This window comes from Lissotriton vulgaris, chromosome 4_1 (assembly GCF_964263255.1).
Source record: "Lissotriton vulgaris chromosome 4_1, aLisVul1.2, whole genome shotgun sequence".
NCBI classification, from domain to species: Eukaryota; Metazoa; Chordata; class Amphibia; order Caudata; family Salamandridae; genus Lissotriton; species Lissotriton vulgaris.
The window spans coordinates 336,918,235-337,494,950 of record NC_141691.1 but is presented as its reverse complement, the minus strand read 5'-3'; the positions used below and the strand labels follow the sequence as shown (position 1 = coordinate 337,494,950).

General features: G+C 43.3%; 1 protein-coding gene across 7 annotated transcripts; it reads right to left on the bottom strand.

Annotated features, from left to right (window-relative positions):
* Nucleotides 1-127,701: 127,701 nt before the first annotated feature.
* On the bottom strand, nt 127,702-547,671 carry LOC147718720 (muscleblind-like protein 3). Of its 7 annotated transcripts, none has more exons than XM_086918701.1 (10): nt 547,291-547,671; nt 387,413-388,320; nt 254,102-254,266; nt 220,982-221,182; nt 209,462-209,692; nt 174,426-174,576; nt 154,020-154,114; nt 151,922-151,995; nt 134,973-138,790; nt 127,702-134,926 (listed from the first exon to the last, which is right to left on the bottom strand). In XM_086918701.1, the coding sequence occupies exons 2-8, from the start codon at nt 387,584-387,586 to the stop codon at nt 151,939-151,941; spliced, it is 1,074 nt and encodes a 357-aa protein (XP_086774827.1). In that variant the 5' UTR covers nt 387,587-388,320; nt 547,291-547,671; the 3' UTR covers nt 127,702-134,926; nt 134,973-138,790; nt 151,922-151,938. The 7 variants fall into 7 exon arrangements, with proteins under 7 accessions (XP_086774827.1, XP_086774831.1, XP_086774830.1 ...); XM_086918705.1 differs by having other exon boundaries at nt 134,973-138,787; XM_086918704.1 differs by lacking the exon at nt 547,291-547,671 and adding an exon at nt 545,911-545,961.
* Between the last annotated feature and the right edge of the window lie 29,045 nt (nt 547,672-576,716).

Genomic DNA, 576,716 nt, shown 5'->3' with positions numbered 1-576,716 from the left:
ATCCGCCTTTCGCTCCTGATGGAATCCATAATCTCTCCCGCCCAATCTGGCTTTGTTCCGCATCGCTCCACCTCCCTGAACCTTCGCACCCTTTTCTCCGTTCTACACCGTGTTAACCCGGCCACCCCAGCGGCGGCGATAATGTTAGATGCCGAAAAGGCATTTGATTCCTTAGACTGGCCTTTCCCTATGTCTGTGATGCGCCGCATGGGGATACCTGAATGCTTAATGAATACAGTGGAGTTATTGTATACTCTCCCTGTGGCCCGGCTGCGCCTGAATGACACGATCACTGCCCAGTTCAGGCTGTCGCGTGGCACGCGACAGGGATGCCCCCTGTCACCGCTGTTGTATATTTTAGCGATGGACCCATTGGTCCGACACTTTCAGGAGAGGCATTTGCACCGGGGCCTCCAGTTCCGTACGGGCCGCTCTTGATTTTGCTTTATGCGGATGACACCATCCTCTATGTTCTGCAGCCTGTCGTAAATATTTAATTTACCGTCTTAATTTCTATGCAGGTAAGTACTTAATCAATAATAACTCAATCGGAAAGAAAAAAACAGAGTCCGTGGTGTTAGAGTTCTTAGGGGTTTTATTCCTTAAAAAGGAATCGTTCTAGAACTGGATATCATGTTCCTGCAACCACAAGGGTTCAGGAAGGGATAGAGCAATATTTTATTGACAATACATAGCTTATATACTTAAATCACATCATAGAAACCAATATAGTAGGCGTAACAGCTGAGAGAAGACAAGATAACAGCATCCACGTGTTAGTAGTACGTAATCAGAAGGCGTGAACTAGGCGTGAACTGGAGGTGTGTGCTAGAAACGTCACATGTAAGTGTCACGAGTGGGTGGCACAAAGCAGAAATGTTGCAATGTCAGCAGAAATCGGAGGCTTGGATGCGCGCGCAGCTGCATGACGTGTAATTGACGTGGAAACTGGAGGGTGCAGGGGACTTGACATTTACACTAGCGGAAAGAGACAGAAGTCTGGCATGTCAGATCAACTCGTACTTCTATCATATCTGATATCTGATGTTTGGGAACCATATTATCTAAACGGAAAAGGTCTCTGGGGCAGAAGCTATTCTATACTGACTGTGAGTGCGTGTATAAGCGCCTCAGTGTCTACATGAGAATGCGAGGGGCATGGGCCTACCATGACAACAGAGCTATGAATTACTTGCACAGAGACAGTGAGGCCGGGCCCTTCGCTCTGCAGCTGGGAGGATGTTTACTTAAACTAGTAGGCAGGAATGTATTTTCGAGGAGCGGAACAGATAATTCGAAGGTTAAAGTCAGTCTTGGCAGGCAGCAGGCTGAGCTGAGTGCGGTGGGCCGCGCTGGAAGTAAGTCAGAGGTCACGGGTACTGAGACAGCCTGGGCTGAGGCTTTCAGAGTCAGAAGGCAGAAGGAAAAGGCTCGATGGCAGAATTCAGGGCCTACTTTGCCAGAGCTGAAAAACGTGTAAAGTACACCACAAAAAGACGTTGGCATAGCATACTTAGGAACGGGCTATTCAACCCATTCAGGGCGGGTCTGAAAGAGGACAGGTTAACATTGGACGCAAATGTATTTGCGTCTTCATAGCTGGCTCAGGAGGGAAGTTACATGCACTTTAAGCTGGTACATGGAGACGGTGGGGTACACGATAGGGAACACAACTTGACCATAAAATTTATATTTCCTCATTCCCTCCTTGTTCCCTACGGACCCTTCATGATATATCGATCCTCATGAATCGATCAGTTTCTTCGTGTAACATCATTTGCTCTTCTTTCTTTCTTTCACGTTTTGAGAAAAAACTGGAATGTTCAATGCATGATGTGGCACACAGTCCACAAATCGCTGGCCCACACTGTAGGCACAGGCAGCAACTGAATACTAGGACTAGGCCAATGCCTAGGAAGGATAGGATCTTCCATCCCCAAGCAGTTAACGTTGTCCAGAACCAACCGGACCAAGTCCAGGTGCCTGGATTCTGATGTATCAGATTTGCAATCTTATGAAGTCGTGTAATAGCTTTGTATACAGATGGCGCGTTTTCTGGAATGAAAACACAGCAACTTGACCCGATGACCTTACAAGCTCCGCCTCTATCTGCCAAGATGACGTCAATAACAAGACGATTCTGAAGAACAACAACCCGCATGGCGGACTGCTCTTCTGTTAAGTTACCTAGGGCGGAGGCAGTTTCATTTACTACTGCTTCAAGTGTTCTAGTTAATCTGCGTATTAGTTTACTATTCTGGACGGGGCCTAAGAAGAAAAAGAATCCTTTATTAAAATCTGTGTATTGTTCCCATGCCGTTTCTGTGTAGTCGATAATCGGGAGATCTCTTCGGAGTCTATTCTTTACTAGATTTATATTTCTGTGATAATCAGGAGGGGCTAGAAAGACAGGTGGCAGAAGGAATGCGATGTAACAGGTACCATCCCAATCTGGAGGTAAGCGTATGTATGCGGTATGACCACAAACGAAGTAGGAATGACGGGTAGCTCTAAAGGACGATTTACCTTGATCACTGAATTCGACCACAGTAGTACATTTACTATGACCTAAGTGTACTGAACCTTTCTTACTAACACATAATTCACCAGTGACTGGTAATACTGACATAGCAGGGAGAACTGGTGCAGCTTCGGATTCAACAGTAAGAATCATGAGGTTAATTGTGTAATTACCTAATCCATATACTTCATTTTCTAGATCAGTTCCTATTCTAGTGGGGAGTCCCTTCTTATCAGGGTAACAGACATTAAGCAGAACTAAGTTCAAGTTTCCCCAAACCCAGCCCCCTTTGAAAACAGCAATATCAGGATCTAAGGAATTAATTATTCTAAACCATGCACCACAGGAGCCATTATGAGTGAACGGGTACGGAAAGAGGGGCAGAGCTCCCTTGTATTTCTGGTAGGGAGGGAGTCGGCCACATATCCAACAGTTTGTAGCATTGTTAGTCTGATGGGAGTGATGTAACATACTAATGAATGTGTTGTTGCGCAGCGCGAGTCTGTAAGAAAGTTCGTGTGGAGGTAATTCACTAAAAGAATGTTCAGCAGAAACATTGTAAGCAGATTGTTCACGCTTGAAAATAGGGTAGTAGATAGGAAGCAATATACTTGCAACAATAATCAAAAGACTTAGAAAAAACATAATCAATAATGTCACTATACAGTGACTGCGGAGTGATTTGCAATATGTACGTTTCTTGAGTTGTCTCTCTCTCTCTCTATCTCGATCTAGGGGATACATGTCAGAAACTATTTAACCGATTCACCTAGGGGAGGACTTAAACAATTAAACTGTCTGACTTGCTAGATCGAAGTTTCAGTTTATACTCCTCTTGGGGAGTTTTCTCTCGTTCGGGAACTTTAAAGTCACTTGGCTCAATACAGTCTTTGGAGGGGGTGGACGAGTCTGGGTCTGGTTTCAGTTCGTTGCACTGTTTAATATGACTCGTATGTATCCACCCCTTTCTGCCTTCCACCTTTACTGCTGTCCTCGTAGTAAGAAGAACGGTCTTCGGCTCTTTCCAGCGGGGCTCCAGCGGACTTTTCCTGTCGAAGTTCCTAATCAAGACCAGGTCTCCGGGACGGACATCATGCGGCTTTACATCAGTGTTGTCGGGGAAGGCTGCGGCAACCTGTGAACGACATGATTGGAGTGCAGACATCAAGGAGGCAAGGTAATCTGTCAGCATATTACAATCGACATCGGTAATTTTCCTAGGAATGGGCGTCCCCCACATATTCGGTGGTCTGCCAAAGACCACTTCATACGGGGATAGTCCTGATCTCGAGTGGGCGACCATCCTCATATAGAACAATGCAACTGGCAGGGCAACTATCCAGTCGACCCCTTTCTCTTTACATATTTTGCTAAGGCGGGTCTTTAGTGTCTGGTTATGCCTCTCTACAAGGCCTGCGGCTTCGGGATGTCGGACACAATGGAATTTCCACTGATATCCTAGCAGCAAGGAAACTTGTTTCATTAATTCGGATGAGAATGGCTGTCCGTTATCTGAGTACACGACACGAGGCAAGCCGTACCGTGGGAAGAATTCTCGAACCAGCTGCCTGGCAGTGGTCGGAGCAGTGTAATCTGGGACTGGATATGCTTCGGTCCAACGGGAAAGTGCACAAACAATTACGAGGACATATTTGAATCCTCGACAACGGTCCATCTGGATATAATCCATCTGGAGGACTTCAAAAGGGTGATCGGGAGGATGAAATCCACCTTGCTCTACAGGGACGCTTTTACCTGGATTGAACTGACAACAGATCATGCAAGTACGCACTTTCTGTTTTGCTGCTGCTCGTAAGTGTTTATTACACCAGAGATTCTGTAAACTGTCTAACATCGCTTTTTCTCCTAGATGTGCAGGACTATGTGCTGTATTGATTATGACTTGAACCATAGAGTCGGGGAGAAACCATGTAGATTTTCCCTTCGTCATCCAACCTTGATCTGTCTGGATCCCTCCTAGTTCAGTCCATTTCTTTATTTCATCTGCAGTAGCATGTGTCTGAATATCGATTACATCTAGGGCGGGATCCCTGACTGTCATACAGTGTGTCGGTACTATTGTCTTTGTCACGTCAGTTGTCTGAGTGTGAGTCAGTGCTGTATGTTTTGCTGTCTGGTCTGCCAGGTCGTTACCCTGGGAAACAGAATCTGTAACTTTAGTATGTGCTTTACACTTCATGACGGATATGCCTGAAGGCAGATGTATTGCTTCTAACAGTGCTTGAATGAGGGGACCGTGTTGAATCTTGGCACCATGAGAGGTCAAGAAACCTCGTTCTTGCCATAACATTCCGAAGTCGTGTACAACTCCGAACGCATAACGGGAATCAGTGTATATGTTAACATTTCTGTTCTTGGCTAGTATACAGGCTCGGGTCAGAGCAATGAGCTCTGCCGCTTGAGCAGACAGTGTGTCAATACGATGTGTTTCTTTAACTTCAGTTTCAGTGGTCACGGCATACGCGGCCACTAATTCTCCTGTACTTGTTCTCATGCATGAACCATCCACATAAAGTGTCAGGTCTGGATTTGTCAGTGGGACATCTATTAAGTCTCGTTGGGGCTTTGTTACTGTATTAATGATCTCTAGACAATCATGCGGGGCTGGATCTGTCATATTTGTAGGTAACAATGTTGCGGGGTTCAGAACGCTGCAGCGTCTGATTTCTATGTGTGGCTGGAATAGTGTTAATTCATAACCTGTCAGTCGTGCTATAGTTAAGTGCTGAGTCTGGGTTCTGTTTAAAAGAACCTCTACAGAATGTGGAACTTGTACTGTTAACTGATGTCCTAAAACAATTGAATCGCTCTGTCTGATTGCTAATGCTGTCGCTGCTACTGACTTTAAGCACGCAGGGAGTGCCTGGGCTACTGAATCCAATGTACTTGAAAAATAAGCGCAAGGCTTATGTGAACCTGCTTGATCTTGGGTGAGGACAGACAACGCTGTACCATCACGTTCTGTAACAAAAAGTGTAAAAGGTTTGCTGTAACATGGTGTCGCTAAAACTGGTGCTTGGCATAAAGCTTTCTTTAATTTTTCAAAGGCTTGTGTGTGTTCCTGAGTCCAAGGGAGGACAGTCGAAGTCGCTGCCTCCTGTGTTGTTAACTGAATGAGTGGTTTAGCTAGAAATGCATACTGAGGAATCCATTGTCTGCAGTACGAGGTGAGGCCTATAAAGGCCCGCACTTCCTTTTGTGTCTGGGGTTGTGGCATATTTACAATTAACTGAATGCGATCGGGAGTGAGCTGTCTCCCCACTTTGGACAGCAAGTGACCCAAGTACACAACTTGCTAAACACAGAATTGTAGCTTCGAAGGAGACACCTTGTGCCCCTTGTCGGCCAGAAAATGTAAAACTGTCAGTGATGCTTGTTCACATTCGGGCTCACTTCGTGCGGTGATCAGCAGATCATCGACGTATTGCAGTAAGGCTGTGTTAACTGGCATTTGAATACAATCTAGTTGTCTTTTCAGTGCTTGACTATAGATGCTGGGGCTTTCTGTGAATCCTTGAGGTGCGCGGGAAAATTTGAAACTTCGTCCATTTAAACTGAATCCGAAGAGGTATTGGCTCTCTGGATCAATCGGTACACTAAAGAAGGCGTTCTTGAGGTCAATTACAGTGAAGAACGTTGCTTCAGAATCAATAGCAGTCAATAGGGAAGAGATATCGGGGACCACAGGATACTGTGGAACAATGCATTTATTCAGTTCTCTTAAATCAATCACCAGCCGATATACTGGCGGTGCATTGGGATCAGTACGTTTAAGAATCGGAATGATGGGTGAATTACAGATATTGGAGTCGGTCTCTACGACCACTCCTTGGGCAATGAGCTCTTTAATGATTTCCAGTAAAGCCACTACAGCATCAGGTGGTAACTTGTATTGTCTGATTCGGGGTAAAACAACTCCTGGCTTGAGTGTAACACGGTATGGTGTGATATGCATACAACCTACATCAGTTGGGCCTTGTGCCCACAAGTGATCTGGTACATTTTTCAATCTGACATCAAACTCTCGTAATACATAATGACCTTTGAAATCTCGCAGAAAGAGTCTAACTCCCTCCGGGGAACAACATATCACTGCTCCTAGAGCCTTCAATGTTTTGATACCTAACAGATTTTCTGGACATGATTTCGTAAGTAACAGGTCTGTAACACGTGATAACGGACCCACAGCCAGGGGAACGGGTTCTGATACCTCGTTTACAATAGGCTGTCCTGAAAAACCAAGGGAAACATTCTGTGAGCCTGAGAGGGGTGCCCCTGGGACTTCGTCATGGCTGATTGTTGTGCGGCTTGCCCCTGTGTCAATTAAAAACTTTCTGTCTTTTCCCAATACTTGACTGTGTACATAAGGACCCTCTTGATCTACAGGAATTTCAATAAGAGGCAAGCCCAACTCCCTCTCTAGGCTGTTTCATGTGTATCGTTGGTAATCGGGGTAAGCAGATTGGGCTACTGGTACATCTGTTGGGAAACTTGTTGGGTCGCGGCAATGGGCTGTGGCTGTGATACCGCTACTGTCTGTGCTGTATGAGATGAAGCATGCATAGGCTGCGTATTCTGCATGGGCTGTACGTTCTGTGAAGTCTGTTGCTGGGCCTGGTCTTGTCTCGGTGGATGCGGTCTCTCTTTAGTTTTACCTGTTGCTATGTTATGTTTCAGAACTGGACATTCATGTACGTAGTGACCTGGCTGCTTGCAATAGTTGCATGTCCCTTTAACGGGAGCTGTGGCGTGACCTGTCTGGGTCGTACCCTTTCTTTGGCCGTCGGCTGGAACCGATTGGGCCACTAACATTTTCATTTTCGTGTCTTTCATGCGTTTCTGTTCATGATCCTGTTCTTCTCTAATTCTGTTCTGATGGTATTGTAACATCTGTAACATCTGTGATGGCGTGTTTGCTTGCCATGTACTCTCGACCTTGTATACACGGTTTTTAACTGCTAACAGGGAATTCTCTACTAACTTTGATACAAAAAGATGCGGGTACGACTCGCTACTTGGTTTAAGACCACTATTAATAATGAAACATTTCTCGAATCTTGAATAGAAGTCACTAGTATCTTCATCTGGTTTCTGTTTACAGGCCGAAATTGCATCCCAATCTTCCTTTCTAGTTGTCAGTAATCTTGGTAGAACCTGTACTATCAAACCTGGTAATGCTTTAGTTTTCTCCCCAAGGCCTACCCCCTGGGGTACGTTTGTTCTCCTCGTCTTCTATTTCTGCCCATACAATCTTTTTCTCTCCCACCTCCCATTCTTTTTCCTTGAGTTTCTCGTAGATGCCGGTAGGCAACAATACCTTTAACATTTTCATGATATCTTCATATGTGTAATCCCCCATCAGTAACATGTCTTTAAGTTCTCTGTGAAAACCTGCAGGGTCTTTGTCATGACACGGTACTAGTTTCTTCATTTCTAACAGTTCTAACTTGGTCAGAGGCGTGTGTACATACACACGTTTCAAGGTCTGATCGGCACCCATAACTGGATGCACTTCTCGTAAGGGGTTCTGACTTTCAATGCCATGCAGACGCTCCATGTGATACATTTTTCTTTCTGGGGGTGGAGCGGGAACATATTCGGTACTTACGAAAGTGTTATATCTATGTCGTTGTTCTAGAATTATTTGTATTAACTTGGTACTTAGACCTCTCCATCTATCCATAAGTAGTGCTTCTAATGTATCGTGTAAGGGACCTGGATCAGAATGTTGGTTTCTGTATAACGTGAGGAGGTGCTGAATCATGTATACACCTGCTAATTTCTGGGGAAAGGTTCAGAAATGTCTGCGCTACTGTGTCATCATTGTATATGTTCGGATTGTCAGCCCATAATACTGCTGACCGAGCTAGTTCTTGTTCATCCATAGAATTGAGTACGTGGTACCCTATTCGGTCTCGAAGCCTTTTATCAGTCTCCTGGAACTGGTGTTCCGGAGAATTCGGTTTTGTTATGCCAGAGAGAAAAACTCTCTTGCTTTCTGGACGAATGCCTTTCCTAAGGTAAGTTCCCTTACCTACATACGCTATCGTGTCTGTAGTCTTTTCTTGTTCTTCAGGTTCTTCCTCCTCGGAGGAGGAGGCCCTTTCTTTCTCTTTTTCGTGTATTTCTATCACTGCTTTTCTTATTCTCTTGTACATACTGGCTATGCAACCCCCTTTATCATGTTTTCCTTCGGATATATTTTGACCCCACTTGTTGAGTGCATCTAATTCCTCCTGTTCTGTCTCGGGCTTGTCTCGTTCTCTTATTAGGCAATTTATAAAAAAACGTAGTATATATGCTTGAGTGTCAACTTTCTGGTGTGCCATGGCATCCTTAATACTTTCAGGGTCTTTCCCAGTCTGAACAAAGTGATATATTCTATCTAGGTGTTCTTTCATTCCTGAAAATAACAGTAGGTAATCTGCAGCATGTCGTAAGCGTAGTGATGCCATCATCATTCTATCGTCTTTGCCGGGTACTGGATCATATCTGCAAACTGCAAGCGGTTCTTTGAGTATGTCGAGACGGGGTGATTTGAACGTGAAAGGACTCTGCATATCCCTAAGGTGTAATCTGTGTGTTAATGGCGGGGTCCGAAGACCCCCTATCGCACCTCCTGAGGCGGAAGCTTGGACAATATCTCTCTGTGGAGTCTGTATCTGTACTTGAACTTGTCTTTTAGTAGGATCAGGTAGAAGCGGTTTCGGTAGATCAATTTTAGGTGCGGGAAGTGGTGGAGGTGGAGGAACGGTGGGCTGTCGAACGGGGAAACCTGATTGCAGTTGTGGCGGGTTATGGTCTGGAGGCGGGTTGCCACCTCCGTCACCGTCAGTAGGCGGGACGCGGACAGGCAGGTTGGTGTAAGCGGGTGCTACATCCTCTAGATAGGAATTCAGGAATATGTCTTTAGTGGTCCTGTGAGTTACTTTAGTTGGAACCAATGGTGGCGGCAGATTTTTCGGTATTTCTGAAGTGGTCTCAGGCGAACCCTCGGCCACGAGATACATACCATTTACGAGATTGTTTCGTGCACGGTCTATTTGCTCTGATTTTACTCGAATCCCTTCAGTAACTAATTCGTTTTCTTGGGCTTTATCTGATTCTTTAAGTCTGTCTTCTCTACGGAGTGCTTTTTCAGCACGCTTATGTGATTCCTTACGCCAAAATTCTATGGCGTCTTTCTGAGACTGTCTGGCTTTCTTTTTCCATAGTGCTTCTTCTACCTTCATGATGCACTCGGCATCCCATGTTCTGGTAACAGGCCATCTGTGTCTCTCGTCTAGATGCTTAGTATAATCGGCCCATAAATCTAGATACAATATGGCATCTAAGCCATGCTTGTGGTACATAAAATTTCCAGGAGTGTCCCTAGGGGGGATAGGAATTTCTTCCTCTAGTATCCCTTTCCTAGTTCCTATCTGCTTTAACTTGTTGAAAAACGGCATCTTGTTTACTTAATACTGAATGCTCAATCCTTGCTACTTAATTCTGAATACAGTTGGTTACACACGAACACAATAATGCACATTAAAAACAGTCACACTCATGCCACGACATTAATCACATGAAAGACATTTGAGACATATATGACTACCCCCTATACCGGATGTACTGCTAAACAGCACAGATACACTGTCAGAGACAATGCAAAAACTTGAATAACTGATGTACTGCTAAACAGTACAGATACACTGTCTAAAACAGTGCAGACCGGACTTGTGTACCCAAACCCGTCTAGATACGTCCCAGCAATGGTACTCACCGGGAAGCACGGAAACAGAAGGCCTCGGAAAACTCGACTGGACTGGACCGGACTCGACTCGACTCGACTCGACACGTTTATACTTCGGAAACTGGTGGGCCTCTTGACACCTCGGACCTTGCTTCTTTCGATTAGGCTCTGGTCGGGATCCTCCGCACTCCTCACCGCCTCGTCTGGGTGCTGATTGCAGTCTTCGTCACCTCCGTGGGCCAGAGGGAGATACAGGAAATCCTGCCGGTACGCGTAGTTTCCGTCTAACTGATGGCAGGGGACAGAGTTTGCAACGCACCAACCGGCGCATGGGGTGGGGGAGGGGTCCCTATTCGGGCGCCAAAATGTCGTAAATATTTAATTTACCGTCTTAATTTCTATGCAGGTAAGTACTTAATCAATAATAACTCAATCGGAAAGAAAAAAACAGAGTCCGTGGTGTTAGAGTTCTTATGGGTTTTATTCCTTAAAAAGGAATCGTTCTAGAACTGGATATCATGTTCCTACAACCACAAGGGTTCAGGAAGGGATAGAGCAATATTTTATTGACAATACATAGCTTATATACTTAAATCACATCATAGAAACCAATATAGTAGGCGTAACAGCTGAGAGAAGACAAGATAACAGCATCCACGTGTTAGTAGTACGTAATCAGAAGGCGTGAACTAGGCGTGAACTGGAGGTGTGTGCTAGAAACGTCACATGTAAGTGTCACGAGTGGGTGGCACAAAGCAGAAATGTTGCAATGTCAGCAGAAATCGGAGGCTTGGATGCGCGCGCAGCTGCATGACGTGTAATTGACGTGGAAACTGGAGGGTGCAGGGGACTTGACATTTACACTAGCGGAAAGAGACAGAAGTCTGGCATGTCAGATCAACTCGTACTTCTATCATATCTGATATCTGATGTTTGGGAACCATATTATCTAAACGGAAAAGGTCTCTGGGGCAGAAGCTATTCTATACTGACTGTGAGTGCGTGTATAAGCGCCTCAGTGTCTACATGAAAATGCGAGGGGCATGGGCCTACCATGACAACAGAGCTATGAATTACTTGCACAGAGACAGTGAGGCCGGGCCCTTCGCTCTGCAGCTGGGAGGATGTTTACTTAAACTAGTAGGCAGGAATGTATTTTCGAGGAGCGGAACAGATAATTCGAAGGTTAAAGTCAGTCTTGGCAGGCAGCAGGCTGAGCTGAGCGCGGTGGGCCGCGCTGGAAGTAAGTCAGAGGTCACGGGTACTGAGACAGCCTGGGCTGAGGCTTTCAGAGTCAGAAGGCAGAAGGAAAAGGCTCGATGGCAGAATTCAGGGCCTACTTTGCCAGAGCTGAAAAACGTGTAAAGTACACCACAAAAAGACGTTGGCATAGCATACTTAGGAACGGGCTATTCAACCCATTCAGGGCGGGTCTGAAAGAGGACATGTTAACGTTGAACGCAAATGTATTTGCGTCTTCATAGCTGGCTCAGGAGGGAAGTTACATGCACTTTAAGCTGGTACATGGAGACGGTGGGGTACACGATAGGGAACACAACTTGACCATAAAATTTATATTTCCTCAAGCCCCACATCAACCTGGAACCCTTGATCTTAGAAATAACCCGATTTGGTAAATACTCGGGCCTCCGGATAAATTGGCATAAGTCTGTTATCTTCCCTCTCACACCCAGTACAGTTGAATGGTCCAGCCCCTTCCCCCTCGCGTGGAACCGTAAATCGGTGAAATATTTGGGCATCCATATACATTTAGAAACAGAATCCATCATTAGATTAAATTATGGCACTGCGCTGAGGTCCCTAGAGGGACAGATTGTGGGATGGAATCGACTCCCGTTATCCATGGGCGGACGCGTCGCAATCATCAAAATGATTGTGTTGCCGCAGTTTCTATACTTGTTCAACATTATACCGATACCCCTCACGAAAAAAAAATTCACACAGCTACGCTTATTGTTATTGAGACTGGTGTGGGGTGACCAAACCCCACGTGTGTTCCGGCGCGTGTTGACGCTCCCGTATGAGCGGGGTGGACTGGGTGTCACTGATTTCTACCTTTATTTCTTGGTGGCACAGTGCTCCTATGCGCACCCATGGTTCCACCCTGATGCCCGGATTCCTTATTTGACACCGGAAGCCGACTTGGTTTTGCCGGGATCGCTGTCTACCACTCTACCGTCGGGCTTTCCTAGAGATCCACAAGACATTCAAGCTGTGTCATCGACCTGCTGGGCATGGAGAAAGCTAGGCCGTCTCATCGGCCTTCCACAGCTGTACTCCCCGACACTGCCGTTGCCCAATCCCACCTGGGAATCGGTGGTACGACACACGCTGACCAAGTTTCAAATTGCCACCATTGGAGATTTGTTCCCTGACGGTCATGCATTCTCACTCACAGAGGATCAACGCTTTTCAGAGAGAATGTTTATGGACTCATTTGTACTGACCAGATTACGCTCTTTATTGCGAGCGTCGTTCTCGTCGTTCCCCCTCCCTTCGGAGGAGATGACTCCCCTCACCTTTATTGTTCAACACCCATCAGGCACGCATTTAGTATCTAAGTTATATCATATGTGTTGTGACCTTGCCCCTTCACCAGACCAAGTAGTGCGGGCTGCTTGGGAAGCGGATTTGGGCTACTCCATTTCGGATGATCAGTGGAAGTGGTGCTGTAAAGCGACAAAAGACATCTTTCTCAACAGTAAACATAAACTTCTGCATTTTAAATTCTTACGTAGACTATACTTCACTCCGGTACGACTACATAGAATAGACCCATCAAGATCCCACGCTTGCCCCAAGTGCGGTGGACCATCATCGGACTTTGCCCACCTTTCATGGTTCTGTCCTGAGCTACACGTTTATTGGTCCTGGGTACACAAAACACTTAGTGACATGTTACACCTAAATCTGGTTCCCATCCCAGAGATTGCCCTTTTGGGGTATGTGGCTGAATTTCCAAAAACAGTGCGCAGACTGGCTGCGCAGGGTTTTTTGTTGGCTAAACGTGAGGTGGTACTACGTTGGTGTGACCAACGTCCCCGATGCACAGTTCCTGGCTCCGGAGCATTGCGCACTGCAATGCCAACAGTGCGGAATACTCCACCCTGGTTCCCTCTACTTCCAGACCCGTCAACATTTGGGGCCCATACCGCCCATATATTGCTGAAGCCATTGAGGGAGGTCAACCTACCCCTACTCATGTGGCGGTCCCGGAGGGGTTCGGGTGAGGGACGGGGGGGGTCCCGGGCTTTGACACCTGATTGTATAACACATGATACGATGCCTCTGATTCTTTTGTCCATGTTTACAGGTTGCTCGGGGTGCCTAGAGATGTACAAACCCTATTAGGAGCAATGCGGGGCTGGGCTGCCTTGGAGCGTTGCAGTTGGTGTGCTATCCCATTGAGTACTTTTGTTTTGTCCAAAGAATGACTTGTGAGTGTGCTCAGAATATTCTGTATTCTGTATATGTGACTAAAGTGACACCCTATGACACATCAGTATATTCTATACATGTATGTTTACCTTTAATTTTGTATTTCTTTTGAAAATAATAAACAAAGTTAAAAAGAAAACAAAAAACTAGGGAATGTCCCCTGTTAGGAAAACCTCCTTATCCTCCCGGTGACATCTGTAAGAGAAAGGTAGGGACCATAATTCGCGGAGATAGGCACTACCAAGGGGTTCAAAGCGGCCAATTGGGAAATGTTTCATTCAAGATTTCAAATGAAACAGCAAAAATGGGAGAGAGATAACCCCATGAATTAACCATACCGCTGAGTCCATCTTCGCCACGGAGAATGGCAAGTGTTCTAATCTTTCAATGTGTAATAGCGTGTATGTAGCATCTTTCATGGACATAAATCTCTGTTTATCAGTTAGATTAAATGACAAAAGCAATGCAGAAGCGTACAAATAATGCCAAGGAACTTTTCCCATTTTGAAAGTCTGTAACGTCCATGCATATTGCATCACTGATTGTAATTGATTTTGACCATAATGTAACACAGACACATCAATACAATATCAGTAACAAAGGAAACAATATTATCCAAGATATAGATGTGTGAAGACAGTGTATCGATACTATTGTCGACCACTGCAAGGACTTTTTCTAAATTTGCTTGGTCAATTTGGCGCAGATGAAGCGTTGCTTCAATCTGAGAAACTTTCAATATTTCGTTGTAAGCTGCATAGATAAATCGTTTTGTTCTAGGTATCCTAGGTCCTAAGATAAAATCAGCCAAATTGATGTTGCTCGAAAAGAGTGACAAGTGTTGTTTTACTGACGACAAATTGGAGTGTTTTAACCATGTTTGGCACGATTTACCCACTGAGTATGTGGTGACAGAATGTGTATGTGGAAAACGAGGATCTGGTTGAGCATGTGTGAAACCAGGTGTTACATTATAAAAACACAGTTGACATGCATTTGAATTGGCTTGCCACACTAACCAGCAGGACCAGTCAACATCAGAGACATTGAAAGTGTCATTTTGAAATAAAGCTTGCAATACATCTATTGTATAATTCGTCAGTGTATGCCAATTTTCATGTTCCGCTAAAGACGGAATAGATGGGATGTTCACATTTTTGGCAGTTGCCAAACCAAAATAAGTAGTTTGATGCACTGTATTGATTAAAAACAAAATTTGAGTTGGTATTAGGCAGGCACAATGCAATGCTTCAGTTCCCTGAACCTGCCATGCCTTAGTGCCCCAAACCAATTTCAAGTCAATGGTATTTGTCCAGTAATCATAACCCTCAGTGGCCAATTCAGTTCTAAAGGAATTGGAATACATTAATTTAGGGTGCGTAAGAATAAATTTAGGCTGTGATGGCAATGTAATTTAAAAAAAAATTGAATTCCGGTTTGGACATGTTATAATCGGTAAAATAGGTATCCTTTTCCTGAAGTGTTTGAGAACTCCCCTGTATGGGAGTTGGACAATGTTCCCATTGTGTGTAATTAAAAACAGGTCTTAACGTCTTCATTTTGTGTAAGTAATGATTCACATAGTGTTGATAACAGAATAAATCAGCAGATTTAACAGAATTTAAATACAAATCCTCAGCATCAAAGGCAGCATAATATTTTAAATAAAAAAACAATGAATGTACTGCTTGTACATCCCAATCATCGGAATGTATGTCCGGTGTTACCACACCCGAAACATGCACGGTATCTTGAGGACTCCGTCGGGCCGTGAATTTAGAAAGATACTTCATCCCAAACAATGCCACCTGAGACTGGAGAAGCCAAAATGTTCACAAGAGTTTGATCACGTTTCATGATATGTGATGATGTATGAGGAGCCGGAATTCCATCGACCAAGTTCACAGCAGAGCGCTCTGGCAAATAATGACTATTGATCAACAATAAAAATACTGTCACAAATCCAACTGACATGAAGAGGAAAATCAGGATAAGTACCAACCAGATGTAGGTCCAGGGTGGGACCAGGTAAGTCTTTTTGAACCAAGAGATAACAAAAAAATTATTTTGGTAGCTGGAAGTGCGAAAGTAGAGGTAGAGGATGAACAGTCATAAGAGAAGCTTGCACAGTCCCCAAAATAACCGCTTGCACCCATGTTCATCAAAGGTGGTATAGCAGTATCAGCCTGGCGTTGTCAAGGACTGGACGGCACCTCGCTTTGGGAATCATCCGTACGGTATGTATACTTGACTTCGTTGTTGGACGAGGATGGTGGCAGGACTGGCAAAATGTCAATAGCAGTGTCCATTTCACCCTCAGGGATACGTGTATCAGTTGAAAAGGATGAATTTACCGGATTCAAAGAAATAGCATTGCATGAATCTGCAGTAGTCACACTATTCAGAATTGGCCAGACGGTGTACCTTGACATTGTCCACGGAAATGTATCTGTTCTCTTTGCGACCAGCAAAGGTGGTAGAATTACTGTACGAGTACCCTTTAATCCAAGTACTGGAACCGGTGCACGATAAGTGGAACCAAATAATTTTTTGTTCTCCAGATTTTCTTGTACTAGGTCTCCAATCTTAGGAAGCAAGCCGGTGTTTGGAATCAGCAGTGCAGTATTATTGGTAGATGGAAAATGTTCTGTTGCGTAGCTGTCACGGGTCATTTGTAGGTCCTGTAACAAAGTAGAATGATTATCTACATCAAAGATTGCGGCAACGTCTAAACCATCAAGATCTGACACAAACATTTTAATGCCAAAGAGCATTTTATATGGGGTTCGCCCACCCAGAGATCTTCTAGAGAGATTATCGAGTGCACGTTGAACCCTATACAAATGGGCCAGACAGTTCCTGCCAGTACCTAAGAATGTAGCTGTCAAAGATTAAGTCACGGTTCATTTGCTCCACTATAGAATTGCCCTCAGGCCTATATGTAGACGAAAACTGCTCCAGCACCCCCAAAGCCTTCATCGCATCCTTGTACGCCTTAGAGGCGAATGCTGGACCTTGGTCAGAATGGTAGGTGCCACAGGCAAAAAACCCGACAAAGACACGCAAATCTCTAATGACATCTTAAGCGTCAGCACTGTGTCGTAGCCAAACCCAGAGGAATCTAGTGCACGAATCAACTGCAACAAAAATATATTTATATGGAGTATCTGAAGTCAATGGGCCGCAGTGATCAAGATATATACAGCCGAATGGCTGACTTGATGTATATAGCTGTGTCTGTGATGGACATGAAACTGTAAACGGTTTGATTTGTTGACAAATGTCATCAGAAAGCACATAACTACGAGTTTGTTTGTACAAACCATGCCACCAATAACATTGCTGTAGAATAGACACTGTCGCAGACACTCCAGCATGTGGAGAAGCCATGCTTCATGTGCTGCTATGATAAAAGTTATTCTGCGGTCCATGTTGGGAATCAGCCGATCCCCAACTGACAGAATTGAAGCATAAGGAACTTGTTTGAGAGATAAATGATAAGAATATTATGAAGGCAAGCCCTGCGGATAAGCAGCTCCATCCTTCATAGCAGCTATAGCTGCCAACATTTAATTATCTATCTTAGTCATGGACCTTGAAACTGCTGCAACAGAACACGTGGCTACTACAGATTTGGCTGCCTCATCAGCCAAAGAATTACCAACAGCATGTGTTCCCACATGCTGATGGCTAAGAGTGTGAATAACCTGTTTGAGTGGCAAAAGTTATTTTAGCTCCCCCACTCAAAACCATGGCATTTTAGGCTTTATTGCGCAGCCCTTACAGTCTCAATAAGCATTTTGAGGGCAGAGAATAAGTTGTCATTAAAAGACTGGACACAGTACTAAGAATCCCACACAACAAGAGTATTCATGTTAGGATCGGCAAACTCGAGAGCAAGAATAAGAGCACGCAGCTGCGCCAATTGCACCATACAGTCCCGAAGCGCCTGTGTATGCACTATGGATGATTGAAACTCACTATTGACAATGGACCCAGCAAAAATAGCGCAAGCCGCGGAATAAGCATGCTTGGACCCGATGGCTGGTTGAGCCGAGCTGTCTGTGTAGATGATACATTTGTACTACTCCAAAGGAAGCTAATACAAAGGAAGGAGGATGAACATGTTCATATTGTAAAAACTCCTGTGTCTCAAGAGCAGGATCAAAGATAAATGTGACATCAGCCGATGGAAAAGAAGTAGCCAATTGAATCCAAACAGGATGTAAAGCTTTAGAGTTTGGTACACTTGCCTTAGTCAGTGCTTCTAAAGCAGGGATAGCAACACCATCAGAATGTGTTTTCCCTGCACCAGCAAGCGTTCTTTCAGAATCGACATTTGGACTGCAGTTTTCCAAATTCGAAAAGGGCATTTCCGCTGCTGTGTACTGATGTGACTTGTATGCCATAGGTACTGTGTCTCCTTCTTTGAACGTTAGGTATGTGAAACCTACCGTCCCTGGTACAATACGTATGACCAGGTTTGTAGAATTATCATGTGCCAACAAGAAGTTAGTCTCTAGCAGATCAGACTGCAAAGAACGCAGAATAGAGGCATGTTCCGGTAAACAGCAGGCAGAAGTAAATGTAGGTTGTATCAACGCATAAAGCAATTTGATACGCTGGGCATATTCAGGAATGTACGTCTTCATGGTTGAGCTCGTAGCACAAAAAGAGTACCACCAAACAAGCGATATGCGATTTTCAAAAATGTAGTTTGTATCCATATTCGGTGGGCGATAATATAATTCTGTTGACTCGGTCCAGATGCCGCATCAGTTCGTCGTCTGTCAGATAAATATATTCAATGTACGAGAAGGCATCCAGGTCTATGCTGTGCATTAAAGATACATGTGCAGCAAAAGCCCTAAGGTTATTTCTATACCCCATAGGCAAGTGTGTAAATTTTTTCTGATTCCCGATGGTGGTAAATGCTGTCAAGTCACGGCTTTCAGGAGCCAAGTTGTTACTATAGAAACCATTGGATATATCCAGTGTCGTCTCATATTTTTGGGAAGAACTGTATTGTTTACTAGCACAGAGCTGTGGGTGTTCTGTACCGCAAATGTAGGACAATGACTATTCCAATGTTGATAATCTAAAACAATGCGATATGAACCGTCTGGTTTCGATACTGGAAAAATAGGATTATTCATAGGCGATATACAGGATTAAATTACACCTTGATAATCCAACTGAGTCAGAATGTCACAAACAGGAGCGTTAGCCTCCCGCCTGATTAGATATTGCGGTTGTGGCAAGGAAGTATCACGTCCTCTCCCTAAGAAGCTGCCAAAACAAATAGTGGGGGGTCAATCCGCCTCCGCAAAAAAAAAAAAGCTGTAATTGTACGCTGTATATCACCCTCAATTTGAAAGACTACTTCATATAATCTATCTGTGGGAGCAACTTGAGTATCTGCTGTTACTACTGTAATAACTGTATCAGTTGCTCTCGCCCCCAGACAACGACGCAGGGCCTCTTGCACTATGGTAAGCTCTGTCGCGCTGTCGAGCAGTCACCGCCCATGTCCAATCTAGATGTCATGTTCTCACCACCTGAGGCATACTTTGCTGTTAAAATGGCAACTTTTGTCTTCTGATACGGGGGTCTAAAATGAGGTAGATCCTCTTGTTTGGCTTTAACGTCAAACTGTTGAGGTTGATCCCATCCCTGCTGTGTGGTTGAACCTTTGCCACAATCCTGTTGTTCCCCACCACCGACTTGAGAGTCCTATGTGACCTGTAAAGAACGAGGACAGCGCTGATCAGGGACTTGAAATCTATCAGGAGCCTTAATTTGCGCGCGGTCGCGCAAATCATAAGTATGCTTTGAAGACTCAGGTGTCGGTAAACCAGCACGTGAACCCTGCTTCTGCTGTTGCTGCCCATGTTTTTTATTTCTCCAGTTCTTTTTAGGAAAGAACAGACGCCCATCCTTATCAGTCTGGGGCTTTTGTTGAGTTTGCGGTTGAGTAAAAGGCTTGATTCCCAGACTATTGCGCCTTAAGGTTTTATAAGCTTTAGCAAAAATCTTTGGCAATTTGCGCTGTTAGTCTGCGTCAGCCACAGCCCCCCAGCGTTACGCCACTTGTAACCTCACAGCATCACCCTTAACATTAGCAAGGATCATATCGCAAACAATGTCGAACACACCGACCATTCTCATTAACAACTCCAAGGCCGGTTCGGCCCCATGTTCATCCTGAACACGTTTTATCATGGAAGGCAGTCAATCGGGGGGTGCCGAAACACATTAAATATACCGCTGCAAACACTCTACCCCAAGTGTTACAATCAGCTAATTCGGGAACAAGGCCTCCACAGGCGTAGTATTTGGAAAAACAGCTTTGAGTTGTTAACATTTTCAGCAAGCCAATAAGGCAGTTGATCCTTACTCTGTGGATGCTTGCCCATCACAGGATTAATCATTAATGGACTGATGATTGCACTACCAGGTGCTAGTGGTTGTGCAGCAATGCCAGGTGGTCCCACCTGGAAGTTGCATGACATGAATTAAATAACAGCTGTATATAAACATATTAACAAAGTCTGCAATGCGAGTAGCTCTGCTATTGTAGCAGTGAGATAATTTGGGTGTTGGGTATACCCAGCCAAAACGGGCCTCGTGGCCCCATCTATCGATAAAGGGACTAAACGGACCGGTGTGATAGGGTGAGTAATGGTGCCATTAAACCATATTTGATGTTGCCAAGCCATTAACGGAACTTTACGAGACAACGAAGTGGTGAACCGCATTTGCTTCAACAACAAAAACAAGCACAACACCAGCATCAGGGACTCCATATTGAGTCAAGTAAGCCCTGAGCGGTGCATGGTTAAGAGTTGCTATAATAATAGTAGATGATAAGACATACCCTTTCGCTCACTCACTCATACTTGTCCACAATAAGAATTGTCAGAGTCAAGGTTAAAGTTCAAAATGTTTATTTTAACTATTGTGCTCTATAATGCAGTATAGGAACCACTACCAGCAGCAAAATGAATAAACCTAAAACAGTTAGCATTGTTACAATTCCATAGAATATGAATGGGGATGTCATTAAATACGACAGTGGAAAAAGGACTATAAGGCCTAACCACCCTCCTCATGGTAAGTTGAAGTTTATTACATATAGGTAGATCTCTGGGCTTTGTCAGCAGACCCCATACCTTAAAGCCTAGATGGAAGTTTTACATCATAGGAACACCATAGCTCTTCCCCAAGGAAAGGTCTCTCTCCAAGTGTATGTTTGAACAACATACATCCCTGTAATACCAAAGCACGAGTCTTCAGCAGTGCAGCTGTGTTAGCAAATTTCGTCTAGGTGCTAGGGACTGACCAGAACAGAATAACAAGGGGCATTGTTTACCGACCTTGCACATCGTGTTCAGACTAAACTCCAGAAACTGGCATAGAACACAGAAAGCAGACAGTTCTCATGTGAAAGGTACAAACAGAGTCTTGCAAACTAAAGTCATGTAGTAATGTGTGCAAAAGCAGCATCATTGCAGCAGAGCACATGCTAACTGCTAATGATAAACCCCACATGCTATTACCATGCATCTTTACCAGACATGCTTTTACCATGCAGTACTTTACAATGATTATGAATTTACAATTATGTACATATATATATTAGCCGTCTAAAATAAAATTCCTTATGATGCAAGACACGGGTTCGTCAGCCTATACTTTGGTAAAGGAGTGTTGAAAATTAATTATGACTTTACTCAGTGAGCCCGTTTGGGACGACGCACCCTTTGATCTGAAGACGTGGCAGTTGTAACTTGGCACACGTGGTTTCATATATATATATATATATATATATATATATATATATATATTACCTACTGGCGCTTCCCAATAGGTAGTTCTAGTTTCCAAAGGAAACGCGTTTTTTTACTTGCCTATGTCTGTGGCGCCGCTTGATGAATCTTCATTAAATTTTCCCAAAAAAGTGTCAAGTTGCGCGCCCGAGAACAATGGGGGGGGGGGGTCAAAAAAGAGTATGTTCCCAATGTTAATTCCCATAGGGATTTGAAATATCACTACAGCCCAAACTGCTGCACAGAATTAGACCAAATTTAGCAGAAAGGTAATTTTTGTCCAGAAAGCACAATTTGTGTTATTTGGTGTAGATATGCTCAGTCATTTTAGACTTATTAAAAGAAATCCGCATTTGTAAATATACGAATCCGGATACTCCGAGGATCCAACAGTCACCCTGCTGATATCTGATTGGCTGCCAACATTTTAACCAGGAAGTGTTGGCGGACATCTTGGGACTCAGCTTCAGCTTAAAAAAGACAAAAGGGTGCATCATAGAATTACCCTGACCCCTTACCCCTGGCCCTGGGGTCCCCCGGGACACCATCAGGGCAAAAAAGCAGTTTTCAAAATCGCAGCAAAAACAAAAAGTAAGTTACAGGCTTCTGCGTTTCTTTGAAGATTCACCCTCAGGTGGGCCAGGTTCGGGGGATTTATTTTAAATAAGGGGAGGGGGGCGCACAAGGCCCCTCTCATCATGGCTAATCCTGGCCCGGGTACCACCACTGTAAGAGAGGGTGTATGAGGGTCTTATAAACACCAGTAAATCTGGATCTCCTACAGATCTGTGTCATCCCGAAGTACTTCATCCGGTCTCTAAAACCATTTCTGCCCATCTAACTTTGATCATAAATAAGGTTCTGAGATCAGGCTGTTTTCCGGCAGCCTGGAAAAAAACCTTCTTTCCTGCCTCTTGTTTAAAAGCCCTCAGTTAAACCTTCAGAAGTGAAAAACAATATGCCCATTTCCCGCCTACACTTCCAGCAAAAATACTAGAAAAAGCTGTGAATTAGGAGATGGTTTGTTCCTGAAAATAACCAATTGTCTTCCTCCAGCACAACACAGGTTTAGACCCAGACACTGTACAGATTCTGCCCTTCTGTCAGGCACCGAAGAAAACAGGACTATTGTTGACAGAGGTGACAGTGCAGTCTTAGTACTGCTGGACCTATTGGTCACATTTGAAATGGTTGACCACTCTTCCCTAGTCAACCGTCGTGAAAGGATAGGAACATCTCTCAAATTGATCCGGTCTTTTTTTCAAGCAGAGAGCAAGTAGTGACATTGGAGGGTTACACATCTAACCCCATTAAGATTCCCTGTGGGGTCCTGAGGGATCCTCATTAAGTCCAACTCAATTAAATGCCTACATTACTCCTCTAATTCAGCTTATCTGATCCTGTTGTTTCTCGCTGTGTTCTTACATCAACGACATCCAATTAGTGGTCTGTGTATCCACAAACCCAGTAAGAGTGGCCATGCAGTTCACCACATGCATGAGCAGTATTGCTCTTTGGATGCAGTTGAACTGTTTCAAGCTCAATTCAGAGAAAACAGGGGTGTTGTTATTTGGTAATAACACCTCCTTCTGGAACAACAATTGGTGGCCACCATATCTGGGCCCCCTTCCAGCTCCGGTGCAGAAGACAAGAAATGTGGAGGTTATTTATTACAATATATTAGCCTTCATTGAGCATTCACAACATGTTACATCTTCCTGGTTTCTTATGCTGAGAATCCTAAAAATATTTTACCTTTTCTTCCACTAGAGCTAAGAAAATCAGTTATCCTAGCTCTAGTCATTTCTAAAATAGATTATTGCAATGCTCTTTATGTAGGATCTCAAACACGTCTTCTTATCAAACTACAGACACATCAAAATGCAGCAGCCAGAGAGTTGTTAAATCTTCCAAAGTTATGCTCAGTCTCCAGTTCCACCAGGGGACTTCAGTGGCTCCCAATCAGGGCAAAAACACAGTTCAAGGCCCTTTGTTGGGACCATAAGGGAGTTCATCAGGACGGTCCATCTTTTTTGCACGACATCTTTAAATGGCACTCTCCCTCTCATACCTTACGGTCTAGCACCAGTAAAAAAGTACTTGTCCCCAGATTTAAAAAATCTCATCGGGAGGAAGACGTTTTTCCTATTCCACCTATAAATGGTGGAATTCTTTAGCAAATCATTTACAATTCCAATCCAATGTTCTGAAATTTAGGAAGGAAACAAAAACTTGGCCTTTTAACTCTGTAGCTTAATCTTATTTTCGTCTTTTTATGGTTCTTCTTGGATATATATATATATATATATATATATATATATATATATATATATATATATATATATATATATATATATATACGAGCAGCTTCTGTCTCTCCAAGGCGGCACACAGAAATCACGGACCACCAAGCAGCTTCGAGTAAATTGGCAAGTTTATTATTTTCTCTTAGTTTCAAGTGGCATGACGCGTTTTGGGTAACGAATACCCTTTCATTTCAAGACACCACGTGACTATGGAAAGTGAAGAAATACTTGTGATTTAGATGGCAATTACACTTCCTTTGAGCACATATTGGTTACATTATACATTATGTTTTTATCAATATAATGTTCATTTGTCGGTAAAATATAACAGCTTGAATGCATAAATATCCGACTAACAGTACGCAAATAAATAATTCTAATAATCCTTGCAATGTAATTATAAAGTTATTTACATTATTATTTACACATTATTTACACATTTCATACATATTTACAAGATGAAACCTGTTATAAATCATTCTTATAATGCAAAATTAAATGTGCAAACTCCCAGCCTAAATGCTGCTATGTCTGTGCAAATTACGCAATTGTTCGGTTTATACTTTTCTCCCCATGACTCTCAGATATTTCACTCCCAGATACCACGGGCCTTATGCAAAATTACTTTAGGATGGGTGTGGGTTTTTGGGTGCAAAGGGTAAATTTAGGGTTTAGGGTAGGTTTTGGTTGGGAAGGCTAATTTTAGGGTATAGGGTGGGTATGAGTTTTTGGTGACAAGGGAATTTTAAGGGTTCAGTGTAGTTATGGATTTTTGGGTGGCAAGGGTACTTTAAGGTTTTCAGGGTGGGCATGGGGGTTTGAGAAGCATGGGTAATTTAAAGGTTTAGGGTGGGTATGTGTATTTGGTTGGTAAGGGTGTATGTATGTGTGTATAAATTTTTACCACACATATGCCTTTACAATGAAAAGTTCCATTGTAAAAACATGCGTGGTAGAGGTATGCAAGGTAAAGACGCATTTGTTGTAATGATGGCCTGGCAAAGGCATGCATGGTAATGGCATGCGTGGCTCCATCATACAACCACTTCAAAAGGGAATCCCATTGAAAATCTGAGCGCTTATGAGCATTTTCAGGGGGTATACCGTGCTATATGAATGCTCTGTTACATAGTAAAACAACCAGGCAAACATGTCAATGTTCCTCTTGCATGGACTTGTTTGGGAGGGGGACTGGATTCAAGGGAGATCCTGTTAGGGTGGATGTGTAGGTTCTTCAAAGGCCCAGTCGGGATGGACATACAAGTGTGGACAGCAACAGAAATGTGCACCAAGCTGCTATGGCGTACACCACCTGTCCCATGTTCCTGGGGTAGATGACACAGACAAACCTCTCAGCAGCTGTACTGAATGGGGTAAGAAGCCCTGGCATACGCAGCCTTTCCCAATACCTTCACATTGATGTTCACAGTTTTCTAGAGTCAAAATTACAGATCTGTATTGTCAATTCCTTTGTTCTGCCTTCTTCTGAAGCCTTGGGTATAATATTACAACTGCCCTCTCACAACTAAGAAGCCAAATCGTAAATGAGGGTGGACTTTGAAAAGTCCCTTTCCTGAAAAGTTTTTTGTGCACATTGACATTCATGCTCTGAATTTGTGAAATTGCCTAGAGATTATGCAATTCGTTGGGGGTACAGTGTGTAAAACAGAGGAGCACAAACGTTGGAGGTATTTACAGGGGATGGAATGGATAGCAGAGAGAACTGAAGAGGGGACAAGGGACAGTAGTAGGCTGTGTGCCTTAACATGTAGACCGTCCATTCACTTGCACTTATTGCACCTTAACATTCTTACAAATTCTAAAAGTTGGTAATGATGAAATAAAGAACATTTACAAGCCACCCAATTCTACAGAGCGACCCTTGACCCCACCAGGTAGGTCACTCCCCCTCCGCACAGCACCGCCTGTGTCTCCCTGCCCCAGCTGCCGCTGCTGAGGAATTCCGAGGCCCTCCACCACCCGCAGGCTACCAACTGCGCCTCATCCCTAGTGGCCAGTGGTAGGCCGTAGGTAGGTTTGTTCATCCTCCGCTTTATTGCTTTTATTGAATTGCCTGTATTTTCATTGTTGTGTTTGTGACTGCTCTTGTCTGTCTTCCCACGCTGCTTGTACGTGGTCCGTGCCCCTTTTTCTTACCTCTGTTCCCCTCGCTGTCCCTGTGCTCTCTCAGCCCGGTCTTTCCTTCTGTACCCCTCGCTGCCCCCGTGTCTCTGCCCGGTTTTCCCTTCTGTCCCCCTCACTGCCCCTATGGCTCTGCCCGGTTTTCTCTTCTGTTCCCCTCGCTGCCCCGTGCCTCTCTGCCTGTTCTGCCTTCTGTTCTTAGCTGCCCCAGTATTTCTGTGTTCTGTATTTTGCCTCTGTGCCACTTGTTTTTCTGTTATTTCTGTGCCCTTTTGTCTTCTGTGCCACTCGTTTTTTCCTTGTTTTTGTGCCCCTTTTGCCATCTGTTCCACTCGTTTTTTGTTCCCTTCTGCCTTCTGTGCCACTTGTTTTTCCTTTGTTTTTGGCCCCCTTTTGCCTTCTGTTCCACTTGTTTTTTTGTGCCCTTCTGCCCTCTGTTCCACTCGTTTTTTGTGCCCTTCTGCCCTCTGTGCCACTCATTTTTCCCTTGTTTCTGTGCCCCTTTTGCCTTCTGTTCCACTCGTTTTTTGTGCCCTTGTGCCTTCTGTGCCACTCGTTTTTCCCTCGATTTTGTACCCTGTTTTCCTTCTGGGACCTTTGTTGTCCCTCACCGCCCTCGCAACTGCGTCCCCTGCGGCCCGCCCCCCTGACAGCCCACTGCCCATTCGCTGCCCCTGCCTCCCACCTCCTAGCTGCTCCTCCCTCCCACGTCCCTATATATGCCAGCCGTTGAGCTGCCGTGCTGCTGGCGCGCCGAATGTGCCCCTAAGGCAAGCCCTTCTGCGCCCGTCTACACCTGGACCAAGCCCAGCACCAGAAGCCCTGGCCCCCACACCCGCCACGACGACCGCCGCCACTACTACGATGCAAGCACTCTGCATGCTCTCAACTCCGGATGGAGCCACACCTGCTTCAAGGCCGCCCCGAAATGCACACAAGGCCCCTTCACCTGCCGGAACTGCAGCTACACCAGCCTCAGAGCCGACAAACCACCCGCCAAGAAAGACCCCAACCACCTCCGATGCATACTACTGAACACACGCTCTGCACGCAAGCATGCCGTCGAGCTCTGGGACCTGCTCGCCACAACATCCCCGGATGTCGCCTTCCTGACAGAGACCTGGTTTAACGACTCATCCGCACCCGACATCGTCATAGCCATCCCAGACGGCTACTAGATCACCCGCAGAGACCACACCAATGGAGCCAGAGGAGGAATCGCCATCGTCCACAAGAACAGCATCAGGGTCTAGACTAGCACCGACGAGGCACTCAGCACCGCCAAACACATGCATTTCCGATCCACACAGACCCTAACTCCACCCTCAGAGGCACCCTAGTCTACCGTCCCCTGGACCCCGCCCCCAGTTCAGCGACTCCATCGCCGACTTGATCAGCACGCACGTTCTGACCTCCACCGACTACATCCTCCTCGGAGACCTGAACTTTCACCTTGAGAACAACAACGACAACAACTCCACAACCCTGATCAATAACCTTGCCAACCTCAGACTGAAGCAACTCGTCAGAACGCCCAGCCACTCCGCCGTCCACACGCTCAACCCCATCTTCTCCTCAAGCCCGCACGTCTCTGTCAGCCACACCACCAAACTCCTCTGGACTGACCACCGCTGCATCCACTTCGTCTTCCAGAAGCCCACCACACACCACCGCACCCAACAGATCCCCCGCCGCTGCTGGAGCAAAATCACTAAAGACCAACTACATGCAAACCTCGCTCTCAGCCCACCCACCAAACCCTCCAACACCGACTACACTGCCCACAGCCTCAGATGCTGAATCGAGGACTGTGTCAGCACCCTCGCCCCACTGAAGAACCCCCCACCCCCCCACAGAGACACCAGCAAGATGGCCAGCTGGTTCACCACAGAACTGCTAGCCTCCAAACAAGCCTGCCACAAACTAGAGAAGAAATGACACAGTGAACAAACTCCGGAAAGCCACGCAGCACACAAGTACTCCAACAGCAATCACCACCACCTCATTGGGGCGGCCAAGAGGACCTCCTTCAAAGACCGCCTCAACAACAATGCACACAATAGCAAGGAGCTCTTCAACATCGTGAAGGAACTCTCCAACACCAGCTCCAACACCAAAGACTTCCCGCAGTCGCAAGCCCTGTGCGACTACCTCGCCACCTTCTTCCACCGCAAGATAGCAGACATCCACGACAGCTTCAACAACCAGACAGCCCCAACAAACAGCAATACAACAGACCCTCCACACACCATCGACCACAACCCCTTGCTAGCCAGGGCAAGCTTGAGCATCGATGACACCATCAAGGCCATGCGCACAATCCACTCTGGCTCTCCGTCAGACCCATTCCCGCACCACTACTTCAAAAGAGCAAGCAGCTCCATCGCACCCCACCTGAGCAACGTCATCAATCTCTCCCTCGAGAACACGACCTTCCCAGAGATCTGGAAACACGCCTAGATCAACGCCCTACTCAAAAAACCTAGGGCAGACCCAAGAGACCTCAAGAACTTCCGGCCCATCTCTCTGCTCCCCTTCCTGGCCAAGGTCATCGAGAAAACCTTCAACAGACAGCTAACCCGATACCTCGAAGAAAACAGAATTCTGGACCCTTCCCAATCAGGGTTCAGCAGAAACCACAGCACCGAGACTGCCCTCATCGCCACCACCAATGACATCAGGACCCTGCTGGACAACGGCGAGACCGCAGCACTCATCCTCCTAGACCTCGCAGCCATCTTCGACATGTCTGCCACTGCACACTACGCGCACGCCTCCATGACACTGGGATCGGAGACAAGGCTCTGGATTGGACCCCCTCCTTCCTCTCTGGAAAAACACAGAGTGTCCGCCTCCACCCATTCCATTCCAAAGCCTCCAAGATCATTTGTGGCGTAACCCAGGGATGCTCCCTCAGCCCGACCCTGTTCAACATGTACATGGCCTGCTCGCACATGTAGCCCGACAGCACGACCTCAACATAATCTCCTACGACCACGACACTCAGCTGATCCTCTCCCTCACCAAGGACCCCATCACCGCCAAAGCCAATCTCCATGAAGGAATGAAGGCCGTCGCTGACTGGATGAAGACCAGCGGTCTGAAGCTGAACTCGGACAAGACGGAGGTCCTCATCCACGGCTCTAACACTTCAGCCTGGGACGACTCCTGGTGGCTGACGGCACTGGTAGCATCACCGACACCCACCAACCACGCACACAACCTGGGAATCATCCTCGACTCAACGCTCTCAATGACCCAGCAAGTGAATGCCGTCTCCTCCTTCTGCTTCAACTCCCTCCACATGCTCCACAAGATCTACAGATTGATCCCGACAGATACAAGAAAGACAGTCTCCCAGGCCCTCATCAGCAGCAGACTCGACTACGGAAACGCCCTATTCGCGGGAGCCCCGAACAAGCTCATCAAATGACTACAACGCATCCAAGACACCTCGGCACGACTGATCCTCGATGTACCACGCCATCGCCACATCACCCCCTACCTGAGAAACCTGCACTCGCTTCCCATCAACAAGAGGATATCCTTCAAGCTCCTCACCCACGCACACAAGGCACTCCACAAGACCGGCCCAGCCTACCTTAACAGACGGCTCTCATCCTACATCCCCAAACGCCAGCTACGCTCCGCCAACCTCTCACTCTCCACCGTCCTGCGCAGCCGAAGAACAACCACCGGTGGGAGATCCTTCTCCCACCTCACCGCCAAGACATGGAACACCCTCTCACTGAGCCTATGACCCAAGACCTGCTGACCTTCAGGAGGATACTCAAAACCTGGCTGTTCGATCAGTAGCGACCCCCCCCAGCGCCTTGAGACCCTCGCGTATGTAGTGCGCTTTACAAATGATTGATTGATTGATTGAGTGCCGTGTTTCTCGTCAAAGGTGATGAAATGGTGAGAACATATATATATGCATATATTAGGATGGGTGTGGTTTTTTGGGTCGGAAGGGTAATTTTAGGGTTTAGGGTGGGTGTGGGCTTTTGAGTGGGAAGGGTAATTTTAGAGTATAGAGTGGGTGTGAGTTTTTGTGTGGTAAATAATTTTTAGGGTTTAGTGTGGGTTTTTGTGTGGCAAGGGAATTTTTAGGGCTCCGTGTAGTTATGGGTTTTTGGGTGGCACAGGTAATTTTAAGTTTCAGGGTGGGCATGGTTTTTTGAGAGGCAAGCGTAATTTAAGGGTTTGATTGGCTATGGGTATTTGGTTGGTAAGGGTGTATGTATGTGTGTATACATTTTTACCACACATATTCCCTTACAATTTAAAGTTCCATTGTAAAAACATGCGTGGTAGAGGCATGCATGGTAAAGATGCATGTATTGTAATGATGGCCTGGCAAAGGCATGCATGCTAATCATGTCATGAGTGTTGTAATATATGAGGACATAAGCAAAGCATTACAGGGGCATAATGTATAGTTTGCTCAGGTAACCATAGCTGCTGAATTTCCATGGTTTGTACATGTGAAATCTGAGTCTATCTATAACTATTGGGTAGTAAGGGTATTTTTAAGGTATGGGGTGGGTAAGGGTTTGGGAGGTAAGGGTATTTTTAGGGTTTAGGGTGGATAAGGGTATTTTCAATGTCATTGAAAAAGCCACGAGGCGAAACACGTTTGTCGAATTGGAGGGGAGAGGGATCGAAAGCACCGAATAAAGCATTTCAAGCTTTGTATAACAGCTCCGAGTGTGCCTCTTAATTTACTAGCAAGCCGTCTTTGCTCGCTAAGTGAAGGAATATTGAACGATTCACCATCGTCTAAGGGTGCACCCGGAAACACGGAGCGACGGCGGTGAAGTCCTGTTTCAGAAAAAAAAAAATATATATATATCTTCCACCACCCACTGAAGGGTTTTAAAACATTTTACATTTTACAAATCGGACGCTGGCCAGACTACAGGTACCAGAATGCCATTCATAAACGGAAGTGATTCCTAATGGGCGGAGCTATGCTGAGCTACGTTAAAATTATAAAAATCACCTGCAGTCAACCAGCGTGCTGAATGTGTGGCAGGCGTAACCTCTTGAAAAAGTTTCTAGCCGAAACGAAACATGTCGACAAAAACGCTTTGTCCTGTTCACCCTGCACGAATAAATGGTCAAAGGCAAGGTTGTGGCGACTCATCCTTCTCCCGTGGGAGACACCCTGTTGTATAAAAAATCAGCGCGGTTCACCTGAAGAGGTACGCACAACAGAATGAAAGATTTGTGGTGATTCATCTTCCTCCCGTCGGAGATATCTTGTTGCAATTTATATCAGCGTGGTTCATCTGAAGAGGACGCACACGGAACGAAGCGCCATGCAGCCCCGCACCTGAACCTCCTTGTCCAAACCGTCACACGGATTAGGGGTCTGCGGTGCTCCCGGGGACTGGACTCCGGTATCCGGCCCCCAGTCAATCCGAAAAGTGGACTGACACCGGGGGAACCTGCATCATGACATCGCAGCAGAGGTTTTTAAAGTGGCTGGCACCACAACAGGACAATCTTCCACCACCCACTGAAGGGTTTTAAAACATTTTACATTTTACAAATCGGACGCTGGCCAGACTACAGGTACCAGAATGCCATTCATAAACGGAAGTGATTCCTAATGGGCGGAGCTATGCTGAGCTACGTTAAAATTATAAAAATCACCTGCAGTCAACCAGCGTGCTGAATGTGTGGCAGGCGTAACCTCTTGAAAAAGTTTCTAGCCGAAACGAAACATGTCGACAAAAACGCTTTGTCCTGTTCACCCTGCACGAATAAATGGTCAAAGGCAAGGTTGTGGCGACTCATCCTTCTCCCGTGGGAGACACCCTGTTGTATAAAAAATCAGCGCGGTTCACCTGAAGAGGTACGCACAACAGAATGAAAGATTTGTGGTGATTCATCTTCCTCCCGTCGGAGATATCTTGTTGCAATTTATATCAGCGTGGTTCATCTGAAGAGGACGCACACGGAACGAAGCGCCATGCAGCCCCGCACCTGAACCTCCTTGTCCAAACCGTCACACGGATTAGGGGTCTGCGGTGCTCCCGGGGACTGGACTCCGGTATCCGGCCCCCAGTCAATCCGAAAAGTGGACTGACACCGGGGGAACCTGCATCATGACATCGCAGCAGAGGTTTTTAAAGTGGCTGGCACCACAACAGGACAATCTTCCACCACCCACTGAAGGGTTTTAAAACATTTTACATTTTACAAATCGGACGCTGGCCAGACTACAGGTACCAGAATGCCATTCATAAACGGAAGTGATTCCTAATGGGCGGAGCTATGCTGAGCTACGTTAAAATTATAAAAATCACCTGCAGTCAACCAGCGTGCTGAATGTGTGGCAGGCGTAACCTCTTGAAAAAGTTTCTAGCCGAAACGAAACATGTCGACAAAAACGCTTTGTCCTGTTCACCCTGCACGAATAAATGGTCAAAGGCAAGGTTGTGGCGACTCATCCTTCTCCCGTGGGAGACACCCTGTTGTATAAAAAATCAGCGCGGTTCACCTGAAGAGGTACGCACAACAGAATGAAAGATTTGTGGTGATTCATCTTCCTCCCGTCGGAGATATCTTGTTGCAATTTATATCAGCGTGGTTCATCTGAAGAGGACGCACACGGAACGAAGCGCCATGCAGCCCCGCACCTGAACCTCCTTGTCCAAACCGTCACACGGATTAGGGGTCTGCGGTGCTCCCGGGGACTGGACTCCGGTATCCGGCCCCCAGTCAATCCGAAAAGTGGACTGACACCGGGGGAACCTGCATCATGACATCGCAGCAGAGGTTTTTAAAGTGGCTGGCACCACAACAGGACAATCTTCCACCACCCACTGAAGGGTTTTAAAACATTTTACATTTTACAAATCGGACGCTGGCCAGACTACAGGTACCAGAATGCCATTCATAAACGGAAGTGATTCCTAATGGGCGGAGCTATGCTGAGCTACGTTAAAATTATAAAAATCACCTGCAGTCAACCAGCGTGCTGAATGTGTGGCAGGCGTAACCTCTTGAAAAAGTTTCTAGCCGAAACGAAACATGTCGACAAAAACGCTTTGTCCTGTTCACCCTGCACGAATAAATGGTCAAAGGCAAGGTTGTGGCGACTCATCCTTCTCCCGTGGGAGACACCCTGTTGTATAAAAAATCAGCGCGGTTCACCTGAAGAGGTACGCACAACAGAATGAAAGATTTGTGGTGATTCATCTTCCTCCCGTCGGAGATATCTTGTTGCAATATATATATATATATATATATATATATATATATATATATATATATATATATATATATATATCCAGAAAAACAAGGGAAGAGCCTCCAGACATGTTGTGCGAGCACTTGTTCTTTAATGAGAGACAGCAAAGCAGGAACAGAAACGATGCTTAAAAGTTCATGACAGCCTTCGCCAAACGCGTTTCAGGTCTCCCCTTCGTCAGTGGCTTATGGCACTCTAATGTTCCAGGCAACACGTGCTGCTACCTTATCAAGGGTGAACCACCCCCAGTGGGAGTTGCCGCCAGCGCAGCATGCTGGTTCACGTAGTTGCACACAAATGTTACTCCAGTGAGTTGTTGCCAAGGGACAGTCTAAAACGTTATATCCCAAGTGGCTGAAAGCACAGTCTTGTTTCAAGCGCTGCTGAATAGTGTTCCTCATAGGCTCCTGCCTTTTTTGTGTATAGCGGCTTGCCCGAGCCGCGAAGGAGTCCCACTGCTCATCAAGCAGATCCGGTGCATCAGGACATGAGATGCACAGGGAACAATAAGTCCTTGTTCGAGGATGCTGTATTTTGCGGAGTACCTACCTGACTGTTGCAGACATCCCCACTCTGGTAAAAAATTTGGCAGCACGGGACCCACGGGGCATGAATATTGAGCAAACTACACCGACCAATGTGCACTTGTGTATACGCCCATCGGGACGGGGATAAAATCAGCCTTGAGGTGTGGCGCGCTTTCCTGTTGCTGCCTTCTGCGCATGGCAGTGATCAAGAGCAGGATATGCTCGAAACGCGTCTGGCGCAGATACTGATGTTTTTAAACTGACGGAAGGCTCCCGCTACTCCTTGAATAAATGGTGAAAACTTGCTGGGTGCGACTCCTTCATTCTGTGGCAACTCTTTTTTTGTGTATAGCGGCTTGCTCGAGCCGCGAAGGAGTCCCACTGCTCATCAAGCAGGTCCGTCGGATCAGGACATGAGATGCACAGGGAACAACGAGTCCTTGTTCGAGGATGCTGTATTTTGGGAGTACCCACGTGACTGTTGCAGACATCCCCACATGGGTGAAAACTTTGGCAGCACGGGACCCACTGGGGTATGAATATTGAGCAAACTACACCGGCCAAGGTGCACTTGTGTATACACCCATCGGGGCGGGGATAAAATCAATCTTGAGGTGTGGCGCGCTTTCCTGTTGCTGCCTTCTGCGCATGCCAGTGATCAAGAGCAGGATATGGTCGAAACGCGTCTGGCGCAGATACTGATGTTTTTAAACTGACGGAAGGCTCACGTTACTCCTTGAATAAATGGTGAACACCCGCTGGGTACAACTCCTTCATTCTGTGGCAACTCTCTTTTTTTGTGTATAGCGGCTCGCCCGAGCCGCGAAGGAGTCCCACTGCTCATCAAGCAGGTCTGGTGCATCAGGACATGAGATGCACAGGGAACAACGAGTCCTTGTTCGAGGATGCTGTATTTTGCGGAGTACCTACCTGACTGTTCCAGACATCCCCATTTGGGTAAAAACTTTGGCAGCACAGGACCCACGGGGCATGAATATTGAGCAAACTACACCGACCAATGTGCACTTGTGTATACGCCCATCGGGGCGGGGATAAAATCAACCTTGAGGTGTGGCACGCTTTCCTGTTGCTGCCTTCTGCGCATGCCAGTGATCAAGAGCAGGATATGCTCGAAATACGTCTGGTGCAGATACTGATGTTTTTAAACTGACGGAAGGCTCGCGCTACTCCTTGAATAAATCGTGGAAACTCGCTGGGTGCGACTCCTTCATTCTGTGGCAACTCTCTTTTTTTGTGTATAGCGGCTTGCCCGAGCCGCGAAGGAGTACCACTGCTCATCAAGCAGGTCCGGTGCATCAGGACATGAGATGCACAGGGAACAACGAGTCCTTGTTCGAGGATGCTGTATTTTGCGGAGTACCTACCTGACTGTTACAGACATCCCGACTTGGGTAAAAACTTTGGCAGCACAAGACCCACTGGGGTATAAATATTGAGCAAACCACACCGACCAAGGTGCACTTGTGTATACGCCCATCGGGCGGGGATAAAATCAACCTTGAGGTGTGGCGCGCTTTCCTGTTGCTGCTTTCTGCGCATGCCAGTGATCAAGAGCAGGATATGCTCGAAACGCGTCTGGCGCAGATACTGATGTTTTTAAACTGACGGAAGGCTCAAGCTACTCCTTGAATAAATGGTGAAAACTCGCTGGGTGCGACTCCTTTATTCTGTGGGAACTCTCTTTTTTTGTGTATAGCGCCTTGCCCGAGCCGCAAAGGAGTCCCACTGCTCATCAAGCAGGTCCAGTGCATCAGGACATGAGATGCACAGGGAACAACGAGTCCTTGTTCGAGGATGCTGTATTTTGCGGAGTACCTACCTGACTGTTGCAGACATCCCCACTTGGGTAAAAACTTTGGCAGCACGGGACCCTCTGGAGTTTGAATATTGAGCAAACTACACCGACCATGGTGCACTTGTGTAAACGCCCATTGGGGCGGGGATAAAATCAACCTTGAGGTGTGGCGCGCTTTCCTGTTGCTGCCTTCTGCGCATGCCAGTGATCAAGAGCAGGATATGCTCGAAACGCATCCGGCGCAGATACTGATGTTTTTAAACTGACGGAACTCACGCTACTCCTTGAATAAATGGTGAAAACTCGCTGGGTGCGACTCCTTCATTCTGTGGCAACTCTCTTCATATATATATATATATATATATATATATATATATATATATATATATATATATATATATATATATATATATATATATATATATATACATATATATATATATATCCCCAGCACAGTCCATCTAAGTGCATCTACCATGGTATATTCAATGAAATTGTACTACATGCTCAGATGGCCGACTTGGGAATTGTATTCAGCATTTATTAGCCTTCTTTCATGTTTACCATTGTTTTTAAACATGCACACGCACATTTTCACTTTAAAATGGTGTGACTTTATCCAAGTCATTGACATTGACAAAGCCAGAGCAGCGAAACCCATCTGTCAACGCTGAAGGGGTATTTTCTATTCATGAAATAAACACATTTATGTACAAACTTGCGGTGTGCTCCTGTTTGTGTCGGCTGACACAATTTCAGTGGACTGTGCTGGAGAAGTTTACGCAGATCACCACCGCGTTCAGGATGCACCCGAAGTGTGTGGTGCGACGGCGGTGATTCAATACTTTGGTTTTGGTATATATATGTATATATATATACATATATACTTTTTTGCTGATCCACAACCCGGAAGCACGGAGCTTCTAATACGGTGGTCCTGGAAAGCCTCTGGCTGTCCCATCAATCCTTTAAACAACCTTCAATACTTGCACAGAAATTAATCCAGGTCTCAAGGGGGTGCTTGTTCAAAGTTTATTCAAGGCGAGGTAATGCCTCACCAATGCGTTTTGTATAAAGCTTGGTCACGGTTTTAGCAAAAACTTTATTACACCCTCATTATATTGACATGTTCGTCGGTAAACAAAACAAAAAAAGGACTGTTGTTGAAACGTAAATTTCCTTGTCACAAACAGGTGCCATTTTAAAGTGGGTTTTTGGGGATAAATGTCACCCTTAGAACGTTCTAAACAATGAACCAATTAAAAAGTAGATTTCATTCTTGCACACAACATCATCTGTATTTATATATGTTGTTAAATCGATATTGATGGGTGGCATGTGGATCTAACAAGTCTTGCCCAAGTGGGCTAACCCAAGATGCATGTATGCAATGCCATACTTTTACCTTCATATTTAAGTGATATTAGTATCACAGTTATTATTACAATTCAATATAGCAACTCAAAATGATTCTTTATATAAATAGATTTCATAAATAGATAAATTAAACAATCTTACCCAACTGGGCAACACTGTAATCCATTGACCCTTATGCCTCCCCACATAATCTTACTGTAAACCATATTAGGTGATGGCATATACTCATAATATCTAACACCAACATTTAAAGTAATAAACAGAATTGTGAGTCCACAACACCGCATAAAGCTTCAAGGCAACTTCGATTCATAGTCCTTGTCAACATCATTCTCAAAAATTCAATAAACAATGTCAATAATGTGGGGGGTAACTAAAAGAAAAAGAAAACAGAGTGAAATAATTTGTTTACTATCTGTTCCTCTTAAAAATCCATAAAATGCAGAATTCTCCACAATATCCACAAAAAATTAACTATTATACCTCAGAAACTTCAGGAATAAACAAATAAAGTACCAACAGCACACATTTACTCAAATTATAAGTGTACAGCGATCTCCTCACTTGAATTGAGTCCCATAGGTATCATGGAGTCGAAATCAATTATAAATCCAGATTCCATGCGCCTCAAGTGGCGCTCTCTGTCACCTCCCCTTGCTTGATGTGGAATGGCGTATATTACTACAAAAGATAACAGTATCTCATTTTGACTATGCGCCTTGAAAAAGTGGCGTGCCACTGGATACTGTATATCATTGTGGCACGTAGATGTTCCATGACTCGTTTTTTTTGCAAGGTGGACTGTACTGCCTATATAAAATTTACCACAAGGACAAGTTAGGCAATAAATAAAATATTCAGTTTCACATGTAAAGTTACCCCGAAAAACAAACTCTCTTTTGGTATTGGGTAATGTCAAGATTTTACAGTCACTGCTATTGGCACATGCTTTGCAGTGTTTACATATTCAGAAACCAGCGTAGTTTTTCACCCAGCCTCTATCTCTAAACGTTATGGCATTGTTGCATAATTCATCTTTTAATGATATGTTTCTACGAAATGTTATTTGCGGTGTAACATTCAAATACTTTCGTAGAATAGCATCACTACGGAGATTATGCCAATTGCAATCAAACAATTTTCTTACCTTAAAAGCACTATTGGAAAAGGTAGTAATACATATTACATTATCACTCTGTTCATCAGCTATAGGTTGAGGTTGAAATACATCAGATCTTTGAAGTGCATCCACTTTTGATATTGCTTGTTTGATGTTTTTATAACTATAACCTCGTTTCTTAAAATGATCACTCATTATTGACTTTTTATTTTCATATTCTTCCTGAGTACTACAATTGCACTTGGCTCTTAATAGCTCTCCATATGGAATGCTCTGTATTAAGCTTGATGGATGTTCGCTGTATGTGTAGGAGAGTAGGGTCTGCAATCCTATGATCACCCAGATTTTTTGCTTTTATTTCACTGGTTTACGACTTTCTCTGGCTGTGGGCCTGCCAATCAGACCCACAGCCTAGCTGTTCTCTCACTAAATTGACATGTGTACCTTAGGTGCATTATCCAATTGGAACTGGGCCACCTTATCAGACCCTGTAACTCAGGGCATAGGTGTACCCAGGGCCTACCAGGGGCTGAAGCATGTATTATGCCACCCCTGGATGGCCATCTAAATCTGACACAACTGGCTGCACGACAGCTGGGGCAAGGTGGTGTACTCACCCTTTGCTTTAGATATAGTATACCTATATCTAACCCTAAAAATGGACACACAGATTCCTATCAGCCACTCCTATGGCAGGCCTTGACAATCCTGAAGGCAGAGGGCTTGGAATCGTGTGAAATGGTGCTCTGGCATGAGCTGAGCCCGTTTGCAGCTTGCGGAACCAAGTCCTAATAGCTGTTCCATGATAACGCATACCATATACTCTTAAGTGCATTATAATCCTCGCGGTTAAATGCTATCTTTGGTACTGCTTTATCAAAACATGTCGAGTAAGGTGTCATACGAATTGGAATACTAACCCCTCGCCAATTCTGGCGACGGGGTTAGCATTCCACCCTTCTAGAGGGACACGACATGTATGTAACTGTGAACCCCGGTTAAAATTAAACGAAGCCTCAGCTCCAGAAAATGGATGCTGCCACCACAGACACGAGTCTGACCTCCTGCTGCTGGGAGTCCTTCCAGCGAGGAGAGCTTGGACAAAGGGTTTCCTGTCAGGGGCGGTGCTAGCACCATCCCAGACAGGGTTTTGTGTATCCTGGGTAGGCAGGGCTTTACAGGAAGGTGACTGCTGAGTGGCACCCCGGTGCTCACTATGCATCTGCCGGCTAGAACCAGTTCCAGGGGCACACCAGCCCCTGGCCTGGGGAAAGTCCGGCATGGGAGAGGGGTGTAACCACCCCCCTTCCTGGTCCCACCCCTAGGGCAGGACCTAGTCGCGTACCCACCCCTTTCTTTAGGATAAAGGCAGGAGCGGGGACCCTTCCAAATTAGATCATCTTTGGAATCAAGACATGACTTTCTACGAAAGGACTTCAAGATTTCTTCTTCAAGATTCTCCCTTGTGACTAAGGAGTAGTCACCCTGCATCCGCAGGCACCATCTTAAGAACACTGCGGTCTGCTGCAAGTCCTTCCTCTGGAATCCGACTGCCCAGCTCGACGAGAACCGGCTTCCCTGGCACCTCTGACCTCTACCCACCTCTACAGCAAAGCTGAGAACCGTGGGTGCGACGAGACCTCGAGGGACCGGCCATCTTCAAGACTGCACGACTTCTTTCCAGCACGACCGCCGAGGGATCCTCTCGTGAGTGCTTTGGGGTCCGAGAAGCCCCGACCCTGAGCAGCTCCAGCACCGAAGTTCAGCCTCCCAGCATCTCCACGATCTGCATGGGGCCCTTCTGCTTTTTGCTGCTCACCGCGTTGTTTGGCTACTAGCCCGCTGGCTTGTGGCCTTCTTAAAGACGCCCGACGACATCACTGCTGCTGGTCTGGTTGCTCCAGACTGGCCCTTGCTCCCTTCCAAAAGAGGGGCACCCCGGACCCTCCTGGTAAACTCCAGACGCCATTTTGAGTCCACCGCGTGGGCTTGAATTAGCCAAGACTTGTTGCCCCAATCCTGGGTCCAGCGACGTCGACAGCTTCATCCATCGTGGGACAGCTCGCTCCTCCATCCTGGTCGCCGACAACGCCTCCTGGTCCGTGAGATCTGCAGAGCACAGCGTCGCCCACTCACCTAGTCGAGGTGACTACCATCCGGTGCCCTCCTGGTGCCACCTGACTACTGGCTAGTAGTCACGAACTTGGTCCCCTCTGCTTTCAGGTGTCATCCATCTTCGATCCAGGCTTGGATCAACTCGAACTCTCTTCACTGGTCGCCTGCCAGCAACTTCTTTCTTCAGGCTCCTGGTCCGTCTACGAGGATTCCCGACGTCTTTTGAGACCTATGCAGCTGCAGCCCCTGGGCTAGGTAACTTCGGCATTTCGGTGCCCCAGCATAGCCTCACTATCCAAGGGTCAGAATCCACTTTTGTTTTCCTCCTACCAGGTCGGGTTCGCCCGAGAACACTAACTTTGTGAAACCTAGCTACCATAGACTTTGTCCCGCATCACGCGTGGGAGTGCACACTCTGCACCCGAGTCTCCTAGGCCTCGTATTAGTAATCTGAAGGTTCAGTAGTAAAGTCCTAGCGATTCCAAAGCCTAATAGTACAGTACTTACCTGCTAGTAATTTCGCATTCCACTTTTGTAGTATATGGTTTTCCGTGCCCCTCGGGCATTTGTGTAAATTGTGCGAACTCAAGTATTTTCGTAAGAGTTTTGTGTTGTGCTTAGTACCCTGTCCTCATAAAGAGTACAGGGCTGTTGTGATTCTAATAAATATACTGTTTATTTTCATAACACTTGTGTGGTGTCCTTTCACTTGGTGTTCAAGGGGTATATGTGATGGTAAAACAGCTGGCTTAACACGCCCTCTAGAGTTTAGCCCGAAGACTGCTCGTATCCACGCTACTAGGATAGCTGGTCTATAAGGTTGACTTACAACCAATCACCATAAGGGTTGTTTGGACTGATACAAAGTGCTCACTAGAATAGTGAACATTATATATCAGGCCAACTTCTCACATTGGTGAGCAGCGGTTGGGATTTGAGCTTGCTGTTGTTTTACCACACGTATCCTAAGAATATCTTGTGAAAGATCACATAAGTACTTCAGGTACATATAACTTAGCTTAGAATACTCTGAGTTCTACTGAACCAGCTGTTGTAGCTCTTCAAGGCTTAGCACACCTTGGCTACAACTCTTAGCAAGGGATCAGTAGGCAAACATATAGTGTAGGTAGGTGCATCACTTACACGACACTAGAATCAGCATGTCAGACAAAGGAGGAAACTCTGAGTCTCCCCTTGTGTCAGTGGACCCTCCACAGGTCACTTCCAGATATGCTGCTCTTAGCTTCCAGGAGATGAGACAAGTGTGTACCTCCAGGAAACTAAAATAGGGGTCTAACCCCACAATTCCCTTTCTGATTGGTCTCTTAGAGACTTATGATGCCAGGAGGGCTGGTACCCAGACCCTTCTAATCCAGATGGGAACATGCCTCCCCTAGAGGGAACCTCAGGTGACCCAGACCTTATCCATCTCTCTGCAGAAGGTGAAGAGGAGGATGAGGATCTGGAGCCATCTGAGGATGAGGCAGACAAAGGTCCAGAAGTAGTTAGCCAGCTAACTAGGGACAACTTAAGCAGGCATGAGAATGGTACTAGGAGACCCCTGGGGCCCCTCTCAGGCCAGCTTAACATTGGGAATGGACGAGTTAGGTCTCTATCAAGAGGCTCTAACAGATCCATTCGAACCAATGGCTCTCAGGTCTCTGCTCAAAGGAGGATGACATCCCCTTAGAGGAGAGTATATGAAGCCAAGGAAAGGGAAGTCAATCTGAGGATTGAAAGGGAAGAACTTGCCCTGGCCAAAGAAAGACTTGCCTTTGCTAGAGAGCATAAATTGAGTGGGACAATTCCCACTGGTGGCAGCATTCTCCCAAGAGAAAACAGGAGTTTAGACACTAGGCACCTGAGTAAGATAGTGCCCCCCTTTAAGCAAGAGGATGACATCCACAAATGGATTACTGCTTTGGAGAGGGCCTGCACTGTACAGTGTGTCCCCCAGAGTCAGTGGGCAGCTATCTTGTGGCTCTCCTTTGAAGGTAAAGGTAGAGACAAGCTCCTCACTACTAGAGCTGAGGATACTAATAATTACCAAGTCCTGAAGAGTACACTGATTGATGGGTTTGGCCTAACCACTGAGCAGTACAGGTTGCTGTTCAGGGATACCCAGAAAACTCAGTCTCAGGATTGGTCTGACTTTGTAGATTGTGCCACTAAGGCTTTGGAGGGCTGGTTGCTGGGCAGTAAGGTTACTGATTACATGGGATTGTATAATTTGATCATGAGAGAACAAATTTTAAACAATTGTCAGAACCAGTTGTTGCATCAGCATCTTGTTGACTCAGATCTGACCTCTCCCCAAGAATTGGGAAAGAAGGCAGACAGATGGGTCAGAACAAGAGTTAAGCAAAACCAGGGCCAGAACCAGGGTGGTCAGAAGAAAGCAGACCAGAAGGGTAAAGATTCTAAAGGTGAACAAAATGACCAGAAGTCTTCAACAGGTCCCCAACAACCCAAAGAGGGTGGGGGTCAGGCTTCCCAGAAAAAGAAGAATCAAGAAGGCCAATCTAAAAGGTGGTGCCAATACTGTAAACGTAAAACTCACTGGTTTAGTGAGTGCACCAAGAAAGGAGGGCAGACTCCTGCTACTGCAGCCCCTAAGGCACCTGTGCCCCCTAGTACAGCCAGCAGTAGTAGTGCACCTCCCAAGGGACTAGTTGGGTTAACCTTGGGTTCTGAGGGGTATGACAACTTAGTTGGCACACTCACTCAGGCTGTCCTTGTCTGTACAGGGGATGTGGATATATCCCCTGATGTCAGTCCCAATACTTTGGGCAAATACAGATATACACCTTTTATTAATGGAAAAATGGCTCAGGCCTATAGGGACACTTGTGCCAGTGTCACAATGGTGACACCTAAGTTTGTGGACCCTGGACAGATCATGCCAGGTATAGATTTCCTGGTGACCAATGCAAGCAATGTCACTACCAGTCATAGTATGGCAATTGTAGCTTTCTCCTGGGGAGGGGTAACTGGCCAAAAGAAGGTTGTAGTTAGGTCAGACCTCCCAGTGGATTGTTTGTTGGGCAATGATTTGGAGTCATCACAATGGTCAGAAGTGGAGCATAGGACTCACATGGAGATGTTAGGCTTGCCAGCACATGTGCTTGCTGTGACTAGGTCACAGGCCAGAAGATGCCCCACTGAACAGGTGCTGGATCCTGGAACAATGGACCAGACATCTTCCAAGAAGAAGAGCAGTAGGGTTAAGGCATTGCCTTCCCCCTTGCCCCAGGTTGAGGATCAAGTCTCAGAGGAGGCTGACCTACAGGAACTGAGGGAAACTGAGCCTAACGAGTTTGAACTTGATCAAGTTGAATTCCTGGGCTCAGGGGGACCCTCAAGAGAAGACCTGGGGAAGGAACAATTAGACTGCCCTTCCCTTGAACCCCTCAGACAGCAGGCTGCTGCTGAGGCTACTGGGAACGCCACAGGTACCCACAAGGTATACTGGGAGGATGGACTCCTGCCTGTACACTGAGGCAAGAGACCCCAAGCCTGGCATGACCAGGAGGCTGGTTATCCCCTTGACTCAGAGAGGTTTCCTTCTTACCTTGGCCCATGAAATTCCCTTAGCAGGTCACTTAGGCCAGACAAAGACTTGGGACAGGCTTGTCTCACACTTTCACTGGCCTCACATGAATGAGGATACCAAGGAGTTTTGTCGCTCCTGTGTCACTTGCCAAGCCAGTGGTAAGTCAGGTGGCACAGCAAAGGCCCCCCTTATACCAATGCCTGTGGTGGGGGTGCCCTTTGAAAGAGTGGGGATTGACATTGTTGGTCCAATGGAACCCCAGACAGCATCAGGGCACAAGTTTATACTGGTGGTAGTGGATCATGCCACCAGGTATCCTGAAGCTATTCCCCTTAGGACCACCACAGCACCTGTTGTGGCAAGAGCCCTAGTTGGAGTGTTCTCCAGAGTTGGCTTCCCTAAGGAGGTTGTCTCTGACAGAGGTGCAAACTTCATGTCAAGCTACTTAACTGCTATGTGGAAGGAATGTGGTGTCAACTACAAGTTCACTACACCCTATCATCCACAATGCAATGGGCTTGTTGAAAGGTTCAACAGGACCCTAAAAGGGATGATTCATGGACTACCTGAAAAGCTCAGGCGTAGATGGGATGTCCTGATACCCTGCCTTCTGTTTGCCTACAGAGAGGTCCCACAAAAGGGGGTTGGCTACAGCCCTTTTGAACTTTTGTATGGGCATCCTGTGAGAGGCCCCCTGTGTTTGGTGAAGGAAGGATGGGAGAGACCTCTCAAAAAGCCTGCAACCAACATAGTGGACTATGTACTTGGTCTCCGCTCCAGGATGGCTGAGTATGGAGAAGGCATCTGAAAACCTTAAGGCCAGTCAAGCACTTCAAAAAGCTTGGCATGACCAAAAGGCTGTCCTGACTGTTTATCAGCCTGGACAGAAGGTGTGGGTGTTGGAGCCAGTGGCCCCAGCAGCACTCAAAGACAAATGGTCTGGGCCCCACACAATCCTTGAGCAAAAGGGAGAGGTCACCTACCTGGTTGACCTTGGCACTCCCAGGAGCCCCCACAGGGTACTCCACGTTAACAGGCTCAAAGCATATGTCGACAGGAAGGACATGAGCTTGCTCATGGCCATAGATGAGGGACAGGAGGAAGAGAGTGACCCTCTCCCAGACCTGCTCACTCAGAATCCTGATGATGGGTCAGTAGATGGTGTTGTCTTTTGTGGCAGCCTCTCTGAACATCAACAGAAGGATTGTGAACAGGTTCTTCAATCCTTCAGACATATGTTTTCTCTAACACCCAGTCAGACCAATTGGTGCACCCATGAGGTTGACACTGGTGACAGCTTGCCAGTTAAGAGTAAAATCTACAGGCAGCCTGATCATGTTAGAGACTGCATCAAAACAGAAGTGCAGAAAATGTTGGAGTTGGGAGTCATTGAACCCTCAGATAGCCCTTGGGCTAGTCCAGTAGTTCTAGTGCCAAAACCTCACACCCAGGGTGGTAAGAAAGAGATGAGGTTCTGCGTAGACTACAGGGGTCTCAATGCAGTCACTAAGACTGATGCCCACCTAGGTGAGCAACCTCGGAAGCGGTACTCGGACCCCCTCTTCTCCTGCCGGAAACCTGAATGAACTAGTTTCAGGCATCTGAAAAAATTGAAAGCAATAGCGACGCTAGCGCTAAAAGGACACCAGCTAAGTAAATCGAAATCCTTTGAAAAGTTCTTGATCTCAAGTAGGACCCTCGTCCCAGTAGCAGTGACTGAGCGCTACTTGTTTTCCAATATTAGAAGACCTTCTAAAACAATACAACCTCCCATTGGGAACCTCGGCAATTAAGCAGCTGTACCACCAAACAGTCTTCCTTGCCTACACAAGCTCAGGCAAGTTTCAGGAGGCTCATCTGTCCTGATGAAGATCTAAAAACTATATAGATCGAAACGCCGTCGACCTACCCAAGGAATTTCATTAGCTTTATTTGTATATAATTGTGTGTTTTATCCTTGTTGTTGTTGTTGTGTGACAGTCCGTTCACTTTGATCACTTATGTCACTTCCTGCACCACACTATTCACTTGAGCACCTGAAAAAGAGTATGACTATTTATGTATATCCTTGAGAAAAGAGTAAAATAAAATACTCCTACTTGTACCTACTACCTCTGCTCCCTAGCGATTTATTAAGTTTTCGCTCCCTGTTCTATTTTTTACCAAGGACCTCTTGAGGCCTACCCTGAACCATTGTTCTTCCAAAGCATCTTGTTACCCCAGGTTCTACTGTATGGGGTCCCCTTGTCTCTAGCAAACACCCAATACCAAGGGCAGATGAACTTATAGATAGATTGGCTTCTGCCAACTACTTAAGTACATTTGACCTGACAGCTGGGTATTGGCAAATCAGGTTAGCTGAGGATGCCAAGCCCAAGACAGCATTTTCAACCCCTGGTGGGTATTATCAGTTTGTGGTAATGCCCTTTGGTCTGAAAAATGCACCTGCCACCTTCCAAAGGTTGGTGAATCATGTTCTCACTGGGCTGGATGACTTCTGTGCAGCATATCTTGATGATATTGCTGTCTTTAGCTCCACCTGGGAGGATCACCTGGTCCACCTGAGGAAAGTGTTAGAGGCACTGCAAGCAGCAGGTCTCACTATCAAGGCCACAAAGTGCCAGATAGGGCAGACACAGGTTGTGTACTTGGGCCACCTTGTAGGTGGAGGCCAAGTTCAACCACTGGAGAGCAAAATACAGTCAATCAGGGACTGGGCTCCTCCAACCACCCAGACTCAGGTTCGAGCTTTCTTGGGCCTGACTGGTTACTACAGAAATTTTGTCAGAAATTATGGATCAATTGTGACTCCACTTAATGAACTGACAAGTAAGAAAATGCCAAAAAAGGTTCAGTGGACAGCAGGCTGTCAAAAAGCATTCGATGACCTAAAGCAGGCCATGTGCACAGCACCTATCCTCAAGAGTCCAGACTACTCCAAACCATTCATTGTCCAAACAGATGCTTCTGAGGTGGGTGTGGTAGCTGTTCTATCTCAACTGAATTTTGATGGTCAAGACCAGCCCATTGCTTTTATAAGCAGAAGGCTGACCCCCAGAGAGAAAAATTGGTCAGCTATTGAGAGGGAGGCCTTTGCTGTGGTTTGGGCCCTCAAGAAACTGAGGCCATACTTGTTTGGCACTCATTTCAAGATTCAGACCGACCATAAGCCCCTCTTGTAGCTAAATCAGATGAAGGGTGAAAACCCCAAACTGCTTAGGTGGTCCATTTCCCTACAGGGGATGGATTTTACAGTGGAGCATAGACCTGGCACTGATCATGGCAATGCAGATGGCTCTCCAGGTATTTCCACTTAGAGCAAGAAGACTCACCTGGTCAAGGTTAGTTTATTGTCCCAAAGTTTGGGGGGGGGGTCATGTAGGAGAGTAGGGTCTGCAATCCTATGATCACCCAGATTTTTTGCTTTTGTTTCACTGGTTTACGTCTTTCTCTGGCTGTGGGCCTGCCAATCAGACCCACAGCCTAGCTGATCTTTCACTAAATTGACATGTGTACCTTAGGTGCATTATCCAATTGGAACTGGGCCACCTTATCAGACCCTGTAACTCAGGGCATAGGTGTACCCAGGGCCTACCAGGGGCTGAAGCATGTATTTTGCCACCCCTGGATGGCCATCTAAATCTGACACAACTGGCTGCACGACAGCTGGGGCAAGGTGGTGTACTCACCCTTTGCTTTAGATATAGTATACCTATATCTAACCCTAAAAATGGACACACAGATTCCTATCAGCCACTCCTATGGCAGGCCTTGACAATCCTGAAGGCAGAGTGCTTGGAATCGTGTGAAATGGTGCTCTGGCATGAGCTGAGCCCGTTTGCAGCTTGCGGAACCAAGTCCTAATAGCTGTTCCATGATAACGCATACCATATACTCTTAAGTGCATTATAATCCTCGCGGTTAAATGCTATCTTTGGTACTGCTTTATCAAAACATGTCGAGTAAGGTGTCATACGAATTGGAATACTAACCCCTCGCCAATTCTGGCGACGGGGTTAGCATTCCACCCTTCTAGAGGGACACGACATGCATGTAACTGTGAACCCCGGTTAAAATTAAACGAAGCCTCAGCTCCACAAAATGGATGCTGCCACCACAGACACGAGTCTGACCTCCTGCTGCTGGGAGTCCTTCCAACGAGGAGAGCTTGGACAAAGGGTTTCCTGTCAGGGGCGGTGCTAGCACCATCCCAGACAGGGTTTTGTGTATCCTGGGTAGGCAGGGCTTTACAGGAAGGTGACTGCTGAGTGGCACCCCGGTGCTCACTATGCATCTGCTGGCTAGAACCAGTTCCAGGGGCACACCAGCCCCTGGCCTGGGGAAAGTCCGGCATGGGAGAGGGGTGTAACCACCCCCCTTCCTGGTCCCACCCCTAGGGCAGGACCTAGTCGCGTACCCACCCCTTTCTTTAGGATAAAGGCAGGAGCGGGGACCCTTCCAAATTAGATCATCTTTGGAATCAAGACACGACTTTCTACGAAAGGACTTCAAGATTTCTTCTTCAAGATTCTCCCTTGTGACTAAGGAGTAGTCACCCTGCATCCGCAGGCACCATCTTAAGAACACTGCGGTCTGCTGCAAGTCCTTCCACCAGAATCCGACTGCCCAGCTCGATGAGAACTGGCTTCCCTGGCACCTCTGACCTCTACCCACCTCTACAGCAAAGCTGAGAACCGTGGGTGCGACGAGACCTCGAGGGACCGGCCATCTTCAAGACTGCACGACTTCTTTCCAGCACGACCGCCGAGGGATCCTCTGGTGAGTGCTTTGGGGCCCACTCACCTAGTCGAGGTGACTACCATCCGGTGCCCTCCTGGTGCCACCTGACTACTGGCTAGTAGTCACAAACTTGGCCCCCTCTGCTTTCAGGTGTCATCCATCTTCGATCCAGGCTTGGATCAACTCGAACTCTCTTCACTGGTCGCCTGCCAGCAACTTCTTTCTTCAGGCTCCTGGTCCGTCTACGAGGATTCCCGACGTCTTTTGAGACCTATGCAGCTGCAGCCCCTGGGCTAGGTAACTTCGGCATTTCGGTGCCCCAGCATAGCCTCACTATCCAAGGGTCAGAATCCACTTTCGTTTTCCTCCTACCAGGTCGGGTTCACCCGAGAACACTAACTTTGTGAAACCTAGCTACCATAGACTTTGTCCCGCATCACGTGTGAGAGTGCACACTCTGCACCCGAGTCCCCTAGGCCTCCTATTAGTAATCTGAAGGTTCAGTAGTCAAGTCCTAGCGATTCCAAAGCCTATTAGTACAGTACTTACCTGCTAGTAATTTCGCATTCCACTTTTGTAGTATATGGTTTTCCGTGCCCCTCGGGCATTTGTGTAAATTGTGCGAACTCAAGTATTTTCGTAAGAGTTTTGTGTTGTGCTTAGTACCCTGTCCTCATAAAGAGTACAGGGCTGTTGTGATTCTAATAAATATACTGTTTATTTTCATAACACTTGTGTGGTGTCCTTTCACTTGGTGTTCAAGGGGTATATGTGATGGTATAACAGCTGGCTTAACACGCCCTCTAGAGTTTAGCCCGAAGACTGCTCGTATCCACGCTACTAGGATAGCTGGTCTATTAGGTTGACTTACAACCAATCACCATAAGGGTTATTTGGACTGATACAAAGTGCTCAGTAGAATAGTGAACATTATATATCAGGCCAACTTCTCACAGTATGCATTCAGGAGACTATCGCCAGCCGTTTTCTTTCTATGTAGTTTGGTTACCAGTGCTCTGTCTTTTACTTGTACTTCAATGTCCAGAAACACTATCTTTGTTTTACTCTTGTGCAAGGTAAAATGCAGATTCTTATCATTGATGTTAAGCCTATATATAAATAGATTAACTGATTACTCGTCCCATCTCCAAATTAGGAAGATGTCATCTATAAACCTCGCCCATGTCATGATGATGTCACCTTGCATCTCACAACTTTGGGACACCTGTTCCTCCCACCAGCCCATGAACAAATTAGCATAGCTGAGGGCGAAGCAGGTGCCTATTGCTGTTCCTTGTATCTGTTTAAAGATGCTAATATTGAAATGAAAGTAGTTATTAGTAAAGCAATATCTAGTCATCTCCAACAGCATTTCTGTGTGCAAAAGTAGTGAGATAGGTCTAGCCCTCAAAAAAGGTCTCACGGCCGGGAGCCCCGGGTCATGTGCGATACTGGTTTAGAGGCTGGTTGTGTTAAGCGTCAACAGCAAAAAATCTTCCTCCCAGACTACGCCATCAATAAGTTTCAAAAAATGAGTTGTATCCTTCAAATATGCTGGTAAGGCACAAACCAAAGGTTTTTAAATAATGATCAAATTATTTCTTGAGTCCATTAAAGACACAATTGGTCTCCCTGGTGGTTTATCCTTATCTCTGTGCAGCTTAGGGAGTAGATATATAATGGGCAATTTTGGATGTTTGCAATATAAACTCTTTAATTCCGCCCACTCTAGTAGACACTGATCTTTCCAGTCTACTAGCATTTCATTGTAATTTGAGTATGATGCCAGAACCTCTGTATTACTACTCAATGTATAACACAGAGAGAGGATCACTAAGTTGGTGTGTACCTTTGTAGTGTAGTTCCTATATCCCTGATAGGCCCTGCACATTGGAATAATAAACACTATATATTTGACATAGGACTGAGGTCAGTATGTCTCTATCGAGTACATTAAACTTAATTACTGGTGTGTGCCAGCTAACTCAGAGGTCAAAAAGGGATTAGTTTCTGACAACCGCATAAACATGACAACTTTGTTTCCCTTAGAGTTGGAACAATATCTTCAGAGTCGTGGAAACAATAGATTACAGTTTCACTTAGTCAATCGTGCATGCTTCGTTTCTACAGAGTTGCACAGAAATAGAGAGACAGGAGTTTCAATAAAAAGGTTTATTGAACAGTCTTATTTCTCATGCAAGAGATATGAACTGCTACAATCGTAAGACAGAATGCGAAGTATAATGCGTCCAGCATTAGCAGTAATATAAAATAGTACTGCAATAGCATGCTTTGTAGCTCTGACATATATAACAATACATACATAAATAACACAGGCTAAAATACTCAACTGGTGCTTCTAAAATAATCCTACCCTAGTGTACCTAACCTAAGTCTAGTACGAGGGAAGAAGTAGGTGCTGTTTTAGCTATAGTTTAGTTTAGTTTTGGCAAGAGTTGCCAAAAGTTTCTCTAGGTTCTAATCAGCTCCAAACCTTAGAATGGGAGAGGTTGGTATCTCTTTCCCAGGACTAGATCTCTAACACCCCGCAAGGGGAATCAGAAACACTGGAGCTGGATTCTCGGCGAGGAGGATGACAGTGTCTGGTCAGTGTGTTAGTTGGGAAGTTGACTTCCTTTGGGACTTGCTGTGGTGAGCCGTGTCGTGCAAGTAGGTAGCTGAACCGCACCGTGCCTTGCCATAGCAAGTGAAGGTATATTTATACCTTGAAGGTGTTTAGGAATGCCAGTATTGACGTACAAGTCGGGCATATGAACGTTATGAATAAACCCCTAAGGAATAGATGTGCATGCATAATAAATGAGTTCTTGGAGAAATCAATATCCAGGCAAGGGGAAGTCCTAAAGCCTTAGGAGTCTGGTTTTCCAAGAACTCGTTGTGACGAAGAGGATCGGATGTAGTTGACCATGCCTGTATTTGGTTAGCATGAGCAATGCCTACATAACGGCTGGATTTCTATTCCTAAATAAGGGCAATGTGAATTGTAACTATATAAAGGCATGAATCTGGAAATCTTTAGACGGTATCTAAATTGACACACAACACCTTCTTCTAAATACTCCTTCTTACTCCAAACTGCATTTCCACCTTTATCAGAACATCTGATAACAATAGATTGATCATTCTTTAGATCTTGGATTGCTTTAAACTGTGCATAGTTTAAGTTTTTCTTTGCTTTGCATGTCGTTTCATGCCTCATTTTTTTACGGTCTTGAGTTACACTCTTTTCGAACACTATTACATTATAGTGAATATTTGGTGTAAACGTAGATTTAGGCTTAAACCTACTGGGTTCCGATTAATCAACTTGCAATTGTAGTACATCTAAGTTCATGAGAGGATCCTCAGGGTGAGCTATATTCTCATTAAGTTCAGCCATAGTATGCAACATGTCAATGTCTGAAATACAAAGTGTCTCTGCCTCTTGGTCAGGCATCACTGCCCTACCAGTTACAGACTTAGTATAAAACCATTTTTTAAATTTAAGTTTCCGTAGAAAACAAAATACATCAATGCGAGTCTGTACATAATCTAAATGTCTAGATGGGCAGAAAGGAAGTCTTAAAGAAAGCAATTCAATGTCCAAGGAGGATAACTTAGGATCCAACAGATTGACTACAGTCATTTTGCACCTCTCTTGGCCCTGGTTCACCAGGCTAGTGATTTGCCAGTCTCTTATTTTTCTTCTCTTTGTCCCTGCTTCTTTGTTTCTCTGGTACCTCCTCGCCCGCTCATTTTTCCTCGTGTGCCCCGGCCCCGACAAAAATCCTGTTCTCCTTGTGGTTGATTCTGGTTGGCTCTTGTAATCATTTGAAATTGTTTGAGAAAATTATTCTTCCCCACATTGCTGGATGGCGCATTTTGAGCCAGCGTAGCCACAGATACATCCGATGCTTTACTATCAGAAACATCACTTTCTTCAGTAATTTCCCCTCTCGATGTTACATTAGATGACTCACCTATTTTGGGTGTTGTATTCTCAGTAAATAGGTGATCATACTTTCTGTGGATTGTCAGAATCCTTTCCGCCTGATAGTCTTTGAAGTCTCTAATGAATTTTCTGTTTTTTACATGTGATTTCTTCTTCTAGTTTATCCAGTTTCAATTAGATTTTGATATTAAACTCCTCAAACGCTTCTTTCGAAATCAACTTCTGTAGTTCCTCACAGGTTTTGTCAATTTCTTCAAAGATCTTAGCACGATCCTTGAGGGTGTACTTTATGAGGATCCGCATAGAGCACTCTTTTGAATTACCCGCCCATTCCTCCAGCATTTCTGGGTACGGGTTTTCATGAGCCGGGACTATATAAATATGAAGTCCCCTGGGCACACGGACCACATCAATGTATTTTTGGAAGGATTCAGCTTCCCACCATTTTGCCAGTTCTCTTTTATATAGTTTCTTAAGTTTGTCAAATAAGGCTAATATTTGTACTTCCTGATTGATCTGTACCAGCTCGTTACTGGGTGTAACTGCTCCTGCCACTCCATTGGTTACATGAGTGAAAAACAGTCTATTGAAGTTTTCTTTCTTTTAGCTGCAATTAAGGAGGCCATTTCACAATTCACTCCTTGACCACAAAATAAACGTTCTGTCGACACCCCTGTGCCAGCTGACCGGTTTTTGATACTTGCCAGCCCTCAGGTTCGCATTCCTGGGTCGTAGTTCAACAAACTGTTCCACGATGTAAGCCTAAATTGCACAATGCAATTAATGCAGAACTGATGTTAATATCCAGATAGCGGCGGTTTTCGTCAATCCGCCGCCGGGCGTCTCCGCGGGCTGCTCCGAATTTGAACACAGTTTTGATGATCCACAACCCAGAAGTACGGAGCTTCTAATACTGCGGTCCTGGACGGGCTCCGGCTGTCCCTTCAATCATTTAAACAACCTTCCACACTTGCACTGAAAGGTATCCAGGACTCACACGGGTGCTTGTTCAAAGTTTATTCAAGGCGAGGTAGCGCCTCACCAACGCGCTTCGCTAAAAGCTTGTTCACGGTTTTGGTGAAAACTTTATTACACCCTCATTATATTGACATGTTCTTCAGTAAACAAAACAAAAATAGGACTGTTGTTGAAACGTAAATTTCATAGTCACAAACTGGTGCCATTTTAAAGTGTTTTTTTAGGGATAAATGTCACCACATGCCACTCATCAATTTCGATTTAACAACATATATAAATACAGATGATGTTGTGTGCAAGAATGAAATCTACTTTTTAATTGGTTCATTGTTTAGAAAATTCTAAGGGTGGCATTTCCCCAAGTAGAGCGTCCTATCTAGAGGTTTAGTAACAGTATCCCAATATGGCTCATAACTCGAAACGAGTTGAACTCCAGGAATTTTCCTGTGAAAGAGGATGCATCACTGGCACTAAGGGGATTTAATGTGACCATCTCCCAATAATTTTCTTTTAGGGCCTTCTTTGTTGGAAAACAAGCTGTAGTAGGTTCATCCCAGAGTGTTGACATTCCAATTTTAGCTAAGATATCTTTTACGTCACGGAGCAACCTCATTTTATGAAAGGTATAAGTTTTTATAATGTCCATGACACCCTCGCCATATGGTGACAATTCCGGTGTTGTCCACAATCTACGCCAATACAACACAGTGCGTAGCTTTGCAATATCATGGAGGCATGGAGGAGTATCCTTCCAAGATCGCAGAACAGCGGGCAGAGTGGTGTGCTTTGTGGGAGATAGGTAATGCCTCTCAAGAACTTGTTTTCAGATACACTTAGTTTTGACAAGTTCTCTAACCTCCAAAGTTCTACGCCATACATTGCAGAGCTAACCACTTTAGCGTCATAAACTTGGAGCACTGGTCTGATAGGTTTCATCAGAGACCTATTGTCCTCAAGGCCTAGGGCCCTTGACAATTGTCGATATTTCAGTGTGGCCATGTCAATCTGGCAGTTCCACTTTAAATCATTCTGTATGTTCACCCCATAATATGTGAACTCCCTAACTTGTTCCAGGGAACGATTATTCATTAAAATGCGCTTTAAAAACTTTATGTTGATTAAATTTCATAAGTTTCATTTTCGACACATTGACTTCAAGACCACGAGCGGAGCAAAATTCCTCAAATACTATCAGGGCTTACCCCACTTGGGGTCTTCAAAATTATCAATGCATCGTCAGCGAACATTAAAAACAGGATTTTAATGCCTGCTAAAACCGGGGCATCTGTGTTCACCCCTGCCATACAATCCACTAGCTCATTAATAAACACAGTGAACAAAGTTGGGGCCATAACGCATCCCTGGCGCACCCCCCGCTCAACCGGAAAGGAATTAGTCACCTGGCCCTGAGAGCCCCTTCTTATTTTCGCATAATTGCCCTCATGCAGTCTCTTTAGGAGCGTCAAAAGTTCAGCTGGCAACTCCAGATCTTGAAGGGTTGTCCATAGCCTAGAGCAGGCGACGAGTTCGAAGGCCGATTTTAAATCTACAAAGGCGGCATACATACTGCCTTTGCCCAGAACCACCACCTTCCAGTATATTAAAACAAAACGGAACACCTGATTAATGATGCTTGTCTAAGCACGGAAACTAGCTTGCAGGAGTGACAATATACTATGCTATTCAACCCAGTCATGGATCTTATTAAGAATTAGTCTCCTCAGTATTTTTTGTATAGAGTCAAATCAGACTAATGGGACCATAGTTCCCCGGCAATGATTTTTCACCTTTCTTATACACTGGGATTATTTCTGGTCCTTTCCAGGAGTCCGGTACTGGAGCTCCTCGGGCACTTGCATTAGCAAATAGCAAAATGTATTTTCCCCTTATTACTTTGTAGTTCAGGAACACATCGGCGGGGATGCCATCTAGGTCGGGAGCTCTCTCTCCAACAACAGCACTAAGGGCTGACTCCACATCATTGATATTGGAAGCCTCATCTACAAAAAATACATAATTTGACGCACCCACAGTCAACTCTAGGGGGATACGTACATATTGTGGTCCAAAATTTTTTATCCAATCTTCCTGCGGAACATGGTTAGTTGGAGATTCAGGAGTACGGTCTAGTCCCACTTAATAATGGTCCAGAAGTGCTTACTATCCTTCTTGTTACTGGTCTCTTTCCGGTCCTGTCATCTCTTTTCGTCCCAAGAGCGTTTTGCTTTGGCCATGGAGTTTTTATATGCCTGCCAGCAGCACGTACTGTGGCTAAATCGCCACCTTTAATGGCCTTTCCTAAGAGAGCTCTTGTCTGCCGGCAGTCACTATTGTACCATCGACAGGAATTCTGATATGTTGCCTTCTTTGTTTTGTGGTCTTTTAGAAAATAAATTCTCAAAGTTGAAAAGAAACTATAATGATGCTGGGTGGCGTTCTCCATAATTGTGTTATTGAGATATATGCCAAGCAGCATTATTAGGGCTTGATCAGGCTCCTTAGCTATTTTATCCAAGGCCTGTAAATCTTCAACTATGCTCGACCACTTAAGTCGTTTCATGTTATTCGTAGAACACATCATGAGAATGTAATTCAGCCTCACTGGCCAGCTACCTTGGAAAGAGACACACAAAGTATTGTGATCTGCCTCCTCTTGTTGCCCTTGCATAGATGTTAAAAATATCAACTTTACCTAAAGATCCCAGATTTAATCTTAATGCTTGGATAACATTGCTATTGGTAGAGAGTTCCTTAATACTAATGCCTAGTGATTGTCGGACCCATATGGTCACGCCACCCGAGGGGCGCCCTTTTGCCCCTTTTACTGCCGGCACATGATAATTTAAAATGCCTTCTTGATATTGTGCAGTTAACAGCCATGTCTCCTGAAAGCAGCAAATATCGAAGAGGTCAATAAAGGCAACCCAATCTGGAGAGAGTATTTTGGGACCGATTCCTGCAATATTCCATGATAACAAAGTATCCCTTTTAAAATCTTTAGGGGTAGTTATTGGGTCCAAGCAGTTCTCTGTACGAGGGTTGCTAGACCCTTTTCGAGCCACAGGATCGAATGCATTTAGGGTTAGATTTTGGACAACCTCAATCTACCCACTTTGAGCTCTACAAGGCCAGGTCATTACTAGGTCACTATCCCTAGTTAATAGGTGGCCTGCTCCACTGTCAATGCATGTTGCATGCACAACAGTTAGTCAGTCATTACATTTGAGAGTGGAACTGCCTATTCTTTTTACCTGTCTTGCAGGATGGTTATTAATGTTACCAGCAGGGGGGAAACTGCCTAAATGAATGGACAAATGTTCAGGGGAGCAGGTTCTGAATTCAAGTGTCAATAGATTTTCATCTAAGGTTTCGCTGTGCAAAGTTAGCTCGATGCAATCAAGAGGATTGGTGGGAGAAGAGAGCCTATCCGCTTTCACAATGTTCTCTTTATTACGGAGCAACAACCCCTTACATACCGTATCCAGTGTATGACCTTATTGGTCAGTGAATCTACGCTTTCTATTTTATTTTGTCCCAGTTTCGGGACATCCACAATGAAGATTTTCCGAGTTTTGTAAGACTTAATAGTTGTGCAAACCACCCTCTCTTCATGGTTTGCACTCAACCTGGTTGACGGTGTGCTAGCATTAGAGTTTCTACCCAGCTGTGGCTGTCCCTCCTTACTAGTTACAATATTAAGCTGGGAGCCAGTTGTAATTCTAGTAGTAGTCTCTGCAATACTTCTAGCAGGGAACATTATGGAGGAGATACTCTGCTTGGCCACTTCACCACGTGGGGGGGCTACTTTGCTCAATATCTCAGTTGCTCGCGGGATAGATGACTTTACCTGGGCAGGTGGCAAGTTGCAAGTAGTGTTTGTACTGCAAGTTAGCAGTGGATACTGGGAGACTTTATCTGCGTCAAAAGTTTGACCATCATAGCTTTCAGGGACCCCACTTCAGTCTGTAGAGAGTGGACTGCCTGAATAACCTCTCGGGTATCGGGAATGTGAGTCACTACCTGATTTCCAGACTGATCTGTATTTGTGGCCTTTGACGTGTCAATATTCAGCGCACTTTGCTCCTCCTGGGAATCAGACAGAATGTCAAATCTATTTGTACAAATAACTATGGGGTCAATTGTTATCACCTGAGTGCCATCACTATCCAGAGGATTTGCGATAATAACAGTAGGAGTTAGCTCCCTGGCAGGACTTGTTTGGCTCTTGCCCTTATTCTCCTTAGAACAAACACAGGTACTTGCTGCATTTTTAGGTGCTTTCCTAGCCATTTTCCCTTTACGGATTTTTCTGCTACCCCCCTCCTCCCTCCCCTTCCATAGTATTTCTTTTCCCTATCACTTCTTAATAGTATGGATTATAATAAGATCTGCACAGTTGAACTTTGATAAACTTTAGGCCGTTTGTTAAATATCAACTATTACTGTAATGGGGGAAGTGAATGACAAATAACACTGAACAGTAACTTGTTACACATGCAGACTCTCAACTGGGCCTGCACTGGGCAACACACAGCATTGCCCTGCCTCTTCCTGGCGATGACGGGCAGGGACGGGCCCGCCCTTGTCCCAGGCGCGGCCTGCGCACGTCCCGCGCTGCGGAAGGCTGTGAATGTTTTAAGCGCCTCCAGGCACGTTGTACCGCATCACAGCAGTCGAAGGAGCAGGGATGGCTGGGAGGTTTGGTCCAGCATATGCCGTTTCCCTCACGGCAGGCAATGGCAAGGTCCCTCAACGCTGGCCTGCCCTCACGGCGATGGTGTATGGATTCAGGCCCCCCTCACTGCTGCCGGTTTTTGCTTCCCGTGCTGCGGGAGGCTGTGGATGTTTTTAAGCGCCTTCGGGCACGCTGTACAGCGTCACAGCAGTCTACAGAGCAGGTGTGGCTGGGAGATGTGGTCCATCATATGGCGTTCCCCTCACGGCAGGCAATGGCAATGTCCCTCAATGCTTGCCGTTGCCCTCATGGTGATGGTGTACGGATTCAGGCCCCCCTCACTGCTGCCGGTTTTCTACTTATACATTTCCTAACCCCAAAAGTCGGTCTAAAGACATGTATAAAAATCCTCCGTGGCACTGAGGTCCCCTGGATATTTGGAATCGAGGTCTAAAATGTAGCGCGTCTTCAAACATTCAAACATCTAAGGGCTTTTTCCTTATTCCCTCCTCTTTTGCTGGGTGGAATGGTGTCGATCAGAAAGTACCTCAGATCTTTTGGATCTGCATTATGTACTTCTCCGAAATGCTGGGTCACTGGGTAAGTATGATCCTGGTTCTTGATTGCCCTGATGTGCTGGAGTACCCTCTTGTGGCCTTGCAGTATTGTACTGCCTACATAGGGCAGGCCACAAGGGCACTCCAGCACATAGACCACATAATCCGATTTGCATGTCAGGGCCTTGCTGATAGGTCACCGAAAGGTGTCTTATATGATGTTTTGCTGACTTCGTATTGGCATGCCTTGCGTCTGTGGAATCTCTTTCTCTGGGAAAGCCATGTGCCCTTAAACTGGCTGCAGGATCATTCTGTACTAGAGTTTTGCTTCATAGGGGGTATCCTACTGTAGGTTATAGCTGCTCAATTAGGTAGTAGGTGGCCTACGACTGTGTCACCTAGGATCAAAGACCAGTTCTTCCTAATGATGGTTTTTGATGGCCTTTTCCTGTCTGTTGTATCCCAGGATGAACCTGAAGGTTTCAGTATTCTCTCCCTGAGTTTTCGAAGCCTTCGTGGGTTTGTTAAGAGGGTTTTCCTCCTGACTGCGTTACTTTTCTTAATGGCAGTATTGATACATTTCATGGAGTAGCCACTTGCTAAAAACATGTTCTTGCTCGTTAATTGGGCTGCCTTCAAGGCATCATCACAGCTGCATATACGTTTAAGCCGGAGCATTTCCCCATAGGGAATGCTTTGAATTAAATGATGGGGATAAGAGCTCCTAGCATGCAACACTGAATCGGCCATCCCTGATATAGACCTGAAAATCGAGGAAGTTAACAGTCTCCGAGCTTACAGAGGCTGTAAAATGCAGGTTGAGGCTGTTGAAATTGAGACCTTCTATGAATTTTTCAGCTTCTGACCTTGTACCCTGTCAAATTAGAAAAAGGTAATCTATAAACCTCAACTAAATTTTTATGTTGTTTGCGACATGTGCTGCATGTTCTTTATGTAGGACCAATTCCTCCCACCATCCCATGTGCAGGCAGGCATAGCTGGCAGAGAAGCTGGCCCCCATGGCTACGCCCCGTTGTTGCTGATAAAGAGCATTGTGGAATATGAAAATGTTATTACATAGGCAAAACGCAACCATAATAATAAGCTTTTTGCTAAGCTGCAAAGATTCTGATGATCTTCTCGCTAAATATTGTTGAAGAGCCCTTAGTCCAACTTGGTGGTAGATAGATGTATATAATGACGTTATATCTTAAGTAATAGGTAATTAGTCACACACCCATACAGCCACTGACAGCCACTCACACATGGATAGTCACACAGCCACTCAGATGACATATGTTAGTTATTGTATCACACATTAGTAGTACAGAAAATATAGTAATTGAACCTATGAAGTAGCTTCGTATATACCATTAAGTCTCGGGAACACATTTACGAAACACTGACATTCACTGGATGATGTCATCAGTGTTGTCATTTGAGATATTGTCATTATTGGCATCAGTGATGTCACTGATCATGTCATAAGTGATGTAATTTGTGCGGTCATAAGCAAAGCATTGCAGGGGCATAATGTATAGTTAGCTCAGGTAATCATAACTTCTGAACTTCCATGGTTTTGTACATGTGAAACCTGAGTCTATCTATAACTATTGGGTGGTAAGGGTATTTATAGGGTATGGGGTGGGTAAGGGTTTGCAGGTAAGGGTATTTTTAGGGTTTAGGGTGGGTAAGGGTATTGGGGTAAGGGTGTTTTTAGGGTCTACGGTGGGAGTGGTATTGAGTGATAAAGGTGGGTTTAGGGTTTAGAGTGGTTAATGGCATTGGATAGTAAGGGCATATTTAGATTTAGGGGTGGTTGAGTTTAGGGGTTAGAGATGATAAGGTAATATATATATATATATATACATTCACTGAAAAAACCATAGGTTTTAGGGGTGTTATAGTTAGCTGGATATTTCACTCGTACAAAACCATTGAAATTCCTCTGTTACATTTAGCTGTACTAACTATAACTTGCGCGCCCGCAATCCACTGATGATGACCTCACATATTACATTCTTGATGACATGGACAGTGACATCACTGATGACATCTCAAATGACATCATTGATGACATCATCCTGTGAATGTGGTTTGGTTCGATATTAAAATATGTATGATATATATAGCAATCTGCATTGAAGAATGAGTTAATGTATAATTGTCTGGATGGAGGATTTAGTAGCACTGTGAGTGACTATCTAAGTGACTAATTTAAAGTGTCTCACTAAATATATGGGATAGTGATTAAACTGTGAATATCTGTATCACTCTATCTCTTGTTGTGTAAACTACTACATAAGTTGGTTACTAGCTATGTGAAAGTCTATATTAGTTATTAATTAGTTAAGTGAGTATTTGTATGGGATAGTGAATGTGTGTGTAGTTGGGTGGGAGGTGTGTGACTGTCCAAAGATATTTAAATAGTTGAATTAGTAGGTGTATGAGGTTAAGACTGTATGTGGAAACAGTTGTTTGGGTTAGTGAATCTCTTTATGAGTGTGGTGATGAGTAAATATATTTCTCAATGATACATGTCCAACAAAGTAGAAATATAAAAGGCAGTGTATGTGACAGTTGTATATAAATAAGTATACATAAGGCTCAGTGATTGTATGAATGACTATCGAAAACTGTATACTTGTAATAGTGATTTTATAACACACTAAGTATGAGTTACTATCTATATGAATGAATAAAGTTGTGTTTGTATAAGTGTGTAGCTTACTAAATGTAAGTACGATCAATTGTTTGCATAAGTGAATAGGATGTGTTGATGGTGTGTAATGTCGATGTAGGTGTATAAGTATATTTAATAGTGTTCTATTAATCTTTGTTAGCATGTATGAGTGAATCTATAGGTAAGTGTTTAGATGTGTGTGTAGGTGTAGGAATCACTGAGTGGGTTTTTAGAAACTTGTATTGTTGTGTCAATGGTTTCAAATATGGTACTCCATATTTTATAATGAGTGTTGAAAGGCTATACTAGTGTATGATGAGTTGTATCAGATTGTCACGTGGATGATGTCATCAGTGATGTCATTTGAGATGTCATCAGTGATGTCACTGACCATGTCATGAATGATGTAATATGTGACACCATCAGCAGTGGATTGCAGGCGTGCGAGTTATAGTTAGTACAACTAACTATAACAGAGGAATTTCAATGGTTTTGTATGAGTGAAATGTCCAGCTAACTATAACTCCCCTAAAACCTATGTTTTGTCCGTGAATTTCTAAGGTTTTATAAATGCTAATTCCTAACTATAACATGTCTGAAACCTATAGTTTTTTCAGTGAATTTCAAAGGTTTTTTAAATGCTAATTCCTAACTATAACATGTATGAAATCTATGTTTTTTTCAGTGAATTTCAGAGGTTTTGTAAATGTCATTTTTTAAATGTATTAATTGTTATATTTATTTGTTTTACACTGATTTTCTACATTTTTTTAAACTATTAATTTTTAGATATTTTATTTTTTAAATTACATTACATATTCTAAATATAAATTGAAGGAATGGAAGGAAATTCAAGTTACTGGTAATTACTTTTCAGGATCAGTACTGGACTCAAAGATATAGCACTGAGGTCTCTCTTGATAACAGGTGAGTAAATCAGAATTCGGAATTCGTAGTTCGGCTGATTTTACTTCGGTCCAGTATATATAGAGCCACTTTCCTACATCATCCTTTCTCTTCACCACTGTGCAAACATGCCCTGTGGCGCGTTTTAAGTTGGGGAAATAATTCCCCTTCAATCCTGAGGGTCCCTAGAGTCCAACTAGCCCACTAGGTACATCCAGTAAGCGCCACAGAGCTGCGTAGCAGAGAGATGTAAAAAGGGGCACGGCCTACACCACCTCTTTGCAACGCAGCGCAATCGTGCTTCCTGGAAGCACCTGGTGGGCTACTTGGCCCCCATGGTCCCTCAGGATTGAAGGGGAATTTTCTCTCCAACTTAAAATGCGCCACAGGGCATGTGTGTACACATCACCTCGGGACCCATCCCCTCCCTTCACCACTGTGTAAATGCACCCTGTGGCCGTTCTAAGTTGAGAAATTAAGTCCCCTTGAATTCTAAGGGTCCCTAGGGTCAAACTAGCCCACTAGGTACCTCCAATAAGCACCACAGAGCTGTGTTGCAGATAGGTGTAAAAAGGGGCGTGGGCTCTGAACACCTGTCTGCAACGCAGCACACTGGCGCATACTAGAGATGCCTATTGGGCTATTTGACCCTCAGGGACCCTCAGTATTGAAAGATAATTAATTCCCCAACTTAAAACGTGCCACGGGGCGCGTTTGCACAGTGGTGACAGAAGGGGGCGGGCCTGAGGTGACATGTCTGTAAACACGCCCTGTGGCGCGTTTCTAGTTAGAGAATTAATCCTGTGGGTCCCTGGGGGCCAACTAACCCACCAGGTACCTCCAGTATGCGCCAGGGGGCTGTGTTGCAGAGAAGTGTTCAGAGGCCATGCTCCCTTTTACAACACTCCGCAATGCAGCTCGTGGTGCTTACTGAAGGTACTTGGTGGGCTAGTTGACCCCCAGGGACTCTCAGGATTGACAAGGAATTAATTCCCCAACTTAAACCGCGCTACAGGGTGTGTTTGCACACATGTGAACTCAGGCCCCGCCCCTACCTTCACCACTGTACAAAGGTGCCTCATGGTGCATTTTAACTTGGGGGATTAACTCCCCTTGAATACTGACGTCCCTGGGGTGCAACGAGCCCACCAGCTACCTCAGTAAGCGCCACAGAGCTGCGTTGCAGAGAGGTGTAAAAAGGGGCATGGCCTCAGAACACCTGTCTGCAACGCAGCCTCCTGGCGCATCCTGGAGGTTCCTGGTGGGCTACTTTGCCCCCAGGGACCCCCAGTATTCAAGGGGAATTCGTTCTCCCTCAGAGTGATGAAAGGAGGGGGCGTGGGCTCCGGCGCGATGCCAGTCTTTTTTTTTTAAGAAGGGGGCTGTGTGGCCACCCTTCTTTTTCAATTTTTTTGTCCCTGGGGACCCCATCCCCCAGGGCCTGCCCCCTAATTTTTTCTACTTAAAAAATGTGGAAGGGGGCTGCGTGACCCCCCTCCTGAGGCCTTAATGGGCCCCGGGGACCCCGTCCCCCGGGGCATGGCCTTTCTCTTTTTTTCCTTTTGTAAACTGTTAGGGAGGGGGCCACGTGGCCTCCCTCCCAGGCTACTTAGGGCCCCGGGTACCCCATCCCCGGGGCCGGTCTTTCTATTTTTTTTCTTATTTAGTTTTTAACTTTTGGGGAGGGGGCCTCATGGCCCCCCTCCCGGGCCACTTGTAGCCCCTGGGACCCCATCCCCGGGGCTGGCCCTCTCCGTTGGGGACTGTGGGGGGTCCCCAATACCCCCACGGTCCCAGCCGGCTCCCCGCATCCTGCGGGAGGCGGCATTGCTTTTCCACATGGGGAGCAGCTAACATGCTGCTCCCCATGTGGAAAAGCAATCTGCTTTGCTTCATTGAAGCAAGAGCATGTTTCCCTGCTCTCGCGTCAATGAAGCAAAGCAGTTTGCAATGACAGGGTGGGAGCCGCGAGGCTCCCGCCCTGACATTGCAAACTACAGTGTCCCTGGGTGGGCACCCCGGAACACTGCAGGAGCTGGCCCTGAGGGGGTGGCGGTCCCCAGGGTGACGACAAGGCTCCAGGAGGGGGTGGCGGTCCCCGGGGTAGGGGGGGAATGAGCCACCCCACACTTTATTTTCCACATGCCCCCGGGGGGCTAATTAGCATCGAAGTCTGGGAGACTGCGCTTCATTCTTTTTTTTCAATCGGCAGGATCCGCACACCCTGCGCGGATTTTGCTGATTTAAAAAAAAAAACCATTTTGGGGCCTAGGGGGTCCTTGTGGGACCCCCTGAGCAGACCTAGGGGGTCAGGGTGTTTCTACCCTGCCCCATGTTAGCGTTTTTCACATTTTTTTCTTAGGTTACTTGTGCCTCGGTTCTAAGGAGGCACAAGATGTCTGCCAACACATCCTGGTTTGGAGTGTTGACAGCCAATTAGCATACAGCTCGTGCTCGGCAGGGTGCGCGGAACCTGCACGGCCATAGATATATCTATGATTTTAATTGTGATTTTCTCAGGAACTACTGAACGGATTTACACCATTAAAGCAAAAGGCACGATTTAGAACCAAGGGCTACCTTTCTGCCAAATTTGGTTTAATTCCGTTCAGCAGTTCGGGCTGTATTGCGATTAAAGGTTTTCTCACCCCCCTCTTGACGAATCACCCCGAAGCTTTCAAGATCGAGCGGACCGAAGCGCCCCACCAGCTTTGAAAATTTCGTGAAGATTCGTCAACCAGCACCAAAGTTATTCCAAGTAGAATGTTGCGGATTTCCTATGGAAAATAGGTCTTAACTATAACTACCAACTGGCAACCGCCAGTAGGTAATACGTATATATATATATATTCACTGAAAAAAACATAGGTTTCACACCAGTTATAGTTAGGTGAAAATTTTACTCGCATAAAACCATTGAAATTCCCACGTTATAGTTAGTTGGACTCACTATAACTTGCGCGTGCAATGCACTGCTGATGACGTCACATATTACATCACTCATGACATGGTCAGTGACATCACTCATGACATTACTAATGACATCTCAAATGACATCACTGATGACATCATCCAGTGAATGTGTATCTTTCTGACAAATAAATATTTTTTATATATGTATATCTAAAGGTTGATGGAAGAATAAATGGGTAAATAAATGTCTAAATGGATGTTTTTTGTGTAAAATAGATTGGTTAACTGACTTATTAAATGTATCTTAGTGAATACATATATTAGCGAGTAATGTTTAACTATTTAAATATCTGTATCTGTGTCTCACTTTGTGTATAAGTAGCTGCATGGGTTGGTGAGTAGCTACATGAGTGTGTATGTGGGTTATTAGGTGTTTTTTTGAGTATCAGTATGAGTGTCTGTATGGTTCAGTGGGGGATATTACTTAGAGCACAGATGCATGAATGAGTGCCTCACTATTTGTATGTATGTTGAAGACAGCATGTGTGCAAGACTGTATGGGTGGATGATTGCGTGTATGGGTGGGTTAGTGAGTATGTGTTTTTATAATTGATTGTTTAAGAGAGTAAATATGTTTCAGTTTCTGTAGAAGTATGTGTAGTGGTGTGTATATAGCAGTATAATCAAGTAAATGGTTTTTTGATAGTTTATTTGCATGTGTGAATTTGTGTGTGAGTAACTATATGGATGAGTATTAGTGTGTAACAGGACGTATAGGTGTATGAGTACATATGATGAGTAAGTACATGCATGAGTGACTATATAGAACTGTTGGTGAATGAGTGGATGTGTATGTAGATGTTGGAATTACCTAATAAGTTGTTGTAATTGGTATTGGTTTCTCCTTTTTTAAGAAAATGTTAGTTTCTATTTTTGAATGTGTGTGTCAAAGGTTATTTTATGCTGATAGGAGGTCTGCCACTTTGTCACAAGGATGTTGTCATCAGTGATGTCATTTGAGATGTCATCAGTGATGTCATGAGTGATGTCACTGACCATGTCATGAGTGATGTAATATGTGAAGTCATCAGCAGTGCATTGCACGCGCAAGTTATAGTGAGTCCAACTAACTATAAAGTGGGAATTTCAATGTTTTATGCAAGTAAAATTTCCACCTAACTATAACTGGTGTGAAACCTATGGCTTTTTCAGTGAATTTAATAGGTTTTTTAAATGCTAATTCCTAACTATAACTGGTGTGAAACCTATGGTTTTTTCAGTGAATATATATATATATATATCTATAAATACAATGCATTTCGAAACGGAAGTGATTCCTGAATAAAGGCCACTGGAGGCAAACGAAATGGATGCTGCAACATCGAGCTGTGGAGTTGCGTGAAACAGGTCAAAGAGCGAGGCTTACCCTTTGAGAAAGTTCCAGGAGGAACGAAACATGTCAGGACTCAGCCTTCAGTCGCTTGTTGTTCCATAAATAAAGCAGCCTTCTTAAAGAGTTTTACAAGGTGTGACCAACTTTCTTCCCTTGGAGAAAAACTTTTCTAATACATATCGGCGTGGTTCTGCCGAAGGTCAAGCACCGCCACAAGAGCGCCGTGAGTCTCCCGCCCTGAACCAGCCTGCTGAACGGGAAACCGCATAGGGAGATTGGCGCCACCGAGGACTGAATCTCGGCATTGGTGAGGATGTCAGTTTCAAATGTAAACTGACCCACGGAAACTCGCTGCCACAACGGACGAGCACTTTTAACAAACAAGCGCCCACACTACACAAAGCGGCAAAGCGCTCTACCCACTGGAGGGTCTTTAAATTAAACAGCCCTTTTAAATTGCATTTCCGGATTGGTGTCCGAAATCAGCAACAGCCCTTAAATAACACCGAGTTGGACACGTAACTAAAGAAAGAAGACCTTGAAACAATACCGGACTGCACATTTAAAAAGTCTAGAACTGATGCGCAACCACAAGTACCACAATGCATTTCGAAACGGAAGTGATTCCTGAATAAAGGCCACTGGAGGCAAACGAAATGGATGCTGCAACATCGAGCTGTGGAGTTGCGTGAAACAGGTCAAAGAGCGAGGCTTACCCTTTGAGAAAGTTCCAGGAGGAACGAAACATGTCAGGACTCAGCCTTCAGTCGCTTGTTGTTCCATAAATAAAGCAGCCTTCTTAAAGAGTTTTACAAGGTGTGACCAACTTTCTTCCCTTGGAGAAAAACTTTTCTAATACATATCGGCGTGGTTCTGCCGAAGGTCAAGCACCGCCACAAGAGCGCCGTGAGTCTCCCGCCCTGAACCAGCCTGCTGAACGGGAAACCGCATAGGGAGATTGGGGCCACCGAGGACTGAATCTCGGCATTGGTGAGGATGTCAGTTTCAAATGTAAACTGACCCACGGAAACTCGCTGCCACAACGGAGGAGCACTTTTAACAAACAAGCGCCCACACTACACAAAGCGGCAAAGCGCTCTACCCACTGGAGGGTCTTTAAATTAAACAGCCCTTTTAAATTGCATTTCCGGATTGGTGTCCGAAATCAGCAACAGCCCTTAAATAACACCGAGTTGGACACGTAACTAAAGAAAGAAGACCTTGAAACAATACCGGACTGCACATTTAAAAAGTCTAGAACTGATGCGCAACCACAAGTACCACAATGCATTTCGAAACGGAAGTGATTCCTGAATAAAGGCCACTGGAGGCAAACGAAATGGATGCTGCAACATCGAGCTGTGGAGTTGCGTGAAACAGGTCAAAGAGCGAGGCTTATCCTTTGAGAAAGTTCCAGGAGGAACGAAACATGTCAGGACTCAGCCTTCAGTCGCTTGTTGTTCCATAAATAAAGCAGCCTTCTTAAAGAGTTTTACAAGGTGTGACCAACTTTCTTCCCTTGGAGAAAAACTTTTCTAATACATATCGGCGTGGTTCTGCCGAAGGTCAAGCACCGCCACAAGAGCGCCGTGAGTCTCCCGCCCTGAACCAGCCTGCTGAACGGGAAACCGCATAGGGAGATTGGCGCCACCGAGGACTGAATCTCGGCATTGGTGAGGATGTCAGTTTCAAATGTAAACTGACCCACGGAAACTCGCTGCCACAACGGAGGAGCACTTTTAACAAACAAGCGCCCACACTACACAAAGCGGCAAAGCGCTCTACCCACTGGAGGGTCTTTAAATTAAACAGCCCTTTTAAATTGCATTTCCGGATTGGTGTCCGAAATCAGCAACAGCCCTTAAATAACACCGAGTTGGACACGTAACTAAAGAAAGAAGACCTTGAAACAATACCGGACTGCACATTTAAAAAGTCTAGAACTGATGCGCAACCACAAGTACCACAATGCATTTCGAAACGGAAGTGATTCCTGAATAAAGGCCACTGGAGGCAAACGAAATGGATGCTGCAACATCGAGCTGTGGAGTTGCGTGAAACAGGTCAAAGAGCGAGGCTTACCCTTTGAGAAAGTTCCAGGAGGAACGAAACATGTCAGGACTCAGCCTTCAGTCGCTTGTTGTTCCATAAATAAAGCAGCCTTCTTAAAGAGTTTTACAAGGTGTGACCAACTTTCTTCCCTTGGAGAAAAACTTTTCTAATATATATATATATATATATATATATATATATATATATATATATATATATATATATATATATATATATATATATATATATATATAATTTCTATGGCAAAATGAAACCCCTCATTTTGTTCCTTTTCAAATTAAATGTATTAAGTGTTACCACTTTATTCCAATCAAGATGACTTCAGGTGTGCCATACTTTTGTCATAAGTAAGACTGTTAGCGTTCTAGTTGTTCTTTAGAACACTCTGGGACATTCTGTCATTGGGCTATACTTAGGCTACATCTGGCTGATATTTGGGCTACATTTGGGCTCTTTTGTCTCTGGTGGCCATTTTGGGAGACTGCATATCAGAATTTTTTTAATGAAATATAAGAGGATTTGAGAAGTCACTCAAAATGTGCCCTAATTTTTCTTTCTTCAGCACTAACCATAATTTCTAAGGCAGAATGAACCCCCTCATTTTGTTCCTTTGCAAATCAAATGTTTTAAGTGTTAACACTTTATTCCAATCAAGATGACTTCAGGTGTGCCATACTTTTGTCATAAGTAAGACTGTTAGCGCTCTAGTTGTTCTTTAGAACACTCTGGGACATTCTGTCATTGGGCTATAGTTGGGCTACACCTGGCTGATATTTGGGCTACATTTGTTTTTTATTGTCTCTGGTGGCCATCTTTGGGCTACATTGGGCTACATTGGGCTGCATTTGGGCTCTAACATATATATAGCCCAATGTAGGCCAATATATATTTTTTCAAAGTTTATTTTCGTAAAAACCACTGGAGCACATATCTTGAGACATAGCAAAGGCACATTGGGCTACCAGTCCCTACAATTTTGCCAGGTTTGGTGCAAATCCATTCTGCCGTTCGGGCTAAAAGTGAGTTCGACCGCCCTATGGAAATTAACATGGGGAAAACACGTTTTGGGACCCGCCTTTGATCTCGGCCCCCGCTTGACGAATCACCCTCAAACTTTCAGGGAAGGACCGCAGCTCCGCGAGGCAAATTTGAAGAAATTGTCAGGCAGATTCGTCAATCGACGCCAAAGTTATTCACAATAGAATTTTGAGATTTTGCATTGAAAAAAATCCTAACTATAACTACCTACTGGTGACCGCCAGTAGGTTATATATATATATATATATATATATATATATATATATATATATATATATATATATATATATATATATATATATATATAGCACTCCGCAGATGAGCAGCAGCTATATCCTCACCACTTCACAGCATACACGGACCAAACGAATTAGTGCTAATTTTTTTATTCTGTGCAGTTTTGCCGCCATAAAGTTTCAGCTTCTCAGAGCCTTGATCATATATATATATATATATATATATATATATGAAAGTTTTGGGGGGATTCGTCAAGTGGGGGCTGAGATAAAAGGGGGGTCCCAAAACGTGTTTTCTCCATGTTATTTTCCATAGGACGTTTAGACACGGCTACAGCTCGAACGGCTGAATGGATTTATAAGAAATTTGGCAAAAAGGTAGAGTCTGGGTCGCAGATTACGCTTTTGTTTGAATGGTGTAAATCCGTTCAGTTGTTGCTGAGAAAATTAAAGTTGAAGTCAATTATATATCTATAAGCGCGCTCGGGTGCGGCTGTGCGCGAGCGGAATTTTTGTTTTGCTGTGTGACGTCTGTGAACGTTCTATTCGAAGGAAATCAGGAAGTGTTGACCGCCATTTTGTTAGTGCGAGTGAATATATTGTACATTTCAAAGCGTTGGAACATGGAAAGGGGACAAGGTAGAGATTGTCTGGCCTCGTAGGTTTTCTCAGGGGTGCAGTAAGGTCCTTTAACTCGAAAATAATTTTATTTTTTTTAAAATAAAAGTTGCGGGGTGCGTGCACTCGGTCGCGCACACCTATTTACAAGAGTGTGAGATTGGAGATAAATCCGAAGTTTGAGTGTTTAGATATAAGGTGGCTCTGAAAAGAGCCCTTGTGTTAATTGAGTTTTTTCTGCATTTATAAGTAAGTACCGATGCAGAGTCTCATGTTACAGAGGAAGATTCTGTTTCCCTCATCCGTGAAATGAACACCATCTCTCCTATAGATGCCTTGCATGCTGTAACGCAAGTTGTTGTGGTAAATAGAACCCATGCTATAATCTCTGAGGAAAGCAGAAGCAGATTTATTTACATGTTTCCTTGCTTTCTCAATTTGTGGAAAATGTTGATTGGACCAATTCCATTTCTGTCTTTGGCATATATTAGAATATACCAAGGCAGTTCGAGGAAAAAGTGTCATCAATTACCGAAAGGTGTCTTTTAGAAGCATTTCCAGACCTACCCCAGTCAATGTGCCTAGATCGTTCCCACCACAGTGCACAATTATAAGGTCAGGTTCTGGGAGATGCATAAAAGTTTTCACCAATGGTATCAATTGGTAACATCTCAATTCTCTCTGGCAATTCCACGTTATCTGCACATTTGGTAAATCAAGGTTGGAAATTTGTCTGTTTGCTGCATATTTTCCACTCCAGTGAATATAGCTGTGTCCTAAAAGCCAAACCTTCATTTTCAAGGCAGATGCACTAGTACTCTGATGGGTTCTGGAAGTGGAATGGCAGTTAGAAGCTGAAAGTCAGGATAAAAAAATGGATGAGGCTTGGTGTGGTTGAAAAACTAAAAATGATTGGTTGATTCTAATACCTCAAGATTGAAGACTACGTTGCATGTTAATGTTTATGTAAAACGAAAAGTACTATTGGGTGTCATAAAAATGACATGTAACAGAGCAGTGGATAGGCAGGTGTTTTTGGAGGGAAATCAGCATTCTTGGTTTGATGTAGAACGTTGAGATATGACCTTTTGACCTGTGCCTTCAGCCAGGTGCAGAATGAGGTGTTACCATGGAAACAGCCAGAGAAGGCAGTGGGTGATGGGTGACTTTTATGTGACATTGAAAATATTGTAAGGGACAATCAACTGAAATGTAAATTTGATTTTAAAATTTTGCAGGAACAAATATGATTGGTTGAAGAGACATTTATGAGTCTTTATTGACAGGATATCTGTCTATTGAATTTTGGTTGCAGTGATAGAAGCATTATTCAGAGTTCCGCAAACGAATATCTGTTTTGTGACTGTCACTGTTTTACATCGCACAAAGCATTGGTAAAGGTAAGTCTGTAACTGTTTGTTTTGTCATGTACTGTAAAATGTGGTTTAGTCACTATAATTGGTTCGTTTTCCTCACAGTCTCTGAGTAACCTCATTTTTAACTGTGACAATGTCTTGTATTTTTAAAACTATTTCTCCATTTCGTTTCATCACTCTTTAACAACATTATTTGTTTGCAATTATTAGTTTAAAATTTTGAATAATAAATTTCAATAAACTGAATGGTCTTCAGTCATGTTCTTATGTAATCTTTTACTGTTAGTTTTTTTAATTCACTGTCAGTCAGAGACGAAACTGGAACGAAATTTTGGGGGGGCAAATAAAAAAATTAAAAAAAAGTTATTAGGCGTACATGAATGTTTAATTAGTAGGCAGAGTAAATCTGCAGGGGCTTTTAGAAGGGGTAAAACGACTGCAAGGCCTAATTAACAATCAAATGGATGTTTACAGAGATGTGAAACGTTCAGGTGCGGCTCTGTGTGTATTTGGAATATATATGTTACCTTGGGCTGCCACACCAGACGGGAGGGGGGTGGGGGCCTGAAGTCCTGTGAATTTAATGGGGGTTGCGTGCCTTTTCTTCACATTCTTTCAAGTGTAAATTATAGTTTTGTATATAATTTTGGTGAACAGCAAAAAATTGAATATAAAATATGTTTAATATAGACAGTAATTATTTGTGCGATTTTGAAGCGTTTACATATAATCAGAGAAGTTGGTTTTGAGATGAAAAAATGGTATTAGCAGAGACACAGATGATGCAGATAGAGAGAGAAATGGTACGTTACATGTGATACCGTCGTCAAAAAGTGCTAATGCTTAAGGTATTCCTAAACTTTCTGTCAGACGACAAAATTACAGTGTGGTTTGTGGCCGCGGGCTGCACTGGTGGGGGTGGGGTGAGAGGGGGAGGTGGCCGAGTAAAATAAAATGAAAACTTGTGATCATGAGGTTGTATATAGGTTTGTGCAGTACACATGTGAAACCGTCATCAAAAAGTGCTAATGCTTAAGGTATTCATAAACTTTCTGTCAGATGACAAAATTACAGTGTGGTTTGTGGCCGCAGGCTGCACTGGTGGGGGTGGAGTGAAAGGGGGAGGTGGCCGAGTAAAATAAAATGAAAACTTATGATCATGAAGTTGTATACAGGTTCGTGCAGTACACATGTGAAACCGTCGTCAAAAAGTGCTAATGCTTAAGGTATTCATAAAGTTTCTGTCAGACAACAAAATTACAGTGTGGTTTGTGGCCGCGGGCTGCACTGGTGGGGGTGGGGTGAGAGGGGGAGGTGGTCGAGTAAAATAAAATTAAAACTTGTGATTATGAGGTTGTATACAGGTTTGTGCAGGACATGACTTCATACATTGAGGTAGCAGACCGAGTATACAAATATCTCTCTCCCTCCTGCCGTTTGACTTCATCTTTATCTCCCTCCTGTTTTCCGTCTCCTTTGCCCTGTGTTATCTTAGTGTGTGTGTGTCTGTCTGTGTCTGCCTTTAGTCCGGGATGAGGAAGTTTGCTCTGCAGGCACACACAGATAGTCGCATCAAAGTACTTGGTTGTTTTTCAAAAAACTATTTATATAAGTGAGATGCTTTTTTGAAGCGCTAGTGAATGTCTACTTTCACAATTACCGCTCGGTTGGCTCCACAGAGCAGAGGGTATGTCGTATTTGACTGCTTAGTGCCTGTGCATCTGCACTCTGTTCTCTGGTGGCTGGCGGAGAAGTGTTTGTTATAGTGGAGATGAAAGCGTGATAAGTAGTGAAATACGACATGGAGTCTGGTCTGTAGAAGCGGGGGAGCAGTGATTAACACTATGAGTGAAGCGGAACTGCGGTGGTGCTTGGTAACAGTAATAAATTATTTTCGTACCAGAGGTACGACTGTTTGCATGGTCCGTGACCCGCTAAGAAAGGCTTGACGGGCCGTCACAGGCCTGCAGGTTCTAGTATGAGTAACTCAGGTTGACAAAAGAAAACATGAACTTAGTATAGCTGAGGTTACGTGGAATACATGAATAGTCTTTCAGTATACAATCATTTCAGTTCAGAATATGGATTAAAAGAGAGAACGTGTATATTTGAAATGTTTATTCAGTAATGCACTGATTTCAAGGCAAGTTTCTAATCTAATACGAGTACAGATATTGTAAGAAACAAAGTAATCGGCATAGTCACTAGTCCATAGAATACAAACGGTATAGTTGATGTAAAATAAATACGGTTTAGCAAAGTTTATTCTACACTGTTCTGAGGAAGTACATTACATTTTATTAAATCTAAGAAAGTGTCATGCCTTTAAGTTTAGCAACGATACATGAAAATGCTATTGGTTAGACATCAGCTCATTAACAATCAGCTCTCTGCATGCGAAGCACTATCAAGTTTGTGCTATGCTATTGTGTAAGCAAAACAAAACGCGCCAAAAGCGACAAGTTGGCTGGAGGTGCATGTATGTAATCTGTTGGAATGTTCGAAAATCAGTATTGAGAAGAACTACTGTATTGACATATCTTTTGAAGGTTTCAGTACTCCATCTGAAATACAGCTCGAAAAGTAATGCAAATATTAGTATAAAAACATATTTTTCTCGTATGAATTGAAAATATTTCAGTACATGGAAAACTAAAGCAGCAGAGGTGTGTGAGGCGCAAATAAGCAGCTGAAAGGGGAAATGGCGTTTAAACTTATAAAAAACTCATGCTAACTTTACACATTAATCAGGGCACATGTAGCATATATTACCCTGCTTTGCTCCGAGTGCGTTTCAAAGAAGATAAGATAAGATATGCAACTGAATTGTTAAAATTAGAGTTCAATAAAAAGTTACATTCGAAATCGAGTAGGTGAGGAAAAAAATGTTGTCCACATAAAACACGAAAATCTGACCAGCAGGAAATTGTAATGTCCACTGTTAGTAAATCCAATAGGTCTGTTCATATAAAAAAAAGTCCAAGAAAACCTGAAAAAGATAGGGAGGGAAAACAAAATGTAGACGTCAATGGCTTGCATAAGAGTCATCCAACAACTGAATAGGCAAAATAAGCAGCTACCGCTTCTAAAAGGAAGTCACTGTTATCATCCGAAAACATGTCAGCCATCCAATTGAAAAGAGGAAAAGAACATACATGCTCTTGAATTACCGGAGCCTCTAGTACCATCACAGGGCAACTCGGTGTCTTTTCTATGTAGCTGTGTGCCAAGAAATCTTGCGCCGCTGCGAATATAGTCCAATGACCCAGAACTCCATGTATCGCTGCAAAGGCCATAATCCCTCCGTCGGAACAAAGCTGCTCATGATCAATTAACGGATTCATGAGATGATTGTAATTCACTTCAGGAGATACCAAGTTGCAGAGACATAAGTCCAGGGCCCACATGAAATCACAGTTCAGGCAATGAAATACAGGCTGCACACAGGTGAAATAGGAAAATCGAATTGATAATCGATATGATGCACTCAAAGTCGCGAGTGGTAGGATGCCATAGTATTTAAGCATCCTTTGGCGAAATAGTTCTAAGTGCTCCGGCTCATTTGCGAAGACAGGAGGGACATCCATTTTGTAATAAACAAAATAGGAATACAAAAGTCGCAGCCACTGGTAGTAGAACAGGAAGTCCAGAAAAATAGGTCGCAGACTATGGAGCGAAGAGTAGCAGAATGACTTCAAATAATTTCTGGCAAAGAAGTCCCTAAACCATTGCTTAGTAGTTATAAAAAAAATAGGCCTGCCTTGAAGTGGAGGATACGTTAAAGATTATGGGAGTCACCTCAGCAAATTGTAAAGGAAGGTCACTGTTTTATAAGGAATGCACTTCTCTGTGAATATTAGCTAAGTGAAAGAGATATGTTTGTGAACAGATGGAAGGGTAACTTGTTTTTGTTACAATAAGGCTCTTGTTCATGTCTTGTGATTCAACTTTGAATTCAAGGCCGGAATTCGTGGCCAGATGGAAACATCAAGGTTCCCATGTGGGGGTGGATAAACTACATTCTTACAGGGAAGCATATGCAGAGTGACTATTACCGCGTAAGCTTTGCCGTTTAAAAACTCATAATAATTCTTATTACGTGAAAAAAAAATAACCACTGTTGAAGAATAAGGAAAAAGTCAGCATTATAGTAGGCACTGGTGTATCTTTGAAAAGACATGCAACATTACAGCGCTTCTAGTTAAATAAGTCATGTAATTGAAAGTGGCTGGATGTGAACGACTAATTACATGTTTCAGTACACTCATCTCTATACAGATATAGGGGTAGATTAACATGCTCCGTGCTGCACTTTTGCTTCACTTGTCCCATGTTAAAAGTGACGCTAAAGTGGCGTAAGGGGCTTGTAAATCTGCCCGACATTTTTTTGCCGTCTCCAAGGCATTTGTAAGTGAAAGGGAGCGACTTGGTTTTATGACTGTAGGAGGTACTGAGCCGCTGGTATCTATTTATGTGAAGAAATTTATAGAATTTGAACACTGAAAAAACGCGAAAGGTAGACTAATTAATTAGTGCATTAGCCATGTTGCATTTGCGGCTTCGGATACTAAAAAGGGAAATGTGTCTAGGCGTTGAATGTGGAACACCGAAAAAGAAGCGTGTGTCATGGAAAGCAAACGTGGTTTGAAAGTGAAATGTAAAGGTTTAAAGAGAGAGGAGACATTGAGATAGTTTCAGGGCTTTAAGTTGGCCGGGTCTGTTCGGGTCTCAGCACAGGCAGTTTCTTAAAGGTAAGCTTGCTGTCTATCGGGCTGCACTTTTGAGCCCTGGTGTAGGCAGACTTTTTAGTTAACTTGTGCAGCTATGAATCTGTGTCAAAAGTATTAGTACTTAGTTGCTGTAGGTATGATGTTACGTGTTGTACCATACCTACATGTAAAAATATGGAGGGCAAAATTTACAGTGTGGTTTGTGGCCGAGAGCTGCTGTGGTGGGTGAGAGTTCAGAGGGGAAAGGGTTGGGGCTAAAGGGAAACAAAGAGTTCTGAGTTAAGATTATTCAGAAGTTCCTGTAACAGATACGTTCTTGCACTAAGTTAGTGGAGTCAGTATACATATATCTGTGTTGCTGTTTTCGTTTTCTGAACATACTGTTTTTGTGCTGCTTACTTCATATATTTTAGTGTGTCTGGCTCGCTCTCTGTATCTCTGTCTACTGTGCAGTTTTTCTCCATGTTGCCTATCCTCTGATTTTTACCGTTCCTGTCTCTCATACATTTTCTCTCTATGCAGTTGTTGTTCTCCCTCACACGGGGCATTTTTTATGAAAGCCTTGCGCCGGCGGTGTGTCACTTTTAACATGGGAAAAAGTGACGCATCTGTGGCGCAAGGCTTTCATAAATGAGGCCCTTTGTGTCCTATTCTTTTTGTTTCTCTTGCTCTCTCTGTCTTTGTTGTGCCTTTCACTATATTTATTCATTTCTGTCATTCTTTTCTTTTCTGGCCTGAAAGCACTCTTACCTTCACTGTCCCTTGTGATATTTCTCTCTTTCTCGTGCTCGTTTTGTATCTTTCTCTGTGTCCTGTTCTCAGTCTTCCTCCTACATTGTCTGTATGGTGGTGTATATCTCTTTCCCTCTTATTCACTCTTCTTCTCTCCATCTTTCTCTCTCTTCTGCTTTGTTTGTCCATCTCTGTGTTCTTTCTGCTCTCTCTCACCCTATTCTAGTGTTTGCCTGCTGTCCTCTCTGTCCCTGTGCCTCCTGTCTTTTGTCTTCTTTGTGGTCTGTCTGTTATTTCTGCTCTGTGACTCCCTCTGCATGGTCATCTTTTTCTTTATAGTACCTTCCCTTTCTTTCTTGACTTTTCAGTGCTGCTGTTATTTTTCTGTCTCTCCATTTGTGCTTTGAATGCTGGTCTGTCTCTGTATGTTCCTCTTCCTGCTACTGTCTCTCTCTCTCCTGTAGTCTGTATCTCTCCTGTCCTGTATCTATTTTCTACTCTATATTTAATATTTTATTTAATATTTAGTTATGTCATGTGTTCAAAAAACAATTATTGAACTTAGTTAGGCATTAGGATATCTAATGGTAGAGAATCTTAGGTAATTTATCTGTTAGGCTTGTTGTTTGCTACAATGGCTCTATGTTGTGTAATAAATATGTCTGTAATATGTTAATTAAATTTCATTATTTCTCTTTTTTATAGTGTTTGGTGCTGAATAGCAACAACCTGCCTTCTACCTTACAGAGTTTTCAGGAATCATATTCTTTTTTTCAGGTGAGTTGGTATTTTTGAAAGGCAATTTTTTTTGGGTGCACATTAAAATAATAAGCAAGATTTTTAAAAATATTTTCAAAGTTTCGGTTTGGAGCATGATTTTATCTTCTATTTTTGCCATGTCTGTATCTGCTTGTACTAGATATGTATTTTGAGATTTTTTTACTGACAGTTGATATTATGTTTTTATGGGCCTGGTGCATGTGTTCTTTTCGATGCAGTTCTGGTTCATCTATCATTTGACTATAATTCTTTGCGATTTCCATGGAATAATTCTTGCTAAGTGTTCATTATTTCTCAAACTCATGCTGTATTATCTTTGGCAGCCTTTTTTCTTCATTTACAGAGGTGTATTATGATATGGCTCTTGGTGTGATGGGCATCTTTTCTGCATATCTGTGACTGTACTATCTGTGTGCACTGTTTTACATACATTTGCAGAGCTTTATTATGATGTGGTTCCTCATGGTTAGCATGAAATGTTGTACATGCTATGAAATTCACATGCTGAGTATGCTGTTGAAACATAAAAGCAACTGTCTCTGTGGGAAGTAGTAATCTGTTAAGTGAATGTTATGGTTTGTACAATGTGAGCCTCCCCTTCAGACTGTATATAGTTTGAATAGCAGTTTGTAGTGGTGAACTCAGAAAATAGATCCCTAAAAATCAATTATAAAGTTTATCAATAGTTGTGATATCCAGAAAATCTAAAAACAAATTTTACAGTAAGATGTCTTTTTACAGCAGTAATTATTTAATGAAAAAAAAGGAACAGTGTTAATGTCTAGGCTCATAGTGTCAATTTGTTTTCAAAACAAGAGGAAGGTGCTATCTTAATATATGTAGTTAATGAGTTAGAAAGTATAAAAATGTATGTAGTTTAAAAATTAGTAAAGGTACTTTTAAGTTATATATTTATGAAAAAGATATAACTTACTCTTTATATTTTTTTAAAAGGATACAGAAGAACGAAAAAAAATTAGAGATGGAGAATTATTCTGAAAAAAAGCTAATAATAATAATAATAATAATAAGACATTTATAAAGCGCCTGGCTGCACAAAACTGTGTGTTCCCGCGCTTACTGCTAACAAACAATTCCAGAGGAGAGGAGACAGAAGGAAGAGAAAACAAGAAGTTATTGCGGGAAAAGGTGAGTTTTCAATTTAGCTCTAAATAGAGTTTCGGAAGGCTCTATCCGCAAGTGTACTGGGAGGGCATTCCAATGTTTCACTGCCAGATAACGAAAGGATCTACCCCCCATTTTCGCTCTGGAGATGCGGGGTAGTTTGAATTACATCATACGAGATGATCTCAAGTCTCTGATCGGGCGATGGATGGTCAAGAGACTTCTGAGGTAGATAGGTCCTTTGTTGTGGGCAATCCGTTGAGCATAGCAGAGGCTTTTAAATCTGACTCTTTCCCTAACGGGAAGCCAGTGCAATTTAGATAGGGCAGCTTTGGAAGAGGTTCTTCTTGGAAGACCCAACACCATACGAGCAGCAGCATTTTGAATGCATTGTAGCTGGTGTAAGTTTTTCTGGTTAAGGCCTAATAGGAGAACATTTCCATAATCTAAATGGGGTGTTATAAGAGTATGTACAATTGTTTTTCTGGCTCCGATGGGGATTAGGTCAATGATTTTACGCAGGACTTTTAATGTGCCAAAGCACTTTCCTGTTATTTTGCTGACTTGGGATTTGCCCAAGAGGTCCGAGTCTAGCATGACCCCTAAGTTTTTAACCTTTTTTACAGGGCAGGGGAGCTCACCCAGAACCGTGGGCCACCAAGCATGGGACCAAATCGATGTTTCGTTCCCTACCACCAACACCTCCGTCTTGTCTCCATTTAAGCGGAGACAATTGTTGTCCATCCAAGTGGCTACAGCAGCCATGCAGCTTGAGAAATTGGTGGCATATTCCTTGCTGTCCGGTGTTAGTTTACCATTAATTGAGTGTCGTCAGCATAGCTGACAATGCCCACCCCAAAATTCTCTACAACGTGAGCCAGGGGTTCCATATATATGTTAAATAAGGTAGGGCTCAAACTGGAGCCCTGTGGAACCCCATGGCTCACGCTTCGAGAAGATGATCTAAAGGGTGGGCAGTGCAGCTGGAACAATCTTTTGGTGAGGAAAGATTTGAGCCATGCTAGTGCCTGGTCCTTCACTCCTATGTCCGAGAGCCGAGACAGCAGCGTTGAGTGAAGCACAGTATCAAATGCTGCGCTTAGGTCGAGCATGACCAGCGCCGCTGTCTCTCCCTCGTCCACCATCCTGCGGATGCATTCTGTGGAGTACAGGACCTCTGATTCTGTGGAATAGCCAGGTCTAAAACCCGATTGGGATGGGTGGAGTAGAGTTTCATTTTCCAGAAATGCCATAAGCTGTTTGTTAACTATTTTTTCTATTATTTTGGCACATTGTGGAAGAAGAGAGATAGGCCTGAGGTTTTGGAACTGTGTGATAGGGATATTTGTTTTTTTTTTTTAAGGGTATGACTTGAGCTGTTTTCCAAGCCTGTGGTACATTACATTCTTGAAAGGATAAGGTGATCATGTTTCTGATGTGATCTATAAGAAAGTTTTCCATGATATCCTCACTTTTTACCAGTGGGCACACATCACTGGGAGATCCTGAATGAATACCACTGATGATATTGATTAGATCTTTTTGTCAGGTGTAGTGAATGTGGTAAGTGTGGAATTTTGAGTAGGGGAGGCTTTAGTGACTACCTCATTTACTCATTTAGTGGTTTTGGGGAAAGTAGCATGAATTTTCTCGACTTTTTCGACGAAGAAATCTGCTATTTGTTCACATATATCATTGGAATATGTGTCTTGGGTGTCTAAGGGTGTAGTATCTGTTAATTCTTTATAAATACGGAACAGTTCCTTCGTGTGGTTGTCCACCTCCTCAATTCTATTTTTAAAAAAGACGCTTTTTTCTTCTCTTACCATTTTTTGGTATTTTTTTAGCTCAGATCTATAAATTTCCTTAAGTTCGGGAGTGTAACTTTTTCTACATTTGCGTTCTGTCGCTTTGCATTGGGCCTTTGCGAGTTTTAGTTTCTCAGTGTACCATGGCTCTGATTTGGTTCTTCTCACTGGGGGTTTAGTGGTCCACGGGGCAATTTTGTCTAATGCCTTACCTAGCCATATTTCATAGTTATTCCATGTCTCTTGTAAGGATTGACCTGTGGGGGGCAGTTGATCCTCTAGTGCGCTGATAAATCGATCGGGGTGTAATTTTTCCAATTGCGACGTTTAAGAGATAATATTTTGTTAGAAGCGTTATTAGTAAAATTAATAGGTATGTCAAAAGTGATCATATAATGGTCAGACCAAATTAGCGGGGTGGGGGAAGAATTTCAATTCCTTCCCAAGTAGCAAAAATTGGGTCGAGGAGGTGTCCTTGTTGGTGAGTCGAGTTGGTGAATAGCAGTTTTATACCTAACGAGTGCAGTGCTGTCTTGAGTGTTTGTGCCTCCTTTGCGTTACTGTCTTCAAAATGAAGATTTAGGTCGCCTAAGATCATAAGGTTTTTATGTCTTATAGCTAGCTGGGTAGATGCTTCTATGAGTTGGTTGCAGAAGGGGATTGGAGTGCCAGGAGGACGGTAAATAAGGAGGCCTGTAATAGTCGTAGATGAAGTCAGTTTTATAGAGAATGTACCACATTCACTATTTATGATGGCCTTATTAGTTAGGGTACATTCTAACTCCTTTTTGCATATGAATGCGAGTCCTCCACCGCGTTGTTTTTGCCTATCGATTCTAAGAAGACTGTAGTTCGTAGGCACTGTCTCTAGAATGTCGGGGGAGGAGGATTCCTCCAACCATGTTTCTGTGAGAAACATTACATCGAAGTCACAGTTCTCTAATAAGTCGTGTATTTCAGTTTTGTGCTTTATCATAGATCTGCAGTTAAGCATCATCATCTTTAATTTAGTTGTCGGGGCAACATTATTATGTACTGTGGGAAGTGACATGTGGCATATCTTGCAATGCGCGGGTATCATATTCGGGTTTATGGTGTAGAGGCAGGGTTTGGTAGAGGTCTTACCAAGTGCGAGTAGGTCCGATTTTGAGTATTGGATTCTGTGATGATCAGTCTCCAGGACTGTCTCAGTTGGTTTTTCTGTGGGGGCATAGAGTCCTGCCCCGTGCCCCGGTCGGTCGCGGACGGGCGCAGACGGGCAGGACTCAGGCTTGACACCGGCGCGCGATCGGCGCGCCCCGCGTCCGCTGCGCGGAGCCATTGACGTATGATTTTATGCAGTCGGCCGAGCGACGTGCAGTGCGAGCCCTAACAAAGATGGCCGCTGTACTTTCTTCAGTTCAGTTCAGTTACTTAGTTAGTCCCCACCAGATGACGGCCTGTGAATCGGCCACACCCACGAGGGCAAAGCAAGTATTCTGCCGCCTAACTAAGAGGATATTAAAGTAGAGCACAATCACTTTTGTCTTGTCTGCCGCTAAGGTAAAGTCAGCGCGAGAGCAGATCGAGTGCCAGGGGATCAGGGGGGAGGACACACGGGGAAAAGCAATACAATTTTTAAAATCAATAGCAGTGCTAATTAAAAGAACCTCCCGGCTCAAGCCTCAAATACATTTTGAAATCGTAAATGATCTGCTGGAGGAGTTACTAGAAGGAGTGTTTGAAGACAAAAATAACTTTGAAAATGAGGACTTTATGGATATAACATTGGACAGTGCTTATTTAGAGATGGTGGAAGGGGAAGAGGAGAGTTTGGAGGATGAGGGTCATGAATCAGAAGAAGTACCCGATGAAATTATGCTTCAAGTTCTTTTAGATTATGAACTTTTAAGTAAATAAAATTATTTTGGATAGTAAAACATTCTTGAAGACAGTTTTCTTGTACTATTCGTCGTTGATCTGCTTTATGAGAGTGACAATACATGTTCTCATGAAGTGTATAAGACATTATAGTAAAAAAAAATAAAAGCACTAGGATCACCGACAGTTCTTGAAAAACAGTGTACTGTTTGTATGCTTTAAAAATTAGAATCAGAAAATACGTCTATAATGTTGACACAGCTATGGACTGTCATAAATTTAGAACCAACATTCACTACAGGATTTCCTACTCTGTTCAGAGACTGTTTCTTTGTCTTTATTGTACTTAGAAAATAAATCTGTGGTTTTAATTTGTATGTTATATGCTAGTAGCCAACTATAATATTTGTAATGTTTGTTCTTTACAGATTGCCATTTTCATCAGAAACATAAATTAGTATGCCGACCAGAAATGAAAAAAGAAAGCTGTATAAACTGACATACCATTTGAAGAGGAAAGAATTACAAGAATTATCAAAACAAAAAAGGACGGATAAAAAGAAGAGTGCTCCTGGTAAGAAAACCAAAGATTTTTTAAGAAGATTATGTCAAAATGTAAATGTAAATGTAGTTGAGCTTATATAGCGCACAGCTACCCGCAGTGGGTGTCCCGGCGCTTGCTTAGGGAACCCGTCCTGATATTCCCCTGTGTGATAGCCCCAGCGGGTATCCACAAGGTGAAAGTCAGGCATCCCGCCGCGAGGGGCCGTTGTGGAGATTAAGCAAGCTATTGCCCAGAGTCGCAGAGTGTGAACCCGTGAGTCGAGAAGGCACCGGAGCGAGAATTATCGAGTCCGTGGAATTTTTAGCCCAAGACCCGCCGAGGCGGGGAATTGAACCCTGGTCCAGGACCGATCTCAGCTTCCGGGTCTGCCGCCTCTAACCCCTGAGCCACTGTAAAGGATAATCTTGAAAAGGAAAAACAGTTATCAGTATCTAGAAGGACAAATGCTACAAAGAATCAAAATGTTTCTCGAATCAGCAGAGAGGAAAATATATTCCGTAGCGCCGTGAAAACTTACCTGTTTTAATCCTTTATGTTGACCCTCACTTTTCTGTTTTCTTTGCGTTGTGTTATGTCCACCTTTTCCATGCGCCAGGACGCTCCTTAGCTGGAGCATCTGTGCGCAAAATAAATGTTGATAACATAACATAACATAACATATACAGTAAAACACGCACAAATCAGTTTACGGAAATCAGGAAGCGTATGTTTTATAACAGAGTAGTTTCGAATTTATTAAAAAAGGAGAAAGTTTGTAAAAGAAGATCTGCTTTTTATAAGAAGAAAAAACATATAGAGGATGTGGTTGAGCGTGCGTTTGAGAAAAAACGAAAATTATTTATTTTAGTAATAATAGAATAAATACACTGAATAAGGCAATCAGAGTTTTAAAAGCTAAGATTAAATGGAAGAGACACATAAATAGAAGTAACTTTTGTAAAGTGTTTTCTGGGAAGTGGATGCATACTTCAACTTCTGAGCCATTTTTTAATGAAGAGAGTTACTTTCAAAGTAACGATTTGTTGCATGCAGTTGACACCAGTGGTCGAGCATATGAGGTGAAGGATGGTTCTGCAATTGAGAAAGAGAAAATTGTGGTTACAAATGCAGAAGAGGTGATAGCTGGAGAAGTTTTAGAGGGACGTCCTAATGTTCCTGTTTACAGTTGGAATTGTAGTAGCATTTGCAGGGTACGACAGGATTCAATTGATTTCTTTCGCAATTTCTTACGTAAGTACACTAAGGAAAGTCTTAAAAAAAAGTGTCATGTTGCAAGAATTAGACCATTGCAGAGTGCGAGAAAAAATAGATCTGCAAGGCCATTCTCTGGCTTGTCTTTCTAAAAAAATATGCCAGAGTGTGTTTCATCACTTCAGGATGTCAGCAGTGCATCATACGAAAATGAGAAAATTAGTGAGAAAGTTGTATTATGCAAAAAGTCCAGCACTTAAACTTAAACAGTTAAATAGTGCTCTTTTGCATGGATGTCAATTAGATGTTAAGAAGATTTGTGCAGAAATTGAGGTAAGTTATTTTGGTCCAGATGAAGACAATGCAGAAACTGATATAGTTATAGAAGGAAATGTGTTAGAAAATGTTAGAAATTTTAATACTGAAAATTTTGAACAGGAAATAACAAAGTTTAAGGTCATTGCAGGTGAGAAACCAAATTTTTCTTGTGTGTGTTGTCGACGCATTCATTACAAAAGTCAAACTAGGTTAGTTGATTTATATTTAAAAAGTGGTGATGAAAGTAATAGTCAATGGAAAGATTTTGCAACTTATTTGTTGGTAGAAAACTATTTTGATTTGGGTTTTGAGCAACGTATTTGTAAGTATTGTTATAATAAATTAAATGAAAATAGAATGCCTGATAGAGCTGTACATAATAATCTTGAGTTGATAAATATTCCATCGGAACTGATGGATTTAAATACTTATGAGACTATTCTGATTCAATGTGTACATCCTTTTCAGGCTATTGTTCGTATGGAGCCTAAGACTGGCAAATTAAATCCATCAGATTTACAAAGAGGATTAAAGGGTAGAGTTGTATATTTGCCACTTGATTTAAAAAAAAATATGGAAACAATTGGTGTTAGTGCTATTGCTACCTGGAGACAGGGGAAATGAGTAAAATAATAATTAAGCTAGCGTCTAATGCTTAACACATAGGGTTTAGGTGATCCTTTTGGTATAATTTAGTTAGCTTTAAAAGTTTTTGTGGCAACTAAATGTTTGCATTGGTCAGCACGGGTTTCTTCCCTTTTTTTTTTTTTGTGTGTGTTACTATGATTAGTGTTGAATGCCTGGATCCTATCAGTGTTCTGTCCGCTCTCCGACTGCCAAGGGAACGGCAGTCCACCGAATGGGGGGACCAGAAGGCAGCCACTGGGTGGGAAATAGTCATTGGGTGGGAAAGGGGGGGGGGGAAAAAACAAAAAAAATGCATCATGAGTACAAATATATTTGTGTTTTCTTGGCCAAAATAAGCTTATATGGTTTGCAAAAATGTTATGTTTCTTTTTGGGTAAACACCATGTCAGAGTTTTTTATTATGCCAATTAAATGTATCAATTAAAACTTTTAGTTTGGAATGTGGCAGGCCTAAACAGTCGGAATAAGAGGAGACTGGTATATGAAGAACTTAGGTTGCATAATCCACAGTTAGTAGTTATAACTGAGACTCACATTGCATATAAGGATAGAAGTTTATTGAATCAGTTAGGCTATGATCTTCTAGTTTGCACAGACTTCAATGCCTCAATTCGAGGAGTAGCTATACTGAAACATAAGCAGCTTAAAATAGAAGTCAACAAAAAAATGACGGATAAGGCGGGCAGGTGGGCCATGCTACAAGTGACTCTGGAAGGTCTCCGATATATAATCTGTGGGGTTTATGCCTCAAATCAGGACGAGCCAAGAATAATTGATCAGGTCAATATGGAGTTACTTACATGGGAAGGGGAACGCATAGTGGTGGGTGATTTTAATTGTGTTATGGATTATAATAAGGACACAACCAGAAAGGGTGCGTTGCAAAGGATGCGTAAGACGAGGGCTGCTATCATAGACTTGGCTAATATACATGCAATCAAAGATGCTTGGAGATATCTTTACCCACACTTATCAGGGTATACTTATTACTCATCCGCCCATAAACTCTGCTCACGCATTGATATGGTCTTTGCTTCTAACTCCATATTGTCAACTAGTAAAATGTTTATATGCCCCAGGGTGACTTCGGACCATAACCCGCTCTTATTCATAATAGAAATAGAAACAGATAGGCAACCACCTAGGTCCTTCTCCTTTCCCAGATATCTCTTCTCTGATAATAATTTTGTAAGCTTGCTGAAAGGACATATACAGGATTTCATTGATATCAATAGGTCTTCTACGTCTCCTTTGATGGTGTGGGATGCATGTAAGGCTAGTATCCGTGGGTTCACACAACAGTTTGTTTGGCAGCAAAATAAAATCAATAGGGATCGAAATACAAAATTACTAGATGATATATCTAATATCGAAGAAAGGCTATCTAAGATGCTAGCTACGTCTATCACTACAAGGGCAAAAGAAATAGAAGATTTAAATTTAAAATTGATGGAATCAAGATTAGCCTTGAAAACCATTTTTAGAGAGAAAAGTATATCTAAATTAACTAAATATAGGCTGAATCAATATGAAAGTGGGGAGAGGATAGGAAAAATTTTGGCATACAAAGTGGCAGAAGACCGAGCCCAAACGCTGATCAAGGAAATAAAAGGCGACGATGGACAGTTACATCAAGATGCTAAATCAATTTTACATCAGTTTGCTATATACTACCAAAAGTTGTATACGCCTGAAACAATCCCAACAGGAGATATTATAAAAGATTATTTGACAGAAAATGGTGTACAGGATATAGAGGATGAGCAAGCAGAACATTTAGAAGCAGATATAACAGTAGAAGAAATACAGGCAGCTATTAACTCCTTAGCACTGGGAAAAGCCACAGGTGAGGACTCAATCCCCTTAGAACTTTATAAAAGGTGTACGGAGGAATTGACTCCTCTCCTGATGATGGTCATTAAAGCCATTGGTAAAGGGGATCAAGCCCCAAAATCCTGGAATCGCACTCAAATTATATTCTTTCTGAAAAAGGGGAAACCCCCACAAGAGAGAGGGTCTTATAGACCTATATCATTAATTAATGCTGATGCAAAAATATTTGCAAAAATACTAGCAACAAGGCTTGCGTTACTAATGCCACAGATGGTTTCACCATTTCAACACGGGTTTATCCCCAAACGTGATACTACCGCTCACATTAATACTGCTATATCGGCATTTGATGTTGCTAGGATATGTCCCACCCCACTCGGAATGATTCTTTTAGATGCGGAAAAGGCATTTGATCGAGTGGGATGGGACTTTCTCTGGGCAGCTTTGGTCGCATTCGGCATAAAGGGTCAGTACCTGAAATGGGTTAAATCCTTATATGACCAACCAAGGGGTAAAGTATGTTATTCAGGACAATGCTCACCTATTTTTCCAATAGAACGTGGCACTCGACAAGGGTGCCCTATGTCTCCTCTGTTATTTGCTCTGGCAATAGAACCTTTCCTGATTGCATTACACAAGCAAGAGATGATTGTACCGTTTAAAAATGGTCTTAATGTACTAAAAATAACTGCCTACGCAGATGATGTAGCGGTTTTCTCTACGAATGTCCCTGAAGCGATATCAGGTATAGGTATCGAAGCAGATAAATACGGTAGGGCTTCAGGGTATAGGTTAAATGTCAGCAAAACGCAAATAATCACAAATTTTACCTCACTAACACCAATAGATGGAATATGTAATGTTGCAACATACCTTGGGGTTAAAATCTCTTCTAATTTAGATTCAATAGTTACACTCAACTATGAATCGTTATTAAAAGAAACTTCTCTTCTTCTCAAAAAATGGCACAAACTTCCAATGGGGATCTTGGGACGAATCAACTTAATCAAAATGAAGATTTTACCTAGATTTTTATATCTTTTCAGGTCTATACCCTTAAGAGTGTGTAATACTTACTTTAGCAGACTAGAAGGTATAATTAGCAGTTTCATTTGGGGGTATAAGAAAGCACGACGGGCGATATCTCTGCTTAAACTCCCCTACGACCAAGGTGGACTTGGGTTACCAGACTTTAAATTATATTATTGGGCTGCTTTTTTAACTCGTTTTCGTAGCTTACTCATTCCTGATAAATGCCTTTACTTTCATAAACTTATATTAGGGGATGAAGCTACTATGTTCTTTTACAGACTCAACGACCCCAACTACTTTAAACGAGTACGGTTTAAGACGATTCGAGACACAGCTAATATCTGGCGATCTATCCTTGTCAGGAATAACATTTCCTTATTTCATGCCAAAACACCACTTTGGTATAATCCAGGGTTATCAGGTGTTTTTCATGATTCAGCTACTTCTATGTTCTCGGATAATGGTATAAATAATTTGGGAGACTTGTATGACCATACTGGATTTTCTACTTTTGTAAATCTAAAGATGATGTATAAATTACCAGAAAGGGCTTGGTTTAAATACAATCAGATCAAGGACTACATTATCCGTAGAACAGGCCTTGACAGCATATCTGAATCCGAAATCTGGAACTGTATGTACAGGGAATCTGACAAAGCATTGATCAGCTGCGGTTATAAGACTTTTTCTATCTTACACAAGGATGACATTAGTAAGGTTGCAGAAAAATGGAGTACAAAATTGGGTGTGAATGTAACACCAACTATGATAACCTCCTCACTAAATAGCCTAAATAATGCAGTTCAATCAGCTAGTCTGAAATTACAGCTGTTTAGGACTTTGTTTCAACTGTATTATTCACCTGACAGGATTTTAAAATGGGCTTCTAATAATGAATCGAACGAATGTAATGCTCGTACAAAATGTCCTAAATGTGCACACAAGGGGGCAAACATTGTTCATATGTTTTTTTCATGCCCCGAGCTATCTATTTTCTGGAAAGATGTAGCTGGTGTTATCTCGACTAAATTGGCTAGGCCAATTATACTCACGCAATTGGATATTTTGATTGGAGTCGTTGGGGTAGACAATAGATCTCGAGATCTGATGAATATACTTTTTACATGTGCCAGATTAACTATCGCCAGGGCCTGGATACAAAATCATCCCCCCACGGTCATGGAATGGTGGCTTTTGGTCAAAGACATTTATAATATGGAAAATTCCTTAGCGATGATTAAGGGATTGAGGCAAAAACGGAAGATACAAGAAATTTGGGGAGTAATTATGTCTTAATGATATAACAGAAATATTGATTTTCAGTATTGTTATTTTGATGCCTTATCTTATATGAGTTGTATGACACTGTATATATATGTATTTGATGTTAATCATGATGCTAAATAAAAATGTTAAAAAAAAAAAAAAAGGAAACAATTGGTGTTGAAAATGTAGAAGAGGAACCTCTAGTTATTCTAGTTAATGGTGTACCTACAAAGAGTAAGAAAATCTGGCAAGATTTAGTGGATGTTAGAAAAGTCAAAAAGGCAATGTTGTATTTAGTCAAAAACAATAAATACTATAAAAATGTATACATAGAAGAAGAAGAAGAAGTAAGTGAAGAAGAGGACAATGATTTGTCTATTGGACAAATTGAAAAAGTTGACTTATCCAGAAGTGAAGAAATTTATGAGCATTACAGTGTTCATCCACTGCATTCCAAAGAAGCAATAGGGAATGCTATTGAATTATTTCAGATGAAAAAAGCAAAAGGAAATCCTATTAGTGTATGGGAAGAAAGTTTGGAAGGTCGTTGTTTCCCACAGTTATTCCCTACAGGTGAAGGTACACAATATGATGATAGACCTATGCAGATTCCTGCATCTGAGTACCGGACAACAAGATTATATGCAGAAGATCCGAGGTTTCGCCAATGCATTCCATATTTGTTTCATCTTCTGTTTGAGAGTGACGTATCTGGTCTTTCTTATGCAGTAAACCATATCTTAAAAAGTGGAGTGCATCTGCAAAATGTTTCAGCAAAGGAATTTATGGATAAAGTGCAACAGAAAGATAGTGTTTTTTGGATTCACACCTTATTAATTTAATGGCTTGTCAGCGTGGTACTAACGAGTATTGGTACCATCGTCATGGAGATTTGAAATGCATGCTTAGAAACTTAGGAGCACCTACATGGTTTTTAACTCTAAGCTGTGCAGAGTGTGCTTGGGAAGATTTACTTGAATTTCTTCGGGAGGCGAATGCAAACATGGAAAATATAAACTACAAGACACCTGGAGAACTGTGTTCGTTGGATCCGGTTAATGTTTGCAGATATTTTAATCATAGATTTGAAGCTATGATGTCTTTTATTACAAACAAGAAAAATCCACCTCTTGGTGAAGTACTGGATTTCTTTTGGAGAAAAGAATATCAAGCAAGAGGTGCTCCTCATATTCATATGCTGTTATGGATCAAGGATGCTCCTAAATTTGGAACAGACTCGGATGAGATTGTACTGTTTCATTGAACAATATGCCACTTGTGACATACCTAATAGTACAACTGATAAGGACTTAAGAGGAAAAGTGTTACGCTTTCAAAGTCATCGTTGTGGAAAATATTGTCGACGAAAATTCAAATCAAAGAGTAAATTCTACACCAAATGTCGTTTTGGATTTGCACGACCGGTACTTTCAAAAGGAAGAGTCAACAATTTTATGTCATCTTTGCGACATAATATCACAAGAAGGTCACTAAAAAATACGTACAATTTAAGAAGAGGTGAAGAGTCCAAATATATAAATGACTATAACCCAGTCATTTTGTCCATGTGGAATGCTAACATGGACATACAATATGTTGCAGACAACTCTATTGCTGTGGCTCGATATGTAACGTCTTACATCACGAATCTGAAAAGACGGGACTGAAGGAGATGTGGGAAGACATTTCTCATGAAAAGAGCCTAAGCAAGAAATTGTATACGTACAGTTTGAAGATTTTGTCTCATCGTGAAATTGGAGCATATGAATGTTGTGATCGCTTATCATCAGCAAGTCTTTATGCAAAATCAAGAACTATCATGTGGCTGAGTTTGGGTCTTGCAGAAACCCGAAACCGTGTTCTGAAACCTGTGCAAGAAATTGAATATTTAGCACAGAAAGAACCAAACAGTACAGACATTCTGAAAACAAATATGTTGGATACATACTATCCAAATAGAAGTACTCTGCTTGAAAACATTTGTCTGTATGAAATACTTCAAAACTACAGTTTTAAAAGGAATATTACAGAGAATATTGATAAAGGTGTACACGCTGTAATTGGACATGAAGGATGTCTGGTGAAACAAAGAAAAGGACACTTGATTAATCACCGAAAACTGAGTTGCGAAACACCTGACAAAAGAGAATTTTACTATTTAGCTCTTTTGCAACTCTTTAAACCATGGCGTACAGAAGAGGAACTACTTGGTGACTTTGATAGTTATGAAGATTCATTTAACGCATCTAAAAGTAGTATCGAATGTCCTGTTTTTAGTAATTATCTCCAAATGTTGAATGATGAAATAGAGCAAGAAGCAACAATTGCAGCGGAGATTGCTAGAGACAGTTCACAAGGTAGTCAAAGTTCAGCTTCATTAAGTCAAGATCCACTGGGACAACCAATTATCCAAAATGAAGCAGCCACTGCCATGGATGAGGTGGAAAGAGCAATGCAGCAAGGTCAAGAGGAAGTAATCAACTTAGAAGAATTGGAGAAGCAATTCAATCTTGAGCAAAGACAGATATATGATGAAGTGACAGACCACATTGAGCATGGCTTTCGTCATGAGAAAAAAGAATGCTCATGTATGTCATTTGAACCTATTCGACTATATGTAAGTGGAGAAGCTAGAACTGGTAAAAGTTTCCTAATCAAAGGAATTACTACATATCTACAGCAAAGAACTCAGTCAACACTGTCTTGTGTTGTTACTGCTCCAACTGGATTGGCAGCACATAATATTAAAGGTATTACTTTCCATCGTTTACTGATGCTGCCAGTTGAACATGAAAATAAATTACAATATCACAAGCTATCTGGAGAAGCTTGTTTTGAAGTTTCTAGAGTCCTTAAAAAAATTAAACTTCTCATTATTGATGAGGTAAGCATGGTATCCAATTTAATGCTTGCTTTTGTGCATTTAAGAATGCAACAGATACTTAAGACAGAGTATGATGTGTTATTTGGAGGTAAACATGTCATAGTTTTTGGAGACCTACTGCAGCTAACTCCTGTGAAAGGACAACCTGTATTTGAAACTGTTACGCATGAAGAGACTAGAAAGTGCCTGGGCAGTATTGGAAATGTTATTATATGGTCACATTTCAAATATACTGAATCGTTTCAAAATATGCGACAGGCAAAGGATACTAAATATGGAAATATTATTCAAGATATAAGGATTGGAAAGCTAACTGAAGATGCGAAAGAAACTCTACAAACACGATTACTTTCCAAGCTGTTTCCTAATGAAGATAATGTACCTGAGAAAATATATAGTAAAGAGGTAGCAGATAAGTCAGTCATATGCTTGATGCCAACTCTCAAAGAATGTTCTGTTTTTAATGAAAAAATGTTGAAGTTAGAAAATCAAGAAATTAAGAAACTGGAAGCTAAAGATAGAATAGAGCATGAAGGTAGTACTATTGTTTTGTCTGAAAAGTTGAAGTTAGAATTGGATTCTCTTCAGAAATCTATATCTAAAACTGCTGGCTTGGAAAAAAATCTGTATGTATGTTTAAATTGTTGGATTATTTTACGGAGAAATTTACATGTAGAAAGAGGTTTGGTAAATGGAGCAATGGGTAATGTTGTTGGTTTTGTGAATTACTCAAATAGAGATGAGATTGAATTTTTAAGAATCAAATTTGATGTAATTGAGGAAGTTCAACAATTCAGTCGCTGTTCAACTCGTTTTTTGCTTGTGAAAGGCTTATATGTCCGTCGGAAGCAATTTCCAATTTGTTTGGCATATGCAGTGACTATTCACAAATCTCAATGTTTAAGTGTAGATTGTGCTTTGGTAAATATTGGAAGCACTGTATTCAAAGAGGGTATGGCGTATGTTGCTTTATCTCGAGTTAGAACTTTATGTGGACTTTATCTAACTGATTTTAATGAGACAAAGATTAGTGCAGATTTAAATTGTGTGAAGGAGTATAATAGGTTAAGAAGAGAATATGCTCCAAGTTTACCTCAATATCCTTTAATTGAAAAGTGTATGGTTGGTCAGAAAAGGAGAAATGAGGAAAAATGTACCGAAGTAGTAGAGAAACGAAGAAAAAAAGATGTAGCTTTGATTGGTAGTAGTAAGAAAAAGGTTAGTATTGAACAGATTGTTGGATTTAAGTGTGAAAACAGGTCTGGTGTCAACTGCTATGCAAATGTAGTAGTTAATGTTGTTTTTTTTCTAAAAAAAATTCAGCAACAGATTGTACAAAATCGGGAGCAAACATTTTGTTGTTCATTAAATTCTGTATTTAAAAAATGTAGCAGTGGTAATAGTGAAGTAGGAAGTGTTTCAGAACTAAGGAATATTTTAGATATATGTGCAGGACTACATCAATTTTCTCAGAATATTCAGCAAGATTGTCAGGAATTTATTATGTATATGCTTACAGTTTTGGAGGATGAAGGTGTAGATATTGATAGTCTTTTTGGCCTTTCTTATAAATGGCAACATAATTGTGATAATTGTTCATTTTCAAGTACTACTGATATGCACACTGACAGATTTATATATTTAACATTACCAGACTGTAAAGAAGTGTCCTTTAATAAACTAGTTGAAGATGCGCATCAGAACATGGTCTGCTCTCAATGTAACTCTGAAATGTTATCAACATTATTTATCCACAGAAATGGACAATATGTAATTTTAATGTTTCAACGATGCAGAGCTGATGGGAGTAAATTGTCAACTTTAATTAAAAATGTTGTTGCTTCTCAAGTATCTATTTCTAGAAGAACATTTGTAACTGTAGCCATTACTTTCATGAAGGGCCTTCAACATCATCAGGACATTACACAGCTTATTTGAAGTCTCCAACAGGCTGGACGCTCTGCAATGATAGTCAATTGACTTTTAAGAAACGTTTGCCTTTTGACTTAACTAATTCTTATCTGCTATTTTTGCAACCCAAATTTCAGTAAAATTACTTGGTGTAGGAAGATTAATACTGTAAAGATATGAAACTCTGTTGTTTAGAAATATCTTGTGACTGAGGGTGTGCAAATCTAGAAATGAAATTTATATTTGGCATAGTGATAGCATCAGGTACAAGTTTACTTAATGTTTGATGGTACAGAACACGTTAGAATTTTTATTTGAAAGGTTGAGAAAAGAATGGATAACACTAAGATTAAGTAATTTGAGAAAATAACTACTTAACTCATAATATTTGGCCACGCGGAAACATATGACACAACCAAATGTGTACTTGAGATAAATGTTTTCAGAACATATATCAACGGAAGTTTGTTGAGAGGTATTTAAAAAATAACGAGTTAACTTACTATTTGGCCACGCGGAAAGGTATGAGAGAAGAAAATGTGTACTTAAGATAAATGTTTTAAGAACACACTTGCACGGAGCTTTGTTCAGATGTATTTAAAAATAAGTGGTATGGTGTAATTAGTTTGTAACTGTGGAAGATGTACTGTCGTACTCAAGAAATTGCGAATTAGAGAAAAACATTTAAGACATGTTTTTTTCAGGTATTTATATTATGTATAGAGATCTTGTACGTTTTTTTAAACACAATCATTTTGATTGTGTTTTTTTTCCCCGCTGTTATATGATGATTACTATTGAAATCACTGTTTATAGTGAAAATCAATATATTCTGAGGAGAGCAAAAATAAACCATGTAATATGTTGTTTAAGTTATTTTCTTACATTGGATTTAAAAATATTTATTATAGCAGATTTTTTTATTGTCTTCCACAGATATTACATTTAAAAGGTAAGTACAACTAATAACATCCGAGAGTTTCCTCTGCCTCTCTCTTATCCTTATTCTTTTCATCCCCTTCTTTTGTCAGTACTGTTCAGTCACGCTTATTCCGTTTAACTCATCCACATTTTGCGTTGTTTAATTTTCTCTCCTGTTTCTCTAACATCTTTTCTGTGACTATTTTATTCAGTCTATCTATCTCTTCAGTTTGTTTCTTCCGTTGTCTCATGGTAACTCACCTTTATTGATCTTGTATCACCTTTGTTTCTAGAATCTTAATTTGTTTGTCTTACCGTACCTTAATATTTGTTCCCTTACTCTGCTTTTATTAATTATGCTCAATTCTTAAACTTAAATCTAAAGGGCCTCATTTATAAAAGCCTTGCGCCACCGATGCGCCACTTTTTCCCATGTTAAAAGTGACGCATGGGCGGCGCAAGGCCTTCATAAATAAGGCCCATACTTTATTCTCTTACCCTACTTCATTTCTATTTATCTGTGTCTTACAGTGCTTGTCTATTTCTACTCCGTTCATCTTCTGTTACTCACCCTTTTTCACTCTGTTTCTCTTACTGTTTTTCCTTTATTTTATCTATCTCCATAAGATATTCCTGTACTCCTACTGTGTTTCTTTAAGAGACTGTTTATTTCGTGTACTATCACTGATCATACTCTTATTCTCTCTCTCACTTTACTTTCCTTTAGACACTCATTCCTTCAGTGCTATTATCTCTTTCAATTAATTATCTTACTCATTGATTTATATACTACACATTCTCTCTCTGTCTCTTACTCTCCCTCAGTCTTCTTTTCTTTCACTTTCTGTTTCATTCACTCCTACTTTTTTTTGTTTTATGAAATGTACATTATAACCTTATTTTTACTTTTCTTCCACAGATACTATGTTTTTTAAAGAAATTTACTTTTACTTTGTTACTATTTCTTAGGTAAGTATAAAAAAAATAAAGAAACTTTTCCATCACTGTGTTATTTCTTTGTCTATCCTGGTCATACCAGTGTCATGTTTTATCTGAGCACTTCCACACAGGATTGGGTGCACTGTCCTAAAGAGCGTCTTAAAAGTGATTTTATGAAATCAGCTACATTTCACTGAGTGAGTTCAGCAACGCTGATATATGAAAACATTGGAGGTAAATGATGTTACATGTTAAATGGTGTTGTTTCCAGGGCTTTAAGAGGTGTTAAAAAAATTGGGGGGTCTCTTCAAAGAGAGTGTTGGTTGTAATTTAGAGGGCAGTTTAAAACACATAGGCTAAAAATCTGCGCTTAGCATAGTGTTGCACCCGACTGGTGTTATGTTGTTTCTGTCATTCTATGCAGATATATAATATAGCAAGTATTTTCTCACTAAAAAGAAGCCATGACTATTGGCTTTGTGAATGATTGCTAATTTCTTAAAATAAAAAAGCAGCAACCATAGCATTGTTGAATATAGTATTGTGAATACTTATGTTCAAGAATGATGAGAGAGTAAAAGAAGGTTAACCTGATCTTTTAAACTTATTTCACAGGCTTCTTTAAAGGAAGTGTTCTATATCATTGTAGCATGGGTGTTTCACTTTTTTATACCTAACACAATCCCTTCTGTACGCTGTAGCAGGAGGAGCGCTACATCCTTGAACATCCTTCAGTGCCCCATTTTCATTCAGTAAGTGGCAATGAGACCGATACAGAACTTCAATGGGCGGGAGGGGCTGCTCCTGTGCTCCTGGAGGAGTGGGAGGCCGCTCCAGCAGTGGGAGTGAGGCCTCTCAGAGGGGAGCAGCGCAGCTCCTTCTGATGGCTACAATTGTAGATAACAGGGTATGGATGTCCGTGGGATTTATGGACGGTTAGTCACTGTAGAGTGTGCGATGCGCCCCTGGCACCTCATTACGGCGCACAGGAAAGCAGCGGTGCATAGTTTGAGAATCAGAGACTTAGGAGATAAACCTTCATAATAGCAAGGCTCGTAAGTGATAAAAATCGCCGCTGCTCGGCGTTCTAAATATCGACGCTATCGGCGGAATTTTCCGCGGTGTTAGTGCTTTAATATCAATGGGAACACATATGTGATAGTAAATCCTGTAACAGCCGGCGGTACTTAACATTACCGCGTGAAAACAAACGTTGTTTTCACTTAGTAATGTGTGCTTTGTAATTAGGGGACGAGGTGGATTTAGTTTTATTTTCCACACCCTCATGTTAACGCTGCCGAATGCTTGATTAGAGCAGGCTTTAACAGTCCTGCGATAAACAAGTTTATTCCACCTCTTTTTCTCGCAACGCCTCTTTTCGTGATAGGGTGTTTTCCCCTCCAACCACATTTTGCATGTGCTTTGACCTACGCCCACTTTGCATGTCATTAACTTACTGTGCGCAACATATGCAAAGTGGTCTTACAGCAGGCGATGTAATGCCGTTTTCAAGAAGGTGCTGGGGAATATTTTCAAGGATAGGTAAAACATTAACGCCGCTTTTATGGGCAGAAAAGTGCAGATATAGCGGCGATAACGGCTTTGATAAGATGCTCTATGAATTGCAATCAAAGCTAATGTTAGATGTAAAGACAACTAACGTAGGTTTCGGTTGCAATTCATAGAGCATACTATGAAGGCTATTATCGTCGTTTTATCGGCAGTGTCCTGTCGATGAAACCAATGATAATGTATTACGTCTCCTTCATAATATGCCCCAAGTATCGTCGCTTTTTTGCATAATTGTCCCGAAAAAAAGCGTCGATACTTCAGCTTGTGAATAGATCTCTTTTTGGTACAATGAGTTAGTTCTGAAAATAACTTTTTTTTTTTTTTAGCAAGTGTTATATTGTTTTTGATTTTTAAAACTGGAACCGAAATTTTGAACTTTAAAACTGTGAAACTGGATCAAAATGAAATGAAAAAAATCATCTTCTGTCGAAGCATTGATGAGTATCAATTCTTGTTTTAATATGAGTGAGGCTCTGCTCTCCGTACACAATAATTTCTCCACACATGTTGTATTTCATATGCACCTTTGACAAATATGGTCTCAAATCCATCTGTGCACTGGATGGAGATACAGGTCGTCCACCAGAAGATGTGCTGGCCACAGCTGATGGTAGTTGTGTTGCCAGAGCTCTTGTCGATGCCTGTGCAAATTTCTCAGGATGGACTTGTCTCACATGCCTCATCATCGTATGTATTGAAAATGAATACTTTTTCGAAGGATTTCCTCTTGAAAGAACTGCGTCACAAATTGTGCAAGTGACTTTGGGCGCATTCACTTTTTTTTGTTCCTTAGGAAAAGTAAAAAATTGCCAGATGAAAGATTCCTTCCTTTTTGTTAAAGGTAGCCGATAATTTTCTTCAGATTCTGACGATGAATTCTGTGCGGCAGCCATTTCACCAAAGTCTTTGGAAAGATGTAAAATGTTCTTCTCTCTTGAGAGGAAAGAAGATAGTGAGGGAAGTGGGTGGGGTCCGAGAAAATTCCAGAACAGAAACTACTAAGAACCAATTGGAACTGTTGTTTTCGAGTCACATGACTTGACATGCGCGCATTAGGACGTGTACGCGATGACATTTCCCTGGTTACGTACGTTATTTGAAAGTATCGGTCTAATTCACTGAAGTTTCAAAACGTAAAAATTAGGAAAGCTAAACACAGCCTGATCTTGTACATCTTCTCAGAGGATCCAAGTTCAAAATTGTGAAAGTATAAAACTTTTTATGTTTCTGCCCTGGGGTGCGCGCTCCCGGTCGCGCATGAAAGTTGAAAAAGGCGTCATGTTCAATTTAGTGAAAAGTTTCAAAACGTTAAAAAGAAGGCAAGGTACAGTGTCCTTGACCTATTATAACTTCTCTGGGGGGGTCTATGAAGAAATTCGATGGGTCGAAACTGCAATGTTTTCCGGAAATATATAGCGCGGTGCGCGCACCCGGTCGGGCACGAAAGTTTACAAAGGCGATCTGTTTCAAATACTGACAAATTTCAAAACGTTAAAAAAAAGGCAAGGTACACACTCCCTAATCCAGTAGAGCTTTAAAAGGAGTCTCTAAACAACTCTTCAAATCAACAAAACAGTTTTCTTCTGATGAAAATATTTACTGAAATTCATTGACAAAAGTATAAGTTATAATCACGATATAATTAATAATTAGCATTTTAAAAACCTATGAAATTCTCTGAAAAAACCATTGGTTTTAAACCCGTTATAGTTAGGAAGTAGCATTCAAAAAACCTATGAAATTCACTGAAAAAAACATAGGTTTTACACACGTTATAGTTAGGAAGTAGCATTTACAAAACCTATGAAATTCACTGAAAAAACCATAGGTTTGACACATGTTATAGTTAACTGGACATTTCACTCATATAAAACCAATGAAATTCCCCCGTTATAGTTACTTCAGCTAACTATAACTCGCGCGCCCGCAATGCACTGCTGATGACTTCACATATTACATCACTCATCACATGGTCAGTGACATCACTCATGACATTACTGATAACATCTAACATCTGACATATGCTGCCTACAACATATAGGAATAGTATGTCACTGATTCTTGCATGTATGCAATATGTAAAATCTCCTAATGTAGCATATTAACACTTAGACACTGAGACACTCTTACTAATAATAAAGAAACAATAACCTACATAGACATAATGTATCAGTCATATAGCTACTCATCAACACATTCAGCCACTAAAACAGAAACTGATAGACTGACACAGATATGTATATATTTAAACATTACTCAGTAACCCATGTACTCATTAAGATGCACTTAATAAGTCAGTTATACAATCTCGTTTTTCACCAAAAAAGCAACCGTTTATACACTTATATACTAAATTCTTGTTCAACCAACCTTCAGATCTACATATATAAAATATATGTAATTTTCAGAACTAACCGATTTAATAGATGATGTCATGAGTGATGTGATATGTGAAGTCATCAGCAGTGCATTGCGGGCGCGCGAGTTATAGTTAGCTGAAGTAACTATAACGGGGGAATTTCATTGGTTTTATATGAGTGAAATGTCCAGCTAACTATAACATGTGTCAAACCTATGGTTTTTTCAGTGAATATATATATATATATATATATACATATGTGTGTATATACAACTGACCATGTTTTATATGAGTCAAAAGTCCAACTAACTATAACGTCCCTGAAACCTAAGGTTTTTTCAGTGAATTTCTAGGGTTTTTTAAATGCTAATTCCTAACTATAACCTCTGTAAAACCTATGTTTTTTTCTGTGAATTTCGAAGGTTTTTTAAATGTTAATTTCATATTTTAATATTTATGAAACCTATATTTTTTCAAATTGTTTTTAATATTTTGCAACTCTATCATAATTTTTTTTAACTTTAGAAAATATGTAATCTTTTATATCTTCCCCACAAAATATGTATATCTTTTTTTTTTAGAAAACTACAGTCCCATACCGGTAGTCTACCAAGCTCAATCAACACGCAAATCCTATCTACCACATTTAAATGATGCACATTTCGTATCCGAACGGTTTGTGACACAGCGTACCGTTTAACAACATGTACATATGAGGTCGCGCAAGCTGCTACTGTGCTAGTCGACCGGTATGCACTACCAAGCGGCGCGTTACGTCATGTACGTATGTGGTGTCATCCGCTGCGCGTTCCAAATGTGACGAATGCACGCTGCCACACCCTGTGTTACGTCGTAGATGTACGATGTCGCGCCGCAAACGCCATTCCCTCATTTTGTTTGTCCCAAAACTATATCTAAATAACTTTTAAGTGTATATGAGAGCAAGCGATAATTAAAAATATTTTAAACAGTTATATATTTCTAACTGTAATAAACTTATAGTAAATATATGTTCTCAAAATCACATCGGCTGCAGTCTCATTGCGCACTGGCTACGCGATTGACATTTGACTATTAAAAAAAAGCATTTCATTAGTACATAACATTTCCCATTGTGACAGTTCGAAAACGCCACCCAGTTTAGTCAATATCTGTGCTGCATTTCATGAGACACACCTCTTCTGCTTAGAGATCTTTGTTCTAAACATTTTGCAATATACACATATCTTACACTACACACAACATGCAACCAACATTTTCATCAATATTTATGCTCTGTAAATTAGCCTTCCACTTATGATAGCCACACAATTAAAAGTTACATTACCGAAATGTTCTCCAATACCACTGGTAACATGGTTCCATACGCTGTCCACAGCACAATGTAATATAGTACGGCCCAGAGACAGTATCATGCATAGATAACGAACACCAGACATAGATAGATAGTGGAAGTGGATACAGGCACGTCCCTCGACTCTTTTTTATTGCCATGGTGACATATCCAGTGACGTCTGTGCTGGATGTGTGTGTGTGGTAAGTGTAAATCAGCCTTCAGGGAATGGTTCCTGCTAGCATCAACTACAACAGTGATCATTGGATCACACACAGCGATTCAATAGTAAAAAAATCAATAATTTTCGCTGCAGTAAGGTAGGGACAGTAGATGTGAAATAATACAGAAATACCTCTATTGTACAACAACTTGTGGTATACTGACACACAATCAATAGATCTGAAATAATAGACAAATAGATTATATCATAAACGCTCCATCAGTTCTAGTGCACTCACATAGCCACATCAAAAGCATTCAGCATGTGCACAGCTACAGATAATGCGTGATGTAGACAGGCCATACTAGGAGCAATATCTGTTGCCATCAACACTGCATCATCTGCAATAGCGACTCAATCTGGCCACAGAGAGCGGTCAGCAAGGACCCACAGGTACGTAAGGTGACTTCACCTGCCCAGTTTGTCATCAGCGAAGCAACAAAAAAGTGGGTGCAGAGGCTGCAATGATACATATGCATGGTGCAGACAGTACGCCCTGGAGCAATGTATTTTCCTACAGGACTACCTCATCTACAATAGCGACTCAATCTCAATTGTGAACACTGCTGTCTGTAGTGTAGGCCAATTTGAGCGGCCAGCAAGGGCCCACAGCCACGTGGCATTCACTTGAGCTCTACAATTCGCAATACACAAACCACAAAAAACATGTACATAGCCTGCAATGATGCATGTGACTGCTGCAGACAGTACACACTGAAGCAATATCTTTTCCTCCAGGACTACCTCATCTACAACACCGACTCAATGTCAAATGTGGACACTGAAGTCTGCAGTATAGCCCAGAGAGAGCGTTCAGCAAGGGCCCACAGCCACGTGGCATTGACTTGAGCTCTACGGTTTGCAATACACAAACCAAAATAACATGTGCAGAACCTGCAATGATGCGTATGAGTGGTGCAGACAGAGTGCACTGGAGCAATGTCTTTTCCATACAGGACTGCATCATCTACAATACGGACTCAATGTCAAATTTGAACACTGAAGTCTGCAGTATAGGCCAGAGAGAGCGTTCAGTAAGGGCCCACAGTCATGTGGCATTGAAATGAAATGAAAAGGGGTTTTATTGAGCGCGACTGCTGCCCTTAGGCGTCCAAGCACTGGGAAAGAAGGGATTGTACCTCAAGAAGCAACAGCTTGGAGAAGAGTTCAGTTGGTGAAGAGGAAGGTTTTAAACTGTTTGCGGAAGGATAGCAGGTTGGGATTCGATCTTAGATGTACAGGGAGTGAATTCCACAGATCAGCCGCGTTGAGTGAAATGGATTTTCCTCCTGTTCTTGACTTTTTGATCCGGGGGACTACAGCTAAAAAACCGTGAGTAGAGCGAAGTTGTTTGCTGGGGCAGTAAGGGGAGAGGAGGGAATGGTTGATCTTGGGACCGGTTCTCCAAAAGGCTTGATGGGACACGCACAGGTCTTTGAATTTTATTCTCTCCCTAACGGGGAGCCAATGTAGAGTTCTCAACCCGGATTCTATTGATGCTCTACGTGGGATCTGAAGCAGCGTGCATGCAGCGCAATTCTGGACCCGCTGGAGTTTTTGCAACACATATTCCGGTGCCCCCAAGTACAGGGCGTTGCTGAAATCGAGTCGGGATTGTATTAGGCCCTGTATCACAATCTGTTTGGCTTCAAAAGGCAAGAGTGGAAGGATTTTTTTGAGCATCCTGATGAGCCCGAAGCAGATTACAGATGTTTTAGTTGCATGGGTGTTAAGAGTTAGAGATTTGTCCAGCCAAACCCCTAGACTTTTTATGTTATCTTTCAGGGTGCTCAAGCTGGTGGGCCATAAGCGATCGATAGTGAGCAGCGCTGGGGGACCGAGTAGCATAAGCTCGGTTTTATCCCTCTTGAGCTTTAAGAGAGGATGTTGTCATCCATCTCCTGACCTCTTCCATGCATGCCGCCAGGTTGGTCTGTGCCGGCTCACTGTTCTTCTGTGCAAGGGAAACCACTAACTGAGTATCGTCCGCATATGTAATGATCTTAATGTCATATGGGCGGACGATCTCAGCCAGCGGTCCCATGTACACATTGAACAGCGTGGGGCTCAGCGACGAGCCCTGTGGTACCCCACAGTCCAAAGGCTTGCTTATGGAGGTGGAATCTCCCTCAAAGACTTGGAAAGTCCTTCCACTCAGGAAGGATCCCAGCCAGGCCAAAGCATCCCCAGACACTCCTAAATTGGAGAGTCGACACAGCAGAGTTTTGTAACATACCGTGTCGAATGCGGCACTCAGATCAAGGAGGATAACTGCCACTGATCTTCCTCAATCCAGAATCCGCCTGGCTTCTTCTGTCATGGTTAGCAAGGCCGTTTCCGTCCCATGTTTGGGGCGGAACCCTGTCTGCGAGGCATGGAGTAGATGGTTGCACTTGAGAAACCTTGTTAGGTGGAGGTTGATGTGATTTCCAAGATCTTACTCACCCAAGGCAGCAAGGAGATGGAGCGGTAATTGTTGAGATTATTAGGGTCCAGGTTGGGCTTTTTCAGGAGTGCCCTCACCATAGCTTTCTTCCAGAAGGGTGGAACGCTGCTTTTTATTAGGGAGTTATTGAGCAACTCCATAAGAGTGGGGAGAATGACTTGGCTGGCGGCAACCATAGTACGGGGTGGAGCTGGGTCACAGGGGGAGCCCGACTTTACTTGAAGTGTCAGGAGTTCCAGAGACTCTAGGTCTAGCAAAGGGAAGTGATTCAGAGTTATTCGTGGAGAGAGCTCTACTTCCAATAGGGGCTGGGGAACATCGGTGGAGGGTTCCGAAAATGGGCTAGCGAATGTGACATAGATTTTATTTATTTTCTGATAGAAAAATTCAGCTAGGTCGTAAAAGCGCGCGGTGGGGTTGTCATTAGGAGCTGTGGGTAGGGGGAGCTTAGTGAGGCGTTTAACTATTTGATAGATCGCTCTCGGTTTTGATCTAGCCATCATTATTTGTCCATTATAGTAAGTGGATTGTGACGTTTTTATTTCAAGTTTGTAGGCTCTGATAGCTTCCCTATAGATGACTTTGTCTGTGGTGGCAGATTCCAGGCGCCACTTCCTTTCGAGCTTCTTACAGTGGTGCTTTTTCGTTCTGAGCTCCTCTGAATACCATGGGGCTGTAACCCGTGGCCTTTTTAAGCTGATTTCCTGGATGGGGAGTATGGAATCAAGAGACTTCAGAATCCAATTATCAAAATTCATGTTGTCAGAAGAGGGGTCCTGTGAGAAAGAGGGTCTTGAGTCTGCCAAGGAGCTAGACCACTGTTCTAGAGGGAGCCTGGACCAATTCCTCATTTTTCGCGGAGATGGAGTACGCCAGACGGGTTTGTAAGTGGACCAGGTAAGGGGGATTAAAAAGTGGTCGGTCCACGGAAGACGAATAATGGGGGCTACCTTGAGCTCAGCACAGTTGCTGAGCACAGGGTCCAGCAAATGCCCGTTAATGTGCGTGGGGATTGGACAAGTTGTTCTAGCTGAACTGCGGCCAAGCTCGCGGTTAGCTCTTTTGCTGCACTATCTGAGCTGTTATCGAAGTGAATGTTAAAGTCGCCCAGCAACGTAAAGTTGGAGGGGGAGGTGACAAGTTCTGCTGCTATTGATGGTAGTGTTGTATGGAATTGGTTCAGAGGGCCTGGGGGGCGGTATACGAGGGTTCCTGTAAAGCTCTCATTAGGGGTAAGTTTGAGGGAAAAGGACATGCTTTCGCAGTCGGGGACAGTATCCGGGATGCAATAGCACTGATATAGATCTTTATAGACAATTGCAATTCCCCCGCCCTTCCCCTGTGCCCGGTCTCTGCGTGTAATCTGATAGCCAGGGGGAAGCACTTGTATCAGATCCGGGTCAGAATCGGGGGTTAACCAGGTTTCGGTTAAAAAGGCTGCGTCTGGCGCGAGTTCCTCTAGTAATAGTGAAATTTCCGTACTATGCTTTGGCAGAGATCTGCAGTTTAGAAGAAACATTGTAAATTCCTGTAAGTCAGTTCTTTCCTGGGCAGTGTTAAGCCTTGTCTTGCAATGTGAACAGAGGGTGGGTAAATCAAGGGGGTGATAAGGATGGAAGCATCTATTTTCTAAAGGGCGGCAATGGGAGTGGCCTGGGTCGAGGGCTTTCCTTGTGATGGCGGCAATCCCGCGGCAGCGTTAAAATCGGCTGCGCGGAGCAAAGGTGAGTGTCCCAGGCGAGGGTAGTCACAGGTGAGGGTTAAAAAGCGAAACACACAAATAAATTTTAAAATAACAGTACTCCCGGCTTCCGCCTCAAGAGTCAATTCCTTCTAAGACGCGCTGAAGGTCTGGCGCGGTTTATATAGTGGGGAGGGGCGTGGCCGAGCAGCAATGGGGTTGGCCTGGGTCGAGGGCTTCCCTCGTGATGGCGGAAATCCTGTGGCAGCGTTAAAATCGGCTGCGCGGAGCAAAGGTGAGTGTCCCAGGCGAGGGTAGTCACAGGTGAGGGTGAAAAAGCGATACACACAAGTAAATTTTAAAATAACAATACTCCAGGCTTCCGCCTCAAGAGTCAATTCCTTCTAAGACGCGCTGAAGGTCTGGCGCGGTTTATATAGTGGGGAGGAGTGTGGCCGAGCAGCAATGGGCATGGCCTGGGTCGAGGGCTTTCCTCGTGACGGCGGCAATCCCGCGGCAGCGTTAAAATCGGCTGCGCGGAGCAAAGGTGAGTGTCCCAGGTGAGGGTAGTCACAGGTGAGGGTTAAAAAGCGAAACACACAAGCACATTTTAAAATAACAGTACTCCCGGCTTCCGCCTCAAGAGTCAATTCCTTCTAAGACCCGCTGAAGGTCTGGCGCGGTTTATATAGTGGGGAGGGGCGCGGCCGAGCGGCAATGGGCGTGGCCTGGGTCGAGGGCTTCCCTCGTGATGGCGGCAATCCCGCGGCAGCGTTAAAATCGGCTGCGCGGAGCAAAGGTGAGTGTCCCAGGCGAGGGTAGTCACAGGTGAGGGTTAACACACAAGCAAATTTTAATATAACAGTACTCCTGGCTTCCGTCTCAAGAGTCAATTCCTTCTTGACTTGAGCTCTACAGTTTTCAATACACGAAGCAAAGAAAACGTGTGCCGAGCCTGCAATGATGTGTATGAGTGGTGCAGACAGAGCACACTACTGCAATCTCTTCTATTACAGTACTGCATCATCTACAATAGCAACTCGATCTGAATTGTGAACACTACTGTCTGCACTGTTAATACTTTTTCTCACTTTCTCTTTACAAAATAAAACAACATAAATTACAGAAAACTCTACAATGAATAAATCAAAACAATTCGAATTGGGATTTCATCCGTCCACAGTCTACACTATTCACTGTTTCTTTGGACTTGCAAGATTAATTTGGTCATTTTACTAAACCTATAACTCATATAAAAAAACTTCTTCAAGCAAGTATACTAAAACAATATTGTGTAGGTTTCAATAGACATTCTAATTACTTAACTAATGGATTCTGTAATTAAACAATCACCACTCAATCTAAATTGTGAAACCTGCGAACCGCAGTTTAGACCAGATGCAGTGGTCATTAACATCTCACAGCCACATACCGTTGGATTCGAAAGCACGGAGTTGGTTGCACCTGATCAGAGGGGGTACACAGAAATCATCACAGACTTTAACTTATGACATCCTCAATCATAGAATCAAGACCCCATTTCACTGTTCACACCTGCTGTACCACAGTATACTCCACCGACTAGTGTCAACCAAGCCCAATAATCATGTGCAGCAGTTAGCTATGGAAGCACAGTGTGATGCACCTCAACACACGAACTTCTGAGAAAAGCAAGCAGCAGGTAATATCGGACATCATCCATTGTGGGATCAAGACACTGTTCTACTGTTGGGACCTGGAGTTGGTTGCACCGGATCGTAGAGAGTACCTTCTTCTCCACTCTCAAATGCAGTTCTAACATTATCCATTGTGGGATCAACACACCGTTCTACTTTTGGAACCTAGAGTTGGTTGCAGCTGGTCGAAGGGAGTACCTCCAACTCCACTCTCAGATGCAGTTCTAACATAGTCCACTGTGGGATCAACACACAGTTCCACTGTTGGGACCTAGAGTTGGTTGCACCTGATCGGAGGGGGTACACCGAAATCATCACAGACTTTAACTTCTGAATTCCTCAGTCATAGAATCAAGACTCCGTTTCATTGTTCGGACCTGCCGTACCGCGCTGTAGTCCAGCAACTACAGTCAACAAAGCCCAATAATTCTGTTCAGCAGTTAGCTACGGAAGCACAGACTGAGATCATCATCGAGAAAGCCGTCAACAACCAGCTCGCCGCCTTCCTCGAAGCCAACAAATCTCTCGACCCCTCACAATCTGGCTTCCGAGCCAAACACAGCACTGAGACCGCCCTCATCGCAGCAACAGACGACATTCGAACTCTACTGGACAATGGAGACACAGTCGCCCTCATCCTCCTCGACCTCTCTGCAGCCTTCGACACAGTCTGCCACAGCACCCTTTTACAACGCCTCAGAAACATCGGAATCCAAGGAAAGGCACTGGAATGGATCACCTCGTTCCTCACCGGAAGAACCCAGAGAGTCCGCCTCCCACCATTCAAGTCCGAGGCCTCTGAAATCATCTGCGGCGTACCACAAGGATCCTCACTCAGTCCCACCCTCTTCAACGTATACATGAGCCCCCTCGCGGCCATCGCCCGCCAACACAACCTCAACATCATCTCTTACGCGGATGACACTCAACTGATCCTATCTCTCACCAAGGACCCCAGCACCGCCAAAACTAACCTACACGAAGGAATGAAAGAAGTCGCCGAATGGATGAAACAAAGCCGTCTGAAACTGAACTCAGACAAAACAGAAGTCCTCATCTTAGGTAAATCCCCCTCTGCATGGGACGACTCCTGGTGGCCGGAAGCCCTCGGAAATGCACCCATCCCGACAGACCACGCACGGAATCTTGGCGTCATCCTGGATTCTTCACTCTCTATGAACAGACAAGTCAGCGCCGTATCCTCTTCCTGCTTTAACATTCTTCGCATGCTCAGAAAAACTTTTCGCTGGATCCCCACCGAAACAAGGAAAACAGTCACCCATGCCCTGGTCACGAGCCGACTGGACTACGGAAACACCCTCTACGCAGGTACCACCGCTAAACTCCAGAAGAAACTACAACGAATCCAAAACGCCTCAGCCAGGCTCATATTAGACATCCCACGCAACGAACACATCTCTGGTCACCTCAAAGACCTCCACTGGCTACCCGTCAATAAGAGGATTACTTTCCGTCTGCTTACCCACGCACACAAATCACTCTACGACATCGGACCAGATTGCCTCAACTCTCGACTGTCCTTCTACACCCCCTCCCGCCAACTTCGCTCTTCCAACCAAGCCCTCGCCACTGTACCTCGCATCAACAAGACCACCATGGGAGGCAGATCCTTTTCATACCTAGCTGCCACAACATGGAACTCACTCCCCGCTTACCTTCGCCTCACCCAGAATCACCTAGCGTTCAGAAAACAGCTTAAAACGTGGATTTTTGACAAATAATCCTCCTCCCCTTCCTAAGCGCCTTGAAACCCTCTGGGTATGTAGTGCGCTATATAAATTTTATGACTTGACTTGACTTGACTCCTCAACGGAGGGATTCCTATCAAAACCAAGCTGCAGATAACATCGGACATCGTCCATTGTGGGATCAAGACACCGTTCCACTGTTGGAACATAGAGTTGGTTGCACCTGGTCGAAGGGATTACCTTCATCTCCACTCTCAGATGCAGTTCTAACATCGTCCATTGTGGGATCAAGACACCGTCCCACTATTGGAACATAGAGTTGGTTGCAGCTGGTCGAAGGGAGTACCTACATCTCCACTCTCAGATACAGTTCTAGCATCGCCCACTATGGCATCAAAAACACTGTTCCACTGTTGGTACCTTTCGGACTACTGTGTTAATAGTATACAGAGCACTTCACAGTGCTGGGCCTCAGGCTGGACGCTGTGTGCCTGTGTCGCAGTAGCCAGCGTTAATCTCAGGAGCCTTCCAAGCTCACAGACCTCGGCCCAGGATCTTCCGCCAGCACTTGGTGGGCCCTCTTTCACATACGGCGGTGTCGAAAGGTGAACTGTGTGGCATATATGGATACCAGCACGCTAAGAGCAAAGAGGGAACAACGCGAGGGGCCAGCTGTTACACGCCTGCTGCCGCGCGGTCCTTTTAGTCTGTGCAAATTAAAATTGGGGAATTTTTACTGTGTTTTTAACAGATACTTATTTTACCGAATCGTGTTGTGGCATTAGAATCAGACTCTGCCTGACACCCTCCCAGCGGCCTCAGCCAATCGGACAGAGCAGGGCGGAGCTTAGAGGCGGGCCAGGGTACTTATGTATTCAAGTACGCGGAAGCGCAGCAGACACGCGCAGCGGGCGTGCCAGTGGCGCACCGGCAGCGCGCCAAAGGCAAGCCCGTCTGTGCCCGTCCGCGCCTGCCCGGGCCTAGGGGCCATAAACCCTGGCCTTATCAGGGCTTACTCTTCCGCTGATCTTAGATCATTGGAGAAATTCAAATCCAGGCTACCGCAGGAAACCATGGACCGGATCAGGGATCACGGCATCTCTCACGTACAAGTAGATTACTCTGCTTCTTCCCCAGAGTCGCACCCCACGGCTCCTGTGGAGCCGTCAACTAAACTCAATACGACCTCCCTTCGGGTGTTGTATCTTAACACCCACTCGCTGGTGAGGCACCAACTCAATATCTTCATGCTGTTGGTGTCTGCTAAACCAGACGTCTTGTTGCTCTCTGAGACCTGGCTTACACCTGACTCCACCCCTGACATCTTGGCTGCACTTCCTTCCCATTATTACATCTTATCAGTTAACAGGCCTGCAGGGAAGATGGGAGGGGGAGTCGCCGCCATTATAAATAAAAGCCATAAGTTTACTATGCTGACCTCTCTGATTCTTCCAGAGGTTGAGAACATGGTCATTAATCTTGACACAAACTCTGGATCGCTGGCGCTGGTGCTCAAGTATCGCCCTCCCAGCCTATGCCCTCATTTCCTCTCTCTCTTAGTGAATAGATAGCAAATCTCGCCATGAACCATGCTAGAGTGATGCTTATTGGGGATTTGAACTACTGGTTCGACGACGAAGGGGGGGGCCCAGTCGGCAGAACTGACCAAATTGCTTTTTAATATTAACCTGGTCCAACATATTGCAGCTCCCACACATATAAAAGGTCACATCTTGGACCAAATTTGGTTGCAAAATATAGAACTGTCGCCACCTCTTATCTCCCCATGTATTTGGTCGGACCACCATCTAATTGAATTCACAGCTACCTTTAAAGGAAGGGTCAAATCTCTGAAGGCATTGGGAGGCATGACCGGAAAATGGAGAACACTCAACACTCAGGAATTCATGGCTACTCTGACCAGTTCCCTTCCCCCTGCGAATACCAATGCTAACGTTGACTCAATGGAAAAAGGCATCTCTAACTGGTTATTGGCGGCCAGTGACATCCATGCCCCACTTACTAAATTCTCCCGGGCTAGACAGGCTGAAGCCCATAAATGGTTTACCACCGATCTTAAATCTCAAAAGTTACTTCTGCGTCAGTTTGAAAGGAAGTGGAGGCATAGCTATGCCAGTGAAGATAGACAGCTTTATCTGTCAGCTCGCAGGGCCTATAAAAAAGCCTTATTGGTTGCTAAGACCCTATACTTCTGCACAAAAGTGCTTGCTGCCCCTATCCAAAGAAATCTTTAGGATTATAAACAACCTTAGTAGTGATGACAGAATCTTACCTTGCTTGGCCTCTACTCAAGAGCGGTGTAATGCATTGAACAGTTTCTTTGTGGATAAAATCGAAACGATCAGGGCAAGTATCCCCTTTGTAGTGCAGGTGGAACCCCCAGAGGTTAACCCTGACAATCCATTTATTTTGGATCAATTTATAAATATTGGTCCTGATACCTTATTCGAACTAATGTCTCGAGTCAAGTCGGGCTCTCCCAAAGACTCTATCCTGAGGGATATATTCTCAGCCCTACCGCACAGCCTCCTTCCTTTTCTCAATGAATCTCTGAGCAAAGGGGAAGTACCCACTGCTCTTAAAAGGGCTGTATTAATTACCCTGCTCATTTAATCAGGAGCGGATCCCTCTGTCTCCTCTAACTACCACCCAATCTCGCTTCTCTCCTAACTTTCAAAAATACTGGAGGCCCACGTGGCCAGGTGCCTCTCTAATTTTATAGAAAACTCTAACTATCTGGAACCAAATCAAGCCGGCTACCGGCCTGCTCATTACACAGTCTCGGTAATCCTGGCGGTGATGGACACTCTGAGGGCTAATGCTGACAAGGGGACCCCGCAGGCACTTGTGCTTTTAGATCGGTCGACCGCGTTCGACACGGTCGACCATACCATCTTACTGCACCGTGTCGAACAAGCGGGGATCCGGGGAACTGCATACGGGTGGATAAATTATTTTTTAATGGGTAGAACCCAGGCAGTGCGTCTCGGGAGCTACACGGCTCCAACCCCGACTACCTCTTGCGGAGTTCCTCAGGGTTCATCCCGGTCTCCACTACTGTTCAATCTGTATATCCACCCCCTGATTCATTCACTTAATGCCGGGAAAAACACCGTATTTAACTATGCTGACGATCTACAGCTAGTGTTCAAGTTGGACTCCCAAAATGCAGCGGCTGAATTTCAAGCTACAATGCTGCATATCCAAAGTTGGATGGACCAGAACCAACTGAAGCTCAATCCCGGGAAAACCGAATTGGTGTTGCCTGGGAAGAGCTTCACTTGTTGGGGACCTCATTTTTGGCCGGGCGAATTAGGCCCTCCTCCTGTCCCGTCCTCATCGGTGAAAAGTCTTGGGGTGACCATAGACTCTGATCTTTCTTTGAGGGGACATGTGGGCACTGTGGTCTCATCCTCTTACGCAAAATAAGAACGATTGCTCACCTGCTGTCTCATCAAGCTCTGATACAGGTGGTGATAGCGCTGGTGCTCTCTCGCCTTGATTTTTCCAACTCTCTGTACACCGGCCTTCCGTTGGGCCTGCTAAAGCGCCTTCAAATAATTCAAAATCAGGCGGCGAGACTGATTTACAGGTAGCCGAGATGGCAGTCTGCCAGGACGCTACTGCGCAACCTACATTGGTTACCTATGGCGCAACGTACCGCTTTCAAGTCGGGATGTATAGTCTTTAAGGCTTTGTGTTGCACAAGCCCCAAATTCATTAGCAGCCTAATCACCAGACATGTCCCCACACGTAATCTCCGTTCCGCCCATCTTCATCTTTTGTCCACTCCATCAATTAAATTAAAACGACAAGGCGGGGGTAGATTTGACTACTTAGCTCCTAGGCTCTGGAATTCACTTCCGCTTTCAGTCAGGAACTGTGATAGTCTCCTGGGCTTCAGAAAGACATTGAAAACCTGGCTTTTTGTGCAATCTTGATAAATCGGATCCCCGTAGCTGCTAGTGTACGAACAGCACAAAGAAACCTATGGTGTAAGTGCGCTTGATAAATTCATTTTAACATAACATAACATTCACGCAGCCACCTTTACTCACGGCGTCAGCCTCGTGGCGGTGTAAGCTGCACAGACCTGGCAGACACATTTGCCAATCTGGAAATGAACCACATCCAGAGCAACGTGCCTCTTCTTCAAACCCCTACGCTACCCTTGCGTACGCCGAGCCAGCCCACTTCCCTAAACATTTGGGGGGGGGAGGCACTTACACACGACCTTTCCGTATTCTTCCCTACTGACTGTACTATCATGGTTGCGTCCACTGTCCACTTCACTCAATAGACCATCAGTGTATGTTGACATGTACATGTCTGTGCTTTGCATACTCAACTCTGTCTGGCACATCCCCTCAAAATTTTGCATTATATACTTTTATAATCAATAATTACTTGTCACCTTCGCACATACTTTGCTCCCATCTCTCCCCGCATTCTGCATGGTGAGGCAGAGGTGCCATGCCATGTTTAGTTTGTGTACATGGCTAGCCACGGTTCCCACAGTATGTAGTGTTGGTGTCTCTGCTACGTGCACATGTTGTCATGTTGAATGTGATTATATAAGGTAGCATGTTTATTCACGAGCAGTGGTTTATCCCATTTACATATCGCTGTCTTAAAGAGCATACAGAAGTTTTTCTCACAGGTGAATAGTGCAACCACAATGGCAGTCATTCATTACTATCAAGACTGTCCAACTACACTGCGCTTCTAAGCTTACAGCCCCCAATCTTGCGTCCTTTCTTAAAAGGACGCCAACTCCCACAATCACACCAACATTCACACAGCTTTCTAACAACAGTTATCTGCTTCTCAATAACATGCACTCCTACGGAATGTGAGCTGTCATACCGCATGTCCTTACTGTTTCGAACACAGTAACTTTGTGTGGCAATATCTATTCCCACCCACACAAACTAAATCCCAAACTTCCACTTGGCCTTCAATTCCTAGTTTGAAAACACATTTCAAGAAACAAACTAAACTAAAAGCACCTTTGTTCAGAACAGAAGTCTCCCTCACTTCTGCAAAAGAAATTTATTGACTGCAGATACCACGAACTTCAAATAAAATACACTCCCTTTTAAATACGAACCGCCAATTACACTTTGTGAATTGTTACATAATTTTCAACACATATCACACTCAAGGTCTGGCACACTTCTTTACACATTCTCCTACAACCTTCTAACAAGCTTTCAAACTGTTCTCCTTTTAATACCAGACTACATTCTGGCATTCATTCGATCATCTCTGGAATAACAGGAACAGTTCCCATAGTTCACCCCCTCTTTGCGGCCATCCTACTACTAATTCTACTTCTAGAAATGGCTACGCTCTCTATGGTAACAACTGTGTCCGACTGAATGTTATGTTATAGTTTTCGTAAAGCGCAAACAGCTGCCTCAGCAAAGAGGCGTCCCGGCGCTAAGGAACTACAGATACTCCACTGAGGATAGGAAGAGTGGGAATAGAGGTGGCCTAAGGAGAGGGAAACAGGTGGGTCTTGATGGCCTTCCGGAAGGTAGACAAGTTTTCCAAAGAATGGATGTTCAATGGCAGAGCGTTCCAAAGCTTGGCTCCCAGAACCCTAAAAGAGCGACCGCCAGTGCGGCAGAGCTTAGAGCGGGGTACGCTCAGTAGGTACTGGCCTGAGGAGCGCAGGTTGCGCCGCGGTACATACGATGTAAGGAGAGGTCGCAAAAGTTCTGGGCGTCCGAGTTTAAAGATTTTGAATGTCATAATGAGGGTTTTAAACTGGATTCTGGAGTCGATAGGTAGCCAGTGCAGCTTTCGGGTAGTTGCAGTCGCTCTATCTCTCCTTTGTTGGCACCAAGGAGAAGAACATTGGCGTAGTCCAAGCGGGAGAGAATTGTGGCTTGGACAATGAGTTGACGAACCTTAGCGTCAAAGAAGCCAAGTATAGGGCTGAGACTCCTCAGCAGGCCGACATAAGTAGCTGCTACTTTTTTTGTGTGGGTCTGAAAGCTGAGTGAGGAGTCCATCCAGACTCCTAGGTTTTTGACCAGGGGTTTAGGAGGTGGGATGGTGCCTAGTGACGAGGGTCACCAGTGCTCATTCCAGTAACTGGTGTTCTTTCCGAGGAGCAGCACCTCCGTCTTGCCTGCATTAAGCTGCAGGCAGTTGTCCGTCATCCATTGGGCCACTGCAGCAAGGCCATCCCTAAATCTTGAGGCCGAGGTGGAAGGGCCTTCCGTGAGAGTGATGGCCAGCTGCGTGTCATCAGCGTAAGACACCAGCGTTAGGTCCCACTCTTTAGCCACTACCGCAAGTGGCTGTACGTAAAGATTAAAAAGGGATGGGCTCAGTGCGGAGCCCTGCGGGACTCCCTGTCCAATGGGATGGGGTTTTGATAGAAATGGGGGAGCTGACACTCCGAAGGATCTGTCTTTCAGGAAGGAACGGAACCATTCCAGGGCAAGACAAGAGATCCCTACTGTCTCCAGACGATTAAGTAGGATGTTATGGGATACCATGTCAAAGGCTGCGCTGAGGTCTAGTAGAATCAGCGCAGCACTCTGACCGGCATCGAGGATCGTCCGGAGGTGTTCAGTCGTAGCCAGGAGGGCAGACTCAGTGCTGTGGCCCGGTCTGAACCCGTTTTGGGATGGGTCCAGGATGTTGTTTTGGTCCATGTGTAGGGACAGGACGTTGTTAGCATGGGCCTCTGCAAGTTTGGACAGCCATGGGAGCAGTGAGATAGGTCGGAAATTTTCCGGTTTGGAAGGATCCAGGGTGGGCTTCTTGATGATAGGGGAGACCCAAGCTTGTTTCCAGGCTGTCGGGACGCTAGCCGATGAGAAGGAGAGAATTAGTATGGAGGCCAGGGAAGGCAGAAAAAATTCGAGAGATTCCATAAATTGGGTAGGTCTCATGGGGTCTGCTGGGGAGCCGGATTTAACTTTCCTGCATAGTTTAGTGAGGTCTTCATATGAGATTTCTGGTATGTGCGTCATGGTGGTGCCGTTAGTAATGGAATTGGTGGGGTTGGTCGGATTGGGGGAGTGCTGTGGAAATGATCTGTATATTCTTTGTACTTTCTCTACAAAGAACGTGGCAAGGTCCTCACATTGCTGCGCGGAGGAAATGCTGGAGGAGGGAGATCTGCTGCTCTGCAGTTCTTGTACCAGTTTAAAAACAACTTTAGCGGGATTCGAGCTCGAGTTAATTTCTTCTGCGTAGAAGGAGGCGCGTGCGGCGCAGATAGCTTTGTGGTAAAGTTTTGGTTTGATAGGTAGAGAGCTTTGTCCCCATTATTGTATTCCCTTCTCCAGATACGCTCAGCTTTTTTGCAGTCTTTTCGCATGGATTTTAGGATGTCGTTGTACCATGGGTTGGAGGGAGAACTGCGCCCTTTGGTCAATTTGGCTGGGATGAGAGCATCTATTCCTCTGGTAATCCAGCCGTGAAAAGCGTCATAGGTCATATTGATGTCCTGGTTTGCCTCGCGATGGAATTCTCCTAGGGTGACATGTAGGTCACTGGTAGAAAGTTTGTGCCAAGGTCTCTTTAGGCGGCGAGTTGGCTCGGTTTTGTTCAGTGTTTCTTTAACTAACATAGTCATTTTAATAAGATAGTGCTCTGTCCATCCCATAGGTTTGGGCACATCTGTCTTAACCTCTGGGATGTTGGTGAAAACAGGATCGAGGATATGTCCAGCTGAGTGCGTGGGGGCTTGGATTAGAGAATTGAGTTGTAAGGCAGCAAAGTCGGTCAGGAGATTTTTGATAGTGGGGTCATGAGACAGATCAAAATGGAGATTGAGGTTGCCTAGTATAGTGAAGTTGGCTGATCTCATCACTAAGGAGTTTGCCACCTCAAGGAGAGCTTCGATGAATTTAGAAGCAGGTCCGGTGGGCGATAGATGTAGAGGCCTGACAGGGCAAAGTGAGGGCTGGTTGTGATTTTGAAACGGGCACTTTCACAGCCCGGAATTTCTTCCTTGGTGAAGGAACAAGTGAATTGCTTTTTGTAGATGACTGCGATACCTCCACCTCTCGCGTCTCTATTTAGGGTCATCATTAGGTAGTTCTCTGGTAGCGTGAGGTTAGGTATAGTGGTCGAATAATCGCGTAGCCAGGTTTCACATATGAAGAGAATGTCAGGATTCTCATCAAGTAGGAGGGTGATTACCTCTAGGTGATGTTTAGTGAGAGACCTGACGTTGAGTTGGAGGACGGTGAGAGGGGTAAGTTTGGGCAAGCCTCGCCTCTGCCTAGGCTGACGGGGGCTAGATGTGGTAAAGTGGCAAGACTTACATTGAAGGCATGTGCGGCCAAGATTGCCTGATGTCTCTTCACAGCTCTGTCCAGGGTTCAGGGCGATAAGGAATTCTCTATCATATTGATGGAGTTCCCGTGGAGCTCGGCCAGGGGGACAGGCGAGAGGCGATGTCTTGGCGATGACGGGCGCAGACGGGCTTGCCTTAGGCGCGCCTTTGGCGCGCAAACGTCGCGCCCGCTGCGCTCGTCCGCTGCGCGTCCGGGAGACACACATAATTTATGGATAGGTGGGGTGCCGATCAGTAGGCGTGGCCTCTGAGTAAGGGGCGTGGCCTGTGGGCGTTCCGGAAATGGCAGCAGGAGTGTTTGTTTAGGGGTGTCGTGTCAGCGCTAGATCCGCTGCGCGATACCAGTACCAATAGCAGGGGGTGAGTTAAAAACAGGTAAATAATACAGTGACAATCAACATTTTAAAAGAGGATATCGCTCCCGGCTTCCGCCTCAGGAGCTAGGTGCAGTACAGAGATGGCGCTCGTATTCAGCGTCTATATGTAGTGCTTGGCGGGGGGTGTGGCCTCCGAGAAAGGGGCGTGGCCTGCAGGTGTGCCGGAAATGGCGGCAGGAGTGTTTGTTTAGGGGTGTCGCGTCAGCACTAGATCCGCTGCGCGATACCAGTACCAATAGCAGAGGGTGAGTTAAAAACAGGTAAATAATACAGTGACAATCAAGTTTTTGAAAGAGGATCTCGCCCCCGGCTTCCGGCTCAGGAGCTAGGTGCAGTACAGAGATGGCGCTCGTATTCAGCGTCTATATGTAGTGCTTGGCGGGGGGCGTGGCCTCCGAGAAAGGGGCGTGACCTGCGGGCGTGCCGGAAATGGCAGCAGGAGTGTTTGTTTAGGGGTGTCGCGTCAGCGCTAGATCCGCTGCGCGATACCAGTACCAATAGCAGAGGGTGAGTTAAAAACAGGTAAATAATACAGTGACAATCAAGTTTTTAAAAGAGGATCTCGCTCCCGGCTTCCGTCTCAGGAGCTAGGTGCAGAACAGAGATGGCGCTCGTATTCAGCGTCTATATGTAGTGCTTGGCGGGGGCGTGGCCTCCGAGAAAGGGGCGTGGCCTGCGGACGTGCCGGAAATGGCGGCAGGAGTGTTTGTTTAGGGGTGTCGCGTCAGCACTAGATCCGCTGCGCGATACCAGTACCAATAGCTGAGGGTGAGTTAAAAACAGGTAAATAATACAGTGACAATCAAGTTTTTTAAAAGAGGATCTCGCTCCCGGCTTCCGCCTCAGGAGCTAGGTGCAGAATATGCCTCTACGCCATGCTTCATCAATACTGTAAAAAACATGGAAACACTTTTCGTCTACCTGCCTCTATCTATTATCGGAGCTAGGTACAACATAACATTTATCTACACCTATGCAATATGTGACAACCATCGTTCAATTGCAAAACTTGCCAATTTGACTGGCGAATGCATGTATGCCTTGCCAACATCCCAACAATTGCTCCCGATATCCAGCAGGTAATGCAGTATCTTGAAAACCATGAACGTTATTGTTCTGGCAGTGGAGCAATTGCGAATGCAATGCAAAAAGGAATCGCAGCGGAATGGGATTTCTGCGCAGCCGCGAAAGATCTCCTGCAACGTGCGACCTTTCACCCAAATTGCTGCTCCAACATTCGAGGAACATTACTGTCCCTTCGAGGATATAAATTGGATCTCTTCGCTTTTCTCCCACAATGGCAACAATAGTCTTTTGGAACATTACGCATCTCAGGCCGCTGAAGAACTTCTGGACTGGAATCTCCATGACTTGTAAGAAACTCACATTAATCTTGAATAGATTTTTTCCATCTTTTTTTACTTTTTCCTTTACATTTTTTATAATACACTTCAATCCTACTACTTTCATATAATAACTTTCTAAGTATACTCAGACATTTGAACTCTATCTTCATTATTGCCCCTTACGTCTCCACTCTAACCAGGAATCATTGATGTATGGCCTTTGCAAATACGCTATTTATTTCCTAAATTAGCCTAAACCCGACACCCATTTAGAAACCACGTCTATTGTTTGTGCACAGGCCTCTCTGCCTGCCTGTTATTCACAAAGCCCTTTCACACAATTTTACTCAAAGTTAGCCTATGCTCAGAATCTCACAATAAAAATGTAAAAAGACAACTTTGTTTAGGAACTGGTTGGCACAGTGTGGTAATCGTAAACTACCTTTATTTTCATTATACAATGTATTTATTCATGTCTAATAACCATTGTGTAGGTCACATAGACTGTAACATATAATGTGCAATTCACTGATGCAGGAGCTTCGATTTGACTACAGCAGAAGCGGTTGGAGTTTGTCTCAGCTCGATGCCTTAGCTCTCACAAGAATGTATTTTGAAACAGCTGAAGACAATAATGTACGGTTTGACTACAAAGGTACGAATGTGCTTCTCAGAACCGCAATGTTTTTATTCATCCTCAAACTTCCAATGTGGGTAGAACTAGCACCAATTCTGACACGCACCACAGTGAATCTACTGTACAACAGATTGCTAACTATTCTACTGTTGATAATTTTCTGTTACAAAAAAGCACTGCCGAGGTACCTAAAAAATTTGATGATTACATTTTGCAATTTCTTTTTTATTTCTTTCTTTTCTTAAAGAATACATGTGGTAATCATATCCTACCTTTATTTTCCTTATAGAATGTAGAGTCATTCAAGTGTAATAGCTATTGTTTATTTCACATGCAACTGTAACATGTGATATACAATTCACTGATGCAGGAGCTTACGTTTGAATACAGCAGAAGTGGTTCAACTTGCACCAGTGGGTCCAATTATGGCACTTAAATAAAGACACTTTCTATATAATTTTCAAACTCAATCTCTTTGTTACACACAACCACTTTCTTTTTTTTTTTTTTTAATTTTTGAAAACCTTTATTGTGCACAAAGAAAAGCAACAAATACGGGCCTACAACCATCTGGCCGGCCACGAACACTTAGTTGAGCACGAAAGCAATCATTATGGCGACCCAGTACTGCGTCAGAACCGTATGCATTGAAAGAAAGAAAAACTGGAGGAAAGCGCAGCACCGTGGCACAGGATAAATGAAGGTTAAAATTTTAAAGTTTTTGTTATGCAACTGTCTCACAGGCCGTAATGTTCCGTACTAGCAAAATAAGAAAAAAGAACAAGGTCCATGTAGGTGGGACACAACATTAGCAACTTCAGCAAGCAATTCGCATATCAGCAAACAGGTCCCCGCCAGGCAGGATGGTTTCACAATACACATGCTACAATGTAGCGGTTATACCCCAGTAATACTATCACTGCCACCCAGCACCCCCTACCATGGGAAAAGGCGAAATCATAAAAGAATAAAACAGGTCCCATAGAAACTAACAAAAGGAAATATAACCCCCCACCCTACACACATGCAGAGGCTATGGCCCACCCCCCCTCAAGCAGCGTGCCTGTCGCCCCATAAACCCGAAATTTAGGAAGAAGAAAAGTCGGAAGAGAGAAAGAAGACAGCAAGACACACCAAAAGGAGGAAGAAAGATGAGAAAAGGGAAAATGTCACTTTCGACGATAGGGAGGGAGAAGAGGACAAGCTAATCTACCACTCCCAGGGAGGGAAAGATGGTGGGGAGGAGCCCACCCAGTAATCGAGTTCCCGGACTCCCAGTCATCTGCAACCCTGGTGCCTTGCGAAGTAAACAACCCGTGTCATGCAGAAGAGGAGGAGCGATTCTAAGGATGTGGGCAGGGGGAACCGAAACAGTCCCAACCCGTCGCCACCCGCCACTGTTTGTAACACTTTGAATAAAGCCCCAATGTAAATATTACCAAACAGTCCTGCCATACAATCCGCCACCGCCCCGGAAATTTTAGTAAACAAGTACAGTCTCGGTATAGCTGGAGACGGGGCGAGGCTTATTAAATCACACCTTTCAGCATCTATGGACTAGTTCCCGTTCCGTGTCCCCGCCAACCTGTCAGTCCCGGTCACAAAGTTCAGCATATCAGCCCTGGCCAGAGCGCGAGCGTTCCTTAAAACTCGGCAACCGAGGAGGGCCAGCTTCACAAAGTACCTGAAAGCAAAATGGCCACCGCCGATGAGGATGGGAAAAGAAGAGGCAAAATGGACGTCCCGCTGTAGCAGCCGAGCAGCAACCCACCAGAAAAATCATCCCCGAGTGCCAGAGTATAGATCCGGGCCAATGCTGGAGAAAGGGCACTCGGGAGGCAGTAAACGCAGGGGGATACTTATGTAGCAGCAACGAGGGTCGGGGGCACAACTCCAATCCTAGAGACAAAGTTCCAAGTTCCGCCGGGAGCTGCAACAGTGTATCCCCATCCGAGTCACCAAGCAGCCCCGTGTCGGAGTTACAACTTCGAGAAACAACCTCCCCCTCGTCTGCAGCGGCCGGTACCACAGTATCCACTGTGTCCAAGTCAGCTGGGAAAGTTGATTTCACACTGCGCCAGGGATCAGGCACACCGTCCCCTTGCAACTGTTGCACCGCACCGTCCATCCGGTCCCCAAGCCGCGCAGAGAGTGACCGCAATTCCACCTGAAGTGCAACGAGCGCGTCCATAACATCCCGGCGTGTCGGCACCCTCTGAACGTTAGATTGCCGCTCCGTACACTGCGAGTGCCGCAATGGAGCCTCCAGGTCACCGGCAAGCGGCGAGACAATGCCAGCGGGCGAGTCAGCCATCGGTGTTGTGCAGGAGGCAGCCGCCATTTAGAACATCCAGGAAGAGGGGGGCTGCCTTCCAGGAGGAAGCCAAAGGGGACCCAGGGAGCTCGAACTAGCTGTGGGAGCCGAATGTAACAGGAGGGGCGCACGGGGGGGGAACACCACCGCCGCGCAGCAAGAAGGGGACAAATCGCAAGGTGACCCGCCCAATGGCCGCCGTAGGTCGGTTGCAGCTTCGGCCAGTGGAGCGAGGACTAGTGCGAACCCCGCTCCTCACCACTTCGGCTCACCGAGACGGGACTGCTGAGTGCAGCGCTTGGATTTCGTCCCAGGTCCCCAGCACCGGTACCAGAATCGAGGATGTTCTCATTCCCCGGGTCACTGCAGGCGGCAGTCGTCCCGAAGGTCCACAACGGCAGGGAGTGGCGCCGGCCTCAGAACAAAGCCATGGAGTCCAGCGCTCGGCACAGCGCTATCTTCGGGAATCCGGCAGGCAGGGACTCCGGGAAAACACCCAGAGCATCAGCGCGATCGTGGCCACTGTCCGCGGCTGCAGAATCACGGATATGTGAGCAGGATGTGGGTGCAGAACGCACTAGCCAGCGGAGCCGGGAATCGAGCGTCCGAACAGGTCGCCATCTTGGCTCCTCCCCTCAACCACTTTCTTAGATACAACTCATTTTACCATTTTTCTTCTCTGTCATTGCAACATTCTGCATTATATTCTTCACGATTATTTTTTTATTCCTGCTTCCTAAAACACTACATTCGACTCTGCAGACAAATAGGGATGAGTAGTTAGTTTCCCACTCCCTGTACAGAATAAACGCACACTAACACTACTTACACAGGTATGCTACAACGGACAGTATCATACAGCACTCACAGCACATCACTTCACAGCTTACTTTGAAATGTCCCCTTTCCAGTCCTTGGTTTTGCTTATACTTGAGCATATTTAGGGCAATAAACTGCAGAAGTAAAATTATGTATAAGTGCAAGGTCACATTTTGGGAATACCTTGCACTTGTAAATTCAAATAATCCTCCAAGCACGCAAATTATCAAATGAAAGTCAAATTTCAATAAAGTCTCTTTCTTCAAGTTAATTTCTTTTCTTTATTCCTTCTTCTTTCAACATCAGCCAACACGTGTTTCGTCCTGTCAGTCTTTGACAATAAACTTCTTCAGGGCTGAAATTAATTACAACATTACCTGTTTAAAACCATGTCTAACACCTAAAACATGATCACACATAAAGATTGTGTTCAAAAAGTCACCGAGACTTACAGTGATAAAGTATACTGTAGTAAAAAGTAAGTGCCCGTCACCAAGAACAAACCAGAATCCCCCAAGCGTGATCGTATATATATGTGCCACTTGGCAGAACCAAAGTTTTAAATTTCAAAGCATAGTAACAAAAGTCAATCTAAGGAGGCAAATAGAACGTACCCCTTACAAAATCCAATTCCCCCTTAGTTCAAAAGTCAGTCCAAGATAAGTTCTATCTCCACTGTGTTGCTACAATATAAAAGAGCATACTAATATAGAACCACTCCTTCCAAATCATAGAGAGAGAATGTACCACACTTTCCAAATTTAACATGTGGCTCACCTCAATTCAAAACTCTATGCGTTCCGTAGCACAGGTCTAAGGTTTCTTCCATCTGTAAACTCTTCAGTCAAGTAATAATTTTATAATTCTAAAATAGAAAGTAATATACGTATGGACTTCTTGCTGCAATCGAAGTCGTCTCTATTCTAACAGTTCATATAATACGACCACTATCTTACCTGTTTAAGTAATTAGGTATATCTATCTCTCTTCGGAGTATAGTAAATCAGTATCCAGGTTCAATTGCTGTAAGAAATATACAAGATTGCACTAAGTCACAGTGTTTCCGTAACCCATCGTATCAAAAATCCGCTTCTATCCCTTACATCGCTTACCGCGTATCCGTCATGAACCTCTCTCCATTCATTCAGCGTGCTACACAAGCTCCATCTTGTAATGGCAATATATAGTCGTAGTAGGCAAGCGCCATCTTGAAATGGTCAAAGTCTACATATTCACACTATCAACCCGTTGCGCCATCTTAATTCGGGATAATTATGATGATGCGCCCAGTATTACATTCTTGGATATAGATTTATTTGTTGAAGGAGGTAAACTGTGTAGCCGTATGTACCGTAAGCCTACTAGTTGTAATGCTGTACTATAGGCTGGTAGTTGTCACCCTAGAAGTCAAAAGAATGCCATACCTTATGGCGAAATGTTGAGGGCGAGACAAAATTGTACAAATGATCGAGACTTTGAGTATAACCTTACAGATCTTTCACATAGGTTTATTAAACGAGGTTATCAGAAGAAAGTTGTAGAGGATGCCGTTGTAAGGGCAAGGAGGCTGAAAAGGTGTAAAACACTGATGAAAAGACCAAGTGATGAAGCTATAAAGGATACAAGAATAAGATTAATTACGAACTACAGCACTGATAGTGACAAACTATTTGTAATCTTGAAGAGACATTGGCATTTGTTGAGTATGGATAAAGATGTGTTGCCTTTTATTGGAGATAAACCAGGTATAACCTTCAGGAAAGGTCGTACCCTATCCATCCTAATTAGCCCTAGCTACCCTTCGAAAAAGAAGGAACCGAACTGGCTTTCTAATGGGACAAAAGGATTTCATAAATGTGGTAAATGCAGTTCATGCAGGTGGGCCAAGACAAAGGTTTTGAACTTTAACTATAATGATATTGGTGATCATACAATAGACATGTTTATTAACTGTAATACTACATATGTAGTCTATGTAATAGAATGTACATGCAAAAAGATATACGTTGGAAGCACTATCAGGAAACTTAAATAAAGGATGATGGAGCACTTCAGAGCATTGAAAACAGGGGATACACGCTATCCTATAGCTTCACACATTGTAAGAAATTATGATGAAAAAGACAAACATCTGTTTAGTCATCACGGTACTGATCATGTTAAACGGGACCCTAGAGGGGGTAATAGACTGTTACAGTTGCGACGTAGAGAAGTAATGTGGTTACTGAAGCTGAAAGCTGTGGAACAGGGACTGAATATTGATCACAAATTTGAATTTTATTTAGGACGAGAGTGTAAGCTGAAGAATTAATGTATGTTACATAACTACCCTCTGGTAACCAATGTTTGTTATTATGGATTTAAGAGTCTCGTAGGGGATGACTTTATAGTATCTGTAACAATTGAAGTGTCGCCCCGTAATTTCTACTTTAGCATCCTGTACTGTCCAATCTGTCCTCTTTTTTCCTTTTTGTTTCTCTAATCTGGCTACTAAACAAGAGATTAGTATACGTAAACTGTTATAGATCACTCCTACCATGGACTTTGCTTCTAGGAAGCTGACTGGTAAATTGGTGATTGGACTGATAATGCTTGCTTATACGGAGCCCAGTTAATGAAAAATGTTGATAATAAATTTGAAGTACGAATTTAGGGTTTATTGTGGATACGAACATGTTGATGTTCAATAATAGTAGTAAGATATAATTTGCGTAGTTTGACTTGGAGTTCATTATGTTATCCCGAATTAAGATGGCACAACGGGTTGATAGTGTGAATACGTAGACTTTGACCATTTCAAGATGCCGCTTACCTACTACGGCTATATATTGCCATTACAAGATGGCAATTGTGTAGCACGCGGAATGAATGGAGGTTCATGACAGATACGCGGTAAGCGATAGAAGCGGATTTTTGATACGATGGGTTACGGAAACACTGTGACTTAGTGCAATCTTGTATTTTTCTTACAGCAATTGAACCTGGATACTGATTTACTATACTCCGAAGATAGATAGATATACCTAATTACTTAAACAGGTAAGATAGTGGTCGTATTTTATGAACTGTTAGAATAGAGACGACTTTGATTGCATCAAGAAGTCCATACGTATATTACTTTCTATTTTAGAATTATAAAATTATTACTTGACTGAAGAATTTACAGATGGAAGAAACCTTAGACCCGTGCTACGGGACGCATAGAGTTTTGAATTGAGGTGAGCCACATGTTAAATTTGGAGAGTGTGGTACATTCTCTGGAATTACACTATGAATTGGAAGGAGTGGTTCAATATTAGTATGCTCTTTTATATTGTAGCAACACAGTGGAGATAGAACTTTTCTTGGACTGACTTTTGAACTAAGGAGGAATTGGATTTTGTAAGGGGTAAGTTCTATTTGCCTTCTTAGATTGACTTTTGTTACTATACTTTGGAATTTCAAACTTTGGTTCTGCAAAGTGGCACATATATATACGATCACGCTTGGGTGATTCTGGTTTGTTCTTGGTGACGGGCACTTACTTTTTACTACAGCATACTTTATCACTGTAAGTCTCGGTGACTTTTTGAACACGATCTTTATGTGTTATCATGTTTTAGGTGTTAGACATGGTTTTAAACAAATAATGTTGTAATTAATTTCAGCCTGAAGAAGTCTATTGTCAAAGACTGACAGGACGAAACACGTGTTGGCTGATGTTGAAAGAAGAAGGAATAAAGAAAAGAAATTTGAAGAGACTTTATTGAAATTTTACTTTCATTTGATAATTTGAGTGCTTGGAGGATTATTTGAATTTGCTGGACAGCCACTATGTGGTTCTACTTTTGAGTCGTGGTAACCGGCTCTTGTCCCCCTTGAGCACAATTGTTACTGATCATACTTACTTACCTATACCCGCAGTGCGCTCCTAATAACTGTTACCGTTTCTATTGCACCTTGCACTTGTAAACCTATCCATTTGTGAAAGCTATTTTACCAGCGGGAATGGTTTCATGAATCAGTCCAGTAATATTTATTTCAGTCCACTACATATGCACTATCAAATAATTGGCAGAAAGTGCCTTGTGTAATTAAGATAAATAACCACTGTCTAGAATTTCTTGCTTTATCATTCTACCATATATATATATTCCTTTATTCTACTGTAGTGTCTTTGTGTTATGACTTATGAATCCAATAAATGAAATAAGTGTAATATAGTTTTTGTTTAAATGACATGCATATCCTATGCATAATTAGGTAGCCACATATGCATTGCTTATGTATTTCACAAAGAATGGGTTTAGAAGTCTGAATTTGTAGCCTTATTTCATAATTTGCAGGTACAAACAAAACAGTTAGGAAACTCATTTCTGATTTTATTAGGGTATGAGTTAATAAATAAACATGACCATTCATTTTAAACTCTTTATTAAAAGTTTCAAATAATAAACAGTAACAATATTGAAAGAACTTACTAAAATGAATAGCATTATGCACGTCTCTAAAGCACATACAAGCACTACAGCAATATAATTTGGCAAAAAAGAAAAGTAAATTGAAAGCATAGAGTACATACCGTCTGTAGCAGGTGAGGGAATGCAAAATTACATTCGAAAGCACAACCGGCCGACCATTGAATATAGTATGTTTTTCAACACATATTGACTTTGTTGCAACTTGAGGTTGGAATGCTAACTTTGCATGTTTATAGCTATCACATCATTTTCCAGATAAAATGAAGTTGTGTTACATTACAGTCATAGTGCCAAGTGAAGAGGAAATTGATAGTCTTTTTTATACTGAATTCCACAAATCTTCTTCAACGCTACTATTTGTAACATCCGTAATGCAAAAATAACATTTTGTGTTCAGTTGAATCACTGTGGCATGTAAATATTTTGATTACACCATCTTTTTTACATACCTACCATTTTTATTCTAGACAACAAAGAAAATGTTGTAATCTCTCCTACGGATGGTCACACCATCCCCTCACCTGCTAGAATACACGAGCCATGGCAACAAAATCATTTGGCTTCCACCACTATCAAATAGCTTCTGTGTACAGTAATAAAGAACAAGAACCTTGTAATTCTGTGTCAGGTATTTTCTCTCTGTTGTGTGTTTGAAAAAAACATTTATTTTTATTGTTGTGGTATATTTAAAGTTTGACATATATTTGAAGTGAACATATTGTTTTGATTAGAGAGAGCATGTCAATGTAGATCACTGGCAAATATTTCAGAAGTAGTTCTGGCAGTGTGTTTACTTTAAAATGGTCCATATGAGGCCATTTCGTAGCAGTTACAGCCCTGCCTGAATAGTTAGACCCCACCACGTAATGGGATGATCACTTAACTTATTTTGTAACTGGCAAATAGAAAAACTCCTGACAATTTCATCATCATCAGTTTTAGAACTCATACAAGATAAAAATACTTTTGCAATGGCTTAGCATTTTTTCCTATGTTAACATTTTTTGCAACGTTATGGCCCAAGTAATATAGGGCACAAATCAGTGTGAAAATTTGAATTCTTTTTTCATATGTCATTTTACTTTTACTAAAAATGCAAGAACGTTAGGTGCATTGAACTCAAGTTAAAATATTCTACTAAGGACTACGAAATACTGTGTGCCTGTTCTTGTCATGGAAATGTTTGAATACATGATTTCTATGGTATTGAGCAGGATTATACAGTCTTCAGAGTAGTCTAGGCATGCCTTCCTTAGATGAAGCCTTTGTTATTGTTTGGAAATTAAGCCAAACGTAACTAAAGGTGAAAATGACCTGAAAAAAGTCATTCAGATAAATACAAACGTTCTTTATGCAAGCTCTATGTATGTCAATGTGCTGTCTAGAATAAGAATCAAATAAAAAACTAATGTCCTTCTTGCATCTACCTGGAGTCAACTGTCTCTCATTAAGGTCTCAAGGGTTATAGACAAACCCTCAGAAATCTAAAGCACATAAGAAACAACATTCTCAACATGTAAATATCATTCACTTATGAATGAATCAGTAACTAATGACAACAGATGCCTTTTAAAGGTCTCATGTAAATGTTAAAAATATAAGGGGATAAGCATGAACTCTTTAGGTTTGCACAAAGAGATAATGGTTTGATAGAGAACGGAATGTATTTTTACCTAAAGGTCTTGCTGACTTAATAAAGACCACCTCCTCTGAAAAGTGAATCAACAAATCCTATTCCACCATAATCCAAGGCCATCAGGAGATCAAGCAAGACTAGAAACACATCCATCACCTCTATAATGTGTCCAACAAGTTATCCATTACATCCTGTTAACCCAGATTCGTTTGTGATCCACAATTTGGGCATTTTAAAAATGATTTGGGAGGTAACAATCTTCTTGAGGATTGGCTAATGATGGGCAAACCTGCAATTATTCTATAACGTTTGGGGTCAGATGGATGTAAATTAGTTTTTTAGCAGATGGTGATAGTAGCCTTCTTTAGAAGTCATTGGCATACCCCCTTACTAAGAGGTTCAGATAAACAAAGATAAAGGCTTAGCAGCTTAGTTTGGAAACTTGCAGTATAGCCATCAAGAGGCTGTAATAAAGGACAGGCCTCATTTCTTTAAAGCGTTTGTCAGTACACACCTCTTGTCCTCAAGGATAAAGCGAAGGTGAAAATTGGAATGCAAAATATACTGTGCAAGGTGGATGAGCTGTAATTATTAGGGGGTACAGATACAATTATGTGCACCTGTTTATAAACCCAATTTATAAATGGAAGTGAGCTTTCTTATTTATTGGACTGTTTGCTGTTGAGTACTTTTCCATATGTATCTTTAACAAAAGTCCCTTAAAGCTTAAAAAAATTAAGCTTTTATTTTATTCATACAAACTAGTTAAGAAAGTGGAAATGGGATACAAATACTTGTCCCCAATTTCAATTGTTTTGTGCCTGGAAACTTGTGGTATTTTGTTGTCATAAGTGCGTTTGACTATTATTGGGCGCAGCTGAACTATATATAATTTATTTTCAAGTGCTGAATGAGAAGTGACTTGTTAACAAACCTCCTCATCTATGGGCAGTTGCTGCAGGTGATTAAAAAGCAGTTTTTAGCATATCTTTTTACAAAACTTTTCATAGAATTCTTAAAATAATTTGGTTTGCCCACTGGTGTCACAGACATGTTAATTCAATCAATTTACCACTTTTATGGAAATAGTCATTTCCCTAAAGAAATCTACCATATTAAACTTGTTTCATAAACATATTATGTGTTTAATTTGACTTTAATAATTTATAGGTAATATTGTCCTTAATGTTTGAAATATTTTAAAAAGCAATTACCTACAAATGTTGATGGTGCCTGATATATTTTTTAAAATGTGCCCGTTAACACATTCATGAATATGTTGGAAGTGTTTGTGCATAGTTGTAATTTAGTTACACATCAAACAAATCCTTGCCTTGCATTCTTTGACATGTTTCAACAAGTATCCCAGGAGTAAACAAAAAGTTGCTAAAATCTTTGCCAGTGATCTGGATATGTACTGGTTCCCACTTCCTGTGCTGCAGTTCGAAGTTGGCCTGTTATTAATCTGCTGTATAGTAAGCTAAGGCAGACTACAAAGCTTTTACAACAGCAAAGCAACATCATGCTTGCAGATAAGTTTTATAGCAAAAACGCCTCTGCATCAAAGCCTTAGTAACACCTATCTCAATAACAAACTTTTCCTGTATTTTATGGACTTTTTATATTCAAAATAAGTTCGAAGGATTTCTTTCGTGACTATGTACATAAGTGCAAAAAAGGTGTGCCTCACACATTCGTACACCAACTGGATCAGTTAACTGCAGCATATTGGTATCTTCAACACTGTTAAGGGGGTCATTCCACAATATTTTTATGTACATATTTTGCAAATATAAATTAGTATTAAAATAGTCCAGCGAAAAACTGTTTTAAAGGCAAAACTACCTGAAACTAAATGATTCAAAACTTACAAAATGCTAATATACATAAAAATCAAAATAAGGCAATTTAAATGTTCTTGTAGATTTAAAGTGTTGTCTTGTAAAATCCAAAACACTGTGGAACAACCCTATACACACAACAATTTCTACATGCTATAAAACCTGACTCTAAATCCATGTGTTGTAAACTTCTTAACTGAAGAAGTGAGATAAAGACACAAATTCAGTCTTCACATGGGACTTTGGGTTTTTAAAAAATATTCAATCATATCTTTTCTGACAGTATTGAACTATACCATAACAAGCTCATACTGTTACACATCACTTAATTTACATGTGAAAATTTCACAAATAATGTATACAAAGGTAGCCATGTTGTAGTTTTGTTGCCATAGCAACAACAACTTAATAAAACTAGTTAACAATGAATCTATCATTGTAAGAGTTACATACAAAGTTATTTTTGTTCTTAAACTGTAAAATATACAGACTAGATATGCATTGTATCTATACCATATCATGCTACAGTGTTGATTTATTATGTAACTAAATGGATTCAATACATGTTTTACAATCTTAAACATTCCCTAACTCTCCTTCAAAATTAAGTTTGTTAGTTAATAAAGATATCAAGATGTAATATGTTTTTTTTAAAAAACCTTTAAAACTACCAGTAAGCAATATGTTTTGTGAAGTTCTAGTTATGCCTTGTAACATTTTGTGTTTTATCTATATTTACATTTGGATTTGGCTACCAACTACATCTACTATATATTCATTTCAGTCTTAACGTACAATGTAGTCTAAAGCCTTCAAGAGGCACATGATTAAATCAGGTCAACTTAAAATATACTCATTCAACAGGAATGAAATATTAGATTTCCCTCATAGGTCTGCTTCTTTTTCACTTTCTTTAAAGTCACATGCAAGTGGAAAATTAAATATATATTTTTCTTACAATAATTATTTTAGATTTATTTAAGCCAATCCATTTGTTAAAATGTAAAATCAAGGCCACATGTTAATTTTGAGATTACATACTAAATATTTCATGGCAACTGCTCAATTTTCGTTTCAATAAGTAAAGCAAAGTGTTAAACTATCTGTTTTTTGGGTGTTCATGTATTTCCACTCTCTTCTTTTCATGTGTAGTTTACAGCCAATATCGATACATTTAAAATTAATTATAGCAGTCCTGTGACAATAAAAGTCTAATTTTTCATTTTCCTTCTCCATGACCTGTTTTATCCAAGTGTCAGCATTCTTGCATATTATTTGCATAAGGCTGAGAGAAATGGAGAGAGATAATTAACTTTGGACAAATAAAAAAATATAGGTTCAGGAAAAATGGGAAGCTTATACAATGTCCCCAAACACAATGACCATTAAACATATATTACATACACTGATCAAATGACAGATTAAATTATTTGTGTATTTTGTTTAGAGTCACCATTTCGATCTGTGACTTTAGGAGAACACATTACTTTATATTTAAAGTCTAATGACTGATTTTCATTCTTGAACAAAGACATTGCAACATAAGTTCTCGCACACCATGTTTAAATAGTGCTACCTCAAAAGGCATCTTTTGCCCTCATTGTTTTAAAATAGATGATGATTTTAGTGCTTCAAGCTTTCACATCAACAAAAAATAGGTTACAAAGGAACACTTATTTTGCCGACTAAGATGGAAAAAAACATAGGTGGCACCTAATACAACTACCCTGTATTTCCCTCATTGGACCATCCTATCAGATAAACTATTGTTGTGCCTTAATATAATGTAAAATGGTTGTAATGTAAATGTACATTCTATGCGGATCTACGTGAGATGTATAAATGTTTGATAATAAAACAAATTGCATCAAAATGTCATGTTACACAAAGATTCATTCAGCACTCAAACGTTTTCATCTACTTCAACACGGAAAACTCTATTGAGCTTTAATATATTTACCTAATGTGAACAAATCTGTTCTTGAGGCACTGGCACAGGTTGTGCAAACCCTATTTGGAGACACATAACAGGAAATACTCAAATCTGCATTTTCCATTAATGTTGCAAGTATTCTGGAAAACAGAAAGTCAGAGATTAAAGGAAACAGGCCAACCAAGTTCACATCTAGTATGACTGGCCAGCCTGCTCTGAAATATTTCCTTTTTCTGCTTTTTTGGTTTCATCCAAATTGTACTGAAGGTTGTTTGGAGGGGGCCAACATGATGTAAAAGAAAATAGGAAAAACTTTCTGCTAAGAGTTCTTATAATTTAACCATATATAAGGTTAGATAAGTGCAGAGAAATACAAGGCAAATACCTCTAACTATTTTAAGATGTCTTTAAGTAAATGCAGAACAAGAATTTCTTTCCTTAAAATGATTTCAAAGCCGGAGACTATATGATAATTTATATCCATTTCCACAAGAATGTACTCTGTGAACGGTCCTGCAGAAATGGGCCTCTAGAAGATGTTAGCATGAGTCAGTGTGGAACTCCCATAAATAACTCTCCCTTGAAATGTGCAACCTTTTTTCATTTCTCAGGTACTGAGTGAAAGAGCTTGCCTCTGGATTTATTAGCCATATACAGTTACTTCCCTCCATCCTCTTAATGCAACCTCTGCAATAATATGTGGGTGGTCAACACACAAAGGCCTGATGGGCAGCAATAGCATAGATTTTACAGGAGGAAGGGCTACATTGATAGGCAACTGCAAGGATGGGAGCTTAGAGCTGCTAGTGTGAGATCTTTCAGGAAACATCAGTTTAATGTTCCTAGAGCTAGGACTCTGATGCCAAGAAAGCACTTCATACAGTATATCATTAAATACAATAAAAGAATAGTGGCAACATTTGTGACAACAAACTACCACTAGGGAAACCAAGCTGCTTTCTAACTTGCACAGAAGTAACATTTCCACAAGTTAATACTGTAACTAAAACAAAGACATACCTGTTGCTAATATTGACTACACTGCCGTAAGTGCCATATTCCTTGTTGCAGGGAATTTAGGTGCACATTACACCAATAGACTGTGTGACTAACAATATTCTAATCTTAGCTGCCAATCTATAATTTGGCATACAGAGATTTGGCAGTCAGGGCAATGGAGTAATTCACTCTGTTGCCTTGACTACACCTCCACATGCCATATTATGAAATGACAGCGGAGTTGGCGGTGTTTCAAAGGTCTGTACACTTGTTTTTCAAAGGAGTACCTTCTTGCTCCTCACGTTTCATGTAGTTTGAGCTTGTAATATTATTTTAAATCACACTGGCATAGTACTAAGTGATAAAACATATAACAGGATAAACACCACGACTCACAAACAATGGTTCTAAATTTGTAACTACAGGCGATTATTTATCAGCCTCTTTAGATGCGAAGAACAACACCAGGCAGTATTTATAGCATGCAAGGATGAGTCACAACTGTTCCACTAAGATTCAAGAAATTCCAAAGCAACAGACATCTGTCCCTACGAAAGCTATGCGTTTGACAATTTTGTCCCTTAATTTCATCTGACAGTGGATAATTTCTTGCTTAACTGATAAAAACCGACCCAGGATTTGTAAATATAAACTGTGGTACTGAAATAGATGAGGAAAAATATAGATTTATGGAATACAAATACATGAAAAAGTTTACTTATTTATGTGGTTGTGTCTAGTCACACTTTAACCTTTGTATGGTTTAGTGAAAATTAATGTTGAAAGTCACACTTTAACCTTTGTATGGTTTAGTGAAAATTAATGTTGAAGAATCTAAGGGCCCCATTACGATGGCGGGCGGCCAATGCCCGCGCCACCCACCGTAACGGTAAACGGGAACGACTGAAAGAGGTGCGGGGTCCCGCTGTGCCTAGGTCGCATCCTGTATATTTAACATTGTGGCGGGCGGTGTTGTACTCAGCACCCGCCACAATGTTAAAAGGGCATGTTGTGCATTTGCATGCAGAATTTGAAAATGTTGGTGGGTACCCCCAAGTGTAGCCACCCCCCTTTTGAATCCCCTGGGGGCCTGCAACGGGCACCCAAAGGCATTCTCTGCATACCTTTCCATGGCAGAGTCTCCGCCACGGAAAGGCATGAGACAGCCATCATTGTAATATGGATGCGCCACCATATTGCAGGCCTTTTCCGCGGATTGCCCACCAGCGGAAAACTGGCAGACGGTCTTTCCGTCCGCCTGGGTTCCCACCGCTATCGTAAAATGGCAGGGAGGAATGGTAGGCGGGCGACCGGAAATGGCGATCCGCCTCCCATCCTGATGGGCCCCTAAATGTGTGTTTGCGACTATACCAATAGTGGATGTCGACATTGGGGGTTGACTACTCTTGACTAGAAACTTGGCAAGTCTATATCTAACACCTCAAAGAAACACAAGCATTGGCAAAGTCAATATGTCTCTCCTGTGAAAACTAGTGGCTTTGCAGATATTTTTCCGTTGGTGGCCGTGGCATTTGCTTGTAATTAATTTACTTAAAGAGAAAGAAAAGTCATTAAAATATGACTGCTGCATATATGCGCACATACATGGCCAAAATCTTTTAATGTTCCATATTTTGCATTTACAAAATGCATGAATGCCAACTTTTACTTTATTTTTCATTTACCATTCCAAGATGTCAAACAGCCATCTCGGAATACCAAATTTTAAAACATGATATCCCAAGAATTAAGGCAAGGGTGAACATGTGGCCTTGATGGACCGCAATTTCCTGAAACTCAACGCGGATAAGACCGAGGTCTTATTCTTTAACCAACCATCTCCCCTCGCCTCCAACTTATGGTGGTCGGAAGAATTGAGTGTTGCCCCTCTTCCCAAAGAGTCGGTCAGGAACTTGGGCTTCAGGTGGGACAACTGTCTGTCCTTTGCCGCTCAGGTTCAGACAGTCTCAGCCGCCTGTTTTAGCAAAATCAAAATGATTAAAAAATTAATTGACTACTTGCCCAGCGATACTCGCAAAACGGTGGTCCATGAACTAATTACGTCGCATCTAGACTGTGCGAATGGACTTTACCTGGGTCTGTCGGAGGGCCTGCGCCACAGATCCAGACGGCCCAAAATGCTGCAGCCCGCCTGGTCTGCGGCGTTTGCTCAGACAACATATATCTCCCTTTTTGCGGAAACTGCACTGGCTCCCCATAGCCAAAAGAATCGAGTTTAAAGCATTGACATTGGCCTTTCTAGCAGCCAAAGGTCTAGGACCAGCCTACCTTAGAAAGAGACTCCGGCCCTACAATCATTCTGTGGGAGTGGGAGATAGAAGCGCAGGGTCCTGAAAGCAAGTAGGCTGGCAGGGGTGTGCAACTACCAGGCCTTCTCAGAAATTTTTTGTTTTATAATTAAATAGGCAGACATAGAAAAAGAGGGGTGTGGATCGGCTAACAGGGAAGCAACAGCCCGGAAGCAGAGTGCAGTTGCCGGTCCCTCAGACAAGAATAATTTGAAAAACACAAAAATGTATATATTAAAAAACTGTGTAGTGAGTTGTGTTTGGAGGACTAATGGACCATATAAGGAGTTTTTTGTGAGATAATGGGAAAGAGAAAGGAAAGTGACACACTCCGATGGAGTGCTGGCACAGCATCCTCACATCAGAAGTGGAAGTATAGAAAGCTTCCAGTTTGAAATGATGAAAAGAATTGATGCTCCAGAGGAACATAGGCTTTCCTTCCAAGAACAAGGAAGAAAGCCATTTAACAAGGAATTGAAAAAACTGAGATAGGTTGAAAGAACCCAATCATGAGTGAGAAACTGACCCAAAGACCGCTTTGTATATTGTGTTGCAGACAATAGTTCTTCACCAACAGCTAAAACTTTCTATGGATCAAGATGTATATAGGTGAATTGGGTTAAGGGTTTTTAAATTTACAGCCTCTTATTTATTAGACTCCTAGGTGTGCTCGCAGCCTATTTCACAGGCTCAGCAATCCGAATAAAGCAAATGTAAAAAAAAAGTACACACCGTAAAATCTTCAGCAACAAATTGACCAGGCCCACCTTGTGATAAAGATGTAAAAGTTGTCAAACGTCACATCTTCATAGTAACAGCCATATATATATTAGTAGCGAATTTTATAGTCAGTCAGCATGGCGATAAATCATTGGGGATCCAACATACACCTTACACTAGCTTCGTGAAATCAATGGCCAAACATTTCAGTAAAAAAAGTCCGACCGTTGCTCATGAAGAGTAGCTCCTGTTTTTTGGAGTTAAGTTTTTGCAAGTTCTCATCAACTGCTGGGAGTGGTCGCTTCCTGTTTCTAATAACATGGGCAGCTATAAGTAAAATGTTGGTAAACACCCACAAACCTATGCATTTTTTTAGGTATGTTAGCCCTTACGTGTGAATCTGCGCAGGTTTATCCAAAATCCTGAAACTACAAATATATTGTCTTGAAAGTTCCACTATACTGCCATTTGTGAGATTAAAATCCAGCCATTCCCAAAATTACAAATCCATATTTGGGTTTGCTCAAGCACAATATAGTTTTTGTTCTCCAATACATAATATTTATGAATTCTGCCAAAGCTGATCTAAAATCTTTTATCATGACAATCCGTAAAGTACATTAACAGACTCATGCTAAAAATTTCCAAGGCTTACAGAATTATACCGTATGTGCTTTGTGAATTACTTGAAATGTTTTCTAGTGAAGCTTTTGAATGAATGCAGAGTTTACTCCAAAACATATGCAGACAACCTAGTGATCTGCATATCATTACCAGCAGAAAAACAAAAATTTAGGCAAATTCAAAACAATTTTCAAAGGAGCAAAATATGTTATCATGACTTTAAAACTATTTTGATATTAAACCATAGGCTACACATTTCAGTTATGAAAAAGGACAATGCAGGTAAAAGTGATCATTTCTAAATGGCTGCATAATCATGAGAGAATCATGTGGATCCTAAAACCTATAGTATCCTGTTTATAACGGGTAAATTATAACATGTACTTATAACATGTACACGATAAATAAAACTTTAATCCAAATAAAATTGTCTTGAATCAATTTCAGACTCTTTGTTTCTGTTTTCCACAATACAACATATAACAAAAAGTGTATGAACGCTTAAGACATGGTAACTGAAAAAAACCTGTCATGGGGATATTTGACAATGATACATGAATCAGATGACTACAATGTAAACAACAGACTAAGATAACACTTTGAAAACAGACAAACATTTATCCATTGAGAGTATATAGTAAACCAGCAATTCAGTGTGCAAGTGCACATTTGATGATGGCCATCTTAAAATGATTAAGTATGTTAAAGTAATGCATTATAAAAGTATATAATTTTTCTGATGTGGTTTCTTGTCTTGATGGAGCACTGTTTGTCATTTGTTTTTCTAGTGCTTTTCTAACACTTCCAATGGTTTTCATTTTGGTTAACATGTTTGCTGTGAGAGTCTTCCTGTAGAGGTGGTATTGGACAAAGGCGAATATTTACAGAAAGGCTGTGTACAGCGTCCCACTGGAACCTCATGATATTCCACACTTTTTCTGTTCACAATTTCAACATGATCTACTGGAAAGAAAAAAAAGAAGTGTAATAGTGACTAAAACTGATTTATAGCAATCTCCTAATAATTAATCATACATTCCATCCTAAATATTTCATATCAGATATGCTGCTGTGTCAAACATTGTTTCAATGAAATTAGTTTACCTCCACATTTATATTACTCAATGCATTGAACTACTTAATGCCTCTTTCACAATATGCATAATCAAGCCTGTCTAGTGGTCAGTGGGATAACGTATCCACTGAAAGACCCTATGTTCGAATTCCAGATAGCTTCTAAGCATTTCCTCTTCTGTAGTTCAGTAAATGAGCACCACTGTGTGAGGATATCCTAAGTATCTGATATGAGCATCAAGAAACAACTTTATTGTGCCATTTGAAAATAGTGCTATGTCAAATGTCACAGATAAGCCTGTGGAATAATGCTATTGCCTTTAGACAACAAAAGCCATATTGTTTCTCTTATGCTCTATAGCAGGCATTATTTATCTATAAATTCAAGTATATGCATAATATTATTTATATTACCAATACGCTAGCTGCAATGTGTTGCCATTAATGATTGCAATAATTGTACACCATATCATAAAACAATGACAAGGACACACTGTCCTGAGTTTCCTGTCTGTTTCTGAGCAGCGCCAAGATACTCCAGCGGAGTGATAGTTGCACTTTAGAAATAATACCGACGACTACTGTTATTTACAGAATCACCATAACTGGAGCCATATTTGTGGGACAGGTCCCTAAGAAATGCCATCCTGATTCGTATTTTGCTTCACTGAGACATACATACATCCAACAACTGTAGATTAAAGATATAATTTCTGCAGGGCTTTAGATTTTTCTGCTTTACAAGGCCCTAAGAGAGTAAGCACACAGCTATAACAGGCATTGGCAAAGCCAATAGGTCTTGCCTTTGAGGTCTCCTTAAGTTTGCCAACTCTTTCTGACGAAGCGCTCATAATTGGCCAAAAAATAGAAAAGAAGGCACAAGGGCCCACAAGGGTCATGGCAGAAATATGCAGAATGCAAACTAGAGCTGGAAACAGGATCTCAAATGGCTCTATCTTAAATGGCAATACCCAATGTTCCCACAGGGTCCACAACAATGTTATCCTCATACACCTAAAGCCGCTTTTTTTGGACAGAGGCTGGGGCAGGGTAAGAGTCCGTAGGTGAGGAAATCAAACATGGGTACAATGGCAGGGGCCAAAGCAACAAACAATGCAGATCCGGAGTCAATCGGGGAAGAACAATTGATAGTTAATCTATCACATAGGACTCTTACTGAGATTGAAACCAAAGTCCTTAAGAAGGGCCTAGGGTTTGTACCCAAAGTAGACATGTTTCCTGATGTAACTGTGAGCTACAAAACTTCTTCATAAAGATACACCTACAGGCGTTCTTTCAGGATACACCTATTCAAGGACATATGTACACAGGACTACGTAATCCATCCAGGTTCACCCCCAATGCTAGTATGATACCAAATAAATTTCTGACATTTGAACAAGCAGTCCTGTAAGAAGTTACTCGCAGCCACAGAACTGGCAGAGGTGAATTCTTTGGCCAACGACCACAAGATCACCATTAAACAAGCAGACAAGGGAGGGACCACTGAGATTATGTCCACCACGGACTCCAACAATGAATGCAATTACCAGTTGGCCAATCCATACTATTATACCCCAATTCCCACGATCCCACAGGGAGACTCACTACGCTGTTCACCGCCATGTTATCCACAGCAGAAACCTAGTGCTGGATTAGTAAGAATGAGGCTGACTTTCTTATCAACAGAGGACCAAGGATCCCCTATTTCTATATCCTCCAAAAATTCATAAGGGTCTACATCCACGACCAGGAGGACCCATTGTTTCAGGGATTAACTCCCTGTTGGAGCCCCTGTCCCACTTCCTGACCAATTCATACAACCAGTGGTACATAAAACTCCCTCATTCTTACAGGCCACTAGGGATGTCCTTCCGCTAATTGAGGACACTAACAACACAAAAGAGATCGATTTACTGATCACTTTGGACACAGATGCACTTTACACTAACATATCCCAGAAAGCCACATTCGATGTAGTGGAGAGTGCTCTACTAGCCGAAGAGTGGACTTTACCTATAACAGTCAGCTTCATTATGGAGTGTGCTATGCTATCCCTCACAGAGAACTTCTTTCAATTTAACAAACAACTTTGGGCCATATGAATCAAAATGTTGTTTTGCGATTCTCAAATTGCGATTTTTTGCAAAACGCTATTTGAGAATCGCAAAACGCAATGTATGTAGGATTTGCAAAAGCTTTTGCGAATCCTACATATTCCTTAATTGCGAAACGCAAATTGTGATTCGTAATTAAGGAATACCTCCCCATTCATTCCTACAGGCCTATAGGCGTATAGGAATGAATGGGGAGACATTCGCAATTTGCGAGTACCTATTAGGTCAAAAGGACACCTGTTGCACCCCTGAAATAACAATGGGTGCAGATGTCAAGAAAATAACAATAGGGAGACACTTTAGGAACACAACCGGAAACAAGAGACAGGCGCTTTGGCATGCGTGATCACTTGCATACCAGCCTCCAACAGTATTTGGAAGATCATACAAAAACATTGGGGCATTTTACAAACTGGCGAACCTGATAACACACCAGGAACATGAAAGACATTCTCAGACACACTAGACCTCCACCTCCTACTAAGCATGACCAGAGATTCCTTTGGTACCTACCCACAGTAACAGGTCATTATCCATGTGGGTCCTGCACGGTATGTGCTTTCACTGAGATGACAAAGGAAATCAAATTGAACAATACGTTCAATTGGATACAGAAGAAACACACTAAATGCAACACAAGCAACTGTATCCATATCCTAACATGCCCTTGTAATTCTAGGTATATTGGCATGCCCTCTAGAGCGGTCAAAATACGCATCATGGAACACCGTAGTGACATCCAGTGCCAAAGACTCAAACCCAAGAAGTGCATTTGCTTAGAAAATAAGGGGCACTCACCTGATGACTTACGGTGGACCATTATTGAGGCACATCCACATATTAGCAAAAATGCCCTCTCCAGGAGACAGCAAAATTGGATTTTCCGCAATTCCACACAGAAATTGGGATTGAATGAGGACATTCCTTGGAGTGAGCGGACTAAATAAAGCCCCCACCTACCACCTATACGGGAGGCGATCGCATCCATTGCAATACTTCACTTTTACCAATTTGGGAAGTCTGTACAGTGCTTTTTACACTTCTATGTTCTCCCGGGCATACACCATGCATATTTATTAGCAGATCTCTGTATAGCTCTGACCCTCTTTCCGCTGACCGGTCCAGTCCCACCATTCACTACACCACCAGCGAACTAGTATTCCAAGGTATCCTTTTCCACCGCCAATGTTGAGCCAATTCACTACAGTTCCCATAATTACCTGTGAATTCAGTAGTCTAGCATAGCAATTCCGTAGTCTCCTCTACACCATCAGAGAACAACTATTCTGAGGCATCCTTTTCCACTTGACACCAATGAGCCATTTGACCAAAGCTCCTACGAACCCCTGGGAATTCTGAAGTCCAGTGTAGCCCTGACACCTTTGAGCTTTTAGACTACAGTTCGCATGAACAACTGAGAATTCTGTAGTATAGTGTAACACCGCCCTCACTCCATGCGTTGACTTGGACCCACAATAACTCAGCCCTTTTTACTTTAATTTAATTCTGTGCTCGCACTGCTAGATACTCCACCAGCGACATTTTCGCTGTTGGCCCCCGGGAGCACTTCCAATTTGATTTAGGAAGCCTTCTATTCATTCTCTGAAGCACTTCCAATATGGCTCTCCCAGGTTGCCGTTTCTGCCGCTATGCATATACCGGGTTATTGCCAGCACCTGTATAGCATTTGCAAGTATTTAACCTTGCGTCTCCTCCCCTCGCTCACTCTTCCAAGCTGGTAGAGCGAGGTTAGGCTGTCTGGCTATTGAGCAGCATCCACACCGTGAGGAACCGCTGCAAAATACGCTTGCTGTACTGCAATATGTGATATTCTGTTACTGCTGGTTGAAAAACAGGATATATTTCTCACCGCATTCCAGGATGCTAAAATGTAGCGTTCCCACTGCTATAACATGATGAAGTTCGTTACCCACCCCAGATGAGTGAGTCTATGCATACTCTCAGCCGTAGTGGTTGACAGTCTCTCAGCCTGCCTATGCCCTTAGATGTGCCACTTGCCTGCCAATCTCTTCTGCCTTTTCACTGCGCCTCTAAACACACTTTTAACTAACAGCATGGTAATAACTCTACTGCAAGCTGCAATGTATTGAGAATTTAACTTATGTATATCATTATTTCTTTACAGGTCGGTAAGGTTATAAGTTACTCCATATTTAGGGTCTTATAGTGCTTGGTATAACCCCTACACTGACTACGATCCCCACCACTGTGTAGATGTACACTTGATTTATGGTCTTGATAAACTGCTAACTGATCCATTTTGTGAAAAACCAAGCAAGAAACATGTTGACCTCTTAGTATAAGCAACCACAGAACATTATGGTGGTGGTTCGCTAACTCTGTTTTTAAATAAACAAGTTGCCTCACTGATTAAAATTGTTTCAGAGTACTACCTAGTCTATTTTTAATCATTGTTATGCACTTTAAACACCAAACACATCCATCTAAAACTCACAGCCCTACACTTGCACTTCACATTACGGCTTGGGAACAAAAAGATCTCCATTAAAGAGCACCTTTTAGGGTGCCCGTTGGGCATTGCAGCTCCAGCCTGGAGCAAGCCCTATAATGAAGTAAGACACCCTCTCGTGTGTGTGAGGGCCCTAAGTTCCAAAAGGAGTAGACCTCTGTTCTACCCTTTGGAAATATTCACTGACCAACCAGTAAATTCTCTCTCTGAATCCAAAAGGAACTGCATACCTTATTGATAATATAAATGTCACCACTAAATGCAGCTCACATTATGCCTTTAGTGAGGAGGAGCACATTGAGTACAGTTCTGTAACTGCACAGCACAAAAGCAGTATTTTTGCTCAAATGAGAGACATTCCCCGGCACACAAGCAAGAACAGCCACTACTACTGATGGCGTGAGACTATAATGGGAAGGCAAACAACCTGTGCCATTACTGCTGCCAAATTAGGATTTTAAACTCTTAAACAAAGTTAAGAGCATAAGGGGCGATTAAGATCACAAAATAGCCCACACTACAGTGAGCGATCCACCCAGCACAATTCCAAGTCCTCGAGGCTGAGGGAGGACCAAAGTGAGAGAGTGACATTAGCCTGCCTTCCTGCACCTATAGAAGAAATAACTCTTTGGGACCGCCTGGCTGCAGAGGGCAACTGAGCACCCCTCTCCTAATGCAATTAAAAACCTCTGTGCAGACTCCAATTCATTCACTCAGAAGCATATCACTGTACTCAAACACACGCACCACTATCACACAGCAGAGGCTAAAGAGGAAAAAAAGAAAAAAGCACATTTTTCTTTTATTTACTGATTCAAAAAATGAATTGGTAAGTTCAAAAAAAGTATTGGAAAAACATTTTTTTGTTTTAGCTCTTTCAATATAGGAGCAGGTCAGGGAAGCAACATGGAGGGTATGGGGAAGAAGCATCAAATAGTTTGGGGGCACACTAGGCGGAGGATAAAGGGAGAGGCACACAATAACCGATTCTCAGAACTAACTTAAGAAAAAATCCTAAACTTACTACTTTTGGTACTCACAAAAGGCATTTAGTAGTAGTAAAGTTAGGATTTTGTTTTAAGTTTGACTTAAGACAAACTTAAGACAGACTTAAGACAGACTTAAGACAGACTCCTAACTTAAGTCTGTCTTAAGTTTGTCTTAAGTCAAACTTAAGACAAAATCCTAACTTTACTACTATTAAATGCCTTCTGTGAATACGAAAAGTAGTAAGTTTAGGATTTTGTCTTAAGTTAGTTCTGTGAATAGGGCCCACAGCTCAGAGAAAGAAAGGTGGATGGGAAAGAGAAGCACATGGATGAGAGAAAGCAGCATGGAATGCACAGGGAGAACCAACATATGCAAGAGAGCAAGAGAGAGCAACATGAGTGCAGGAGCGAGAGACAGAAGCATGGAGGGAAGGAGAAAAGCACATGAAGAAGACAGCTGGAAAACACATGCACTCTTATGGGAAAAAGTAGTTCCCTAAAAGCGATCAGATGAAGCAAAGAAGCCAGCCAGTCAAACAGATGGTAAAAAGGATAAGAGCCATGTGAGCCCCAAACACAAGATAGATGGTTGAAACAAAGAAAGCCATTAAATAGCAAGCAAGCAAATAGGAGAGACAATAAAGCTCAACCAATGATAAATAGTGAGCCGGCTGCAAGGCCCTGTATGTTCTTTATAAGTCCACAATATGTCTTTCGCAACCAGACAGCTTTTGCTGTCTGGTAGGCTCGACCTAAATATTGCAAATTTCAAAGAATAGTGCTGGCACATCTATTTCTCTGGATTTTATTTTTGCACCTGGTAAGCATTGACCCCATGAATAAACCATTTTATGATACCTCCATTAAACATGGAGGTGTACCATTTTCTTTCCTACTCTGAAAAGCCATTTGCTCGTACCTTTCATAGCAGTAGCTTTATGATTTTGATAAGATCCACAAACTAAAATGCTAAATTATTCATATTAGCAGCTAAATACGCGATGGTTAATGTAAACTTTAAAGCTTAAATGACACCTATTTAAAATGTGCAAACTGCTATAGTCATGAAAGAAACCTTTTTAATTATACCTCCAAAAACATGGAGGTGTACCATTTTCTTTCCTACTCTGAAAAGTCATTCGCTCCTACCTTTCATAGCAGTAGCTTTATGATTTTGATAAGGCCCACAAATGAAAGTACAACATTATTCAGATTAGAAGCTCAATCTGCTATGATTAATGTACAATTCAAAGCTGATATGACATGCATTTAAGATGTGCAAATAGAAATGTTAAGTAGCAAGATTCCTTTAACTAGAAGTGAACCTAATATTGAGGAAATGTGCACAATGTAATTTGGAAGTCTGACCTTATAGTGACATTCTTAAAAATATTCATCTTGACTGCAGAATGTAATGGTTGAACAAATGTATTACTTTTCATAATCAAAGCTTTATTTGTAATGACAAACACATCCTATTTTCTCATGTCTCACATAATGCTTGAAAAGAATAGTCATACATTTTAAACTATGATTAATATTTGTGTGAATGGAATGCATTCCTTAACAGTGACTTTGCAAGTTAATGATTCTCATCTTTATTATATTTAATTGTTCATGTAGTGAAACATTTAATATTCAGAAGGCCAACCTGCGTTCGAGGCTTATGTTTCCTGGGCTTAACTACGAAATAATGAATGAAGCTAACTTGTGATAAAACTTTGCAAGCTGCATGATAAGGTTAATGTTAATGGGACTTATTGAGCGCACAAATACCCGGGGGTGTCTTAGCGCTATAGACTGCAGTATTTCCTCCCAGGGTACCAGTTCTGGAAAAGCCAAGTTTTTAACTTTTTCCTAAAGATGGTAAGGGAGGCCCTCCTCTGAGCTCGGCTGGTAGCGTGTTCCAGAGCTTGCGGTACCATAAGACAGACTCCGACCACCCCAACCTGTGGTGCGTATTCTGGGCACTTTCATCAGTCTTGCGCCTGAGAACCGCAACTTTCTGGCCGGTTAGTACCGACAAATAGTTTTTTAAGCAATACAGGTACTGTATTATTCAAAGCCTTGAATGCTTTAAACTCAATTTTTTGGCCACTGGAAGACAGTGGAGTCAGCAAATTTCCGTAGAGATTGAACCATATTTGGGGATGTTACCTAGCATCAGAGTAGCTGTATTTTGAATAGTCTGGAGTTTTTTAAGAAAGTGCTTGCGACTATCTGGGTATCGTCCGCGTAGGACGTCAAAGAAAACCCAAACTTTCTAATCAACGGGGCGAGTTCTGCAACATATATATTAAAGAGAGTTGGACTTAAGGATGATCCCTGGGGGACTCCACAGGGCAAAACATAGGGTTCTGAATGGAAACTGTCCATAGTGACTGTCAATCTCCTTTCCTTCAGGAAGGAGGCCAATAAGGTCAGTGCCGTTCCCTGGACCCCCATTGATTTCAACCGTTGTTGCATCAAATTATGACCCACCTTATCAAAAGTGGCTAATAGATCCAGGAGAATCAGGCTTCTGACCTTCCTCCATCCATCACGCTCTGATTTCCTCTGGGGCATTAATCAGTGCAGTTTCAGGACTGAGTTCCCTGCGTAATCCATACTGAGAGTGATTGAGCAGATCATTATCCAGAATGAACTGAGATAGTTGCTTATTCATAATTTTTTCAACCATCTTGGCCAGGAGTGGTAAACGGGCAATGGGTCAGTAATTAGCTGGGTTAGTCACGTCCAGGTTAAGTTTCTTCAACAAGGGAAGAATGGAGCCATCTTTCCATACGGAAGGGAAATTGCCTGAGTTAAACATAGTGTTAAAAACCTGAGTAAGTATAGGGCTAACCACCTCCGCTATTTTGTTAAGGAATGCAGGAGGACAGGGGTCAGTAGTTGAACCGGATTTGGCTTCTGTTATATGCTTAGCTACCACCTCAGAAGTAATTAGGGCAAACAAACATAGGAGATTTCTCTGAGATTTATCACATAAGGGTAGCTCTATAGGATCATGATCAGGCGTAATTAAAAATACATTATAAATATTCATAACTTTAGAGTTAAAAGCTGATGCAATAGAATTGCAAAAAATGTGGTACCCTTTTGTTGCGTCAGTCTTTGGTGGTGTAACTAAATTCTTAACTACTTTGAACAGCTCTTTGGAGGTGTGTTTGGCTTTCTCAATTTGTTGAGTAAAGTAGTCCTTCTTAGCATTTTTTAATGAGTTTTTATAGTTGCTTAGGACAGTTTTATATAACCAGTTTTCTGCTGTGTCATAGTTAATTCTCCAGCACCTTTCCGTTCTATGGCACATTTGTTTTTCCTTACATAAAGCATCTGAGAACCAGGGGGCTAAAGGCATACCCCGGTTCCCTGGGGTTTTTCTAATAGGTACTGAGGTTTTTATAGCTTCATTTAGCCATACAGTGTATTTAACTGGCGTTGAGTCTGCACACAGATTAAACTGAGGACGTGTTTAGTCTAAAAACGCCTGAAATGAAGCCAAATCTATTTTACTCCAAGCAGTATAGGTCGATGAGGGATTTTTTGTCATCTTTACTGACTGAGCTGTATGATCTACAAGATCAAACCAAATTTAAAAATGGTCTGTCCGGGTCACAGAAAGGACATCTTTCAGTGACAGGCCTGCCATGGAACTGAAAATTCCATCAAGCGTATGCCCTTCCTTATGGGTGGGAGAGGGGACCAACTGAGAAGTCCCTCTAATGAAGTAGCCGTCTCCTTATCTTCCAAGTCTTCTAAATACACATTTAGACTAGCCAGTGCGGTTTCCAGGAGCCCATCTAGGTTCTACACAAATGTGCTCCTGGCACTAAGAGGGCGATAAAGCAGCATGCCTTTGAACATTAACTTAGAAGGTAATTCATTGGAAAAGTGAAGCGCTTCAAAGCAATGGTTTCCGTGACTAGATTACCAATGCATTGGACACTGTCGATCCTGTCAAAAGCTGTACTACTAAGAGAGCCAAACCCTCAGCCCCATGGTTCTCTAATGAACTTAGAACTCTTAGGCAGCTCTGTGGTAAGAAAGAACGGAAGTGGCGGGTAGCCCCCGCCTTCAAGAAAAAGTGATACGGAGATCCTTGCTGAAGGATTATAAGCGTGCCATTCTCCAGGCGAAATCTCAATATTTTATTGACAAAATTAGGTCTGCCGATAACTCATCTAGAATGCTTTTTAAAGTCATTAGAATAATTACCGAACCCCCAGGAGCTCCAATCCTGAATCCTACCTAAGACTTTTGTGATGAAATAGCTCTTTATTTTCAGCAGAAAGTCCTGAAAAATGTTCACGAATTCTCCTCTTCCGAGGAAAGCAAGCCTGCCACAGATTGCACTCTGGCAGCCCTACCTGCTATGCCTAACCTGGCACTGATCCCAGCTATTACAGTCTCTCGCACTATGGAACTCCTACTTGGCCTCAAATCCGGGTCCCATATTGATCCTTGTAGAGTTTCCACACTTAAGCTGGTGCCCAATCTTATAGAGGAGTCTTTGTGCAAAACTTTTAATAACATTCTTCTATCTAGACACTACCCAAACATCTGGAAGGAAGCCACGGTCTCACCCCTCCTTAGGAAATCTAATGACGACCCCTCAGAACTGAAGAATTATAGACTTATTTCTCTTCTCCCCGCTCCTGCCAAAATGTTGGAAACATTTATTAGTACTGAACTCATGAAATTCATTGAAACACACAACATTCTAGATAGCTCCCAGAACGGGATTTGGGCAGGACACAGCACCGACTCCACCTAGGTTGCAGCGTCAGACTGTATCCGCATGCAGGTCGATCAGGGTGGATCAGCGGACCACTTTCAACACTTTTCCGCCTTGCTTATTAAGACACAGGTTCTGTGTTCTGCTCACTCTTGTGTGAGTGTCTGCTGTTTATCATGGTACTTCTCTAGCTACATCTGTCTATCCCTTTCCCCCCCTACAGTCTGGCCCCTGAAGAAGGGACCTTCATGTCCCGAAATGCATCGGGCCCCAACAAGCAGAATTGCGACAATTTGGCTGCATTGATACTTACGTATTTTCACTAGTTTACTATGTTATGATTCTACTTTCATCATTTTTATGAATATGTATGCTCTGTTTAAAAATAATTGACTGAGTACGTTCGAACATAATTACCTGTAAAGATTTACATTTACAAGTATTCTTGTGTTTATGGTTTTCATTATTTGATATATAGAGCTGATTTTGTCAAGACAGTAGGAAGGTCATCCAGTGACCATTTCAGCACAGTGCGCAGTGGAGCTACCGTGTTCGGTAACTTTACTTATTCTTTGTTGGCTGACCCTTGTGAGACAGCAAGAGTCCCACCGCAGCACCATTGTATTGAAGCTGTTCATTATATGTTTAATAATTGATTACTTAAGAATAATTGGTGTACGCTTTCCCCCCTTCTAATATATTTTCTATAGTTTTTTAGGCATTACCAAACAAGATATGTTCAGGGAACCTAGTTTTTTAGGCATTACCAAACAAGATATGTTCAGGGAACCTCCACGCATCTTGGGATTCTAAACTATAAGCAGCAGTGTCTATCCTTAATCAGGAGCACCGTTTTTAGGGCTCGGTGGGGGGTTGCGGTAGTTTTTAGGCCTCAAGGGGACTCAGGGTAGTCTTTATGGCTCAAGAGGGATCAGGGTAGTTTTTAGGGCTTTGAGGGGTTGTGGTACTTTTTCCGCTCGGGTGAGGTAGTATGTAAGGCTCGGGGGGCATCTGGATGTGATCTTTACCACACATAACCCTTTACCAGTCATGCCTTTACCATGAATTTGCGTGGTAATGGCATGCTTGGTAAAAGGATGCATTGTTCAGATGAATTTGTTGTTCGGGCAGCATTGTAGAGGCACGCGTGGTTCAGTCATGAGTGCCTCTGTCGTACAACTGATGAACATGTGTGGTAAAGCAACGGATATAAGTGCATATTTGATAAGCTTGCATATTGCACAGTAGTCAAGGGAAACAGCATTGACCCCCAAGGTTTGACTGAGTATTAAACATTGGATCCAAGCTATGACCCGGTAGTCCTTGAAGTACCTCCTTACTTGGCCCTGCCTATTTTTGGCCTAATAAGCTACTACTATGGACAGGGAACTCCTTCCTCACTTCAAACTTTGCATACAACTACAATTTTCACTATGGAGACCTGTGGATAATATCTAGGCAGTACCTTGAATCACCTGCAATCAGTTACAGGGCATTTAGACTATGTAAATATCTTAGACAAACCTATACCTTCGCATCTTACATGAATAACCACACCTAAATAAAGCAGTTGATGATCAAAAAGCTATATATCTGCGTAGAGTTAACACTTAGGCAAGGTTAAATGTTGTATACTTGTAAAGCGCACAGCTGCCCCAGCAAAGGGGCGTCCCGGCGCTGTATACCGCTGGAGAACCCATCCTTGCTTTCCCTGTGAGATGGTCCCTCCTGGGCATCTCCAAGGTGAAGACAAGCATCCTCGGCGCTGATGGGGCCATTAGTAGAGATTAAGCAAGCTATTGCCCAGAGTTGCTGAGTGGGACCCATGGTTAGAGTAGGCACCGAGGCGAGAATTATTGAGTCCGCTGACCATGGCCGAAGACCCTGCCGCGTCGGGAATCGAACCCTGGTCCCGGCCCGACCTCTGCTTCTGGGTCTGCCACCTCTAACCAGTGAGCCACACCACTCCACAAGGTGCTTAACCAAACTGGGTTTGTTGAGGTACAAAAGAAAGTCTATGTCTAGCTAAATGTATTCATTATGAGCCTTGATACTTTAGACTAAAGGGGTCTTCCATCTGCAAATTTTTCATCTGGCCTTTTATTATTCATCAAAGTTCATTTTTGTTTTTTTACTTCTTTTTTACTTTGTGTCTGACTAGTGCTGAGGGCAGGCTTATCTGCTAGAATTAAGGTATTGATTATCCTGCTTGCTACAGCTATAAATCTGGATGCTATTAGCTGTCATTTCTGATTAAAGTACACCTTTAAAATATAATCTACACACTAGTTAAAATGTAAAAAAATGTAAATGCCCACTAACGCATATTCTTGTCTTGTTTATGAATGTGGATATCGGTTATAAAAACTTGAACAATGAACAAAAGTACACATATGTACAATATATTCTTTAGATTCAATGTAAATATAACATTTAACAAAATATTGTTTCTAAAATTAATTACAATGTGACTATAAAAATAAACAATTGTTTTTTACTGATTTTGTGGAATTTTTGATTTAGCAATCTTAGACTGTATAAAACCTATAGATAGAAGACAATCTAATACTATGACGGGGACACCATTTTTATGTGGAAACTTATATTTGAACATTTAGTTATACTCCATATAGAAATTTCAAATGTGATTATGACTTTCACTTAGGTTATCATAAAAATGAAACTTACTGTTCTATTGGAACCATCTACATCTGTGAAACAAACATGCTGCTACTCAGTTCATCTACTGATAATTGGGATATCTACAGTAAAAAAGATTTAAAATTAAAATATTTTCATCAGGTTATTGTTTGCTTTGTTTTCATTGCATCAGAATTGTTACACAAACAGTGTCATCAGAAATACAAAAATATGTGGTGTGCTTATTAAGTTTCAGTTCACAAAACATTCTTTCACAGTATTGTCAACAATAATGGTAATACAAGTGGTACTTGAGGGTTTAATCAATATGCATATCTATCCTCGTATACAGTCATAATATTGGTAAAAATAGATTGCTTGCAGGTAACATACAGAGGAACTATTACAAATAAATGTACTTCTAACTGTTACAAGAAAAATCCAGTCATTAGGGACACCATATTTTCCACCTACATCTACTTTTAACACCAATCATATTTTCCAATTACATCCTTTATGTCTATTTTGTTTAAATTGGGTATTATAACAGCTAGAATGCACTGGGTTCTTAATACAACTGTTACATGAATGTCCACGGCTGTAGCATGGTTGTCCTGATAACATAATAACAAGGAGTCATCTGGTAACCCTACAATTTCTAAGAAATGTTTATGTTGTACATGGGGTAAATGGCTACGTTTGTTGAGGAGGTTAAAAGGTATATCTGCCCTGTAAGCTATAAAACCAGCACGATGACCAACCACAAGGGGTATGGGTAACCATGCCTGAAAAAAGGAAGGTAACATTCTGGGATGGGATAGTGATTACAATATAAACAAGAAATATTACTATTAATATTAGTGTTAATATTAATATTGGAATATTTCAGAAGTGTACATTTGCATGGCACATTTCAGGAACATTTGCTTAGAAAAAGCAGCTAGCAGGAGGCAAACTGCCCTCAAAGGTCTTAGCACATATCTCATTCATATTACTCAAGGGCTAAGGCGAATGTGCACATTCATTAAGCAATTTAGCAACAACCACTCTCACTAAAGGCATGAGCGGGTACATACAAATGCAATGCAAAGTGCCAGAGCAGCAATATCCAGTAACTTTATTAAATGGCCTTTTTTATTGTAAAAGTATTATTTGGTGGTTCTATGCATTATTCGTAAAATACCACACAGGAGTTAAATGTATGCAGATCGACTTAGCAATACAATGTAATAGTGGCCTAAGTGTCAATCTTTTTCTCCTGGTGTTGGAATAGGTTGGACTTATGAAGAATTTGATGAATGGGACAATACAAACATACCCATTTTACCTCATATGAAGAAAAATCATTATTTGGAATGTTTCTGCTGTTAAAGGTTGGTCTATATATACATATATATTTCAAATATGTTAGAGAGATTAGAATAGCATCCAGGCAGTGGCTGAGGAACAAACAGGCCTCTCATATATTCCTACGCTATAATTCTTACACAGTGCTATTTTGATTTCATTCTGATTTCTTTGGCTCTAAACCCTGGGTGCTTCTGAATAGGGTTAAAGACCATCTAGGACCATGACTGTAAATTGCTCTGCAAAATATGGTGCTTCTTTGAGGGGGTTCGGTAAGATGCCTTTCAATATCTCCACTACTTCTCATGCAATAAGACATAATGGTCGTCTACACTCTGCGCCAAAAGGTATGTGTTGCATTAATATCAAGCCGGCGGACAATATCCAGCGGCCCATGAAGCAACATTCACATCTTTTTCCTTCCAGTTTAAAAGATGTCTGATTACGTTAGAAAATAACGAAACTCTTAAATTGTCTCTGAAGTAGTATAGTATTAGCATAGTCTAATGAATTAGAATAATAAAGGTAAATATATTTTAAATGTAAAGGAATATGTAGTTAGCTACATTTCCAATGGAGTTCTGCCAAGTACATAAGCAAACTCCTTCATACAGGATGCTGCATCAGCTAAGCAGATTATATAGGGACAAGAAAGTTGACGTTTCTATGCTCAACACAATCCAATGAATATATATATTTGTATAAATATATATATATATATATATAGCTTTATCTTTTTATAATGTATATAATAATCTAGACTTGTACATGTGAAATAAATCTATTGAAAGTGCCAAACCTGATTGGCTGTAGCTGTTGCAGCGAAGGGGACGCTGGTGGCAGGTGTTGTTGCTGCAGACACAGTGGTGGGCGTAGCACTATGCATCATGGGCACTTTCAGAAGGGTACCATGGAAGCGACATACAGGAGGGTGGAACATAATGGAACCATGGCAACATATGGTAGATTTGGGGCGTGGTAGGTATCACAGCAACAAGCCATGTGACATCACCATGAAGGATACACCAGGCGCAGCATGCAATCACAGTGCAAAGCAAGACAGCATTAAAAGAAAAAAAGAGAAAAGGGGAAAAGCCAATTATAATTAAAGAAATTAAAAAAACATTCTTAAACACTTAGTACATTTATAAGCACAAAATGATGCCTTTCTCTCTGATCCTAATTGTTCAGCACCATGGTGTAGACACTCGGATGACAGTTCTCACTGAAGGCATGATAAATCACTTTACCAGTCTCCTGAATTAGGTTAAGTGATGAATGTCCTGTGTGCTATCATGCAGTAGTTTCTATCTCATAAGATACATTTGAACCATTAGAGTAAAAGACCAGAAGGAGTCAGTTTGGCCTAAAAAAACCGGTTTGGGCACAAATAACTTAGATGGAGTGTACAGACATAACAAGATTTAAGTCCCGTGGCAGTTCATATTCTTTTTCTCTTCTTCCACAAGGTTGTAATTTGTGAACCAAGGCTCTTGGAGCCCTGATTAAGTTTGCTTCTCTTCCACACAACATGAAGAACTATTTTGGAAATTAAACTCACTTCCAACTAAAGATGTGTTAAATCAAATAGCTTATATTACACACACTACAAATCAAACACAATAGGTCAGAGTCATGGTTTTCTGTGAATAAATAGGTGTGGCCTACTCCTAACTTCCTCCTTTCTTTCTAGAAATAAGTCAAACCTAATAAATAAAAAAAAGGATTTCTGAGTCATGCCAAATATGACAATAACATATATTCCTATTCAGCGGTTTAATTTGTATAACAATACATTTTCAGAGATTTCCCAAATAGGAGGATGGTATTACATAGTTTTTGGTTTTATACAGAGGTGAATCCAATCAAATGTTTACTCGGGCATTAAAACCATGTGCCTCACTTCAAAGAGCCCAGGGACAAGTTTGTTATCTATAGGTTGATGGAGGATGAAATGCTTTTCCTGGAAAAGCAGACTATAGTTTTGGTATCAGTTAATGGGAAAAACACAACGAGAACATACATTTGTATCGAATGGACTAAAGTTTGAAATTGATCCTACCCTGCACTTAGAGTCACATGTGGTAATACAGGATGAGCTCTTTATTATAACCCCATTGCAGTGAGAATGCCTGTTAAGTTTTCAACACTCTCTCTCTCTCTCGAGTAGATTCAGTTGGTGCTCAAACAGATTGGGATGTTGACAGTTGGTAAAGTATTGTTTGGTGTTCCACAGTGTGTGCAGAGCATAGAGGGAATGTGGGGAATGGTCATGTTGCACTGACATGGTGCCCTTTGGTGTCGGCATAACGGTGTGATTGCATTCATAAATCTCCATAGAGATAAACATGGAGGGGGAAATAGACTAAGTTTAAGGGAAATTTGAGTAATGCACTAAATGCAATAATTATGTAATTAAGACACAAAATGCAATTACACTTGGAAAGGAACACCCATCACAGTGAGTTATTGAGCTTTGCATGTCACATAATGTAAAGGCCTAACAAAAATGGATGTGATTCACATCTGTGTTCCTACTGGAAAATATTTTGTCCACATGTTCTTCCACAAAACTGGGAAATGAACTTGCACATGATTATGGTTTGCTTCTTTTTGCATTTAGCAAAGTGTATTACCTCTTTGCTGGAGTAGATAATTTAAAATGCCTAACCTTCTCATTCATTGGGCCTTTCCATTAGCTTGCCCACTCAGTGGTAAGCGCAACTTGTGAGAGAAAAGTCTCCTGATACTAATTCTGTGTGCTATGTTTGGAAATGTATTCTCCTGTTATACCTTTTGTGTAACAAAGCTGAATTCAGGTATTAAAATGCTCTATAAATCATAGGCAAGGTCTGGGAGACGTTAGGGAATTTGAGTAGGTGGTGGGGTTTCCCGAAGATGTCGCCAATCTTTTAGCTATATACCACTAACCCTTTTATTCATGTCCATGCCTCCCAACATCCACAGCTTCTTGACACATTTTAAATGATGTGTAGGTGTCAGTTACAAGAAGGATGAGCTAAATAGGCAAGTACTGAATGGTGAAGGGAGAACCAGAGTTGGAATAACAGTACCAGAATGAGTAGTACCACCAATGCCAGTGCAAAGTGGTGGAGATGGTCATGAAAATGGTAAAATATTAGATTAGGATCTTTCAATAGTATTACTTCTCATGGTGTTAGATGGCTAGAGATAATTAGACTGCTCAAATAACATGTTTACTAGACACACTGAACACATTCCAATTAAAGAATTGTTTGATAACTTAATAAATTATTTTGTGTAGGAGCCTCATTGGCCTGACAAGTACATTGCAGCACTCCTGTAATAACTGATATTTTTATTAAGAGTCATCTTTAACTTAAAGCATATTTGCTTGCAGACACATTAGTTTCTCACCACAACAGTGTAACCAACAGTGAGGAACAAAAGCTTGTAAACTCTCATGAATTTAAATCAATGCAAACTTAAGAGTGCAACAGCATTCTAACCAACAAAGGTACAACTTTATGCCCAATTCAGAAGAATTATGCACATTTGACAAGTGCCTTAAACTGCAGAACCTGACGTTGACAAGGAGTACTTCAAAAACCAAGAGCCTACCCCAACCAATACTGTTCTATTGTCATCTGGTGTCTACACTAGAATGTAATGTTTGTTTTACACTCTTAAAATAACTTTAAAGTCCAAGAAAGTGATCTTCAAATCTTTGTTCTCCAACAGAAGGCGAGGGGGGTGTTCTGCGAAAATTGCACTGAAAGTTTAACAAGGAAATTTTTTAGCAAAGGGCTTATATGAAGCAGAATATAAGTGCCTACAAGGTAGGAAGTTCCCTCAATGCCGTGCAAAATAGGTTTCTGAAAAAGGTGTTAGGAATCGCATGAGAAATGTGCAATTTGATCTTTTTGTAGGAGCTGGGAAAGATTCAGAGGTGAGAAAATTTAAAACTCTAGAACCAACCAATACCCATCAACGAAGCTGAAGTACTAAAACCTGCATTACAAACTGGGCTAAAACCATAATTATATGGTTAAATTTTGTGAACGAACCAAACCTTCTATAGAGCGTTGTACGTAGACCATAATAACCCACACCAATATCCAACCGAATTATTGTTAAAATGCTTCATCAATACTCATAAGAGAAATTTTAAGTGGGAAGTAATGATACTTTTATTTTTTGTCAGTGGTATATGAGATCTATCATAGGATGTCGTTAGCAATTTTTAGGTGACAATATGTTAATCGACGGAGCTATGCAAAGCTACTTCTCTTAATCTTATAGGGTCCAGAATCACTAGTTAACATTTACCAACTTAATAACCCAAGCCTTAAGAATCAATCATCCGTCAAATTATTGCTAATTGACATTTTCCAGTTGGGGCTATGATATCAGGGATCATGTTTTATAACGGGGGGGTGTGCTATAGTTGGCAATAGGAACAAACGTCTTCCATCCTACAAGACTAGAATTCTCCAGCGAGACTGTGCACATGAAGTGTAGTTTTGGTAGAATGCAGTTAATCCAACCGAAACCTAAATTGTTTTCTTAATCAAGGATTCAGAGGGTTTACAGGACAAAACAATCTCTAGCCTCTATGCTCAGACCTTACTCCTCTAGGTCTTCCTAGCTATTAATACTGGTTATGAAATTAAGAAGAGCACATTAATGCTGCAATCAACCTTTGTTAATGAAACTTAAAACAAATGTTGATCGTACCTGGATGGATCACTTTTACACCAATAAACTATCACAGTCCTGAAGGTCAATTTAAATAATTGAAATAGGAGAATATTAGATATATTCCCATTTACTTAAAGGAATGCCTGTGAATCTAGCTTAACATGATAGGATTGACTGTCTTAGCAAAGTGCAGCTTATTATTGTTTAGTAGAGTAACAACAACTTTATAAATACATAGACACTATCTTACTGCTGTTAATGTGTTTCTGCACTATTGCATATGTTGATAGGAAACAGCACAATGATAGAGGCCTTTCCTTATTTCGCCTTGGAAATATAATTACTAAACAGGAAAGTACAGAAGGTATGCTCGTGAAATAATTGCTTAAGGTGAATAAAACAAATGGAATTGATTTTAAAGCCCCATTTTCTTTTGTCAGCCAGAGAGTGACTGGCGCCCTCTCTTCGCAATGAGGATTGAACAGTCAATACTGCAGTTGCATTGCATTTGCTTAGATCGACAACCACTTGTAATGACAAATAAAGAAAAGTGTAATATAATTGAACATAGACATAAAGTGCTTTGATGATGTCATTTAATTCTAGAAAGCTGATTTTCTCAACTATATGAACATTGTAAAGGAATTTCTGTCCAGTCACAAAATGTCACATCAATCTGCAACAAGTGTGACTCTTATTTCACTATAGTAGAACCTTGAAGCACAATCTTAGTATATAAATAGTGCTAAGATTCCTATGGTGTTCAGTGTCAAGTGATCAGCATGATATCAGGGATGTTGGCAAATACATTTAGCTTTTCCTTGCATGCCTTTTGTCAGTGTGTTCTGGGGTGCACACATTCACATTGTTAACGATTAGGGATAGGTGCATCTCTGTTGACAGTGCCACATTTTTTGGTAAGCTCTGAATCACTTTTGTCATTTCTTCTCTGTACAGATATTTGTGCATGGCGTAGGAGCCCAGGAGGTGAGCAATGATGTTCACTTGCCTTTCCCATACGGTTCACTGGTAGCAGGTGACATGCTGCTCAACTAGTTACTGGGTCTTCTGCAGCATGGTGAACATCAGATGCAATCCTCTCTAAGGAAAAACCTCTTCCATCATCTCCTCTCTTTGTTGAATTTCATGGGTTTCAAATGAAAAAAAGGCCGATTTCAGAATTAAAAGACAATGAATAGGTCGTTATGGGTCCATGTGTTGTATACGCCGCTGCCATCAGCAGCTTTGGCATGGTCAAGCAGAATGGAATATGACAGCCTCTGCTCTGCAATGGAAACACATCAGGATGGTGTAGTGCTGAAGTTTGTCGAAAACAACTGATAGAAGAAACTGGATACAGCATCACATTCTTCGAGCTATTTCCATTTTGAAGAAGACAGGCATGATGCACTGCAGAGTGCACCCTTACCTGGGTAGGGGTCACTTAAACACTAATCTTTCCAGTTAAATTGATGCTTGGCTAAACCTAATAAAGCAAGGGTACAGAGTGCCACTTCTTATCCTTCAGCACATTCTACCCGAATTCACACATAGCTTCACATTCACCAAAATTGAGTGCACACTGAAAATGCTGCTTGGGCACGTTTGGTGATTTTTCGTACAGTTTAGAGTGTTATTGAACTTCAAGATACATTTCTGGAGAAAACCAGCACAATGCCTAGTGGAGGAGGGTATCCCTTACTCTGCCCCTATACATTTATTTTAAATTAAACTCAGGACAGGGGACTCAGTCCAGTAATGGCTGCCTGCAACATTTTTCTCATGTTGCAGGCAGCCAAACAGAGTGTTCACTCCAACAGGAGCCTGACTGCCTCCATTATTTCTTGAAATTAAACTCAGGACAAGGGAATCCGTCCCCAAGTTCCCTAATGGCTGCCTGCGAAATTTTTCTCATGGCAAGATGTATAGCTGAGCAGCACTTTTCGCATTTCCATCAATGTGGTGGGAGGCATGATGTATGTACATGGAGTGAGAGGGAGATACATGCACACACGCCACACACAGGTATATATTTGTAGTAACACGTCTCAACAGAAGCTTGCATCATTGTCCGGGGGTGCCTAGTGGGCACATTTTGAGATTAACTGTGCAGCTTACTGACAAACATACTTGATGTGTCATTTAACATACACCCATCATGCCTCCACCCACATTGAGGGAAATGAGAAAAGCACTGCTCAACTCTATATCTTGAACAAGAAATGTGTGTGTCTGCATGTATGTATTACTTTCCTAGTAGACCAATTTGTTCATTAGATCACACTAATATGTTACCAAAAATGATGTTATATTTCTTGGAACAAAACATCTTTCTATTTGAGGATACCCTGTATTGCCAGAGCTCCGAACCAGCTAGAGGCACGTGCTTGGCTCCCAGCTTTGCAAATCTTTTCCTAGGCTGCTGGGAGGAGCATGAAGCATGGACAGATACCCATGAAATGTATACCAAGGATATTCCCGTCTGGATCAGGCACATCAATGATGGTAATAATGTTCTACATGCTCGCAGTCATCAACCAAACTATCTCAAAAGGAGCATGCCCTATGGATGCCCCACAATTGCAGTACTGATAGGAATTTTTGAAAAGGAACAAAGTAACTGGTTGCAAAAATTCGCAAAATGGGGCTACCCGCACAAAATCCTAGCTGAGGGCAAGCAAAAGATACAGGGTAAAAAGCCAGAGGATGTCGTCTTTAATGAAACTTACAAAAACCCAAAGAAGAGGAACCACCTAGACTCATCACTACATATAGTAAAAGATCTTACAGATTAAGGAATATTTTGAAAAAGTATTGGGTCTTAGTGACACCTGACCCAGAGATAGGCAGAGACATAGAATATTTTCCATCAATGACCTATAGAAAACCAAGGGCCATCAAAGATATATTTGTACATAGCCATCTTGAGCCGACTAATTCATCCACATGGCTCAATGAAGGAGGGGTCTTCTTTAAATGTGGCTCCAGCAAGGCATGTTAACATAGTACAAAGTGCAAATAGAACACCCTTCCTACTAGAAAAGTGAAAACAAATAGCAAAATGTATTACTTATACCTCTGATTTTGCAGTTTATGTCCTAGAGTGTCGGTGTGGATTGACGTACGTTCATTTCCCAGTTTTGTGGAAGAACATGTGTAAAAAGCTACCACTCAAAAAGAGGATTCAGGAACAGTTACTTGCAATCAAAAATATCAATCATAACTAAACAGTGGCAAGACATTTTTACTAGAAACATAAAGGTATCAATGAACAGTTACGTTTCTTTGGTGTTGATAGGATCATAAAACTCATCAGACGGGGTGATCAAGAAAAACAATGACAAATTTTGGAATCAAGCTACATCATTGAAATGGACACCAAAACACTGAATGGTTTAAACAGTGATGGGTAGTTGGGGTACAGGAACTCAGGATTCCAGTTTGCTATATATACTGTTTAGCTCTGGTGACTCCAGTATAGATCTTCTCCCTATTTCTTCTTTGTAATTTTATCTCATCTGATGGGTCATTCCTTTAGAATTTGACATATTTTCTCCTAAAACGTTTTATCCATATCTTTGTATTTTATTGCACTCATGTACTATATTATGTCCTTTTTATTTTTAATAATATAACAAACGGTTAGGTAAGACTAGAGTATTAGGATTTTAGGCCTTTCACCTTTAAGCGATGACCCCCATGTGTATATAGAGAATAATTCTGATGATGATTTGATTCAGCACCCGCACAACAATTTTTTTGACCGTTAGATGGGACCCTATGAGAAGGACTCTGAGTAGGCACAATTATTCATATATTAATGCTTCATAGGTATGATCCTTTTTGACTTTCCATGAGTGAATTAATTTCTTGATACGTCATTTAACATAAAAACATTATGCCTCCACCCACAATGAGGGAAATGAGAAAAAAGCTTCTCAAATATTTATCTTGGAAGCACATGAAATTCATAACTATAAAAAAGACAACACCTATTGACACCCTCCCTTCCACAGTGTTTGCAATGAAGCTAACTTATGTAAAGGACATTGTGGGCTGTATGCCTTTGTCCCTAATCTCCTCCCAATATGGATAATATTAGTCTGTACATTATAAAATTATTTTGATAGGCATATGTACCCCACTGGTCTTTTGAGTACATCATATTTTTAGGTTAAACACAGCTAGGCTTTTCTTGAAAGGGATGTCCTCTGGTGCTGGGAACTATTCTGCACTTCCCACATGGACATTTCCACCTATTCACCCATATCACTTAAATCACTGTAGGAACTTTAAAAAAGGTTTAGAACTGTAAGTAGAGAGAACAGAAGACATTTTTCTTTTCGCTATTCCTCCTCTGTGTGTGAGATCATGTCAATTAGAAAGGAACTAGCTAAGCAGGCAGAAATGAAGAACAAAGGGAAACAAACAAAACCTTAAGGTTTGGATAATCTCCTTTAGACATGTAATTCGGTAACTTCAATCCTATTTCAACAAACAATTTTCTCAGTTGCCAGTGGGCATATGAGTTATTTACCTCCATTACATTTCTTTACATTCAGAGGCATTCTAAAGTGTCCTTTCTCTATTTCCTCACATTTTCTAAGTACCTCATATATGTATGTGTATGTGTGTTCTTATATAGCGCTCGACTTACCCTAGGGCATCTCGGCGCTTGCATTGGGAACCCGTCCTGCCTTTTCCCTGTGAGATAACCCGTACTGGGCATCCCCAAGGTGAAAGCCAGGCGTCCCGCCGTGGGGGGGCCGTTGTGGAGATTAAGCAAGCTTAATGCCCAGAGCTGCATAGTGTGAACCCGTGCTTGGAGTGGGCACCGAAGCGAGAATTATCGAGTCCGTGGACAATTGGGCTCAAGACCCTGCAGCGTCGGGAATTGAACCCTGGTCACGGGTCTGACCTCTGCTTCAGGGTATGCCTCCTCTAACCAGTGAGCCACACTTCTCCACCATTGGATGGTTACTATCTTGCATATATTATCTCCAAACTAATTCTACCCGCTCTACTGAAATTTAGCCTAGTTATGTAACCAAAAGTATGCTGGAAATATCTAGGGTAAAGTGAGTTTGAAAAACTGTTGTGGTTTATCATTAGTGGCAAATGTCTAGCATTCCTGTCTCTAAAGGCAAGACTAAATTAACACTTGTAGACTCTGCCTATCTTCTCAGAGTGACTGGTATTTTCACCAGTCACCAGATTTGTCTCTATTGGTAAATCGCAGGCACTGAACTGTCTCTTGAAAACCCTCAATCCGAGGAGCAGCTGAGACAATATGATAGCTAGTGTGGCCATTTCAGCATGCACAAATCTGATTTTTGGGAAGCAGCCTTCCTGTCATCATACAAAGACTTTCTTTCACATGTTCTTCTATCACTTGTGTAAGCAATGGTAATATCAGTCCTGTTTGAACAGATTCTCACATTCATCTTCTGCCTCATTTTCAGCATCTCTCAAAAAGAATCGGTTCATTATTACTGATCATCTATTATGCCCTATGCCCTTAATTCCCATGGATCATACTGATCTGCAACTGAAACTGCTTCTAGAGCCTGACTGAGCCTGAGTGTACCTGATATTGTCTTATAGTGGAATGGTCATTAACCTCTTCAAGAAAACACCTGGGAACAGAAATAGAAGGCTAGTAGCTTCAAAGTCTCTAGGTTTGCTATCAGATGGTTTCTGACTGCACCCACTATCCCTCCATTCAAAAACACACCACTGTCTCCCTCTGCAGAGCCAATACAACCAGCTAATGCTTAATTAACATGACTAAAAGCAAAGTGCTGCTAAACAGGGGGCGTGCCCAACACCTAATGCTGCATTACTTCAACTGCAATCATACGTATACAAAATTCAATAAAAACAGATGCGGACACCGTGATGGTCTTAATGAGTTCAGAACCTGGACTGCTGGAGTATCCTGTGAAAGCTGCTGGTGCCAACCCAAGCAGCCAATTTACCACACTGCCACATCAGAACCGAACTGGGAGACTAAAGTCATTGGCTTTTTGCTCGTAGTTTTTTTAAACCCTTTTGGTGTTATCTTTCTAATTTTCATCCGTTTCTTTTCTTTGCTTACACATCTTCTGAACTGTATATTCCAATCACAGTCCACCCAGTAAAAACAAGTCTTGTCACATCCTCCACAGGGTAGCTGAGCCTCCACAATTTAACATGTGTCCTTCATCATGTAACAAACATAGACGTCTGACCTGAAAGCCCAGTTCTGTTGGCTTCTATACCTTGATGCATGCTGACCAGTCGCATGTAATTGCCGCAGGACATGTTCTTCCCAACAGACGTGTTGGGATTTGGAATGTGAATGGTTAACTCTCTTCTTAAGCTAGTGTATGGTTTCTTTATGCAGTCTGTTGCCCAGAGACCGCATTGCGTCTCCATGAGAGCTGCTCGTTTCACAAAGTGTATCCTTTGTTCAGCGTTCAAGAGCTGCACACTAAAGCAGCAATGTATTACAGTGGCATAAAAACCAACAACGGACATCGTCTTAGAAGCCTACCAGTTCCTGATAGCAAAAGCATGAATTAACAGATGTTAGCAGTTACAGGCTGTGGTGGAGAATGACTCCAGAAGCTTTAGGTAAATTCAAGAGTTTGTTTCTAAAGTACTCGCCCACGACAGGCAGTGACCGGAAGGCTTGGATCCCAGGATGAACTGACTTGGTTCACTGGAATCATCGCCCGCCGCTCTGCTTGCCAGCACGGCCCATTGAAAACAATAACAATGTGTTCAAGCAACCACAAGGCCGCAAGCAGCAGAAGAGCAGCTTGAGCGTGAACCATATGGCACAAGCTCAGCAACATAACAATCAAATACACTACATCACCTTCCCCCAAAAAAGAAAATAAGAAAAAGGAAAAAAACAAAACTATGAAAGCAATATAATCCTGAAAGCAAGAACAAGGCACGTAACACATTACATTATGTAATCTTTTAATGTAGTAGGTCTCCCAACAACACGGGAAGTTGTGCAACTTGCATTGTGTTGAACATATGGACCCTTGAGAACATTGTTTCTGCTTTCAACATGAACCTGGTGACTAGATATAGGTTCCCTGGTGTCCTTCCATACTGTACCCAAAGTGTCCAATCTGAAACAGACCTAGAACCTTTCCTGCGGATAATTATACTCTAGCTTGTTGGCAATAAATTGCCCAGCAAAATCCAGGCCTAATTTGTCCCAAGCTGCTTCTGGGTACGAACGGGGTGGAAGGGCATCCTGCTTGTCTTCCGGTGTTTATCTGAGAGATGACACTCCGGGCATTGGCCAACCATTTGTTTAACCTGGCTATCTAAAGCAGGCCAACAGTAATGTTGTTTGATATGCATACAAGTCTTGGTAGTCCCCAAATGCCCTTTATGCACTTTGGAAATGATGGACTCATGTAACCTGAAAGGAGGTACGTGTACATCCCCTCTTAAAACCAAATCGCTGATCAAAGACAGTTCCCCGGCCACTGGAGTATAGGTCTTCAAATCACCCTGCAAACATCTGCTTTCTGGCCAACCCTAGATTAGGTAGACACCAACTTGTTTCATTCAGTCTTATCCTCTTGAAATGCATTCATCCAATCCTCATTCGTGAAAGTGGACTCACCATCCAGACAGGCTTGAACTGCATCAACGCAAGCAACTCACATCATCATCATCATTCATTTCGATTTCTCTATCTAGTTCCGGCAAAAGCATACGAGAAAGGCAATCTGCCCAAAAATCTTTCCCTACTGCCACATTGCTTATGTTAAACTTGTATCCATGTTGCTTTGAGACCAAACGTGTAATGTAATGTAATGTATAGGCATTTATATAGCGCACTACTTACCCAGAGGGTCCCAAGGCGCTTCGACCGCTGCGAAACCCTTCCTGGCTTCCCTGAGAGATGGTCCCTTAATGGGGATCTCCAGGGTGAGACCAGGCATCCCTGGCGGTCTGGTGGGGCCGTTAGTGAAGATGAGGCAAGCTGATGCCCAGAGTTGCCGAGTGTGATCGCTGATCAGAGTGGGCACCGAGGCGAGAGAATTATCGAGTCCGCTGACCCTGGTCCAGAAACCTGCCGCGCATCGAACCCTGGTCCCGGGCCGTCCTCTGCTCTCGGGTCTGCCGCCTCTAACCAGTGAGCCACACTACTTCACTTACGTGTAAGTCTTGCAGGTACATTATTATGAATCCTGCCTGTGAAAATATGGGCCTAGGGCTTATAATCATTATTGGTGATGATGTGACCCATGTCATCCAATTCCTTGGTGGCAAACTTACATGTGTCCTTTCTGACAGTCATACCTCTCGGGGTGATTTTATGACTTTGTTTAAAATAGAATTGTGTTGGCCCAAGGTTTCCCCAAAGACCAGAATGACGATGGGTTCCCCTGCAAATTGTCTCTCCAATCTTTAAATTGCCTCCACATATACATTACAAATATCACCAGCCGGAGCTTGAGGTGCAGCAATTGGTGGTAAATTGTCAAATATATTTGCTATGCAGTAAGACCCAAATAGAAGTGCAAATTTCCTCTGTGGGCTGTAACCACCAGCATCTACAGAAATAAGATGATTCTCGAAAAGGCGAAGCCACTGAGCCCATATGATGGTGGTTTTCCCCAGATGAGCCATGAAGAGAGGTGGCGGAGTAATTTGTTGAAGGGAGGCCATAATGACTAAAGTGCAAAATGGAACAAGAGAAAAATTCGAACCAAGTAAATAAGCAGGAGAAAGCATAGGGTAATTGGAGCTGTTGAAATGCACAAACAGACAGCTAAAGTGGAATCTCCTTAAAACCTCCTTGTTGTTTTTTTTCTTATATTTAAAAAAATAAAATACCTTGAATTGCTAAAAGGTACCATGGAACAGTGGCCTAACGTAAAAATCTGTGCCGCTGAAGAGGGGAAGCTCAGGAGAACATTCTAACCCAAGCAGAGAGGAAATACAATAAGCACATTGCTGCTGATTTGTATATATTTACTCATAGAAAGCCTAATCCCATATGGCCGTTGTGTGTAACATCACAAGCAACGGCGTACAGCAGAGTGTGAAGAGTTGGCCCATTGCAGCGGAGCAGGGCCATTACCCTTAAACGTAGTACCAGGGAAGTGTGACGGTGCTCGAGCTGACAAGATGAACCTTGTAGCATGGTCATTGCAAGGCAACACACCACTGGGGCAGTGTGATGGCACTGGGACATGCTCGCGTTAGAGAGGTTAAACAAAAGGCCTTAAAATGCCTGAAAAGTGCTCCGAAGCATCTGGATGGATTCCCGCTCAATCACACTTTGAAGCGCCGATTGGTGAAGACGCTTCAACTGCCAGGGAAAGCTTGAACTGCCATAAGGAATCCAAGAGCGGAAATTAGCAAAATGCCGAAAATGAGGTGCCGCTCAGTATTGGTGGGCGAGAACAAGCAGTCGCCAAATTGAAGTAGAGAATAAATCCAGAAGCTGTAGGTAACTTCAAGAGTTTATTCCCAAAGTACTGGCCCACGACGTGTAGTGACTAGCTGGCTCGGATCCCAGATGAACTGCCTTGGTTCACTGGAATCCTCACCGCCGCTCAGCTTGCACGCATGGGCCCATTACGTCCTCGTCCTGTCTTCCCGTCCCATTCCTTAACAGTGAGCAGCTAGTCTGCTCCCCAGAAACCTAAAACCTAGGAGAGCTTTTCAGCACTTCCCCCAATATGGCCCCACCAATCCGGTGAGGATAAAGGGGATAGTGCACAACATCACCTCCTGTTCCTTTTTTTCTGACTTTGTCAGTTTCCTTTTGCCTAGCGGAGCTGTTGGTCGGGTGAGTACTGTTTCTCCGTGTTTTGTGCTTTTCGTTGGCGGCCTGCTGTAGCACCCGCTTTTCTTTTTACTTTGCATGTTCCTGGTGTTGTGTGCTCAGTTACATGTGTAGGAAATGTCCCTTTCTCTGCACTGCTGGTTTGTGCGACCTACTCTAGCGGCCACTTGTGCTGGTTCCTCTTGCTTCGGCGGAGTTTCGGCTTCCCTGTTGGGGTTGCCGTGTGCTATAATGGGTCACTCTGGCTGCTGGTTAGGGTCTTTGACTCTTACGCTGCAGTTTGGGTGTTCAATCCCTGGTCTTTCAATGGACTTTTCCCCTCCCTTGCACCTGTGGCGCTTTTGGTGGGAGTCACTGTGGCTTACTGTGGTCTGGGACGCTTACTCTCAAGGTTAAGTGTTCCATTCTGAATAGCTCGCTGTGCTTATACAGCGGTACTTGCACTGAGTCATGATGGGGTTGTGGGTTTGTGCCTCACCTGGCGCAGCTGTGTGTTTTTTTCATACTCCATTTCGTTGCACATACAGTTCGGACTCATCGAGGAGCTGACCCTTGCTTTTCTTTGCTATGCATGTACGCGGACTGCTTTAGCAGCCGCTTCCCTGCGGACGATCCATCTCGCCCTGCTGTAGCGGGTGCGGGTCATCTGTTGTTCCCCTGGGGTGTGGAGCCTCCTGTTGGGTTTCCTGCCTCCCTTGGAGGGTTTTCGGGCGGCCGGGCGCTTTTTGTGCTTATGCCTTTTTCCTGGTTGCGAGGGGCCTACAGCCCAACCAGCTTGTGAGTTCCTGATTTTGTGTGCTTTCAGACATTAAGCAGGGTCAGGCCAAGTTAGTAGCTGGAAAAGAAACCTCCTGGAAATATCAGGTGATGTAGGCTCTTTCTTGGTAGCTTATGGCTCTGCCGCTCCTAGTTTGGTTGTGCCTCTCTATGTTGGGATGGTTGCTGCTGCTTTCTGGGCTCGGGAGGCGGCTGGCCCTCCTGCCTGAGTGCCTCGTGGGTCTCTTGTTCTGCATGTCCCTTCAACTGTCGCTGTGGGGGTTGTCTGCATGGTCGCTTTGTTCAGGGTGATGAGCTCTCTGCTTTGCTTGACCATGTGCGTGGCGTGTTGGATTTTGCTCCTCCTGTGCCGGATGTCCTGGAGGATGCCTTTTTTGCTCACTGTCCCCAGCAGGCTCCTAGGTCCTTCCAATGGCATGGGGCTGTGTGCATGGTGCTTCCTCTTGCATGGTAGGGTGTGGAGAAATACGTCTTCCCTCGCTTTTTAGGTCCACTGTGCTGTCGCTCACTGGCAAGTCTTGTGCCTTTGGTGGCAACGGCTCTCACAGGATTAGGGTTCATGCATCTGTCTGGTGATGCCCTTCGATGGTGGGGGTGATGGGGTGTTCCTACGCTACTTCCATAAGTTGATGCCAGGGCAACGTCCTACTCCTGCTGCTTGGTCCTGTCCCTGCTGCTGGATTTCCAGGCCCTGGCTCTTCTTTTGCAGGGCCGGGAGGGTGCCTCCTCTCTCTTGGCCCTCTTGGGGCTTTTTGTTGGATGTTTCTTTTGGGACTTTGTGTGAGACTGGGGCTGCTTCTTGCCTGGTCCCAGGCCCGGGCCGGTGGTTCTGCCTCCGCTCCTTCTCCGGTGCGATGACTGTCTGCCTTTTCCGGTTGGGGGGGGGGGGGGGGGGGGGGGGGGGGGGGGGGGAAGGTGTCTCCTTCGCTTTTTTATGCATCAATGGTTGCCTCTTCCGGATACCTGGGTGGTGCTGACTGTGTTAGCTGGTTCTTGGGTTGGGTTTTTCTCTCCGGTCCTCCGGGAGACTCCTTTGCCTCATCACCCTCTGCGGCGGCTGGCTTTGCCGGCGGTCGGCACCTTCTGTTGGGATGTGCGGCTGTCGTAGAAGTCCCTCCTCTGGTGCGGGGCCAGGGTTGTTGTTCCGTCCTCTTCCTTGTCTACGGGGAGGCTTCGGTGGTCCTGCACCCTGTTTTGGTTTGGCAGGGAATCTCTCTCTCTTCGTTCCCAGACGTGCTTTCCAACTGGTGACGTTGCTGTCTATCCTGCATCTGGTGTTGCCTGGGTTTTTTCTTTCTTCCCTGGCCCTGCTGGTGCCTCTCTGCACGTCCTGCGGATCAGCAGTGTCTCCTTTTTTCTGTCGACTCCCGGATCTTTCAGTTTCGGATGCCTCTTTTCGGCCTCTCTTCAACGCCAGGGGTTTTCACTTCGTTCTCTGGCAGTCCTCCCTGCTGCCCTCCCGGACTCTGGAGTTCCTCGAGGCTCTCTTTCGTATGGGTCTGGGGATGATGTTTCTCTCCCAGGTGGGACTGTTGGCTTTGTTCAAGCCCTTTCGTAGCTTCTGTCCCAGTCCCAGTCTTCTGCTCTGCATCTCCTCCCTTGGGCCTGTCTGTATTTGTTTCCCTACTGCGTTACGTCCTGGCCCGCAGGGCTCCTGCCTCTCAGGCTCCGGCGTTCTTCTTCCTGTCCCGCCGGGTCTTTGGGTTGCTCTCCATTGGTGGTTGTCCGATGCCAGTGCCCGGGGTTGGGGTGCAGACTTGGGTGTATCCACAGCTCAGGGTCGGTGGTCACGATTCGTGTCTCTCCAGTCTTCGGTCTGAAGGGAGCTTAGCGGCAGGTTGGTTGTCTCAGCTGTGGTTTGCTTATCTCCTTCTGGTCCGCGCTGTCTCTGTTCAGCCTGGCGGCCTGGTTTTTCGGGCTTATGTGTATCATCTGGGGGGGATGTGCTGATCTGTTCTTCTCCTTTTCAGGGTGTTCGGACTTTGGGCCTAACGGATTCTCTTCTCTCTGAAGGCTGTCTGTCTTCCGGGGTCGGTGGATGAGCCTGCAGGCTCTCTGGGTCGGATGTTCCCGTCCTCTGTGAACGTGTGTCTGTCTTCTCTTCTGTTCGATTAGGTTGTCCTCTGGTTCCGCCTTTCCTGGATAGTTCTGTTTGCCTCAAAGGTGTCGACCCTTCTTCCTCAGTTTTGCGGCCTCGTATCCTCTCGGCTTGCCTGGCCGATCGACGCTTTCTCCATTCAGTGGTCTCTGGGCCTCCTGTTTGCCTTCCCGCCTTTTGCTTTGTTCCCCGGGTCCTCCAGGAGATTTGGTTGGTCCGAGTGGTGGTTCTTCCAGTGGTTCCGGAGTTGTCCCGCCAGCCTTGGTTTCCCCTTCTTCTGCCTTTGATTGTGTGCCCCCATTGGCAGTTTCCCCTGTGTCCCTCCCCTCTGCGGGCTCCTCTTCTCGGCTCGTCCTCCCTGGGGGTCTGGCACTTGGTAAGGTGAGTTTGTTCGGTCAGGGTTGTTCTGTTGTGGTTGCCCACTGCATCTGGTTGTCTAGGTGCCCTCCCGCCTTGGAGTCCTGCGGCCGCCTTTGGACGACCTTGTCGGGCCCCCTTTTTTGAGTGTCTGCTCTCGGTGGTCCTTCAGTTCCTTTTTGCTGAGGTTCTTTTTCTGGTGGCCTTTTCTTCGGGCGGCGGGTTGGTGAGCTTGGTGCTTTCATGGCCCTCCCCCCCCCCTGTTTTTTGTGTTTCTGCTCTTGCACGGTCATTCTCCGTCCTGGTCAGTTTATTCTGCCCACTGTCAGGAGGATATTGTCCTCCCTGTCTTTTTTCCCGACCCTTCCTCCCCGGAGGAGGTGGTTCTCCGTTCTTTGGGTGTGCTGAGGGCTCTCTGCATCCCTTTGATGGGACCTGGGGTTTTCGGACGGTTGTTTCCTTGTTTGTCACCTACGACCTCTCTGGGAAGGGTCTTCGTCCTTCCTTGTCCGCCTTGGCGCGTTGGGTTGATGGTGCTGTTGTTTCGGCCTACGGGTTCGCGCACTGTCCTGTCCCTGCTTCGGTCTGGGGCTGGTTCACCCGGGATGCCTCCTCCTCCTGGGCCCTGTTCAGGGGTGCCTCTTGCGTGGCTTTCTGGTGCTGCCATGTGGGATTCTACCCATTTCTTTGTTTCCCGTTGTAGCCTTCAGTTGAGGATGGCGGCCTCGACTGCCTTTGGCTCTCATTTTTTGACTGCAGCACTTGGTTTCTGTTTGTACTGCTTTCGTTTGTTGGATTGGCCTGTTTGACACTTTGTCTGGTCTTTTTTCTTACAATCACCGTGTGCTTGGGTATGGGCTCACTGATAAGGAATGGGACGGGAAGACAGGACAAGGAGGTAATGCCCGGTTACTCACCGGTAATATTCATTACTCCGAGTCCTGGTCTTCCCGTCCTATTCCTGTGCACTTCCCTCCCTCCCTGGGGTTTTGTTTGTGGTGATTGTTTTTTGGTTTCTGAGTTTTTTTGGTATTCTCAGGACCACCGGATTGGTAGCGCCATATCGGGGGAAGGGCTGAAAAGCACTGCTAGGTTATAGGTTTTTGGGGAGCAGACTACCTGCCCACTGTTAAGGAATGGGACGGGAAGACCAGGATTCAGAGTAATGAATATTACCGGTGAGTAACCGGGCATTACAAATAAGAACAACGTTTTCAAACAACCAAAAGGTTGAGAGGAGAAAAGGTACAGCTTGAGCGTGGATCATATCACACAAGCTGCACCAACAAACAATACAATACGCTACACAATGTGAGTGACAAGAGAAGGAAAAATAACGCAAATCATACTTTTTGTTATAACTAGGGTTCCCAGAATCAAATGCCAGAAAAACAAGTTAGCACTGTAAGCATTCAAAGAGAAAACACACTAAAGAACAAGGAAGCAAGGCCACGTTTCAGTGTAGGAGATTGTATAGAAAAACCTACCAACGCTTGCAGAGGGAGTCATGCACAGTACTGACCCTGTACATCATGCAGTGAAGCGTGGAAAGATGAACAGAGGGACAGTCCATTAGTGAAGCTTTAGGGTTAGAAAGATCTGTAACTATAAGCATGTCATTTTTTTTGCAGCATTCAGCGTTTCAGCACATGCACAATGGCTGTTATAAACTGTATTTGCTAAGAGTACATATAGCGTAGGCCTCCAGTGTCCAAAATAATTCTTAGATTCTTGGGCAGAAACAGACTTTCATTTTGTTTTTCAGAGCTAGGCTGGCGTGTCAAACATTTTTTCAAACACCTTATATTGGATCCTTCAAAAAATGCACATTTATTTATGTCAGATAAATTACTTTCTGTCTCCGTACAGGATGGAAGAACGTGTATCATTTATGCTGAGCGTTCATCTACGTATTATTAGAACAAATAATGTCTACTCTGTTTGATAATCCAAGAACCAGTGTTAGTCACTGAGGATATTCTATTTAAAATCCAATATCCTGATTAGTAAGGCTTAGTTTTGGAAGTCTATATACTAACGCCGCCTATGGGGATTAAACATAGCTGAATTGCAGTATTAGTCACGCTATTAACCCATGTCTGTCTACAGTACTCACCGTTCATGCTGGTTTATTACAAATGCAGATGTGTCTTTTCGTGTTCACTCAAGTAAGTGCATGAAACAAAATGTCTAGAAAATATATACCATTAAGTATAATTTGAAACTCGTGAAAACGTAAGAAAATAGGTAAACTGGTCTGTCATATTGCAAAGAAACCCAGTTTTACGGAACAATCAATAGTTGTGCCAAGTCTCTGTGGTAGAGTAAAAGCAGGATACATGTTTGCTGAAAAAATCTGGTTGAGACCTAACTCAGTGGAAATATATCATCATACAAATAAGTAAATTGATTCTTTGATATTGGTGATAACCTTCGCTCAAACAAAAAACAGATTCTTGGCCTCAGGTAAGCTGGAATCTGACCCATGCAGCAACTAATGTCTAAATGGTACTTTCCATGGAAGGACCTCGAAGATGCATACAGTTTTCAAATTGCAAAGGTTTGAAGAAACCTTTTTAATGCCAGGAGTAAGCACTGCAACAGAACCAGAATGATGCCAATGGAAGTCACTGACAACAAACCACTTAGATTGGGAAATATTTGATTCTCCTATTTTGACGGATGCATATTGACGATCCTCCTTGGTAATGATACGTCTGAAAGAGAGCTGAAGTCATAGGCTGGCTGGTAAATGTGGAGCGTGATCAATATTTCACAATTTAGCAAAAATACTGCACACTCCATTATTGCACCCAAGAATCAAAGAATTAGATTGGGGTTTTACTAGGGTTACCAGGTGACTGGGTCGTCAGGGCGTGATGCCTCCAGTTTTGTACCCTTGTCCGATAAACTAGTGAATTCATGTGGTTGTGATCACGGTTTAATTCGTCTAAACCACTAAGACTTACAAACATGAAAACAAAGTTTTGTGAAAGGAACATCATGGCAGGAAAGTTGTGCGAGCTGTGCCTTGTAAAAGCGCTGCATTGTCGTAGCTAAATTAATGGTTCAACTCAATTGAATCAATAGGTTTAACACACATGAAGGCAACAATTTGCAAATGCTATTAAATCAATAGATATAATACACATGAAGGCAACAATCTGTAAATGAAAAGTACAGAATGTAAAATTGTGCCTGTTGAATGGGGTCATCTGGTAACCGTAGTACTGGCCAACTGCGATACACAGGAATTACAGCATTTTTAAATTCATATGTTTAAAGACTTATACTGGGAAACTCGAAAACATCAGATTAGTTAAGAACAGTGGACAAAACAAGTTTTATTTCCTTCAAGCAAGTTTACCTATCACTGCAGAGTACCATATTAAACTTATTTTAAAAGGCTGTACGAAGTAGGACTTAACTAGCTGCCATTTTAATTGTAAAACATGACTGAATTGAAGGTAACTACATACCTGTTGGGATAAATGTATGATGTTGCAGCTGCATGTTAGCTAGAGCCTGTTGGTAGTGGAAAACACTTGGGTTAAAGACTGTGGTGGCACCATTGTTTTTTTCAAGTGCTGGCCTCTTTGGTAAAGGTTGAAGTGCACCAGGCGGCAGGGCCTGTGGATAAAGGACTTATTAAAGACAAATAGTATCCAACAACCAAACCACAAATTCATCATTCAAGCATAAAATAACATCAAGTCAGGACCACAAATCACCTACAACCATATACGTTTACCAAGAGAGAATAGAGAAGTGTGGCTAAACTAACATAATGTGTGCAGAAACTAATGTTATGTTATATTATTTTTATATAGCGCAAATCACCAACCGGTCTCTAAGCGCTTCTAGAGAAAGTGAGCAGGTCACTAGAGCAGAAATAACTGGCAGCAGCGGAGGCAGAGATTATGCAGATGCTAGTGCCTATCTAAAAAGGTGAGTCTTTAAGAGCTTCCTAAAGATAAGCAAAACCGGTTCCTTTCGCAAGTACACCGGCAGATCATTCCAGACCTGTGGGAGGAGGACAGAGAACACTCTACCCCCTTTGGATTTAAGGCTATACCTAGGTGAGGCTAGCCTACAAGCCTCAGATGATCGTAGAACCCGGCCGATAACGTACTTGATCACGCGATCTTTTATATTTTTAGGTGCTTCACCATAAATTGCCTTATGGGCTATGCAAAGACCCTTGAACTGCACTCGCTGTTTAATGGGCAACCAGTGCAATTTATGTAACAGAGGGGTGGCTTGTGTCCTCCTAGGAAGTCTAAAAATGAGCCTAGCCGCATCATTTTGTACAACTTGCAGTCTCCTGAGGCGCTTCTGGCAAAAGGCCATGGTAGAGGGCATTCCCATTGTCAAGCCGAGAGATGACAGTGGCGAAAACAATTGACTGCAGCGCAGATGTGGAAAGGAGGGGAACAAGTCTCTGTAACTTCCTAAGTACACCCGTGCAGATTCCCACAACAGATGAGACCTGACAAGGCATGGACGAATCTGAGTACATTTTCAGCCCCAGGTTTTTTACCACTGCGACTGGCACTGGGACCACTCCCAGTTCTGGGGGCCAGAAAAGGTCACACCAAGGGCTATTATTTGTTGGAATAATAAGCACCTCGGTTTTATCCGGGTTTATTTTCAATGAATTGGCTGCCATCCAATTTACAGTGAACCTGAGCAGATTTTTTACTGACTCCTGAGCCTGACAGGAGTTATTAAGCCAGACAAGAAGTTGAGTGTCGTCGGCATAATTAAAGACCTGGCAGTCCATAAGGGTCAAAGTCTCCACCAAGGGTTACAAATAGAAGCTGAGATAATGCAGAGCCCTGATCCGACAACTGCTCACCCAACTGAACTCTCTGAGTGTGATCCAACAGAAAAGATCTTTGCCATTGATGTACTTGCCCCTTTATACCCAGATTCGTAAGACAGTTCAGCAGTATGTTATGGCTGACCGTGCCGAATGTTGCTGACAGATCTAATCAAATGAGGGCACTCAGCTGTTTACTATCGCCCTAACTCTGAGCTCATCCAAAACGGACACCATCACTAGCTCTGTGCTATGATGGGCTCTGAAGCCCACCTGTCTAGTATGGAGCAGTTGATGATCATCTAGATACCTTACAAGAGTTTTCAAAACATGCTGCTCTAAACTTTTTGCTAGGAAGGGGACCTGCGAGATAGGCCTATAGTTTTTTAAGGCTGAAGTATCCGCCCCAGGTTTTTTCAGCAGGGGGGTAACCCTTGCTTCCTTCAGATTCGTTGATAAATAACCCAAATCTAAAGAATCATTAAGTAATCCCAAAACCTGCTTTTCCAACCCAGGCAGAGCCATTTGAAAAAGCCTCGGAGGACAAGGGTCCACTCGAGAACCTGATTTAATATGCTTTGCTAGTGCTACCAGAGTTGCTGAATTGATGCTTGGGAATTTAGACAACTGACTGCGAGGACAGGGGGGGTTGGTCCAGTCAAGGGAGCTAAAGTTGATGGGAGTTTAGGTGATTTTCAAGATAATGTCATAACTTTCTGGAGGAAAAACTCCTGGAAGGTATCACAATTTGGGGATACAATTGTGGACTTCTTTTCTGCTTTTTGACTTAACTCCTTCAAGATGGCAAAGGTCTCTTTTTGTTTATTTCCTGCCAAAGCAATCCTTTCTTCATAAAATGCTGCTAGGATAACTAGGATAGTTGATTTATACTGATGTATACGTAGCTAAAAGGGCTTTATAAGGGCTTTATACGTTTGCTGGTTCATAGCTGTATCTCCACTAACCTCTCGGATTGGTGAAGGAGTTGTTTCTTTTCCCTAATGTGTCATCAAACCATGGGGCCCCCTTTCCTTTATCTCTAACCTTTTCTTTCCGTTCTGGTGCCACTATATCAATTACCTGCTGTAAATGAGTAAATAAGGTTTCACTTTTGTTATCCAGATTATCCTCTCCCACCTCAGAGGAAGGAATTCAGTGTAACATAGCTATTAGGTGATATGCCTCCACAGTTTTCCAAATTTTGACCTTCCTCCACAAAGGTGGGGGCTGCGAGAGTGGACTATCACTTGGGACCCAACATTTTAGCAGTGAGTGATCCGACCAGGCACAGGGACTGATATCAGTTATCTGCGCCCGCGGTTGTGAAGACCAAATGAGGTCTAAAGTGTGGCCTTTTACGTAGGTGGGACTATTAACCAGTTGCTGCAAGTCCATCGAAAGCATATTAGTCTCAAATAGACCCGCTGCAGGCTCTCTCTGCGTCTTGTCCCAATGATAATTGAAATTCCCCACTACTAGGAGACGTTTTTATCTGGAACATAAGTCGGTAGTAAGCTCCAGAAAAAAATCGTTGAAACCCGGGGTGGATCTAGGGGGCCGATACACTACCATAAGAAAAATGCAGGAGGACTTCAAGGAAATTTTTATCCCCAAAGAACAAGTTACTTACCTTCGGTAACGATATATCTGTAAGAAACATTAGTTAGTGTTAGATTCCTTACCTTAGAATATCCCCAGGCGTCAGTCTGGATCCGGAAACTTTTGCGTAGCAGTACCCCTGCGCGTCGGTAGGCGTCGTCTGCAGGCGTCCCCTGCGGCTCCGCGTCCGTCGTCGGCGTCGTGCGCCGTGATGACGTCGCTGGAGTACATAGACGCCGCCTCCGCGCGCTGACGTCAGTTCTTTGCACACAGCTTTTCCGCGCCAGGAGACGCAGAGCCATGAGAGAACCAACACTGGTGCCATGTACAAACTAGGGCCCTGAAAGGGATGACCTTAACCCTAGGTATCAGTTCGCAGAACGGGGAGGATGGGTGGGTTCGGTAAGGAATCTAACACTAACTAATGTTTCTTACAGATATATCGTTACCGAAGGTAAGTAACTTGTTCATCTGAAAGAAACACGTTAGTGTTAGATTCCTTACCTTAGAATACATACCCCAGCAATACCAACCCCGGTGGTGGGTCTGCGAACCAATACAAAACTACACCAGAAAGTCCTGGAGGACAGAACGGCCAAAGAAGCCATCCCTCCGGACTTGACTGTCCAGGCAGTAGTGCCTCGCAAAGGTGTGCAGCGAGGCCCACGTAGCCGCCTGGCAAATGTCCTGCAAGGGGACTCCCCGGCCCAGGGCAGTAGTAGCCGCCGTGGCCCGAGTGGAATGGGCCCTCAGCCCAACAGGAGGCTCCTTCCGAGCCAAAGAGTAGCACGCTTTGATGCAGAGGACGACCCATCGAGAGATGGTTCGTTTACAAACCGCCCGTCCCTTCTTCGCACCCACGTAGCCAACAAACAGTTGGTCATCCACCCGGAACTGGCGTGTGCGATCCATGTAAAATGAAAGCGCACGTTTTGGGTCCAGACGATGGAGCCGCTCTTCATCCTTTGAAGGATGCGGAGGCGGGAAGAAGGAAGGGAGGGTGATGGACTGCCCGATGTGAAAGGCCGAAACAACCTTGGGCAGGAAAGAAGGTCTAGTCCTCAGAACCACCTTGTCAGGATGAATGGACAGGAAAGGAGGTTGGACAGAAAGAGCCTGGAGCTCACTCACCCTCCTGGCAGAGGTGATGGCAACCAGGAAAGCCGTCTTTAAAGTCAGGAGACGGAGAGGGCAAGAATGAAGGGGCTCAAAGGGAGCGCACATCAGGAAAGTTAGAACCAGGTTCAAATCCCACTGAGGCATCACAAACGGAACAGGTGGAAACATGTGAGTGATGCCTTTCAAGAATCGAGTTACAATCGGGGATTTGAACAAAGAAGGCTGATCAGGAAGCCTCAAAAAGGCTGAAAGGGCAGAAAGGTAGCCCTTGATAGTGCCCAGAGCAGAGCCCTGCTGGGCAAGAGAAAGAAGAAACAGAAGAACCTCCGAAAGAGGGGCAGAAAGAGGATCCACAGCCTTTGCTGTGCACCATGCCACAAATCTGTTCCACCGACAGGCGTATACCGACTTAGTGGAGGGACGCCTGGCTGCCAGAATAACATCACAGACTTCAGGAGGCAAGTCAAATGGCCTCAACTGCCGCCGCTCAATCTCCAAGCATGGAGGTGGAGACTGGACAGGTTCGGGTGGAGGACCGTCCCCTGCTGCTGCGACAGAAGGTCCTCCTGAAGGGGCAGGCGGATCGGGGGACCGACTGACATGCTGAGTAGCTCGGGATACCAGTACCTTCGAGCCCAGTCCGGAGCCACAAGGATAACTTGGGCCCGGTCGCGCCTGATCTTCTTCAGCACTCTGGGCAGAAGTGGTATAGGCGGAAAGGCGTATAACAGACCGCAACTCCACTCGCGCCGAAAGGCGTCGCCGTGCGAGTGCCGTCTTGGAAACTCCAACGCGCAGAACTGATGACATTGCGCGTTCTCTTCTGTGGCGAATAGATCTAACCAAGGCTCTCCCCACTGCAGAAAGATGCCTTGCGCCACGTCCGAGTTCAGACGCCATTCGTGATCCATCGAGCACCGACGGCTGAGTTCGTCCGCCCTGGCGTTCAGAGAACCTGCCAGGTGTTGAACCGTCAGAGTCACGCCCTGACGTTCCAGCCATTGCCAGAGGCGCAGAGCCTCCTGGCAAAGGGTCCACGACCCCACACCGCCCTGTTTGTTGCAGTACCACATGGCGGTGGTGTTGTCGGTGAACACCTGCACTACACTCCCGTTGACAAAGGGGAGGAATGCCTTCAGTGCCAGACGAATCGCCCGTAGCTCCAACAGATTGATATGGAGCCGGGACTCCGCCGGAGACCAGATGCCTCTGATCTCTGCCTCTCCCAAGTGGCCACCCCAGCCCTGGAGGGACGCGTCCGTCACGACAACGTGCTCCGGTTGGGGAAGGGAGAGGGACTTGCCCCTGACCCAATCGCGGTCCGTAAGCCACCACTGCAGTTGTCTCGCAGTGCCCTCCGAGATCAAGACGTGGTCGGACAAGTTGCCCTGATGCTGGGCCCACTGAAACTTCAGGTCCCACTGCAGAGCCCGCATCCGCCACCTGGCGTGATGCACCAGAAGGATGCAGGAAGCCATCAGTCCCAGCAGCCGCAGCGTCAACCTGACCGAGACTCGGGATAGCGGCTGAAAGATGGGAATCAAAGCCTGAATATCCCGAACCCGCCGTTCCGGAGGATAAACCCGAAACTGCGCCGAGTCCAGAACCGCTCCGATGAAAAAGAGCTTTTGAGAGGGACACAGGTGTGATTTCGGCACGTTGATGGAGAACCCCAGGCCGTGCAAGAGGTCTGCCGTCATCTGAAGGTGGTGGACGACTGTCTGGGGCGAGCCCGCCTTCAACAACCAGTCGTCTAGGTAGGGGAAGACTGAAACCCCTAACCTGCGCAGATGGGCTGCGACCACCGCCATCACCTTTGTGAACACCCGTGGGGCGCTGGTAAGGCCGAAGGGGAGCACGATAAACTGAAAGTGCTCCTGGCCTACCGTGAACCGCAGGTAACGCCGGTGGGCCGGCAGGACGGGGATGTGAAAATAGGCGTCCTGCAAGTCCAACGCTACCATCCAGTCTTGCGGGTCTAGAGCAGCCAAGACCTGAGCTAACGTCAACATCTTGAACTTCTCCTTCCGGAGGAAGCCGTTGACGTTCCTTAGATCCAAGATAGGACGTAGGCCCCCCTTGTCCTTCTTGGGCACCAGAAAGTAGTGGGAATAACAACCACGCCCTACTTCTGGCCCAGGAACGCGCTCGATGGCCCCCTTGGCCAAGAGGGCCGTAACTTCCTCCTGCAGAAGTGTCAAGTGGTCCCCCGACACACGGTGGTTCTGCGGTGGCATGGCTGGAGGAGAGGTCTCGAAGGGGAGGGAGTAGCCCCTTCGGACAATTTGCAGCACCCACCTGTCCGAAGTGATCGTGCGCCAGTGAGCGTGGTGATGGCGAACCCTGCCACCCACTGGCGTCACATGGGGCCGAAAGCACGGACTAGGAGGATTTTGGGGTAGATGCTGCGGGGGAAGGTGTGGTCTGACCCCGCCGTTGTCCCCGACCGCCACCACGGCGGTTTCCACGGCCGCCACCGCGTTGGAAGGATTGTTGCGGCGCGTGGCTGGCAGCACGTGTGGGGGCGCCCCTTCCTTGGCCACGAAAGGGACGAAACGAACCCGGTTGCTGACGCTGGGTCGAGAGACCCAAGGACTTGGCCGTGACCCTGGAGTCCTTGAAGCGTTCCAGCGCGTGGTCCGCTTTGTCACCGAACAGGTGACAGCCATCAAACGGCATGTCCATCAGGGTATTTTGGACATCAGCCGAAAAATTGGCGGATCTCAGCCAGGCGTGACGGCGAATCGCCACCGTCGTAGACATAGCCCTGCCCAGCGAGTCGGTCGTATCAAGACCACACCGAATGGAATATTTCGCTGCATCCCGGCCCTCAGCTACAGCTTGACCGAGCTTTGCCCGCACCTCCATGGGGCATTCTGGCAGCAGCTCCGCGACCGTATCCCACACAGAGTGGGTGTAGCGGCCCAAGAGGCAGGCGGTGTTGCAAGACCGCAGGCCCAAACTAATGGACGAGAAGACCTTCTTTCCAAACTGGTCATACCTCTTGGATTCCCGGTCGGGCGGGGCCGACGGGAATGCGGACTGGGAGGTCGAGGCCTGGATCACCAGACTCTCAGGAGTGGGGTGGGTAGACAGGTACTTGGGGTCGTCCGGACAAGGACGGTGGCGCCTGGCCACGTTCCGATCAACAGGCGCACCTGAAGCGGGCCTGGACCACGTGCCCAACAGAACGTCAGACAAGGCTTCATTAAACGGCAGCAGAGGCTCCAAAGGGCATGACTGCGGCTTGAAGACCTCGGTGAGGATGTTAGGCCTCACGGCCGCGACGGGGAGCTCAAGGTTTAAGGCCTTGGCAGCCCTCATCAGCACCACAGAATAGGCAGCTCCCTCCACCGATGCCACGGTTGGAGGAGAGATCAAACCAGGGTTAGGGGAGTCGTCCAAACCACTGGCATCCCCCAAGTCACCCGTCCAGTCCGGGTCATACTGGCACTCGCGAGCCAGAGGGTCCTCGGACCCCTCCCAACCTTCACCGTACTCCTCATCCTCTCCGTATTCGGAGTCAATGATGAAGACCGGCTCCTCGGGGTTCATGGGCCCCATCGGCGCCGGGACCGGCGTCGTGCGACGCCCATCCGGCGCCGCGTCCGGCGTCGGAGAAGGTAAGGGGACGGCGCCGCCCGGAGCCGGCGCCGGAACCCCACCGCCGGCCGGAACCGGCAGTGGAGAACCGGCGCCGCGCGGGGACGGCGCCGGGGGTAACCCCGATGGCAACGGCGCCGGGGAGGCCGGAAGACCAGCCGGCGCCGATCCCGAAGGCCCCTGCGGCGCCGGGGTCGGAGCCGTCGGCGACGCCGGGCCCGGAGCACCCGACGGCGCCGAGGCAGGGACACCCGAACCGCCAGGGCCCCCAGACGGTAGCACTGGGCCCGAAGGCGCCGTAGGCCCCGTCGGAGAAGCGAGCGCCCTCATGGCCATGAGGAACGCCTCGATCTCCTCAGGCGTCGCGCCATGCCCAGGGACCGGAGGGTATGAGGCAGGCCGCGCCGGCGACTCTCGCGGAGCCGCGGGGTTGGGGTCACCCGAGCCCCCGGCCGCATCGCGCGAGCGTCGGGGGGAGTCGGGGGTACGATGACGACGCCCCGACTTCTTGTGCTTCCTACCTGACGAGCCTGACGAGTGGTGTCGGTTGGTAAGGGCCCGGCAGTCGAGGCACGATTCCACGTCGTGGTCGGGGCCCAGACACCGGAGGCAGAGGCGGTGATGGTCTGTGACCGACATCGTGCGCTCACAGTCATCGCAATTCTTAAATCCAGGCATCCTATCAGGCACAATAGAGAAAAAAGTCGAAAAACTTGGTCAAAGACCGGAGTACTGCTCTTCCAGATCTGCGTCCACTGGCGCGGAAAAAAGAAGAACTGACGTCAGCGCGCGGAGGCGGCGTCTATGTACTCCAGCGACGTCATCACGGCGCACGACGCCGACGACGGACGCGGAGCCGCAGGGGACGCCTGCAGACGACGCCTACCGACGCGCAGGGGTACTGCTACGCAAAAGTTTCCGGATCCAGACTGACGCCTGGGGATATTCTAAGGTAAGGAATCTAACACTAACGTGTTTCTTTCAGATACATACGCATTGTCACAGCTTTTTGCCATTAATTTTGTAGCCATGAGGCTCTTATTAAAAAGGAACGCCACCCCCACCCCTGGAGTCCCCTGATCTATTATGCCACAGAGCATCAAATTCCATTGGCAGTGCTGCCACGATATCAGGGGTAGATGTATATATCTCCCTCCTGCAGTAAGGAAAAGACTTCCAGATGGTGCTTCTGTAAGGAGCAAGTATTAAGCACCGCTACCTTCAGCCCACATGCACTGGGGGCTCGGATCTGGCCCTGGGTCCTCAAAGACCCCTCAGCCTCTATGTTGTTAGCCTTCAATAAATTTCCCCCAGCAGCCTTGCCTGCACACTCTCTTCTAACAAATAATTACCTCAATTGAGGGTCCATAGTGTTTCTGCCGCATAAATCAGCGGAGTGGCAGGGGTTCTGGCCCCTGGTCCCGGCCGGGCTTGCCTTTGGCGCGCTGCCGGCGTGCCCGCTGCGCACGTCCCCATCAGCTGTTTTTAAAGCCGCCGCGGTGGACTAGACCGCGACCCAAAATGGCGGTGTAAACTGTGCAGCCGGCAGTAATTGAGAAACAACTGCAGACATCACCCTAGGCTCCCTCCACACAATCAGCACTCTAGAGCTGCGGTGGACCGGGGAGACGTGATCGGCAAGCGGGAGATAATTAATGCCCCCAACAGTTCAGGTACGGCAAATAAGAAGTGCCCTTACAGAGTTTAAAACCAGCTATTTATAGAGCTCAAACAATTTCCAGCAAATTCAAAAAATAAAACACAAGAAGACAGAATAAAACGGATTGTTATTTTTTTTTTAAAAGCACACGCATGCAAGTCGTCAGCGTGCCCTGCTTTCCAGCACTACCTGCGCTCCTCTCGGCTGTGCGTCGGCCCCATCAGCTGTTTTTAAAGCCGCCGCGGTGGACTAGAATGCGACCCAAAATGGCGTGTAAACTGTGCAGCCAGCAGTGATTGAGAAACAACCGCAGCCGTCACCCTAGGCTCCTTCCACACAATCAGCACTCTAGAGCTGCGGTGGACCGGGGTGACGGGATCGGCAAGCGGGAGATGATTAATGCCCCCAACAGTTCAGGTACCGCAAATAAGAAGTGTCCTTACAGAGTTTAAAACCAGCTATTTATAGAGCTCAAACAATTTCCAGCAAATTCAAAAAATAAAGAGACAGAATAAAACTGATTGCTATTTTTTTTTAAATAAGCACACGCTTACAAGCCGTCAGCGTGCTCCGATTTTCAGCGCTACCTCCGCTCCTCCTCTAAGGGTCTTATTTAGAGTCTCACAGATGAAATAATCTATCAGAATATGATGGATACCCGTTTCCAGTATTACAAGTCCAGTAGGCTATAATGCACTTATAATCCAGCTGTAAGAGTATTCCACAGATTAAACTCTTAATTTTCCTCCTGAGTAGTCTGCAAGGATGTCACACCGGTATCTTGTGAGCATTTTATATGTGCAAGGGCGCACCTTCCTAGGCTTTTTCTCACAAGTACTCTGAAACCATGTTGTGCCAGTAACTCACAAGCGATGTGTATGTGAGGGCACATCTTGCTTGGATTTTCAGATGTTGAATCAACACAAATAACATTCCCGTACAAAACACTAGTGCGAGTCCTGATTTTCAAAGGAAACTCCAACGTGCATTGAAATTTTCAGCCTTTGTATATTTTTTTTACTTTTTATTATTAAAAAAAATTTAACACCCCCACTAAGAACAAACTAGTTACACATAAAGGAGAAAATGTTAATAAAATGACAGGAGCAGCAGGGAAATGTTTTGTTGTGAATAACGCGCACATAAAAAGCAAGGGTATACATAGTATGTAAAACCTCCCTTCGTCTTTACAGCCAAAAAGTAGAGCACATTCACATCAAGTCTCACTGCCTAAAACACCAAGGGCCAGATGTAGGTCACCAATTACCAGTCGGTAACGGCCGATTTCGGCCGCTACCGACCGGTAATTGGTTTTTGAGATGTAGGGGCCATTTTTTTACAGAATTACAGAATCGGCAAATTTACCGATTCGGTAAATTTACTGATTCTGTAAAATACCGAATCGGTAAAATTCGGTATTTACGAGTCGGTAAATAGGAATTATCTACATCTGGCCCCAAGTGAAGATCGACATCACTCAGGGCCACTGGAATGATGCACTTCTGTAACCTCAGCGTTTTCCAAAGTTATCGATTTGCCACATACTTCATCATCTTCTACATGATGTGCAGATTTTAACAAAACAAAATGGGTTTCAAGCTCAAATGGATCAAACTTTACTGCAAACACTGCCATATATTTTGCTGTGCAGTGGCAGGCCACCTTTTTTGCTGATTAATGTATTAAGGTGCCTGCCTTATATACATGTGGTACATACAACCTTTGCACAGACGGTGTCAACACCGTAAAAGTTAAAAACTGATGAAGTAATACTGCCACAAAATATGGCACTTTATGCTACATAATTTGGCTTTTCTTGTATAGAAACAAAACATTTTAATGTGACACATTTTCAAAGAACGTCTTTGTCTTCTATCATTGAAAGAGAGCTTCATTGATTTCCCTCTAACTTGTAAAACACTTCAACCTAGCAATTCAATAGTACAGGTATAATTTCACGTGGAACTGCTGACTTATGAGCAACACAAAACTGTGTGTGGGTGTCTGAAGAGAAGACACATGAATCATACCTTAGTCAGCGCAAGTGAAAGCTGTTGCAGAGATGCTCTGGGTTTGCTCAGGAACAGCTCTGCTACTATTTCAGAGAGTGCACAGAGCTTAACACTTTCCCTCTGAGAATACACTGATGTAGATGCAATATTTCATATTTACAGACCCCTCGCATTCGCATGAAATCCTTATTAATCCTCATTCCATCTACAACAATACTGGTATCGCATCTTGGCAATGTAATGCTCAGACATCCCCGTTATTCACCGTTACCCATATATAATTCTATATGTTCTGGTCAATCCCTTACTAGCTCGTACACATGTGTGAATTTCTTTAAGGGAGATAACCCACCTTACTTAAGGCAATATAACCTTAAACTAGTATTCTGTAGTTGTCATATGGTGACTTTTACTTTGTCAAGTTTCTTTCTGGTGAGAAAAGCTAGATGGGCCAGTTATTAATTGTCTTTTTTTGTAAGGGAGGGCTACTCAGTGATTTTGGTAAAAATCACTATGCTTTGTAGTATCATTATTGATAGAGTAGCTGACCGAACTCCCTACTATGTAGTGAGTCTATGATAGGTATGTATTGTTGTAGGTAGGATTAAGTGAGAAACTGAGGTTTTTGGAGGGGATAGTCTGGCAGAACATTAACTGTGACGCTGTGGCTTCCAGGCACAAAAACCACCATTACGTCTACATTTGGGGAAACTTTCCAAGTTTTCTTCCTTAAATTATCAAGACATTGCAGAAATAGCCTGGGAAATCTATGCCAGTCATAGACTGATAAGTATCTCATTCTTACAATTTACAAAAGCACAATTGTAACCAAGTGTTTCATGCATCATGTACAAACTGAATGCAGATGTACATTGGCACATTTAACTTCCTACAATGTTACTCCTCCACAGGCCAAACTGCTGCCAGGGAAGCAACTGGTTCTCTACTCATCCCTCCTCTTTCCCACATGGAAATAAATGTGCACTACTTTTAATCTACATAGGAGTAGATTTCCGTACATCCCACCCTCCATGCAAATGTAGCTCAGGTTTGGTGTATCTGGTTTGGACCAACTTGTGCTAAAATGCTGCAGAAGAGAACTTCATGTTTCCTCGAATGGTTAAAGTGAGATACATCACGTTTGTATGTGACATGAAGGCAGAAAAACGTGCACCAAAGGCTGAGACAAAAGTATGCCCTTTGTGCCTTTGCACCTTTAGTCACTGCAAAAGGATCCAACCGGCTCTAGTCAATCCAGATCCAGTGCGAGCAATATGGCATGTGTGTGCCATTTCCATGGAGGCACAGCATGCATTAGGAGATGTCTCATGCATTATGATTATGAATAAAAGAAGAGTGCGCTTGCATTAGGTTGTCTTCCTCCAAACTTAGAAGACATTATGGCGATAGTGGTGTGCCCCTGTGACCTTCGTGATCCTGTGCACTTATAACAGAACTGTATCAGTAAGATTCAGCTCTCCGTTCTGTGTTGAAATCAGTTCACTGTGAGCAGGGCCGGACTGGCTGTAGTGGGCACCAGGCATTTCCACGGTGGGCCGGAGGGAACTGGTTTTGTGCCCATGGGGGCCTGTTTATTCAGTGGGGGCCGGTTTTGCAGCACTGCTGCAATATCACCAGGCAATCTGCCAGGGCTGGTTGCTTTTCCCAGTCCGGCCCCGACTGCGAGCCGTAATACTTTTATTGCACTTCTGAACCTTGCAGTACCTGTTGTTTCTGTATACTTTTCTCTTTTTCTTTTGTCCCTGTTCTTGGCGCCAAATTGCTCAGGTTTAAAGTTGCACTCCATAAAATAATAAAACAAGTAATAATTAAGCATTGCTGAGGGCAATAATGATTGCTAAAGCCCTGAACAGGAGTTATAGATCAGAACCACGAGGTGATGCATTGAGCAACTGCTATAGCCCGAGGCAGAAAAGCAACAATGCTGTGAGAACATGCCTAAATGAAACCAGAAAGACAAACATTGGGATGTTGGAGCAGGAGGACTGCAACTGTCATTATTGGCTCGGAGACACTCCTTTATCTTCAGTGGTGCTCTCAACACTGCAATGTTTTAATAATACTAATATTAAGAATTATGTTGTTAATAAAAACCCTCTTTCTTTTCATACAGTAATACCACAGACTGAACTTTAGAATTATAGCATTCTGTGTGCGTGATAACTGTGTCACCACCCGCCTACTTGTTCAGCCACGATTCCACTACAAGTCAAAGCCCAGAGAAGTAGGTACTTGGCAGTTCAGTGACTTGTGCAGTAGTACCAGGCCCTGGGGACTGCAGATTGTTGTCTGAAAGACTCCTCTGTAAATCGAAGTCCTCCAAGTTCTGCAGATTTGACCTGGTCGATGGTCTCCACTGTAGATCCTCGTAACATTTGAATAGGTACTCAATATACAATGAACCACATACAGGTAATAAACATTTTTGTTTTGCTGTAGACACGTGCTGTTTGAACCGTGTGCTTGAAAAATATATCTACTGTGAGTGTAGTGCAAACTTGGGCTCATCCAATTGAGATATATAACTTGCTCTGTCCACCTCCCTTTCCTCCTCCACCTTTTTTATGTTCCTCATTATTCCTGAGGTTTTATTTGTGCCTAACAATGCTACTCACATTAGTTTGCTAGCATGTTTCGGTCCATACCCGGAACCGTGAGCTAGCGCCAGTACTTTTAAATATAAATGCACAAGAATGAGTAACAAGAGCAGTCCAGGTATGTTGGCGAAATTAGAAACATCAGGGGATGATGTGTATAGAGCATGCTAGGGGGGGATGTGGAATTGGAAGCGACACAAGCCAGCATCTCCACTACTTCAAAAGGATGTTGAAAAGGAAGAATGAGGGGTGAAACGTAAATGAGGGCCCCTATCAGTGGAAGTGAGATGTGCATTCCAAATGTGGATGACTGGCGGGAAGAAGATTTGAGCTCCACTTTGCTTAGGCAAAGCAAAGGTGGGCAGTACTGGCAGAGTAACCAAGATCATGCCCAACCTTTGCTGGCATGGACCTGCTTTACAGATCTGCTCCGGTCCACTTTGGCTGATTGTGCACAGACCTTGCTGCCCCAATTCCTTTTGGTGCACCTATCGCACTGCCATTTTTGGTAGGTGGCCGTCTAGTGGTTCTGGTTTTCGTCACCTGAAGCCAATATTAAGTTAATGCTACAGTGAACGTGCTCAGCGGGCACACCACCAACATGCCAAAGGCAAGCCCATCAGCCCCCGAGCGTGGCCTGGACCCCTGCCTCTCAGGCCGTAGATTCCTTTCCCACAAACAGGATTAGTTACTCTCCTGCAGCCCTTGCTAAACTTTGATTTGATCTGGGTTTTCCTGTGACCGGTTTCCTTACAAGAAGTTAGAAGGGCAGGTTTCATGCAGATCTTGTAGGTTTTCTAGCCTCTCTTTATCCTTGATTACCGGGGCTCTCAAAAGCCCACTCCTACTCCTTCCATAACTAGCGGGCAAGCACGGGTTCTATGGCAGGGTCACCGCCTTCGGTCCAAGAGCCTCTCTCTTTAGGTAATACTGGAAGAACCACACCCCATTCTGTTTCACCTCTTCGAGGCATTTATTGCAATGTCAGATATTTACCTGTGGAGAAGTGTGGCTCAATGATTAGAGCGGCAGACCCTGATGCAGAGGCCTAGCCTGGGACCAGGGTTCAATTCCCCGCCTCGGCGGGTCTTGGGCTCAAAATTCCACAGACCTGATAATTCTCGCCTCGGTGCCTATTCCAATCATGGAGTCCCACTCTGCAACTCTGGGCAATAGATTGCTTAATCTCCACAATGGGCCCCACAACGCTAAGGATGCCTGGCCTCCACCTTGGGGGTGCCCAGGAGTGGACGCCTCACAGGGAAAGCCAGGATGGGTTCCACAGCGGTAGTCGTACAAGCGCCTTGAGACCCTTGCGGGTGAGTAGTGCGCTATACAAGTATCAATTTACATTTACCTAATCATGCCCCTGAAATCTGGGACCTTTTATCTTCATTTTTCCCAAACTTCTGTTTCCTCACCGAAACCTGGCATAATAGCATGGCATCACCAACTATTCCCCTTGCTCTACCTAACAAATATTAGCTAGTTAGGTTGGACAGACAATCTAGACGTGGAGGCAGTATAGCTATTGCATTTCGAGATAATGTCAAGGTCCAACTTATAGAAACCCTATTAGTGGACTGGGTGGAAATCTGCATTTTTAAATGTGAGCTGTCAGCCGGGAATCACTGAAAGGGCACGCTTAACTATCGCCCGCCAGGTGTCAAGAAAAACTTCAGCAGTCTTCTCACTGAATGCATTGCTCCTTTCGTTATGTACTCTAACAACTTTCTCTTGCTGAGGGTTTTAAACTTCCATGGGGAAGGCATTGTGAATTTTGAGGTTATCCAACTTCTCAGTGATATGGAGAAGCTTGGCCTCCGACAATGTGTGGTTGAACCCAAACACGTTGTTGGCCATACTCTGGACTTAATCTTCACTAACTCCTCGCATCTAGAAGGGAAAGGCCCTTTGACCTGCACAGATCACTATTTAATCAAATGGCAGATTGCCAAGATGGACAGGCTGAGTCACCCTATCAAAGTAACGAAAAATACCTACGTAGCCTAGAACTATATCTCATCAGAGACATTTTCAAAATCATTTGCCTTGGCAGTTGGAGACCAGGGATCAGATGTTAATTTTGCCTTGACTATCTATCATCAGGCTTTCACAGTAGCATTAGATAGAACAGCACCAAATAAACAGGCCACGCCTGTATTCTCCAGCCCTCAGGCTCCATGGTTCCCTCAGAACTGTGCATTATGAAATCACCGTGTCAAAAAGCAGGAAAGATTTTGGTGACAATCGAAATCACCTGAGGATAGATCATCCTACAAGTTAGCTTTTGTGAGCCACTACGCTCATATTGGGAATACCAGGAGAGTTTTCATCTCAAACAAAATTGAGAAGGTTGGTAATTCATCTAAAGAGCTCTACAGAGTTCTCAAGATTTTACTAACTCTCGTGCCTGCTCCATGATTATTACAGCCTCTCAGAAACTATTTGGCTGATTTCTTTGAGGAAAAGATCGAAGCGATCTACAAGACGTTTCCCACCAGCGGAACTCACATTAAACCAATAGTCTTGGCACTATCTCCAGCTGAATCCTTGCCCCTCCTAAGTCAAGTTTGAACCTTGCACATTAGATCCATTGATTGGGCTTTGGGCTAAAGCAAAATCCTGTTCCCCAGCTGATTTGTGCCCACCCAGAGTTACTGCTTATCTCATGCCTTTAATTGCACCCAACATTCTCTCGCTCTTCAACCTTTCCTTAGACAAGGCAAAAATTTCAATAGCCTGGAAAGCTGCACTGGTCTCCCCAAAATTAAAAAAAACAAATGCACGCCCCAAAAGCCTGTTTAACTATTGCCCCATCTCTCTGCTCCCACTGCTGAGAAAATTTCTGGAAATCCCAGTTAACAAACAGCTCATGGCTTTCCTTGAGGACCATAAACATTTTTATGCCACCCAGTCGGGATTTAGAGCTGGCCACAGCACGGAGACAGTGCTGGTGGCAGTCACTGACATCATTGGCCTTTCTAGAGATGCAGGCGCACCTGCCATGCTTCTGCTTCTAGATCTGTCGGAAGCCAGTGACACCGTCTCACATGTAACTGCTGCATAAACTCGCTGTGGCAAAGCTCTCTGTTGATTTGAAGACTTCTTGGATAGCCGCACACAGACAATAATGATGGGATCATTTAGGTCCTGCTCTACTTTCATCAATAAAGAAGTGCATCAGGACTCATCCCTGAGTCCGACGTTCAACATCGATGTAGACCCCCTTGCCAAGATTGTTAAATCCTGCGGCTTTGAAGTCATAACCATACCTCTCCAAAGTCCTGGAGAAACTGGTGAACACACAACTGTCCAATTATCTTGAGTCCAACAAGCTACTCGACTGCTCTCAAACTGGCTTTAGAGCCACTAACAGCACAGAAGCTACTCTCCTAGCCGTCCTAGATGATATTAGATTGCTGACCGATCAGGGGAAGGCTGTCGCCCTGATCCTGTTGGACCTGTCGGCAGCGTTCAACATGGTCTCACACAACCTTTTACTGGAAACTCTCTATGAAAAGGGAATCCATGCCAAAGCTCTTCAAACGTTTAGCTCCTTCCTGAGCCACAGAACACAAATGGTACAAATGGGCCAGTATTCATCTAAACCAAAAACTGTCAGCTGTGGTGTCCCACAGGGAGCTTCATTGAGTCCTGCGCTTTTTAATGCCTATGTGTCATCTTTGGCAATGATCAGCAGGAAATGGGGATTTGCTATCTTCTCCTAAGCGGATGACACACAGCTGATGATAGCCATTGAAGAAAGGCATGAGGACACAAGGGTAAAACTAAATAAGTGCCTATCAGGGATGGCAGCCTGGATGTCTGAACACTGCTTGCAGCTAAACGCGGGAAAATCTGAAATCTTGCTTTTTGGAGGAGCCATTTTGATCTGGTATGCCAAGTGGTGGCCTCAATCCCTAGGACATGGTCCAGCACCCAAATCATGCACAAAAAACCTGGGTGTATTTATCGACAATACACTGTCCATGCAGGATCATGTGCGGGTCCTATGTGGCAGAGGATTTGCGACCCTGAAGCTCTTAAGAAGGCTTTTCCCCTGGATCCCTCTTGAATGCAGGAAAATAATCACACAGGCCTTACTCATCAGCAAATTAGATTATGGTAATGCAATGTTCATAGGCATGGCAGATTACCTTTTCTCACACCTACAAGTTGTACAAAACACGGCGGCCAAGCTGGTGTGCAATAAAAGGAAATTTAGCTCAGCATCTGCCTGTATGAACAGCTACACTGGCTACCCATGCGCCAAAGAGCAAGATTTAAGCTGCTTAGTCATGCACACAAGGCCCTGTACCGCCACAGCCCTAGAATTCTTCAGAATAAAATTGAATTCTACGTCCCTACAAAATGTCTAAGGTCACGCCATCAAGCGTTGCCCAGGCATAAATGCATAAAGAAAGTGAGAGCAGGAGGCTGATCGTCCTCATATCTGGCAGCTAAGCATTGGAACACACTTTCTCAAGCACTGTGTCTTACTGTGGACTATCTAACATTTAGGAAAAGACTTAAAACTCAGCTGTTCCCCAAGGTTTAATTATTGACAGTCTATATGCACCCAGTATTACCTCAAGCAAGCGTTTCTTGCAACCCAGCACCGTGATATCCGACAGGATGAATGTTGCGCTCTATAAATAAATAAATGACACTGTTGGACTTGGCCCTTTTGGCAGGTTCACCCCTAAACTTTTTGCTTTTAATTGTGACCTGATACTAGTTGTTTTTGGCTTCTGCACACTTTGACACTGTGTCCCAGTGTAAAGTGCGTGCGCTCTCTGAGTACGTGTGGTGAGATTGGCCTGCCTTCCCATAGCAATACATGGGGAATATGTTTGTCCATGGTAGTTCCTGCTGTGTGGGGAGTGCAGGGGCAAATTTGGTATGTGCGAACTCGTGAGATTAAATGCTGCGCGATGGTGTGCGCAGATTTAATGTGTCTAGTGTGGAAGTGCCACTTCTAGAAGTTGACATGTCTGTGTAGTAAATTTGAATTGACTGTCTGGCTTGTGATTGGCTGGAGCTGGCTGGTGTGCCTGGCTCCAGGAGTCAGGATGGGTCTGCCCCGGTGGTTATGGAGAGATCTGCATGTTGATGGGAGGTAGGAGTGCACCTGGGACCTGAATAGGGCTGGGCCTTCCCTACACAATGCTGGCTCCGCCCCCTGTGGTGCGAGTGATGTCCCTAGCCTTTCCTGTGAATGAGGAGAGGGGCTGAGCACAAGAAAGTGCTCCAGAACCAGCTGCGTCTGGTTTTCCCTCTACCCTGCACCCTCCAGACAAAGGAAATATGTATATAAAAAGGAGCTGTGACCCCATGCAAGTTGTTCTCTCTTTGGATCCTATCTTGAGGGGGGGCCTGCTGCTGCTGGGCACCAGGAGGTACCGCCACTGGGGACTGCCTCCCTGCTTGGAGGGCCCTGTGAGCTGGCCCCAGGGCCCAGCCTTTGCCCCCCTACCTCCTACAGGACTTTCTGTGGACCTTTCCTTGCCCTGGAAACCTTGTGCTTTTGGATTTCCCAGGACCTGGCTGCACCTTTCAGCACCCTGGGAGCGCTGTTATCTGATTTTCCCCAGGAAGAGGAGCTGGGGCTGTGCAGCATCTTGCTGATAAGGAATTCCCCGATTAGGGACTCCCCTGTGTCGCCGGCGGCGCAGGTGCCCACTCCGCTTATTTTTGGATTTTGTTGCGTAGGTGCTCACCCTGTGACTTTGCTGCCGTATTTTTATTTTTAATTCCTAGAGGGTGCCCATCCTGCGTTATGGCCGCCTAGTTTGTTTTTTTAATAACGGGTGCCCACCCCGCAACTTGCCCCCACCAACAACCACCGCCGTGGCCGGAGCCGCTTTTCAAAAGTTTTCTCTGGGCCGCTATCGGTGCGTCCCGGAATACATGTACCATTGCCTCCTGATTGGGGGTGGGTCACCCGGAAGCTGTGGAGGCCGCCCAATCACGGCGTTGCCCGAGAGGAAAGCAGGAAGCCGACGGGAGCCCACCCGCACTCCGGTGCGAACAGGAAGCCTGTACCGGAGGGAGCCCCGAGTATGAGAAGAGCACCGGCTGCCGCAGAGAGGAGACGTCCCCGAGAGAGAGCAGCCCGGCGAGTGTCGATGGGCTGGGGGGATCTTCGGGCGTGTTCGCAGTGCCTGAGGGAGGCACAGTGTCCTACCGTGGGTTTTCCGAAGGGCCGCTCCAACGTGTGAGGCCATTGTCTTTCGAGTCCCCAGAGAGGGACTCCAACGTGTGGGGGCCATTGTTTCGCGAGTCCTCAAAAATGGACTCCAACTGGGGGCACAGTTGTTAAGTCTTAGAGCCGTGCGTGACTCTATTGGGTGCACCTCAGTGGTTAACGGGTCCCGAGGGGCACAGGTCCTTGCCTGCAGTTTTGGCCATATTGCCCCCAGAGCCTCAGTGGCCCCACCCGGGGCACATTGTATTAGCCGCCCCAGAAGGGCTTCGGGCCACAGTGGTGCCTACGCTAATTTGCTCTAGGGGGGCAAGATTCTCTTTCATGATTTGTGGCCCACAATTATTTTAGGAGCCAGAGTGCTCCCGGGCACATGTTATTTTCAGAAGCCTAGTAGGCTCCAACGTTGGCGCAATTTGTTTAAAGGACACTGAGAGTCCTTACAGTATTTTTCCCTAACCTCACAGCTGCCCAGCAAGTAGTGGGCAGCTGCTACGTTTAGGCCCTAATCTCTTGCGCACTCTTCTTTGGCTGCGTGCACAGCCTGCCCTGACACTGTTGGACAAAGGGCGTTTGAGCCCCATTGAAGGCCAGTTAGCCTCGGGTCAGTTTCATATGTGATTTTGGCGCAAGGTGATTGTCTAATGTAATGTATGCGTAATGTGTGAGGCCTTTATGCTTGTCCTATACCTCTAAACTGTTTTTAGGAGGTTGTTTTGCCTAGTACAGTTTATACTAGTGAGTTTAGGTTTACCTGCGTGATCTATGTCTAAGGTGATTAGGATTGCGTAGTGTGTATCTACCTTTTACCAGTGGTTACTGGTTGTGTCCTACAATTGTTATTTTGTGCTTCAGTTATTACATGTGTGAAATCTACTATTTCTACTAAGTGCTAATTCTGACAGTGGCCCACATGGCCCTGTCATGTGTAAATAATCCCCTGTAAATACTGCCCAGTGCCAGTTGGCACAATGTATCTGTGTGATTATGATCTAATGTGTTTATGGTAATTAAAAGCTATTTTTATATATAACCTTGTGTGGAGTTCCTTTTTGTGGTGTACCTAGTGTGTTGCTGCTGTGTGTGTGTGTTGCGCAAACGCTTTACACATTGCCTCCGGGATAAGCCTGACTGCTTGTGCCAAGCTACCAAGAGGGTGAGCAGGGGTTATCTTTGGCGTTTAACTCCCTTGCCCTGACTAGAGTGGTTGGTTTCTGCCTGACTTTGGCGCAAGCCTTAGACAACCAGAAATCCCATTTCTAACAGACACCCAGCTGGTTATCTTGCTTGGACAAGATTATGATGGAGTTAAGCTCCGTTTTATGGACTGTATGAAAAAGATTGCGGCCTGGATGATGACAAACTGTCTGCAACTGAATAGTGATAAGACAGAAATATTGCTGTTTGGCAAAGCCCAAGATCTTTGGTCCCCTGAATGGTGGCCTTCTGAACTTGGAGCAAACCCCTCCCCCAAGCTGGCTTTAATGACCGGTAGAGCCCACTAAGGCACGCTCTAAGACTATATCGGCAACCTAAAAATGTGTTTTATGTCATATACTTTGATGAATCTTTTTTAATTCATATTTTCGTTAGGTTCCTTAGAAAGGGATCTTCTTTCAGTAAATCTTTTTACAGTCAGGTTTAAACCATCCAGACTATTCAGCGCCATAGGAACTATTCCAATTGTAGAAGAGGGATCTTGGAAGATTATTTAATGTTCTTGCATGCTATGTCTCCAATCAGTTGTGTACTGTTTTGTCGTTCACTGCCTCTTCAAATATAAATAGATATAGAAAGAAAGACGGCTATTATGTGTGTGCGCACATAAACAAACAGGGTCTTTCAGTCAACCGTCTTCATCTATTGGTCTGCAATTGGTGGCAATGGGTCAGAACACTTTAGCAATTGGCTGTCTTGTACTGAGAGGGACAGCATTTGTCCTGGTCACATGTAGACAGGTGCCAGAAAAGGATTCACTTTTGTGCCATTGCTGGTGTGCCTGGGCTGGGGAGACTCTTATTTTTAAATGTGTAGCATTTGCACAAAAAATATTGGAACAAAACACTGCACCCTTGCCAAGCTAAGATCTATGTACTCTACTCCACTTTGCAAGATTTTTTTCACGTTTTTGAAAGAATTCTCTTTGGTGAGTAGTTACCATTGGTCATTTTAAAGTACACAGATGCTCCCAGGTTTTGTGCTTTATACTGTGATAACAGGTCTTCTAAAGAATAGATTTTGTAGGATAAAATGTAATTATCTAATCTAACCTTCGTTTCAAATTCTATTTAGCCTGAAAGAATAGACTCGGAAAACTGGAAACAGATTAGACAAGGTGCGTGCAGTTGCAATTCTTGACTCTGCCATTGCTAAGCCATAGAAAAACTGCAGATGCAGCTGCTTAAGTGTTGATGAACAATTAAATTGGTCAGCACTTTTTTGCACTATTAAGAGAAACTGAACTATTGAGTGGGAGACATTAAGGAATTTCTGTCTGGAGTGTCTGAAAAGAGCATTATGAAAAGGGTTTGAACATAAAACACGATCACAAATAAGGGCATAGCTATCAATAGTGCAGCAGGTGGAGGGGCACCAGGGCCCTGAGATGTGGGGGACCCTATGCCCAATTTTCGCCCAATTCTCCTACCATATTGTAACAAGGCTGGCTCACATTCTTCCTTGCATGAAGACCCATAGCATCCTTGGCACACACACCACTGGGCGAGAATAAAGAACAGATGATTATAGTTAGATCAAATATCTTTCTTTAAACTGAGTTGTGTGGTTGTTGCATATGCTCCACGGAAACTGTTTGCCATACGAATGACCAAACTCTATTCAAATGTTCTCACCGCAGAATGGCAACCACTTAAAAGAACAACAACACAGACGTGCCACATTTAAAGTTACCCATGCGTGTTGCATTTAGAGACGGCCTTGCTCTCAATACAAGTTGGCGCACTTGTATGCTTTCACACCTGATTAATATTCACTGGAATTTCTGCTTTTCAACAATACTTTTTAATGATTCAATAGTCTTTTCAAAAAGTGTTCTTTTAACTGTTACTCCACACAGCCAGCCTAACAGCTAATCAAAAGCATTCAGCTACAGATGTTGAGTCACCGTTAAAGGTTGAAGCGTGTTCTTTAACCTCCTTACTTCTTATAAAGGCAGGCCACAGGACCTAAATGACTAAGGGGCACATGCATCATTGCACCCATTTGCGATTCCTAAATTGCGAAAATTAAGGAATCGCAATTTAGAAATCGCAAACAGCAATGCATGATTAATTCGCAAATATTTTTGCAATTTCTTCATTTTCCTTCATTGCGATTCACATTTTGCGAATCGCAATTAAGGAAATCCTTCCAATTGATTCCTATGGGCCAAAAGGCCCATAGGAATCAATGGGAAGGCATTAACATTTTGCGATTTTCATTTTGCGAATCGCAATTTGTTAATGCATTTCAAGGGTGCTGAGGGGGGTCCAAAGGACCCCCTCCTGCACCCTTGAAATGTTATTTTAAGTGCAAGTTTCACACACATATGTCCAAAGGACATGTGTGTGTGTAACATGACACTTTCAAAAATGCTTTTTTGAGCATTTTTGAAAGATTTCGCAAATTAACACAAGGTTCACCCTCGTGTTAATTTGCTCCCCCTATTTGCGAATTTGTGTTTTTTTTAACATTCATGCATTGCATATAAGGAATCGCAAAAATGCGATTCCTTAAATGCAATCGCATTTTTAGAAATCGCAAAAAGTTGCGATTTCTAAAAAATTGTGTAATGCATCCCAAAAAGTGATTTTGGAATCGCAAACGGCCGAATTTTGCGATTCGCACCGTTTGCGACTCCAAAATTGCTTGAAGCATGTGCCCCTTAGCCCACAGAGCAGGGCGCACTACTCAATGCCAGCCAGCACAAGCACACCACAACTGTGTCGGAAGAGTTGAGCTGCAGTTCAGGGGGGTAAATGTAGCGCTTCGGTAACCTCACACCAATCATTTTTCCACGGGTATCAAAAATTCCGTAATACACCAGGCGCATTGGTGAATTTGGTTACCAACAGCCTAATTCATGAAGCCCGATTCGGCTCGCAAAGGGCCAGATTCTGAGAATCTGGCCCTTTGCGAGTGCGATTTTTTCATTTGGGATTCATCATCCCAAATGCAAAAATCGGTAATTGCGTTATCGCAAATTTGCGATGGATTACATTTAAGGAATCTCTATTTGAGATTCCATAAATGCAATTCATCATCCATTTAAAAATTGCGAAATCGCAATTTCGGGCCGCTATTTACCGCGAGGTCAAACCTCGTGGTAAATAGCAATAACTCAGAAAAATGCTTTTAAAAGCATTTTTCTGATATGCATGTTGCACACACACATATCCTTTGGACATGTGTGTGCGCAACCCCTGTTCATATTAGCATTTAAGGGGTGCTACAGGGTGTCCTTTGGACACCCCTGGCACCCTTTCAATCGCTATCTTATTTGCGATTAGCTAATTGCTAATCGCAAATAAGGAATACCCCCCATTCATTCCTATGGGCCTCTTGGCCCATAGGAATGAATGGAGAGTTATTCCTTATTTGCGATTAGCAATTTGCTAATCGCAAATAAGGAATTAGTAGGAATCGCATTTTTCTTGCATATTCCTACATGAATCCCGTTTTGCGAGTCCTTAATAGCGATTCGCTATGAATCGCTATTAGGGGCTCGCAAAACGGGAGTATGATGAATCAGGCTGACTCCCCATTCATTCCTATGGGCCTTTTTGCCCATAGGAATGAATGGGGAGTTATTCCTTATTTGCGATTAGCAATTTGCTAATCGCAAATAAGGAATTAGTAGGAATCGCATTTTTCTTGCATATTCCTACATGAATCCCGTTTTGCGAGTCCTTAATAGCGATTTGCTATGAATCGCTATTAGGGGCTCGCAAAACGGGAGTATGATGAATCAGGCTGTCAGTTACCAATCTATTGCAGGTCGGACTCCAATTGTCCCCTTAGAAACAGGGGATTAATAAGGGACTCTCGATCACAGCAGCCGATTCCCTAGGCAAGTCCCCAATTTCTAGAAGGTTCCAACCTAGTGAGTGTCCCTGAACAAGCCTATAGGCCCCACAGCATCTTCTTGCATGGCCCTATGCTATTACCACGTAGCATAATTTCAGACTAATTTTAAACGATATAGGTGCTATTTATTCGCTGGTTTGTTTTGGGGACCCTTCTGCTGCCCTGCCCGTCTTCGATAATACATGACCAGACTGTGACATTCAAATTGGTGACGCGCTATTGTTCGAGATCAAAAATATTAGCTTATGGACGTACAACTCCTGACGGAAAAGATCTATTCTGAAAGGAGCCATTGCGTACTACTTAGTTGTAATTGACACGTTCCACAGTGTCAAACTGGCATGGACGAGCACATCCAAGATGGAATACGAAAGCGGGAACGTCCAAGTCCGGGGTCAAAGACTGACCCGAGGGGTCGATTCACTGACCCAGCAATCTCCATTGGCTGGCAGCAAGCAGGAGACGGGAAAGGGGCGGGGTTAGGGGGATAAAGCAAGGCAGCACAAGAGCAAGCAGGTGGACGAAATAATTCATACAATACACACAATATTTAAGCTTAAAGATGCACAACACGAGGTGGTGGTTACGGTTTAAAGCACTAAAATTGATATCTTTAAATAGCAGTGTATAAAACCCTAGTAATTCTTCAATGTCACAGAAACCTGGTGGTCTTGGAAATTAAAAATCTGCCCAGTGTTAAATATTGTGTTTAATGTGTTATGTAACAACACAAGGCAGAGACATAGCTTGTGTATTCAAGCGTGAAGCTCGTCTGATCTGTAATATGAAAATAAACAGGAACGAAATAGTCTAGTGCCAGTTCTTTAACTTGTGTGGGAGGTTATCACTGGAAGGAAGAAACGTTAAATAATAAGTGTTTAGTGTGGTAGGGATCTATAGGAGAGATCTGCGTAGCGTGTGTTGTCAAGTGGGAAGTTTGCCGATCAGCGATGAGTTAATTTGGTACACCCTTACTATTATTATAGTGCCAGCATGTTATCTTGTGTGGGAGGCTGTCACCAGAAGAGTGGTGTGAGTTGGAATTAGTAGAAAGAGGTGGATGGTGAAAAAAGCAGAGAAGGGCGGCCTGCGGCTGATTCTGAAAACAGCATCTAAAACCAAAGCCGCGAAGGTCCATATGTTAATGTTAATGTTAAGCTGCATTTGTAAAGCGCACTGACACCGGAGGTTTCCTGGCGCAATCCCATATTAGACACCATAGGAAGTCAGCCAACCGCGCTCAGACACGAGAATCCAACATACACCAATGTACCGCAATGTCTTGCTGAAACCTGTTGCATTTTGTGCAGAGCTTCTCAAACTGAGGGGTGGAGCAATCCCGCGTGACGCCATTGCGTCAAGATCTGTGTGGCCCAACACACTGGTTCTAACATATTTCACCAGAACAAATGGGCCGAAGTAAAAGTGGTCACAGATACCCGGCCCTGGAAGGCTGGCGGCCAGTCTTTATGTCAAAGTCACTGTTGTAGGATTGTGGGACCCAGGCCCGCGTGCTGTGATAGGGACGACACATACATATAGTTAGGGTACATACACCTGGCCCAGTGCACGTGCGCCTGGCCCCCTTTGTTGGGAGGCGGCACGTCATGTGTGATGCCAGTGCTGGATGGGTGTGGGGTGAGTGAGACAGCCAGCCCTCAGGGAGTGGCTGGTATACCCGTACCTGGCACACACTGGAATGAGTCCAGCAGGACTCTACATCCCTCCCAAACTTAAGAGTCCAACCTGTGGGTATGAATAAACAACAAAACAAAAAAACACTGAGTCTCTTCAGACTGTCCACAGTGCAGTGCAGGATAAGTGGACAGGTGCAGCTGGGAGCTCCTGGCATCAGGGCATGCATCCATAGTTCCACCAGATGTCTATGGGCACGAATGCGGTGTGGATAGAGTCTGGATCTCTCAACAACAGGTTCATGGGGTTACCATCCTCCTGTGCGATGTTGTTCGCTCCCGCCTGCTCTCATGATGTTGGGGTTGACGTTAACAGTTCAAATTGGGGGGTGCATCAGGAGCGTTGGTGGAGTCAGCTGCAGAGGCTTCTTTTGAGATGCTCTGGCTCCGTAAAAGGCAAACCTGCAATGGCTGGGACAACACTGACAGTGTTCTGAACGGTTTCCTCTGAGGCCTGGTGCGTCCTAGTACCTGTCGGTGAAACAGCTTTGATTAATCTCTCGTGCTGGGATTCCATCGCACAGAAACTCCCTTGCGGCCCGTTTCTCTGGGTCGACAGAGGACCGTGTGGGCATGCGGGGGCCGCTGCAGGTCCGCCGAGAAGGCTATGGCTGAGACACTTGTATAACCACAAGTGTAGATAATGCAAAGGTCGGGTATCCCTCATTTGTTTCTCTGGCCGGGGTGTGGTGCAATGTATTGCTGCTAGGTAGCACTGCAGCCACCTCTCTTACCAGACCCTGGCAGTTTGCGTGATGCAGGAGATTAGGAAATGTTGATGCAATGTCGGAGAGGCCTAGAGCACAGCTTTCTAAACTTTTCATGTTGGTGACACACATTTTGGAGATGCATCATTTTGGGACACAGTAAGGCAGTGTAGACAGTGTGGTTTGTGGCCGAGGGCCGCACCGGTGGGAGCAGGGTCAGTGGGGAAGGGGCAGGGCTAGAACATAAAAAACTGTAACCATGAGGTTAAACACAGGCCCCTGCAGCAGATGCCTTCCTCCACTGAGCCACCGGACCAGGCATACACACATCTTACTCTCTCTCTGTGCCTTCCTTCCTCTCTCTCTTTATCTCTCCCTTCCTCTCTCTGTCTCCCTCTCTCTCTCCCCCTCTCTCTCTCTCTCCTCTCCCCTCTCTCTCTCCCCTCTCTCTCTCCCTCTCTCTCTCCCTCCCTCTCCCTCCCTCTCTCTCTCCCTCTTCCTATCTCTCTCCCTATTTCTCTCCCTCCCTCTCTCCCTCCCTATCCCTCTCCTTCTCTCTCTCTCTCTCTCTCCCTCCCTCTCTGTCTCCCTCCCTATCATTCTCCCTCCCCTCTCTCTCCCTCCCTCCCCCACCCTCTCTATCTCTCCCTCCCCTCCCTATCTCCCTCCCTCCCTATCTCCCTCCCTCCCTATCTCTCTCCCTCCCCCCCCTCCCTCTCTCTCTCCCTCTCTCTCTCCCTCCCTATCCTCTCTCCCTCCCTATCCCTCTCCCTCCCTATCTCTCTCTCTCCCTCCCTATCTCTCTCCCTCCCCTCTCTCTCCCTCCCCCACCCTCTCTATCTCTCTCCCTCCCCTCCCTATCTCCCTATCCCTCTCCCTCTCTCTCCCTCCCTATCCCTCTCCCTCCCTATCTCTCTCCCTCTCCCTCTCTCTGTCCGCTCATCAATGCAGTGAAAAAGTGAAAGTGAACTGCAACCGAGCTGAGTGAAAAGAATTCAAAAACGCAGTTAGAAAACAAGAGTGAGAACCTGGAGACTGCAACATAATTGGTGACAGAGTACAGAAAATACAGTGCCTATTTGCCGTGTCTTTCTTAATTCAAAGCCGACAGTGAGGCAGGTACTATGGTCAAAGATGTCTGGGCTCACGGTGCTCTAAAGCGTCAATCAGCCTTAAACAGCATGTGGTACCATCTCGATAAGAAACCAGTAAAGTAAAAAGTTAACCAAATGTCGGAAGGCGTTCATTAGCCTGCAGCAGCATGTGTGATTGATTGTAAGGTGGCGAGGCCCCGTTATCTCGGTGCAGGGGGCAAAGGTTGTGTTATTCTAACAAATAAAAAGTGTATAACGTAGCTGTATAAACGCGTTCTTTAAAAGAAGCTCACATTGCTGTGTAAAACCGTTGTTAAACCTGCCACAATAAAGAAATATAAAGCTCCGTGTGGGCCATGGCTCGAGCTAATGCAACTAATTATTTAAAGCTGACTCAAGTTGCTCTATACTCGTGTTGGTAAAACTTCCACAACAGAGAAGAACCATAAAGCTGCCAGCCAGCGCACCTGATTAATCTTACTATTTCAAAGTGGCTTAATTTGCTCTTTATTATCAGCAGTTATCTGCTAAGAGCTGGTGTCATCCCGCGACACACCCACCACTTGCAGGCGACACAGTACTGTGTCGGGACACACAGTTTGGAAAGCTCTGGCCTAGAGAGTGGGTGTGATTAACATGGTCTCTGTCGGGAGTGTAGGTGGCTGTCAGCATGAGCAGATGAAAACCCACTCACCACCACATGTGGTGCTGGCCTACTGTCGGCGGATGTTGTGGCTCCTTGCTAATGCCGGCTGGCTGGGGCACCACCACCCGCACAGGGCTGTGAATGCTCTTGCAGGCTTTCTTCAATACAGGGCGGCTTGACTTTTATCTGACGTTCACCCAGTCAGGGCCGCTCGGTGCTGCTGCGTCAAATTTGGGCCACAACAGCCTTTCTAGTGGTGCAGGCCATGCCTTTCTGCTGTCTGCACGACTAACTGGGGAGGCGTTCATAATGGATGCCGCAAGGGATGCGTTCTCTGGTAGGTGCTCTTTCGACGCCTGCGCAGGTGCTCCAGATGTGGGTGGGGGTCCTTGCCTCTTTACTTTTGAGGCAATCGTGGAACCCCCGCCGGTGGCGAGATTGTAAAAAAAATAATGAAAACGAAAGGAAATGGCGGGCAGCTGCTTTTAGCATATATAGAAATAGGAAACAAATATTTGCAATGCAATGGGTCCCGCATTTACCTGAGTTTAAGCTATTGCATTGCAAATACTTGTTGGAGGTTGCTTCTCGAATGCAATCCAAGCCCCCACACAGTCAGTGACTAAGTGAATCTTTTACCTCTCACCAGGGGCGGATTGGCAAGGCGGGCATTCGGGAATGGGCCGAAGGGCCGGTGCCTCAGTGCCCTCTGTGGGCCGTTTTTTTTCTCCTCTGTCCCAGTCCACAGAGAGTGGACTAGGAAAGGGGAGGAAAAAAAAACGGCCCACAGAGAGCACGGAGACAGAGACTGAGAAAATGAAAGCAGCCTCGCTGTGCGGCCAGACAGCGATTGTCAGCTGTGGGCTGTCCTTCACCCCTACCCTGCCAAGCAATCAAGCTGAGGCTGGGCTGGGGAGGGGTGATTGTTTGCAAGAATCGGCCTCCCTGGGGTCCAGGTGTTTCTCAGGCCTTTGAGCCATTTGCACCTCGGCCCCCTGGAGCCCATGCAGCCCAGAAACGGTGTTAGTCTTAACACCTCGCCCACAGCCCTTCACATTCAGGGCATAGTGGACGGTGAAGAATGGGTCTTGCTGTGGGGGCCTAGTGATGTTTGGAATTTTTTGTTTTATGTATTTATTTATGCGATTTTATATAGCGCTGACTTTACCCGAAGGTGTCAGAGCGCTTCACACTAGGAACAGCAATAATACATGAGGAGAAAATGATAAGTGGACAAATTACAAAAGCAAACGTTAAGTTACATGAATCAAAAGTGACAATAGTAAGCAACCAAAATACAAGAGGAGCAAACGATACATTACAGAAGGAAAAAGAGATATGTGTGCAGGTTACAAAAGCATACAAAATACAAGTAGAGGTATAATACTGCAATTAATGGCAGACACTCCAGCACAAGAACAAACGTTACGTAGGCAATGGTGGCACTTGTGCAAGTATCTAAAGCAAACAAAAGTGAGAGGTAGCAAACAGTGTGTTACAAGAGAAAAGTGACTTGTGCAAGTTACAAAAGGGTACCATACACAGGTACAAGGGTAATACTACAGTAAATGGTAAATACTCAAACAGCCAGAACACACTGGGAAGGCACTTCCCATGCACCAGCTTCACCTCAGCCTCCCCCCTGGCTACCTGGCTACCTTGGATGACCCATAAAGCTGTGTTTTGTGCTCTCCTGCCAGGACATTTTCCCAAGGCCTGGAGGGTTATTATTATTATTATTATTATTATTGCATTTATTGAGCGCACAGCTACCCGGAGGTTTCCCGGCGCTTGCCTTGGGAACCCGTCCTGGCTTTTCCCTGTGAGATAGCCCCTACAGGGCATCCCCAAGGTGAAAGCCAGGCATCCCGCCGCAGGGGGCCGTTGTGGAGATTAAGAAAGCTTAATGCCCAGAGTTGCAGAGTGAGAACCCATGGTTAGAGCAGGCACCGAAGCGAGAATTATCGAGTCCGTGGACATTTGAGCTCAAGACCCTGCCGCGTCGGGAATTGAACCCTGGTCCCGGGTCTGACCTCAGCTTCCGGGTCTGCCTGCTCTACACCGTGAGCCACACTTCTGATTGATTAATTTACTAATTGCAGGGGCCTTACCTCTGTTCATGTGCTCCTGAGCTGAAGGTCTGGGGAGGGCTGAGTAGGTTAGTAATAGCAGGGGCTTTGCTGCTTTTCAGGTGCTCCTGTGCTGGAGGGCTGGAATAATTTTGTGACAAAAAGGGGCCTTGCTATTTTTTTTAGTTGCTCAGCATGTAGGCCATTGTCACCTTGGCCCTGTGTCGTGTGCAAGAACAGTATCCTCCAACTTTCATTCCTTGTCTGTGCAAAGGGTGTTTCATGAAAGGGCACGCCCCTTCAATGTGGGCCACGCCCCTTAAATATGGGCCACGCCTCTTGAATGTGGGCCACTTTTTTCATCAGTGCTCGGGCCGAATTGTGATCCCAATCCGACCCTACCTCTCACAACCCTTTTCTTTACTCTCGACGCATTTAGTTAGGATATTGTCAAGTGTAATTTCTAGACTGTCACTTGATACTAGAGTCCAGCTCAATAACAGATAATTAATCAGTTTGCACAAAATTAAGCATTAAAGTGAAATCTGTAGGTTAAGGGCAATAATATGATATGAATTATTTAAAATTCATCAGCATTGCGAGCATTTTCACATAATTTAATAATACAATATTAATTATTTAAAACATATCAGCATTGCGAGCATTTTCCCATTAAAAAAAATACATTTTAAAATTTCAACTTTGGAATTCCATGTTTTTATTCTGTGTTCATACCAACCAGTACCACCATAATCTGCTATATAACCTCGACCTGAGCCTGTTTACGCACGTGTCTCAGATAAAAACCTTAATTTGTACTTTAGGTACACTCAGATTTGCAATCAACTGAATATAATGTAAGAGTGTAAGAATACAATGTAAGAGGAGCCTTGAAGGGACCTGACAGGTGAAGAGGAGCAGGGGCCATAATGAACAAGCATTTGCAATGCAATAGGTTTTGCATGTGCAAGAGTTTAAGCTATTGGCATTGCAAATGACAATGACTTTTACTTATGTTTTAAAAACATATTAATAAAAGGCATTGTCATTTATAATACCAATAGCTTAAACTCTCGCAAATGCAAGACCTATTGCATTGCAAATGCTCGTTTTAATTACACTTAACTAGTTTCAAGGGAGCGCCTATCAGGTGCGCAACGCCCACTGGACTCACAGGGCTTCAGCCCCCCCTACCCTGTCGTGAGTCGCGGGCCGGGATGAGACAGCTTCCCGGGCACACACACAGCCGCACCTGAGTACTTCACTGGTCTTTTAAAGACCTTTTGCTTGTTAATGAGGCTTTGATGGTTTTCACTCCTTCTTAGGGCCCCTGCAGCTCCACTCTGTCTTTTGCCCCCCCCCCCGAAATTTTTTCTCAGCTCCCCCTCCCCCCCCGAAATTTGACTCTAGGTGCACCTCTAGGTGCCTATTACACCACTAGCCGTATTAACGTTACCAGATGACTCCATGTCACAGTGGATTCAGCAAGCCAGTCCTGGGAGTTTCTGATACAAACACTTATTTTCAGGTGCGTTGCATCAACTGAAGTGAACCAGGACTGCAGCTCCCCCCCCAATGCATTAGCAGCACCTCATTCCTAAAATATTTGGGGGGGGGGGGGGGGGGGGGGGGCTAATTCTTCGAACCACGGACAGAGTGGCTGTAAGATGGGGTGAAAACACAACAAAAGCCTCATTTACAAGTAGATGGTCTTTTAAAGACCTGTTAAGTACTCGGGTGCGGCTGCATTAGATTGTCGCCAGCCCCCGAAGCTGTCTCTGTCCGGGCTGATTTACACGACGGGGGGCTGAAGCCCCGTGAGCCCAATAAGTGTTGCGCGCCTGCCTTTAGGCAGGGCTTTAAATGGGATGACAAAACTGGGGGATCTCTCAAAGGGGCGTGGTCGATCTAATTAAGGGGAAAAATGGCTTAAACAATGTAAGCTAAAAATCTGTGCTTAGCATAGTGAGCCACCTGACTAGTATTTTGCTGCTTCTAACAATTGCATCCAGGTATTGAATACAAGTAACATTACACCTACAACAAGTCACAGCTATTGACTTTGTCAATTGGTGTTAGTTGCATAAGACAAATAAGTCACAATTATAGCTTAGTTGTATTTAATATTGAAAATGTTTCCATTGTGCAATAATGAGACTGTGAAAGAACTATAACGAGTCTCCTTGAAGTTACAACAAAGGCTATAGTGAAGGGTGACACTGCTCTAGAGCTAAGATTTTTTTTTTACCCTGACGGTGAGGGCAAAAAATGGAGTGCCTGATAGGGACCCGTCTCAGCACCTGCTTTTTAGAACCACTGGGGCTCAGTACCGACAGAACCTGGCCCACTTAAAGCCCTGACTTTAGAATTAAATCTCATTCTTATTGTCAAAGCAAATAGTGAGAGCAATACACAGCATGCCACCTACAACCCTGTTGGGCTGGCAGCAAAAGCAAACCTGGTGTGCCAAGTACACTAGGCATTCTATTGGGGCATACAATTAGAAAGGGGTTACACAGCATGTCGCCTACAACCCAAGATGGGTCTCAAAAGGATGCCAAGATCTGATTTGGTGACATTATACATGCCAAATAATAGGTAGAACCAAGTGTTGAATCAGGTTAACACCGTGGAGATGCTCTCTGACATGCATAACTGCAAAGACAGCCAAATTAAGAATTTTAAACCCAAAACATAAGAAAATTCCCCCTAAAATCAGAGGCATAAACCACAAATCTCTATCACTCCACCCCAACCCTGTCCGAGCGAGTTAATCACCGGAAATTCTTGCGCAAGAGTAGTCTAGGAGCTATCCAGATCTCCTTCCACTACTTGGCCATCTGGAATCAGCCTCAAAGTGCGAAAGTATTTAGGGCAAGTCAGCTCCCGAAACTCAGAAGTAAGGATAGAGATGAAAGGGGCCCAGACTTTAGTACATTCTGACTTATATTTATGGGTTACCATACCAAGCAGAGACCAAAGCTGTTGAAGCCATTGTTTGCGGTCCGGAATTCTGTCTGTGCTCCAGCTGGACAACAATACTCGGTGTGTGGCATGGAGTGCCAGGGCCATCTGCCTACCTTTAATGGAGCGGAGAGGGAATGGAAGTGCTTTGGGTAGTCCTAAGAGCGTATATGCGGGAAATCTGGGAATGGTAGTGTTGAAGCCTCGATCAATAATATCCATGATCTGGTCCCAGTACCTGGTAGTTTCGGGCAGTGCCACAGGAGGTGAGGTAACGTGCCGGGGTTGCCACAGCCCCTCAGCACAGGCCATCACATTGGGAATTATATTTCTGCCTAAGCCCTGACTTTAGGGTAACCGTCTGATTCCATGTAATCGCAAACATTCTTTCCAGCCCTAGGTCTACCCATGACAACCTAATGCATTCTGGTTATTGTAATCTTGGTACAATTCTATCAACCTAAATACACTACCATAGATGATAGCAAGTATTTGTTGGGGATCTACTGAAAATAGTATCTATGATGATACTGGTTGAAATGGCCACTCGCACTCCCGCCCACAGCTTTACTGTACACTTGTTATTAAGTCTACACAAGAAGGCTATGCACTTACCATCGCAGCGGTCTGGTTCACCTGGTGTTGGGCCGCCTTGATTTTGGCTTGCAGGTGCGCTGGAGGGTGGAAGTACTTGCACTTCTCCCTTGAGCATCGGCCTTTGATGTAATCCATGCAGACTGTAACAGTGTTCTCATTTGTGTCAACCATTGCGAGATCTATAGGGTGGGCGTAACGGCAGTCGTTCTCACCACGTGTGCAATTTCCGCGCTGAAATTCTCTGCAAACCTTAAAATAAAACAAACGAAAAAGGGTATCTGAAATGTGAGGATTAAGTTATGTTGACAATGGTGGCACCTTGTATAGCAAATATATCAAAATTAAAAATGCAGAATGACAACTTCTCCTTCCTTAAGTTCTTCTTCTTTTCAACAAAAGTACCCTATGTGCAACAGCTCGACTGGTAAATATTAACCAACAATGGAAGCATTTTATCTAATCTATAACAACTACTTCCAGTGGCCAAGGGCATACAGTTAAAACGCTTCTCTCCTGGCAAACTGCTATTTTGGGGATATTTTGATTAGTTTTGGGTATTCATAATTCTTATACATGTTTGCTTGACCATTTTCATTACAGTGCCAAATAATTCCCATCTATGCTATTCCCTAATGGATCGTATTTAGCCGTTCACTCTAGTTGTGGACAAAAGGATGTCAGGTATAACAGCGTATAACCTTTATAGGAGTGTAAACTGTCATTTGTTATTCACAGGAGTCATTTTATCATCTGTCAAGAGTTTTCTCACACAGACATTTCTGTGTGAGTAACTCTTCTCTTCGGGGACATTCCAGGTAGAAATGCCCAAAAACATGGACATTTCTGGGTATTCAAAAATTCTGTCTACCACCTAGGATGTGGTTGAATATTTACTTTTGCCAAGAGCAAGAGTAAATCATTTTAGAGAATTAGAAGGGGATTGGACTGTCATTGATTGCTAAATGTGGGCTTTAATAGTTTAAAAATTTGAAACAGATCGAAACCTACTCTCGTGTGAGGGTAGAAACCTGCAGATGAATAGTTCTGAAAGCATTAAAGAAATTGGCCCATAAAGTTTGTATTTGGAGTTTTCAGCTATCACCCTTGGACCAGCAGCCCCTAAAATAACTGGGTAATTGATGTACCTCAGGCATAGACAAAGGGCATTTACGTTTACTACTTAATTGTATTACCAATAATAGTGAGTCCCACCATAGAAGAAATGTAATCAATATCTTTGTAAACTACCATTTTTTCCTGAAACGTTGGCAAGGTATTAAAAAAGCTGTGAACCAACGGGTACGTACTGAGAGCAGATTACCCTAAAGAGAACCTAGACCTTTGAAGAACTCCAAGACTCTCTGCGGAGTAGGAAATCACAAGAAAAACTGAAACAAACCTTACCTGTGGGAATATCATCGTCAGAGACACAACAGAAAAGCCTGTCTCCACATGGTGTTGATCTCTGTACACCTGAGCCTTTCTTCCATCAGGAATCATCCTGTCATTTATAACCTCCATCCCCAAAGCAATTTTACATCAGGGACGATTGCTACACCCCTACACAGAATGACCGCTTTATTAGCTGTATGGAGTTTCCTTCAACTTCCACCATTCGACATTTAGTGCATGAATACAGTTTACATCCTAAGTTTTGTGACTAGGGCTATCCACGCCAAAACATTTTTGTAGGCTTATTTTAACACAGCGTTCCAACTCATTTGGGATTCTTGGCTCAGTAAAGAGATGAATTTCTGTCTAAAGTAGGTTTCTCCTCTCCAGCGAGCAGCTCACTATCTGTAAGTACCTCTCCTGTGTGCAGCCCGCGTGTACTACACTAGAAGCCTTTGTTTCCTTGAACTAGTATATGAACACCAAGATTGAAAAGCATGTAACGAAACGAAAAGTGTGTATTTTCAAAATTCATAAGCTGAGGTTTGGAGGAAAAAAATCGTTGGATTTCCAAAATATATTTAAAACTGATATTCGAGTGATAAAAATCAAATAGTTTTGGGGAGACTATTGCTAATATTATTAGCTTGGTGTGAGAGGGCACTGCAATCTGACTGTTATGTATTATGCATGAAGAGGCATTCCACTTTGAGACCATATTTTACATTTACTCCTGGCAACCGTGGCTGATGCACGGAACTGGACTCTGCTAGAAATCATGCATATCCATATGGTGACCACTAATGTAATCTTGCCTGATGTGGTTACTACTACCTCTCTAATAATATCAAGCTCAAGAGGATTTTCATTTAGCATATGTAGCTCTTATTACAGAAAAGGTTGGAGATCTCTGGCCCAAAGTGACAAAGCAAGGGGACCGTTCAGCTTATGCTGGATGAGATTCACAATCCATGGAGCAATCACTGATACTTACTTTTCCAGACTGAGATGTATATTCCCTGGGAAATGGTACACTTCACCCTCCTGAACTCCCTCAATATTAGGCTTTTCAGTCCCAATCTAAATAGGAGTCATCACAAGGTTTCTTTCTTGCACATGATTATGAAAAATGCACAGTGCAGTGAACGTTATATGGACAGAAACAGGTTACTAAGTAGTGTTCACAGCATCAGGAGAGGCATTCCTGCAGAATGTTGCTTATAGTCACTCTTGCAGACCAATCTAAAATTGTTTATAGAGTGTACATTTCTACCTAGGTATATATACCCAGGTAGACGTAATTGATATAGTCAAGCCACGTCTATTAAACATGCATGCTAAACACTGGTGTAAATCAGATAAAAAAATAAGGCAGCAAAAGTATACATAAATCAAAGGGATACAAGCTTACCACTGAGCCCACTTTGGTATCAAATTCCAGGGAAAATAAGCTCACTTGAAAGCCCTCAAGTCTTCTGTCCAAACATCTGATGCAAATGGGTGGTACTGAAACGCAGCTCCAGCCTAAGGTTCAGCATGCTTATTTCAGTTTTCATATCATTCACTTTTCAGGCCTGACTCAACCCAGAGGAGTATGTCTCGGTCGCATCAAGCAGTTGGCTGGTTAGCGCATCATTCCTCCTTTACAAAATGCTTGCATTGCTATGCCTGAGAGACTACTGCCCATTTCAAAAGTATGTTGACTCCTCACACAAGAAATAATCTCCTATATGCATTTCATACAGTGTTCTTACATGTGTTTTGTCAGGGCTCAAAATATAAACATACCCTCAGATTTGCCAATGCTTGTTAAAACATGAAAAGGCTAACATTTGGGTGAAGTGTTAACAGTAGGAATGGAAAGGCAGTGGATGTTATTCTCATTAGGGGTCCCTGCCAATATTCAAGATGCTATTTCCCCAATACCAGCCTCTTTCACCTGGGCACCTCTCCCATCTTTTGCCTTGTTTACAACTCGCTGTGGCACTGTGCCAGGACCAAGGCAGCTCCTTAACTGTCAAAACAATACAATTATGTGTATCTGAAAAGTAATCTTTTACTGCCATTGTTCTACTTAGTGCAATGTTTGCAGCAGAGGAGCCAACTACTGGGATGTTGATTCAATATTTAGGTTATATGACGGTGCTTTTTAAATCTGGGTTGGAGACAATTTAACTGTCTCACCAGAGCTGTTGTACTTAAAGTAGTACAGAAATGTAAACACATATAGCTACAGAGAAAGTGGATGCTAGCCAGCCCCCTTCAGCCATTGGTTACTCCAAGTGTCATTTACATTCTGGATCAGCCTATATTTACCTTCATAGAGTGGTGCTGTGGGACAACTATGTGAACCAATCTCCGTTATTCCCCCAGTTATTCACAATTTAATCCAGCCCACTAGACAGCCAATGGATGAACAGTAAATCAGCTGAATGGCAGCATTTTGCTGGTTCACATTTGCTTCCACCCTTGGGAAGAGACTGTACAAACATACAAGCAAAGAGTCCCTCTATACATCCTCCGTGCCTGCAGTGAGATCAGAGTGAGGTCACCAAAGACTGTATTATTGCTGTCATACAGGCAGCAATCAACAGATCTCTTCACACTCGGAGTACAACCCAAGGCCTCCTCGATCAGCAGCATTTTGGTGCATTGTAATTCTGAGCACCACCCTCGCTGTACACTGTCTTCGTAAGCATGACGGGGTATTGTTCATGTGTGAGTTGCCTCCTCAACGCTTTTTATTCTCTCACTGATTTTCTAATAAACTATACTTGTTTTAACTTCCAAGTCTGTTGAAAAGCAAAAATAATAATAATTAATGAAGCAATATTACTATTATTCAAACTTTTATAAGGCTTTATAGGTTTTCGTGCTTCAATAGAGCAAGCTCTACAGGTGTGCATTCAGTTTGCTGAGCCATCCTGTTGGGTGTCCACCAAGGTGTTTAGTATTATGTTTGCAACTTTTGATCATAATTCAGTTTCTTTCATTTTTTTAAGAAGGATCGTTACACCATTATTATATATGTAGTCGCATTTGAGAAGAGGCATTCTTGTTTACAGCAGAAAATGTTGGCAAGATGTCACTAATTGCGTGTCTTTGATGTTTGTTTATTTGATGAGCAGAATGGAAATAGCTAGGGGTTTCCAACTTTTTCTGTAGTAAGAGATATGCTCAATGAAAACCAGCCAGCACTACTAATATTATTATAATTGTATTACTGCCTACACCAGGGAAGTTTCCTTTAGTGGCCCTCCATATGCAAGATAACGCACCGCGTGAGTGCATCAGGCATGGTTTCCTGCACAAAAAAGCCATGTCAATGTGTAATGCCTTTATACAGCAATGCCCATGGCCCCAACGTCATATTAGTAACAAGTCTTCCAAACATCGGTTCATGAGTTCTGAAAATACACATATTTTCGTCTCAAATACGCACTTTTCAATCTTGGCATTCATTTATTAATTCAACCAAGAATTTAGTTGGCTGGGCTGAATTCAGGAGAGCTAATTATGGGTAGGAGGAGAGCTACCAGCAGCTACGGCTCATGAAGATAAGAGCGGTGAGGACTGGTCCCACCGCCCTCACCAGCACGGGCCGCGGCCGGTAGTGGCTACCAGTAGCAGCTCATGAGCTGCTTGTTGGAGAAGCCTGAGCTTGGTTGGTCCAATCAGAAAGATGGAGATGTAAAATGCTAGAGGGGTGAGTGAGCACAAGTTGCAGTTTGCCTCTGTCCCAATGGCCAGCACCCTCAATATATTGCAAAGGGTGCTAGGGGTGTGGAGGGAAGGGGGCTCGGGAGATGGTTGTGCATGCATGTGTCGCTGGATCTGGAAGCAACCTGGTCCCTGTACATTGTAGATAAAACAATACAACCCACATAAATGTAACATTAAGTTTCATTTATGTTGCGCCCGCTCTCTGCTCAGTTAATATTCTTCGACCTCTCACTTTTTTGTCTGTAGAAAGTGTTCACTGCATAGAGAGGTCAAAACGACTCAAAACGCCACCCCCATACTTGTAATCCAAACTTACAGATGTGACCTTTTAGGCACATTGAGTACGAAAATATTGTATTCTTTTAGCATTTGGAACTTTGCATTTTTGAAAGAAAGCTAAAAAAGAAGCTTCTGTTTCAACTACAAAATTCGGTATTTATTTTTCTATGTAGGGTTTGCATTATGTGTAGTAGACAAAAACAACGATTTTCTCAGATGTACAGATTTATAGATGTATGTAACCGGACGGATGTTGAGGTCAAGGTAACTTAATGGGATTTTTGACAGTGCTTAGGTACCCAAGGGCAGACCAGAGAGCCCCCCCTCCGCTGCTAAAGTGTACCATACATCAGATGATGGATGGTGCAAACACTTCCTCGTGCATCCCTTACTAGGTGCTAATTCACACATGCAACGTGTCCTACCTGTTTAAGATACATGTATGATGGTTGTTAACATTGGACAGCATTTGTAAGGAAGTGTTTCTTGACTTTGGCATCTCTTCCAAACTAAATATACTTGAACTGCGAACAAACCTGATGTGATCTCTGGGCAACATTTATTGTGGTAAGTATAGTAGTGTGCTTCAATGAGATCAATATGGCACCTCAAAAACAAGTCGACTGAAGCCATTGCAGCATTGTCGGAGACAGACAATATCGGAGGTGCTGGATTGATCTGTAAAGTTGGGATGTATGACATCACAACGCATGCTTTTACCACGCATGCTTTTACATCGCAAGTTTTACAATGCATGCCTTTACAACACATAGTGTTGAGGGGTGCTGGATAGTGAATAGTTTAATTTACTATTCCAACCCCAGTCCCCGTGGATAGTAGGGAAGGTGTTGGATAGTAAATTACATCTATTCCCTATCCTAGAGTGCCTCCCAGCGCAATGTGTTGTAATGGTTTGCATTGTAAAAGTTGCGATTTAAAAGCACTGCGTGGTAAAAGTTGCGTTGTAATGGATGTTTCCCATAAAGTTGAGATGAGGACATTGTGCACATTTCAATGTTTCTCTGACGCCAAACTGAAAGGGATGATGAAGTGATAGCTGACTTTGCCTTATTTGCCTCATGATCTACTATATATTTTGCATATTTTTACTAAAATAAATGTTCTTCGCTAAACAGTGAAAACTGCAGCACACTAGGTTCATTTGCAAAAGTTAACAGGCCACATTTGAGCTAGTGAATGCTGCATTCAAACATTTCAACAGGGGTCATTTTACTCAGACAGTGGAACAGTCTTACTCGAGGAAGGAGGGCTTTTGCCTGTAACCATAAGCAAAACCATAATTTCCTCAAATGTAAATCAAATAGGGTGGAAACAATGATTACTTGTACATCAAGACTAATTTCGTATCCATTTTCTCAAAAATGACTGTTTACATCACAAACACTGTTCTCAAAGCAACAGTTATCTTGAGACCATAAACCCTTAAAACGAATCCCGAATATGGGTCCATCACTTGTTTAATGAATGGATTTTCACCATTATTATATATGTCATACCACCTTTAAAACTGTAAGATAGTCATAGCTGAAAGCCCAATATATCAGCAATATACTACTAGTGTGAATACACGTGGCATGTTTCCTTGTTGTTTCTTAAATTTCACGAGCAAAAAAGGAAATCCAACCGATGCCGAGGTAAAGGGACGACGGGAGTGGTGTTGCAATGGCTCTGATCCCCATCGAGCATCCTTAATATTAGATGGAGTGATTAATTCCATGCTAGCCAAAATTCTTATGCTTTAACACCTTGGCTGCGGCTGGAATTCAGAGCCGGTGCTGGACATTCCGATCGCGGGCATGGTTATGACGGCACCCAGCCATTATCAGCACACGCCCACCGTGACTCATGACGACTGGGAGCCGTCATCAGCACCGAAGGGGTTGATGCTTCAAGGGGTGCACTTTTCTAGGTGTGGACCTAGCACATGCTGATCTTTGTTGGGGGCAGTTCTCCCTAATGAGGGGTGCCTTGTGCTGCCTGTCTCCCTTTTATAAAACATCGATTCTTCTGTAAGGAGTTATTTTTTGGGGGGTAACTGTAAAGCACAGCATGCTGCATCCCTGCCAGTGAAAGCGGATTTAATGCACAGGTGTGCACAATCATTGGTGAAGCCATTGACTATGGGAACTTTCAGAGCATTTCAAACAGAATCTGAGCTTTTAGAAATGTAGTGAATTTATGATGCAGTCCATCTGCTATGTGCTGCTTCTGAGTACAAAGGGGTGCTCCAGGGAAGGAGGAGAGGCATAAAGGCTCAAACCAGTTTGGATGTATCACTTCGTTCATTCAGAAATTTGGGCCACCCCTCTTGCTACAACACTGCCTTGGCATTAAGGAAACTATTTTCTCAAACCTTTCTCTGCCCTTTTCTTGTACAAAATGGAAAGTGAACATTCATCAGTTCAGCCCAGATAAAATCCTAAAATTCCACTTTCCCAGTTCTTACCCCCTACCACACACCATTGCCAAACATAGCACCATTGCTACAAATATCATGACACTGTCACAAACATGTCATCATTTTCGAACTACAACTTCCGTACCAGCATTGCTTATCAATAGCGTGGCAGGTGCTATTGCATTTGGCCTAGGGTTGTGAGAGGCTCGCGGCACCTTAAATATCGTTGTTTTTACTACCAAATCAGTGGATGGAGATGGTTCATTATCATTGTGTAAATTAGAAACCATGACACCTTTGAAATGTCACTGTTCCAAATTCCTGCAACAAACACACTACGACAGCCACAAAACTCCATTCAGCACTACATATAGCCATTAAAGAGAACACATTTGCCTACAACAACTTAGACCTACTGCCTTTGCCAATGCCTGGTTTGCACACAGGTACAGTTCATAGCCATAACATACTGTAATGTTTTTTCAAATTATTCTTCAGAAAACTGTTTTAAAACATATCAGTATATATGGGCCCGCTCCCGACTCCTTTCAAATAATAACACTTAGTATTATGCGCTCATGTGCAATAGCTTCCCATCCCCTGTACTCCATGCTCAGCATGGGTGGTGGGAATCTGGATCAGTAGGAGGTCGCTTATTCGAAGGGTGATCCGGGGACTATTTTGTTAGGTGAGTCAATGCTTTGCAGCAACTGAGCTAACCTAACTATCATCAACAGGGTCTTTGGTTGCTGCAAAATAAACTTGAAACACAGCAGGGGCAAATGCTAAATAACTAGTTTTCCATTCGTTTTTTATGTCTTTCAATATGATATCATCTTTGCTATTTTACTAATGCTCAATTTCTTAACTACAAGCCTTTCCTAATAATCTAGTCACTGTTCCATGGCATGCAGCCTGCATTCAGGTAAAAGCTAACAGTATGGAAAAACAAAATAAACTACAGCAACTACAACATGTTTGTAAATCCTAATATTAGGCCTAATTTTAGGCTGGTCCTGCATTTTGTGCTAGTTTTTAGTCAAAATTCACCAGAAACATTTTGTATTAAAAAATAGGGCAAAATCTCACATGACAGGAAACACAGCCACCCGCATTCTGTTTATTCGCAATATTCTTGTGCTTTGCGATGAGAATTTAACAAAAAAACTATTAATTACACTATGTGGAGCACTGGCATCATCTCGGGCATTTCGCGTAACAAGCATAAAATGCAGCTGATTAGTAGACAATGTCATATTAAGGCATAGCAATGATAATTAAAACTGAAAGAAGTGGTGATAGAATATATAAACTCTGCTAACTGAAGTAAAAAACCATCAGCAGACTCAAAACCAGAATACCGTTTGGCTTGAACAATAATGAAGAAATGCATGTACATCTGTAAAATGTATCAAACAGGAAATCACAGACACTTCAAAACGACATATTATATCCTAAAGAACAAGACAATAAAAACGTGCTTTGAAGAATATGACAACCACAACAAACGGAAGATCATCTAGCAATTTAGGAACACCAGAAGAATACAAAAGATAGCCTAAAATCACACTGTCAGCAACACAGTGAAGAATTCAATGAAGTAGGAACAAGCTTATTCTGAAGATAAATCAATAATTGGTCCCTAAGGTATTAAACATGCACCTCAATGAAATTTAGTAGAGTGCATCATACATCAAAACCTGTTGCAAAACCCTGCCAATGTGTTAGGACAACACTGTATGCATCTAACAGTGGAACAAAGGTCACAACGGTGAATATGCTGCATACAAATTCATTTGCTGTGGGCATGAACTTGTAGTGAACATGACAAAAGGTGAATTGGGTTTTGTCAAAACTACATATTCCATAAGGCCTCATAATGGGGTGATATGGGAGAACATGGTGAGAATTATTAACTCGAAATACAATGGTCAGAATGCTCTATAACGAGAATGACGATTGGGAAGCATTTAAGTTTAAACAAATAACTGACTCATCAACCATGACAAAGACTGGGAAGGTCACAGAGTGTTGGTTTGTTGGCTGTATTTGTACCCTGGAGAAAAAAATAATTTGGATCTCCTCGAGTGTAACATATATAAAATGGTGAAGGCCCAACAGCTACCCAACAATAAAACTTTGCAAGAACCATGATAAAAGAAGCACTGACAATGCTAAAAGGCTGGTAGCCAATGCAAGACCTATTGGTTTTACCAATGCGTATTCAGTTTATAGTGTTGTCATCTTAGAGTCTGACCCCCTCCTCATCCAAGTTAACTTTGCAAGTTGGTTGCGCCGCATGCTTTCCATGTTGCGGGCAACCTTCCCTACATTTCCGATACGCCTGAACCGTTCACTCCACTGTCGGTAATAATCGAAAGTCCAATGGGCGCACATTTGGTCTCTACAATGTATAGGCAGTGTATTATGGATCTTCCTTTCTCTGACGCTAAAGTCCGCACGGCATGGGAGTGTGATCAGGGCCGTCCCATTACTGATGATCAATGGGAGCGGTGTTTCAGAGTCACGAAAGAGGTGTCGCTGAACAGTTGGCACAAGTTGTTGCATTTTACATTTCTTTGCAGGATGCACCATACCCCAGCTTGGTCACACAAGATAGACCCCTTCAGACCCCACCATTGTCCGAAATGTCATGCCCCACACGCAGACTTTGTCCACCTTTCCTGGACCTGCCCCAAATTGCATAATTTTTGGGTACAGGTACACGACGCTAGGAGAAATATTTGCTATGACACTTGTTCCCATTCCTGAAATTGCGTTGCTGGGATACATGGTTAACTTCCCCAAATAATTCAGAAGGCTCGCTGCATTGGGATTCCTACTGGCCAAACGAGAGGTGGCGTTGCTCTGGGGTAGCAGGAAAGCCTCTACTTCCCATGCATGGCTTCGTAGCTTGGCATATTTTAACGTGAACTGCGAGGAGTATGCTACACTCGTGCCCAGCTCCTCTCGCCCAGTGGATATTTGGGGCCCATATAGAGCGTACATTACACATAAGCGCAGTGAAGCTGATGCACAGGTTGCCAGTGGCATTGTTCCAGAGGGTGTAGGTTAGGAGTGCTGTTGTAATGTCTGGTGTCATGTGACATGACTTTGCGTATGTGCTATTTAAATGTGTCGCTGGGGATTAAGACTTCAATTGGGAGGGGGCGGCGGGTTAGTTCCAAGAGATGTATACGTTCTGGACAGATCATTGACAATGTGGCTGAACTTGATTATTTTCATTAATAGTTTCTGGGGCCTGGGGTGATGCCGGATAATGTTTTTGTGACCTCATATGTGTTAAGGCGTCTTACCAATGTACCGATATGTGCATTGCTTATTGACGTATTTGTGTGTAAAACTGAAAATAAAACTAAAAAAAAATGTAAAAAAAACAAACTTTGCAAGTTGGTTTGTGGAGTCACAGAACAAAGTTTCAACCTTAAATCTGCTAACCTTTTTTTTAGTTTTTTCAGATGAGATATTTTCCTAAAAAAGACATTTATTACATATGTAGTTTACAAGCAATGCAAAGAAATTAGCAATAAGTTAAATTAGGTCCTGAAAAGAAAACTATGGGGCATTTACAAAAATACAGATACAGCAGATTTAACACAATGCATTTTGTAGTCTGCCCTTTTTTGAGTGTAGTATTGATAACAGTGTTTTTTAACGAACAAAAGTTGTTTTTTTACATGAAATCGTATACCACAATACTATACCTCAAGTTTATCTGTACGCATTAGTTTCTGACCAGCAGAGCCTCCTGGTACTGTAACATTGGGATTTCCAGAAACCAGCATAGGTGTATTTGGTAATAGTTCTGCAGGAACCAAGCCCATTCCAGGAGAAACATGGCTCAAATAGGGGCTAAAAGCCATGGACGGACTTGTTGCAAGCGATTGGGTCATGGGAAACGTAGTCTGTATGTTAGAATAAAAGAGACACAAATCCATTATTAGGCACCCAGGGCACATAATGTCACTAAGTATTTAATTAGCACTAACATTATCACATAAGAGTTTTAAAGTACTGTTTATTAGGCTTAAACTATGAAACTGAAATGTTTGCATATCCAACATATAATCATTTAGAAAATTATCTGGACAAAACCACATGTTTTACAAATCTTATGACACTGATAAAGCAAACCCAAATGCACTGCAGCTTCAGGTAAGTTGTGGGAATGCTAAGCAAAACACAAGACAAAATAACACCTCCTTGTGATGGTTTACTACTCTTTAAACTGTTCTTCAAACACACCCATTACCATCAACATCTTCTTCTCACCTGGCATCATCCAGAAAGTCAAAACTGCTGAGGTCTATCAGCAGTTTCCAGTTTAACCATCAGAGATGTAAACTAATCACAGATGCTAGATTCACCTCTAGAGGAAATTGAATTAACCAGTTACAAAAGGGTTCTAACAGATTCAGTTGGTTGTATGAATTTCTGGGCATATATTAAACTATCATGAAGAAAAGACCAAATTATTTTGGCTGCCTCTTACTGTCGGTTCTTTGTGTCTTATGGTGTCTGAAGGTTTAGTAAGTATTTGTTAATGTAAGGAACGTCTCTTGTTTTTTTTCTTCTGGACATATGTAATTCAATGCTAATTTTTCATATGTATTGTTATAATTCTATAAAAGTGCTGAATAGGCATGCAGGGGAGAAATTAGACCGAGATACTCTACACGACTCCTAAAGGCAATGCGAAGTCATCCAGTATAATCACAGCATCTTAATTCGAACAGCTCAACTTAATTACCACTAATTTTCCACTCTGTATTTCTAATACCCAAGTATTTTTAATGAAGCCAGTGTATGTTGTCATGAATGAATCAAAAGCAATTTACAGAATGGTTGCTTAGCAAGCGCTTAAGAAATAACAATCAAGCTGATAATCCTTTTCAAGATGGTTTCTATGTGACTGAATTATTTTAGTATTATGTGATAATTCATTTATTACGAGAATAGGTGCTAAATATTGCACAAAAAATTATTTCATGAAAAGAAAATAGAGACATAATGAAGAAGGCAGGAATGGTCGTGGCTGGTTGACATGAAAAATAACAATGATGTTATAAAGTATACCGTAGTCAATATCTCAATTTTTTTCTAAATCAAAGCAGCGCAGAAAGGATGTTTAGTTGCCTGAATTTCACTGGTATTTGTAGATAAAAGCAGAAACCCAAGCACAATGCTTACTGAAAGGGACATTTCAGAAGCTATTCCCTTAATTGTTGATGCACCCTCAGTGCTTTTTTTTTAATTTAGAGAAGTTCATCTTTAGGTCTTAATTATTGTGTTCCATAAAAGATATCCAGGCCAAATTTTGGCCTTTTATCCCCACATTTTGAGCTACCAAATTGTTTTTGTTTCCCCTACCGGAAATGGTGGAAAAAGATATAATGAAGCAGGAGTTTTGTTCTTTTTTCAAAAAAGGCGAAAAAATGCTGCCTGAGAAAGTGTGTGCTTTTTTCCATAGAAATGGTTCAAACAAAATATTTGCTGTGGTATTTTACCTCTCTTCCAGCTTTCAGAAGCAGGCAGAGAGCATATTTTCCTATTTGTATGTGGCTTCTACCAAGTTGCAATATGCAGGGAAGCCTGAGACCCATCGGTGAACCTGGAAATCTGTACATTTCTTAAAAGTAGACAACATTCTGTATTCAGCAAGGGATCATCAGTATGGATCACTCATGGGTTTCTGCAATAAACTAATTTCTGAACTCAAACCATTTTCAGGCACTTTATAACGTGGGACTTTACCCCCCAGGTGAAAATGTTAAAAATATATTTAAATAAGGCGATTCAGGGTGCAAGAGGGTTTAAGGGTTTCAGGGTTGAGTATGGGTAAGCAAAGCTTTTTTTGGTTCAGGATTGGGCAAGGTTGGCGGGATGTAAGGGCTTGTAGGGTTCAGGACTGGGTAAAGGTAGGAGTAAAAGGTTGTAGGGGTTTTTAGGGTTCAGGGATGGGATGGGAAAAGGTGGGCTACTAAGGGGTTATAGGGTTCACAGATGGGTATGGGTGCAGGGATGTAAGAGAATTTTAGAGTTGAGGGATGTGTGAGGATAAGTGCAAGTAAGGCACTGTAGGGGGTTACTAGGGTTAGGGGATGGATAATGAGAGGGGTAGTAGGAGGTTTTCAGGGTTCGGGGGAAAGGTAGGGGTATGGAGATTAAGGGAAGTTGAAGGTTACAGGAATTGGGATGGATACATATGCAATAAAAAAAAAGTGTTTGGTGGTTTTCCATGCAAAAAATAAACGCACACACATCTCTCTCTCTCTCTCTCTCTCTCTCTCTCTCTCTCTCTCTCTCTCTCTCTCTATATATATATATATATATATATATATATATATATATATATATCAATACATAGTTTATTGTGTAGTTACTTAAAACCATGCCAATATAAGACATTTAAAAGACATGTTATACAAAGGACAGAAAACATTGGTGGGTCCTTGCAATACCCACTCGTGTGACTGGCACATAGTGCCTAAAGATAAAACTCACGGTGTACAGTCGGCTTTGGTTAAGTTTAGGGCAATTTGGCTATTTAAAATCGATTATAGATAAACTGATGTAAAATGTATATAGAAAAAAGGTAAAATAGTTTAAATCCACTACAAATTGTGTTAAATACATAACGATTGTTAAAACTCAATCACAAAGAGGTCAGACTTTACTATGCCTAATGTCCCTGGTGCAATAACTAAGAGTTATTAATCCACGGTCATCTCTATGCTTTGTTGCGTGTTTTTAGGAAGGTCCAGTACTACTTAAAGAAATTTGCCTATTCTTGCCAGTTCCAGAGGAACCATGGTGCTAAAAATCCAGTTCATTTCACTGTTACATGTTCTTACGCCATGTATTAAAAGCAGTGGCTTTAATAGTGTTCGCCGGGAGTCGAGCAACGTTGGACAGTAGCAAAGTAAGTGTATAAAAGTTTCAGATTTGTAGCCGCGTCGTCTGCACTTAACAATCTTGGAGAGAAGTGGCCAGTTTGGGTTGAAGTCTTTAATTTGTAATACCAACATCCTTACTGCCAAAATTTGAGTTAGGCAAGCTCTCCCGATTGTGCAACTGAGATAAGATTGTACCTGGAGGCCAACATGGCTGTCGTTGTTGTGTGAAGCTGCCAAGGCCCTTAGCGGTGGTGTTTTTCCATGTTAGTGATCTTCATGAGGAATTTTATCTGTTTTTAAATATAATTTTTACTGCAGTGTGCGTGAGTAATCAAGTTATTAGGATGGTCAAGTCAATTTGAAGAGTAGCTGCTGCTGCCTTTAGATAAGTGAACCAAGTGTTATTTTTTTATTTGAATATATTTTGCAGGATAAATTTCAAGGTGCCTGGTGTCGCCGTGGTGCATCTATAGTAATACTTTAAAAGAAAAGATCCCATGCAAGATCATTCAATCCCCTCCAGGCCAAATTCAAGTATCAACAGGTGTCCCCTGGTATAATAAGGCTATTTAAGAACTCTTTTGTAGACTTTCAGATGTCGTTTTTCAATAATGTTAGTGAGTTGGCCTGAACAGGCCTCGCTGCCGTAAGTGATTGCAGGTGGTGATATGGCCCTGAGCACTTTTCTGATTGGGGCTGAGGTGGGGGTTTCAAGGGCTGTGTGTAATTGGCAGTCTAGGAGTAATTAATGCTGTCATCCTTTAAATGGCGCATGTGTGTTGTAGGTGAGCAATTTGCTGAGAACCATGAGCCCAGGTAGTTTTAGGATTTGGCTCCTGAGATTTTTAAGGGACCCAGAAACCAGTTGCAGCTTGTATGTTTTTGCGTCCTTCCGAAAGTTAACACTTTTGTTTTGGAGGTGTTTACTATCATCTTATTTGCTATGTTGTATGTGTCAAGGGAGTTTAATGCTCTCTGGATTCCTATTTTTGAGTTGTCGAGCAGAACAGTATCATCCGTGTACTGCAGTATTGTGATCTTAGTTTTGCCTATATTTGGGGGGATTAGATTGGCACTGTTAAGTGCCCGGTACATGTCCGCCATATGAGGTTTAACCAACATTGGAGCGAGCACACACCCTTGCTTCAGCCCTTGATCGGTATTGATCTTCCTGGTTTACACAGTATCTGACAACTTGACCCTCACCCAAGTTGATGAATATAGTGATATAATAGCATTAAGCAAGCCACTTGGAAAACCCCACACCTAGAGTTTGCTCCATAAACTACCTCTGTCCACCAAGTCGAATGCTGATGAATAGTTCACAAAGCATGCGTACAGAGATGAGGATTTCCGGCTATTTGCCTGGTGAATATATACATATATATATATATATATATATATATATATATATATATATATATATATATATATATATATATATATATATATATATATATATATATATATATATATATACATACATATATATATATATATATATATATATATATATATATTTTTTTTTTTTATTTTTTTTACAGAAAAAACCATAGGTTTCAGGGGCGTTATAGTTAGCTGGACATTTCACTCGTACAAAACCATTGAAATTCCCCCGTTATAGTTAGTTCAGCTAACTATAACTCGCGCGCCCTCAATGCACTGCTGATGTCACATATTACATCAAAAAATCATCCATTTAGACACTTATATACCCATTTATTCTTCCATCAACCTTGAGATGTACATATAGAAAACATATTTAATTTTTGGAAAAAGACACATTCACTGGATGATGTCATCAGTGATGTCATTTGAGATGTCATCAGTGATGTCATGAGTGATGTCACTGACCATGTCATGAGTGATGTAATATGTGACATCATCAGCAGTGCATTGCAGGAGCGCGAATTATAGTTAGCTGAACTAACTATAACGGAGGAATTTCAATGGTTTTGTACGAGTGAAATGTTCAGCTACCTATAACGCCCTTGAAACCTATGGTTTTCTCAGTGAATTTCTAAGGTTTTTTAAATGCTAATTCATAACTATAACGTGCCTGAAACCTATGGTTTTTTCTGTGAATTTCTAAGGTTTTTTAAATGCTTGTTTCTACCAATGCCTACAGAGGTACGACATGTGAAGAAAGAAGAAAAAACACACAGAAAAAAGCAAAAGAAATGCAGAAAGACGCAACAGAAGTCCTCAAAGACAAAGAAAAGAGCAGGAAGAAGGAAGACGAGCAGAAAGAACAAACAGAGGAGCAGAAAGAGGCCTTATTGCAAAATCATCCTGTACCCTCAACTTTTTCAGATGGGTACTGCTGGTAACTGACTCTGACTAACCAGTCCTAGCGCCAGAACTATGCTAAAAGGCACTTAGAATACAGTTAAAACACCTACATACACTGGGGAACACTTTGCGTTGGGGTACCCCTGTGATTCACATGACCTCCTCTATAAGCCCCTAGTATATAATAGGGCAGGGGGATTAAAACGACCTCTTAAAACGCGCCACGGGGCGCTTTTGCACACTGCTGAAGGGAGGGGAGGGCCTGAGGTGACATGTGTGCAAACACGCCGTGTGGCACGTTTTAAGTTGGGGGATTAAGTCCCCTTGAATCCTGAGCCTCCCTGGCATCCAACTAGTCCACTACATACCTCCAGTAAGCACCTCAGAGCTGCGTTGCACAGAGGTGTAAAAAGGGGCAGGTCCTGGACCACCTCTCTGCAATGCAGCGCAGTGGCTGTTACTGGAAGCACCTGGTGGGCTAGTTGGCCCCCAGGGTCCCTCAGGATTGAAGGGGAATTATTTCCCCAACTTAAAATGGGCCACAGGGCGTGTTTGCACACGTCACCTCAGGCCCGACCCCTCCCTTCACCACTGTGTAAATGTGTTCTGTGGCCGTTTTAAGTTGGGAGATTAAGTCCCCTTGAATCCTGAGGGTCCTTAGGGGCAAATTAGCCCACTAGGTACGTCCAGTAAGCACCATTGCAGAGAGGTGTAAAAAGGGGCAGGTCCTGGACCACCTCTCTGCAACGCAACGCAGTGGCGCTTACTGGAAGCACCTGGTGGGCTAGTTGGCCACCTGGGTCCCTCAGGATTGAAGGGGAATTATTTCCCCAACTTAAAACACGCCACAGGGCGTGTTTGGACACTTCACCTCAGGCCCCGTCCCCTCCCTTCACCACTGTGTAAACACGCCCTGTGGCCGTTCTAAGTTGAGAGATTAAGTCCCCTTGAATCCTAAGGGTCCCTGGGGTCAAACTAGCCCACTAGGTACCTCCAGTAAGCGCCACAGAGCTGCGTTGCAGAGAGGTGTAAAAAGGGGCGTGGCCTCTGAACACCTGTCTGCAACACAGCTCCCTGGCGCATACTGGAGATACCTGTTGGGCTAGTAGGCCCTCAGGGACCCTCTGCATTGAAAGAGAATTAATATATCCACAATTTGAAACCATGACGCAATACAACCTGTTGCAAAGGTCAACATATTGTAAAAGCATATGTGGAAATGCACGTGTTCTAACAACTGATGTTTGGTTTTTCATTGTGTACCAATTATGCAGCAATTCACTAGGTAAAATCTAATGAATTAAAAATATGTGCGAAGGAAAGCTATGCATCCTTTAAATGGGCCGAAGACTCAAGCTAGGAATATTCTTTATTCATGCGACTCGGAATTTTGGGTTATCCATAATATCATCTTATTCAGGGGGTGTTTTCCGAAATGTATTCTGTCTTTGATGACTCAAACTGTGAGGCAAAAAAATTGATGAAAATCACTAAATATAACACATTTTACTACTCTATAATTCCACACCTCTTTCAATAAAAATTAACATAACGTTTGTGTGCCAGTCTATCAAAAGCAACTGTAAAATTCGCAAAATGCGATATGGAGACTTCAAGATTTTACCTTAGAGCTTCAGTATTTCTGGTGGTATGTGCAGCAGTGTGTCTTGGACCAGGGTTGGCTGGCACTCAGAGAAACATACCAACATCAGACAATTTTGCAAACTAGACAAGCCTGGGTCGGGGGTCCACTGTGGTGTGTGTGGCTTATGTAGACACTACCACTTTTTCTTTTCTAAAATATCTTGCAAGCATAAACATTCACTAAAGTAACACATTTTCTTTACATTTTGCAGTTTCTAGAGATGCCTGGTTTATCTGGAGGTTAACCAGCATCTTGGAGACCATTGACTTGCTAATGAAGTTGTATGCACTGGTTGTGAAGAAGGCTCAATAGACAAACCAGTTAAATTCCCTTATAGTTAGGGCGATTGTATTTTCTCTGACTAGTGTACAATACATTCAGTCATAAGAGATTGGTTATAGCCTTGGGCATGCATGATTTGAAATAAGGAAATGAATGGAGTGATAAAGCTTGGTGGGTATTTGTTGATACGCAAAGAGAGAGAATTACTCCTCTGATTATATCCTACAACGCACTGAGCCCAATTTGTGTGAGATGTGTTTCAGGTAACTATCAATGCCATGTGACATTAGAGGGACAGTTAGTGAAACCCCAACCAACTTTCTTTAAGTACCATCACACTCAAAAAAACTAGGACGAGAGAAATCCATTTCAAAGATGTATTTAAAAATCAAATACCTAGTCTAGTGCACATGATATGAATTGTTACCACAATGAATCAAATAAAATGTCAGCAGAAGTGGTTACTAAATGTGTGAACATCCTGATTGTAGTTATACATTTATAGCAACTACACCCCGAATGTGCTACTTCCACATTACTTCATGTCTCCTGTCATTCTGGCACAGGGAAGTGAAACCTCTTACTCGGTTTTATGCGAATTAATCAATGTATCCTACGCCTCCAAACATGTTCCTTGGCAATGAAAGCAGCTGTGGTGGTACCTCTGTTTAAAAAAATCATTGTACTTGATTCATCCAAAGCCAAGAAATAACAGCATAAATCTCTGTTACCTCTATATGCAAAAATTGCCACAAAGCATGTGAAGAGAAAGTTGTCTAGTTATCTGGAGGCCAACCATCTATTCTATGGGACCCAATCAGGTTTTAATCCTCTACATAACCCCGAGTCCATCCTACTACTGGCATCTGATTCAGTGCGTCGGATTATGGATGAGGGGGACAGCGTGGCTACTCTAACTGTCTTAAACTAACTGCAGGGAAGAAGGAAGTAGTAGTCTTAGGGAAGCACATTGACATCTAGTCTAAAGCTTGGTGGCCTGATGATCTAGGCCCGATAGAAGAAGAACTGGCCGGACCTCAGAGTGACTCAAAAGGCTAACCTGTTGTCCTGCTGATCTGAGCTCAGGGACAAAAATGGCTACCCATCCAGCTCCTGGACCCAGTTGCAGCGAGTACATGATTAACAACAGGTGCCCCTCCCGTCCTGGACCCTTCGTATGGGTGAGCGGGCTCTTAATTCATGCTTTTGGGCACTTCGTGACCACAAACAGACACTACTGCCTACACTGAAATCCAGCGTGAGGTGCCACCAACCGATCTTTTCATGCAGCAGCAGAATTTCAGCCAGCAGGGGACAGTCACTATGAAGCTTCAGTCTGCCCGTCCACGACACCCAACCTTCTCTTCGAATGACAGCCACTATTGTCCACGCCACTCTCGTTGCTCCATGAGACCCTCTCCAATGTGAAACGTGAACGGGACATTTAGCACAAAACGTGAGAAGGTAAAAGTCCAGCTGGACTAATCGTGGACTGTGTCTAACCCGAGTCCCATTGCAATCTTGCTGAACTTTTGACTTTGACCCGGTCCAGTGCTACCAGATAGACGCGGTTGGCGCTTTCTGCTTTTAGGTGCTGTATTGCAGTGTATTGTTTAAAAAATCCTAATTCCTGTTCTAATGATTGGAATTTTATCGTTTTGAGCTTGTTTTATTAATGAAAGCTTTCTTTATTTTTCTAACCTGGAGTGGGATTTGTTTGTGCAATGTTTTCACTGCTTTACTGTTTGAAATGTTGCACAAATACGTTTCAGATTGACAAGCTACCAGGGTTGAGCACAGGTTATTACGTGGTTTGCTGGTTTCTTACCCTGACTAGGATTGTTGGTGCTGCTTAACCAGGGCTCACACCCCAGCCAACCAGTAACCCAATAATAATAATAATAATAATAAAGCGTTTTATAAAGCGCATGGCTGCACAACTGTGTATCCCCGCGCTAATTGCTGACAAAACTCCCTACGGCCCACCGGAACAGAGTACAGAAAAGTATTAATGGGGGAAGAGATGAGTTTTTAGTTTAGCTCTAAAAAGGGTTTCTGACGGCTCCATTCTCAGATGAACTGGGAGGGCATTCCAATGTTTTGCTCCAAGGAATCTAAAGGAGTGGCCACCCAGTTTTGCTCTATAGATCCGGGGAAGTTTAAATTGTGACATACCCGAGGATCTGAGGTTTCTGGTAGGACGATGGATAGTGAGAAGATTTCTCAAATAGGTAGGTCCTTTGTTGTGTGCAATTTTATGGGCATAGCAGAGACTCTTGAATCTGATTCTTTCTCTAACTGGTAGCCAGTGTAGCTTAGACAAGGCCGCTGTGGCGGATGTTCTTTTTGGTAAACCCAGTACCATGCGGGCGGCAGCATTTTGAATGCATTGAAGCTGGTGCAGTTGTTTTTGGTTCACACCTAATAGGAGAACGTTTCCGTAATCCAGGTGAGGTGTTATTAGTGCATGCACTAGAGTTTTCCTTGCTTCAATGGGAATAAGATCGATAGTTTTTCGCAGGATTTTTAACGTGCCCATACATTTGCCTATTGTTTTATTGACTTGTGATTTTCCCGACAAATCCGAGTCAATCATTATCCCTAGGTTTTTGACTTTTTCTACTGGGTGGGGGCACTTACCCAGTGTAGTAGGCCACCAAGCCTGGGACCATATTGAGGTTTTGTTCCCTACCACTAGCACCTCCGTTTTGTCACCATTTAAACGGAGGCAGTTATTATCCATCCAGGTGGCGACCGCAGCCATGCAGCTAGAGAAATTGGTGGCAAATTTCTCGCTATCTGGAGTGAGCTTGAACATGAGCTGGGTGTCGTCAGCATAGCTGACAATGCCCACCCCAAAGTTCTCTACGACTCGAGCTAGGGGTTCCATATAGATGTTGAACAAGGTAGGGCTCAAACTAGAGCCCTGTGGAACCCCATAGCTGACGTCGCGAGAAGATGACTTGAAGGGTGGGCAATGTATCTGGAATGATCTTTTGGAGAGGAAAGATTTAAACCAGGCAAGAGCATGATCCCTCACTAACAGTCATGTAACACTTTCAAAGAATTGTTTTGGCGGAGGATACAGTGTAATGCCACATTTCATACATTTATTAAAAAGGTGAACCCGTAGGTCATTCCACGATAGCTTTCATGTTCTTATTAAATACAAGCTATTCCATAGGAATGTGTGATAAGACGGAATCAATGGAGCAGCTATTGCCAGAAATTTGCAAGTGTCGTCGTTTAGATTAGTCCCATCATGTATATACCGATTACATACATTGTGTCCCATCCATAGGACATAACAGTCTTACACATGTGACATTTTACCTTGTAGCTTACTTCTGTCTCTCTCGACATCAGGCTCTTGGTACCATATCTTAATCCCTGTACCTGACATACATGTCCCCAGGCACAGCAGATTTATTCTGTATATGTATTTTTTTCATCCATGGCCAACAGCCAGCTGTGCATGATCATGTTTGTTTAGAAAAGGAATAGCAGGGGATTCTAGAAAAAACCCGGAGTGAGCACTATGGTATAAAAGACCCTCACTCTCCCTTACAGACACGGAAGAGAATTCCTTCCAGGCTGGACCAAGGCTCTGCAGGCTGATCCTTCGATACACAGAGATCTGACATCCCTTGTGGGGCGCCATCCTCGACGCAGAGACGGGGCCCTTCATTCAGAACCATCAGGTGAGGGCTTAGCACTTCCCTGGGGAATTCTAGGCTCCTTTAGGTTCCATTAGGACATATCCTAGCACTTACACATACAAAGCTAAGTAGGCTACGCATGGTAGGAATACGTAAATGCTATTGTTTTATGTAATATGTTTTTATTAATCTTATTAGAACTATGGTAGAAATGTATCTACTTTTTACGATATTGTTGCTAGCTACCACATTTGTATGCTCCTGTATTTTGATTGTCGCAGCTAACATGTTTCATACTAGACTGATGCTTGACCAATAAATAATTATTGAAACCGTTTCAATCGTCATTCTATGTTTTCTGAGAAAAGCAAATCAGAGTGACTGAGCAAAAGATACCGTATTGTTTCCCCGATACCTGAGGAATAAGGGTTGTCATGTTCAGTGGTTGCCAGAAACTACATACCACACTGTATACTACAGGGGGTGGTAGTGGCACTATAGAGCTAGCAGGTCTAACGGCTGACTCATCCTGTGGGGGTGTCCAGAGTCTGTCTGCACACCAAACGCTCCGTTTATGTCATCCAAAACCCACAGGTCCTGTGGGATCCTAGGAACTACATGACACAGGTGAAACTGGACATCAAAGTGTTACACTTCCTGTGCAGAGTGATGGACTGACAGAAGAGTGAACGTCCTAGAGGATTAGTGTATGCAGACGTATTTTGAACGCAGGCTTGCCCTTTGTCCAACAATGGAATTTAGACAGAAACTTCCATTCATGATAAAGGACAACATTGTATATTTTTTCATACCATCCCAATTATGTGTTTTTGGCGACCAGTGAAATTAACTGTTACGAGCCATAGAAAATGTGGTTGTGCTGCTACACAAAAATGGGTGCTTTCTATTCAATACTTAAACAGGGTGAAAGATGACTCTTTCTTACCCATCGTTCTCTGTGTTAAAGTCAACATGTAAGGGTTGAACACAATACTTTGCTTTATAACTTGCCATGACACTTTACCAGCTTTTAAAGTTTGCAATGCCCAATTTAATTGTGTTCTTCCCTTGCTGTAAAGTACTTACATCTTCTTTCAGAAGATTGAAGGCTGACGAGATTATAGTGGAACAGTGTGTATATCCATTCTGCGAGAGTCTGAAAGCTATTACCAATTACTTTAAATGTGGTCTGCATTATTTCTGTTTGTCAGTTTCCTTAATATGAAGCTCCCCTTTGTGACTATGTCTGCTTAATAATGGACACAAATCGTTATTTTTTTACAGCATGTGGAACCAAAAGAAAGTTACTGAAATCCTCACTAATCTTAGTCAGCTGTTCTTTCTTTCACAAAATTATGACTGAAATGTGCTAGCCAAAAGTGCCACAATATGCCCATGCTGTAGGTGGTAACTGTTTTGAAAGAGTATATACTATATCGTGGATTTAGTCGATTTTCTAGGGGACCAATAGCTTCAGAAAAAAAAACTATTCATACACACATCAGTATCTACTGACAAAAGGGCAGTTCTATCTGAATTAAATGCAGACTAATTATGCGTTCCTTTTTTTTTTTTAAATCACAGTAGTCAATTCACCATTGATAATGTTTTTTATAAGTGCCCATCTGGGAATTGTGTCAAATTAACTTTTGCCGTGGACGGTGTTTTTAGATCTCTAGTAGATGCTAATCTCATGTAAGTGGCCTACTGAATAGTCTTATTTAAAATATGTAATTTCCCTTGGCATCATGCATGATGTAAATGAAGCCACTTCACCTTCGATTTGCCAAAATTTGGTACCCAAAATACTTTTTCCCATTTTTCCCTCAAGCCCTTGTCCTACTGGATCTCTCGGCGGCGTTCGACACGGTCGATCACACCATCTTGATCGACCGTGTCCATAACGCCGGCATTCAGGGATTAGCCCTTGACTGGCTCAGATCTTTCCTTCACCAGCGCTCGCAGTCCGTTCACCTTTCCACCTTCTCCGCACCCTTCACCTCCCTCCCCTGTGGTGTACCTCAGGGCTCTGCACTCTCCCCTCTTCTTTTTAATTTGTACCTTCAACCCTTGTTAGCCTCCCTTCACAACTCCCCAGTCAAGATTTTCAACTATGCGGATGATCTCCAGTTAATCTTTCCTATAGATTCCCTCCCTTCCTCCCGTCTGAATTTCCAGTCCACCATGCTGACCATCGCGGAGTGGATGTACCACAGCCACTTAAAGCTGAACCCTACCAAAACTGAGCTCGTCTTGGTAGGAGGCCCCAATCATCCATGGAATTCCACCTTCTGGCCAACATCTCTGGGGACAGCACCCACTCCCGTGAGCTCAGTCAAAAGCCTGGGGGTGATCATTTCAGAAGATCTATCCATGAGACCGCAAATCAACGCGGTCACCTCGGCCTGTTTTTTCCATCTCAGGCGGATCCGCAAGATCAGCAGGTTTCTCACCAAAGAAGACCTGATCCAAGTTGTTATTGCGCTGATCACCTCTAGGCTCGACTATGCCAACACTTTGTACGCAGGAATCCCCGCATGTCACCTCCACCGACTACAGCTGGTGCAGAATCAGGCCGCCCGCCTGATTTTCCGCCAGCCTAAACATCAGCACGTCACTCCCCTCCTCCGTAGTCTACATTGGCTCCCTGTCTCTAAACGCTGCACCTTCAAATTGGCATGCACTACCTATAAGGCCCTCTCGGATGCAGCCCCTGCGTTCATCTCTTCGGTCCTATCCCGTCACCTCCCTTCTAGAGCCCTTCGCTCAGCATCACAAAATCTCCTCGTCGTTCCCAAATTCAAAAGGAAAAAGCATGGTGGCCTGAGTTTTTCTGTTCTGGCTCCTACCACCTGGAACTCAATGCCACTCTCCCTCCGTCTCTGCCAAAATTATGACTGTTTCCGCAGACTGTTGAAAACTCTGCTCTTTCAATCCGCATATGAATAACACTCTCACTCTGGATCACGTCATTTGTCATTGAGCGCCAAGAAACCTACGGTGATAGTGCGCGTTACAAATAATTTTAACGTAACGTTTTAACGTAACATGGTTGATTGCAAGTGTTTCAATAAAATGTGTGGATTATAGGGACTTGTGATTGGTAATCAGATTTTTCAGAAGTTTTTCTGTTTTCTGCAAATAATAAAAAGCAGATGGGTCTGACCTGAAATCACTTTTAAAATAAAGGAATCTTTTCTGCACATATTTGGAAATATTTATGGGCCAAGCTGCATAATGTTCTCAATGTGTATAGTTATATATTCCTTAGGAAATACTCATTCTATGACTATAATGATGATCATAATGGTGAATATGAGGTGATTTTGAGCATTTAAATCCCTAGGGACCTTTATTGTCTAGTTTTGCAAAAGAAGATAACAACATCTATAAACTAAAGGGGTCAGGAATTATAACATAATCTAGGGAAACCTTAAAAAAATGAGAAAATTGGATCATTTCTGTGTGACCCATGATCTAATAAGGTTAGAGGAGGCAGACCTGGTAGCAGAGGTCAGCCCGGGACCAGGGTTCAATTCCCGGCTCGGCGGGGTCTTGAGTCCTAAAATGTCCACGGACTCGACAATTCTCGCTCCGGTGCCTACTCGATTCACGGGTTCAAACTCTGCGACTCTGGACAATAGCTTGCTTAATCTCCACAACGGCCCCTCGTGGTGGGATGCCTGGCTTTCACCTTGTGGATACCCTGCCGGGGTTATCTCACAGGGGAATACCAGGACGGGTTCCCTAAGCAAGCGCTTAGATGCCGGGTCGGTGATTTGCGCTATATAAATACATGTACATTTACATTTACAGTACATCACCCAGTACAGGACATACACTGATGTTTATAGCATGATAATCCAGATGTGCTCTGAGAGATGTGGCCACAGAAAACAGCACTGCCTTTTCAAGAATACAGTTCCCGTGTATAAAAACCCAAAAAGCAATCAGCCTTATGATCCACATTATAAGGAAAAAGACTAAAGCGCCAATCTAGACATATGACTAGGAGGGAAGAAAGTATCTGTTGAGAAACCAACAGCAAGCAAGAATCCATCTATATAATTGGTTCACTGAAGGAGGATTTATTAATTATTCTTTTCCAAAATCAGTATGAGAATCCTTCGCATAAAGTTAAAAATAATTGTAACAGAATCACTTCATCTGATGTCACCTCTTCCTCTATCAGTGACTCACTGTAAACTACAGTAGTAGTTTCAATAGTTGGGATTGTTGAAATCGCAGCGTCATGTTAATACATGGTTGCTGATACTTGGATTAAATCTGGAGACACAGCTGGCTCTACAGTCTCCAGAATTGGATGTAGTATTTCTTATCTGCACTCTTCTTGAAATAGCACCTGCAGAGTAGGAAGGTGATGTGTTGATTTATTCTGGAAGCACCTTGGCATTAGTGGAGGTCTGTTGAGAAAAATTCTACACATAATGCCTTTTAATGTTATCGATTGTCACCTTCCTAGGTGTTTCTTTAACTACACAATGGCGACAAGTCTCTTGTTCAAGTGCCTTCAACCTAAAAACTGGAATGGGTGGTTTGTTGGCTGGACCGATGACTTGTCTGACAGGTATTTTTGTGAACTAGCTCGAACACTTCGGGAAGTAACCTGTACGCACCTTTAAGAATCTTATCTTCACCGGTGGCAGAATCCGACTTCTTCACATTAGACAGTTTGGTTCTTGCTTCTTGAACCTTTTGCAATCGAGTTAAGTTCATCAATGGGTCAGAAGCTTTTGACTCAGCCATCTTTCCAGGATACTCAAGATCAGGAACACACATTGGTACACCAAAAAGAATTTCATGTGAGGTGTAACCACCTCTGGTTGGCAAAGTATTTAAGCTCTCTGAACTCGCATATTGTTGATGAATTCCATGATTCCGTGTGGAAGGAGCAAATATAGCGCCTATGCCCCCAGAGCAGACATAGCATGGATGTACGCTTTAGTGTCGAACGCAGGACCATTTTCTAAATGAAAGGTATTACCAATTGAACAGCGGCAGTCTTTTGTGGTCAAACCCTGAGTAATCTAGAACATAAATTAACAACGACCAATATGTATCTATATCGGTTTACAGTCGAGAGTGACTCAATTTAATTGATAAAACCCAAAGGGTTGTCAGAGATAGCAAGGGTAGTCTTCACTGGTCGTGTAACAATAGTTTTTTAGCTGTTGACAAATGGTGCATTGCTGCACATATTCTTTGTAAGCTTTATATCCTCTTGTGAGCTGTTGTATTTAAATCTAAACTAGCTTACTCAATAGGAATATGTCTATTCCCATTGGTGACGAAACACGTGTTGGCTGGTTTTCGTGTGTTGCTTTGAATAAACAACAATGAAGATACGGAAGATTGAACTTTGAGACTTTTGTGTTTTGGAACGTATTTGAACCTTCATTTGATTGATACCTTGCTCATGTGTGCATGGGACTTTCTTGTTATTTACTCTGTGTAGGGTTTTCCTTACACACACTTAGGGGTTTTAGGGAATTATCCCCATTGCCTGGTGGCACCATAGACATAGCATCGTCCTACACTACCGTAGACAGAGCAGAGCGCCTTTTTTCCTCCTGAGTCACTAAAAACCCTCCCTATACATTCCCCACAGGCTTTACACCCTTTTAATTTGGGAGGTGATATATTTCCCTTGCACACAGTTTTTTAGTAGAAACATTGTTGTAGATGTGTCTCCGTGAGACGAGAGGTAGCTCCGGATCCATGTCTGTTGACATAGGAAGAAAGGAAATTATGCAGCATGCACGGGTGGCACCTTTATAGGGCCACGTACATCGCATCCCTTGCAGAACAACATCAATGCAGAGCCACCAGTCCCATCTGCTGATGTGTGGGGGTACTGCTGAAGATTTTCCAGACCGTTTGTGACACCTGGGGGGAGTATGCATGAGAGATCTACAGTTAAAAGTCTCCATCTGAATACATGCTCAACAGCTCATGACTTCTACATCACCAAAAGATGACACTGCAGTTTTTCTGATAATCAGGATCTGGATTCTGAAAAGCAAGAAATGCCACTAAATTGGAAGAAACCTTAGTTCTTTTCAAGATGGCAGTCTCCAGACCTCTTTCAATTCATATTCCCTCATAATTCTAATAAACGTTTTAGAGACCATTCTTAGTTGTGTAGGATTTGGCTTGTTCAGTATAGAATCTACAAAACAAACAAAGTCCCCCATCGGTACCAAATGACTGTCTATGTGCTTTTGAATTATTTCTCCCATTTTACTTGACTGAAGTTAGTCGGAGATACAATCCATGTGTTTGACAGTTAACCATCTATAATTCTACATGCTTCAGATACCCTGTTGATTGTCTTCCCTACTTATTACCCTCAAACCCATTGCATGGCATAGCTGAACTTGATGTACATTACTCTTATTGTGAAGGACGACTTTTTTTGTTCATGTACTCTCTACTAAGAGCATGTCAAAATGACTTAATTGTGGGGTACTCTTGACCTTATGGTGTTCCGTTTGTTTCAGCACTTATAAAACGCAAATCTATCTGAATTATGGTGGGAGACAGGGAAATATTACATGAGTAGGGAAGAAAAAGAATAGAAAACCATGGTTAAATATTTGAGACTATTTGAGGCAATCCAAAAATAGGTATGCATTGGCATTCATGACAAATAATGGTGTCATCTTTTGAGGAAAACTAATACACATTTTAGCAGAATAACAGCTATATCCAGGCGCAAAAGTTTAGCCTATACTTGCCTGCATACAAAATATCTATTACCTATCATATACAGTCCATTGCGTAAGGCAAACTGAACTGCTAAATCCATTTTAGATGAACAAAGTACATACATGTGCAAGCACAAATGGCAGACACACAGAATAAGAAACGCAGATATATCGACATCCACAGATGATATCACCATAAAAAATGCACCAATCAGGAGCATTTTCCGCAATACTAAATTTAGGGGCAAGAGCAGCAACATCAGTATTCCCAAGGGGAAGGGGCACAATGGAATGAACAATGAAGTCATAACTTAGTGGATATTCACACATCTTCCCAGTGGTTTTTCACACCAAATTCTTACTTTTTCAGTGAGTGCAAAGTGGGTGCAACAAAGAAAGCCAGTGATGAATATCATCCAATATCCACGTATTTTATGAAGGCGTAAAGGAAGGAATTCCACTAACAGGAAAATATTTTCCTTGTGGAGAAAACAAGAAAAATAAGTTTGTGATCTCCTGCAGTCTGATTGGCTGCCATCCACTATCACATAATGTGAGGTAGTTCACACACCATGGGAGTGAATAAGAGGAATCTGGGGACACAACAATGGGGTAGAAAAAAACATAAGACAAAAATGCTGGGCAGGGTGCTGGACCATAAAATGATAACCAGGGGTTGCAGCTTACCATTTTGGAATGTTGTGTTGAAATTTGACAGTAGTGGTTTCTGAAAGGTAAGAAATAAGAAAATAAACACACTTCTGGGCTCAAATAAGCATTATGAGGGGATTGGCAGGGTGGGGGGAGCAGGGCATGGCTAACTTTGCAATGAAGACAAGATAAAGGTGAACATCATTAAGTGAGATGAAGTTTTCAGCCTCAATTCATGAAAGTGTATGATCCTGAAGAGGCATGTAGTAAGTGGACCGCAGCAGAGCCCTATTGCTGAACCAGCATTATTAGTGAGTGTAGCATTATTGGGGTGGGGGAGGTGGTGGCTGAGCACGTAGCGGGTGGATGGCTCCAGGAAGCCAACATCTTCTGCCTCACTTTGGCAGCCTTGCCTACTGTACCTGGTTGAGCAGGAAATTAACTTTGCTGAGCATCACATGGATACCTGAACAGCTAGAAATCATCAGAGAAGTGATGAATCTGCAATATGGACTAACACCAGTCAAAAGACATTACAGTAAACTCTCCCTCTACAACTAAAGATAATACAGTGCACACTCTTACTCTATTCTGCACACCTTGAACATATATGAACAATATACTACTACTCAAAAGCATCTATCCTAAAGGATTACTCTCAGGTCCACAGGTGCTGCCTGGTAGCATCCTAAATGCACCCCATTAACCTTGGAACAGGAGAAAGACTCCTAAGACTAAAAAAAGTTCCAAACTTACAAGAGATTCAGAGAATGGTGACAGAGTTTGAGGTACCATCTTGAAGATGCTTCATGGGGAACGTATATTTGGGGTATTTATGAGGGCAAAAAAGAATTCTGCTGTAGACTTGAGTCTTGAGAAGAGGATTCGGATTCAGGATTCGGAAATAACGATAACCCTTGGCGTGCAATGCCACTGTTCTTTATAGGAACAGATTTTTACCTGGTTAGAAGCAATTTCGAACACTGTAGAGGATTTGAAGAAAAAAATGGAGAAAGATAGGAAAGGAAGACTGCAGAAGGACTTTATTATAAGTTTTTATCACTCAGGCATTTTAAAAACTGTGCTCTATTATCAGAACATGGTACTGTGAGTGTATATTTGTCACTAATAGAAGGTTATTTGTATTTTTCTCTGTCTTTAAGTGCACCATGATCCTGTGTTAGATCCATGCGCAAAAGACAGAGGACGATAAGTCAGACAGACACTTTAGGGAAGGGTTAATATACTTATTTGAACTTATTCCGATTCTTTGCGTCACATCATGAAAGATAAAAAAAAAAATACTTAGGAGGCAATTATAAAAGTCATATTGAATAAAAGATATCTGTATAACAAATTAAGGAATATTATTTTTATAACAAAATGTATGGTAGAAAAACTTTTTATGTAAATATTTAACTTTTTTAGGTCTACGTGTATGGGTGAGGAGCTAAAACATTCAAGCTGTGGTGGAGAGCTCAAATTTATTGCTAGATGGAAATGTGAGGTCTGGTAGATTTGAGTAGATCGTGGTCTTGCAACATAGAAATATAGTAATGACAGTGGCATCACCTTGTCAGTATAAATGTGGGAAAAGCAGAGCATAGCAAAACTATCCCTTTAATACTACAATGTTGTGCATGAAACAGTATAATAACTAAATCTATACCAATTCAACAACATTCGGGATCAAGTATCTTGATCCTGAATACCTCACTGAGCAAGGAGGCCATTCACTACTTCAACTGCCTAATCCATTCCCTTCTACAGAACACTTAAGGAATGTTTCTCCAAAATGCCTTTACAGGGTAATACTAACTTTTCTCCTTGCTGTTTAAGCTCAAGAGGTCCATTCACCATACAATATCCATCTTTTTGGATAGGATTATTCAGAAATATATGTCATTAAGGTTCATACACATGGTGTTGTGTCATTATGAATGACATGCAACACCAGAGTTCCTTTTTTGTTATACACAGTGCATAGCCCAAGGGCTTTATAGTGCTTTACATGAACCCTGCATTACATTACAAAAGGTAAATGTTTTAGGGGCACAGTGAGATTAGATTAAGAGGCCTAGTCACAAAATGCATTCTATAGCATATTTAGTTGTATTACAATTTTACAACTAAAGTAAGACAAAATGCTATTCACAAATCTCCACCTTGTCTATCTTTCTATGGGGAGATCCTCACACATGTACATTTAGTATTAGTAGTACATGTGGGAAAATCGGTGGGAGTGGCTAGGGAAAGAGGTATATTTACTACCAAATCAGAGTAGTTTAGGGCGGTGCAAGGAGTGATTTGGGGAGGGTAAGGGAGAGATTTAGTGAGGGGTATGCACCAACCAACAAAAAGGTAGGCTCTCTGCTACTTACAAACTGTACTTCTAAAACTACTACAGCCAAAAAGGGACAAAATACAGTAGTAGAGTACTAAAGGTCAGAGCGGAAGTAAGCCCAACATCACAAATCACCGACCACTGGCACCACAACACTCATCCATATGCAATAATGATAGTAGGACCATAAAATTAAATTGTGTTTAATTAAAATACTTATAACAATCTAAAAACATTACATATTATTTAATTATAAAATATTGTAATAACCATTTTTAATATATTTTGTATATATACAGCACTGTTATTAATTATTAATGCATAACACCATATTCTTTCTACTTTAGGTGGGGATTTTTCTTTAATGTAAACTTCACAAAAACTGTTATAGTTAATTTAATATATTTAAATGAATTAAAGATGTAATTCAAAATTAAGTTAAAAGTGAAGTGGGAAGTTTTGCTATTGTGTTCTACATTTACATTAATATATAAACTTAATTTATATTAACATTTAATCGAAAAATATTTGTACTATTAAATAAACTGCTTTACTTTCCTTATACTTTATCATAGGAAAACTCTACCGTCAGGGTGGAATCGTTCCCAAGGGAAAGTATTTGGAAGATCAAAGGGTTTAAAAACTTCATAATACATTTTAAGTTAAACAGTAATGTAAATTAATGTTATATATTTATTTTTAATGTAGAACAAAAATCATACATCACTATTAAGTTAATTCTAAATTAAATGTTTAATTAATCTAAATATATAAAGTTAAGTAAAAATTACTTTTCTGATGTTAAAATAAAAAATGAATTTTCACCTACGGTAAAATCATTTATTGTATTATTATGCATTAATCATTATTGAAAGTGATGTATGGAATTAAGTAAAAGTAATTTAATGATGTGTTAACACATCTAAACATTACATACATTATTAAATTAAAAAAGATATTAACATATGTTATAATTAAATAAATAGGTACTATTTTTAGATGTTTGTAACATACAATTATATTTAGTTGTAGTTTGAACTAGTTTAAATAATGTAACAATATTTACTACAGGTTTTATTATTTTAAGTCCCTCCTGCAACTATTTCTTATGGGAGGATGTTGCAACATTACCGTTGGGCCATTTGTGCTGCCAGACTTTCAACTTTCTTTTTTGGAAGTGGTAACTTACATTTGTATTGGCCTTATTCAGGGGGTGGAGAGATGTAAGTCTATACGTATGAGTAATTTTACACTTGTATTTTGTGAATAGCTAAAATTAGTACATTCACTCAAAAGTGTAAAAGTAAAGTACACACAAGCCGGAAAGTGACCTATGTCAATAGGCCAAAAATTCATTTGCAAAGAATCTCAGGATAATGAGCCAATGTTGGGACCCAAACATGGTTTCCCAGTTCCAGAGTTGGCAGCTTAGTCCACATCTCCTCCTTCTTAGCTCGCTTCTCTTTAAGGCTGTTACAAAAACGTCCACTTACATGTCCTATCGCAATAGTAACTGAAGCTCAGACAAAAAGCATGGTCTCTGAAAACTAATATCTGGCCATAATAAAATACTCATTGTCTATGGAAAATATTTCACTGTTCTGTTTTTCAGATTAGCTTTTGGAAGGTGATTAAAGTTTATTTGCATCTGAAAAAAGCACAGTGACATCTCATCTGTATTTAAGTTTTAAGAGTTTTCATCAAATATTCACCAGATGAATTTAAAAAAAGAAAACATCTCTCACCTTGCTAATGAAATTTATGTACTTGGAATATCCAGTTCACCATTAATAATCTGCTCTTCCTGGACATAGATCTAAATTAACAGTGTATAAAGCAGTGTCGGGCGGCGGATGTGGTTGCAGTAGGTCTATCGGCGGGGAGCCGCCTAGAAGCAAATTATCTGGGCGTGAAGATATTCCCCCTGCCGCCAGCCCATGGAGCCTTCACACTGATAATTACGAATTTTTTTGGTCTCCCTTAATGAGGCGAGGCTTTCGGATTAATTTCTCCATATGAACTTTTACAAGATCAGGTTGTATTAGTTTCCCTCTCCACACCATAGGTCTGGATACTCTAATGTGTGTCCACCGGGAAGTGAGAATGACTGTTTTGGTCCTGATGAATGCTGAGCTGACCTTGAGCTCTTTAGCAGAAACATGTTGACCATTTTTAGGTCTCGGGCTAAACGCGCGGAAGCGCGTTGTTGCCGAGAACTTATTGTTAGCGAGTGTGCTTCCCAGGAGACACTCCTGGCCGCGCGCATCGCCTTGGAGGGCGATTTGAAACGCGCACGCGATCGCGCTTGCTGTGGGCAGCTGCTGTCGTGCATTCACACAGACACACACCAGCGCCCATGCACGCACTTGCTCATACAGTGCTATGCTTCAAGGGAGTAAAAATAATGTGGACAGAACGAATAAAAAGAAGTTAAACATGAATGCTAAAGCTGTGATGGGCACTAAAAATCGAAAAGCTTAAATCAGATGTGTGAAATAATAACGTACCGAAAAAACCCTGAAAAATAACATGTGCATGAAAGCCAAAAAATGAAAAGCAAGTGTTTACCTGTGGATGCAGTCCGTGAGAAGCATTAATACAAATGTTTACATGCTGGCTTATGTGTTTAATCAAACGGAGAAGAGAGGATAAAAGCACAGTGCTAGTGCAATGAGTGAAACAAAACTGTGCTATATATGTCCTTCTAGATCCAACACACAGTCTTACATCGTAGGTGCCAAGAAATATATGAGAGTACCTACATACTGCATCTGGCCGTGAAGGGCATTTACACTACGGAAGGGAGAATGCAGAGTAGTGAGTGCAGAGTAGTGAGTGCAGAGTAGTGAGTAGTGAGTGCAGAGTAGTGAGTAGTGAGTGCAGAGTAGTGAGTGCAGAGTAGTGAGTGCAGAGTAGTGAGTGCAGAGTAGTGAGTGCAGAGTAGTGAGTTGTGAGTGCAGAGTAGTGAGTAGTGAGTGCAGAGTAGTGAGTTCAGAGTAGTGAGTGCAGAGCAGTGAGTGCAGAGCAGTGAGTGCAGAGCAGTGAGTGCAGAGCAGTGAATAGTGAGTAGTGAGTGCAGAGTAGTGAGTAGTGAGTGCAGAGTAGTGAGTGCAGAGTAGTGAGTGCAGAGTAGTGAATAGTGAGTGCAGAGTAGTGAGTGCAGAGTAGTGAATAGTGAGTGCAGAGTAGTGAGTGCAGAGTAGTGAATAGTGAGTGCAGAGTAGTGAGTGCAGAGTAGTGAGTGCAGAGTAGTGAATAGTGAGTGCAAAGTAGTGAGTGGTGAGTGCAGAGTAGTGAGTGCAGAGTAGTGAGTGGTGAGTGCAGAGTAGTGAGTGCAGAGTAGTGAGTGGTGAGTGCAGAGTAGTGAGTGCAGAGTAGTGAGTGCAGAGTAGTGAGTAGTGAGTGCAGAGTAGTGAATAGTGAGTAGTGAGAGCAGAGTAGTGAATAGTGAGTAGTGAGTGCAGAGTAGTGAATAGTGAGTGCAGAGTAGTGAGTGCAGAGTAGTGAATAGTGAGTGCAGAGTAGTGAGTGCAGAGTAGTGAGTGCAGAGTAGTGAGTGCAGAGTAGTGAATAGTGAGTGCAGAGTAATGAATAGTGAGTGCAGAGTAGTGAGTGCAGAGTAGTGAGTGCAGAGTAGTGAATAGTGAGTGCAGAGTAGTGAGTGCAGAGTAGTGAATAGTGAGTGCAGAGTTGTGAATAGTGAGTGCAGAGTAGTGAATAATGAGTGAAGAGTAGTGAGTGCAGAGTAGTGAATAGTGAGTGCAGAGTAGTGAATAGTGAGTGCAGAGTAGTGAGTGCAGAGTAGTGAATAGTGAGTGCAGAGTAGTGAGTGCAGAGTAGTGAATAGTGAGTGCAGAGTAGTGAGTAGTGAGTGCAGAGTAGTGAGTGCAGAGTAGTGAGTAGTGAGTGCAGAGTGGTGAGTGCAGAGTAGTGAGTGGTGAGTGCAGAGTAGTGAGTGCAGAGTAGTGAGTGGTGAGTGCAGAGTAGTGAGTAGTGAGTGCAGAGTAGTGAGTGCAGAGTAGTGAGTGCAGAGTAGTGAGTGCAGAGTAGTGAATAGTGAGTGCAGAGTAGTGCAGAGTAGTGAGTAGTGAGTGCAGAGTAGTGAGTGCAGAGTAGTGAGTGGTGAGTGCAGAGTAGTGAGTGCAGAGTAGTGAGTGGTGAGTGCAGAGTAGTGAGTGGTGAGTGCAGAGTAGTGAGTAGTGAGTGCAGAGTAGTGAGTGCAGAGTAGTGAATAGTGAGTGCAGAGTAGTGAGTGCAGAGTAGTGAGTAGTGAGTGCAGAGCAGTGAGTGCAGAGTAGTGAGTGCAGAGTAGTGAGTAGTGAGTGCAGAGTAGTGAGTGGTGAGTGCAGAGTAGTGAGTGCAGAGTAGTGAGTAGTGAGTGCAGAGTAGTGAGTGGTGAGTGCAGAGTAGTGAGTGGTGAGTGCAGAGTAGTGAGTAGTGAGTGCAGAGTAGTGAATAGTGAGTGCAGAGAAGTGAATAGTGAGTGCAGAGTAGTGAATAGTGAGTGCAGAGTAGTGAATAGTGAGTGCAGAGTAGTGAATAGTGAGTGCAGAGTAGTAATAGTGAGTGCAGAGTAGTGAATAGTGAGTGCAGAGTAGTGAATAGTGAGTGCAGAGTAGTGAGTGCAGAGTAGTGAGTGCAGAGTAGTGAGTAGTGAGTGCAGAGTAGTGAGTAGTGAGTGCAGAGTAGTGAGTGGTGAGTGCAGAGTAGTGAGTGCAGAGTAGTGAGTGGTGAGTGCAGAGTAGTGAGTGGTGAGTGCAGAGTAGTGAGTGCAGAGTAGTGAGTGCAGAGTAGTGAGTGCAGAGTAGTGAGTGCAGAGCAGTGAGTGCAGGTGCAGAGTGGTGTGTGCTGTTGAGTGCAGAGTGCTGTGTACTGGCAATGTAAATGACAATGCCATTTATTTATGATTTAAAGAAAAAAAAAAGAAATGTCATGAGCAATGCCAATAGCTCTACCTTTAATGATGCCGAGACCATTGCATTGCAAATGCTTGTTCTTTGTTTGTCACTACCATTAGGACTTATTGGTTCAAATTAGCACAACCAATCATTAGTCCACATTTTTTCCACTGGTTTTAATAGAGTTAGAGCTACCCTCTCATTAAAATGAATTGTTCGATGAGTAGCCCACACTCTTTTTAAATCACCCTCAATCACTATTTCTGATTTTCCTTTCAACTATCTGGGACCCAATGAAGACAACTGTGGAGAAGTGTGGCTCACTGGTTAGAGGAGGCAGACCCTGATGCAGAGGTCAGACCCGGGACCAGGGTTCAATTCCCGACGCGGCAGGGTCTTGAGCTCAAAATGTCCACGGACTCGATAATTCTCGCCTCAGTGCCTACTCGAATCATGGGTTCACACTCTGCAACTCTGGGCAATAGCTTGCTTAATCTCCACTACAGCCCTACCGCAATGGGATGCCTGGTCTTCACCTTGGGGATGCCCAGTAGGGGTCATCTCGCAGGGAAAGTCAGGACGGGTTCCCAAAGCAAGCGCTAAGAGACCTGTCGGTGATTTGGCGCTATACAAATCGAAATTAACATAACATAACTGGCTACCAACTTTTAGTTGGGGCCTGAGGGTCCTTTTAGTTCACGCTGAGCAGGCGCACTCTATCTCATTACTAATTGGTTATCTATTTTTGATGCCAGCTATCCTATGATCGCCTGAACCTTTGGCTTTCGCTTTTGTTCCCTAAATTTGCTGACACAAGAGTGGTTCTTCAAACCCTTTTTCTCTTGTTGTTTGAATTGAGCTAAATTAACAGTGCCCACAAAATATGTATATACAGCCGACGATGGTGCTTAGACTGCACATACAGATGAAAGTTTGGGTACAGAACTATAATTTCAGACAAGTTAGGTTTGCAAACTTGGAAAGGAAACCTGGATATCCATGGTCAGAGTTCTGCATGTTGGTGAAGATGGAGAGTGCCATACAGGGCAGAGATGGTTCCATGACACAATATCGAGGTGAACAATATTGACTCGTACATAAATAGACTGCATAATATTGACTACAAACATATGGTCAAGGATAGCAAATAGATTTACTATTCATAACTTCCCTTCGTCTTACGTGACAATATGTTGGGAGTCAATTTTATAGAGTTATTATAACTGAAGGTTGATATTATAAATGTGATATTGTGGTAGAACAGAACACAGATGTCAGGTATGACCCAGGCACAAGCAGTCGCCTGATAATTATTACTACTCCAGTACATAGGGAACAGCAATACAATTCTCCAAGTCAGAACGGCCTATCTGGCCTTCCCAGGTCAGACTGCATTTTGAATATGTTAAGATAAAGTATTAACAGTTTTGCAGTGAAATGGTATATTGTTGGAGGTCTTTAAGTGAACACTGAGCACTGCTTTGAGGAAGACCACTGGGCTACCATGCCCTTGAGCAAACGACACTGCCAGCATATAGTGAAGATCTTTTTGCCTGGAACAATGAAATTACTGTATTTATGGACAATTGGAAATGACTTGAAATCTATATGGCTATTGAGACAAGACAATACTATGTTGTGCAAGTCAAGATGGTGATAGGATTGAATGCAAGAAATCTATCTCTACAAATGTTGTAAAAAAAAGATGTACAGCAGTACTCTTATAATACATATTTACAATGATGAATAACTCAACTGTAAACAGATCCAGTGTGAGTTCTTTCAGGTTAATAATTACTTATGGAAAAGACAACACAATTTGAAAAACTCTTCAATATGAAATAGAGGTGCTAATTGGTGATTAAGGACCTTTCATCGAAGAGGAAATGCCAAAAACCTCTTTTTAGCACAATAGTGTCTCCAGGCAATCTATCAAGTCCAGGTCTCACTCAGCTTGTGTGAAAAATCCCCTTCTCCAGCCTCGGGCCGCTGTTTATGAGAAGTGGATTTTGAAATGACCTTAGTAAGACCTTCCTCAGCAAACATAACAAACTTCAAGCTGTACTCAAAAGACATCTCACTGTATCATAGTATGAACATAGGAGGAGGAACACATCTAGCAGATCGAAGCATGCAGTTGCTATATGTCAAGCTCAAGTAGATAAGAAATGGGTGTGACGAGGCCAAAAAGGATGGGCATCAAAACATCTCGGTAGTACATCAAAATCCAAGCAGCATTCATCCCAAACTTTAAAAACCAAGAGCAAGGCAACATTACTGCATACAGGACACAGGATGCTATGCCATGATTGTGTTCATAGTAGACAAGGCTGGAACTATGGGAAACACATGACAATGGGAGACACATGACGGGTTACATCACTTCCATTCTCATATTTTTTTGGAAACATATTTTAGTGCGTCAATTAGCACATATATTGCAGAGCCCCTTCAATCAGAGGTCGTCTGCTACATTTTAGGCACTACACATTTGCATTGACATTCTATATGCACCCTTACCCCTCTTGTAACATAAAGAAGAAGAACAATTAAACCTTCCATTCTCATTTAACGTAAATGGACTGATTAACAGACGCAAAATGCGGGCTATTGAAACATGGGACCTAACGCATAGCCGGGCTATTATTCTTTAACAGGAGAACTATAGCCTGATATATTGACTTTCAAATTTTGCTATGTTTAATAAATGGTCAGGTTTTGAAAGTTATTCCTCAACGGGTTCCGGTCATAGAGAGGTATCCATATTTGTGGTCAAGGGTCTGCAGGCTGAAATGCATAGTTGATACACTGATAGAAGAGAACAATGGGCCAGGATCAAATGCACAACTGGCCATAAATAAATGACTGTTATCAATGAAAATGCCCCCAAAGAGGCAAATTTAGAGTTTTCTAAATGGCTTTTCAGATCACTCAGCATTACAATTGTCTATAGCAGGTATACCGTTCTGCCAAGAGAATAATTTTTTAATAAAACTGTATCTAGACCATAAACTATGGGTCTCAGAAGTCAGATCAAATATACTGAAATTCTTTTCCTAGATCAAAAGGGCAGATAGTGGTACTATAGTCTGGGACGCCTTTTAGGAAACTCGGAAAGCATGGGACATAGCAGAAGGGAGGAAGAAAAGCTTCATCAAAACAATTTGTAAAAACTAGTTAAAAACCATATGATAAATATCTAAAGTACAAAAGTGATTTGAATAGACGTGGCTTAGAGAAGCCGAAACAAGACCTTTGTGACCACTACAATATGGAGGTCTATATAAGTAATGTGACATATTTTTAAAAAACCTATAAAGACATTTAGTTCTCAGGGATATTCCTTGCATGGTTGATTTAAGACAAATCCATACAACGAACTATTAAAATACTATAACTGTCCAAAAACAAAATTAGATTTACAGACAGAAATAAAATAAGGAACATCTTTTGAAATATTACGATCAATACACCAAGACCCATCATCTGGACAGAACATGACATAGTCAGTTTTACAATGACATCCATCACCCCAGAACAGCCCCCACACTGGGCCCAGCATGCCGACACTAGAGCAACCTAACAGAGGTGGACTGCCCTGCATGAGAACAAACAGAAACCCACAGGCATCCTGGCACGTGACATTGAGAACTTCAGCAAGTGGATCAACAACTGTGCGAACACTCTGGCCCCCGTGATTCGAAACAACACAGCTTGACTCAGAACACAAGCCAGCTGGTACACAGAAGACTTCAAAATGACCAACTGACCCTGTAAACAACTGGAACGGAAAAAGGGAAGTGGAAAAAGATGCTTTCAAATCTGCCCAGAGGAGGTATCGTCAGCTCATCCATGAAATCAAAAGAAAGGCCCGAATCGAACAAATAAAAGACAGCTCCAACAGCAGCAAACTATTCTTCATAATCATCAAAGACCTCACCGCAGCCATCACTGGAAACTATGCCCATCACAAGATCTGTGTAATGACCTCTCAAACTTCTTTTGCAGCAAAATCACAACCATATACAGCAAATTTCACCAGCAACAGGACTCTCTTGACTCTTTCTAGAAGTCTTCCAGTAATAAAGGAAGTAAACTCAATTACCACAAGGGACACTGTTCGCACAGAGGAAATCACAACAATCATGAAGACCACTCACTCCAAGCCCGATGTCAAAGACGCAATACATATCAGCGAGGCCCTCATCCCGCTCCTCAACACTATCAGTACAAACATGCAGTCATCAAAGCCCTCCTAAAGAGATCAAACTCACCAATTACCAACTGATATCAATCCTTCCGTACCCAGACAAATTCTAGGAAAAAGCCATCAACAGGCGCCTCTCTAACCACCTTGCCAAACACCAGCTTCTCCACACCGCACAATCTGGTTTCAGACCCAACCACAGCATGGAAACTGCTGTTACAGCAGCAATGGATGACATCTGGATGATAATTGACAAGGGGGGGACTAGCGCCTACATCCTTTTAGACCTATCTCTCACCGTAGCCTTCAACAACATCTCTCACTCTAACCTAATCCAATACATTCACGAAGCAGGCATCCAAGGACTTGGATCTGCTCCTTCGTCACCAGAAGAATTCAAATTGTCAACTCCCCCCACTGCCTGAAGCAGATCTTATTTGCAGAGTACCGCAGGGTTCCTCGCTCAGCCCAACATTTTTCAACATCTACTTCACCTCACTTCTCTGTCAATTGAGCTCACAACATAAACATCATCACTTACATTGATTAAATGTAACTGATATTGACTCCCCCACTTCCCCCCAACAAAACAAACAACACCAGGAACACTGCATGCACAACAGAAGGGGACACCTGAATGAAATTCAATTGCCTCAAATTGAACTCAGGCAAGATAGACGCAGTAGTCTTTAGGATGAACCCTTCAGCATAGGACTCCAAGTGGTGGCCAGTAGACCTGGGACGCACACCCTGCTCACAAGTGAGAATCACCATAGACAACGAACTGGACATGACCGCCCATGTCAACACAGTTGTCTCGTCCTGCTTCAACACTCTAAGGATGCTGAAGAAAATCTCCAAGCTACCAGACAACACCAGGAAAAAAATCACTCAACCCCTCACCATCAGAAGACTATACTATGAAAACACCCCATACACAAGGATTAGCAACCGCTCACAAGAAGACTGCAGAGTGTCCAAAACGCAGCAGCCAGACTAGTCATCAACCTTGCACGCCCAGCCTATATCACACCACACCTTAAGGATCTCTGCTTGCTCCTGATACCCAAGCATGAATATTTTTGACTGCTCACCCACACCTACCAGCTCTTCACAACACTGGCCCTGCCTACCTGAACAGCTGCATTCAAATCCATCAACTATCACAATACTTCCCCTCTGCCGGTCTCCCTCTGACACACTGCCCACGCATACACAAAAGCAGAGCAGGGGTTCACATCTTGTTGTACCTGGCCCTTAAAGCCTGGAACTACCTCCCACAAAACATCAGATCTTCCTACTCTCCTCTGGGCTTTCACAAGAAGCTAAAGACCTCACTTTTCGAGTAGGCCCCGGACTGGCCTCTCACACCTGCTACAGAGCATCTGGATACCCTCATGGGTGATTGGCATGCTATAAAAAAGTGATAGCATAAAATACCATACCATGACATAACAACATTGTTTTTGACTAGTAAGTATAGACAATTTTATGATAAGCTGCAGGGAATTGATCTAATAAATCTGGAGACTTTTCTACACACACACTGCTGGTTCTTTCATTGTATGACAATCTGCAATCAGCCCAGTAGAATCCTTTGCACACCAAGAGCTTGAGTCTGTAAGTTTAATGTTACTAAAATGGGACAGCAAGTGGAGAGGAGGGGTTTCACTCTGAATCTTTTAACACAACTGGAGAAGTCCCAAACTCCTACTCGCTAACACTGGAAAATTATGTTCTAAAAGGTAGTGCTAGCCCTCCCTCCCTCTGATACAATGATAGCAGTGAGCTTTCAAAAAAAAGTAACAACCTAGAAGACTGTGGTTTATAATAAGCATATTCAACACAGACTATAACATTATTAAAAAGCTAATAGTATGCATAGAATTGCTGGTAAGCTGATCCATAAAGATCAAAATGGTTTTATTGTTGAGCATCAATTATAGGCCAATACAAACTATTTACTGGAAGCATTAAAAGTTTTAATACTATGAAGATTCCTACAATGGTGCTTTTATTAGACGCTGAAAAGCCTTTTGCACTTATGCACTGGGAGACCAATTTTTTATTCTACAAACATTGGGTCTTTTTTTCCAACTCACTAGCATATTTAGAACCTTCTTTGGAGACACAAAGGCTAGACTAAATTTAAGTTCATTAGATATTGGAACTTTAAAGGTGAACCATGTAACTACACAGGGCTGTCCGCTCTCCCAGATTCTGTTGTCCTTTTTTATAGAGCTTCTCACTATAGGTATTTGGTGTGCTATAGCAATAAAAACTCATATTAGAAATAATTACCCAAATTAATTAAAAGGAGTCAATATAATGTTATTTTTAAAACAGATAAAAAAACAGAGTAAAGGATTTTCAAACGTTTTCAGTTTGTTTCAAGAACTAGGTGGTATACAAAATTAATAAATGAGAAACAAATATTTTATTATGTGACTATATTCCAGCTGATTTAGCAACTGAGATTCGAGGGTCATGTGATAACAGAGCTAAGCACTATTTGGCATGTATCTTACAGCACATTTAGAGGGTTATATGATTTAAAGTATACACCATTCATTTATGAAATAAAACCTTTGCAATCTACATGGATTTCATTCCCTCTCTCAATTGTTGGTAGAGTGACCCTAATTAAAATGTCAGTTTTTCCATTATTCAGTTTTGCTTTCACTGCAGTCCTATGTGTTTTGTACAAGTAACAGCTGTATGTGGCTCGAGTATGAGGGGGAATTTTGTTTAAAACCTATTGTAATTAGATGTTTAATAAAATGTTTTTTGGTTTTCTCGATATGTAGTATGTTTAAATTATGCACTCTTGAATTGCCCATAAAATTGCTTACAAATGATGTACTAATTATATTGTTGTTTTACTGAATATTTTGTTTATATGTCTCTTAAAAAAAAAATCTTAGTTTTTTCTTGAATCAATATAATTACTGTATCTATAAACATTTGTAAATGTCTTACAATCAATACATATATTGAGAATAGATGATAAAATGACATGGAAGTTGAGATGGTGAGTTTATTGGAATGTTACAAATATATCAGTACAAATGCTGCAAAAAAGAACAATAGCAGTACACATTCAAAAAATGAAAGCAACTGGCAATAGTTTTACTGTGAGTTTTTTTCAGTTGTGTAATTTGTTACAGAAAAGACGGCACAAATTGCAAAAATCTTCAAAATCTATGAAACAATTTTACTTACAATTGGTTGCAGTTGAGCGCCTGGTAGCATAAACTGCATTTGCTGTGCAAGCATGGCTGCTGCTGTCTTTTGCTGAATTAAATTGTTGCGTCCATTAATTTCTAGCTGTGTTTTTAAATGTGGTGGAGGGTGAAGATATTTGCAGTTCTCTCTAGTGCATCTGCCCTATAAAGAGAGCACAATCACAGTATCAAATACAATATCCTGCTCTAGTACAAAGAGAATACATTAATCAATTCATTTTATGTTCAGATTGTCGAACCATGCTGTCTGTTTTTAATGAAAATTCATATTCTATCAATTTCTTTAAGCTACGATGGTAACTTGAAACAACAGAATGACAAATCTAGTACAAAGTTAACACAAAGGAATGAATTCATAAAGTTTTGCTTGAGTACATGTGAAGTACTCTTTCAGTACTTCAGACTAACTATTGAATTCCACAAGTAGGCCTAAAGTACAACAAGAGTAAGTACTCCTGGCTAACTACTGAATTCTGTGAGTATGCCAAAAGTACTACCAGAATAGGTCAGAGCAAAATATTTTGAACTGGGAGCAAGCATTTTGAGGGAACTCAATAACAAATGTATGCATTTTGATTTGTTTAAAGTGCCACACACTACATATAAAAAATATATAATATAATATGTATACATACACATATATATTACCTACTGGCGGTCCCCAGTAGGTAGTTATAGTTAGGATTGGCTACCATAGGAAATTCGCAACATCTATTGGGAATAACTCTGGCGCCGGTTGAGGAATTTGTGTGCAATTTTCCAGAATTTTGGCCAGCTCCGCTGCGCTCCTTCCCTGAAAGTTTTTGGGGGATTCGTGAAGTGGGGGCTGAGAAAAAATGGGGGTCCCAAAACGTGTTTTCCCCATGTCAATTTCCATAGGACGGTCTGACAAGTCTACGGCCCGAACTGCTGAACGGAATTACGCCAAACTTGGCAAAATTGTAGGGACTGGTACGCAGATGTGCCTTTGCTACGTTTGGTGAAAATTGCTCTAGTGGTTTTTTTGAAAATTAACTTCAAAAACACATATATATCCATAGGCGCGCTGCGAGCGCTCACGGGTGCGCGTACCTGGGAGCGTACCCGGCGCGCGCGAGCGGAAAGCTGATTGGCTGTCGGGTGTCTGTCAACATTCTAAACAGTCGGGAGAGTCCGCCATCTTGTGTCTCGGTAGAATCGAGACAAAAGAGGTGAAAAAGAAAGGGGGAAATAATTAAAAGGGGGCAGAGTAGACACCTCCTGACCCCCTAGGTTTTCTGAGGGGGGTCCTAGAAGGACATTGAAGGGCTAAAAAACTTTTCTAAACACTCAACATTATTTTTTTACTCTATTTTTTTACACTGTTTTTCTCCATGGTGCACTCAGGGTGCGCGTACCGGAGAGCTATCCAGGCTGAAGAAGACTGATAGCCAGAAACCGGTCCTTGGATGCTTGATTCCGGATTAGGAAAGACATGGCTTGGTAGTTCGGGCTGGACTGTTCCCATGAGGCACAGGGTCAAGGCTGATTTGCATATAGCCATTGTCTGACCTAGGGTGGTGTGGAGTGCAAAAAACGATGGATTTAGGCCCAGATCTTTGTACTGGGGTGAATGTAAGACATTGTTCTGCATTCTGTCAATCAACTGTGTTTTTTGCAATTTTCACCCCGAGTGGGCTGGGTATGCTCAGACGTGAGTCCCAGGCTCTCCACATCACTGGAGTCAAGGTATCCAGGCTGAAGAAGGCTGATAGCCAGAAACCGGTCCTTGGATGCTTGATTCCGGTATAGGAAACACACGGCTTGATAGTTCGGGCTGGACTGTTCCCATAAGGCACAGGGTCAAGGCTGATTTGCATATAGCCATTGTCTGACCTAGGGTGGTGTGGAGTGCAAAAAAACGATGGATTTAGGCCCAGATCTTTGTACTGGGGTGAATGTAAGACATTGTTCTGCATTCTGTCCATCAACTGTGTTTTTTGCAATTTTCACCCCGAGTGGGCTGGGTATGCTCAGACGTGAGTCCCAGGCTCTCCACATCACTGGAGTCAAGCTATCCAGGCTGAAGAAGGCTGATAGCCAGAAACCAGTCCTTGGATGCTTGATTCCGGTCTAGGAAAGACATGGCTTGGTAGTTCGGGCCGGACTGTTCCCATGAGGCACAGGGTCAAGGCTGATTTGCATATAGCCATTGTCTGACCTAGGGTGGTGTGGAGTGCAAAAAAACTAAGAAATTTAGGCCCAGATCTTTGTACTGGGGTGAATGTAAGACATTGTTCTGCATTCTGTCCATCAACTGTGTTTTTTGCAATTTATTAAAAGCAGGCTGAATGTTAGGAATCAGCTCTTGCAATCGCCCCCTCACTGAAGTAGTTGCTCCTCCGGTTGAAGTAGAGGCCCCATCACTGGGAACCTCTCGTGCCAGAGCCCTGACACTCTCTCTGTTAAAGTTCTGGGGTGCCTCCTCTCGACATGGTGAATTATAGTGGAGTTTCGAAAAGAATATTTCTAGGTGGGGTCACCCCGTGACAGGACAGTGTGACAAATCCTGCACTCCACCTTTGGAGCATTTACTTTTTTTTGGTCATTTGGAATGGAAAAAACTTCGATATAAAGTGTTCTTTTATTTTCGGCTGAGGAACCTCTTCATCAAGAAATCTATCCGAGTCATCTTGTAATTTGTAATTTGTAATTTGTAGTGGTATTTGTAGAGCGCAACGGTGGCTCCGAAAGGAGCATCTTGGCGCTGTTTGATGGTAAGCAGTCAGTTACATAAGCAAAAATTAAATGGCGGCCATGATATATTCGTCTGGGAGATTAAAAATCCAGGTTTTTAGTAGCTTCCTGAACTGGGTTTCTTGGGTTTGGGACCTGAGATTATTGGGCATAGAGTTCCAGGCTTTAGATGACAGGTAAGTCAAGGGTTTGCCACCTTTGGTTTTGAGGTTAAACCTAGCTAGCTTTATTTGATTGTCATTAGAGGATCGTAGAGTTCTAGAAGGGTTGTAGTGGGGATAACGCCTGATGAGATTTTTAGGGCCTGTGTTGTTGAATGCCCGAAATGCGACGATTAGAATCTTAAAAAATATTCTTTTATGCAAAGGGAGCCAATGAAGAGTCTTTAAGGCAGCTGATATTGAGGATTTTCTGGGTAGTTTTACTGCTGGATGGTCTGGCAGCCATGGTAATCCAAGATATTAATCCAACAAAGATCCGACAGCAAAAAGATAGGTCTTGCAGTCACAAAAGTGAAAGAAGAAGTAAAGGACATGGGTGGGGATTTCGTTCTTTGTAAAAAAAACTGTTAGCAACCAATGAAAAGAGGTATTTTAAGGTCACATGACTTGACGCGCTTACGCTGCGTGCACCGAAGCGCTTCTGGGGGCGCTTACGCGGCATGGACGTAGGCGCTTCCGGGGGCGCTTACGCGCGCAAACGTAGGCGCTTCCGGGGGCGCTTACGCGGCGCGCCTAAGAGACGCTTCGATAGCTTTTACGGAAATGCAAAATCATTTTCATTTCGTAAATCAAAAATACTACTTTTATAAGTATGGTACTAAATGTCTTCCATTATTATTTACTTTTCATACATATTTTTTTTTTATGAACGCAGAAATAGCGCTGTCGGTGCGCTCTCGGGAGAGCTTACCGGTGCGCGCACCCTGAGCGCACCGGGAAAAAATGTTAAAAAAATATATATACATTTAACAAATGTTTTTTTTAAAAAAAATATAATTAATTGTTGTAAAAAAACTGCTAAAAAAATAATAATCGTAGGTTACAAAGTCGATATACAAATGAATTAGCTTTTAAAAAAACTATGAAATTCACTGAAAAAGCCATAGGTTTCACAATCGTTATAGTTAGGAATTAGCTTTTAAAAAACATTTGAAATTCACTGAAAAAACCATAGGTTTCACACTCGTTATAGCTAGGAATTAGCATTTAAAAAACCTTTGAAATTCACTGAATAAACCATAGGTTTCACACTCGTTATAGCTAGGAATTAGCATTTAAAAAACCTTTGAAATTCACTGAAAAAACCATAGGTTTCACACCAGTTATAGTTAGCTGAACAGTTTACTCATACAAAACCATTGAAATTTCCATGTTATAGTTAGTTGGACTCACTATAACTCGCGCGCTCGCAATCCACTGCTGATGATGTCACATATTACATCATTCATGACATGGTCAGTGACATCACTGATAACATCACTGATGACATCTCAAATGACATCACATCATCATCATCATTGGTTTCCCCGTTTCTATTACTGGTTCTAATACTCCTGTTGCATGTGGTCACTGGTGGAGATATTGAGGAACGGAGGAGTGCATCGCTCTTGATGAATCCCAAGTATAAGGTTAGTGCTTTCTGGCTACCTGAAACTGCATGATTAACTGTCTTAAAAGAGGAAAGACATTTTGGTCCAGTTACAAAGATATTACCAACTAATTATAATTTACTCGTTTTCTATGTTTTGTTTACTCATTAAAGTAACATTTGACATTTTGGCAATTCAAAAACACGTACAATGGAGCCTAATCGTAAAATGTCTGACATAGGCATTAATATAATACCCGCAGGTATTCATGACACATACTTATGTTTGCTCTGTTACCCTCCTATAGCAATGACAAATTTGCAAACTAGGTAACAAAGACATCCATTATCTGTCAACAGTATCTGTAGACTCCTACTGGTTGAACACGTGATTATCAAACATGTCTGCTATGTTATAATTAATTTACGTATGCAGAACCTACTCATGAGCAGAATTAGCATAACACATCACTTCTATTACTTCTTCATTTTTCGTTTCTTCAACAAAACAATGCTTCCATGTATGCTAACCATCATAATACGAATCCTGTAAATTTCACCTAACCTTATGAATCCATTTTAATGTTGAAGGTATAAGTTACCAAAATACTCACAGGTGCAAAACAGGTTCAAAACTTTTGTACATTTTCCAAAAGCCTCTTGCTATGGGAGTATTCACAAAAAGGTTTGCATTGTGTGCTGGACCAATTCACTGATCTCTCCTTATTTCAAGGTTATGACATTTGAAATTCTTATGTTACTTCAAAGTAACATACCCCCACTCAAAAAAAAAATTACATATATTTTCGGCATTTACAATATACTCCTGCATAACATAGATGTTAAAGAATGTATAAATTGCGCCTTAATTATGAATGAATGTGTCACAATTATTCTGTAAGAAATTCCTGTATGGTTGATGGGAAATATGTGTGATGTTGTCCATCGTAGGTCAGTTTCTCAGATGCTGCAATATGACTGAGATTAACAATAAGGCACAAAGGTGAATCAAATGTGGAGATAATCTGATTCATTGATTAGGTTGGCTGCTGTAGGAAGAGACATCATAAACATGTACATCAATTGTATTACATCAATTGAAATTAAGGGTGAGCCTTAGACGCTCACTGCTTCTCCCTACGTTTATCAGAAGCAGGTGTTGGATCACACATATGGAAGTTATTGGAGGTCAAGTGCATTTTGGCCAGGGAGATAAACATCCTCTGCATGGAGACAAGTTCTCACCTATTCCTCTTTTGGAGATGCATCCTTATTTACGTAATAAACTTAGATGTAATTCAAGTGAATACTGCATTAAATGGATAGAGGGGATGTCATCCATGCCTGCATTTGCAAGTTTACTCTTGAGACTTTGATAGATGCTGGGAAGCAGGTAGAGCAATTACAAAGAGACAGGGAAGAAATTGGATATTTCGGGCAAAACAGGGGCGAGCGCAGGAAACCGCCACACAAGAATTTAAGTAGTTGCAAACTGTAAGAAATCTCACAAAGACCCACAAAGGTCTTTTGAAGAGCACAAGACCATTCACCTGCATAGTCCTCTGTCAAAACTTCACATCAGTTAGGTCCAGTCATCGCTGTGCTTGGTGCAGATCCCCAGGATAATATACCGCAGTCACCTGTGTTCCTGTCCCTTGGTATGAGAGTCATTGCATCAATTCTGCATGTAGGGCTTACCCATATAAATGGGTGAGTGGGAAATAGAGATGAACATCATCGGGTAAAGGAGCAACCTTGGTGCTAAGAGCAGCCTCTGTCACCATGAAGAAGATAGTGGCAAGAGCAGTCGAGATGGCAGAGGACGCTACATGAAACGCACATGCACAAGAGGTCAGATTCTGGTCACCAAGAGAGCTGCTCTTATTCCCTGCTATCAACACTACGCCACTCTAGGCTCTATCTTTCCATTTCTGCCTCATAAATATAAAAGTAGATATGGGTTGAACAAGCCATTGCTTCACAATTGTACTTCCGCTACGTACTATAAAGCTGACCTTCCAACTGAATTCTGTCCACATGCCTAGTTATGTCTCACTTTCAGTCTGTATGCTGGTTATTCTGGCCTCCTTGTTTCCTGTACCTCACTAACCGTTGCCCTGTCTGTCTGCCATTCACAGATATGCCTTTTTCTTCAGTTTTCAGATTTCGTCCTAGCATAATTCACAGTCACTCTTCTCACTGCACTTCATCACCGTGGATTTGAGATATAAGCTGTTGTGGAGTATACCTCAAATTCTTTAAAGAAGTAGCAGGGCTTGAAGTAGTGTTTGCTATTTCACCTCTCCACTGGATAAACTAAGTCCTTCCATTTCTGCCGACACAACATGACAACTATCGGTCAAAGAAATACACTTTAGGTCAAAAGTGACCTTATCTCTCACCACCAATAATTTTTTTGTTTGAGGGGCAAACACAGAGATACAGGTTGAGACTAAGGACTGCACACCATGTAAACTTCCTCCCATTTGAGCTAAACCTTCAACAATCAATGGAAAGGATGGATGCTGCTCCATACACAAAATATGTAACATTACATAACATCTAACTGAAGTGCAAGTCATTCCCCCGCTCATGGTAGATATTTTGTCCTTTAAGCAAAAAAACAAGAACATCATTTAACCTTCCAATGGAGAGAATCAATAACTGCACATCAAACATGAAAAAGGATCTATTCAGAATAAGCAGCCACTTCAAAGATATTATTTGAAACTCAGAATTCAAGGTTACAAAATAAGTCTGCCAGTCATGTTAGTAGAAATGTCAGGTGGGCACTTAGATAGGAACAGTGTGGGACCACAGCCCCGACCATTATAGAGTTGTGAAATAATCAATCTATCTTTTCCATATGGAATTCAAAGGCTTCAGATAGGGGAAACTTTTATCTTCACAAACATACAAATTAAGTAGTAGGCAATTAATTCTTTTCAATACATCCATTTTCAAGAAGTTTTCAGGTCTCCTCTACAGCATTGCTTTAGCAATGCTTGTTTGGCGAGATTATAGTAAGGCTTTCAAACGTCTACCCAAACTGCGGATTAGGTACAGTTCATATGAGCCATGCGCGTGCACATCGCCTGCCACATCGAACACCATTTGTTTGAGCCTCGGCATCAGACTACCAAGGAAGCCGCTCCCCCGCCCCACTCCCCACCCCGCAATGCAGAGAGCTTCTTTTCTTTTCACTCCCTCTATCGCCTCTTTCCCAGCTCCCAGCCGGACCCTCCTTTCTCACCTCCTCTTCCCGTCTCCGTCTGTTTCCTCCGCCCCTCAATCAACTCTCTTGAGCTCTAAAGAGGACACTCCCCCGTCACCCTCATCCTCCTCTGCCTGTCTTCACATTACTTTTAAATTAAACGTCCCCTCTCTCTAGCTCACTCTCATCTCTTCTCTGGCGGAAACACCTCCTTCCTATCTTTGTCAAAATCAGGTTTTTTTGGGGCTGAGGGGGCAAAATAAACAACGTCAGAAATACATGAATACAGGAGGCGGAAAGAAGCCAAAGGCAGGGGCTTACATAAGTGTCAAAGGACGCGTGGCATGTGACCGTTCAGCCCGGTCCTGCCTTTTTATCGACGGCACCGGCAGGCATTCTCGGGGATTATTTACTAGCCCCTTGTTTTTCTCGTAAACAATCCCGTCAATGAGACGGACAGTAGTTAAAACTTTGTAAGAGATCATACATTTCCTGGAAATATAATTATTAAGCTACGTTTCAAAAATCGGGAACCAAGTAGGTCAAAACTTTAGGAAAGTGGGCAGCGGAAGCCTGTGACCACACTTTGACTTAAAAAAAACTACAGCACATCTTTCACTTTCAGCCTGCATAAAAGCCGCAGACCCCCTCCCCACACCAGGAGGCAAATGTGGAAGTCTCATTACCAGAGATGTTGACAGGCTGTGTAACACAACTAAGTTAACTGTGGCGATGTGGGGCGCATGACGACACATTGAGGTTTTGCTTCTCACAAGGTTCCTACTGGTCCAAAAGTGTCTGTCTGTGATTTGGAGCTCGGCATTCCGAAAACCTCAACCTCCTATGAAATACCAACTGCTCCAACCATATATATTTAATTTGTAAACCTATGACTTTAGTAAATTTACATTTTCTTTTTAGTTTTTCAATGTTCTTTTTTTCATACCCATTTTTCGATGAACTGTCTTTATTTTTGGCATGACTATGATTTAAAGGGAAGTGGAGACTTCCTTGCCGAGTGCCACTCTGATGTTCAGGCACAGTGGTTCTCATTGGACGAATATTAACCATTTACCGCATGGTTAAAGTAGTCCCAATGTGGCAGTTTTGCACACTCAGTATTTTGCAAGACTCAAGAAATACATGCAAACTCACAGCAAAACAGTTGATCTGAGCTTTACTCCGCTCCCCCGCCACGCAATGCCAAGAGCTTGTTTTCTTTTCACTCCCTCTATCGCTTCTTTCCCACCTCCAAATCCACTCCAGCTAGATCGCCCTCAAATCAAAACCAGCTTTATTTAAACACACTGGACGAGTACAGTTTCCATACCCTTGCATTCCTTATTTGTCCTTTGGGAGAACTCTGTTTTCAACCGTTGCTTTCCGCCTGTGTTTTCTAAATGTTGTTTTCACCCGACTGGAGTTTGTTTGGTGCTGCTTCTTAGCTCAAGCACAATCCCGAGTGGAGCGACCACTTGTTTTCTGGGTGCTGATCTGCGTCGTTAAAACGCTACACACTAATTCCGAACATCTCAATATATTACACATTTGACACGATAAATAGATCGGCGACCGTCCTGAAATTGTAAGCGATACTTCCTTAAAATGGACAGTCAGACGAATTAACAAGGCTTTTCTTTCGGCTATTGCGTCTTTTTCATTTTGTTCATGTGCTGACAAGGGGGAACTCACTAATTATGCGATATTACCTTTCTCCGTCATCCAGCTATATCAGTTGTGTGTCCGTTAGTTTATTGATTTGCAGTCTTTGATTTATATTATATTGCTTCCCATTCTCTACATTAGCTTCTGAACGTACTTTCTGCCCTGCTTGTGTGTTATTTGACTGACCACAGCGTGTAAAACCAGTTTTCCAATGTTTTCCATTTTATGTATCCCCTCTGTTACAGCTCTCCCATCTCACTGTGAATTAAGTACCCATCTTTTTTGTCTATGTTGTGTGTAAGACTCTGCTTTCCCCTAGGCACTCACTCCTGTTCTTATGTTTGTAGGATACAATTTTAGCCAACAAGTAGTATTCGTAATTAAATCAATGTCACAGTAATTTCTTTCACAATTAACTCCAGTATGTGGCTCCAACAGCATCACTCATAACTGATATAAACTTCATGCTACAGATATTTCCTTTCAACTCAGTCATGCATTCTTTGCCAATCAACCATCTCTAAATACGTTAACATGTTTAGATCTTTAAAAAATAGGATACTGTCAGAAATGTATTAGGTCTGATTTTGAGCTCCCATAACTAAAACGAATTCATTTGTTTGTCCTTCTTCCAATGATGAGTAATTCCCCTTCCTGTGAAAGGCTATGTTCCCCACGCAGCAATTCTATGGAACGGTCTTGTTTGTTTCTAGTGGAATTGTCAATATATAAACACCATTTTGATTTACATATGGTTAGCACCACACACACACACAACCCCACATACAACCCACACACACACTATCACCCACACACACACACACACATACCCACACACACAGCCAACTCACACACTACCACATCACCCCCCCACACACACAAACAACCCCCCACACAAAACCGTACACACGCAAAACCCCACACACACAACCCCACACACACAACCCCCCACACACACACAACCCCACACACACACATACCCACCCACACACACACAACCACACACACCCCCACACACACAACCCAGTCACACACTGCCCACTCACACACTGCCCACTCACACAAAGACCACTCACACACTGCCCCCTCACATACTGCCCCCTCACCCCCCCACACAACCCCCACACACACAAACACACAAACCCACACACACAACCCACACACACACACACAACCCCCCCCCACACACACAACCACACACACACACACAGCCACACACACACACACCAGGATAGCAAAACATAGCATAGCAAAACAAAACATAGCATAGCATAACAAAACACAAAAAAACAGCATAACGAAACACAACAAACCATAGCATAGCACAACAAAACAGCATGGCATAACAAAACATAGAATAGCATAACAAAACACAACAAAACATAGCATCACAAAACATAGCATAGCATGACAAAACAAAGCAAAGCATAACAAAACATAGCAAAAGAAAGCATAGCATAACAAAACATAGCATAGCAAAACAAAGCATAGCACAATAAAACACAACAAAACATAGCATAGCATAATAAAACATAGCATAGCATAACAAAGCATAGCATAACAAAACATAGCATAGCAAAACAAAGCATAGCATAATAAAACACAATAAAACCTAGCATAGCATAACAAAACACAGAAGTGCCTAACAAAGCATATCATAGCAAAACACAGCAAAACATACCATTGCATAACAAAACATAGCATGGCATAACAAAACACAGCATAGCATAACAAAACACAACATAGCATAACAAAACAAAGCATAGGATAGCAAAACATAGCATAACAAAAAAAAGCATAGGATAGCAAAACAAAACATAGCATAGCATAACCTAACAAAACATAGCATAGCAAAACACAACAAAGCATAACATAGCACAACAAAACAAAGCATAGCATAACATAACAAAGCATAGCAAAACAAAACATAGCATAGTATAACAAAACATGGCATAGCATAACAAAACAGTACAAAACAGAGCAGAACAAAACATAGCATAACATAACAAAACACAACAAAACATAGCATAACAAAACAAAGCATAGCATAACATAACAAAGCATAGCAAATCAAAACATAGAATAGTATAACAAAACATAGCATAGCATAACAAAACATAGCATAGAATAACAAAACAAAGCTTAGCACGGCATAGCATAACAAAGCATAGCATAGCATAACAAAACATAGCATAGCAAAACAAAACATAGCATAATAAAACACAACAAAACATAGCATAGCAAAACACAACAAAACATAGCATAACAAAGTATAACATAGCAAAGCATAGTATAACAAAACAAAACATATCATAGCATAGCAAAACATAGCATAGCATAACAAAACACAACAAAACATAGCATAACAAAACAAAGCTTAGCATAGCATAGCACAGCATAACAAAACATAGCATAACAAAGCATAGCATAACAAAACATAGCATAGCAAAACAAAGCATAGCATAATAAAACACAACAAAACATAGCATAGCAAAACACAACAAAACATAGCATAGCATAACAAAGCATAGCATCACAAAACACAACAAAACATAGCATAGCATAACAAAACAAAGCATAGGATAGGAAAACTAAACATAGCATAGCATAACAAAACAAAGCATAGGATAGCAAAACAAAACATAGGATAGCAAAACTAAACATAGCATAGCATAACAAAACAAAGCATAGGATAGCAAAACAAAACATAGGATAGCATAACAAAACATAGCATAACAAAACACAACACATAGCATAACAAAGCACAACAGAACATAGCATAGCAAAACAGAACATATCATAGCATAGCAAAAAATAGCACACCAAAACAAAACATATCATAGCATAGCAAAACATAGCATAGCATACCAAACAAAACAAAACAAAACATAGCATAGCATAACAAAACATAGCATAGCAAAACAAAGCATAGCATAATAAAACACAACACAACAAAACATAGCATAGCACAACAAAACATAGCATAGCATAACAAAGCATAGCGTAGCAAAACATAGCATAGCATAACAAAACATAGCCTAGCATAACAAAACATAGCATAGCATAACAAATCAAAGCATAGGATAGCAAAACATAGCATAACAAAACAAAACATAGGATAGCAAAACAAAACATAGCATAGCATACAGCATCACTCAGCACCACCACAGCATCACTCAGGGGCACCACAACATCACTATACGCTACCACAGCATCACTGAATGCCACAGCATCACTCGTTCGCCACCACAACATCACTCAGAGCCACCACAGCATCAATCTGTGCAACCATTCAACAACAACTGGTTCAAATATGTTCTCTCAATGTTTCAAACTTTATTACAAATGTCACAAAAAGATGTTAATATTTCACTTCTGTTCTTGGATTTTCGTCACAATAATATACACTGAACATAATCTTCACAAAAGTTATTTACAATACTTTAAGCTATTGCCATTATAAATTACAATAACTTTTATTTAAGTATTAATTATTTTTTTAAATTAAAAGCCATTGTTATTTGTAATATCAATACATGTAAGTCACTTAAATACAACACATATTGCATTAGAAATGCTATAGGTGTCACATTTGCAAAAGTTATAACTATTGGCATTGTAAATAACAAAGCTATTAATTTCGCTATTTTCAAAACCAACACATAAATAAAAAAATTGTCATTTACAATACCAATAGCTCCAACTTTCCTAATGCGAGACCTATTGCATTGCAAATGCTTGTTCTTATTTCATTTTGCTGCATTTGTTTACTATGCATTCAACTTTGAACAATAGTGTATATGTTCCAGCCTCTGTTCTTGAATTCATGATTTTAAAATGTATTTTCTAATAGCAATGATCAATGTTGCTGTTGATACATGATGTTTGTCCATACATGGAAGAAGATGTTTTACAGGTGAATATGCATTATTCAAGATTGGACTCCATGATTTTCTATGGTCCAAATAACCTAATATTGTCATCGAAATAAAGGTCATCATTTCGTGTTTGGCAGAGTGGGAGGCATGCTGAAAACCAGCCATCCCCAAGCCCAGCCAAATCTGTGGTTCCCTTGTTCTGTGTAGTCCGGGCAACTGCTGGATTACCATCAGCAGTGCCTCCCTTGGCTCTACGGATGGGAACCCTAGCCCAGCAGTCCATCTGCATCCGTACCACTGACCTACAGTGACAGTCGTTCTGCTCTCTTTCGGATGTGACTACCATCACTGATTTTCTGGTGGTGGGGATGGCAGAAACAGGCAGGGAAAATGTTAAATTGGCAAGCCATAGCTTTCAGAGCTCAAAAGACGGTATGCACCAGAGGACTGTCTGCCAAAGTCTACATCAGCCAACACATTCTTAGTAAAACTATAAACATATGAAAGACTTTCTGGACACAGCACAAGCTGGGAGCGCTGTCTTTGTATGCGAGAGAGAGGAAGGCATCAGCACAACCATCCCAAGTATTTCATAGCCTCTCCATTGAGGTATAAGCCTGTTAAATCTTCTACCTTAGGGCCTCATTTAGGCATTTGGCATAGGGCAGCTCAGGCTCAGCAGGGTACCTTGCTATAGTGCCCTACCCCAGTGTGAAAGGGAAGGAATGCACCGTATTTAAGCAATACGGCGCATTCCTGTCCTTTCTGCCTGTGCTGGTTTTGGCAGCCTAGTGCCAAAGATGGCACCCTTGCACCATGTGCAAGGGTGCCTCCATTGCAGGAAGGAATGCTTTTGTGCAGGAAGGGGCACCTTCCTGCACAAAAACAATCCTACGAGTTGTTTACTCTTTCTATGTGTGCTGCAGTATGCAGCACACATGGAAAGAGGAAAAAACTAGCAGAAATAACCATTTCTCCTCGTTACGCCCCACCTCGGAATGTGTACAGATTTGACACTTCGCCTTGTAAATATGGGGCAGCGTCAAATTTCATAGGTGTTGCGTGGGAAAACACATGTCAACGCCCATGGAACGCCTCCCGAGTGCGGAGTAAGGTGACGCAGCAATTTGCGCCGTGTTGCCTTACTCGTGATTTATGATGCCAAAGCCAGCGAGGGTGGCTTTGCCAGGCTTCATACATCTTTATGAGAGCCCTGTGTCACACATGTACCACTAAACGTGGTGCAAAAGTGACACAGGGCTCTCATAAATAAACCCCTTAGTTCATTTAGTGAGTGGGAAGGTACCCACTAACATTCAAGGAAGGCATAACATGCTCTGCAAAAACCAGGCTGAGAACATGAAACGCATTTTATTGAAACCTTGGGAAAATCAAAGCCCAATGAATGGTACAAATCTGCGTGGAGTGAGACAGCCTGTATTTATTTTATTTAAGTGATTTGTAGAGCGCATAGCTAACCGAGGGCTTCCCAGCGCTAAGAGTCTGATACTGAGAGAAGGCTAGATGTAGGGTACTGATACTGATTGAACACAAACGTTTTAATCGACCTCTGGAATGCTGCTTCCTTTGTCAAGAGTCGTGATTTGCGCGGCAATGAGTTCCACAACTTAGGCGCCCGGTGGATGAAGGATCAGCCTCCCTACTTGGTTCTCCTGATCCTCGTAGTTTTTATCTGTCGTTCGGAGCCAGATCTTAGGCTACTGTTTGGGACATAGAGGGTCAACAGGTTTCTGACTTTACTTGGGCCCATATTGCGTAGAGCTCTGTGAGTCATGCAGAGTGCCTTGAATTTGATTCTGGCCTCCAACGGGAGCCAGTGTAGTGCTTTGAGATACTTCCTGGCTTATTCATAGATTGGGACCTTACACAGCAGCCGTGTTGCTGCACTCTGGACCACCTGGAGTCTGTTATTCATGTATCTTGGTGCCCCTAGGAAAAGTGACTTTCCGTAGTCCAGACATGACATGACCAGGGAATGGACTACTGTCTTTCTGAGCTCTAAGGGAATAAGCTCCAGAATTTTGAGGAGCATTCTAAGTAGTCCAAAACATATACTTACTACTTTCTTGGCTTGGGTCACCATTGTTAGATACTTGTCAAGCCAGAAACCAAGTTTTTAAATAGATTTCTTCGGAATAGGTGGGCTACCTAGGCAGTTGGGCCAGCTGATTAAAAGCCTGGGGACTGCCTTGTTCCCGAGGACCATCAGCTCTGTTTTATCCCCGTTCAATTTTAGGCAGCTGTTTGTCATCCAGCCCACCACCCTACAGGAAGCTAAACTATCAGAGTCCCAGTCTGGGATCTGAGGGAATCACCAGCTGGGTGTCATCAGCGTAGGATGCCATGGAAACATCAAACTCTTGCGCTAACCTGCTAGTGGTTCCATATAGACAGTAAACTGTGTGGGACTCAGCGAGAAGCCCTGAGGCACACCTCAGGACAGAGGCTTTGTACTGGAGAGGAAGTTGTTTTCCATAACTTGGAAAGTTCTCCCTTCCAGGAGTATTACCTTGGACACCTATAAAGACATAACGTAGTCAAGCTGAACCACTTTCGTCCTCTGAGATCCCAAAATAATATATAATTAGTGCTTGTTTTATGTACTGGTCTGTGCAACACTGATGTCGCTATAAATGTAGGCTAAGCAGATTTACACTGTCACCCATGGTAACTTGGGATAAGATATGCAGATCTGCTTTGGAAGCTAGATGTCAGTTTGTTGCCAAATTAGTCACAGGTTATGTTCCAATGATTGAGCATTGAGAATTAGGTGAATACATTATGTTAATTTCGGCCACCAAATAAGGGGCAACTTTTGTAACAATTTTGAGTCAAGGACCCCCTAAGAATCAAAACAGTTTATAGCTGGGAGAATCCAAAAGTAATTTACCAGCTACGCTGTGGACATACTAAAACCAAATTAGAGATAATAGCGATACTGTGAGGGGAAATGTATATTACAGTTTTGAACGAAAATCCCATAACAAAGCAACACTTTAGACTACTATAATATGGAAGCTGCGAGGACCATTTTGCTGCAAAGAGTGCACTAGCCAATTTAAGCTGTATCATCAACAAGCCTGTTACGAAAATCCGATGATTAAGTTTAAGAATTGTATTTAAACAGCATTATCAAAAAAATATTGCCTAGCATGTTATTTTGCAAGTACGTTTAATAAATCTTTAAGGAAGCATATCTCAGCACATCTTTACTTTGTGAACAAAAATTCAATAAATCTAATAGCATGTTATCAGGAGAGAAAAGTAAAGCAATCTACTGGGGATTTGTGAATAGCACTTTGGGCTCGATTAACGAACTGAATTTTTTACTCCAGTAGTACTATACTACTTGCTTATATTTAATTAAACGTATATTATTATAAATTAATTAAAAACAACTTTTACTTAAATGTATTAACAAATAATGTAAAATTGCAATGCCAGTGACGTGGGACTTTTTTATTTTTAAACTATTTAACATAATATTCATACCCTAAATGAATATACTTTCATTATTAAATTATTTCATGACAATAGTATTTGAGGACAATGTGCTGTAATGCGTTATTTGATTAATACTATGCTAGTTTATTATTTTTCCCTACACTTTATCATAGGGATATCTCTGATGAGATTGAAAAGCCATTAGTAGTAACTTTTATTTGTAAATTCAATCTTAGATATCTACACCCCCTGCTTTCAGGGGGAGAAGACATGTAAATCTACATGTAGGTGTACACATGCACACTGAAATCGCAAATAGCAAAAAAGTATAGAGTCTCTCCTAGAACAAGAGTAAAATTACAAGTGAGTAAACCTGCAAGTGAACATGTGCATCTACGAATAGGGACCTATTATTTTATAACCAGCTAACACATCTAAAAAGCTGCAGACCCCCTTGTGAGCAGTGCCTAATTTGAGCCGGTGGTTGCAGGTGGGGCCCACCGGAACTCATTTTTGGGGACCAGCACTTATTTTTCCTCATCAATCTGTGACCCAAAGCAAGAGAGATATAAACACAAAAGGCAGCAGCATCGGTGCAGGTAAGCGTGGTGGGTGGGACGGGGTGGGTGTCGACAGAATGGGGCAAATTAATAAATTAATTCAATCCTATTCCTTCATCTGTCGACATCCCCCTCTGCCCATCGCACTTACCTGCACCGGCCGCTGCCTACAAAAGGGGGAAGAAGGAAGAAAAGAAGTATAGATATGGTGTAAAATAGTGAAAGCATGGATGAAAAAGAATCTAAAAGTGTGATAAAGGGGTAAGGAGTCTCTATTGATGGATGGAAGAGGCATGTGGAAGAATCAAGTCTATTCAGCCTTGGTATTCATCTTCACCAACATTCAATTGGGCCTTCTGAGAAAAACTTTGGACCTCCGCATTTATTCTTTAACAAATTAAGCACTGCTTGGGAACATTGGAAATACTTTCATGTCTAAGGGAGTTATTTAGGGTTTGGCAAATAAGGGCCATCCAATCAAAAGGTGGGTTTCCCCCTCCTTAGATTTTATATCTGTATGCAAGCTCTAAATGGGTTGAACGGGACATCCACCTCTTTTTTGCGAATAACCCACTACATCTTCACATATTAAGATATTATAGTTGTAAATACCTCCTTGTGATATATGCGCTTAGGCTCCTACTCTAATTCTTTAGTGGTAGTTAGTACCTACATTTACATAATCTCTTTCTTTATGGAGGTCTCATCAAACTTCACTATGTTTCTAAACGTGGTCCTTGGCTACTGCAGGGCAAGACAAGTTGAAATAGGCTTGGGTAGTACTTTATTGTTCAGTCATTTTATATTCAACTAATGAAAACAATAATTATGTCAATAATTATGTCCTGTTTTACCACAGACAATCCTCTATCTAGAGGGTTTGTGTGAAATTTCAAAAAATTCCACAGGAATTTCATGACGCATTTAGAGAGAAATGTGGTATGCAGGAATGTTGTGTGAGATACTAGCAGGAAGCTGGACAGAGCGGAAAATTGAAATTTTATGAATTTTGCATGACAAGCAATTTTGAAATTAGGCTGATTTTACTGGAATAATTCAAATTTAGCACAGGTCGAAGGTAAATTTCAGATAGATTACTCAAAATCCAAGTTAACCATCAAAACTGGTCTCATTTTCTCTTCTGGGACTGTGAAATTCGTTGCACACTACAATTCAAAAATCTTGAAAACGTTTCGTTTTTAGGTCTGGCGTTTGTTTGCCAAGATCTTTTGATTTTTACTATAAATATATGTAATATATATTAACTTAAAGGGGCTTACAGCCACCTTTCTTCACCCATTGGTCTCTTGTGTCATTCACATTTTGCTTCTCTCCACTAAAGCATATACCATGGTGAATGGGTCTGCCTACTTCAGCCACTAGTTAACTTTACTTTGAGTGACAGCATTTTATCCTTCTCAGTGAGCACATCTGCACGCAAGGTAGTTCCCTTCAGTGCCAGTGTTTTTGTTTTTACTTTATAATTAATTTAGTGTTGCCTTTCTGTTTAAAGCATGAGGTAAAAGAAGGATGCTTATACCAGATGTGAGTACCGCCCACATTCCATACTTTATCAGTTCCTGTCTCCTGTCAATGCTGTTTGTTTGTTGGACTGCTGATATTTCACAACATAACCAATTGTGTCCATTTGAAACCGTAGTAAACAAACCGAAAGCTTCAATATTTTACATCTGAATTTATAAGCAGAAATTAAATTCGACATAAGTAAGACGTTTATTCTAGATCAATTTTACCAATGGTTCTGTAATAAACGTTCCCCAAGAAAAAAAACTGCCTGAATTGTGTTTACTTCTAACACGTTTTATTTACTTCCTTCTTCCTGCCTTTCCATCTTCCTTGTTTCTTTGTTTCTACCTCTCTTTGTTCATTTTTTGCCTTGTATTCTTCTCTTTCCTTCTTTTGTGTTTTCTTTTTTTGCATTCTTTTTATTCCTTCTTTCTTGCCTTACTTTCTTCTTTGTGTCCTTCTTTTTTAATGTCAATCTTTTTCTTACCTTTTTTTCTGTCTTTCCTTCTTTTTATCCTTTTTCCTATCTTTCTTACTTTCTTTTTCTTTCTTTACTTGCCTTTCTTTTTTCTCTGTCCTTCTCTTTTTCTTTACTTTCTTCCTTCTTTCCATCTTACTGGCACTAAAGCTTTCTTGCTTTCATTCCATTCTATTTTCTTTTCTGCCTTCTTTCTTTCTATCCTTTTTTGTGTGCCTCAATTCCTTCTTTCTTTCTCCTTTCCACTATCTCTTCTTCTTTCCTTCGTTCCCTTTCCTTCTTTCTATTCTTATTTTCTTTTTTATTCAGTCTTTCTTTCTACATACCTTCCAACTTTTTGTCTATTTTTTGTCTATTTGTCTTTCTTGCCTTCATTCTTTCTTTTTGAAGGGCGAAAGGCTTGACCAAAATGCAGAGTGTTTGGTTTTTTAAGTCTGTTTTAGCCAAGTCCTTTTGATTTTACAAATATTGTGTATGTTACTTGTATAGGTTTTCAGTCACACTTCATGCATTTGTCTGTGGTTTTGTTATTCACATTTTTCTCAAACCCACGCAAACACACATAAAGAGGTAATGCATAGCTCCGTTCAGCCACTGCTCTTTCGCAAGGAGGAAATCCACACACAAAGTAGTTACCTTCAGTGGCAAGTTTACTATGGTAAAATGTGCTTTTTAGAGACCCAAAAACATATTTGCCTTCAGTTTGATGGTTCTTTTTCATCAATGCATACTCCCTATGTGACTGTTTTTCTATCTTTCTCTCCCTCCTTCTCTATTACTTTTCTGTCTTCCCATCTCTTGATCTGAGTCAAAGTCTGATGATGACAAACAAGTCCACGTCACCAAAAATGAGTGGTGATGCCCACCACCTGCTTCAGTCAGAAACTAAGCGCTTTGTTCATGGTACCCAGTATAATAAAATTAAGGCAAGAGAAAGGCTGCAACCTGATCAGAGGGGCAATAATGTATTAGGATATTATTTGCTTTGCCCCAAAACACGGAGGAGTGTGGGAATGTTGAATTCTTCCACTAGATGTATTGGCCGACAAATATTTAGTTTGCAAAGCACACCTTGCAGGGGCTGATACAGACATCTGCTGATGGCATGGCGGTCAGGCAGTAAGGTCTTAGGCTCTGTTGGTTTTATTGTCTACTGCTCCATTAGCCCCAGAAACATATCAAACTCCAAAACCTCCAGCGAAGAAAGATAACAAAGTAAAGTGTCCTTTATCTGTTTTTGTTATGGGTGCAGGCGGTGGTCACTTGGTATGTGGATGGTGCTTTAGGTGCAATAGGGTGAGTTCAGCATCAAACACTGTCAAAACCAACAGGTCTGACTTGCATTTTGAGTCAAGACTAAAATATTGTTAAAAAGGCATCTGTAGTAAAAAAAAAAAGGATTGGCATAGCCAATAGGTTCAGTCTTTGGGACCGTAAAAGTGTTTAGCCATGCAACAGTTGATGTTGTTGCACCAAGGATATTGTGCTGCATAACTAAATACTTATAAGGTCACAAAGGCGAGACCTATTGACTATGCTAATGCTTGTTCTTGTAGCTTTGTCTAATTTTCCCTATTTCAAATGCATGTGAATTTCTGGAACTGTTATTTAGAGACATAATGTTAGATAGCTTTGGTATAATTTCCTCACTATTTTAACAGGCCCAGTAAAACTGTGTCCTAAGCAGTCAAGCGATGACTGCTTTGAGCAGCCTTGGAAGCCTGCAGTTTCATAATATTATGCTATAATAATGGGATCCTATAATCCCACGCTAATACACAACTTATGACGCACCCAGTCTCCTATTACAAAGAAATACATTCGTACGGATGGGTGTTTGCTAGCTTGATGTGCTCATAAAACCACCCCATTTAATGTTTATCAAGTGTTCTCACCTGCGGTGCTGTCTAATGAAGGGAAGAAACACACAACTCCCCCAATTTCAATACAAGGATTGAGCAACAATAATTAACCTCAAGAGGCACAAGCAATAAGTATCAAACACATTCAGTACAGTGTAGAGGAGAAGTGTGGCTCAATGGTTAGAGCGGCAGACCCTGATGCAGAGGTCTGGCCCGGGACCAGGGTTCAATTCCCTGCCTCGGTGGGTCTTGGGCTCAAAAATTCCACGGACCTGATAATTCTCGCCTCGGTGACTATTCCAATCATGGAGTCCCACTCTGCAGCTCTGGGCAATAGCTTGCTTAATCTCCACAACGGCCCCCACAACGCTAAGGATGCCTGGCCTCCACCTTGGAGGTGCCCAGGAGTGGACGCCCCACAGGGAAAGCCAGGATGGGTTCCACAGCGGTATTCGTACAAGCGCCTTGAGACCCTTGCGGGTTAGTAGTGCGCTATACAAGTATCAATTTACATTTACTTTTTTTAGTACAATGTAAGAAACAGAGAAGACTTCTTTTCTTGGCTTGTGGATGTATTTCTTGGTGCTTTTTCTTGTGTGATTTTCTTAGCACTTTAGCCAACACGTGTTTCGTCGTTTGGGGGAAGTGTGCCTATGACTTCATCAAGGCTATCAGATTCAGAAATCCTCTACAGTCAGTCCTCAATTTCGGTGTAATCATCCAAACTGGAGAAATTAACGTCTCTGTGTCTGCTATGGGCACTGATGCCAAGAGATGGTATCTTGCGAATGGCACCACAGTATTGTTATGATTTGCACAGAAGCGTCCACCCAAAAAATAGTCGCAGATTTATGAACAGTAGCGTATATTGCGCTGCGTACTACTTTCTAATTAACAGCACCAATATATTTTTTAAGCCACATGAGAGAGTAATCCCGGGCGGGAGTATATATTCAGAGCATCACAAGGCCTGCTGCCAGATGGGAAAAGCAGGCCAGGTCATGGAGCATAATTAAAGCAGCTGTTTAAAGAACAAACATTACTTTTCTTGCTTTCGATCTGTTTTCTAGCTGTACAAGCGCAAGCAAAAAAGGGGATAATTATTGCAACATACAAATCTTTTGCACTCCTTAGGTAATTTTAGAAAAGTTACACATTCCAGCAACTGCGTCGTTAAAAAAAACAGACTTGTTTTAAACTGATTTTTATATATTTTTCAAACAAATATTTAAAAGATTTTTTGATGTTCTTCATTTTAGACTAGAGATTCTATTTCTACTCTTCCTGATTACAAACATTCTCTCGATCATATGAAAGAGCTACACACCAAGAATTTAAGTGGTTTGTGGGAAAGGAAATGGTGTGACAATATATTATAAGGAATAAAGTACTCCCTGTCATACATGATAATGATATTGTAAAGAACCTCGGAGTTCCATAATCTTATAAAGGAACTCTGCCTTTGGCCTCTTTCCTCTAGAGGGCTATGGAACTCCTCAGTGACTTGCAATATCCTTCTCAGAAATGGCAGGAGGTAGTTTATCCCATATAAATATTATAATATTCACATAGTGAATACCGTCTTCCAGATTTGATTGTTAGACATATGAGAAGATGTTTCTTTTACGGTAGGGTTTTACATTTCATTCCGCAGATGTGGACGCTCACATGTTTTACAAAGAAAAATAGAGATGTGAGTCCTGAATATCAAGTGGGGAACATCATTATATCTGAAATTCATAGCCATAATATTGAGAACATATAATTGACAAGAAAGTTAGTACAGATTTTCTATACCTAACTCCACTTATATGTACCTTGATGATATATACATCCGTTTTGTAGAATTGGAGTTAAGCATAGTAAAACTAATATTCTCTATATGCACTTGTATTTATTTACTTACATATACATATATGTATTATGTTTTTATATAATTAAATCTTATTTGCATATATATAAATACACATATATATGTATCTCTCTTTATATATATATATATGTATGAGGTACGTCCAGTTCCCAGTACAACGCAGCGCAGCGCAGTTAGCCACACCGTCAGTCAGGAACAGGCAAGACCCAATCGTGGTGCAAATAGATTTATTTAAAGTTCAGCCCAGCACCAATCCGCCATGACGCGTTTCGGCTAGAGATAGCCTTGATCACATGACAACGTCACGGGGGATGACCACCCCTTTTAAAGTGCAAGAAGTGTCATCACATGTGATAGAAAGCGAAAACATACTCAACTTTCCATTGAATTACAAAATTGTTGTAAAGTAACTGCATAAATGCATAAGTCGCACACAAGGAAATATCGACATTCATTTGATTTACAATATTAGGATTCATGGCATGGCTAATAAATAAACTTCTTGATAATACAAAAGTTAAAAGCCTATAAATAATTATAAATAATTATGCTGCCATTAAAATCGTCCCCTTGCATAGTATGTACTTGTCGGGAAAACTAATTTCACCATTGAATTGTATAACAAGTACTGCAGTATATGTAGTACAGGCCACAAATCATATTTAACTGAAATATCGAACAGAACGGATAATTCAAGTAGATATACTGCCCAAGTGGGCTGCTACAAGATAGAATTTTAGCCGCTTTTCAATCAATTGTGCAACATAGCTATATCAAAAACTGTCACATGTAACGATGACAAAAGTGCTACCATAAAGTGAAATTGTGCAATCAGTAATGTTAATTCATTAAGTTTTCAGAAAGTTTAGTTAAAAACATAGGTCAAACAGTGTGAGGGTCCAGGGTTCATGTTGAGCAATAGCCTTAATAATTATTTCATTTCAGGTTGGAGATACAGGACACATACAATTGATTGAGGTTAGACTGGAAGACAGTAGCAGCATGGGTATATACATGTTATAGATGAGTGTAACAATCCTCTCCCATATTGAGACCCTGGGGTGTCTTAGTGTCGAGGGAGATTATATAGCAGGTCTCCAGCTTTCTAAGTTGAGCCTCCCTATCACCACCTCTCCTTTGTGGGGGGATGCAATCTATAACAAAATAGCGCAATGTTGATGCATCTTTACCATGCGCTAGTTCAAAATGCCTGGCTACTGGGTATATATATATGTATATGCATATGTGTATGTATATATATATATGCATATTTGTATGTATACATATATATCTGTTTATGTGTATGTATATATGTTTCTGCAAAGGGGACATTGGAAATAAGTGTATGTATATATGTATTGAAAAACTGTTCCAGCCCCGCAGTATACAGCCACAAACGGGGATTCTCTGGCGAGGACCTCTTAGCGCTTGCAGCAGAATACAAAGTTCCCCAGGGAGCGTGTGACAGCGTGAAGCAAGGAGTTGGTATTGTCAGTACCGTGGCTGGAAGGAAGGGTTCCCTAGTCGGAACTTAGAGAGCCTCACACACCCAGAGTATTAGGTGTGAAACACACCCTTACTGGAGGGTGTCCAGTGTCATCATCGACTCACTGCCCCTCGTCAGACCGGCGCTGCAATGTCTGACGGAGTAACCAAAGGTACTCTTTTGGCGGGGTTCTTTTGTTCCTTGCCGATGGTGGGTGTAAGTGAGGATGAAGAAAAGTGTAGTCAGTGCAAATGTGAGTGAAAATAGTAAAAAAGGTAATCAGTCCACTCTCAACTTTATTAACGTGGCTGGTTCCTTAGTTAAAAGGGGTGGGAGGGGAGTTAGAGACCGTATAGGTGTACAGAACAATAACTCAACCCCCTGGTGTGGTCTCTTAGCGAACATCCACAGGAATCAGGTCAGGACCACAGCGTATTCAAGTGCAGGTGCATGTTTATTCGGCAATAAAATCCAGGAATTACTCGGACAAAGTGTCCGCGATGACGCGTTTCGCGCGCGTCTGCGAGCTAGATCATATATATATATATATATATATATATATATATATATATATATATATATATATATATATATATATATATATATATGTATATATATATCTCGAAACTAAAAAACCTGGCCTGGCAATCCCACCAAGACAGCCCAGGCAAAGCAACAGCAATACAAGTATTATACACACACACCCACACACACACAATATAGCATTATTTGCTACAAATGGCATGATTACAACCAGACAAAATCAGAAGGGAAACTACCCCCTACTATGGTGAAGGGACAAAATAACTACAAACAAAATATGCTGTGTTTAAGTAAGTCGCGCACTAAGCTTCTGCTCCTTGGCCTGGAGAATCATTTGACACCCTGCAACAGAAGTCTTTGACCTTACTGTATGACACCTCCCCTCCTCCCTAACCGGCTGTAAATATTATATCTGTGTGGGTAACTGTAGACCACGAGGTCACTCACTTTTTACAGGTTAAATCAGTGGCCTCCTGCTTCCACATGCTATTTTTGACAAATGTTCTCCCTTTTCTCCCCGGAAAGATACAATCCTTGGTAGGCACAGCATGCATCTTAACCAGGCTAGACTACTGCAACAGTCTCTCTTTGGGCACACTCCTTGCCTCATAACCACAGTATTATACTGTACTGTACTGTAGCATTTCTATAGCACTTACCTAACATTGAAAGGGCCTCAACAACTTTTACAGTGGGAAAGTAAATAGGTACTGTTTGTTGTGCATAGTTGGGAGAAGTTGGGTGTGGCATGGTCTGATAAGGTTTGGACTTGATGCAGCAGCACGTAGCAGCATCAAACGCATGAAGAAGTGACCAGGGAAGTGTGAAAGCGAAAGCGCGCCGTAGACTGCCCGAAATAGGACCACTTCTGATGCTGGCGAATGCCAAAGACGGGCAGCGGTAGCCACCAGGGACTGGCCCTTGGATTGGACCTCAGCGCACTCGAAAATGGTGCGCAAGGGATCGCAGAATAACCTCATTAAACAAAATTAACCTGACATCGCCCACTGAAGGGAAGCAATTTTGTGGCCAAAGACGCACTACGTAGACCAGAATGCTCGATACTGAAGCTCAACAGGGCACCCACCTGAGGGTAATTATTGTGAGCAATTACCGGGTCTAGGTGTGTTCGGGAGGCCATTGGATGTCTGGTGGGCGGCTTTTCGGAGAGAGGGAGGTAGTGCAACACAAGGTTGCAAATGCCTTCCAGTCCACCATCTAGTCAGCATTAAAAAAAACAATAGACCCAGCCAGTGCTTTCTGGAGGATGTGAGGGTGGGTGGGGTGAAAGCAACAATGGGAGGGTAGGAGGAATCATGCACCGAATCAAGAAAAAAAGTTCATCTTACCTTTTGCAATGTGATCTGGTGCTTATGTAGAGTGCTCCAATGCCCTTGGGTTCATTTTGCACTATATGTAAGCAAGAATTGAAAATTCAATAGGTCTCACCTTTCATTAAGTTAAAGCCATTTGCTTTGTTATACAATACCATTAGCAAAGCAAATGGCTTTAACTTAATTAAAGGCGTGACCTATTGCATTTTCAATGCTTGTTTTACCCTCTCAACAATATTCACTGCCGCAAAAGTGAATGATTTTTCGTCCTTTTGTTAATTGACAACCAACCCGCGAACACGAGTTTCCTGCCTCTTGGCAGGCGGTCACACCTTCTGTGTGATCCTCGGTCTGATGCCACCTTACTCTTTTCTGTTCCTTGCAGGGTATTTATTATAGAAAGTAGGGGTGAATGTTCTGCCCTTTTGCACCTGACCTCACACAGAGAGCTTTCGCCTGCACTATAAGTCAATGGGGAAAGGGATCAGTGGTTTTACATGCTTGCCGCTGACCTCTTCCATCCCTTTGTTTGTAAAGACAGGAATATAGAAAGGCCGTGCACTTAGGCACCTGCAGAAATAAACAGAAAACATGGCAGCAGTTCTCCCTTAACCTGCGGCCTCTCTTGATTTGACCTGGCTCGTGAAAATGCCACCAAACTGAACGTTCTCTTGGGAGACGGTATGCCACGATTCAGCAAATACGAGGGCATCCTCTCCCGGGGCTAAAGACTGACTGGAAAATGTGAAGCGTAGTTATTTACGAATATTTAGATGCGTCACACCAGGGGAACAGTAGTATTGAAGAAACAGTTGGTGGAAACCGCGAGGTGAGGGGCGGGCTTGCCGGGTGCCGGGCCAGGCCAACACTGGAGCGGCCGGGGCTGGACTGTGACAAGATGGCATCCCCTGGGAGCATGGCGACGTGTGTGATAATCTTAATGCACCGTCGGCAGCTCGGCCTCCCGACTGACCCCAGATCTGACTCGGCTGACTCGGCTGAGGGCTGCTGCCCTGGTGTTTTTATTGCCACGTCTCTGGTGACACTGTTCCCGCCAAGCATTCCTCCTGCAGGAGGGCTGGTTCAGCAGGCAGGTCTGAGTGAGGGGCGGCAGCTTCAGGGCAGGTGCCCAAACACACACTTTGATGCAAGACTTTAAAAAACATAAAAAGGGCATCCAGTTATCTTTTATAATAATTTCTCTTTTACACTTTCCCAACCATGAAAGTGGACACCCTGCTTTATTGAGCTTGTAGTGTGTTAATTCATTTCTCTAAGTGCTCTAACAGTGACATAGGAAACGGCTGCAAGTTTAGGAAACCGCTACATAAAGAGAACGACCCTGATTGACTTGGGTTAATGTGCTCGCTGCAGAGATCTGAGTGAACCCCCAGTTCCAGGACTTTGAATGCCAGCTGTCTGTTATCATTCTGGGCTTGTTAAATGAGTACAGTCCAGGGGGGAACTACTGGATGCCAGGGAGCTGCAGCAGTAGGACGTCACAATATTGGGAAAGTATAGGGTGCACTTTTCTTTTACTTTCCTGAAAAGTTTAAACTTTTAAAATGCCATGCGATTTGCTTACCCGTTAAACAACGAACACATTTTCACCAAACAAGCGGCCGCGAAAGTGAAAGCGATCGCGAAAGCGACGCTAATTAAAAGCACCGGCGAAGCGGCATTTTCGTTGCCATGGCAATGCAAAATGGCGTCGGGCTGTCCACAGTCCCTATAGACTACGTACACGCGCATGCTGTTGTTTGCTATAGACACATGGCAAGAGCAGCCAGGTTTGTTAATGCAGACGCGCGCATACAAGCCTCCCGCTGAATTGATTCCAAAAGGTGCTCACCATGGCAAGTGCAGCGCATGCGCTGCTTTCGCCAGGTGAGATCTAAAAAACTAATCTGACCTTATGTAGCGTATTCTGATGCTCACGTGAAGCACTCTTATGCCCTCAGACCCATTTTGTGCTCTATAACAACACAAAAATGCAACAGGGGGCAAAGGGAACTGCAAACACATCCAGTCTTATGGAGTACTGCAAATACAAAAAAAGTAGCTTTGAAAACTCGAGTAGTGGACAGACACTGACCAGTGTGAACAAAATCAATGTTGGTGGGAGAAAAAGCTACTGTTGCAATGATGAACCCGTTGTGTGAAGGACAGTATTCTTGAACTACTCTGGTGCACTGTTGTGCGAGTGAACAAAGCTTTCACTGCTGCTGGCCCACAGTACCTTTCATTGTTACTGCTGCTGCCTCGCTATATACCTCAGCAGGGCAAGCTCCTTCCCAGCCATGGCCCTTGCACTTCACTTTCTCTTGACCCTGCACTGCACCCTACGCCACAAACTTGCAACTACTTCCAATTCTACACACTGGCTGCACCCCCTGATGTCTGCATTGATCCCACGGATCCTGCTTGTCTCACAATTCCCTGTATCTTGCTGTGCTTCCTGCTCGTTACCTTGTGCTCCCTCCCTACCCTTGGATCCTTCATGTTCATTTAAACCTGTGCTGCTTTCTGCATCCCTCAAGCTGCTCCCTTACCCCTGCACCCTGTACTGCTCCCTCTTTAGAGCATGAGCGGCCCCAGATTCCGCACAGTCCTTCAGCATGGACCCTGGGCTTGTGTTGCTGTGGGGCTCTGCACTCTGCATACTCTCCTCTACTAACCCCCATTCAGCAGTAGCAAACGTTTTCAAACATTTTCACCAGGCTTCGCTAAGATACAGGATGGGTACAGAATGGGCCAGAGCAGCTTGAGTGGCACTACGGGCTACATGCATCAAAATTGTAAATTGCGAATACCTAATTGCGTATTCTTGAGATTCGCAATAAGGTAATCGCAATTTACAATCCATGAAACTCAAAGAGTTTCAGATTGCGATTCCGAGGGGGGTCGCAAATCGTTCTACCTCATTAGGATTAATGAGGTAGATTGCAATTTGCGACCCCATAGGATATCGCAAAAAATCAAGGGGATGGTGGCCTGCTGAGGTCAGCAGACCACCATGTCCATGATTGCTTTTAAATAAAGCAATCTTCTTTTTTTGTAAAGCATCCCGTTTTCCTTAAAGGATAACAAGATGCTTTACAAAAAGTAAAATTAAAAGTTTTCTTTTCATTTTTTAAGACCAGGCAGCCTGCTCTTGAAAACGCTTTTACCCTCGGTATTTAAAAGGGATGCCCTAAACACGCCCCTTCCAAATACCGAATCGCAAACCCATTTTGCTATTCGGTACCGAATTGGAATTTGGCTTGGATGCATCTGAAAAGCATTTTTTGCGTTCACAAACGGTTTGCGAAGGCAAAAATGCGTGATGCATGTGCCCCTACATGTCTAAAGCAAGCATCCGATCTGCCAGGCCCTTCTGAAAAGAGACAGGATTTTAAACCCCGTCCTGTACATGTTTTCAACAAACCACTAAAGCTCGCGGCAGCAATAAGTGAGCAGCACGTGGGGGTTGCCTTGCTCAATGATCTTGTTTGTGCCGGAAAGAGGGGGTGGGGGAGGGCTTCGCGAGCAACCTCTGCTTATGAATCAGCACACTCTCCCCCCTCCCCCGCTGCCACTCCCACTCACGCTGCCAGCTTCCAGGCTCTCTGTTTGTTTTGCAATTGAATGTGGCGGTCCTTAATTGGCTGGCACTAAACGCTGGCTGCAACTGCGATTGCAGCACTCGGGCCCACAATGCCAGCTCTGTATTTTGAAACTTTGGAAACAGCCTTTAACTCTTTCAGAAACGCGCAGAATACATCAAGCATATGTCGAATGTCACAGCAATGTGCTTTTAAGACATAAGAATGTAAATGTGCAACAGTGCGGCGATTCATAGAATGAAGGATATATTGGCTCCTTTTGTGTAAAACTGCAAAAGCAGTGTTTATATTTGTTTCAGGAACCACGTGTTTAAAACTGAACGTTTGCAGTATGTTGCGTCCATCTAGGTATAAGGTTAACGGCTTGTAATGTCTGCATTTTGTTTTTCCAAGTGAAAGAATCGCTCTTTCTGTCAGTGAACTTGCTTCCGGGTAGGTTTTGCATACATGCAAAGGAAGAAGTGAACGGCTGACTTAGGCAAGGCTCTCGTGGCAGGGGCGGCTCTAGGCTCATGGCGGCCCTGGGCAGGGAGCGTAGGTAGGGGGCCCCGGAAGATGGGGTCCGGGCGGGGCGGGGCACGGAGGCCAGTGAAAAGAGGGGGGGGTGGGGGGGGGGTCAGGGTGTTTGGAAGTGGAACAGAGCTGGAGGCCGCCAAATCCCTGCCAGGGGCCGCCACGCAAATATGTATCCATCCTCAGAGGATTACTATATATAGGATATTTATTGGCATGGTGGCCCTGTGCAGGTGCACAGCTTGCACATGCCTAAGGCCGCCCCTGCTCGTGGCCAATTAGAGCGGTGGTGATGGGACCTTGAGGGAGGCAATTGTCCCCATATCATGGTCCCTGTAAGAGTAAGCAGGGAGTTCAAAAGTAAAGAAACATCCAGGTGTAGCAAGGCAAACATCCTGCCCAGGCAGAATGGAAGAAAGTTGAAGAGGGATGATTTACCACAAGGTCCATGCTGACTGATGATGCCCCGAGTCCTACATTCTATGATACCCAATTTCAGTACTTCCCTGACTTTACCCACTTTTTATACCGACAAACGTTCGCAACCCACCTAGCTTTAACGGGCATGAGGTGGGCAACTTTTTAACATAACTAAAGCATTGTGTTGCAACACACTCTCATTTACTTACTGCACATTTTCTATTGAAATGGCCACTAAATGTGAACAGATCTGCTGTTTTACTGCTAAAACTATACTGAACGCAAATGATATGTGGAAATCAGATTTCAGTGAATATTAATCATTGGTCCATCACCAAGTAAAGTGTCTTGATTTGTTTTGATCATATTAAAATCATTGCTTTCATTACAACTCAGAATTACAAAACATTTCCTTCATTTTTGCTTTCCAAACTGTTGAATGTGCACAGTTCATATATCGGTATTTACAGTTTGGTGTGTGTTAGAAAAAATGACACCCTGCACCCTTTCCAATCACTCTCTGTACCCCAGTAGGATTAGCACATAATTCACTTTACTTATCTTTCTCTGACTACAAGGTGAGAGGGGTTTGTAAACATGAATCTCTATATTAAAAAAATAAGCATCTATTTGTCAGAATTGTCAGCATTTAACTTCTATCTTGAAGCTCAGCGAATGTGGCATGCTAAATACAGAGTTTAAAGGCATCTTTATTTATTGCTTGGACTTTCACGACCACCCTCATAAAATCGGTTCGGGACCCACCCACGATTTGGGAAACACTGCCTTCGTTTTTTAAAAAATTTCTTTATGCATTTAATTAAGCGCAAACATGAACATCTTTTGCAAAATATCATAAGGTAAGTCCCAAATAGACAACATGAAAAATTCCCTAAAAGAAAGAACAAAAAAGCATGGTAAGTGGCAGCGACAACAATGCAAGGTTCCTTGACACAGAGAAAAGGTATAGGACAGGAGGAAGGCAGCATGTGCACTAGCACTGCATACTCCTACGCATAAACAGAACAGCAGTGGAATACTCAGCAGAACCGCACGCTTCCTGACACTCTTGTAGAGTGTGTCCAACAGCAAAGCAAGCTTCCCGCAGTTAAACAGAACAAAACATCAACTGCCCCATTAGAAGACATACCACTCAAAATTGTGTTAGCAGGTAAAGATTTGTAGTGTTTACATTTCCCGCCTTGGGAACACTGTTTCATCAACAACTGCTGAAGCATTAACTCCATGGATGCTAAGGCAATTTCCCTCCTGTGCTGGAAATTGCTATTTTACATTGTTTCATGACGAGCTGGGCTCGTCATCAGCGTGCGAGGAGGCTACGCCATGACGAGCCCAGCTCGTCATGAGCGTGGAAGGGGTTAAAAATGGAAACTCATGCTGTGAAACACACACTTTAGTGCTGAAAAGCAAAACAAACAACTAAAATGTTCATGGTCCCTCTCCTGCACACTAGCTTAATTCCCAGCTCGTTTTGACTTATGAGTCCTGGCCACATATACACCTATGTCTCTACTGTTGTTGCACAGATTCTGCTGGTAACGCAGAACTGTGTGTTAGGATGACAGGACGACAGTACGTCAGAATGTAGGGACTGAGTCTCTCTACTATGTTGGTGCCTGTCGGCCCAATCCTGGCAAGTTCGCAGTACCTCAACTGAAAACCTAACATTCCCGACTCTTGAGCATCCAGGTCTTGAGTTCTTTCCTGAATTCCAGTAGAGACGGTGAGGGTCGTAGGTGAAGACAGAGGTCGTTTCAGCACTCAGCCGCGATGTAGGAGGAGCGTCCTCTGCTGTTGCTGCGGCGGATGCCAGGGTGTGGGTGAGGCAGAGGGAGGTGTCTGGAAGGGTGGTGGAAGTTCAGCCGGTGGTTGATGTACGCTGGTCCTGGTTGGGAAGTGTTTTGAAGGCATGGGTCAGCATCTTGAACTGATATTTATTCTGAATGGGGAGCCAGTAGAGCTTCCAGAGCTACAGGGTGATGTGGAACCGCTTGGGAAGGTCTAGGACAAGTCTGGCTGCTGTGCTCTATATCGTCTGAAGTCTCTTAAGGACATGTGAAGTGATTCCTACATGAAGTGTGTTGCCATAGCCCAGTCAGCACGTGAACACAGCCTTTGTGACAGTGCATCTGGTGTCAATGGGGAGACATCTAAGAATCTTGTGAAGCATGCGGGGGCTGAGGAAACAGGTAGATGAGACTGAGTTGATTTGTTTTTTCATGGTGAGGTTGCTGCCCAGAACGATGCTGAGGTTGAGGCTTGGTCAGGCGGGGTATGTGCTGGTCATAGTTCGGGAGGCCACCAGGCGTCATACCATGGGGAGCTGTTTCCAAAGATCAGCACTTCTGTCTTGTCTGTGTTGAGTTGTAGGCAGTTGTTCCTCATCCATTCGGCGATGTTCCTCATGCAACTAAGGAAGTATGTCAGCATTGCGGAGAAGTCTTTTGAAAAGGAGTTGATGAGATGGGTATCTTCGGCATAGGATATAATGTTGGCCCCCTGCAACCATACGACATTGGCCAAGAGAGTCTTGCAGGCGTTGAACAGGGTCGGGCTGATGGACAAACCTTGAGGCACAAACTTTGAGGGACGCTGCAGATGTTTCTCTTAGGTTCCAAGGTGAAGGGCAGGAGTCGGATTCTCTGTGCCTGCCTGTGAAGAAGGAGGCAATCCACTTGATTGTATCTGCTTAGATTCCGATGCTGTGAAGCATTCTGATCAGGGTGTGATGAGATACGGTTTCAGACACTGCTGAGAGGTAGAGGAGGATCAGGCCTGCTGGTTTCCTTTGTTCAAAGATGGCTCTGATGTCATCTGTGGCTGCAATCAGGGAGGTTTTGGTGCTGTCTTTGGTGCGGAATACGGAGTTGGAGGTGTCCAGAAGATTGTGGTTCTCCAGGTGTTCTGTAAGTTGGCAGTTGATGACCATTTCAAGTACTTTGGCTGGGAAGGTGAACAAAGAGATGGGTCGGTAGTTCTTGAGATCGCTGGGGTTGGCAGATGGTTTCTTGAGTAGGGGCTTGACCTCTGTATGCTTCCATTCATCGGGGAAAGTGGCTGTGGAGATCCATGTGTTGAGGATGGTGGTGAGTTGACTGCTGATCGTCTTCCTCCAGAGGATGAAGATGATTGGAGGATCTTTTGGGTTTTGTAAGAAGCAACTCTGTAGGCACTCTAACAGGTGCCCAAAGGGGCGCAGTCATCAATTTCAGAAACCATCCAAATGGGTAGGCACATAGTTAATATCCTAAGTTTATCTTATGGTCCCATAAGGGAAAACAGGGCTTCAATCTGATTTATTTGCTGAGCTGTCCAAAATGGAATTACATCCCGTTTAGCAGAAATTTTCCCACAGTTGCATTAATAATGACTGGGCTAATTTGTGGTTCACCAGGCAATGGTGGTTATTCTGCTAGAGCTGCCCGAGGTGGGACAGCCATCAAGGTGCATAAAACATATTGAGTTCAGTGTTATATAGTCTTAGTACAGTACTGTATAGTGGCAGTAGCTCATTAGCACTGAGATTTTGTACATTAGGGTATGGTGTACAGCCAGCTAAAGCGGGCCATGTGGCCCCCTCTCTACTGATGGGTCCCGTGCGGACATGAACCAGCATCTGTACTAGGGTGCTTTGGAATCAATTTTGATGTTCCAAAACAGAAAGTGGAATTTCTAACTGCTGGTATGCAATGTATTGAGTGGGGGGTGCAATATTAGTGTACGTATGAAATGTTTGTGTGTTAGCATCCACAGGTAGAAAATTGACCAGAGAATAAAAGACTTCTAATCGCTAGGCATCATGGGCTTCAACCACGAAGGTTACATCACCACAGACACTGCAAATCCATGCCAGCTAAATGTATAGGCTGTGGCGCAGCCATTACTAAGAAGGGAAAGGAAACCGAGCGTAAACACTTAAATGGTTATCCTTTTAGGGCAGGCTTCTTCAACAAGTAGCTAGCTGTTATGTATTGCCCATGTAAAGGCATACAACACTAATGATATTAGTAGCTTGGGATGATTCTTATTGATCATAAATATATCTCATAAGAGAAAAGGTTGAACACCCCTGTTTCAGAGGTTCAAGTTTGAACAGCCAAGAAACAAAATGTAGGTACTTCCTAAATGTGCTGTGGAGGATAAATCCCTAATACTCTGAACGTCTCTGACAGAGATATGTAGGGTACTAAGGGCCGACACAAGTACTACTCAGGAGGTCTGTTAAATAAGTAACTGACCAAAGTTGGTAGCGCCATGCTGCACTGATTCTGCTGGTAAAGCAGAACTGTGTGTTAGGAGGATGGGACATCAGAATGTAGGGACTGAGTCTCAATACTACGCTGGTGCCATTCTGCCCAAACCTGGCTAGCTCACAGTACCTCACCTGAACTCCTAACCTTCCCTGAGTTACAAGTGATTTTGGCAGCTTCAAATATGACCCTCTAGTCCCCAAGGGGAACAGTGAAAACAGATTCTTCCCTTTAGTAACTCATTTACTTACTCACTCATGCATGCCAGTAGTAAACAGATGAAAGACACGTGGAAAGTTTCAATACATTCATTGAAACAACTGTAGCCCAATGTGCTGCAATCTTTAGGCAGATGCAAACAAACCTATTAGCTCTACTAACAGAATCTACAGGACAAACATCCCAACCATGGCAAATTATATATCTGTCTAGGTTTAACATTACAATGTAAGCACAAGGATGTATTTGTGATCTTTGGGATTGGCCTAGGACCTCATACCTGGTGTCTGGCGTTAGGTGGTCATTAGTTTAAACTTAGTTTAGGCAGGGTTGTATGTCAAGTACTGCCCTCGCTCCAGAACAGTCCTCTCTGCCAGAATTCTCTTCTCTGGCCCCCAAGTGGATACGGACACTGTTCATATGATAATACTGTTGTGCTATGCTAGAGATGCAGCTGTGTGACTGTTATGTCTAGACATTGGGAAAGGTTGCTGAAAAAGCAGTATACCATGTTATGTATTCTCAGCAACCTTGTACAAAGGCGTAGACTAAATCCCAATAAGAGTCCCTGAAAAACAAACAACATGTACAGCGTGTAAAGTAGTGCATGCTCAAAAATACTGTCATGAAACAAATGTGTTACCGATGGCAACGCAGAGCGAGCAGAGGCAGCCTAAAACGCAAATCTAAGGGAGAACCAATGTGGGTCCAGAAGGGAAATCACCACACTGTCATTTACTGGCTGCATGGGCTACTCCTGCTAGTTCATTAGTCCTTGGGTAATATATAGTGCATGTATCTGCATCCACCGCCTGACTGTATTCCGTATTGCCACTGGCTCAAAGGCCACTATGAGTCCCTGCAAAGTTCCTGATTCCTCAGTCCTACATTCCACACTTACTTTGGTAGTGGCACATGGGAAACTGAGCTCCTCCACTCAGCAGCTCACCAAGGCTACAGCCGCTCCGGTAGCCTAGATCAGCAGAAGTGACTGGGAGAATCTGCGATGGCAATAGTTTTGCCATCAAGATGAACCAACAGGAGTTTTAAGCAACAAAGGATTAGAGTGGGCCAATTTGGCAGAAAAGCACACAAGAGAGGGAGAAGGGGTGAATGACCAGTGCATGTGGAGGTAAAAGAGAGGGGACAAAGCACAATCAAGCTTCATCAATGCCTGCACTTTATCAGTTTTCCATTAGTGGTGTCACACGCAGCATCAATTTCCAGCCACAGTACTCAACTCAAAAGAAGGACGAAAAAGACAACAGAAGTAGTATCTCTGGCACTGGCTCAGTGGTAGAGCATCATTTATACACAGAGAATTAATACACCACGAATAACCCAAATAAACATTTCTCTGCCCATGAAGAGCAATGGAAGCACTCGTTTGGAAAAGCCAATATATGTTATGCATCCAGCTGCATAGTACTTTCCTAATAATATAACACAACAATATTTATTTTCCTGTTGACACTAAAGAACTACTGTACCAAAACATTAACTGAAACTGGACGGACACCACAGATTAGAAGCCATATAGTAAATATTAATGTTTTCAATTCTAACTAAACATAAAAAAACCCGATAAAATTTCGACACAACGGATTAAAAGGTCAAGTAAGATATCCAGTGGCGTCTGCCACGGATCGGATGGACAGGGGGTAGTAAAAAAGAAAAAAAATTAAAATTACCTCCTTCCTGCCGTGCCTCTTCCCGTCGTCCCTCCTAATGGTTGCTCTGCTCAGGCCGGAAGCAGGAAGCATGCAGGCTCCCCTGAGCCAATCACAACGCTGCAGTGCAGCGTTGTGATTGGTCTGAGCGCCGTGGTTCAGCACTCAGCCAGGGACTGGGAGCCTGGGCATGTTCGCACCCAGGCTGCAATTCACCTTGGGTGGAGAACATGCAAAGTGCGCATGACGGTTTGGCTGGCCCAAGCTGTCATTCACACTGATCACAGTTCATACCACTCCCCGTAGGTGCCTATTTTACCCTGGCCCAGCCCCCAAGACTCCAGGGCACAAAATAAAACGATAATTAACCATGGTTTATTATTGTTTTATTTTTATTTTCTTTACGCTGCTGGAAGAGGAGGGGCGACGCTCCTCTGCCATAGTAAAGGAACTTCCGCTGAAGATATCTGGAACTTATTTGAAGTGTTTGATAATTTATACTTCAAGAAGGGAGAGGGCTCTTAATCTAAAATCTAGCACAGCTTTTACCTTTGAGTACTGCAAACAACACACAACTAGTTCCTTTTATCTTTTGTAAATTCAGTGAAGTTTGTAGTTCTCTGATCAGGGTGGATTTGGAAGTTCCTAAGAGGCTACTATTGCAAGGCCACCAATCACGTTTAAAACAGACTAATAGTAAAGCAGTTTGATGCCCTGTTATTCCAATATCATGCGCACATTTATTTCACAATACACCAAAAGTATGAAAAAAAACATTTCCTGTATCCTTTCTATGTTGAGTGACTTCTGAAGTTCTACGACTATGATGTCTTTGCATTTGTATGTGACTACTGTTGCAAAACCATCAATCATGTAACCTGGGTTAGAGCACAAAAACACAAAGTGCAGTACTAATAACCATACTGATTAAATTACTTCGATAAGGAACTAATCATATACATCTCCTAGAGGTGAAATCAAAAACGATGATCTTGTACGTGAAATTCCTTCACATTCAGAAAAAATATGTTTCTAAATTTCCATCTGAAACTGAAAAGCTATGCTTATTTGTCACGTAGAATTGGCCCTTCGGTCTTAATACACCTATATGTAGGTACAGCAATCTGCCATAATAGATAAAGTGGATGTATGACACAATCATGCAAGTTTTTACAATGCATGCAATAACAACACGGGAAACACAACGAATGCATTGTTACCACTCGTTCGATTACCATGCTAGTCGTTATAAGGTCTTGTGTTAGGGTGGCGCTGCACTTTGGGATAGTATATATTACAATTCCAACTCCAGTCTGTGCAATAGTAGGGAAGGTGGTGGATTAACAATCCAACAACATTTTATAAAAAAAAAAAAATCCAACAACACATTCCTTAATGGATGTCGTTGTTACGACTTGTAAGGTAATGGAACGCGTGCTAACAACGTCTTCGTTGTATTACCCACGTTGTAATGGTAGTGCGCATTTCTGTCTGTGTAGTAAAGGTTGTTTCCAAGATAATGTGCAACCTTCCACAGATGTTACGAGTAAAACACCACCAATCGACTGTAACCCAAAGTATTTCCCATTTGTCATTATGCTATGAACGTAAGTGCTCTATAACCATGTGTGTCCTATGCACGCTTCAAGAGGCTCTAAAATAGAGCCTGTGGCTACAGTATAAAAGCATTTACTTATGAGACATGTTAATTATTCATAATATGACCACCAAAAGAATAATGCCCAGCAAGTTGACAATTCTTAGGTTTTCTTACCTTTTTCTACTCAGACATTCTTCAAGACAAAGTTATCTTGTACAAAACAATATATTATAAAACAATTTAAAGTATAGTCTGCATAGTCATCATAGATTCTACAGTATAAAAATGCTAATGTAATTGATAGGCAATATGACTGGTATAATTACATCTTATTTTCAGAATATCAGACTGATGTACTTCAATTTTTCTTAAGCATACATTATTATAAAACAGCATAGGATTTAAAATAAAACTATTAGCAATGATGTGTTTATTTTGAAGCAGAAATCGGAAATGCAAATTCTTCCAGCTGGCAGGGTGCTCGTACGTTGCATTAGGGCAAAAGCATCAAAAGAAGAAAGCCCTGACTGTAATATAGAGGCAAACACGATGCAGCTTCACTAGAGCTGTTTAGAACAGTTGTGACGCTCCCTCAAGTTCTCTATTTCCCAGAATCACATAAGAGTCTATAAGCCAACCTGTGTGGGCCTCTAAACATTTGTGGTACCAGTTGCAGCAAAGGCATTCCTTCCTTCATTTACACCTTTGTGAACTTCACCCTGTATCATTCTGTTAAATACACAAATAATCAAATATTGATGCAGGCAGTTCTATTTTGAATTGGTGGGCAAGAGAAGGACTGTATATTATCAGCTGCAATACAAAGGAGGGCAGCGGCTCAGTATTTGCTTCTATTGTAAACCATGTTAATTATAAACAGAGTTGTCCAACCGTTTTTGGAACCGAATCATAGCTGTTCCTAAACATTATGCTTTGACTAATGCCTTTCCTGATCACGTGCGCAGAGATACAGTTTCCTTCCTTTTCACAGCCAGAGCACAAGTCCCAAAAAAAAGAAGTGGGGGACTAACCAATCTAGACAGCATGCCAGTGACATCACGGCGTGTGACATCAGAAAGCGTGACATCACAGCATGTGACATTGCATGTGGCATCAGAGGAAGTGATATCAAAACCCATGAACTCACCGGAAGTGACATGGCAAGAAGTGACATCAGATTTTAGACCTCACGCATGTTTAGCATGTCTATCATGAGTAGATTTAAGAGCATTATGAGATTAAACAAATGAGATTTTGCATCAGGGTTGTGTGAAAAAAGTGACACAACCCAAACACAAAATCCGGGCCTCAACTTATACATTTATTTTCTTTAAACTCTGCACAAATAATTTGGCGACAAGGAGAAATGTGGCAGTAAATCCTTTCTGCTTAATTGGTTGCAAAGTCTGCATTTTAAAATATCTTATGTGGTTAAGGCCCCTGCTGCAGAGATCTTTAAGTGCCATGTACATCTCAGGGAATAATAATAATAATGGTGAGATAACTGGAGGTTAATACATTTGCTGGGGATATCTGTGTTGGTTCACTCACAGTTTCAACTCAAAGTAGCATAGAAGGTAATATGTCCCCTGCAAAGCACACCAAGTAACATGCAGATGATAGATTTTTATCTTATGTAGATAGGTACGTGGGTTACTGCTTTTAACACGGAGATCGTTTTTAGGTCTCACCTAGGCAGTGCTTGTGCTGACTCTTCGAGAAATGCTGTATTCAGGATAGGGCATAAAGCTCCGCTGACTTTTCACCCATCTTTTTATTTGGCTTCTGTCCCTATCCTTTGTAAATGGTGGCTTATCATTGGTCAATTGGCTTAGTAGGCCCTCCTTACTACCACCTTTTCTCTTCTTGTAACCTACCATGGGGGTACCCCCGTTACATGTGTTTTAATTCAGTAGGCTTTAATTACAGCCTCCGAGCACTATTTTCTCAAATAGAACTCCCTCAATGCCTATTTTTTTTCCCATTTATCAGTGCAGCATGCATCGGCAAGAATAATGGCGGCTGCACTTTTCTTTTGTTATTTGATGGCCGAACGCGCTGTATGCCTTTCTTTTTATGTTTATTTATGGGGTTTTTTACAATGGCGGCTCTTGCGCTTTAGCTTTAAATGTCTTAAGCTAAAGCGCGAGTGACCGCGATGGCTTTAAAAGTAAACAAATAGAAAAAAAAGTGATTTTTTTCTGCTTGCTCACTTTCAAAGCTATTGCGGCACCCTGCTTTAGCTTACGATGGTGAGAGCTAAAGCACGGGTGCCACAAAGGTGTTGCATTCGCGAGAGTTTGAGCTACTGGCATTGTAAATGGCAATGCCTTTTATTTATGTGTTTACAAAACCTGCAAGCAGTGTTTATGCACGGCTTGCAGGTTTTTAAAACACATAAATAAAAAAGCATTAACATTTACAATGCCAATAGCTCAAACTCTTGCAAATGTGAGACCTATTGCATTGCAAATGCTTGTGTTGTTTGTAGTTCATAAATTGTAATACTACTAATATAGCACAGTGAGCTATGAAAGACATGTCACTCCTGCACCTTGTAACCTGCACTCACTGTCTTATGTAACACATCCTATACATTGATTTACACATTTATATGACTTATTATAAATGTAGAAAGAGTACGTGTTTTGTAAAGCACTCTGACACCCTGCATTGGGGTCAGTAGTTCTCTACAAGAAATAAAACAAAATGGTGGCACTTAAATAGCTATTTGTATATATACTGGGACAGCCCAACGCATCTAACATTCTTAAAGAGCATGCATAAGTATTATATAAAGGGACTGAGCGAAGTCTCTTCCATGCCTCTCAAGTACTTATCAAGTAATGACAAGCTGTGTACCATTGTTTGCCCTCCACTGCATTTGCATCAAGGGATGAGGCTTCAGATAGCTCCCAGCCAAAATACTCAAACAAAAGGAGGCTTGATTGGCCCTTAAATTCGACCTTTGTTTGGGGCTCAGCTGGAATTTAAAATAACAGACCACCCACAGCCTGCATTTTGCTGCTTGGAAGGAAAGCAGACAATGTGTAAATGGCACTGCTGAATGTGTACCGGTGTATGAAAATTAAGTACCCAGTTAAGATCCCATCTGATAAAAAGTGTTCCTGCCAAGATAGGTTTAGTGGATCATTTATGGACTGGGTTAATTTTTGTTATATTTGGTTTGTCATGTGTACAACTTTGTCTCAGTGCATCACTTCACTTTTGCTTGTTTTGAATGCTGTAAAAGGTATACTGAAACCTTTCTAATGGATTCTTTACAATCTTAAGAAACACTTTTACTCATCCCCTCCACCTCCCTTTTACTAATCCAAAGCCTCCTCCTACTGCTATGAGCCCCAAAACAAAAACAAAAAAATCATAATCCTTCTCTTCTATCCCTCCACTATCCTTTCAATCCAAATAACAGACTAACATGTCCACCACTCAAATTAATTTCATATTTCACTAAACTAATTTATCACTAATCCTTTATGGGTTCCGGGGTAGCGTGCTACTCTCCAAAAAAGCACTTCAACACCTCAGCAAGCTCTATACAAATGCAAACCTTTTTACCTCTTCTAACCTTTCGCTATCCTTCTCAATCCAAATAACTGATAACATATCCACCAATCAAATTACTTTCATATTTCACCATACTAATTCACCACTAACACTGTACGGGTTCCAGAGTAGCGTGCTACTCACTGAAAAAAAGCACTTTAACCGACTAACAAATCCACCACTCAAATTACTTTCATAGTTTCACTATACTAGTTCACCACAAATCCTTTATTGGTCCCGGAGTAGCGTGCTACTCACCGAAAAAGCGCTTTGACACCCCGTCAGTGGTAGTCAGTGCTATATAAATGCAATTACAATACAATACATGGAAGGGAAGAGGCTCTCAGTATTCTTTTGTTCCTTTAAAAAAATGCAATATTCCTTTAATGTCTAGCCAACGATGAACGAATAACACAGTGCTGGATCACAGTATATTAACTTGCTTAGATGGATCGATTGTTGAATTTATGGAGGCTTAGATAACACTACAGCCCGACTAGAAGCTCACCCATTTAGCCACTAAATATTAACCAAATGTAATCAAAGTAAACAGAATCTAGAGAGTCATGACGCTCAACCCCTTGCATGCTCGTGACGGAACCGTTCCGTTACGAGCCTCGAGTGGGCCGTGCTGGTGACGGAACGGTTCCATCACGGCCCGCTCGCCGCGCCTGCGCGGCGCGAATTCCGTGCCTGCGCTGAGCGTTCTATTAGGCGGGCGGGGCCGTGACGGAACAGTTCCATCACAAGCACAGCCCACCCGAGGCTCGTGACGGAGCGGTTCCGTCACGAGTACGGGAGTGCCGTGCGGCCCCCCCTCCCCCTTAGCACTGTGGCGGAATAGCCACCGCAGCTAAGGGGTTAAGTAGGTTCACAGTTGCAAAATTTTCCACTCTATGCAGTCTCCTGAAAAGACATGCTAGCAAACCCAAGTACAAACTTTTGACATAACCTAACGGGGGGCCAGTAAGGACAGTGACAGCCTGTATTCTATCAATGGGCGTCACACATATAAAGATGCTAAGCTTCACAAATTAGAAAAATATAGTTTGCTGTGGCTTTAGGAGAAGGGAGGAAAAAATTTCCATCACCAGGTTTTTACGGAGCTTACTAACAGTGTTAAGAAAATCACTCCTATAAGTAGGCCAGAATAACATAGACCTGGAACGAAGGAGTTTATCAAATGTGTTCCCTCTGATTTGATTACCACTTAACTGGAGCCATTTTAGGCTCAACCAAGGGTCTACCGCCTGCAGGCAAAAAATGAGATGGAGGTTCACATGGGCGATTTTCGTTAAAGCCACAACACGATCTGCATGCCGTCCCCACACATGTAGAAAATGTATCTAAAAGGCTGATTAAGAGAGGCTAAAGATCTTATGTACACATTATAAGCAGGATGACAAGGAGGGGATTTGTGGAACACCACATGCTATGACTAAGCGTGGAGTGGGTGGAGATCAGTTGATTATGATTCCTCAAGAATGACTGCATCCATCCGTATGCCTGACTAGGCATGTGAGGGGAAGTCCAACAGAATCTGGTGATTCACCTTGTAACGCTGATGAAAGATCTAATAAAATGAGAGTACTGGCACTGATTGCAGCCACTTACACCCAAGGCCACTGAGAACAGAAATACCATCACTAACTTGGCTTCTCTGGCATTTCTAAGGCTGTTTTGGCACTAGTGAGAAGCTTACTTGTTTCTACAAAGGTTTTTAGTTGTCAAGGCCCTGCCTATTCGGAAGAGATTGAGACGTGGACACAAGCTGCACCAGGAAAATACATGTGCTGCAAACGGAATTCACAAGAGAGCAAGTTAAATTGCAAATATATTAGTGAAGGAACAGAAACGGGGATTTGACTGATTTAAGGAAACACCCATAGCAATTATAATGCAGAAGCAAGCAAAGAAAAAATAGGGAATGGTCCATGGATCTATGCTTCCAAAGACATGTGCCTGCCCAGAAAGGAGACAATAGTTACTGTTAAAATATTTGATTAGTAACACTGCAGATATTTGAAAATACCTCGCACAAGATCATGGTGGACTTATACACATATCACCCTGTCCCAAAGCAGAGCACTCGGTGAAATATGCATTTTAAACCCCAAAATCATGTTTTGCCCTGCCATTTTGTACAGATAACAAACGCCAATACTGTTATGCTAAATACCTGTTATTCCTCACTGCACATTGGAATCAAACCAAATGTGAGTTCTAAGACTAGTGATTCAGTCTGAATAAATCATTATTTTATTGTTTTCACTTTGAACACATCTGTAAATTACTTGATGCAACTATAAACAATTTTTTGATCCCTCTAATCAAAAAACATTATATACAATGAACAATAAATACAAATGTACATATTCCAAAGCATGTATAACACATTCATTATTTCCCAGTCAATCCATACATTCCACATTCACTCAGTCATTCTAAAAAAACATAGAAAAAGATTGTATATTTACATGAAACATACAAAACGCCATAAACAATACTTTTTTGAAATTTTGCGCTTTCAACAAAAACCGTAAAACATTTGAAAAGCTGTAAAGGTATGTGCTGTAAAGGTATGAAACATACTGAGACCACAGCATCAGATGATAATGGTATTCAACATGACACAGACCTTACGAATCCCACATACATACCTAATCTTCATGTTCACCACAGACCATCCAATAAAATAAGTCCTTATTGGGGTTTCGGGGACTGGTCATCCACTGGCTGTTCTGTGGAGACATCATGTCAAGTCTGGGTTCTTTCTGCCATTTCGCTAGTAATCTGCACTGCATGTGAAGTTGTTTCCAAACAACTCATTCATGTCACATATGGTCACCCTATTTAGTATGGAACAACATCAACTGCACACTAATACCCTGATTTAAAGACTGGCGGGTGGCCCGCCCTCCACCAGGGTAATGGAGGACATTACACCTGTCACACTAATGGACTACTGCCTGCCATATTTACAGACCACCACCGACCAGTGGTGGTCTCTGTGTCTTCAGAGGAACAGTTGTCACAGCATATTAGGTGCACGGCCGCCATCAATCAGGAGGCCACATACCAACCATGTTTGTTTTCAGAAACAAACTCCCAAAGCAGGAGTTTGTTTCTGAAAAACAAAGTCAAATATTGACCCCCACATGGGGGTTAATTTTTTTTTTTCTGTCCAGTACCGCTGAGTTTTTCCTGGTGGTGACAGACACGAAAAAACACATCAAGCCATTTGGTCTAAATAGGGCAGGAAGTCTGACGCCCTTACTTCAACGGGCCCTACTCAGTCAGCCCACCAGAGTATGATTTCCGCCAGTGGTGCTGGTGCGACCCCACAGTGAGAAAGATGATGGTCCACGCAATACTAAGTAGGGTGGGCATACCCTCAGTTTGGCAGACAGGGAACTCCGCCATGTTTGTAATAGAGTAACCTGTACCCCAAACTCGAAAACGTCACATAAATGTTATGCGACAACAAAGTGAATAAGAATTTATTGCACTGTTTATTTTGTTCAAGAGATAAGTGGGTGTCAAGAATATAAATGATGAACTAAAAGATAATTATTGTATGGCAAACATAAATTCCCAATCCTAGACTTTCCATAATAACAATTTGTAGTAACTGGTGGACAACATAAACCTAGTATCCAGATCATAATTTGAGAGCCCTGTTTAAGGAAACCTGTGCGACCACAAGTGAGGCACCCTCATTTTCCTGTGCCGCATTACAGTATCTGTCATTACGTCAATTATACAATGACATCAATCATGGTCATTTTTAGGTCTCGCCTGTTGCCGATGCGCATGCGCATCGAGCAAAGCGAGACTATTGCGAGTTATCCACACTTTATCTGCACTGCAAGGAATCGTGGCGATTCCTTGCAGTGCCCGTGAGTTTTAAGGTCAATGCGCATGCGCATTAAGCTTATGCGCATGCGCATTGACCTTAAAACTCACGGGCGCGTGCACGTCCGTCTTTGTTTACCCCTCCGCCCCCTCCCGCCGTGTCGCATTTCTCCTCCCCCTCCCCTCTCTTCCTTCCGTCGTGTCGCACCTCTCTCCTCTCCGCCCCCTCCCCTGCCCGCCCCCTCCCGCCGTGTCGCATTTCTCCTCCCCCTCCCCTCTCTTCCTTCCGTCCTGCCGTGTCGCACCTCGCCTGCACGTTTTCGGCAAGGAACTTTGTGGGGGAATCACAGAGGAAATTATATAAAGGATCTTAGTCGACTGGGACGAGAGCTGAGCAAAGTTATAATAGTGGACAACTCACCCGCTTCTTACATCTTCCATCCTGAAAATGCAGTAAGTACCAAGAAAACGCTAATTCTTATGGTTGAGCTCCTCCCCCTCCCTCTCTTCCTTCCGTCGTGTCGCACCTCTCCCCTCTCCGCCCCCTCCCCTGCCCGCCCCCTCCCGCCGTGTCGCATTTCTCCTCCCCCTCCCCTCTCTTCCTTCCGTCCTGCCGTGTCGCACCTCGCCTGCACGTTTTCGGCAAGGAACTTTGTGGGGGAATCACAGAGGAAATTATATAAAGGATCTTAGTCGACTGGGACGAGAGCTGAGCAAAGTTATAATAGTGGACAACTCACCCGCTTCTTACATCTTCCATCCTGAAAATGCAGTAAGTACCAAGAAAACGCTAATTCTTATGGTTGAGATGTATTGAGGTTTTCTGTTGTCCGGGAGCCGCAGGTGTCGTCAAAGGTTGTGCTCCCTGTTAAGCATTTCAACATAAGGGACAGAGCATCTGCATATGCTAGATGCTTAATTAGCTTTGCAGTACTCCATGGACATTTAAAGGGGTATGCAGGCTGTACAATCTGGTGATGTGAATGACTGAGTTATGTCAAGCATACCTTCAGGGTGTTGTGGCTAAATGAGTCATGGCCTGCAATGTGCATCAGAAATATTGTCAGGCTGAGAACTTGATTTTTGTACTATAGTCTCAGTTATGTTGGTCGGAGCTCTTAGATATAGAGAATCAAAGAGACCGAGTTTATTACATTCCTCACTCAACACATTGCACCACCGTCCTGCATTGTTATAGCCCACTAATCCCTCTATCTAAAACCTCCCATTCATTCCTTGGCTCCTGCAAATAGGAGTGAAACAGCAGTATGCACAATGTTTATTGCTCCATGATGGGTAGTGCCCACATATAGAACTGCTAAAAAAGGGACAAAGTCATTTGTAGTGCCTTCGGTCACCACCGTTTCCTTAATCACTCAAATGTCCCAACACAATCCAGACTCGGGAGCCTTCTATTAAAACTACCTTAAAAAGGGCAGTGTTCTCTTTAGTTTACGTACTACATAGCGGTACAGGTTACTTTCCTAGTAGCTCCTGCCCCAGTGCCCCCTTATTTAGAAACCAGCCGATCACTTTACCCAACCATTTTATGCACCAATTACCATTGTGTACCACCCATTGACTTGCACTTCTACGGCCAATAATTTTAGCTTACTCTTTCTGTGCGTTTTCCCCTTTCTAGTGGAGTGTTTTGGCTTCAGAACTTTAACTTGTTTGATTCAAGCCTTTGCTTGGTGGTCAACTGTAATCCTGGTAGTACTCCCTAGGAAGTTGACCAGAAACTCACAATGCTCCACTGCCAACTCCGTCTTCTGAGTTTAAATGCAAGCCATTCAGTTGGTGATAGACATCCTGTAGTGTCTACAGGAACTTTATCTGCGCAAATAAAATTAGATGTTTATCTGTTCAGGCTCTTTGTATAGTCTCGCTTGGTGGAATACATAAATGAATAAATAAATAAATAAATCCTAATCTAGTGGCTGAATTGTGTATTATACCAGTGTGTTAGAATCCTGCTGTGATCACTTGGCTAAATTGTGTGATCCTCGGCATATCTCTGTGTCACGAATCTCTTTTCGCAAATGAGATCACTTTGAATGAGGGTGACAACAAAGTACTAAATAGGTCGGGCTTTTATAATGAGAGTGGCACGTTATTAACTTTGCCAATGCTTGTTAGTAAAGCTTTTTTATTTTTAAAAGGGGGGGAAGAAAGGGGGGAAGAATTAAATCCCTGTAGGAAAAGCAAACTCATACCATAAGGTACTTCAAAGCTGTATATTGGATTCATTATTTTCCGTCTTTATAAATGACTTTGTTTATTTTTCAAATTCTTTTCACTCAAGGAACTGTCAACAGAATTTAAAAGGAATAGGAAAGCATCGGGAACAATTGCCACAGCCACATTTTCTCTCCCCAGGCCTTAGAACTGAAGCAAATGCTCTTCCACTTGGTCCTCTGCAGTAGCCAAGGAAGCAGATTTATCACCTTCCAGGAGAAGAAAAATCTCCCTTTTCAGTCATTCTCAGTAAATCTTCGGCCCCAAACACCAGCTGAGTGCAGCAGCCAGACCCTTCCTCAGCGCCAATAAAGCCTTTGTGTGCCTGTACTGTCATGTAATATGTTTAACCTAGAGGGGTCTGGGCTATATTAACGTCCAAACTAGGCCACCATGTATTTTTAAAAGCTTGAATGAGCGTTTGATCTCGACTGGTGGACTGTGGGGAGAATGTCGTCACTTCACCTGAAAAGAAGACCCAGCTGCCTGGTTTAAAGGGGGGGGGGGGGGTCTGTCTTTATGATGCATTTACAAGATTAAACGTCCATGTGATGTGGCAAGTGCAGTAAAGTGATAACAAAACGTGACCAGGTCCTTTATTGTGAAAGTGAGTAAAATTAAGCAAGTCTCTTAGGAAATATTATTTTCAAATTTGCATGGATTAGTATACCAAACGAAGCAGCAATATATGTCAAAATAAGACGTACATACAAAGTGACCTGGGCTGCACATCCTGGAAGTAGTGAGGCTCACTCACACTCACCCACACTCACCCACACTCACCCTCACTCACCCTCACTCACCCTCACTCACCCTCACTCACCCTCACTCACCCTCACTCACCCTCACTCACTCACCCTCACTCACTCACCCTCACTCACCCACCCTCAACCCCTCACCCTCACTCACCCTCAACCCCTCACCCACCCTCAACCCCTCACTCACCCTCAACCCCTCACTCACCCTCAACCCCTCACTCACCCTCACTCACCCTCACTCACCCTCACTCACCCTCAACCCCTCACTCACCCTCACTCACCCTCACCCTCACTCACCCTCAACCCCTCACCCTCACCCACCCTCAACCCCTCACCCACCCTCAACCCCTCACCCTCACTCACCCTCAACCCCTCACTCACCCTCACTCACCCTCAACCCCTCACTCACCCTCACTCACCCTCAACTCCTCACCCACCCTCAACCCCTCACCCTCACTCACCCTCAACCCCTCACTCACCCTCAACCCCTCACTCACCCTCACTCACCCTCAACCCCTCACTCACCCTCACCCTCACCCTCAACCCCTCACTCCCCCTCACTCACCCTCACTCACCCTCAACCCCTCACCCACCCTCAACCCCTCACCCACCCTCAACCCCTCACCCTCACTCACCCTCAACCCCTCACCCTCACTCACCCTCAACCCCTCACTCACCCTCACTCACCCTCAACCCCTCACTCACCCTCAACCCCTCACTCACCCTCACTCACCCTCACCCTCAACCCCTCACTCACCCTCACTCACCCTCAACCCCTCACCCTCACTCACCCTCAACCTCATGCTAAAGATTTACAAAAAAACCCATAAACAATTCTAAAAGCACTAACTCTAATGCTGCGAGACCTATTGCATTTCTAATGCTTGTTTCAAGTTGACACCACATTGATTTGACAGTGGTAGCCACTGTAATGGTGGCTAAAAGGGTCAAATACTTCCTGCCAGGGATTCTAATCCCCACCTCTGTTTAACCTTGTCTTCTGCAGGGCACAACCTTTGAGAAATAGCACACAGGAGTAAAAAACAGTTAAACTACAATCTACCAACAAAGCTTCAAGTTCTTTATGATGCATCTCAAATCTACCGAATGCCTCGGCCTCTTGGAGTGATGTTCACCAAATGCCCCAGCAAACGCCAGCTGGCAGCACCCGATTACATATCACTAAACATGAAATACGGCTGTTTTCAGATGTTGGCAGACACTTAACATCTTTAAAGAGATTAGCTAAGAAGGGCGTATGAAAGGAATTCTTGATCAAGGCTCAGCCTGACCTCCAAATTTGGAGACATTCAATTTGGCAAAGATTTAGTTTATTCTTGCAAAAGATGCTTCATTACCTTACATATATACTATATATTGTGCGTGTAGCAACAGACAACCTCATTTATTCCACTTTTTTTTCAATAGAAAACTTTCTTACCGTCAGTGTGGGTAACATCACACTAAACACTGTCAGGGATTCGTTATGAACCTTCTGTAGTTTAAATTAAACCTAGTTTTAAGGACAAAATCACTCTTTGCGCATTACCCTAGGACTAACAAGACTAACAGTAAGCCATCTTAAAATAAACTAGCACAGCATGCTGCTCGTCAGCTCTGGTCTAAAGCTTCCTGGTTGCAATACTAGTGGAACACTCACACGGAAAAAGAAAAGCAACACACACATTCTGGGATTAAATCATACAAGAGAAATGCTGATTACAACTCTGTTTACATTATTTTAGGTGCAAAACATGCCATAAGTGCTAACAACTTCCAAATTTTCATAAACCAATACTGATTACAGCAAGTTTACCACAATATTCGATAGCGCATTACTACCATCAAAGTTATTGAAGAATGGAATAATTGTACGGGCTCCAAAGGGGACCCCATGCACGGATAAAGACCACCAAAAGGAATGATCCGCTCTGGCTTCTTTTGTAGAATTCACGCTGCCAGTTTGAGTAAATATGTACCCTTTTTGCCCCAAATACGCCCCTCTTCTTCTAAATAATGGAGGCCTGTATTACTTAAAATGTAGGACTCATTCGGAGGCAAAGCTTACCACTTACAGTACAGAGGTCAAGCAAATCCCACCCCAGCTGAGTGGTGCATTTTGCCTTCCATCCGTGTTGTCACTGCAGCCCTGCGCTCCACCCAGCGTCGCACAATGGCTAGAAACAACAACGTAACGGAAACAAGCATTGGAAATGCAATAGGTCTCGCACCATTAGAGTTAGTGCTTTTAGAATTGTTTATGGGTTTTTTTTGTAAATGTTTAGCATTTTTGTTTCCTGTAGCCAATGCTAAAGAATTACAAATAAAAAAAGCCATAAACATTTCTTAAAGCTCTAACTGAAATGGTCTGAGACCTATTGCACTGTGTGAGGGTGAGGGGTTGAGGGTGAGTGAGGGTGAGGGTGGGTGAGGGTGAGTGAGGGTGAGGGGTTGAGGGTGAGTGAGGGTGAGGGGTTGAGGGTGAGTGAGGGTGAGTGAGGGTGAGTGAGGGTGAGGGGTTGAGGGTGAGTGAGAGTGAGGGTGAGTGAGGGTGAGGGTGAGTGAGGGTGAGGGTGAGTGAGGGTGAGGGGTTGAGGTTGAGGGTGAGGTGTTGAGGGTGAGGGTGAGTGAGGTGTTGAGGGTGAGTGAGGGTGAGGGTGAGTTAGGGTGAGGGGTTGAGGGTGAGTGAGAGTAGTTGAGGCTGAGTGAGGGTGAGTGAGAGTGAGGGTGAGTGAGGGGTTGAGGGTGAAGGTTTGAGGGTGAGGGTGAGGGGTTGAGGGTGAGTGAGGGTGAGGGGTTGAGGGTGAGTGAGGGTGAGGGGTTGAGGGTGAGTGAGGATGAGGGTGAGTGAGGATGACTGAGAGTGAGGGTGAGTGAGGGGTTGAGGGTGAGTGAGGGTGAGGGGTTGAGGGTGAGTGAGGGTGAGGGGTTGAGGGTGAGTGAGGGTGAGGGTGAATGAGGGTGAGGGAGGGTGAGGGTGAGGGAGGGTGAGGGGTTGAGGGTGAGTGAGGGGTTGAGGGTGAGTGAGGGTAAGGGGTTGAGGGTGAGTGAGGGTGAGTGAGGGGTTGAGGGTGAGTGAGGGTGAGGGGTTGAGGGTGAGTGAGGGTGAGGGTGAGGGTGAGTGAGGGTAAGGGGTGGCCAACATCGCTATCCTCGTTAAACCAGTTGGCTCATCAGTGTTTGTCAACAGTGCGCCTTGTTGAGTAAGCAGAAAGAGATCGACGCCGGTTCGATAATGCCACAGCTCTGTGCTAACAAAAATGCGGAAAAAATAAGCATTTAAATCATTGGCAAATTCAGTAAGCATAAAGAGATCGACGGCGGTTCGATAATGCCACAGCTCTGTGCTAACAAAAATGCGGAAAAAAGTAAGCATTTAAATCATTGGCAAATTCTACGGAAATTGATTGCAAATGGGAGCAGCTCTGCTTGCACATCCTCCCTCCGTCGCCCAGGCTGCTGGACTGGAATTGCAGCAGCTAGAAGTGAGGAAGAAAAAAACAAGCAGCAGAGCACGGCGTCAGTGTTGGCATTGCTGGGGGGTAGGAGGGAAGTGGGGATTTAAAAAAAAAATGCGACACGGCGGGCAGGGGAGGGGGCGGAGCGGGTAAAATAAACAAAGCGCAGAAAAACACACAGAACCAGGGCTACATTTCACACATATTAAAGAAACCAGCAAACAACTACAACATAATGCAAGGCAAAATAAATACTAATTAGAGCAATGGTGCCAAGTACTAATCCTGCGTAAGCATGTGTACTACACTAAACAAGCATATGTAAAATGAAGAATGAAGGAAACAGTCCCAAATTTTGTGAAACTTATTAGTAGCAGCTTGGGTTGAAGACCGGAGATACAAGAAGAGAGATAACGACCAGGAGTTAGATGGTGAAACGTAATCCTCACGCTGCATCCAACACCAGCAACAACCAGAGGCCAAGCGTAGCCTGGCAGCCGGTAGCACGAGCCAATAGAGAGCTTGATTACAGACACAGGCAACAGCAGACAACCGCTGCAATCGCAAAGGACCCTGAGCTGAAAATAGCGTCCACAACCTCTACCTTCACTCTCATTTCAAAATCCTTCTTGGTTTAGTAATCCTCTGAGGGAAAAATGCTTGTGACGTGTGTCTGTTTACAAAAAGGACAGGCAAAAATACAGAAAGAGCTTCATAATCCAAACCAAATTTAAATCCGATAAATATTTAATAATATTTCACAAGCAGAAATGATCAAAGGTGGATCAGATCATCAAATAGGGATCCGTAAAACTGGCAAAATAATAAAGGGCAGAGCTAGAGAAGTGTTTCTTTTATATCTTTTAAAAAAGTTATTGTACGCCTGTCTGTTGTCTTGCTTTATGACGAAGTGTTGAAATTACGGCATTCCCAATAAATTCTAGATTCCAACATCCCCATGAGTTCCCGTAATGGTCCGGAATGGTCTTAAAACAACCTGAGAATCGGCTCCAAAAATAGTGATTTTTCTTAGAGTCTCCATGGTGACTTTGAGGTTTTTTGGCCCTGGTAGGGGAATTTAAAGGATGCAATCCTATTTATTTGGTGGAAATCTCCTACAAGATCAAGCCACAATTCCCCACACCAAACCAAAAAGGGGGGAAGTGGGGATTTAAAAAAAAATGCGACACGGCGGGCAGGGGAGGGGGCGGAGCGGGTAAAATAAACAAACAAGACGGAGGGAAGAGAGGGGAGGGGGGAGGAGAAATGCGACACGGTGGGAAGGGGAGGGGGCGGAGCGGGTAAAATAAACAAACAAGATGGAGGGAAGAGAGGGGAGGGGGGAGGAGAAATGCGACACGGCGGGAAGGGGAGGGGGCGGAGCGGGTAAAACAATACGGACGTGCACGCGCTTTTAAGCTCAATGCGCATGCGCATTGAGCTTAAAAGTCACGGGCACTGCAAGGAATCGCCACGATTCCTTGCAGTGGATAAAGAGTGGATAAGCCCCCATAGTCTCGCTTGCTCGATGCGCATGCGCATCGACAGGCGAGACCTAAAAACAAGCCGCCTTCTGCCAGCTCCCAAAAATGAGGGAGCAATAGGAAAGTCATCTGATTAGTAATCAAAATGGAAGATGCGGCTCCTCTGGCCGATGGAGTCCATGGTAAAGTGACACGAACCACACTCGAATCACCAGAATTGGTTGGAGTGAGGGTCTGATTCACAAAAGTAAACGTACACTTTTGTGTGAGTTTACGATTCCTTGCTATTCACAAAGGTATATTTATAACTGAGGCGTCTATGTACATAAAAAGATAAAACTGTTTTATCTGTTTGTGTGCGGAGACTCCGCAGTCGTAAAGATGCTCCTAGCAAAATACCTTGATAATCGTAAACTTACACAAAAGTGTAAGTTCATTTTTGTGAATCAGGCCCAATATGTTTGATGAGCTTGCAAACTTCTTCGAGGTTTGAGATTCCATATCAGGCTATTCCTTTCAGCGCTGTGGCTTTCTTTCTTTTATCTTCTCTGCTGGCATGGAGCTGCAGCGGGTTCCTTCAGCCTTGTGAGCCAAGAGCTGAATGTCAGAAAAGGAAACATTCTGAAAGACCGATCACTGGGGCTGTGCTCATTCGGGTAGATTTGTGGGGTCACTTTTGTGAGGTTTTTTCTAACATGACTGGGCGCTGCAGCGCAAATGTTACCGAGTTGCAGGGCACAGTTAACTGAACTGTATTTGTGCATATGTTCTGCATTTGTTTTTCTGGGGTGTAAATGTTTCAAATCTGCAAGCAGACCAGGCTGTTTGTAAAATTGTGTGCCTCCGTTGTTTGTAGAGCTGCAAGGAATCTGTAGTGATTCCTGGTTGTCCCATGCACGTCAGGATTACTTCCTCTAGCTCCGTGTTACTTTTTACACTCACGGACGGCCATCTTTGAATATTTCTAGCAAAGTAATAAAAACTCAAAAATCTAAATTGGCTGCCTATGCATCTACACGTATGTGCGAGTATTGGCATCTATAACTGAATGGCTTTTCTGTTACTTTAATGCAAAACCATTCAACAAAAAACAAGCACTCACAAACCCAACAGCTTGGCAGCCAACGCCAGACTTATTGCTTTTACGGTTGAAGATGATATGTTAGTTTAAGTTAGCTAGATGTACTGCTTATGACCTTTTCCCCTCACCGTCAACATCCTGGTATCCATAAGGAGCGAGCCAACGGTATTCCGATTTAGGAAAGAGTTGAAGACTCTAAAGAATACTATATCACAAAGTAATAGTACACCTCTACTGACAAAATCCAGATACATCTCCTATCACTCACTGATTGTATGATCGACTTTGACCCAACACTTTACTGCATTCCGCCTAGACTGGCGCTTTACAAATAGCATACGCACACAAACATACCTCATTCTGGAATTAATATTTTAAATTAGTGTTTTTATTTGTATTCATATGGTTTGTTTTACACCAGTGATGACATCATATATGACATCATATATGACATCGCAATTGCCAACATAAGTAAAATCAGTTCTTTAAATACAACTGCAATTAAAGGGACCAGTCAGAGCACAAAATGGTGAAGTTCCCTTGGTTCTCCTGCCCTCTGCCAGCCCGAGCAACACTCGATTACTTGTTGCCACGGGAGATCCATGATGAACAGCAGCACTTGTAAGTCAGCTGCCTAGCAACTTTAATAGCATGCAGGTTCTTGGTGGATGGTGATCTGACAGGTATGAAAGGCCTACAGAGCAGTGGTGCCTGTGGCTAAAGCACAGCGGCAGACGTTTGCGTTTACAACGCGGCCGTTACAACGCAGGTATTGTTACCACGCATTAACTTTACCACGCAGGATTTTACCATGAAATGCCTTTACCACGCACGCCTTCACAACAAATTTCGTTGTAAAAGCATGATTGGTAAAGACATATGTGTGGGAAAGGTTTTACAAGTAAATGTAAGTATTTTACAGGTAAGTATAAACCCTTTTTATGTATATATAAATGGTTTATATTTTCCTGTATGATACTTACATTTCTGTGGTAAAGGAATGCATGCTAAAAGCATATTGTTGTTAAAGAAATGTACAGGTAGGTACAAACACACAATTTTTCTACACACAACGATATATATATATATATATATATATATATATATATATATATATATATATATATATATATAAGGTAATATATATAAATATATATATGAACACATTTATATGTATGCATGTGTATACACACATATAAGTCTATGTATGTGTGTGTGTATATATGCACACACATTAATGCATATAAATGTGCACAAATTATATGTATATATATATATATATATACACACACACACACACATATATATATATATATATATATATATATGAATAATATATTCAAACTGCCACAGAGACCAGAGATGCACTCTCCTTCAAAGCGTCTTTTATTCAAATTTAACAGCAATCCAGGTACAAATCATCATTGCAGGCACATTGCGTTTCAAACTATCACAGTCCTTGATCACGGGCCATTTTGAGACACTGATAGCACTCCGGGCTTTATAGTCCCTCATCTGCATAATATCACTCTTGTGAGCGTCATCATGACTTACTCTATAATGCATTCTGAGACCATGAATTTGCGGCATGAAAATCATCTTATCATCCTCAAATAGGTAAATATAGTGCTCAAACAATACGCATGTTAACCAGATTGTTTCTGTACTAATGAAATCGCCGAAGGTTACGCCCAGCGGCTCCATTCCATGCCTCACATACTCTCTACATTCTGCAGAGGTGCTGGCTCCCGGCTGGCGACTGTTTAATCTTCAAGCTTCTGACTCTGCCACAGAGAAGAGAGATGCACTCTCTTTCAAATCGTCTTCTATTCAAATTTAACAGCAATCCAGGTACAAATCATCAATGCAGGCCCAACACGTTTCAAACTATCACAGTCCTTGATCACAGGCTATTTTGAGACACCAATAGTACGCTGCGCTTTATAGTCTCTCCTTAGCATAATATCAATTGTGCTCTTGTAAGCGTCATCGTGACCTACTACATAATGCATTCATCATCCTCAAATAGGTAAGTATAGTGCTCAAACAATATGCATGTTATCCAGATTGTCTCTGCACTAATAAAATCCCCAAATGTTACACCCAGAGGCTCCATTCCATGCCTCACATATCCGCTACATTCTGCGGTGGTGCTGCTGTCTCCCAGCTAGCGACCGTTTAGTCTTCAAACTTTCAACTGTGCAACAGAGATCAGAGATGCACTCTCCTTTAATGAGTCGCCAATAGGTAGTTATAGTTAGGACCATGTTTCCATAGAAAAAGCATGCTTGGACTTGCCTATATCTTTGCGCCAGTTGACGAATCTTCACAACATTTTCCGAAAGAAGTGCACCGGTAATTCTTGTTGCGCATGGAAAGTTTCGGTGAGACCCATTATGCAGAAGCCGATAGGAAGCGGGGCTAAAAAAACATGTGTTTCCAATGTTAATTCTCATAGGAGCTTTAGACACGACTACAGGCTGAACCACTGAACGGAATTACACCAAATTTGGCAGAAAGGTAGATTTGGTTACACAGATCACACTTTCAGTTATTTGGGGTAAATCCGTTCAGTAGCTTTTGAGAAATATAAGGCAATCCAAATTTGTATATCTGCGATCATAGCTAATTTGTGAATAATAACAAGCTCATGTTGGGAAATTTAGAGCTCTGATTGGCTGCCAACACTTGGACCATTGTTGGCAGCCATTTTGGGATTTGGCTTAAGCATAGTAGCGCAAAAACATTCCTCAGGGCCGGCTCCTACTATGTCCCGAGGTGCCCCTCCACCGGGACATAGCTGCTTGCTTTTGCTTGATTGGAGCTTTGACAGCTCCTGCTAAGCAAAAGCAAACACTCCGGTTCCGGCAGGCGGGAGCTGAGAAAGTGCTCCCACCTACTGGAAGCGGAGGTTTCATCTCTTTCCTGAAAGAGATTAAACGATTGCTCCTGCACGGAGTAGGTGCCTTTTCAGCAGCGAGCTGTCAGGGAGGCGGGGAGCTGGCAAGGACTGCAAGGTCAATCAGGTTCCCTCCTCAGTCACTAACGCTGGTGACTGGGTGCCATGGGTAGGCTCCAGGGCACCCAGCATTACACATCTAGGCCCCGGGGATGGGGAACCTGTGGCTGATGTTGCCCCCCCCCTCAACTGTTTAGCATGAGATGTCATCAGTGATTTCACTGACCATGTCATCAGTGATGTAATATGTGAGGTCATAATCAGTGCATTGCTGAATTTATCTGGTGTTGTGCAGGTGGAATGTGATCCTAACTATAAAGTCACTGTAAAACTCACTCACCACCCAAAACCCTTACCCACCTTAAACCATAAAATTTACCCTAAGTACCCAAAAACCCACACCCACCCTAAACCCTCAAAATGCCTACTCTTAACCGGTATTATATATATATATATATATATATATATATATATATATATATATATATATATAGTTATTCTGACATATCGCACATAGTGATATGTCAGAATAACGACTGGAGATGCATGGAGGTTTTTGGTCTGGATACTGTCCCACAAAGCGAAAGAGCTAGTGATAGAAAGAAAAAGCTGAGGCAATTGGAATTGCGATATATTATCAGACTACGCATCAAGACCCCCAGAGGTCTTAACAACGATGAAGAACTACATGTGCATTTATAAGTACTTTGGACAGAAAAGGTCTACTAGAGAAACTAGCAGAATTACTCTACATTGTGCTTTTCTTTTCATTTTCTTATCAAGTTAGTTCCATAGATTATAATTTACTATTTAGTATGAAGTATGTATATATATTTCATGATTAAGTACAATTGTTTGAAGTACCAAATAGCTTCAAAATATATTGTTGATGACACTGTGTTACACATAGGATGACTCACAGAGTACACTAATGGTCGTCACTTAGACATTACCATGGGTGAAGCGTTATGTAATAGGCATCACTAAATTGTATCATGAAATATTTTGTGCTTAACATTATCTTGGGAACCATTGTATGACGTCACTGACAATTGATAAGATCACCAAACTGCAATCATATCAGTCGTTTTGTATGAAAATACCCCTAATTAACAATGGTATATCTGTCTATTTTCTATAACAAGGACTGCAGAAATGTTAAAAACTACATCTCCCAGAAGGCATCATTGCGGGCTGTGCAAGGTGTGGTATATATACTGAATTATTGGTAATGTCCTCCAACCGTGAGCAAGGCCATGTGTGGCTGAAACACGTCGGTGTGACAGACTGGGTCTGTGTGTCCACTAAATTCAATACGAAGAATCCAGAGTGTGGTGTAATTTTGGTTCGAAAATTAGCTCTAGCCACAGATTCAGTTTCACGCCTGCACCCGCTGCCAAACGTTCTGACTGTGAGCGCTTTACTTAGCACCAGTTAAGTTACATGAAGACACACATTCATTTTTGTTAGGCACGAGGAGATTAAGTGATTTGCCCAATCACAGGATGTTCAGCATTATTGCCGAGACTTGAACCCCGTTCCCCAGATTCGAGGTCGACCGCCCTAGACTCTTCTCGCCCTAGGCCAACTCTTCTCCCCGTTTAGTAATGCTTAATTCTAGTCATGTAGCGAAAATTAAATGACTCCCAAACCTATAATTCAATATTTTACTGTTCTGTAAAATGGCAATGCGAATTTATAGCATGTATTGATATTCTTAGAATGTTTTGCATTTATTGAAAAACGTAATAAAAAATTAATGAAAAAAACAAGATAATGTTGTCAGATGCCTGGTAATGTTGGAACAATAGTGTGAAATGTTGGTCAATATGAGTAGGAGCCCCCGAACACTCCTAGTTGCAAATGCGAAGTCACTGGTTTGGGAGGGGAGAAGATACTGCAGGGTGTGAAAATGGTGATACACACAGGAGGGTACGCTGACGGCACAAGTGTCCTGCAAAGAAAAAAGAAGAGGCGAGTAGTAGGGCAGAAGGCATGGTGATGCTTATAGTGATATATTGGCACCCTCTGCTCCCGCTTCATGGTCAGTGCGCTGACACCGAGTGATCAAAACATAATAGATTCAGGCCAGCAGCTAATGAGTAAAGGCACTGAGGCATCTGTGGTATTTACAACTCATTTCTAGGTGTCCTACATTGCAAAGAAACTTATCGGGGGTTGACTCAGCAGGTGTTCAGCTCCAGGCCCCAGTTCACAAAGTGACTTTTTTTTCTCTCGCTATCCACTGACTTCCCACTGTGGGCTCTTCATTGGCTAATGAAAATTACAATTCACACGCTGTATTGCGTAATCTTCTAAAACTAAAATGCTGTGGTTGATTGCATGTGGTCGCATACTTGGGGAGTGCCGAGTACTTCAATGTTACTACTGCTGTTTTTAACCCTCAATAAAGATTATTGAAACGTGCTACACAATTAGCAACACAATGCTCCTTATCTGTTACTGCTACACTGTATACACAATGTACCTGCACACCTTATAGACATTAATTGTTGCTGTCGCAGCAGTGTTAAAATACAGAGCGCTTCACTACAGATCTCAATTATTTTCTAACACGGGTTGTCCCCTGTGATTGTTGTTGTCAATTCAGAAATCAGCGATGCCTATACATAGAATAAATGAAGATACTTTTACATTTACTAGTCCAGTAAGTCATCATAGAAATTCATTGTAATTGACTGGTTCACCAGCACTGCCCACAATACTTACTGGGGAAGTTTTTGAAACAAACTGGGTTTGGGTTGAGAGAGCAGGAAGCAATGGCGCTCTAAGCAGTGTGATCTCTTGATAGGACTGTTCGTGCAGTGGGCACGTGGTGCAAACAGGACAGGGGAACACAAACCCAGAGAACCAACCCTGCAGCGGAATAGGAAGACCTAATCTGAAAGTAAAGGAGAACAGATCCTGTGCACACGCTAGTGAAATCTGTTGTCCTGAAGTCAGAACGCAAATTCTACATAAAATGGAAAGCACGTGAAAGGTTCAAAAGGATCAAAACACAAAGTTTTATGTAGGTGAAAATTGTTTTTATATATAGGTCAATTGTTGGTCAGTACAGAAAATAATAGCCAGCCGACACGTGTTTCGTCACAGCGTGTGCACAGGATCTGTTCTCACTTACTGGGGAAGGCCGGCGGTAGTGACAGGCATGGGGGATAGCAACATCCTGTGCCAACTACTCTTCACCAGTACTCACAATCTTGGTCTACGACCATGGCCAGCAGGTGGAGGCTGCGGTTTCAGTCATGCTGTGCCCTGTCTTTCACAATCCCCTACTCCTCACATTGTGCCAGCTGTGGATACCCTGTCTCGCTGTGTCAATTCCTCATTTTTTAAGCCTGCAAACAACTGGGACACAATCTTTGCACCCTAAGTTTAAAAGTGATTAGATGTTTGCATATTTGCCTATCGCAATCAATGCTAAAATTGTCATGCTGCATTATGAATATTGTCTTTGAACGTTCAAACAGATTCAAGATTACATTCTAGGAAAGAAACTGCACAGACTTCCGGCCTAAGTGTCTATAAAATGTCTGGCATCCATTATCTCAGCAACCGGTGAAAGGAATTACACCAATTACCATAAAGCACACAGACCTCCATAGCATTTCTGGGTGACACATTACTTGCACCTTTTTTCAGGTCCGGCTTGAGAGTGCATCTGTCTGCTAGACCTATAGTTACTAATTCATTAAACCACACATAGTCAAGCTTCATCTCCACCCAGAGGACTATTTATTTCTCTCTCTCATCCCGCTCTTCGTTACTTGATGCACCCGTTCTACCACCCTGAGGGCGCTTGTACTACAATGGAGTAGGGACATTATAGAGTAAACCCGTGTGATGCATGTGTTGTATAAAGGAAGAAATCCTTCTTAGGACTAGCGTTAGCCAAGACCTTCTGATTTTACAAACATTATATATATAAGAAACTTAAAATGCATGGGATTCTGTCATTCTTGTATACACACCAGCATTCACTTGTTTATAATCAGAGACTTGCAATGCCCTCTGTCACAGATTATAAAGAAAAGACATCAGAACTCAACTGTAATAAGTTCTGACATCACAATGCCTTCTGCCAGACCCAGTAGCCTAGGAGAAAGGCAGGTAAGGTGAGAATAATTGGAACAGTTTTTGAAGCAACTAAAACGGAACATTGCTTTTCTTTCTTCTGTTTTTTTACCTTACAATGACAAGCAGAGCAAACATGTTTATTTTTTGCACTCCTTAGATAGTTAGAGAAAAGCTAGAATCTTTATGCATGTTTCTATACATTCTGAGCTAATGCAGCTTTTTCATTTTTTATTTTTACACTTACTTTTGTTAAACTGTTTCTGACATATGTTTGCTACAAATAACTAGCAGGCTTTTGATGTGCTTAATTTTGCACTAAAGGTTTTATTTTTATTCTTCATGTTTGTAAATACTCGCTTTTTCATATGAAAGAGTTGTGCAACAAGGTTTTAAGGGTTTTTTGAGAAAGGTGATGGTGTGACCAAGTATTATATGAGATAAAGTACCTCCTGGAATATATGATAAGGATCTTGCAAGTCACCGCGGAGTTCCATAACCTTATAAAGGAACTCGGTCTTCGGCCTAGTTCTTCTACATAATTATGAATCTCCTTGGTGACTTGCATATCTTTATAATATACAGTAGGGGGTAATTTATCCCTTATTAAGGCAATCTAAGGAAGTTCTTTTAATCCATGTGTCTTTTGCTGAGTCATTCACATTTTTATTTTGCCAACTGCAGCAAACAGAATGGGGTAGTACATGAGCACGCTTCAGATATTGGCTTACTATGAGTGATGGCTGTATGCTCTTTCACAAGGAGCACATTTGCACACATAATTGTTTCCTGCATCGCATGGGCTGCTATGCCAACTTTTTGAAAGAGAAACATATTTATTTTCTTTTAGCCATTTTTTTTTATATTGGCGATAGTGTGTCAGCTTCCCAAATAATAACGTTTTGCAAAACCATGATAAGACAAAACAAGCACCCACAAAGCTAAAAGGCTGGCAGCCAACGAAAGGCATAGTGGCTTTACCAGTGATGCTTTTTTGTCTCTACAACATTTATTTAATGCTATTTCAAAAAATGAGGAAAAGAATGTCCCATAAAAAATTTCAATCAAAATGTATTTCATCATAGTGTATTTGAACATTTTAAAGCATATTAAAGGCTGATATGCACTTCAGTTTTTTAAAACACAAGGTGGAAGCAAGCACATGATGTTCAAGTCCTGTAGTATTTCAACAACTGGCAGATGCTGAGACAAGAAGCATTCTACCCACAGAATGCAGTTATTGCTGAACTACATCAGAGTAAGAAGCACGCTAAAGCTCCACTAGGAGCATCCAGCCCTCACTGCTGACAGTTTCTATGAGCTTCACTGCCACTTGTCTGCTAAGGATTTGCTTCTGTTGCTCATGAATAAAGCCAGAAGTGGCACTCACAATTCCTCCAATACTCTATCTCCCATGATACCTATGACTTTTGACAGTCTACAGCCCACCCTTATAAAACTCTCACACCAGCAACTCTTACTATATGAGGAAGTTCTGGGTTCGATTACTGGGAGGCTTGAACAGAAACTCAGTTTTAACTTGTTACTTTACATTCCAATATTTACAGTTCAACAAAAGCTTTAGAAGTCATAACTTGACTAAAGGCCCCACCCGATAGCACTGACAATCACATGCTCAATGTGCATTCATAGAAAATTAAATATTGTATTTTTACGAAGAACCTCTCATTTTGTATGTAAAAATATGCAACTTAAAATGAGATAAAAAGGTTTAGTCTTTTTTCACGGAAAGATGAGCAAAAATCCAGTCTCCTGCCAAGCACAAACAAGTGTACATCTCAAATTCTAACCACCTTTCTTAGAACTTTGCAGTATACAGAAATAATGTATTGGTGTGATCAGTAACTACATAGATACATATGGGTAGATGCATCAATGTTTCCATTTGCGATTTCTAAATTGCGAAAATTAAGGCATCGCAATTTAGAAATCAGAAATGGCAATGAAAGAAAATGTCGCAATTTTTTTGCGATTCTGTATTTTTCCTTAATTGCGATTCACAATTTGAGAATCGCAATTAAGGAAACCCTTCCCATTGATTCCTATGGGCCAAAAGGCCCATAGAAATGAATGGGAAGGCAATCACATTTTGCGAATTCCATTTTGCGAATCGCAAAATGTGAATGCAATTTCAAGGGTGCAGGGGGGCATGTGTGTGTGTAAATTTAAACTTTGTAAATGTGTAATTTACACTTTCAAAAATGCAATTTGTGCATATTTGAAAGTTTTCAGTAATTTAGCATGAAGTTCAACTTCATGCTATTTTACCCATTCCAAATTGCGAATTCGCAATTTTAAAATAATCATGCATAACATTTAAGAAATCTCAAATTGCGATTTCTTAAATGCAATCGCAATTTTAGAAATGGCAACATGGTTGCGATTCCTAAAATTGTGAAATGCATGTTGCATTCCAAATTAGTAATTGCATTCGCAAACGGCAGAAAAATGCGATTCGCACCGTTTGCGAATGCAATTCAGTTTGATGCATCTAAGCAATAGAGTAACCTGGGTGCACGTAAAAAACATGACTGGTCTCAGAGTACGGTTATTTGTTACTAATAAAGTCCTTTAAGCTGGTCCAAATCCAATGGTATTTCCGTGGCTGCGAGTACGTTTTATAGGAAACCATGAATGAATGTTGCTTGGACTGACTATATCTGAGAATGGCTAATACGATTACGTCTCCTGATGCTAGAAGTGTCTAATCATAAGAGGACACTGTTCTCCTGGAAAACATTCTTGAAAAATGGTTAGGTTCTGTTGAAGCAAACATCTGAAGGCGTAAGCGTAAATGGAAGACTACATACAGTGGTGAGGTTACAGGTTTTGCCACAAGAACGCGACACAGCTCATATAGACTTGGTAAATTACAGACACTGTCTGTGCTTTAAGCGGATAAAAAGTTGGGAGGTCTCTAAAAGGAGCATGGTCAAAGATTACTGTCTAGGTACCTGTACATTTAAAATAAGGGTGTGGTCTAAACATGTTTACTGGAATCCTGTGCTTGACACATCATGCCACGTGATTAGTATTTGTGAATGTTGAGTGAGTTTTCTGTTAGTCCTTCTCAACATGACACACAAGACCGTACAGGCATTACAACTAAGAAAATATACTGCGGAAACAAGCCATAGTTATTGACGTGTCAATGCTTGTTTCTGTAACTACGACAGTAATTTCCCCGAGGGGGTTGAAATTGAGAAAACAAGCAATTGAAGAAATGATGACCCACTCTCCACCTGGCCTGACAATCTGGGACCACTTCCTAAAGTATCAAAGGAAGTAAGAAAATTTGAAGTTACCATGTACTTCAAGCTATCAGTGAATGCCTAAGTGGATAGGTTAGCAAAATCAAACATCATTACTGTGAAATCTCTGCGACGCATCTTCCCCCACCTAGGATTTCCACACAAGTTCCAAGCTACTATCTCTCTTGGACTGTCTAAACTTGATTATGCCAATGGCCTCTACTATGGATCATCTTCATCAACTATGAAAAGACCAAAACAAATTCAGAACTCTTCTGCCAGACTACTTCTACATATAAAGCCACAAGCCCACATTTCCCCTGCCTCGAGGGTGCTACATTGTTTATCGGTTGCCAGAAGATCCACCTTCAAACTGCTTTGTATCACCCACAAAGCAATACATGGAACAGGGCCACTTTGCATCAGGAATAAAATCTAGTACATACAACAAAGAAAACTTCGTTCCACAATGTCACCTTGCCTAAAATCCCCAACATAAAAGAAAAAAAACATGGTTGGTATGTCTTTCTCTATTCAAGCAGCCTAACTATGGAATTCATTATCCCCAAACATTAGATCCAAGGATAGCTGGCTTATCTTCAGAAGGCTACTCAAGAGTTAGCTCTTTCCTACATGGCCATCATACTCAAAAACACAAAGGTACAGCATATGCCTGTATGAACACAAGTATAATTTGATTATATGGATGTATTTAGATATGTGCACTTCCTTGTACAAATAAATAAAAAATGGCAGTTTTATATAGTGCAAACTTGACCTGAAGGTATCAGATTCTTTGCATGAGCACCAGTTGTATTACAGGCGTACATATCCATTTTTAGGCGCGGAGAGATTAAGTGATTTGCCCAGAATCGCAGGATTTTGAGCCTAGACTCAAACCCAGTTCCCCAGCTACAAAGTCGGCTACTATAATCCCTAGACCAAATTCTCTATACTATTCATGGTTTAAATATATATTTCTTATAAGTCTATATAACAAATGCATATATTACTTATGGTTAAAATATATATCTATTTTATGCTTAACATGAATATAGGTCACTGCATAGTTTACGTACATTACTTGATTATATGCTTTCATTTTATTTTATCTATCACAATGTGTACATATAATCATAACAATTGTATTTATAAGTGCTCCACTATTGAAATATTTCAGAACATATAAAATAAAAAAATACATAAAATGTCCAAAACAATGGGATAAAAATACACAAATAAATTAGCTTTATGTACAGCAGCACTTGAAAGTCAGATTTTCTTATTATTTATCTATACACCCACATATAGGACTTTATATAATACAACTTTATATCTCATTATTGTTTTCCTTATACATATATACCTTTCTATGGAGTTATATAGCTGTACAGTAATGACTTTACTCCTTCTGTAAAAAATTCACTAGTCTCATCCTATACCCTTCTCAATGTGCCCTTTACCTCCACTTACCGAAAAGCGTTTCAATGCCTCTTCAGAGGTAGTAAGTGCTATATAAATACAATTACAATTTTGGGATCACCACTTTAATGCCACCCAGCCAATTTACCATTCTACATGAAACTTTAAAACTAAAGCAAATTAAAACTTTTTAGAAAGTTTTGAACAGATTCATTTACAAATGCAAGTTATTAGCAAAAAAGGCGATTGCTCTCTGCAGTGTGAGACAACCAAGTTGTTTTTTACACGTCTTTTGTTCAATTTGCTAGGACTTTTCATTTTTCATTGCTGGCTACTTCTTGCGGGGTCCTGTTTTTAAATGTTTTTCACGTATAAAAGGTATTCTATCAATAAGTCATGGCGTTCATATTTTCTAAATAAATATTATAGAGTCAGGAAGCAAAGTCGGTTGCTGAATCCCAGAAGACGATTTATCATTTATGAGAATCAATGAATGTATGCTGGGCTCTCTGCTTATGCATTTGCATATCTTTCAATGCTGTCTGGCTATCTCGAAAGCCGAGCACACGCACTTGTCTTGATTTAGCACAATTGATCGCTGGATCATTATCTTTATGGTAAACACTGATCCGAGCCGCTGCTCTGTGCAAGGGATTCGGTGGCTGCCACGAGCGCTGTTCATCAGCTAATTACAGGGCCGGGGCCTCTGATGAACGAACGCACTGCAATCACGACCCTCACATCTCTATTAGACACAGCAGGCCTGGCACGAGCTGCATGCACAAGCACGGGTTTGGGAGTCTGTGAATGTCTACATCTCCAGAGAAACTGACTGATGTGTCCAGGTTGGAAGAGACTGGCTTTCACTTCACTGATGACAAATTACTTTACGGCCAGGAAGAAGATTAATCAATTGGTATGAACATACATGGCCTATGCTGTCTTTTTTGTTCAGAAACGATAATTAAAACAAACGAATTTGCTGGCGGCAGTGGTCGTGCTCAATTGAGACCACGTACAATAGATCTGTGGTTCTTAACCAGGGCACTGGAATTATACGGAAGGAGAGAACCAAATTATGCGGAAGAGTTGACTAAATTATGTGGCAAAACAAGGCATAATATATAGCATAATGCAGCACACTGTGTGATTGTATTATTTCTTCATTTTTTACACTCCTTGACACTTTCTGGGCTTAGGTTGCTCCTCTGGTACCAGTTTAACATCTAAATATAGCAACAGAAAGGTGACGAGGCAACCTTTGCAAAAGGCCTCCTACAGCGCACCAACACGTGTCACTGTATTTTTAGTAACTATTGAACCGTTTGATCTAGAAACAACATTTTTCTGTTAAAACCTGCATCTAGGGATGCATTGCTTGGCAAATGCAGCAAATCCATACCTATGCTAAAAAATCTGCGGCCGCACAATCACATTATTCCAGTGGTCCTGTTCTTAACCTTTAGATTCCAGTGGTCCTGTTCTTAACCTTTAGATATCTGTGGACCCTCACTTAAAAATTACTAGAACCTGGGGACCACCACTAAATCATTATTGGAATCCGGTACCACCCCCTCCCCCCTGTTCCCCATTGAGCAATTTTGATGATTTGAACTAGAAAACAAAACACAAAATTACAGAAACTTGCATTCATCAAACAAATACACAAATGGTGAAATATTTTGATTCAATAAAAAACAAATTTAAGCTAAATGTTATTTTTAATGGGAATGTTGGTACTTTTTGTTAATTTCCTTACAGTCTCTCTGATGCACTTACACTGTTCCTACAATTCAGTCTGAGGTTACCAACTTAATTGTATTTTCCAATTTCAAATTCCGTCACATTTGTAGAACATTTTAAAGTATTCCATTTTGCTTCTTTACTAATGCTTTATTAACCTGTTAATATTACATTATTTTCTAAGTGGTCACAGACCCTCTGAGTAGGTGTGGTGGGCCCAAATGGCTTGCCGGATCACAGGTTAAGAGCCACTGGCAGACTGCATTAGTACTGGTAAAATTTAGCATTGATGCTTCTGGATTACATATAGTGAGTGCACTGATGCAGGTGCAGTTGCACAAATCAATCAGTACAAAATTGTCAAATCAGTAAAAGGTTTGTTTTAGCGCTTACCAGGTGGTGAACATAGTGAAAAAGCTGCACTATTGTAACTAATGTAAAAAGGAAACGTTGTGCCCAAACGTATGATAATGCAGGCTACATAATCCTGCCTGTAGTGTTAATAACATAGTTCTGAGGATGGAACTATGTGTCAGATAAAAAATGTATGTGTTGGTGTGAAAATCACTTAAATATTACATGATCATAATGCCATCTAAGAGAAATTGAGTTATTTTATTAGTATAAAGAGAAACTACTGTTTGAACACTAGCCTTATTAGCCCATAAAGAGAAGCCATGGACACAAAGAAAATAAAAATATGTTGAAAGAAATCAAATATTTAAGATTTAATTTCACTTTGATCGCTTCAATTTCTAGTTCTGGTCTATGAACGTAAACGGCAATAGTTCTGTATACATGTGTAGATAAAAAACTCAGGTACATTTCATAACAATCATGTTCAACATAGGTGCACAAAACGTTTAAGACAGGTATACACCTGGAAGTAAGCACACAGTTGAATATATTGAATGATTTACGAAGGAAGACACATTGGTAAGTGTATTTGTGTTACCTGTATGGTTATAGTAACCACTATGCACATGTCGGGTATGTGGATAGTAATGAGCAATTGCACCACTTTTCAGATGATTACCCCGTGTAAAAGAATTGTTGTTTTGACCAGCTTCATCCGAGTTTGGAGGAGTAGATTTATTCTTTTGAAAACCGAGCCACATAGGGTGAGTACCCCTAACAGCACGGCTACCCACACAATTGTAATTAGTTTTTCCCACACCACACTAATAGGATTTTACCTCTTTCTGAATAGGCTGTCTTTAGTCCTTTCTTGTCCTGAAGAAGATATCTGATGTATTCACAAACACATATGTCTACAGGGTTGAAACGTTGACGTACAACCATCTCCAAACTCACTGTAGCAATGCATTTATAAAATATTTGAAGCTAGAGTGAAAGACCTAAGAGGACAGAGAATGTATGTTATTGTTTTGTTTGTAGTTTGAATTTGAAAGGGCACTCATTTCACTTTGTGTCACCACAGTCACCAACTGAATTGTCTGTGTATTTCTTATTGTGTTTCCCTTCCCCCCTTTTTTAAGACAGCCCTCGTCATTTTCTGTATAAATTGTTTACAAAATAGATGCAAAGATGAAAAGACATTAATAAATTAATCTATTTTTGATAGTTTTAGGTGTGGTAGATTCATGAATGATTAATATAATATAATAGTATTTTGAAGAAATGTTTTGGTTCTGGAAAAAGTACCCCATGGTGCTTACCCAACGGAACCCATTGTAGTTTTTCGTGTATGCCTAAAACCCAGCAACTACTATTTAAGCAAGGAGACCCAGGACGAAACCAGCCCCCTCCTCTTAGTTTCCAAACCAAAAAGCGTAAACTCTCTACAGACAGGAAGGGGGAGGACCTGAGAGGGGAATCAGCCACGGACCCTGGATGACCAAGAGTTTGATCCTGGGAAACCAAAAGAGTCTTGGCCAGAATGGGAACACAACCACCATCAATCTGGCTTCCCCCAAGTGCCTGGTCAGCAACCTGGGAATCAGAGGAACAGGTGAAAACGCATAAAACAGCTGACCTGGCCAGGGAAGAGTCAAAATGTCTACACCCCAAGCACCCTCCTACAGATTGCAAGAACAAAACCTGGGAACTAGAGCATTGAGCAGGGAAGCGCAAAGGTCTAGAAAGGGTACACCAAACTTCTCAAACAGTCAAGTAAAGACGGCCCTGGTTAGATACATTTCTTGGGAAGGAGGAACGACCAGGCTGAGGGAATCCACCACCCCATTGTCCACCCCTCTGATATGCACTGCCACCACAGAGTGCAAGTGAACTTGCCCCCACTGAAAAAGCAGGGCAGCAATGGCATTCAGGGAACTGGACCGGATCCCAAGTTGATTGTTTAGGCAGGCCACCATAACCAGACTGTCCGACCTGAACTCCGGATTGGAACATACAAGAAGCTTCTGCAATCCCATTACCGCTGTGTACACGGCCATGAGTTCTCTCCAATTGGAGGAGCGTCTGCACTCCTGCAGAGACCATCTTGCTTGCAGTGACCTGGAAAGCCGGAGTGGCTTCCCAACAAAAGGAGCTGGAATCCGTTGTGAGAAACATCAGAGGATCTTGATGAAGTGCTACGCGTTTGGAAAGACAGTCTGGCAGATTCCGCCCCCTCAGCTCCTTGATCACCTCTGTACTCACTGGAACCACACATTCAAAGTCCCCCAATTTGGATCCTAATACAAATGTAGATGGTACCACAGAAGATAAAGATGAAAACGAGCCCAAAGTACTGTGAAGACGCTGTGTGACCCAGCAATATCAATCATTGACACATGGGAGGGGGTGGCAACCCATAACTCGCAAGGACTAAGACCTCAAGACGGCCGCCCTGGGTGCTGGAAGGAAAACTTTGTTGAGATGCGTTTGAAACCTGGCCCCTATGAAAATCAGACCCATTGTAGGAGTCAACTGGTACTTCCCCTGGTTGAGCGGAAACACTTGGGCCTGAACCTGAGAGCAGACCAAGACCAGATCTCAAAGCAAATGTGTCACAGTGGGAGCAGAAAGAAGCCAATCTTCCAAGTACGGATAGAAATGAATTCCTTGCAGATAAAAAGAAAGCAACCTATGGAGCAACCACTTTTTGAACCTCTGGGGTGCGGACTTCAGCCGAAAGGCAGTATCCAGAACTGGTTGTGTCTCTCCTTGAGGCAAAACCTGAGGTGTAAAACCTGCTGGTGTTGAGAAAGAATCGGAACATGATAATCGTCATCCTGCAGATCCAAAATACACATCAGGTGTCCCTTGACCACCAAGGGAATTATCCTCTCCAGTGTTTTCATTTTGAAGGGAAGGGTCTGTATGAATTTGTTGAGGGCTTTGAAATCCAACACAATGTGAAAAACCCATGTGGGCTTCACCGCTAGAAATACTATGGAGTAAAATCCCCTGCCCCACTAAATCTGGTAAACTTCTGGGATCGCTGCCTTCTGAAGAGAAAGGATGCCTTGAGAAAAGGCCAGCCTTTTCACTTCCTTTGAGGGCCAAGGAGTTGGTCTGATGACAGATGTCTTTGGTAAAGTTGAAAACTCTATCTTGTACCCTTCCCAGAATATTCCAAGCACCCATGCGTCGAAAGTAGATGCCTCCCACTCTGGGAGAAAGTGTTGGATGCTGCCTCCTACCGCATGGCCTGACCATCCATCATATAGTCAGGAGCAAGGTTTCGGGGGAGACTTAGCCTGCTTGTCTCTTGGCTGAAACATCCCCTGGGATTGCTCTGGTTGTCTCTGGGAGGGTTGACGAAAATGAGACTTAGGTTTCACAGCCAGCCTGTCTGAAGACGGCTGTTTCAGTGAAGAATGATTCTCCTTAAACTATTTGTGGAGCTTCTACTCGAGCTCTGCTCCAAACAACTAGTTACCCTGAAAAGTAAGTCTGAGAGCAGATGGCTTCTGAGCCGAGTCAGTGCGCCAGTCCTTTAACAACAGGTTACACCTAGCAGCCACACAAGAATCCCCAGAGAGCACTGTAGCCCGCTTCACATCAAGGATATGTCTGACATATAATCCACTTGTCGCTCTATTTGCTCCAGTAAGTCAGAATAATCACAAGCATCATCCATGGATCTAAAGAGAGCCTTAATCTGAGAGATCAATGACTGGGCCACTGATGTTCCATATATCCCTGCCCTCTGGGCGAGATGTGAACCGGCAGATTTTGTTGCATATCCTGCAGAGGATATACCTTGTCCATAAACTGTGGTATATTTATTTTGTTTGGGTTTTTCTATTCCCTTTTTGGACCTCAGTAATATAGGGATGCAGTGGGACATCGAGAGGAGCAGCACTCTGTAACTGCTAGAGAAGGGAAGTAGAAGATGTCTCCAGAACCTCTTCCTCTGGAATTCTGAATTGCCATGCATAATTAAATCAGGCAACATGCCCTTCGCTATCTATTTCCCTTCATTCTCCCCTGCATTAGGACTCTCTTCCTCTGAATCGGAAGAATGAGAAGACCCCACTCACAGCTTATCCCGGAATTGTACTTTGTCAGGAGCCAACTCTAATGAAGTCTCTTTCATAAGTTGCTTTAGTCTTGTATCATCACTCTCCCTGTGTCGGAATAGGTGAAGAGAGGATGACCCTGAGGAGGAAGAAATGCGGCCTCATCCTAGAATACTTACCCAATATAGGCACTCAGAAATCCTAGTTCAGAAACGGCTTGCTGTTTCCAGAAACACAAAAGAAGCACAAGTACTATGCGGACTTACCCAATCGCCAGCCTTTTTTACTCCCTTTACTTAGCATTACTCAGGGGCAAGAACCTGGCTTCCAGGGCATGAGCAGCTCCAACAGCTGCGCATACCCTGGAAATATCCAGAAGTACCAGAGATGCCGTCTTCGAGTCTCCCTACTAGCCCAGCAGGCAGGGAGAAGTAAACCTGTTCAGGTTGACTTCCCCGCCCCACTGGAATGCCGGCCAGGATCTGGAATCAAGAGCACTGCGCTGTTCAAGCCCAGCAGGAGCAACCCTTATCTTTGTCCTCTTCACGCCATCAGCCAGACAGAAAAAACAGGTTGAATGCTGGACAAATACTGCTTATGTAGGCCCCAGTATTAGGGGAGGGGCAGTAGGTACAAACATTCCTCTGTTCTTTTTTTCTGTATGGCGAGATGGTTATATCTCACTTGTGATGATGGGTACAAGGACAAGAGGGACCTTGGGGTAATAATTGTGACTAACCTCTTATACTGAGCCATCTTTTAAACTATTTGAAGCTTTACAGGTACGTGAGCAATGACCATCAAACATGCATTTTAATGTACACTATTAATCAGATGCAGGCCACTGTATATATAGCTCTGCCTCAGTGGTAATTTTCAGACACTCAATCTAGCCACTGCAATGCACTGACCAATTCACTTATGGTGTTAGAGGGGATTCCCCACCACTGTATGAGAGCATGCAGTAACTGTAGGCCACTCCTTCTTCTGCTTCCCCACCACTCCATGAGTCACTCTCATGTGCAAGTTACTAATATCAGAACAATTATTTCACCCACTCATTCTTTTCACATTGTAAACCGATCACCTCGCCTCCTCTCAAATAGCTCCCACCTCACCCTCATCCATTAGCTTTAGAAGCACAGCTCAGGGATCGATTGGGCATATCCAACACAAGGAAGCCCCCAGCAGGCTGACCTCCAGGGGGATGTGTTTAGATGTGGATGGTGAGCGGGGATCATCAGCTATCCAGCTTGCAAACATCCCTGAGGGAATACACTCAATTTCCTTGTAGACATATATCAATCTCTAATCCCACAATCCTCCTGGAGACAGTTGGACTCACTCACAACACACACACACACTTGGTACACTAAAGGGCTGCAACAAACACCATTTTCTGGGCTGCTTGTAGACCCCAATTCACAGCAAGCCTCTGTTAATTTACGGCATTTCCAACAGTCCCTTTCTTCACAAACCTGTCTACCTCAAAAGTGTATGTGCCTGACTCTTCTTGAACTACGGTCTTGTATGTCTGTGCTTGGCCAGCTACATGTGCACTGTTAGCTTTTAGGTTCATCTATATCTATGCAGGTGTGTGTCACTACTGTCAACAACCATGTATGCATTATTGTTCCAAGTTTAAAAAAGATTTTGGTGACTTGTAATTTCTTAGCCATTATATGCTCTGTCATTAACTTGTAAGTGTCCTCTGTGCAGTTTAACCTTAAAATGTCATGGATGTCACTGTGATTGATACAGTTCTGTCTTAGATTACTAAGTATATGACTTTTTTTTAGTATATCTGTTATTTAGATCAAGTGTCACTGTATTGCTCCATTCAGGGATAGCACGTGTGTACATTTGGAATGTTTATTAAACATTATAATTGCATTCCATGGGACATGAAGTGACGTTTGGCGCCCCAACTTTGGAATGCTCTGCCAGTTTCCTTGAGAAGGAATGCCAACTTGCTAGCTTTCAGGAAGGATTTGAAGTCCTGGCTGTTTGTTCAGTAGTACTTACAATTTGTTCGCCTGTTCCTGTTTCCGCATTGGGTTTGAAGCGCCGGGACACTCCTCGGAGTAGCTGTGCGCTATAGAAATCCCATTTTAACATAACATAACATAACATAACATAACATAACATAACATAACATAACATTTGATTGACAGGAACTTGAATGCAATCACTGCAAATACTATGAAAGTAAATGCATCAGTACGTGAAGGGTGTCACCTGCAACAGTTTTCACACTGGAATGTTTTGGATGTGTTCATGATATCAGTTAGAAACTAACGAAGGATTAAATACAAACAATTAAATATCTTGGTGAAGAATATTTTACTTGTTAATGAACGGTTAAGCAAAACAAATCTTTGTTTTTCAAAGAGCCTAAGGGCCGATGTAGGTCGGTCGGTAACGGCCGAAAATCGGTATTTTCGGCCGTTACCGATCGGTATACATGATTTGACATGTAGGTGCACTATTTTACCGAATCGGTAACTTTACCGAATCGGTAAAGTTACCGATTCTGTAAAATACAGAATCGGTAACTTTACCGATTCGGTAAAGTTACCGATTCGGTAAAATACCGATTCGGTAATTTTACCGATTCGGAGCCACCCATATGTAGGTGGGACTCTTCAGAGTCCCAGGAGCCTTAACGAATCGGTATTTTACCATCAAATCCTATTTGATGGTAAAATAACGATTCCGGTGTGCATGCACATGTGTGCATGCACACCTATGCCATGTGACAGGCAGACCTGCCCTTAGGGCAGGTATGCCTGCCACATGGCACCCGTGCCTGTTTTGGGGGTGCCAGAGGGTGTCAAAGTGACACCCCCTGCACCCTTGAGAAATTCGGTATTTACCGATTCGGTAAATACCGAATCGGTAATGTCCATTCATTCCTATGGGCTTCAAAGCCCATAGGAATGAATGGGCATTACCGATTCGTTATTTACCGAATCGGTAAATACCGAATTCATCCGATTCGGTATTCCAGCACATCTGGAATACCTACATATCGGACCCATTGATTTACCGATTTTAAATTACCGAATCGGTAAAATTCGGTAATTTAAAATCGGTAAATCAATTTTACCTACATCGGGGCCCAAATGTGTTCTTAAAAGCATGCTTTCCAGTTCACGAGCGTTGGTACACTGCAGAGCTCTGCTCACTGGCACTTGAGGCCTAGTACTTCATCATCCTTCACTGATGCAATAACTTGCAACCTGCACTCCCTTGCCACAGCATCAGCCCGCATTGGATCCTCTCCGTGCTCAGTGCACTCAATTGTAAAATACTGAACTTATAAGATGCTTTATTCATGTGTAACTACAATTAGCGTAAACTCTCAAATTACTCAAGCCACTACTAACCAGAACAATGTATATTTCTGTTTTCAGTGAAGATTCATGTTTCATCCAGTCAGGGCACTTCAGTTTTTTGTCTTCAACACCACAGCTAGAGGGCAGATTCTGTTGCCTTTAACAATCGGGACAATGGAGGTTAATACTGTAGCTTATATATTTTAATCCGGCCTTTCCTTTAGTCTTCTCTTCTTTCAAGACCAAACCTCTCTTTTCACTAATAATGGCATTTTGGTTGCCTTTCGCATAAAACTGAATTCCCTTTCTGGAATTACGAATTGATAGAAACGGAATATGAGTTTGTCCTGTTCTGTGCGTTTTGAAAAAATGAAATGAAATGAAAAAGGAATTGTAGAGCGCATGGCTGCCCGGGAGCGTCCCAGCGCTAGTGAGTGAACTGGAGGCAAGGAAGGGGATTTTAAGGGAATAACCAGGTTTTTAAAAGTTTACGGAAGGAGAGAAGATTGGGTTGGGCATGGATGGCAAGGGGTAGGGAGTTCCACAGCTTAGGAAAAGAGGCGGCCCCCAGTGAGTGCCTTCTTAATCCTGGGCGTGGAGGCAAGATGAAGGGGAGTCGACTGAAGGGTTCTATTGGCTTTGTAGGGCACAATGAGGTCTTTTAAGACAGGGGGACCTTTGCCATGGAGAATTTTGTGGGTGGTGCATAGTGTTTTAAAGTGTATTCTTTCCTGTATGGGTAGCCAGTGGAGTGAGCTAAGAGCAAGTTTTGCTGAGCTCCGGTTATTGGTGCCTGTGAGGAGCCTGGCAGCTGTATTTTGAACAACCTTTAATTTGGCAATTACTTACCTGGGGGCGCCAAGTTACAAGGCATTGCCATAGTCTCGTCTGGACAGTATGTGGCCCTGAATCAGGAGTTTCCTAGACTGAGTTGGAAGGAGAGGTAGAATTTTGTGGGAAGTTCGAAGGAGGCCATAACAGGCCCCGCAGTTTTCCTGGCTTGGGTGCTGAGCGTGAGTCCTTGGTCAAGCCAGATTCCCAAGCTTTTAATGTCAGGTTTAGGGATAGGAGGCGGTCCCATGCAGGGTGGCCACATGGTCTCGGGTCGGAAGTAAGACTGATTGCCCATGACCAGAATCTCAGTTTTATCACTGTTTAATTTGAGGTGGGAACTATCCATCCAGCTAGTTATGTCTTTAAGGCAGGAGCAGAGGTCGGTGAGGGGACGATCCAGCTGGCTCAGTGATACAATGAGCTGGGTGTCGTCGGCGTAGGTCAGAAGTTTAACACCATGTGGGGTAACAATTTTCTCAAGGGCAGACATGTACACGTTAAAGAGTGTCGGGCTCAGGGAGGAGCCCTGGGGGACACTGCAGTGCACAGGAGTTATATTGGATATGGAGTTGCCCTCAAGCACTTGGAAGGATCGGTTGTAGAGGAAGGATTTCAGGCAGGACAGGGCAGACCCGGTGACTCTCAGACCCTTGAGCCGGCAAACCAGGGTGAGATGGTTAACAGTATTAAAGGCTGCGCTCAGATCCAGGAGGATCACTGCCACTGATCCTACTGAATCGAGGATCTTTCTGACCTCTTCTACCACAGCAATCATAGCGGTTTCAGTGCCTTGGCCCAGGCGGAAGCCTTTCTGGGAGGGTTGGAGTAAGTCACCTGATTCGAGGAAGTCAGAAAGCTGGCGATTGATACATTTTTCTGCCACTTTGCTGATTCCGGGCAGAAGGGAGATGGGCCGGTAGTTACACAGCTCCGAGGGGTCAAGATTGTTTTTTTTTTAGAAGTGCTTTTACTATGGCCATCTTCCAGTTTGGGGGTTGATGCCCTGTGAGAGATGGTGTTGATCAATTTAGCCATCAGAGAAAGGATGGTAGGGGCGACTAATTTTAGACTATTAAGTGGAGCTGGATCCCGCGTGGAGCCGCTTTTGATTGATTGGAGGATGGGAAGAAGTGTGTCTTCTGTAATGGGGGAGAATGATTCTAGGCTGAGATCTGTTTGCTGAGACACTGAGGAGGGCGGTTTTGAAGGGTAGTCAGGTTTAATGGGAGGGAGGAGCTTAAGAATATTTTGGATTTTGTTGTAAAAAAATTCGTCTAGCTCGTTACAAGGTCAAGGCGTTGGATCAGGAAGCCCGGGGGCAGAGCCTGGACGATGTCTGGGTCAGAGTCTGGAGAGAGCCACGTTTCTGTCAAATGTCTGGGTTAGAGTCTGGAGAGAGCCACGTTTCTGTCAGAAACAGAACCTCGAGGTGGTGATTTTGTAGGAACATGGATATTTCAAGAGCATGTTTGGACAGGGACCTGCAGTTCAGCAGGGCCATGTTGGTTGCAAGGTGAGTGGGGTGGTGGGGCTTATGAGTTGAGAGCGTGTACGAGCAGTGCAGGCAGTGGCTGCGAGATTCCACAGTGGAGATGAAATGGGAGCAGGGAGGCAGAGGAGCCTGTCTCAATTGAAGCAGAGTGTCCCTAGAGTAAAATGGGGAGATCAAAGGTTTGGGGGCCGCAGTGCTGGGCCCTGGGCCTGGGCCTGGTCCGGCGCGGACGGGCACGAACTGGCTTACCTTAGGCACACCTTCGGCGCACCAGCGGCGCACCCGCTGCGTGCGTTCGCTGCGCGGTCGGTTCATGGCAATTAAATACTGCTCCGCCTGCCGCCTAGCCGAAGCGTCGGGCGTGCCAGGGGGAGTGTCAGGCCGTGTGTGTCCGCCCTCCACTCAAGCAGCGCCAGCTGTGGTGAACCGGGGTTGTAGCACACGAGCCTGGAGCAAGTGCCTAGTGCAAGGACCAAGTACGTTTTAAACAGTGCGAAATAGGCAGCGTGGTTTTAAAATCAACAACAGTGCAGGACAAGGTTATTTTTAAAAATCAAACATTCTCGCTAGCAGCACTCACAACTCGGCTGCGCGCTCTCTGCTTGCCGTTAAATACTGCTCCGCCGGCCGCCTAGCCGAAGCGTCGGCGTGCCAGGGGGAGGGTCAGGCCGTGTGTCCGCCCTCCACTCAAGCAGCGTCCGCTGTGGTGGACCTGGGTCGGAGCACACGAGCCTGGAGCAAGTGCCTATTGCAAGGCCCAAGTAAGTTTTAAACAGTGCGAAATAGGCAGCGTGGTTTTAAAATCAACAACAGTGCAGGACAAGGTTATTTTTAAAAATCAAACATTCGCGCTAGCAGCACTCACAACTCGATATTTTGATATTTCAGCGTTAGCCAGTCTTCAAGTACATGTTTACATTTTTTTTTACATTTCTTTTTACTAAATATCTATTTATTGCTGAATTTGAAATAGCAAATAAAGCCATAGTACCTTGTCCGCAGCAAGGCCACAGTATTCCAGTACATTTCGCTAACTAAAGCTGACCCTGGACAGTGAAAACAGTTGCATACTTCACCTATAGTAGAAAGGCGGCCAGGAAATAAAGGGACATCAAGGGAATACCAATGCAGCGTATTTATAAAAAAAACTCCCAAAAACGTAACATGGATTGAGAAGAAAAAAAAATTTGCTCGAAGGAGAAGCGTGTCATTCTAGTCTGGAAACAACCATCCATTGCAATACTACTTACCTGGAGGGACCCAAGGAGTGTGGGAGGAGGGGGTAGGTAAGGTGGCCAGGATTTAGACGGACTGAAAGCTCAGTCAAAGCGCTGGAGTGCTTTAAATCTAGGTGGCATAAGGGAAGAGTATTGCAAACGGGAAAAATATTTTAGAAGAGGTTGCCAAATAAGCGTGAAATTTTGTTTTTTACTTGTTTTTTTTGTACCATCTGATACTGTATTACAAATCTGACTATGTCATCTTTATTCATCCCAAAAAGTTGCATACGATTCATGTGCATTACATTAATCAAATGTTATGTATATATTGCCAAGATACTTTTATATGGCTGTAAACTCCTGTACACCGTGGCTGTCTTTCGTGAAAAAACTTGATGCCCATAGTTCTCAAGCTTTAATAAAAAGAATTAAAAACGTAATCATATATGTGCTGTTTTCAAAGTATGCCATATAACAGCAACACAACCATCATGCACCTTGCTAACTATATACATTTAGCATCATTCAAAATACAGTTTATCGAGCTTATCTTTTCTTGCTTCCCCAGCAGACTTTCAAGGCATTGTCCACCTTTACAGATGCAGCATTTGAGCATCTGTAGTGAGGGTCGAACAAGAACACTACAGGAAAACCCACTTTGACAACCTTTATAATTGTGCCAACCTTTGACCAATTTGCAACCAACTTGAAAACAAATACACTTTGTAATTCAGGCTCTGAAAAGCTTCATTTGGTATAAACTGGTCAAAGGAGTGAAAAGTTGAATTAAATTATTCAATTTGCTGCGTTCCATTTTTTTTAACTGTATTTCTGTTCAGCTCTTTCAGCAAAAAAAATAAAAATAGAAAGGCCAATGTAACAAGGCATCCATAGGTACATGAAGTAGTATTCTGGTTGCATTAATTTACCTAATCTTAACGGTCTTTGTCAGTGGGCCCCAAAACATTTAAAATGGGAATCTATAGGAAATGTTCATATATAATTACTTGAAAGTCATTTGTGGCATAGTCGGTAAGGTCTTACGACTCTCATTCTGAAGGTTAAAGGTTCATACACAATTAGTCCAAATAGAAAGCATTGCGTCTTCTTTGCTCAATTAATAGTAGAGAGTTGGATTGGCTGAAGAACTTTGCACCATACTGTCTGCAATAGTGAACCTTCTGTAGTCATCAGGTAATCGTTAACTATTCATCAGTTACCATGTAATCACCAACCTATTGGTGCCATCATCTATATATTGAATTATGTAACATGTATGTATACTATAGGTAACTTCACAGTATAGGAAACAACCAATTTATGGGTGAACAATTGTGTACAGCCATTTAATACATCCTCTCAAGTTATGTGCGTGGTCTATAAAACTCTCAAATACAATGAATAATTCAATTTCTGAGTAAATGAAGTAGTACTTGTGTAATAATTCTTCACATGCTCATAAATGTCTTTGTGAAGTGGCCTCCCAGTAGCTAGTGAGCATGCATGAGTTTTTTCAATTAATGTTTTCACATAATGCCACCTTTTTTAAAATAGCTTCCTTAACACCCACTGACTAAAATGTGCAAATATTCATGAAAATTCCACAATGTGATAGGTTGACAGCCTTTACATCACAATGTGAGATTGGCTGGAATGTACCATCAGTAAATCCGACCCTCCATATTGCATCAGTGGATGGGCCAACAGAGTGATATTCTATGTGGATGGGCTGCGAGGTGGGTTACAAGGTGGTAAGGTTTTAGCCAATAATTTGCACATCGTTTCCAAATCTGCATTGTGAGGGACGGGCAATACGTCAGAAAGATTGTCAGTGGATTAGATCAGAAGTCAGGGTCTGGTAAGAATTTCACTTTATATCGACGATGGAATTTCTCATTGAAAAGGTTTTTTGAGCCCCATTCTGATTTACAAAAGAACTGTGGCAGGTCTGATGTGAGGAAGAATGTCGACACTTACCCCCTGAACAAAGACTGGGAAATTGGCCTCGGTGAGGAGAAAAGGCGTCATTATATATTCAAGTGGATGCTTCTCTTTGCTGCAGTCCTAAAGCCCCACAAAAGTTATTAATGAAGAATGTTTTAGTGTTGTACAATATAACGTTTTAAATGACATCTGCTCCATATGGTACCAAGGTATTAAACAGACCCTGGGTGTTTTAAAAGATGCCTCCAGCTAATTAACTTCATGAGAATGTCAATATGCCCTATACTGAGTACTGCTGATTGTAAAACTGCTGTTATTTATGGTGTAAAACTCGTTTTGACACAGTGTGACCATGATGCATGCGTCTATAATAAAGTGAAATTTCTTTTTTTTAAATTGTGCAGTGAGCATTAAATCTCCACAACAGTAAACCACATTACTGTTTGATACAGCACTGAGCACGAAGCGCTCTCACACCGCCCAGCTTGTTAATAATTGTAGACCTGTGTTCAGGCTTTTTAGGTCGTCTTGTGCTTATTTTTAACTTGTGTAATTTTAAAAACGGAATTAATGTAAATTCATTATCAGGCTGCTGAATTGAACAGAATAGAATTGGTGCATACTTGCACCTCACCTACCCATTCACATCAGAGGGAACAGGGCTTCTTGAATCGGACTCGTCCTCGAGCACCACCCGCCATCTTGGGGCTGCCTCAGGACGCGTTCTAGCTCTCCTCCACTTCCGGGAGAGAGCTACTTAGTCCTCTCTCACCAGGATGCGCAGCGGACGAGCGCAGCGGGCGCGCGCCGAAGACGCGCCTAAGACAAGCCCGTCTGCGCCCGTCCGAGCCTGCACCGGGCCCAGGGCCACCCCCCCTGTCCAGGCCGCCTTCCATGATATTACTCCTACCGTTTCCTATACCTCCGGTCAGCTAAGAGGGCTGAACCCTGGATTAGGCAGGTCTTGTAAGGTGCTATCGCTCCCTAACGATCTTACTCCCATAGGGCCATCATGCACGGGATGCCATTATACCCTCCCACTGCCTGTACCTGCAGCTAACCACACAGCGCATCTACCTTCAATTACCAGGGCTCAATTTCGCACTGGGCATTATTTTTTAAAGCGGCACTCATTAACTCTCGCTCCCTCCCCAAACATAGTTTATCTATCAGGGATTGCATTATCAACCAGGAATTGGATATTTTGTTCATCACCGAATCCTGGGGTGACGACGCCTCTGGCCCTGACTTTGTCGCTGCCACCCCTGAAGGTTATTGTGTCGTTAGACAAGATAGAACTTCCGGGCGAGGTGGTGGCCTAGCCATCATTCATAAAGATGCTTATCGGACAAAATTTGAGCACATTCCAACCCCTAACTGCGAAGCTATCGCGTTTGTTATCAATCTCACGCAGAAACAAGCTTTTAGAGGGACATTGGTCTATAGACCGCCGGGCCCCCGAACAAAATTCTTAGCTGCGCTCGCAGAAATTACTGAATCTGTTATAGGATTCTTGGATTATACTATCCTTGGAGATTTCAACTTTCCATTGGAAGATATGGAAACCAAGGACACAGCCCAACTTATTGCAGACATGCAAGCATTAGGATTGCAACAGTTGGTGAGAGGTCCCACACATGAGGCGGGGCACACACTAGATGGTCTGTTCACAAATAATCCAGGTATTGACCTGATAGCAGTACTACCATTGGTATGGTCTGATCACCAAGCCATCATCTTCAGAATCCGAGCAGTACAATCTAACCCCCCCCAGACCAAAGCCCGGTCATCACTGGGAACACGAGCCTGGAAAACTGCCGATATTCTCCACCTCGCTAACCTCCTTAGGACTTCGGTCCCGGAAAGTTCTTATGATCCTGAAACTCTGTCCAGTAGTTTTCAGGAATGGTTACTAAATGCAGCTAATCAAGTGGCACCTGAGAAATCTTACTGCCCAAATAGAGCTACACCATCGGCCCAGTGGTTCACAGAGGAGCTGCGCCTCCAGCGTCAATATTGTAGAAGTCTTGAAAGACGCTGGAGAAAGCATTATAGCCCCTCTGCTAAGCAAACTTATAAGGATGCTCTGGCAATTTATAAGAAAGCTATCATCACACAAAAAAACACATTCTTTACTGGTCAAATTGAACAAGCCCAGAACTCAGCAAGGATGTTATTCCAGGTCGTGAATTCTCTCTCTACTCCTCCCACTGGCTCTGCAATTGAACATTCTCAGGAATTCTGTAACTCGTTGGCCAATTTCTTCACCACTAAGGTCATGGATATTTATTCAATTTTCCCTCAGTTACCGGCGGAAGTCAGGACTGAACCATCCTCCCACTTGGCTGTGATCCATCCTTCTTTTTCTGGTTTCAAGCCAGTGACAGAAGATCAGGTCAGCATACTTGCTGCCAAGATCAAATCAGGCTCTCCGCTTGATCCATGCCCTCCTGATATAATGAATCAACTCCACAATACCATCTCTCAGCCGCTCACCACCATTTGTAATGCCATCTTTAAAACAGGCATCTACCCGGACATCTGGAAGAAGGCCATCGTTAAACCTTTGCTTAAAAAGCCTTCTTTAGACCCCACTGTTACGGCCAATTACAGACCCATTGCTTGCCTGCCCTTTCCCGCTAAAATCGTAGAGGCCATCATGACCCAGCAGCTTTCAGAGTTCATTGAACAACATGAACTTCTGGATGATACACAGTTCGGTTTCCGGAGGGGACACGGAACTGAAACAGCGCTGATAAAGGCCTCCGATGAAATCAGAAACATCTTGGATTCGGGAGGAGCAGCAGTGCTCATTCTGTTGGATCTCTCGGCGGCCTTTGACACGGTCGACCATACCATCTTGGTCGACCGTGTCACAGCCCTGGGGATTAACAATCTGGCCAAAGATCTTATAGCTTCTTTTTTAGCTAACCGCATACAGGCAGTTAAACTGGGCAATTATTATTCGTCGACTTCCAAACTGCCATGCGGGGTCCCCCAAGGATCGTTGTTAAGCCCTGCGCTTTTTAACATTTATGTTGCAGATTTGGCAAGGGTCATAAAATCTCACGGGATGCGCCTAACTACCTACGCTGATGACACCCAACTTGTGTTGGCGGTGCATAAGAACGGCCCAGTGGTGGCAGCTAATTTTCAAGAGGGGATATTGGAGGTACAAGCTTGGATGCACAGCAATTGCCTAAAACTGAATGCGGAGAAAACAGAGGTTATGACCTTTGGTAACATCTCTCCTGAATGGTCCCCGATTTGGTGGCCTACTCAGATGGGTCCGCCTCCGGTCCCAGTAGCAAAGGTCAGGAATCTTGGAGTGATCTTTGATAAACATCTGTCCTTCAAACATCATGTAAATAAGGTTGTTTCAGTTGCCTTTTTCACGTTGAAAAAGATAAAAAAGCTGCTACCGTACTTGCCAGCATCAGCTGGAAAAACACTGATTACCACCTTGGTGTTTTCCAAGCTTGATTACGGAAATGCCCTCTTTTTTAACACGCACAAATATATTCTGAACAAGCTTCAATCCGTTCAAAATATGGCAGCCAGAGTCCTCCTCAACATTCCAAGGCGCCAGTCCACCTCGGCAGCTATACGCCATCTTCATTGGCTAAGAGTGGAGAGCAGGATTAAATTTAAGGCATTATGTATTGCCTATAAGGCCATACATCATACCGGCCCGAAATTTCTAAGAGAGGCATTTCAGCCATGCAGCCCTATAAGGAACCTAAGATCAGCAGCCAGTTGTCTACTAGCTGTTCCCCGAACAAGAACCGCCACCTGGGGAGACAGACGCTTCTTGGTAGCAACTCCTAGATTGTGGAACTCTCTACCCTCACACATCAAAACTGCTCCTACACTCATCTGTTTTCGTAGGGCATTGAAGACTTGGCTCTTCAACCAATAGGTTTGCGCTTACCACTGTATCTTAAAGTATCATACTGCGCCTAGACACCCTTGGGTAGTAGCTGCGCATTAAAAATTCCATAAATAAATAAATAAAATACATAAATCTTATTTCTTGAGCAGAATGTTACCACCCATTGGGAAAGTGGATTTTTCACTGTTTGGCAGCAGCTTCGTGATGTGCCTGACTGAACATATAAGCAGAAGAAACAACACAGATTTAAAAAATACATCTTTGAAGAATTCCCTGTCAACTTAAACTTAAAAGATACTGTGTACACAATGGCAGCCGCTGGGCTGTGAATTACAAAATGCTGGTGCAGCCACTGCCAGTCTGAGCACTGGCAGCTTTGGCCAAACGCCAAACCATGCACCAGGCAGAATGTTTTCAATCTTACATATGAAACAAACGCAGGAAAGATCCCACTGCAGTGTTATGTTTACAACAAAAAATCATGATGTATCTGTTCAGGTCAGCTTTGTAGCAATACTAGATTCCACAGGAGAGGTGCGGCTGAGTGTACTGTAAACATGATTACTTGGTTAACAAAACCAGCAAGAGGATTTTTACTTTTTAGACCCAAACCGCAAGTACACTTTGTGTGAAATCATCCTCGAACACAAGAACTGAACTGACTTAGACAGGATTGTACTAGAAAAAGTCATAGCGGACCAACCCGTACAACTTTGGTTTTCCACTTTGAATGAACCTGAACTCTTGTTAATATGCCACTTAAAATACTTCAAGTGTAAAAAAGATTTGAAAACCACTCTCTTCAAGGATACTTTTGCTCTTGTTAATTGGACCTTGTACAGCACACAGTCTGTATTTCACTACCTGGTAGGGACTACAGTAAAACTTCTAATGGACATCTTCAAGGAATACCCTACTCCGTCCCATGCCAAGTTTGCTTTAACCAACCATTGAAGGGACTGATGCTCAATACCTACTTTCTATGAAGATCACTAAATTCCAGAATTGCATCTTTACCATTTATTTAATGATACATATAGGCATTTTATATGAAAGCCTTACCTGATATTGCTACCCATATTGATCTTTTTATGAACATGATATTTTAAATGTAATTTTGAAACCTTTCTAAAAATGTTTTGTATTTGCAATGGTTTTTTTAAATCACGCAATAAAGTCTTTACCTTGCTCTAGATGATACATATAGGTGCTAATTCACAAAAGCATGAATGAATACAGGTACTAGTTTAACAGTTGTACTCTTTTACATACTCTAAAATATTCTGAATCAGACCTGAAACATCCAACTCGCTATTAGTAGTCCTTTATGTTTATATTAACTGTTTACAAATATTCCTTTTTTATTCTCATTATACTTGTTTTGAATAGGCCTGGACGAAATGTATATTATGTGGTCATAATGCAGATAATTTTGGGAATTTTATTTTACACGTATTAGGAAAAAATTCCTGACATTTTGCCATGTTATTCCATGTTGCAATTCACCACAACATTTTAACCTGAGCGCTCAGTGTGTTTTTTGTGTCTGTAAATAGTGCTGTGCTCCATTTCAGGGAAAGACTTGCCTTTGACATCGTAATTACATAACTGTCTTCCTGGGATTCGAAGGAGGTTAACAGTGCACATATTTCATTAAAAATGTTTAGCTGAGGCACTGAGGCACAGTGTTGATAGCAAACAATGCCTACAATTTGTTTAAAGAAAAGGCAACCAGGCTTCTACACAAAAACAAAAACACGAAATGCAAGCCAAACTAAATCTATCCTTTTTGACAGAAGTTTACCTAGTATTCTTGCATGCTTAAAGATGAAACAAAACACTTTGACAATCATAATCAACAACAGGAACTACAGTGGTTGGTGGAGAGTATATGGGGGTGAGCAGAACATATTTGTGGGAGAAACTACCAGTGCAGGGAACTAGAGCATGTGCAGGGGAGGGGGTGGTAGAAAAAGAAGTACTGAAGAAGATGTAGGGAGGGAATGGGAAAGATTGTCCCTCCATGAAAAACAGTCCAATAGCCCAAGAGAGAAGAGTATGGAGGGAGAAGGAAGTAGAAGGGAAGTAAAAGAGACCTGTGATGAGGATATGTGTGTGGGTGGTATCTCTCTGTTAAATGAAATATAAAACCGAACTGAAGGGTGCTTAAAATGACTCAAATAGAGCACAAAAACATAATGAAATTAACAACAGAGATACAATTTTATGTGTCCAAAATGTTGAAAAAAATGGAGGCACATATACAATTAGACATCTTAGCTACAAGATTTAGGTACAAATGTGGTATTTGTATACGAACCTACCAGAAGACCGGAAGCACTGTGTACTGTCAAAGGAAGAGCAAAAAACAGAGAGTGACTCTAAGTGGGAATGCTGGGAGCAAATGTGGACTTGCTATGGATGTCGTTCACATCCTGTGTGAGTAGACGGGAAGGCCTGCTTCAGAGCCATCAAAAATGTTGATCTTCTCCAGATAGGCAGGGGTGCCAGTCGTAAAGTCTTTTGTGTATACACCATAGTTTCAATAGGGACCTTTTCAAATACAGCAGTATTAATCCCCATGCAAACCTTCCACATAAACACGTTTTTTTGTAAACTAATACAACACTGACTCTGCAGGTTGAAACCATTAATTGCCTTTTTAGTTGTTTTTTTTTAATTGACTAGAAGCCGTAGTTGATCCGGTAGCCAAGTTTTTGGCTATATCAAGGCTTTTTTCCTATCGCTTTCTGATTCCGGTGAAAGAACACACCTGTTTATCTGGAAGACGGACCTAACTACAACAGAAAGAAAATGCATCCTACTTGTCCCATATGATCAGGATGAAACAGTAGAAGGCCGGCATGCAGAAGGTCTGGCCATATCATAACAAAGACAATGCTCTGCCGACCTCGCTACACATGATGAAATATGTCATATTATGGTTATTTATATTAGCACTACTTGTATCAGGGTACTAGTGATAACTGCATTTGCAGTAAGCTTTTCATATATAAATAGTATCTATACCCATTTAGAGTGCACTTTCAAGCTGACTTCTTTATTATTCGCCGTTGTCACTGCACGCTAACAGTCTCTGATCTGTGTGTCTGCCTTATAACTGAAGGTTCCATACCTTGTTTTAAATGTCCACTACACCAAATTATTAAATCTCATAATCTTAGAACCCTGAAATCTGATTATATTTCTCAACTCCATCAAATCTGATTGTTTATGAAATCTTTAGGGTACTTAACTACTCTATCTCTGCATTCTGTTTTATTTGGAGAGAAAGTTGATCCACTGGGCCGGAGCAAAAAGCTACTCCCACCGGTGGGAGAAAACCGCATTTCCCGGCCCATAATCTCAGGCTGGGAAATGCTTTGAATTGCCTCCACCCTACAGAAGCAAAATAAAACTGCTCCTGTGGGGTGGGAGCAATGCCAGCTCTAGCTGCACCAGCAATGGGTCTAACCAGGGGAGCCAGCGGGTTTGGGGGCCCTTAGGTCTTCCCATGCTGCCCCAAATGAGTGACTAGCCATGGGGTGCCCTGGGAGGACACTGGGGCTCCTCGGTTAAAAAAAAATTAGTTGGGACAATTGAGGCATTCCTCGGCTGGGCACAGGGGCACACCACTTTATTTACTTATTTTTTAAATTAAAAAAAGAAAATTCCGGTCGTGCCATGGGGGCCCTAGGGTTCTCCTGCGGTCCCAAAAATAAATAATAGTCTGGGTTGTGCACCGGGACAATCAATCAATCAATCAAGGCATTTGTACAGCGCGCTACTCACCCGGGAGGGTCTCAAGGACACCCTATTTGAAAAAAATTAAACATGACTAGTTGTGGTGTGCCCCGGGTGGGCACCGGGGCAAGCCACTTTAAAGAAAAACATGCTGGCTACTGCAGGAGCAGGGAGTCGGTGAGCCGCAGGGGCCCTGAGGCTCCCCCGTGGCCCCTTATAAAAAAAAAGACGTGGGTGTCCCCAGTGGGATCAGGACACCCACAAAGATTTCTTTTTTTTAAAGTGAATAATAAATGAGTGGCTCATTTTCTATTCACCTTTAAGGAGCCTCCCACAATGCCCTGATGAAGTCTCTAAGAGGGGCAGGGACATCACCAATTATTTTTATTCTTTTATATTGTGGAGGGCTGTAGGGAGGTGTGCAGCCCCCAAGCAACACTAGAAAAAAACCGGTAAGTCTCCTGGGTCATTGAAACAATGACCCCAGGAGAACTTACCTCATTATTCAAAATCATTTCCATGTTGGATCTTTTGTTCTACAGCTGGGATTGCAGTACGACCTAGGGGCTGGTTGTATAATTGCAGTTTTTGTGATACAGTGCATCTCATAAACTACAAGGCTTTTATGTGGTTTTTTTATGATTGCATCTTTTGAGGTGTAAAACGTTAAAAAGTAGAAGTAAGAGATATTTTTTGTCTTCTTAAGGACACATAGATAGATAGAGAGGTAGATAGATAGATAGATAGATAGATAGATAGATAGATAGATAGATAGATAGATAGATAGATAGATAGATAGATAGATAGATAGATAGATAGAAGGATGGATACCTTCTTATTTAGATAGATGGACAGACGGACAGACAGACAGACAGACAGACAGACAGACAGACAGACAGACAGACAGACAGACAGACAGATAGACAGATAGACAGATAGACAGATAGACAGATAGACAGATAGACAGATAGATAGATAGATAGATAGATAGATAGATAGATAGATAGATAGATAGATAGATAGATAGATAGATAGATAGATAGATAGATAGGATACTTCACCTGTACTTACACATACAGTATAATCCCACAGGTAGAAGATCCCTTAAACCTGAATCTTAACTCATTACAAAAAAATTAGCTAAATTATTATAAATCCTCTAGCGCAATGTTACTACAGACTTCAAACACAGAAATCTCAAGGAGCACCCAGGGACAATCACTCCTGACTATTATCACTGTGCGTAGAAAGGCAAGTACTCAACTATCCTTTTACTTTGTACCTGTGACACCCTCTCTCAAAGGTTTCCCAGAACTACAAAATGTCCTGTTCTGTTACACTAAGCTTACCATCTTGGCTTCATCCTCTATTCAGGCTGAAATATACATCTCTTATCTACAAAAATGGCTAAGTACTAACCAAGCATCTGAACCTATCTTGAACCCTTCTGTATCCCATCTTCAAATGCTGCTGAAAATTAAGACAAACATAATAATTGGTAATTGTCCCACTTGTTCTCTAGTAACACTTTAAGTTATCAAACTCTAATAGAAATCCTCTTTCCTGTATACCCGCCTTAATGAATTATTGAACACCCACATTCAACCTCTACTGCTACTCTTTTCAACCAATAGTCATAGTAATGATTCTCCTGAGATACAACCTATGAGAGGTCTTTTCTGCCTTCTACTCTAGCCCACTTCAGCTCATTATTACTGCCTATTTCCTATTACCCATTCAAATGAGGGATTCTGGCCTAATTTGGCAAATAACCCAATGGCAATCTTGCTATTTCCCCTCATATTTCTCTTCACCCTCTCAACACTTACAATAGTCATTCACTCCCTACCCAGTCTACAACTCACTTCCTTTATTAAGTCGGCTATTCCAAAATTCAATTATCCTCTGCTTTATTTCCTGTAACATGAACACCCTCCTTTCTGAAAACAAGACACTCCTTATCAACCTCTAAAAATCCAAACTTCCCTAGCCTCACTTGAGAATAGCCTCAGCTTACAACTCTATGAAATCGCATCTCCCCTATCACCCAAGCTTTTATTCTGAAACATATAATGCAACAAAAGTGGCCCCTGAACCAGCCAAACCTCTTAAATTCATTCTTTTGTACATAAATGCAGGAGAACTGTTGGCTGTTTACCAGGCCCAAATTCACAAAACATCTCTTGGGGTATTTTTTTCATGGCAATCATTCTGAGTCCTGGAAGAACAGAAATTCAGTTTCTCCCATCCACAGATAGAGTCCCTATTAAAAGAAAACGTAATTGAACTATCAACCCCCTTCTCATTAGCTTTAAACATTGTCCTCTCCACTCACGACCGCTACTTGCAGTCACTGAACAGCATCTAAACAGTCTTAAAAGACTGCTTATGTAATCTTTTCAAACAAGCTTGACCTATTATTCTTAGCTGAAACCTGTCTTAAAAATGTCATGAGCAATGCCAATAGCTTTCCCTTTAATAATGCAGAGACCATTGCATTGTAAATGCTTGTTAAAGCCTGTGGTCAAATAAAAATACCAGAAGAAGCATTTGGAGGCACTTTAATAATCCAACGTCAGAGTACTGACGAACTCCCAGCTGTATGAATGGCTTGCTCAACCTCTCTCAACTCCCTTGGGGTGGTTCCCGCCTAATCTTGCACCACATTCTATATCTACATTGGCACATAGAAGGACATGGCTCCAACGTGGCATGCACATATAAACTGAACCACGCCCATGAACACACAGAAAGGAGGAATCACAAATACCCTACATCGCATAGTGTAATGGATTTGGGTACAGTGTCAGTGGTATTGGGGAAACTGACATGGTAGGAAATCTGAAAAACAGATTGCAGAGATTTGTGATTTGTTTCTGGATGTAATTGTTGTTAGCACTTCAGTAGCACCCACTCCATGAATTCAAATTGCGAAACTGATGCTGAGCGCCCCATAGAATAAGAAAAAAAAGGCCAAAGAAAGAAAAGACAGCTCCAAATGTGTATTTCCTGCTAGTCGGCTTGCTAATGCTCCTCGAAATTATTGCCTGCATCTATATGTAACACTGTGAAAAACCATACTTTTGCTGGTATCTAGTCCTCAGCCATGTGAACTTTCCAAATCCTCCTTCTCCTCCGCATTGACCTTACTTTAAGTTATTACCATTTTATGTTTCCTTTGCGGGCGGGCAGGTTTGCTCTGCTTATGGAGCAGGGCAGAGGAGGAGTGGTTTGCCCACTTGAGTGTCCAATGACTGTTTGGTTGGCCCTCTTGATCCGCCCAAACCAGTCATGCACTTTCCCCTTCTCCATGCAGGCTAGCGGGTCTTGCCAGCGCTATATAACCTTTCTCAAATCAAATAAACTGAAATCTGTTTTTCCTGAATGCTGAGACTTGAGCAACATGGCTGATGCCCGGTGGAGCTGCCTGACAGCTAATGACGAGATTGGCCCAGGTTTCTTCCTTGACGGGCACCTACCCAGCCGGACATCGGACACAGTTCTTCCTCCCCTCCCTGTTATGGCTCCTTCCTCCCCTCCTTTCCTACATATTCTCTCATCATCGTTGTTTGTTGACTGTACCTTACTACGCTACTGTAACTGATGTAATTTGTAACGCAATGTTCCTCTTGTATAGTGCTCTGATACCTCCGGGTATAGCCAGCGCTATATGATAATTTTTAGATATAACTTGTAATGCAACAATCCTCTGGTTTTGCGCTCTGTTGCCTCGGGGTCTAGCCAGCGCTATATAACCATCTTAAATCAAATAAACAAAAATCTGGTTTTCCTGAATGCTGAGACCTGAGAAACATGGCTGATGCCCGGTGGAGCTGCTAGACAGCTAATGAGGAGATGGACCCTGGTTTCACCCTTGACCATCACCTACCCAACGGTCATTGGGCACAGTTCCTCGTAGTCTCCCCGCTAATATTCCTTCCTCCTCTACCTCCTACGAATTTGTGAATCATTGTTTATGTGTACTGTATATTACTATGCTCTTGTATTTATTTATTTATTTTGAAAGTTTTATATAGCGTCTGATGTAACTCTTAACGCAACGATCCTAAATGTAAAGCGCTCTGATACCCTCTTGGGTCAAGTTCGCGCTATATAAGACTTTATAAAGAAGCCCACCCCTCCAGCCCCTGGCTGAGCGCAGTGCCACAGAGCTCAGACCAGTCACAACGCTGCATTGCAGCGTTATGATTGGCTTAGGGAGGGGAGCCTGGTTATCAGCAGAGCAGACCGGGACCCAGCCTCACAGTAAGTTTTTTTTTTTTTATTATGACCTCCTCAAGTGATTCCTGCACCAAGCCCGGTCCTCGAGACCACACTCCCCTCCCCCCACCACCCACGAGTCATGTCGCCCGCAACTGAATTACGACAGTGTCAAATAATCTTTCACCCAATAACGCGTCTTATGCAGTCAGCTAAGACTACAAGTGAAACCACTAATGGGATTTGAGTGTCATCTTTTAATATGTATGCACTGCTAGCGTGCAGAACAGTTACATTTCCCTCCGTGAGATCTTTAAAATAGTCCCAAGGTTTAAAAAAACACACTGTAAACAATCACATACATTAATTGGTGAAATCACCATAAAACAATGGTGAAGTTACGTCTATAACATAACAATAAACCTGTGTATTTTGCAGACAGTATAATTGGCCTTAGCTGTAAAGTGAATTGCATAAACGTGCATTGTGTACAATTTGTTATCTGTGCATTATTGTACCATTCACTTATTATATCATCTTTGTATTCTGTTTAATTCAGAGACTCTGTCCCTCACCACCCCTTTTTGTAAATATTTTTGTCCACCCTAAGCGTGGAAGGGTATACTCAGATGTGAGTCCCTTGCTCATTGCACCATCAGGATTCAAGCAAGCCGGGCCGAAGACGGCTGAAATGCCAGAAACCGGTCCCCGGTAGCTTGTTTCCTTCCCAGTGTAAGAATTGGCTTTTGTAGTTTGGTTTGCCCTGTTCCCATCATGCACTGGGACAGGAACAGACTAATTTGCATACAGCCAGGTTCTGAAACTGGGATGGTGCAGTGAGCTAAAAAACGGTGTTGGATCTAGCCCTGATCTCTTGACTGGGTGAGAGTATTCTGTTTAATTCAGAGACTCTGTCCCTCACCACCCCTTTTTGTAAATATTTTTGTCCACCCTAAGCGTGGAAGGGTATACTCAGATGTGAGTCCCTTGCTCATTGCACCATCAGGATTCAAGCAAGCCGGGCCGAAGACGGCTGAAATGCCAGAAACCGGTCCCCGGTAGCTTGTTTCCTTCCCAGTGTAAGAATTGGCTTTTGTAGTTTGGTTTGCCCTGTTCCCATCATGCACTGGGACAGGAACAGACTAATTTGCATACAGCCAGGTTCTGAAACTGGGATGGTGCAGTGAGCTAAAAAACGGTGTTGGATCTAGCCCTGATCTCTTGACTGGGTGAGAGTATTCTGTTTAATTCAGAGACTCTGTCCCTCACCACCCCTTTTTGTAAATATTTTTGTCCACCCTAAGCGTGGAAGGGTATACTCAGATGTGAGTCCCTTGCTCATTGCACCATCAGGATTCAAGCAAGCCGGGCCGAAGACGGCTGAAATGCCAGAAACCGGTCCCCGGTAGCTTGTTTCCTTCCCAGTGTAAGAATTGGCTTTTGTAGTTTGGTTTGCCCTGTTCCCATCATGCACTGGGACAGGAACAGACTAATTTGCATACAGCCAGGTTCTGAAACTGGGATGGTGCAGTGAGCTAAAAAACGGTGTTGGATCTAGCCCTGATCTCTTGACTGGGTGAGAGTATTCTGTTTAATTCAGAGACTCTGTCCCTCACCACCCCTTTTTGTAAATATTTTTGTCCACCCTAAGCGTGGAAGGGTATACTCAGATGTGAGTCCCTTGCTCATTGCACCATCAGGATTCAAGCAAGCCGGGCCGAAGACGGCTGAAATGCCAGAAACCGGTCCCCGGTAGCTTGTTTCCTTCCCAGTGTAAGAATTGGCTTTTGTAGTTTGGTTTGCCCTGTTCCCATCATGCACTGGGACAGGAACAGACTAATTTGCATACAGCCAGGTTCTGAAACTGGGATGGTGCAGTGAGCTAAAAAACGGTGTTGGATCTAGCCCTGATCTCTTGACTGGGTGAGAGTATTCTGTTTAATTCAGAGACTCTGTCCCTCACCACCCCTTTTTGTAAATATTTTTGTCCACCCTAAGCGTGGAAGGGTATACTCAGATGTGAGTCCCTTGCTCATTGCACCATCAGGATTCAAGCAAGCCGGGCCGAAGACGGCTGAAATGCCAGAAACCGGTCCCCGGTAGCTTGTTTCCTTCCCAGTGTAAGAATTGGCTTTTGTAGTTTGGTTTGCCCTGTTCCCATCATGCACTGGGACAGGAACAGACTAATTTGCATACAGCCAGGTTCTGAAACTGGGATGGTGCAGTGAGCTAAAAAACGGTGTTGGATCTAGCCCTGATCTCTTGACTGGGTGAGAGTATTCTGTTTAATTCAGAGACTCTGTCCCTCACCACCCCTTTTTGTAAATATTTTTGTCCACCCTAAGCGTGGAAGGGTATACTCAGATGTGAGTCCCTTGCTCATTGCACCATCAGGATTCAAGCAAGCCGGGCCGAAGACGGCTGAAATGCCAGAAACCGGTCCCCGGTAGCTTGTTTCCTTCCCAGTGTAAGAATTGGCTTTTGTAGTTTGGTTTGCCCTGTTCCCATCATGCACTGGGACAGGAACAGACTAATTTGCATACAGCCAGGTTCTGAAACTGGGATGGTGCAGTGAGCTAAAAAACGGTGTTGGATCTAGCCCTGATCTCTTGACTGGGTGAGAGTATTCTGTTTAATTCAGAGACTCTGTCCCTCACCACCCCTTTTTGTAAATATTTTTGTCCACCCTAAGCGTGGAAGGGTATACTCAGATGTGAGTCCCTTGCTCATTGCACCATCAGGATTCAAGCAAGCCGGGCCGAAGACGGCTGAAATGCCAGAAACCGGTCCCCGGTAGCTTGTTTCCTTCCCAGTGTAAGAATTGGCTTTTGTAGTTTGGTTTGCCCTGTTCCCATCATGCACTGGGACAGGAACAGACTAATTTGCATACAGCCAGGTTCTGAAACTGGGATGGTGCAGTGAGCTAAAAAACGGTGTTGGATCTAGCCCTGATCTCTTGACTGGGTGAGAGTATTCTGTTTAATTCAGAGACTCTGTCCCTCACCACCCCTTTTTGTAAATATTTTTGTCCACCCTAAGCGTGGAAGGGTATACTCAGATGTGAGTCCCTTGCTCATTGCACCATCAGGATTCAAGCAAGCCGGGCCAAAGACGGCTGAAATGCCAGAAACCGGTCCCCGGTAGCTTGTTTCCTTCCCAGTGTAAGAATTGGCTTTTGTAGTTTGGTTTGCCCTGTTCCCATCATGCACTGGGACAGGAACAGACTAATTTGCATACAGCCAGGTTCTGAAACTGGGATGGTGCAGTGAGCTAAAAAACGGTGTTGGATCTAGCCCTGATCTCTTGACTGGGTGAGAGTATTCTGTTTAATTCAGAGACTCTGTCCCTCACCACCCCTTTTTGTAAATATTTTTGTCCACCCTAAGCGTGGAAGGGTATACTCAGATGTGAGTCCCTTGCTCATTGCACCATCAGGATTCAAGCAAGCCGGGCCGAAGACGGCTGAAATGCCAGAAACCGGTCCCCGGTAGCTTGTTTCCTTCCCAGTGTAAGAATTGGCTTTTGTAGTTTGGTTTGCCCTGTTCCCATCATGCACTGGGACAGGAACAGACTAATTTGCATACAGCCAGGTTCTGAAACTGGGATGGTGCAGTGAGCTAAAAAACGGTGTTGGATCTAGCCCTGATCTCTTGACTGGGTGAGAGTATTCTGTTTAATTCAGAGACTCTGTCCCTCACCACCCCTTTTTGTAAATATCTTTTAATATGTATGCACTGCTAGCGTGCAGAACAGTTACATTTCCCTCCGTGAGATCTTTAAAATAGTCCCAAGGTTTAAAAAAACACACTGTAAACAATCACATACATTAATTGGTGAAATCACCATAAAACAATGGTGAAGTTACGTCTATAACATAACAATAAACCTGTGTATTTTGCAGACAGTATAATTGGCCTTAGCTGTAAAGTGAATTGCATAAACGTGCATTGTGTACAATTTGTTATCTGTGCATTATTGTACCATTCACTTATTATATCATCTTTGGGAGTAGAAAGTGATATTTATTTAAATATCCGGGGGATCCGAGCATTTCACAGAGCAACAGTACCACATACAGTATCGTACGGATGACCAGTATGGCCAGTGAGCCGTGCCTTGCTTCGGCTTCAATGCTCTGCATGTGGAGAAGGTATAGAGTGGCAGAGTGGCTGTGACAAGACACCCACATGGCAGCTAAGACTCATCACCAGTATTCCCTAACAAATGCCAAATTGAAAAAAAAAGGATTGATAACACAATATCTGCGCAAACTAAAGTAAGAGCGAGAGAGAATTAAAGTCAGGAATGGTCCCATAGGTAGTAAATAAATGGACAGAACTATTGTGGAGTATGTATGTATGGGGTACTTGTGTAACACAACCCTTGCCCAAAGCAGTGGAACGCTGTACAGGGTCAAAGACCAGCATCGCTCAAGACAACAAGTGGTAATAGAGGTCGATGGTTTGTGGACAGTTAATGCACTGGGGTGTTGTGTTCTTTAAAGAGGTACACCTTCAACTCTCTTCTACAACTGAGCAGCCATGGGTAGCCTTGAAAGCCTGTTGTCTTGGTTTTTCTTTTGTACACTTCAGGAGGTAGCATACATGAGGTGCACCACATCATTTCTGAGCTCAAATCAAACATTTGTGGAGCTGAGGCTGACCGTTTGTTTGATGTTATCAGCAAAATAATATTGGCTGGGCTGATTGCTTCTTAAAGTTCTAGACTCACAAAGTGTGTGCACTTGACTGAAAACCTCAATGCCACTTTAAGAAAAACATCTTTCAAAGGAATGACAACAGGAAAACGCAGAGTTCAAAATAGTAGGGACATGTACAGGCTGACGACAGGAGTCACAGGCAGCAGCAGTGTTATAGATGAGAGAGAGAGCAGGAGTAAAGAGGAGAAAGAAACAACAGGAGAGGAGAGAGATAAGACATAGCTAAGTAGAAGAAAAGGAGAGTAAATCAGATACAAAGAGAAAGCAGCCATGATGTGAAGAAGAGAGCATTGAGAAGATAGAATGAAAGAATGTAAGACAGGAAAAAAAGCAGACAAATGATAAAACTGAGACACAGCTAATCACTGCTAGAAGAGAGATAGTAGAGCCAAGATCGAGGGGAGAGAGGGCAGAGCATAGATAAAAGTGAAGAGGAACAAGGGCAGGGCTAGAAAGAATAGAGGGCAAATCAGAAATACAGGGAATAAGGTAACACACCAGGTGTGACAAAGATGATAGAAAACAATTTGAGATGTGAGAGGATAGACTCTTAGAGCAAAGACTTAGGGGACAGACAACAGATCAAGGTTAGACGATAGAGACTGAGGCAGTGAGAGTGCTGAAAGTGGGACTCGCCGGCGGAAGAAGTGAGCTGTGGCCTCCTTGGCAACATTTTCAGCACCTGCACTTCTTTTTTTACAAATTAAGCACTGAAAATAAGCACACACAAAATCACAAGTGGTTTGTGTCGCACAGATAGGCGTGCAACGCCCATTGTGCTGAAAGACAGGTTCTGAAAAGAAATACAACATAACTTGTGAAGCGTGCACAGAAACACCTTCAATTATTGCAACTTCTTTGTAATGCTGAATCATAAAAAATACATGTTGACGGAAATGTCAGTTCCATCAACTTCATTAACCTCGATGTCTGAGTGTGGCGCTTTATTTGTATATACCAGATACTGAAATTATGACACCAACATTTTGTGTATTTGGACAAAGATATGACCTTTTGGTCATGAGGCCATGACAAATGCTAATTGGCGCTGTCATATTTCACATTGTAACGCTGTCTAGTGAGACTGTGCATCCCACAGAAGTAACTGATACCAATTTACCTTCTGCTTAACTAAAATAAATTCTAAGTTTAGATTGCTGTCCTCAATTGGAAAGTAATTTCACTCTCTTCAGAGACATTTAAAGCAATAGGTTTTTCATTATTTGACTTTGATAACTTCTGAGAAGCTGATAATTCACCTTGGCCTCTTTTGAGAATGTGTTAATTTACATTAGGAAGCACTTGATAATTTAATTTTGGGTTTAAGTAGTCATTTGGGATTGGCTTACCAATCTCATTAGTCTCCTGAGAATTAATTATAAGAACCATTTGGGTACAAGGGAGCCATATGAGAATCATAGACCGTGACCTTGTTATAATTTAAGAAATAGGTAATTTATTATTGAATTAGGGACAAATTGGATTTAAGAACATGAAAAGATAAAGACTCATTTGATTGACTCCATTAACAGCTGAAGTCCTAGCCAGCTCTCTCTCCATCCTGAAACTGGGAAGCAGCCTGCAGGCACATGTTCTACACACATGCTCCCCCAGGTTTTAGCAGCCTAGTAGTGCTCTACGCATGAACCACAGGGATCTGGTGTAGGCCTATTTCTATCATCCTTGTAGCGCATACTTGCCCCGATGTCCTCGATCAGAGTGGACAAGACAAGGACAATTTCCTGTCTGCTCCTGTTAGCTCTCAGAAGATTTGTTCAAGGCATGGTACTCTGCCATTCATCTGTTTGTGTAATTTTCATTATAGCTTTCATATAGCTATGTGTAATTTCTTGATTAGGTGTATTTTGCCTTCAGCCTGTTTTACCATGAACATTCGTATTTGTGCTACTCATCATGCTCTGCGTTTCAATTCATAGTATGATAATCATTACAACTCTACATATCCAGTATGCTCAAAATTGTAAAGCTCCCCTGCTCGATTGGATTATTGAATTGAAGGTCACTAGTTAACAAGTACGTTACTATACCTAATGGAACCTACTCACAAACTATATTTTGTAGTACATAAGTTGTCCTACTTACTTACTACAAAATGCTATTCACTTTCCTATAGGCAAAGACCTGTGCTTCCGCCACTCCTACCTTTTATGTGCAGACGTCTCCAAACGCAGTTCTACATTTTAGTAGTAAATGTGGGAGGGACGGGGTAGTGACTGGGAATGGGAAATACATACACCTCTATGGGAGTGTTTCCGGAAGATGGATAAGGAAGGACATGCAAATACAAACTCCCACCCACAAAAAAGTAAGCCACACTTCTAAGGTTACTGCAGCCCAAAAGGTCCCAAAACAGTAGTAAATGTGCTTCAGCTCAGACTTGGTATAAGTCCAGAACCACACATGCCCGGTCACAGGTACAGCGACACACTCCTACAGAAAATAATGGAGTCTGGGACTTCAAATAACATCTTATAGGATATCATGTTAAGTAAATAAAAAAAAACACACTTTTAATATCAACTTTCCAGTAGACTCGTTTCAGCAAACTGCCTTTTTCAATACTGGCTTTGTATGTGAGGTCACATGATTGATTTTAAAATACACTTGTTTTCACTCCCATTGGGTCCCCATTTAGTTCTCATGGCAACGCGATGTCCTGTCTTCATTTATCGTTTCTAGTCAGCGTGCAGCCGTCTTGGAGTGTGTTAAAGTTCAGTTTCCAAGGCAGAGATGGCTGCACGCTGACCGAGAACAGTAAATGAAGACAGAGATCTCCGCTTATGTGTGAAAGGTTCCAAGTAATACCTTTTCACTCATACATCCTGGAGGAGAAGCCTCCATCATGGGTTGGAGGCATGATAGTCAGCACATAAGGGTAATTTTACACTTGGAAATGGTAAAACAGTGCAAAATTACTTCTAGGTGCAGTACTAGATATACATGTGAGTAAAGTTTCATGTGTAAATTTCCCTTTGTGAATAGGGCCCAATAACTTTTTATTTCATAACTTACCTTTTTATAGCTTATGGAAACCTCTTGACACCACTGTAGTAGTCGTTCTCAACAATTCAGCCTCTTTTTTCCTACACTTTCCATGCTCCTCCTGGTCAGGGGGCAGAGCAGGCCTTCTTTTTCAGCCTGACTGACTTCCATTGGCATTATTATTTCATTTTCTACTATTACATCTTTTTTTTTCTTTTTCAACGCAAACGTTATTGCATTTTGTCACTTTTTACAGCAGGAGTCAATTGCTTTGTATCCCTGTCAACATATGTACCCAAGGATAACAAGGCTATCCCATGCCAATCAATTACAGTACAGTAATTTATATTGCAATCTATAAAACATACAGATGAACATTCTACTATCACATCTTTTGAGCTCAAGGTCCTATTGCATCTCAAACCACTCCCACTCCCTTTTCTGGTTATCTATTGACCTTCTGGCCCTATAACTTCATTTTGTTTTATAACCTAGTTGATCGTCATTCCAGTATTACTAAAGCTTCTGACAGTTCTCTGTTTATACTTCCCAACTTAAATGTTCAATTTTCTGGCAGATCACCTACTGAATCATTTGTCTTGTAACGTTTTGTCTCATCCCGACCCAATATCTTAGATGGGACTTTCAATATTAATTTTTTCTTCATACTTTGTTTTTCCTTTCATCCAAAAAAATATGTCTTTATCTTTTATCTGATTGTAACCCCAGGTGAACTCTGAACTTCATTCTCTTTCTCCTCACCCCCGCTATGTTTTCCATTGATGTTAAAGGGGTTCCTCTGTATCAAGTTTCAATATTTTCTTCCATACGACATCTGCAAAATCAAAACATGTCTTTCTTTTTCTGCACACAACTTACGTCTGCCATCTATGGCTCCATCAAGATGTACTGTCCTTCACTATATACTGGCTATCAAAATATTTAATTGACTCATTTCAATCTACACACAATGCCTGCATTTGTTTGCTCTTCTCTTAGCTCCTCAGTCCCACATTTCTCCCTATCGCTCTAGACTATTTGGTTTCCATTCTCTAACTATAAAAAAAATACTGAATCAAATCAGCCAGGATAAATATGAACCTCCTGTTACATAGCAATCTATGTTATATTGTTCTTACAGTACATTCAGAAATTGGAACGGGTGATGAGGGGAAAATGAACCAGTGAAGGGGGGGAGGGGTAGTTTATATCATGATCCAGACAACTTTAAAACAACATTACGTAATTTAAGTCACTTTAAGTAACCCATTCAGGACACGCAAAAGGTTAGACGGCCATACTAATGCACATTGCACTTTTTGAAGAAATAAAATACAATTCTTCAACAAATTTTAAATACATTCGCAAAATTAAAGTATGGTGTGTTCCTTTTCTACATACCATTTTGCATTTTCGCAGAATTAAAAAAGAAACCTAGACAAATGCCTGCGAAAGTCTGTATTTTCAGGCGGCTGTTGAAATCAAACGTAATGCAGGCAGTGAGACCTAATGGATGCAAGGATATATAATTTAGAATCCTGCTGTTAATATGCAGTCTAAATATATATATGCAGGTACTTTCAGACAATCATAAAGCTGCAATAATGAATTCAAGGAGGTTCTTGTACCTCATAAGCTTTCTTATTTTGTGATTTAAAAAACCTACGCAAAGGACCAGTCGCCCTTCCTTCCTTTTGTATCCTACCTTATATTGCCTATTTTTATTAATTATATTTCCCTTTTGCTGTTTCCATCTTACCAAATATCAATTTTCATGCGAGTGAAATATATTTTGTACTTAAACAGTAAGATATTAACTAAAGAAAGATGTATTTTGTTGTTCTTATTGAAGTTATTTAACTGATGGTAGCTATTCAGTACCTCAAGGAAGCTTGTTCACTTTAATAGTCATATATTAAAAAAACAATTCTGATGTTGCAGCTTGACAAATTTATAAAAGAGAATTCTGGTAGTTCGATGTAAATAGCGAGTTAAAATACTCTGTTTTGATCCTTGAGGTTTAGGGGAAGGTGTGTCGACAGGGACGCTCTTCCACTAGGGCGGAGGAGCATCACCCCACTGCATTCTCACAGTGCCAGAAAGCCAAAACCTAAAATAGTAATCATTTTTACAGCAGGGCAGGGAAGAGTGGTTTGCCCATCCTGAGTGTGCAAAGACTGTTTGTCCGGCCTTCTCGGGCCGCCCAGACCAGTCATGTGCATTCTGCGCTTCTCCATGCAGGCTGCAAAGCAGCCTGCATGGAGAACATGGCCACTCATTAGCCTCTGGCTTGGCGCCGTGCCGACCAATCACAACGTTAATTGCAGCATTGGGATAGCCTTAAGGGAGGGAGCCTGGCTTCCTGCTTCCTGTTCCTGTTAGAAGCCGGATAGAAGGAGCAAGAAAGACGCGGGGCCCAGCAGTAAGGTAGTTTCTTTTTTTAAATTATGACCCTCTCCGTGCGGCACCCCCTTCCCGGGTGACCCTACGCACCCACCAGCAGGCCATGCTGGACGCTACTGTGTGTCGACTGTACTGCAATGAGGAGTGTCAATGAAGTAGCGTCTTCCATTCTACCTTTTTCTGAATTGTATGATGTCTTTACAAAAATAAAATGACACAGACAGAATAACCTGTAGATAAAGTGACTTTAAAGTTAAAACTTCAAAAGAGTAAAAGTTTTTAAAACTCAAATGTTAAAATTGTGAGACATAGCAAACACAAGGAGATGATGGACTGAGTACTGAAACTTTTCAGACACTCACCCCCAGTCACAGATCTGGGTTGAATCCATCATCATTCTTTTGCTCACTTCGCCACTCCAGCTCAGACATAGCTATATGCAAATCAGTTTTGACCGTGTGGCTCATGGAAACAGTCCAGCCCAAACTGCAAAGCCATGTCTTCCCTGGACCAGAAACATGCATCCTGGGACAGGTTTCGGGCTAACAGCCCTCATAAGCCAGGTTAGCTTGAATCCTGTGGTAAAGTGAGCAAGGGACCCACGTCTGGGCATACCCTGCCAACTTATGGCGAACAAGGCAAACACAAGGAGATGATGGAAGGAGTGCTGAAACTTTTCAGACCCTCACCCCCATTCACAGATCTGGGTTGAATCCATCATTATTCTTTAGCTTACTTCGCCACCCCAGGTCAGTCTTAGCTATGTGCAAATCAGTCTTGACCCTATAATCATGGGAACAGTCCAGCCCGAACTGCCAAGCCATGTCTTTCCTGGACCGGAAACAGGCCTTCTGGGACCGGTTATGGGCTAACAGACCTCATCATCAAGGCTAGCTTGAATCCAGTGGCAAAGTAAGCAATGGACCCATGTCTGGGCATACGCTATATATTTTTTCCACTGTAAAGGAGATCCAACAGGTGTTCCCGCAGGAGTATCAGGGGAGTAATCCATGCAAGTGAGGTGCACGCCTGCGTAGTCATAGCTTTCTGGGTACTAACAAAAGTTTGCAGTGTCTGCAATTTAACAATTAAACAACTGTAATAAACCAGAGATAAGGAACAACGTATCGTCTTACCAAATGTTCCCTCTAATAGATCCACCAGCATAAGCCTATTTTCTAATTCAAATACTCTCCATGTAACTGAAAATAGAGGGATGAAACCTATTAGATACTAAGACTTGCCACCCCTACTACTATTCACTACTATCATTCTGTACTTCCCAAACAACAATTCTATATATTATATATTGGTATATTATTTTATTTTATGCATGTTTTGTTAAGCGCAACATTCACCATTTGTGTATTTGTGCGCTATATTAACCTTACCACAAGATAGTATCAGAAAAATAAACATTCCTAAGATGAAAGAACAGCATCTTCATGCTAAAACGGCTGGTAACAACTACAATGATTTTGGAAATCTCAAGATTTTTTGTTGGAAACAGCCACATTTTTAAAGCTGTATAAACAAAAATGATATGTTGACTTTGCTCCCTTCTTTCTCACACGGTCCTTTCTCTCTTCTTTCCCACCTACTTAGAAACACCTCACTGCCTTAATCCTATTGCTGTTTCTTCTGCCACCTTAGCTCTCTCTTGAGTCCTTGTGCTTCTCTCCAATTTGCCCCATGCTTAGGGGGATATTCACAAGGAAGTGGCGGAGAGAGGCGCTAGCCTTCTTGGCTTAAAGTGAAAGTCATGTTGTGGTGGCGCTAGGGGCTTGTAAATATGCCCCTTAGTATCTTTCGTGCTTGTGGCGTTTTTCCCTGTCTGTTCAAACATGATACGATTTTAACCAATTGTAAGAATACTTTGCTTAACTCATCATCTCAATCTAACTTCTACCCTAATTATCTAATTCCTTTTGCCGCCAGGTAACTCAAGCTTGTTATTTATATCCAACTATCATCTTAACTTGATGCAAATTGTCTTCTGGTTCTTTCCAGTCTTGACTTTATTCTACCCATTCTTTGGAACCACTCTTCTTTATGTAGACATTCTGCAGTGTCTGAATGTTAATACAACCAACGCTCCTTCTCATCTGAATATTTCTGTGGAATTCAACATACTTGAATGCTGGGTAGTCTTTTCTACTCCTGTGTTTGAAATCTTTGGAACAGCAGTTTATTGCCTCGTTCCCATTCTTTCTTAATGTTCCTATTCTGCCTCCTAGTCCGAGCAGTCTGCTATTTCCTTTATCATCTACTTTTTTGCAGAAAGTTCAGTGCAGCCTGTATTATCTCTTTAGCAAACCTATCTTGGGACTTTTATGCAGATGATTCACAGAACTTTGTCTCCTTTTGGACTGTGATTTCATTTTCACAAACACCATTTCCCTTCAGTTCAGGCATTGAGGTTGTCTGAAATTCTCCATCTTAAACAATTTAAAATGATAGCTGTAACCTTTGTTCTCTGCTTACACTGTTTGTTCCTTTTGTTAACTTTTAAAGGAATATTTTCTATCCTTTTTCTCTCAAATATAAGTCTTATGATGTCACTTGATTATTAAATTACATTTATTTTGTACCACATTTGTTTAGTTATTTAGTATTTAGTCATTTACAAAATGGACAGTATACAATGGTTGCCGGTCAAGAGATGAATAGTTTAAGGCGTTGACTGTGGCTTACAGAGCAACTAGATGTTCTGGTCCACAATCCCTCAAGCAAAGACTTCGGAAATTACATCAAACGAGGAGTTATTGGTGACTCCACACTTCAGGAAAGCTAGGATTGGTGGCCGGGCTTTTTCTGTGAGAACATCCTTGCTATGGAATTCTATGCCGGAACACCTACGGAAGGCCAAGTCGGAACGCATGTTAAGGAAAGCAATGAAGACATGGCTGTTTGACTTGACCTAAAGCCCTATTCTGGTCATACCGGTGCTTCTGCTGCCAGCGCCGGGACACCTCCGTTGGAGGTAGCAACGCGCTCTACAAAATGCACTAATAATAATATTATCAAATAAATTAAACTAAGTTGAATTAAATGAGCAGGTCATAAAGTATGAAAAACACAGAGAACATGTTTGCAAGGATGCTGGTATTCAGCATAAAAATGTGTCTATAAAGGTACTGAAAGGTACTGAAAATGTATACTTTAAAAGTATTTTACATGGCAATTATGGATAAGCAAACCTAAAAAACAAAACAAGTCCACCCCAAGATTCATATGGGATACAGAAAATATTGAAAACTGATTTTAGGGACACCACAGTCAGAAATGGGGAGTATTTGCATCAGATGCTTGGGCAGCATCCTATTTCCCTTGGGATCAGGTGTTTGTTTTATTTAAATGGTAAAAATGCTGTAATTTGGTGCCATTGAGTTCTGGGATTTCATCAGATCAGTGAGCCTAGATTTAGTTTATTAGAGGCACGCACATGTGCTCAGCTGCGCGTAGCCTGTCTTGGAATAAACCTGCCAGCCCGCTCTAGCTGTGTCATCGAACACCATTGATGTATGTCTGGTACACAGATGCATTTAGACTGCCCTTTCCACATTTGTACAGCAGGTATCTCTCACCACTAGTCATACAAATAGAACATAAGCATGTCAACGCGCTTTGGGAAAAATTTATTTTATTGAAGTATGAGTGTCCTTGCATGAGGCTCCTTTGAGAAAACGTACGAACAGTCCACTGCACAGTCAAAAGCCCATTAATTCAACGTCCACGTGCTTAATAGCTGTGCCGAGCGAGTCAAGGGGCATACATGGCCGAGAGCTTCCTTGCATGAGAACACGTTGTACCCAATAGCGGCTCCTCCACTAAGGCGGAGGAGCGTCGCCCCACTGCTTTCAGCAGTGTAAATAAAGGAACAAAATGATAATAGCTTGTTGCTATTATCATTTCATTTGTTCCTGTTGTGGCAGCTTTGCAGGGCGGGGCTGCTGTGCTCGCACAGCAGCGGGAAGAGTGGAGGGCACGCTTTAAAGTGTGCATGAATGTATGCCTGGCCAGCTCAGGCCGGCCAAACAGTTATGTGCACTTTGCATGTTCTCCACCCGGGCTGCATTACAGCCTGGGTGGAGAATATGACCAGGCTCCAATTTCTGTATGAGTGCCGAACCATGGTGCTCAGACCAATCACAACACTGCATTGCAAAGTTGTGCTTGGCTTTAGGGAGCCTGGGTACTTCCTCTTCAGGCCGGAGCGGAGGGACGAGGACAAGGGCAACGAGGAGAGACACAACAAGAGATAAGTTGTTTTATTTTTCTTTAGCTCTTACTCCTTCCACCATCCACCCTGCCACCCCTGATCGGCGTCAGCAGCCAGTGGTTGTACCAACATCACATCTCCACTTGTTTCCTTAATTCCTTAGTTCAGTGGTCTGTGATTCCCTTGAATGCAGACAAAATGCTTTTCTTTGATGCATGTCAAAAGGCAAACAATTAGTCTTGGTTAATAACAAGTTATTTGTCACAACCATATTAAGACCTGCTGCACAGATGATTATTCTTTTTCTTACTTTGGTTTAAAACTTCTTACACATCTTGACGCTTTATTTATAAATTAAGACAAAGGTGTATAGTTAGAATTTTGACAAAGCTAATTAAAAATAGTCTGCAATTTCGCGACATACGTTTACACTTTCTTTAATTTTGAGATAGTTTGAATTGTCATTCAATTCTATCTCAATCTTTCCCTTTGTATGACATTAGAGTCCAACAAAATATGTTGTGTATTTTCAGGTTGTAGTCCTGATAATCTACTCTTCAATGTCAACCACAACATTCATGAGGGTAGCTGTGTCAAGCGATATATTATAAATACACAGATAAATGATGAGGTTCAGTGCACAGGAAATGTAATAATTGGCATGATTTTTTGCGGTTTTTTTTATTTTCCAAGGGCATTAGAGAACTTTATAAAAGAGCCAGACATTCTGCATATTTTAATCATAGGAAAAGGGAGATTTGGGGATTTTTATTTCTTTTTATTTATTGTGATTATTATACAGCGCTTTTACAAGAGAGAAGAAGTACCGGTTAGTAATCATCAAAAAAATAACCTATTAGCATCAGGTAAACATGGAACAAACAATCCATACCAGGAGGGGCGTTACAGTATAAGACGTAGTGTGCCAAACACCGTTGTACATCAGCAGTAAGTAATCAAGAACGTAGAGTGAACAAATATTTCGTAAGAGAAAGGCAGGTCAAGTTAACACCGGAGAAAGGAGCAACTATCACCACTTTTACCAAAATGTCTCTCAAATAGTAGGAATTTGAGTCCCCTTTTGAATTTGAACAGGCAAGAAGTTCTGTGAAGGTGGGAGGCAGTTCAAAATGCCTGTCTCATGCAGCATTCTTGTCTGAAAGTCAGATGTTCAAGCAAGGGGGACTAAGCATTTCTTGACCCTTGTTAAGCTCCAGAGACTTTCAGGTTTCTAACTAGGTAGGAGGGAGTGAAGCTGTGGAGGTCTTCATAAGTAATGCATGCAGTCTCAAATTGTGCTCTTGCTTTGAAGGGGAGCAACCGTGGGGTGCACAGAATAGGAGAAATGTGGTTCAATTTCCAGTGGCCAGTCACATAGAGGTCATCAGCGTTGAGCACTGCTCCCAAAGGAGCTAGATGAGAGAAAAGAGAGGAGTGGGTTGCCATGATCTAGTCTATAAAGAACCAGTGCCTGCACCACAGGTTTCAGATCCTGCTCAAGAATGAACTGCCTGAGACCCCAGAGCAGTCTTAGCTGGTGGTGCGCGCTTTTGGCCATGGCTAAGATTTGCTTCCGGATATCTAAACTGCTGACAAGGATAAAGCCCAAATATTTCCCAAAGGTGAGATTGCAGTTCAGTTACATTTATAAGTAAAACACACACTGTTCCTCAAGCGTGCTGAAAACAAAGCAGGCCTGAGCTGAAAAGGCAGTCTATGTTCATTTCATATAAAGAGACAGAGGTTAAACAATGGGTTTTGATTCAAGAATTTCTGTACCATCATTCACGCCTTTCCTCTGGGTGTCCTCGTTATCAAGTAACCTCAATCCACCTGTCTAAACTTGCTTGGCACTTTGAAAAACTGATTTTTTTATTCGTCAAGAAACAAGTTCTCATTTTTCATTGGCAGTCACTCACTAATTAGAAATACCATATACATATTTAATGATTTAGGGCCATATGTAGGTAATTTTTGTTTTGCGATTCTCAAATTGCGATTTTTGGGGAAAGGCAATTAGAGAATCGCAAAACAAAATGTAGGTAGGATAAAACACATTTTTGTGCGAATCCCAATTATTCCTTATTTGCGAATCGCAAATTGAGATTCGCAAATAAGTAATACCTTCTCATTCATTCCTATGGGCTAGAAGGCCCATAGGAATGAATTGGAAGACATTCTCAATTGGTGATTCTCAATTAGAGAATCGCAAATTGAGAATGCAATTTCAGGTTTGCAAGGGTGTCAATAGGACACCCCGTTGCACCCCTGAAAGTAACATGTGTGCACATGTGGCCCACATACATGCCCTAAGGGCATGTATGTGACCCACATGGCACTTTGAAAAATGCCAAAAAGTGAATTTTTCAAAGAAATCGCAATTTACCACCAACCTGAAGTTGGTGGTATTGTGCGATTCCTTAAGCCACAATTCGCACAACTTGGGTGCTTCCTACATTGCATTTAAGGAATCGCAATTTGCAATTCCTTAAATGCAATCGCAAATTTTGCGATTCCTTATTTTGCATGTGGCTTTTTGTGTGCTACATAGCACACTGCCCAAATTGCGATCGCAAACGCTAAAATTCTGCGATTTTCAGCATTTGCGATCGCAATTGGGCTACCTACATATGGCCCTTACATTGAGTATATAGATCTGTGATGCAAACAATTGCATGCATCAGGTAGGGTGCCCAGATCCTGTAAACACTAGAAGCCCAATTTATTAAGAGAATCATAAATCGACACCTGTAAATGTAATCCATTACACAGCTACATATTTCTGTTTTCCCATATTCACAAAGCATCCAAGTAGTACATCTAAACAAGCAATAGAAACTATAGAGTGCTATTTAGATGTCGCCATTCACCCGTTTTGGAATTGTGTTCAGTGCACAACTCTGCATTAGCGAAAGTCCAAATATTTTTAGCCCTTCCCATAAAAGAAATTTCAATGTCCCATTCCACTTCCCACCTTGCAATTGAATTTACAACAGTCCTTTATGGGAACAAATCTCTGACCATTTCTACGGTGGCAAAGGGAGTTTGTGAATAGCCAAAAAGTGATGTGCTTATGGGTATTTACAGCTCACAAGGCAAATCTTGCCTTACTACGCCCACTACACGCCTCTTGCATGCAGTTACTATTACATAACTGTGCACAGTTGTAGCTTACAATTAGGGAAAAGCAAATGGATTTACATCTACTACGTTTCCTTTATTGAACATGTTGCATGAGTACATCCAAACATTTCCAGTCACATAGCATACAATTTACAGCCTTTTCAATCAAGCCCTAAAGATTTAATTTCCAAGGGTTGTCTTGGGAGTGGTAGCATCTTTACTATGAATCTGATGCAGCTGAGTATACAAGTCTTTTGAATGTTGATTGGCAGCAGGCAGGGAAGAGTGGAAGGGACGTAAGACCTGCTTTGCACAGTAATACAGCTTTATCTTAAGCATTCACCATATACAGCGCAGATCAACCCCCAACACACATTCAAACTATTACATTACAGGACAGTGAAATATAAATAAAACATTTACTACCGAAGTAGGGCCATGCCGCTCCCAGAAAAGCAGGGCAGTGATTCCAGGGGTTGCTACTTATTACAAATCTCTCATGATTGCTCCAATATGTTTAGCTCTCAGGACCCGGAACCATATATGTCTGGCTTATTGTTCTACCCGCCTAATAGGGATGCCTTTACAGTGATAGGGAAATAATGCTTTTACCGTTTTAGGGAAACGCACTTTGAAACACATCTGAAACAGGTAGGTGTAATTGATAGTAAAGATGACACCTATGGCCATAACCATATTTTGTGGACACACACTATAAGACACCTTTTGCACAGTGGACAAAAACTGTCTACTGCACATTGGTGTTTTTCCGCACATGATTTGCCCAGTATGCAGTACTGCACTCACAAAGTTTTCCAAACCACCTGGAAAAATTGGCATGACTGGTTGTGTGATTCAAACCTATCAACTTAACTACCTTTTCAACTTAAACAGCATTATGTGATTACTTATTAAGTACTTAAATTTGCAACCAATCCCCAAACCTTCAGAGCAAAATTAAAAAGGTGTTGGTATTAAGTGACTGAAACGGTATGTAACTGTTACCATGGATTTTTTACAACGCATACCATTACAACGGATACTATTACAACGCAGGTCATTTTACAACGGATACCTTTACATCGCATTACACTACAACGCACATACTATTACAACGCATACCTTTACATCGTAAGTATAATTATAGGTAAGTTTATCTTTTTTTATAAACATTGCGTTTTGGGGTACAGGGGTATTTTTAGGTTTTAGGGCTGGGTTTGGGTTTTGGGGTACAGGGGTATTTTTAGGTTTTAGGGTTGGGTTTGGGTTTTGGGGTACAGGGGTATTTTTAGGTTTTAGGGCTGGGTTTGGGTTTTGGGGTACAGGGGTATTTTTAGGTTTTAGGGTTGGGTTTGGGTTTTGGGGTACAGGGGTATTTTTAGGTTTTAGGGTTGGGTTTGGGTTTTGGGGTACAGGGGTATTTTTAGGTTTTAGGGCTGGGTTTGGGTTTTGGGGTACAGGGGTATTTTTAGGTTTTAGGGTTGGGTTTGGGTTTTGGGGTACAGGGGTATTTTTAGGGTTGGGTTTGGGGGTACAGGGGTATTTTTAGGTTTTAGGGCTGGGTTTGGGTTTTGGGAAACAGGGGTATTTTTAGGTTTTAGGGCTGGGTTTGGGTTTTGGGGTACAGGGGTATTTTTAGGTTTTAGGGCTGGGTTTGGGTTTTGGGGTACAGGGGTATTTTTAGGTTTTAGGGCTGGGTTTGTGTTTTGGGGTACAGGGGTATTTTTAGGTTTTAGGGTTGGGTTTGGGTTTTGGGGTACAGGGGTATTTTTAGGTTTTAGGGTTGGGTTTGGGTTTTGGGGTACAGGGGTATTTTTAGGTTTTAGGGTTGGGTTTGGGTTTTGGGGAACAGGGGTGTTTTTAGGTTTTAGGGTTGGGTTTTTTTGTTTTGGGGTACAGGGGTATTTTTAAGTTTTAGGGCTGGGTTTGAGTTTTGGGGTAGAGGGGTATTTTTAACCTATTTTAACAAATAATAAAATTAAAATTAATGTAATTAATAATTTTAATAAAAAAATATATAACAAATAATTAAATTAAATAATACATTAATAAATATTTACATTATATTTTAAAATTATTTATTATTATTATATACTTACCTATACTTACGTTGTAATGGTATGCGTTGTAATAGTATCTGCGTTGTAGTGTTTTGCGTTGTAAAGGTATCCGTTGTAAAATGACTTGCGTTGTAATAAATCCGTTGTAATGGTATGCGTGCTAAAAGTACGCGTTGTAACATCATATATCCGACTGAAACTGGGTGTGCCAAATATTCCAGTCAGATAGTTGATATATTGCAGCGCAAGCCACACACAGAAATATGAGCTGTGCTTCTGACTGCTGTTAAAAGTTCAAGACCAAAATGAAAGTGGCTCAAGGAAATGACACACAGAAGGCAGAAGAAAGGGAGAGCAAGTGTGAAAGAAAGGGTAGGTCTTTATCTATGAGCATCAAGACTTAATTCAAATAACGTTTACACAGTTTGTGAGTGGAGTCAACGAAGTCCAATACTTCTGTACTTCACCTGTTTAGGTAGAGTGTCTGCAGGTGCAATTTTCTTGAAAGAGGATAGCCTCAAAACTTTAACCAGCAATATAGTGGACGGCAAAAAACATGAAAAAATAGCTTATTGATCATCTCATGGTTAAGGGAGGATAAATATAACCCCATCTCTTTCCCATAAAATAATGCTAATACTTTGGAGGTGAGATGTGATATTCAAGTCAGGGTCGTTACTGCACGCATTTTGCAAGCATTAGTCACAAAATGAATACATTAGCTTCTCGTCCATGGGATGTGGTCTTTAAAGGACTTTGTTTGGCATTTTACGTCGTAAGCTGTGGAGAACATAATGATATTTGGACAATGAAATCGGCACCGCTTTGACAGGCGGTATCAAAGCCATGATTTTGCTTCTATTATTTAGCTCTAAGGCTCGCATTATTATTTTTCCTTTCTTCCTCGTTGCCTTGTTTTTTTTTACTTTAACTAAATTTTTCTTCTTTATGCTCTATACTTTGTTATTTTTTCTAAATATTGTTGCATCGTCTAATTAATTATTGTACAGTTTTTTTAATGCGCCACTAAACGGGCTACAGTAAAATAAATAAATAAAAATACAAATTGTTGCACTCCTTGAGGTCAATTCAGAAACTTTGTACCATATTCAAAAAAGTTTCATACTTCAGCCCTTTTTGGTTTTCACAAGACCTTTGTTTCCGGGTTTTGGTACTTGAAATGTGGTTTTCCAGGAGCATCCTACAGAACACTAACAATAAGACTGAAACTTTCATGTGTTTTGTCGAACGCAGCCTGCGCAGCATGTTTTTACCTACACCTACATGAAACAAGGAGTGAATGTATCTCAGGCAAAATGTTTGTGTATTGCTCGAAACCCGCAAGGTACAACTTTATGAGACTACACAGAACTTTTTCCTGGCCACATCCGAGCCCTGCCTGTTTGCTCGTCTTTGCCTTGGTCTTTCAAACACTCACCAGAACAGAACAGCCTGTTTAGTATCTGAATTTTCAACGTGAATAAGTGTAATCCGGCCTGGAAATTTCGTCTGTAAAGACTTAGTTCTTGAGATACGATTTCCAATTTAGAAGCTGAAATGTCAGTTTTTAATTGAGGTTAAGAACCTACAATTATAAAAATGTCTCTGAATTTAGATCATTGTGGGCACAACAGTGCTTATGCCCCCCTGTTGTTGTTCCAGAGCAGAAAGTTACGAATGATGGAACTGCACCGCATGGCAGGAACAGATACTATCACACACATGGTGGAAGGATGAGTGTGTTGTCTGAATGTCTAAATATTTCAAACTAGAAGGGCAGCATTTGACCTACTGAGCTCATGTCATGAATCATACTGAAATGTGTTTAATTCGCTGTAACATCATAGTTTGTCATGCATGACTGCTGCTTCTTGTATGCATGCATGCAGAAATTGTTCGCGTTTTTCCTTCCTATGCCAAAAACATTTCTGGCAAACAATGCCACCGTGAACGCTTGCAGAGGGTAAGCCGCCATATGCTTTCATAATTCAATGCTGAATAGCAGTGAAAGTTATTTCTAGCCTACAGTAACTTAGCACCATTTACAAACTGAAATCTACTTCGTAATTAAGAAAACTAATAGGTGTCTTTTCAATTTCTCAATAGCATGCCGACATGTATCTATGCTTAGGACTTGTGCAAACAAGCATGTCCTGACAATTGCACAGCACGAGACGGGACACGCATCCCAGGCCATCAATCATAGCAGGACCCTCAGGAGAAACAAGAGAAGTAGCAGGGCATTTGAGTACATTTGGAATTACATTATTGAGACCGTTTTTTAAAAACCCGCCTTCAAAACATGGAAATATAAGAGCAGAGCATGAGGAACGAGTTGTGAATAAACAAATTAGCCGAAGAACATTTAAAAGTGTTTCTAATTTCATTATTTTATTGTTCTGAAATATTTGATAAGACTGTGTGACTGGAATTAGACCTAAAATAAACGATTTAATTTTACAATGGTTGCAAACTTTTATCATTTGATATGAAAAGGGAGAAGGAATTACTCCTATGGCCATTCCCTGTAAGGCAGGACCATTTCCATTTCACTTCCCTGTTGATATATACATATGTCATCAATTTGACTGAAATCCTGGTAGCGAAAAGGCTTCACTGCGGTCTAATTATTTAAAACACAGGTTATCACAAATCAGGACAACTTCCCCAGAACTGTCCCGTAAACCACGCTTTGAGAAAACCAACTGTATGAATTTAAGATTTTCTTATATTCACTATGCACATCTAATTGCTAGCTGTCCATTTAGCCTTTCTTATAGTACTAGGCCAAATGACTCGTGCAAATATCTTATCTCATCCTATCTTATGTCTGCATTAGAAAGATGAAGAGAATACTCTAACTCGGGACCTGCAGATCTGAGGTGTGAGTAGTCAATTCTCTGAGCTATTTTGGAATTTTCTCATATTTTCTGAGCAAGTAAGTAGTTTAATTCCAGCTACCAGAACTCAAATTTAACTTTCTCATTAAATACAACCATCTTATTCTTGATTATATAATTTAAATCCTGAAAGCAAACACGCATCAGGCATTTATGGTTGCTTTTATCCATCAATTTTACAAAAAGAGGTAAAAAAAATCGCATGAAACCTTACCTAATTTAATATTTGACTCTAATAAATTCAAATTACATGACCAAAATGTACTACATGCAGTTGTTTTCTTGCACTGCTTCACTGCCATTAACAGCTTATGCCAAATTCCAGTGTAAAAAACATGTAGGCTAAAATCACTTGTACTCAACTTGCAGTCCCCACAAATCGCAAAAACTGGAGAAAACATCATTAGTGTCTGATTGTTTACTCTCTAAGCCATGTTTCTAATGAGTTGTTATGGATTTTTTTGGTGGTAATGAATCCCACTTCGGGAACTACGTTTTTTACTTGTCACAACTACTCACTGCACGGATAAACTATACACTACAGAGAACATAGTTCTAATACTCCTTTGTCTTTGTCCGGAATATTGAGCCCTAAGACACTGTTTCGCAATTAGACAAAAAAATAGTTTTGTGGCACTTCTATTATTTGTGTCCATGTTACAAAATGTTTTGCACCAGACTGGAAATTGACTAATTAGCAATACTTTTACTATGCTAATCCCATTCTCTATGAAAACAAATTTCATTTAAAATTATATAATGTAATAATTATTCAATGTGATAAAATCCCAGGGCGGCGAAGAATATTACCTGAAATGTAGTTTGCTGAAATTATCTCACTAAATCTATTCGAGGATACAATTTAACTTGTTGTGGTTAAGTATTCCAAAGACTATTTTCTTAAATAAACAGAACGTCTGATTTTGCATAAAACGTCAACACCACCTGAAAAATATTGAACAATTTTTAATATCGATATTAAAACACCCACAACAGTTGAATATTTGCCGTGTTTGCAGTGGTCTTTGAATATTTATATCCAATGCTGTGTTTACTGTCATTTATATAATGCTTCCTTTTACAGATTCTAGGTTTCCTTGCAATTATTAATTACTTTTTCTAACAATGTTTCCAATTTTCAAATAATCCTATTGTTCAGAAAAGAAAGTACAAAAGGTGGCTATAGAGGTGGCTGGTGACAGAAGAAATTAGGAGAAGTGCAACCAGCAGCTTTTGTCTAAACTTTCATGATAAATCAAACATGTCATCTCCATTAACCTCAGAAATTAATTTGACCTAGGAAGACGCTCACAGAAACGTCTTACCTTTGAACAGGCTATCAGCTCTTTAAGTGACGGGTGAATTTCAGGATTCCATTTCATATTCTCTCACTGCCCACTTCCGAATTATGTTGGTAAAAACCAGTGAAAGAAGTGGGCGGGAACGGCAGGGCACGGCGTGCCCCTACTTCTCTCATGTAACAGATTCCGTTCCCCTACTATTTTAGTTTAAACGTGCGTCCCAGGACGCCAGAAATAGCCAAGATCTATAGATAAGGCTTGGAGTTTGTGGCCATTAGGGGAGGCGGGACAGGCAGAGAAGGAAAAGGACTCTGTTTCTTCCTTCCTTCCCAGAGAAGACAAGGACAGTGTCCACGTCTCCTGCTCTGCTTCTGGCAGCTATCCCCCTCCCCCACCAGCAGCTGCCCTCCACACACTTTCTTACTCTGCCTCAGGCGCGCAAAACCCATTGGCCTCAAAGGTGTGTGGCAGCCCGGGATGAGACACTTCCCGGGCCCGCTCACAGCCGCACCCGAGCACTTCACAGGTCTTTAAAAGACCTTGTGCATGTTAATGGGGCTTTGTGGTTGTTTCACCCCTTCTAAGAGGCCCTGCAGCTCGACTCTGCCGATTACCTAAAGATTCAGCCCCCCTCCCGGAAATTTTTTCTTAGCCCCACCCCCGAAATTTGAATCTAGTTGCACCTCTGCTCTGCCTCCCTCTCTTTCTGTCTTGCTCCTCCTCACTTATTGACTTCAAACAAGTTATTACTCCCTCTTTCATCTCCTTTCCTTTATTTGTTTCTCCGTGAAATGGATCCCAAAAAAAATAAATCACTCCGGAAATGTCGTCTTTTTGGGCCATTTTTCTATTCCAAAGTGCAGCCTTGGGAAGGAGACAAAATAAAGGTTCAAAATGTGGAAAATAACGAAATAACGTATACACTAATAAGAAAACGATATAGTGGGCTAGAAATCTCTCCTGTGGAAAGGAGCGTGGTCAGTGTACACCAGCAGTCTGTTCTTGGTTATGAACAACAAAGGAAAACTCTACAGATCTGTAAGTAACACCTTGTTATGGGGATGAGGGAGGAGGTGTGTACATTGAGAAGACATGACGTGCACGAACACAGGCTGCACATATAAACATACCTTCAGACTGCGCCATCTTGCTGCAGGCCTCAAAGGGTTAGAATACCCTGCTGCGAAGCATGCTAAATCTTTGAGGCACACGCATGCTGGACCGTGCAGAGCAGCTGTTGTGCCTTTTAGTCCTGCACTGCCCCCACCACTGTTTGCACTTCCAGACGAAGAGGGGCTATTGTCTTCTGGGGGGTGAAAGGTGCTGCCAGAGTAGGGTTACCACATCTTAGGACCCCCCAAACTGGGAGATTTCGCAAAAATAGAGGAAGGCCCACAATTCTACAATAGCGAAGTGGCATAGAATGACAGCCCTCAGCAGCACAGAAGACGCAGTGAGAAGACATACATAACGCAATTTTTAAAACCAGCATCATGCCTGTTCATTAAATTTCTTACTTATAAAAGATGCTAACTAACCCTGCTCTGGCACCCCTAAAAAAGTGATTCTCACTGTTTACAGTTGACCCACTCTAAAAATCGGGACATGCGCCAAATTTGCTGAAATCTACACGGACGGCTGTTGAAAAACCGAGACTGTCCCAGCAAATCTGGGACACCTGGTCAGCCTATGCCAGGGCCACAGAGCCTCCATTCCATAGCCCAGTCCTGCTATAGTTGGAACCCACACATACACAATGTTATATTGACATCAGGGAAGGCTTGCATGGCCATCAGGCATGGCCGCGTCCCTGCCTGCTCTCACATTATGCACTCTATCTAGGGGATTAATTAGATTGCCACACAGGAGACAGTGCTGAGGAATGGGCCTGTGAGGTCCTTTTCAGAATTGTAATTGTAGATGCATTTATATAGCGCTTCCTACTCCCGACGAGTGTGGCAATCAGTCGTGGAGGGGATTCGGCAGCATTAAGTCTCCTTGCATCATCTTATACCTCTTTTACTGTTCCGATCCCCCAAAACAAGCCTTTCTAAACCTTTCCCTCTGACTCTTCCCACTACACCTCCCTTTTACTCATACCAAGCTCCAAAACAAAAAAGATTTCTAAATCCTTTCCTCTTCCATCCCTCCACTATCCTTTTCAATCCAAATAACTGACTAACATATCCACCACTCAAATGAATTTCATTTTTCACTATACTAATTCACCACTAATCCTTTATTGGTTCTAGAGCAGCATGCTACTCGCCGAAAAAGTGCTTCAACACCCCATCAGGGGTAGCAAGCGCTATATAAATGCACACCTTTCTCCCTTTTCTATCCTTACACTGTCCTTCTTAATCCAAAAAACTGACTAATATATCCACTACTCAAATGACTTTCATGTTTCACTATACTAATTCACCACTAATCCTTTATGGGTTCCGGAGTAGCTTGCTACTCACCTAAAAAGGGCTTTGACGCCTCATCAGGGGTAGTACATGCTATATAAATGCAATTACAATACAATAAAAATTAGAGTGAAGTCAAAATGGGAAGATTGATTTTATTCTCCCAAACACATTAGCAACACTTTACTGAGTTTGAAAGTGAAGCGCTGCTTTTGTTTTCTCGTCTTTCTTTGAACAACATTTTTTTCCATGGGTGGAGAAGTGCCCCATTCCTGGAGGTTCTCCGTTCTCCGCGGTAATGTCATCGCTAGAGGTTGGGGTGCCTCAAGGGTCCATTCTGAGCCCCACCATCTTTAACATCTACATGGCCCCTCTGGCGACGGTAGCGAAGGCGTTTGGGGCCCGGGTCATCTCATACGCTGATGACACCCAGCTCCTGTTTACCTGCAGGAAAGGAGAGGTCTTTGACGGCGACAGAATCAAAGACTGTCTGAGTGCAGTCTTTGCGTGGTTTCAGCGGCACAGCCTGAAATGCAACTCGGATAAGTCTGAGCTGCTCTTTTTCGGCTGTGCCCCTGACCCTGGCTGGAAGTCGTGGTGGCCCCAGGACATGTTCCCTCCTGAGAACTCATCAGCCCAAGTGAAAAACCTGGGAGTGGTGTTTGATGACGACCTCTCTTTCCGACCCCACGTTCTGGGGCTATCCGGGAAATGCTTTGGCATCCTCAAGATGCTCGGGAAATTCCTCCCACTGCTCTCCCTGCAATATCGCAAGACTGTGGTCCAGGCGCTTGTGGGGTCTCGTTTAGACTACGAAAATGCGCTCTTCGCAGGCTTGCCAAAGTACCTTCTATCCAGACTGCAAATTGTCCAAAATTCGGCGGCCAGAGCCATATTTGGCCTGCCAAGGAGAGCTAGTGCCTCATTGCTGCTAAATAGGCTGCATTGGCTACCTATTGCTAACAGAATCAGGTTTAAAATCCTCACGCTGGCTTTCAAAGCCCTCCACGCTGTTGGCCCCAACTACATTAGGAAGCGCACCGCTTTCTATGTCCCGCGGAGGATGTTGCGGTCAGCCGACTTGGCCAAAATGGTTGTACCTGCTGTCAAACGAGTCCGGATGGGAGGTCGGTCTTTTCAACATGTGGCAGCTCGTTTTTGGAATGAGCTCCCTCTCTCCCTCCGTAAAGCTAATAACCTCTTGGCTTTTAGGAGGGAGCCGAAGACCGTGCTCTTCTCCTTGTAATCATTGGGACCGTTGCGTTTCTGCCTTTCTGTCTCTGGGTTTCTCAGGCCTCTTTGCTAAAGCGCCGGGACACCCCTTGGGGTAGCCGTGCGCTCAAGAAGTACGGCTATAACATAACATAACATAACAGATACTGACTCGCGTGGGGGTGTCATGTTTACAAGTATATTATTTTTCTAAAATCACATGCTGCCTCCTTCCTGGCCTCCAGCATTTTTCTGCAACATTAAAAATTTACTCATAACTCCGGTGATTAATGTTTTTCCTAGAGAGGGATGGAGTTTTGTCAAGTGGAAGATAAGATCCATGGACAGCCACCTAAGCTTCAGAAAACTACCCAAGAATTGACTCTGCCTCACATAACCACCATAAGCAAACAGAAATATACAGCATATCCCTCTGTACAAAAGCATTTATTTGTACTACAGATATATACCTATATATGCATATTGCTTTGTATAAACGTGTAGAATAATTGTTTGTCATTCATGTTTGAACTGCTCCTGTGGAAAAAGGGAGATGTGCTGATGACAGAAACTCCATAGCTCAGAGACAAGTGGCTTGTGATTCCACTTTTTAGCGTATTTGGGACATTCTGTGATTGGAAACAAATCCCAATTTGTGAATGTATTTTAATGTCAATAACTCATTAAACCTTAAATACATGTGTATCCATTGGTTGAAATAAATAACATAATAAGTTGCAACTAGGCAGTGAAATGCCAAACAAACACTAAAAATTACATTGATTTGCTCTTTCTGGGCACACCTCTGACTCCGCCCACTGACCCAAGCCTCAGGTTATTCCCGCCCCCCTGATCTCCACCCACAGTTCCCTTACTTTTTTCCCCCACTTCGACCACTGGGTTAAACACATCCATGATCCCAGGGCTAGACATTCCAAATAGGGGTTCTGCAGTCTCATAATATCAATAAACACTACTGCAATCAGAATGTCTAATTACGTCTAGTAAAACACAGGTGTCTATTACACTAGCACCCACTGTAATCCAATCTACAATGATACTGTAATCCTGGTCTGAGGTAATGAGTTGTGACATAACCATGTCGGTTTGTCTGTTACTGGCTCATACATCTCAGCTGTCTAGAGTTGCCTTGAAGTAATTAAACAAAAATTGGACACGGGGCTGCTATAAATCTAGCTGCGGCCCGTGCAGGTAAGAACGGTGAGGTGGGATGGTGGTGGTGGGGGGGAGGGGGGGGGTTGTGGCGGGGGGTGGATTTTAACAGACGATGACGAGGTAAAATTAAATAACTAATGAATTTTCCTTTGTCGTTGTCAGTCGAAATCCCTCACTACCTGGCCCCAGCGCCCCACTGCCCTTACCTGCACGGGCCGCAGCTTATTAAAGATTAACAATATAGTCACATATTGGTTCTCAGTCAGTAATATTTTAATAGCAAAAGAACTCGATATTACTCAGACTTTGATAATGGTGAAAACTACAAATAACTAGACTTCAATTTTCATGGAATTCAAATCGCATTACAGTGTATTAAACTACAATTATATGTATTCATGTATGGAGTTTTATAATATAGACCTTGCACCTAGGGTAAGTGGGATAATAAAACAACCGTCATATTATTTTACACTATTCTTGTGGTGTGATGCCAGCCCTCTGTCATTATAAGAGCAAATCTCAAGTTTTGTCTCCACATTCCACCCACATTGTGCAGGAACCTCTCAATGACCAGGAACTTCGGGAAATGCATTCATAAGAACAGGCAACAAGAGGGAGAGTGTAGAAGCCTCAGATGGTGATTAAGAGGACATGAGGGAGGAAGGTTTCAAGCACTATCGAATGGCATGTGTAACTTTGGAAAGAATGAACATTTAAGTGATTGAAATCAATTACCACCTAGGACAGCATTACAGAAAGGACGCATTGTGCCTATTACACCATGGGACACCTTTAACTAGGTCCACTGGGTACATCCTAAATTAGGTGCACAAGGTGCAAACAGGGATAGTGCACACTATTACTGATAATGCACACCACTGACCCGAGGGCAGTCCATTAGAGAAAGGCGGGTCAACTGATTGAAGCAGCTGGTTCACTTTTCACAGTGCAGTAGGCACCTAGCCAGTACTTTCGAGGGGGACGGAGATCACCCCTGCAGGTGGGTACAGTGATAGACTGCACCGTCTGGGCCCAAGGGAGGACATCTGGGGGTTTCATGGGACGCAATTTTCTTTGTGGCACACAGGTAGTGCACCTCTGAGTCAAAGACCATGATACAGCGTGGGTACAGAGGCAAAGTGTTTCCCTCATTTGCATGGGGTACACCCCAGTGCAAACAAGGAGACACCCTCTTAGGATAGCGCTGGTGCTACATGCATGCAAGTCCTATCTGTACTGCAGCAGGGGACACGCAACCAACTAGGGCACCTTTTGTAATACCAAAATTCATTAGAGGCCAAGAAAGCGGGCTTACAACCACCTTGTGCCTTCTGGACCCTTTACGTACAATGCCCCTGCTATCTTTTTGGCCAGCGGGCATTGTGTGTTCAGTGAAGTTTATGCATGAGAAGACCTTCTTCTGATGCCTTGTGCAAATTTCTACATGCAAAAACCATACACGGAGTAGGTGGGTAACAGGAATTCCATGACATGCCAGAGCTTACTTACTCTTGCACTTCCTGTTAAAAATCCTGAAATTGCTTTGCTCATCAAATTTTAACAGTAATATATTCCAATACCTCAAGCCATTTTGCAATGGTATGCAGACTTTGTGACGTGTTCATTATGCCGATGGACATTTTGCTGCCTGCACAGCAGCGCTTAATTAAACAGCACGGTAGCTGTAGGTGGTACAATGTCTGTAGATAGGGCGGACAAGGCTGCCAGGATTCCGTAGTGAGCACCACCCATAAAACAAGCATTTGTAATGCAATAGGTCTCGCATTAGGAAAGTGTGAGCTATTGGTATTGTAAATGACACCTTTTTTTAATATGTGTTAGCTTTGAAAATACATATAAATTATTAGCATTGTTATTCACTAAGCCAATAGCTTACACTTTCCTAATGCAAGTCGTATTGGCTATGGTAATGCTTGTTGGTAGCAAGCAAGGACAGTGCTGTTGTGGTGCTGAGTGATGATGTGGTTGGGCTGAGTGATGTGGTGGTGTATTAGAGTGATGTGGTCGTGTCCCAGAGTGATTTGGTGGTGTCCTAGAGTGATGTGGTGGTGTCCCCGAGTGATGTGATGGTGTTCCTGAGTGATGTGATGGTGTTCCTGAGTGGTGCGCTGGTGTCCCCGAGTGATGTGGTGGTGTACCCAAGTGATGTGGTGGTGTCCCCGAGTGATGTGGTGGTGTCCCTGAGTGGTGCCCCTGAGTGATATGGCGGTGCCCCTGAGTGATGTGGTGGTGTTCCTGAGTGATGTGGTGGTGCCCCTGAGTGGTGTCTCTGAGTGATGTGGTGGTGTTCCCGAGTGATGTGGTGGTGTACCTAATGGTGTTCCTGAGTGGTGCGGTGGTGTCCCCGAGTGATGTGGTGGTGTCCCCAAGTGATGTGGTGGTGTCCCCGAGTGATGTGGTGGTGTCCCTGAGTGGTGCCCCTGAGTGATATGGGGGTGCCCCTGAGTGATGTGGTGGTGTTCCTGAGTGATGTGGTGGTGCCCCTGAGTGGTGTCTCTGAGTGATGTGGTGGTGTTCCCGAGTGATGTGGTGGTGTACCTGAGTGATGTGGTGGTGTACCCGAGTGATGTGGTGGTGTACCCGAGTGATGTGGTGGTGTCCCCGAGTAATGTGGTGGTGCCCATGAGTAATGTGGTGGTGCCCCTGAGTAATGTGGTGGTGCCCCTGAGTGGTGCCCCAGAGTGATGTGGTGGTGCCCCTGAGTGATGTGGTGGTGTCCCTGAGTGATGTGGTGGTGCCCCTGAGTGATGTGGTGGTGTCCCTGAGTGATGTGGTGGTGTTCCTGAGTGATGGAGGGTGGAGTTGGAGGGTGGAGGTAGAGGGTGGAGTTGGAGAGTGGAGTTGGAGTTGGAGGGTGGAGTTGGAGGGTGGAGTAAGAGTGTGGAGTTGGAGGGTGGAGTTGGAGTTGGAGGGTGGAGTTGGAGGGTGGATTTGGAGGGTGGAGTTAGAGGGTGGAGTTAGAGGGTGGAGTTGGAGGGTGGAGTTGGAGGGTTGAGTTGGAGTTGGAGGGTGGCGTTGGATTTGGAGGGTGGATTTGGAGGGTGGAGTTGGAGGGTGGATTTGGAGGGTGGAGTTGGAGGGTGGAGTTGGAGTTGTGGTGGTGTATTAGAGTGATGTGGTGGTGTCCCAGAGTGATGTGGTGGTGTCCCCCAGTGATGTGATGGTGTTCCTGAGTGATGTGATGGTGTTCCTGAATGGTGTGGTGGTGTCCCCGAGTGATGTGGTGGTGTCCCCGAGTGATGTGGTGGTGTCCCCGAGTGATGTGGTGGTGCCCTTGAGTGGTGCCCTTGAGTGGTGCCCCTGAGTGATGTGGTGGTGTCCCCGAGTCATGTGGTGGTGTCCCCGAGTGATGTGGTGGTGTACGCGAGTGATGTGGTGGTGTCCCCGAGTGATGTGGTGGTGTCCCCGAGTAATGTGGTGGTACCCATGAGTAATGTGGTGGTGCCCCTGAGTGATGTGGTGGTGCCCTAGAGTGATGTGGTGGTGCCCTAGAGTGATATGGTGGTGTCCCTGAGTGATGTGGTGGTGTTCCTGAGTGATGGAGGGTGGAGTTGGAGGGTGGAGTTGGAGCTGGAGGGTGGAGTTGGAGTTGGAGGGTGGAGTTGGAGGGTGGAGTTGGAGGGTGGAGATGGAGGGTGGAGTTGGAGGGTGGAGTTGGAGGGTGGAGTTGGAGTTGGAGTGTGGAGTTGGAGGGTGGAGTTGGAGGGTGGAGTCGGAGGGTGGAGTCGGAGGGTGGAGTTGGAGGGTGGAGTTGGAGGGTGGATTTGGAGGGTGAAGTTGGAGGTGGAGTTGGAGGGTGGAGTTGGAGGGTGGAGTTGGAGTTGGAGGGTGGAGTTGGAGATGGAGGGTGGAGTTGGAGGGTGGAGTTGGAGTTGGAGGGTGGAGTCGGAGGGTGGAGTTGGAGGGTGGAGTTGGAGGGTGGATTTGGAGGGTGAAGTTGGAGGTGGAGGTGGGGGGTGGAGTTGGAGGGTGGAGTTGGAGGGTTGAGTTGGAGTTGGAGGGTGGAGTTGGAGGGTGCATTTGGAGTTGGAGGGTGGCGTTGGATTTGGAGGATGGAGTAGGAGGTTGGAGTTGGAGGGTGGAGTTGGAGTTGAAGGGTGGAGTTGGAGGGTGGAGGGAGAAGTTGGACTGTGGACTTGGAGGGTAGAGTTGGAGGGTTGAGCTGGAGGGCTGAGTTAGTGGGTGGAGTTGGAGTTGGAGGGTGGAGTTGGAGTTGAAGGGTGGAGTTGGAGTTGAAAGGTGCAGTTGGAGGGTGGAGTTGGAAGTTGGAGGGTGGAGTTGGAGGGTGGAGTTGGAGGATGGAGTAGGAGGGTGGAGTTGGAGGGTGGAGTTGGAGGGTTGAGTTGGAGGGTGGAGTTGGAGTTGCAGGGTGGAGTTGGAGTTGAAGGGTGGAGTTGGAGGGTGGAGTTGGAGGGTGGAGTTGGAGGGTGGAGTTGGAGGGTGGAGTTGGAGGTGGATTTGGAGGGTGGAGTTGGAGGGTGGAGTTGGAGGGTGGATTTGGAGGGTGGATTTGGAGGGTTGAGTTGGAGGGTGGAGTTGAAGGGTGGAGTTGGAGTTGAAGGGTGGAGTTGGAGTTGGAGGGTGGAGGTGGAGTTGGAGGATGGAGCTGGAGGGTGGAATTGGAGGGTTGATTTGGAGGGTGGAGTTGGAGGGTGGATTTGGAGGGTGGATTTGGAGGATGGAGTAGGAGGGTGGAGTTGGAGGTTGGAGGGTGGAGTTGGAGGGTGGAGTTGGAGGGTGGAGTTGGAGGGTGGAGCTGGAGGGTGGAGCTGGAGCTGGAGGGTGGAGTTGGAGGGTGGAGTTGGAGTTGAAGGGTGGAGTTGGAGTTGAAGGGTGGAGTTGGAGGGTGGAGTTGGAGGGTTGAGTTGGAGGGTGGAGTTGGAGTTGAAGGGTGGAGTTGGAGGGTGGAGGTCAAGTTGGAGGGTGGAATTGGAGGGTCGAATTGGAGGGTGGAGTTGGAGGGTGGATTTGGAGGGTGGAGTTGGAGTTGGAGGGTGGAGTTGGAGGGTGGAGTTGGAGGGTTGAGTTGGAGGGTGGAGTTGGAGGGTGGAGTTGGAGTTGAATGGTGGAGTTGGAGGGTGGAGGTGGAGTTGGAGGATGGAGCTGGAGGGTGGAATTGGAGGGTGGAGTTGGAGGGTGGATTTGGAGGGTGGATTTGGAGGATGGAGTAGGAGGGTGGAGTTGGAGGGTGTAGTTGGAGGGTGGAGGGTGAGGTTGGAGGGTGGAGTTGGAGGGTGTAATTGTAGTTGGAGGGTGGAGTTGGAGGGTGGAGCTGGAGGGTGGAGCTGGAGGGTGGAGAGTGGAGTAGGAGGGTGGAGTTGGAGGGTGGAGTTGGAGGGTGAGGTTGGAGGGTGAGGTTGGAGGGTGGAGTTGGAGGGTGGAGTTGGAGGGTGGAATTGTAGTTGGAGGGTGGAGTTGGAGGGTGGAGCTGGAGGGTGGAGTTGGAGGGTGGAGTTGGAGTTGATGGGTGGAGTTGGAGCGTGGAGTTGGATTTGGAGCTGGAGGGTGGAGTAGGAGGGTGGAGTTGGAGGGTGAGGGTGGAGTTGGAGGGTGGAATTGTAGTTGGAGGGTGGAGTTGGAGGGTGGAGCTGGAGGGTGGAGTTGGAGGGTGGAGTTGGAGTTGAAGGGTGGAGTTGGAGCGTGGAGTTGGAGTTGGAGGGTGGAGTTGGAGTTGGAGGGGGGAGTTGGAGGGTGTAGTTGGAGTTGGAGGGTGGAGTTGGAGGGAGAGCAAGGAGTAACAGAAAGAGTGTGGGTGCAAGAGCGAGAAAGAGACGTAGAGAGAGAGGTAGGAGAAGAAAAAAAAATAAAACACAAGTGGTGCGCTCGTAGAAAGGGAAAAAAATTGTTAAAAACACCTGCCGACTGCTTATATTATTCAATTTTCAGCATTGAAAGGGAAAGTAGGTTAGCGAGAGGGATATTACGGGGAGAGTGAGGGAGAGCGCAAGAATGAGAGAGAACTACAGGGGAGGAATGGAGATAAAGAGAGCAAGGAGTAATAGAAAGAGCGTGGGTGCGAGAGCGAAAAAGAGACGTGAGGAGAGGAGCTTTTAGTGAGGGGCAAAAGGCCCACTGGTGAGCTTTAGCTAATGCATGGTGAGTGTAGGGCTAAAAGAACAAGATAGCGAGGAGTGCATTCCTTTCAAGTCTGATGGGGGGTGGGGGAGCGGCAGCCTTTGAAGTCTGATGTAGGGGGCGGGGGAGCAAATGGTGAGGCACATGCACTGACCATAATCCGCATTCCAAAGCCCTCTGGCATCAAAGGAAGGGTGGGAGGGAACGAGCCTATGGGGTGTGAGCGATAACGAAAGTAAGAGGGGAAGCAGGAAGTGAGGCCGAGCGGGTGCTGGCGAAAGCAGTCCAGATGCCAGCTTCGTGCTTGAATGCCTCACATGCACTGGCCACAATCCGCATTCCAAAGCCCATTTGTTATGCTTTCCTGAGCCCCTACATAATTTCTCGCAGAAGCAATGCGTAAGCGCATTGGCTACAGCAAGACCTAAAAAAGGCTATTGCCGTAGGCTAAACCCGGCATTGAGAGTGTGTCGATGTTTGCCCTGCGGTGATATGTCCACAAATCTTTTGCAAACCATTGGGCAGCTGAATGAGATACTGAATGTAGCTGAAAGGTCGGGCAGAAAATGCATCCGTGCTTCCAACCACACCACTTTCATAACAAAACTCCAAGCAAAAATGAGCAGTTATACTTGACATGGCAAGAGTTGCAAATGAATGGAGTGAGGCTGGATGAGATGTGGGACCTGAATTGGGATTTTCAAATATTGCAGATGGGTGTTAGGTGATGCACAAGATATTAGGAATGGACAAATAAGAAATGATACACAACACTGATACTATAGATTGCTTAATGGAGGTGTCAGTTAAAACATGTTTTTAAATCTAAAATCACTGAAATTCACCAGTTATAGTTAACTGGTCAAATGCAAAAGCATAGTACAATGGACTGTGATGTGCATATAGGCAGGTTGCTGAATGCTATTACATGACTGCAATATGTCCAACACGATCTTTGCAAGGTGACAGGGAGCCTTCTGCCTCAGGAGTAAACAGCATTGTGTGACTATCAGAGCACCTTAGACCACCGATGATGCAGCTATAGAGGAGGCAGTCTGACAGCACTGTTTGCTAGCCCTGGCATTCATCGTCAGTAGCCATCAAGTATTGACAGACATGTGATGATGGCAGCTCTGCGGATCATGAAATAGACCTTGATCAGGTCTCTTCCCAATAGTGGCTGGACATGCTCTGGCATATTAATTGATGCAGATACATGAATAATTGTTTCAGCATCAAGTCCAGATGTGGGCCCTTTGCATGTCTTCTGTAGCTGTTGCTGTATGGTGACATCCCTGATCTTTACGCAGTAGTCACTCTCACCTGTTGTGGAACTCAAGAAACATTACTGGCTGCAAAAGCATTTAGCGGTGCAAAGTTTAGTGTCCATAAGCACAACTCACCTAGCAGAACAAGGTTTCTGTACGAGTCTACATTCATGCAAGACTACTGGCATTAGGTATTGCTGCATCATGGCAGGAACAAAGGGTAGGTCTGTGTTGATTATCAACTATATATTGACAGTAATTTAAATGTTTTCATCAATAAACCTAGCCTCCCATACAGGTACTTGTAGAATGTGTTTGGTACAGCCCCCACTGTTCGCACAATGTGTTGTTTGCTTTCCTGGCTATTCTTTCTTTGCATTTTTTAGTGATTATGGCTTTGCTCGATCAGGCGTAAGGAAAGATAACATGCCTCATTTCAATCAATATATACAATCAGGTATTTCTTCATTTGCTTATATACAACTATGGTTGTATAGCAGAATATCGAATACCAGAATATAATCTGACTTTAATATACTAGCCAGAATATCGAGTCCACAACATTGTGGGGGGCAACTATACATACAGATAAGCATAGAGTTACTATTGTTATCTCCAAATTAACATACCTTGAAGAAACATTTATCAATGTACACATATGCGGCTACTATAATGTTGCAGGATGGTATTTAAAACACAATATTCTAGTACATTACCTACAACAATCATATTCGAGGAACAGCGTCATGTGTTTAGATTAAGTATCACCTGCTTGTATTTGGCCTCATATGAATGTGTACTATCATTTTATACCACGGACAGCTGCATATGCATAAGCTTAACCTTGTATACCCCAGCATAGTCTTGTGCCATATATCCAAGATCAAATATTATATAACCAATACCACCACACATGCCCAGGTTTACTCTTAAATGCTCATCCACAATTATTGCATACGCAGGTCAGCATATTATATCCAGGTACAGGTTCACATGAATATGTCCATCATCATCATCAAAAAACTTTATTTCGGTTAACATAACCTCAAAAAGTACCATCATAAGACACAATAAAGCATTTGAGAATTATAACAATAAAAAAGGAATATGCATCTTATGGTTTTATCATAAAAAGTGCAGCGGCTGAAATTTGTCTATATCAATCTGTTGGACTCCATAGTCGGGGTGTGCAAATTTGCTAAATAAATAATTAAATTACCTAAAAACATTTACGTTAAAAAAATACAAAAACAGGATGATCTTTACTCTAATATTCCTCAGGCGTGGGACTCGTAGGTTAAAATTTCTGATATGTTTACAACCTTATTTAAAAATAGCAGAGTCATGTAATATGATTAGTGTCCTGCAACAAATAAAATAGATCACAGACAAGAAGAGAAAGGGCTCGGTGGTTCATCTCTCACGCTTCTAAATATTTTCGACGCTGATGCCACATAGAATGTAGAAACCCTGCAACAGAGTACACTATTGGAATAATAGTGTCATGCTTCAATATCCTAAGTGCCTCAGAGCAACATCTCCTGCCTAGGTTCTTGCAGATCTGGACTAACCAACGTTTCCTTGCCTTTTGGTACGCGGGGCAAATAAATAAGACATGTGGGATGGTCTCCTCACTAGATTCGCGCACAGGACAATTTACAGTTTGCGCATCCCCCCTGGAGATATAAGTTCCTTGTCGTAGTCGGTTTTATTTCATCTAGGATTGGTTCGAAACTGTGCCTGTCTTTGGTTTCAAGGAAAACTGAAGTTAGTCGTCCAATTCGGGAGCAGCTCTGGAGTTGGGCTATTTTGAACTCGTCAAAGTAGGCTTTCAATACTTTCCTTGGAAGACTGGGGCCATAGGTGTCAGGCTGGTCCCCTATTTCATCCAATCCGAGTCGCAACAGCCACTGTTTGATATAAGAGAGCCACTGAAGTCTCGCAGCCCCTCTCAGCTGCATTATTTCCCTTACTTCCTCTCTATATGATGATCATTCTGGAGTAGCTCATAATCTACTCCAGTAGAGTAGGGGTTTCAGAGCTATTATGTCTGTGATAGCTAAGAGACCTAGGTCTAAACGTAATGGAATAAGTGGAGTGCTCTTTGGGAGATTTGCTAACTGTCTTAGGAAGCTGTTCTCTATCTGGATAAGATTCTCATGATTTACATGCCCCCAGAGCTCCGCTCCATATAAAGCCCCACCTCGTGCTTGTACTTTGTAAATTTCAATGGCCGGACTCAGTGGTTTCGAGCTAGATTTCACAAATGACCTTCACGATGCCTCCAGAAGATTGTGTAAACTTAAGAGCTGATTTTTTAACCTGGGCCCCCCATTCCATTGTTTCTGATATTGTGACCTCTAGATAATCAAATGAAGTCACTCTTTCTAGGGGTTTCCCTGATAGTGTGGGGTTTGATATTGTGCTTTTGGGGCAGTTGAATGCCATATATTTGGTTTTCTGCAGATTTATCTCTAATCCCCTATGTTTGGGAAAAAGTTCAAATGTATCAAGCACCCTCTGGATCCCCATAGGAGATTTTGATACCGGCAGGGTGTCATCCGCAAACATCATTGCAGATATTGGACGGGAGGCTAGTTTCGGGGCATCAAGGTCTTTTCCTGTTGCGAAGTAATCTATTAGACCATTGATATAAAGGCAAAAAGGGTAGGGGATAGCATGCACCCATGGCGTACTCCTCGCTTGATTGGGATTGGTGCAGTAAGGTTCCCCTCTTTGCCAAACCTGATTTGCGCATAATTGTCCTCGTGTAGTAGCTTAATAAGACAGATTATATGTGGAGGAGCCCCCATTTCTTGAAGAACATTAATATGTACAACCTCAAGAGGCAATACTCCTCCAAAAATGCCAATATGTGGTGCTAAGCTTTTCTAAAAATGTAGTTCTGGTTTGCTGGGTAGTTCTTCTAGAATTACTCAATACTGAGGCAATGTAATATACAGCTTTAGCCTGCCTCGATGAATATTATGACCATTATGTGAAAATAATAATCAATGACTTTCAGATGAAAGCATAGGAAACTGCAGTTAAGGTATTACATTTACTGTATTTCTAGACCATGTTTCTTGTCGAGCTACAAATACAAGTTATAGTCCCTGAAGTGTTTAGGAAAAAGAAGTAGGAGGTCGTATTCAAGAACATCTTCAAGCAGGCGAACTGGACAGCGTGGGATTAGTTTCCTTGACTCTGTAGGCATGCAATCTTCTATTTATTTGTGCTACTTCAATATCGTTATGACCGTTTCTACTGCTAGACTAGGTGGGCCTACCCTCTTTTAGCGATCTTCACATCATATTGAACATAATGGAAATACTGAACTTCAAAGAGATGTAGTTGTCTATATATTTAAAACATGGATTTGTGCTTCAAGATTTGTATTGCTCCTATTGTAAAAATATGCAAATAAACTCAAGTAGCATGAGATATTCATCCAACCAATGCCTTAATTTTAACTGAACTTTGTGGTGATATGCCTAGAGTAGAGTGAAGAACTGTGCAAGACTTCTATACATACATTCATTATTTCTGGCTCAGTCTATGCTATTATCACACTGTGTGATCAGTCAACCAAGATCTGTCTAAAAACTAAACCATATTACATAATGCACGAAGTTGCTTATGCCATTAGTACGTAAACTGGGACAAGCTTAGGAAATCCCAAATATTTGGAAGTTCAAACTACATTCAGTTCCACGAAACAATGTACTTTCGGAAGAACCTACCGTTAATAATTGCATGTTATCATTCATTGTTCGATGTTCATAACATTGATTTGTGCCACAAGGCAGAAGAGAACACGCAAATAATGGAAGCCATAAATTAAACTGCTCTTACCTTCAGAGAATCAAAGCAGGCAATAACTCGACCATTGTCCACATGGCAACTCCGTGACGGATGGGCAAACTTGCATTCTGCATCGGATCGAGAACAAGTACCTCTCTGGAATTCTCGACAGACCTCCAGTGTCAGCCATTTTGTATCACGGACCAGGGAGACGTTAACAGCCATATTAAAAATGAATTTATAAAGCAGGCAATCACACCCTTTCAAAGGCCAGTGTTACTGCTTTTTAATGAGGGGTTACAGCGTGAATCCGAGTTAAAAGTAAGGGAAACAACTAAAGTGTTGCTTTGGTAAAATTTCAATGGGTAAGCACTTAGGTTTTCATATAATAAGATTGTATTAATTAAAACAATAATTAAACGTTGAGCCAATCACAAAATATAAATCTTATAACTGCAAATCAAATTAGAGGCCAGCTCTTAAAAGTGCAATTCTTGAACTTCAGATCGAAGAGTTGTCTGCGTACCACTGCCGAAGAAGTTACTGGAAAATTAGCTGGCAGGCTTTCAAAAAGATTCTGTGCTCTCCAGATAATGGTTTCAATTATTCTTGCGTAAAAAAGCAGAAGTCGTTGGCAGAGAGAGCTTCAGTTTTTCCAATGGACGTTTTGCGCAGGAAGAAACTTTTGTTTTCTTTGTATTTCCGAATAATTCTAATCACACCGTTCACATAAGCAAAAAATATGTGATCACTGCCAAAAAAAAATACGTTTGCAATAAATATTTTAGCAAAGTGGCTGGGTACACTGACTGCTGAAGTAAAAAAAAAAGGATGGATGAAATTTCGTCTGGTTGTGAACTGCAAGCAGCGCCAAATTAAATATGTATATTTTAAAAGAAACGAAGGATTAGACAGACATCCAAGCAGCTGTGGCTTCAGAAAAGGCACTTTTCAGCAACCTGCAAGAGAAAAAAAAAGAAAATCAGCCAAGAGATGGCCATGGTCCCAGACATACACTCAATTTATGAAGATACTGTATTCATTTCGGACAGGAAGCCTCGGGGAACTGACAGTGCCGCAAGTGCAGTCAGCCATTGTAGAGAAAGGGCATTCCCCACGCGAAGCTGCGCGTGTTAAGGGGAGCAGCCAGTTAAATTAATCGTTGCATCAGAGCGCGGGGCGGCCACCCAATAAAAGTGTTTGTTTCACAGGCTGGCAGACGCTCTCGTCTGAGCCCGCTGAACAGAAAAAACGCTACTTATGAGCCTGACAGGACCGGCCGGGGCGTGTAATGTGTGTTTGTGCGTTCCATAGATGGGACAGGCCACGGGGGCACCGCGCTGCTGGCTGCTAACAGTGATATAGTTCATTCTAACTGTGCATATGTACCTAGTAAATTTATAAAACACAGGCTGAAGGTATACCACTGGCTGCGAACACATCGTAATTGTCCAACAAATACGCGCGTCTATGCCTTATTTATTTTAGTAAACCGGCCTGTGCCACAGCAAGCCAAATCTAGTCAGGTAGAAGAACAGCAGAAGTGGCTCAGGGTGGAGTGCACGGACTATGGCTGATTTCCAGACAAAGGAAAAAATATGCCTCCTTTTTTTCAGAACTACATTACAAGTCTTAAAGAGACAGCCGGGGAGAAGAGCGGGCACTCGTTTAATTACGTCGATGCAGATGCAAGGCAACGGAAACCTGCAGGCGCACACACATTAATCACAACTGATCATGAAAGTACATGTCTTGGCCCATTGATACCAAGCAACGACGGCAGCAACCGGCAACAATAAAAAAGGCACAGACAACGCCTGCTGCTGATTTCTAAAGTGCTGTGGGAAGCAAAACGAATGCCCTTCATGCAATATAACCTACAAATGTTTAGAAAGCCTCGATTGTATGATTCATGTTTATCGTCTACTATACACGTTAAAAAGAAATAACGGGTTAAATGAAATCAGCGCTTGAATACTAAACTGCACACACAGCATGATGGGTCAATACTCAGCTTCACTGCTATGACTTCCAATGACCACTTTGCAAAGCACCATTAGGAGCTCAATGCAAAGTGAGGTCACTGACTGGGAATGTCAACTGAAATGGAATAACTAACCATACTTTGGCAAAGAAGCACAATGCAATTACTGTATCTTTCAGGATACCTGATAGATGGCTTGAACTCCATCAGCTTTCCTCCAATCATGGGCCAGATGTACTACTGAACGTTTTTACGATGGCAAACTTTTCACTTGCAAAAGCGATTTCTAGAATGTACTAAAAGCATTTTAGAAGTCTGTAAATTCTTACCAACTCCTAACATGGCTTTGCAACTCTATATAGAAGGGATATTTGAAAGGGGCTTGTTGTAGGCGCCTCTTCCAAATAGCAATTTGGTATGAGATGATGCACAATGTGTGGAAACCAAAGAAGTCATAAAACATTGAGAAATTGCCAGTTTCTGAGTTAGGATTGTAATGCATTCACAAAGGGTAAGGGGCCACTTGCACCCCTTTGCCCTTTGTACATATAAAATATAAAGATTATTGGGGAGTAGAGGATCACTGCATACTCTCCAATAAACGCTTTTAAAAAAAAGGATTTTTTTTGTATTTTTAAGTGCAGTACTGTTATACATAAGGAGAATAGGAGCATTTAAATGGTTGACTTATTTAAAATGTGATCATGGACATGGTGGTCTGCTGACTCTAGCAGACCATCTTCCTCGTGGTGGCCACCAATCAGGCTAAGTTGCAATTTGCGACCTACTTCATGAATACAAATGAGATGAGTCACAAACTGCAACTCACACCTATTAAAAATGTAACCGACCTATTAGTATGTTGGTCAGTTCGTAAAATTATTTACTTGTTCCAAACATAATGGTTGCAGATTTTAACCCGTTTTTTGCAACAACGTTTTACCACATTGGCCCTCAAGTTTCACTCTTAACCTCTTAAGCGCTGCCGACGGCCAACAGTCGTCACGAGCGCTACCTCCCCAGTGCTGCGCACGACCATTGGACGTCCATTCAGCACTAGTTCCAATGGACAGTGCAGTACTGGGGAGGGATATTTGCGTCGCAGCTAAGGTGTTAAAAACTCCCCCAGAATTGGTTCACAACGTGATTGTTTATTTGCAGTTTTATATAGCCTTTTTCAGGCACTGGTGTTTGTTGCGGTGAAATGGTAAACAGTACTAACACCTGGTGTCGTGTATGTAGAGCACTTCACATGAGGTCTCTTGGGTGTGCCATTATACTGTTATACTGTAACAAGGGTACGAGCTTCACTTGTAAAATATTGTATTTTAAGATACATAAAAGGATGGGGGAAGCTGGCATAACCAGGACACGTAATATGAGGAGTTGTAGTTTCATCACCAAGTACCAAAACACTGTGGTCACAATACATGTAGTATCAGAATTTCTGGCTTGGGTCCTGGTGCTCAGCATAGAATCACACACCTGGATGCTCCATAAAGCAAGCAGTGTCCAACGTCTACAATTCTGCATCGCTGGTTGCATGTCTATGAGGAGGTGGACTTGCTTTTAGTACATCACTGTAGGAGTTCTGAGAGTCAGAGATGGGTGGGCTGGGACAGGCCTTGCCAGGGATTTATATTTTGCTAATGGAGAGGTTTCAGTTTTTGGCAGCAGGGATTGGCACAGGGCAGGTGACAGTGTATTCCAGATGCTTAAAGAAATCTCTGCTAAAGATGTTGACATGGGTTGCCCATTAAGGAAGTACAAGGCTTTGAATAGGATGTCTTGCCCAGCTGTGCAAGCCGCAGATGTCTTCGGAGACACTAAGCTTGTCAAAGATGTAACTGGTGGCAGGCAAGTTTCTTACAGTGAAGTGGATCCACTTGAATAAGCACTGGGCTTCACAAGTAAACCAGAACAACAACCATAGGCTGGGGTGAGCAGCTCAATGCATGCACAACTTCACCCGGGATTCAACCTGTTGTATGCTTCAAGAGTGGCTATGTCCACCTATGTGCTGGGCTTTGAAGTCATTGATATCAGCCAACATCAAAGTGGGCACTAAATTGCAGATGTGCATATTAGAGATGCAATTCTTCAGGAAAAGTAGACAGTGTTCCCTTTGTGTATACACCTCCATGCAGTCTGCTATCCATTAGAAATCCTGCAGTTTGGTGTTTGGAACTAAGGTTGAAGAAATCTAACTGGCAGCCATCATTAGTAGCCACTGCTGGACTGCAATTTAAGATTATGATTGGAATGTTTTGTTATGTATTTGTTATGTTTATCAACAACGTCCTGGTGTATTGCAATAAGGCCACATATGCGGATCTGCACCAGAGCACCAAGACATTTGCTTTCTTCCTTGAAACAATCAGCATCCCCAAAGGCACTCTATAAGATGCCAGCATGAATCAGATAGAATTAAAAAACTGGACTCTGTTACATAAACTGAGCTGCGAGGATAAATGTATTAAGTTCATGAGACATATGGGTGTGCCCTATGCATTCGCTGCAATCACTTTATAAACATAGACCGCAACTTTACATATCCCAAGCACCAGCTCTGTGACAGTAGCTCGGTGCACCTGTATGCCGTAACAGAACAGCACCCAGTGCAATGCTCTATTACTACATGGAGATCACTTTGTCTTTGTATAGTCTTTGAATAGGGTTTTTACAAATACCAGGTGTCACCTGTGAGACAGCTGCAAGGCGCGTTCATATGCAGTAATACGACAAAGCACCAGTGTCGCCCTGACTTTGCACAGGATCATAACTTGGAACCGATGAGGCAGTAATCATTATCTAAAATTAGATATGTTATTAATCATTTTAAAAATAAACTTGTACGCCCTGAACCTTTCGGGGTGTCTCAGAAGGACAGTCTGGACTCAGGCATGAGCCAGCGGACGCGTTTCACATGTGCCCATCCACCAACCTCATCATCTCATTGGTTGAGAATGTGCGGCACCTGCCACTTCCGGTGCAAAATGAGGACAAGGAGGTTGGCCATGGTAGCACACGTTGCAGTCAAGCAAAGACGCAGCGAGCGGAAAAGCCTGTCCCAAATCGAAGGTGAGTCAGTGTTTAATTCGTATTTACTGCACCCCGGGTGCAGCTGTGCCACACCCCATCCTCTGATGGTGCACTACCCTCTCCCTGGGTGCGACCGCAACAAGACGGCACAGGTTAACAGTGGGCGCGGTGCAGCTTTTTGGGAAATTGGACATGGGAGTGAGCAAAGCGCTGCGAAGAAAGCAAAGCTTCTGTGTGTGCTTTAACCTCGGCTCTCTGTGAATTCATACCACTGCTAATGCAGTGGAGTCTGGAAGCAATTAGGGCTGTTTTTGAACCAAGATTTGAAGCAGGACCACAATTTTGAGGTTTTCAAATGTGAAACTCGGAAAAATAATAAAGAGCAAGCACTAACTAGGCCAGTAGTTCGGCTTTTGCGACAGTGTTCACGCCCACAGAGACACAAAACACAATGAAGGGCGGGCTCATGTGCACACAAGCGAATAGCCTATATGCCTACATCCGTTTTATCGACCTTCAGCAGACATACACGCATGCACCATGTACACAGAACAAGAAACATGCAGCACTACATGCACATGGACCCACAGTGGTAAATAACCATAGGAGAGTAGATAATAAAACATAACAAAACACCACACACCAGCAGGAGGCCCAGGTTGATGTTTATAATACCGGAGCACAGGAGCATGTGCACACATTGGAGCCCAGGAGTACGCGCAGCGGGGGGAACTCGTTTATAAACATGCGTGGTGCACAAGGCAATTTACTGAGAGAGAGAGAGCACAGGGACATGTGTACCAGGAGGGTACTGGTCTGCTGGAAGATGAGACACGTGGAAGCACAGTGTAATGTACCTAGACTTTTTCTTATCTCCCCACCTCCCCCCTAGTGGCACTGCCCACGGTCACTACTGCCACTGACTGCACTGAGAAAACCAAGCCAGGCTGTGAAACAATCAAAGCAAGAGAGCCAGTTTCCAACAAAGTGGTGGTCCGTACCGCCTAGAAAATGTTTCCATTGGCCCTTTCCATATTTTAAAAGTTAGGTAATTCCTCAACAGATTTCCCCATAGAATTGTAACTTCAACTGGCGCATTCCTGTCTACCGTTCTGCAGAGGCCAAGAATAGGATGAGCACGTAGTAAGAGTACATTTAAGACAGTGACTGGCACTGTCAGAATCTCGCGCTGCCTCCAGCCTCGCCCCCAAAGCGCGCAGTGCTGCTGTCATGAACACTAATCCACTCCGGAGTACAGACCCATACTTAAAGAAACTCACTCACCGTATGTACTCGCATGAAAAACATACCATCAGAAACAAAACGCCTGGGAAAAGACACTGTTACGAGAAAGGCAACATATGCCACACACCATGAAGTTAAAATGTGAAATGTAACAGAACGCATCACTGACTCCAATTACCTAAATCATTCTCGCATACATTGTCAACAAAGAAATATTGTCTCTGCCTGTAGAGTTAAGCAATTGAAAGACAAAGTCAGTTTCAAAGTCTGTTTTAAAATACAGCCGATGCTAATTACCCGCCGCATATAAACCCCTGACTCACACACAGCAGGCACACTCACATGTGTTCTCTTTCTCGTTAGTCCTCATTCTCGCGTCTCACGCTGCCATAAGAGACAGACAATTAGTGTTGTTTAAACAGCGCCAGTCTTGCACTGTTTACACAAAACTAACGGGCTGTCGAAAAGCAGCGGTGTGTGTGTTTGTCAGGGGGAGGATTGTGAAAGGAATCCTAGTCCCCATGCTGGCGAGCCCCACTGCCACACACTGGTACAAATTAACCACTGAATGTACTTCAGGGGAGCACTTGATGATGCGCCTCTGAGGAACACTGAGTGGCGTGCCTCATGACAGCTCCTGGTACTGTACATCAAGGCACTGGATGATGTTGTTCAGGGCCACGGGTTGTAGACATTAGCGGCTCTGTGATTTGCAGTGAGGGACAGGGTGAAGTCAGAAGCTGTATGAACAAATGTGCCATGTAGCACACACTTCGATGTGCTGTAGTCAGGCACACAGGGTGTTATCATAGAGGGCTTAAATTCAACTTGTCCTATTTTTTTAGGTCGAGCCTGGGAAGCGCATGCACTGCTCTGCGAGACATGCTGTATTAGGGTATGGACTTGAAGCCCCTCCCACTCTCCTTTCATATTTTTCATTGGCGTGTGTCATTGTCTTTCGAATTGTATTGTAATTGCATTTATATAGCGCTTACTACCCCTGGCGAGGCGTCAACCCGATTTTTTGATGATTAGCACGCTACTCCGGAGCCCATAAAGGATTACTGTTGAATTAGTATAGTGAAATATGAAGTAGTTTGAGTGGTGGATAGGTTTGTCAGTTATTTGGATTGAGAAGGATGCAGAGGGATAGAAGAGGGAAAAAGGTTCGCAAACGCTGGCTTCTTATTAGTGAATAGGGTTGTTAGTCCCTCCTTAGTACCGCCTAGTCTTCATTTGTAACCTCCTATGAGGACTAGCTCTTTTACTTCTCTTGTTACACGGTATGTCTTATTTAGTCTGTAAGTACTATTTTCTTTAATGAGTTGCTCCTACTGAAGGAATGACATGCTTTCCTGCGACATACAGCGCGCCTTGTTCACTTTCATTTTCCAAGCAGCCCAGGACAACGGCCCTGCTTCTTTGAAGTGAAATAGGTCTTGCATCTACAAGAATTTGAGCTAATGACTCAATGCCTTTATGTGTTAATTATCAAAACAGATAAATAAAAAGCATTATCATTTACAATGCCAACAGCTTAAACTCTCATAAATGCGAGACTTAATGCATTGCAAATGCTTGTTTTTTTGTACTCTGTCTTGTAGTATTTACCACATTATATATGTTCAACTACAAGAACAAGATGTAAATATCTATCCATCCATTCATCTATAGATCAATTGACAGACAGATATCAACCGCAAAAAAAAAAAATAGAATTTGTAAGACAAAAATGGCCACTTGGAACCTACTTTCTAATGTAGTGCAGTGTTTTGCACTGGACGCTTAGGCAGTTATTTGCATGCAGCTATCATATTTTAAAGGGTTGGTTCTTTCTGACACTTATGCACATATGTGACAAACAGAAGTCATAGAGGCAAACAACGTACAGGGAAACACCTGCACTTTTTAGCTGTAAGCGACCCATCTCATATATTTAATAATCTGAGCATTGTTGGTCATCCACATTTTGCTAATTAGGATTTTAAAGTCCAAAACTGCACGTTCCAAAAGTCAAAGTTTTGTTGGCTAAAACGCCATAACAAACTGATGATGTCACGGGAGTCATGGGGCACTTGGGTAGCTCTGCCCATGTATGGATCAATACATAAGATTGTTATGATTTTGTTATGATTTTGAAAGTGTGATTTGTTTTAGGGATGGTATTTTAAATTCAGTTTTATTTTACACCACACAGTCTGAACTAAATGTGTGAGAGCTCTTCCTAAAATGTTATATTTAGTATTTACATTTCATTAAAAGATTGAAAATCCCTCTGAAGTAAATCATTCCAATGGGAAGTGCAAAAGAGAAGAGATGTAGTGGGCCTTGTAACCATCCGGGAATGCACTCCCCGACACAAATGAATTACGTGAAGAATCCATTTTTTTCTAACATTCATCAATGACACACCAAAAGCAATATTAGCATAGTAAAGTAGTGCGACTCCATTCTATGGCCTGCCACTTTCATACTGTATCTCGCTCATCCATTATCAAAGTCAACAGCTTCACATGTAACACCCAACCCCCTTGTACTTGCATATCCAGAAGGATCAGGCATATGAGTGCTGCACTCAGTTTTTAGAAAATCCAACCTAACAAGCACTGACAAAGCCAATAGATTTGGCCCTGGGAAGCTAGTGTGCAAGGAAGTTTTATTTTGTATAGTTAATAAAACCATTGCATACAACTAACAGCCGTGGTCTGTCCAGGTAACAGCCGTGGGGCGTTGTTACCACTGTTGAGGGGGAGAGGGGTATTCTGAGGGACAATGCTGAGGGAAATTTAAATAAATATTTAATTTTCCCTCTTCATCGTCTGGCGGAATTCCCCCCCATCAGGCCCTACCGTTGTCACCTGCAAGGGCCGCCGCTGACAACTAATAGCGATTGCAAATCTTACAAAGATAGCAAGTAACACTCAAATAAAACACATAAAACATACTGTTTACATTTATAAATAGGATGATCAATATTAACTAAAACATACCATTGAACAACTTAAAATCAAATCCGTAAATGGCCGTATGTGGCTCGTTTTTGTCCTGCATGTTTTGGGCCTATCCTTGTGTTGTACAAAGGGGTGTTTCTGTCACGGTTTCTGGGAGAGATAAATGCATTTTTTGTGTTTGTACATGGGAAACCTGCTCCTGTATGCCTTTGACTTGGAACGAGGGGTGCCTCATTGAGCTGGGTAGTTCATTTTATCCCCTTGTTTTCGGTTAAGTGCATGCCCATGGAGCTCTTAAAGTGCCTGCTAACCATGTCCGTTATCTGTCCCGATGCCACTGTTCATCTCCTGATGGATGTTTTTTAATTATAAAGTGCATGTGCTTTACGCATGGAGCTTTTTACAGTACATGCTAACCATGTCCATTCTCTGTCCTGATGCAACAGTTTCTATAATACCATTTTTAAAAATGTGTTTCCTGGCATGCAAAGAGGATGGAGGCTCCACTCAAACAAGTGGTTACAGCTTGTCTGCAGGTGAGAATGGGAAGTTTAAGAAACATTGGCTTCAGTAACTTTTTCCATAAGCCTTGACCGCTGGGCATAAGCAAAGGATGTGTAATATTTTCTCTTGTTTCCACCAGCATAGGTGACAGCATGGGTTTCAAGGCAGACCCTTCCAAGTTGGAATAAGATCTTTGGTGTCTAAATGCTCAAAGCGTTAAAGCATGAACTGATGTTTAATGGCTGGTGGAGAATGGGCTGACATGTACTCATGGGGTCTCAAGCTTTTATATGAGTTAATTACTGTCCAAACATGCCATTTGTTTCAAATTTTCTACATCAAGGAAATGATACTGGGCCTGTGAATGATTTTAATATTTTGTAGGAGTTAAATTTTTCACATGAATTAAGGATTTCAATCCTGGACAGGACATAGATTGAGTTATCTAAGTTACTTTCGTCTCACCAATCAATAAGTCATTACTAGCTAAACATGGAACTCTTTTTGCCTAATCAGCATTCAATAAATCCTCTGTTTACTCAGGATTCGATTAATGAGGTGCAAAGTAGGCACAACATTTTTATGTGAGCATTGCAAACAATACTCATCCAAACACAACTCCCGACGACAAAACATAAAACTGAAACAGCAGTTTAAAAATGACACAGTCTTCACTAAAATCACAACTACTAACATAATTAAACTATTTCTTCTGTATTCTATTTTCTGCAAATAACAAATCTGTATAATAAAATATCGATGCTCCTGTTTTTAATGGCCATTTTGCTAGTAAACTAAATAACGTAAAGAAATATATTAGATTTATGTTAAGTACAACCATATAATACTATATTGTAATGTGTGTGACATTATTACACCATGTGGGCTTCGGCCCACATTGTGTAATAATTGCCATGAATTACGAACTTCACCCATTGAAATCCTAGAACCGTTTACTACGAGTATCGGTTGGCATGTCTATTTGTCTGTTATCGTCTAAACAGTAGACCTTGAGCTATTTGTGACCTTGACCAACACGTTTGGTCTCGTGGTTTATAAGAACCGCTCAAACGCACTATAGGCCCAAGTTTCAAGTTGATTTAATATTGCTTGGTTGATTTAACCTTTACCGTATAAAACAATGCTAAAACATGATTTAAAAACCCAGTTCAGATGGCAATATCACTATACAATAATCACATAGTTGGAGTTAACAAATTTCCCAACTATAGGACCAGGATACATCGCTGCCCACTATCTGTCATTGGACTGAATATAAATCACACACAGTGAAGTCTACTATCACCTATTCCACTCACTATGGCACATGATTACTGCTGCCACCCCGCCCTCGATTAAATTTACACAATCACCTATCTGCCACTTTCACCCTGAGCTTCGTTTGGCATCTTTTTTGATGCATTCTAAGCACTGTGCAGAATGAACGAGTTACTTATCTTTGGTAACGAATAATCTGGTAGAGGCACAGTCTAGCCGCAAATTCCTTAACATAGAATATCCCCTGGCGTCAGACTGGATCCAGAAAACCTTTTTCCCCAGCAGTACCTCTGCACGCCAGGGCCGGCATCGCCTGGCTGCGTCCTGACGTCGTCCACGGAAGTGACGTCAATGGAGCCATATAAGACCCCCTGGGCGTGCTGACATCAGTTTTCTGCAGTGAAACGTTTACGTGCCACAACACGGAGCTACTACAAAAGCTGTGAGAGCATAGAGACAGTGTGCCAAAAAAGAAACAAAAACCTTTGTAAAAACAATTGTAAGAAACCATCCTATGTTGAAAAGTACTCAACACTTGGAGGGACCGAAGGAAGCGAACAAGCAGCCGCCCCAATAAAATTCCACCAAGTGAAGAACCGTGCCCCCTTAAAGAGGCAACAGCAGAGGAAATGAATTACATGACAATCAAAGGACAGAAAGCAACCACAGGATGGAACTGTACGACAGACAGTCTTGTAGTGTAGTTCCTATATTCCCAATAGGCTCTGCGCATTGGAATAATATATCCTATAGATGTGACGTAGGACTTATGTCTACTAGGTCTCTATCAAAATATATTAGACTTAATTGTGAGTGCCAACTAGCTCAGAGGTCACTAGAGCTTACAAGAAGGGATTTAGTTTCTGACAACCGCATAAACATGACAACTTTGTTTCCCCAAGATAAAACGTATCTTCAGAGTCGTGGAAACAATAGATAGATATTTTACTCAGTCAATCGTGCATGCTTTGTTTCACCAGAGGTGCAGAGAAATAGAGAGGCAGGCGTTTTCAATAAAAGCATTTATTGAACAGTCTTCTTTCTCATGCAGAAGAAATGAACTGCTACAATCGTAATACTGGTTGCAAAGTATAATGCGTACAGTAAAAAGAGCAGGATAAAATAATACTGTAAGAGCATTGTATGGTTCCTAGACCATAGATAAATACATACATAAATAACAGAGGCTTAAAAAGTACTCAACTAGTGCGTCTAAAATACGCCTACCCCGATGTACCTAACCTAAGCTTAGTACGAGGGAAGGAGTAAGTGAGGTGTAGCATAAATGTAGAATTCTTTGCCAAGAATCTATCCAAGATTTCTCTAAGGGTCTAATCAGCTCCGTACCTCGGTTTAGAATGAAGAAGGTCAGGCTCAGGACTCGATTTCCCAACAACCCGCAAGGGTAGCTTGGAAACACTGGAGCTGGATTTCTCAGCAAGAGAAAAGGCAGCGTCTCTCTCAGTGCGTCTGCTGGAGGGTCGGCTTCCTTCGGCACTTGCTGTAGCAGGTTGCGTCGGGCAAGTAGATAGTCAAACTGCTCCAAACCACCGTGTGTTTGCTAAGGCAAGTGTGGGCATATTTATACCTTGAAGGTGCAGAGTTTGACTTAAAGGTGGACATAATAACGTCATCAAAGAGTCTCAGTTCTTTGAAAACTCCATGAGTTCTTGGACAAGTCTGTATTCAAGCAAAGGGAAGTCCCTAACTGCTGAAGCCGAGTTTTCCAAGAAATCGTTGTGGATTTTCGGAACTAGTGGAAGTAGCCCTGCCATATTTGGACTGCTTGAGCTATGTCTAAATATGGTTATGATTTCTATGCCTATATAAGGATATGGTGATTTATACCTATATAAGGGAATGAATCGGGAAAATTACAGTAGGGTCCTAAAATGCTATACAACAGTCTGTGAGCAAGTACGCAACTGAAATGGGGAGGGGAAACAGGGCTGAAAGCCATGACTTATGGCCTGTGACCAGAAGAAAACAACTGCATAGAAATGGTACCACAGCCCCAATGACCTATGCACAGAGCATAGTCCAATAGAAACGCAACCTAAGCGCCTGCAGCAGAGACAAGGAGACCCCCAAAGACATGGGGAGACAGACGAGGGTGGAGGGAGAGGAAAAGATTTGATAAACTCCATGCCGGATGGAGTAGTAGCGAAAAGCACATAACCTAGGCACCCAAAACAAGAATGAGCGGAAAACTAAGATGCCTAAAGTAGAAAGGCACACCCGGCCCTTGAGGTGGATGAACTAGAACACCCCTTAGGAAGACCATGGCCACCCGAAAGGAGGTAAGGTGGTAGAACCCCATCCGGAAAGGTCGTCGAAGAATGGGGAGGATGGGTGGGCGTTAAGGAATCTGCGACTACACTGTGTCTCTCCCAGATACATTGTTACTGAAGCTAAATAACTCATTCATCTGATAGAGACATCTAGTTCCAGATTCCTTAACTTAGAATAAATACCATAGCTACACCACACGGGAGGAGGGTCTGCGACCAAACCCCACCATGTCCCTGAAGGGAGCAGACCATCAAGAACGTTGACAGATACAAGGTGTCGGATAGGCGCCGATGGCCTCCATAGAAGTCTCGTCCACCCGGTGTCGGGCCAGCATCGGTTCGACCTCCACCAAGGCCAGAGTCTGCGGGGAGGAACAAATTCGACTCAGAGTCGAACTCCGCGCTGCTGCCACATCCAGCGACGACGCAGAAAGCCCCGCAGGACTGTGCGAAGATGCGTCAGGTGGGCTAGATGTCAGAGTGAGATGCCCATCCGGGCTGTGTCCTGACGTCGACATCTCAGCGACTAAGGGATCAGAGTCGAGGAACTCAGTCGGCGCGGAGGGCGAACCCACCAGGGAACCCCTGACCTGAGTCCCTACCCCCGTGTGGGGCCGGAAAGCGCAACAGGGAGAGGTGATGACCAAAAGATGGCCTGCAGAGCCATGGAATAGGCTTCCACCTGGGTCCGAGTCGCCCCAGCACCAAGAAATGGTGGATAGGCCAGCGTCGACTCCTGAGGGCTCGGGTCTGGTGAAGACCGGGAATGGCGGCCCCCAGCGCCATGCTTGTGCAAGGACCAAGACCTCCGTGACTTCTTCCGGTGCTTACCTGAGGCAGGTGACCGACGTCCACGGGAACGACACCGCGATCTGTCCCGAGCAGGGACCTCGGCATGGGAGGAAGAACTGCACCTCTTGGAGCCCTCCACTGGGAACGGAAGCCAGCGACGCAAGGACTCTGACCGGGACATCCGGGCAGACAACAGTTTCATCTGTCGTTCCATGAGGGACTTTGGCTTCAGCTGCAGACAGGCGTCGCATTCGCCGGAATCGTAGTGCTCGCCCATGCACCACATACAGATCTCGTGTGGATCCATCGCAAACATGTGCCGTGAACAAGACACACACGATTTGAAGCCCCCAGGCATCGGCACACTGTTCCCGACGCAAAAGGCGCCTCGAAGGCCTGAAAACAGGCCAGAGGAACGGCTTAACTCCGGTTACACTTTGGGAAGCGGAAAAGAAGAAAACTGACATTAGCACGCCGAGGGGGTCTTATATGGCTCTATTGACGTCACTTCTGTGGACTATGTCAGGACAGAGGCAGGCGATGCTGCCCCCCATCGTGCACAGGTACTGCTGGGGAAAAAGGTTTTCTGGATCTGGTCTGACGCCTGGGAATCTTCTAAGTTAAGGAATCTGCGGCTAGATGTCTCTATCAGATCAACGGTATAGTACCGTTTGCAAAACTGCAAACATTTAATTTGTAGATGTGAAAAATTACACTTACAGTTATGCATATTTAATAAACTATTAAATGACAGAGTGAGATTCATACAGTGAATTTCGCACCAATTAGTACAAGCTGAACCTGTTACCGCACGCCTGATAGCTGATGTAACCAGATTTTAAAATACCTTCAGACTATAGGTTTGTTTTTACATTTTGAAAGATATTATGGTAAAGAAAGCTCATAAAACCTATGTCTTATTGTTGAGGATAAACAATCATAAAAAGATGTTTTATTTTAATCCACATTTAAAAGCGCTTTAATTACAAACGGTAACTTAGAATTTTCAGTTGCATTTCATGTTTATGATGGAACGTACAGTAACAGAACATGATAATAAGACAAATAGTGGAGAGGATTTTCATTTAACTCTACACGTTTGAAGGGAAATCTGAGACCAGTACGAAAGGTTTTATTGTGGCGCATTCACCAAAACAACACTAGGCGTCGCAGCATGGGCATTTATAAGGTTATTCACTGAAAAAAATAAAGGTTAAAGTGGCGTTAAAGTCAGGTGAAAATGTGAGTTAAAACTTTAAAAACACCTGAAATTCAACAGTGATAATTAACTGCAGAAACCATAACTCGCACTCCCAACATACACAAAGCTGTCATCAATAATGTCTTTCAGATGTCACCAGTGATGTTATCAATGATGTCATAGAACATTTCATCAGTGATGTAAAATTTGAGGTCATAAACAGTGCACGCAGAGGATGTGAGTTATAGTTTCTTCAGTTAACTAGAAATAGTTAATTTCAGTGGTTTTTTGAGTTTAAAATGTTACGTTTTAAATTACATTTTCACCTAACTATAACATCACTTTGTTTTTTCAGTCCATTTCTAAGGTTATTTTTTTATTTTGTGAAGTAAGATATTATTACTATACCTAACTATAATGTCACTTTAGATTTTATTATCATGTGTAAATATGGCAACACCCTGCTGCCTAGGGCCTTTGAGAGGGGGTAAGAAAACCATGGAGGAGAAGGCAGGAGTGGGAGCCTACAATGTTGTCTAATAACAGATAGACCCCAAAGGAACTCCATAATCTTTCTCCGGATCCGGAGTTAAGAGAACACATTCCCTCCTCCATACAAGGAATTATGGTTCTAATCTAAGGGTTGCTGATACAAATTCTGGAAACCAATGCAGAAATCAAGTTCATCCATACATTTCTTCATCCATCCCTATTAACGTTGGGGGAACCAGGCCAGAAAAGTGGATATCACAGTCCTTTACTTGCAAGTTCCTTATTTCAGAAAGTTTTGAGGAGCCATCTACATTCAAGTTAATAGACCCCTTGCTATGAATAACACAACCACATCTGTCCATAAAAAGAGACCCCCAGTTCAAGAAAGAGCTAGTGAGGCAGAGTGAGGATAGGTTGACCTGATTCAAAATTACAGGCAGTTCTTGTCTATTTTCAGGATGGGTTTCCATACGATCCAACCTACATCCTATTCTGTTTCATTGCTTCACTTCAGACCTTTTTCTGTTTTAGCCTGGCACTAATACATGGGGGCTTTCTGCTGGTGAACCATGCCCAGTAACTCAACCATAAACCATCAGTTGGGTACATGTAGAAGAAACTGCACTTCTACTTGTATCCAGCACTGCCCACATAACACAATAATAAGGTAAAGACGGCAGACAGTTTACTCAATGCAATAATTTGTCAGAGATTGCATAGATAAAGAGAAGATAATGATTATGTGTAGGATGGGATGACCAATAGGCAAAAATGTGGGTACTTATAATCCACTTTTTAGCAACCTCTCAAGGAGTAGAAGCTGTTTACATAGGCAAAGAATGACAATTATGAGTGATCATCTGAATCAGATCTGAGGAGGACATCCATCTTCTTGGACACAATACCTGCTGAGCCAAAATTCGTGCATAATCTGGAGGATGTTTTACAGACATCCTCTTCTATGTGAGATGCCAAAATGCCAAAAGCAGATTGATATAAGATGTTTCAAAGACATTCTAGATAGGATGTGGCTTTCTTGATTCATGATCCGCCAGCCACAATATTTCATCTAAAAAAAGTAGAAGGGTTGTGCGAGGGCTTCTGTATTACTGTGGGATCACAAGTTGCTTCCCTAATGTCCAGCATTGAATGGGGACTAACATACAAGAATTGGTGTTTTCACACCCAATCCACATTTGCGAACCCTTCAATCAATCAATCAATTATTTGTAAAGCGCACTACATACCGGCGAGGGTCTCAAGGCGCTGTGGGGAGGGCCACTACTGATCGAACGGCCAGGTCTTGAGTATCCTCCTGAAGGTCAGCAGGTCTTGGGTCTGTCGTAGGCTCAGTGGGAGGGTGTTCCATGTATTGGCGGCGAGGTGGGAGAAGGATCTCCCACCGGTGGTTGTTCTTCGGATGCGCGGGACGGTGGCGAGTGAGAGGTCAGGGGAGCTTAGCTGTCGGTTGGGGATGTAGAAGGAGAGCCGTCTGTTGAGGTAGGCTGGGCCAGTCTTGTGGAGTGCCTTGTGTGCGTGGGTGAGGAGCTTGAAGGATATCCTCTTGTTGACGGGGAGTCAGTGCAGTCAGAGCTTGGTCGGGGCTCCCGCATAGAGGGCATTTCCGTAGTCGAGTCTGCTGCTGACGAGGACCTGGGTGACTGTCTTTCTTGTATCTGTCGGGATCCATCTGTAGATCTTGCGGAGCATGCAGTGGGTGTTGAAGCAGGAGGAGGAGACGGCGTTGACTTGCTTGGTCATTGAGAGCGTTGAGGATGATTCCCAGGTTGGGTGCCGGTGAGTGTCGGGGCTGCCGCCAGTGCCGTCGTCCACCAGGAGTCGTCCCAGGCTGAAGGGTTGGAGCCGAGGGTGAGGACCTCCGTCTTGTCCGAGTTCAGCTTCAGACGGCTGATCTTCATCCAGTCGGCGATGGCCTTCATTCCTTCGTGGAGGTTGGCTTTGGCTGTGATGGGGTCCTTGGTGAGGGAGAGGATCAGCTGAGTGTCGTTGGCATAGGAGATTATGTTGAGGTCGTACTGTCAGGCTACGTGTGCGAGTGGGCCATGTAAATGTTGAACAGTGTCGGGAGGATCCCTTAATTCTCAGCAGTTTAAATTGGACACAGTCCTCTAGGTAGGCCCATGTAGATTTGTCCCTGGTAAAATATGTAGAAATCTTCATACCTAAATACTAGGTGTGGTAACAGTGCACAACATGTAATGCTGTGTTGGCCATTTACAAAAAAAGAAGAATTATTGACCCTCTCATAACGAGGGTTCAGTATCTTAAATTCTGCTGTGTACACATGCAAGGTAGTGACTCCCAAAGACACACTTTAGAAGAAAGAGGCGGCTGGTACTCTTATCTTGTTTCCAAGGGGGAAAGTAATCAGTACTATTTCAGGAAAGAAGAGTGTGTGTTAGTTCAACCTTCAACATAATGATAAGCAACTGGTGTACTACCATGCAATTAAAATTAGTCAGCTGTAAGAAAGGGAATCATTTTATGCCAAAAGTACCATGTGCTATTGTTCACATGAAGCCAGCATTAGATTTGATTAAGTGACATATGTATGCATATGTTTATGTGGGTGAATGCATGGGAACATGCTTGTGTGCCCCTCCTAAATTGGTTTGTTGTCCTATACGACCTTTCTCAAAGCTTTGCACCACTGACTTTTTTTGTTGTGTTGGGTAAAGTATATTTTAACTACATTCTTCATTAAAATGTTATACAATGCCTAATAGCCACCACCATAAATAAGAAAATAACAAGCACCGGTAATGCCAATAGGTCCGGCCAATGAATTAAAGTGCCCCTTTTGTTTCCTTGATGGATTTAAGCACTAAAAAGCTCATCATACATCACCCTGTCACTCACTGTATCTATTAATCCATCCCCTGACTCCCTCTTTATAGTCCTCCTCAGACACAGCTGCAATCAACGACACACGGACTCAACAACATATGCCAGATAAATTAGAAGAATACAAGTAGAAAAACATGCTGCAATCTAAACATAGTGGGAAAATGCCTGAAATAACAAAGAGAGGTCTGGCTCACTGGTTAGAGGCGGCAGACCTGAGAGCAGAGGACGGCCCGGGACCAGGGTTCAAGTCCCGACGCGGCAGGGTTGTGGGCCAGGGTCAGCGGACTCGATTTTTCTCTTACCTCGGTGCCTACTCTAACCAGGGATCACACTCGGCAACTCTGGGTATTAGCTTGCCTCATCTCCACAAGGGCCCCCCACATATGCCAGCGATGCCTGGTTTCACCTTGGTGATACCCAGTAGGGACCATCTCACAGGGAAAGCCAGGACGGGTTCCCCAGCGGTCTATTGCGCAGAGATACTCCTTCGCGAGTCGATTCTAGCGCGCTAGAAACCCACAAATAAATAAATAAAATAAAGCTATACATTGCAGTGGGTATACATTTTACAGTCTTACTGTACATAGTTTATTATTGTTGTCTAGTTCCAACATGCCTGCCACATTTAGAACCAATGTGTTTGCCATTTTGAAAATGGTTAAAGAATGATACACCATTGACAATCACATTCTATAATGGTGCGAGGAAGTGGCTATATGCAGGGCCGGTTCTACGATTTGCGAGGCCCTATGCCAAAAGGAAATGTGCGAGGCCCCTCTAATTTACACAAATGACCCCTTGCAAGAAGACCATTCAGACACTGTGGGGGGCCCATTGGCCAGCATTTTAGCGCCCTCACAGTATTAACTTTCAGCCCACGAGCAATTCTCACACCTTCAGCCTGATAGATGTGAGAATCGCTTGTGGGCTAAAAGTTTAAACTGTGGGGGCGATAAAATGCTGGACAATGGGCCTCCCGCAGTGTCTCTGCATTTGGGACAAGAGTGGGGTGCCTCCCTCCCCTAGGCCTCCAGACACCATCCGAGTGGCAAGGGAAGGGGACCCCCTCCCATGGACCCTAATTGTAAGGAGACACCTTTCTTTTGGTGTTTTGGCAGGGAAACAACGGGACACGCATCGGTGCGTGGCCCCATGCTGGTGGGCTGAGTGCGAGGCTCGTCACACGCCAGTGGGATTTCGCAGCTCCCCTCAAATCTAAGCCAGCTGTTTTATTGACTATTGACAAGTACCAGGCATGTTTTCACTGCCGCACAACGTGTGGACCTCGCCATATGCATGGCAACCCAGCTTTGAAGTGCTCCAGCCAGACATCACATTAGCTTTGCAGCCGCCCTTGCAGACAACAAGTTAGTTTTGCCCCGTCTCCAAGGCAGTAATAACGATTTGCTTCTTCAGCCCCTGCAACATGACTTTGCCCCACTTTCCAAAGGCCGGGTGGGGATGTCGCCTGACCTCTCGACCGCAAATTAGTTCTGCCCAGACATGCTTCACCCCATTCATGAGGGAGGAATACATTCACGTAATCAACAGTCAAAATTCCTGGCATGATGAAGTGCGCTCCTCCAGACACCGCATCTCGCTTCAGGAGGCAGCTTTGTACCTGCCTGGTGGCCTTGCCGCTTCATACTGAGGCTGCCTCATCATTTGAATACTCCCAATGGAGTATAATTTTCCCAATCGCTGGTAACCCCTACACAGACAGACTAGTAACCTTGCTCCATCTCTTTGATTTATGACTTGAAGGTCAAGATACATGGGGATGCCGGGTTACTGCTTGGGAAGCAACAACCAAGCTTTATAAGTTCATTAAACCCAGCAGAGACAGTTTCCTTAAAGAAACGCTCGCATCACACTTGGAGCCGTTAACTTGCCAAATAAACCCCCCCCCCCCCCCCCAAAAAAAAGGGCTGTGTGTCCCCTATCCTCTATCATGTCACTTAGGTGCCCATCTGTGGCCGTCGGAGGGGGCCCCCTGAGCGCGAGGCCCTGGGCAGCTGCCCATACCGCCCATGGCTAGGACCGGCCCTGGCTATATGATATGCAGCACACTGCACATGAAATGAGTGGCAAGCAAGTGACCCATTCTCACTGCCTGAAAAGTTATTGTCTCCTCTTAAGAAATGTTTGAGTAAAAAGAGGAGAAGCAAAGAAATGGTTGTGAAACTATAAAAGGAGAAAATTAAAAACTAAATAGTTTAAGGCCTAAATATAGGCCGACCAGCATGGAAGCGTGGTAATTTTCAAATGGCTGGATGCTGAGGGAACCATTACCCCATGCAGAAGGCTGTCATGGATGGAAGCAGAGTGCAAATGATACTCAGACAGACAAATAACTGAACAGAGCTGACACAAAGGCCCTCTATGTATCAATATGGATATATATTTATTTATATGGATGACTGTATTATTTAATATTTTTTTATAACAAAATTGTGGCACACAACAAAAGAGTACTCCAGCAAGACTCATTACAGTACACATCTTCTACCCCTAACGTTTTCCAGAGACAGTAACCAACACCAAAATCCTTCCCTGCAAAGGTCATCTGCGCCAATTCATGTAACATAACTATCAGTAGGCTTTAAAATAGAGAATTAACAATTCGCAGAAAAATGTCTATTGACTTTAATATATGCTTCTTACAATCAGTATGTCAGGCCTACTGCCTTTACTGTAACTTTTCATATTAAACAGCTCAGTCCTATGACAACTGAAATACCTTTTCCTAATGACCCGATCTGGTCTATAGCTGTAATCCACTTACCAATAATGTACTCAGGCCTACTGTACTGAGTGCAAGCTTTCAAACAAGGCAACCATCAGGCATCCAATCTTAAATTACAAATGTACATAAAACTAAAGTTGGGAAAGAAACATATTGTCTCTCCCAAGAAAGCCTAATAAGGATTATTGTAATTCATATTTTCTATCCCCATGGTTTGTTTGGTTGAGTCACCAACACCAAACTCCTTGCCTACTACTGTAATCTGTGAGTTTCTGTGTAACAAACTACCTGTCTGCAGGCGTTAGCAGTGTAATAACAATCAATTCTTAATAGCCTTTAGCCTTTAACACACTTCAACAGGCCTACTGTCTTTGTTGTGATATTTCATAATTAACAGACCAAAGATATGGCATCTGGTATGACTTTTACCAATGAATCTCTATGTCCTATACCCTTTGCTATTTATTCGGCTTTACACTTTAACCCACACATTGGAGTAAAGCTACTCCAATGGAATGTCCCACCACTAGCCTACCTTGATCAGAAAGTGCCACTCAAAGTCAGTTCAACAAGAATAGATGCATTTCTTTCCTGAAAGGGGGCTCACTCTGGATTGAAAGCAAACAGGGCAGAAGCTTGTTTCATGACTTGCCTGCCAACACAGAGAATGAATGATCTCCAGATTTGACCATATGAAACTTAGGGATTTTAACAAGCAAAGCAGTTGCAGAGCGAAGAGTTTTTGAGGGAATTCAGTGGCAGATTCTCCAGATCAGGAAGCAAGGGCCCGATTGTAGATTCCATGGTGAATAGTGGTTAAAGCTTTAAACAGAATCCTTTCTTAATGGGTAGCCAAATTAATTCCTTCAAATGAGAGGAAACTGAATCTCTCCTAGATAAACCCAAATTAAGCTGGGCTGCTGCCTTTTGGTTTATCTGCAGTTTCCTGATCTTAAAATAGGGCACACCGCTATAGAGGCAATCTGAGTAGTTCAGCCTCGATGAAATCAAAGCATGCACTACTGCCCTGCATGCCTCAACTGATAAGAAGTCCAAGAATTTCTTGATTGAGCACAGCAAAACAAAAGAAGTCCCAGCCATTGTCATAATCTGGTTGTCCATGGATAGCTTTTCATCTGTTCTTATTTACAGATTCAGAGCCGTAACTTTCAGTGAAGGGAGAGAAGAAATGGCCTGTGGTCCAAAGATCTCTAGCTTTGCAGAGAAAGAAACTCTCGGTTTTGTCAACATTGCCTTGGAGATAGCTCTTCTGCATCCAATGCAGGACATCATTCAAGCAGGCAACAAAAGAAGACATTTTATGGGAAGACAAGGATCAAAGGTGAGAAGCAGTTGGGTATCATCAGCATATGATATTGTTGCTACTCCAAAGGATTCAATGAAAGTAGTTAGTGGGGCCATGTAGATATTAAACATGGTAGGGTCCTGTGGGATTTCAAAAGCAAGCCTCTACTGCAGAGCTTTCCAAACTCTGTGTCGGGACACGTTACTGTGTCGGCTGCCGTCTGTGGGTGTGTCGCGGGACGAGGACAAGATGCAGTCTATTCATCATGCAGGATGGTACTGCACATGCTAGTGAGGCAGTACCTGTTCCTGCAGAAGGCTGGAGGCAGGAAAGGAGGAGCATTGCGCTGCCGTTCTCCCTTCCGGATGTAGCTGTGGCTGAAGTATAAAATGCACTGCTCACGCTCGCGTGTTTTTTTTTTTTTAAAGTAAGTTTTCCTCCATTTATTTCCCATATTTTAGTCAAACTTGACTTGAGATTTAAAGGACATTGATTCTGCTGTTTTTCACGCAGCAGTATTTCATGCCCGAAAAACAATCTATGCTTGGGTGCCATTTGCAAATATTGAACATGGTGTGTTGCATGTTTTATCTCAAATGCATTAGAAATGCGGTGAGAACAAATGCACAGCCTAATATCGGGCGCCGCAGCTGCTCTGGACCGAATGGCTCATTAATGTGCAGTTTATTATTCAAGGTACTAATAAAGCACTAGGTAAAGTATCCTTTTTCAATAGTTCTGCATTGTTTCCTACTGCTCATGCCTCACAAGACAGCCACTCTGCACATAAAAAAACACTACCAGTCTAAACATGCCTCGCTGTTCATCAGCATTTCCGCTATCTAAATGCGCATTGACAACAGAGTCCTACAGTCCTACGTGGGCAACAAATGTGGAGATCAGATTCACACCAACCAAATGTAATTCAAGGGAAACGTGTAACTTGAACAAAGACTACAACAAAACACGCCATGTTTCTATTTCACAGAGCTAAGTGCTTCTCAATAAGTTATATTTTCAATTATCTATTAACATTTTACTTGGTAGAAAACCTATGAAATTGTTTGAAAGGCTTTTTGGGCTACGGTAAACATTTTCTACAAGCAAAACAAAACAGAGAACGCAACCGCCACTCAGTCTGTTAATGATAGTTGTCTGTTAAAAGTGAGGTATATTATGTATTAATTAATATGAAGCATTTTGAAGTGGCAGTTTATGAGTGGAGAGCCTTGACTTAAATATTAAACTGAATTACCGTGTCGCAAAATGATGCACGTCTAAAAGGTGTGTCACCAGCATGAAAAGTTTGGAAACCACTGCTCTACTGCATCAAAGAGTGGAAGGCTAACACGATTTCCTGTGTTCTCCCTTCTAGGAAGGATTAGAGCCCACAACACGCTGAGTCATCATATGCACATAAACTGGCACTCATCATGCGTACAGCTATAAAATTACAAATATGCAGACAAATACAGTTTGCAAAAGAATATACTACCCCTCTCAAGGCTTAAAAAGAATCATCACAGCGAAAATGCCAAGGGTTTGTCGAAGTGGTTGACCAATGTCAAAACCCTTGCATACTATGGTAATCTGTGAGATTGCATGTAACAAAATACATGCCACTAGCCTGTAGCACAATGTCAAAACAACTCATTGTTAAAGGCTGGCTGGCTTTAACAAATGCTTTTCACAATAAATATGCTTCTAGATCAACTGCCTTTGTCGTAACATTTCATAATAAGACCTGACCTGCAGCCCTGAACAAAACGTTTCAGAGTGCTCCAATCAAGCCTACAGCTTGTCGCTATAACAAACTTGTGCCTAAATTGGTAAGCATTTCCAGAAGGCTTCCATCAGGCATACCATCATAAAATTAGAAAGGTGTGCAAAATTACACCTCACTAAACAAAATACTATCTCTCTTAAGAAGACCAACAAGGATTCTCATAGATCAAATCTTATACATCTATGATTTGTCACAGGGGGTGACCAACACAAAAACTCTTGTCTACTGTAGTAATCTGTGAGAATCCATGTAACCAGATGCCCATGTGCATGCTTTTATATAGGTTAATAACAGCCCACCCTTAAATACCAATAGACTTTACCATACCCTTTTCACAATAAGTACGTCAGACATAGTGCTTTTATAATAATATTTTATTAATGACAAACAGATCAGTCCTATAGTCATGATCACTCGCTTGCCACCATAACCAACTGAGTCCTGCTGTAGTGAATATAAGCTTTACCACAAGCAAAACAGTGCAATTATAGCAGTTTTTTAGTGGAAGCTTACAAATTCAGGATAATCAAATCCTGTATTCAGGGGAACTAACATGAGGATGGAGTCTAAGCTCTTCTCTGAGTAATACTTTGAAAGCTCTTCTTTATTTATCATATAAGGTCAGGGAAGAGCCACGCTTGTCTAGTCAAACCTAAAATTCCATGTAGATTGATGAAGCTCTGGACAACCAATACTGCTCTCAAACACACAACTGCATACTGAAGTCTAAAGTTAATGATAGAAGTGGAGTGTGCTGGGACTAGAACAAAGCAGTACATTCCTCATGCCTGCCCTCTTCCACCTATGGTGGGAGAAACACACTGTAAGTGATCTACTTATTTAAGATACTTTCACCGCATTACAGTGCCATGTGTGTATCCCATAAAGATTGAGTTCTATCCCACTGTAAGCTTGACACTTTATGCATGCTAGTGAGACTTCTCTAGGCAGCCATACTGCTGCTGGCTCAGGCAGCTGGATGTACAAACAAAATAATCAAAAGCAGTATGTAGGGGAAACACTTGTTTCTGTGGAAGCACACAACTTCCGTCCAATCAAAACATGTACTCCTGTCCACCAACATATGGCCGGAGCCAAAGCACCTCTCTTTAGTCCTCCTGAAAGCTCTTGTTTAGGTTGGGCAAATCAGGACTGCAACACCTATGCTGTCAAGCCGGACCTAAAAACGAAAGTAACTTTGTAACGGAGCTGTGATGCTTAAGAGTGCTTCTTTCCATTCAATGTTGTAGAAGTACAGATGAGATCAAATATGTTTTGTGATCTTCAAGGTGTTTGGGAGCAGAATGGGGAATGCTGAAGCAGTTAGAGATGTATATATATTGGTGCGCCCCCCGTTTGCAGGGACACCAGCGTAACGAACATTGAGGGGCCCCCCTGCAAGGTACGTGGAGGGGCACCCTCCTGACTCAATAGGGAGCTCTTGGCCAGAGCACTGTGCTGAAGGCGGCCCCTGGAGCTTGTGAGGCCTCCCGCACCGAGGGGGCTGCAGGTGCCTGTGTTGTGCCACTGAATTGAGCAAATATCTGACTGTGCCCTACGGCACACTAAGAGAAGCCGGTAGGCAGAAGGTATACGGGAGTGGGATGTGCATTCCATATATTTACTGTAATATTTAATAGCTTTAAGAACTTTTAAATGCGTAAACATAAGGGCTTTAAGTGGGGTGAAAAAAGTGGGGGCTCGAAAAGGGGCATGGCCGGTATCATTAAGGGCGTCGCTTAAACACGTAAACTACATTTCTGTGATTTCCAGAGTTTGCCATCCAACCAGTATTTTAGTTCCTCACTGTGCCTTCAGTTATTCCATCCAGATATATATTGCAACAACTGACATGCACCTAAATCCAGCCAGGACTATTGGCTTTGTTATTGAGCTGTTGAAGATAATTGACCCGTAACAATGATTTGTTGTAAATATTTAATATTGAAAGTGTTTCAATTCGGAAATTGTGAGATTATGAATGAAGCATTAATGAGGCCTGTGCAAGTGGTAGTGGTCTACAATGTGTTTCATCCACTCTTGTTGTGCTCACTCTATGTTTGACATGTACATACTTATTTTCTCCACGTCTCATCCATCTGCATATCATACAGTCAATCTTTCCTCTTCATCACCCTCTTTTGATTGTCTCCTGAATGCACTTCCATGCATTTCCATCACTTCACCACCCCAAACACACAACACACCTACTCAAATATAAGCCCAGCATTTTCTTTTTCTTTTGCCTTGATAATATTTTGACAACTGTGTAATTCCTTCATACATATTTGTACAGAATCACAATTGCATCTGAAATACGTGACCATTGCTCTGTGCGCTCTGCAGAAACGCCAAGGATTGGATGACCATGTATTCTGAACACCTTTTTGACCCACTGACAGGCACTGTGAGAAAATTGTGCTGCCTTTAGCCTCAATCCAGAGCACTCAGTTGGGACCTTGCTATAAAACAGATGGAGGCGACTCAGGTGAAGGTATGCATTATCCAAGCGTAATATGCAAAACTGAAAAAAACAAGCATTTCCAATGCAACTATCTAACATTTAGGACTGTTTGAGGTATTGGCCATTGTAACTGACAATTTATGTGTTATTTTTAAAACAAATAAATAAAAGGCAATGTCATTTACAATGCCAATAGCTTAACCTCTTGCAAATGCAAGACCGATTGCATTGTAAATTTTTTTTTGGTAAAAGGCAGCAGTCTCTTTAATGGCGGCCATGCCTCTTTCTTTAGAAGCGGCTCTTCTAAAGAAAGGGGCGTGGCTGCCATTAAAGTGATTGCAGCATAGGGCGCATTTACAAAAAAAACATCTGTTTGTCAAGGTTACATACAAATGCTTTTTTTTGTAACAGCACCCCATGCAGTGGTTTCACTTTATTAGTGGCAACGCACCTTTCTTTAGACGTGGCTCGTCTAAAGAAAGGGGAGCGACTGCCATTAACGAAAAAGCACGGCTTGGGGCTCTTGGAAACAAAAATAAAAGTGAAGAAATAGAAAATAAACAAAGGCGCAGCCGCCATTGTATCAGGGTGGCGTGCTGTGCTATGCAAAAATAATAATAAATAGTGTTGTGGGAGAGCGTGTACTGCCTGCAACAGCTCGCTATACTGCTTGGAGGGTGTAATTAAAGCCTACAGAGTACCAACACATGTAACAGGAGGTGTCCTCATAGTAGGTTACAAAATGAGACAAGACGGTACTAAGGAGGGACTACTAAGCCTATTGACCAATGAAAAGCCACAGTTTACAAAGGACAATGACACAAGCTAATGGAAAATATCAGCGAAGAGTGGACAGAGCTTCAAGTTCATACCTGAATACAGCATGCGTCTCAGAGCAGCGCATGCGCTGCCCAGGCTTGACCTAAAAACCAGAAACACTGATCCTCTTTGATAGTTAATACTATCAGTGAATGCAATATTAAGTAAAACATGACATATAATTAGAAACCAAATCGCTGACATGGATTACCTAAACATTTTGCATTCATTGTTCAAAAAATCAATCTGAGTTTTTTGCCATTACAGTAAAGGGACACGAATACAGGGCCCAATAGGGACCCATCTCAATGTCCGTTCTTAATTACTATCAGAGACCGGGAGGCAACTTAAAGCCCTGAAAAACCTAATTAGATGTTGCGTGTAAGAAGTGTGCAGGACATTGCAAGGAGGGAGGGTATTTTTGCTTTTTGAAAATATATGCCTATACACAGGACATGGATACATTACAGTGTGTTCACTTATATTTTCTCGTTCGTTGATTTTTTCACTTTGTATTACAGTATTTCACCTGCCAGATCACACAGTACATTCTCTTCATGTACAACCTCTAAAACAGCTCTGGATTTGTTCCATATAAGTCTTCCCAGCCAATACACGGTGTAGGATTCAGCTGTCCTCCTTTACCGTCTGATGCAAATGTGTGGTTAGCAACTTGCAGATCATGCGCTGAATTGTTTGCCGATCTTAGCAAGGGCAACATTGTGCCTTGTTCCTATTACCTCACACCGTGATGGTTGCCTCGTAGTTACTGTTGTCTGCGTATTATTGCTGCATTTATCTCTCTTGTCTTTTCCTTGTGCAGCTAAACTTGCCTCCTTTTCTTGGCTGGCCCTCCCTTTTCCCTCTCAATTCTAACATATAATGGGTGTTTCAACCTGACTCAAAATTCATGTCAGAAATAAATATAAAAAATCTCTAGCAGACTTACTCCTAGCGTTGAAAATAGGTCTACAGTCATCTTTGGGATGCAGCAGTTTCCCCTCACACCTTCTGGCAGGACTTAGTCAACCCTCATCCATCGTCGCTTTTAAGAGGGGGTGGGGTCTTAAGGCATTGCTTTTCCAACGTCATTTAAGCTAAAGTCTCAGCCCTACTGGAATATCTACGCCCAATCACTATGTCTTCATGACTACTAGCCTTGAAAATACAAGAAAACTGTATGTATTTTGTGCCACTATGTTATTCCTTGCTCATGCTGCGTCTTTCTTAGCGCACCGAAATATAGTGCATTCTCTCGTACCTGCTCCCTATACATCCTTTTTTCACGAGCTATATGGCTAGGGGCTGCTCGGTTACTTACCGGTAATATTCATTACTCCGAGTCTTTGTCTTCCGCGTCACAGTCTTCACGTCAGAGTTTACTTCATTCTTGCAGAACCTAACCACTCTCCCCATTCTAAGATGGCCCCCATACTCCGTGAGTACAAGTACCTCACATCCTGGGAAGGACTTCCTAAAATAACCAAGCAAGACCACAATCAGTGGACAGTTAAGAGGCAGGCGGGGAACTCAGGACTGCGACGAGGAAAATTAGGACTCGAAGTAATGAATATAAGTAACAGGGCATTACCTCCTTGTCCGTCTTCTTCTCACAGTTCTCACATCGGAGTATGTATCCAAGCCAACTAATGATTTCAGAAAAAAAACACACACAACAAAGTGCAAAAGAGAGGAAGATTTAATTACACAATCATACTGCAGAAGAAACAGCAGAACTCAAAACAGCAGTACCGAAATCAGGAAAGACTTCCCCACCCACATGCAAATGGTAGTGGGTCATGAAGTTGTGGGCCTGTTCCAAACTGGCAGCAAAACAAATGTCCTGAATAGAGGCATCCTTTAAGGACGCCCAGGAGGCTGAAATACCCCTTGTAGACCTACCCGGTAAAGACTCAGGGAGAGGCTGACCACCCAGAGAATAGACAACTTAATTCGATAGGACAAGGTGGAAAGGCAGGGTTTACAAGCCCACTGAGCAGGCTATGGGAGACAAACAAGGTATCTGACTTGCGGAAGTCTGCAGAGCAATGCAAGTACATCGAAAAAGCCCAATGGTCATCCAGCTAATGCAAATGCCCCTTCTCAGCAGATCCAGCCATGGGTGGCCGAACCGGGCCTAAATAGAGCGAAAGTCCTCCAGAGTCAGACACATCGTGACCATAGAGAAAAACCTCCAACACAAAGCATTGGCAGGGCCATTCTTCCATCCCGGAAGATACACTGAGGACAGAGACTGGAGATGGGACTCCGCCCAAAGGAAAATCTGCTGAGCCAATAGAAAGAGAGAAGGACACATGCCCCCCTGGTGGTTCAAGTACCCACCAGCAAGGGAGAAAAAAAAATCTTGTAGGACAGCCTACAATTCCCCCCAGTTGGAAGACTGATGAGCCTCCAACAGGAAGACTGATGCGCCTCCAACAGATCCCACAGGCCCAGAACCGAGGTCTCCCCCAGAGCGGCACCTCAACCCTTCCTACTGGCATCGGTTGTAAGACCCAGGAGTGGCAGAAGAAGGAATCCGGTGCCGAGATGAGCAGGGTCCCGCCACCCCATGAAATCAGACATATCCGAGGGGTCACAGGAATCAAAGCCTCGTACAACTGGGACAGTGGATCTCAATGCACCAGCAGATGGTGAACAAAGGGATATAGTTGCAAACTCAACCAAGATACCAGAGCCAAAGCAGAGGACATTTCTCCCTGACTGCAAAGCCAAGTCAGGGCCAAGGCCAAGACACAAAGAAGGAGAGAGGAAAGATGGGATTAGAGATGAACACAATGTTCCTCGGACAGCACTACCTTCCCCAGGTCGATCAGCAAGTGTGGCCCTATGAATAGGAGATTCTGGAAGGTTCAATCTGGGAATTCTTCCAGATGATAAGGAAGCTGAAGAACTGCAGCAACGTGTTCACTCTGCGAACCTTTAACTGGGCCTAGGAAAAAGAACAAGAAGCAATCATACAGTCATCCTGATAAGAAAACACCTGATACCCTCATAATGCAAAATACCCACCAGAAGAACCAGGAGCTTGATGAACACCCTTGGGGTAGAGGCCAGCCCGAATGACAGGAACTTGAACTGGAAGTGGTTGCCCTGGACCCCAAATTGGACATACTGCTGCTGGGAGGGATGCACAGGAACATACAAGTAAACATCCAGGAGATCGATGGAGGTCAGGAACTCACCCTGGTGCAACAGTGGCAGAATATATTGCAGGCAAACCATCTTGAAAGAGACATGGGGAATATAGTGAATAACTCCTTTGAGATCAAGCGCAGGTCCCCGGAAACCTTCTGGACAAGGAAAAGCAGGGTATACTTGCCCGGGAACTGCACCCCAGGAGGTACAGAAACAATGGCTGCCTTCTGAAGTAGCAACGGAATCCGCTGAAGGAGAGCAGACAACCTCACTGGGGAATGAGGAGCAGTAGTCTAGAAGAAATAAGGAGGAGGAGCATCGCTGAAATTTCTTTTGCAACCGATGGTGATTACTCGGATGGCCCAGGCCTCGGAATCCTCCTGAAAATAATGCAGACTCCAATCCCCCCGCCCCACCCGGATGGAACCTGGAACCGTCATGCCTTGAGAGGGGCGGGAGAGGAGGTGGCAGTCTAGTACTGGGACTTGTCAGCATGAGGGGTGCCCTGGCTGCGACCCTGACCTCAAAAGGGCTGGAATTACGAGGCCTTACCCCCAGGGTAAATGCCCTCCGGAACCCAATACCTCTGCAAGCAGGATGAACCGGAAGGACCAACTTCCCATTCTCAGCAGCTTTCTTTATCATGTCCTCTAAGTCACTGCCAAACACCTTAGAACCCGTAAAAGCCAGTTTAAGAAGGACCACTTTCTGAGCAGCTTTGGCCTTCCAAGACAGCATCTAAATGTTGCACCGGATAGGCAATAGAGTCGCTAGAGACAGCTATAGAAGTGCAGAGGTTATCAAAAGTGACATCGGAAAAAAAGCACACCAGCTGCTCCCGCAGGAAAAGTTGCACTCTCCTGTACCTTTTTGGCCAAAGAATGGAAGTCCTTAAGGAGGGACTAAATGGTGTAAGTAGAGTAAGCATTGGTTCTACTGGCAAAGTTCAAAGCCACATAGGCTTGCTTCACCGCCCCTTCCACTTTCCGGTCCAACAGAACCGGAGGCAAAGCACCTTCAGACATCAACACCCTGGAAGACAACCCAGCCATAATGTTGACAAGTTTAAGTAAGCAGGAAATTCCTCCCCAAAGTCCTCCATGGGGTAACGCTTCAGCCAGAAAAGGGGAAAAGCCTGCTTCTCCACATCTTTCCACTCATTAGCCAGCACATTTTCAATGGACACATGTAAGGGTAGAGAGTGTGACTCAGACTGCTGATATTGAGAAAAGAAGTCGTCCTCATTTGGAACCAGAGTGGCCACAGCAACGCTCAAATTGGCCCTCACATGCTTCAGTACCTCGACCAATTCCATGCCTTGCACAAACCGGCCTTTAACATCATCATCCTCCCCGTCAGTGGGAGGGTCCAATCTAGGCACTTTGGCAGGAGGCGCCCCTTCACAAGCCAGCAAAGCAGCCGCCACAGCAGCCGCAATGATAGCCTGTGTGTCAGGGGACACCCGAACACCAGACGATGGCCCTGCCACACCTGGAGAGTCCCCGAGATCACTCATAACCGGGTTGGTAACAGGCCCCAAGCACAGGGCAGAATTGACACACAGGCACCAGAAAGCAAAACATCTAACCTATGAAAGAACAATAATGAGGCTAAAGCACTATGCGAAAAAAATGGGCAGAAATCGAACTGGCCAGGACCCAGAACACACTGCTGTAGTAATGGGGGTCAGGCGGAAGTGCCGGGAGCCCGAACCACAGGTGGACATATTAAAATCAGGCAGGCGCCGCACACCTCCTGATACAGCCTTAGAACCCCTCTGGACGCTGCTTTAGAGTCCTACACTCAGGGACAGTGCCACACAAGGCAGGGAAACAATAACGGAGTAAAAAGAAAAGAAAAAGGGAGTGCTCATCATTTTACAGCGAGGATGCCACTGGCAGCCCACAATACCCTGGACTCCTACCGTGACTACGCAAGCCCAGCCCTCGTGTACGATAACAATAAAAATACAGGAACCGCCAAGCAGACCTTAAACAAGTATTAAAAATGCAATAGGTCTCGCCTTTTATTAAGTTAAAGTCATTAGCTTTGCAGTACAATACCTTCAGCAAAGCAAATGGCTTTAACTTAAAAGGCCTGTTGCATTTTCAATGATTTTTGTGTAATTATTGTCTCAAAATTGGAGTTCACTGTCTTTGAATAGTAAAAAAAAGTGGCAGTGTCATGCCATATGTGCATACATGCATGGCGACGCAATTGCACGCAAATGTCCTCACACTGGGGCACCACAGCATCCTGCGCCTGCATATGCATAAACCATCAAGGTCTTTTTCCTATTATTTGTATTATTTGCTAATGCTGCGAACCATAAGGAAAGCATGTATTTATGCTGGTACCACACAGCATCATAAAACATCATTGGCAAAGCCAATTAAATCTGCATTGGTAGACAAAACTCTTCTCCTCTCTGGAACTGATGGGACTTACTCAAAGGGTAGAGGGCACCACACAGAGCAAGTCATGAACTAGATCTGGTCTTTACCAACATAGACCAGTTAAGCTGCGACTTTCCCGACCCTCTCTTCTGGACGGATATTTATTTGATCTCGATTAATATGCAGCAACTGGACCAGAAGATGGCTAACCGTCCCGTTATACAGACTCCTAAACAGAGTAGGACCTGGCATAAGCTTTCTGCGGAAACTTTTAACAAGGTGTTCTCTTCGGGTTCGGTCACAAATATTGAAGATGTAGGTTTAAAGCTGGAGCCATTTAAAACAGCCTTGGACGTAGTTATTCCAAAAAAGACGCGTAGTTCCACTCAAAGGCGGGCCTCCACTCCCTGGTATACAGTGGAACTAAAAATAGAAAAAGCTAGTAGCAGGCGTCAACGAAAATAAATTACTTTATAGACAGGCTCTAGCAAAAACCATCTTAACTTAAAAGGAGCCAGGGGCCAGGCGCCTGGCGACAGTTTATTATTACCCAAATCACTGTTTGGAATAGTGCGGGAATTTGTATCCCCTAAAGTGGTAGTCAAGATCCGGTGGAATCACAGGAATTATGTAACTCTCTAGCACTCTACTTTCATAATAAAATCTCAAAAATCTACGAGAACTTCCCTCCATCAGCCCCATGTGATGTGTCTGCCTCCAGCACATCAGAGAAGCAGAATGAGAATGTAGTGTGCTCCCTCAGTAGCTTCACAACAATAACGACTGAGGAGGTCATGAAAGGTCTGGCAACGGACAAATCAGGGTCATCCTCAGATCTCTGTCCGCCAAAAACAACGGCACTATTAGCAACCTGTTGTTCCCAAATCATTAGAGACATTTTTAATCTTTCAATCCATACGGGTACTATTCCAGCGATATGGAAGGAGGCATTTGTGCGCCCTATTTTGAAAAAACCCATGGCGGACCCTTTTATTCTTGGTAACTAACAGCCCATCTCTCTGCTACCTTTGCTGAGCAAAATCCTGGAAGGTATTATCAATCGACAACTAAGTACCTATTTGGAAGACAATCATCTTTTGGATCCTTCACAGTCAGGGTTTCAGCCAGGCTTTAGCACAGAGACTGCAATCCTGGCAGTGACCGATTCTCTCAGACTGACTATTGATGCGGGGGGATCAGTAATTCTAATCCTCCTAGATCTCTCCGCAGCCTTTGATACCATCTCGCATTCTAGACTGGCGGAGAGATTTGCAGCCTCGGGTATCAAGGGGGCTGCACTTAAGTGGCTTAACCACTTTCTGTCTGAGAGAACCCAAACGGTGATGATGGGACCTTACACCTCTGAAAAAAGACACCTTGGCAGGGGCGTTACGCAGGGCTCTTGTTTAAGCCCAACTCTCCTTAATTTATATATGGCTCCATTGGCAAGCATTGTCGAGCGGCTGGGCTTCAAGATCATCTCTTAGGCTGATGATACGCAGCTTATATTTACCATCGGTCCGACCCCAGCACTCGACAAAGCCCGCTTTGCCACCGGTATGCTTGCCATCTCCGACTGGATGACAGTGCTCAAGATCTTTGAAAGATTCCCCGAATTCGTCTGGCCCGTATGGGAGGTAGTGCCTTTTCATTTCTAGCGCCAAGGTATTGGAGCCAACTTCTGCAGGCTCTACATAAAATTACAAACTATAATGTCTTCAGGAAACAGCTGAAAGCCTACCTGTTCTAGCACCTCGGCTTGATTTATTTGTACATCTTCCCCTAAGGAATATTTCTGCCTAGGTAGCGCCGTGATGCCCCAGGGTGATTTGAGCGCTCTATAATCTTTAACATAACATAACAAAAGGCGAGACCTGTTCCATTTGCCAAAGCTTGTTATCAGTGCTAGGCCCGTTGAGCATGATGCCAAACCTTGCGAGGGTTACTTACTTTTATTTTCCGTATTTGGTGCACCGCCGACCTCGCTCCAGGAGCTGCAGGGCGCTTTTCAGAGAAGCCTATTATTGTAGCTGATTAATTCCAAATCCAAGCAGCAGATATTATACGAGGCAAACCTCTGTACACTATGAGTGTTTACAATGTAGGACACATTGACAACGTCAGCCTCGAGATGGACTTATTTGCACAAAATCCCGTGATTTGCTGTCAAGTGTCCAAGTGTATCCGGATTGGGTCCTGGGCATCCTGGATCAGAAGTGACGCAGTTAGGCTCGAGGCCTCATCTTCTCGCCGTACATGAGCAGAGAAAGAACATACTGGCTGAATCTGGGATTACACACTGCTGTGCGCGAGGGGTGGGGCCAGTTTGTCGTGTCCACACCCAGCCGCGTGTTTGTTATAAACAGAAGAGACTGCAGCTTGCAACAAAAACAAAATCAACCATCAAATCCACGCCAATCCCCACCCCATCACCAACAGGAAAATTCATATGACAGAGGTGCCTCTCTTCTCCGGTCCCCTTTCAGTCTGTTGGCAGAGTAACGATTAGGATACAAGGCTAGAGTAAGTACCACCACAACCCCTTACCCCCTTCTCCCACTCGAACACAGACCGTAGAAACCTCTATGTTTCTCAGTGCATTGTAATTGTAATTGAACTTGTAAATTGTATTTAAATAGCGCTTACTACTAGTGGTTAATTTGTAAATAAAAATAAGTGCAGAGCGGGGGCTCTCCTCAGGAGCCAGTTTGCACCAGGCAGTTTCTCCTGTTAGCACCACCTAAAACAGAACCTGGGGAACCAAGTTGGAGTCTTGGCGCAGAGTGCGGAAGTTCGCGTGAAATGTTTTTCTTTAGCACAACAGTTGTCACTCACTGTCACTGGGCAGTTTGGCATTCACCATTTGTTGAGTTTTATTTGTCTCCGAGCAATTCAACCGGTCACACTGCAAAGTGAATACAATGCCTATTATTGTTAGACCTCCTTGAGAGATGTCCATCTTAGACTGACAAAGATATATTTAAGATGGCTGTAGCAGTGCTTTAAATGGGCCGGTACTGAGTACCTGCAATTTACTATTTTGAGAGGGAGAGTACCTGCACTTACTTCCCAAGAGAAATGCAATACTTTTAATTGGAGAGTACCGGCACTTCTCAGAAGCAAGCAGGGTCTCTGGTACAAAGTACCCGCACTTCTGTTTCCATTTCAAGCACTGATAGTAGGTCAGATCAGTATACATATAGGAGCTTCTGCTTTGAAGGTAAAGATGGGGTTTCACGCAGACTCAGACTGCATCGCCACAGCTTCGGATTCTGCTGGCTTGGCTCTGTGTCGATGTCACCCGATACAAAACGGCAGGGGGCAGCATTGCATGCATTTCATTGTGAAGAATGCAGCTTCTGTCATCTCCCACAGGGGGGGGTGGTCTTCACATTATTCGGGTACGTCGCATAATACACTTTCGAGAAGCACTAACTTGCCAGGAAGAAGTCTACCGCCGCTGTCAGGACTGAGTCCACCTGACCTTTCGGGCGCATTCGGCCCGGCCTGTGATCGGCTCTGCCCCGTCTCGTGAGATGCACTGGACTATGGTTCATTATAGGCAGATAGTATAAGGTCTTTCAAATAACCAAATGTATTTTAGATTTCATTTCCAATTCAATTCAGTTATCGCATATTTATTTTATCTAACTACAAGATCATTGAACAGCGAACTCATATAATCCATTTACCCGCTTACGGTAAATATGGCATGCAAGCTACAATAAAATATATCTTTCTATGTAGTGGAACGATTGCCATTTCCCATGGCCTCCAGGCGCCTCTCTGTGGATGTGTAATGGTTGTGTGTGCACGTACCTGCACGCCCCCTTCCTCTCATCCTTGCTTGTGTATCGTGCATCAGGGACAGGGGAGTGTCCGCACTGACAGTTGAGTTCAGAGCCAACCCTTTAGCTGCTGACTGGGATCTCTAAGCTTTATCAGAAACAAAGCCCCCCCCTCATATGGTGGGAGTCTGAAGAGCGGCTGCATTAGCCAATGCTTTATGTGTGCATGTGGTGGCCAACAGAAACGATTGGGGGCCTCCTTTTACTTTTCATCATCAGACTCACACAGAACCAAGGAGGAAAACAAGCGCTTGCCATGACACAGTCTTTTATCGGTTTGAGCCGTCCCACTTGGACGGCCTGGCCAGGTTTGTTATCTTTATGGGGCCATATGTTTTGCCTCCATAAAGATAACAAACCTTTTATGCCAGCAGTAAGTCAGGGCAGTCCATCCAAGTGGGACTGCAGAAAGAGAGAAAGAGTACGTCACACAGAGCTTTTCCCAATTGCCAGCTACCGTTTAGCCTAAACGGTGATGCCGGCCAATGGGAAAGAGGGGCGGCGCTTAAAGCCCGCTAGTCAAACATCCTCAAGATCATAAGATCTCACCAGCGAGACTGCGCATGCGCAGCCATCGCAGTCGAAACCTAAAAGGAATGGCAACTGGACGCAGATTGGAAAAAAACAGTAAGGCCTTCCCAGGATGTGAGGTACTTGTACTCAGGAAGTATGGGGGCCCTCTTGGAATGGAACTGGAAGTCAAGTTTGGTGGTTAGGTACTGCATGAATGGAGTAAACTCTACCGTGACAACTGTGAAAGGAAGACGGATGAGGAGGTAATGTTAGGAGCCAGAAGTACATCTTTTGATTCGGCTGAAGTTGGGTGCTTTAGCGAAAAAATTATTGCCCTCCACACAGCTGTGATCATTTTGTTTATTTTTACGTTGCATGAGATTCAACTCTAAAGGTCCTACACATTGTAATGGTATTAAAGTGTCTTAGAAAACTGGATAACATAAGTGGTTTTTCTCTGGCAGCAGCTCAGATGGGAGGAGGGCAGTCATTAATCTACATGGATTTATAGATCTGGCTTGATAGTGCAACTGTCACCTGATGTTTTGACCTACACCAATTTTATTCTACAGTTCAGTGCTTCTACACAAATATATATGTATTCCAATGCCATTTACTTATAATGCTTCACATTACCAAACAACACTCTTTTGAAGCTAGACCTAATGGCATTGCCAATGCTTGTTGCTGTATAAAACAGTTAGTAAATTTGCCCCCAGGTTTGCATCCCAGCCCTCCCTCAGCATCCTATGATTATGAGTAAATCACTTAATCTCTCTGTGACAAAAAAAAATTGTAACGTAATCTGACTGTTGTAAAGAGCTCTAATGTCCAAACTCCAGGTTTGCACAAAAACACGCTGCAAAACAATAGTGCCGTATTTGTGCTATTGTACTTTTTTAGGATAATCATTATTGGTGCCATTTTTCCTATGTGTCGCTCGCTCCTCGTTTTCCTTCACCCTTGTAAACCACTTTGTAAGCCTGCTGATAAACGACAATCTTGAGCTAAAAAAAATACCCATTTTCTCAGGTGCAGAGGGCGCTTGGCCTGCGGCTCCTGCCTCACAAGGCAGCTGGAGCATGTAGCAGCACTTGCTGACACATGCACACGACAGCATCACCAGTCAGATAACAAATAACCGGCATGACAAACGAGGCAGGGCCGAGAGGTCATCTCGATAGGAAGAGCATCTCTCCTGCAGTGGTGTATTCCGCAGGCAATCTGTGCGGCTCGCTGAAATAATTCTAAAAGAAACAGATGCTATGTGCCTGGACCAAGGAACACACACAAACACACGGACATTTAAGTTGTATCAAAAATGAGCTCTAAAGAGTGTGCATTGCCTGTAAAGTTACCGAGGATAGAAACTGCAGCACAAAGAGGAATCTATGGTAAGGCCAATATTGATCTTGTCATAAAGAGCAGCTGATAAACCATTAGGATTGGGTTCAGGAAGAAACAGGCCTGTCACAGGGAAGCATTGCCAGTTCTCTGAACGAAAGATAAAGAGGGCTGGTCTTTGTGTAGCAGCATGTGCTCGCTTACATACGGTTTTAAAGCTTCCATGCTTTGTCAGAACGAATGGCACCTTTGGTTTTCAAGCAGCCAATGTGAGCATTTGTTAGTTTATTGCACATATATGGTATTAACCTGTTTTAATGTAGTAGTCATGATGTATGTATTCGTTATGGAGTTATATATGCTAGATGTTAACTGCGGACTGCTTTTCTGCTGTGCCATACAGAAAATAAGGGCCACAGCCAGGCGGGCAACTAGAGCCAAATTCTTGGGGGGTTGGGGAGAGGTGGGACAGGGGCTGAAAAAGATTTCTGGGGGGCTAATTCTTCCAGCCATAGGCAGAGTAGCTCTAAGCAACACACAACAAAAGCCTCCTTAACAAGAAAATGATCTTTTAAAGACCTGTGAAGCACTCAGGTGCAGCTACAATTAGATGGTCGCCAGCCCACGAAGCTGTCTCAGCCCGAGCTGAAACACACTTCGGGCGAATGGGGGGGAGGGTCGGGCTGAAGCTCGGTGACCCCAATGGGTGTTGCGCGTATTCACAGTGTATTAGGCTGGCCCAATGTGAACTCCCATCGTGGTTTCCATGTCTGTTCGCACACATGGGATGGTAGAAGCTTTACAAGCAGAGTTCCTTGAAATGTGTGTCTGCGTATGTGCAACATGTTGTTTCTCCAGGTACTGTAGATATTGCACACAAAAAAGATTATCAGTATCACTTCACAAGAGGCACAGAGATAAAAACTTCACAAACTGTTGTCGACCATGTATGCTAACTAGTGATGTGGAGCACTAGGTTTAAAACACCTTTATCGCATCCCTCCTTTAGACTTTCTGCACACGCAAGTTGAAAGCAAAAATGCCTTGATCGTCCAGCACGAGTTCACATTTGGTGTTCACGAAATGTGAATTTACACTTAGCCATCCTACATGACGCATGAAAAGTGTCAGGGCTGAATAGCCACAAAAGAGATGGATGGACACCGCTCTAGCAGTAGCTAAACTCTTCTAAAACGTTGGAGGACTCCCAAAGACTGGATGGATGCCAAGAATACAAATGGCGGCGCATGAACAGATGATCTGTGGACTAAATGATCAAGGGCAATTATTCAACAACATCCGGGGACATTCCAACACTGAAGACCACAAACAATCAAGCCTTCTCACAAAAGGGAGTTATACCAGTTTTGCAGAAATTGTGTTTTGTATCTCTTCCATATCAGACTACATTCAGCAGCCATTTAGACCTTGCAGGACCCTTTTGTTATTATATGTTAGGAATCTAGTGTTGATAAGTATGTAACTAGCTACCTTGCAACTCCAGGTTACCCTCAGGGGCAGGATTGTATAAGATTTTCTTTGTGTTTTCTTCCATTGTAATACTAAACATATACACCACATATCCTGGACATTAAAATATCACCAAGGATGTATCAAAAGAAATATTAAAAGAAAAGAAAACCCACAAACTTGTCTTGAAGCAGAAAAGACAGTACTCTTTCTAAACCCTTCGTAAATCATGCCCTCTCCCCTGGAGCAAGACAGTGTTTATTAAGTATGGAAAACATCTTAGTAAATTAATTTTCACGAGCAGTCTTGGACTTGGGAAGATTGGGAGTAACTAGGAGGGTCTTAAGTTAACCAACTTAAGGATTTTTTTTTAAACTTTGCCAAACTCATGAAGTTTCTAAATTTGAAAAAGCTCTGAAAGCATTTAAGATCCAAAAAAGTGAAATTTCATATAAGAAAACCAGAGAAACCCTACTTTTTAGAGAAAGAACACTTAAGAGTAAAACAGCAGAAGGACCTTTCCCCAGCTAAAGTGTTTTGGCACGGACTCTGCCCGTTGGTGAAGCTGTGCAAAGTCCACACAACTCAGTGATAAAATATAATTCCTACCATATCCTCTAAATTAACCAATAAGATAAAATCTGCTGTACCCTGTGGCTCATTATTTAATAATAAGGCCTTGCATTATTTAGGAGCATGAAGAGTAAAGGGTCTTGACTTTTTAAGTCTTACAATTTTTACCTCCTTGATTAATCAAACATAGTAGATACCATGTGTGGATCACCCTTGACAGCCTGGAGTCCAAAGTCGGAAAAGCCATGCTTCCGTCTTTGCCAGCAGGTTAAATTCGTCAGTAACAAACCATAAATGGATTTCCGGATCATGAGCATTAGCACGACTGGTGTCAACAGGGCCTGTTTCTTAGAGTATTTAGAACTTTTTAAGTTTATTGTATTTTAAACATGTTTTTCAGTGACAAAAATCGGCAGAGCTTTCCGTTATGCCATAACACTTAGCACACGTGCGTTTGGAAAGGTGTATTTGAAACATTGACTGATATGCTGGAAGTTAATATGGAGCCCACCCCAGAACTGGCACTGCTGGACCTGACTGAGGTTATATAACAAAGACCAAGCAAATTCTTGGCCTCAAATTTGAAAACTTGCCTTCTCGAGAAGTGCAACTAAAAAGAATGTTATCCTTAAAATCCTTAACTTGAATTTGATGATTAGCTGGGTCTGATGGTTATGTGGACATTCTCTGAAGCGATCTGGGTTAGACCTCCATGGTCAGAGGGGTCTTCTCATCCTTTCATCCTCACGAGGTCCATGGTATTATCATCTACTAATCTCGCCACAGAACCAAGACACACCTTCAGGTGAGCCTGTGCTCTGCAAATGCATCTCATGTCTTGTTATGTTTAAAGTATGAAGAGACTGCTCCAGATATTTTTTATGGGTCCCACGTAGCTTGGAGCTGACACACATTTTGATTTCTTTCGTATAATGGTATGTCTTTTTTAAAACTTAGTTATGTACTTCCTTTGGGGGCACACTAACAATGCATTTTAAAGGCACTTTCTAACATAGTTTTTGTGAATTAGTAAATGGAAATGGAAGGTGTATAAAATCCGTAATTTAATTGTCCTCAATTGATCGAGCAATAAAAGGCTACAACAATGCCGTCATGATTCGAGCCTGCAACCTGCAGATTTCACAAAAAGGCTAGCTGCTAGCAATTAACTATTTAACTCACAATACCACATTGATGTCATAAGTGTATCTCTCCACCAATCAAGGTTCACTCTTAGTATAATACTCTGTGTGCAGGCAACAGTGTGATAAAAGGCACACTTTTTCACCTGTTAGCGGGATCAAAAGTAGTGATGATATGCTATGTAAAGAATTGTGGTGAGGAACCATTAGGTCTTAAATTGGCACAGGGGATGGGGGGTTTGGCCAATGGATGTCCCAGGGAAGAATAATATCAAAAACAGCTAAGGAGAAGCAAGTATGTCCTCTAATGCTGTTATTGGGCAGCAATTTACACCCTTATTTTGCTTCGCTTAAAAACCGGCATGTGTGGCAGAGTGGCAAAATGTTCTCTGTTCCAACTAGAAACAGAAAACCTGCTGTTAGTAGCCAAGAAAAAATCCGCAAGTGAAGCATAGGTCAAAAATCTTGTTTTGATGCATGAGTGGAGTCTGGGCTCCTCTCATAATTTGAAGAGACTCTCTGTTCCTGACTGACGTTTTACCTCCTCTTAGTAAGAAAGAGGAGCAGCACAAAAATGTAAAGGGTGGTTTTGGTCTCATCACCTCTAGATTGTTAATCTGAACTTCTACTAAAAGGGTACCTCGACTGCACCCTTAGAAACCTGGCAAACATCTAAAAGCCAACCTAGCATAAAATGATGTAACAAATCCACAGCACCCCTGTTACTATAAATGTCATGGGTGTATTCATTAAGAAGTGCTTGACTCAAGAGTAAAAAAGCCATTCTCCACGATGGACAGCCTATTATATTAGATACATTTTTTACTGCAACACGATGTGGGTGTGGGCATGTGGGAGAGGAAAACTACTTCATAGAATGTGTATGTTTTCAATACCAGTCGCATACTGCATCTATCCTTAGTATGGAGCATGGTGAGAATGTAAATAAAAGAACTTACACAATCTCAAAATACCCTTGATATTTAGCCAGTGCCATTATTTTATTCCTAAAAGGCATACCCATCTATTGCAACAACTTCACTTGCTCCATAGTCATCCACTTACATTTCGGAAAAAAATTATAGTATGTTGGAATGTTGTAAACAAGCATTGGGAAAACCAGGAGGCTTGATGTTGGTCACCAGCCTTTTGGCTTTGCAAAAACGTCAACAAACAAAGCAAGCATTGACAAAGGTTTAACACCTTAGATGCGGCGCAAATATCCCTCCCCAGTGCTGCGCTGTCCATTGGAACTAGTGCTGAATGGACGTCCAATGGACGTGCGCAGCACTGGGGAGGTAGTGCTGCCGTCGGCCAACGCCCCAATGCAGCACTTAAGAGGTTAATGTTGTGGAAGCTGTGGGCTTCAGAAAGCACACATAGCTATTGTTTTTCCTGACACTTAAGGTAAATACTTCTGATCCTTGTAAAAGGGAAGAAAGAGGTCACTCAGAATGAAATCAGCATATGTCTGAAGTAGGCTGACCCACTGCCGCAGGGTATATGCTGTAGTGGATGGAAGAAAAGTGTGAATGACACAATAACAGACCACTGGATGAAAAGGACTGGCTGAAAGCACCCATCAGTACATTATACATGTAATTATAGTAAATTCAAAAGATCTTGGCTAAGGTCAGCCCTAAAAAGAAACAGGAGATATGGTTTTGCCAGTTACATCATGCTATTTTCAAAACCACACATGTAGCTCTTGCACTGAGTGTAAACATATAGAAGTGAAAATGCTTAACTTGATGCATATCTTTATTTAATCACAAAAAATTAAAATTATAGAAACTGCATGTAAAAACGAAAACTTAATTAAATAGATCTTTTATCATTCACAACTTCATAAATGCAGAATATTAAGGCTATACCTCGCATGCAAATCCCAATTGTGAAATAAAGGAACCTGACTATTTACAATTTAATGAACTTCTTAAAAACGAATTACTAGGTTCCATATCTTTGTAAATAAGCCTAAAAAAACTCCGTTCAGACTCACCCCCAATAAACAAATAGCGCAGGAAAAAAATCTAGCAACATAGAAAAACCAGTTCTCTAAATCTGATTTATACCGTACATCATGTTAGAGTCTATGGGGTCTATTAGGATGGCGGTCGGAAAACCTACCCCACCACCATGGTAGCGGAAAAAGACGCCTGCAAGGACCGCAGCATAAACGCCAGTCCAAATAGGATGCTCCACAGTTGAAATCCGACCGCGGCAGTCGGATTCTGCCGATTAATATTGCGGCGGTCGCTGCTGCCAGCAGCACAGCCGCAATGTTAAAAGGAGCATGCCCTGCATCTCCCTGCACTGCGTGACAGGCACGGCACAGTTCCTGCCACCTGGTACAGGGACATGTAGGGGGGTCCCAGTGCACCCACACACCCCCCCAACACATTGGGGGCGAGCAATGGGCCCCCGGAGACATTCTCCACATGCCTTTCCATGGCGGTTCCACCGCAGCAAAAAGGCTGGCTACTGCCGGCATCATAATTGAGCCCGCAGTGCTTGGCCCTGATCCGCCACAATTGTATAGGTCCGGCTCCGCCCGCGAGGCTAGCAGGCGGAGTCCAACCGGCAGAAAAGTGGTGGGTGGAAAATCACACCGCCACGGTCTCTACCGGGACCGGCGGTTTTCCGGGCTGCGATCATGGGCGGATAATATGAATTATTACACAAGGTATATTGTTTTGTACAGTCTTAAGACTATTTGTCAGGCATTGTTTTAATATAATATTTTCTGATGTGCAAATACATTTTAAATAATCTTATTAAACAATAGTTCTGATCTGTTTGAACGAACTCCAGGTAATGCCTTTTTAGCATGTTCAGCAAGGCTGAGGCAGGATACTCCTTTTTCAATTAAACGTGTGGGGCTCAGACATCCTTTCAATGGCCAGTGTTTGCTTACAGGCAAGCTGGAGCTGCAGAAGGAAGATGCCACACAATAGGCAGGGCTCCAGCAACAAGTAATTTCTTTTGTGATGCTAATAATGACAAATGGAGTGAGACAGGCCAAACCCAGGAGGGAAGTAGATCTGTCAACAGTAGTATTATCCTTGTGAGGTTGGTAGCAGTCCCCGGGAAAGTGTTCTCTGCTTACAGTTTATTGTCCAACCATCTCCGAAATCAAATCATCAATTTTATTCACATTTTAGTGGAATTCAAAAGTATGTTTTCTACCCTGATTTGTTTGGCTGTGTGTTGATAACGAAGAACCATCTCCACTTATTTCTGTTTGAGAAGGGATGTCTATGTGAATGGCCCTGTCCAGTGATGCATATGGATAGGTGTATGCAAAAATACATAGCGCACCCTTGTTACTTTTATCATATATTAACTCGTTGAGCTCAAGTGGATGTGAAAATTATGTTTTACTGTGCAGCATGACTGTGCTGCACTGCAAGATTTCACCCGCTTTTTGAGCCTATCAACTCTTGCACTATAGGAAATTAACTAGGTTTTTTTGCATTCTTTCCTAGCCATGTATATCTACCATTTTATGTCATATGTGTTCTGCTCATTCTGTAATCCTGTAGCATTCAGCCACTTCATAGACAGCTTGCTACACTGTTTTTAGTTAACATCTGAAAATAAATAACCAACCAACCTGAAAAGGGAAGTCTGGGCTAAATAAGCAAATTATACAAAAACGGTCAACCTCTATAGTTGTCTGACAAAGGTATAATGTGGATTAGAACATTGAAATGTTGGTAGCTCCATTGAAAACAATGGAGTGCTCCGGGCTTATAATGGGTGGTATAAGCCCGGTGCTCCAACATTCCAATGTTTCTTTATGGACAGCCCTGGTTGTGAACAAAGGCTTCAGGGAGCCTGAGGGGATTTCAATCCCCTTGCGCTCCCTGAAGGCTTTATTTTATTTCTTAGAACTTTCTGCCCTCTAGTGGCAGAATGTTCTAATAGCCTTATAGCCCTTCGTAGCAGGGCTATACCGGCTTTTAAAGTCCCGCTGCCTTGTTAAAGTCCCTAGCCTTCGGCTCAGGCCTTTAACGCTGCAGCGGGCCTTTAATAGCCGGTATAGGCTATAATACATTTTGCATGCTATATATTAACATTCCTCCTATTATTTTTGAATGCAGTTTCCATACTTAAATGGTGATGAAAAACCTCTAGTTCTCTCTTACCCCTCATGGATATGTTTATGACTTAAGCGTATGCAACTCAAACAGCAATTTCTGTTATGACAAAGTACTTCTACGTGTTGCATAATCGTTTGATTTCATACATATGTTGCCGTCAAGAATGCATCCTAACCATAGCTGAAGAAATCTCTATTTTAGATGCTCTGGTTCTACTGGCACAGACTGAGTGTGTGAAGGGGTTAACTATTGTCTACAGAACGCACCATGGATCTAGCCATTGCTTGTGACTAGGTAGAAAATGACCTTCAAACAAATGATGAAAAGTACAGGTTAGTTGAAGAGGGTACTTGCGGTCATGTTCTAGAAGAGAATGTGACATCCACAAAAAGAACCTCTCAACCTGAGTTTTATTTCAGTTCGGCGGAACAAGAAGCAATTTATCCCAAAACGATTTTGAGAGCACTGAGGCATGACAATATTAGATAGGACCTTGGGCACTCTTTGATGCAGTGTTTTGTGAAGTAGTCACAAAGGGAAACTTACAGTTTTGTATAAGTTTACAATTATTTTGTGTATTCATAAACTAAGAGTTTCCTTTTGCTAATAGTAATTTTACGACTCCAGAGACTCCACAGTTTGGGCGGAGAACTCGGCACAAAAACATAGGTGGGGTCTTTCTGTGATTTGTGTGGAATTTCCGCAGTCATAAAATTACAATTAGTAAAATTAAACTTGTAGTTTGTGAATACTAAAAAAATAGTAAACTTACACAAACTCTATGTTTACTTTTGTTAATTAGGCCCTGATTTTAAAAGTTTATTCTAGTGGTCTCCTAATGTCTGTAATGAAGGGACCCGGGAAAAATGACAGAGGCAGACTAGACTTCTGCCCAGGACATTTGTGCAGGAACAATGCTATACATGGCATAGGCTGTTTTTAGGGGAAGGGGCAGTGTTAGGTTAAGTATAGAGAAGTCCGGAAAGGTGGGTCCAGCCTCTTCCTGACTCCTAAGCACCACTAGAGGGTAGGGGGATTTAAGACATGACCACTCATCCCCTCTACACAAGTTTGAGAGTGGTGAGTGTATTACTTTACACAGCAAATGCCAGAATAGGACAGGTTGCTGAGGTGTAGGCGGTATTTTGGTGAGTGGAGAATCACATGTGGGCATATCCACCCTTCGGGGGTGGGGGTAGAAGGGAGCACAGGCAAAGGAAGACTGTGGGACAAAGAGCTTTCATCTGAGGATGTTAGGTAAGGGAAGTGAAAGAGAGATTGGGGAATGGAAGGCGGTCGGTGAGTGAAAGGGGAAAGAATGAAACAAGGTATAGGGCATTGGGGTGAAAGTTTGCTGAGAAGTGATAAGTGTTTGGTGAAGGATGGAATAAAGTATTAAAGATGTTTTTGACGTTATGTTAAATTTTGTGTAACGGATAAGTACCAGTCCTGATAAAATGGCCTTTTGCCCTACATTATGACGTGTGATTATTGAACGAATTGCCCATTAGCAAGGTTGACCTATTGTCCCTGTAACTCAAAGCAAGTCAAGTCACACATTCTGCCGGATGTCTTTGTGAGATAGGTACCTATATTTCACGTGGACAAGATTTAAGTTTTAATACATCACCTATGACTAACAGGAAAATAGTCTGGTAAAAATGAAAACTAGAACGGCATTCAGCAGATGATCTGGAAGTAGAAAGTTTTAGCTGCCAGCCTAACCTGAGCTCAGGATCATCATTTATACTTGAGCTCTGGTGGGGCATTGTGACTGCATACAACATGGTTGGTAAAGAATAAGCACAGCTGCTTCTGTGCCTCCTGCAGAAGCTACTATGTTATTTTGGTGCCACTGGAAGGCTTGAATAAACTCCTGAGGAGGCTCGAGCTGCTCTGGTATGGATGATAATTACCGTCAAAATGGTAGATCCAGGAAAATAAAGGCCCAAGGTAGATATTAATGACAAGCATTGGTAAAGCCAATAGGTTTCAACTAGGCAAAATCTATTGGCTTTGTCAATGTTTCTCTACATATTGCACAGCAGCTACAACAACAGTAGAGGGAAGGAGGGTGGAGAAGTGGATTTAAAACTGCAGCGAGTGATTGGATGGGGTGGCTGAGAAATAATGGCAACCAGGAGGAGGTTGGGGGTGGCTGAGAAACAACTGCGAGTGGGAAAAGGGTGGGAGGCAGTGCTTAATTTGTGCTGGTGCTTTCCGGTGATTAGCACCGGCACTTATTCTTCAGGGCCGGGTCTACAAATGCAATATCAGCTCACTACGTTCACATGGTCTCCCAGGTGAAAAGCTGATATTGCACGGTAAAGCCATGCCTCCCTGGGTTCAGTTTTGCCCGATTGGGCTGGATTGTGCGTAAAATATTTAAAGTAGTACCCTGTAACAGCCCGCCTGATCATGAGGCACACAGACTGCACGCACACACCGCCAGATATGGCCTGGGTGAGGTTCCTGCCACGTGAATAACAGCGATCAGAGTAGCACTAGTCCAATATGAATAACTGCTTGAAAATAGCCCGCCCCCTCCCTCCTTGGCTTTGGATCGTCAAGTGTCTCCTTTCCTTCTGAGTGAGTCGGACCAATGCATGAGTGTCCCCACTTTTGCCCGCCCCTGCATTCTGCGCGGCTGCAGTGCAGTGCTGTGCTGGTCAGTCAACCCTAGATCAAGCAGCATGCAGCGCAGCAGCAGGCCTGTAAAAAAACGAAAGGCACTGAGGACGTAAGTAAATGATTTCATGTTGGTAGTAATGCATGCGCTAGTTTGAAGCAAGTATGCTTACTGTTTAATGTTGGAGGTGTGTCACATACCTGAAAATTGCAACCTCAAAAGTAGTGTATTGTAGTTACCAAAGAAGTGGTTTCCCCAGCTGAGGTAACCACATTAAAATGTTCCCCTAACTATTCTCCTAGCTCATTCCCCAGTTCTGAATTGTGGAAAGGTGGGCAGCTTTGTTGATCACAGAAATCTGATTGAATGAGCCTGCATTCTTGTCTCCTGCTGGTCGGTGCGTATTCCGCGCCCAGATGCAGAGAGCGTCAATAAATGGCCCTGCGATAATTTCATTCAGTCCAACTTGCGCCAGAGCACCCACCACCGTCAACTCTCCCAGACTAGAGGAGCTCAGAGACGCTGGGCACATGCTGGCCAACTCAACTCCAAGGCATTGTGCCCTGACTACCCTTCCATTTCACCATCTGCCTCGAGGCGCTGCTGTGGAGCTACATGGACGCGTGTGAGACAGCAAAAGGTCTCGGGGTGACAGCAGCCACATCCTGAGACACCCTAGAAACAAATGTACAACCAAAGAGCAGGCAGAATACATCATCCACGAAGAAAGAGGAAAAGCCTAATTTTCTTCACCATGATCCGTTTACATCGACTTTTTCATCAACCAATAACTAGACACAGTATCCCTGCACAGCCGCTTTTTCGTCTTGCTTTTCACACCGTGTGCTTCCCCTGTATCCGATAAACTTACAAGAATCGACAGCAAACTTCTCATTTGAAGCAGGTGTGAAGTTCACCCCGACCCTGAGGACGGGTGACTTCTTACACATGCCTACCTCCCACGGTGCAAAGGCGGCTGAGGCATTCACACACAGTTCCATACGTGGTCCATGTTTAGGGGTTGTAACTTGAGACAGGACTCTAACATTGGATTTTCTTTAACATTCCAGTGCATTCTGGGATCTGTAGTCTTGGTTGCCTTTAATTGTACCCATTGCAGTAAACTGAGATTGCAGTTTACTAAAACGAAAGCACATGACTGGATTAGCCTTTCCCTACTGACGTAGAGCCATCAAGTAAATACACAACTGCATTCCTTTAGATGGATTTTTAGCGACACCAGTAAAGTACCTTGGTTTCCATGGGTGACGTGGGGGTGTTTTTTTGTCCCCTGTGATTACTGCAAACCATCAATTGATCTAGCCATCAACTTTTACTCCATGCAAATCCAGAGTGCACTATGTCATGAGCATCATTGTTTACTTTTAACCAGCGTTTTAGGGAGCAAAGAGGCCATCAACATTCTTCACGAATATGTTTTCATTGGCAAAACAATAAATATTTTTCGGCCTCCATTCCTGTGTATCAGCATCTTCTTTACTTTGCCTGTCGATGCACTCTTGTTTATGTCATTTTTTGCCTGCTCAACTTTTCCCAGCTTCCATTTTTTTTTCAACTGATGTAATCCATTTCCCTCTTTTTAGGTTCTCCTACTCTTTCTCCCATATGTCTCTAGCCCTCTCTTTTGCTTGCACCCTTCATAGCACTCGCTTTCTCTTCATCCATTTCATTACCTCGATTTCTTTCTCTTCTTCATGTCTGTGTCTCTCTTTCAGGCAGTCTTATCTCTGGTTCTCCATCTCTATTCGCATTGTATGCTTCCACCTCATTCGGTTCCACTCGTTCTGTCTACTGTTTTTCATTCCATCCTTTCTGACTCCCTTTAATTCAGTTTCCCTCCCTCCATTTGGCTTCACGTTTTGCTCTGTGTTTGCAGCACACATCTGTGTATCCTCTTACATTATTTGTACTTTCAGATACCATTTCTGGTGCACATGCTGTTGATAATCTTCAGCAGCACTACACCTACAGAAACCACTGGCCTACCCAGCAGCACAGACGTTTTAAGGCATGGGGAAAGTGGGCTCAGCCTCTGGCCCATGGCTCAAACCTTTCAGGGGGTCCTTATAAAGGCAGCTATGTTCTGCAAAGAGTCTAGCCCTGATTTACTTAACTAATTCTTAAACAGTTTTTTTAATTACTGTTTTTTAATCTGGGTGGTATCTGAGAGTCTATAATGGACCTTTTGCAGAGACATGTTGCGCATTTATGTTTTATGTAACACCGATAAAGTTTCTTTTTTTGGCACAATTTACTTATTTTTGGATATGGTTAAACTTATTCTTGGAGACACCTTGGTCTTCTGCAGCCGAGTGGAAAATATACCCACTAAAACAATTTTGTAGTTTTTGAATTTGACAACATTGTAGCACAATGAAGAGTTAAACCCATCAAGCACAAATCAGCATGATCATCTGAGTTATAATAATGGGAGTGTGCTTATGATGATGAGTCTTCCCTACAGGGAACTCATATGCACAATCTGAGTTCCATACACTCCGGTCTGTGTTAATAGCTAAATGGACAGAGTCGACGCATTATTCAGTGTCTGTGTCAATAGGGTTCCAACTGTTTATCCTTTAACGTCAAGGCACTTCTTGTCAAATGCTCATTACCATGCTCTTCAAAAGACAAATGTTAACTGCACAAAGAAATACTCATAGCTTTATCAATGCTTGTTTTTGTGTCTAAATCAACGCCATGTAACAATGGTTTATGAAAGCGCACCGTTTGTAACAAAACAATAAAAAAAACTGTATAAAAACAACTTGATTTCTGTTGAAGATTGGTTCTGTCCCTGTATGGCTGCAAAACTCAGGAAGCGGCCTTATCGTGAAATGTGGCACGCTGTTAATCATTCAAAATGTGTTTTTTTTTAAAATTCTGAGCGCATTCAACTTACAGTAGAAGTATGCTGTGGTATCTTAGCAAATGTTGTTACTAACAACATGACTAATCCTACTGAAAACAATGGAATGACAAGTTTCTGGTGACTTAAACAATGATGCATTCTGAGAAGTTGTTGTATGCCAGACTTGCAGAAGCCGGCACTGACTATATGTGACTTATCAGAGATGAACCGTCTGCTTTCTATTTCCTGTCGTTTGATTCGCTCCTGGTCTGGCTTGCAGTGTGCAGGGTACGGTCATGAATCCAACACGCGCAATTTCTCTGAAATGAAACAAACTTTGCCTGCTTGTTAGTTAAAATGCTACTGTTATTACTCCTGTGTAAGTAAAGGTCAACCCAGAATCAGGAGTGAAAAAATGTCAACTTTATCGACTAAATAAATGCCTCATGCGTCAACAAAAGTCCACAGATGTAGATTCTGTGACTCGGGTCTGTAAAATGCAGGAGCGGATGCAACTTTTGATGAAAGTACTTTTAATTTTGTCCACAAAACGTTTTATTATCCAACCTCATCCCATTCTACTCACTTCCGTATTGACTCAGTAACTTATTACTTACTTACTCACTTACTGAGTTAATGAATCACCAACTCGATTACTTGCCTAGTTAATCACGGAAAAGAGTCCCTCGTTTTTTTAGGACAAGGTCTTGAAACTTCTCAGGTGGTGGAGGTTGGACCAGTGCCCTTATTATTAGATGAAGACCTGTTAGGACGGTCCACTATCATGGGCAATTTATCTTCCTTCTCTTGTAGGTCAGCAGCTAAAATTAAAACCATCTTAGGAAAAATGACATTAGGCTCTCCTGATGACTCTTGTCCACCTACGGTGATGCAACTCGCACAGAATCCAATATCCACTTTTCTGGAGAAGGTGCATACCCAGGTGTTGGACTCTGGAGTGTATCTCCTATGCTGGAAAGAAGCAATTGTAATACCTCCAAAAAAATAAAAAATAAAATGGGGATACTGGAGAACTGAAACATTTGCATCCAATATCCTTATTACCAGTACCTGCCAAAATTCTGGAGAGGCATATTAATCAGGGACTAGCACAGTTTTTTTTATAGACGCTGAGCTGTTGAGATTCCTCATAGAATGGCTTTAGGAGGAACCACAACACGGAATCTGCGCTTATTGCAGCTGCAGACTCTATACCCCTCAAGTAGATCAGAAAAGCGCTGCGATCCTAGTTATGCTAGATTTATCCTCAGCCTTTGATACCATCTCTCCTATGCGACTAGTGCAATGCCTGCACTAGGGTGAACTAAAGGGTTCATCTCTTAAACTACTAGAATCCTTTAAGACAAATAGGACCCAAACATTGAGCTGCAGTGACTTTAGAGCCATGAAGTTTCAACCTTCACTTGGGTTCCTGCAGGGGGGCACCACTCAGCCCCACACTGTTTAACCTTTATGTTCCCCCTCTGGTAGATTGGCCCGTTCTTTCGGCTTTCAGTTATTGTCCTACGCGGACAGTACACAGATTACTGTCTCGATATCAAGTGACTGGGAAGGCATAACCGATACGTTCAGATAGTGCATGGAGCAAGTCAGCACCTGGATGCAAGAAAATTGGATCAAGCTAAATGCCAAGAAGACCGAGATTGTGATTTTCAGGGTAGAGAACTCAGTCTGGTCCGATCGCTGGTGGCCGGAGACCTGTGGCTCACTACCTACTCCTAAAACATGCTAAAAAACTGGGGCTGCTGTTTGACAACACATTGACATTTGAATACCAGGTCAAGAGGATCGTGAGCTCTTGCTTTTAGATTATTAAGTACCTGAAAAAGATTTTGCCCTTCCTCCCGAGGAGCCAAGAGTGTCAGAGGTAATTGCACTTATAACATCTCGCCTTGACTACTGTAATGGTCTGTATTTGAACACCAACCAGTTTTCTCCGAATAAACCTCAGGTTATTCAGAATGCGGCGGTTTAACTGGTTTTGGGAGTTCCCAAATATCAATTAGTGAGGGCGGGGCTGAGGGCTCTTCATTGGCTCCCAGTGAGGAAGAAACTGTTGTTCAAAGCCCTATGTTTGGTCTTTAAGGCCCTGAATCATCAGGACGCTGACAATTTGAGAACCATGTTCAATTGGTATCGTCCTAGTAGAGAGTTACAATCAGCAACGTTAAATCCCCCACATAAGGAAAGCGAGATGTGGTGAGCGGGCATTCTCTGTGGCAGCTGGTAGGCAATGGAATACTCTCCTGGTACATATTGCTAGTATTGCCTCATACGCTGTATTTCGGAAGACCGTGAAAACATGGCTTTTTCCCAATTACAGCAGTTCTTGGCTCTCCCCTGTACTCCCTCATTGTTTGCAGCACTTTCATTTCACTTTAATGCGCTCTAAAATGCACATTTAAATTTACAAAAGGTAGTGTGCACCTAATAAATATTATCATTTATTCATATTTGAGTAATGACTTATGGCCAGGTTTGCGTTACATTTGTACACGTAAAAATTTAAATTTTAAAAGGCAAAGTTTCAAGGCATAACTCACGGACTCAGGATTTGTAGATCTTTCGACCTTCAAGTTCAACTTAGAAATGTAAAAGTTCCACATATATAACAGATTTTCCACTTTTTGAAATTTTGAGAAAAAGGACGCAAAAAAGATGCAGAAAAGGAAGCTCAGAGAGTTCTAGTGTGAGGCATGCCAAATGCTTCCAAAACCCACAAAGATAGAACCTTGCTGGAATTAGGAAATATTTTGCATAGCATTTCTCCCTGTGGAAAAGCACAAGTGTGTATACTCTTAAAAGTAGGAAAATAATTTTATACATTCCATATTTATTTCATTTACATAGAGAGGTGTTTTTCAAACTGGAAACGTATTTTTCAGATGGGGAAAGAAGAGAAATGTTATATTATGTCTGAAATACTAACTCCAGGCTTCACAAAATCATAAAAATATTACTAGACCTGCAGGTCTAGTGACTTGAATAATCTACTCAATAGAACAGTAATGTACTTGGGCTGTAAAATGGCCTCAAATTGTGATATCCTAAGCAAATAGTTTATTTTATGGAGCTGCCTTTGTATTCATTATCAGATATAGGGGCACCTTCAAAATATAAGAGTTCACTATTTCTGTTGTACAAAAAAAATCATTTTTATTTATTGGACCAAACGTTTCCTCCATGTATAATACTAAGCTGGCCCACATATAGGATACACATGGCCCCTGAATTGTCTTTTAATTCACTAATAGCATTGTCATTAGGGCGGGAGCAGGAATATCTCAGTTCATATTTAAAAACTCACTTTTAATAGATATATATTACTAACACATGATGTGGTGGGGCATTGTCATTTACAGAGAGCATATTTTCTATTTAAATGGACACAAACGTTCACACTACCAGGCAGTTTTACTGATAAAACTATACAACGTACAAAGTTTAGAAATTGGGTTTCAGAAAAAATAGTTATCATTTGCACATCAGAAAGTAACATTTTTGTTTTCATCCTATAAAAATCATTTTTTTCACCACACAGAAATACTAAACTTTACCTTCATAACTACTGAAGTATATTTTGAAATGTTTGTATCAGTTCACTTATTAGCTATTTCAATGTTGTGCTAGAAAAAAAGTCTGATATTTAACAGTCTTTCAATTCACATGCCATTGTCACAGTTCATTTTACAAAATCCTCTAACATCACATTCAGAGGAAGAAAAGTAAATATAGGAAGACAAACTGCCTTTTGACTTCTGTCTCTGAATGCAGATCAAATGTGACAAGATAAAAACAAGTTTTAAGGGCATCTTTATTGCTCATTTACTTTGTTAGAGAACGGAACAGCTGTTATTTGTCAGCTCGCCAAAGCAGGTGAGTAGCCCCTAACAATAGCTCACCCTGATGAAATCTGACTCACCATAGTGCTTGTGTGAGTAAATCAGGGTTATATCTATTTATTCAAGTGTTATCTAATGATCTAATGGACTAGCTTACCCATTTGCTCACTCAACTGGCATACCCGTAATAAGGCCCATCTCTTCATTCTCTTACTGCTTTGAATTCTCTTTTGTTTGTTTAATAACTTCATTTAGCTACTCCTAACTATAATAGCTTTTCTTATGTTGCCTGAACTTATAAAAAAAAGTCTTGCTGTAATTTCTCATGCTTCCTTGGTCTTCTACCTTTAATCCAGTCATAACAGTAAGGCATGCATAAATAGCTCAAGCAGGCAAGAATGCAAAATGGACTATAACAAACAAAGGTTTGGGGCAGATGACAGTGCTCAAACAATAGTGGTCTCAAACTGGTCACTTTTTAACAAGTATCTAGAGATGTTTCTAAAAAAATAGAATAGCATTGCTATCAAAAATTACATCCCAGATTCTGTGAGCACTTTAGTCCTATACGCCGACTGCTCAGTGACATGCGCATGACATAGGGGTGGTGTAGTGCACTGTCCTAGCAACCGTTATAAAGGATCTAAAAACTAGCCCACCATGCACAGGCTTAAGATCCCACGAGGCAGTTTATTCATTTGTCTGGCTCACCCTAAACAATGCACACTAGCAGATACAGAATACGGACAATAAATTGTCAGGTGTTTTAAGACTCTTCTCATACTTAGTTGATTATCCACTTCACCTTCCAGAAACCCGTTACCCACCACCGCACCCCACAGATCCCCCGCCGTCGCTGGGGCAAAGTAACCAAGGAACTGCTGGAAGCTCACCTCCCAATCGACCCTCCGACCAGCCCTACTGACCCAGAGGAGGGGGCCCGCACCCTCCGACTCTGGATGGAAAAATGCGCCAACACCGCAGCACCTTTACGACTACCCGCCGACAGAGACACCAACCAGAGAGCCAGCTGGTTCACCCCGGATGCTCCTGGCCACCAAGCGCGCCTGCCGGGAACTCGAAAACATCTGGCTCAGCGACAGAACAACCACCAACCACGCAGCCCACAAAGACGCCATCCGCAACCATCACCACCTCATCAGAACGACCAAAAGAGCCTCATTCACAGACCGCCTCGACAACAGCACCCACAACAGCAAAGAGCTCTTCAACATCGTGAAAGAATTCTCCAATCCCAGCTCCTGCACCAACGACATCCCGCCGTCGCAAGCTCTGTGCGACACCCTCGCCGCCTTCTTCCACCACAAGATCACCGACATCCACAACAGCTTCAACACTCAGATAAACCCAACGCACCCCACCACGTCAAGCACACCCAACCCCACTGATCACAACCTTCTGATCACATGGACCAACGTGAGCACCAGAGACATAATCGAGACCATGTGCTCCATCCACTCAGGCGCCCCACCGGACCCTCTCCCCCACCACATCGCCAACAAAGCCAACAGCCTCATTGCACCCCACCTGCGCAACATCATCAACCTCTCCTTCGAAACCGCCACTTTCCCTGAGAGCTGGAAGCACGCCGAGATCAACGCCCTCCTGAAGAAACCCAAGGCGGACCCGAGCGACCTCAAAAACTTCCGACCCATCTCCCTGCTTCCGTTCCCAGCGAAAGTCATTGAAAAGACCGTCAACACCCAGCTCACCCGCTACCTAGAAGACAACAACATCTTGGACCCATCCCAGTCTGGCTTTCGCAGCAAACATAGCACCGAAACCGCCCTCAGCACAGCCAAAGACGACATCAGAATCCTCCTCGACAACGGCGAGACAGCAGCCCTCATTCCCCTGGACCTTTCCGCCGCTTTCGACACCGTCTGCCACCACACTCTCCGCACACGCCTTTACGACGCAGGGATCCGAGACAAGGCCCTGGACTAGACAACCTCCTTCCTCACCGACAGAACCCAGAGAGTCCTCCTCCCCCCGCTCCAATCCGGAACCACCAAAACCATCAGAGGCGTCCCTCAGGGATCTTTCCTCAGCCCGACGCTGTTCAATGTCTACATGGCCCCCCTCGCCCGCATCGCCAGACTACACGACCTCAACATAATCTCCTAACCCGACGACATCCAGCTGATCCTCTCCCTCACCAAGGACCCCCTCATCGCCAAATCCAACCTGCACCAGGGGATGAAGGCTGACGCCGACTGGATGGAGGCAAGCCGGCTCAAGCTGAACTCGGACAAGACGGAAATCCTCATCCTTGGGCCCAACCCATCAACGAGGGACGATTCCTGGTGGCCTCCTTCCCTGGGAAACCCCCCGACACCGACCAACCACGCACGCAACCTAGGGATCATCTTTGACTCCACGCTCAGCATGACCAACCAAGTCAACGCAGTCTCCTCCTCATGCTTCCGCACCCTCCGTATGCTCCGCAAAATCTACATCTGATCCCAACGAACACTCGGAAAACAGTCACCCACGCCCTCATCAGCAGCCGACTCGACTACAGAAACGCCCTCTACGCCGGAGCCCCGGCCAAACTCATCAGCAAACTCCAAAGAATCCAGAACGCCTCCGCACGCCTGGTCCTAGACATCCCTCACAGAGACCACATCACCGCCCACCTGAGACCTGCATTGGCTCCCCGTCGACAAAAGAATCCCCTTCAAACTCATGATCCATGCACACAAAGCACTCCACAAGACCGGCCCAGCCTACCTTAACAGTAGACTCTCCTTCTACGCACCCAACAGGAAACTCCGCTCCGCCGACCTTTCCCTGGCCGCCGTCCCGCGCATTCACAGAACCACCTCCGGAGGCAGATCCTTCTCCCACAGCGCCGCCAAGACCTGGAACGCCCTGCCCTCCCCCTCCACCTACAACAGACTACAGACCTCCCGGCATTCAGAAGCCTGCTCAAGACCTAGCTCTTCGACCACTGACTGCAGATCCCCCCCAGCGCCTTGAAACCTTAGCGGGTAGGTAGTGCGCTTTACAAATTACTTGATTGAGTGATTGATTGATTTAAAAGTACATCACCACACGTAGGATACCCAGACAGGGCACATGTGCCTGTGACTACTTAACAATCTTAAGAGATGTTTGTCTTAAAAATAACACACTTGAGTTTCATATTTTGCTGGTTTTAGATTATAGAATTACTTTGGGCATGTGCTTGGGGTAAATAAAAATATAAATAATAAATTCCAGTATTTGTAAAGCACGATCAATTACCCAAGGGTGTCAATGCGCTGGGGTTCGTCGGGAAGATTAAGCAAGCTATTGCCCAGAGTCACATAGTGCTGGGCTAACCTGCCGCCTGAGATCGAACCGTGAGCCTCTGTGTTACGGAGTCAGCCGCCCTGACCGCTGCGCCACACCTCTTCCTGTACATGAAGCATAAATGTGGGTGTACCCCACAAACATCAGGAGACCTTCTGCATCTGCCAATGCAGTGATTATAGAGTAAAATCCCCTGATAAAGGGCTTCAGCAGGGCTATATAGTGTGCATATTTCAATTTAGATATTGTATTTTATATTGAGTATAAATTAAAAAAACATATGTGTGCCACTCTTCTAGAAGTCAGTTAATTAGAAATAGAACATGGTTACGGGCACAAACGCAAAAGTAGGCATAAGCAATTCTGATTCAAGGGCCTTCACCCTCCTATTGGCCCCTCCTAATGCACAAACTCAATGAATATATTCTCAGAGCCGAACAATGCATAAGCGCGCTGCTGACAGGAATGCAGGGGCCATCATTAAGCCAGCACGAAGAAATGCCTGGTGTCTGACTGTATCAGCACAAACAGTTCTATTGTGCATTTTTAATTGACATTCACCGGTGGGAGAATGATCAAAAGGAATTTCTCCTCCCCTACATTGCTCAATTGATGGCGAATCAGCCATAACAGTGGGAAACTGATCAGACAAACTGAACATTACAGAAATTTCCATTTGAGAATGCCACGTTTCACCAGTGGCTTTCCATTTCAAATCACTGTCTTCAGAATAGATCACTGGATCTCATTCCAGACTGGGCCAGCCAGTAAAAATACAAAAGGCTCTGGCGGCAATAGCAGCCAAGCTTTTGTCCACGTCCTTGTTGACGCATATGCTTTTTGGGAAGGGTGAGCATAAAGTGCTCTGCCCTGTCATGGTATATTTTCCCCCTATCTTCCCACCGCCTCTCCAACACTGCCCAGCATAAAGTGCTCTTTCTTACCTTTTACCCCTTTGCCTCTGATACCTTCCCCACCCAACTCCCCCATCCCTGCCAAGCACCTGGCCCCAAACCCACATTTCCCACCTACTAGGAGGAGGCAAATATGATCACTAACAGTAATCTCCCCCCAGAACAGGAAAAAACGTGCATAATTTCCCCCTACCTTCCCCCTCTTCTAAAACCAGATGAGCACAGTTGTTCCCAATTCCATGTGGACAAACTAATAACTGCGTGGTACTGCCGCGGTGTTACCACACAGAGTTTGCACCCCACCAGTTCTGCGGTGCAACTTGTAACAAGGACCTTAGAGACATGGCGGTACAGATGCTATGGAATGGATGCTATTGAACCAGGAAGTGAAATGGTTAAGTGATTATGTTGTTACAGGTAGTACTTTCCTCAAGTGTATTTTCAACTTGAAGACCACTTATTTCTCTAGTCAGGGGATACAGTCATGCTGTTGAACATAATTGCTGCATCATATGTTAAAGTTGTATTAACTCTATTGAAAAATAGTGCAACTTGGTGATCTTCAATTAAAGTCAGGCTACAATATGTTGATTTTTTTAAATGTTTTTTTTACAGTTTAGCATTATCACATTAAGTGCACCATATAGATAAGTAATTCTGTGGCTATTTTTCTTGATGCAAAAGTAATACTGTAAGAAAAAAGGTAATGTTGCCAGTAGCTCCAGTTTAAGCCAAGAGATGAAAATAATCTCCTTTTGTCCTTTCATTTTTACCCTATACGCACTGCTTTTTTATCTTCATTCAACTCTTACACTTCTGAAAGCATGCTGCCTGACCAAGAACTTCTTTTGGTCGGAGTCTAGAGAATTTGTGAATATTCAAACAACAAGGTGTCACGCCAGATTGAGTACTAAGATGTACTAGTAGTAGTGAAAATCAACCCCTACTTGATTTGAGTTAGAAAACCCACTGACAGATTTGTTCTTCGTACTACTTACTTTACCATGACTGAAAAAAATCAGACAAATGTCTTTGGTGATTGGATCGCTGTACTTGTACTTAACAAAGCCTAAGAACATTTTTGGTGAGACTGACAAACAGAGTATATTACAACAGATGCAAAAATGTCCACGCTTGGTCTTTCATCACTGTAACCATTTTATTGAAGGGGCATGATGAGATTGACTGCGTGGTACTGGGGAAATACATTTAAGGAACTGAGCACAGTGGGACTCCTTGTTTGTAGTTTGTTGCCTGAAACGTCAGCGTTGTCTCCTGCAAGCAGGACAAAACACAAGAACTGTTAGAGCTTGCGGGACAGAGAATTAGTCTGAAATATGCTGGAAAGTTAGAAGTCTGCAGTTCCCAGACACCACTCAGAATAAAGGCCTGAAATTTTACGTGAGTGTACTAATTCTAGAAGTGAGGAACCCTTCCTTCAGGTGGGCAATGAACAATGTTGATTAAACTGTAGATGGACCTTATGGATCAGCGATTTACCCAGAGTGGCACTTTGAAGGCCTTAAGGAATATGGGATTTTGCTAGTTTTATTTATGTTTCTATGTGTCACCAACCAGGAAAACAAGGACTGGTTGTTAACAGTACACCCAAAAGACCAGAAAGACTCTGTTTTAGTAGTAACACAGTCACAGCTCCACAGGAGCACACTTGAAAACCTTTGTGAATATTAATAAATATAAATCTAGTGCAACAAGGTGTGATGGATTAGAAACGTCAGAAAGCTGGTGTTTGACGTAGGGCTCCAGTCCCATGTGAAAAATCAGTCCAAAAAGATGTAGTAAAGCAACATTACTGGGACTGGGTTGTGCAACAAGAGTTCACTAAGCCTGACTAGGGAAAACTCACCACAGAATTTAATTTGCATAAACAAGTTAGATTATTGGAACCCTACCTAGATCTAATGTTATACATTCCATTCAGGTTTGGCAGCCTCTCGGTTTGTGAGGTTACAGCTAAGTGGCATACCAATGACCCAGGCCCAAGTAATTTCCCAGGATGCAAGGAACCAGTGGAGACAGTTGCCCATGGGCTGTACGCTTTGCCTATGCGCAGCCCAAGTCCAATTGGTTAAAAACGATTTGCCAGCAATTGGGCATACTGAGCAATCGGGAAGACCTTACATCGGATACTAGACCCCTTTTTGCTTGTGCGGTGGCCTAGTTGTTAAGCCACATGGGGGGGAATTAGGAGGAAGGCTCGAGCTAGAGGTTTACAGTAAGCAGTAGGCTGGCCTTTAGACCCAGTTGTTCTAGGGTTTCTAGCATCCCTATTCATGAAAATCTCTAATTCCAAAGATGTACGCCACAAGCATTTTATTGAAAAATAACTATCCCATCAGTTCTAAAATGAGAAAGTTTCAAAAGGAAAATAACATGATTGTGGGGTACGCAGATTGCTTTAGTATATTTTAATCACCGAAATATCTTGATGGTCCTTTTTATTATTCCCCTTTCCAATTATCCCACTTTTTATTGGTGTTATTTTAAACGTAATGAATTTTATTTTTATTGTAAGAATGAGCTTGTATGATGAATTGTTTTTAATTGGTTCATGCGGTATGGGCATGGTAGTTTTTCATGCTTCAAATATTGGACTGTATTCATTCCCAGCTGATGTCGGTAGTAGTACTGGGCACCTCAAGTAGTTAGTGCACGCTGTACATGATTATATTATCACCTTACAGTCAGCATGTTTTAGTGCAAGAAAGAATCTGCACGCTCACTGTGTCATGTGCTGTATGAACCGTTTATTTTTATGTCTTTAAACTGTATCTTAAGCTGCCTGTTTTTCTAGCTTTTATGACACGAGCTGTCAAAATAAAGCTTATATTGATTGATTGATTGATTAAAAAATATATATCTAATGTAAATGTGGTTGTAAATCAGCTTAATTAGATATACATGTTTTTTTGTCAACTGATCATATGGTGTCAAGAACAGCCCAAGCTGTATATGGCAGTGAATGTAAATGCACTTCCAGAAAATGTGTATATGTTTTTATGTTACATTCCACATTTTCGCAAACAGTTGACGATGCATTTTTATTTTTAAAAATATATTCGCTGAGTTCAGATTGAAAACAATGTGGCCTCCGTATAGTGCTAAATAACGTTTACGTTTCAATACTTTATTCGACAGCATTGTCATAAAAGCATTTTATCCCTATTCTAAACATAAATAATACTATACTAAGTTAAGATCGATTTAAGATACGCATTAAATACAGAATACTGGCAAATTCTTTCCTCTAAAAAGAATTTATACAGTTAAAAAGTACAGGGTCACTATGCCTAATACATAAAAAATAAATCTAGCTTAAAACAAAATACTTTCCATCATTCATGATTAATCGCAGTTAAAGTGCGGGTGCGGATAATCCAGGCCCAACCCAAATATTTGGCTAGGGCAATTGCAAGATTGGGGGCACAATTTGATCTTAATATTCTTAGTGCTTCCAGGTATTTTCTTATCCCCAAATTCTTGCACACTGGTTTTAGCCATCTACTTCTTGGAGCAGCAGACAAGGGGCATACAAACAAAAAGTGTGGAATATCCTCAACATGGACCTTGCAGTAGCAACATGTATTGACATTACTTGGTGCTAAATAACTAAAATATTTGAGTTGAAAGTGAGGGAGCTGCAGAGGAAGCCACTTATAATTTATGCAAATCTGATGAAGGTGAAAATGTACTCCGGGCTAATGACGGAAAGAGGATTTCTCCCCTACACTAAATCCTGTTCAACTAACTATCAGATATTTAAAATATAAAAAACAACAGCGATTCCAAATTAAAAAAAACAATATGCTACTGGATTTTGTTTTTAGCTTTATTGATGAGCTAGAAAGAGACAGAAAAAAAATGATGCTATGGGACCTCAATTTTGGCTTCTCTTGATGTGTAACTGTAATTGGATGAGACACTCCGAGAGCTCTAGATCAAAATATGCTGCAAAAATGCGACCCCTAAATTAAAGGATATGGACAATATGTATATTGTTCTTGGAGAAAAGCATGCTGAGGCTGGCCAGTCTGTTTACATGATGTCATGGCTGAAGGACACATGCGGCACAGGGGCTCCAAGCAAGGTGAGATCTGCTCGTGTGGAGCTTGGATTAAAGCAAAGATAGGTTGTCAGATCTGTTTGACAAACCACAACAAAGTGCATTCATCGCCTTTCTTCTTTGTACTGTACTTACATTTCACATATACATCAAAGATGGATTTTTATGGGTCTGAAACATCTGAACACAACTATGGTGGATGGTGTGTCACCCTGAAAAGCAGTGGCGCGGAAGAAGGATTCAATGGCATTTTAACTCACACGTATTTGTATGCATGTTTCTGTGCAGATGCTTGTAAAATACACCCCCACGTTTCTCACATTTAGGTCAAACTGTGTAAAATCAAATGTCATCAGAAGGTGTAGTGCAGAATCTAACATGAAGGCGCAGCACTGAGATGACTCAGCAGGACTCTGTATTAATCAAAGGCTGTACCTACTGTGCTGCGTGGGGCATCACGTTGTTCAGTACTATAACCTTGTTGCAAAAAATTGCGTGCACGCTAAATATGATATTGAAATAACTGAGCAAAACACGTGTTAAAGGTTTAAAATGAAGTCAACGCCCTGCACCAAAGAGCTAGACGGATCCAGCACTCATTCAGTGCATCTCCATGGTGGGTGCCTGGCCTGCGCCCCCCCGCACCGAGGAGTAGTAGCGCTCTCAGCAGCGTGGTGAGCTTTAAAGCCGCTTTCCCTTCACTCGGCAGGCGCAGAGAGGAGGACGGGTAATCAGGCCTGACCTAGAGATGTCAGCCCACTTCCAGCTGACTCGACAGAACTGTCAGGCCCCGGATGCTGGTACAAAAGCTCTCCCTCACAAGTCTGGCGCGCGCCCAATAATCTGCCTCTTGGGCTGGGCCTGACCCTGACCCTCTTCTTTTACTGCACACCTAATCCTGTGCCCCAAGGGCACGGCCGACACGCGGGGATTCCCGGCTCGGGCTTGCCTGCGCCCTTTTGCCTGGAGCGACAAGCACTGATGTTTCCTTTTGACATTGGGGTTTGTTGAAGCTGGTTAGAAAGGGTGGCTTGTTTTAGCAAAATAAATGTACAGTCCCTGTAAAAAACGAAAGCACCCGTACATTGGCAACTGTGATATGCTGTGTCTACGCAAACCACGCTTTCCCTTAAGGTCTGCTGTGGCACGAGCTGGAGGGTCTGAGGCTCAGACAGGGGGGCGTGAGGAGGACCCGAGGGCAGGCGCGCGGTTAATGAGGCGTGGCATTCTGCGCATTCCTCTCTCGCGCACGGGGAGCATCACAGTCATTACTCATTGTCTGGGCCACGTGCACGGACCTGTTAACAATAGCTTGCAAACCGAGGCGATGTAAACACGTGCACCTCGGAGGGACAGTAGGGTTTCCTATTTCACGGATCCGCGTGAAGCTCACCCCCTCAGGCTTTTATTTACGGGTCTCTCGATCTCTGCCTGCTTGTGCGCAAGACAGTGCCTAGAACAGACCTGTGTATGAAGCACACACCCTCAAACTTCATCCGTGAGTCTCTCGATCTCTGCCTGCGTGTGCGCAAGAGGGCGCTTAGTGCAGGCCGTTGTATGGCATGGAGGGGCACGAGACCCACAACTGGGCATACCCGTCCCACTCGAGGTGACAAATGCAAAAAGAGTGATTGATGGACAGAACGTTGCACAATGTCATACATTCACCCTAGTACAGAGATCTGGGCCTAAATCCATATTTTTTTTGTTCCCCATGCCATTTAAGTTTAGACCCAGCCACATGCAAATCAGTCTTGACCCTGCGCCCAATGGGAACTGTCCAGCATGAGCTGCCAGGTCAGGTCCTCCCTGGTCTGGAAACAAGCATTCTAGGACCAGTTCCTGGGTATCACCCCTCATCAGCCAGGCTATCTTGACTCCAGTGGCACAGAGAGCGCGGGACCCACATCTGGGCAACCCTTACCACTCGGGGGACAAATGCAAAAAGAACAATTGATGGACAGAATGCTTAATTAACACTGTTATGCATTCACCCCAATACAGCTACCTCGGCCTAAATCAATAGTTTGTGTTGCTCCCCATGCCATTCCAGTTTAGGAAGGGTTCTAGAGCAGGGTTCCCTGTGAGGCACACTCATCAGACTGTTACCCACATTTCACTGTTCCTGCATGCAGGCACTGCTGTGAAGCGCACCCCTCACACTTTGTTCGTTATTCTGTCAATGTCAGCTTACATGTGTAAAGGAGGGTGCCTACTCCAGGAATACGTGAGAATCACACCCCTCAGATGTATATCCACAAGTCTGTCAAAGGTGTGCATAGGAGCCCTTAGCGCAGGGATCAGTGCTATGGGTGCTCCTCAGGTTTTGATCCACAGGTCTGTCAAAGGCTGGGTGTAGGTGCACAGGAGTTTACTACTGCAAGGGTCTGGGTAAAGCAGGACCCTCAGACGTGCACAGGAGAGTACTACTGCAGGGATCTGTGTATGTAAAGCCTGACCCTCGGGCGTTTATCCGGAGAGACTTTCGATGCCTGTCTGCTTGTACACAGAAGGGTCCCTAGTGTAGGCATGTATTTGAAGTGCACCACTCAGACTTATGTTTATCTGTGAGTCTGTGTATGTCTGCCTGCATGTGCACAAGCGGGTGTCTAGTGAAGGGACCACTGTGAAGCACAAAGTCTGATCATATTATGGGGCCGTCATTAGCTCTGATAATAAAAGTTTTTTTAGCAGAACACACCTTGCTTGAGAAATCACCACTCTACATAAATATGTGTATACCTGTCTCAACATCCATGCGGATGTACAGATATGTTAAAGCAATATTGAGTCCACAGTCAGCAATGCTATCATGCTGAGCTAACTATCACCTGAATGAAATCATTTCTGCTACCTATACAAGGTCTCAGGTGCCGTCGAGTATCATTTTGCATTATGAGCTCCTGCAAGATCTCATAAGGTGTGCATGTTCTCAAAGTCAGCTGTCTAGTTTTGTAGATGGGATGCTCCTGTTCAATGCCGCCTCCTCCTCTTACGGCTGGTTTTTATGGCAGCACAGATTTACATATGCATGCTGTGACTTTGTGTGCCACACACTTTCACATCCATATATTCCTGCAGGGTCCACCATCACCGATGGAGAGAACAGATGGGAGAACACATCAACACCCTGCATGAACTTGTCTGTCTCTTTCCTCCTCGAAATACAGTGTGGTTCTAGCTGCAGCCTCCATGCCCATCCTCACTGAGGTGCCCCGATCAGCTACTAAATGATGACCAGTGGAGATATGATTGACATACTTCATTTTTTATTAATATTAATATCAATACTTTTTTTACAAAGTTTTTATATAGCGCAAACTTGACCCGAATCGAGTATCAAAGCGCTTTCCATAGCACCAGTTGCATTACATGAGAACACATTAATTTTTGATAGGAACGGGGAGATTAAGTGATTTGCCCAGAATCACAGCATGTTCAGCGTCATTGCCGAGACTCGAACCCAGTTCCCCAGATTAGATGTCGACCGCCCTAGCCGTTAGGTCAAATCCTCTCCCCAAATATTATTATTAATGTTGTTATTATTATTGAAATAAAAGTTGGAATGCCATTGAGGGCAAGCAAATACATTTTTATTTCCTCGTGGATCAGAAGATATATGAATATTTGGAGTGCGTGGTATTGGTACAGCATGTTCGCAACCTTCTGTGGAATCCATTGCAAATTAGCTTGAATAAATCTTGAAACGTTATACTGACATTTAGCAGAAAATGGAAGCTAGGACCAATCGAAGAGAAGCATGAAAATAGGAAATGTAAAAAATCAAAAAAGCCTGTTGTAAAGAAGTTTATACAAAGGGACCTCAAAAAATGCATGGATATGAGAGGGTAGGAAAAGACACCTTAAAGCAAGCGTGAAATGTACAAAAAAGTATAGCATCAAGGATTAACTGAAAGAAGTGAAATAAATGTAATTACTGGAAAAATAAAATTAAAAAATCACACTTTGGGCAGTCTATGAAAACCAAGGTGTTGCCTCTTGAAAGGACATCATACTCTTGCACAGACCTCTCCCTTAGTACCAAATCATTTATAAAAGCATTGCCACTTGCTTGGACTTGGAACATTCTCAAAGAATTGACATGGGCCAAGGTATGTCCTCTGGGCACGACACACAATCTGAAGGCTGTCTGTTATTTTTTAACAGTACATGTGTGCGCTAATTGTCTCTTTTTGCTTTACATCCGTGTGCCAATGATTGATTGTCCCTCAGCAATTTTTCTAAATATTCCGTGAGAGCAAGGGAGAGGGTGTGCTCTCGCACTGGCTCAGATCTGTGGGACTGCAGCTGTGGTAACTAATGATCGTTTATTCAGGCATGCTAAGGATCTCCCACGAAAGTGTATTTAATTGAATCAAGCCACAAATGGTCAAATATTAACCACTCAAAATCCAGTCGAAGTGTATTCGGTTCTGCACTGTCAAGAACAACTCGCATATCTCTATGCACAGCTTTATATTAAATTGAAATGTCTCCATTCCAGGGAGAGCAAGATTTGCACTATAAAACGGATGAAGGGACTCTGAAAAATACATATGACAAACTAAGTCTTTGGATTCCAGGAAAACGTTTTCTCGAAGTTCTTTTTACAGAATTTCTTTAATTAGACCATCATGTGGACCATGTCTCCACAGATTGATAAGTGATGGCATTCGAAACATAAGAATAAGAATAAGAGGAACCTGCACTGGCTCCCCATGCAGGCCAGGATTAACTTTAAGGCCCTCTGCCTTATGCACCAGGCCCTTAACGGGACTGGGCCGGAAGACATTTGTTCCCTTGTATCCCATTATGTCCCTGGTGGGGCTCTTCGTTCTGCCAACAAAAATCTGCTGACCTTCCCCCGAGTCTTCAAGCCCAGATGGGGTGGAAGGGCCTTCCGCTCCCTCGCACCCATACTGTGGAACATGCTCCCTGACGACCTCAAGGGTCTTGCTTCTCATGCCCTCTTCCGCAAAGCACTTAAGACCTGGCTCTTCCGAGAAGCCTACCTGTGATCTGCCGGCCTCTGCTCAAACAGTTGTACCATCTGTTAGTGCCTTGCTGCCTATGGGTTTAGTTGCGCTTTACAAATTCATAATTCATTCATTCATTTATTATTTATCTGTTGATGTCCTACACCGCTCCACACACCCTTTCTTAAAACAGAAGCTCTGTTTCATTCAAGCTAAAAGTCATGTACCAATATATTTTCCAGTATCTTTTTGGTCACATCTTAATTTGGAAAGAACTGTTCCAGCTGGTTCGGAGTGCTGGCCTGAAATATGGATATTATCACAGTGCAAATTAGAATACATAAATCAGCGATAATGAGTCCAAGGAAACTTCATAACTGAATAGGATCTTTTTTTAAAGTCTAAATAGTTGCTGTCAAAAAGTATGACTGAGGTAAGGACGCAAGTAGCCAATGATTTCAGCCCAGTCTTAATTTTACTTACCCTACTGCATTTAATGCTTTGAATTTATTGAATATTTCTGCCACACTGAGGGATGGAGGCCACTGAAAATAGGGTTTATAGAATTCTACACATAAGATTTGTTTTTTTAATGAATAAAGAAAACTTTGTAAGTGAGGTAGGTTTAAGATTATTATTAGCTAAAGCATTTCAATCATTAAATAAGACCCTTTTTAAAACGATCCTTACATCTCCCATCTGAAATTATCACTACAAAGTATCATTACCTCTATGAAGGGGTTATTCTCCACCCCACCCCCAATCCCTGAGCATTGACTGAAGAAGACTGCTGATGCATTGCGTAATGCAGCGTCATAGTATAGATAGCAGAATGTGTTTCTTTTGCATGGTTATCCTGTGGAATGATTTACATGTTGGGATCAGGAACACCATCGGTTTTGCAAATGTTTTAAACAGATGTAAGGGAAATGAAAGAAGACAACTTGGAAAGAAAGAAAGGTCCCCCAATACTAGTATTATTACCTCAATCTTGAAGACTTTAAGAGAAAGCCAACTACCAACTGTGATGCATCCACTTTTAACCCCTTGCCCGTGGCCGGAATTCCGCTCCTGTGCGGCACATTCCGATCGTGGTCGTGACGGCTCCCGGCCGTCATCAGCACACGAGCACTGTGTGCCATGACGGACGAGAGCCGTCATCAGCACGCAAGGGGTTAAATGCCTGCCAGTCAGTTTTTGGACAAGGCAAACAAAAAAAATGCTCCGAGCCATCAGCTGTCTTCTGCTGAGATGTGTTTGGAACCTGCAGGTCACTGATTGAATTTCTGCAGAACCGACTCAGCTTCTTCTTTTGAGGTTGACAAACAAATGCCCTTGAGTTGGTCATAATATCATCCATTATGTAAGCCCCAAGAAATACTTTGGTTTATGTTTTGCTCTACATTGAATTAGAATGCAGGCTTTATTGGTCTTGCATAAATCTATTTTTTACTTGCATATGCTGATCAATCATGTGCTGTCCTTTTAAAAATATGACCATAATGTTGGGCAATGTAAACGTCAGTCAAGCTTCCAAATTTGTGGTAGGCCGCTATCCCTTTGTTGGTGTCACTGGTGTTCCATCCAACACAACTGTTGTGGAGGCTAAACGATCTGATCTAGTTATAATTAAACTTGTTCATGAGTTGTGAGTTATGAGTTTTGACTGGGGTGTCCTGCAGTAACCTATTTAGACCCACACTGGTTGTTTACTGGGTCATGTGCTGGTCCCCCTTTTCTAAGGACAGTTAACACGACCAGCACATGCCACCAACTTCAGTGACACAACACCACTCACAAGCAAAAGCACTGCCAAAGCCCAGCATGGATTGGACAAACCTATTTCTTCCTGTTTGCAGCTCTGTCCAATACATGTCAGTAAGTAATGTAGTATGGTCATCAGCCCTGCCCCCTCCAAAAATGACGTTTTCTAAAGATGTAGAAACATATTTTAACCCTTAGGTAAAAAGCCATTATTTTGCTGAAGTCCATCTGTGACCCACACACTGATGTGGTTACCGCGGTCACAGTCAAGGTGTTCACTGAAATTGTATGCAGTCCTTCTTAAAATCTGTTTGATCTCGGACACCAAATTAGGTCACTATGTATGTTTTTAAGAGATATCTGCTATGAAAAATCTTGCACTAAATAAAGATTCCATTTTTATAATATCAGTTTGTTTGTATCAGGTGTTTGAACTCTTTCAAAGCCACTCCCTATATACAGTTGTGAGAAACAAGGGAACCCGGAGGTAATGCACTAGGGACCTTGGGCATTAACTTTTTTACAAAAAACAGTGGACCCTAGTAGTTTGAAGGATCAAGGTAAGAATAGACATAAACTGAATAGTAATTATGTCCTATGTCCAGCCAGACAGGAATTTATTTAAACGATGCACATAAATGAAAATAAATCTCAAAGTAATGTCAAGAGGGCACAACCCGTGACCTACAGTGAACAAGACAAAACAACAGATTCAGGCGGCGGTCTGTATACTTGTAATCAGTGAACAGACTTGATTATGCTTAAAGGTATCATTGTACAGAGCATTCATAAGCAATTTAGGTACATATGATACTGTTATGTCGACAACGTTTCGATGCCTAAAACTTAGATACATGACATCATCTTCAAGACAAGTATATAAATCATGTTTGTCTTGAAATTATTAACAATTGCCTTTCATACAGGGCGGCTTGTTAAAACGGAAGAAGGGTGGCGTCCGTCAGCAGGAGCGGTTAGTTCGAACCAAGAGTATCGCTATTATATAGGGCGATCCCGCGTGTTTGACAAAGGAGACCATCACGGTCATGGCTCAAGTGTTACCGGTTGCAGGACGCGGCATCTCTGGCGGGAATCGCTCAACAGTCAATACCTATTAGGCATGGGCGGATTTTGCGGATTGGCAATCCGCGAATTTGCAGATTTGCGAATTTGCGGATTGCGAAAATCCGCAAAATCCGCGAATCCTCGCGGATTTTTTTTTTGTGTGTTCGCACGGGTTTCTGCAAGTTCGCGAGGGTTTTGTACAATTTCGCAAATTGCGAAATTGTACAAAACGCTTGCGAACTTGCAGAAACCCGTGCGAACACAATGTGCCCAGTAGGGTATGTGCCTCTTGTGTGTAAAAGGTCAGAGAAAGATCAGTTCAGCAGATGAAGAGAAAGAAGCTCCTGGTCACAGGAACAGCACGGGTATTGCGCTCGTGAAAGTCAAGGATGCAAAGTCTATCCAGCATCACAGCTGATTTTCCACGGTAGATTTGGGAAGAAGGCACACCTGTCCAGCCTCGACGACGCTCACAATTGTTTTTGGGCTAATGAATGAGTCACTGAATTTGAGCATCAACTAGTTTGAGCGACCATTTGTGTGTTACTATGCAATCGCCCCGAAGGGCGCAGGGGTCCCTTGAGTGGTTCATCAGCTGATTTTCCACGGTAGATTTGGGAAGAAAGCAGACCTGTGCGCAGCCTACTCATGCAACTATTTTACAATGGCGCCAGCAAGCTGCCAGCGCCGTTGTAAAATAGTTACAAAGTTAGCTTGCACAGGAAGCACTTAGATAAAATAAAGCAGCACCTGCTTTGTGGTTCCTGTGCAAGCTAACTTTGTAACTATTTTACAACGGCGCTGGCAGCACAAAATACCTTTTTAACATCTATAGAAACCCAATGTCAGCATCAAGAGTTGGAAAAACAAAAAACTTCAAATCTACCACCTGAGCTGTGTCTTGTGGCCTCACAGATCATTAAAATTCACTCAGCGAAGTCATTGCAAGCGTTGTAAACCGTTATGTTATTTTAAGGTGACATTTCAATAGCAATATCATGGAATGAGAAGTCATGGCCAATGCATGACTTTGTGGAGAAAAACAACATTCTCCATAACAGAAAATCTGTGTTCAAACCAGTGAGAGGAACTGAAGCTATTACCCTAATATTATTGAGGAATCACCTACTTCCTAAAATTTGGTCATATAGAAATCCGTATCGACTTTGTTTATTGGCAGCCTATCATACAGTCGAAATGCCTGTAAAATTAGGCTGGTGTTAAAGGAACAGCTCTACAATGGCGTTCATCGTTCCTCCCTAACCAAAGCCAAAAAATCAATATCGGCGTGGTTGTGTGTGTGTACTCATCAACGGTGGGACTCAACACAGAGCTCACCCTAGCCCCTCTACTATTTATCATATAAATGAGACTCCTGGCCCAGGTTATCTCCCCCTACAACACTCAATTCTAAAAGCATACAAATGTCATACAGCTCCACATCCAAGCTGACAAGAACTCAAACAAACTAAGAGCACCACAAGATGCCTAAGCACATCTACTGCTGGTTGAAATAAAATTACCTCAAACTGAACAACTTTTAACATTAATACTTGGACCTGGAGCACCCTAGGTGACAACATGTCATTACTAAGGCATGAAGAAGCTAAATCCCCAAATACCTCTGTAAAAAATGCTGTGTACGGTTCAAAACTCCAACCATGAATTCATGATGCTGAGAAGGATGTTACACAGCTCCAGTGAAAGCACTTAGTAAACCTACTGGAGCTTCGGCGTTGTCAAACTTGAATACTGCAATATGACCTACACAGGAGTACCCAAATTAGAAACTGAAAAGTTGCAAGGATTGCAGAATTAAACTAGAAGACTTGACTGAAGAGGAATAAATCATCACACATCAATCCAGACTTGAGGGCACACTCTTGTGCTCAGTAGTCAGAATGGTGTGCCCTCAGTAGTCAGAATGCACCATGGCATCAGCCCAAATTACCTACGGAAAGAAATATCACATTACATCTCCATCTGGAACCTTCATTTGAGCATGGAAAGTGTAACTGTACTACCAGGTCTAAATGAGAGCCTCAATGAGTCAGAGTCATGAACGTCAAGGGCATGCACATCTGGGATTCAGTTTGCCCAGTTCAGAGGAACCCAGCAACCTTAACAGCCTCCAAAAACCCTGAAAGTGAGTCCGTGCATAGACATATTCTGATCCATTCCAGGTTAACAGTAGGAGCCCCCTCCCATGATGATGGACAGGTTCCCACTCTAAAGTCATAACATCCCCAGAGTCTAAATGTCTGGTGCACCACATCTCCAGATTGTCTTTTAGCCAATACTTGCCAGAAAGGGATGCACTACAAATAAAAGGTCTTCTGTTATCTTTAGTTCTACTGGATTGCAATTTGTCATATACTATCACTATAGAAAATCAATAAATAACCAATGTTTGTAAAGTAGAGGAATGTATTCCTGCCCTCCACCTGTAGGCCTCAATTACAGGTTGGAGGGAGAGACATGAGGAAGCGCTTAAGTGTGCAGAAAGAAAGTACGATACACGACACTGAAATATGATAGTGTACCAGTGATGTAAAGTACAAATCACAACAAACAAAGAAGGGTTCAAAAGGCAAGCCAATGCAGAAAGTGACTCTAGGGATATTGGCAGGCGTGGACTTGAAAGTGGTAAAATTCATAAAGGCGTTACTTGATTTCCACAATGTGTATTTAGCCACCTGTATCCCCAATATACAAGTAAAGAAAGCAAAAAACATTTACTGATATGTTCAATAAATTAATATACCTTCGCTAACATACACAACATAAATCTTCATGATATAATGTAGATACTACCCATGGGTACTACTTATGCCTGAGTTCAGGGGTAACATCTAGGCTGAAAAGGCGTGTTCGGTGGTGTATGGATGGGAATTATTTTTTCCTACCACAACCCACAATAGTAATTTTATTAGAGTATGGAACAGAAAAACATTCAGCCATGTCATGTTGTTGTTTGCGAGTACTAAATCTCTCCATAGCAACAGTCTCCCTCCCACTATCTGACAAATTCAGCCATGAGTGAAGCTCAGTACGTTTTTACTCCTTTTTGCACTAAACAGAATCAGTGGCAATAAGGTCTGCCTCAAAGCACTCTTCTTACATGATGAACAATTCTTCAGAACAAATATAAGAAAATGGTGACCTGGAAATTTTGTGATCGTGTCACTGGGCCAGTCATTGAATATATGCATCAGGAAACTCAACACTGAGTTTATTCACACTCAGCAGACAGACATATATGATCATTGGTTATTAAAATGATGTCACAATGGTGCATTCCCATAGACGACGTGCACATACCTAATTATGGCTGGCCCAGGCATTTTTATACAGGTTTTGGTGGGATCTGTGATGTCCTTCAATAGATCGCAAGGATGGGAAAATGAGGTCAGGCACTTGACTACCACTTTGATGGAGGAAGTTTCTAGCACTCATGCCTGCTTTGTGGGTGTGCCAGCAATACTTATGTGATGTCAGACAAAACTGTCGCTTCAGTCGTGGTGGCTGTAGCCTGGGTTCAGAAGGGCTTGGGGGTCACTAATACCCTAGCTGCACATATATGTATAGGACATTATCGACAGTCGTGCAAACAGCTGCATTTAGTGGATGAGTCCAAGCACTCAGCTGGGCTGCAGGAAGTTCCCTAGACAGAACAGTTTTTAGAAGTGGTGCAACTACGATCTTTCAAATAGTTTCTATATGTGCTTGATATAAAGAGGACCGTTATTTCCAACTCACTTAAAATTACCCTGAATTCGCTTTGTAAATAATTGTTTGAACCTTAAAGAAATTACTTCCATTTTATGCACAACAGAATGGTGAAAATAAAAGTGTGTCTCTCACAAGAGCATTGTTTTTTGTAGGTCTTGAGTAGTCCTAAAATGCCCCGAGTTCTGCCTCAAATAATGGTATTACAATCAAGAGCTACGAAGGGCTTGTATTCCTGCTGAATATACTTTGAGAGTTGTTTGCACATGTACTCTGGAAAATCACACTTTATGTGACTAAGGACTTTGCTTTACTACAGACAGGTTTGAACTGCAATGAAAATTACAATATAAATGCTTGTACAGATTGTGAAATATTGGAAAAATACAAGGCCTAATCTGGAAACAAGGGCACATATAGTAAAGGACTCTCGCTATAAGCTTTGCTACTCACAACACTTGAAGATACCAAGAGCAAGTGCTACACAAAACCAATTTATCAATTCTAGCATACGTTTCGGGTTTTCTAGGGTGGACAATACTTTTGATTTCTTTTTAAAAGGCAACTCGCGAGTTTGTAGATATTCACAAAACATTTGCAAACCTTCACCCCTAGTGACAGATCTGGGTTAAATCTATCGGGTTTTTTTGCACGCCACGCCAATTATTTTTCACTGTACTTGCATGCACAGCTCTCAGCTGTTGCAAAAGTGTACCAGTATGTTCACACCTAAGATTCATATTTTTTCCTACTGCTTTGGGTGAGTTGGCTAGTACAGCACTAGTTTACAACCCTTAGTTACAAGTTTAAGTGTTCTAGCTCACATTGTAACACCATTTACACACCACAGACGCTCGCCAGTGGCCTATGTGCGCCTCACTAAATCATGCAGAGTGCTCGTAGTACCACCTATCAGCCTGTGATCTTGTACAATGCTGGCATTCACTCCTTACCTTGACTGGTGGGCTATAGCTGCCAGCTTTCACAGTATGTCCTTCACTGCTTCCGATTCACACCACCTAACCTCCCCACCTGTGTTCAGCACACAGCACTAGCATTAACACCCTTAAACCACAAGCGCACAGTACTAGCATTCACACCAACTGTTCCTGGTGTCCAGCTCCAAGATGACACAGGGGTATGCACCTCACATTACAAAATGACTTTTGTGAGCAATCAAATGGCCGTCACAATTTCTGGCGAATTTTTTTTTTTAGCCATCGTGTCTGCCTTTTATAAAGACAAAAAACAACAAAAATAATCTGTCACAAAAACCCAAACAATATCTTATAAAGACAGGTTTATGCACGAAATAGCAGTGAACGTGTACCGTCCTGCCAGCATCAAAGGCGCACATTTTTCATGTGGAAAAATACTGCTGCTTCGGAGCAGCCCTGGAACAGGAAGTGAGGAAGCGCGCGCTCCAGATGCAGCCTCGGTGCGGTTACATGAAAGCAGAAGCGCCGGCGCTTCCGGCCACATGATGCGCAGCCTGGCGTCCTGTCTGACTGGAGACGCACAGCCTTCGCCACTGCGCACACGGTGCATCCCAACAAACACGCCCTTGACAGGGAGCGCCCAAAAGCAGAGCGCTTCTGTGTAATCCCGCGTCTTTGCCCCGGAGGCACCGAGGAGGGCAGTTTTCAATGACACCAGCTGTTCACATAGGAATCCTACCTCACTCTGCTCTGTTTCGAGGGGCCTTCTCGTAGCAGAAGTACTCACAAAGCATAGCCCCCTTGCACACTCCACTTCCGCCGCGCTGTGCACAAATCCAGCGTGCACAACATTCCAGAAGGAACTAGGTTCATTGCGAAAGAGACATAAAGCTTGCTGCCAATGCAGAGTGCCGCCAAAAGCTGAGCGGTTTCTTGCGAAAGTCCCACCCTTGCGGGTCTGCCAATCAAGCCCGCATCACGAGGCCGCTTCGGGCTGAATACAGTTCCTTTATTGACTCAGCTCATGTCTGCAGCATGTCGCTCTCTCTCTCTCTCTCTCTCTCTCTCTCTCTGCACGACTCCGAGGCACAGATCAGATTTCGCAGGGTCACTCCGACTGAAATTGTGCAGCCGGGCATTGCAGACAAAAATAAACAGCATTTATGTGGCAATTGAAATGTCCCTCCCCAATCAACGTCTGCACCCGCAGATCTATTTCAAAAGGCTATAAAACAGGGAACTTTTGAATGGCTCCTGTGTTGCATTCTCAGAGCACTATTAGGATTGGAAAGCAACCATAACCCACGGTGGTCTCTGCTAAAACTGGCAACCCATCTGGACAGGCCAGAGACTGCGACTTGGGCAAGCAACAATTTCTGATCCGAGAGGGGCTCATGTGATTGGCTAACACTCAGCCTGACTCCAAAGAATTAGCTAACAATCAGATAAATGCCATAAGTTTAACACATTGAGAAGTAATCATCCGGAGTTCACACAACTCTCCAAAATTAGCGATTAGAAAAAAATAGCCCTGATCTTGCGGGATCACGTAGGCCTGTTTTGCAATAGCTCCAGATTCTCTATGGTTGGTTTACAATGCTTCTGAGGCCAAATGATTACTCGGGATCACTCCAGTGGGTATGCTCATGCAGCCTGTTAACTCCTATTCCGCTGCAAATTCTTAAACTAAAAATTTTGCCAGATTCACTGTCACCAACAAATCTACATGACTAAACAGAATCTTTTCACTGAACAGATAAGTACTTCCCGTGCGACCACAATAAAAACCTGTGGAGGTGGGTAGTTGCAGCCAAATACATTAGGTACAGCTCCTTTTTTGGTCTCGCCTGCTAATGTGCTTGCGCATTGCTGGCGAGAGATATAGAGGCTAAACCAAGCTCTGAAACCATCGCGGATTTCATCGAGTGCATGTGGTGCTCGTACACGCGCTTGCCCGAGCCTCCTGCCTCCGAGAGCTTAGCTCACTTCAAAGGGATCTGCTCCCCCGCCCCCTGCTTCACACTTTTCACGGCCGCTAGGCCGTGTCTCGCATTTCTCCTCCCCCCCTCCCCAGAGCAGTGCCAAGAGCTTGTTTTCCACTAGCCGGCATGAATGACTTGCAGCGAACGGCTTCATGTGAATTTATTCCACGAGGTCAGAGACTGGTCAAAGCTATCGATCGTGCAGTAGGTGCAGTTGCACCATGTCCAAATCTGTTAAAACATAACAAGGCGCTTGTTATACGATGTGTTCATACAGCAGCCTTCACAGTGTACCACCACACCCATTCACGAAGAATGTATGTGTAGAAAAAAGTATATTTGCTTTCAGAGGGTCTCCGAATAACTTGGCATTTTAACTAAACTTTACTGATGTCGCAGTTTGGCCTCCTCTGTCCATTACAAGCGGTCATTGCATATTTGTCCACTCACAGACGGAGAATGCGCGAGAGGGCCCGCTTGCCGCGTTCATTAGTTTTTTTCCAAATGAAAGACACAAAGACGTGAATAAACGCCACTCTGTCTGTCAGTGCATGCAGAGAGCAATGGGGCAGGGTACCCAGTTGCGAGCTTTCATTACAGGGCGCCAAATATGCAGAGTAGACAGGAGACAGAAGGGAAGAATTGGGAAACCAAAGCGAGTACGAATGTTTTAGTGCAATTAATTGAATGATAAGCACCCTGAAGTTTTATAAAATAAACACAATTACAGCTGATTGAATGCAACATACCAATGAAAGGGGCACAGGACGAGAGTATTTTCTAACAGACACGTAATTTTTTCACTCCCATTTATATCGTGTGCCGGCTTGTTTTGCTCTATGCTGTTAAAGCTTTGACTTCTCCGATTCAAACTAGTTTACATTATGCAATGAGAGCGCACATAATTAGTCCACACCGAGCTGCCATCGGTGACCAAGGTAGAAATGCGTGGACTCTGCAGAGGATCCAGCGTTGTGCACATCTCTCTCTTGAAAAGTCTGTCTGCCTGTGCAAACTCCTGGCACTTCATCAGATCTCCATTGATGTGGTCAAATACTGAAGCACTTTGTGTATTTCAGCCTCCTCCTTGCTCTCAGCATGTGACCCCTTTTAGCAGGGGCTGTTTGTCTCTTCAATGTCGTTCCGTTATTCTCACAGTCCATCCTGAGTAATATAAACATTTGCAATGCAATAGGACTTTTGTTTTATTTTTGAATTTTAAAAAAGCAAGAAGCAGCTGCCATACGCGCCGCCGTCACTCATGGTGGTCAGATGGCACAAACGATCGCCACGTGACTGGCCTTTAAACCGGATTTGGCCGCTAGAGCTTTGCATGGAGTTTACAGTGTTTCCCTCTCTGAGTCATCGTGAAGTCTTCTACACGGCACGGTCTTGAACTAAAGTAAAGATGGATTGCTGTCTAACATGTTCCGTTCTATCATTCTGCGCTTCCTGTCCATCCCCATTTCAAACAGGAGGAGGCCGAAATACTACAAGGCAGCAGTGCTGGATTCATTACGAGCAGGCATTAGAGGCTCCTGTGGGCTTACATACAAACCAACATTTGTAGAGTTTGAAAACAAACTAAACTCATAACAAGTTTCAGTGCATTTTGGCGCTCTTTAGTATATATATTATATATAAACCTTACTTGAAATCCACCCTCAAGTCTGGCATGGGTTCAACATCCTGTGATTCTGGACAAATCCCTTCATCTGCTTCAGAGAGATTTTTTTTTAAACGTCATGGTTTGATTTTCACTCCGAATCGGACAGTGCCGACGGCTGGAAGAAGAGATGACCGGACCCAACCGCCTTCTCGCTCACTTGAGCACAGGTAAGAGACCGTGGCCATAGCTGGGGGCTGTACCCTCCCTCACCAGAGCACTTACAACTATCGAAGCCTGTGTGCATCATTCACTTGAGCATATGTATTAGGCCAGAGCTCTCAAATTTGACATGTCCGCCAGTCAGAGCAGCTGTGCTTATTTGTTGTGGGTGGGTGTTTTTAAATGTTTTTATTTACTATGCACTTTGGGACTTGTCCGGTTTCTCCCTTATAAAATCAGAAATACAAGTCCCAGCATCCAAAGAGAAAATATTGACTGGAAGGAGAGAGATAACAACCTGCAAAAAGCTGAGTGCAGGCTGGATCAAGTTGAAACTTATATCGCTGAATGAGCTCACAAACAAGATTAATACGTACCTAGACTGATTCACATGGGCGGATAGCATCCTCCTTGTTATTTAAACACTGGAGAACTAATTTGTGGCACATTTCAATTACTGGTGTGGCCAGTGTATCATACCTGACTGTTTCCTATTTGTTCTATCTTCTCTGGCATTTATACAGCCCTCCCTCTATCTATCACCCTCACTTTATCTATTGCCCTCACTCTATCTATTGCATCACCACAGCATCACTCAGCAAAACCACCGCATCACTCAGGGGCACCACAACATCACTATGTGCTACCACAGCGTCACTGAACGCCACAGCATCACTCGTTCGCCATCACAACATCACTCAGCGCCACCACAGCATCAATCTGTGCAACCATTCAACAACAACTGGTTCAAATATGTTCTCTCAATGTTTCAAGCTTTATTACAAATGGCACAAATAGATCTTAGTATTTCACTTCTGTTCTTGGATTTTCGTCACAATAAAATACACTGAACATAATCTTCACAAGTTATTTACAAAAGTTTAAGCTATTACCATTATACATTACAATAACTTTTATTTAAATATTAATTATTTAAAAAAATGAAAAGCCATTGTTATTTGCAATATCAATACATCTAAGTCACGTAAATACAACACATATTGCATTACAAATGCTATAGGTGTCACATTTGCGAAAGTTAAAGCTATTGGCATTGTAAATGACAAAGATATTAAGTTCGCTATTTTCAAAACCAACATATAAATAAAGAATGTGTCATTTACAATACCAATAGCTCAAACTTTCCTAATGCGAAACCTATGGCATTGCAAATGCTTGTTTGAGTGTGTGCTTGAGCTCCCTACAGTCCACCTGAAATATGTTTAAACACTTGGGGTACTTAATACATTTCTTTCTATAATGCTTGCTATGTTCGTCTCATTTATGTATGTAGGTATGTATAAATGATTTTGTAACGCGCACTGTTACTGGGGAGTATCCTGGCGCGGAGGGAAAAGCAAAGAAGGATGAGCAGGGATCAGCTTAGAAACTGCTACTGAATAGGTAGGTTTTTAAATTCTTTTTAAATTGGGCTACAGATTGACTGGAGCGCAGATGAAAGGGGAGAGCATTCCAGGCGCGGGCAGCGACCACAGAAATGGACTGTCCCCCTAGTCTGGTTCGCTTGAATCGGGGTAGGGTCATTTTAAATTGGGAAGATGAGCGGAGAACTCTTGTAGGGGCATACAGTGTAAATCTTTTCTTTAAATAGACTGGTCCTTGGTCATTGGTTATATTGAAAACATCCGTTAAACGATGTTTCAGTCAAGCACTTGAAATAACCCAAAGCAACACACAGAAAAGCATTTGCTTTGTGATACACAAGGCATGCAACTGTATCGTTTTCTAAATTTTATGCTGTTCAGTTTTGAAGTCTCTTGAGCAGGATCAAGGGAGGTGTCAGCGGGGTGCCTAAAATATGACTTTCTTAATAGGTAATGATCTTTTTAAACCTGAAAAATTTTCTAGAAGTACACATTTCACCTTACTCCCTTACATATGTATCCAAGAGCATGCACTATTTTTCGCTATTAACGTGTTCATGACTGTAGGAAAATAATCTTATCCAATCAGACTTCCATGAGCTTTCAGAACTCTTGCCTAAGAATGGAGAGTCTGAAATTATCACAAGAAGAAAGTGAATATCAGGATGCAATGTGAAGCAGACATGCAGAAAATATGTGTATTAATATGAAGCAGAAATGCGGTAAATATTTGTGTATCAATGTGAAGTATACATGCAGTAAATATCACAGTGTATCAATGTGAAGCAGAAATGCAGTAAATATTTCGGTGAATCACTGAGAAGCAGAAAGACAGTAAATATTTGGGTATCAATGTGAAGTAGAAATGCAGTAAATATTACAGTGTATCGCTGTGATGCAGAAATGCAGTAAATATTACAGTGTTTCACTGTGAAGCCGAAATGCAGTAAATATTACAGTGTATCGCTGTAAAGCAGAAATGCAGTAAATATTACAGTGTATCACTGTGAAGCCGAAATGCAGTAAATATCACAGTGTATCAATGTGAAGCAGAAATGCAGTAAATATTTCGGTGAATCACTGAGAAGCAGAAAGACAGTAAATATTTGTGTATCAATGTGAAGTAGAAATGCAGTAAATATTACAGTGTATCGCTGTGATGCAGAAATGCAGTAAATATTACAGTGTTTCACTGAGAAGCCAAAATGCAGTAAATATTACAGTGTATCGCTGTAAAGCAGAAATGCAGTAAATATTACAGTGTATCACTGTGAAGCCGAAATGCTGTAAATATTACAGTGTATCGCTGTAAAGCATAAATGCAGTAAATATTACAGTGTATCACTGTAAAGCAGAAATGCTGTAAATATTACAGTGTATCACTGTGAAGCCGAAATGCAGTAAATATTATTACAGTGTATCGCTGTAAAGCAGAAATGCAGTAAATATTACAGTGTATCACTGTGAAGCCGAAATGCAGTAAATATTACAGTGTATCGCTGTAAAGCAGAAATGCAGCAAATATTACAGTGTTTCACTGTGAAACCGAAATGCGTAACAATCAACCCAGGATGTAAATGTAGTTGAGCTTATATAGCGCACAGCTACCCGCAGTGGGTGTCCCGGCGCTTGCTTAGGGAACCCGTCCTGATATTCCCCTGTGTGATAGCCCCAGCGGGTATCCACAAGGTGAAAGTCAGGCATCCCGCCGCGAGGGGCCGTTGTGGAGATTAAGCAAGCTATTGCCCAGAGTTGCAGAGTGTGAACCCGTGAGTCGAGAAGGCACCGGAGCGAGAATTATCGAGTCTGTGGAATTTTTAGCCCAAGACCCGCCGAGGCGGGGAATTGAACCCTGGTCCAGGACCGATCTCAGCTTCCGGGTCTGCCGCCTCTAAACCCTGAGCCACACTTCTCCATAATAAAAGGATAAAATGTTGCCCATAATATCTCACGGTAGAAATGCAGGGCATTGACATTTTAATTTTCAAAGCTGTGCAATAGAAACATTTCAGGTTCAATGTATTGAAAACGTCTTTCTTGTTAAATACTATTTTAGCTCAAATGTTTTAGAATAATGTAGAATGCAAACGTTGTGTGTGGCTGTCTATTTCTTTGCATGTGTAAGTTCTCTGCTGTTTTATACCCCGTTCACAGAGAGCTAGAGGCATGGAGGAAGGAGGGTATTGGTCCAAAATAGAGACAGCCTTTGTAAGTAGATAATGACAGCCAAGCCCTTCCCGCCTGCTCACTTGCCTGGCATATCTGGACACACAGACCCCCCACGCCGCATCCTGATAAAGTTTGCTCTCTCAGTGGTCATTCATGCTCTTTTGAAAGCACGTTCAGGGTTTGTCGGCACCACTGTTACTTGGAGGATTCTCGAAGCTCCTTCCTTACATCTTTTTGTAAGAGGCCAATCCCTCCGTTCAAGCGACAGGCGTCGAATGAATGTCTGCCTCACACATTCAAGTATGCAATGTTCTTCATTTAATAAGCGCACACGTTCACCTACAGACCACATGGCCATACTTTCTAATTTCTCTCTTCCTTGAGTGTCCATTTTGAAAGTCTTGAGCTTCTGGTAACAGCTGCTGTCGTATAAAAACCCGCATGCAATGCTACTAACCCACCCATGTCTAAAGTTAAGAAAATGAAGCCTCCAGAACTGGACACACTACTCCAGATGTGGCCTCAAGATTAATTACACATCAGTGTCTGCAATGCAATTACCATTTTTGCAAAACCTCTTCTTTTGAACCTCCATTATTCCTTTTTATTTTCCTCTGACAGATGGGTTTAATCTCCCACTCACATTTGGTATAATTTAATATAATTCTTCTCCTCGGACCCTAAACTGGTCCCGTGGTATATGAATTGGCCTACTTTTAAAAACATTTTAAGGAGTATCAAGCCGTGGATGGTTCTCCATCGCGGTGAGGGAGATACATCCACGAGCTAGCAAGAAGGAGCTGATGCTGAGATACTCATGCCTGCTGCTGGCTGAGAGAGCTTCCCTTCGTGTGCGCCGTTCTGCGTGTGTGGAATTCAGGCTGGGATGACATCAGCAACTATCTAACACCAGAGGCGCAACTAGAGCCAAATTTCGGGAGGGCTAAAAAAAAAAGTCGGGGGGGGGGACGGGGGGGGGGGTTTGGGCGCTGAACCTTTAATCAGTAGGCAGAGTGGAGCTGCAGGGGCTCTTAGAAGGGGTGAAACAACTGCAAGGCCTAATTAACATTCAAATGGTCTTTTCAAGACCTGTGAAACGTTCGGGTGCAGATCTGTCTCATCCCGGGCTGCCACACACGGCTGAAGCCCGGTGAGTCCAAAGGGTGTTGCACGCCTGTCTAACACATACAGAACATGGCGGGCTGGTCACAGGAACGGTCACCTGCGACCTCCATCCAGTCTGCTGAACTAACCTGCAGATGCCCATGGCAGATTTGTGATCTACTCTGACACCAATCTCCCAGGTGCCACCTCTTGGCGGGGCAGCGGTGTGCTTTACTGACCAAGCACCAACCTGTAATTGTGGGAGTGGGTAAGGGTCAGGGGTGTGGCCTCAGTCTCTGATCTATTCCCCCGTTAAGGATTAGAACAGTGAAGTATCCGTCTTCTAGTCTGGGTTTGTGTTCAGGCATAGGATAGCTCGAGTCTCACTCTAGACGACGCTACACATGCCAACACTTGCATAAAGTGCCCCTGTGCAAGAAATGATTGTCTGCGCCATACTTGTGTGGGGGACCACTGATGTCTGGCAGGCAAGAGGAGGAAGATCATGCTCCACTACACGGTGCACAAGTGAGCTGGACAGGAGACATGTGGGACAGACGCGGAAATAGAAGAGCTATACTGGGAAGAGAGATGGGAAGAGAAGCACTGTCCCATTTCCCATACAGAGAGCCCTCGACTCAGTGATATTTCAAACACACTAGGCCAATAATAGGCTGGCACAACCCTGGGAGGAGTGCTTGATTCTTGGGACTACCAAATACTTAGTAAGTGGCACCTAATACTGATCCATCTTTTAGTAGCGATGCTATCGCTCAAAGAATCCAGCACACTCTAGGCAAATAAGAAGGCTCTGAAGCAGACATGCACAGTTTGTATTAGTAAAGAATGAGGGCGCCAGACTTTAAGGACATGCGCTCTAGAGGTCCCCATCTGGATCCTCTTTTGTTATATTTACTACACCCGATCTTTTGACTGCGTATGTGAGAAGACATGATACAGGGTGGCATCTGACAAAGGGCAGGGTGAAATCTCTAAATCTCAGAGACAAAGAACTATTCCACAGGTAACCATACCCAAAACCAATTGCAACAAATCACAAGCTTCTTGGATAATTCAGAGAATGAAGTAGTTGAAAATATTCTAGGGTATCAAGTCTCCCTCAAATGTAAACTTATTTAATATCTTAATCCACTTAGGATCACTCCATTCCTGGTCACTCCACTTCTGGATTTTAGTATTCTAGTCAGATATTCTGTTCCTGCACAAATCAGACAACAATGTATCTTTGGCCTCCACCAACCATAGCATTTTGTAGAGCCCTTTCCATCACGTAATACTATAGCCTTATAGCCCGCCGTAGACGGCTATCCTGGCTATTAAAGGCCCTCTCCAGCGTTAAAGGCCCGAGACGAAGGCGAGGGCGTTTAACAAGGGAGAGGGACTTTAATAGCCGGTATAGCCCAGCTACGAAGGACTATAAGGCTATTAGAACATTCTGCCACTAGAAGGCAGAATGTTCTAACAAAAAAAAAACAAAGTCTTATGGGAGCGTGAGGGGATTGGAATCCCCTCAGGCTCCCTGAACCCTCTGTTCACAGCCAGAGCTGTGAACAAAGAAACATTGGAATGTTGGAGCTACAGGCTTATACCAGCCATTATAAGCCCAGAGCACTCCATTGTTTTCAATGGAGCTCCCAACATTCCAATGTTCTAATAATAATTCCATTCCTCTTTTTCTGGTTCTCAATACCTACGTCAAATATTCCTTCAAACCATATGTACACAGCTGTGCCCTCCCTGAAGAGGTGCGCAATCTCATTATTCTTTACGGCGGACAGGCGGGGTCAACGCTCTCACAGTTACATACAACTGCAGCAGATATCCCAAGCCTCCTAAAGGAACATTCCAGCTAAATGTCTCTTGTGTTCTCACACTGTTTAAAAATTATCAGAACAGTAGGTTGTTTTGAGGCATCAACCTCCAGATCAGAACAGAACTAGCAGTGGAGCTTCAAGAAGCAAAGGACAAGATACAGCACTCACAACCATGTCCCACAGAAATAAACTGATCGGCATCTAGACCGACCAATGCCGCAATGACAATCTCTTTTTGACAATTTGCATCTGGCAAGTTCATAGTTAGGAAATCATCTATGATGAACGCCTACTAGTGTAAATTTGCCATTTTACTGGTATTTTAATGGAGGAATATCCCTGAGCCTCTTCATCTTACTGTGCCCTTTGCTCTTCACGGCTGATGAGTTTTATTCTTGGTTTTGTGTTTTTCTTTGCTTTGCGGCCTTTTACATCTCATTGTGCTGGATGATGTTTCAGAGTGCTGGACCTCTATGGTATCCCAAGGTGTATATATACTGTAGCATTTGTGTCACTCTTCCTAGTCTTCTGTTCCGGTAGTGGAAACCTTTAAATCAGTTGTCAGTCATTGAGTAAAATGTGCCAAGTCACTCTTTTGACCACAGCGTGTTCCTTCATGTCACCTATTCCCAAAGATGAGTAGGGCAGTTTGCAATGAGACAAAGCAGGGCCAGGCGGCAGATTGCCTTTCATCTAGGGAAATACCACATAGATGGTTGTATGACCGAACCATGCAAGCGCTTACCATGCATGCTTTTACAAAGCAGGCAATACAGTGTACGCATCATTACCATTCATTCCTTTACCACAAAGTGGTTAAAACGACTTGGCTTAGGGAAGTGCTGGACTGTGGAACAGTATAATTTACTGTTCCCTCTCCAGTGTGTGCAACAGTACGGAGGGTGCTGGACTTAAAATCCAAAACCAGTCCGGTAAAGCGTTCGCTGGAGCAATTCGTTGTAAAGACTTGCACGGTAAACGAACGCATAGTAATGACAAATTCCTTGTATTGCCTGCGTTGTAAAGGCACGACGTGGTTCCGGCTGCGTGGTAAAGGCTGTTTTACCACATAGATACATACACAGTCACACCTGCTGCTGCCAAGGGCATGCCAGGGCCAGCCATGTGCATTGGCAGCACTTCAAATGAGAGCTAGGGAAGGAGGCATCACAGTTACATGAAGGTACAGAGGTATAGAGGTGGAAAATCCATAGAGGCTTTAGTCATTATAGTAAGATGGCAACAGACGTTTTCAGTGCTACCTATACAGCCTCTAGAGAGGAAGGGTGAATGGAGAGCAGCAGCCAGTAGGCTGTGATCACTGCACATCTGTGGGTGCCCCCTTGGTATGCCCATAGTGGTGTACAATGGCAGAGCCTCCCATGGTGAATCAAGTATGAGAAACTATCCACCTCCGAAAGAAACACACTCACACACTCTTGGCTGTACAATTTAGAGGTACACCCCATGAGTACATGAGGACATGTACAACAGTCACACACTTGTGCCTGTGCATTTTAGATGCACATGCATGAGATGAGAAATGAGCACGCGCTATTTTTGTACATTTAATTTTGCCAGAACATACACAAATAAAGATTTCGGCAAACAGAAGGGAACAACGATGCTTGGTGCGTTGAGTTCTGCTTATTTCATGTTTGTTTCTGGCATTGGTTACAAAGCTGTCTTAGTATTATGTGATACTGTACGCGATAAAACCATTTCCCTTGCAATTTTTTGCTTCATACGTAATTTGAAGTTATTTTAGTATCCACCCAGCACTTCTCTATGGACTCAGCTAGCCGCACAAAATTGTTGCACTGACCAACAGCCCATCCTTTTTTTCAGCTAGGGAGAGGTGTGGCTGTGGTGCTTGCTAAGGGGTCTGTTTCCTTGTTTGTGTAATGGAAAAGCGCAACAGTTAACGATAACCCGGACGGTACAAGTATGGAACCAAATAGCCGTCTTCTAAAGAGCTGTAAGAGTGTCAATAAACTCCAGGACAGAGAAAGAATCTATTTACATGTGCAGCTATCTATCTTTATCTCTGCCCATCAGTACGTCTACCTGTCGGCTTTTATACATCCATCAATCAATCAATCAATCAGCCATTTGTTAAGCACACTACATACCCGCGAGGGTCTCAAGGCGCTGGGGGGAGGTGTGGGGGGAGGGGGAAGGGGGCCGCTACTGATCGAACAGCCAGGTCTTGAGTATCCTCCTGAAGGTCAGCAGGTCTTGGGTCTGTCGTAGGCTCAGTGGGAGGGTGTTCCATGTCTTGGTGGCGAGGTGGGAGAAGGATCTCCCGCCGGTGGTTGTTCTTCGGATGCGCGGGACGGTGGCGAGTGAGAGGTCTGTGGACCTACCTACCTAGATACATGGGGGCAGATTTACTTTCATTTCACGCAAATTAACTGAGCAAGATAACTAAGATATAGCGCTTGTCTACTGCCTGCTAGCTTTGGCGCACTGTGTGCTGCCTAATGCCAACACAGTCATCCTTGAACTGGGGTGCAAGCGTGCCTGTGTTACAGGCAGGATTGTTTTTGTGCAGGAAGGCAAAATGCAGCAGACGTCAACAGCGGAAATAATGAGGCGAAATAAAGATATTTCGCCTTGGTATGTCTCACTGGGAAAGACGCAGTAGTTTGACGCATTGTATATCTGAGAATGCACTAAGATCCATGCATGGATGCATGGGAATGCCCATGCTCCCCCATGGAATGCCTTCCCAACGCAGAGTGATTGCAAGGCAGGAATTTGCACTCAGTAGCGGCCCGTTCCCTGCCAAAGTGGGGTGGGGGAGCCGAGCCGGAGGAGGGAGGTGGGGAGGATTTGGGTACAGAGAAAATAAATAAAAATAAACTCACCATTTTCGCTGCTGCCATTTGCAGCGCATCGGCTCATCCTCCTTCTGGCTCTGGGGCTGGGCACAGGCTCCCACCCTGCCCTGCTGCCAATCCCGAAGCTACTCTCGTGTGACAGCAGCTTCAGGATTGGCCTGAGCATTGGCAACTTGCGCTCCCAGGCAGACTGGGAGCCTGTACCTGCTCTCTCCAGCCCCAGCAACACAGCTGAGACTGGAGAGAGCTTCACAGGGCCGGCCTGAGACTGCTGGCCAAACACCTCACGTGTAATAAAAGGAGTGCCCACCACTCCCCCACCAGCAGTGTCATCTCCTGGATCCGCCCCCAGGACTCATCAGAGTCCTGGGGGCAGGTTCAGGGGATTAAAATAAAATGATAATAAAAAGGGTTTAAAATCTGTTCTATTATTGTTTTATGTACTGGTGGTGGCAGGGTGGGTGCCGCTCCTCCGCCCTAATGGTGCGGCCACTGCTGTTTGTGCTGCCTTGTGTTACGTTGTATTTACTAAACCACACAAAGTGGCTTCGCTTGGTTTAGAGAAAATAACAAAGATTATTTTGCGTCTTGACTACGCTACAAAATGGAAGCAACCTCAATGCAAATATTAGTAAATCTGCTCCCCTGATGAACACACAAACATGGTTGAGTTTCTTTACAGATGAATTTAAAAGACCCAATGAAAAGTCACAGAGCAAAGTTGACACTGAGAACTATTTCAGAAAATTTAACTTTTAGTGTATCTTCCTAAATGAACAGAATTTGCCTCAAGACACAATGAATACAGTGAGTTGTTCCACATAAAGTAAAGCATGAATTAAAATAATATCCCCTTTCACTACCTTTAGATGCAATAAATGTGCAGCCTGTTTTGATTAGAAAGCGGGTTATTTGGGGACTGCACCTTCACAGACTGACCTTTAGAAACTCATGGGCCATGCTGGGAGACTCAAAAGCCACGTTCTCTTAAACTAGTATCCAGTGGGATATGAGATCACGTTTTTGAACTCCCTTAATTGTCCTAGTCTCTGCAATCTACACAAGCTGCAAACCACAAATGGAATGCACTGGGTGGCCCGTGTAAATGATAATTTAAGTAAGATCACGCCAAAGCGAAAATGGTATGCTACCTTGTCTTGGTAGGACAGAGATGATTCTGCATATGATTGTACATGTACAGCACAAAACAGTGTTGCTGACTCGGATTGGAAGCTTAGGTACCTGGCAGCATCAATTTTGAAGCCCGGGATTTGGACAGAGTTGATGAGTGAGGAAAATTATTTTGCCTAAAAGGCCCCTGTCCAAAGGTCCGCAGAATGATTTTATACACATAATCTCGACCATAAACTCTGCTAGCGGTGTAAATGATAAGTAGGCAGGTTGTATCCTCAAACTTTACATTATAAATTATCTTGGGATGTGGGATAAGACATATCAAGGAATTCTGGTCAGTGTACACCTTTCATAATCTACACCACATATGGCAAAGAATCAGAAGAGTTAATCTCACTGTTCAACACAACTCCTGGCACGCACTGCGAAAGCAGCAGCATATCGCCGAAGAGAAGATTAAAATACGTCGGGATCTCCCCTTTGAACAAGAAGTACCCTCCATGAGGGAACAACACTGGGATCGCCGACATTCCGGAAGCAGCCCCAGGTTTTCGTTAAGAACAACGAGATTACTTCAGAAATCAGAGTGTACATTATTACATCAGTTTTCAAACTAAGCCCCTGAAGAAGGGCCGATGGGGCCTGAAATGCATTGGGCAGCTCTACAGAAAAAATACTATTGTTTATTAAGTATATGTCATTTATGTATTACAAAAAGTAAAAGATTTGTGATGTAAACAAAATTAAAAAGAATAATGATTGTTCTGTTGATAAGAATAATTATAGAGTGGATATTATAATCTCATTTTGAATGTAGATGATGTATATACATGGTCTGACCTAAAAGTTATGAGTTAGTATCCTGCCAGGGCTGACTTAGCTTTATATCCATCTAAGGTTGATGAAGGCAGTAATATTAGAGTTGAATAATTGTGATATCAATAGTGCACTGCAATGGCAAAACTCTGACACTTAGCACAATAAGAAAAACGAGTAATTGTTGTGTTCTTTGTCCTAGTTCCATCTGCCTCCATATAAGTAGTTGTTCTAATTTAAGTCAATTAATTATAAAGGATAAATTGGTTCTTTCTATATTGTTCCTATACGCCAGGTGGACTGATGATTTCCAAATGAAGTGATTATCTAATTGAGCGGTATGTAAGAGTCATCTGAGCTGGCATCCACCAGAACTGTTCAGAAGTTCAATTCTCAATCTCCCTTTCATGTCTACCATTCTTTCGGCCTAACCCGCCTACATGGCTGGTGATTCAGTTATCTAACTCAAACTCTTAGGTAGGGTGAAGTACTCTGATATTCTAATAAGAGCCCTGTTGCATTTATACCCAGTTTTTGAGATCTGAAGAGTTTCTCCTTCAATATTTTTCATGAGTAACTGATGCGAGAAGATAGTGGTAGAAGTGTTCCTGAAATACTCTAGCATTATTCATAAGCTATGGTTTCTGGTGTTCTTCTTTTGCGGATTTAACCCAGCAACTCCTGTAAATCCCTGGAATATATATATGTAGCTGATGGCACAGAGATTATTTTATGGCTGTATTTGCCATACTGTATTCAGTAGTCCAGGTAGAAAACAATATTTTTCGATAGGCTTCACAATTGTTCTTTATTGTAGAAAGTTTACAATCTTTAAACCGGTTCCAGCTTTTCACTAAACTATTTTTTTTAATGTAAAATCAGCCTTCCTGCTTACATGAGCAGCAGAATGTTTACACCTTTTTTTCCAATCAATTCCAATTTGTCACAGAATTACATATTTATTAGTAGAACTAGTTTTCTTATTTACATGAAGTTGCCATCGGGTGTTTCACTCTGTGGCAAACAGCACCCCGGGGATTCTCCTGGCTCCTCTTGCTTGTTGTCAGGTCACACGGCCTATTTAGTGTGCCAGGCCAGAAGTGTACCTGCTGCCCTTTCGGTAAGGTATTACAGTTGTGGACCACACATGAGTATAACAGGAAAACCTATAAACTGCATGTCACATGTAGTGCTTTGCAGCAGAAAAACTAACACTATAAGCTGTTTTGATGCTAACAGTAGATTACAAACATGTGGTCTGTTTGTGACCAATCTAGTAAATCATAAAGGTTTTCCCATGCAGAAAGGTTTGGGTGCTTGCTGCTGACAAATGCTTTGATCAGAGGTCAGGATTCTCCATTCCATCATGGCAGAGGATGCTTTCCACCATTCCCAGGGTGCTAAATTGAGAACCACTCGGCTGAGCAGAAGACAGTATACCTGCCTTTAAAAGGGGGCATGGCTACTGCTCATGTCGCGAATTTTCATTCCAGCTCATTTGGCATCATTTTACTCATTCAGCAGCATCTCTGCCATGTGCATATTGCTATATTGATTACTCACTGATTAACCTCCTTTTTTTGTTGTACATGCAAAAAGTACCCACTGTTCCTATGGGTATGATGGTGCTGTATGGATGGTATATGTGGAATTTCTACCTATATTTAAAATTTGTGCACCCATCTCTCACACTTCTATCACACTTCTAGGCACTGCGCCCCAAGAAACGATAAGACATACGAGAAATACACCCTAATTGTCTTAAATCAAACATTAATTAATATAATACACAAAGAATCGAAATAATGTGATTCATAAGTTACTTTGTGCTATTCAAAAAAATAGTTATTAATCACTCCAAAAACGGTAAATTCGAATATACATAAATGTTGGACTTGGCCCTCTCGGCAGTGTCACCCCCAAACTTTTTGCCTTCACTCTCTTCTTTTGATGAACCTGTTTTGTTGGCTTTTAGGGCTCTGTGCACTGTACCACTGGTAACCATTGCTAAAGTGCTTGAGCTCTCTCTTTTAAACATATTTATTTATAGATTTTGAGAGCGCACAACAACCCAACAGGGTTTACGAGTGCTGAAAGCAGAGCAATACAGAAGCCACACAATGCAAATGATAGCATGAAAGATTATGCTTGGTTGTATAAGAAGGTTTTTAGTTTCTTACGGAAGGTCAAGAGCGATTGACCCATCCTGAGTTCCAGAGGAAGGGAGTTCCACAGTTTGGGGCCTAGGTAAGAGAAAGAACGGCCACTCATGAAAGCAGGACGGAATCTGGGCACCAAAAACAGAAAACGGCTAGCTGATCTCAACCGTTGAGTGGGCACGTAAGTTTTGAACAGACTTAGTATGTAGGGGGGCTCTAAGCCATGTTTGGTGCAAAACATGTAACATAAGACCTTAAACCGATGCGTTTATTCACCCTGAGCCAATGGAGTTGATGAAGTAAAGGTGAGACTGAGGCATGTCGAGGCAACCGGAAGAGGAGACGTGCAGCAGCGTTTTGTATAAGCTGTAAATGGTGTACAGAGGCTTTATCAGCGCCCAGGTACAATACATTGCCGTAGTCAAGTTAGGAGGTCACCAATGCCTACATAACCGTTCTCTGGGCAGCAGGTAGAATTAGCCAGTGGATTCTTTTTAGCCATTTAATAACCGCAAAGCAAGTCGCAGTGAACCCTGACACTTGGGCTTTAAGGGAAAGTTTGTTGTCAGTAGTAAAACCCAAGTTCTTGACTTTAGGGACCGGAGCAGGTGGAGATCCCAAAGTATCAGGCCAATGGTTAGTACCCTAGAGTTCAGGATTGTTTCCAAGAATAAGAACCTCTGTTTTAGTACCATTCAGCTTCAAGGCATTTCTGGACATCCACAATGAGATATTACTCAGTCCAAGCTGGAACAGACAAGGGTCTTGATGCTGAGCGGCAGAGAGAGAAAAGATGATCTGTGTATCATCTGCATAGGAAATAATAGTCGGTCCTGATTTCTCCGCAATGTCCGCCAGAAGGCGAACACAGAGGTTAAAAAATAGAGGGCTTACAATTGAGCAATCCTGATGATAAAGATACTGTGTTTGATTTAGTGGTACGGGAAACGACTTGAAACGAGCAATCATTTAAGAAAGAGATCAAACACCTCAATACCTGTGGCTTTCAGACGATCAGCTAAGATAGAGTTTGAGACTGTGTTGAATGCCGCACTCAAGTCTAGTAAGATGAGAGCTGCTGTGCCACAACAATCAACCTGCTGCCTGAGATATTCAGTGACCCCAAGCAGGGCCGATTCAGTGCTGTAACAAGCACAGAAGCGAGACTGAAATGGACGAAATAGGTTGTGAATTGCACCGTGGGAGGAGAGATGGGAGTTGATATGTCTCTCCAAAACCTTAGAGAAAACAGAAAGGAGGGATACAGGGCAATAGTTTGACCAACAAAGTGGGTCAAGACCGGTCTTTTTCAGTAAAGGATGCTCAAAGGCATGCTTCCAGTTTAGAGGAACGTGACCTGAGCTTAGAGAGGCAGTGAGAAGATTGGGCATGGTTAAAATGGCTTACATCCATATGGCACATTAAACTTACTTAGAAGTTCCTAGAAAAGGAGTACTGTATTTAACCAGTGCCTGTAAACTAAATGCTACTGGTGGGCCTGCAGTACGTATTGTGACACCCACTTAAGTAGGTTAAAAACATGTTTATTGCCTGCCATTGCAGCCTGTGTGCAGTTTTAAACTTCCAGTTCGAACTGGTATAATACATTTTTGCCAGGCCTAGCACTCCCTTCTTAATTCATATAAATCACCCCTATGGTAGGTTCCTAAAAGCCCATAGGTGCTTTGTATTTAAAGGGTAGGATACGTGGTTTTAGGTTTTAAACTTCCTGACTAATGAAAAACTCCTAAATTTGTTTTTCACTTCCGTGAGGCCTAACTCTCCCATAGGATAACACTGGGTTACCATATTACATTCAATGTGTGCTAACCATTGATTGGGAACAGGTTGAAATGTTATGTTTGGACTCAAATTAATTGCAATATAAAATGCTCTTTAGTGGTAAAGTCGGATATTAGATTACAAGTTTGAAAATGCCACTTTTAGCAAGTATTCAAAGAAAAAGGGTGGTTGGGCCCAGTGGGAGAGAGGGTAGGTAGGGCCACAGTATAATATGAAATTGGGGATTTTTACCTAAACCTCAAATTTTGAATTGAAACAATGAATGCTAGTTAAAGGATACACATAACTTTATTAGTTTACCCTGACATTGATTTATGTCATTTATTTTTTACTCAATTATCGGATTATTTTTTTCATTTTTCACAGAACAAAGATAGTCATCAACTTCATGTATTGCCATATATTTTGAAAAACAAATCATGAATATTTACAATAAAAAACACAATAGTGAACATGTGAATATACATACAACAACAATGTGCTTGTGGTTATATTGTAACATGGAACAATTGATCAGAAACTTCGAAAGAATCGCAATAGTCAATACAAAACAAGGGGCGTAAGGGACTTCTCGAAAACCCACCCCAATTCCTGAAACACAATAAATCTGTACAACTCAGGAAAAAATGCCCATTCCTGCACCAATATCACTGGCATTGAATGTCACTAGAGGGAGAAATGCCGACGCGTTTCGAATCCCGTTAAATGATTCACAGGATTCTCATCAGGGCAGTGTGACTCGGGTCCATGGGAACTATTTACAAAAAGGAAAAAAGTGTTTTAACAAACGGGGTCCTCAATCCAAAATCACTGCACATCCGTGCAGTTTAGCGGTAAGCCTCGGAACCAGAATACGGCTTGTCTCACCTAAATTCTTGAAAAAATAGGCCAGCCGAGTGATTCTCCCCCGCTTTTTTGATTCACACAGAAAAAAACCATTTGAAACCGGAGCGACATTATTCCCCGGGCCGGCAAACCCCAACATGAGTAAGTCTCATTTCTCTTTACACACCAGCCTCAATATGGTAGCGGACATACACAAAATCCTTATTTATGATACACATTCATTTCTAGGGATGTGATACGGTCGAAAAAGAAATAATTTATCCGGACAACGGCAGACACGCCGCCGGAGTACGAGAAGTGAAGGTAAAAGCTTTTTCCTTTCCCGCACAATCACCCATGCGAGCAACAATCTGCTCCTACGGGAACCTTGTCTGACCCAGTGTCCACTCTGTTGCAGCTCACATCCACGGCATACACGATTCTATAAAGCAAGCGCATCCTTGGGAAAGAATCATACAAGGTATGCCGCGTCCTGGTGATGTGAATATTTTAAACATTATTTTGGATTGAGGACCCCGTTTGTTAAAACACTTTTTTCCTTTTTGTAAATAGTTCCCATGGACCCGAGTCACACTGCCCTGATGAGAATCCTGTGAATGATTTAACAGGATTCGAAACGCGTCGGCATTTCTCCCTCTAGTGACATTCAATGCCAGTGATATTGGTGCAGGAATGGGCATTTTTTCCTGAGTTGTACAGATTTATTGTGTTTCAGGAATTGGGGTGTTATTTCGAGAAGTCCCTTACGCCCCTTGTTTTGTACTGACTATTGCGATTCTTTCGAAGTTTCTGATCAATTGTTCCATGTTACAGTATAACCACGAGCACATTGTTGTTGTATGTATATTCACATGTTCACTATTGTGTTTTTTATTGTAAATATTCATGATTTGTTTTTCAAAATATATGGCAATACATGAAGTTGATGACGATCTTTGTTCTGTGAAAAAAGAAAAAAGAAATCCGATAATTGAGTAAAAAATAAATGACATAAATCAATGTCAGGGTAAACTAATAAAGTTATGTTTATCCTTTAACTAGCATTCATTGTTTCAATTCAAAATTTGAAGTTTAGGTAAAAATCCCCAATTTCATACTTTTAGCAAGTAGGCATTTTCATGACCTAAATTTTCTGAGGCTTTCTAGGAGTGTCCAGCTGCATGTTAAATGCTTCCACATCAGGAATGTGTATTGGGCACAGGCAGAAAACAATAGGACCTGGATATATCGGGGAGAGGGCCATTCTGCTGGGATGGGAGGGGCGGAGCAGTTCCCTGTACCAACTACAATTCAAAGGGATACCTCCAGCACACTCACAAAGGAACTTGATACCAGCCTTTTGTCACCCTAGATGTCTTGGTGCTAGGGCAGGGGAAGGAAGGATCTTTATAGAACCAGATGTGGGGGTGGACTTGAAGTTTTCCCCACTTCAAAGAGTGGCACTAAGTGTATATATTAGACCACATGAGCCACTCATCAGTGTACTCATGGACCTGTAGAGAACCCCTAATGTGGTAGGATGATACGTCAACTCTCTGTTACAAACTGAGCATGGTTGACATGAGACAAAAATACATCAAATTAATATATATTGAGGTATGGGTGCAGTATTCCTCTGTTGCCAACCGCTGGTTTGAGTTCAGAGTTTTGTGCTCTTTGCACTTCACATAAGATATCTATATATTCATTTTCTAGGATAAACAGTTTGTACATTGTCGCCAGACGGGCTGCATTGATCATCCGGTATTAAATACCACGTGAGTGAGATCTCTGGTGGTGTTGGCTCAGAAAAAGGTTTATCGCAAAGGCATGCTTGGTGTATACATATTTTTTGGTTATGCACAATTTCCAATTCTTTTCACAAATTCTTCTCTTTGGGAACTGTCCTGGCACCGATCAGGGAAATCAGAGAAGGCTAGCTGTATTAGTTCATGGGAACAGATGACACACTTGAATGATGCATGCCAAGTGAGATGAGAGGCCAACAAGGCTCTGTCTTTTATTTCTTTTCTTGGGTAGAATTTAGGTTTGTGGTGTTTAGCTACACACATTGTATCATTTATCATATTTGAATTACAGGGCTCTCATATCACTTGATATTTTATTTATATATAGGCACCTTCCATCCTAAATAAACATGATGATCCTGAGGAAGGCCTAGTGCCGAAACGTGTTTAGAGAGTATTGGAGTGTAGCATACATTCGAGCTAAAGTATACTTACATGTTATTGAATTATTTAATCTGTTTAATATTGTGCAATTATATTAATCATAAAATATTATTGATAAAATATTGTGTACCTTCACAAGTTATGTTCTATGTCTAGAAGAAACTGTGTTTCAACAAGATACGGAGCGGGAACAAGATTTAGAATGCAACTGTTATACTGTCTAAATTATGAGTGAATTGTGGATGAGTATGGGTTATGAGTGGTATGAATGAGATGATGGCACATTTTAAAAGCCTTTTCAATTATGTGTATACATATATTTTGAATTGTGGATTCTCTTATTGAGAATACAAATGTTTTGATCTTTTTCTATAATGTTGTGGTCTGGAGCTCTGTGTACTTTGAAATATAATGTGTGGATTGTCAAAAATATAGTTGCCTGAGGATTACAATATTATAAGAACCCCTAGAAGGACTACCTTCTATTTCGGAGGACTGGCCTGCTGCTACCAAGCATTGCCATGCTGCTTGAAGCTTGCCTTGTAGCCTCGGAGGACTGCCCTGCTGCTTGAGACCTTCATTACTGCTTGACCCCAGCACTACCAGAGTGACTCTAACGGTCAGTTGGTTGACATCCTGCTTGACCTACAGAGACACAACATGCTCCGGACGCATCTAGGCAACTGCCCATCTGACCTGCTTCAACTGGCCCTGCCAAGATCTGCAACTGGACCTGTAATTGGACCTACCTAAGCCCTGCTGGCCTCTGCTGGAGTGAGTTCCTGATCCCCAATCGGTGTCTCCCCAGGTCCAGGACCCTTGAATGGCATCAGTTGAGTTCCTCCTGTGAAATCCTGAAGTTTTGAACTCTGCACACTGGACTTTTAGAGGGTACTTTTTTAGCTGGACTAACCTGGTCCATGTATCCGGCTTGCACTTATAGCAGTCGGCCTGAACGCCTGACTTTATCCCAGTCTGGCATGACCAGAAACCCACAGTTAGCGCTCTCTGCTTCGTGGCACTGTTTTTTCTTAAACTTTTAAAATTGAAAAGCTCTTGTTCTACTCATTCGATATGTCATTTTGGTCTCATGGTATTTATTACATTTTACTCTGTTTATCTTCATTGGTGTGGGATTTTTCTTGTGTTGTTTTCAGTTTATTACTGTTTGTGTGCTGTATAAATATTTACACAGTGTCTCTAAGTTAAGCCTGACAGCTTTAGTTAGAAGCTCCCAGAGTTTAACGCAGAGGTTAATTTAGTGACTTTTGTGGTTCACCCAAACAAAGGACTGTGGTTGTTGCTTGAGAAGGGTTTTCACCCCCTCAATCAATAACCTAATTTCTTACAATAAATATATGACATCCAAAAATAAGAGATAAAATGAATCACACAAATATGAAAGTCATTACAAAAATAAGATCACAGTGTGCCATTAGTTAGCATAGAGAGTTCTTGAAACGCCCAGACTGCACCACGACACACTTTAAAGAACAGAAGGAAAGCTTAGACTCATGCCAACATGTTAATTGCTGCTGCTGTAAGGAGTAGCCTTTTTAAATATTACATGGCGGCACATGGAGAACCATGCAGTGTCACACGATTTAATTAAAGCAATTAGCTGATGTGACCTCAACTCATTTGACTATGCTGGTGCCGACATTTACAAAGGGTAACACCCCGAGTATGACCTCATTAAAATGATTATGTCCAATGCGAAGGTTAAAACGCATCAGCAGCATATATGGAGATTAGAGGACAGTATGATCAACTTCCCCAATATTTAAAGTAAAGGCACATAATTTACATGAACTTCCTCGGCCACCATCAGCGTGCAAACACTCCTCGCCTGGAACTTAATTTGTTGAAAAGAAGAAAACACTAATATGGAGTGAATAGCTGTCTATGCAAACTAATGGGAGACCATGATCTCGTGTTTGCACTTACTTTGTTTTTTGTGTAATTCATTTTGTGTCTTATAAATGTATGTTATGCGTTTATGTTTATTCATGTTTACAGTTCATGGAGTGCTTGATAACTATTTTCTGAAATAACACAAAGTAACATATTAATGCACATTGTTTTTATTCCTTTTGTATTATATTATTTTAAGATTGACTTATGGGAATTGGGGTGTCTTTCTATTCTGTTTTTAGGATTTTGATCCCTCCACTGTGAGTCTTAATAGATTCAACCCCACTTTGAGCAAGAAAATATATGGGTGCTCCTCTGCTAAGGCAGAGGAGCGTTGCCCCACTGCACAAGAAGGAATAAAAAAAATGACAATACCGTATTGTTATCATTTTATTGTTCCTTTTCCATGTAGTCAGTGGCCTGTGTGCAGAGTGTGGCGTGGCAGGGTGGGGCTGGCCAGAGCAGGGGAGGAGTGGTTTGCACTCCCAAAGTGAGCATGAACTGTTTGGCAGGCACTCTTGGGCCCACTAAACAGATCATGGGCACTTTGCATGTTCCCCACAAGCTCCCTGTTCCAGTCTGAGCACCGATCCATGGCGCTGAAACCAATCACAACACTGCTCAGGGAAGCCTGTGTGCCGGGTGCTTCCTGCGGCCGGCCGGACTGCAGAAAGGAAGAGGATGCAGGGGAGGCTGCGGCCGTCCAGCCGTTCCAAGGTAATTGTTTTTTTTTAATTAACAGCCGTCCCAGCCCCTGCCGCAAAACCCTGTCTGATTGCAGCCGCCACTGAGACCACCCCTCTGGTCACTCATGCATGACACCAAAATGATTCCCACATAGAATTGCAGAGAATGCAACCATCTGCTAACAATGCACTCCCCCACGGTGTGGTGTGCTACGTGTCTGAAAATGCACTTTAGTGCCCCACATTAGTGGTATGAGGTGCTGTATATAAGTTACAATGCAATACAATGCGCTAGTTGGGTGTCATTAAGATGTGTAAAAGTAATTCTTGTTCTTTCAAGCACTTAAAAACAGCAGAAGAGCGGTACAGAGCACTATTGTCAGTATTATCACATTTGTCTTTAAATATTTACTGGAGAACATAGTCTTTATTAATAATACATATCTACTGGCAGACTATAAGCACAATGTCAGACTTGTGCCCCTCCCTCCCCCCCGACTTGACCCTTCCTGACTCCACTTCCCTTTTGCCACTGCCTTCCCAATGTGGGATTTCTCAGAGCAAATGGTTTCCACTTCCAGCTCAGTAATGCAGCAATATTTATGTGAGGACCTTTTTGTCATTTTTAAAATCTAAAATACTATGGTTGGCTTGTCTGAGGTTTAACCCTTCCCCAAGCAAGCTGACCTGCGTCCATCAAGCATTTTACAACCCACCCCGGGCAAGAAACCACAGACTAGCGGGCAAGAATGTATATGATGTATTCAGAAAGGAGATGGATATTTCAGGATATATTATTCAAGTTACTTTATTTAAGTTAAGATGTTAAGTTAAAAGATAGAAAGAAAACCCCATCAGGAGCAGCTGTCCTGCTGCTCAGCCCTCACCCAACTGACATTCACAAACCACTAACATTCCATTAATCCAACATTCCACATCACATGCATTCTAGCTGAGCAGCAGGAAGATATAAGATACAACAGTATACACAACCGATAGTCAATCTGTGGCGGAAGGAGAGCTAGAGCTGTCTTTTCATTGTTCATTTGTATTTATTATGAACCCGCCGGTTTTCAAATACTGCAGTTAGTAAAGGGACATATGGCTGATCCTCGCAGCAATGTAAACGGAATGTTCCTTCCCTCCTCCAAGGCCATTGGCCTCCTGTTCTACAATGCCTTTCCGGGTGAATGCGGCACTCTGCTCAGCTGAATGGCTTTGACACACAAAGTTCAGTTACAACGTTTACATTCATCATTTTATTGTGGGAGCTGCGGGGGAGAGGGGTGCACAGGCCGTAGAAGACAATGACATTATGCGCTGTCTCCATGGACTGTGCAGTGCGTTCAGGCGAAGCTCTGGTCACACTGTGTCTACTCGTGCAGTTCTGTCGGACAAAAATCACGAGTTAGAAACAGTAACATTATGATTACACAGGCCTTTCAGCTGTGCGCCCTTACTGGCCTTCACCAAAGCTTGTTTGAGGCTGCATACTATTGCACATTGTGTATAAGACCTAGTTAACGATGCGGTCTCGAAAACAAACCATCTGCAGAGGCAAGGCAAAGCACAACCGTCAACAAACAACAGCAAAGCCCTTCCCTAATCCTACTCACACACACAACACACTACATAACGTTTCGTTATCCAGATCAAATTCATTTTACTTTCACATTAACCAGCACTCGCCATTAGTAAATAGGAAAACTTAACACATTTCTACAAATCAAACCTATCACCAATTTACCAAACTCAACCTGAACATCCCAGGGCTGAAACAAAAGAGGGCAGAGACCAGAAAGCAATACAGCCCCAAGGTAACAGCCGAAGGAGGTTCACAAGGTTTGATAACAACGCGTTGCATAATTGTGACTGTTAGCATTACAGCTAGATGTAGGACAAAGAAGGGAGATGGTGAACACTTTATAGCAGCAAACAACATGACCAAAGGGGTCACCTTTCCCACTAACATCGAAGACCTAATGCTTAAACTCATGTTCAATGACTCTAACCACTTCCGTTGTCTCCTGCCCACCCCAATGTCTGATCATGTACTGTCCTATTTATCATTCTCCTTCACTGCAACCCCCGTATTTCAAGATCCCCAAAAGCACAACTGTAATCCATTCACCGAAAAAGCTTACCCCTTTAAGAGCTTTTAGTCCCAAAGCAAACATGATTCCTTCAAAAATATGACTTAATATGAGAGAATCAACAACTCAAAAAAACATGCACAAGGCCAAGTCAACCCTGGTTGGAAGCAATCACCCAAGCAAGAGCATCCTCGTGATAAGTGAGAATGAAAGGAGGAATCAATCGTGTTTCAAATGGTCTTTAAGCTAAGGAAACTGAGGGCAGAAAATAAAGTAATCATTCCCTGGGCAAAATCTGTCTTCATTGTGGGCAACAATCCTCACCATAGCCACAGAACTGTTATTCTGGCATTTAAAAAAAACTCTCAGCGCTACCTGATGACCATCTATCATCCCCACAAGTGACAAACGCAGAGAATACCCCAATCATTTCACAGTGAAGATTTGACTGTGGACAACCTTTGGGTGATTGCCCGGCTTCCAGGACTGCCTCTTGAACTCCCCATACCTGTAATTCTTTCATACACATCACATCAGAAGAGCTAGGAAGTTTCATCAAAGATCGAAAACCTACAAGCTACAATTGTGATCTCATGCTAGTCAAAATATTCAAATGAAATGTTTGCATTTTAAAAGATCATAACATGTTTAGAGAAACGCATTACTTTCTCATGGCATATACGGACATCTCTCAACACCAGCCAGATCCCCCACAGAATCAAAAAGCCCTATCTTGATCCTGCAGCTGTCCAGTCTTCAACACATCTCTGAAGATTACCTACTGCCTATTTACCAATCTGAATTTAGAGCAGGCACCAACACCCAGACAGTATATCACAATGGGTTCGGGGAAGGAAGTAAGGAAGTAAGGAAGGAAGGAAGGAAGGAAGGAAGGAAGGAAGGAAGGAAGGAAGGAAGGAAGGAAGGAAGGAAGGAAGGAAGGAAGGAAGGAAGGAAGGAAGGGGGAGGGGAGGGTAGGGGAGGGGAGGGTCCTATCCCTCCACTATTATTTTCATTGGTGAACCAATATAACCACTTAATGCACTTGATAAAGTTCTCTTTGAAGGGGCCCGGATTTAAGACTAAGTGACTACTAAAAGTGTTTTTGTTTTCGTTCTCGTTCTGGAGGAGATCCAAGCAGAAGGTTTGGGGTAGCAATAAAATTGATATTTTGTCAAGTTTGAACTTTCTGTTAGTTTAGACTGGCTTTGGTCATAGTTGGAGGGAGTGAATTCTTCGTTTTATGGTAGTTGGACACAATATTTGCTTACCTTCGTTTTATAGTCAATTTGAAAGACTAAACGTGGTTCTAGGTCTCCTATTGTTTGTTAATCCCTTGGATTCAATAGTGTACAGGTAGAGAGAGGCCATAAAAATTCAATGTTCTCTGCTCAAACATGTCTGTCTTTTCAACACTCAGACTGAAACACTTCAGCTGATGCAGAGATTCCCTTTTTGAGGGTAATTTGTATGTACTACTTGGCAGCAGTCCTAGTAAAGGCTAGTCACCCTTATACACTACTAGCAAAAAAATACTGATTTAGCATTAACTTCTAGCTGACACTAAGAGCTACTTATGCATCAAGGCCCAACCAGACAGTCTAGCATTGATGGCTGATAGAGACTGCTGCTAATGGATGGGTGCCTACAGCATCCCTGACATGACTGCCTGGTCAGAGCCAGAATCTATCGCTAGGCATATGTTATTGCATACACACCGCATTTCACTAACCTCGTACCCATTACCCAATGAAATTCCTATGTTATGTATACCTTTAACACTTGGTGGATTGTACAAAATATTTGGCTCCACTTAACACATGGTTGACTTCTGCCTGGCGTTTTCACAACCACCTATTTACCGTGTTCTTAGAACTCTCTTACCACAGTCAGCAAAAGAAACGGTCGCTAGGGCCCTCATATTATCTCGCCTGGATTATGCTAACGCGCTATATCTGGGCTCCCCTTCCTTTCTGGTTAATAAACTTCAGCTTATCCAGAATGCTGCCGCAAGACTCCTGCTGGGCATCTCCAGACGAAACAGCATAAGACATCAATTGGCTACCCTTCACTGGCTACCGGTGGCCCAAAGAGTCCAATTCAAAGCCCTGGTACTTACCCATCGAGCCCTTCATGATACAGGTCCTACCTATCTCAGGAAAAGAGTGTCTTTCCATGTTCCAAATCGCCATCTAAGGTCAGCTTTCCAACGAAGGATGACAGTTCCCCGTTTCCAGCGAACCAGATTGGGCGGGCAATCTTTTTCGGTCAAAGCTGCCACCCTCTGGAATTCCCTCCCATTTACTCTCAGAGACACCAGAGACCTTGGCTGCTTCAAGAAGCTCCTTAACCCCTTCCATGCTCATGACAGAACGGTTCCGTCATGAGCGTCGGTTGAGCTGTGCTCATGACGGAACCGTTCCGTCATGAGCCGATAGGCTCATTAGAACCTTCAGCACAGCGCGAAAATTTGCGCCACGCTGAAGGGGTTAAGACCCATCTTTTTAATATAGCCTACTAAAGCTGCTCTGTTTGGCTGTTCAGCTCTCGACTTCTTTGTGGTTATGCTTCGCGCCAGGATACTCTTGAGTAGTTGTGCGCGCAATAAATATACATATATAACATATATATATATATATATAACTCAGTGAAATCCTTGCTATACAAAGAAACAAATAAAAAATAAATACGTTCACAATGCTGACAAAGGGCTTCGTTATGAAGTCCCCAGATTTAGGTGCAAAGATAATGGAGATTCTGGGATTACTCCTCCTGCAGCGAAATGTGGAGATTACAAGTAATTTCCCCCATAACGGGTAATAAAACTTGAACCTGTTATGTTACGAGGATTTGGATAGCACACTTATCACCCCAAGGTTATCCAGGCACTGAACCTGTGAAAATAGGGTCCAAATCTGTGTGTTTTTCCACCTTCAAGGGGAGACTACAAGCCCAAATTTGAATGAAGAAGGAGCAAAATGGGTGCAGAAGCTAAATTTAGGGTCTTGGAGCAGGGGCGGGAGGGGAGAGATAGAATATGGTAGGTTAAGGTATATCTGTCTAGAAGAGTGTCTGCTGCTCCTCCATGCTACAGTAAGCGGGAAGGTGGACGAGGGTGGATGCAGCAGATGCTCGCAGCCCCCAAAACCCAGGATAAGGGGATCACAGATTTGCAGATCTGGTAAATCCATGACCAGAGACCCCGGAAAATGTCAAATATTGCCAGGAAATACTGCACTGCTCTACACATAATAGGAAGAGCGCACTTTCCAGGGAGTCAGGCTGGAAAGGCAGACTCTGACATGTTAGTTTCATAAGTTGAGTAGTTTTCTGCCAAATCAAGTAATTGTTTACTATTCTTACATGTATTCTCAAATTTGACAATTTGATGACGAAATGTACATTTTTTAGTTGGTTATTTTGTTAGGCCGAAAAATATTTGTTTTTATCACTTACTTTTTAATAATAGTTTCATAAAAGATACCAAGCACGTGATTTAAACTTTTAACAAACATACAAAAAAGCAAAAGACTTGCTTGAAGGCCCACAACGTGGGGGGGCGGGGGGGGGGGGGGGAGACCAGGCAATAGCACCCTGCTAGCATTTTTCTAATCTAAGTTTTAATGGATAATATTCACATTATTGATTACTCAATAAAACCCAAGAGATAGATGAACATAGGCCCTCAGTTCTGTAAACGTGTTGAAGGCTCTTCTCTTTTCAAAGGATGGCCACGAAGGGTACAGACACCGCTGCGCTCGCGGTCATCACTCCTGTCCACTCACGAAACTAGACAACACAAAGTGCACGAAAATACCACAAGTGCGATTCTGAATGAAACACTTAAGCTTGAGTGGCGGAAGCTAAAGAAACAGAAGTGAGCCCTTATGCAAAACCAGGCGGCAACTGAAAGCACCTGGGTCCAGGAAAATAGTTCTAATTTTTCACACTGTGATTAAAAATTCAGAAACTATTTAGCCTGAAGGCAACACATTCCTGTACTTTACCACACACCTTAACATGGAAGTTAGAGGAAGTAAAACGGTGAAAATGCTATTTAGCACGGCGGTCTACACAAACCTCAATTCACTAAGAGTGCTCTATCAGTAGGCGCGACCTGCTTTTGGTTTCTCTTTGTGATTCAGGCCCATAGTGCAAACAAACACAGGCCTATCCAAAGGGGGAGTCTTAGGCAAGGGCAACCAGTTTACTCAATTATTTAACCTGTGGACCCTAGTCACAAAGACTGAGTTATACGTAGGTTGACTGCTGTTGTAGCACTCTGGACTTACTGACATCCAGGTGTAGTCCAGGAGTAAATCAGTGGTACTACAAGAATATGTCACAGCAAAATCTTCGTGAATCAAGCCCCCAGTCTTTTTTAAAAAAAATGTGGGTACACTGGAGTGCTCCATGTTTTCAGAACAAAATTATATTGCTGTCAGTATTAAATGCTGTTCTAATGCTGCGTTTTCGCTTGTCTTGCGAAATCCAACTTCTGAACAAAACATTGAACTCGACAGATCCGACACATAGATTCTGCTAGGAGTAGGTGTGAGTAGAGTACTACTCCCTAACTCCTGAATTCCAGGAGTAAGACACAAGTACTATAGAACAAGTCAAGAGGAAAATCTTAGGGAATTTGGCACAAGAATCAGAGCTCTTTGGGACTTACCAATCCTGTGTCCATCGTGCACCACACCGTGGAGAGATTTCCAACAACCTAAAACACCAGGGGTCAGATAGGTGATAAGTGAATGTTGAAAATTTCACAACTAGGCGAGTGTGTGCATGATTTGACAATTGAAGGTGGAACATAAATGGCAGCTACTCAAAATGTGTCGGTTCTCCCAACCCGAAGAAAAATTAGATTTACGTGTGACATTCACTGCAGCACAGTGTACCTTACTTTGCCTAGAATGAGATGTCAATCAAAAGGGAAATTTCACATTTTTATTTTTTTATATCCTACACATATTTTTAAATCAACTAGAATTATATTTGTCCACGAGGTTATGTAATTTAGCCCTTTATAAGTACTTCTCCAGGACGAAACAGCTTGAACATTTACGTAGGTTTTTATGTTACTGTTTTGCATACAGCTAGCTGCCTTCTCACTCTCAGTTCCTCAAATAAACTCTAGTGGATCAGCTTCAGTGCAAATATTGCTTTCACTTCTGTACTAAAAATGTCATCGCAAGAAAAGAAAATACACTCAGGTAAGGATCAACAACTCACCCTCAGCAGAAACAAGTAAGAACTTAGAGAGCTCAGTTTGTTCATCCTAGCGATCAACGCCATTGCTCTCAAACTACTGACAAAAAAAGAATGTGGATGGATTCAAGGTTGCAATATCAAGATGAATACATCCCTGGTGATTCTGCATATCTGTGTGTCTATGTTATCACTTTGACACTTAAGACTGGCCTAAAAGATAAAAGGCGTCATTCAGAGTTTGGTGGACCCATTTTGAGCTGGTAAAATCATCAATGGCACCCATATTCAAGAAGGAAACTCCAAGCACATCAAGGCAACTGAATCTCAATATGCAGAGAGGAGCGTTCATTTCAGATGTTTGTTTCTGCATTGCAAAATGCGGAGCAGGCTGCAGTTACATAGTTGCCTGCCCCGCATGATCTTTATGACAAAGGTACTATTGGCAATTTGGCAGGAGTACTGAAGTAAGGAAAATCCCCACCACAGCAGCAGAAACCTATGAGATTACATAGGTCAGGCAGAGGCAGGCCCTTCACCAGTCCAGTGGCATGGTGGCTCCTCGGCCACACTTTAACTACACAAAACGTACTTCTACAGGAAATGCAGCAAGGAAATATGCTCTGTCTGAGACTCTCTGAGTATCTTCAGAAGACAGTGACTTCCTTGTAGGCACACAGGGCCAGAAAGTATGTATCTTAAACCACACAAAGTGTGATAGGGTGCAACAATTAGTTTATTCTCATTTTATTGAAGAGGAATCTTTTTCTGCACTAACATATCAGCTTTCAATAACTTCTGGCTTTCATTGAATCTCCACATGTGATGCAATGAGTGGATCAGAGTTACTCATTCTGACAGCCCAAGTTTTGGTACCAGAACTTCCTAGATATAGGCACATTCCCAGTACTGCATTCCTGACAAGGCACCAGAAATGTTTAGGAGGAGGTAAGTGCCGCATGGAATGCAGGGTACAGTTGGTCACCAATATGGTCACAAGCATTTGGAATCTGAACCATATCTCAGGTGGAGTCTCAGACTGGTCTTTGTCAGATACTGTATACTGTGTGACTGACTTATGGTTTGTTAATTGTCTAAGCAAACCTGGTATTGGAGTGACAGATATTGCCATTGCTTTTATTTGAACTATGGCTCCTGGTTCTGAAGACTGCTGGAGCAGCCGGTGTTTAACATGCAGTTGCACTGGGGGTTCAACCTATGCAATAAGTCCTGGAATGGACTTTCCTCCTCAATACAGGCTATGCTGAAGGCTTCTGTGATTTTATTTTTGAGGGGATTGAAAAACGTCTTGCTGGACTCTGCAGAGGACACTGTTCCTGAGGTTCACACCATGAACTAGTGAAGATCCGTCAGATGCTCGCCACTTTCTTACTTCCTTGAGTTTTAGCCTAAGGAGCTAGAATGAGTTTGCTGAACTTAATGCCTTGGGTGGTGTGTAGCAGGGCTACACTTTCTGAATGTTTTAGTGTCCTGCATTCCAACAGATCTGGTGGATGGTGAATCAGATCCTAATTCCAACAGATCGGTTGGACGGAGCATCAGAAATTTTAAATTGATCCTGCACAAGCTACTGGGGGGCATGTGGACTTTAACTTATTTGCTTAGTACAAAACCACCAAACAGACTCAATACTTGGAAGCTTGGCAAGTCATTCCAGACCTTAAGCGCCCTTCGTTTATCCATCACAATAGCATCACTTGGTGCTACTACCATTCATCTCAACGCACTGCTTGTTCCTTCTGGTGTACTGTGCTCTCTCTCTCTCTCTCTCCCTTGCTCTCTCTCTTCAAAGACCACTGGAAAGTGCTGTCACTCCTGACCTGTTAGTTGCGGTTCCTGCTTTTCTCTGGAGTTGGCTGCCCCCAGTGCTTGAGGGGAATATTCCCAGTGTGCAAAACCCCCTCAGTACCCCTACCTTCATCCCTCGTTATTGCATGGTTTTGGAAAACATCCTAGAAACTTCACTGAAATTGTTCCACAGATATTTCATTACTATGATATAATTTCAATACATTCCCTCTAGTGATTCATGGTCTGTCCTACAGAACGTTACTCGAGAAACAGTAATACCTCTAAACAACCACAAGCTAATACAATTAATACAAGAGGCACTAGCCGGACCCGTTTCAATGTATAGTTGCTTAGTGTAAGCACCTGATACCTGAAAGGATCCCAAGGCTGTTTAAACATCAGCTTTAAAAATGTTACCATTATACCACACTTGATACAACATAGTCACAAAGAGTTTGAAGAAGTCAGTACATCTGATGAAGCGGCATAAATATGAAGTCATTGCTATTTACATTTACTATGTATCAGCATTGTATAGAGTAAACCTGAAGAGGGTTGCCTTAATGAGACACAAACTCAGAGACATGATCTAACCATATAGCGTGGAGGCGCGTCAGCAATCCCTTTCTAGGGCTTATCCAGGTCTATAATAAGGCCTTCACTTCAACACAAACAGTCCTTTCGGCACGACCTAATTACAACAATATGCCAATCTCAAAGTGTATTGAAGTAAATATTTGCAAAACACGGAGTACTATTAGAAGATAACCTAAAAATATGTCTCACCACCAAAGTAATGTAACTTTGTCCAGATCAGTTGCTCTCAGAATTTATTACGTATTCGATGGTGAAAGCAAAGCAGACAAATTGTCATTGAAATCTATAACACTTGCCAGACAATTAATCAAAGAAAAATCCTTCTACTTTTTTGTTTACAAACAGATGGTTTAAGACGTTTTCTGCTACTTTTACCCAACCTTCTTCTTCCGATTGATCCAGCCCCTCAAACGCCTGCCACACCTCCCACCACTAAAACCTTGTTTGCTGCATGCACCTGACCTGGCTTAACAGCCATTCTCAATCTTCAATTGATCTATGCTTCCACCAGTCCTTTGGAGGGACAGAGAGAACAGAACAGATGGGGTGTATAAGTTATTCACAGAGATTCACCTAAATGCCTGGTCACGGACAACAGTCCACACAGTGGCGACCAACGCAGGTAAGCAGTGGTGGGGTGGGTGGAGGAGGGTTTAAAATTACTTTTTTTTTTTAAAGGAAAAGACTTACCTGGTGCTGCCAGCTACCTCACGCACCTCTGTTTCTGGTCCCAGCAGTCCCTGGGACAGCATCACGTACTACCCATCCAATCCCTGCAATGCTCTCAAGCAGGAGAGTAGCGTGGGGATTGGCCTGAGCAGGCTGGATTAACGCTTGCTCAGGCACAGGGAGTCTGTGCTGTTTTTCCAACCCGACTGTGGAATACAGTTCGATTCGAGAAACCTAAGTGTGCATGTCAGTTTGGCTGGCCTGAGATGGCCGGCCAAACTGACATGCGCACTTTAAAGTGCACCGACTACTCCTCCTCCCTTGCCCCGCCCCTTCCTGCGTACGCTGGCTCAGCCAACAGCCAGAAAATAAAACAATAGCAAAATATCGATTTATTTTTCAGCTGCTGGCTCTGAACCAGTGGGGCGACACTCCTCCACCATTGCGTAGGAGTCATCGCTGAGTCCATACACCAAGATTCCCTTCTTCATCTGTAATGTGATTTACAGCAGTCCTAGTTTGGATTGCCATTTCCTACAGGAACTCATGGTATTGATCGTATCTGGAATACAGTTTTGTTTTTGGAGAATTCAACACCCGCTGGGAAGACAATGCAAACACTGCAGTAAAAAAAGACTAGCAGCATTCCTGCAGGGCAGAAACACCGTTCCCACCCATAACAGAGGTGGCACCTTTCACTGAACAATTGCCAAAGAAAGTCAAATAACTTTTAAGGGATTTGTACTCATGGAGTGGGACTGAACATGAGCAAACTTCTCTCTAAATACTCCTCACCAAAAGAGAAATTTTAGGACAACCCAGGCACCCTTGGATAAAATGCAAAAACATGTCCAATGGCATGTCATTTAGAAGAAATCTACTGAATGGCTGTATTCATTTGCGGCACATCCAATCAAGACATGCCATTTTAAAAATTATATTACAAAGATGTACACTGTTATTTTGGAAAATGTGTTTCAAGTCAGAAAGTGACACACAAGTGAGTGAAAGCCACACGTTGCACTGGGATGGGTGGAAATAATTCCAAAGCCTTGAATCCGACTACTGATAGGTTTTTGCCGGTGCATTCACTGTGGATGACTTGGTCTCATGAGAACTCAGGTTAAAAATGCTGTCAAATTTGGCATGAAAGTATAGGTAGGAATTTAGCGAAAGAAGTAATAGTGAGACTAGATTTATAATTATTTTTTCCTATCTTAATCGAAACACTAGGTCGCTATTTGGAGTGGAGAAGTGTGGCTCAGGGGTTAGAGGCGGCAGACCTGGAGCTTGAGTTCGGTCCGGGACCAGGGTTCAATTCCCCGCCTCGGCGGGTCTTGGGCTCAAAAATTCCGCGGACTCGTTAATTCTCGCTCCGGTGCCTTCTCAGCTCACGGGTTCACACTCTGCGACTCTGGGCAATAGCTTGCTTAATCTCCACAACGGCCCCTCGCGGCGGGATGCCTGGCTTTCACCTTGTGGATACCCTTCCAGGGCTATCTCACAGGGGAATACCAGGACGGGTTCCCTATGCAAGCGCCGAGATGCCCCAGGGTAATCGCGCGCTATATAAGACTTCATACTTTACTTTACTTTACTTTATTTCATCTTGTTGCACATACCCCCTATGAAAAGGCTTGTCCTTGTCAGGTCAATTTTGGGAAATGCCACATGACAGAGCTGTGAGATAGGAACAAGCCAAATCCATGTGAAGCAACTGGTAAATTTCCATTGCTTCCTTGTCATGAACCTGTTCTGCCTAATTTAATATTCATCCGTCATATGTCCACTTAAAAAGATCTATAGAGGAGCATGAAATATTCAGGGTCCTGGGTTCTGCATGGTGTCCCTTAAAGCCGTAAACCTTTTTTTCTCATTAAAATGACCAGTTTGTATGAACCCAGGTCACGTAATCAGCAACTACAAGGCACAGTCAGAATTAATATATTCTGAGTGACAGAGAGCAACTCTACCTCCTGTGAAAAAACAAATGAAAATACATGCTACAAAACAATCAGATATTATCATCAGAAATTAAAATGTATATGTGTGTTTATTCACAAGTTCTTAACTAAACATCGTATGACTCACTGGTATATACTATATTCAAAAGGTGTTAAGAATAAGAGAGGTAGATAGTTATGCATACTTTGAAAACAGATAATCAAAAATAAAATGTATTAAAGTTGACAGCCCTGGTGAAAGTCACTTTGAGAAAAGCATGCTCATTTTGCAAAACGGGAATGTCAGAGGTAGGGTTTTGAAATGTGAACTTTCATAGTTTTAGTATACAATACGCCAGCAAGTGCCAAAAAGCCGCACAAAAAAGGAAGTGGGAAAGGGGTGGGAAGAGGGGACAGACAAGTGGAGAGAGGCAGGGTAGCAAAGGAGGGTCGGGAGGCAATATTTTTTTTTAAAACAACAGAGTGGGCTTACCCAAAGCCCACAGTATTTATTTATTTATTTTGAAAGTTTTATATAGCGCGGACATGATCCTCGCGGATATCAGAGCGCTTTACAAGAGAAGCACATGGGGGAGCATAGTCGGACAGGTAGATCAATAGGTCACATAGTATAAATGGTACAAATAAGTGGCTACAAGGCCAGCCTGTGTATGAAATAGCGCAGGTGAAAAGGCTACAAAGACCAACATGTGAATAAACAGGCAATTAATAATAGTAATGAAAGGTTGAGTGAGAGAGGTCGGGCGGGGAGGTGTGCGCTGCAATAGTGGGCAGACATTCTTTCATGTATGAGGTAGCATTCTGGGCATTACACATGTTCAGAATATAGTTAAATGAAAAAATGATACAATTGTAGGCAGACATTCTATCACAAGAAGGTGTAGATACGTAACTGAGCCAAGTGTTCAGTAGTTGTGATTATTCTAGAGTGTAAAATTCTTAGCGAGTGTTCAGCTAGGCAGAGAATGAATAATCCAGGAAGTCCGTCCCTGAAAGAGACTAGTCAAATATGTCCGCCAAGTAGGTGGGATAGAGACATCAGTCCTTTGTTTGTTGCAGTTTCCCTTTTCCTTCATGTCTGCAGGGGAGATATATTAGTCCTCTGTCTGTTGTTATTGCTTTCAGCATAGGGGGAGGAGTTTCATTTTCCATCCGAGTCCGCATTGCTACAGCTATCTGGGAGGAATGCTGTGTGGGGGAGTTAAAGTTAGGAGCCTCGTGGACAGAGGTACGGGGGGAGGGTGGGGGGATTTATTGTTACAGGTTTATGGCTCCAGCCATTTTGAACAAAGGACGCAGATTAAAAAGTGAGCAGGCGGGAAGGAGACAAACAAATACCTCAAGTCTCTGTGTGTCCCCTGAGTCCGTCCGTAGAGGCTTTCAGCAGTCCTGCATTAATCCACAATGTGCCTCAGGTCCTACCCCGCGTAGGTAAACACCCGGTCTCCAACGGGTCCGATGGGGGCAGACACTAGCCTTCTGTCACCGAGCCGGTCCCGTTGTTGTTGGTCCCAGGGCTATCCTCAGTCGCTCCCCTGGTCAGCGGTGGTGTCATACACACCAGGCTCATCCATCTCCTGAGCCCGTGACCTGTCTCCGGTGCTGCGGTGCGATGCGGGGGGGGGGGGGGGGGACTGCTCCTTGTTAGCAGCCGGCGACCTCCACCTCGGAGCGGATGGTGGGGGGGTACTCTCAGTCCTCTGGCGTCGCTCGCTGTAGCTCGCAGAGACTGCAAATCCCTGCGGTGGAGCGGGCGGGCGGGCGGTTCCAGCACAGCAGGCTCTAGGGGGGCGCCCTCCTATGTTGCCGGGGGTGCCCTCCGATGCTGCCGTGTAATCCTTATGGCTTCCTTTGCAGCCGCTCTCCAGTGCCTTCCTCCGCCATGTAGCGGGGGACCTCTTCCAGCCCTCCGATGTCGTCAGGCTGTCGGGAACAGGCTCTTGGCGTTTCAGCCGCAGATTCAGCTGCAGTTTAGGGACGAGACAGCAATCGAGCTCCAGTGCCCTCCTCCGCTGTGTAGCGGGGGACCTCTTCCAGCCCTCCGGAGTCGTCGAGCTGTCGGGACTAGGCTCCTGGAGTTTCAGCTGCCCGTGTGGTGTGAAGTTGTGATGCCTTGGATCCGGTGCCGGGCTGATGGCAAGGGTGGTCCGCGATGCCGGCAGGGTGTTCCGTGTCGGCTCAGCAGGCTCTCGCGTCAGTGATGAGGGTGTCTGAGTCGATGGTCTGATCGCGAGGCATTTCAGGGTACAGAAATCAATCCAGTTGTTGCTCTTTCATTCCGATCTTCTTTTCTTCTTTCGTTCCGTCGTACTGGTAGTTCAGGGTACAGAAATCAATCCAGTTGTTGCTCTTTCATTCCGATCTTCTTTTCTTCTTTCGTTCCGTCGTACTGGTAGGCGCTAACAGGGATAATGCCCACATGGGATCCCCAGCACTGGGAGCTCCTCACAGGAGCTCCTACCAAGCGGCCATCTTGGATAGTCTTGGATCTTGGATAGTATAGGTAGTGAGGTAGTGTGGCTCACTGGTTAGAGGCGGCAGACCCGAGAGCAGAGGACGGCCTGGGACCAGGGTTCGATTCCCGGCGCGGCAGGTTTCTGGACCAGGGTCAGCGGACTCGATAATTCTCTCGCCTCGGTGCCCACTCTGATCAGCGATCACACTCAGCAACTCTGGGCATTAGCTTGCCTCATCTTCACTAACGGCCCCACCTGACTGCCGGGGATGCCTGGTCTCACCCTGGAGATACCCATTAAGGGACCATCTCTCAGGGAAGCCAGGAAGGGTTTCGCAGCGGTCGAAGCGCGGAGATACTCCCCCGGGAGTGATTCTAGCGCTATATAAACACGCAAATTAAATTAATTAAATTATTGGGAACAATGGGCCTGCCAAACAGACAGCCAAAGCTGCCTGTAGTGAGACCTAAGAAGGGTAATCAAACACATAAATAGCCGATACAGGGAACCTAAGGGGAACTCTCATTCTCTCCACCACATAAAATGGGCTCTGGTGCACAGCAGAAATGCTGCACACAATAGAACCCCTGCGTAGAATCATTTCATATCAGACCTCAAAACAAGCAGAAGGAAGAACCAGCAGCACTTGCTCTGCTAAACTGACAGGACCTGATCGGATGGGTAAGGATTAAAAAGCGCACTTTGAGCGCAAGACTGAATGGGTCTAACCAGCAGCTGCACTCTGTCACTGGTGAGAACACTTGTCCTCTCTCCATTTTTTCATCATTGTCCTCAGTGTTATTTTCATTTCTGTTTTTTTCTTTCGATTCTATTAACTCTTAGGTGTGGCAGTGGTATGCCCGTGGATTGTTGTCAGTAATTCAGAGAAAGACAGATTGACGCAGAACTCATAGCATTAACTAATCAAAATTGGTTTCTTCCAGCTCATGTGTACCAAGGTCCTTGATTTTAATTCTGGCTGCTAAATTAGACTAGAAATACCTCACTTCTATCTATTTTATGTATGCGGTCTGAATATATTACTGGAGGTCATTTGGGGAGCCACATTTTTGAGATTCGCCATTTAAAATGCAGCACTTAGAGGCCTATTCACAAATGCATTTTGGAGGATGTGAGGTAGTACAACTGCAGCACTCTTTTTTTTATAAAGCATTTTTATTGGCATTTTGTCAAACATTTTAGCATGTACAGTATAGTGGAGCATACCATACCGACGCGCACGTCAGGCATCTTTTCGTTCCAAACATATCAAATGTAGTACTTGAAATACATCAAACTACATGGCATAATAGCACACAGTGCAAACCAGCAATATATGAGTAAACAATTGCAAAAGCAAGTAACTAAACTCCCCCTGCCTGTTCCATTTCCCATGCTTCTAATCCACCATCTGGGTCATACCTACTTCAGAATACTGTCAGGGCCCAGCGACAGGTTATATATAGCTAGCGTCTCCTATTTCTCCTGGGATCCCGGACCTCCCTTCTCATAGACCTTACAGCGTCCTAACCATTGGTGTCTGCTGGCGGGGTCTAGTGCTTCGTCATGGGGATACCTTGTCAGGGGTTCTGTGATCTGTGATGGCATGTATCATCACTCCCTAATAGAGCAAGTCATTCACCACCCTCTCATCTCTACGTGTCCATCACATGTGTGCCTCCTCCGCACCTGCCCGCTACAGTAGATCCCTCCTCCAATCCTGTTGCAATGGTGGCCGTGGGCTCAACCAGTCAACAGTGATGTGTCTTTAGCTAATATTCGTAAACTCTCTTTTATGTACTCTCACATGACTTTGTGAGTTTGCCTCAAAACACCTTTAGTACGAACAGACAACACTATGCCCTCTTTGCAATGTTTATAATAGGCATTTGGACATCTTGTGGCCAATTCATTCTAGTTCTACAACTTCCCACACTCTTAAATCCTTTTATAATCAGCCCCACTGACTGCCGCTCCTTTGTGAGCCAATCTTACTGACAGTCAGGCTGCAACCACCTATTTCACTGTCATATTCTTTTTTTTTGTTTTGTTTATATTTTACAACAAATTACAATCGGTGCACTGTCACCAATAATTGACAGTATTCATAGCAATTATAATAATTCAACAAAGGTATACATTTTGAATTCTTCTTATACATTCTTGTGCTACTCGTTAAGTTATCTATAAAATATACAGTTATGTGGGGTTGCCTCCCAATATGTACTCTTTCAATTATAATCTCCGCTAGTCACTAACATCAGATAGGGTGTCCTCTTGGGGGGGATTTACATATATTGCCACAGAAGGTTTTCTATGTTCCCCATATTGGGGCCACTGTCATATTCTTACCATTATATAACATTTAGTCCTGTTTTCCCCAGACAACAGTAGAGCATTACGTAATTTTACATTTTAAACTTCCTTCTTCGTTTGCTGTATTTAAACAATCACTGAGTGTGTATTTGTAACCTGCTGTTATGATTTAACAATCTATACGCTCAAAAGTAAAGTTGAACATGCGCTCAAGGGTATAAGCCATTATTGGTAAATGCACTGTTTAACATCTTACATGGTTGATTGTCGATACTCTCAAATAATAGAAGTCCTGTCAGTGCAACACAACTTTGGGACTGGGACCCACTAGGGAATGGATTTGAGGTACTCTTACATTTGTGTTAGCCACTGCTTCATTATAAAATCATCCCCTAGAAACAACAGCTTCAGTAAAAGATTGTGTGACTGAAGCAAATGTACATTCGTATCTCAGGAACATTCATGTTGTCTTTCATCTGTGTTGGCTGTGGTAGTTTTTGTGGTAGTTTTTGAGTGCTTGAAGGTTATGCTCAAGCTAACGGTAGTAAGTACACTAGGCCTAATTAACTTTCCAGATGCAAACATGAATAGAAGATAATTAGCGAACAACAATATTGAGGAGAAGTCTCTAGAGAAACACATAACAGGTAAACTAAACTCCCTGTCAGCCTCTCCAACAGTGAGGTAAATAAACTAACATCTAATTACTATATAGCTGCTGCTTCTGCCTTAAATGAAGTAGCTTCGATAGTAAAGATAACGGAGAAAATAAATCAACACTCTGGTTATCCAAAGACTTCAATAATTACATTAAATCGGTCAGTGGTTTACAAAAGAAATTGCCAAAAAACACAATGGCTCTGAAATATTTACATTCTAAAAAGAGCTAGAACATTAGACAAGAAATACCCTAAAGGTGAAAGCTCCCTTCTTTTAAAATGAGCTTAACAAAGCTAGAAATGGGCCAAATAAAGTTTTACAAAATAAAGATAATACAGCTGAATCTATTACCCCACACTTACAAAGGTTTCTAAAAAGAAATGTGAACTATTTCCTACATTCTTTTATGTCAAAATACAAAATTAGGGAAGACATTCAATCTAAACAGGGTGGCCCAAGTACGAAAGAGGTAAAAGGGACAAACTCAAACAAATAGGATCCCTTTTCCCTCATATCTGAGTGCACCCTAAAGAAAAACATTGATGAACCTAAGACCTTCCTCACAGGATGAAGACTCTAAACCCTCCTCTATAATTAAATCCATAGCAACGTACACCTAACCACAATGGCAACACATCATTATCAGCTCCCTCAAGACAAGAATTTTCTCAGACTGACTGAAAAGCGGTCAGGTGAAACCTCAGCTAAAGAAACCCTCTGCAGATACAAAACAACACAATAATGTCCCTCCATTAACTGCACTGCCCTCCGTGGGCAAAACATTAGAAAGTCTTGTAAACAATCAAGTGATAGATCATATCAAAGTATCTGGTATACTGGCCCATATCAAGAATCGATCGCAGACTACTGTGAGAGCATACTAAGCTATACGCCTAAAGTATTCCGAAATGTGAGGTCCAAGTGATTGCAAATGTAATTATTTAAATACTGAAACCTCTCCCAGAAACAACTACAGAAATTGTATCCCACGGCAACGTCCAAATGTACAAGATGGCAAGAACCAGATACAGATTTCCTACAGGAGTGCCAAGGCATAGTAGGGTCCTGGAGTAAAGTAACCAAAATGGCACCAAAGGGTATAGATAATGGCAGTGAGATGGAACCAGAGTTGAGGTTGCTGCGCCTAATGCTGAGATCAAAGTAATGGAAATATAGAAGCAAATTGGTTGAATTGGCTTTGTTGCTGGCCAGGAGACACACTTCATTGACTGGAAGGCACCGAGGGATCCGGATGTTGAGCACTGAGTGAAAGATGAAAAATAATGGGTGGGAATTAAGAGCAAAATGTTGCAATATGAAAAATAGAGTTATCAAAGGGGAGCAGAATATGCTCAACCCATGGACATGTTAATATAATTGCATGGGGATACCACGAAGGACAGGTCTGGAGTTTGATACAAAAGTGATTAGCATAACCAAGTTTGTTTTAAAAATTCTATTTTTTAAATACCACACAACACCAAGTATAAGCTTTCCCCTGCCAAACTCACATGACATCAGGGAATTGACAACACCCTCCACACAAAGCTATAAAACTAAAATAAAACCATACAGTGGGACCACACTCTTCATATTATCAATTAAATGACAATGTTCAAATTGCTCAAGAGAACACAAATCTGGTTAGGCTTTAGGGTTCTAATTGTAACTGACACTAAATGCACAGTGAGTAACACGTATGGGGTTAGATATAACTCTCAACCTTAATCAATATTTTGTAATGGCATAATTGTGTTACCCGGTGAATACGAGATGATTTGAGTAGTGGCAATAAAAACGGTGTAAAGAAGCAACCTCCTACACTCGAACCAAACCGCTGTTTGGTTCAAGAGAGGGAGGTTGCTTTTTTGCACCGTTTTGAATGCCATTACCCATATCATTTACGTATTAACTAGGTAGTACCTAGTTGAAATGTGAGACCTTGCATGTATGTTCGACATGTATCTAACGCATTCTGCCGTCAAGAGCGTCAATGTCTGCTCGATAGCATCCTTCAAACAAAAACTAAAATGTATGCATTATGAGTATATTGCCTGGTGGTTTCCTTTGTCCTGTATTTTACCTGACACCGCATTAGGGGCCTCACTCGTAACAAGGCACCGGGGCCAGACGGGATCCCGCCGGACCTATTTTTAAGTAATATAGAACTGTGGGGCCCGATATTGACGAGAGTTATTAATGCCGCCATAGCCTCAGGACTTCCCTGCTCCTGGTCGACGGCCATAATTGTTCCTATTTTCAGAAAAAGTAATAGGGACAATCCATAGTGCTATAGGCCCATCTCTCTGATAGATGTAACTGTAAAGGTAATGGGCAGGGCCATCCTGAATCGCCTCATGTGCTGGGAAGAAGAGAACTGTATCCTGACAGAAGTACAATGTGGCTTTAGGGCAGGCAGATCTACCACTGACCAGTGTTTACATTTATATTTATTGGTCACAAAATATACAGTGGCAAGCAATGAAAAAGTGTATCTAGCCTTCATGGATCTGGCAGCAGCCTTCGATTGTGTAAATCGCTCGAAGCTGTGGGTCATACTCTTGGGTTTAGGTGTTGACGTTGGTCACATTCACATCCTGAGAACCCTCCACCATAATACAACGGCAAAAGTGAGGTATAATCAAGAGGGGGGCTTGACCGAATCCTTTAAATGTACCAGCGGGGTAAGACAAGGATGTATTTTAGCACCCTTTCTGTTTTCCATATATATAAATGGGCTTGAATTTTTTTTAAACAGTTTACAAGTGGACTCCCCAAGGATAGGAGATAGATCAGTGCTGGTCCTGCTCTACGCAGATGACGCGGTCCTGCTGGCACGTACGCCATTGAGTCTACAGCGTCTAATTGATGGGTTCATTGAGTTCATGAATGGCCTAGATCTATCTGCCAACTTAACAAAATCATATGTCATTGCGGTAGGCTTTTAAAGTAAGGGGAAAGATTTTAACTACAGAATAGGTTCAACGATTTTGGAAAAAGTCCAGTCTTTTTTATATCTGGGTATTTTATTGGATAGGAACTTAACTTTCAAACCTCTGATTGAGGGACACGGAAATAAACTAGCAGCAAGCTCTGGTACGATCATGAACTTTGGTCGTCGTTTAGGACGCTGGTCCCCTGAACAAATGATGACCCTTTACAACTCTGTCTCTGTCACGAAAGCGATATATGGGGCAGAGCTGTGGGGAATAGGGAATGTAGATAGATTGCAAAGACAGGAAAACAAGTACCTGAAGAGGCTTCTTAAAGTTCACAGGACACGTCGTCCTATATAGTACATGATGAACTAGGCTGTAAATTTCTGGAAGATAGAGCACAAATAAGGCCTGTGGTGGCCTGGTTAAAAATATGGGCCAGTCAGGAAGCCACCCTGACCCAACAAATAATTTCAGATTGCCTGGGTAGGGAAAAAGGTAGCTCAATTCCCTGGCTAAAATACGTGAAAGAGGCTCTAGAGGGAATTGGCTGTGGAACTCTATTTTCTAACCCTCAAATTATTACCAAACGGGATCAAGTGATAGTAACTGAAAAGCTTCTCAAAACCAAAGAGGCAATACTGGAATCCCTCTCAAAGAAACTGCAGACAGTCCAGGCTTATCTGCTAGTGAAATCATGCAGGGGGCAGGAACCATATCTTGCTCTTGTATATAACCCACATGATAGGTTTTTAATAACACGTTTTAGACTTGACATGATTCACCATGTGCTATCAAACCCTTCAGGGTTCACTGAGTCAGTTGAATCAAAGGGACCCTGCGGCTGCGATCAACGATCTCTGCAGGATTCCCTCCATTTTGTATTATTATGCCCATTTTATATAATGCCCAGGCGCCGTTTTTTAAGAGGAATTTTAAAGAAAGCTAATTTTAGACCCGCAAGAGACGCGTTGGCCTTTTTAAAAGTGTCAAAAGATCCCCTGACCTTATTGTGTGTTACTAATTTTTTAAGAACTTCTGTTAGATTGAGGTCCAGTATAGAAATATGACGACTGTTATTGAATTGAGGGGAGGGATAATTGTTTTGCTCCCAAACTGTTTTTATAAACTATGTGAATCATTGTGTTGCTGACTGCGATTTTCTTCTCTTTCATGGTATTACTGGATGAAAGCTCAGCACATTTTATGAACAGAATTTTTTTATGTTGTACTTTTATGGTGTTAATCAAATGCTGAATAAAGTTCTTTTTGATACCTGACACCGCTTTAATCTGAAGAGTCTCGCTTCTTTATCCAGGCTGCAATGTACGTGCTTAATTTGCCCTAGTGCTACTGCGATAGAGCCACTGTTTCAAATATCATACCTACACAGGTGATTCTTAGCGACACAGTTCCTTATGGATTGTGGACCTCAAAAAGAGGCTGGCATTATCACTGGTCTCCAAGAGAGAAATCAACAGACGAGGAAAAACGTTCCTTTGCGTGTGGCTATTTTATGGTGGTAATGCATTCCTACTCTTTTTGTGGTTATGTTTTATTTTGTTCTGTGGTTTTTACGTGGTGTGTGGTTTTACAGTCTGTTTGGAGGTCACGTGTTTAATTACTGGTGGATTCATTTTTCAGTAATACCACTAATGAAATGTTGGATGGTTGTATCATCAGTTCCAGTGTGTGACCTGTTTAGAGTCTTGTGTTCAGTTAATGTAAATGGTCAAAGTATGGAAGTGACAACATTCTTGAGGGGTGTGCCTTTGGTAGCTGTACATAGATTGTGGACAGATATGGACTAGGCCAATGGAGAAACTGTTTGCCATGTGCAAACTGCACATGCCAATGCATCTTTATGAACATCAATTTTCTGTGATGCCAAACAATTCTCCGTGTGTTTTAGTCAATCGATATTGCTAAAACATGACTTTGGTTTCTCTGTGCACATCTGAAGTGTACATGAATCCAGTTAGCTTTTAAATTATGTGGTACACACTTATGGCTGGCAGAAAGGCTCAGTGGGTACAAAGCTCACCGCTGTCAAAATGCTGTGGTCTGGAAGTCATGATTTCAAACCCAAGACAAGCAGAATCACCGTCCCATCCTTCAGCAGTCAGTAAATAGAGTACCATAAACTGGATAACAGCTACATCTGTTATTTAAAGTGCTTAGAATCATCTGAAATGTGGGATGAGGCGTTATATTGTAATGTAATTGCATTTATATAGCGCTTACTAACCCTGAAGAGGCGTCAAAGTGCTATGAAAAACAAGCTATTCTTCTTGGCCATTGATGGGTATTTCCACCATTTGGAAGCACAGCTGTTGTGTCAATGGGTTCCTGATGATACTCAAGGTGGACGTTCTGGATGCAGGCACTTTCGAGATAGTCCAGGCTTTGCGTTGTGTGGACGACGGCATGTTCAATAGTGCTAAAATATGATGTACAATTGTCGTAGGCTCTGACCTCCTTGACCCTCAAACTTTGCGAGGGCACGCACATTCGAAAGGCAGTTCAAAAGGCGCGTCTAGTACAAGGTATGCGTCACCATAAAACAAGAGCAGCGAGAACGGAAGAATTTAAAATGTTCAGATGGATTTTTTGCACAAACTAAGTCGTTTTAAAACGTGATTTGACAGAACTAGCCCGAGACTGCCATGCAACTGCAGCTATTTATGGGTCCTCTTTCTACTGCTTTCTTTTAAGGTCTGATTTGGGAAATGAGGCCGCCGCTGAAGGTCACTCTCTGCCAGTGAACATCAAACAGGTTGTGTTTGATCTGCCAGCATCACGGTGCTTGCATCACTGCAATGTCTTGGAGCAGAGTGGCTTTAATGGCCGCTTCCTGGAGGTGTGCACCGCCGGGTCTGCTCGACGCTCACCCAGGCTAACTCCGCCTCTGAAACGGGGCGCCTTGTCCCCGGTCCTTGGGGCCGCTGCAGAGGCAGCCTCGACACACTGTGAAGGACAGTGCGTACTCGACAAGACATCTGATCGAGCGCGAGCATGGCATGCACTATTACCTCACTCTAATTACAGGATCGGATCACATGTTCAACAAGAGCTGTAATTTACTGGCGCGGCCCCTGCCAACTCCCGGTGGCTCTGCCCGATGAGTATCCCGCTCGGAGTGAAAGCGATCAAGGAGGTGGGGAGCTTAGGTGACAGTGTGGGGACAACAGCTAGAACGGCTGAATATATGAATCACACTGTGACTAGATAAACATTGCATTTGCAATCTCCTCTCCGGAGAACCAATGAGGTGAGTGGCAAAGTCTCCGGCTGACGTTATCATCTTGTCCATCTTCCATCCTCGTTACCAAGGCTTGTAATGTGCCGTAAACAGGAAATCATCGAGCCCTTCAAATTTGACTCTAAAAGAGCACTGGCAAAGACAATAGCTATCCCCTTTTTTTTACCCTATGGCTTTGCCAATGCTTTTTGCTGCTACTGGGCAGCATCGACAAATATAAAAGTGAGATGATGTGAACAGGAACAATTCAACCTACGTAATTGTGACATTCATTCTGTATGCGCCCGCTGACGTTATGCTTTATGCACATTTATGGTGACGTATTGGAAGGCAAACATTGCCAAGTACGAGGGCCCGCGGAACAACACAGGTGCAGTTTTTTTTTTTTCTTATTTATCATTCCAAGATGGGGGACACCACTTGGAGCAGTAAATAAAACAGTCATGTTTAGTTTATTTTGTTCAATTATTCTGGAACCCAGCAGCACAGGGCAGTGCAGGGGGAGGTCAGCTTTTTGAGGGGGAGAAGCAGCACACAAGGGAGACAACAACAAACTTGCGCACTCTCATAAAATGCTTAAAGTAAAAGAAAGAAATAATTCCCTGAATGTGAGCAATAAAGGATTCAAGTCTTCCATTAAAAAATATGATTACAAAGCTAAGCCACAGGGGAGCAACAAACACAGGAAGCAAAAAGGTAGCCACCAAAAAAGAAGCAAATGCAGGTGGCAAGAAAGCCAAACAGCTGGCTGTAAACCCCCTGTATGTTTTTAGGATGGCCATAAGAAGTCTTTCGACGCCTAAAAAGAGTCCTTTCTCCTTGCCACGAGGGCATGCCGGGTTCAGTCTCTGCGCTGGATGCTGTTCACTAGCTAGGTAAGGGCTGCCTGAAATTGTGTGGAGATCAGAACGTGGAGTGGTCGCATCTGGTGTTATTTGTCCATCTACTGCTGTGTTCACCTTTAGTATGAAAGTGCTTTCTAAATTCTGAAAAGTGAGGTTTCGTCTGTGTCATATTACAATTCCAAATACAAATCTGTGAGCTCCCTTGCTGTAAGAGTGTGTGACTCTACTGGCTCTGATAACTTCTCCTTGGCCTTGGAGGCCAACGAAGACAGATAAGTGCAGTTCTTCTGAGTTAGGTGCTTTTCTCAATGCAATATTTTCTGTGATCTCTGTGACATCCTGTCTTTCTGTAACAGGTGGTTGACCACCTGCTTCTGATGTTTGTGTGTGTCCTGCAAGTCATGGGCTCAGGTCATGGCTTCAGGCTGCATGAATGCTGCTTGCCTGGAGCAATAATAATGTCACTTATATTCACATTGGAGTTAGGATGCAAAGAGCTGGCATTAAGTGGTTTACAGATATCACAATATTAGGCGGGCATGCGCATGTTCAGCTGCCTCACATCTATTGTGTATGGTTATGACATTCATCTTCACATTATGGTCAAAGTCTTGAAAAGGCAGAACCATCAATACACCATGGCATAGAGTATGCAGCTTAAACTAAAAACAGGCAATCCACGGACTAGTGGAAAACTATTGTTGTGAGTAGTTAAAGCCCAGACAAGCAGGTCAAGCCTGTTACAACTTAGTACTCGCATTGTAACGCAGACACAAGTGGAAGAATTGATATTCTCTTCTCTGGAACACTTATCACCCTTTATGTCAAACCTGCAGTTTGCTTTGTTGACTACTGAAAAGCTACCTCTCATTGACCTGGTCATCTCTGGCCCTCAGTGAGGTTCTCCTCAGCAGTCTGAGAGAATTATACCGGAGCCCTGCTGAGACAACTACCTTTCAGAGTTTAGAGTAAGCTCTAGGTCAGAGCTTTCCAAACTGTGTGTCCTGACACAGTACTATGTCGCCTGCAAATGGTGGGTGTGTCGCAGGCACTTAGCACATAACTACGGCCAATTAAGAGGCATTCCTAGACACTCTGCTCTATGGTCTTTTAAAGACCTGTGAAGTGCTCGGGTGCTGCTGTGTGTGTGCCCAAGAAGCTGGGGTGAGGTGACAGAGGGTGACAGACAGAGGGAGGAAGACAAAGGGAGGGAGGCAGAGGGCGACAGACAGAGGGAGGAGGGCGACGGAGGGAGGGAGGGAGGGAGGGAAACAGAGGGAGGGCAGCAGACAGACAGGGGAAGGGAGACAGACAGGGGAGGGAGACAGAGAGGGAAACCGTGGGTGACAGAGAGAGAGAGGGAGACAGAGAGAGAGGGAGACAGAGAGAGAGTGAGACAGAGGGACGGAGAAAGGCCAGAGGGAGACAGGCCAGAGGGAGAGAGAGGGATGGAGACAGAGGGAGACAGAGAGAGGGAGGGTGAGAGAGAGAGAGGGAGGGAGACAGAGAGAGGGAGGGAGACAGAGACAGAGAGGGAGGGAGACAGAGATAGACAGAGCTAGAGATAGACAGTTCTAGAGACGGACAGAGACAGGTACAGATAGAGACAGAGAACCGGAGAGGGAGGCAGAGGGATGGAGAGAGACAGACAGAGATAGGGACAGACAGACAGAGGCAGAGACAGGGAGGGAGATGCAGGGGGAGAGAGAGAGGGAGACAGAGGCAGACAGGTGCAGACAGACAGGTAGAGGCAGAGACAGGGACAAACAGATAGAGGCAGAGACTGAGGCAGGCACAGAGATAGAGGCAGAGAGACGGAGAGGGAGGAAGACAGAGGGAGAGAGAGATAGGGAAACAGAGGGAGCGGGAAGAGACAGGGAGAGATAGAGACAGACAGAGACAGGGACAGACAGACAGGTAGAGGCAGAGACAGGGACAAACAGACAGAGGCAGAGACTGAGACAGGCAGAGAGAGGGAGGCAGAGAGACGGAGAGGGAGGGAGACAGAGGGAGAGAGAGAAAGGGAGACAGAGGGAGCCGGAAGAGACAGAGAGAGATAGAGATAGAGACAGACAGAGACAGGGGCAGACAGATAGAGACAGAGGGAGGGAGACAGGGACAGACAGACAGAAAGAGGCAGAGACAGGGACAGACAGATAGAGTTAGAGACTGAGACAGAGAGAGACAGAGAGGGAGGGAGACAGAGGGGGGACACAGGGACAGACAGACAGGTAGAGGTAGAGACAGGGACAGACAGGTAGAGATAGAGACAGGGACAGACAGATAGAGGCAGAGACGGAGACAGGCAGAGAGAGCGAGGCAGAGAGACAAAGAGGGAGAGGGAGGGAGACAGAGGTAGAGAGGGTGACAGAGGGAGGGAGCGGAAGGAGACAGAGAGAGGGAGGGAGGCAGAGTGAGACAGAGGGAGGGAGTCAGGGGGAGACAGAGGGAAGGAGAGGGAGACAGACAGAGGGAGGGGGAGACACAGACAGAGGGCGGAAGACAGAGGGAGGAGGGCGACAGACAGAGGGAGCAGGGCGAAAGAGGGATGGAGATAGAGGGATGGAGACAGACAGAGGGAGACCATTTGCCCATTTGTATTTCAAAATGTTCTCCTGGGGGGAGAACCCCCCCCCCCTCCGAGCCCCGTGTTGTATTCCTATATGATGTCATTTCTAGAATTATAGCTTGTCATGTAGAATGCATGGTTAGACTGATCATTCTGCCGTTAGACCTGACTTGTGAAACTACTGCCTGCCTCCTGTGGATGTCTAAGTTGTCTTCCTACTTGAATAAAACTACTTGCTTCTACCCCACGTGTGGATTCCTCACTACACCCCGCTTAGGTGGTTTCAGCTCGCTTGCTCGCTACACTGCCTTACTGTGTCAGAAAATTATGCATCTTCAAAAAGTGGGTCACTAACATGAAAAGTTTCAAAATCTGTGCTCTAGGTCACGGTCTTCCTTGGATGCTGTTTTGATTTTATCTTCCAAAACAGAGCAGATCCCTCAAAGAATCGTAAACCCCTCAACGTTCTTGAGCAGACCTGAAGAGGCTGCAGAGGCTTCGGTGTCACTTGGGATGTGCAAGAATTACTACTCCAGCTTAGCCATTTTTCCTCCTCAGGATTATATTGAAAAGAGCCGATTATGGTGTTCCATGTCACGTTATGTGCATAGGCCCCTCTCCAGGATGTTAATTGAAGGACTTCACTATTCAGGATAACTCGTGAGCGCTCGGCTCGTATGCCAGATGAATGTTTTATTGCTATAATGTAAATAAAGCAGGTGTGGTTATATTTAAAGGAGGAATTACTAGTTTGTTTAGTAATTAAAAAAAGTTTTAAGAGACACAAATGAGTTATAGTTCCAAAAAATGACTGCTGCTGCTCAACATTTCACCCATTCCACTCAGACTAAATGAGGGTTGATATGCACTATTGGTGTAACTCTTTTTAGCAGTGTGATAACCATATGGTACTTCCTGTGATGTAGATTCTCAGGTCCTTTGGATCTAAGACAGTGTGGTTTTCTTTCTTTTTAGTCTTTAATAAAAAGAAATCAATGAAAAAGCCTAAACGGTCCATCATTTTGTGAGGCCTCTCTTATCTCTCTTCACTTTTAGGACCCTAGTGATTTGAGGCATCTCGTTGTGGCTGTTATAGCATTATTACAGCTTACCTTTTGCTTGTCAGCCTTTACAAGACTTTTGGAAGTAATATGTCCTATTTGGATGGCTGAGCTATTTAGGTCTGCTAAGAAAGATGTAATCCTGTGCACTTTGCTGTTATTGGATTTAGGAAATAAGTACCCATACTTTAGCTTCTGGATAGATAACATAGTACTGTTTGTGTGCTTTTCTTTTCTTTTTGGTTCAATATCAGGTCTACAGAAGAATATTACAACATGCTCTCGATGATAAATTAGAATGCAGTAGCTGTTCAGTTTGTGGAGACCTTAGCCTTATGGAGCAGAACTACATATTGCTCCCTGTAGGACATGCAATATCAACTATGCTCCTATTACTGTCAGGTTATACTGATGGGCTGTAAAAAATGGGAGCACATTGCATATTGTTTCTTTCCTAGGTGTTTATCATAAGTGTTGGCCTGTGATGTTACAGGTGTAGCATCAGAGTACTGCATCCTGTTTCTTTCACCAGTGTTTATCTAAAGTGATTGGTCTGTGATGTTACAGGTGAATCATCAGAATCAGCTATAGAAGCCTTGACAGTTGAATTTGAGTGCCCTTCTCCTCTCTCGCTCTCCCCAACTCTTCTACTGGAAAATGGCTCTATCTGATAGGTCACTCCAAACTTTTTGCCTTCCTTCTCCTCTTTTTCTGACCTATTTTTGTTGGCTTTATGACTCTGGGCACTTTACCCCTGCTGACCAGTGCTAAAGTACATGTGCTCTCTCCCTTAAACATGGTATAATTTGTTTACACATGTTTGGAATATTTGATTTACTTGCAAGTCCATTGTAAAGTGGTATACCATATACTCAGGGCCTGAAAAGTAAATGCTACTAGGGGGCCTACTGCTCTGATTATGCCGCACAAAAACGTAGCAATTAAAACCTGGCTTAGGCCTGCCACTGCAGGACCTGTGTGTGCAGTTTACTGGCACTTCGACTTGGCATTTGAAACTACTTTCCAAGCCTGACACTCCCCTTTTAAAACATAAATCACCCCTAAGATAGGACCTAGGTAGCTGTAAAGGCACAGTGCTGTATAAAGGAAAAGCAAGACATATACTGGTATGTTTTGCATGTTCTTGTAGTGATCAACAGCTTATGATATTTTTCACTTCTCTGAGCCCTACTTCTCTCATAGGTCAGCATTGGGAATTCCTTCATACATTTTTAAGCTGTAATTTCCGATCAGAGAAGAGTTACTTTTTCATGTTTCATATGTTTGGAATGGTATTGATAAATTCTGCTTACTGGTGAAGTTGGATTTAACATTACTAGTTTAGAAATGCCACTTTTAGAAAGTGGATTTTTTCTGCACTTACTGCTCTGTGTGCCTGACAGCCTGTCTCCAATACACATCTGGGGTGGGTGACAGCTACACTTTGTGCATTTCCTCCAGACAGCCACAACACAGGAAGGATAGGTGTGTCTGAGTACCCATCTACGTACATCTGCACTCTGATGGCCTTGCCTGGGCAGGATGGAGGGAAGAGGTTAACACTTTACTTGAATAGGCAGTGTCCTGTCCCCACACCAAGGACTGATTACCCCCCACAGACAGCATGGCAGACAGGACTGAGTTGAAAGACATACTTGTGCACTTCAGAGAGCTCCTTTGAAGCTACCCTTCCCCTCACCCCACATCAAAGGCACTTCTGGGTATAAGTACTGTGTCTCAGGCATGCTAAAATCAGACACTTCTGGATCTTGAACTGAATCTCTATCAGAAGGACTGCCGTGCCGCTTGAATGACTCATCTTTGGACTGCAGACGTGGAAGACCTGCTTTTCTCTTGTATTGCCCCGCTGCCTGCTGCTCTCTGACTCTGCTGAAGGAGAGCTAGACTCTGCCTTCACTCCAAGTGATCTCCAAGGGCTTGTTGGCTTGCTTATTGTTACTTTAGACTCAGGGAAATCAAAGTCTCTACCTTGCTCCTCTGCATGGCTCACTGGACGTGGCCCAGACACTTGCAACACGGATTGCAACGCATCTCCTGTCTGTGTGTAACAGAACTGGTGCATTTACCCAGTTGCACGAGTAGAAAGAATGGCATCAGAACCAGCGCTTTGCTTCCAGAGATAGACGCACTGGACAGCATTTCGCTGCCGCTGCAACTTGGTGAGATCAACGCATCCCCTCAACTCCATGGCAGAATTCGGCACATCACTCAACGCTTCTTGACTCCGGCACTTATCTTCGGAACTGACGTGTCACCTTCACTGTGTGGAGAAGATCAACGGATCTCACTATTTGCGACCAGGAAAGGTAATTAGTTTACCATACCCTGCGTGGGTCCTGTAGCTGGTCTGCGCTTCCATGATGTTGGCCCAAACTTTGAATTTGCCTTGGTATAACACAACCTAAAGTAGTCTTTTTAGCACTACTTGCTTCTAAGCGCTTTACTGCATTTATTCTTTTAAAATTCAATATCTCAACTTCTATACATTCGATTTTTTTTGTTTTGAACTTGTTTTGTTCAGAATATAATAATCTATTTTTATAAACCTCTGTGTAGACTTTCTGTGGTATATTTGTTGTTTGACAGTGTGTGTGCGTGTTGCACAAACAGTTTAGACATTTCCTTTTTATATAGGCCTGATTATTCTGTACCAAGGTACCAGAGGGTGAGCACAGGTTATCTTTTAGTGTGTATTTAGCTTACCCTGACTAGGATGGTGGCTTTTGCTTGGACAAGGTACATACCTTTGCCAACCAGAAACCCAATTTCTAACATCTCCTTTTATGAACATGGTTTTAGGAGGTTAGGCTGCTTGTTAGCCAGTTGGTGATGGTTTTTCTCACAGTGATGTGATTAAAGAGATGCACTTTTTCCTGAGTATTCAGTAGATGTCACATTTTTTCAGGCCTTGTCCATGAGAAGGACAGAAGTTGCTCTGTGATTTGGCATTGGTTGAGTCTTCTTCATGGTCACCAAGCTGGTGAATATGATGTTACCAAGTTTGTATGTTTCACATGTGGTGGGTCTAGAGCTATGGCAAACAATTATAGCCCTTTTTTTGATTTGACAAAATAAATGATTACACATAAGAACTAACAAAGATGCCTTTTCCCTAACTTGTCACCTTCATAATTGTGACAGGGAAGGGAAAAACATGTTTCATGTCCACATTATTTACAAATAATGTGCAACGCTCTTAGACCTGCTCATCCTCGTTTCAGTGAAGAAAAAACAAGAGTGATGCTCCGGATGCTAGCCCTGGTGTGGTGCTCAGTGGATGAGCTTGCATTTTCAGCACAGTTTTGAGTTTCCTGTCTCGAGTTGTGGATCATCTCATTAATAAATGACTAAGACAAGATCGAGGGACGTATAGGTAATGAAGATTACCAGCACTTATTTGGAGCACCCACAACCCTGGTCAGGACATGATGGACACAGTGCACCCTAAATGGAGGACCACTTCTCCTGCAAACGACCGAAAAGGAATTTGCCTCGCAGGCCCAGCCTGCCACCCCCAAGACTTGACTGTTCGCTCCCTGGTTCTAGGAGAGCTGGTTTGGATGCATCGAGCTTTCCGATGCGCCCCACGTATTGGGACAGTTCTCCCATTCAGTTGTTGGTTTTGTTTACCCTGTTCTCACCTCCCCTACACCCCACTGAAGGCATGTGCATAAGGGCATATGACAGACATGGAGGAAGGCAAACAAGGTCCATCCCCACGCGCAGCGCCACCACGCTCACAGACAGGCCTGTGAATCCCGTATTCGAGCAGCCACATCTAGGCGCGGGCCATCCTTTTCATACCATCCCATGCAGCACGCAGACGTTAATATTATCACCCTGAACGTGCACGGCTTACACATGCAGCGTAAGAGATATGCAGCCTTTGCATACATTAAGCGCCAACAAGCCCAAATCGCGTTCCTACAGGAAACACATTTTACAGCAGCAGAGACAGACAAACTAAGATCCCGCTGGCGCGGACTCATATAAGCCACATCGTACTCGGCATATGCGCGCGGCGCGCTCATCTGGGTTCGCCCAGGCACCCCCTTTCAAGAGACACGTAGGGTAGTGGATAAGGAGGAAAGGTATGTCCTGTTGGAGGGTCTATTGGACGGGCGGCCAGTCCTCTTAGGTAGCATCTACGCACCCAATACAGAGCAGGATAGGTACTGGGACTCCCTCTCTGGCGTACTTGCCCAATTTGCTGCGCTCCCATGGAGACTAGGGGGCAACTACAACTGTGAGCTTGACATTACACTCGACAGGTCCCATCCTCCACCCCTACATTCCCCAGCCCACACACGATCCGGAAGATTCCGTAGCTGGGTCACACACTGGTCACTAGTAGATGCTTGGAGAGCGCACCACCCCCATAGTTGGTTGTACTCGTTCCACTCCATCCCACATAATCTGCGGACCAGGCTCAACAGGTTTTTATGCACCCCGTCATTAATACCCACGGTCCAACACACTGACTACTTAGGCCGTGTGATCTCAGACCACCACGCACACATCCTAAGCATCCGCTGGAGACCACCCCACCCTCCGGTACCCACTTGGCGCCTCCCGAAGGACTGTCTCATAGACCATGTCTTCAGACACGAACATGCGCTGACGATCCAAGAATATTTTACTTCCAACACCGGGACTGCCACCACCAGACTCGTGGAATGGGACGCATTCAAAGTAGTAGCACGGGGCGCTTGCATTAAACAGATAATGGGGGCCCGCCGCACGCTTGAACGCACACTCGTCGACACAGAACGTACGCTAGCAACACTCACCAAGAAGGAGGATGCGCAGGCGGCTACAGTGGCCCAGGTGGCTGAGGCCAAAACGAAATACGCCACTGCTCTGGCGGATATGCGCAAGTTCAACTTCCGAGCTTATGCCGCCCGTGTCCACAAGGAGTGGGACAAAACGGGCACACTACTGGCGTGGTTGGCGCGCCAAGACTCGGATGCGAGACCTATTACCGAAATTCTGACCCCCGCGGGCACTCTGGTATGCTCTCAACAAGACATACTCGATGCGTTCCAGCACTATTATGCTGCCGTGTACAGCACTCAGACACACTACCTGCCAATTCCTGGACTTACTGCCACTTCCCCATATTGCGAAAGCAACCAGGGATACCCTGGATGCGAAAATCACAGTGACCGACGTCTCCAGTGCGATAAGTTCCCTAGCTCGGAACAAGGCCCAAGGCCTTGATGGGCTACCTCTCGAGTACTACAGCACCTTCTCCACATTGCCAACTCCCCGGTTCACGGCCATGATCGCGGACGCTCTGGAGCGAGGGGAACTCCCAAGTTCTCTCCGGGAGTTGGTGATTGTGTCCTTCCTCAAACCGCACAGAGACGCAACAACAGCTATCCTCCTACCGCCCCATCACACTCCTCGCAGCGGACTGCAAATTCCTGGGGAAAATTCTGGCCACCCGATTTGAACAAATACTTCGTCCCCTAATACACCCAGACCAAAACGGTTTTGTCCCCGGCAGGAACACATCCCAGAACATCAGACGAGTCTTTCATATTCAGGATCAGGTGGGTGACACCTTTCCACGCGTGGCCTGTATTATCTTAGATCTCGAAAAAGCCTTCGATACCGTGACCTGGCCATACCTCTTTGCTGTATTCCGTCGGACGGGAATAGGTCCCACCCTTATACAATACACTCGACTGCTCTACACTAATCTGACGTCTCGGGTCAGACTTGACAAATACATCTCGGCCCCGGTGCGAGTCGAGAGGGGTACAAGATAGGGCTGCCCCCTTTCGCCGTTGATCTTTGCCTTAGCCGTAGAGCCATTGGCGATCCGCCTGTGCCAGGAGGGCGCAGCATGGGGCATTCCCATAGCTGATACGACCCATTGCGTCTCTATGTATGCGGACAACCTTTTACTATATGTTCGGGACATCACCAGGGACCTAACCCCCATATGGACGATCCTTTCCGAGTTTGCAGAGGCATCTGGCCTCCGAGTGAACTGGGAGAAATCGGTGGTGTATCCCCTGCATCATTCCCTAGACCCTCGAGAAGTCCGGATCGGTATGCAGAACCTCTCTTGGGCCGAGGGCACCCCACGTTATCTGGGAGTCCGCCTCTATTGGTCGCCCACCGATATTTAAGAGGGCAACCACCGCAGAGTCCTCGCCAGCATCCGAGCCTCGGTAGGCTTCTGGAAACACCTCCCACTGGCCCCTATCGGTCGTGTAGCACTCGCAAAAATGGTCATCGTCCCCCGACTATTGTACTACTTCACCAACCTTCCGGTTGTCCCACCTAGAAGCTTCTTCCGCGAGCTGGACACGCTACTCCGCATACTCGTGTGGGGAAATGGCCGACATAGAATAGCTCTCGCCAAGCTCCAACTACCCACCACACAGGGAGGCCTAGGTGCCCCTGCCTTCGAGTCGTACTTCCTGGCAGCGCAACTCCAGTGGCTGTCATACTGGACGGCTGGCAGACACGCTGAGGAAACTCACACACCACACAGCCCTATCCCCACACCAGAACTCTGTCGCCTGCTGCTCCCCGGTACCAAGCCCCGCCGGACCTATTCCTTGCAGGTGTCTGTGGCCCACCAATGTATGTTACGTATACACCGTTTGGCGCCAAGGACTCCTTGCTATTCCCCTCGAATACCACTAGTGGGTTGGCCTCGAGGGGACTCGTACTTCACGAGCGCCATGGTACACATATGGACAGAATCAGAGATCACGGAGGCGGAGACGCTATTTGCGGAGGGCCAACTTCGCCCGTACGACCAACTTATAGAGGACCACGGCCTCCCGCCCGGACAGTTTCTGACACATCACCAACTCAGTGACTGCTTTAGCCCACACAGCGACCTAACAGCAGGCGAACCTGCGACGCACCCCGTAATTCACTCCATCCTTTACATGGGCTGCGGCAAACACCTTGTCACTTGGCTATATAAGTCAATCAGGGAACTCACATACAAACCTTTACTCACTCTGAGGGCTACCTGGGAGGACAAGTTCGGACGACAATTGCACAACAGGGAGTGGGATAGGGCGCTAGAATTCTCAAAGAAAGTCTCGAGAAACGCAAGGTTCAAAAATATCCAATTCTATATTTTACACTGGGCCTATCAGTCCCCTGCCCGCCTACAGCGGTTCTTTCCCGACACTCAGTTCCTGTGCCCCCAATGTCATTCTACGGACGCACACTTCCTACACATGTTCTGGAGTTGCCCGACTCTTCAGTCCTATTGGTCGGCCATTCTTGACTCAATTTGCACCCTCACAAGCCTCGCAGACCTTCGCTCCTGGGAGGCAGTTGCGTTGGGGATCTTCCGCCGGCCAAAGACACACAAAGTACAGGTCAGATATGCAGCCCTATCCCTGCTCTTAGATAAAAGGTACATAGCCATGCAATGGCGGGCAGCTGCCGGACCCTCATTTGAGACATTGGTGCGAGCGGTGAAAAAATGGGCTATGGCAGAGGAAGATGCACTGCTGGAGGAGGAGGAGGCAAGGGGCAAGCGGAAGCACACTATATCTTTGGAATGGGCCACACTGTCCTATCAATTTCTGCAAGCTCACCAACGCGACACCCCGACCATCTCACAACGCGCCGCCGCGTCCCCGACAGCACCAACGCCTCTCTAGCACGCACATGGCCTAATCTCCCCTCCCTTCCTCACATCCCGCCTCCCCAGCTGCGCGCCCTACGTTCTTCCTCCCCCCCTCTTCATCGTCCCCCTCACCGCCTTCTTAATAGATGTGCCTAGTACAATCCGTTTAACTCTGCTCCCCTGCCTCAGTCTTCGCCTCTTGATTCCCCCCCCCTCCCCCTCTCCCCTAGTTTTTTTCTCCCCTCAGGGTATTTTCTCCCATCTCCCTGCAGTCACATGACCTATGTTCTCAAACTCCTTCTTCCCACAACTGGTACCTAGTCCCCCCCTCTCCCCACCTCCTTTCCCCCAAGTGCCACCCCCCGTTCTCACGCTGCGTCAGTTATTAGCGACCCCATGCCCTCAATCCGTATATATTCGCAAACTAATGTATACATCCTATTGGCATGACTGCACTGTTGTGCCACCTCTAACAGCGAATGATGTATTGTGGAAGTTTTTTATTGCCATAAAAGTTAATAAAAATCATTTGAAAAAAAAAAAAAACAGCACTTATTTGGAGAGTTTTATGACGGATGATGAGCCAGAGCACTACCAATGTAGTTCTTTCATTCAACAAGCACTGACAATGCAACAGGTTTGCTGATACATTGCTTACAAAGGAGAGCAAGGGAGAGGTGATCTTTTTAGGAACAGAGGAGTGAAGTGGGGTGAGAAACAGTGGGCGAATATAGCTGGAATAATAGCTCGCTGCTGTGCATTGGGGTCAAGATACAGAGGCAGGTGAGGTCTAGCAGCAGAAGCTGCATCCAGCAGCAGCGCCCAGCAGACAAATTCACCCAAGGACTCTTACTTCTTGCAAAATCTGAAACCAAATGCGCAGGCAATCTGAGAGGCGACCTGGAATATACTAAAGAGGAATTTGAATGGTAGGATGAATCGAATCGTATGACATTTTACTTATGATGTAATTCATACACTTTAGTCACAAAGTGGAAGTTACGCTAGAGTAATGGCATATGGCTGGACTTTATTAATACTACAAAGTGCCTAAATTTAATGTTGGATAGTGTCATTGGTTATTATTACCAGTATTTATCATTTATACAATGTAGAGTGTGCTATTAGTATACAGAACATGCTATAACGAGGGTGTGAAAAAAGCAATGCATTAAGTACCTAAGGCCTTGGTAGAATCACCTTTTGAAATTCTATTAGACACCTCAAAAGTAACTGGGGTTCTTAAAGCACAGAAGTGAAGTAAAAGTATTTAAATGTTAGTATTATTTAACCTCTTAAGCGCTGCTGACGGCCAACGGTCGTCACGAGCGCTACCTCCCCAGTGCTGCGCACGACCATTGGACGTCCATTCAGCACTAGTTCCAATGGACAGCGCAGCACTGGGAGGGATATTTGCGAAGCAGCTAAGGTGTTAACTTCTTTCAACAATGGTAGCTGGGCCTTTGAGGGTCTTTTAAAAGGCTGGTTATTCTTAGACAAAGGTGTAATACAAAAAGACAGGACCTTCTCTGGAAAGTGTACAGAGCTTCGTGGATTGCTACAAACTGCAGGATAACTTTCTGCCAGGCAGCAATGACAACGGAATGATATCATCAATGCCACTTCAGTTACTCTGCCTCGTAATAGCCAAATATGGTGCCAATGGCCATCCTGCGTCACAAGGGCCCGCAATCCTTCCTAACTCTCTGGCTCCAACTAGTTGCACGTCATTTGCACTGAAGAAATCTAACCAGTGCCCGGCTTTTAAAGCAATGGGAGCAGAAGCATTCAGGCAGCTTAAAACTGTAAGTTCTTTCACAGTTTTACCATTTCAGGTACTAGCTTTCATAAACATGTTTGAGGAAACAGCCACAACACCATCTATGAAATGGGTGCTCTTGCATTACAGCTATTGTCTGGATGTGAACCCATAGGGTCACCAAAGTTCCAGAGTTGTAAGGTTCCGGTGGTCGAAGTGGGCGGGGTCAGTAGGGCATGGCGTTCCCCTAGTTTTTCAAATTAATAGAATCCGTTCCCCAACTTTTTAATTTCAAAAATTTGTCCCAGGACAGCAGAAAAAGCCAAGGCCTATAGATAAGGCTCAGTCGTCTGGGACAGGCGAGGTGGGAAAAGAAGGATAATGACTCTGTCTCTTCCTTCTTACCCAGAGAAGACAACGACAGTGTCCACTTCTCCTGCTCTTCCGCTGGCTGCTCCCCCACCCTCCCTTTCTTTCTCTTCCTCTTATTCCCTCTCCTTCTGTCTCTGTCTCGCTCCTCCTCACTTGCTGAATGAAAACCTTGACTTCAAGTAACAGCTCCTACTCTCTCTTTCCTCTCCTTTCCTTCATGCGTTCCCCTGTGAGATTGGTCCAGAAAAGAAGAAACACTTTTGTTCGAAATGTCGCTTTTTTCTGGCTAGGCACAGAGAGAAAAAAGGCTGAAAATATGAAAAATAACTAAATAAAGCAAGACAGAGTGGTCATAAATTGGCCAGATTGGTTTTACTCACACTCAAACAGATTATAGTCAGTTTACAGAGTTTGCCAGTGAAGCGCTACTTTCCTTTTCTCATCTTTCTTTTAACAACATTGTTTTTATGGGTGTGGAAATCCACCGTTTATAGAGGTACTGCAATACCTGGTTGATGTGTGGAGTGGAAAATGTTTAATGTGATCCTTAACAGCTGTTTTCTTTATTTTAGTTTATCAAATATGTACTGCAGCCCTGTGTTCAGGGACATGATCTTTTTAAACTATACTGCTTGCGTTTTGTAAGAATATAAGCAATAAACATTGAAACATGTCCCTCCTGGGCCCTGTAGTCATGTCCTTAACTTTTGAGGCAAAAAGCATTGATTGGTTTCTGAATAATGAGTGGAAACGCGTTACGGTAACCATGTTGTTGCTGCTTACATTTCACATGCTTTACTTAATCTTGCATTCCCTATGAGTGTTTGCTTTTTGCAGGATCTTATTACTTTTTTTTTCTTCCAGGCAGCATATTACTCTGTCTAGTGCATAATTTGAATTAAGTTGCAGCCCCGTGTTTATAGTGGGGCACAATTTTAAGTTGCAGCCCCGTGTTTATAGTGGGGCACAATTTGGTTGTAGCTGAAGGCAGTGGAGATTCTCTCAGTAGGGCAGTATGGTATTCAGTGGGGGAGAGGATGTGGCACTATGGCCAGAGCTGCTGAATTTGGAACTGAGGAACCAGGTCCAATCTTCATGACCAGGCCACTAGACCACTCGCCTAAGGGAGCACATTCCCATGCTAGACCTTAGAAGGCCCTGCTAGTCTTTGGAAGCACTGGTGTCTTAGCATCAGCAGGTGAACCCTAGTGGTGGCATGTTTGGGTTAACCTAGAAGGCCTGTCCACCACTATCCATAGTGAAGTATACCCCCAGTCTTGCGGGCAGGCCTACTAAGCAGCACACCCTAGAACGACAGTGACTCTGTCGCTGAGGTTACAGGACCCTTGAGGCCAGTCCACCTCACCCACTGGTACGTCCATTGGCCTTATTTCAGCAGTAGTAGTGCAGCTCACCAATGATCGGCAATGCAGGATTTGCACACACACTACGGCAATGCAGGATTTGCACACACACTAAACTAAGTTTGCAAACCTCACGGTCTCTCTGCTCCTTGCACAAGCACTTTTAAAATGTGCTGCCTGTTTTTAGACCAATGGAATTCAGTAACGTAATAAGATATAACTGGGCTGGGGAATGCCCAACAAATATTAAAAATTGGGATGTTTTGCTCTTTCTGGCCACACCTCTTGACTCTGCCACTGACCCAATCCTCAGGTTATTCCCGCCCTCGGATTCTCCCCCCCCACAGTGCCCCTGCTTGTTTTCCCCACTTCGACCACTGTGAGGTTCTGTGTCATCGCTGCAAATGCATGGCTATTCTCACTAGACTGCAGAATCTAGATGCAGCTTACGAGTCTGCTCTGCTAGAAGGGAAGTGCATTGCAGCTAGCAGCTAACATATTTCCTACATTAGACCATTCAAAACAGATTACTGTTGCAGAGTCAGTGAAGGGGCCATTGTTAGCTCCAGCCTGTGCCGCATGCAGAGCAGTGCACCCTCTCCCGGCCTGGCCAAGGCGCCTTCAGTTCAAGGGTGACCTTCACGTGTCATTCAGTTCATGCCAAAAAGGAAACACAGTGCGCGATCCTCGTCGCCAAAGAATGCGCCCTTCTGTGGACAACAATTATACTCTACATACAACTCACGTGTTTAATTCAGTTTGACTTCTCGCGATATCAGAGTGATGTCCCAGGTCTCACCAGCAGATCCCGAAATGCGTTATCCCACAACCCACAAATATTTTTAAAGTAGCATTTAAAAAAACGTAAATGAATAAAACAGTCGATTGGCTCAGTGAGTTCAATGGTTGCCTTTGAAACAAGAGGTGATATTCAGGTTGGTGAGTTTCAATTCCAGCAAGGCCAACTGCCTCAAATCCTTCTGAGGTAAGTAAATTGGGTACCATAAATTTAGAAATAGTAGCATATGTCATTTAAAGCACTGAGAAACAGCACATGCTGATTAATTAAGTTAGTATTCATATGCACATTATTACACAATGAATGCAGGGTCTAGGACGATTTACAAGGACAACAGGCTCTCAACAGCACAAGAAGATGAAAACGTACCCCCAGAGCCTCGTTCCGAAAACACAGTAGATTGTTTTATTTCGAAATGAAGCGTTTTGTTGACAGTCACTACTTAATAAAAACTAAACACTTCTTCACATCCCACTGTTTATCGCTGCATTTGAACGGGTGTTCTGGGCAATGCTTAGTTACACGTGCAGTACTCTTCCGAACAGCAGGCTCGAACCTATCTCATTCAACGCGTGAGGCGCCGCACATCAAAGGCCTGCCTGGTTTCCATTCCACGCGCGGGGTGTAGATCAGACGTCGTGTGGCACTGCAGCCCGGCCGCATGTGTCCTGAACCGGTGATATCACAGCTGTAAGACAGCACGTGGGACACGTGAGTTTGTTGGCGCGTGAGGGCGCGCACACCAGAGACCAGAGATTACTGTTTTGCTTTTGTGCTGGTGGTGCATTTTGAGAAGAGCTGCTGGGATTACAATGATGACAGAGCGAGAGTACCTGGCCTCCCTGCAAACTAATTTTCTCTGGACCTAAATGGTCCTGCGCCAAAGGTCTGCATCTTTTTTTCAGCTGACAAAAACGGACAAATATTTTACATATGCGAAAGAAATTAAGCGCATTGCTTTGGGTCCATTTTTGCCCTCACATTCCAGGCGTGTGTTGTGACTGAGGAATGTAAGAAATATCCATAATTTCAGTATGAGAAATGCCTCCAAAATTACGCACAATTATATGTTATTACACGAAATTTTGGCCTGGCCCTCGGTGGCTATTTTATTAGTGCGAAAAGCCTCTTCACATCCACTTTGGATATGAAGGCACATTTTGCGCTAAAAAGTGCAAAATCGAACATCAGGCGATCGATCAACAATTGCTCGTGTTCTGTTCGCATTGTACCTGTGCTGGCGAGATACGATTTTTACCCCAACAAAATCTTAAATTGCGCATCTCACCCAATTCCAAGGGTGCACTGATTTTTTAAGTCTTCGCCGCATTCCTTCCAATTCTACAAGAACAAGAAGTGCTAGATACATACACTTCCAGACCTGTGGACCCCAAAAAGGATTAGTGGTGGATTAGTATAGTGGCGTTTGAGTTCATTTGAGCGGTGGACATGTGAGTCTGTTAGTTGGATTGAAAAGTATTTAGGGGAATAGTAGAACAGTAGTAAATAAACTGTCATACATTGTTAATACAACAGTCATATCTTTAGGAAAAGTAAAAAAAACAACAACAATATAATGGACATCCCTGAGCCACGAAGATGATGTGGAAATATTTAAGATCACCGAGTGGATGCCTAACCATATTTATGAGAGCACAGTGCTAGTGATGAAAGTTAGTGTGGTTGGAGAATGTGCTTTGGTGGGACATGTTGAGGGCAGAATGGGCTAATGAGACGCTCAGTTCCACAGCATCTACCCGTAGATCCATACAACAGGTCTGCAGGACCACCCAACCTCTTCTTCATCATCTTCTGGGGACAGAGGCATTAAGGCAAGAGCTAGGGGAACTCAATCTCATTTAGGTAGCCAGATGTCAGAATTTTAGTGTAAGAGGTGTGGCGCAGGGGGCAGGGTGCCTGACTCTTGACCCCATGCGTGACGATTTGATCCCCGGTGCTAGTAGCAGGTTAGCCCAGCACCATTTGACTCTAGGCAATAGCTCGCTTAATCTTCTTGACGGCCCCAGCGCTGGGACACCTCTCCAGAGGTAGCTGTGCGCTTTACAAATTGCTGGTATTTCATATTTATTTTCATGTCGGAGATTTAGAGCATTATAGTCTGTGCTGAATTATATTAGTTTATTACTCCTTGTACTACATGGCATTTGAGAGGAGTGTTAGTAAGTCCTGGGGAAGGTGCACTCACATTAGATCTGGCGAGTAACTATTTGTTTTAGCTTGTTTTGCCTTTCATGTAAGGGAAACTGAGAATTTCAACTGCTATCTCTTAAGGACATTATGTGCTCACTGTCTCAAAATCTTTTTTATCACTTATGTTTTTTAAAACAAATTCAGCTTTGGCATTGCCTGCTTCAAGACTGCTGTGCCGGGCCAGGAGATTTGATAAACCAGAGACAACGAAGGGGAGACTGAACGGCTCTTTCTCCTGTTCATCTGCGATCCTTTTGTGGTTTTGCCACTGCTGTGCGGTACTTGGTTGCTTAATTGTGCCTAGAAGCTTGACTAGGTCCTGTCAAAATGGAAATAATTGCTTTTGAAATGTATATCACTGAAAGAATTTGAGTGAATATAATCCACCCCACAACACAGGCTTTGTTAAGCTCACTGTGAATAATAGCCTCTGAAAGGGGTGCACTGAGGAAAGAGGTCAAGCGAAAGCTGAAAGGTCAATGCGCTTCTTAAAGTTGCAGTCTGGCAATAAAAGGAAGATCTGTGTTATATATGAGATAAAGTCCTTCCTGTTTTACATTATAAGGATATTGCAAGCTACCAAATAGTTATGTGACCATAAAGAGGAACATGGTCATGGAACTCCAAGATGACATGCAATATCCTTATAATATACCGCTGGAGGTACTTTATTCCATATACTACATACCCACACCTTCATTCTTAAAAAAAAATGCTTAAACACACGGTTTTGTGCTCTTTGATATGAAAGATATAGGAGGATTGTAAACATGAAGAATAAAATTGGAATCTGTGGGAAAACTGTTTGTTTATCCAAATCAAACAACAGTCATGTGCGACCCAGGAAAACAGTTTCCTGAGATTCAGTGCAACAAAGGGAAGAGATCATTATATGTCAGTTAGACAGGTCTCCTGAGATCCAATAAAGCAATGGTAGTTGTGTGGCAGGACAGGACAGATATTCCAGTGTTAGCTACTATAAATACATTTAAAAAAAAGTTTGCAAAGTTATCATAAGCTGTGTCAAGTAAGCCACAGGCTTGTGGCGACATAGTAAGAAAATTCGAATTTTTATCACCAAGAGTTATACTCTTTTCTCACCATACTTTTCAGCTTCATTGGAAAAGATGTTTCAATCAAGCGCGGCCAGTGCAGGTACGAGTGATGGAGCGGTGGGCGTGGGCAGGGCAGGGCATGGGGGAAGTCAAACGACGACAGAATAGGGAAAATAAAATGTGAAAAAAACAAATAAAAACACTTACCTTGCGCTCGCTGCATCGCCGAATCAGCGATGCAGCGAGTGCAAAGTAAGTGTTTTTCTCCTTTTATTTTCCCTATTCCGTTGTCTGTCGACTCCCACCGCCTCACCTGAACCGGCCGTGACTCCTTTGAATAAATATTGACAGACAGCTTGCAAATATGACTGAAGAAACCTGAATGAAGTCCTCCACTCCTCTGAACTGGGTGTATCCAGTGCAGAGAGTGAAACTAAAAAAGTGGTTAAACAATTATTCCCATTGATAAGATCATCTTAGGAGAGTCATTATAAGGGTTGGCGATCTCCCAGAGGGTAGGCGAGGACAGATTGTTTAACACATTCAAGAGGGAGGTGCAGATGGATTGGATGAAAAGAGGTGTCACTTCCTGAAGTTTGTCTTCCCTGCCATCAAGCAAGTGGATGGAGGGAAGCCTAGGGAAGAAAATAGATTTTCTGTGTTTGCACAGAACTCTGTCAAAGTCTTTGAACTGGAGCCATTCCAGTCAATCCATATGATTCTAAAATCCTGTACTCACTTTGTACTAATCCACATTTGTGTTTAAGAAACACTCAAAGTATAAGAGCAACCATGTTGGAACGATAAAGTTACATGAAAGCATATACACCGTTTATTATGTGCCTCTCACATCTGTTAGAATTCAGAAAATGGTCTTAACTTTCACTACTTGATTAGTTGGCCCAGTGTCATCGAAGGTATCAGATCCAAAAGGAGCCGCGAGCCATCGTGGCAAATCGTCTTCGTCTCGTTACCAGTGGACTGGACTTCAGGTAGCCGATTCCTAGCACCGCTCACCTACCTGACTGGCGTCCCAAATCTGCCCAGTTAGTTTAAAGTGTTCTATGTCGAACAAGGTTAACTTCTTTACTGATGTTGGTTACATCCATCGATCAGATGGATTTCTTTTCTTAATTATCCAGGAAAAAGCTAACTTCTCAACATTAAAACCCTGAGCACCAGGAAGTACTGACAAGTAAATGAACTCTAGATGTAACTTTTATTGTCTCATGTCGTTGATCTCAATATTTTCATATCAGGATCCAAACTACTGAGCTCAGTGTCCATGGCCTGTGCTGGGGTTCATTCATGCAAAGGGTAGAGGCCATGACGCCCCTCTTAAGGCCCTGCTTGGTCCATAGACTCACTGCCTCATCAAATTGCTGTTTCTTGCAAGCTATTCTGAAACTACAGCCAGCTACCCAAAACAGACTGGCCATCCACCCAATGGGATGACAGAGTTTTCAGGTCAGAATACTTAATTTCAAGGCCTCTCCTTACGAAATTACCTTTCAATGTCTCTCTGTGTCGAATCTAGCCATAGATAAGTCCAAAAGGTCTGTAAATGTTCCTTTTGCAGCAGGTGTATGGTCTGAATCCCAACATGCAGCCCCAAGCAGGACTCACTAACCTCTCATCTGCAACTCTCGGCAGAGCACTCTGAAGTAACAAATACTAAATACATGCGATAAAATAAAAACAGCACTATAGGTGTGGGTAGACAGGAGACAAGTTTATTCGGAAAAGATAGATATCCGGAGGTTGCAAATGTTAAAGAGAATAAGACAAGAAGACAAGAAGACAAGAAAAGAAAGACTCTAAGCTTCTGAAAGAGTTTGGGGGAAATGGGACATCCACTGATAAAACACTGTGCAGTCACTTCTAAGAGGCTGGAAGGGTCCAAGATGACTTGAAACAGGCAAATGTGGTTCTGTTGCACAGTCATGAGGAGGAAAGAGACTAACACCTCCAGGTCAGCCGGCTTCAACTCAGTGATAGGGACATGAAAGCAATCACTTAAAGGAATGAAAAGTCTAATGATTTCAGAAACATTTGAGTGTTAAATCTGCATGGTCACGCTAGGGGAAGTCAAGTCAAGGCAAGACAAATAAGTGTCCCTCTGGTACACATCCCGATGAAGACCGGGATAAGTGATATCTCCTTGAACATTAGTCTAAAGCACTGGTGCAATTTGCAATTTGCGGTTTCTGGGGAATATCCATAGATGTAGGTGACATGATTCATTCTCTCCTGCAGTGGGTCATTAATTGCATGTTTGAAGATGTTTATGCATACTTGAAGTTGGAAAAATAATGTACTGACTGCAATAGATTTAAAGATCATTACATTTTTAAACATAACCTATGTTGCGAGGCACTTGTATTGCATTACATAGAACATTTTAGTTGAATGTGAGATAGTGTTAATGAAATGGCTAGAGTGAATTGGTATGTATAGGCCATTTTGTAATGAGAGCTTCAATTTAATTTTAGTAAAAGTATGCTTTGAAAAAATGCAATGTCATGCAAGTTAAAAGCCCGATTTAGAGTTTTGCTGTCAGATTTTCCATGCACCCTTGCAGCAGATGTTTCTTGTCCAAAACATCGGCAGTGGAAAACTAAGGGCTTTACAAATTCTGTGCTAGAGCAGGGGAAGTGTCTCCGTCGATGTGACAGTCACTGTCCTGCATGGAGTCACTTTATGGGGAATATCCCAGTTGACATTTTGCCAAATCACATCTCGGATGATGACATGTCCACCACCAAATGTGCTAGCTTGAAATGTACCCCCAAAATTGAGGTACACCATCAATGTGCACGCATACCAACATGCTGAGGGATGTTTCCAAGAAGATCCACTATGTTCATCTTTTGGTGAAATGGTGCTATCCAGTCTCATGGGTTTTCATGGGACACCTCTGCAAGGCAAAGTGCTGGATCAGTCACTCCACAAGAAGTGACTGCGTCTGCTACATTTTTATTGAAGTGCCTCCACTTCTTCTCAAACCCAATAGGTGATTAAGAGGAGCTTTTTCGGACAGATTTTCATCACGAAAGGCACTCTGACCAAGAATGTTCCCCTGCTGAAGGTAAAAACAGGATTTTTTCCTTTAAAGCTTTTTTCTTTATCATCCTCTTCTAAATCGAGGATTATTCATATTGTAATGTGCCAATTTATCTGAGTTCCAAGCACATGAATTGTAAAAACATGATTGGGTAGTTAATTCACAATATTGGAAGTGGATTATCGCTTCTAATCTCCAACACATATCTATCATGTGAAGAACAGGCATATTAATTTCCAATCATACTGCGTAAAACATTGAAATAAATGTCAATGTAAGCAATGTACTCATAATACGATCAATCTTATATTTTTTATGTGAAACTCTGAGCACAGTCCCCTCAAACATGTTTAATAGGATTTTGATTCCATGCTTCACACATTTGTCAAGATGTTCTTCCACCTATCCATTGCTCTTGACTGCCTCCCGTGCTCTTTCTTTTCCCAAACACATATTTCCCGACATACACTCTGAATCTAAAACACCAGACCCATATCTGACACTCCTTCTGTAACATAAGAGCTCACCTTTTGAGTGGGCCTATTAAGCGAAAGTAAAGCCTCTTTGTTGGCTATGCTAATGTTTCCTCACAACTCTTGTCCACCCTCGAGCATGTGTTTTCTGTGAAAGAATTCACCTTGTTATCCGATCTTGTCAGAGCAAAAATCCATCGCCTCAGAGTATGTGGCGCTCTTCTTTCATACCTGCCTACGGCCTGCCTCCTGCTAATTAACTATCACTTTACACGCTGAGGTATTATCGTTTAGGGGAAGGCATCTGATACACAAGGATGCTTCCCCGCTGCCTACTCTGTGTCCCCCCTTCCTCACCTTACCTCCTCACTCATTTTCATCTCTTGCCTCCCCCACAGCACTATAAGGACACCTTACGGCGGTGTGAAGGACAAAACAAATCTCCAACATACCATAACATACACTTTGAATGGCATAAGACTAAATGTCCTTAAAAGGTTATTCTTTGCACTTACAGAAGAATCATGGGTTAATATCGCCTTCAGTCGGAGGGAACCAAGCCTCAAGCCTGGGATCAAAGAATGATAGCAAAGACCCTCCCTCCGAGGTACGAGCACAAACTAGTAACATTTCTGGAAAATGTCCTGCCTTCAAGGTTGATGCCTTCATTTCAATAGTAATGAGTTGTACTTCTAGGAATGGCAGCATTTCTATGACAGTAAATGCTGCCCCGAGGAACACGTGGAGCGCTACCTTTCATCTCAAACACACTGCACGAGTTATCCCTATAGGCACTGCCACTAATCAGGAAATATTCAGTCGATTGAGTTCACACACACGTCTTACCCATCCATGCACTAAGAACTGAGACATGGGGAAGTCACACAACTGTTTAAAGGCATGGTGTCAAGTCACTGACCATGGATGTGAGCTAATGGCTGGTGACATCCACAATGCACCACTCTCTCACTAGAACTTGTATTTTTCATATTTATTCTTTGTATTTGCTTTTTTAAATTTCCAGGTCTTGAGACTACTGCAACCTTGCTTTGCTGATGTTATATGTTCTTTTTGTTTGATATGTACAACGCCCACATTTACTCACCCTTGACAGAGATCTATAGAATTCTCTCAAATGAATAAAACACCACTACGGTTAAAGCATCGCTTTTGGCTTTACATGAGGTGCGTGACTTTTGGAGCTGAGGCTCCAATGTAAACATTCAGCTGGGTGTGTTATCACCACTGTTTATCCCACTAGGACAATCCTTTGTGTTACATTTCACTAGCAGGCAGTCCGAATGTTACTGCTATTCACCCAAGTGTGGGTTATACTAACTAGTTACAGGTCACCTGGTGGCTTATGGAAAAGCCACATCCGTTAGCCCATACGACCACCAATAACGTCTACTGTTCAGTGATAAATATCGCTACCCTACTCCGGAATTATAAAAATCCTGTCGCTTGTAAAATAAAAAAAAACGGATCTGCGGCCTAGACTACAAGAACGATTACTTTGTATCTCTCCATTTATCCATCCCCACTTCTTTGTAAATTCTATTTTAGTTAATGCAATTTTATATAGCGTGAACATTGCCGGAAGCAATTATGTGCTTTATGTAAGAGGGTGCAAGTTACCTGCGAATAAATACGTTAAATAAGCTTTACGTAGGGCGAGATAACTTGCAAGAGAATGCATATCTGTCAAGCTTCTTCTACTTTTTAATACTTTTCATCACTTTTCAACCCCCAAGCCTTCTAACATGATAGCTTGACTAGTTGACTCTACAATGTGAACGTGCGCTTCTCGCACCTTCCCCGCGTCCGGCCTTCGCTGCATCACTACTTCTGCTTCAAAAGACAGCTTCATGGTCCTAAACTAAGTTTATCTTGTGTTTACGTGCAGAACCGGCCCTTCACGCTAGGGGATCTCTCGTGACTTATCCTAGTCGCTAAGGTGGGATTTTTGTTTTTATGCGAAATATTTTACATAATAAGGAGAACAATATTTTTCGTGAAACACTTGCTACGGTTATTGCAGAGCTTGGTACTTATTTAATCAACATTTGCAGGATGAAAGCCTGAAACAGCCCCGCTGAACTGTAAACCAGTATGTCGCAGATGTAGTTCTGCATCAGATGCATTGCCCCTGGATAGTGTGAATCACTTTTGGTCAATCCTGGAACGAGTCACGCAGATTGGTCAAAGTGAAAGGAAAATGTATAGGGCGAGAGCCCAACATGTATTCTTGCCATTTTGAATACCAAAGTCGGGACAGAACAAACCGATCAGTGTTTAATCTGAGTTCCCGGTGGGGCTCACCGGCACTCGCTTCTGGGGCACTGGCGCTCTCTCATCAGACTTTGACCCACAGCAGGCGAGAGAAAAACACACAAGGGGGGGGGGGGGAGAAGGGCAAGAGAAACACGGGAAATACTAACAATAAGGGACCGCATGGATGAGAAAGAACCTGAAAGAAGGAAATACCGTGTCAGGGAGTGTCTGGTAGGGTGTAAAAGAGGCATGAAATTAAGTCAGAACTGCGCGGCCGTGGCTGCTGGACAACATTTTTGGCCCCGGCACTTATTTTTGAACAAATGAGGCACATAAAGCGCTTGACACATCAGCGCTGCACTTGAGGTGAAGACAGAGGCCCGCGCCTTCTGTGCGCGTTTTTCCATTTAGTGTAAACAATGTCCAGAAGTAATGCAATGTATATGCAGCTTACAGTGGAGCCCCGCAAGTCCGAAGACCTCGGAATCTGACAAGCCGTGAAGAGATCATTTTCTTCTGCCTCCATTTTGCATCACCCCACGGAATTTATCGAGTTCACAGACATAAACGTAATGTCATAGAGGAAAACGGGCGGCTACAAGTATAGGGCTTTAAGTGGGATGAAAAAACTGGGGCCTATCAAAAAGGCGGGGTCGATGTAAATAAGGGCGTGGCTTAAAAACACGTATGCTCAAAATCTGTGCTCAGCATAGTGTGCTGCCCCACTGGTGTTTTGCTGCTTCTGGCTTTGTAGAGAAGTGTGGCTCAATGGTTAGAGCGGCAGACCCTGCTGCAGTAGTCTGGCCGGGACCAGGGTTCAATTCCCGCCTCGGCGGGTCTCGGGCTCATGATAATTCTCGCCTCGGTGCCTATTCTAATCATGAGTCCCACTCTGCAACTCTGGGCAATAGCTTGCTTAATCTCTACAACGTTGAGGATGCCTGACTTCACCTTGGGGGTGCCCAGGAGTGGGCTCCTCACAGGGAAAGGCCAGGAAGGGTTCCTCGGCGGTATTCGTACAAGCGCCGAGATGCCTACGGGTAGTCGTGCGCTATACAAGTGCTTAATCTTTTCATTTCATCCAGATACATAATTCAACAAGTAACTTGGTTGTTAGTTGCATAACACAAATCAGCAAAAACCATGGCTTCATGTTAAAGCATACTGAAAATGCTTCATTTCTGACACGACGAGGCTATGAAAGAACTATAACCGGTCTCTTTGAAGTTGCATCTAAGGCAGCAATGGGTGGCACTGCTGCCGAGGTAAGATTTTTTTTTTGCACCATGAAAGCGGGAGTAAAAATGGGGAGTCCGATAGTGACTTGCCTCAGCACCTACTTTTAAGATTTGCCGGTGTTCAGGGACCCGGCCCCACTTTAAACCCTGGTTGTAAGCAGTGCAATGTGGGGAGGGGGGATGGGGGAGAGTTATAGTCGGCACAGCTGACTATAACTGCTGAATTTCACTGGATTTGTGCGACTGAAATGTGAGCCTAACTATACCATCCCTGTAACCTAACCTATGTTTATATATCACCTTTTCTTTGTCGGGAGGAATTTTGTTCATATAAATATATATATCCAGATGCAAATTGCGGTGTACTGGCGTGCTGCCTGATCGTTGGTGGTGAACAAAAGGTAGCGCTGGCGCTGGAAATGTAAGAAAATATTCCCCAATCTTCTATGATTGAAGAGCCGGCACTCGAAATCATGGGTATTCTCCCGTTTATTGTATGATTACAATCCACACACGGACACCACAGGGACGCGTTTCAGCAGTCTTGCTGCCTTTCTCAACCTGCCATGCGCCATATTAGTGCTTCTTTTAAAGCTTAGCATTTCATAAAAATAGAAATAGAAAATGCCTTTTCAACATTACGAGTGTATGCACTTGTAAAATACAAACATGTTGCAAGGTATACAACGTTTACAACGAAGTTTTTACAACGCACTACCATTACAACGCAGGCATTACCACACATACCATTACAACGCATTGCGCTGGGGGGCGCTCTAGGATAGGGAATAAGTTTAATTTTCTATCCAACACCTTCCCTATTGTCCACGGGGACTGGAGTTGGAATAGAAAATTATACTTACCACTATCCAGCACCTCTAAGCGCTATGCGTTGTAACGGTATTCGTTGTAAATACCGCGTTGTAAAGGTATGCGTGGTAAAAGTATGCGTTGTAACGTCATACATCGGGTTTACAAATACTCGAAAACAGGGTCACAACAGAGTAAAACCAGCAAAATAGAAATGCTACAAGGTTTTTTACTTTCTGTGCTACTACGAGTAATGTTTGTCAATTCCTCTTTGATGTATTGAGCCTATATATATATAGGTCTATGCCATGTCCAGTACTTTGTCTGCCTATAGGTAGGACGTCGGCCAAACCCTATATTTAGTACTAAGTACAAAGTAAAGCAAGGTACTGGTTATGGGGCATGGCACTGGACAATGCACTGTGTTCAGTACCTGTGTGCCTACTTGATATTGAGCATACGCTGTGGCCTTTGGTCATGCCTTTGGCCCAGTAACCTAATCCCCTGTACATGCTGGGTGGGGTGTGCAAGCATGGGCCAGAATGGGGCCCTGGACCAGGCCTGTTCCGGCCCCTGTCTTGGGACTCATACTTGATGCGCATGGCTTCTGGTGGTGCCCAATGGATACAGGGTAGAAACCCCCTCCCCACACTGCCCCATGGGCACAGAATGAGATCACGCCTAGTGGGCACAGGGCACGACCACCAGCTATGCTTTCTGTGCAGTACCCCAGTTTTTAATATAATGTGGAAAAGACCCGTGTTGTGCCAAGCGAGCAGTGAACAGAGGTGTAATCCTTGACCCCTTGGCACATTCTCTGGCCATGCCCATTAGAACAAGCACACTATGGACCCACTGACATCATGCTGTGCTTTCACGCTTGGCTTGTGCCCTGCAGCTATGCATGCAGTGAGTACTGAGCACAGGGTAAAACCTTTAGGCACACTCTGTTCTCAGTATCTGGCTTCCCATTAACCACTATGCATGGCTTGCTGGCATGCACAGTGGGCACTTACCATAGTGTTTACTGGGCATAGGGAACATGCGTTCCCAATCACACCTGAACCCTGCACCCCAGAGCATAGCCTGCCCCAGTGCCCAACAGACATCAGGGAAAGCAAATGGCTTTCAGACAGGTTCTGTACCCCGTGGCAGGGCTTTAAATCGTGCCCAGCAGAGGCATGGGCCTCTGCTCTGCCCTGTGTATATTACTGTTGGCCCCAGAGTTTGGTGAAATACAATAGTAATGCAGGGCACACATATGTATGCATTCCGTGCTTCTCGCTATAGAATGTTGGCTGTACATGTGCATAGGATTTCAAGTATAAGTGAGGACCCAGGCACTCGCAATGACAAACCTAACCACGTTGAGAAATCTCACCGGGATGTTTATTTTCCAGGCTCGCGCTCGTCAACATGGTCAGTGATGGTCAGTGACATCACTGATGACATCACTGAAGTCACTTATTTGAACAATTTTGTTAAGATTCGTCAATCGGCGGCAAACATATAGCCATGTCAAAAAGTGCTTTTCCTATGGAAACAGGGTCCTAACTATAACACTATAGAGTAGGTAATAGATACATTGATAGATATGTCATCAGTTATAATATTGTATCCAACTTTGTTCCGCCTAAAGCACTGCTCATAATCTCACAGCTGACCTTGAGCATTCCAACACATGTGACATCGATGACCTTGTGTGACATCACTGATAACAAACGCTGTAGTCATCAATGAAATGCCCTCTAAGAAATTAAATAGAGAGGAAAGGCCACAATCCCAAAAATATTTCTTCACAACACACTGCATTGAGATTAAAGGACACAGTACCACTGTCAGCAACTAGATATAATTTCAAAATTATATATAATCAGAAAAACTCTCTGTTGTCCAATTAATAGTCTGTTGCAGTCCCACCATAACTAAAGGGTGGCCTCAAATGCAACAAACGCAGATGGCGGATCTGGTGGCATAGTGGAATAACGAGTCCATTGTAGAGGCCTGTGTTTGACCTCATGGCCACAGGATAAAAGCCCACTCAGCACTTCATCCTTCTGAGGTTGATAAAATGAGTACCATTGAGTTGGATAACAATAAACATCTGTTATTAAGCATCAAGGTACCCTTCTGGGTGAACACCTGCTTTACAAATACACATCTTATGCTATGTTATTAAGGAAGCCTGCAGCCACTCAGATGATTAGAGAGGCAAGACTACAGTAATAGATATCCACAAAGACACTAAACTAAGAAAGCTGTAGGACAGCTGTCAACATCTCGTTGTCCTCAAAGATATTATGTGGAGAAAAAAAAATCTGTTTCAGTTACACACACTGGTAATAAGTGTACTAAAAAAAGTGTACTCATATACATTAAATACAGGTCTATGGCTGCAATGCCACTGTTAGCACACATAAAAGATATTATGTTAATAATTGTTGCTGCTTTTACACTCACAAGCAACCAGAATGCTTAATTTGTAAATGAGAGAGTGTCAGTGCCCAATTCTCCAGCTCAGAAGTTGGCGGACAGTGCAACTAAATGTCAGACTGTTTAATCCACTTCCAGACACTCTATGCACCTTTACCTGACTCTTGCACATTCCTGCTTTCTCCCTTAGTGATAATTTTTGGGTTTTGTCAGTCCTCATAAAGCAGTGCTGTGGCCTCCAGCGGCTCACATTAAGCACTGGTAATCAGTATCATTAAACACATTAAATGAATTTGTAAAACTGAAGTACCACTGTGACCATCTCCTGTAGTAGCATACATGTTGTTCAAAGTGCTCTGTCTCTTTTTTTAGGCAACAGATTTGAAGAAAAAAAATTATGTTTGCAAATACTAACCCACCGGTGACTTTCAGCCTGATTCATCAAGCTGATTTGCGCTCGCAAAGGGCCAGATTCTGAGAATCTGGCCCTTTGCGAGTGCGATTTTTGCATTTGGGATACATCATCCCAAATGCAAAAATCGCTAATAGCGATTTCGCAAATTTGCGAGGAATTACATTTAAGGAATCTCTATTTGAGATTCCTTAAATGCAATTCATCATCCATTTTAAAATTGCAAATTCGCAATTTCGGCCCGCTATTTACCGCGAGGTCAAACCTCGTGGTAAATAGCGAAAACTTAGAAAAATGCTTTTAAAAGCATTTTTCTAAGTTGCATGTTGCACACACACATGTCCTTTGGACATGTGTGTGCGCAACACATGTTCAAATTTTCATTTAAGGGGTGCTACAGGGTGTCTTTTGGACACCCCTGGCACCCTTTAAATCGCTATCTTATTTGCGATTAGCTATTTGCTAATCGCAAATAAGGAATACTCCCCATTCATTCCTATGGGCCTTTTGGCCCATAGGAATGAATGGGGAGTTATTCCTTATTTGCGATTAGCAATTTGCTAATCGCAAATAAGGAATATGTAGGAATCACATTTTTTTTTGCGATTCCTACATGAATCCGGTTTTGCGAGCCTGTAATAGCGATTCCTTATGAATCGCTATTAAAGACTCGCAAAACGGGTCTTTCATGAATCAGGCTGTATATCTCTGATAACATGAAGGATCTCATTTGTGATGTCATGTGTTATGACTTGTGTGGGTTTGTGAGCAGTATAATGGGGACTGATAGTGCACCACCACAAATGGTAAATTTCAGTGGTTCAAAGGCTTTAGTTCGAAGCAAAAATATTCCTTGATCTGATGTTGACATTATTAATGTTATTTATAGCACATATAATATGTGTAAGTTTGAAATTCCAGTACGAAACCCTGTCTCTAGCTTCCTTAATACAGTCAAGTTGTAACATTTCTAGTCCCCTGTAATACAAAAACATCATAACTGCTCAACTGTAATAATGTAATACAGTTAAATTGTGGCATCATAATGCCTGCTGCCAGAGCCAGCAGTCAAGGTGAATAGCAGATCATGGAGCACCATGGCAGCCGCAGTTTTAAGCAATGTAAATGAAAACTGGCTTTCCATTTTTATGACCTGTTTTTCTTAAATGAACCGCGATCAGCACAAATTAGACATTAATGGTAACATGTATGTATGAATGTTGTGTAAATCTAGCCAAAGGCAGTTTGATGCTATTCGGGGTCAAATACAAGCATAACGTACACTAGTGATAGGAGCGGTAGCTGGTTTGTGGATAGCCATGCACTGTGATGTAGTATTCTTTAAAGAGGTGCATCTGCAACTCTTTCCTAAATTGGAGCAATATTTGCGTGGCCCTGGTAGAGACAGAGCTGTTGCTTCACATCCTGGATGCCTATATGGGAAATGCCTGCTACATTTTCTTCTTTTTACTGTCTGCAGGCTGATGGTGCTGAGAACCACCAGAGATGGTGAGCTTGTCCTCAACATAAGTGGGGATGTGATGGCTGTGTAAATATTGCAGCTGGATTTCAAGAAGATGCGGGCTGGGAAGGGGTGCCAATTGAGTTTTATCAGGATAAGAGGAATGTGATCATATTTCTACAAGCCCTGGGTGAGATGTGTTGTTTATTTATTACACATAGCTCATCAGGCGTGCAACACCCATTGGACTCACCGGGCTTCAGCCCCCCCCCCCCCTTGTGTGTGGCAGCCCGGGTTGAGACAGATCCCGGGCACACACACAGCCACACCCGAACGTTTCACAGGTCTTTAAAAGACCACTTGAATGCTAATTAGGCCGACTCTGTTGTTTCACCCCTTGTTGGAGGCCCTGCAGCTCCACTCTGCCTACTGATTAAAGGTTCAGCCCCCCCCCCCCCCGACATTTTTTCTTAGCCCCCCCCCCCGAAATTTGGCTCTAGTTGCGCCTCTGTAGCTCATTACATGTAGGAAATTAACTCTGCATGTTACTCCTCATTCTAAGCTACATGATACAGGTTCTTATATGTTTTTGCAACACATTACTGATTGCTTTTTGGTGCATGTAATGTTGTACTCATGTATTTGTCCTGTCTGCAATCATACTATCTCTTTCATATGAAGGAGCAAGAACCCCAAGGATGAAATATGTTTGTGGTAAGAATGGCGGTTTGACCATTTATTATAGGAAATAAAATACCTTCTACCGTACATTACAGGGTATTGCAAGTCACCCTATAGTGAGAATTTAGCCTTTGGTCTGCTTCCTCTATTTAGTCACAGACCTCTTGTATTTGTAATTTACAGCAGGGGGTATTTTATCCCAAATATTATATTGTGATTTTAGTAAACAAATAAATGTTAACTTTAAAAACGTTTTTTCCCCACTTTGAAAACACCTGATGCTATTACTCCCAACCTAGACCCAGAAAAGTGCACAAACACCACAACACTGTAGTCAACATCTAGTCCAAGAATAAACCTGTAGAAAAAAACGGGGAGTCAAATACAGGAAATCTGAGGGTGCGTGGAAACGTGAGGCTGTTGCGCAGCCATACATAACCAGGACTAAAGTTAACGGTAAATAATGTACTACTAAAATATAGAGTTTTCTCAGATTCCAACAGTAATCTGTCAAATATCATGTATAATCCTTGGAGAGATTAGACGCAGAGATAATTAGGTCATTTGCTGCACTTTTGCTTCCTGCTCCTAATGAGTTTCTGATTGACGTGAGTTATCTTGAGACGTGCACTTCTATAAATGTCAGTTATGTCAACTGGTCCGAGCAGCAGGGGGTGCAATAACAGCAATGAAAGGGGCGTCTGGAAACAAACCGAAAGGGACCCCGCCGAAGACGGGGGGGGCGGCGGGGGGCGCGAGACACGCTGCCTCGTGCCAGGGCGGTGTCTGTGCTGTGTAGCAGGGCTCGGAGAGCTGGGCTCTCTGCTGTAGACATTAAACACACACCGCTCGCTCGGTGCACGGCAGCCTGAGCCAACGTTTGAAGAATGCTACTTAGTAAACATTACCTTTCCTGGGCTGGGGTTCTTTGTCTCCAGGCAGACTACAGTGCAGTGGCAGAGGCGCGCCGACTGCGCATGCTCCACCCGAGGGCAATCCAACCTCTCCTTCACTCGAGTTACAGTAATATTCGCAGAGCCGCCGATGTAGTTTTGTCTGCATTTTTTTTTCTAAAAAGCTCGGGGCAGCAAACTACCGAGTACAAAACCATTCAAATGTGGTCCACTGGATTTCACAAAAGAGGCCTACGTTTGGACTTTTAGGGAGTCTAGGCGCTGCCCCCCTTCTCAAGGGATTTAAAGTTGAGTATCAAATGCTGACTAGGCACCAGCAAGCTCTAATTCTGCATTACACCTCTGGAAATGGGGCAAACCGAGATCAGGGCTAGAGTAGTTTTGAAATACGCTGCAAAATTGTTTAGGGGCGAAATAGCATAAATAATTACAATAGAAACCAAGTATAGATTAGAGAAATTAAACTATCTCATTAAAGGTATATCAGGACTCCCGGGATCGATAGTTTTATTCAACATAGCACAGAGTGTATTTGCAAGCGAAAAACTATTTTCCCACTTTTTCAACAATATGCGCTGAAAGCAATGGATTGATTGCGAGTTAAAACACGAGGGCAGTCATGCACATCAAGCAAACAGTTATATTAATACAAGCTGCAAATATTAACAAGTGAAATAAAACATGACTGTGTTGCGTAAATGCCGAAAGTATATCTATTCAATAATAGATTACAAAGGCAAGGCAAGCATACTCACAACTTTACAACTCCCCTGGGTGGCAGTTCGTGCTTATTGGGAGGGAGCCGCCTAATCTTGTAAGAGAATATTATATTTTTTAACCACGGCCTTACTTACTGAATTCAAATATCTCATTCACTCTTATTCTATGCAAGTCTACCCTTTTCTGTGCAAAATAGAACACCCTTGTGTTTCAAAGCGCTGGCATAACCCCCATGTAATACAATAGAAAACTTTTTATTATTTTGAGGTACAGCAAAAGAAAAACGTTCTTCCCCCCCCAAGGTCGTCGCTTTACAGTTTTCACCACCAAGCTTAAAAACAATGCACGACAGTGAAGGAAACTCGGGCATTTACCGCGGTTGTGCATTTCATAGGAAAATGCACATGGCTCACTTCTTACGGCAAGAGGCGAGAAAAGGTATAGGGAGAAACGTGGCACCCGTGGGATGAGCTGCGAAACATGTATTTAATTGTGGAGCGCACGGAGATGACAAAGCTGAATGCCAGACGCACTGCCCTGTGTGAGATCCGTATCTTGTAACTGAAATAACTGCAGCAAATCGAAAGAAAAAAATCCCTCGCCATAAAGGCAGACGCTGCGCTGGAAAATGGAAAGTACCCCGAAAAAGCTTACCTTGTGAGAGTCTTGCTGGGAGCAGAAAGCAGCAGCTAAGGGGCCGGACTCTCAGCTGCAGCAGCATGCCATGTGTTAGCTGCAGAAGCAGAAGCAGCACTAAGCAAACTGGACAAAGTGCTGGTGCGGTTTTAACATGGGTGTATAATGAATGCCGCCATCTTAAGCCCAGGCTGCTGCGATGATTAGATATAACCAAATTAAAGCACGCCCCCGTGTACATAACTTCATTGCTGGGACGTGCGGCCAGGCTCAAACTATGCAGCGCTGGGGTATGGCATGTCAAGCAGTCATAGAAAAGTGATTCCCAGACCACAGCAAAAATCAAACGTGCCTGTTTTTTACATGTGCGTGTTTTTGAGCGGTCTCCTCTATTCCATCGGGCTCGAAGGCGCGTCGCGCTCGCGTTTTACCTTCTGTTTGCTCTTTTGGGTTTAGCATGATTAAGCATTATTCCTCCGGCGCCTCCCCCCCTGCTCGACTCATGTGGTACATTCCACGCAGAGAACACCTAATGGCCTTCAAGATCTATGTCGTATGCTGCAGCTCAGTCTGGCTGCTACCATAGCAACATAGCTAAAACCTTAGTAGACTAGCTAAATGAATCTATCAATACACTAAGATGAGTCAACAAAGCAATTAACACAAACAAATGCACCATTGCATGGGGAAAACTACTAGCTAGCCCACTAAAAAACTAGTCCCTGCTTAAAACACCTTTGTTTTCTTAGTATGAGCTTTAATAGGCAAAACCGTAAGTTTATTAGAACATTCTCATGCAATCTTCATTTCACTTTCATATTTCACACAAGTGCCAGCTGATGAAATATTAAAATATAAACATAACTATTAAAATAATATCACTTTTAAGCTTAAATTGCAACACAAATAAAGAAGAGATTACTGAAAGCAGGGTGTAAATTAAAAGAATTCCTTAAAAAGAATCATATCAGTACTGTGCTCTTAGAATAAGCAGGGATCTTATGACTTTGAATATATATGCAGCATAAATATTTATATATTTACAGATGTGACTGTTTCTGTTCTCTGAACTCTTTTTTTTAGCATGCCTTTGTTTGTACAGTGCCTCAAACAAGATTTTTGAAGCATCCACTAGTATGAATGTTGCTGCTACACACAACAAGAAATACATAATAATAATGCGAATCAAGAAGAAAATCCAATTTCTGTTTTGTATCCAGTAAAATTGACCAGTTATTAAAGTTCCATCTCTAGAATCTATCTATATTTTAGATTTATAGGTGCCACCCTTTGCAACGCTACTTTAGACTTGCATATATACTGTTAACCTGTAGAGTGCAAATCAAGTTAGAAGGCAATGGAATGCAGTATGCGATAGCGGGGAGGGGATATATTCTGCTTGTTGTGCAGGAGGGCTTTAAGTGGAGGGGTCTCTCTAAGGGGCGTGGCCGATGTAATCAAGGGCATGGCTTAAAAATACTTGAGCTAAAAATCTGCGCTTGGCATATTGTGTCGCCCAAATGGTATTTTGCTGCTTCTGGCAGTGCACCCAGATATGTAATACAACAGGTACCTCCACGAAACCAGGAATATTGACTTTGTCAATGACTGTTAGTTTCATATGCTAAATAGGAAACAACTATGACTTCCTTTTATATAATATTGAAAATGCTTCAGTTGTGAAATTATGAGACGGTGAAACTATAATGAGTCTCTATGACTTTACATCAAAGGCAGTGAAGAGTGGTACAGCTGCAGAGTTTTTAGAACTGCCTGTGGTGAGCACCGGCAGGTCCCGGCCCATTTAAAGCCCTCATGTGTAGAAGAGGTCATGGATAGTTGAAGATATCAAGGCGGGAGGAAGAACTATTTTGTCATTGGGTGTAAAGGCTCGAGTAGTAAGGCAGGTCTTTATCAGTGACTGTGTGCTTTTTTCTTTAACAACTGCAGGACTGATGTGGATTGTTTGATATGTGGGGGCTTATTAATTGAGGTGGTCTGCTTCTTGTTTCTTTTGTTTTGCATTTCTTGATTTTGAGTCTAGCCGTGTTGTGACTCAATGTGTGGCACTGATCTTCTGAGATATGATTCAATGACTTAGACATTTTTTTTATATACAATGTTATTGTTTTTATACAAAAAATACCAGCACTAGTCAAATACAGTATACCACAGCATTTGTCTGAAATTTCCCTTTACATATACGGGGGAGATGGATTTGCAGTACACAGTCTTACAGATCCCAACACAGTGCACATAGTTTCAGAAGGGGATATGTTTATTCTATCTGCCCCAGCCATTTGCCCCAGACTTTACGGTATTTAGCTTGACACCCTCTAGCCTCGAACAACGGTTTCTCTTGTGCTTCACACCAGTCCACACCTCTGCACCATTTTGTTATGCCAGGGGATACCGGATTTATCCAACTAGCAGCAATGTCTCGCTTGACCACCATTGTAGTAGTAGAAATACATTTTATGGCAAGACCGCAGGCTCCTATTATGCCTTCTTATCTTGCATTTATTATAACAGCAGCCAAGATAAGTGTAAAACTACAGTTCCCAGGGGCCCAGGGAAAACAACCTGGCCAATGGGAATGAAAGAAAAACGATATCACATAACCAATGGTAACACAGTAACTAATAAAACGTCACATATGACTTCCTCTTTTCTCGCTGTTCGCAGTCAAATAAGTGACTTCTCTTTTGCTCTCTAAAACAGTTTTGTTTGCTTAAGTGTATTTGCTAGCGCTTTATTATCTGTTGATAAAATTGTTGCCTACTGTTATTGCCGCGCTATTTAAATTGCTTTGCGCTCGCACAAACGCTCCGCTTTCAACGCGGACTTGCTCCGCCTAACCCCCTTCCCCCCGTGAGCGTGCCTCCGGTGGCTCTGTCCATTGCGCACTTCACCGCGCTGTGTTCCCTCACGCTCACGCTCATGCTCACATTTCCTTTTCCACAACAGCGTCGAACAGGGACTTTTGTTCACTGTTTGTTTATCCTTTCTGGCCACTCGAGTCTCGGTGCGGCTGGTATCTCTGATCCGCATGGCTCTCTGAGCTGCGGAGACTCTTCTAGTTTAATACACCCCCCTGGGAGTCAGTTTGATCCTTCCGGTTTTCTAAGTTCCATCTTTCTGGTTCAGAAAAAGAACAGAAAGCTGCGGCCAGTGATCAATTTGAAGTGGTTCAACCAGTTTGTGGTATACCGCTATTTCAAGATGGAGAATATCCTTTACTTGCGGGACACCCTGCGTCCAAACGACTGGATGGTACGGCTGGACTTGAAGGATGCTTACCTCATTGTCCCCATTCATCCTTCTCACTCCAAGTTTCTCCAATTCCAATGGTCGGGCGTGACCTACCGCTTCACCTCACTCCCTTGCGGTCTTTCCTCAGCACCCTGGTGCTTTACAATACTATTGAAACCAGTAATGGCCTTTCTGAGATCCCTCGGAATCAGACGTATCATTTATCTGGATGACATTCTGATCATGAATTCAGACAAACAACTCCTTCTGTCAGAGATTCACACCACTCAATCCCTTCTCTTAGATCTGGGATTCCTTCTCAATGTCGAAAAATCAATGCTTCTTTCTTCTCAGAACATCGAGTTCCTAGGCTTCTTAGTAGATTCAGTCGCTGCCTCTCTTCTTCTTCCCCAGTCAAAGATCTCTACAATAAAAGTTCTTCGGACGTCTCTCATTTCTCTGAGATCATTAGCAAGGATCATTGGCCTTCTCTCCGCGTCTATTCAGGCTATCTTTCCAGGCCCTCTTCATTATCGAACCCTTCAGCGCCTAAAAATCAGGCATCTTTGTCAAGGTTTGGCCTACGCCGATATTATCGAACTGGACCAGGAATCTCGCGTAGAACTGCATTGGTGGATCGACCATTTAGATGCGTTGAACGGGCGAACTATCTTCGCCTCAGCCCCAGATCTTGTGTTAGAATCAGATGCCAGGCTGTCGGGTTGGGGCGCCCGCTTTGGTCCAATTTTGACTGGTGGTACATGATCTTGCGAGGAGTCGAAATTGCACATCAATTGTTTAGAGATGCTTGCAGGTTCCTTTGCAATACAAAGCCTTTCAAAGAACAGAGTGCGCTGTTCCATCCTCCTACGTATGGACAATGTTTCTGCGGTCCGCTACATCAACCATCTAGGTGGCACCAAATCAAAACCGCTAGCGGACTTGGCAAAGAGCCTTTGGGAATACTGCCTTTCAAATCAACTTTCCTTGACAGCAGAATATCTTCCAGGAGATCTCAATGCTGTGGCAGATTGGCATTCTCGATATCTGCGAGATTCCAGCGACTGGAGGCTGCTTCCATCTGTCTTCCGATCCCTGTCTCAAAAATGGGTTCCTTTTTTCATAGCTCTCTTTGCTTCCTGTCTAAACACTCAGTTACCCCGCTTCTTCAGTTGGTGTCCGGATCCTTCAGCCCTAGCTACGGATGCGTTCCTTCAGGATTGGTCCCTCCACCTCAACTATGCTTTCCCTCCTTTCCTCATGATCAGCAGAGTTCTTTCCCAGGTTCGTCGTCAGTCGACCTCTCTGGTTCTGGTAGTCCCTTTTTGGCAATCTCAAATCTGGTTTCCATCTCTGTTGGAGATGACTGTAGATTTTCCAGTTCTTATCCTGGCCCGCAAGGACTTGCTTCTGAATCCTCTGGGGTTACAACACAATCTCATTCTGGACAATTCTCTGGTCCTGTCTGCCTGGAAAGTTTCCGGCCTCTCCCTTCTGACATTCTCATTTCGCAAGAAGTTTCTCTCTTTATCAGCAAAGCCTGGGCCCCAGGGACCTCAAAAGCCTACAAGTCCTCCTGGTCTCTTTGGGCAAGCTGGTTTCTGGAAAGGCATATCGATCCCCTTTCAGCCCCTCTGAATTTTGTGGTCAATTTCCTGGCTGCCGAAGGTAAGTCCTACAGAACAGTTATTTTGTATAGGTCTGCCATTTCCCTTAACCATTCCCCTATCGAAGGCAAGCCTGTAGGTGCTTATCCTTTGATCTGTCGTCTTCTGAAAGGAGTGCGCTGTTCCAAACCTCCGTTGGCTAAGTATACCAAATTATGGGATGTTTCTGTGGTACTTAAACTGTTTTCTGACTGGCCAGACAATGCTGCTCTCTCTTTGAAAATGTTATCTGCTAAACTCACCATGCTTTTGTGCCTTGTTTCCATCAAACGTGTTTCCGATGTGAAAGCTTTGGATATTTCATGTCGTCAGTTTTCCCCTACGAGAGTTGTGTTTCAAATTCATAGAAGAACTAAAACTAATTTGAATTCAGTGTTTTACCCTTATTTCCCCTCTCACCCTAAATTATGTGTTGGCCAATGTTTAAAAGTGTATGAACAAAAGACTGCTAATGGTATACACTCAAAATATCGAGTTTTAAATATTGAGTTACATTAATATCGAATGAAAAATATAGAATGGACACAATATCGAATGGACATAATATAGACTACAAAAACATCGAATAGAATAGCATTAATATAGAATCCAAAATATAGAATGGACAAAATATCGAATGGACAGAATATAGACAACAAAAACATAGAATGGACAGAATATAGACAACAAAAATATAGAATGGACAGAATATAGACAACAAAAATATCGAATTTGAGGTAAGTAAGTTAATATCAATTTTTTAAAGTGTTTTTTATGTTACTCCCAGCAGCCCGCCCGACGTTGTCCGGGGGCAATGAGGCTTCAGGGCCAACCACCCACCCAGGCCCCCGCCTGCCCCGGCCCCTGCCCGCCCCGACATTGCCCCGACCCCCTCCCCCCGCCCCGCCTCGCTTCGCCTTTGCCTTTTCTGAGCCGCCAAGACACCTATTAGCTACACGGACCAGATGGAAGCAGGGCCAACCGCCCGCTCCCCCCCCGTCCCGACCCCCTCCCACCCCGACCCCCTCCCGCCCTGCCTCGCCTTTGCCTTACCTGAGCCGCCGCTAATGCTGTTTTTTTGTTGTATTCAGGGACGGACACGGAGCAGATGGAAGCAGGGCCAACCCATGGCCCCCCTCCCGCCCGAACCCCTCCCGCGCCGCCTCGCCTCGCCTTTGCCTTACCTGAGGGTGTGGCAATGGGGGCCAGCTTCTCCCCCAGTTACGCCTGTATCTTTATGGGCTGGTGGGAGAGGCTGGTCCTCAAGGGCACACATGCATATTGGTACAAAAAACATGTAAAGTTGTACTATAGGTACATTGACGACTTAATCTTAGTCTGGGATGGTGCAGCAAGTGAGGCGCAAGAGTGGGTTAACATTCTCAACACCAACACCATAAACCTCACTTTCACATGTACCATTAGTAAAACCAATATTCATTTCCTGGACACAGAATTGTATATTGCTAACAACACTTTGGAAACCAAACTATATAGGAAGGAAACAGCAGGTAATTCTATCCTGCATTACTCTAGCTTTCACCCTAAGCATTTGATTCACAGCATTCCCTACGGGGAAATGCTGCGAATCAAAAGAATTTGTAGTAACCCCAGAGATCTAACTAATGCCCAGCAGGAATGCAAAGAGAGATTCCTTGCAAGAGGTTACCCATTAGCCATCATTGAAACAGCCATAAACAAAACCAAAAAGCTAGATAGAAATGTTCTCATTATTCCCAAAAAAATCAGGAAACCCCATTGACATCAAAGGTAACTCCCCCCAAAGCACATCAGGAGTTAGACTCATTATACCTTATAGTGCCCAAAAAAACGCCATAACCAAAATTATCAACAAGAATTGGCCCATCATACGCAGCGACCCCATCATAGGCACAGATATGCCCGCCAAGCCCAGTATAACCTACAAAAGAGCCATATCGTTACACAGTAGCTTGGTCTCCAACTGCCCTGAATCCAAGTCTTCCACAGATTGGCTTAGGGCACCCAATGGTTTTACCAAATGTCACTCTTGCAAAGCGTGTCAATACGGTATTAACAAAACCAGTTATCGCACAGCTTTCAGTGACAAAGAAATCAAAATTACCAAAAACCTCCACTGTAAGACCGAATTTGCTATTTATGTACTTGAGTGCACGTGTCCTTTAAGATACGTGGGTAGCACCAAGCTACCAGCCAATATGAGGGTCTTACAGCACATGAGGGCCATCACTAATCATGACCCCACCTACCCCGTGGCCAGACATTTTCATGAGGTCCACAATGACAATCTACAGGACCTCAGATACTATGTCATCGACACAGTCCCAAAAACAAAACAAGGTGGCGATAGAGAACACAAAATGCGTAAACTAGAAACTCTCTACATCTTGAATTTTAATAGCAAAAATCCGGGAGGTCTCAATAACACCGAAGATTTACACACGAGCCTATAATGACTCCATAACATCCTTTAGCATCATCTTTGCTCAGAATACCATTCCTCCTTTTGAGCCTCACCATTGCGTCTTCTTTTTCTGAGGTCCTCCCTTTTGCATCTATCAATTTATGCAAGGTCATTCGGGTTGTCATTCTCTATTTCTCCATTACCCAGAGGAGCTTCAACATTTTCTTATGTATTCCTTATTTTATTCCCACAGCCGCCAAACACTTCCCCTACCATATTTACATTGGTTTTTAAGTTTCACTTCTTATCACACTTAGCACTTTCAAACTTGTGTTCCCTTACCAACATGCACTTTAGTTCCAGTATTCATGGCACTCTTTTTTAAACAGGGGGCTCTCCATGAATTTTGTCAGGTCTGGTCCGAGTTGGAAACCATAACACTATTTGTGTACTGCATTTAGGCATGTATTATTGTTGGACTTGACCCTTAAGGCAGGTTCACCCCTAATCTTTTTGCTTTTAATCTGTGATATGCGTGGATGATTTTCTGGTCTGTGCGCACTTTTTCTCTGTGTCCCAGAGTAAAGTGCGTGCATGTAGTTAGGCTGGCCTGCTCTCCCATAGGGATGCATGGGGAATGTGTGTGTCCCTAGTAATTCCTGATGTGTGGGGAGTGCATGCTCGAATTTGGTATGTGCGTGTTCGTGGGAATGAATGCTTTGCAATGGTGTATGTGGCATGTGTGTGTCATGTGTAGAAATGCCATTTCTAGTACTTGGCATATTACTGTAAAATATGCCTGCAGTGTGATTGGCTGGAGCTGGCTGGTGAGCCTGGCTCCAGGAAGGCTGGATGGGTCTGCCCGGTGGTGAGTGTGAGATTATCATGCTTGATGGCTTGGGAGGAGTGCCCCTGGTCCCTGATGGGCCTGGACTTTCCCAGGACAATGATGGCTCCACCCCCTGTAGTGTGACTGATGGCCCTAGCCCTGCCAGTGAATAGAGAGGGTGGTTGAGGTAAACAGAGTACTTCAGAACCAGCTGCGACTGGTTTTCCCCCACCCTGCACCCTGAGACAAAGGGGTTTTTCTGTATAAGAAGGGGCTGTGTCCCCATACAATTTGTCCTGTCTTTGGTTTTCTTCCAGGATCTTGCCAGAGGGGGGCTGCTGCTGCTGCAGGGGCCAAGAGGACCGCCACTTGGCTGTCTCCCTGCCTGGAGACCCAGTGTGCTGGCTCTGGCCCTGCCTTGCCCCTCTGCCGGCCTCCAGACCCTGCTGGAGCTTTTGCTGTGCCTGGAAGCGCTTTTCTTGGATTTCTAGCGCTAGGAGCGCTTTCCTGGTGCCCCAGTGCTCAATAGCGCTTTGCTGATATTTCTAGCGCTAGGAGCGCTTTCTGTAGTCCCTAAGCGCTTGGAAGCGCTTTGTGTGCAGCCGGTGCCCACCCGGCATCTGCCCGTTTTGTTCGGCCGATTTGCGGCATTAGCGAGTGCCACCTCGCTTTATATTTAATTTTGAAGCCGGAGCCCACCCGGCATTGCCCCGTACTTGGATTTTGTAAATACCTCGAGGGAGCCCACTCCTCGGGTACTGGGAGCCCGCCTGCCTACCTGATACGAGCCACCGCGCTGCCCGCGGCGACCCGGAAGTATTTGGCCGACCGGCCAATCGCTGCACGGCCCCTTCGAGGCCGACCGGAAGTCCCGCCCCCACAACCAGGCAGCGAGGAGAGAGGCGCCGCCAGCGAGGCTCCGAAGAAGAGGAGCCCCGCGCTGCAGAGGAGGAGAGCCGGCAGTGTTCCTGCCCCCGCAGCACCAGCGAGGAACCGGTGAGTGCGGGGACAGGGTCCTTTGTTCTTCGAGCGGCCCCGATTGGCAGAGGGCCGCTCCAACGTGTGTGGCAATTCTTTGTGGGAGCAAGAGGCTCCGGGGGCATTATCTATCTTCGAGTCCCCCGTGAGGGACTCCAACGTGGCCACAGTGTTGAGATTGGAGCCCCGAGGCTCCTGGGGGCCATTTGTTCGTTGAGAGCCCGGCGAGGCTCATTGCCCACAGTCAATCCACGAGCCCAGCGAGGCTCAACGCCCACATCGTGATTGAGAGCCCTGAGAGAGACTCTGGGGCATTTTTGATTATCCTGAGAGCGCTGAAGCTCTACCTTTGCCTATTTGCTTTGTGAGCCCCTGAGAGGCTCCTTGCCCACTTTGTTCTTGAGCCCTCCTGGCTCCAACGTTGTGCATCTGTATTTACAACTGTCCAGCACTTAGTGGACAGTTGCCACGTTTAGGCTTTGTGTCTGTGCTGCCTACGCAGACCCCCCCCCTGACACTAAGACTCAGGGCATTCCGCCCCTTTCGAGGCCAGTTGGCCTGAGGGACATTTGTGAGTGTTGTGCTATGTGCACCCCGCGCATTGTAATTTCTTGCTATGTAATTCTTGCGCATGTGTTCTAATCTGCACCTCTGTGTTTAATGCCTCATGTGCAATTGTTTATGTCCGCTTACCTTTTCTAAAAGTAACCTGATTAGGTATTTCATGTTTATCCCCTTTTGCTAAATGTGACCTGCATAGAGGATTGTTTAGGTTTATCCACTTTGCTAAATGTGACCTGCATAGAGGATTGCTGATGTTTCATTTTATGTTTAGGTTTCCTTCCCTTTGCTAAGAGTGAATTACTTAGGTGTTGGTATTCCTTCCTTAGGTCCTGCTGAGAAGGTCCTAGTTACCTGCGTGATTTCCTACAGTGTTTTAGGGTTGCGTAGGAGGTCTTGACTCTGTTCCAGTGATTACTGGATGTGTGTTGCATTTATAATTTTGGTGCTACTCATTCTATGTTTACGACATAAGTGTATATCTACCAGTATTATTTTCTGACAAGTGCCTACCCCTGACAGTGGTCCATGTGGCCCTGTCCGGTACATAATTCCCCTTGTAAATTCTGCCCGTGCCCCTGGCACATTGTACAGTTTGCGTGTGTTATCTAATGTGTTTGGTTTATTATAATACAAAGGCTATTTTTTATATATCCTTGTGTGGAGTCTTTCTTTGTGGTGGGCCTTGGGTGTTGTTGCTGGGGTGCGTGCGCAAATACTTAACTCATACCGCCTCCAAGTTTAGCCTAGACTGCTCGCGCCACGTTACCTAGAGGGCGAGTGGGGGTTGCCTTGGTGTGTGACTCCCTTGCCCTGACCTTAGAAATGGTGATCCCTGACTGACCTCGACGCAAGTCTTGGCCGGCCAGTGTCCCGTTTCTAACAATTATGAAATGAAAATCTTTTTAAATTATCGATTTGTTTACAATTACAAATGTGTATATATGAAATGATTTTAACACAGATACCATATATTTTTGTATAGAACCACATACATACCGACACCTTGACAACTGTATGTGTTTAACATTTCATAATTATTTGGTTTCCGTTTCTCTGGTTCCCCCGTGTATTTATACTGCTAATTTGAATGCCATGTTATTTCCCCCTGACATTTGCCTGTTTTAATTCCATGAAATTTGCAATTGCTTTTGTTTACATATTCAGTGCATCCTACTTGCTATTTGGGAACGATAAAGACTTAAAGATTTTCTTTATGTCTATCACTTATCTCACAGTCACGTGCTATAGTTGCAGCCTTTTTAATGGTCCGTGGAAATGTTAGCGTTGTCATGTGATCAAGCCACTTCGGTGGTGAAACGCGTTATGGCCGTCAACAAATAAACGCACAAATTTTGCACACAGCTTGGGTTTGTGTCTGCTTGTTTCCTGCTTACGGGAGTTCCACGTGGGAAGCGATCTTCCTGAGCAGTCCTCTGGATATATATATATATATATATGAATAAAAACTTTTTTAGTTAAATTAATTATTTATTAATTTTAAGGTTATTTAAGTATTTTAAGTATGTTTAGGTTAATTATATTTATTAATATATTAATTTTAAATTACTTTTAAGATATTTAAAAAATTCGATATTTTGACTATCTATATTTTTTACAACAATATTTTTGATTCAATATTTTTGTACTTACCTGTTTGGAGATAGGGATTAGGTATTTTTGTATTCTATATTTTTTACTCAATATTTTTGTAGTTCTATATTTTTGACATCAATATTATGTCAGTGATCCACTGCTAATCTCAGAACGCCCTCCCACTCTCAGCTTCTTATTTCCTTCCGTAAACCTCACCTCCCTGTCTCTTCCGCTACCCTTGCTCGTTGGGTGCGTTGGGTTATGTCCCTTGCAGGCATTGACGTCTTCGTTTTCTGAGCTCATTCCACCAGGGGAGCCATCGCTTCTAAAGCCTTTTGGGCCGTCTCCCGTCTCGAGGACATTCTGAGATCAGCAGACTGGACTAATGACAGTTTTTTTCGTATGTTTTACTGCAAACCTGTTGATATGATAATGTGGCTTCTTTAGTGATTGACATGCTTTGAACAAGCATAATAGGAGCCACCGGTCTTGCCATAAAATGTAGATTTTCCTAGTTGTTATGATGGAAAGTTTAAATTTTATTAAAGACACAGAGGCGAGTATTATCACACCGCTACACTACTAACCTGTGTTCTCCCTCACTTCAGCAAATTCGCCCTTACCACCTGCATCGTCGTAAAGGTCCTGCTCATCTTCGGATATGGTCTCCTTTCCGTCAGCTCTCATCTCCACCCAGCTTGGAGTCTTCTTCGATGCATCCTGCTGTTCGTTTTCCCTGGATAGATGTGGCTCAAGAAGTTTGCTCCTGGACTTTGGCTTGTTCCATCATCTTAGCAATTGTTCCTTTGTGTTATGACTTTATCTGAGCTGCTCGTCAGCGAAAAGAGGAAGCTACGCAGTCAGATGTGACATTTCATTAGTTACTGTGTTACCATTGGTTATGTGATATCGTGTTTCTTTCATTCCCATTGGCCAGGTTGTTTTTCCTGGGCCCCTAGGAACTGTAGTTTTACACTTAACTTGGCTGCTGTTATAATAAATGCAAGATAAGAAAGCATAATACTCGCCTCCGTGTCTTTAATAAAATTAAGACTTTCCGTCATAACAACTAGGAAAATCTACATTGTTTGTCAGCTCGGTAGCCATCTAGTCAATCCATAATTCCCAGGAGTATATTTAATGGGTTGTGCGGGACCTTCCAGCCCAGGACCTCTGTGAGTTCTATTTCTATGGATTCCCAATATCGTGCAATGACGGGGCAGACCCATACCATGTGAAAGAAGTCTGCTTGGTCGTGATCGCAGTGCGCACAAGATGCATTTGAACGATACCTGCGCTAAAGAGGTGCTTTAATGTTAGGTAGTGTTGGAAGCCAGAGTCTCGGTCCCGCACCTCTGTCACCAACTGCGAGACCCAGGACTCCCCACTCAACGTTAGGCCAAGTAAGGACACCGTTTGAGATAGTCCTGCTCACCCCCTTAGTAGCTTGGCACGAGCAGCCAGGCCTGTCTCCAAGGCATGAGTGTACAGTATGTGCAACTACGCCCACAGCAACCCACTGGTGACACCACAAATGGACTCCACACGCGTTTGATTAAACGAGTATAAACGTTATATAAAAAGATATATATATATATATAAACATATACAATCAGACCACACGATACAGAAGTCAACATATAAGAAAGGGTAATATTTGTTCCGGCTGATTGGTGGGTTCAAATCCCAACCACTGCTTTCAAAATACAATGCTGGTCGCAATGCTAGAATCACACACATTGCAATGGACAAATAATAATGCACTGCATAACGATACAATCCTGTGCTGGGCAAAGGAGAAATAATACAATGCGTAACGATACACCCGGTACCGTTCAATGGGAGAAATAATACAATGCGCTCCGCTACAATTATGTACTGCGCAATGAAGGAATAATGCAATGCGTCACATCCCAATCACGTACTTTGCGATGAAGAAATAATGCAGTTTGCGCCGCTACAATCATGTACTTTGCAATTTAAGGAATAATGCAATGCTTAGCTACAATCATGTGCTTTGCAATGAAGAAATAATGCAATTCTGGCCGCTGCATTTCCTGTACTTTGCAATGGAGAAATAATGCAATGTGTAACACTACAATCGTGTACTTCGTTATGCAGAAATAATGTCAGGCCTCCTTAGACAGTTCGGCAGTTCGTTAGCAGCAATATTGGCAAAGTGTATTACGACAATCAGCCTCTTCAATAACTGTTGCCCCCCACATGTATCCACAATGACATAAAGTGCAGCTTTCCACTCTGGCACCAGTACTGCTACTCCGTTGGCCAGTACGGGCCCCAATCTGAGCCGAAGCAAAGGCTCACGTCGCCAGAAGGACTGAGAGGCAGAGAGAGTGTACCTCCGAGCCCGCACCCCACCCAGGTAGTGATCCACGTTACCTGGGGGAGCAACCCCACTCTCCTCTCCTCCTTCAGTGAATTGGGTCTTCCGTGCAGAACTTTCTCAATGGGCCTCAGCGGCTCGGCCTGGCAGCTCAGCTCCTCCGGGGCTGCCGGTCTGGGCCGTGACTGTTAGGAAGGTCTCAGGTGGCCGCAGGGCACATGTACCCCACACCCTTGAGATTACGTTACTCCGGGTGAACGTTCACCACAGCACCCTCCGGGTCTCCTCTGGCACAAAGCCACACACACAATGCAGATAGGACTTCACGTCGACTCCGAGTGCACGTTCACCAGGCCCTCCTTCCTGCAGTTCCTCACCAATGCCTGCGGTGCACCACGACACGTTCTCAGCACGTCTGAGACTCGCTCACCTTCGATGCACACGTTAACCAGGCATTTTTCACCAACGTCTCCTGTGCACCACGACACGCTCCCAGCGCATCCGAGTCTCACTTCTCCATGTGTCCAAGATCACAGGACACACCTTCCGAGGGTCTCAAGCTGCCACAACATGCGCCCATCGCGTCGCTTGAAACTTCCCCAGAAACGTTTAGGTTCCCGTGTTTCTAAACAGGGAGCCAGCTCACCTCGGGCCCATGGGGTTACAAGACACAGCACAAAACACAGTCTTCTTCAAGCAGGGGGACCCACCACACACAGCACAGTCCCAACAGCCCCTTCCTTGGTTAAAACAACAAACTACAGACCAGCCCCACATCACGAAGCAAGGGTTGGTCCTTCCCAGCAGTCTCTTCAGTTGTTCTTTCCTTAGCAGAGGTTCCTCTTGACCACAAAATGGGTCTAAGCCTTTTCAGTCTCAATCCATGTCTATTCCAACGTTCAGGGGCCTCAGCTCTCATAGTTATACCCCTTAATGTCTTTAAAGTTCGATGTTCTTAGGGGTCCCTGACCCCTACCTAAATCAGTTCTGGGTGTCTCCTTGCCAGTGTTACCTTTCTCCATTTGATACTGGGGGTCTGGATCCTTAATCACTCAGCAGGAAATGGGTCAATTGGTTTATAGCGGCAGCTCAGGCCTTTTCACCTCCCGGGCTTCTCCTCCCCCTACTCTCCAGATGCAGGGCAGCCTGGAGCCATCTCAACCCCTCCCTGGGTCAAGACCTCTCCCAGATCCTCTCACCTGTCAGATCCAGACAGTCAATCCACATTCAGCAAAGACACACAGAAATGCCTAAAGCACAAAACTCAGCCACTTTCTCAAAGAATGGTTTCTGAACACACAGTGACAAAACCAATTTCTTAGAAAGATGTGTTATGACACTGTGAGTTCATATATGCTAAACTTCACCTCTCCATTTTAAACTTATAGTCAAAGTCAAGTCAAAGTCAAAAAGGATTTATTTCGATAAAATAATTATCATAAAAGCAATGCGTAAGTCACAGTACAACAATTAAAAATTCACACAAGCAAGTGAAAACCATACTCGTTAATTTAAACAGCAATTGATTAAGAAGCAATTATTTAAAAAAAGAATTAAACAGTCAATTTAAGCCTTTTGGTACGGATGGACCAAGCCCATGATAAAAATTTGGCTAAAACACAGGCAAAGGTGGCACGGCTATCAGACATTAATATCCTGATTGCAGTCACGTGACTCCTAGTACCTAACTGCCGACATAAATTTTTGAGCCAAACCCTTCTTAGATTTGCATATTCACTGTACTCGAACAAAAAATGTGCCACTGTCTCTAATTTTGTTAGGCACGCTGGGCAAAGCTCTGTGGTTTGTTTACATGATTTCCAACTTGATGTAAAAGACTGAAGGGGAAGGGTTCCTGCTCTGAATTTAAAATATAAGGCCCTATCAAAGGGTTTTTCAATAATGTCAATATACACTTCCCGCTTGGGTTTGTCTTTAAACTTCAAGAAGTCCTCCGTAAGTCTACCCAGAGAAGTAGTAGTGTTTCTTTTTGAAGAGATCCAGTCCCAATATAGTTTCTTGAGCGTTAGCTTCGGTGGTGAAGTTCTATTTGACCATGCATCATTAAGGCCCAAATTAGATAGCAGCACTTTCATGTCTCTTAACCATTTAATTTTGTGCCACCGTGGTAATGACATGATTTCTGCCAGGCCTTGAGCATATTTACTTAGTTCCTCCACACGCCAGAGCCGCGCCCAAAGCAGGAGTGGGCGAAATTTTGCGAGGTCATCAATTGGGCGACATCCCAGGTCCAGCATTAGAGGGACCGTGGGAGTTCCCTGCGGTAAAGACATGATTGCTCTGCAAAATTTCATCTCTGATCTTGGTAGAGCATCTGAAATGGATGACCCCCAGAGTTCAGCCCCATAGAGAGCAGAGCTGACACCCTTAGCCGAATATATTTCTAGGACTGTAGCTATGGGTCTTATTATACAGGAGCGTTGTTCTTTCAAGAGTGCTCCTGTAATTCTCTTATGAGTTAAAAGCATTTTGTCCAAGTGAGGTGTCCAATCCATTTTGTGTGAGAGGCATATCCCAAGATAATCAAAGACTTCTACCCTCTCCAGTGGTTCGGCGTTCAAGATAGGAGAGCGGACTGGTTTTTTGGGAGGGTTCAACACAAGATATTTAGTCTTGCTTGTGTTGATTACCAGGCCGCGACTAGCACAGAAAGATTGAAAGTTGTTTAAAAGTCTTTGGAGGCCTATTGGGGACTTGGATATTAAAAGCGTATCATCCGCGAAGAGGAGGGTTGGTATGCGCTCGCCAGCCAGGGATGGTTCATCTGAGGGGTGTTTCCGAAGGTGCTCCACCACCCCATTGATGTAAAGGGAGAAAAGGGTGGGAGCTAGCACACATCCCTGACGGACACCTCTCTCTACCGGGATACTGCTGGTTTTTTCCCCCCCTGGGCCCCACCTGATCTGGGCAAAACTATTTTCGTGCAGCCTAACAAGCAACACAAGCAGGTAGTGTGGTAGCCCCATATCAGCCAGTACGCTCCATAGGGTCTCTCTAGGTACAAGGTCAAAGGCAGTCTTTAGATCGATAAACGCGAGATAAAGACTGCCCTTGCCTATAACCACAACTTTCCAGAAGACCAACATAAGCCTAAAGGCTTGCTCGATTGTCCCAGTTCCCACTCTAAAGCCCGCCTGGTAGTCGGTAAGGATTTTGTTTTCATCTACCCAGTTAAGAATTCTTAGCAGTAGAACCTTGCCAACCACTTTTTGGCTGATGTCTAACAGGCTAATGGGCCTATAATTTGCCGGATCATCCCTGTGGCCTTTTTTGTAAATAGGGACCACCTCCGCCCCCTTCCACGAGGAGGGGACGGGGGCGCCCCTACAGATAGCAACAAGTAGGGAATGGATCAGTTTTCCCCACTTTGGAATATCTGATCTTAAGAGGTCACCAGGGATACCATCCGGGCCAGCCGCTTTTTGGGGGATAATAGTGCCTATTGCGTATTCGACCTCCTTGATGGTAAAATCAAAGTCGCTAGGCTGAATATTCCGAGGTGGACGGAGCATGGGTAAGCCCCCAACCCCCCCTTGTGAGTCGCTTGTCTGCAACTGGTCGGCTTGGCGGGTATAAAGCTTGGAAAAGTGTTCGACCCACGCCTGACTAGGGATATTACAAGTTATTAAATCACGGTCGGGCCTATTCCGAGCTCTGATAGTATCCCAAAATCTTTTTGGGTCCCTCTTGGAGCTAGCTTCTTTAAGAGTGGACCAGTAAGCCTCCTCCCACTCCTTTTTTGCTAGGCCTATCATTCTCTTATGTTCTTTCATGGCTAGCTGTATTTGGGGTTGAGATTTGCCTTTAACGGCCTCTATCAACCGGGCCTTGGCTTTCCTGCAGGCTGCTGTATACCAAACATGCACACCCTTGGAATTATTCAGGGACCCATGTCTCCCAGCATTGCCCTTAACCCAGAAGACTTCACCTATAGTCTTAACAGCAGCTTCAAAAATGGATGTTGCCCCATCCACTACCGTGGTTAAGTCGATAGAGTCAAGTTCCATTTGTGAGGCCGCAAGAATCTCCTCTATATTAGCAAGTTTGCCAGGATTACTGGCAACTTTGTCCCACTTTAGGCGCCTCCCACAGGAAGAGACAGTGACCTTATGTGAGTATTTGGGGGATGCTGACAATACTTCGTTGGACCAGGGATTCGTAATAGTTAGAGAGAGCGAGTTATGGTCGCTTTCGACAGTTGGTATGACTGTCATGTCTTCGACCCTGTTCCAAAGCCCCAGGTCCAACAGGATATAGTCAATCCTAGAGGTATGACCAACCCTGTTGAACGTCGGGGCACCCACCCGGTCGGAGGGTGTACGGCCATTAGCGGCTCTTAGCCCAAACTCAAGAGTCAGTGCGTTGAGCTGTACTGCACTGCTGGTCCAACGCCTAATCGGAGGGATGGAAAGTGAAGGGATACCCCATCTGCTGTCATCTTCGCCCAAGTCAGGGATGCCATCTAGGGGGAGTGGCTCAAAGGTGCAATTGAAATCACCTGCTACTAGGGTGTAGTCAGCTTCTTTGCAATCCCTGAGATGCACCTCTAGGTCTGTTATTACGGGTGAGGTGTACCCATTTTTTGTGCCTCTAGCATAAACATTATAAAGAGCTAGAGACAGACCTCTACCTAGAATACCTAGTAAAATACCTAAAATATCTGGGTTATTTATCTGCCTGGATATTATTCTACAATTCAGAGAGATACTAACCCATGTAATAAGACCCCCCGAAGGGCGCCCCTTCCCATTCATGGGTCTCACTGCTGGGATAAAAAAGGTGACGAACCCAACCCGGTGGAGTGGTTCTGTGCTCCAAGTCTCTTGGAACATACAAATCTTATGAGCTTCTACCAGATCACTCCACTCAGGCAGGTCCAATTTCCTATGGATACCCGCAAGGTTCCAACTAAGGATTTTAATTTTATCCTTAGTGGTTTCCCCTCTAGTACCATTGGTGTCTCTTAGGCTAGGGGCTTCCATACATTCCCTCTCTAGGGCTGGGGATGGTGATTCAGTCAAGCTAGCGGGTGGCTCAGTTGGAGAATTGGAACATAGTGGGTAGGACATGACTGGAGAACCCTTCTCCTCACTCCTATTAATGTCAAGATGCAAGGGAAGAGCTTCAACAGAATTGAGTCAGTCCACCTCTTCTAGCGCACTGAATCTGTTTCAGTGAGCAAATTGAGACACAAAGGGGTCAAAGGGAGGAGGTGGACCTTGCCAGGGTTGCTGCCACTGATGGATGGAATGATGTGGAGCATGTATATACCCTCTGTTTAAAGGAAAACTGAATTGAGGGGGATATTGTCTGGGGGGCATGGGTAAAAAGTAAGACAAGGGAAGTGAGGTTCCGTGATGATCGTAAGTGGTGTTTTCGACTCGCACGAATATGGTCGAGTCTGGTATCTATGAACCGCAAATGACGAGTTTAGTGGGTGTACGCAGTTTTGCTGTACTAACTTAAACCGTTCGTTTGTTTCGTGGGTTTATCTATCTGTACCCACGGGTTCCATCTTAGATACGGCATCCATTTTGTCTCTTGCCCTCAAGTAGCCAGCGAACGGACACTGTCCGCTTCGCGACCCTGGGATTCCGAAGACTCTTGCGGAAGACACGTTTCCTTTGAAAGTGTCTTTATGATGAGGGGGATGATACTGTAAGGCAGATGGCCCCGCTCGAGGCTCATCTTGCCGTGCCGGTCTATTGTCTTAGCCGTGCATCTCATTAGGCACGTCCCTTTGATGCCTGTAGCTCGTGTTTCCCGATACCACCTCTTTTACACCCTTTTCCAATCTCCCCGCTGTTTCTGCCTTCCTTTGCACCTGTTCTTGTTCCTTCTTCGATCTGTTTACTGCCGATTGGAATGTACTAATGGTGGGAAGATGGGTTTTTACAGTTGGGAACCACCAAATGTTTCTGCACTTATGTTCCCGACCTTGAATACATCAAAGCGACCCCTCTCGGGGATTACGATGGGAACCAAGTTATAAACCTTTGTGTACCATGTTAATCTATGAGAGAAAACTGTATAAAAAGGAGCGATCCACAGTAGCGATTTGAATCAGACTCCGCGAACCTGCATGCTATGTACTTCACGTGACTTCTGTGTTCCCTGCAGTAAATAAACCTCGAATCTTTGACGCCGAAGGAAGTGTCCCGTGTCTCTGTCATTTGTACGCCAGAACAGGTTACCCACAAAGGTTTCAGGTGTTGTCCCCTGGCACCGCTGGGTCTTAAATAACCCAGTCCTTCAGTTGGCGCCCAATGTGGGGCTGCATCAGTGGTACCGGTCCAAGCCCGACGATCGTGAGGAACTTCGTGTGAAATCTCCGAGGGAAGGTGCACCCCGCTTCATCGATCCTGTTGTCAAAATAAGTGGCCCGACGACTTTTCCCGCGAAGATTCCCGCCTCCTGACGGCTGCGACGGACTGCTGCCCTGACTGTAGACCTGTTTTGGCGCCTGGCGTAGGCCTTGGTACAGCGAGACGATTGACGGGCCTTCCTGGTGACGCCATCGATCTTTGAGTTAAGTATTTGTGGGTCGCTCCCAGAGTTCTTGGTTGTGGTTGCTTAGTTGTTGCATGGTTCCATTGCATTTGTGGTTCTTGGTACTTGGTTCTTTGTTGTAATATTTGACGACTGCAGCCGCCAAAAACCGAGGGTTTTTGCTCTTTGCAGGGACTTGGTAAATCCCGTAACCCTTGAAGTTTGTGGAACTCGGCTAGTGTGCAAGATGCCTGGTCGCAGTACTTTGTTCAGTTGTTTCAGACGTTGTGGTGCGGATTCCCGACTGGAGGACTCTTGTCCGATACCTCCGGTTGGAACTCCCACTTATGAGCTCTACAGCAAGCACGGGCTAGGTCCGATTACTTTTAATGAATATTGGATTCGCTACACCAAAAAGGATGGTGCCCTTAGTTGGCCACCTCATGGTAGTTTTGAGACCCCGATTTTAGATAATCTTGAGGCTAAGTTGTTTAAGAAAAAGTCAAGGCCGGCCATGTTTGATGCCTTTCGGTTGTGGCGCAAAGAAGCCAGACAGAAAGAGATCAGACAGACAAAACGTAATCAGAGAGATGGTGTTGCTACCATTGTAAAGAAAGCAGAGCAGTTCCAGCGTGATAAGGAGGAAAAGGAAAAGGAAGTATTTGATAGGCTTCAGCGTATGTCTATAGATAAATGTTATCCCGCTTTGCCTACGGAGTCGGATAAGAAGGAGGAGTTAGTTGAGGATCCTTTAATGTCCTATCTTATGAAGTCACCACCTCCGTACGCACAGGGTACCACAGTTCCTGCGGTTCCCCCTGTACCTGCTCCTGTACCCGCTCCTCAACCTGTTCTTCCGACTGTTCCTGCTCCTTTGCCTACTTCTGTTCCTACTGCTCCTCCGCTTGTACTTCCTCATACTCCTGCTCCAGCTACTGCTCCTGTTCTACTTACTCCTGCTGCTTCTTCTGTACCTAATTCCTCTCTTGTTAATACTCTATCGTATACTTCTCCATCTACCCGACGTCGTACCCCTTTAGTTGCTGCTAATTTTGTTAATTCTCTTGGACCTATTCCTGAGTCCGCTGGTTCGGACGGTCCACAAAGACGTAGTCAGCTTCCCGGTAACAGGGAACGTGCTGCGCTGTATAATATGGCGATGGCATGGATGCTGCATCCTTTTAGGAATCCTCCACGTTCGGTGGTGGATACGTTTAGTCAATTCAATATACCGACACAAAGGTATGTTTTTGAGGAAATGTGCAAGGCTTTGCGCGATCAAATATCGGCAGATGCATCGGACGATGTATTAGCTGCTTTGACTAACTTACAGCTTCAGTTTTCGAGCGGAATGGTAGTGGGTACCAATGTTCGACGTGCTATTGAGCAATTATTGGCTCTGCGCCCCTCTATGATGCCTCAAGCATTGTTCGTTTAGGATGTTGAGAGACAGTCAGATGCGTCTGGTCAGTACCCCATGCGCGAAGTTCCACCAGTGTGGATGCCTGGCGATCCTAATGCTAACCCCATTATTCTACCCTATTTCCAGAGAGTATGGATACATCTCCCATGGAAACGATCGGAAGTGTTACAGGTGAAGCAATCTTTGCCGGACCCCCGCAAAAATCCTGCAGGGTACTATAAGGAATTGTCACAGCTTGTAGATGCTACGATAATGAATCTTGCCGATATCGATATGCTGTTTGGCAATGTCGTACCGCAACCGGTATGGGCTAAGATTCGTCAGGAAGATCATGCAAACGAATTAGGTGGAGATTGGGCTACTCTTACTGCGGCAGATACACGACAAATTGGTGGGGCGAAACCTGAACAGCTTATTACTGCTCTTCCTCAGAGAATCATTACCCTAATGAAAACGCTTATGCCAGCTATGAGGGTGAACTGGGACAAATTATCAGCTTGCAGACAGAAGAAGGACGAGAGTGTCTCTGATTTCTTTACGAGATTTGAGGAGGCCTTCATCGACCATAGTGGTCAGGATATGGGCACTGAGGGTGGTCAGCGGTTGTTTGTGGATAAATTTGTTTCTAACTTATTGCCTGACTTGAGCAACAAATTGAAAAATTCTGAGAGTGCGTGGGCTGTCTCTACTTCTGCTCAAATATTGGCTACGGCACAGTATTATGAGAATAGGGAAAAAGAAGAGAACGACCGCGCCGATAAAAAGACGAAAGAACTCAAAACTAAAGTGTTGTTGCAGCAGGCTTATCCTCCGCGTTCAAATCAGAATGATCCGCAGCAACGCAATCGATTGCAGTCGCAATCTAATAGGTCGCAATCGCGAAATGACTCCTCTTCGCAGAGATCTTCGTTAGGGTACAATCAGTGTGCCTATTGTAGACAGGAGGGTCATTTAAAATTCAACTGTCCTGTTCTGAATGAGCGTAATAGTGGTAACACATCTAGAGGAGGTCGTGGTGGTTCTCAGCAGACATCACGTGGTAGGGGTCGTGGTGCTCAAAATGAACGTTCAGATAATTCGTCAAATTCCAATAATTGTTTTGATCAACGTGGATCATCGCAAGGACGATCTGCGCAGTACAACGTAGATGATTATTACGTCGATCAGGGAACTGACGACAGTAATTACTAGGACAGCCATGGACAAGGAGAGGGAGTAGTATCAGTTCCGGTTGATCAGAGAGGGCCTTACGTCGCAGTTGCCACATCGGGCGTCGTTGAGCCTTTTCTGTTGGACACTGGTGCAGCGAAAAGTTCCATAATGCATTCGAAACTCCCTGGCGCACCTTTGTCTGGCTTAACAAATGTTTCCTTTGGATTCTCTGGCGCCCCCGTTAGCAATCCAGTCTCGTGCCCTTTGCCACTTACAATTGGGCCGCGAGAGCTGAAAGCTCCGTTGATTTTGACCACTGGTTGTGGTGAAAATCTTTTGGGCCTGGATTTGCTAAAACGTTTGTATGCGACTTTGTACTGTTCTCCTGCGGGAGTAAAGCTTACTTTGGGTGAGAGAGTTATCTCTCCAATGTACTTGTCTCTCGATAAGCTTCCACCGGAATTGAGTTCTCTTCCTGCATCTTTGTGGGCCACAGGTCCCAATGACGTGGGCCTGCTTGACATCTCCCCTTATGTTGTTCACTTGAAATCTAATGTGCGATTGCCACGTATTCCCCAGTATCGAATCTCTCTTGACGGTGACGAGCACTGTTGGCGATCATCTATGATCTGATCGAGAAAGATGTTATTGAGGAGACTCGGGGAAACGTGTGCAACAGCCCTGTACTGCCTATTCTGAAACGTACCGATCCTTCGAAACCACCTGTTTATCGTTTTGTTATCGATTTGCGGGAGGTAAATAAAATTGTGATTCCTCAGTTCCCTGTTGTGCCTGACATCACGGCGCTACTGACTCTGATTCCAGCTTTCGCATCTTGGTTTTCGGTGATTGATCTGAAGAATGCTTTCTTTAGCATTCCGATTGCCGAAGAAAGCAGAGACCTTTTCGGTTTCTCTCTTGGTGGCCGTAGCTTCCGGTTTAAACGCGCTCCTCAGGGCTACTGTGAGAGTCCATCGATTTACAGTCAAGCCTTGAAGGGTCAACTGGATGCGTTTATGTTGCCGGCTGGTGCGGCTTTAATCCAATACGTCGATGACTTATTGGTGGCTGCAGATACTCAGGACATCTGCAAAATTGCTACGGTGTCGTTGTTGCAACATCTCTGTGACTTACATCACAAGGTGTCACCTTCTAAACTTCAATATTGTTGTCAAGAAGTAACCTATCTAGGTCACTTATTGTCAAAGGAGGGAAGACGGTTGACCCCAGAGAGAATTGCAGCGATTGCGCGAATGACTGTGCCAACAACCCAAAGAGATGTGCGTGACTTTCTAGGTATCACGTCATACTGCAGACAGTGGATTCCAAATTTTTCATTGTTAGCGAAACCATTGGTAGCTCTTACGTGCAAGGATGTTCCAACTCCTTTACATGGACGGAAGAATGTCAGAAAAGTTTTTCTGAATTGCGTGACGCATTGTGTTCGGCTCCTGTGTTAGGTACCCCTGACTACAGCAAGCCGTTTACATTATACGTTCACGAGAGGGAAGGTTGTGCGTTGAGCGTCTTAACGCAACCTTTTGGTGGTAAGCAACGTCCATGTGCATACTTTTCCTCGACCTTGGACCCGGTAGCTAGAGCATTGCCGAGTTGTTTGAGAGCAACAGCGGCAGCTGCAGTGTCCATCCGACAATCAGCAGGATTGGTGATGGATAATATGCTTACGGTGATGGTTCCGCATGCAGTTGACACTCTTTTGAATCGTACGAAAACCCAGCACTTGACGAGTGCAAGGTTGTCTGGGTACGAGTTGACGCTTTTGGCAAGTCACATTCAGATAAAACGTTGCAATGTTCTGAACCCGGCGACTTTATTGCCAATCAGTGCGGAGTCAGATGAAGTAGCAGCTCATGACTGTTACTTAAGGACTGAGGAGGAAACAAAAGGTCGAGTGGACCTTAAAAACACTCCTTTGGAAGATCCCGATGGAACCTTGTATGTGGATGGGTCATGTTTTAAATTGTCAAATGGTGATGTGACTACTGCATATGCTGTTGTAACTTTGAATACTGTTGTAGAAGCTGCAAGATTGAATCAGAACTCTGCCCAAGCTGCAGAACTGATTGCCCTAACTAGAGCCTGTGTGTTGGCGAAAGGGAAACGTGTGAATGTGTTTACCGACAGCCAATACGCTTTTGGCGTCGCTCATAGCTTTGGACGTTTGTGGAGTGAGAGAGGTTTTATGACGTCGCATGGCACGAAGATTCAGCATGGACAGCTTGTGAATGATCTTTTGGATGCACTTACGTTGCCTAAGCAGGTAGCGATTGTTAAATGTAGTGCACATCGTAAGGTGACGGATGATGTTGGTCGTGGTAATGCATTTGCAGATGAGACTGCTAAGGAGACTGCCCGGAACCTGAGCACTAAAATGTATGTGACGAGTTCGGTTAGGTGGCCTACAGAGACTGGTATGTGTGAGGATACTATCGAGAGTGTGAAAGTGATTCAGAATGAGGCCACTGAGACTGAAAAGACGAAGTGGAAAGAGAGTACGGGAAAGTTGGATGCGAATGGTTGTTGGGTTGATTTGTCGGAGCATAAGAGATGGATGTTGCCAGATGCGTATGTGCTAGCTGTTGTGACGATGGCACACGGGTTAGCACATATTAGTGTGAAAGGTATTTGTAAGTTGTTGTCCCCTGTGTGGAAGAATGATGGTATTACGAAATGTGCTGAGAGATTGGTCAAGAATTGCATGGTATGTATGTTGCACAATCCTGGTAAGGGAACCCCAACACCTCCTGGCCATTTTGCTCCCCCTACATGTCCCTTTGAGGTGATTCAACTAGACTTCATCCATATGGAGCGATGCAATAACCTGAAATACGTTTTAGTTGTGGTTTGCGCATTCTCCCGATGGATTGAAGCCTACCCTCTCAAAGACAATACTGCCCTGTCTACTGCAAAAATCCTACTGAAGGAATACTTTCCTCGGTATAGAATGCCACGGATCGTATGGTCGGATAACGGAAGTGAGTTTGTGGGGAGTGTGATGAAGAGTGTGTGTAAGGGCCTTGGAATTAATCAGAAATTCCATAGCGCCAATCATCCCCAGTCAGCAGGTTTGGTTGAAGGGTATAATGGCACCCTTAAACTCAAGCTAGCGAAGATTCAGGCTACGACTGGTCTTTCGTGGCCTGACGCCTTACCCTTAGCTTTGTTGTCAACAAGGGCGACCGTACACTCCCGAGTAAGGCTTAGTCCCTATGAAATAGTGTTCGGCCGTCCTGCGAATGTTTGGGGGGTCCCTAGACCGGGTGTGTTCTCTGATCTTGAGTATCCAATGTTGATTGATTATCTTCATGATCTGACTGCTAAACTGAGGTTAATTCACTAACAGGTTTACGAAGCACTGCCGACGCAGACGGAGGGTCCAGGCCACCAGCTCCAGCCCGGAGACTGGGTGGTGACGAGGAATTTTGGAAGAAAGAGAAATCTAGAACCTCGTTTTACTGGACCTTTCCAGGTCCTCCTTGCCACGAGAACTGCTGTCCGTTTGGAAGGGCGCAAAAATTGGGTGCATGCCACCCATACTAAGAAGGTTCCTATACCTTTACCGGCGGACTCGTGGGTGAGGAAGGGCATTGCTTCATCTGAAACCGAAGGATTACAGACCTTTGTACCCTTTAGCGACGCACAGCCTGTCGGAGAATCCTCAGCGCAGCAGAAAGACATTGTTGAACAATTGCCATCACAAGACTCAAGATCTGAACAATCGACTGATCAGCAGAACTCTGTTCCCTCATCGGATTCTTTGTTTGACGAACAGACACGTCCTGGGAAAACTCGATACTTTTTGCGATCCAGCACCAGAGACTAATAAAAATTTCGTTTTGTCCCTTGACAACTGCATTATCCCGTTTGCCACGATCAGTCTGAACACCTGTATCATTGTGATTATTTTGCAAATATTGAGTTTCGTTCCAGATATGTGTTTTTGTTTCCACAGCTGAGAGACTTTTTGTATATACATTGTGAATAAGATACCTTGCATCCAGGTGTACCGTAGGGCCGCGCGTGTACTTCCTTCTGGTTGGTAGGTCTTGGCACTAGGTCAAAGACCGTCGGTTCCTGGGAACTCCTAGGGATTGACTACTGCTACACAGAACGAAGTGCGTCAAGAAACGTTGCGGACGGTCGTAGGGGATGGCGTTTTCAAAGCTGATGGATTTGGAAGAAGCTCAGGCGCAAAGATTTAAACTGCAACAGATCATTCGTACCAAATGTTTTATGTTTCAAGTGTTCCTTCTGTTTTTGACTGTTTCTTCACTGTTGGCGGGTGGGGTGTATTACATGATGTCGTACTTCCTACCTTCTGCCATACCTACTCCTACTTCTGAACCTAAACTTACCTCCACTGCATCCCCTCATTCTTTCCATATCTTACTCGAACACGAACAGGCCAGACGTGCGGAATTCAGAAATAATTCCTTTATTCAGCTCCTTCATCAGCACCAGTTAGTGGTTAACACTACTAATTGTTGGGTGTGTGGATTAATGCCACATATCACGGATAAGGGAATTCCATATCTGGTCCTACCTTATAGTTCCCAGGGTTCAGCTCGAGCATTTCAAACAATGTTTCGAAGCGCACTAGATTCCTACCCCAATCGAGAGCCACGTTCTTCCTACTCTGGTTCCGGCTCGTACCAAAAGCCTTTGACTATAGCGATAGAGGATTTAGATAGGGATATCTATGAGCCGTCGCTCATCCCAGAGGAAGAGGTACAAGCCTATAGGGTCCTGAGTAAGGTTGAGTATAGTGCGCTCACGAGCGGAAAACAGCTTAGAAGCTCGCCCCCGATATGGGTCGTACCCCACCTTGGTAATTTCTGCCTACTAGGTCGTGGCCGAAGATCGAGAGCTCGTCTTGGAGAGAGTGCTTGCTCTGAGACTTATATCTTGCCGATGCTCTCGTCCCCTGTGTTTCTGGCTGCCAAGGGTACATACTTTGTCTGCCATGATCGTGCGTATACATGGTTGCCCTCCGACTTTGTGGGCTCATGTTTCATCGCAAATCTGTTGCCTCCGACGTTCACTGTAGATGCAGACTATCACAAGACTAGAGTTGTGAGAGGCGTGATTAGCGAAGAGGACACTGCCGGTCAAGAGGCAGGAGACTTTTTCAAGGGTTTCCTCCCGTTTGGGGGACCTATGGTTAATAGTAGGAACCTGAGACAGTTGACTCAAGTGGTGGAATCGACAGCTAATATTACTGCCAGTGCCCTTGGTAATATCACCACAGAACTTCAGGCGGATAGGCTTATGACGTTACAAAACCGTATGGTCTTAGACGTGGTTTTAGCAGATCGAGGTGGAGTATGTAAGGTGATCCATTCGAGCTGCTGTATTTTCATTCCAGATAACGCTCCGACTGTCTATCAAGCCATCTCAAAGTTGCATAAGATCTCTGAATCCATACACGTGGATGTAGGAGATTGGACGCTACTTGGGTGGTTTTGGGGCCTGATGTCGACTTGGGGTTGGAAGATTCTGATGATCATCGGAGTTGTTGTGGCGTTTCTGTTCACGTGTTGCCTTTGTGTGCAGTGTGGTCCTGCCTTATGTGGCCTCTGTGCTACGACGTTATAAGACAGCCGCCTGTTACCGAAGGAGCTCGGTTGGACAGAGCTATGTTACAGCAACATCTAGATGGTTTGATGAATATCGAGTATGATTCTGACTAGTGCTTGCCTACATGAGGGCAAAAGGAGCGTCTGAGGTTCCGTGATGATCGTAAGTGGTGTTTTCGACTCGCACGAATATGGTCGAGTCTGGTATCTATGAACCACAAATGACGAGTTTAGTGGGTGTACGCAGTTTCGCTGTACTAACTTAAACCGTTCGTTTGTTTCGTGGGTTTATCTATCTGTACCCACGGGTTCCATCTTAGATACGGCATCCATTTTGTCTCTTGCCCTCAAGTAGCCAGCGAACGGACGCTGTCCGCTTCGCGACCCTGGGATTCCGAAGACTCTTGCGGAAGACACGTTTCCTTTGAAAGTGTCTTTATGATGAGGGGATGATACTGTAAGGCAGATGGCCCCGCTCGAGGCTCATCTTGCCGTGCCGGTCTATTGTCTTAGCCGTGCATCTCATTAGGCACGTCCCTTTGATGCCTGTAGCTCGTGTTTCCCGATACCACCTCTTTTACACCCTTTTCCAATCTCCCCGCTGTTTCTGCCTTCCTCTGCACCTGTTCTTGTTCCTTCTTCGATCTGTTTACTGCCGATTGGAATGTACTAATGGTGGGAAGATGGGTTTTTACAGTTGGGAACCACCAAATGTTTCTGCACTTATGTTCCGGACCTTGAATACATCAAAGCGACCCCTCTCGGGGATTACGATGGGAACCAAGTTATAAACCTTTGTGTACCATGTTAATCTATGAGAGAAAACTGTATAAAAAGGAGCGATCCACAGTAGCGATTTGAATCAGACTCCGCGAACCTGCATGCTATGTACTTCACGTGACTTCTGTGTTCCCTGCAGTAAATAAACCTCGAATCTTTGACGCCGAAGGAAGTGTCCTGTGTCTCTGTCATTTGTACGCCGGAACAGGTTACCCACGAAGGTTTCAGGTGTTGTCCCCTGGCACCGCTGGGTCTTAAATAACCCAGTCCTTCAGAAGTGGGTGAATTTGAGTAGCCGACCCACTAGTAGGCCAGTTGCAAATATAATTCACTACCCCTATGTCCCTAAAGTTGATAGTTATGACATCTCCT

Coding starts and splice junctions, on each gene's coding strand:
- LOC147718720 (XM_086918701.1), bottom strand. CDS start 387,586: ATGGCTGTTAACGTCTCCCTGGTCCGTGATACAAAATGGCTGACACTG. Junction 254,267..387,412: donor CCTGCTTTGATTCTCTGAAG/GTAAGAGCAGTT, acceptor CTCTCTTTATAG/GGCAGATGCACTAGAGAGAA. Junction 154,115..174,425: donor TCATACATTTATCCCAACAG/GTATGTAGTTAC, acceptor CCCTTCTGAAAG/TGCCCATGATGCATAGTGCT.